This window comes from Tympanuchus pallidicinctus, unplaced genomic scaffold (genome assembly GCF_026119805.1).
Source record: "Tympanuchus pallidicinctus isolate F22 unplaced genomic scaffold, pur_lepc_1.0 scaffold50, whole genome shotgun sequence".
NCBI classification, from domain to species: Eukaryota; Metazoa; Chordata; class Aves; order Galliformes; family Phasianidae; genus Tympanuchus; species Tympanuchus pallidicinctus.
In genome coordinates this window covers 7,500-579,086 of record NW_026294770.1, presented here as the reverse complement: position 1 = coordinate 579,086, position 571,587 = coordinate 7,500, and the positions used below count along the sequence as shown (strand labels likewise).

At 48.9% G+C, this 571,587-nt stretch overlaps 15 protein-coding genes, 3 long non-coding RNA genes, 10 pseudogenes and 14 gene segments (V, D, J or C); 23 read left to right on the top strand and 19 right to left on the bottom strand.

Annotated features, from left to right (window-relative positions):
- The first annotated feature begins 5,593 nt into the window (after positions 1–5,593).
- LOC128091702 (uncharacterized) lies at positions 5,594–6,307 on the top strand. 2 transcript variants are annotated; one of them, XR_008211501.1, is made up of 3 exons: positions 5,594–5,956; positions 6,105–6,124; positions 6,168–6,307. It is a non-coding gene; the product is annotated as an uncharacterized LOC128091702 (long non-coding RNA). The 2 variants fall into 2 exon arrangements; XR_008211502.1 differs by lacking the exon at positions 6,105–6,124 and adding an exon at positions 6,021–6,040.
- A 27,586-nt stretch (positions 6,308–33,893) lies between these two features.
- On the top strand, positions 33,894–42,045 carry LOC128091700 (uncharacterized). 3 transcript variants are annotated; one of them, XM_052704979.1, is made up of 12 exons: positions 33,894–34,023; positions 36,965–37,026; positions 37,563–37,716; positions 37,960–38,216; positions 38,541–38,611; positions 39,016–39,095; positions 39,218–39,326; positions 39,685–39,805; positions 40,367–40,504; positions 40,803–40,945; positions 41,154–41,279; positions 41,391–42,045. In XM_052704979.1, exons 1-12 carry the CDS (start codon positions 33,987–33,989, stop codon positions 41,509–41,511), a joined length of 1,419 nt encoding a protein of 472 aa, XP_052560939.1. In that variant the 5' UTR covers positions 33,894–33,986; the 3' UTR covers positions 41,512–42,045. The 3 variants fall into 3 exon arrangements, with proteins under 3 accessions (XP_052560939.1, XP_052560938.1, XP_052560940.1); XM_052704978.1 differs by lacking the exon at positions 33,894–34,023 and adding an exon at positions 34,110–36,487; XM_052704980.1 differs by lacking the exon at positions 33,894–34,023 and adding an exon at positions 34,111–35,941.
- Positions 42,046–50,073: 8,028 nt separating this feature from the next.
- Positions 50,074–51,969, top strand: LOC128091701 (olfactory receptor 10A7-like). The gene has a single exon (XM_052704981.1). The coding sequence runs from the start codon at positions 50,771–50,773 to the stop codon at positions 51,719–51,721; it is 951 nt and encodes a 316-aa protein (XP_052560941.1). The 5' UTR covers positions 50,074–50,770; the 3' UTR covers positions 51,722–51,969.
- Positions 51,970–67,641: 15,672 nt separating this feature from the next.
- Positions 67,642–76,144, top strand: LOC128091704 (von Willebrand factor A domain-containing protein 5A-like). The gene is given in 17 exon segments (XM_052704984.1): positions 67,642–67,720; positions 68,151–68,398; positions 68,504–68,726; positions 69,064–69,206; positions 69,358–69,469; positions 69,910–70,037; positions 70,186–70,274; positions 70,796–70,940; positions 71,275–71,354; positions 71,824–71,932; positions 72,998–73,162; positions 73,302–73,405; positions 73,705–73,886; positions 74,051–74,257; positions 74,730–74,953; positions 75,106–75,232; positions 75,427–76,144. Coding segments are annotated over 17 exon segments (2,445 nt in total). The 3' UTR covers positions 75,507–76,144.
- A 2,251-nt stretch (positions 76,145–78,395) lies between these two features.
- On the top strand, positions 78,396–81,201 carry DAD1 (defender against cell death 1). The gene is made up of 3 exons (XM_052704993.1): positions 78,396–78,672; positions 80,341–80,489; positions 81,003–81,201. Exons 1-2 carry the CDS (start codon positions 78,438–78,440, stop codon positions 80,469–80,471), a joined length of 366 nt encoding a protein of 121 aa, XP_052560953.1. The 5' UTR covers positions 78,396–78,437; the 3' UTR covers positions 80,472–80,489; positions 81,003–81,201.
- A 27,997-nt stretch (positions 81,202–109,198) lies between these two features.
- Positions 109,199–144,306, bottom strand: LOC128091743 (uncharacterized). 4 transcript variants are annotated; one of them, XR_008211504.1, is made up of 3 exons: positions 143,972–144,306; positions 124,374–124,535; positions 109,199–109,332 (listed from the first exon to the last, which is right to left on the bottom strand). It is a non-coding gene; the product is annotated as an uncharacterized LOC128091743 (long non-coding RNA). The 4 variants fall into 4 exon arrangements; XR_008211506.1 differs by having other exon boundaries at positions 109,199–109,353; positions 124,395–124,535; XR_008211507.1 differs by lacking the exons at positions 124,374–124,535; positions 143,972–144,306 and adding exons at positions 111,052–111,213; positions 126,691–127,025.
- Positions 144,307–166,388: 22,082 nt separating this feature from the next.
- LOC128091709 (T cell receptor delta constant-like) lies at positions 166,389–210,488 on the bottom strand. The segment is given in 6 exon segments: positions 166,389–167,032; positions 167,584–167,700; positions 168,037–168,096; positions 168,668–168,952; positions 201,397–201,435; positions 210,422–210,488. Coding segments are annotated over 5 exon segments (552 nt in total).
- A 3,411-nt stretch (positions 210,489–213,899) lies between these two features.
- On the bottom strand, positions 213,900–219,051 carry LOC128091726 (Ig heavy chain V region 914-like). The segment is given in 2 exon segments: positions 213,900–214,763; positions 218,998–219,051. Coding segments are annotated over 2 exon segments (387 nt in total).
- A 3,660-nt stretch (positions 219,052–222,711) lies between these two features.
- Positions 222,712–225,863, bottom strand: LOC128091742 (uncharacterized). The gene is made up of 2 exons (XR_008211503.1): positions 225,363–225,863; positions 222,712–225,052 (listed from the first exon to the last, which is right to left on the bottom strand). It is a non-coding gene; the product is annotated as an uncharacterized LOC128091742 (long non-coding RNA).
- A 34-nt stretch (positions 225,864–225,897) lies between these two features.
- Positions 225,898–227,227, bottom strand: LOC128091727 (Ig heavy chain V region C3-like). The segment is given in 2 exon segments: positions 225,898–226,808; positions 227,123–227,227. Coding segments are annotated over 2 exon segments (369 nt in total).
- Positions 227,228–256,645: 29,418 nt separating this feature from the next.
- LOC128091711 (T cell receptor alpha variable 1-2-like) lies at positions 256,646–259,124 on the bottom strand. The segment is given in 3 exon segments: positions 256,646–256,866; positions 257,311–257,653; positions 258,468–259,124. Coding segments are annotated over 3 exon segments (498 nt in total).
- A 14,363-nt stretch (positions 259,125–273,487) lies between these two features.
- Positions 273,488–274,221, top strand: LOC128091731 (feather keratin Cos1-1/Cos1-3/Cos2-1-like). The gene has a single exon (XM_052704994.1). It carries the CDS (start codon positions 273,662–273,664, stop codon positions 273,965–273,967), a length of 306 nt encoding a protein of 101 aa, XP_052560954.1. The 5' UTR covers positions 273,488–273,661; the 3' UTR covers positions 273,968–274,221.
- A 3,804-nt stretch (positions 274,222–278,025) lies between these two features.
- On the top strand, positions 278,026–278,400 carry LOC128091734 (feather keratin Cos1-2-like). The gene has a single exon (XM_052704997.1). The coding sequence runs from the start codon at positions 278,057–278,059 to the stop codon at positions 278,360–278,362; it is 306 nt and encodes a 101-aa protein (XP_052560957.1). The 5' UTR covers positions 278,026–278,056; the 3' UTR covers positions 278,363–278,400.
- Positions 278,401–279,037: 637 nt separating this feature from the next.
- LOC128091708 (T cell receptor alpha variable 4-like) lies at positions 279,038–280,015 on the bottom strand. The segment is given in 2 exon segments: positions 279,038–279,575; positions 279,894–280,015. Coding segments are annotated over 2 exon segments (579 nt in total).
- A 21,411-nt stretch (positions 280,016–301,426) lies between these two features.
- On the top strand, positions 301,427–301,781 carry LOC128091736 (feather keratin Cos1-1/Cos1-3/Cos2-1-like). Its single transcript, XM_052704998.1, has one exon. The coding sequence runs from the start codon at positions 301,442–301,444 to the stop codon at positions 301,745–301,747; it is 306 nt and encodes a 101-aa protein (XP_052560958.1). The 5' UTR covers positions 301,427–301,441; the 3' UTR covers positions 301,748–301,781.
- Positions 301,782–305,819: 4,038 nt separating this feature from the next.
- LOC128091740 (feather keratin Cos1-2-like) lies at positions 305,820–307,829 on the top strand (annotated as a pseudogene).
- A 5,142-nt stretch (positions 307,830–312,971) lies between these two features.
- Positions 312,972–358,195, bottom strand: LOC128091741 (T cell receptor alpha variable 4-like). The segment is given in 3 exon segments: positions 312,972–313,044; positions 357,543–357,971; positions 358,144–358,195. Coding segments are annotated over 2 exon segments (480 nt in total).
- LOC128091730 (feather keratin Cos1-1/Cos1-3/Cos2-1-like) lies at positions 318,365–319,938 on the top strand (annotated as a pseudogene).
- Positions 322,255–324,118, bottom strand: LOC128091706 (T cell receptor alpha variable 1-1-like). The segment is given in 3 exon segments: positions 322,255–322,300; positions 322,986–323,328; positions 324,013–324,118. Coding segments are annotated over 3 exon segments (423 nt in total).
- Positions 324,619–375,860, bottom strand: LOC128091747 (uncharacterized). The gene is made up of 3 exons (XM_052705004.1): positions 375,809–375,860; positions 375,459–375,634; positions 324,619–324,996 (listed from the first exon to the last, which is right to left on the bottom strand). Exons 1-3 carry the CDS (start codon positions 375,858–375,860, stop codon positions 324,619–324,621), a joined length of 606 nt encoding a protein of 201 aa, XP_052560964.1.
- Positions 339,931–430,410, top strand: LOC128091739 (feather keratin Cos1-1/Cos1-3/Cos2-1-like; annotated as a pseudogene).
- LOC128091728 (feather keratin Cos1-1/Cos1-3/Cos2-1-like) lies at positions 354,751–355,886 on the top strand. Its single transcript, XM_052704991.1, has 2 exons — positions 354,751–354,810; positions 355,560–355,886. The coding sequence occupies exons 1-2, from the start codon at positions 354,751–354,753 to the stop codon at positions 355,884–355,886; spliced, it is 387 nt and encodes a 128-aa protein (XP_052560951.1).
- On the top strand, positions 383,348–383,979 carry LOC128091732 (feather keratin Cos1-1/Cos1-3/Cos2-1-like). The gene has a single exon (XM_052704995.1). It carries the CDS (start codon positions 383,494–383,496, stop codon positions 383,797–383,799), a length of 306 nt encoding a protein of 101 aa, XP_052560955.1. The 5' UTR covers positions 383,348–383,493; the 3' UTR covers positions 383,800–383,979.
- Positions 385,048–385,967, bottom strand: LOC128091712 (T cell receptor alpha variable 4-like; annotated as a pseudogene).
- Positions 386,185–489,306, bottom strand: LOC128091722 (T cell receptor alpha variable 1-2-like). The segment is given in 3 exon segments: positions 386,185–386,407; positions 488,213–488,555; positions 489,064–489,306. Coding segments are annotated over 3 exon segments (423 nt in total).
- On the bottom strand, positions 395,481–544,930 carry LOC128091707 (T cell receptor alpha variable 4-like). The segment is given in 3 exon segments: positions 395,481–396,005; positions 467,080–467,238; positions 544,800–544,930. Coding segments are annotated over 3 exon segments (597 nt in total).
- LOC128091737 (feather keratin Cos1-1/Cos1-3/Cos2-1-like) lies at positions 404,607–405,311 on the top strand. Its single transcript, XM_052704999.1, has one exon. The coding sequence runs from the start codon at positions 404,622–404,624 to the stop codon at positions 404,925–404,927; it is 306 nt and encodes a 101-aa protein (XP_052560959.1). The 5' UTR covers positions 404,607–404,621; the 3' UTR covers positions 404,928–405,311.
- LOC128091713 (T cell receptor alpha variable 4-like) lies at positions 405,521–407,269 on the bottom strand. The segment is given in 2 exon segments: positions 405,521–407,000; positions 407,173–407,269. Coding segments are annotated over 2 exon segments (480 nt in total).
- LOC128091718 (feather keratin Cos1-1/Cos1-3/Cos2-1-like) lies at positions 429,055–430,010 on the top strand (annotated as a pseudogene).
- On the top strand, positions 442,708–443,210 carry LOC128091717 (feather keratin Cos1-1/Cos1-3/Cos2-1-like; annotated as a pseudogene).
- Positions 445,438–446,448, top strand: LOC128091720 (feather keratin Cos1-1/Cos1-3/Cos2-1-like; annotated as a pseudogene).
- On the top strand, positions 456,999–457,945 carry LOC128091721 (feather keratin Cos1-1/Cos1-3/Cos2-1-like; annotated as a pseudogene).
- Positions 470,083–472,022, top strand: LOC128091719 (feather keratin Cos1-1/Cos1-3/Cos2-1-like; annotated as a pseudogene).
- Positions 475,532–482,062, top strand: LOC128091733 (feather keratin 3-like). The gene is made up of 2 exons (XM_052704996.1): positions 475,532–475,566; positions 481,770–482,062. Exons 1-2 carry the CDS (start codon positions 475,532–475,534, stop codon positions 481,972–481,974), a joined length of 240 nt encoding a protein of 79 aa, XP_052560956.1. The 3' UTR covers positions 481,975–482,062.
- Positions 482,216–535,362, bottom strand: LOC128091715 (T cell receptor alpha variable 4-like). The segment is given in 3 exon segments: positions 482,216–482,934; positions 534,665–535,093; positions 535,270–535,362. Coding segments are annotated over 2 exon segments (480 nt in total).
- On the bottom strand, positions 487,061–509,694 carry LOC128091725 (T cell receptor alpha variable 1-2-like). The segment is given in 3 exon segments: positions 487,061–487,146; positions 508,372–508,714; positions 509,524–509,694. Coding segments are annotated over 3 exon segments (396 nt in total).
- Positions 517,038–519,326, bottom strand: LOC128091724 (T cell receptor alpha variable 1-1-like). The segment is given in 3 exon segments: positions 517,038–517,171; positions 518,239–518,581; positions 519,090–519,326. Coding segments are annotated over 3 exon segments (396 nt in total).
- Positions 526,983–527,306, top strand: LOC128091738 (feather keratin Cos1-1/Cos1-3/Cos2-1-like). Its single transcript, XM_052705000.1, has one exon. It carries the CDS (start codon positions 526,998–527,000, stop codon positions 527,301–527,303), a length of 306 nt encoding a protein of 101 aa, XP_052560960.1. The 5' UTR covers positions 526,983–526,997; the 3' UTR covers positions 527,304–527,306.
- Positions 544,341–545,085, bottom strand: LOC128091714 (T cell receptor alpha variable 4-like). The segment is given in 2 exon segments: positions 544,341–544,819; positions 544,993–545,085. Coding segments are annotated over 2 exon segments (480 nt in total).
- Positions 545,086–553,514: 8,429 nt separating this feature from the next.
- LOC128091716 (feather keratin Cos1-1/Cos1-3/Cos2-1-like) lies at positions 553,515–554,050 on the top strand (annotated as a pseudogene).
- An 11,664-nt stretch (positions 554,051–565,714) lies between these two features.
- Positions 565,715–566,518, bottom strand: LOC128091746 (feather keratin Cos1-1/Cos1-3/Cos2-1-like). Its single transcript, XM_052705003.1, has 2 exons — positions 566,414–566,518; positions 565,715–566,035 (listed from the first exon to the last, which is right to left on the bottom strand). Exons 1-2 carry the CDS (start codon positions 566,516–566,518, stop codon positions 565,715–565,717), a joined length of 426 nt encoding a protein of 141 aa, XP_052560963.1.
- Positions 566,519–568,194: 1,676 nt separating this feature from the next.
- Positions 568,195–569,211, top strand: LOC128091744 (feather keratin Cos1-1/Cos1-3/Cos2-1-like). Its single transcript, XM_052705002.1, has 3 exons — positions 568,195–568,291; positions 568,413–568,510; positions 568,891–569,211. The coding sequence occupies exons 1-3, from the start codon at positions 568,195–568,197 to the stop codon at positions 569,209–569,211; spliced, it is 516 nt and encodes a 171-aa protein (XP_052560962.1).
- The last annotated feature ends 2,376 nt before the right edge of the window (positions 569,212–571,587 follow it).

Here is a 571,587-nt window from a genome sequence, read left to right as displayed (position 1 = left end):
ATCCTTCCCAGGTGAATTGAGCCCTTGTCAAGCCAAAAGATCCAGAGCAAATAGTGATGATGCGCTGTGTGCTTCCACGCATGGAGAGCTCTTAGGAAGCACAAATGGCTGTGGTTCAGATGACAGCCTTCAACGTAACAACGGGGATGGAGAGAAGGAGCTCATCCAAGTCCAAGTCCTCGTTTCTCCCGGCTCTGCTGAAGTTGCTGACCCAAGGCTGCCAGACACCACAGGCACCAGCCTGGACTGTGACCCGGTGCCTCTGCAGTGCAGCCCAGCCCAAGTACAGTCCGAGTGCCTAGACAGCAGCACCTCCGTGCAGGAGCAGGTCGGCATCACCGAGGAGCAGCAGAGCCTCTTGGAGGGGGACTGAGAATCAGGCCTCCAATCCCAGGCACCGCGCAGCGGCTCTGAGAGCTCTGAGCCACTCTCTAGGTGACCTTTCCACCCAAGAGAGGACGATTCCCACCTTTACCTGAACCTCTCACGCCCTCCTGTCTTTTCCTTTAATAATAAAAGCACACTTATACTCACTCAACGCCTTGACTGCCTGAGGAGTCTTCATTCCCGGGGACTGGGATGAATGCAACACACAGCAAGGCACCTCAGCTTGCAACGCTGAGGCTGTGGGGTGCATGAAGCAGAGCTCCAGGCTTGTTCCCGTTTTGTCTGGCTTCGGGATGTCTGCAGGTCCCAGTTGGTACGGTAGCAAATAATCTCTAGCATCCTGGATGCTGCTCATGATAACCCCAACCTTCCTGGCGGTGGCTTTGTGATGCCTTTCAGGGCTTTTTGATGCACTGTGATGCCTTGGCTGCTCCCTGACACCTCTCTCCTCCAACCGCGTCCATTCCTGGCTCCCAACCTCTGGGCTGCCTGCACAGATCATCTGCAGTCCTGTCATCAGCACACTGCGGCAGGATGAGCTCACCCTGACCCAGCGTCTCATTGGTCAGTGGCAACACCGTCCCGCCTCCACCAGCCTCTCATTGGTCATCGGAAGCGCCATCCCGCCCTTGCCAGTCTCTCATTGGTCTTCAGCAGTACTGTCCCACCTCTGCCAGCGTCTCATTGGTTATCGGCAGAGCCATACTGTCCTCGCCAGCCTCTTATTGGTCATCGTCAGCGCCGTCCTGCCCTCGCCAGCCTCTCATTGGTCATCGGAAGCGCCGTCCCGCCCCTGCCAGCCTCTCATTGGTCAGAGGAAGAGACGTCCCACCCTCGCCAGTCTCTCATTGGTCAGTGGCAACGCCGTCCCGCCTCCGCCAGCCTCTCATTGGTCATCGGCAGCACTGTCCCGCCCCAGGCAGTGTCGTATTGGTCATCGGCAGCGCTGTCCCCTCTCTGCCAGTCTCTCATTGGTCAGCGGCTGGGCCGTCCCGTCCCCGCCAGTCTCTCTTTGGTCAACGGAAGCGACATCCCACTCCTGCCAGCCTCTCATTGGTCATCGGCAGTGCTGTCCCTCCCCAGCAGCCTATCATTGGTCAGTGGTAGCGCCGTCCCGCCCCCGCCAGCCTCTCATTGGTCATCGGAAGCACCATCTCGCCCTCGCCAGTATCTCATTGGTCATCGACAGTTCCATCCCCCACTCACCAGACTCATTGGTCAGTGGCAACGCCGTCCCGCCTCCGCCAGCGTCTTATTGGTCATCGGCAGCGCCGTCCTGCCCTCAGCAGCCTCTCATTGGTCATCGGCAGCGCTGTCCCTCCCCACCAGCCTCTCATTGGTCATCGACTGCGCCATCCCGCCCTAGCCAGCCTCTCATTGGTCATTGGCAGCGCCATCCCGCCCTCGCCAGCCTCTTATTGGTTATCAACAGCGCCGTCCCGCCCTCTCCAGCGTCTCATTGGTCATCGACAGCGCCGTCCCGCCCACACCAGTCTCTCATTGGTCAGTTGCAGTCCCATCCCGCCTCCACCAGCGTCTCATTGGTCATCGGCAGCGCCATCCCATCCTCGCAAGGCTCTCATTGGTCAACGGCTGCTCTGTCCCACCCCCACCAGCCTCTTATTGGCCATAGGCAGAGCCGTCCCACCCTCGCAAGGCTCTCATTGGTCATCGGCAACGCCATCCCGCCCCTGCCAGCCTATCATTGGTCAGTGGCAGGGCAGTCTCGCCCCCGCCAGCGTCTTATTGGTCATTGGCAGCGCTGTCCTGTCCTCGGCAGCCTCTCAATAGTCACCAGCAGCGCCATCCCGCCCCGGTGTGCCTCTCATTGGTCATCGACAGTGCCGTCCCACCCCCGTGTGCCTCTCATTGGTCATAGGCAGCGCCGTCCCGCCCTAGCCAGCCTCTTACAGCCTCTGATAAGGCTGTAGTCCAAACCTTGGTGAAGAGTGGTCTGCTGGGGCTCTGTGTCGCCCTCTAAGGCTCCAGTTTTGCCATTCCCGAAGGCAGGCGGCACCGATCCACTGGTACAGGATCCAAGAGAAATTAATGGCACGGCTCTCAACGACGCTTCTTTTAGGCCCTTCTTTCAGGTTGGGGTGAATCGTAATTTGGAAACACCTTTCTGCCTCCGTGGGCTGCCTTTCTCTTTTGGACTGAGTACCTGGGTTTTTGATGGCTGAATTGAGGTGCGCTGGCTCTTAGCGCTGTTGTTAGCCAAAATATTAACTCTCTCTCTACTTCTATGCTCTTTTTTGAAACAAGCGCCCCAAAGCTGCACAGAATGGAGCAGATTGTCTGGAGGGAGATCACGCTGCACATGCGGGATGAGCGGGGGATCAGGCCTAGCAGCATGGGTTCACGAAGGGCAGCTTCTGTTTGACCAACCTGATCTCCTTTATGATCCGGTGACCCATCTGGTGGATGAGGGAAAGGCTGTTGATGTGGTTTGCCTAGACTTCAGCAAAGCCTTTGGCGCTGTCTCCCACAGCATTCTCCTGCAGAGGCTGGCAGCTTGGATGGCTGCACTCTGTGCTGGGTGAGGAGCTGGCTGGAGGGCCGGGCTCAGAGAGTGGCTGTGAATGGAGTTAAACCCAGCTGGCAATGGTCCTGAGCGCTGTGCCCCAGGGCTCGGTGCTGGGCCTGTCCTCCTCGATATCTTGATTGATGACCTGGAGGAGGGCATCGAGTGCACCCTCAGTACATTCACAGATGGCACCAAATGGGCTGGAAGTGTGGATCTGCCTGGGGGTGGCGAGGCCACACAGAGGGATCTGGACAGGCTGGAGAGCTGGGCTGAAGCCCATGGGCTGAGGTTCAACAAGGCCAAATGCCGGGTCCTGCACTTGGGCTGCAACAACCCCAGGCGACGCTGCAGGCTGGAGGACGGCGTAGAGGAAATTGGACCTGGGGGTATGGATGGGTGCTGGGCTGAACAGGAGCCCACAGAGTGCCCAGGTGGCCAAGAAGGCCAAGGGCAGCCTGGCCTGCATCAGAAACAGCGCTGCCAGCAGGAGCAGAGAGGTGATTGTTCCCCTGCACTCGGCACTGGTGAGGCCGCACCTCGAGTGCTGTGTCCAGTTTTGGGCCCCTCACTGCAAGAAAGACATTGAGGCCATGGAATGCGATCGAAGGAGGGCAACAAAGCTGGTGAGGGGTCTGGAACACAGGGCTGAGGAGGGGAGGCTGAAGGAGCTGGGAACGTTCAGCCTGGAGAAGAGGAGCTCAGGGGAGACCTCACTGCTCTCTATGACTGCCCAAAGGGAGGCTGCAGTGAGCTGGGGGTCAGCCTCTGCTTTCGTGTCATCAGTGATAGGAGCAGAGGGAACGGCTTCAAGCTGCGGCAGGGGAGATTCAGGCGGGACATGAGGAAGAATTACTTTTTGGAAAGGGCGATCAGGCACTGCAATGGATGCCCAGGGAGGAGGTGGAGTCACCAAGCCTGGGGGTGTTCAAGGAAAGACTGGATGTTGTGTTGAGGGATGTGGTTCAGTGGGAGCTGTTGGTAAGAGGTGAGCAGTTGGACTGGATGGGCTTTGAGCTCTGTTCCAACCTCAGTGATTCTGTGATTCTATGATTCTGTGATTCTGTGTGTCCCTGTGGCATCCCCATGTGTCCCTATGGAGTCCCCATGGGGATGGCAACCCTGTGTTGTTGTGTTGAGGGACGTGGTTCAGTGGGAGCTACTGGTAATGGGTGAATGGTTGGACTGGGTGAGCTTTGAGGTCTTTTCCAACCTCGGTGATTCTATGATTGTATGACCGAAAGTAGACCAAATCCATGCAATTGTGACTGGGAATCCTACTGCCATTAAAATGGCTGTAAGTTTCAACCGTGGTGCCTGTGGTCAGGACACACTGAGGCAGATCTCGGCCCCAGTGGCGAAGGAAATGATTGAGGACAAATTGCTCGACATCAGAATGGATCCAGTGGATATTTACAAGTCCCGGTTTAACCAGATGGGATCTCAGAATAGTGAGGCCGGGTATGGAAGCTGTTGCTGCTGTTTCTTTCTACAAGTTGCTCGGCTGTTCTGCATTGCTCTGTTCATTGTTCCAAACCATCCTTGCATTCATGGCATGCGTCTGACCAATTGATACCAGCTTTTTTCCATCACCTCGAGATGGCTTTCTTCTGAAAGGTATAAAGATCATCTTGTGACAGGGGTGTAGAGACTATGAGAAGGGGATCTCATTAAGAGACAGGCCAGAAAACAAACCCCAAAGCATTTCTTCTGTGTTAACTCATAGATACAGATAATAATTGATTCGTCTTCTAAGCTAGCAGGTATCACGTAGAGAGAAAGTACCCAGGGATCAGTTCCAGGCCAAACTGTGTTGTCTTTTTCCATTTTGTGTGTAGCCAGGACTTAGGTTCTATTGGCAAGAGAACAAAACCTGGAGAACAAGCATGACATTGCAGTTTCTTTTGGTCCTCATCTTCTCGCCTTCATCATTCAACCCTCTATTCCCGGGAACCAAGTCTTCCATTTCTCCTTTAGGCGGGGCTCACGTTTTCCCTGCTTTTCCTTTTATCACCGGTGTGAACTTACAAAAGCTTTTCTTATTGCCCTCCATATCCCTGTCCATTTCCATCAGATCAGGGCTTTGCCTTTCCTGAGGCCACCCCTGGCTTCTCGGACTCTTTCTCTGTATCACTTCCAGGCTTGCTGTTCTTATGTCTGCAGTCTTTTATAAACTCTTGATCGGCTCCCATCCGTCCCCAGTCAGAGTTCTGCGTTTCATCGAGTGCTGGATGTTCACCAGATTTTGAGGGTTCTGCTGTTGGTTGCTTTTGGTTTGTTTTTAATGCACTGCAAGGGAAACGGAGGAAAAGAAATGACAGGGATCTCTTGGAAAGAGGCCACCGAGATGGTGAGGGGCCTGGAGCATCTCTGCTATGAGGAAAGGCTGAGTGAACTGGGTCTGTTCAGCCTGGAGAAAAGAAGGCTGAGAGGGGACCTGATCCAGGTCTGTGAATATCTGAGGTGTGGGGGGCAGCATGGCGAGGCCGGACTCTTTTCAGTGGGAGTGGAGACAGGATGAGGGGAAACGGTCACAAACTGCAGCATAGGAAGTTCTGCACCAATGTGCGCAGGAACGGCTGTGCAGTGAAGGCGGCGGATCAGGGGGAGCTGCTGGTGATGGCTGGGCAGTTGCACTGGGTGAGCATTGAGGGCTTTTCCAACCTGGTGATTCCATGATTCCATGATTCCATGATTCTATGATTCTATGATGCTCTGTGTCCCTACGGAGTCCCCATGTGTCCTCATGGAGTCCCTATGTGTCCCTATGGAGTCCCCATGTGTCCCTAAGGTGTCCCCATGTGTCCCTACGGAGTCCCCTTGTGTCCCTAAGGTGTCCCCATGTGTCCTTATGGAGTCCCTATGTGTCCCTACGGAGTCCCCATGTGTCCTTATGGAGTCCCCATGTGTCCCTATGGCGTCCCCACGTGTCCCTATGGAGTCCCCATGTGTCCCTAAGGTGTCCCCATGTGTCCCTATGGCGTCCCCATGTGTCCCTATGGAGTCCCCACGTGTCCCTATGGCGTCCCCATGTGTCCCTACGGAGTCCCCACGTGTCCCTATGGAGTCCCCATGTGTCCCTAAGGTGTCCCCACGTGTCCCTATGGAGTCCCCACGTGTCCCTATGGAGTCCCCACGTGTCCTTATGGAGTCCCCATGTGTCCTTATGGAGTCCCCATGTGTCCCTACGGAGTCCCCACGTGTCCCTATGGAGTCCCCACGTGTCCTTATGGAGTCCCCATGTGTCCTTATGGAGTCCCCACGTGTCCCTATGGAGTCCCCACGTGTCCCTACGGAGTCCCCATGTGTCCTTATGGAGTCCCCATGTGTCCCTATGGAGTCCCCACGTGTCCCTATGGCGTCCCCATGTGTCCCTATGGAGTCCCCATGTGTCCCTATGGCAAGTGACCCATAGTGCCCCGCAAGTGACCTGTAACCCACAAGTACCACCCCGGTGCCCCATAAGTCACCCACAAGTGACAACTCAGGGTCTCACAGTTGCCCCACAGCGACCCACAAGTGACACAAAGAGCCCCCCTAGTGATCTGGGACCCACAAGTGCAACCCCAGTGCCCCACATGTGGCACAGCAGTGACCCACAAGTACCCCACAAGTGCCCCAGAGCGCCCTACAAGTGACCTGTGACCCACAAGTGGCCCCAAGTGCCCCACAAGTACCCTTCAAGTGCCACCGCAGTGACCCACAAGTGACACAGAGCCCCACAAGTGACAGGTGCCCCCCCAGTGCCCCACAAGTGACACATCTCATCACTGCACCTCATCTGCATCACAGCACCTCATCACTGACCCAGAAGTGCCCCATGAGTGCCCCCCAACTGACCCACAAGTGACCCGAAATGCCCCACAAGTGACCTGTGACACACAAGTGCCCCCCACTGCCCCACAACTGCCTCACAAGTGTCCCTTCAGTGGCACATCAGCAGCCCCTAACTGACCCACAAGTGACCCACAAGTGGCACAGCAGGGACCCACAACTGCCTCTCAAGTGACACATCAATGCCCCAAAAGTCACCCACAAGTGACAACTCAGGGTCCCACAAGTGGCACAGCAGCCACCCACAAGCACCCTTCAAGTGGCACCGCACTGACCCACAAGTGAACTGTGCCCCACAAGTGCCCCACAAGTGATACATCAGCACCGCACAAGTGCCCCTACAAATGACCTGTGACCCACAAGTGGCCCACAAGTGCCCCATAGGTACCCTTCAAGTGGCACTGCAGTGACCCACAAGAGACCCATAAGTGAGCCACAAGTGACGCATAGAGCCCCAGAAGTGACCTGTAACCCACAAGTGTCCTCCCAGTGCCCCACAAGTGCCCCACTGGTGACAAATCTGTGCCCCATAACTGACTCACAAGTGGCAAAGCAGGGCCTCACAAGTGCCCCGTAAGTGACACATCAGCACCCCATAAGTGCTCCACAAGTGACCCATAGAGCCCCAAGTGACCTGTGACCCCCAAGTGCAACTACAGTGCCCCACAAGTGACAAAGCAGTGGCCCATAACTGAGCCACAAGTGACCCACAAGTGGCAAAGCGGGGGCCCACAAGTGACCCTTAGAGCCCCACAGTGACCTGTGACCCACAAGTGCCCCCCCAGTGCCCCACATCTGCCCCAAATGTGACCCACAAGTCACCCAGAAGCGCCCAGTAAGTGACCCACACGTGACCATTTTAAAAATTATATTTATGATTTATTATTTGTGACTTATTATTTGTTATTTAGTGCATGGGAGCTGCGGAGTCACGGCCTGAAGCTCTGGTTGATTCCCCGAGGCGAGCCGTGAGTCAGGCAGAGGAGCACAGGGGAAGGCAATGCAGCTGTGGGGCCGGAAGGGGGGCAGCCAGGCTGCAGCCCTCCTGGAGCTGTTTAAGAGCTGGCTGCAAGAGGGGAAGATCTGAGCTGCAGATCGCATCTCTTGGTGCTTTGTGGTGAGCACAGCTGAAGGGGAGCGCTGCCGCTTGTTCTGTTTTTGTTATTGTTGTCTGCTTTGCCTCTCTCGATTATGTTGTGATTATAACATCTTGATTCTATTGGTTATGCAATTATATTGTGATTATAACATCTTGATATCTATTGATTATGCAATTATATTGTGATTATAACATCTTGATATCTATTGGTTATACATTTAGGTTTTTTTTGTTTGTTTGTTTTTATTTTAAATTTTTTCAAATCTTTTTATAAAATTTTTGTTAATTCTTTTTTTTTTAAATTTTATTGTTTTTTTATTTTTTGCTTTCTATTTTTTTAATTTTTTTTTTTTATTATTTTTATGCTATTTTTATTTCACGGTCTCTGCTGCCATCGTGTGGCCAGAAATCGGAACTGCAATGAATTTATTTTGGTCTCTTCTGCCGCAGTGTGGCCAAAAATTGGTACTGCGACGGGAATGCGCAGCCTTTTTGCCGGTTATGCGCATGCGCAAAATGGTGGCGATGTTCGCGCATGCGCAGTAGGGCATCAAATGCAGCGCATGCGCAGTGTTGTCCGGAAACTGGTGCATCCGCAGTGCGCTACGACAGAGCTGCGTCTGCTGGGCAGAAACTGGTGCGTATCTAAAAGGTGTTGCAGCGCCCGCATTTGCGCATAGATGGTGGTTTTGTGTGGCTGCTCGATGCGGGGCTGCTGCGCGCCGCTCGGAATCTCTCCGAGCCTCCGCAAATTGCTTCGAATTGCTCCGAGCCCCTCCGAAGCTCTGCGAGCCCCTCTGAATTGCGCCGAGCTGCTGCGAGCCCCTCTGAGCCGCTCAGAAGCTCTCCGAGCCGCTGCGAGCCGCCCCGAGTTGCTCCAAAGCGCGCTGAGCCTCTCGTGTTCCACTGGTGCTGCGAGGGCTTTGAAACAGCTGGAGAGCAGCGTAAGGCTGGCGGTGGAAGGGGACGTTTGTTGGTTCCCAGGGCGGCGAGGGGCAGCGGGGAGCCGAACCAGTCGGTTCCCGGCTGCGCTCCAGGCTAAAACGGCGGCAATAGACGGGGGGCTTCCCGGGGTAGAAGGGGAGAAAACGGCTGAGCCGGCTGAATGGCGGGGCTCGGCGGCTCGGTGGGTCACTTATGGGGCGCTGATGTGACACTTGTGGGGCATAATAAAATAAAAAATAAAAAAAAAACAACTAAATAATAAATCATAAATACAATTTAAAAAATGGTCACGTGTGGGTCACTTACTGGGCCTTCTGGGTGACTTGTGAGTCACATTTGGGGCAGATGTGGAGCACTGGGGGGGCACTTGTGAGTCACAGGTCACTGTGGGGCTCTATGTGTCACTCGTGGGGCACCTGTGGGTCCCTGATTTGTCACTTGTGGGGCACTGGGGGGGCACTTGTGGGTCAATTGTAAGGCGCAGGGGGCGCACCTGTGGGTCATACGTCATACGGTTAATGCCCCATACACTACATGATGTTTTGATGTGGAATACTGAAACCCAAAATAAAAGCAAACAAACACATAGAACCATGACAACAGCGCACGTCAAAACGGGAAGAACACGATGAGCAAGTGCATACAAACATGGACTTTCCCCATTCCTGGAGGAATCCAAAGCCAGGTTGGATGGGGACCTGGACAGCGGGGTCTCGTCTCGCATTGAACATGGAGCTTGGTTGGCAGCCCAGCTTGAGGCAGGGGGGTTGGAGCTGGATGATCCTTGAGCTCCCTTCCATCCCAAGCCATTCTACGAGGATTCTGGGATTTCCCCAACTCCAGTCGTAAGCACTGGAGGACTGGGCCAAATCTCTGCACGTTCTGATGGAGTTTAATGCACTCCTCTTGCTCAGATTGCTCAACTTGGGCATTAAGGACCCTCTTGAAAAGCCACGTTCTGATGAAGCTTGTCACCAGCACAACCAGACCTCTATCTGTCCACCAGGGACGCTGGCTGTTCTCAGCCTCGTACTGACTTGAAGGACAACTGCCTTGGCCTTCCCTCATTCTCAATTGCCTACAAACACCAGCCATACGCCCCGTGCTGTGCATGAAGGATCATCAGCGCAGAGGATAAGGTGGGATGGATAAGGGAGGTATTAAACGCGGAACACACCCAAAAAAGGACTCTATTTTGCTTCCCCGAACCATCATATGGAACATCTGTACCTGGCTTTGGCACCGAACTGATGAGAGCCTCGGGAACTTTGTTGTTAATGAGTTCCACACACTCTGCAGGGAAAAATCCAACCTGTAACAAGAGCAAAAAGAGAGGTGCGATACTGAATGCAGCATTTCTCAGGCCTGAACGCTTCAACCAAAAACCATGGAACGTTTTCCTCGGAACGTGTTTGCTGGACACTCCGCAAGGCTATCCAGCATAAAATGGCCTGCGGCAAAGTAACAAGCATTCCACATTTACAGCCAAAAGATCCAGAAAACGGCCTATGGAGCAGGGAGGGGACAAGTATGGTGATCTTTCCCCTCTGCTCTGCCTTGTACATCCACATCTGGAGCACTGTGTCCAGTTCTGGGCCCACTGGTACAAAAAGACAGGGATCTCTTGGAAAGAGTCCAGCGGAGGGCCACCAAGATGGTGAGGGGCCTGGAGCATCTCTGCTATGAAGAAAGGTTGAATGAACTGGGTCTGTTCAGCCTGGAGAAAAGAGGACTGAGAGGAGACCTGATCCAGGTCTATAAATATCTCAGGTGTGGGGACAGAGTGGTAAACCCAGACTGTTTTCAGCAGTGTGTGGAGAAAGGACAAGGGGGAACGGCCAGAAACTGCAGCATAAACTGCAGAAGTTCCGCACAGATGTGCGCAAGAACTTCTTTACAGTGTGGTGACGGAGCGCTGGAACAGGCTGCCCAGGGAGGTGGTGGAGTCTCAGTCTCTGGAGATGTTCAAGACCTGCCTGGACATCTACTTGTGCGACCTGATGTAGAGAACCTGCTTTGGCAAGAGGTGGAACTCGATGATGTCTGGAGGTCCCTTCATACTCTTATGATTCCGTGATTCCTTAAACCTTAACACTAAAACAGATCGCTAATATTTACCTTAAAATCTAATCTAAAAAAGAAACTCTAAAGCCCGTGCAGAAGGGTAACCCTTCACAATTAGCAGTAATACTGAATAGTAGCACTTAACCGTAACCCAAAGCGGGATCAGGCTGAGCTTGTCTGCTTCCAGGGCTTCGCTTCGTGTAAAAAAACGAAGAATGCTCTACCCCTGGCTCTGAATGCTGTGTCCATGCCTTTGGATCGAGCGACAATTCGATGCGCTGTGCTTCTCCGTGGCTCCACATCTGCATTCTGTGACAACAAGAGTCAAAGAGAAAACGCTCTGAAAAGGGAACGGGAAATGCGAGGAGTGACAGATGTTGTGCTCCTTGGGAGCACAATCGAAATAGTCGGGAGCACTGTAGTCTGCACTGTGTACAGAAAAAACCCCATTGAAAGCACCACAGAAGGCAGGAAGTCTTGGCAAGTTCTCAGCATCGGAATGGCACTACATGCTGCCGCTGTTTGTAAGCGGCACTCGCGGAGAACCGCTCCGGAGCGCTTGCCGTTGCTGCACGAGTAAACGCGCTTATCCCCAATGCCGCTTGCAGCCTCCAGCAGCGGTCTCGTGCTTCTCGGTCGCCGGGAAAGGGCGACTGCAGTCGGCTGCTTTTCTCCGAGTACCGGGCTCTTCTGCACACATACAAACAGAGATGTTCGGACTTCGCCTCGTGTAAAAATACGAAGATTGCACTACGCCTGGCTCTGCGTCACCATATGCCTCATCTCTTATGCCTTCAAGGTGGCACAGTGGCAAAGGTTATGTTTTTTTTAATGGGGGAGCATTAGCACAGCTCTGCTGGGTTTAATGGGGGAACACTGGAACAACCCTGCATGCTTTAATGGTGGCACATTAGCACAGCTCTCTGGGTTTAATGGTGAGACTTTGGCACAGCTCTGCTGGGTTTATTCCGGCACAGCTTTGTTGTTCTTAATGGTAACACAATTGACAGCTCTGCGCTGTTCAATAGTGACACCTGCACAGCTCTGATGGGTTGAATGGTGAAAGACTGGCAAACATATGCTGGGTTTCATGGAGACACACTGGCTCATCTCTTCTGGGTTTCCTGGTGACGCATTGCACAGCTGTGCTAGGTTGAATAGTGGCATAGCTCTGCGAGGCTCAATGGTGGCACATTTTACAATATTTTGGTGGGCGTTTTTCCTCTAGGTCCCTTGCCAGTGCTCCCGACTTTTTTGAACGTTCTCCCTGAGAGCACAACATCTGTTGCTCCTCGAATTTCCAGTTGCCTCTGAAGGGTAGAAGTTCCCTTCTACCCTTGTGGCCACAGAATGCCCAAGTGCAGTCACGGAGAACCACACTGCAACAAATTGTCGCTGGATCGAAAGGCATGGACACAACCTTCAGAGTCAGGCGTAGTGTCACCAGCAGAGCTGTGCCAGTGTGGCCCCATTTTACCCTGCAGAACTGGGACAACGTGTCACTAAGAAACCCTGCAGCAGAGCTGTGCAGTGTGCCTCCATTAATCCCAGCAGCGCTTTGCCAATATGTCACCACTAACCCAGCAGAGTGGTGCCAGTGTGTCAGTAATAAACCGAGCAGAGCTGTGCAATGTGCTACCGTTCAAACAAGCAGAGCTGTGCCAGTGTGCCCCCATTAAAAGTAGCAGAGCTGTGCCAATGTGCCACCATTAAACCAAGCAGAGCTGTGCCATGTGCCACCATTAAACCCAGCAGAGCTGTGCCAATGTGTCACCATTAAGCCCAGCAGAGCTGAGCCAATGTGTCACCATCAAGACCAGCAGAGCTGGGCCTATGTGCCAGAATCAATCTCAGCAGCGCTGTGCCCATGTGTCACCATCAAAGCCACCAGAGCTGTGCCAATGTGTCACCATGAAGCCCAGCAGAGCTGAGCCAATGTGCCACCATCAAGCCTAGCAGAGCTGGGCCTATGTGCCAGAATCAATCTCAGCAGCGCTGTGCCCATGTGTCACCATCAAAGCCACCAGAGCTGTGCCAATGTGTCACCATGAAGCCCAGCAGAGCTGAGCCAGTGTGCCCGCATTAAAGCCAGCAGAGATGTGCCAGTGTGCCACCAATAAACCCAGCAGAGCTGTTCTAATGTGCCAGCATCAAGCCCAGCAGAGCTGTGCCAATCTGCCACCATTAAAGCCAGCAGAGCTGTGCCAATGTGTCACCATTAAGCCCAGCACAGCTGTGCCAATGTGTCACCTTTAACCAGTCAAGTCAGACAGACCAAGACTACGATGCTGGCCTGTAACCAGGCACAGTGCAGCTAGAGCTCCTTCTGCAGTCACTGGAGCAGCTTCCCCACCTCCAGATCTACAGGCAATATGCACACAAAGCACAGCAAGTTCGTCCATGCTCCACACTCACAAAGAACAAGTTGACAAGTTGAACGTTTACATTAATTATGCTAAGTCACTATTCAAAGCAATGAATAAGCTTTTTGGAGAAAATAAATAAAAAGAGAGAAGTCCCCACGATCTTCTACTTCTCACGAGCCAGGAAATGCAGCAGGCATCCCTTCATCCTCACCACCACAAAGTGTCAGCAGTCCCAGCAGTGCCCGTCTCCAGTCCTGCCCTTTTCAAGTCCCTCTCCTGCCTCTGATGTAGCCCTGACCAGGCCCTATTCTGCCCCCATTCTGTTTAGCCCATTCCTGTTCTCATCTTGTCCCTGGATCCTCCACCTCACCTTGCCTGTGTTCTTGTCCCTACCCCGACCCTACCACTACCTCCACACCTACTCTCACCCTTTTCTTTATCCTCCTATCACTGCCCGTCCCTCTCTTTTCCCTCTCCTGCCCATCTCTCCTGCCCCTGTCCCTATCACTCGTCCTGCCCCTACCCCTACACTTTTCCCTATCTCACCCCTTTCCCTCTCCTGTTTCCTTCCCTTTCCTATCCCTGTGCTGTCCCTGCTCCAGGCTGACAACAGAATCCCCTGGCAGCCCACCACAAAGTTGAAGGGAAATTGTAAGCAAGGAGAACAGAAGTGTGATGAATGAGAGGGGAGGACAGAGAGGGCAGAAGAGAAGAAAGGACACAGGTAAGAGGAGCAGAGCTAATGGGGCAGGGGAAAGCAGGAGATGGCAGGGGAGAATGGACAAGAGGGAAGAGCAGATAGGCAGTGAAAATAGGATTCCTTGAAATAAGTGTTTACAGCTTTATTACAAGACAGGATGCCTCACAGTAAGATGAATGGATTTCCAATTCCTGAATTACAGAGGATACATAAACAGAGGGGTTAAGAAACCTAGCAAGAAAATGCCACATTCTAAAGCAAACGGCCCAGGAACAATTCCAGCTACTGCACTCCCTTGAGAGCCTCAATGGGACTCTCATCTGCTCACAGGGCCCAACGCGAGAGGATCAGCTGCTCTGGGGGAGAAGGACTGGGAACCATGTTCCAGTTTGTATCCTTGGAAGGAGGCTAGGGAAGCAGCTCCACGTAAAGACAAGAATGAAACGATGGCCAAGCTCCAATGCAACGGGTGCAGGACCAACAACCCCTCGTGGAGCTCCAAATATTTTGGAAAAACGGGTCCTCACAAACTGTAAGAGCCTTAAATGACCCCAGAGCAGAGGCCTCCTTAACATATGGGAACCCCAAGAAACGTGAAGGACAACTGGTAGCTATTATAGGGTTGGGAGGGAAACAACCTGAAGCTGTACAAACACAAATAGAAACGAGAATAGGAAACCCCCCACAACGACTGCATCCTGTGATGACTGTCCCCGCCCCAGAATACATCGCAGGGATGGATGGGCATTCTAAAATGACTAACACTGAATCTCCCCAGTGCTCAGCCCCAGTTTGGAATAAGGAATTGCATTCGTGCTCCGACAATTTCAGTGGGAAAAGTAACGATGTCTGCTGTGCAGATTCCTGCTGCAACTGAAGTAGTGACAGTGAAACAGTACAGGACCTGGGGGGGGGAGCATGAAGAGATATCAAGGACAATTAATGATTTATTGGGTGCAGGAGTTTTAAGTCAGCTACTACAGCTCAGAACAATCCAACATGGCCTGTCAAAAAGCGGTGGGTTGTGGGAGGAATTAAACAAGCTCACCCCGCCTCTCACAGCAGCTGCAGCAGGTAGTGTTGCTTTAACAGAAAAAGCTCAGAACCATTCCAGAGCAGGGCATGCTGTAATTGATTTCGCTAACGCTAGCTTCTTCACGATCCTGACTGCAGAGGAATGCCTTCCCGTGGCAGAGGTGACAAGATCCTGTCTGTAGATGGCCTCAGGGACGGCTGCACAGCCCAACCATCTGCCACAGAACTGTGGCTGAACATCTGCATGACACCAAACTGCCTCCTCACATGCAAACAGTTCATTATGTAGATGACGTCCTGACTCAGGGAAACCGAGGAAGGGGTGCAACAAATGCTGGAATTGGTTGTGGATCAGATGAAACAGAAAGGCTGGGAAATTCATCCTACTGAAATTCAAAAAGTGACATTTTTAGGAATTCAGAAGCATTTTGGGCATTGGGGAATACTACCCAAAACTCAACACAACGTTTTAGACTTGGCAGTACCCTGTAATAAGAACGAGGCACAGCAGTGTATTGGGCTGTTTGGTTTTTGGAGACAGCACGTTCCATACGTAGGACAAATTTTAACCCTGTTGTTTATATACAAAGTGACAAGGAAGAGTTGGAGGGGGAAACAAACAGCAGGTTGCCTTTGAATTAGCAACAAAGGCTCTTCAAAGGGCCTCAGGCTTAGGGCCCATGCAAAAAGCAGAAACAGAGTTAAACGTGTCTGCAAATGGGGCACGTGCCAATTGGAGCTTCTGGCAAAAACAGGGAAAGGAAAAGGTTCCCTTGGGTTTTGGAGGCAGAAAACTCACGTCACAAGAGGTGTAATGGATGCAGGTTATCAAGGATGAATCAAATTCCATTCAACAGCAGTGAACAAGATTTAATTAAACCCAAGATTTAATTCAAACCCATGAGAGAACAGCACAGTTCTTGATACCGCCAGTTTTAAAAACAGTTGTGAGAAAAGGAGATCCACCTCACATCACCGCCGCTCTGGAGAACTATGTACATAGTGTATAATTTTATTTTGCAGATCCTGCACGATTGGATTTACCTGCCTACCAGCACGGTCCATTTGGAAAAAGATACCATCCGTGTGCCTGGATGTGAAGAACGGCCTCACCTGAAATTACCCCCAGTGCCTGCTGTCAGAGCTTGTGACCTGAGTGCAGTGATGGCATTGCTAACGGCACATTGCCACTGTGACCAAGGCACAGGTTGGATGAACAGATTGATAACTTTAGGACAAGGATGAACAACTTTGCTCTTTCTTGCTAACTGCCATGTGTGTGAGGCCCAGGAGGATGGGAACACTGGCCATGGATGGCCTGTGCAACCCAAATGGTGGGACAGCAAAACAAGTGCAGCCCACGAGGGAACAGAGTTCTGGGCCAGGACAGCAATCCCTGCCAGATGCAGCAATACAGAGAAATGATCAGAGAAACAGGGAAAAACAGAAATTGAAACACGTCCAGATTACTTCACGTGTCCCACACCTGTGGTGACTCAAAGACCACACCTGCCACGTCTTCCACAGTGAGGCTGTGTCCATACCAGAATTAAGTCTTGACACAAGATTTCTGACTTACGAATATTAAAGCCATCTTCATCGTTTGAAGGAAAGGGCTGAGCTGGAGGCTCTGCTCAGCTACATTTCTGCCCGTCTCGAGTGCAGTTCAAGTGTAGATTTCATACACAGCAAGGTGTGAAGAAAAGCTCCCCCTCCAGTCCTAGAGTTAAAGAAAGTTCAAGCAGTAAATATCAAACTACAACAAAGCCCAAGCTTCTGAGTTCAAGGACATCCTCTGCAGCCTGATTTAAGGCAGTAAAATTCACCTTCTTGCCTCAGGTTAATATCTCCAAGCTATTTTCAAAGATCTTTTCATTACCTCCCGATACGTTTGCATACAGCTAGTAGGACAAACAGAGCTAATAAAGAGAGCCAAACACATACAATGAAGGCATGAAAGTCCAGCAGTTCCAGCAGTGGGGGAAACACGCGCCTGAGATCAGAGACTGCAGGGAATGCTCCTTTGTGGGTGGGATTTAAGTCACGCCAGGCACAACGCTCTGCTTTTGAGAAGGGCTGCTTTAACAGCACGCCGTCTGGGAAAGCACACTTGAATCAGGTTTGTAAGAGCCTCCCAAATCCTCACAGTCTTACTGCTCTGGGAAGCACGAGGTTCTCTTCTCAAAAACATTTCTTACCAGTGCATCCAGCGAGCACACACATCCGATGTTGTGACAGAGAACACGGGCAGAGACCAGCAGGTTGGAAGGTTGTCACCTTCAGGCCGGATCAATACTACAGATATCCGGCAAGCCCTTCTTTAGCAGAAACACGATTGCTAAAGCTGAGTAATGTCCAGTGGGTGAGTATGAGTAAGGTGAGGCTCAGCACAGTGCTAAGGGATCTGATACTGATATGTCATTGCAATTCAGTGCACAGGTTGGAAAGGCAGTAAGGTGGGCCCGAAGATGGAAAAGGACAGCCGTGTGCTGCACTGTCACGCTGGAACCACGTCAATCACTACTCTCAAAGCGTGTATCTGCTAAAAGGCTGCAGTGTTTGAGACCTCCAAAACAATCTGCATCACCAGACTAATCAGCACTTTATGAATGCACACCAAAGACCCCAAAGGTCCTCTCAGAAGAGACAAGTAAAATATCCTTACAATACTTCCACATGCAGGATTCTACTTCTGACTTTGTAATTCCGTATTATAAAACAAAAGGCTTCCTTCTTGCAATACCAGTTATTAACAGCACTTTTACAATTGAGTATGAGAACTATTCCATCCACCTCTACAGGATGGAGTTGCTCAAGAACACCAGAGTTTGCAGATTTGGAATGCCACACCTGAGGAGTTTTCAGAAAATACTGCAATGAAACACAACATTAAATAAAAAAATCACCCATCACAGCCACATAATTTAAACTGACCTTGAAAGCTGCCAGTGTCTAACTACTGTTATCCCGTAGTTGTGGATCTCATTAGCAGCCACCAATTTACTCAGCCAGCCATTATAAGCCTTAATTTTTCATAACTGCACACGGGCTGATCCAAAAGTAATGCCTCCTGTCTTATAAAAGCCAGCCCACAGCATCACAGGTGGACGCTGGTGGGATGACAGCAGAGGCTGAACCTTCCTGCCAGCACTCAGTTACATTTTGCAGCCATGCAAGAGATGGCAGTACAGGGCCAGAATGACAGCACAGCACCTGGCTCGGAAGCGCTCATGGAGCACAGGGTGTCCCTGAACTCCTGCACACTGAAAACATCGCACCACTGACATCCATCAATGCCTGCAGAACGTTTATGAAGCCCGACACGTGGAGGTGAGCGCAGTGAAGCAGTGATGGTGCATTTCAGCAGTGGCAGCAGCAATGCAAGATGAGCCACCCAGCCAAACGGATTTATTTTAATTATTATTATTCCTTTTTAAACAAGCACAGCACACAGGCTGTTGCTCAACACTGGAGGAAAAAAAAAAAAAAAAAAAAAAAAAAAAAAAAGGATAACTAATGGTGGTGACCATGTTGAGAAACAGCTTTGTAGCTGAGAACTCGCCCTATGTATCCGTTGTCATTTCCGTGGAAATAAATAGGAGGCATTCCTTTCAGAGCAATCTACGTACCTCAATGAGCCACCATCCTAATACTGCAGTAATACTAATTATAGGAACAGAAAAACACAGACTCTCAGAATATCTTTTGTGGGGATGGAACAGCAAAACCAACACTGCAGTCAGCTGCAGTTATTCCCTGGGAAGGAACTGATGCCAGCAGAAAGGTCACAACCACTTCCGACACTCAAACCATAGCAGCATGTCAGAGCACGCAGCCTTGGAATAAACCCCAAGGATAAACCAAACTGCATCTCTGCTCCAGCCAGTTTTTCTTCAATATACACGCATTGACTGGGAGGCACTAACCCTACAAATTCGTTGTACCACTGTGTCGTACGGTAAGAAGGAAAGCAGGATGTTTGAGACTGTCAGGCACAGAACCTGCAGCACTGGAGGCGAGCAGTTCTGAATTCTGGTATCTGGTCGTAATTTGCGTGCACGCACAAGAAGCAGTGCAACTCACTTCACCAAATGTAAGTCAATGCAACCAAACGTACTGAAGGTGTACTTACAAGACTCTGAGGTAGAAAGCTGCTCGCTGAGGGGAAGGTTGGAAACGAGGCAGGGGAGGCCTGACAGATTGAGCGATTGTCTGGAAAAGGAAAGGAGCAGAAGAACTGTTCAGATGACACGAAGCCATTTTCTCGAACGCTGTCACATATGCAGTAACGAACAAAGAATGAAAATCACGGCATTTGCCTTCGCCATCACCATATGTGCCACCTCTCTGCAGAGCTGCAGCACAGGCAGCACAAGACTGCTGGCACAGTAATTGCCAAGCCACGTTTTCAGAAGCCAGCATGACAAAGTACTTCCCTTTTGCCATGCACAAAGAAATGCTGGCTTACACAGACGAGAGTCTCAAGTGGGATAAGAATACAGAGGTTCTTCACTCTATTTTCTCAAACTGAAAGGAATCAAATGTCCACTTAAGGATAAAACAAAGCAATAAAACAAACACCCATGGAAAGCACACTAACCTTTGCAGGCCCTTCAGATCAAAGTGCTCCAATAGCAGTAGCTATAGAAGCTGTTATGCTCTACAGGTCCTCTGGTAGCTTTGTGGTTGGAGATGGTGATCTTTCCGTGGGCTTTGGAGTGTTTGTTTTTAAGCACCAGTAAGAAACATCACCAGCCTTTTATCTGCACACCAATAAAGCAGAGAATACAGCTCTGAGCAGCCATCTGCCAGGACTTGTTTTAAGAAGCAGTCAAGGGAGTCGACAAGGCCCCATTTTCCAGGTCTTCTGATCTGGTCCTCAGTGCAATCTGTTGCCAGGACCTTGAACTTCACAGCCGCAGCATGCAAATACAGTTTAATAACGGAGTCTTACAGAAAACAGTGGCTGGCCTGAAATCGTGCATCTGTACACAGATGAGCAAAAAGGGCTCAAGCCAGGGCTTAAGATTTATCACATCATATAAATGCACAGTACGTGCACTTCAGGAGAGATCCTGAATTCTCCTATAAACAGGCTCATTTTAAAAAAAAAAAAAAGTTAAACTCAGTAGCTTCCTCAAATTAAAATTCTGCCTAAGTTCAGTGAAAGACAGCAGTAACGTAGAGAACTCAGGCTCAGAGGAAATGAGTCCAGCAGAAAGATAAGCCTCCCTTCACCAGGAAGAATTGATTTATGATATAAAAGCCAAGATAAGAGCAATACTGCATTTACAGATTTGGACCTGTTCTATAATAATTTCTGCATACAGATCGGGCTGCTGGAATGCTAAACCAACGGGGCTGGTGTTATCACAGAGGGCTTGTAAAAGGAAAAAAACAGGAGCAGCACCAACCTCCAAATAAGCATACGAGAGCCAGGAAGTCACGTGGCAAGCCTGTAAAACCTTTACATGTGCAGGAGACAAGACAGCCAACTCAAATTTCCTTTGACAAGCATGCGGATGCTTTCTGCTGAGCTCTGTTTCAGTTATTTCAGACCACGCACTTCTCTTTATTTATCCAAAACGGAGTCACATCAAAGCTATCAGCTTTGAAATGATTGTGCTTAAGATAGTGGTGCCTTCCCTTTCTTTAATAAGGCTTTTTTTAGATTAGTAATTATTTCACTGGAAACAAAGTCTGTTTCCTAGTCTGTTTTAAGATCATCTCTATGACTTCTCAGCAACTTTCGTCCAGATCACAGTTTGGCAAGAAAACGTACAGAAGACAGTAAACATATCAAAAGACTGCAGCACATTTCAGACTGGATTCTCAGAAAGAAGTTGTACAGATACCCCAGATAACAAAATCCTTACACCTATTCTTCATAACTGAACACAAACAACCTGAGAGAGACCTTAGCAAACGTACAGACAGATTACCTTGATGATGTTAAAACACAGAGCTCTTACTTTGTGCAAAAGGCAGATCAGAACATGCAGTAAAAACAGTAAAAACCTGGAGCTGTGTACCAATAATTTAAGGGCATCATATCCGTCAGAACGTCACTGGAGAATCTGAAGGAATTCCAGTTCTCTGACTTATAAAATCAGCTGTTTGCCAGCCAGTCAGAAGATGAATTTGTGCAGTTCAACTGCAGCTTCCTATGTAGCATACACTGATTTACCAGCTTCAGATAATAACAAACCCCAAAACCCCAGGATCTGATCCTGTGCTCCTGTTAGTGCGTCATGCCTGCAGCTACCACAAGAGGTCAGGAAGCCAAGCAGGCACAGGATGAAGGTCTCTGCTCTGGAGAAAAGCAGACAAGCAAAGCACGTGTGGTAACAAGGGAACTTCAGCAGCACATTTCACTTTTCAGAAGGAAAACAGACACACCTTGATCCATTTGCAATCAAATGCCCTTTCATTCCATATCTGTAAAGCAAAAGGTAAAAAGCCATGTTGAGAAGTGAGGATGTGCCGACATGTCAAATCGCATACACAGAAACAAACCTTCCACAGCCATTACTGAACTCCACGGCTTCGGTTGGCCAAAGGAAATCGCTCCAATTGGTTCTGGCAGCCCTCCAGGGAAAAAGTCTGTACGAAAATTCAAGGCAGGTGCTTATTTCTCTCAGCCTTCGGCCCGCAGCCTGCAACCTCACTGAAAAGAACAGTCAGGCTGGGAGAGCTCTCTACAACCCTTAGCCCTGTTACACATTATATGCCATGAGCAATAGCATACAACAGGCTCTTCAGCTTGGTAGATGATGCTTTTTTCCACGGTTTCTCATCAAGCCGTGGCCATACAGAATGTCAGTAACAACAGAAACAAGATATTACTGAAATACTTCACATGCAGAACTTATATTCTACTGTAAAACACAGCAGGGCAAAAACTCGTGTCGGACACACATCTCCCAGCCCACCCCCTCCAAGGTCCATTTCTCAAGCTTCAGTGCCTTACCAGAGTGCACTGACTGAAACAGCAGCAGGAAGGACAACGCTCCAGAACAGATGGACACTGCATGTACCTTCCCACACTGCAACACAAAGGGCAGACTTTCTCAGTGGGATGGGAACCACAGCTTGAGAAGCTTCACTGAGGACAGTGAAAATTCAGAAGTGCAGCCTCATGATAAATAATTTATATTCACCACAGTGAGCAGGTCTAAGCACTAAGGCCATTTGACTCCAGAAGATTATTGGCAAGTTCCTGCCTAGGATGTTATGCTACTGCAGAAAGGCAAAAGCTGGCTGAGAGAAGCACCAAAGCAAGCATAGCAAGTCCTAGAGCCTTGTCTGGTGCCACATGAAAACATCGGTCCCTTAAAGTAATGAAGGGTCAGACATGTTTGTTAGAACAAAGAGCATATAAACCCTAAGGCTTGGATTTACCACTCAGTTCAACTCGGAGGCTCCTCTCTTCAGCTTCTCTCATCAGCCACCGCTCACAGCCTCAGAAGTCGCTCTCACCATTCCCATAGGCACATGGCAGGTCTCGGGGCCATCTGGGAAGGAAACAGACATTAAAAAGACATTATAAAGTTCTCTTTGCCCACTTTGCATTGCTCACTATATCAACTTAGCATAAATGTTTGAGGATTTGTCCCTTTTTTTTTTATTGGGGGGGGGGGTTGGAAGGGGGAGAAGCAGTTTGTTTTTTGCTTTATTAAAAAGGAACGATGCTTTCTTTTGTGCATCAGAACGCAATCAGCTATTGGGCGTTTTCTATTCCTAGATGCGATAACGCTAAAACCTGCATTTATGATCACCTTCATCTCAGCAACCACTGGGAAATTCACTGCGTTAGGATCATAAGGGAAAGAAAATCACCGTTGAAAGCACAATTAGCAGATAATGTCCACGTGGTGACGTACGGGGTGAGAGAGTGAGGGGGGGAAAAAGTGGCACAAATTGAAATGCAGTTCCTTCTTCACAGACTTTGTGCACAGTGATCATAGTCCAGTGAAATGCAGCAGCTCATCAAACTAAAGTAACACAACTCCTTCTGGTCTTCGCACTCTGTAAAGAACTTCCCCCCGACTTCCAACCTCAATCAGCCCTCCCTCAACTCAAAGCCATTTCCCCTTGTCCTGCAGTTATCTACCCTTTCAGAGTTGACTCCCCTCCCGTTTGCAGGCTCCTTTTAGGTCCTGAAAGGCTGCAATGAGGTCACCGTGCAGCCTTCTTTGCTCCAGGCTGAACAAGCCCAGCACCTTCAGCCTGTCTTCGTAGGGGAGCTGCTCCAGCCCCCTGATCATTTTTGTGGCTCTCCTCCAGACCCTCTCCAACAGCTCTTTCTTGTGCTGGGGGCTCCAGACCTGGAGGCAGTGCTGCAGATGGGGACTCATGAGAGCAGAGCAGAGGGGGACAATCACTTCCCTGACCCTGCTGCCACCCCTCTGCTGATGGAGCCCAGGATCCCATTTGCTTTCCCAGCTGTAAGAGCACACTGCTGGCTCATGTTAAGCTTTTCTTCCGTCAAGACCCCCAGGTCCTTTTTGCCGGGCTGTTCCCAACGACTGCTCCTGCCAGGCTGTTCCCTCCTCTAAATTGTGGCCCCGTGCACCACATCCAGGTGGTTTTTAAACACATCCAGGGATGGTGACTCAACCACCTCCCTGGGCAGCCTGTTCCAGTGCTTAACAACCCTTTGCATAGAAGTTTGTCCAACCTCAACTTACCCCACGTCTGCGCGTTCTGTGGAACCCCACAGTGTGACAATGGCCTCTGGCTTCTGGGGTGCTTCTCAAAGGAAACCAGCGCACAGCGTCAGGAGTGGAGGAGGAAGAAGCAGCCGAGCCTGCCGCTGACGCTGCCATTCTGCGTCCCTCCCCACGACTCCCACACCTTCCTCTTCCCAGCCCCGCTCGGCTCCTCGCAGGCTGCAGACACCGCTGAGGCACTCACGGCCGTCATCTTCTCCTGCTGCCGGACCGCTCTCTGCAGGGCTGCGCCGAGTTCCTGCCGCTGCAGCCAGAACCGCGTCTTCTGTGCTGACGGATGGAGGAGTTTCGTGCCGGCACCCACAGCACGCAGTCCCCGGGCTGCCGGAGGCACGGCAGGACGCTCCGCTCCCTCCCATCGCCCCTCAGCTCCCGCATCCTCCTATTATCCGCCTAAGGATACGAAGACCCTGCAGAGCGGTCCGCACAGGCTGATCGACGGCCGACGCCAACGGCACGAGGCTCAACACCGCCACTCGCCGGTCCCGCACTTCGCTCACAACAACCCCAGGCATCGCTGCAGGCTGGGGGCAGAGCGGCAGGAACGCCGCGCGGAGCAAAACGAGCCGGAGGCGCGGGCCCCGGAAGCGGAACGGGCAGCCGGGCCGGGGCAGCCGAGGCGCGCGGTGATGACGCAACGACGGAAAGCACCCCGCGCGGAGCGCCCGCCCCGTCCCGCGGACCGACCAATGGCAGCGCGGCGAAGGCGGGGCCGAGCGGCGGACTCTCTGCCGATGGCGGCAGCGGGGCTCCGCGCGGGGAAAGAGGCGCTTCGCCGCCCCGCGTCCCCGCCGCCGCCCGCCCCGTGCCTCGGGGCCCCGTCCGTCCCCCGTAAGAACCGAGCCGTCCTCTGCAGTCGTCGTTGCGGCAGGGCGCCGCCGGGCCGTGAGAACCGGCCGCTGACCGCGAGCGGCGGGATTCGCCCGGTGTCCGAGAGCGGCTTCTGGCTGAGCCGGGTGTCAAAAAGATAGGAATGTTTGCCCAGAGTTAATAAGCTTAGCTTGCGAAAACACAAACCTGAGCTCATACGAGCAACATATCATAAATGGGAACCACCAGAAGGGGTCAAGAAAAGGATACGGAGGAAGACTACTTACTTCAACCCATACGACCACCGGGAGGCAGGAGAAGACCCCCTAGCAACAGCCGGATCATGCACAGACGAACGGTATAAAAGAGCAGGTATTGGCTCAAACCTTGTGACAGTTGATGGAACACAGAATTCCCTTGTGATAAATGTGTCTGCTCATTAACCAGGAGGTAGTAAATATTTCGAGATAAGAATAATCGGGATGTAGTGAATCTTTCATTAAATGTTGATACAACTGCCCAGGCAGTATTTTTTCTTTTTTGAAACTAGAAGCAAGGGGGTGTTACAGCATCAACAAAAGAATAACTGAAGACCCCAGTAACAACAAATGAGACATGCGCAGAGTACCCTGGAAATACCACGGCAGTCATTTGGAACCACATAAAAGAACGGCCCCAATCTTCGGGTGGCGCGGCAGTTGGCAGGACAGAGATCCCCCTGTCGCCCAGCGCTGCATTGCCTCTTTGTTCTTTGCTCATTATAATTAATAAATTCAACAATTGACTCCTTAAATTTCTGGTCCATCATTTTATTATTTATAACAATTGGTGCCGTGACTCGGATAGGAGTAGTGGCTGGGATCTGAGGGTTGGGGAGGCGCCCCGCCAGAACTGGCGGCCCCACTCTTGACTCCCTGCCTTACTCCTACCGACGATCCAAAATTTAAGAGCAAAAAGGCAAGGAAGGACCGGTCGACCCCTTAAATTTTGTGCACCAAAGTCCGGACGAAGACGCAGGACGCGTAAGTAACTGCCGTATTAGGCAGGGGTTTTCCGTTCGGTCGGGGTCGGGTTTCCCGGAGTGTAACGAGTGGTGTGTGTGTGAGAGGGGGCCGGTAGCTCGGACTAACCCAAGCGAGTGTGGACCCTCTAGTAGTGCGGTTCTCATTGCCTGCGAAGGCGTGAGCCACAAACGAGGGGAAGCGAGTGGAACGCACACACAGTTGAGTGAAGGCACTCCGGAAGATGGGACAGGGAAAGAGCAAGGCCCCTGTAGCCATGAAACGTCCTAAAATCCCAAAGGATTCCCCTCTAGCATTCATGTTGGAAATGTGGAGGTACTATCCCGGTACAGGAAATAAGACTAAAGCCAAGATGATTCATTACTGTGTAGAAGTATGGGGAGATCAAAAGATTGGCCCAGCTGTTTTGTGGCCGAAATTTGGATCCAGTGAAGATTGGGTACAACAGCAGTTAAATATTTGGGTTAACACTAAGACTCCCTTCAGTCAGGAAGAGAGTGAATATGCAGCTGTTTGGGTTACACGCCCAGGGGGACCAGGAATCTCGATTTTCAAATTGTCCGAAGTAGACACAAAGACTGAGAAACAGAAGCCTCGAAAAGAGGAGGATATCCCCATGGGACCCCCACCATATGTCCCACCACAACCGATAGCTCCTCCCCTTCCACAACCCGAGGCAAATAACCAAGATAATTCAAATAATCAGGGAATAGACCCTAATTTGGGCCCTCAAACCAGGAGACGGACACGTCAACAAAATCTGTATCCACTGTGAGAGGTACCTATGGGGGGTCCCAATCCACAGATGGGATTTATTTCGGTACCTCTGAGTTCGGGGGATGTTAGGGAATTCAAAAGAGAGATGGGTAAGCTTTTGGAAGACCCATTAGGAGTTGGAGAAAGGGTAGATCAGTTTCTAGGCCCCAATATATATACGTGGGATGAGTTACAGTCCATTCTAGGCATCTTATTTACAACTGAAGAGAAACATATGATTAGGACTGCAGGAATGAGAGTCTGGGACGCCCAGCATGCCCAGGGACCTCAGGCAGATGTAAAATGGCCCTTACAAAGACCCCAATGGGACCACCAAGATCCAAATCACCGAATACATATGCAGGATTTACGAAGTATAGTTATCCAAGGGATTAGAGAAGCAGTCCCTAGAGGCCAGAATATCAATAAAGCATTTAATGAAAGGCAGAGGAAAGAGGAATCCCCTAATGACTGGCTGGAGCGGTTACGAAAGAATCTACAAATGTATTCAGGGTTGGATACTGAAACCCCGTTAGGACAGGCTTTGTTAAAAACGCAGTTTGTAGCAAAGGCCTGGGACGATATACGAAAGAAACTCGAAAGGATTGAGAATTGGCAGGACAGGGGGTTGGATGAATTACTAAGGGAAGCCCAGAAGGTTTATGTTCGTAGGGATGATGAGAACCAGAAGAGGCAAGTTAGGATGATGGTGGCCGCAGTTAGAGAGAGTCGGGAACTGGACAAGCAGGGAAGGCAGCCATTACAGAAACCACCCTTCAGTCAGGGGAAGAGCGAAGGAGCAAGGGAAAGAAAGGAAGAGCGGACTTGCTTCTACTGCGGGAAGAAAGGTCACCTAAAGAGAAATTGTAGAAGTAGGATACAAGATGAAAAGATGTTTAAAGAAGACTAGGGAGGTCAGGGGCTTTACCTTTTGGGGATTCAAAAACACCGTGAGCCCTTGATAAAATTAAAGATAGGTCCCCAACAAGAAGAAGTAGAATTTTTGGTGGACTCGGGGGCTGAGAGATCCACCATACAACAACTACCCTCTGGATGTGAATTGTCCAGAAAGACAGCCCTAGTAGTAGGAGCTAAGGGAGAGCCCTTTAAGGTAGGGATCGTTAAAAATGTAGAAATAGAAACAGAATCTAAGTTAGGATTGGGAGACTTCTTGATAGTACCAGAAGCTGAATTCAATTTGTTGGGACGAGATTTAATTATAGAACTGGGAATAAGTTTGGAGGTAAGGAACAGGGAAATAAGGATTAAACTTTGCCCTCTAAGGGTGGAAGATGAAGAAAGAATTAACCCTGAAGTATGGTATACAACCGAAAGTGTGGGGCGTCTGGAAATACCTCCTTTTTCAGTTAAACTTAAAGACCCTGAAACCCCTATAAAAATAAAACAGTACCCCATTTCACTGGAGGGAAGGAGAGGCCTAAAACCAGAAATAGAAAGACTTATAAAGCAGGGGTTACTGGAACCCTGCATGTCCCCATTCAATACTCCCATATTGCCGGTTAAAAAGCCTAATGGTACGTATCGTTTGGTACATGATCTACGGGAAATAAATAAAAGGACAATATCTCGTTTTCCTGTAGTTTCTAATCCTTACACCTTGCTGAGCAAATTAGGCCCTGAAAATTTATGGTATAGTGTAATTGATTTAAAGGATGCATTTTGGGCTTGCCCTCTAGATGAGTCTTGCCGGGATTATTTTGCCTTCGAATGGGAAGACCCGGACACAGGGAGAAAACAACAGTTGAGGTGGACAGTACTACCACAGGGTTTTACCGAATCCCCGAATCTGTTCGGGCAAGCCCTAGAACAGATTTTACAAGAATATCAACCAGCTCCAGGAATCACCCTTATCCAGTATGTCGATGATCTGCTAATTGCGGGAAAAGAGGAGGGACAGGTTAGGGAAGAAAGCATCAAACTCCTTAATTTTCTAGGGTTAAAGGGCCTCAAAGTTTCAAAGACAAAATTACAGTTTGTGGAAGAAGAAGTCAGGTATTTAGGTCACTATATTAACAAAGGGGAAAAGAAGATAGATCCAGAGAGAATAAGAGGGATATTGTCCCTGCCACCCCCCCAAAGTAAAAGACAAATAAGGCAAATTTTAGGGCTAATGGGATATTGTAGGCAATGGATCGAGAATTATAGTAAGAAAGTAAAATTTTTATATCAAAAATTAACCCCCGAGGGGTGGATAACTTGGGGTGAAGATGACGAGAGGAAGTGGCAGGCGTTGCGAGAAGATCTAGTCAATGCCCCGGTTTTAAGCCTCCCTGATCTTAAGAGACCTTTCTATTTGTTTGTTAACATAGATGATGGTGCAGCATATGGAGTCCTGACTCAGGAGTGGGCTGGGAAGAAAAAGCCTATAGGGTACTTTTCAAAATTATTAGATCCAGTGAGTAGGGGATGGCCCACTTGTCTACAGGCAATAGTAGGATGTGCTTTACTAGTGGAAGAGGCTAGAAAAATTACCTTTAACAGCAACATAAGAGTGTTGTCTCCCCATAATATTCGGGGTGTTTTACAACAAAAAGCTGAAAAGTGGATCTCAGATTCTCGGTTGTTGAAATATGAGGGTATTTTGCTAGAAGCACCAAAGTTAACCCTAGAAACTACTAGTTTACAAAATCCTGCACAATTTCTATATGGCAGACCCGAGGAATCACAATTATTACATAATTGCCTTCAAACTATTGAGAACCAGACAAAAATTAGACCAGACCTAGAGGAGGAAGAATTAGATGAAGGAGAAAGAATCTTTGTAGATGGGTCTTCTAGGGTGATTGATGGAAAAAGGAAATCAGGATATGCACTGATAAACGGGAAAACGTTAAGGGTATTAGAATCTGGGCCATTGAGCCCCTCTTGGTCAGCGCAGGCCTGTGAACTATATGCAGTCCTACAGGCCTTAAGAAGATTGGAGGGAAAATCAGGAACGATATACACTGATTCTAAATATAGTTACGGAGTAGTACACACCTTTGGAAAAATCTGGGAAGAGAGGGGACTAATTAATTCCCGGGGAAAGGATTTAATACACCAGGAACTAATAAGGGAAGTTTTGCAAGCATTAAGGGGACCGCTTAAAATAGCTGTAGTACATTTAAGGGGGCATCAAAAAGGAATTGACTATAAGACACGGGGAAATAATATGGCAGACCAAGAGGCTAAACAAGCTGCGTTACGCGTATTAGTACTAACAAAGGATAAACCGCAACATACAGAATTGAGAATAGCACCTCTCGTGTTCACCCCTCAGGAGGAACAGAAACTTACTCAAATGGAAGTAACTAAGAGTGACGAAGGGAAATGGTATCTGTCAGATAGAAGAGAAGTTCTACCAAAATCAATAGCCTTTAATATCTTGACTAATTTACATAAACAAACCCATTGGGGAGGTCAGGGTTTGATAGACCATTTTGCCACCAAATATATGGCTATAGGTCTCCACGACTTAGCAAAGAAGATTACTCAAGGATGCCCCACATGCCTGAAGATCAATAGAGCTGTACAAAGACGGGTACCTATGGGTAGAAGACCCCTAGCAGTAAGACCATTTTCTCGAGTCCAAATTGACTTTACAGAACTTCCCAAAGTAGGACGTTACAAATATGTTTTAGTCATTGTAGACCACCTCACCCATTATATTGAGGCCTTTCCTACTTCTAGAGCGACTGCTCAAACTATGGCAAAAGTCCTTTTGGAACAGATAATCCCTAGATACGGGGTTACTGAGGTTATCGACTCCGATCAGGGTCCCCACTTTACATCTAAAATTATAAAGAACCTGACGGAAGCCTTGGGAATAAAGTGGGAAGAACACACTCCTTGGCATCCCCAAAGCTCGGGACGTGTGGAACGGATGAATGGAGAATTGAAAAAGCAATTGGCGAAACTGACACTAGAAACCAAACTCTCATGGATAAAATGTATTCCTTTAGCATTGTTAAACATTAGGGCGCAACCTAGGGCCGATATAGGAATATCTCCTTTCGAAATGTTATATGGGATGCCCTACGATGCAGGAGTTCCTATTGATCATCCAAATATCACAGATAAGACCATTAATATCTATATCAGTGAACTGATGAGATATAGACAGGAGTTGTGGGAGAAAGGACAAATAACCCAAAGACCCCCTCTTGATATTAGGTTACACCAAGTTAAGCCAGGAGATTGGGTTCTTATAAGATCATGGAAAGAAGCCACTCTACAGCCCCGTTGGGAGGGACCTTATTTGGTACTCTTAACTACTAATACTGCGGTTCGAACCGCAGAAAGGGGATGGACGCACGCCAGCCGTATTAAAGGACCAGTAGACAACAATGAATGGGAAGTTACTAGTCCAGCGGGGGATTTGAAGATGAAGCTGTCCAGAAAATCGCGATAAACAAAACTCAAACGGGGGGGGAATTTATTTTGCCACAGGGACTTCTGTGAAGACTATAGAGTAAAACAGTCGAACCGAAGAAAACAATATAATCCCTCTGGTGAAGAAACCTCAGCCCATCTGAAGAAGCTAAATGGTTGGGGCATGGTTTGAACACCTGCCTTTTGCTGTACAGTGTTTAATAGGGTTTGTAATAGCATTGATCTTGTCACTAATTTTGTATTTCTTGTGGAAAGTCGTTAAGTGTGGAAAAGGGATTTGTGTTTATGGATAGAGAGGAATGAAAATTATTTTTAGGACTTTGAAAGACGAACTGGTTAAACACTTTAATAGAACATTAAGCGAGATCAGCCTACCAAGTCTGCCTTGAATACAACGGGTATACGGCTGTAAGGGTTGGCCGATTGTTGAAAAGGCTCTGGAACCAAACTCCTGAGACACCCTGTGGACAAGTGCCTGGACTACCCCAAGGGATTCAATAGTGAATATAATAGACTGTGATGGGGAAAAGTTCACCTTCGAGTAGGTCTTCTGCTGCCGAGAAGATAAAAACCCCTGTAACTGGCTGCAACCCAGTTGACAGGCGAGGCAGAGATGGACCTCGGGTGAAGGGACGATACTTGACCCCAAAGACCATCATTTTGGTCTGTGCATCTATTCTACTCCCAGGGGTACGGGCCAATAATCCACACGAGCCCATGATATGGGAATTATTCAACATACAACAACCTGACCAACCCTTGAAAAGCTGTAAAAATCAAACCCACGTAAATTTTACCGTTTCTTTGAGAAATTTAATTACGGGACACCGAAGAGATAGGACAGATAACTGTATGGGATTTTATGTTTGCCCTGCTTCAAATAGAGGGAGAAATTATTGTAATTTGCCAAATCATTACTACTGTGGTTATTGGGGATGTGAGACATGGGCATCTGAATGGTCCACAGATATTAAAGACCCAGACATACAGGTGGAATGGTTCCCTCCTGGTTGCAAACGACCCACAATAGGAGGAGATGGGCATGTTTACGGACATTGTGAGGCCAGTGGATACTGTAAGGAAATTAATATAAAGGTTCAGAAGCCTACAAACAATGGCTGGTTGGTTGGAAGAATGTGGGGAATTAGATTTTGGGAACCAGGTCCAGACAGGGGTGGTATATTCAGAATAGCAAAGAGAAGTATGCCACATGATTCCCCATTGTCTATAGGCCCAAATACAGTTTTGGCACCGCCCCCTTCTACCGAAAGGACCCCGCCACCTGTTGCTGCTACACCGACAAATACCACTAACAGTACAGGTCGAAGGTATAAGACACCACCGCTTACACTCAGTGATCCATTGTGGGGCATTATGCAAGCCGCATATGCCGCCCTGAATAAAACGCAACCAAACTTAACTAACGAGTGTTGGTTGTGCTATAGCGTTAGACCACCTTATTATGAGGCAGTAGGAGAGCCAGGCAAGGTCACATGGAATAGTGGAACAAATCCTGCTGAATGCCCATGGGATAGTAATCACACCCAGGGGTTAACTGTACAACATGTCACAGGGGAAGGAAAGTGTGTTGGAACTATACCGAAACAATATAAAAGTCTTTGTAACAACACAATATCTAAAAGTAAAGTAATAAACAAGATAAACGAAAATTTTAAATGGCTAATCCCCACAGCAGGTGCAAAGTGGGTATGTTCAGATATCGGAATGACGCCATGTATATCATTAGAGGTATTTAATAGATCTGAATTTTGTATACAAGTAGTAGTTATTCCGCGATTAATGTATCACTCTGATGAAGAGGTTATGTATCAACTTGAAGGGAGCCTCATCAGACAGAAAAGAGAGCCTATAACAGCAATTACTTTAGCAACCCTCTTGATTGCCGGAGGTGTGGGTGCCGGAACCGGCATAGCCTCACTCGTCAAAAGTAACGAGATAAAGAATTTACAGCAAGCTGTAGATGAAGATCTAGACAGAATAGAGCAATCAATTGATAAATTGGCAATTTCAGTCAAATCGTTATCAGAGATGGTACTACAAAATCGAAGAGGATTAGACCTCCTATTCCTAAAGGAAGGGGGACTATGCGTAGCACTACAAGAAGAATGTTGCTCATTTGTAGATCACACCGGAATAGTTAGGGATTCCATGGCTGAACTTCGTAAGAGATTGGAACAACGAAAAAGGGATAGGGAAATAGGAAGATCCTGGTATGAGAGTTGGTTTAACGTATCACCATGGCTCACTACTTTGCTGTCTGCTCTGGCTGGACCCTTGATCACAATTATTCTGGGGCTAATATTTGGACCATGTATAATTAAATATCTATCACAACTGGTAAAGAAGCGATTTGATACCACAAAATTGCTAATCTTAACGCAAATGACTCTGCAGAGGGAAATAGAGAAATTGTAAATAGAGGAAGTGTGATATTCCATCCCATGATCACAATTAGGAAAGGAGAATTGTAACTATGAAAGTTGAAGGACAAACATTCAACGATAAAAGAAAAGGGGGGGAAATTGTCAAAAAGATAGGAATGTTTGCCCAGAGTTAATAAGCTTAGCTTGCGAAAACACAAACCTGAGCTCATACGAGCAACATATCATAAATGGGAACCACCAGAAGGGGTCAAGAAAAGGATACGGAGGAAGACTACTTACTTCAACCCATACGACCACCGGGAGGCAGGAGAAGACCCCCTAGCAACAGCCGGATCATGCACAGACGAACGGTATAAAAGAGCAGGTATTGGCTCAAACCTTGTGACAGTTGATGGAACACAGAATTCCCTTGTGATAAATGTGTCTGCTCATTAACCAGGAGGTAGTAAATATTTCGAGACAAGAATAATCGGGATGTAGTGAATCTTTCATTAAATGTTGATACAACTGCCCAGGCAGTATTTTTTCTTTTTTGAAACTAGAAGCAAGGGGGTGTTACAGCATCAACAAAAGAATAACTGAAGACCCCAGTAACAACAAATGAGACATGCGCAGAGTACCCTGGAAATACCACGGCAGTCATTTGGAACCACATAAAAGAACGGCCCCAATCTTCGGGTGGCGCGGCAGTTGGCAGGACAGAGATCCCCCTGTCGCCCAGCGCTGCATTGCCTCTTTGTTCTTTGCTCATTATAATTAATAAATTCAACAATTGACTCCTTAAATTTCTGGTCCATCATTTTATTATTTATAACTCCGGGCAGCCCCGAAAGTGAGGGAGCGACCCCGCATATCGAGACGCGATCGAGCCCGGCACGCAGTCAGGCGGGCGCCTTCAGTTCTCGCTCGGCTCGAATGGTCATCAGCGCTGTGCTGAGCTGCTGCCCCGCAGGTGGAGGACCGGACTGCCATTTTCCCGAGAAGACAGCCGGCGGCGCTGGCGCTGACCAATGAGAGGGAGGCCGGGGGCGGGTCGGCGCGGGCGGTGACCAATGAGAGGGAGGCCGGGCCGGACCGGGCCGATGGCAGCTGGCGCAGCCTGCGTGCCGCCTTTCCCCGCGGCTGAAGCGGCCGCTTCCGAAGGCGGGGCGCCCGCGTGCGCTGCGGCAGCCCGAAGTGGAGTCGGAGGGGCCCGGCCGGTACAGCCCGGGCCGGCAGGCCGCAGCGCGGCCGGGCGAGGCTCCGAGCTGGCGGGCCTCTGCCCGGAGGGACCGCGTCCAGCACGGCAGGCGTCGGCTGGTTAGCGTGCGAGGCCGGGACAGCTCGCAGGCTGCGACTCCGGGGCGGGCAGAGCAAGTCCCAGCGCCGGTGACATCAGCCGGGCTGCTGGAACCTGCGTGCTGTCGCGCTGCGTTTCCATGCCTACGGCGGCCCCCCCCCGAGAAGCCGAGGGCAGCTTTGCTGCCGTGTTTGTTACCCGATGAAGCCCGTTGCGGGGAGGCTGGGCAGACAGCCTTGCCACAGAGGCCCGTGCTGCAGCAGGATTGACAGCACGACTCCTTTTGTTTCTCCTTGAGCCCTGGCCAGGCTTCGGGGAGAAAACCGAGAGGAGAAAGGGGGCTCCGGCTGCTCCCCCGGACTGCTCCGTCGATTGGTTTATTCCGTGCTAGAAAGGCTGGAGCTGCTTGCAGCAGCTCTGGATGCCTCACCCGTGGGATGGATGCATTGCTGATGGATGCAACTTCCCCGTGGCTGGGAGAGGTTCTCCAGATCCTCATTGCAAATGGGCTCCCCAGTGGCTGCGGCTCTGGGTGATGGTTAAATACTGGGGCAATTGGTGTTGTACCTTCCTTCATCGCTGCACTCTCGTGGCAAGGAGCAGGCCCACTGCCTTGCTTACTGCCTTTACTGCTAGCTTCTCCTTTGGCTACAGACGCTGCCACTATTATTGTTTCTACTATTTTGTCGTAGGCAGTAAAATAAGCCTATCCCAAAGATGTTGGTGTCTTTGTTCTCCCTGTTGAGCCCATCAAGTGGCGCAACAGCATCAGCACATGATGGGCACGTAACTTGGACATCAGCAATGTGACTTGAAAGGCCAGCATCAGGAACGTCTCCTTTGGAGAGAGACTGAGAGGTTTGGGCTCGTTGAGCCCGGAGAACAGAAGGCTCTGGGGAGACCACGTGGCTGCCTTTCAGCACACGGGGCCTCACAGATCACCCAGTTCCAACCCCCTGCTGCGGCCAACAGCGAGATCAGGCTCTCGGTCAGGTTACCCAGGGTGCCATCCAGCCTGAACTTGAACACCCCTCAGGACGGGGTGCTCACAGTGTCTCTGGGCAGCTGTGCCAGCAGCTCACCAGCTTCTAAGTGAAAAACTTCCCCTGGACGGGTTTATTTTTCTGATGTGTGTGGGTGAGGTTTCTTTGCTCTGAAGTGCCTACAACTCGCAGAACTTGGTAGAAAAGCATTTCTGGAACTTGGAAACCCTCCTCGAATGGCAACAGAGCATCTCCAAAGGCACCAGGTGTGCCTGCGTATGCCGGAGGATGACGGGAATCCTTCTGCAGCCTCTCTTGCCAGCATCTGTTGCCTCCACGGCACCTGCTGGCATCTCGTCTGCCTGCAGATACCGCGATGTAACACTCAGGCTATGGGAGAGTCGGCACTGAGCAACATTCATGTGGGCTCCAGCAGAAAAGAGTGCCGTGTGATGCATGGCAGGCACGGTGCAGGGCTGACCGCCTCTCGCGCTCACCACCCAGCCTCTGTTGAACTGAATTCAGCCTGTGTGACACGTGGCAGGTTCTTGTGCCATTTGCCCAGTAAACCACGGCGACTGTCGATAATGAAATTTCAAGCTCATGAGGTGTGTGTGCCTGAGAATGCACAGGGTTTTGTTTATTTAGCAGACGTGAAACAACTTCTCTTACTAAACCATTAAAGTTAGGCTTGCGTTCTTTCGTAAAACAATTTAGTAAGTTAACTGGAACTCCTCCTGGAAGAGGAGCTCCCCTCTCCGTGCCGGTGACCTAACGGAGCTCCAGGTGACACGGGCTGATGTCACAATGCCATGCTCTGCATCACAAGCAGATCTTCCTCGGGGCAGCGGCAGGGCCGGCACTTCCCTGCAGGGCCTGGGCGCTGCTGCAGCACTGCTCAGGGGCTCTGTCCTTCTGTGGCCAGGAGTCGGCTCCAGGGCAGCCAGGCTGCACTGGGTGACCCTTGCTGACGCGTGGAGGAGCAGGGGCGCTTTGCAGAGAATTGTTGGTTGGTTGAGGAGCCTTGTTGGTGGAGGCCATCCTTAGTTCTGAGCTGAGGCTGTCGGCAAGCCACATGGAAGGCTGCTGGACTGTGAGCGTCAGCTCGGAGCTGGCCTCCGCGTTCCCAACGCTGCTGGAACTCTCTGCCGAAGGTAAGGCTTTCCAGACCCCCTTCCCAAGGCATCACACGGGGCTGTCAGCTGTTAGTCCAAAGCTGCAGCTCCTGCCCTCTGCGCTTGGCTGGACGTGGCTGGGGGCCGCTGCAAGAGCCCCGCCAAAGGGTCCCGCTGGGCTCTGGGGACCACGTGGCAGCCAGCTCCCAAGAGTAGAGCTGCCCAGAGCCCCCGGGTTCTGTGATAGGGCATCCAAGGCCAGGTTTCCCTGGGAGAGGGTGTTTCTGTAGATTCCAGCTCTGGGAAGAAAGACATCCCGTATCCCAGAGGCTTCCTATGTCCCCATTTCCCCTTGGGGCTCTGTATAAGGCTGAAATCGGAGCAAAGCTCAGGTCCATAGCCATGGTGGTGTTTTTCTGCATGTGCCTGTATCGATTGCTGTCTGTGTGAGGAGCTTGCCAAGAGGTTTTGAAGAGGCTGGCCTGGAGCCTGACTTGTCTTTTCTTTCCTTTGCAGAGATTGTGGCAGTCTGGGACGCTGTGTCTCAGTACATCCTGGAACAGATGAAGCTGGACAAGGTGGGCTGGTGTCCTGGTGGCCCTCGCCCTGGAGAAGGGTTCAGTCCTGCCGAGAGCCTGGGCCCCGCAGAGCAATCCCTCCCTGAGCACCACAGCAGCACGCTGAGCCCAAGCCGGGTGCTCAGAGTGGCTTGTTGGCCAACTGGGAGGGAAACCCATGGCCAGAGCTGCCCTGAGCGTTTGGCACACAAAGGGGCTTCGCTCTGCCCTGCGGTCAGAATGGGGAGAGCAAAGGGAGAAATGGGTGGGGGGTTTTTCTGGCTGTGCCAAGGATAATCCGTGGCAATCAGTCCCAGGCTTCAGCCCTGTGCTGTCAATGCCTGGGCTCTTCTCTAGCCAAGGGATGTTGGGAAATACTGCGCGGAGGTGACTGTATAGCAGGGACCACAGATGTTTTCCAAAGCTTTCCAGAGACCCAACTCGCTCCCCTGTCCATCAGGAGTGGGGACAGCAGTGACCCCACGCTCCTGATGTTCGTGGCTTTTGCCGCCCCTAAAGTACACACTCGTCAGCCATTATGTTTTTTCCCTGTGCAGGGAGTCCTGGTTCCGGGACTCGGGATCTTTGCTGGGGTCCGAGAGCAATTCCACAGCAAAGAAGAGGTGCTTTCAGTCCGAAGACCAGTCTTCGAACTGAACATCGGGGTGCTGTGGCTGCCGGATCTCCAGTCTCCCAGTGACATCATCCCTGGTAAGAAGTCAGCAGCCACCTTCCCCTTCCCACCCCACGTCCGGGCCGGCTGTGTTCTCCCTGCTCTTTGGAAACGGCAGTGAGCAGCAGAGAATCGTCTGCAAAGCTCGGGGTGCAGCATGAGTTCCTCCTGAAGGAACCGCAGCCCAAGAGCTGTTTCTCCAAAGGACCTTTTCTGTGGGATTTGGTTACGAATGCTGCATGGGCTGGCTGTGGCAGTGAGGATGTGCCTTCTCCTTGCAGACGATGTCAAGATTGAGCCGCTCAACTACCGGCAGCTCTCGCGAGCCTCCGGCGTCCCGCTGCACTTGGTGCTGCGCTGCGTGCGGGAGAGCGTGCTCCTGTACTGTCACCTCCTGAGGAACAAGACGCCCATCCCGTTCGTGTTCAAGAACCTCGGCATTATGACCTGCCAGGACAACTACCTCTGCATGAGGTTCTTCTGCACCTGCGTTGAAACACTGGAGAGCAACGCCCCCGTCCTTGCACTGGTCCACACCGTAAGTTGAGGAGGTTGTGAGGTGCGCCATCGGATCACCACTGGCCAACCTGGACATGGCAGGCCAGTCCAACGCTGTTGGACAGCTTTCTCCAGGGGCAAAGAGATTTCCTGGATCTCTGCCCCTGCCTGGCAGTGCTCTTGCACAGCCTCACTATTTGGCCATCCTGCTCCTTCAGAGCAGAACAAAGCTCTGATGTTCATGGATGAGGCTTTGGTGGAGAGCAGCTTTCTCTTGGCATGGGAGCCAGGCTTGCTTCCTGTCAACAAGAGCCATGAAGAAATGGCCTTGGCAAGCCTCCAGCAGGTCTGTGTCCCTTTGCAGAGATTCTGGACGGAAGATCTTGCTGACTTCGGGCCAGAGATCGGCGCCCGTGGGATCCGCGTGTTCCCGAGGTGAGTGCGTTTCCTCGGCAGCTCTTAGCTGGCCAGCAGACAGGCTTCCATCCCACCTCCTCCTCCTCTGGGACGTGCCCTGCTGGGTCTCCGTGCTCAGCATCCAGTCAGGGAGAAATCCTGGAAAGTCTGGCTCCTGGTTAACTACTGCTGCTTTTCGGCTGTGTGTGTCTTGTCCCGGAGTGATGGGGATCGCGGTTGTGTTACTGGTGCCCAAGCTGTCCCGATTCCCCTCAGAGGGAACAGACTGCGCATGCAGAGGAATTTAGGCTACGTGTGCTGGTTTGGCATGGCCAGGAAGGAAAAGGGTGCCATGCTTTGCATAGCACATGGAATAAATACCACCGACCAGCTGTGTGGGGCAGGAGGTCATCCTTCTTCAAGGGTTGTCACTCTGTTTCCAGGTTTCAGCTCACCGTGGAAAAGAGCAGAGCAGAGGCTGCTGCAGACAAGAAATCCGCAATAGAGTGGAAGATGAGTAGAGGTGAGGGAACGGGTCCCAGCTGTGGGGAGGGGGGCCCTGTCCCGTGCCGGGTGACCGGATCCAGGTTCACGTGCCGTGCCCGTGGGGCTGCTCTGAAGAACTTCTTTCTCTCTTGGTTGCAGGGGTCTCTGCCGGCAGGCTGCTGCCGAGGCGGAAGACACTGACCCCCCCCATGCTGCAGTGCGAGCCAGGCTCAAGGCAGCAAGAGTTGGCAAAGGAGCCTTCTGCCAGGTGAGGGCCTTGGGCAAAAAGGAGATGTGCGCGCTCGTGTAGGAGCGGCCTCCCCTTCGGAGCTGCCAGCTCTCGGCACCCAGAAAAGCTCCTGACACACGTGTGTCCCAGGGGGGCCGTTCTCTCCAGAGATGGCAAGCGCGCAGCACGATTTCCCGAGGCAGACACACCAGCTTTGTGTTCTACTCTGGTCCCCGGTCCCTGGGGGAGCTGAATGCTGATCCCTATTGATGGCAGAAGTTCTTCTCCCTTCAGGGGTCTCTCCGCATTGCGCCAGAGCCCATCTTTACGGTTGTGGGAGCACAGGGAGGCCAAGGTGCCCCGGGCTCCTGCAAACTCCTCTTGTGTCTGTTTGCAGCATGCTCCCACTGTGTGCAGGCAGCTTCCGCAGGACAAAGAAAGGAGAACAGAAGGAAGCATCTACTGCACAGACCAGCGCTGCACTCCCTGCCACTGAGGAGTCTAAGAGAGTGCTGCAGGTACTGGCTCTGCCTTGCTGCAGGGACTGTGCTGCTTGAGACTGCACCAATGACAGAACGGTAGAATCATAGAAAAGTTTGGGTTGGAAGGGACCGTTCTGATCACCTGGTTCCAATCCCCTGCTGCAGGCAGGGACACCTGTCTCTAGACCAGGTTGCTCTAAGCCCGACCCAGCCTGGCCTTGGGAACTTCCACAGGGAGGGAAGCAAAAGCCTCTGTGTGTGCGGTGATCTGGAGCACAGCCCTTCGGGTGCCATCATTTTCACATTTCTGTCTGCTCCTCCAGCTCCTCTTCGGTAGATGGAGGGTGCCGCACACCTTCCCTGTCTCTTCTCACCTCCTGGCCTGCCACCTGCCACAGCACACACAGGGGTTGTGAGAGAGGAATACGGCCTCTGAGCCACGTTGGCCACGAGTTGCGGATCCCTGGCTTTGGGGCCCCTGGTCCTTCAGGGGCAAAGCAGTGCCAACAGGCTGGCAGACGAGAGGAGCAGGAGCGGGGAGCTGAAGGAAGGCCCCAGGGGCTGAGGCTGATCCTGTATGCTGCTGTGTCTCTGCAGGAGCTCCAGGAAGTGTCTGCACTGTGGAAAGAAGCAGACCACACGTGGCCCATGCACCAGCAGCAAATAGAGCAAGCACGGGCAGAAATGGCAGCATGGGAAGGCTGGAGCGCAGGGAAGGACCAGCGTCCGCCCCAGGTACCGTCAGGGATTGACCCTGCTGGCAGCAGCCGCTGAGCCAGGGTGCGAGCTCAGCAGGGCGCAGGGTGTGGGAGCGGGACGGGCACCGCGCAGCATGGCAGGGGCTGGCCCGCTCCTCCTGGGAGGAGAGCTTGGCACAGCCCCGCAGGGAGAAGGGAAGGGCGGCGGGAGCCGTGGGCCAGCAGGGCTGAGTCTCCTGCTTGCCGGGGCCTGCTGCAGGGCCCTTGGCAGAGGGCCTCTGGGGAACAGCCCCGTGCTCCCAGCCGCTTTGCTGACAGCGTCTCCTCTTTGGCAGCTGTTGGCCAGGGAGAGCGTGCGTGTTCCGCATCCTCCAGCCCAGCCCAGGAGACAGAAAGAGGGAAGGAGGTGGAGGAAGGACGTGGATCCTGTGCCAGCAAGTAAAATGGGGACAGCGACCAAGCTGGCACTGCATGCTGAGTAAGTGTGTGTGGGCTCTGCCGGCTGCCTGAGGCACTTGGGCAGCTGTGACTGCAGCTCGGGGACAGGCACGGCCAGGGCCAAAAACTGCTGGCGGGGTGCAAGGCTGGGGACACACAGGGGGCAGCAGGGGGTGCGGGGCCGGGTGAGGGCAGGGGCAGGGGCGGCTCGGCGGAGCCCGAGGGATGACCTTCTCCTCTTGTTGCAGCCTCCTTTCCCCGCGAGCGGCTCAGGTGCTCCAGAAGTTGGAGCCGCACCTCCATCAGCAAGAGGCTTTTGCCGGCACCGCAGAAAGAAACCGGCAGAAGCTGGAGCTGAAGCGGCAGCTCCCCAGGTGAGCTCCATAGGCAGCAGATCCCGAGAGCCAGGCTGGAGCCCAGCGTTGCCTTGCTTTGCCTGCGCTCAGCCCATAACGCTCCGCGCTCTGCTCTTCTCGCCTCCCTAGGGCTCGATGCTCGCACGGCTCCAGAGAGGAAGGTGCAGCCAACGGTGGTGACCGCGGTGGAGCTGTTGGCCAGGGGGCTGGGAAGCCATCCAGATTTCCACCTGTGAATGGAAGATCGTAGAATCAAAGACTGGTGGGATGGCCTGGGTGGAAAAAGGACCTTGACGATCGTCTGGTTTCAACCCCCCTGCCATGTGCGGGGTCACCCACCAGCAGACCGGGCTGCCCAGAGCCACATCCAGCCTGGCCTTGAATGCTTCCAGGGGCATCCACCACCTCTCGACTGGATGTTCCAGCACGTCACCACCCTCCTTGTGAAGAACTCCTGCTAACTTCTAACCAGATTATCCCCCCTTTCACAGTTATAACCACCCCCTTATCCCACCACTATCCAGCCTCGTCAACGGCTGTTCCCCCTCCAGTTTACATCCTCCCTTCAAGAATTGGAAGGCCACAATGAGGTCTGCCCGGAGCCTTCTCCTCACCAAGCTAAACAAGCCCGGTTCTCTCCACCTTTCTTCACAGGAGAGGTGCTCCAGCCCTCTGATCATCTCAGTGGCCCTCCTCTTGATCCAAGAGCTCTGCGTCTTTCTCGTACCGGGGTTCCAGCTCTGGACGCAGTACTTCCAATAAAAATGAATTGGCTTTATTTCCACTCAGTCTGCTGGTGTCGTGTCTGTCGCCATCAACTGACGTGAGGAAGCTGGAGCCATGCTTTAAGAGAGCAGTTTGGGTGGCAGCGAGAGCTGCTCCCAAGGCCCGGCAGGCCCATGCTCTCCAAGAGTGAGTTCCCAGAATGGCAGCCATCTCTGCCATCTGTGCATGTTTCCTGTGCAGAAGTCGTGTGTCCCCTCGTATCCCCATAGCTCCCTCCCAGCAACAGAAATGCTGTAGCAGAACCGCAAGGGAGCTCCATGGGGACGAGGAGCAGAGGCACGGGCATGGGGAATACGAGAGCGTCTGAAAGGCCTCTCCTTTCCCCAGAGGGCTCCAGAGCACTCCTGCCTGCAGCTGGGGACTGTATTGCAAAAGTGGGTTTGCTTGTAACTGTAGCCAGGGAGTTTCAAACCAGCTGTTACACTGCTGTCTGGAAGGGGAACATCTATGTTCTCTCTCTGAAACAGAGGAAATCATCCGACCTCTTGCGCTAACAGCACTGGGACAAAGATTTGAGGTGGCAGTCTGAAGGACACATTGAGCTTGACTGGAACAGCTGTACTGTAAGAAACCATTTGTCTTTCCACAGAGGACACAGCTGGAGGGGAAATCCAAAACAGGGGAAATGAGGGGAATCTGGTAAGGCAGATGATGGCAGGCACAGCTCTGAGCCCAGGGAGGTCTTGGAGTGGATGCTCCCAGAAGAGATGCTGAGACTCATGCGAGATGAGGAAGTGATGTGAGACTGCAAGCATGGCTTCACCAAGGGCAGATGGTGCCTGAGCCACCTGGTGGCCTACAATGGGAGTGACAGTACTGGTGGTCCCAGGAGGGGCAACTGATGTCATCTCACTCCGAGGCTCCCGGTTTGATGTCCAGGAGCTGACCTCGTCTTGTCTAAAGCCTCTCTCCTCCTACCCTGTGGTTTTTGTGATCCAGCAGGGACCATGCAGGGACACACAGTAATAACAAAAGTTAATGCTGCATGATAGGCCAGTCAGCCTCACCTCTGTCCCTGGAAAGGTGATGGAACAGCTTGTATTGAATGTCATCTCCAGACAACTGGAAGAAGAGGAGGTTATCAGGAGTAGTCAGCACGGGTTCACAAGGGGGAGGTCGTGCTTGACCAACCTGGTAGCCTTCTATGATGTTGTCTCTGGCTGGGTGGATAGGGGGAGAGCAGTGGATGTAGTCTACCTTGATTTCAGCAAGGCATTTGATACTGTCCCCCACGACATCCTTATAACAAAGCTGAGGAAGTGTGGGATGGATGAGTGGACAGTGAGGTGGGTTGAGAACTGGCTGACTGGCAGAGTGCAGAGGGTTGGTGGTGGTGGTGCAGAGTCCGGTTGGAGGCCCGTAAGCAGCGGTGTTCCTCAGGGGTCTGTGCTGGGTCCGGTCTTGTTCAACATCTTCATCAATGACCTTGATGAGGGGATAATGGCCACCCTCAGCAAGTTTGCTGATGATACGAAGTTGGGAGGATTGGCTGACACGCCTGAAGGCTGTGCTGCCATTCAGCAAGACCTGGATAGGCTGGAGAGCTGGGCAGAAAAAAACCAGATGAGGTTTAACAAAAGCAAGTGTAGAGTCTTGCATCTGGTGAGGAATAATTGCATGCACCAGTACAGGTTGGGTGATGACCTGCTGGAGGGGAGCCCTGCGGAAAGGGACCTGGGTGTCCTGGTGGACGACAGGTTGGCCATGAGCCAGCAGTGTGCCCTTGTGGCCAAAAAGGCCAATGGCTTACTGGGATGCATTAAAAAGAGCGTGGCCAGCAGGTCGAAGTGATCCTCCCCCTCTACTCTGCCCTGGTAAGACCTCATCTGGAGCACTGCGTCCAGTTCTGGGCTCCCCAGTACAAAAAAGACAAGGATCTCTTGGAAAGAGTCCAGCGGAGGGCCACCAAGATGGTGAAGGGCCTGGAGCATCTCTGCTATGAGGAAAGGCTGAGTGATCTGGGTCTGTTCAGCCTTGAGAAAAGGAGACTGAGAGGGGAGCTGATCCAGGTCTATAAATATCTGAGGTGTGGGGGGCAGAATGGTGAGGCCGGACTGTTTTCAGTGGTGAGTGGAGACAGGACAAGGGGAAACGGCTGGAAACTGCAGCATAGGAAGTTCCGCACAAATGTGCGCAAGAACTTCTTTACAGTGAGGTGACGGAGCACTGGAACAGGCTGCCCAGGGAGGTGGTGGAGTCTCCTTCTCTGGAGATGTTCAAGACCTGCCTGGATGCCGACCTGTGCGACCTGCTGTAGGAACTGCTTTGGCAGGGGGGTTGGACTCAATGATCTCTGGAGGTCCCTTCCAACCCCTACAATTCTGTGATTCTGTGATTCTGTGATTCTGTGATGATTCCATGACTTGCACGAGGGGCAATGGGAAGGGAAGGGAGGGAAACTGGTGAGAAACGCAGCAAGGTAATGGAAGGGAAAGGAGACCGGAAGGAGACGCCCCATGGGAAGGGAAGGAATGGGAAAGAAACCGTGAGGAAACACCATATGGGAAGGGAAGGGGATGGGGGAGATGGTGTAAGGGAAGGGAAGGAGACGGGACTGGGGGAATATGCCACATGGGAAAGAAAGGGAACCAGGGTGAGACACCACAAGGGAAGGAAAGGGGACGGGGGGAAACACTGTGAGGGAAAGGAAGCAGACTGGGGGGACGCCACAAGGGAAGTGAAGAGTAAAAGATGGTTCACAGAAACAAAGGGTAAAAGAGAGTTGACAGAAGCACATGTGCAGCGGCTGCTAAAAAGATAAGGATTGTGGACACTGGCACTGGGACGGTGAGGGCAGTAGCGAACATAAAGACAACAGTTTGAGAACAGCCCGAGGACCTCCGGCAGGTAGGGGATAAGATATCCTCAGGGCAGGCTAGAACTGGATTGGGAGCTGCCCCTCCCACAAGATCAGAAGTTTACAGTGATGAAGAGGATGATTCTTCATCCCACGACCACCAGGAGGAGACCCCCATGTGCACATGTGAGGGGGAGGGACTACATGCTGATGGGTTCTCACAAATGTAATAAATATGTATCGAAATTCCTGGAAACAATTGATCGTGTATTAGTTTGGCCTTTATCTGTACCGTGCTTTTTCCTCACGGTGTGCAGGTTAGGCAGATCTATCCTCCTTGCTCCAGGGTGTATGTGCACTGCTAGAATAAACATGCCTGCTCTATATCCTTAATCTGGCTATAGGATTTGATTTCTGCATGTCCATTTGGCACTTCAGATGGGACAACCTTTGCTCGGCGGCGGGACCGGCTGAGAGGGGGATGCCTTTGGTGCGCCCCGAGATTCCTCAGAAGGACTCCCCTTCCTCATCCGGTCACTGCGGGAACAGACAAGGACCACCCATCAGCAGACCAGGTATGTGTGTGCAAAGGGGGAATCCGTGAGGAGCCCTCCTGTGTGGGGTATGAAGGAGCGTGCATTGCATGCTTCCCCGCCGAGGTAGGTGAGCTCAAGGATTGGGTGGCTGGCTGGAGTAGGAAGACTCCTTGGAGAAGTTCCTGTGAAGGAGACCTGTAAGTCGTACGCGAGGAAGAGCAATAGCTCTCCCTTAGGTAACAGCGGGTATCTTGTAAAATTGAAATGTGGGAGTTGCAGGTTGTGTTATTGTTATCACTGTCTGCTGTAAGCGTTCGGTACCGTGTGTTTGAGTAATTGCTATCAGAGCACTGGAAAGGAGTCCGGAGCTCTGATTTGGTGAAGTGTAAAGCTGGCACTGTGTGTGATTGCGAGCGGATGTGCTGACTTCATGAGACATTGCAGCACAGCTGCAGGGTGAGTGTGGAGTAACGATGATCATTGTCTGACAGTCTTTGCCTTTTTGTAGGAATTTATGAATGGGAACGATGAACCCAGAGACAGATTCCCATTCCATTCGGGGAATGAGTGCCAACTCATTTATGTAATATTGTGTTCTGCTTGCGAGGAGGTGTGTGAGGGAGGCGAGTCACTCAGTGCTGGTTCTGCAGCGAGGTGTTTATAACCAAACAGCACGGATTGTTAGGGGAAAGAAGGTATGAAGGGTGTTTATGGAAACTGAAGTACTATATTGTTTGATTTGTGGGTTTTGAAGGGATGGGACAAGCTGTTTTGATGGTATAAGTGTAATCGTTAATGGTATATGGAAGTAGAATTGAGGGTATGTGGAAGTTTAACTGAGGGCACAAATAGTGGAATAGTACAAAGGAAAAAGGGTTAAAGAGAAAGTGAGTTTATCTGCATTGGCATGAGAGCAACCCCCCACACCGTTCCCATGAGCAGAACTTGGTGTGGGAAAGAGAGCCGGGGACAGAGACTGCTGCGCGAGGAAACCCAAAATCCCAGCGTTAGCACTGGAAGCCTCTGGAGAGGAGGAGGTGAAGCTGAAACATGACGTTAGTAGTTTATGTAATGATGAGAGTTTGGAAAGTAAAAAGTTTGGGAAGGACACAGGTTGAGGAAGGCAAAGATGAGTAGGGTGTAACAGGGAGGGATCCGCCCCACTGGAACAAAAGCAGTGTGCAAAGTGCAGGGAAATGGCACACAGGTGGAGAAATCCTACCAAGCTGAGAGAGAGGGAGCCATCTCTGATTGCAAAGCTGAAGGATGGGAACCTGGGAAGTTTACGCTAGCAGATGCACTGGTTAAATTGCAGCTGGGGCGCAGGACAAAGTTGTCGCGGTGTTATGATTGTTGGTTATCGGCATTCCACATCATAACATCATGTAGTGCACCAGGAGTTAAACTGTTAGTGCTCCAGCTCCGGGCACCTGTCCGGAAGAGAAGAAGAGCCACACGCCCCAGGGGGCTCTGCAGTCAGAGGGAGATGTAACTCCTGGCAGGTCACCTGAGGGGCTCTTCTTCGCCAGGCTCTCCTCCCTGCCGCTCAGCCGGACTGCGCACTGCACCTCAGCATTGTGGCGAGGCCTGTCCACCTCTCGGACACTCTGTCATCATATTTGATTTAGTAGCTTCAATTCTAATTATGTATTATGAATATTATGAATTGCAGTGTGTTACCTTGCATTCCGATACCCTATTTAGTAAATCAGTTTGTTTCTCCTCAGATCGTTGCCACTGTTTTTAATGACTTTGGGGTCCCCTGTTTCCCTTTTCTGGAGGCACGGATCCGTGAAATCCCTCTGCCCTGCTGCTCACAGAGCTGTGCCCATAAACCACTGACAGAGGCTCTTCCCCTCCTATTTGCGTAACATCATTACCTGCTGTAGGGAACCTGCTTTGGCAGGGGAGTTGGACTCGATGATCTCTGGAGGTCCCTTCCAACCCCTACGATTCTGTGATTCTGTGATCTATTCTCCAATGAAAGGAACAATGTTTGTTACCAGAGAAGTTCCACATCACTAGAATACTGTTGATCCACATCTCCATCTGTTGGCCTGCGAGCTGTCTAAATCCACATCACAGAATTGTAGAATTGCTCACATTGGAAGAGACCTTAAAGATCAAGTCCAAATGCAACCCAGCCATGTAACCCCAGCTCTAACAGCCCTCCGCTAAATCGTGTCCCTGAGCACCACAATCCAAATGGTTTTCAAACACATTCAGAGATGGTGACTCAACCACCTCCCTGGGGAGCCCATTCCTACGCTTAACAGCCCTTTCTAAGGAAGTGTTTCCTGATAGCCAACCTAAACTTATCCTAGTGCAACTTCAGGCCGTTTCCTCCTGTCCTGTCACCGGTGGGAAGAGACCAACCCCGCTCTGTTCACCCAGATTTGGCCACACTTGAACTTCATAGCCGCATTTACAAGCAGCATCTAATGGGATTCATTTTATTCCCAGGAAAAATAAATGAAGATTGCCTTTTAGAAGGAATGCCTGTCAACATCATTCAGCTGCTTACTCACAAGAGTTGATCTGACTTTCCTACAAAAATTTCAGGTAACTGTGAGGCATTGATTGCCTGTGGAAATCAAAGGTGCATTGTTCGTAAACTGAAAGCAGATTCCTCAGAATGTGGTGCTTTTGTTGTCGTTTGTTTACTTGCTTTTAACATACCTAGGATCAGCAGCTCAAAATTTGGAACTCTCTTTTAAGAGCTACTATAGCAACACAGATTTTTGTCTTAAGATCAGGGAACACAGCTCAACTGATTCTACTTCAGCTAAATCACTTCAGCATGCTAAAGAAAGCATTCTAAAATTGTTTTCATGAAAAGTATGTAAGAATGCTTTCCGTTTTTCTATATTTTTGTAATACTTGCTCTCCATTTCGCTGATAATAAGAAGGGTGATCAGAAATGTCCATTGGGCACACTGGACACAGGACATTCATTCACCTGCTGTCATATGGTTAAACAAAATTTATCTTTGAATTCAAAGGATTCTTACTATTTGAAAATGTTCAAATTCTTCATTTTTTCTTCTTTTGAAACCTAAACTCATCAGTGGCTCCATCTCATATTTATTTTGCTTCTTGGTTCATGTTAGAAAACCCAGTGGCTAAAATTTGATGTCAAGTGATTTAAGGCAACAGACTAAGGGAACATTAATTCCTTCTGATTAAACGGCTACATCTCAGCGGAATATTTGTGGTTTGATTCACCAGAACACCAGATGTATCTGCAGTGCATCTGTACACTGTATCTGCAGTGCAAATTTCTGACACGAGAAGAGAAAAATCCCACAGCACATTTAGGAGGAGTCTAATAATGAAACTGACTGCAACCTCTCTGTCAAGTAAATGCCAACAAGTAATGATCAACTGTGAGTTTTTGTACCACGCAATCACGTTCTGCTTTTTTCCGTATCAAGGAGAAAAAATCTGGATGTATCTTCAGGTCCTTCCCTAAGAGTATCTAGAAAGATGCAAGATAAACTGCTGAATGCCAGAATTGGAGCCTAGGATTAAGTGAGCAGAACAAGAGAGATAATGAACTCATAATACAGTTGTGTTTGTAGTTCTTACTTTGATGATTTGCTATGTGCAGTTGTTTGTTGACAAGATCCCCATGTAAGGATACTTTTCTGCCACCAAAGGACATTTTGTGCCTTGAGAAAACTAGCGCAGTCTGGTGAAGGTTCCCCCCAGAGGCTGAGCGTGGAGAACACAGAATTAATGACCATTTTCTCCTCTGTGGCTGTCTAATTTCTTCTCTTTCACTGTGCATCAGTTTACTGTCAACAAAGAAAACGCTAAGCTACGAGTGGCACAGTACTGCATTAATATTCCATCAGCACTGTTCAGAACACTGCAACTATTTGCTGGCTTACACGTCAGAATTCACAACCCAGATTGCTGGAAAATATACAGAAAAGGAGTTCCTTTAAATGTTCTCTCATGGTTTTTCACCCTCCTTACTGTGCTAATGGATTGCAGTAATATTATGCCAAGTAATAATTTGGGCATCTTGAACCACCATGATTATTTCTGCCAGTGTCTTGAATTGTGATGTGGAATACAACAGTGTCACTGTAACAGAGGGAAAAGTAGGGAAGGTAAAAGGAGAAAGACTCAAAGTTAACAAGTAATTAGTAAAAACCAAAGGCTGAAAAGTGATTAGCTAGAGGTGAATGAAATCTCAGATGCTCCCTCTAAAGGTAGGCAGTCCAATTAGACAAAGACAGCAGGCTAGATCAGCAATTAGATCTAAGACTAAAGCAAGGATTTCTTCCTGTAATTCTGTCACCTGAATCACAAAGCCCCTAATGTTCCTGGCTATTTTTCAGACCCTCTTGGCTAAAAGTGATCATTTGCATTAGGATGCATCACTCATAGTGTTAAATAAGTAAGATATGATATGTCTAAGTCCATAACAGACAAGCAAGATAAAATTGCCACTCAAAATAGCAAATTATCTACTATTAGACATACATAATTGCTTTGTCCCTTCCCACTGACTATGGAGGAAGACTCAAGTTCTGAGCAATCAACACCTTTCCAAAACCAGCTGAAAGTAATCCTGCCCAGAAGGGCAGTGGGGATTTCAAGAGAATCTACTTAAACCTGAAGTAATTCATGACTCAGAGGAAGCTCAGCTGCACTCTTGGACAATAAATAAATAAATCAGCAGATGAATTAAGGCCTCTGCTTTTTCAGCTGTATCCAATATAACTAAATTTAATAAACATTGACAAATTTCTTCTTCAGAGTGAGATCAGACTTTGGCAACTGGAATGATAGTATCAGATTAAATCCATTTATCGTGCTTAGGAGAAAGAACGCCTGGTATTCCATGGAAAATAAATCCTGTGCTAATGTCACAGATGATCCAAGCGATGGCAGAACAGCATCTGCATTTAAAATAAGATTTTAAATCTGCAATGCGAGCTGTCTATCTGAGCTGTCAGTCCAACATTGTCCCTAGAGAAGAAAACAAGCTGTATTTTTCTGGTGAAATTCACGTCATCTGTCTTGAAGGCACTGGATGGCAGAACTGCTGAAGGTAGGACACTTCCTTCAAAATGCTTGCTGCTGTGATAATGAAGCAAATCTGAGGAAGAACTAAGACCAAAATGTGTTGCTTCTGACATCCGCAAAACAAGCTGCACAGGAGGCGGAAGCTGTTCCGTAGAGTCCTCTTAGCTGGGAAAAACGAGATTGTGGCAGAGAGCAAGCAGGCATTGTTGAAGCAGAGAAGTGCCCACTGCTCCCCAGATAGCAAAAGGCTTTTGTTTTTTTGCACTGTCGGTGTTTTGGTTGCCAGCTGGGCTGAAGCACTCTGATTTCAGTGTACCGACTGGCCCTCTGGTTCATTCGATTCCTCCCAGATGAAGCCAAATGAAGAACGAGAACTAGAAAACCACACGCTTGTGACGGAATTTGTCCTCTCTGGATTGTCCAGCCACCCAGAACTGCAGAACTTGCTGTTCTTCACATTCTGCTTGATTTACACCTTCACCATCACTGGAAACCTCCTCATCTTCCTGGTCACATTGCATCCCAACCTCCATATGCCCATGTACTTCTTCCTCCGGGTCCTGTCCTTCCTGGATATTTCCACAGCATCCATAGTTGTCCCCAGGATGCTGGTAAGCTTCCAGGCAGAGGACAGAAAAATTTCCTATGTAGGCTGCGCCTCACAGCTCTACTTTGTCATTTTCTTGGGGGCCACCGAATGCTACCTTTTGGCAGCTATGGCCTATGACCGCTACGTGGCCATATGCAACCCCCTGAGGTACGCCATCATCATGAGCAGAAGAGCTAGCCTTTCCCTAGTCCTGCTGTCATATTGCAGTGGTAATGTAGTGTCCGTGGTGCAGACAACATGGATGTTCACACTGCCATTTTGTGGGCCCAACAAGATTAACTACTTCTTCTGTGATATCCCTCCACTCATCATGCTCTCCTGCACGGACACCTCCTTGTACGAGAAGCAGATTGTTACAGCCACCGTGCTGGTCATCTTCACACCGTTTTGTCTCATCCTGGTATCCTATGCCTGCATCGTCTCCACCATCCTCAAGATTTCCTCTACAGAGGGCAGACGCAAGACCTTCTCCACCTGTTCTTCCCATCTCATTGTTGTGACGCTTTATTATGGCAGTGGGACCTTGATTTACTTACGGCCCAAGTCCAGTAATTCACAGGACACTAAGAAAGTCTTGTCTCTCATATATACTGCTATAATCCCCATGCTAAATCCCCTGATTTACAGCCTGAGGAATAAGGAAGTGAAAGCAGTGATAATCAAAATTTTAGCTGACCTGAGGAAGGTATAAACACGCACTGCTGAAAGGAAGCTTTCTCCTCCTCTGTATGTTTGTTTTGGTTTTGGTTATTTTTCTTTCATATTTCACTCTTTTTAAATGCCCTGATAGCTTGAAATTCTGGAAAAATGGATGTGTTTCAAAGTGTGCTTTGCATCTTTGTGTGTCTTTTGTTCACTATGAGTGTATATTGATTACTAATTACTAATTCAGTATTCATGATTTATGATCAGATGTTGGTGATTGAAGTTTTTCTTTTTCTCTTTTGCTCTTGCGTGACTTTCTTACTCACTCACTGACTTACACATCATGTCTTCTCCTTTAAATGTTTCAGGCTGGAAAATGAAGACATAATTTTGTGCCTAGACAAAACGAGCATCAGTGCTGACAGAGGAAGAAATGGGCAGAGGACAGATAGAACAGATGAAACAGAACAGACGGGTGAAGTCACTCATAGTGTGTGAAGCAGGTGGCCCATCTCAGTGGTTGGAGTGGACTCTATTTGGAGCCAGCAGGAGTGAATGGCAGAAAAATGTGAAATATGTGAAGCTGTAGAGGAGAATAGATGAGTAACTTTGCAGTTGGATATATGGGTGGCCATCCAGGGAAGGAGAGGTAGATGAGTGTTGAAGAAGTTGATAAGAAAATGCAGAATGTGAGGGATAGAAGAAATTGCCAGGTTCATGACTGATAGGTCAATTCAGCACCAGCATTCATGAATGACTGGCATTCATCGATGGTTGCTGAATATTTATTGAGATGAAACAGTGGATGTCAGCACAGTGAATGGAGATGGAGCATTTCAACAGTGGTAGCAGTGACAGTGGGTCACCTCTGCAGTGCAGGTGTTTACGAGTGCAGCATGCAGGCTCTCGCTCACAACTGGTGAAAATGCATAGCTAATGGTAGTGACTCTGTGCAAAAAAGATGTTTTATAACTTGGAATTTGCTCTATCAAACAGTGTTATTCTGCTCTCTGTGTTAGTTTCCATACAAATAATTAGGAGACACTATTTTTGGAGCAGCCTTTGTAGATGAGGCTGCAGGCAATTCCTCTTCACTCAGTGGGGCCCAGGCAAGCCAAAAGGTTGGACACCCATGCTTTAGCATATTTACCAGTGTTTATCAATGAGACAAAAGGGCATTAAGTGCACCCTCAGCAAGTAGGCAGACTACACCAAAGGGACATGGACCTGGGCAAGCTTAGGAAATGGGTCTGCATATAAATAAAATGTTAAAATACTTTTATATACGTGCAGTATCTGATGCATGGATTCAGAGGTGAACAATCCAAATCATTTATTACAAATTCTCACATCAGTTATATACCTTCACAAGTTCTCTTTCTCTATCTTTCCCATCCACCCCTACAACTTTCCCATCCATCTTTACATGACAGCAGAGCATTCTACAAAACGCTCTTCAACCGTTCATGCAGGCACTTCTCCAATCAGAGCCATCAGATGTTCTTTCTTCTTCTAGAGGTCTCCTTGGTTCTCATGCTGTTTATCTTGCTCCACAGCTGCTGTTCAAACAGGGTTTTTTTGTATTCCCACATATATTTTTCTTTTTTCATTTTCATTTTCATTTTCATTATTTTCATTTTCATTTTCATTTTTATATATAAAGCACCTATCACCTGACTGATAAACATGCTTTGTAACCATTCTGATGGCAGGGGTAAGCACAGGAGTCAGCCTGTTAGTATCTCAGCATTTCTGTTTCCAACTAATTGAAAAAAAAAAAAAAAGAAAAAAACGCCACAAGACTTTACTGCCAGCCTGGCATGCTGGCTTTTAATACTGCTACTCCATCAGGGTTGGAGGGAGACTTACTGTGAATGGCAGTGGTTTGGACTGTAATTGAATGAGGTTCAAAAAGGCCAAGAGCAAGGTGCTGCGCCTGGGCTGAGGAAATCCTTGACATGTGCAGACTGAGAGAAGAACTCCTGGGGAAGGCAATGGGGGTTCTAGTGAATGAAAAGACTTACGCGAGCCGTCGGTGTGTACTGAGGTGTCACGGAGTTGACCAGATCAATCCATGTCTGTGACAGGGGCAGCAGGCTTCTGCCCTCCCCCCCCACCCCAGTCCCACAAAAATGGGAAGGAAGGAAGGGAGGAAAAGAGCAGCAGCAACAATCTATGGAGGAAAACTTATTTTACTATAATATCGGAATACAAGATAACACAATAGATACAATTTAATTGAAATTGAGATTAATAAATCAGACAAGATAAGAGAGAGAGAGAGTTCTCGGGACCTATTCAAACCTGAAAAGCTTGGAACGGCCAGGAAAGCACCTCCAGCACCCACTGCAAGGCAGCAAGAGAGCGCCCCCCCACCCAGAAGGGCCAGATCCCGTGACTGCTGTAATGTACAGGGATAGGTACCTGGAATTGGGCATTAACACTTCAATACCCTGTACACTACATGATGTTTTGATGTGGAATACTGAAACCCAAAATAAAACAAACAAACAAACAAACATAGAACCATGACACAAGGTCAGCTGTAGCCTGGGCTGCATCAAAAGAGATGTGGCCAGGTGGATGAAGGAAGTGATTGTCCCACTCTGCTCTTCTCTTGTGAGGCCCCACCTGGATACTGCATCCAGACCTGAGGCTGGAGCACAAGAATAGGTGGTTGTCAGAATGGATCCCACAGGAGTGTCATGAAGATGACCAGAGGGCTGGAGTACCTCTCCTCTGAAGAATGGCAATTGAAGTTGGTCTGCCTGGAGAAGAGAAGGCTTTGAGGAGAGCAGGTTGCAGCATTTCCCTTAACAGGATCTCATAAAAAAAATAATAGGGATCAACTTTCTACATGGTGAAAACGGAATGGTTTTTAATTAAAGGAGGGGAGATTTAGATCCTTAGCTCTGCTCTCTGCCTTGGGGCACAGCAAGACTGACGTTGAACGACAAAGTCTCAATAAAGTAAGCTGATCAGGGTTGAGTGTATGGAAATATCACAAGCTGAAACTTTCTTTGCTCTAAGTTTCCAGCCTGAGCTGAACTGACAAGAGGATGTGAAAACAGCCAGGATATAGAGCCTCTCTGCTTGCGGAAAGGGGTGATGGAATCAGCACAAGTATCTTTTTACGTGGTCTGACAGCAGTAGGACAAGGGGGAATGCCTTAAACTAAGAGGGAAGATTTAGATACGGTGTTAGAAGGACATTCTTTATTCATAGCGTAATGAAGTTCTAGAACAGGTTGCCCAGAGAAGTTCTGGAAATCCCATTGCCAGAGGCCTCTGAGGGCAGGATGGATGGGCCCTGGGCAGATCTAGTGGGTGACAACCAGTCCACAGCAGCGGACATGGAACTATGTAATCTGTAGGGTTCTTTTCAACCAAAACCATTCTATGGTTCTGTAAGTCTATGAGTCCATGATTTGCAAACGTTCCATCCTTGAGGATTTTAGAAGCCTGGATAAATTTCTTTGTCCAGAGGTTTATGCTGCTTTAAGTCTTTCTTTATCTTTTTTTCCCCGATTGTTCAGTTCCTCACGCCAGGATATGAATCCAATTGTGCAGATCACAGTTTTGGCCTTAGTGTGGTTGTACCAGTACAGACAGAGGGTGTCTTGGTCAGAGCTTCCGGAGGCCAAAGCTGTTGAGAAAAAGCTGGTAAGAAGATTTTTCTGGGAGAACTTATGCTCTGGGCCTTTCCCATGAAATGCACAGCCAACACCTATATTCCTCTTTCCCTGTGCTTTGTACAGCAGTCTATGAGACAGTCAATACACATCATTTTCTCTTTCTGCACAGTGTTCCCCCTCTACTTTTTCTCTCTGCAGATGTCCATCTAGATGAGTGTCTGGAAGCAGCAAATTTCCTCTTATGTTGCTCTGTAGAGCCCAGTACCTTCAGGATCTGAACTTCCCCATGCTGCAGGGGGTGTGCAAGATGTTGGACAGAGATGCAGCAGGGACAACTGATGAAGAAAGGGAAGGAAAGTAGAGGGAAGGGAAGGAGCTGGAGTAAGTTGGGGATGTCATCTTCCAAGGTAGACATTGCTTAGAGACTTACTGGGCATCAGTTTACATGTGATTTGCATCAGAAGTGAATGCTTACGGGTCATTTATTTTTTTCCTTTCCTGACCTATTAAAATGCCTTTATCTCAACAGATGAGTTCTCTTGCTTTTGCTCTTCCTATTCTCTCACCATGCTGCCATAGGAGTGGGAGTGAGAGAATGGAAAATTGTACATTCTGTGTAGAACTAAAGAAAGATTTATGCAGAGTATGTGAATCTCCACACTTTTCTATGCCATACCGGTCCTGGCCATTACGAAACCATGTGGTCATCCTCAACTTACTGTGTGTATCAGTGATCGGCACGGTCCACACAGCAGTAATCTTATGGTACCCTGAAGCCAGGGAATACATTTTATATTAATAAGCATGTTTTCATCTCCTTCAGGAAGGCAGAGAGTTGAATATGTCATTTTTCAGATTATTTTCTATGTATTTGTATGTATGTATAGTAATACAAAGGAAGAGAAATACTACCATACAGACTGGGAGAAACAAATGTTCCTGAGATGAACATCTTTTGTTTTACAAACTCCTGGAAATGTTTTACAGATTAGATCAGCCAAAAAACACTTCTACTGAGTTATCTTCTCTTCTGAGGGGCTTTTTCTACGCGCAGGTCACAGTGACCTGACTTGCAAGTTAAAAAATCACATTCTGTTTTGTGACATTTCAGTTATACAAGTTTTTTTGTTTGTTTGTTTGTTTGTTTGTTTTTTAAATGAAATTAATCTCTATTCCAGAAAAAAAAAAAAAAAATCTTTTGCATGTATGTACTTTATGTATAATCTGCCTTTCAAAGTACAGGATGTGCTGCAAAAAGGTTCAGTTCTGATAGACAAATGTGGAGAAAAACAAAATCCTTCATTTAGTGTCATTGGCTTTCATTTTGCATTTTCTTTAAGTGACACGGACCTGTCTTTGCTGTGGTTTAACCTGGTAAGCACCACATTCCAGCTGCGCAGCCCTTCCTCACTCTCCCCTCCCCCAGTGGGACTGGGGAAAGAATCTGGAAAAAAAAGGGAGAATGTGCAGGTTGAGATAAAAATGGTTTACTGTGACAGAAAAAGAAGAGAAATAACTGTAATGATTTTATATATGCTGCAATTTCAAAAAGATTCAAGAATCTTAGCCAAAATTCCACGGTATATTCTGCATTACCTATGGAGTTGTGTCCAACAGCTGCATGTTAATGTAAAACACATTTGAGACAGAATTCATCTGAGTGGGCAGCCAAAGTGCAAAGCAGTGGTTCAAGGACTTTGTTCAGTCAAGACAGAAGACTGGGCTGTCCAGGGAAGTGATTCATCCAATGATTTTAGCCATCAGTATTTAGAAAATAGATCACATTGCAAAGATCCTTTCTGGCCATGCACAAGGCAAGCACCTGTAACTTAGAAGTATAAGTCAGACACCACAAAGACTTGGAAGGATTTAATCCACCCCTGGAGTAGTATTACTTATTTCCTTTGTAATTGTCTTCCACTTTGGAAATTATGCTGACTTGAAATGATCAGCCAAGCAGTTTTACAAGGCTATGACAGAGCAACGTAAGTTACCCTAAATTCCAGAGGGAGCAAATCAGATGCGGATGTGGACATTTGGATTTAGATGCCTACAGAGAAGCTTTGTATCCCATAGGTCAGTGTCTCTATGCTTGATACAGTCAAGTTCACTTAATGCAGTCAATTAAGGCAGCAGAGCAATTAATAGGTTGAAATATAGGTCTCCTCCTAAGGAACCTAAAACACTCTCTTGGCCTCTATAGCTTTGTTTCATATATCTCACAAACAGTTTGCAGGTCAGAAGATCAGAATTTGGACACCTCATAAACACAGCAACACAGATGTGGAAGACACCAGAAGTGGTCTTTTGCCTGAATACTGATGTCTGACTGACATCTTACTACACACTGGGATATCGCCTGCACTCCAAACTCTTCTTTAGGGAAAGAGAAGATGCAAATATCCCACGTGTCCTACATCAAACTCATTTGAAAGTCCTGAATGCTCCAGGAGAATTTAAATATCAAAAGATATTGGTGTTAATGCAAATTCATCTCTTCCGTGAAGTGTGTCTGTAGTGTTAGTTTTGCTAGCATCTTTTCTGCCTAGTACTAATCCTCTAACACTGCACAGAAAAATCAGATGATGCTCACAATTCTTTCTGCATCGAAATTGCAAAGCAACCCTGAAGATGAAACCTACATCAAGGTGCTTCCATCAGCAGATGGAAGTTGAGCACTGAATTTTTCTTAAAGGGCTTAGAGAAAGAAAACATGTTTTATCTCCCTCCCCCAAACTCTTCACCACATAGTCTTTCAGCATGTTAGCTACACTTCTTTTGATGCAGCCCAGATAACAATTGGCTTTCCAAGCTTTAAGTAGACACTGCAGGCTTATGTTGAGTTTCTCATCAGCCAAGACCAGAAGTCCTTCTCTGCATAGCTACTCTGCATCCATTCCCACCTAGCCTGTATTTGTGCTTGCAATTTTCTCAACCCAGGTGCAATACTTTGCAACTGGCCTTGCTGAATTTGATGTTTGCACGGGCCCATCTCTCAAGCCTGGTTTTATGGTTTTATGACATCATGACATCACGTAGTGCACTGGGAGTTAAAGGGTTCATGCTCCAGTTCATGGATTGTCACTATTTCCAGGTACCTGGTTCTCAGAATTTGGAAACCGTTAGAGCAAGGCCTTTGATTTTGGACACTCTCTCTCTCATTTTATGTGATTTATTAGCTTCCAATTATATTGTATTATATTGTGTTACCTTGCATTCTGGCGTCATATTCAGTAAATTATTTTTCTCCATTAGCTCACTGTCACTGTTTTTGTTTTTATCTCTCTACGCCTTCCTTATCCCCTTTCCCTTCTCCCAGAGCCTGGATCTGTGGGTCCCTCCACCCCAATTAGTCACGGAATTGGGCTGAACCAGACAGTAGAGTCTTTTTTTTTGTACAGAATCATGCCTGCCCTTCTACTCCTTTCATGAGGAAGCTATAAGCAGCCAGGAGGCCTGCCCTCAGTCTTCTCCAGGCTGAAGCAAGTGCATTCAGCTACCCCTCATGCATTGCCCATTTCAGTTGTTACTCGTTTGCTCCCTAATAGTTTTATATTCTTCTTATACTGTGATGTCCAAAACTGTGCACAGCTGCAGCTCAAATCGAGGCTGTACCAGAACAGAGGAGAGCAGGACAAGCACTTCCCCAACCATCTAGGAATAATGTTCTTAACACACAACATAATTTTTTATTTTTAATAAACACTTTTCTTCCTTTCATTAAAACAAGCCTTGAAATCCAGGGGGAATTATGATGAATATTCCTCTGGTTTCTGTGCATAGTTAGGAAAACAGGTAAAGACAGTTGTAATTAAAGCAGGCAAAGGCTCTGCAAATAGCTGCTGTGGGCTGCAGTGGCAAGAGAACAAACTAAAAAAATCTGTATTTTTCCCAGCACATGAATCAAAGGATATCTCTGGCCAACCACTGCTTCATCACAAAGAAATTCCTCCTTTCTCTGTCTGATTCCCACATGGATATAAAACAGAATAATTTCCTTTCAAAATGTACTTGTTCCCATTCTTCTGATAATATATGATTAGAATAAGTGACAAATCAAAATGGTACTGTATGCATTCACTGAAACACAGCTGAGAGGCCCCTAATTGACTGCACAATGCTTATAATGCTGAAGGAAGTAGCACAAAACTAGTTACTTGGAGTTTTAATAGGGCCCAGTGTGAGATGCAAGACTGGAAATGGAGTTAGACAACATGTTCCCACTGGGGCTCATTAGAGCAGAAAGTCAAAGGTGTTAATTACAAACAGAACAGACAGAGTTCTGCATCAAACTTCCCTTACTGAAGTCAAGCAGCAGTCTCCAGGCACCACAAACAGTGATCCCTGCAGCCAGCAATATGCACACGCAGAACGCGGAAACAAAGTGCTGTGGATCCACCAGTGCACACCTTGTGTTTCCCAGAGACTGGCGGATGTGCAGGCCGTGCTCTCCAGGCCTTCATTATAACGACCAGCCAGAGCACTGTGATAGCAGCACATGTGCCTGACGTTCATGCATCACAAACTAGCTGACAGGCTCCATTCTAACTCACAGTTTCCTCCCCTGCACCCTGATCCAGCTCGCCCCTGGATTCAGACACATGCAGGCACAAATGTTGCAGCTCGGACCCAGTCCTCTGTTACATCAGCGCTGGAATGTCTCCTTTTCTGCTCAGTGAAACCAAAACCAGGGGCTTAACAGCTTTCCTTGATGTCCACCTACCCCACCATTTTTGAGGATGTTCCAAGAAAGGAACTACAAAGTTCCGCATTAAAACTGAAGCAAGAACATAACGTTCATTATCTCTTTGTTACAGACTGTTCCAGTGCCCAACCACTCTTTCAGAGGACTGGTAAACCGTACGCATTATCGGTGTGCTATGGAGCTGGTGCTGCTGAGGAGGCCAGGCCCTGCACTCTCAGCTCTGCTCGCTGCCATGTCCCAGCTCTAAAGCTTTGATATTCACAGCTTTCCTCTCCAGCTCTCCAGGAAAGATCCAATGGATTTGTTGGACTGGAAGCCAGGTCTGTAGGGCAGTTCTCTGACATCTGTTGGTGCTCCATGCATTTTGGAGACATTTGGAAAAATCAAGAGCCTTGGCAGCTCCAATAGCGGCCGTGGAGCTCCAGCTTTCAGGTAGATATGAGTAGGGCCAAGCTCTGACTCTGCACATCATTGCGGTAGCCAGAGGACTCACAGCCCTGGCAGTGAGCCTGGTGCAGGGCTGTGGGGGAGCACAGGGCTGGCCCCACTCCTCATGACCTCTCGTGCCTCTTTGCAGCTCTCTATCACCTGCAGCCAGTGGCATACAAGGTCCTTTCCAATGCTGACTTGTGCAATCCAGGACGATTTAGACCAATAAAGCTCTTCTCGTGGTAGCATGATGGAGGAATTGACCTTTCTTTCCCAGAGACAGGAAGGCCCTACACCATTGGTCATGCCAAAACCAGATAGGAGCTGAGGGCCAATATCACCATGGGGCCACTCTCAGTGGTCTTTGAAATGCTATGGTGACCAGGAAAGAGTTTTTTGGACTGAGAGAGAGTCCTCTTCTCTTTAGAAGGATCACAAGGAAGAAATAAGGCAGCATAGGACACTCGGCCTTCTTTTTTTTTTTCACTGGAAAGGTCATCAAGCAGCTCAACATCGTCCTGCCTATCTTCTGAGCCTCTTTCCAATGCAGGGACTTGTGGGTCGAGGCAGGCACAGGAAAATTACTTATCAGTTGCTATCATAGTAGAACGGATTTGACTTGAGGAGGAATAATTTACTGCCAGTTAGAAGTGGATAGTAAAGAATAAAGGCAAAACTAAAATCACTTTCCTGCTCTACTCCTTTCTTTCCAGGCAGTTTCATTCCCAGATTGGACTGCAGTTTTTTATAAACTGCTCTGGCACAGCTCCTTTTCTCTGAGTGCAGTCCTGCAGAAATGGACCTTCACTGCCCACAGGTCCCACTAGAAGACTTGACCCTAGAAGCTGATCCTGCCACAAGCTTCTGTGTGAATTCTCCATAGACAGCAGTTTTGTTCAGGGCACAGCTTGAACTCTTGCATGGGGTCTTTCACAGGTGTCAGTGTGGGTATCTGCTCTGATATGGTTTCTCAAGAGCTGAAGAAGGGGAGCCTGCTTCTACATGGTCTTCTCTACAACCTTCACAGGAATCCCTGTTCTGGCACCTGGAACACCTTCTTTCTCTACTGATCTTGGTGTCTGCAACAGTGTTTCTTATGCATTTTTTTCACTCCTTTCTCTCACAGGTACTGCACAGCCTTCTTAATGCTTTCTTAACATCTTATCACAGAGAAGCCACCAGCACCACTGGTTGGCTCAACTTTGGCCAGTGGCAGCTCACTTTCTGAGCCAGCTGGAGCTGACTGTCTGATGTGGGGATTGGTCCTGGTCTCTTCTCACAGAGGCCATACCTGCAGCCTCCTGCTACCAAAACCTTGACATAAACTCAGGAAGCAGTCTATTAATTTACTATTATAGTAAAAATCTATTTATTTTTACATATGGTCTGCTTGTGAGAATGCTTGAATATGTCCTGGCCTATAAGAGTTGATTTGATGCACAAGTAATTTGCAGAGCACACATCCCTCTAATTGCTTCCCCAACTGATATTACAGCGAGGCCAAGGTCCACTAGCCCAAGGCTCTCCATTGCCCCTAGGAAGGAAAAGACCTCCAGCATCTGAGAGCACACTGTTTAAGCTTGGCAAGTGGAGCATGCCACAGAAATTGCATGTGACCCTGGATACACCACAGAGTTTGGTGCACCACAGAGCAACCACCTTGGCCATTTCCTTACCAGAAAAAAGAAATGTTGGTGTAAGGCTCATGGAGAGCCTTCAAACTGCATTGCTCAGCGATTCTGGCCCATGTGGACACAAGCACTTGGAGAGTGGCTTAATGGAAGAAAAGATGAAGAAAAGATATGCCCCAAAACTGAAACTGATGTCCAAAACAAAACAAACAAACAAACAAACAAAAACAAGAAAGAAAAAGAAACAAACAAAATCCATACACCTCTACACTCCTCACCGAGATGAGGTAACTTATCCTACTTAAGAAAAGCAACAGAGTTAACTGCCAGCACCTGTGCAATGTCTCTTTAGGGCAAATATGAAGGCGTCCTGCTTCTGGTGGGGATAGAGTTGGCTTTCTTCCTAAGAGATGGAATTTTACTGTGCTTTGGAACTAGGATGAGAACAATATTGATAACGCACTGCCATTTTGGCTATTGTTGAGTAGTATTTACACTAAGGCAAGGACTTCCCAGCTTCTCAGACTGCCCTGCTCATCCCACATCAAGAGAGGAGTGAACAGCTGTGTGGTGCTGAGCTGCCTGCTACGTTAAACCACAGCAGGGCTTTCTGAAACCCAACGTGGGGCACAAAGGCTTGAGATAACAACATGACCAGAGCATGTTCAAACATTTTTATATTACTGTCATTTAATAGCTGCTGGTCACAATGTTATTTATATTATTTAGATTTAGATTTAGATTTAGATTTAGATTTCAGAGACTATATGGCATATGATCCTTGTGCTATTTACTGTCCCTGGGGCTGGAGTTCCTGCTGAGCCACACTCAACACTGCACCAACTCTTGTGACAGGCCTTGCCGCTGCTCCAGCCCCTGCAACAGGATCTGCAGTTGCTCCACAGGCCATGCTGTGTCTCCAACCCTTGTAAGAAGCCCTGCAGTTTCCCCAAACTCTGTGACAGGCCCTGTGACTGCTCCAACCTCTTCAACAGTCTTTCAAAAAGACAACAAACCTTTGCAAGTATCAGCTGCTCCTTTACATAAGATGAAACAATGGTTGTGAAGTTTTTCACCTCATTTTGTAAGGAAAGTAACTTCTACTAAGAAGAGGTTAGAAGGAGAGGGTGAGGAAGGCTTCCAATAAGCTGGACAGTGACAAGAACAGGAGGTAGAACTTATAAAGGAGGCAGTAACCATCTGACCCCAAACCATGGGTGAGCTACAAGATGTGCAAGAATATCCCTTGGATCCCTCTCTAGGAAAGATGGCGAAGACAAAGAAATTGCAAAAGGGAGACAAGCCTTCAGCTTCTGGAGGTGACTCTCGTCAGCCAGGAAGGAAAGACATCCCTTCAAGAAAGAGCTGGCATGTAGCCCAGGCAAGTTGACCACTATGCAGAAAAAGTATTCAGAACGTGAAGGAATTAACCATGCTGAAGGGGATATAGAATATTGACATGCAATGGAGCTGCAAGAAAAACAATCACAAAAGGAGTTCTCCCACGAAAATTGCCACAGTGGTTTCTAGTCATCAGTTATCCAGGCAGGTTAGATGGGCTGATCTTACTTCTGAACATAAAGAAGGGACTTGTGATTTGCATTTACAAGGATGAACACAAGATGGATACCACAGTCAGGACTAGAGGTGTCCTGCCTCCAGCAGGTGGAGGAATCAGACAGCTGAGTCTGTCCAGCTGCATGGATTCAATGGCCTGGCACATCAGACCCATGATGTTTAAGGCTCTAGTCAATGCTGATGCACTCTAATGCCACCCAGCTGTAAATGGACAGAACCCACCTGTTTTTCTGGCATGACATGGAAATCCCAACAGCTAATTGTAGTGGAGGCCAAAGTGAGACCACCAGGGAAGGAGTGGCAGAAGCACCCCATTGTGACTAGTCTGGATGTTCCGTGAATCCTTATCATAGACTACCTCAGGAGGTAGGACCCCAGTGGGTGCACTTGAAAGCTGTATTGAAATATAGCTGCTTTGGAGGAGGAAGACATGAAACAGCTGTCTACCTTGTTTGGACTCTCAAAAGATCCTTCCACTGTGGGGCTGCTGAGAGTTGAAGAAAAGCACGAGCCGATCACTACTACTGTTGTGCACTGGTGCAATATCTCACCAACTGAAACTCCCTGATCCCCATCCATAAGCTGATTCATTGACTGGAGAGGCAAGGAGTGAACAGCAAGACTCGCCCACTCTTCACATTAGTCCCATAAGGCCTGTGGGGAAGTATGATGGAGAATGGAGGTAAACATTGGACCATCTGAATGAAGTCGCACTACTGCTGAGTGCTGCCATGCCAGACAAGCTAGAACTTCAATAAGAACTCGTATCTGGGGTGCCAACTTGGTTCCCCCAGTATGTGAAATGACAGAGAACTTCAGAGTGTGTGTATGCATACATGTGTGTGTGTTCATGAGAAAGGATTGTGAGAGATGACTACAATTATGCCTTCAGCAGCTCTTTACATCGTTGTCAACAGCTGGGACTGGTGTCATAGAATTACAGAATCACAGAATCATTGAATCACAGAATCACAGAATCATAGAATCATAGAATGGCCTGGGTTGAAAAGGACCATTAATGGTCATCCATGTTCAACCCCCCTGCCATGGACAAGGTCACCAACCGCTAGACCAGGCCAAGGTCAGCCATCATCTGACTGCTTCCTACTTTGGATTTAACAGCCTCTGATATCTTGTGCAGACTGACAGTAAATGAGGATCTGACCAGATTATGTCACATTAAGTCCCGGTGTCATTCCTTTGCTCTTCAAAAGAAGACCTTAGCTCTTCAACTGGGATGGCGGCCAACCTCCACAGATGCTCTGGAGAGAGATGCCAGGGGTCCAGCACCCAAGTGTCCATTCATGGACACTGAGTGGTCTCCATCAAGTTGGAGGTCTTTTAAGCATCCGTCATTCATTAGTTCATAAAATCATAGAATCATAGAATTTTAGAATGGCTTTGGTTGGAAGGGACCTTAAAGATCATCTAGTTCTAACTCTCACAACATGGGCATGGTTTTCTAGTTCCTTGGGTACAGCAAGCAGCATCTACAGCTGGGATGCTATACCTTAGGACCTGAGGGAATTACATTAGGTTACATCGGAGGAAGTTCAAATTGTGTATTAGGAAAAAGTTCTTCCCTGAGAGGGTAGTTAGGTACTAGGACAGGCTCCCCAAAGAAGCAGTTATGGCACAGAGCCTCTCAGAGTTCAAGAAGCATTTGAACAACACCATCAGACGGTGAGAAAGTTCAATCCTATGCATACTCATAGAAAAGAGACAATTAGGGTATGCTCTGGGATAAAAGCATCTGAAGTCAGATGTGATTTGGCCTCTTGAGCACCTGTAGACCACAAATGAGGAGGATTGTGTCAAGCTGCTGCCAAGAAGGCATGAATATGGAGCTGGCTTATGCGAGGAAGCTGTCTGGCAAGGATGGAGGACACTCAAGTCAAAAGGAGATTTGTGAGTTTGAGTACACCTACCAGTTCTCTCTCTTTTTCAGCTGGACAGAATGTTGGGCTTGCAGCTTTGCAATCCCTCACTCAACTAGCAGCCCAGCACTAATAAGTATACGGACCTGAGCCTAGCCTCCAAATCTGGCGATGAGACGACTGCAGGAGGAGGAATGCCACTGCCTCAGGCACACAGCAATCACCACTCTGTCTGCAGATGGCCTTGGCAGTTAATGTTAATTGCATGAGACGTGAAGGCACAGCAGAAGAGCTGGGCGGCAAGAGGTTTGGCAGAAGCTGCTCCGCCAGCAGCAGTCCTGCTGAGCGATTTGCAGCAGCTTCCTTTGGGGAACGAGTGCTGGGCGTGCCTATGCACACAAGCCTGTGTGCACGGAGCATCCCGCAGCAGAGGAAGACATTCCCCGCCCTGGAGATGCCCCCCCCTCTGCTCCCTGTCCCCACCCCTGCCCGCCTCCCCTCGTCCGTCCTCTCGTCTCACCTCCCTTTCTCTTCTGTCTTCACTGCAGACGTCCCCGCATTTACGTAGCCCTGCATCTTCCTATCTGCCTGAACATCTCTTGCTCCGTCTCTTATTCCCTCCCCCTTCCGCCTCAAATCTCATCCATCTGCCTCTTACTCTCTATCCTTGTTTTCCTTCCATCTCTCCCTCCCTACATCTGACTGTCTGTCTCGTCCCAGCTGATGACCTAGGCCATTATTCTGGTGAGTGTCTGCTTGTTTGTCCTTCAGTTTGTTACTTTCTCTCTGTTCTCTGTTCATTGTCTCCACTCACTGGGATGAGATTGACCCTATTCAGGTAATCCCTCTGACCATTCCTCATCCCTACTTCCCAGAGGATGTGCACGCTGTTTGCTCTGCCTGTCCGCTGTCGGCATGATGGCAGAGTGGGAATTTTTCTGATGCTGCTCATCCTGCCACCTCAGAGCAGGAACTGTGGGAAGTGAGGCAAATGTATCCGTATCAGAGAGACATATGGTTGGGTTTGGGTAGAGCTGAGGAAGCCCATTCATCTGCAGATACTTTGCCAGAGGGCAGCAAAACATTATTTAACAACACCCTCCCACTGGTGCCTTTCCGGGATTTATTTGCTCTGCCACAACAGAATACCTGACCCTGGCTTAAATTCTCTCTCCACTGTGTTCCTCCACACCGCCTGGCCTTTCAGTCTGCCCTTGTGAGTTACTCCACGAATATACTTCACAGGTGCAATCCCTTGTGCAGCTATATTCATGCTATACTGTTTATGATGGGACCCACTCATCTCTTCTAAAATGGATCCGTCCACCTTCTCATCCATCCACCCACCCATCCATCCATCCATCCATCCATCCATCCATCCATCCATCCATCCACCCACCCACCCATCCATTCTTCCATCCATCCATCCACCCACCCATCCATTCTTCCATCCATCCATCCACCCATCCATCCATCCATCCACCCACCCACCCACCCATCCATCCATCCATCCATCCATCCATCCATCCATCCATCCACCCACCCACCCACCCATCCATTCTTCCATCCATCCATCCACCCACCCACCCACCCATCCATCCATCCATCCATCCATCCATCCATCCACCCACCCATCCATCCACCCATCCACCCATCCATTCTTCCATCCACTTGTTGGTCCATCCATCCATCCATCCATCCATCCATCCATCCATCCATCCATCCATCTATTTAACAAAAATTCTTACCTCTGTATACTTCTGCATCTGCCTGTCCCCAAATGGATCCCATGCTGATATGTATTGCCCCCATCCATCCACCCGCCCATCCACCCATCCACTCTTGCTTTCACACCTTCTTTCCTTTTATCTCCTTTCGCTATTCTTCATTTCTCTTCAGAATTCTCCCATGATGGGAATGAGGTGCAGACCTCTTTAATGCAATTATACTCCTGGTTAGTCTTTATGAACAGGGATTTCTGAATCCCTGGATTTGCTCTGGTTATGCACAGTGGCTTAGGGCCTCCAGGCTTGTATGTAAGCATGGTGAAATTACAAGGAATCTTGACCACCCAGAGGTTGCCTGCTGGTGTTTGTGGATCTCTCCTCTTACATGAGACCCCTTCCTGTCTGCAGGTCTCCAGAGATGTGGCATCAGAGCTTTGGACTTTTAGGAAAAAGCGACATCAATGGTGAGGGGGGAATCGGACAGCTGAGGGACATTTAGGGGATAGGGGATGCCCTCAAAAAGAGGTAAAGAAAGGAGGAGGATAGGTTGCCGTAGTGGGAAATGTCTGGACTGGATCTTGTGAAGGGAAACAAGGATGGGAATGGTGAAGAGGTCTACAGCATTGGGGTGGGGAACAGAGGCATTGATGGGGAAAAGAAACTGGGATACACAAGCAGATGAAATTTCTTATGGCAGGCTTATATTAGATCCTCAACAATGCTATATCTAATCCATGCACAACGACTTATGATTCCCTTTTGCCCTTGAGGGGGGAGAATCTCTCCTTGTGCAACACTGAACTGTCAGCTTCACATTCCATAATGTGAAGCCACACACTTGAAGCAGTGTGTTGTTCGTGGGTTTGGATGGAAAGGTTGCAACTCTCTCAACAGAACCAGGATCCTTTTTGTTGGGAAAGGAGTTCTACGTACCCCTGTGCTCACTGCCCCTCTCTAGTGCTGTGGTGGATGCTGCCATCCAGGACTACGTAGCTGACGTGGTCTCTGAACTGATCTACCATAACGAGAGTCTGAGATCCTCAGAAGTTACTTTTGTCTTCCCCCTGGGCCCCCATATGGCCATTTATTCCTTCCAGGCCTGCAGTGAGGATGCCAAGGTCAAGGCTGTGCTGCAGGATGAGGTACCAGCATTTGGGAAAGAATGGGAGAACCGTGAGAGCAGCATGGGATGAGCAGCCCATGGCCTGGTCAGCAATCAGCTTTCTGTTCCTCTCCTTCCCATCCAGGCCCAGCAGCTGCACAAGTTTGCAGTGGAGAAGGAGAATTTTCATTACCTTCAGTATGGGATTGAGGAATCAGGCGAGGTGTTTGCCTGCTTCCTGGGTTCCCTGTCCCCTGGCAAGGAAATGGCTGTGACCCTACACTATGTCCAAGAGCTGTCACGGAAGCCAGATGGAGCAGCCCAGTTTGTGCTGCCATCCACAATGCATCCTCGCAAGACTCACTACAGTGAGTAATCCTAAAGGAAACCTGCCCGACAGTCACGTGCCCTAGAGAAGAACCATACTCCCAGTTCACTCTGTGAACAGACCCAATGCAACCTCCTTTGCACCCACTGATATTTTGCCACAATGCAGCCCCTGAGCAGATCTGTGCTTTCTTCCTTGTGTATTTTGAAGTGGATCCGTATCTCCCTCATGAGTTCCCCATAAATAAACTCAGAGACACTTCCAAAAATTTACTGACATCCCCAGTTCTCTCCACATGTTCTATATATGGATGCCAAATCCCACATGCACTGCATGGAGAGCCAGTGCTCTCCTTTATGCTATATTTCTGCTCACAGCCTGCAATTGTCGCACTGACAAGCTGCATTACAGCCTCCTGCTCACTGTCAGCCTGCAGTCACCCAGTGTTGTGGCTGATGTCCAGGCCAACTGTGCCCTCACTCCTTTGATCTACACTGCCCAGGACCACAGTGCTGCACAGGTACACCCTGCTGAATTCCAGAATTCTGGGAGCTGTCAGGTGGCATCGCTACTGAGCCAAAAGGAATGCACTGGGATCAGTGCTGTGCTCCCAGCATTATGCTGGGCCTGAGTCACTTCCTCCTGCATAAGACCAGGCAACCCTTCTCCAGGTCTCACTGGCTGGCACTCCCCCAAATCACCAATTGGAGCTGCTGGTGTATTACAGAGAACCTACTGCAGTCAGTGCTGTGGTGGAGAAAGGAAACCCTGCAGCCACTGCAGGTGAGTTCAGTTGAAGAGGGAATGCAGGGGCACCTCTGGGTATCAGGAGGTGCTGGGGCACAGGGAGACAGTGGGGACTGTGGGATGAGAGGCTTCATTGGACTACATGGGAGACATCCAGGTGAGTTGGTGGGGGTCTTAGGGCTCCTGGGGGGGGGGAGGAGGGAGAGGTGCTGGGTACACTGTCATGAAGTACTAGATCTACCAGGATGGGTACAAGGAACTTTATATTGGGGCTCACTGGGTAACTGTATTGATGGCACTGAGCTGATGGGACACTTGGCTGTGCAATTGGTGGACAGTGCAGTAGAGTATCAGTGTACCAGTATGGGGTATCAGGGTCTCTGGGATGGTGGATGCTGAGACAACAATGAGGAACAGAACCAGGATGAGGAAAGTGATCCCAAACTGCGCTTCATTGCACTGTGTATCTCCTCCAGGCTCTCTGTTTGGTGATTCCCTGGTGTTGGTGACACTGGCACCCAACATCCCTGATGCAAAACCTGGCCAGTGCCAGTCTGGAGAGTTCATCTTTGTTTTGGACAGCACTTCCCTTGAGCACATACAGGTACCTTCACAAAGCGGGGCCAAACTGGAGTGAAAGAGTAGGCTGAGAGGGAGCAGAGCCTGAGATTTGGCAGGACAAATCTAAGGACCAGGGCATCTGTATTCCCCACCAGTATCATCCAAGACAAGCCTGCTTTGTCTTTCCACAGGACCCCTTGCGCTTCCTTCTCAAAAGCCTGCCCCTGGACTGCTACTTCAACATTTACTGCTATGGAGCAACATCTGTGCGCATCTACCCGTAAGCAAACATGGGGCAGGATGAGTGCTATGTAGCTGGTGGGAAAAGCTCAATACTGCGGAGCATGGCTGGGTACTGTGGGGTTATGATAGATATTATGAGGCAGAATGAGATGTCAGAGAGCAGACTGGGATGCTCTGAAATAGGCTGATTGGTATGGGGCAATGTTGGGTACTGGAAGGCGTGACTGGAGGCAGTACTGGAGGGCAGGGCTGGATTCTGGGGAGAGGATCTTCGTGGCAGTATGGGAAAGCATCTCTTATGGTTCTATTGAGAAGAGTCTTGTAGAAACTAGGACTCCAGATCTCTTTATGAACTAGTAGGGGGCAGGGTCTTGCAGAAAATGATGGGGTACAGGTATGGTAGTGGGTCTCAGAGAGCACTGGGACCAGCACAGGGCCATGTTGGCAAGCATGCTCATGGCAGGGGTGTTGGAGCTCAATGATCTTTAAGGTCCCTTATAACCCAAACCATTCCATGATTCTATGAATGTGCTCTCCAAACACATTTGTCTGCTGCAGGCAGAGTGTTGAATACACCCAGGACAACCTGAATGAAGCAATGCAACTCATTCCCACAATTGGCTCCAGACTGGATGACACAGACCTGCTGGGAACTCTCCGCACAATCTACAACTCTCCCTGCCCCTGAGGACATGCATGCCAGGTCTGGGCACAGGGCCATGGAAGGATGGAAGGATAGATGTCCCAGGGGCACAGAGAGAACATAGGAAATGGGGGACGGAGGAGGGAGTGGACTGAGCAACCTAAGGGGAATGCTGGTCATAGGTGAACAAGAAGGATACTGTGAGGTGTAGAAGAGTGCAGAAAAAATGGTTCTGCATCTCAAGGGGTCTCTGTCCCTGAGTGGATATCTCTCTGAGGGTAGCTTCTCTACAGGGGATCTCTCTCCTGGACCCTTCTCCCCATTTCAGGGACATGCTGTCCCCATTTGGAGGTTCTTGTGCAAAGGCTCACCACTGATGTCTCCTGTACCCCAGCTCTTCATGTTCATGTCTGGGCTACCACCTGACAAGGAAGCCATTGCTGCTGAGGTCTGCCATCATCGCAACAGCCACCGGTAATGGGGGCTCTGCCCCCAGTTTTTCAGTCAGTCCACGATCTCTTCCCATCATGGATGAGGACCTCTGTTCACCTGTCTCAGTCCTTCGGCCCATTCACTGTCCAGAGACTTATCTCATAGCTCTATCCAGTATCAAAACCTCCACTGGGGAGTCCTTGCTTAATACTCCCATACTCAAGGCACCCTTCACAAAGTGAGCAGGGAGATTGAGGTACAGGGTTGTACACTCCTGCACCACCCCACTAGACTGGCCCCAGATCTGCCCCAAGCTCCAGCTCTCCTCTGACAGCTCCCTGTCTAACACCAGCTCCTTCAGTCCACTCGCTGACATTCCTCCTGCCCTCTTGTTCTGCACCCCAGATTTGTATCCCCAGCTATAACTCCAGTATTCTCTAGCTCTTTTCCCTGCATGCTTGCATTTATGCTCAGCTCCCATTTCTGAAGCCTTTCCTTGATTCTGCAATAGGTGTTTCTCCTTGTGTTTTTCCACGGACAGTGCTACCCTGGCCACAGCTCTTGCCAGGGAGACAAAGGGTGAAGCTGTCTATGTTTCTTCTGACAATGCGACAGTTCAGGTAGGAACCTGGAAGCCCTGGTTGCTGCCCTCTGTTCCACAAATGCACAGCCTTCCGGGTTCTTGGACAACCCACTCATGGCAGCCAAGACCCAGCTGCCCCTGAGAACCCAGGCACCCAGGCTTCCCTGACTCTACCCAACTGCCTCACTCCACTGAGAAATCCAATGCCCAGGCTTCACAGAGAATCACAGAATCACAGAATGGTAGGGGTTGGAAGGGACCTCCAGAGATCATCGAGTCCAACCCCCCTGCCAAAGCAGGTTCCCTATACCAGGTAGGTGTACCTGGCTTCTTCTTACAACAGGCTTCTTTCCTGCTATATCTCACAGACCTGACTGCTCCCAGGAAAGCCAGCTGGTGCAGGCCATCTGCTGTGGTTAACCTGGCAGGCAGCAAAGCAACATGCAGTCCTTTGCTCAGTCTCCACCAGTGGGATGTGGGAGAAAACTGGAAGAAAAGGAAAACACATGAGTTGAGATAACAGCAGTTTAGCAGGACAGAAAACAAAGGGAAAATAATAATAATAATAATAATAATAATAGTAATAATAATAATAGTAATAATAATAATAATAATAAAAGAATATACAGAACAAGTGATGCACAATGCTGTTGCTCACTGCCCAGCCAGTCCCCAGACAGCAGTCTCTGTCGCAGCCAGTGTTATCATTTAGCTCCCCCCTCCCAGTGTTATCATTTAGCACAATGCCATTTGGTATGGAATATCCCTTTGGCTGGTTTGGGTTGGTTGTCCTGGTCTTACCCCCTCCCAGCTCCTTGTGTTTCCCCAGTCTTCTTGCTGGCAGGGCAGTCTGAGAAACTGAAAAATCCTTGACTTAATGTAAGCACTGCGTGGCAACAACTAAAATATCGACGTGTTATTAACATGATTCTCATCCTAAATCCAACATGCAGCACTGTGTCAGCTCTTAGGAAGAAAATTAACTCTACCCCAGCCAACACTGGAACACCAATCATATCCGTGTCCACTAAGAACCCAGAGGGACCACATGCTCAACTCTAACGGAGTTCCCAGATTGTGGTGTCCTGCCATTTTTCCCCAGGTGCTGAAATGCTTGAAGCAGGCCCTCAAGCTAGTAGCTGAGGGAGTCTCTCTGGACTGGACTTTGCCCTCTGGCCTGGAGGTTGAGGTGCTGGGAGGCACCCCTCAGTTCATCTTTCAGAGTCAGCACATCTTCCTCTATGCACAGATCCATGGAAAGGAACAAGTGAGAGCTGGGGCTACCATCCCAGTTAACTACAGTTACCTTCCAATGACCTTCCAATAACCACTGGTAATCTTCCAGTAACTTCCAAATATCCCCCAGCAGCCATCTGTGTCTCCAGTAATTTCACATGTGTTTCCAGAATATGAAGGAGGCCAGTGGTGTCATGACCTTGCAGTTCAACCTGAATGGCCAGGTCGTCACTCACAAGATCCAGTTCCCACTATGCCCACAGGGAGATGGCCAGTAAGAGCATCTCCTTGTTTTCTGCACGTGGACTCCAGCTAAGCAGAACACAGATAGCTCACACATTCACAGCTTCCACACACCACGCCAAACTGGGAGAGAATCCAGTTCTCCAAGCATGGTCTCCTTCCCTGTTTTGAACCCACGTGGACAGGACCCAGGTACATGGGCATCACTTCCTCCAAGACAAAAGGGTCCATGCATCCAGGTCTTCCCTCTGCCCATCCTCACTCCTGAAAGGAGAGAACCCAGGCCCTTTCTTCCCCAGGATGTCAGGCCTCACCTCACTCTGTCCCCAGGATGGCTGGTCATCGTCTGGCCGCAAGATATTTGCTGGAGAAGCTGTTGCCAGAGGTTGCGAGCGGATCAGGGGATGAACCAGTGCAGCGTGCCATCGAAATCAGTCTCACATCTGGGATCATCTGCCCCTTAACCAGCTATGTGGGTGTTCGTACATCACGGAGGGCCCCCTGGTACCATGGTAAGGAAAGACACTTGGGGAAAAGAACTGGAGAGGTATTTCCATGTGTTGTTCTCATTCCACAGGAGCCAGAAGTCCAGCCACAATATGCGTAAGCCCCATCATCAACAGGTGCTTCTTCCCCATGACCTTAATTTAGATCCTTTCCCTCTTTGCTCTCAAAGGGCCCCTGGCACTGCTGCCACCTCGCCAGTCATTCGTTCCCTGCAAGATCCTTTTGCTTCATGGTTCCCTCACTGGCACTTCCTGCTTTCCTAAGACCATACGGTACCCACCTAGCTGGCACACTGCACTGCAGGAGTCATGGATTGCCATCAAGCAACTCACCAATGGCATTGCTAACTTATTCCAGCTTGGGGCTCACAAAGTAGGTATGGGACTTTGACACAGATAGGAAACACAGGGATTAATTAATGTCTGATAGGAGTGTTACTTTGCTTTTCTACACGTCTTGCTCTTGGTCTTGAAACTAATGAGTTTGAGTTTTCCCTTAATTATTCTTAAAGCTGAAAGTCCTTCAGCAATCGTAGGATCCAGGTCAAGGACGCCCATAGAAGTGTCAGGGCCAGTGCTTCAGCATGAAAGCACATTTGGACAATATCTGTTTAGGATGTCAGGAGACCACTGGGGCACCTGGCTGGGCAGAAATGTCAAGGGAAGAGGGATGAGTAAGGGATGTCCAAAAAGGGCTGGGGACAAGACTACACTGAGGACATGCAGGGAGGGCCTCAGTCTGCAGGTAGCTGCCTGAGGAAGAGTAGAGAGAAGTGTTCTGGGGCATTGCACACGGGAATGGAGAGGAATCATCTTCCTGTGATTCCCTGTTCATGTCTTGTTTCACAGCACCTAAACAGATGCCACCATCAACTTCCTCTCTCAAGTATGTGGATTCAACAAGATTTGTTTTGTGCTCTACAATTTCTGGGCCGTGGATGAGTGATGCCATTGCTGAGTGCAGAGAGCTGGTGGCACTGCAGAATGTGGATGGCTCCTGGACCCTCAGCTCAGATTTAGCTTCTGTGCTACAGGTTGATGAGGCTGAAATCAAGGGAAAGATGCCTGGTGAGGTAAGAGGAGGGTCCTTTCTGGAGGCAGCATTTAGTCCTGGAGCAGGGAGAACCAGTGAAAGGATCAGAAACCATTAGCCACAAAAGACAGGGTGGGAAGGAGTGAGGGACAGGGAGGATGTGCAGCAGTGTCACTCACTGTTCTCCTACAGGTCATGGAGCCTAGTTTCCGGGCGACAGTGCTGGCTGTGACCTGGCTGCAGAAACACAGCAGGCATTGCCACGAGATGTATGACTTGCTGGAGGCAAAGGCTGTAACCTGGCTGTGCAACCGAGCTGGTAAGCCTTGAGGGTCCTTTTCCTGCAGATCTACACAGCAGAGCCTCCTTCCCATTCTCTCCAATGGCATTTGCCTTACCCCTTTACAGGACCTCAATTTCCTGAGGGCACGTGAAATAGTCCTATGTCCTCTTTCTCCTTTCCTTCTCTGGGCCCTCCTTCCTGCCTCACTCCCCATCTCTCCTTCATTGCAGTGTCTCAGCTGGACAAGTGCCTGGAGGCAAGTAACACCCTCCTTGGGATCAGTGTAAATCCAAGCATCTTTAGGCAATGAGCTCAATATCAGCATACAGGACATCAGCACCTGTGGAAAATAATAGGACCACAAAGCATAGCTTAAATTTACCTGCCATGCTGTAACCTCACTGCTGCTACCAGCTAGGATAAGAGATGAATTCTCATTATTTGTGAGATGTCTCCTACTGGCTGGGCTGCATCTGCATCATGCTGAGCACAACAGAAAACATAGTTCACAACCTCCACCATGCTTCTTTTAGCTGGAGGTGGGAGTGGAAGGGAAGCATAACTTTCTTCATGGAGTGATGGCCCTTTCCAAATCCAGCTTTGGCAAAATGGGCTACTGGCCTGCTCACAGATGGCTTCTCTCTTGATACAGGACTGCCATGCACACTAGAAAAGATGAATGTTTAGAGGTGTTGACAAAAGGCATAGTAACCATAGCTCCCACTGAGAATGTGCTACACCACACTTCCTGCCATCCATGTTGGCAAAGTGTCTGATTCATCTTCCAATAAACAGTGAATTTTCTGCAAGCTACAACATGTGACAAAGCCTTGATCTTAGCTGTAGCAGCATCTGCCCAGGCTGATGGTTGATAGCTGACTTATTCTAGCTACAGCAGGAAAGTTACTGGTTTGTTAATGATCTACCTTCACAGCTTTAATGTTTTCACTCCATTGCACTAAGTGATTCCCAAAATAAACACTGTTCTTCCTTTAAGACTCATCTTTTCTGTCTGGAACAGACAAGTGCAAAATGCAGAAAAACAATCATCTATCGTTCCATCCCTGAAATGTCAAAAGAGACACTTTCCAAAAAATGGATTATTTCTATACCACAAGGAAAGCTGGAAGTGGCTAAAGCATTCCAGTGTTTTAGATCCAGAGCTCAGGTTATGGAAAGAAAAGTGAAAGAGTTGAACCTTCTGTTGGTCTTCCTGTGAGGTAAGGGTTTCCAGAATGAAAAGGGAGACAAGGCATATGGGGTGAAAAACGTGACACTCAGACCTGGGTTCTCATGCCCAGGCACCAGGAAAATCATGGCTTTATCCTGCAAATTAGAGGAAAGTGCAGTATTTGCTCAAGATACTCTGGAGTATTCTGGTGTAGCCAGTAGGTCCTTACATACAGGGAACGAGAGGTGACAATGTGGTTTAGTTCTGCCCCTGCCTAGAAGCTTTCCCTCCTGAAAGTCTGGAAAGTCATCATAGCATACAGTAGGGTAAGCTCTTCTAATTGTGCCTGTTTTCAGCATCTCCAGTCACAGTCCCAGCCTAAAAGTAATATGTATTTCAGTTTGGGTGAATCATCATCTTGAGCAGCTGTCCATCCCAGGATTTCTGTGGACCATCGAGGTGCTCTCCTTAAGCGTCTTCATTTCTTTAAAAAAATTCTAAATAATGAGAAAGATATATTAACGTGCTCATCTGCAACGCTGGGAAAACCCTAGGAAGGGGTATAGGAGACTTTTATTCCTGAAGCACAAGCATTAGCAATTACAATCCATTAGCAAGCAGTTTACCACAAGCATGTGCTAAATGATGCTCCTTCCCCAGTTCACTATCTGCTCATGCAGCCACTCACTGCTAAACTGTGAGCAGATCCAAAACTACAAGTGAGCATACTTGATATCAGTATCAACTCTTGTTCTGATCGAATGGGAATCTGCCACAATACGTCATCAGCTGAGGAGGAAAGCGTGAAGCATTAGCCAGCGAAGAAAGGAACTGTGACTATATGAAGTTATGTGTGTAGGGATCTTACACAGACCATGGCATGTAGGCATGACAATCACACAAGTGGAACACCGCAAATGAGGGCTGCATGTTTTTCAGAAGGGAAAGAGAAGCTGGGGCTTTGCGCTTTGTGTGAAGGAATGGATAGATTGCAAAGGACTGCCTCTAAAAAAACCAGCCATTGAGAGCTTGTGAGTAAAAATTAGGGACTGTGCCAAGACAGGACATTTGGTGGTCATGGCCTGCTATAGGCTGCCTGATCAAGAGAATCCTGCTGATGAGAACTTCTTGCTTCAACTACAAGCATCATCTTCACAAGCTCTCATCCTGATGAGGGATTTCAACCACCTGGATATCTGCTGGGAAAGCAACATGGTGGTCTGCAAACTATCCAGGAGGCTCCTGGTCCAGGTATGAGATAAACCAACCCAGGGAGAATTGCTGGTGGACCTGGAGGAGATACATTTTCTGTACTCCCTTACTGCAGAGAGCTGGGTAAGGTGGAGAGGAAACACCGCAGTTCTCAATCATACAATCATAGAATCATTAGGGTTAGAAAAAAACTCTAAGATCACCAACTGCAACCATCACCCCATCACCACAATGCTTCTCTCTGGACATAAATATGAAGGGACCCACACAAAAGTAACAGTTGCAGGCATCTGGAGGAAGGATGGCATTTGGACATCTTCACAGACATCTCGCCGCTGCTGTGCTGACCAGAAAGAATGTGAATATTCCCAGAGATGCCCCAAAACCAGACAACGGGCTGGGGAGAAAAGTCCCAGGCCCCATACTGGGCACTGCAGATTAAGACTGGGAAAACCCCCACACTCAGGTCTCAGCTTTCTGCAGGACTGCTGGGACTTCAGCGTGCCAGGCGCTGCACAGAAACACAGATGAAGCCCACGCCGCGTCCCGACAAGCAGCGCCACGGCGCCCCGAGCTGAGCTCGGACAAGGGCGCCTCTGGAAGCTGGCGGGCTTCTGCGCACGCGCCGGTTAAAAAAAAAAAAAAAAAAAAAAAAAAAGCCAGTCCGGCACGTAGTTATGCGCATGCGTATTATCTCCAGTAACACCTCAGTTCCGCCCTTTTGTGGGCAGGACAACTACGCCTGCGCACTACCTCTGACCCGGAAGTGGCCTGGCCACCCGCCCGCGTTGTTCGTCTGTGTCCCGGAAGCTTATCCATTCTGTTTCCGGCCACCTCAGCTTGTCTAGGGGCGGCATCATGTCGGGCGCGGCGGGTTCGGGCGCTGCGGGCTCCGTAGCTTTTGTGGTGCGGCGCTTCCTGGCGGAGTACGGCAGCGGCACGTCGAGCCGCCTCAAGGTGCTGGACGCATACCTGCTGTACGTGATGCTCACCGGGGCGCTCCAGTTTGGCTACTGCCTGGGTGTCGGCACCTTTCCCTTCAACTCCTTCCTCAGCGGCTTTATCTCCGCCGTCGGCAGCTTCATCCTCGGCGGTCAGTGAGAACCCCGCGCGGTTTCCCCCGACGCCCACGGCGTGCCGTTAGGATTTCTCCGTGGCGCTGCCCGAAGCTCCCGCAGCACGCAGGGAGCTCCCGGCAGCGCACGAAGCCCCGTAGCTATCGGAGCTCCCTCAGTAACGGCCACATAGAAACACGTACGAACAGCTTGTGTTGGAAGGGGTCTCAGAGGGTCTCAGAGATCACCGAGTTCCAGCCCCTCTGTGTGGGCTGGTTGCAACCACCAGGTCAGATTGCCAGTGGCCCAGTCCAGCCTGGCCTTTGATCACCTCCATGAGTGGGGCACCCACAGCTTTTCTGGGCAGCCTGTTCAGCTCCTCACCACCTTCTCTGTGAAAAATTTGTGACATCTCATCCCCTCTTTTAGTTTAAAATTGTTTTCTCTCGTCTATCACTAACTATGTAAAAAGTTGATTTCCTTCCTGTTTATAATCTTCCTTTCAATATTGGAAGGCCACAATGAGGTCTCCCCGCAGTCTTCTCCATACTGAACAAGACCAGTTCCCCCCACCTGAATTTATAGGAGAGGTGCTCCAGCCCTCACGGCCCTCCTTTGGACCCTCTCCAAAACTCCGCATCTTTCTTGTGTTGAGGCCCCAAACCTGGATGCAATACTCCAATGGGGTCTCCCAGAGGCAGAGCAAAGGGGGACAATCACCACCCTGATGGCCCCCCTCTTTTGATGCCGCCCAGGAAACTGCTGGCTTTCTGGGATGCAGGTGCACACTGCTGGCTCATGTTAAGGTTTTCCTCTTCCAGGACCCCCAAATCCTTCTTCACAGGGTTGCTCTCAGGAACTTCTCCCAGACTGTGTACGTATCTGGGATTGCTCTGACTCAAGTGCAGCACTTTGCACCTGGCTTTGTTGAATGTTATTAGGTTTATGTGGGCCCATCTTTTGAGTTTGTCAGGGTCCCTTTGGATGACAGCTCTGACACCAACTGCAGACCCCCCTTGGCCAAACCCCAGCCCAGGGATCAGCAGCCCCCAGCTTGTCCAGCAACCAGGCAGTGCTGCTGCTTGGCATTCCTTGGGTAATTCCATACCCTCTCTAGAAACCAGAAAGTTGCCATAGCAACTGCCCCCCAGCAAGATGGTCTGCAGCAGACTGTGAACTTACGTTTGTGCACCACACATCGCAGCTCCTCTTGAGCCCCATGTGTCCCTCCTTCTCCAGGGTGGTCAGGGAATCTTCCCTTTTACCATTGTGTATTGATTTCTTTCCTTAGTGTTCATCCTGCAGTGAACCCAACTCTAGAAATAACTGCTTCAGGATGGTGCTCCCCTAAAATGCACCCTTTTAAAAACATCTTGTCCCTGCGCAGCCCTTCCCAGCACAACCTACGGTGTTTTACTGGCTCCTTGACTGTGCCAAGCCAATCCATTTGTAAGCCCACTTCCTTCAGATTTTCCATGGCCATCTCTAATAGTGCAGTGCTGTGAGAGAACTGGCTGCCCATCAGCCACATGCAAATCCCCTGTCAATGTTCTGCCTTTCTTGTAACAATGATGAAGTTGGTTTCGCTTGTTAAATCTTGGAGGAACAATGACCTGGACCAGGGTGGACTGCCTTAGCAAGGCCGTGCTTCATGCCAAGAATTCCCTTTGTGATCTCTGATGTACCATTTTCTCTCTGCCATACAGTTTGTCTCAGGATCCAGATTAACCCCCAGAACAAAGCCGAGTTCCAAGGCATTTCACCAGAGCGGGCATTCGCCGATTTCCTCTTTGCCAACACCATCCTGCATCTCGTCGTTATCAATTTTGTTGGCTGAACCCTAGAAGAGTCTGAGGTACTGATCCATTGGGCCACAGAAAGGGACAACACTTTCTATGCTTTTGTAGATCTGGGAGAAAACTAGAAAGCTCCCAAGCTTTCTCACGAGCAAGTACAATCCATTGTTCTTTATGTTCATATAGGGGTAAGTCTTAGTGCTTTTTGTTTTTGTGATTTTTTTTTTTTTTTTTTTTTTGCTTTACTCATTTAAAAGTCACTTTAACTGGGTGAGTCACAGAAACTTAGCCATATTTCACTCTTAGATTAAAAATACCTCCATTTTTCTGTGCAGAAGGAACTTTCTGGGCTGAGACTTTGAGGCTCTGTCCTTGAGGGCTGTCCTGTGGAGACACTGTGAAATGGCTGGTGTCTAAGTGTGAAGTTTATCAGCAGATGAGAGAAGAGAGTTAAGAGTAGGGAGAGTTTGGTACCAGAATGGGGAGAGCATGCTCTGTTGTTAAAGTTTGTGGTGTATGTTTTTTTCTTCCTTTGCAGATGAATTCTTCACGTTATCTTTCTTTCTTTCCAGGCCTTGAATTCTTCTAGAACTCTAATGCCAAATCTTGTTAGAGGGAAGTCGTGTTTTCCAGCAGTAGCTGCTGTTTTGATGAGAAAGGGGAGAAGCAGAAGTCAAAGATTATCCCCACAGACTGTCCTATGGAGTGGTCTGCTGCCTCATTCCAGTTACTGTAATTATTTCTTTAAATAAAGCCCTTCATAATACTGCAGTCTTTTTTACCTGTTTGTGACAGAGAGTTTCTCGTGATGCTTAAGTTCTTGCTCAGGTGTTTCCTCCTCCCTTTCTCCTTCCCTTCCCTTGTACCCTCTGGGTTTTTTTTTCTTTCTCTAAATGTTCTCTAATTCCAGAGGGAAGCAAGAAACAAGCTGTCATGGAAACTGAGTTGTCATCCTCCCTTTTCATATCACTGTTTTGTGCCCCTTTATCATACATTGCCAACATGCCTCCAGGCTTCAAAGCTATGGAGAACTTGTTTTAGGCTATGGTTAGTGATCATGAATGAAGGGAAGCTGCAGATGTTCTCCAGCACATCCTCACATGTACCCATCTTCTCACAGGCCCTTCCACATCTCTCAGGGCCGTATGGGGCACAGCTAGGTGTGCCAGTTGACACTAAAGGCTCATTAAGACTCAGTAGTAATTAGGACTAAGTTTTTCTGCAGTTCAAAGTGCTGATAAACGCAAGGATGTTGGAAGAGGCTGCCGGGCTGTGTCAGCTTGGAGACAGAGCTTTACTTGAGCTGTCCTGGCTCTGTGGACAAAGGCTTCCCAAATTAAACCTTAACAATCCCTTGCCTCCAAGACACTTGTGCGATGCTTACATTCAGTGGCTTTGGCTCTTGATCTCAGTTAGTGTCTGTTTTAGTTCAATTGTTTCTTAGTTCTGATGGAAAATAGAGCCCTTTAACGATCAGATCAGGCACAGGGTGGCATGTTAACTCTAGCTACCCATCCAGATCTTTGGATGAGGAATGAACCTGGGTCACCTTCAGGCTTGAGGCTTCATCCTTCTGCTTCACACCTGTTTTGTTTGCAGCTGAAACACAGAGCAGAAAACATGTACAGTAACAGTATGTGACAAAAGAATTCTTGTCTACTGACATTGAGGTGTTAAAGCATGATCCAATAGCTTCAGCATTTACCACTGGCTGTGGTTTGAGAAACCATAGCTTCTGATCTAGCATTTCCAGCTGTGCTACCGCCGTTAAACCAGTGAAAATGAAAACATGGAGCTGCTAAGCACTTGCTTAGCATTGAATAGTGAGGTATGAGGGAGCAGGGCCTTTACTGTTTTGAAAGATATTGTCAGTTTGTGGCATGAACAGAAGCTTCACACCAGCTCTGACTGCTTGCATCTACTTGCATTAGACTGACATTGACATGACGTTTATTTATGATAGCAGTACCAGCTCTGTAGCAATAATACGGTGCTGGAAGCAGGCAGAGAACTCAAGAGCATGCAGAAATTGTAAATGAGCCATTGCTGTGTGTTTTTTCTCATCAGAAGAGCTTTCTGATCCACACTCACGGCAGACATCAGGGAAGAAGGAACATACACAAGGTTTCCCCTTTGCCACTGCAGTTGCTGTATTTGCAAAGGTTTCTGCAAGGCCCTCATGGTCCCTCATCATATCCTTCTCTCTAAATTGGAGAGATGTGGATTTGAAGGACTGTTGGATGGATTAGGAATTGGCTGCCTGGATGCAGCCAAAAGGCTGTGATCAGTGGCTCTGTGTCAGGGTGCAGGTGTCACAAGCGGTGTCCCTTAGGGATCGGTCTTGGGACTGATGCTCTTCAACATCTTCATCAATGACAGATGGTGGCACCGAGTGCAGCCTCAGCAAGTTTGTGATGACACCAAGCTGAGCGGTGCAGGCAATGCATTGGAAGGAAGGGAAGCATCCAGAGGGACCTGGACAGGCTGGAGATGTGGGCCCATGTGAACCTAATGAGGGTAAGTACGGCCAAGCGCAGGGTGCTGCACTGGGGTTGGGGCAATGCCAGGTATTGATACCAACTGAGGGAAGATCTCCTTGAGAGCAGCCCTGAGCAGAAGGACTGGGGGTCCTGGTGGACAAGGAGCTGGCCGTGAGGCAGCAGTGTGCACCTGCAGCCCGGAAGGCCAGCTGTGTTCTGGGCTGCATGAAAAAGGGGCGGCCAGCAGGAGAGGGAGGTGATCGCCCCCCCTGCTTGGCTCCTGTGAGGCCCCATCTGCAGCGCTGCGTCCAGGCCTGGGGCCCCCAGCACAGGAAGGACGTGGAGCTCTGGGAGCGGGGCCAGAGGAGGCACTGAGATGTCAGAGGGCTGGAGCAGCTCTGTGTGAGGAAAGGTGGAGGGAACTGGGCTCGTTCAGCTTGGAGAAGAGAAGGCTGTGGGGAGACCTCTTGGTGGCCTTCCAGTGCTTGAAGGGAGCAGATAAACAGGAGGGGGAACAGCTGATTGTGAGGGTGGGTGGTGATGGGACAAGGGGGAATGAATTTAAGCTGAGACAGGGGAGGTTTGGGTTGGATATGAGGAGGAAGTTTTTCACCCAGACGGTGGTGAGGCACTGGCACAGGTTGCCCAAGGAGGCTGTGGATGCCCCATCCCTGCAGGCATTCAAGGCCAGGCTGGATGTGGCTCTGGGCAGCCTGGGCTGCTGGTTGGCGACCTGCACACAGCAGGGGGTTGGAACTGGATGATCATTGTGTCCTTTTCAATCCATCCATTCTATGATTCTATGATTTGCAAGATACCAGTGCCTCCCTGTGGGTCTGCCTGCCTGGTTCTCCTCACTCTTTGAGTGTGGGGAGGAGACTGGGGCCCTCCTGTGGTCACTGAGCAGGAGCCTCTGTGAAGAGAGAAACCCTTATTGTTATGTTCTTAGTTTCTTTTGTTTTCTTCTAAGTTTACATGCTTTCGGTGTCTCTTGTTGCTACAAACTAAGCCCAAAACTTCAGGTCCTATTTGAAGTGTTCTCACACCTGAATGATTTCAACAAGTCTGTGGTTACTTTCAGCTTCTACTCCTTAGAAAGGCCATTCCTGGGGTCACTGCTCACCATAAATAAAAAGGCAAGAAGAGAGGTGGTATTGTGTATGGGGCCATGTTTAGTGAGGGTTAGCAAACACAGGGCAGGGTGTTTTCTCCAAGACTCTTGGAAAAGACACAAGTTTATCTCCAATCCATAGGAAGGCATTAGGGAGCAGGAGCTTGCACAGGGGAGAATGTACTGTAGGTTGTGGAAACATCTCCTTTCCTGGCAATATGAGAGGACTCTGGCCTCCCCCATCTTCCTGCTTTGTCTTTTATGTCAGAAGTAAAAGGATTTGCCTCCATTGATTCACTGCCTCTATAATGGGGTACAGAGGCCTATTGGCAAATTCAGAAATCTTACACTCTTCTAAGATCTCCCCTTGCAGCCCACCAAGCTTTGTAATTCATTTTTTCCCCTCCTTTCCTCCTTCTGTGCTATACATAGCTCAGTCTTTCCTGTTGTACCCAGAACAACTTCCCCCCGTACACTGAAGAGCAGGCTCTGGTGGGGGGGTGTGAAGAGGGGGTTTCTTTATCTCTCTCAACTTTGGCTTGTGGTCTAACGTCTGCTGTTTCTTTTCCACATGCTTCTCCTCCTTCCTGCCACGTGCCACACCAGCCCTGCTCCCCCACACTCTTTTACAGCCCACTTTGCAGAGGAAGAGGTTTCTGTGGTAAAGTACAGAGGAGCATCAAAAGACGACCCAGATCTCGGCACTGACGTCATGGAACCTGTGGTGGTACCCTTTCCTGCCCCACCTGGGCCATGAGACCCATTCCACATCCTGTCTCACTGTATTATTTCCTGCCTTTGCTTTGCACTGTGGTTTTTCTCTCTTGAAATAAACAAGAAACCACAAAAGAGAGCAGAAGGAAGGTACATAGTGGTGGTAGGAGATCAAAACCCTAATCTGTGAAAGTGCCTTTGAACCAGACCCACAAATTCAGTGCTTTGGAGATCACGTTAGGAGTCATTTCAGTCAAAACACTTAACTTCAGCTAAATACTCATCCCCTCACTCAGCAAATCTTATAAATGGGGTTGTTTAACCTGGAAAATATTGAGATACGGAAACACAGGCTGCTAACTGTCCTTACGGCTAGGAGAGAGCTCTAATTACAACACAATGATAATATTAAAAAGTGGTGTTTAAGGTAAATGAGCATGGAAACCAACCTTCTGCATCTCTGAAGGTTTTCAGAACGAGGTTTCAGAATAAGTCTGTTGAAAATGTATGAAAGTGGGGCTGCTTTGCTTTGTAACGCAGAAATGGTTTAGGCAGTTTCATCAAGAGCAGCTTTCTTTTGATGCAGAAGCCCTCATATGAACAAAATGGAAGGTTCAAAAACTGGCTGGAATTTAGAGTTAAAATAGCCATGGGCTTTCTACAGCTGGAGGGAAAGGAGGCTGACACTTTTTGCTAAGAATGAGTCCCTGAACATCTCTATCATAGGATAATTACAGACCTGAAAACTTCGAAGCTGTCCCTGGGTAGCAGCAGCCAGTAAGCATGGCTCAGTGACAGGCTGTCTGCAAGGAGGTCTGGTGGCAGCACCATGGCAGGAGATCAGGGAGAGTTTATTTTCTTTCTGCTCAGAACTGTGGACTCACACTCATGGCAGACGTGCTGACAAGGTCTGTACGGAGGAACCCTCTCCATATCAAACACCAGCACTTTGGACTGAAAGTATTTGAAATACTAGCTGTTCCAAAATCAGAAACCATCAGAGTAAGAAATGTTCTGTGTCAATTGGTAAGGAAAGACAGAACATCAACTGGATTTCTGCAAGCCATCTGATGTGGTTCCACACAACATCCTTCTCTCTGAGCTGGAGAGAGATGGATTTTTAGGGTGGACTACAAGGTCGGTAAGGAACTGGTTGGATAGCCACAGCTAGAGGTTGTGGTTAATGGTTCATGTCCAGGTGAATGCTGGTGGCAAGCGGTGTCCCTAGGGATCTGTTTTCAGACTGGCACTCTTCAACATTCTATCAATGATAAACATGATGGGATCGAGTGCACTCCCAGCAAGTTTGCTGATGACACCAAACTGAGCAGTGCAGTTAATATGGAAGGGATGTCATCTGGAGGGACCTGCACAGGCTTGAAAAGTGGGCCCAAGTGAACCTAATGAGGATCAACAAGGCCAAGTGCAAAGTGTTGCAGTTGGGTTGGAACTGTTCCAGAGATACATACAGGCTGGAAGAGGAACTCCTTGAGCAGCGCTGTGGAGAAGGACTTGGGGGTTCTAGGGGATGAAAAGCCGCAATGAGCCAGCAGTGCGCTCTTGCAGTGCAGAAGACCAACAGTATCCTGGGCTGCATCACATGAGGGGTGGCAGCAGGGCAAGGAAGGTGATCGTCTCCCTCTCCTCTGCTTTTGAGAGGATCCATCTGGAGCGCTGTGTCCAGACCTGAGGCCCCCAGCAGGAAGGATGTGGAACTGTGGGAGCAGGTCCAGAGAAGGGCCATAGAGATGATCAGAGGGCTGGAGCACCTCTCCCGTGAAGACACACTAAAGGAGTTTGGCTTGTTCAGTCCAGAAGAGAGAAGGCTACACAGAGACCTTATTCTAGCCTTTCAGCATTTGAAAGGAGTTTATAAACGCTAGGGAAACTAATTTTTCACATGGTCTAATAGCAATAGGACAAGAGGGAACTTTTAAACAAGAGGGGAGATTGAGGTTCCTTACTCAGAAAGTGGTGAGGGGCACAGGCTGCCCAGAGATGTGGGTGCCTCATCCCTGAAGGTGCTCAAGGACAGGTTGGATGGGCTCTGGGCAGCCTGATCTAGGGGTTGGCAACCCTACCCACAGCAGGAGATTGGACCTAGATGATGTTTAAGGACTATTCCAACCTAAGCCATACTATGATTCTGTGATATTAGGCTATCCCATGAGAATCATGCCTCTCAGTACAGTAACGCTTTCTCTACCACTTAGATGGGCAGTGATGTGAGGTACAAGCAAGGCTCAAGCCTTTTCAATCTTGTCAGCAAGAGCATGAACCTGGAGAGACAGGCCAGTCAAGTGATGCCTGTAATGCAAGGCAGACACCTTATTCTACAGGGAACAGAGGACATTTAGAATGGGATGCTACAGACTGCTGCATTCCCTAGCGCAGTAAATATCTTTCAAGTGCTTTCCGATTCTCTCACTGTTAGCAGTCTGTGTTTTACCACTGTCTTCACATAGCACAGAGACTAGACTTGGAGATGTTCCTCTCCTCTCTCTCCCTCCCTCTCTGGGACAGTCACGATGTCCTGAGAGTTGTGGACGTTCCCTCTGCAGCGAGCCAAGCTGATTGCTGCACACAGTACCTGGTATCTAACTTTCGTTCTGCCTTTCCTGGCACCCCTTCCCTCCTTCATCCCAAAGGCTAACCTGGATCCTAAAGCTTATGTGAAAGAAGCTACAAAAAACCCGAACAAGTTTCTTATTATCAGTAGTAGATATTTAATAGGCCTAAAGAAATGCCACATCAACATTAAAATTTTGCTAAAAGCGTTCTTCTGTGATGGAGAGGTGAGTGATTGAGAAGTGAGAGTGTCACTCAATTCAGGCAGAAATTTTATGTCATTTTAATGCAAGTAATAGAGCTGTTTGACAATACACAGTTACAGCAATCTCTGCTTCATCCAAAAAAAGCAAACCAAAGCAAAAAAAGGCACTGTCATGCTGAATGAGCAGAATGCAGAGAATTGTAACATACTTTTGAGTAGCTTCATAAAAATGCACACAAAGCAATTTAGACTATAATGGCTGGTGTGATATACAGAAAAAACAATGGTATCTATTGCAGTGGGAGAACCTCTTGCACCCAATGCTCCAATAATGATTCTTCAACAGATTTTTTTCGTACTTCACATCTGCACTGTCTGGTTACTTTCATTCCTGTAAAAAACAAACAAACAAAGTAAGTTAAGTCATTATTTAAGGTAGAGTCACAGCTACATAATGGTACACCTGAAGCATCTGGGCAATAGAAAGTGGAAAAAGACACTGGGCCAAAACCAACATATTAGTTCTGAGGACTTTGAAGTCAATGACATCAAACTTTCACATCTGGAGATAATGGGGGATGAATCTGAAGAATGAGTGCAGACAAGTGAGGAGAAGGTTGCAGGAAAAGGAGGGATGTTTAGAAAGAAGGTAAATTTGCATGAAGATAAGGAAGGGTGATTAGTTTGGAAGAGTGGGGAAAACAATGACAGCACGATGATCTGCAAAGAAGTGGAGGGAATTTACAGGTAAAAGGTGTATGAATGAACTGCACAAACAGTTGCAGAGAGCGAGCACAGATAATGAATTGATGCAGGTGCTTTCTCAGAGGCCTTAACACCCCCTTTGTATACTCACATTTTTTTTCCTCATAAGCATCGTCATCAGCACATTAAAAATTATTGCTTTCATTAAAATTATTTTCAGGCCCATTTGTGAGAAGGTCAGCATGTTCAGGTTCTCATCTGTTGAAGTAAAAAGGAATGAAAGACATAAGAGCACTGTGACATCCCTACTTCTAGACAGACCTGACAGTACTTCTTAGCGAACCTTTTTCCACTTTGCATGGCCGAGCTCGTAGGGCACTAATGAAGCAATGAACAGAACCACCCCACTGAGAGCCTCTTTCAAGGGCCAGGCTTTCAGTCAGTATGAGCTTAATTCTACAGCAAGGAGGACTGCCAACCACTTGGTTGTTATTAACAGAGATGCTGGAATAATCTATCCATCCTCTCCCCACAGTTTTTTAAGAGTGGCAGAAGGGAAAATAAGTTAAAATTTGTCCCAAGAACACAGAGTCTACTCGGATGTTCTGCTAATCATAGAATCATCAAGGTTGGAAAAGACTTCCAAGAACACCCAAGACCATCCACCTACCACTGATATTGCCCACTAAGCCATGTCCTTAAATTCCACATCACACGTTTCTTGAACACCCAAATCTTAGTTACAATGTCATTTCCACCTGAAAATATACTGATCTATATTGGAGAAGAAGGATGTGGTCACCAAAATGTCATTTTAAAGTTCTCTTTCAAAACCTCTCCCCGAAACATCTGGTCCAATCCGCCAAGTTTGCTTATGAGTACTTTTTTTGAAGTACTGTTTTGGAAACATTTGGCTAACTGGCTTTTGGTGTGCTTTGCTGTTTTTGTTGCTTCTTGTTTTTCCTCTTGGTTTTTCTTTTTTTTTTTTTTTATCCCAGCAAGGCTGCGTGTTTGCAAGAGTAAAGCTATTCTGCAAACCCAGCTTGTGCAGCAGCAGGCTCAGCTCCTTTGAACTTGCAGAGCTTACTCTCATGCACTGTATCTGCAGTGCACACACGCTGCAGAAACCACCTCCTTATCTTTTGGTTTGTTAGGTGTGCACCCGAAAAGAAAAACATCTCTTCTGAAACACGGACTGGCTTTCAGTCAAGCTGACATATCTGTACCTTACACCAGCAAACAGGGGACATCAGCAAAAAATTATGAAGTTTTCTTAAATCAAGCTTTCCTCGTAAAATGCTGTGTTCATACCTGTCTTGAAATGTGGCAACATCCCTGTAATGCAGACAGTGCTGGCACCTGCAGATAGTAACAAGAAATTTAATGAATGACAGAAATTGACTTTGTCAGAAGTTCACAAAGGTGCTTCTACCTTGAAGGGTTGAATTTGAGTTTCTGGCCATTAAACCATAAAAGCTCACATACGCTACTTTCAGTGCAGGCATGTAATTAGTGCAGTAAGATGTAATTAAACTTTAGTGTCCCATCAGGCAAAGGATTTTCAAGCTTATTTATATCTCCCATGTTGTGATTTTGAGATCTCTCTGCTGTGACTGTCCCAGCCTACTGACCCTTCATTTGTTTCTACCAAGCGATAACATGAAAGAAAGCAGAGGCAACAAGACGCCATTCCTTTGGAGAGTCGGAGCACAGCTCAGCATTGCTTGCAGTGTTAGGAGATGTGAACAAGTCCTGTTCATACTAATAGCAGAGAGACCACGGATAGCCCTGAACACACAACAGCATTACCAGCTTCAGGATCATCTCCTAGCACTGCAAATCCCTCGTGCTTGGCACCACACTGCATTTCATCCTTCTTGGCCCAGTAGGTTGACAGGTAGCTCGCTTCATATTTGTTCTTGGATGTTGCCACCTCCACAACAGTTTCCGTCTTCCTATCAACTGAGCTAAGATCAAGCTTGTCAGGGGAGTAATCCGTGATAAGGCACATTTCCAAACTCCTGTCATGTTCAGAGGTCAGCCTGTAGACTGAAGGAGATGGAGCAATATCTGAAAATGGAGAAGAGGCATGATGTGAGATTAGAACATTAGGTGACACACATTAGCTGGGTCAATCTTGACACACTGACACCTCAGGTATGGCTGTTCCTCCATGATTCAAATGGGAAGCTGTCTGATCATAGGGATCTTGAGCTAGGACACCATCTGTGAACCAAGGTATTCACAGCAGATACAGGAGCTATGTGAGGCTTACTTTGACAAATGTTGAGCCACAGGTGGTCAATCTGGATCCCTAGAGCATCTCAAATGATACCCATGTGGCCACCCACAGCCTAAAGGTTTACATCTAACTTAGCTGTCCCTCTCTGTATCAGCTTGTTCAACTCTACACTGCCACCTGGGATTCCCTTAGGATCCTGACCTGACTGCACTCAGAGATGTGTAAAACAGGCAGAGACCCCCCTCCTCCTGCTTCACGGCCATGAGAAGTCATGTCTGGGGAGGACAGATAGGCCCAGGGGCATTCTCTGCTTTCTGCAGATGCACTGTCAAATCCACCACTGATATTCGTAATCCCGCTTCCTCCAGCTGTGTGGAAGGATGCTGGTTATAATGCCAGATCTTAAATGTGCCCACATTACTGCCAGTCTGGCTAACGATGCTCCTATGGGAAAAAGATACGAAAGCCACTGCAAAGTACCAACACATGTTCCCATTTAGGGAAAGAAAGATTAAATAAATGTTTCATTACATTTCACCAACTGACAGTACAATTTATTATTACCTTTTTTTTTTTTTTTAGTGTGGTTATTCTTTTGGGAACAGATTTCAGTGATATATTCAGATTTTAAAAAAGCTGGATCACAAAATCAGAGAATAACAGGGACTAGAAGGGACCCTGATGGTAAGCCTGGAAGGGGCATGGATGGTAGGCCGCATTTAAAAAGCAAACAACAGCAAAAAAAGAAACCAATGAACCAGTCTGTATCATTAATATGGGGTACAAGGATACAAAAAAAAAAAAAAAGAGAAATAGCTGGATTTGGTCTTCTCTTTCACAACAAGTGCTCTGCTATCAGAAGAGCTGCAAATCCAACTCTCTCTAAATTACTGTATGTGTTTTTCCCACTGCCTTTGCAATGCTTTTATCTTGTGCAGATTTTAAAAATGTTTTTTGTTTTTGCTGGCAGCTTCAGCACCATCTGCTGAACCATCTACTCATTTCTCGCTCTTAGTGGCTGCTGGCTTTGTTCTGTCACTGGAAGCATTTTCCAATTTCTTCCTTTGCATATTTGCATGCTGTTTTGAAAGCCTGCAAAAAGCAGACTTAGCATACCAGCTAATGCGACCACAGCACTGTGAGCTACATTTCCTGTTATTCTGTCTTAACAAGACTGTGGATGTGTTGGAGTTGCTGTGTTGGTATCTGTGACCTTTACTTAAGAAAGTTTGAGAAGTAAATAAGGATGCTCTGATCTCTCAACCTTGCCCAACTGCATCCTCACAGAAGCACATCTCCCAGGTGGATGAAGAGGAGCTGTCTCAATACCACCCCTGACCATTCCACAATGAAAGCTGAACTGCAGTAGAGTTCTGTGGGAGAGCAGTTTGAATTTTGTCAACACCAAAGATCTGTATCTTTTATTTTTTCCCCAAACAGAAAGCTGAACCAATTTAACACACAACTGCTATTCTATGAAGAATCATCTCATTATCCATTCCCTCCAGAGCAGAATCCTTCAGTCTCTGGTCAGACTGGAAATAGTGTAATTGAGTTGTTGGCCATTTAGAGTTGAACCATTTGTGCAATAATTGTCCCTGTAAACAAAGGCTTGAGGAGGCAGTCCATTAATTTTCTGAGAGCGGTCATTTTCATAAAACATTTGGGTAGGCTTTTTCTTCCAAAACCAGCATGGGTTTTAACCGTCAGAAACAGCTTTCAGTATTTTTACACCAGAAAGTTCATTTATAGGGGGAAATAAATAATTTCAACTCAAGCAATAAACTTCTTGAACTGAGACTAACTATCCATTCAGCCATGAATTAAATGAATTTGAAAACATCCAATTTTTATACTCAGCAATAACAAAAGTATTCAAGTAATTAATCCTGAAATCCCTCTCTAAATACAGGTGGAAGAAAACAATTTTTTGTTGCAATTCAGCTGTCAAAAGAACTTTTGATTTTATATTTGTGGTATTGCCTCAAAGATAGATGTGTTTTTTGCAACAAAATGATACCCTTCACTGACCAGTCTATCTAATGAGCACTTCTAGTTGGATAAACTACTTGGGATTACAGACAGCCTTGTGCAATTTCCAAAAATTACTCCCGTGGCTCCAGTATCCCAGACATCCAAGGTCAAATCATTACCAATGACACAGCTTAAGTCACCTGGGAAATTTCTTCCTTATTCAGTGTGAAACTATGACTTAAATATGAACTCAGAAGTGTCTGAATTTTTCCCCTTCCTAAGTCAAAAAATGCAACTTCTGGTGTTTGTGCAACAAAGTTCACCCAGGCCAATGTTTTCCTTTGCAGAATGACAGCACGAGTCCCACACTGTCTGACAAGACTCTAACCTAAGATCATTGACATGCCAATGTCACCAGTCTAAGAAACTGATGATGCTATCTCATTTCCCAGTATTCCCAGGATCCCTGATGCATCTTCACCATCACAGTGTTGAGAAATAATCCTGCCTTCATTTTCTTTCAGCCTCCTCCCTTCCCTCCCTATGTGCATTCTGCACAAAGGTAGCTGTATTTAGAAACACAAAATAGTGGTCAATGCTCCTGTTTTCATAGCCTGTCCTTCTCCAGATCTGAAGCACCTGAGCTGCCTTTGAATCTGTTTCCTCTTACAAATGTACTATATCTTTCTCACTCAACAGTAAGACTTTGCAATCAGTTGTTGCCTCGAAGCTGCGTATTTCGGTGTCTTCTCATCCAAAGTATGTAGAAAGCTGTCTACACAAAGTTGTTTGAAACTTCTTTCCATCTTTGCAGGTTTCTACAGCCTTTTAAAATTTTACTGAGGAAAGAGGCTTAAAAAGCATCGCAAGAAGTTTGGTCTCCTTTGCAAATGCGAATTTTCTAATTCCTAACTGCTCAGATTCCAACATTAGTTTAGACAAATAAGGACTTCACTTTCAGATTTTAGAACAAAAAAAGCTTGATATATTCTTAGGCTAAGAGTTAGAAAATCCAACCTCAATGTTATTAGGCTGAATGACTCCAAAACATCATATGGTTGCTATTTTAAAGATGGATAAATCAAATCTGAACGTGCTAATAACCAAAAACTCAAAGCATGCATTAAATTTGTTATGCAGTGTTTGGCAGCATGCAAACTCCTTGCTGTATGCCTGACCACACCGCGCCGTGGCTGCTAAGCATCAGTGGACTGTTTAGCCATAGAAAACCATAAGAAACACGACCACCTTATCCAGCTGTTCTTTCCTGCAGTGAGTCACTGTCATGCCACATACCAGCACTCCTTGGCTTTCGACACAGCATCTCTATTTCAACATACTTTTGTCAGTGGAGGTCTAAGAGAAGATGGGAAAATGCTCAAAAGAAGAAGTAAATGCCTGGAGAACAAGTAACTACCACTCCTGGTACAAACAGTTTAAATGTACTCGGGGTGACAAGAAGTTGGGTTCCAGCCCCAAATGCCAGTTCTGCATATCCCTGGTTTGCACACTGGTGCCAACCTCTGCAAAAACACAGGCACGTTTTCCAAACCCACACTGACAGCCAGATCAACGGGCATTCTAGAGCAGGGATAACTTAAGGGAGCAGTGGCAAAACACACTGATTTTAAACACTGTCAAAGTACAAAAGAAATCTACAAGAAAAACAGTCAGAAGAAGGGGATAAAAAAATTATCATTCTTTCCTTGGTTACAGCTGTGAACTGCACATTTTGAGAGTGATGCCAGAGTAATCCGTGTTTGTAAAATCGCCTAAAACTCTATTCAGCACGCCTTGTGGTTAAGGACTTTTCCTTTAACATTTCATTGCTTATTACTTATTACTGGCTTAATCATCAGCCGAGCTCCTTTTGATAATGTCAGCTTGTATCTTCTTTACCCCCATAATTCACATGTTCCAGGAAACCTGGAGCCTTTGCACATCAAGGTTCCTACACTCTCACTCAGGTAAGCACTACCAGAAGTAAGGGTTAAGGGTGGACTTGTGGCTTTGACAGCTTGGTAAACGTGGATTCATATCCCAGTCACGTATAGAATCCACTTGCAGTACCTGTGGACAATGCCACTACTGTCCAACAAGACACAAGATAGGTCAGTTCCCTTTTGGACACTAACAGTTCAAAAAGGAATGAGTATATTATACCCTGGTGGATTCTCCTGCAAGTAAAGATAAAATGGTGGTACACAAGTAGATATTTTGTTAAGAATTCTTTTATTTCAATGTTTGTTCATTTGACATATCGTCCATGACTTGGCTTGAGGCCAATGGAAGTGTCATGGATTTACCCTTAGAATAGGAGAAATGCTGGTGATGGTCAGAAGAACAGAATTAGTTTTTGTCTTAGCTATTACAGGAATGCAACTGAATGAAGAGCACTGTAAGCACATTTTCCTTCAGCTGCCTCAAGAAATTCTGCTTGGACATCTTCCTTGAAATAACTTCCACCAATTAGGTGACACTTCAGGCTACTATAGCATTTTCCCAGATCTTAATGTGTATCCTGAACAGGCTTGCAAATTAGGGAAAACTTCAGGATGCATGTACCTGGGAGAACCAGAAGTCTTCTCCCTGACCCAAATGTGAGACTGTACCCATTTCCATAGTCACACAATAACACGGGCCTCTGCAATATTCCAAGTGGTACTGAATGGGACCTTCAGCCATGAGACAGGCCACTGAAGGAATCCCATTATCTCCACAGTCAGACTTTGCCTCCATCCTTTACTCATATTTTCACTATGAAGCACTGTCATGTTCTATGTTTTTCAAACTTTCAAACTCTTGAATATTTCCCTGTATTTATTTATGTCTTGTTTCCACAAAACCACCTGCATCACAAATCAGTCCTTCATTCCTCATTTACTTAATCTCACTGTCAGCCAGATAAATCTCTCAAGATTTAGTGCATCTGCTTTTAATTCACAGCTCACATAGGGTCTGATGGGACAGTATCAACTCCATCATCGCATTTTCTTGGATTTGCTATCTGGATTAGTCAAGAGTCATTTCAATTCAAATTTGCCATTTAGATTTTAAGTAGAAGTCATGCTTTTCAGTATGCAATTCTTTTTTAATATCTTTTTTTTTTTTTTATAGGGAGAGCATTGCTTGTTCTGCCAAAAAGCACTGAGGTTTTGGTGTGCCTTCAGGAAAGTCTTAGTTGTGAACAGAGCTGGATCTGTAGCAGCTGCATACAGATACGGCCATAACCAGTCAATCTGAGGACACGTACAAACGGACTCGAGGAGAGCTCTCAATCATTACTACTTCAGCTTGCTAATAGCTCCACATAAACTGGAGGTTCTTATTTTTGTCATATATTTTTCAACGGGGTCAGAAGATCGTTTGAAATATAGGATTTTTTTCCAGAGATTTTCAGAATTGATCGTTTCTTTATACTGTTGTGTATTTTCACTTTTAGAATAGAATCGCTTTGAAGTTATCTTAAACATGACACCATTTTAAGAAATGGAAGCGTTACTCTTTCAGAGTAAAAAGAAAATCATACAGATAAACTTCTCATAAAGAAATTTAGAAAAAATGACACATTTACAAAAAGAAAAAAAGAAAAGGTTGGTTTCACAGTGTCTGCCTTCCTTTCTTTCCCTTCTCCAAGAAGTTTCACACAAGAGAAGAACATTTATTTTTTTCAGACATTGCCAAAAAACATTAAAATCGATCAGGGGAATGGGCATGGGTAAAAAGTACATCATATGTTTGGAAAACTAACCGTACTTGAGAAAACAGGAGCTTAGTCAATGATCCAAAGGCATTTTTTCTATGTTAAACTGTATTAACGCCATGCCCATAAATGACAGATTACAAGTTACTTGAGAAAGAACATAAGAAACAGAGCACACGTGCAAGAGCAGGCTGTACTCTTCCCCTACAGTCCATCTAAATTTCTGTGAATTTTGAACTGGAAGTTGTCCATACATCATCATGTTCAACTGCCACCTAAGAACACGCAGAGCTCGTAACTGCTCACTCGTCACTGCTTAAAAGTACTTTGGGAGATCACTTGTGGCAGCAACTAGCAAAAACTACTTTTTTTCATGTACGTTTGTCCAGACCAAATTATTTATCACATTTCCACAGAAATAATTTACTAATGCATCCTCTTGAACTCCTTTCCTCTGTTTGGCTATCTACCCCACCCCCAGCTTCTAAGGCCTTTTGCACCACAAATTCTCATGCAGTCGCAAGCTTTGAGACAAAGCTGCAAAAGCAATAATCTCTTACAGTTTGTAATGCTCATGTGGATGCTGAATGCTGAAGCAACCTCACAGCACTCCCCACTAATTGGCTACAAACTTGGTATCATTCTGTCCTGGTTTGGCAGCCATGACACATTCTCAAAGATAAACTTGTTTCCTGAGCTTCAATTATTTGCACTTCACATTATGGCAGAAACTCAGCCCTATCATTACAGCTTCATTCAGGATCTCCGAAGCAAAAACCCATTATGTGCTCCTGCTTTTCATCAGGATCCTCTTATCTTAAAGCGTTATCATCCACGTCCCAGAAAAGTCCATTTTACATACTGCAGCTTTAGGGGATAATTCTCACCACTCTGGATTTTGCTCAGCAGTGCTGACTTTTCCATTTCCCTTTGCCTATTCTCCACATAAAGATTTCTGTTATTCTGGACTGTTAGCCCAGAAACAGTCATCTCTTTTCAACTTTTCAAGAAAATTCAACTACAATATTTTAAATGCCTGATTTGGGCATCATCAAGTACAGGGAGGGGAAAATATATATATACAGCCATATAAGTCATCAGCTGAAAATGTATAGTCCCATTTCCATTATACTGTAAAGCAACTAAAGAGGCAAAGTAACTGCTAAAGTGACATAAGTATTTTCAAGAGAAATCACATCTGAGAATTCAGACATACCTAGAGAAACTGTAAGTTTGGTTCCAGTTCCAAATACGAGTTTGCCATAACCCCCAGTATTGCACTGTGACACCCTGCTTTGCAAAATGGTGCCTCTGTGTGCTCACATGCTGCACGTGGCAGTGCAGGGTGCTTACTGGAATAATCTAAGGAAGGCAAGTTACTGCCATCCCCTCAACATGTACAGTGAAATAAACACGTTAGACCCATTGCTCTATCATTTTTGCCACTCACTGTTCTGGCCTTTGCCCACAATCTAACCAGACATCTGCTTATTATTTCCTATGTGTGTCAGTTACTACATGCATATGTAGCCTTCCAGAAACAGTTCAGAAGCCTTCTGACCACTGCGGCTGAGTCTGACCAGGCTGTGCTGCCTTTCTGCTCAGTTCACTCTTCCAGGCTGCACTTTACACTGTATTATTTTAACACCCTCTGGGTTTCACCCAGAGATGAACGCCGCTACCAAACATGGGCTTGGATCTTGCCCTGAATTCTCACAGCCTTTCAGGACACAATAGAAGCCTCCCCTCCATTCTCTCCAGAACCGGGTCTGCCAAGGCAGCTTGGGCTGAGCTCTGATGTGTGCTCAACTACGTGCACACAAACAAGCACTCAGTGCAATAAATAGCCCGTTTCCATTACCAAGAGCCAGAAACAACAACTGCCCCAGACAGCAGAGAAACTGAGCAGTATGACTAATGTGAAGGGTTGAAAAAAAGTAATAATAATAATACAGAAAAAATCAGATATCAGAATTTGAATTCAGGCCATATATTCATGCAATCTGGGCTAAATAAATAAATAAATAAAGAGTAGAAATAAGACAATAAGACAATAAATAACATAACAAACCAACATGCTCCCAGTTTGCAGGGCTATCTAGTTTTGCACATCAAAAGTGGGCTAAACATAGTGACAGCTCTGTATCATGTTCTGTGTAGCTGGAAAAATACATTCACACCACAAAGGATATCAGGGCAAAGCACATCAAAACCTCACCCACTGGCTAACATCAAGCCAAATCCTTCCTTAAGAATAGAGCCCATGAGAGATCCTTGCTGCAAATTAAATGGAAAATGAGATCATAATTAAATTATTAGTTAATATGTGAACAAAATCCAGTCACCGGTGACACCTCTTCCTCATTCCCTCTGCAAAACCTAGACCATAATTAAATGCGCTCTCCATCCCATAAAGAAAGTGGGACTGAATTTCTAAGCAAGTATAGATAAAATCTAAGACACAGGTGAAGAAATTTAATTGTTTTCACTATTCTCCAGTGGAAAAAAAAAAAAAGGCTATCTTCCTGAACAACTTTGCTTTTCTTATATAGTTCCTTTCCAAATTTAGAAATTCCCAGATGAACTTACAGGACGACTGAAAATTTGCTTGAGATTTAATTGAGGTAATAAAAAATTAACATGAGGTTTCTGACTCAGGAAATGCCCAGGAAAGTTTGTTAGGTGTGAGAACATACACAATTTTCAAAGGAGGGAGTATATATAAAATTTCCACCAGTGTTATTGTATGTCTCCAAATTCAAGTAACTAAAAGGAAGCCTCTGGTTACGTTTAGAGACCAATTCCTAATTTTATTTCAGATGAAGTGAAAGAACAGACTAAAGAATCTGCTGTGAATATTTTGCAAACTAAACATACCTATAGTTAGGTATTTACCTAAGCTAAAAAAGTTCACATATCTGGAGAAAAACAAGGAAGTTACCTCCAACTCCCAATATAAGGGTTTTTTTTAATTTCCAGGAGAAACACCAGGACACAAAGCTTGCCTGCACCATGATGCAAGTGTGGAACTTCTCACATGGGAAGATAAGTTGCGTGCACCCGTATTGCCAGATTTTAAGTGTTCCCCCACAGCAAAACTGCACAGCTTGTGAAATTTAAATAATTGCACTAAGGAAGATCTCTGTCCTATAATATCTAGCAGATACTATAGTAAGAATGAAGTCCTTGCAATTCTCATTTGGCAACCACCTGCATCTGAACTGGGTTTTACTACTCTTTTAGCAAGCTTTCACTTTATTTTTGGTGGGCTGGGTTTTTCCACCAAACAGCTCAAAGTCCCGAGCCTCAGAAATCTTACTTGGTGTTACCACAAGTGTGGTTCCATCTCCAAAGGTAAGCTGGTAGGAATTCGTAGACACACAGTGCTGTCTGGTGTAGCAAAAATCTTTGCATGCTCTTCCAGAACTGTGAGGAGCGTATTCTGCTCGACATCCCTGCCTCTCAACTCACAGGGCTGAGCACCCTGCGGATAACTGCTCTGACTTTGAAAGTCAGAACAAGACATTGAGTATCCCCAGCTTTTCCTCATCTTTGGTGGCAATGTTCCCTGCCACAACCAGTAAAGGATGAGAACTTTTTGAACTGTACCAACAGATAGTTGGTAACGAAGCTGCTTGTGATCCCTGCTGAAGCAAAACTGTTGCCTTTGTTGTTAGACGTGGTGCAGTAGCTTCAGCACAAAGCCTTGTTGGGCTAGAAAAGGATGGGAACAAGAACATGACCACGGTTTAGGATCAGAGTAACTGACGACGACCACCCTCCTATCGTCCACTTTTCCCTCCACAGCTTTTTCCATGATACATCAAATGTGTAGATAACACGAGAAAAAATACAGTAATTCAAATCAGGACTACACAGTTCAACTAGACAGTTCCTTTCACTACCAACTCACAATCTGAAAAGCTACTCTGCTATTCAAGTCTAAAGCCACAATAAAAAACACAAGCATGTACAAACACGTTTCTTACTTGGTTTCACAATAAGCTCTGTCCCGTTTCCAAAGATGACTTTATAGCCAGTGTTCACACAGTGAAAAACAAGCCAACAAAAACCATCCTTGAAGCCATCACAACCACGGGCACAACTACAGTTTGTCTGATCTATCTCAGGAAATTTGAACGTGAAATACAGCAGCTCCTTCATGGGAAGACTGTGATATGGAGTTTAAATGTTTAATCCACCTGTTATCTTCTATCAGCTGTTCTGATGTGTAGGGATTTTCAAATGATGGTATGAGAAATAAGACAACGTTTCAAGCACATCCAGAATCCACTGTGCCACAAACAGCTCTCATGCAATAATGGCCCAAAGTGACAGAAAAACTAAACAACAACAGCACAACCCTACATTTTGAAGGAAGTGAACTATATTAAATTTCCTTTAGGCTTTTTTTGTTTAATTTGAATTTCCAAGTCTAAGCATTTCGTCCTTGACTCTTCCAATATTGGACGGCATAAAAATCAATTTTTGCCCATATTTTCAATAGATTTAAGACATTTTATCAAGTTAGCTCTTGTTTTTGTGAAGACTGCTATCCGAACCAGACCTATCTACTTCTTATACCCTCTTATCTTTTCCCACCTATGTTTGAATATTTTGTCAGCCTTGTGTTTTACCACAGAATTCAGCAGGAATTTGTCAGCTTCATTTGGAGTTGTTTTGAAGCAAACATTTTGATTTTTCCCAATTTAATGGATTGCACAGCAATGTGGATATAATTCAGAATGGAATAAAACTGAGGCTTAATACCCTGCTCAGGTATAGCATTTCTTGTTCATTCCCTCTCTCCCCATATAAGGTCAAATCGTAGATTATATAGACTTACTAAGATCAACTTTCAGTTTAGCTCCACTTACTCTTTAATTTTTTCCGGTGTGATCAGAAGCTGACCTCTCAAAAAGATAAACCAGAACTGTGTTCAGAAGAAAGCATGTAAAGGACAAATTGATCCACATCCAATTATACAACCATTATTTTTACCAGAAGATGATTTGAATATATGATGACTATAGGATAAGTTTATGGACAGAACACACCATCATGCACCTGCATCCCTGCCCTTGCATTCAATATCACCTTTTGTTCTGCAGCTCATTCATGACCTTTTCTCCAGAAAATAACATTGTGTACTTACAAGATAGCACTGCCAACCTTGTTCCAGAACCAAGGAGAACCCTTCTTCCTGCATCATACACCCAGTGCAATACACTCTGTCAAAATCTCTCTTTGCACAGACACCATCATTTCCTCTACAAATCCCATTATTTATCAACAGACAGGGAGTAAAGATGCCAAACTGTTTCTGTGTACTTTGGCTCCAGATCCATTTTTATTGCCATCTCATAAAAAAGTACTCAAGCTAAAAGTACCAGAAGTACAACAGCAAAATCATCTAGAGCCTGAGGGCAGCCAAGCACTGAAGGACTTTGGTATCTGCTTTGTTTTGTTGCCTTACAGGCCCCTGTAACACTGTGGAGGAGTTGAGGCCTTGGAAAAATTCTGCATTTGTGGACATGCAGATCTATTGAGCTGAGTGCCCAGCTCAGTACTGAAAATGAAAATTACTGATTATTCTGCATGTTACAGTGCTTACCAGGTCTCAGGGTTAAAATTACCCTCCCTGCCAAACACCATCTTCCCCACACCAGCGTTCACACTGTGGCCAAGGAGGCAGCAAACATAGCAGCTGTTCTGATGAGGTCAACATGTTGGTTATCCTGAAATGTGGAGTGTCAGAACTGGCAATGAATTTATCCAGAGAGATGGGTAGGACCTGCATCTGCAGCAAACCCTGTGGAAGCAGCATGAAGGATAACTGAGGAAGCTATATCATCTCCAAAGTCAAGTGATTTCGGATCATTGGAAAATGAAGTTTAAAATACACAGACACGTAAAACTTCAGACATCACAAGAAAAGGAAAATGCAACCAGTCAATTTAAGTTTAGAAAGCTTATTCACTGCTTAACAGAAAGTACCCCAGAATTTTTCAGACACAGAAGCTGAAAGGCACGTAGCTCTGCAGGACATGTTCTGAAAACACCACCCCTACTGCACCACTGCAGCCTGCAATATCTGCTTAAGCTTCAACAGGACCAGGTTTCCAAATTTATCTGGAATGCCATCATCTGCACCATGTACCACTAAGTTCATATTAAAGGGAGAAGTTCTTTTTCTGTTAACTTAAACACTATGAAATACTGCAGAGGAGGCCAAGGCCATGGTAGACATGCATGTGGTCATTTTCTAAGAGCTTCTGGAGAATTTCACGTTAGCTCACAAGTTTATCTCCAATAAACAAAAAGCATGGAGAGAAAAAATGACCCAAATTCTAGTTTCCAGTGTACTTGGCTACTTACGGGCCACAACTGAAAGCGAAGTTCCCTTTCCAAATGTGACTTTGTCTGCAATATACACACTCCAACATATTTCATTACAAAAATACTTCTGTCAGCCTCATGCACGGCCTTGTGCAATAAGCTGTTGCAAAGCTGTGTCACAGCACGCTCAAAAACAGCGTAATTACCTGGAACACAGTGGAATCTGTTCCCCAAACAATGTTCCAGATACACTTGTTCTTCTGACTGGGGCTTCTTTGAGAATACCATCCATTCACTGATGCTGGTTTTCACCCACGGTCCCAAAAGAGCTTGCGCTCGTGCTGTTATGCAAAACTAAATGTAGTGTTCTTGCCATCTACTTTATGATTTAGCAACAGAACAAGCATTCCGTGAGGGCTCAGGTTGCTTTTTCTCTCCTGTGTTATTGCTAGAGCAAAGCCACAGGACGTGACTGTGAGATGAAACTGCACCATTAACTCACCTGATTGGCAAGATGGTGGCTTTAGACGCAGAGCCAAGGGTGAATTTGAGGGTGTTGTCAGAACAGCATGGCAATTGACAGAAACCTGGAGGGTTCAGCTGCCAGCAGATGAAACCAGCACTAGGGATGTAGTGGTAGCCTCCTTGCTTACAGCCTGGACAAGTAGAATGCTCACATTCAGGTGGAAACAGTCTGCCGTTCTGAAGGTTGGATTGACAGTGGACTTGCTTGGCTCTATTGGAAGTTCTCCCAGTCATGGCTGTGTGCTCACCCACATAAGGTGCCCTTTGTAACTGTCCACACTTCTCTAGGCTGAAAGCAACTGTGGTGTACTTTTCACTCCAGTTATACTCAGAAAAACAGTCTACGTACTGAGAGCTATCTAGCTTAACTAACAGGACAGAGCTGCACCAAGCAAATTCTGGGCCTTGCCTGAGATACTTGAAAGGAAAGAAGTAAGAAACAGAACCTAAAACCCAATTTTGCATCTCCCACCACCTTTCATACCACATACAGGCACTGGGCATAAGTTGTTCTACCTGTTCCTCTGCCTTCTTTCCTGCTTGCTCACAGACTATCAGCAACCAGGAGAGCAATGTTCAAAGCATCTTTCTCTCAACAGGATAAGTCCACCTCATAGAAACATTTCTAAGGACAAGACCACATTTCAGTGGTGATCTCTAACTTGGGTAGGGATTTCATGCAAAGTCATATTCCCAGAGAGTCCTCTGATGGCTACATCATCTACATAAAACGAAATAGCACCTATTTTTTCCTCTACCTCTGTAAGGTGATATGGATGCCGCAGAGATATCTACAGTGCATGCATAAGCAATATGACAAAGGAGACAGAAAAACTGAACACTCACTTGGCTGGACGGACAGCCTGGTCCCCAAACCAAAGGTCACTGTGCCATATGCAGAGCTATAATCACACAGCATTTCCTCCCACAACAAAAAGCTCATCCAACATCTCGAAAAGCAGCATGAACCCTCAAGGCTCAAGGCCAGCAAATGCCAAGGCCAGGAAGGGCAGAACACACATCCATCTATGCTTAGAGTGAAGGGAGAAGCAGAAACAAGCACGTAAGGAAGTTTAAGTGCCATAACATATTGCATGGGAAGCCAAGGAAGCGGGGGGCAGCTGAACTTACTGGGCAGAACCTGAAGTTGTGTCCCCTGTCCAAGGGTGAACTTGCCGTAGTTTCCACAGTGGTTTTCGCCTTCACAAGAACATAAGCCCTTCTACATCCTTGGTGAGAAAGGCAACCCCATCTCCTTGAGAGCCCAAGCCCCTACTTTTAGAATCACAGAGTCGTTAAGGTTAGAAAAGACCACTAAGATCATCTAGTCCAACTATTAACCCACTGCCATCATGCCCACTAAACCATGTCCCAAAGTGCCACATTTCCACATTTCTTGAACACCTCCACTTCTTGAGCAACCTATTCCAATGCATCACTACTCTTTCTGAGTGGATTTTTTCCTATTATCCAACCTGAACCTCTACTGGCACAACATGAGGCCATTTCCTCTAGACCCCTAGCACTGGTTACACGGGAGAAGAGGCCGACCTCACCTCGCCACAACTTCCTTTTAGGTAGCTGTAGTGACAGTCAGGTCTCCCTGAGCCTCTTCTTCTCCAGACTGAATAATCCCAGCTCCCTCAGCCACTCCTCGTAAGACTTGTGCTCCAGACTTCTCAACAGTTTCATTGCCTTCTCTGGGCATGCTCCAGGGCCTTGATGTCTTTCTTCTAGTAAGGGGCCAACAACAATATTCAAGGCACAGCTTCACCAGTGCTGGGTATGAAGGGAAGATGATTTCCCAGCTCCTGCTGGCTACAGAGTTTCTGGTAAGAGCCATGATGCCATTGCCTTCGTGGCCACTCAGGCACACTACTGGTTTATGTTATGTTCCAACACCTCCAGATCCTTTCTGCAGTTTCCAGTCACTGCCCCAAGCATGCAGTGACCCAGCGCTTGGTTACGTTGAACATGGTGCAGCTGGCCTCAGCCCATTCATCCAGCCTGTTCAGATCCTTCTGTAGAGACTTCCTGCCCCGAGGCAGAAAAACTTCCCCCCAGCTTTGCCATCTGGAAACTTACTGAGGCACATTCAATCCCCTGGTCCATATCATCAGTGAAGATATTAAACAGGAAGGGCTCCAGTACCGATGTCTGGGGAGCACTACCTATTGCAGCCTAGATTTAATTTGATCCATCACTATTTTCTGAGCAAGGCCATACAGACAGATTTTTACCAATTTAAGAGAAGCCCTAAATTACATTGGTTTGCAAAAAAAGGAAAAGCCATAGGGAAAGAAAGCACCTGGTAGCTTCATAGGCTGCAAAGTGCCGGAGTGGACTCAGTGCTTGTACTCACAGAGCTTTACGGTCAGCAATGTTCCTTCACCGAATGTCATCTTTCCACCTGCTGCATTATACCCACAGTGTTTCCTGCTGCCTCAAAAACCCAAGTCTTGGCTTACATCCACTCTAATTCATGCCATTAACCACCTCTGACTATCCTTTGTAAGTAAACTCTCCTATGCCCAGAGAGAAACTTCTGCTCTGTCACCCCTTCTTCCCACATCACCCTGCAACTCCTTTGCCATAACCAGACAGAAGATGAAGGATTGTGCATGCTGTCCATAATGCACGTACTAACATTAATGTCTTAGAGATTTGTGCATTATCATGCAAGGCTACAACATACCACCAACAGTACTCATGAGGCTTTACACAAAGCTTTGCTCCAGCTCCAAAGGTCAGCCTGCTCAAGCCATCACTCACAGCGACACAAGCCCTTATGCAAGCACTCTCCTCCACCCATAATAAGGAAGCCCTTAGTGTGGTTGGCTGACCCCCACCTCAGCAAGACTTCTCCTCCTATTCCCTATCCATCCATACTATCCCCTAGGTTGCCAGCACAATGGTAAATTCCTCATAAGTTTCAGAAAATCAGTGTCACAGAGCATACTCCATGTCTAAAGGTGACTTAGTCCCAAAAGCATGCTGACCTCCAGTTCAGCTCTACTCTCACCACCACAGTAACTGCAGCAGTGAGGGCATTCTTGTAGCCTGTAATGGCAGGCAAGAGCTTTCAGCTCAGCAAATGTGAAATCAAAAGGTGGAACACCAAAGTACATCTATGGAAAAAAGCATGTATGGAAGACCTTTGGGAGCTGCATGACAGAACTGAGAGTCTGGTCCCTGAGCCAAAGGTCAGCTTGGAGTCATATTTAGAATAATGCAGCATTTCCTACCCTAACAGAAAGCCTCCCCTCGTCCCCTCCGAGACATCTGGGTAGCAACACACATCTTCATTGATTGTGCACTCATGATAAAACAGACACTGATTGATGTCTTGCGAAAGTGAAGCTGAGGAAGAGGAATGCAAATGTCCTCAGCTCTGGAAAGGCCAAGGGCATTCTACTCTGAGACCTGCATCAATGTTTCAATCAGACCATTTCCCCTGGACATACTGCTCACAGTCTGTGTCCATCCATGCACACAGTCTGTCACCTTCCATCATAAATATCTTCCCCCTTCTACTGTGGAAAAATTGTGCTCAACTGCTATTTCTTCCCATTCCACCCTCCAGCTTGTTTGCTATAACCAGTCAGAAGACAAAAAATTGTGCATGCTGACATGCAGAAAAATCCCCAAATGTACAAAATAACATTATTGTTCTGGGTATTTCTGGATCACCATGTAAGGATGTAAAATACCACCAGCAGTACTCACAGGGCTTTACACAAAGCTTTGTTCCAGCTCCAAAGGTGAAGCTGACCCAGCCAACACTCACAGCAACACAAGCCCTTGCACAAACACGCTTCTGTCCCCATATCAAGGCAGCCTTCAGTGTGGCTGGCTGAGCCCTAACTCTGTAACACTTGGGTGACCCTTTCCCTAAAACAGTGAGACCTCCAATTCAGCACTGCTCCCACCACGCTGAAATACTTTAACTGCAGCAGTGAGGGCATTATTAGAAATGGCAGAAGAGGGATTTTAGCCCTGTCGTGTTATAAGTCCAAAGGTGAAACACAAAATTACATCTATTGGAAGAGGCACAAATGGAAGATCTATGGAAGCAGTGTACTCACAGGGTTGGACAGAGAGCCTGGTCCCTGTGCCAAAGGTCAGCTCTCTTGCACCGTATCCTGTATTCACACAGCATTGCTTCCCTTAACAGAAAGCCCACGCTGTCACTTGAGAGCCAACACTGGTCCCCAAGCATTAGTCTGACCATGCCAAGTCACAGAGGGGCAGCAGAAGGGTGAGGAGGATCCTTCTCACCCCAAAGCAAGAGTGGAAATTACCATGCTGGTTGCATGGGATGAGGCTGGGCTGAATTTGAGGGGCACTTCCAAACGTTCTCCTCCTTCTCCTGACCTCAAAGCCCATCCAAACTGTCCTCTGTGTTGCCATCACAAAGGCAAATCCCTGACAAGATGTGAGAATGCCAGTGAGACACAGCACAGACTGAGAGCTCTGAGTACCCTTTCCCAAAAGCATTCAGACCTCCAGTTCAGCTCTGCTCACAACATAAGGGAGCTCTGCTCACTTATTTTCTGCAGCAAGAGCATTCTCACAGCCTGCAATGGCAGAGAAGGGTTCCAGCTCACAAAGCTGTAATAAAAGGATTAACACTGCATTACATCTCCTGCAAAAAGCACCTATGGAAGACTGTTTGAAAAAGCACACTCACATGGTTGTACAGAAAGTCTGGTCCCTGAGCCGAAGTTCAGCTTGCCAGCATTGGAGTTAGAATCACACAGTATTTCCTTTCCAAACAAAAAGCCCACACAGGCATTTGAGAGGCAGCACCTATCCCCATCCTGTGGTGCACTCTTGAGACAATCCAGGCCCTGATCCATGAGTTCAGGAGGAACGGTTTAAGTTGAGAAAGTATCAGTGATTCATAGAACCATAGAATGGCTTGGGCTGGAAGGGCCCTCAAGGATCATCACGCTCCAAACGCCCTGCAGCATGCAGGACCACCAACATCCATATCTAATACCAGACCCGGCAGCCCAGGGCTCCTTCCAACCTTGTGTTGAACCCCTGCAGGGATGGAGCATCCAGAACCTCTCAGGGCAGCCTCTTCCAGCACCTCACCGTCTCTTATCAAAGAACTTCCCCCTGATATTTAAACTATATCTTAGCTCAGCTCTGCTCACAACACATCTGTAATTTTGGCAAAGGAGGCATTCTTGAAGCCAGTAGTGACAGATAAAGCCTTTCAGTCCAACAAACATGAAATCAAAAGGCCAAGAAACAAGAAAACAAAACTACATCTATTTGAAGAAATTCCCATGGAAGACCTTTAGGAAATGGGCACTCACATGGTTGAACAGAAAGCCTGGTCCCTGAGCCAAAGGTCAGCTTGTCGGAGCCGTAGCCAGAATCACACAGCATTTCCTTCCCTAACAAAAAGCTCACACAGGAGCTTCAGAGGCAGCGCCTGTGCTCTCATTCAGTGGAGCACTCTCCAGACAAACCAGGCGCAGAACCATGACTGGAGGAAGAGCAATTTAAGTTGGAAAGAAGAACCCAGCTGAGCTCAGCCCTGGGAAAGCCTCAGGAGTTCCACGCTCAGAGCTGGATCAGTGTTACAATCAGACCCTTTCCCTGGACGCACTGCTCACAGCGTGCCTTACCAACAGCTGACTGCAGAGCCCAACGCACACACGTACATGGGCAAAGACACACAGACTCCATCCCTGCGGAGAGCAGTTTCCAAAGCAGTACAGCTGGATTTACCAAAGGAGGGAATGCAACCTTCCTATCCTTTCTCATTCAAGCTGGCTTTCTACCTACCAGGTCTCAGTGCCAGTCGTGTCCCTCCTCCAAAGGTCACCTTCCTGCTGGATGCTGAACTCACACCATGGCACACCAATGGCAAATACTACAGACAACCCTACACTCCAGAAACAGAGCCAGGTGCCACAGAAAAATGCAGAGGGACAGCAGATGTTACCCCTGCCCTCTGCCTCTGACTCCACATTAGGATGCCTTTCTGGTCAAGCTCTTTGGACCGTTCCACACAGGAATCATCCTGCAACAAGCACCAAGTGGGAAACCAATCCAGTGCTCGGGCTGCAGGGTAAGGAAACAGCCAGCACCCAGCTGGGCATTCACAGAGAGCACTTTGCCATGCCCAGAGCTCACTCTCCTGTTCCTCTGCCACACTTCAGCCAGCTCTGCAGGGGCTTTACAGCTGCACAACAACAAGCACAGGCAGCAGCGGCGAGCTGTGAGCAGGCACTGTGACCTCAGGAATGCACTGCTAGGAACTGCACAGGGACCTTCTGGGAGCACAGAAATGTTCCTTTGGGACAGGCTGAGCTTCACCTCAAGGACCGCCTGCCCCACCTCAGCAGCTCAGTTTAACACATGCAGGTAACTAAGAGCTACTCACTGGGTCTCACAGAAAGTCTGCTGCCATGCCCAAAGGTGAGCTTGCCAAAACCAGAGCCTCCAAATTGCCACAGTCACAGCCTGCTTTACAGAAACCCCTCAGCTCACAGAATGGAAACAATTAACCTCAGAAAGATTGACATTTGTAAGTCATGTCAGATCATGAACCAACACTGCCCTTATCCAGGAGATACTTGCACTGGTGCTCACTCAGGAGTGGCAAGTTCTGCCTGGGACATTCCTGGAGAGAAGAATGTTCTTCTCTCAATCCACAGTGCTGACCTGCATTTGAAAACAGTCTTATTCCCAGAAACAATTTAAAATTCTGCTGTCTCCCCTTCTTCCCATTCTACACTGCATCTCTTTTGCCATAACTGTACAGAAGATAGGAGTAGACATGCTCTGAGAAAGCTTTTCCATAACGAACAGACTAAGATTATAGCCCTGGGTACATCTGCATCCTGATGCAAGGATTCAAATACCAGCAGCAGTACTCACAGGGCTTTACACAAAGCTTTGTTCCAGCTCCAAAGGTGAAGGTGCCCCAGCCTACACTCACAGCAACACAAGCCCTTGCACAAACACTCTCCTGTCCCCATATCAAGGCAGCCCTGAGTGTGGCTGGCAGAATCCGATCCTCAGCACATTTGCACAACCCTGAAGCAAGGAAACCTCCAATTCAGCTCTGCTCCCACCACCGTTGGAAGACCAATGGAAGCAGTGTACTCACGGGGTTGCCCAGAAAGTCTGGTCCCTGTGCCAAAGGTCAGCTCTCTGACAGCAGATCCTGTATTCACACAGCATTGCCTTCCTTCACAGAAAGCCCATGCAGTCACTTGAGAACTAACGCTGGTCCCCAAGGATTAGTCTGACCATGGCAGGTCACAGAGAGGCAGCAGAAGGGTGAGGAGGATCCTTCTCACCCCAAAGCAAGAGTGGAAATTAACATGCTGGTTGCATGGGATGAGGCAGGGTTGAAGATGAGGGTCACATTCAAATGTTCTCTTCCTTCCCCTGCTCCCACAGTCCATCCAATCTGTTATCTATGTTGCCATTAAAAAAGTGAATCCCATACAAGGCATGAGATTACCGGTCTGACAGCAGAGAACTGTCCGAGAACACAGGTGACCCTTTAACAAAAGCATTCAGACATGCAGATCAGCTCTGCTCAGAACTCATCCTTAATTGAAGCGCCGCGGACGTTACTGGAAACTTCCATGGCAGAGATGGATTTTAACTTGGAAAATTTAAGATCAAAAGAAGGAACACAAACCTACATCTATGGCAGAGAGCCCCCTTGGAAGAACCTATGGAACTGCATTACACTCACACGGCTGGACAATGAGTCTGGTCCCTCAGCCAAAGGTCAGCTGGTAGCCATAACCAGAATCACACAGCATTTCCTTCCCTGACAAAAAGGCCCCTCAGGCACCTGGGAAGCAACTCCTGTTCCCATTCTATGGGGCACATTCCTGATAATACAGGCACAGGTGGATGTATTGAGAAAGGGATGCCTTCATATCAGAACAAGTACAACAGCAGCAGCAGAAAGCTCTGAGCAGACATGGTAGCCTCAGGAATGCCAGTGTTCATGGCTTTACAGGGACCTTCTGTGAGCACAGAAATGTTCCTTTGGGACAGGCTGAGCTTCACCTTCATGACCGCCTGCCCCACCTCAGCAGCTCAGTTTAACACGTGCAGGTAACTAAGAGCTACTCACTGGGTTTCACAGAAAGTCTGCTGCCATGCCCAAAGGTGAGCTTGCCAATACCAGAGCCTCCATATTGCCACAGTCACAGCCTGCTTTACAGAAACCTCTCAGCTCAGAGAGAAGAAACACTGTGAAGAAACACCCTTGGAAGAAGCTGACATTTGTAAGCTATGATGGAGCATGAACTCTATGATACAGGACAAAGGTGACCATTGATGAGTCATCTCCAATATCCCTTCTCACTCACCAGTCCCGAAATGTATTGGCTCTGCCATCAACACTGCCCTTATCCAGGAGATATTTGCCCTTGGGCTCCTTCAGGACCGGAAGTTCTGCCTGGGACATTCCTGTAGAGAATGTTCTTCTCCCAATCCACAGTGCTGACCTGCCTTCCCAGATTTACAATATTTATTTACAATCCCACAATTTAAAATTCCGTTCTGTTTCCCCTTCTTCTCACACCATCCTGCATCTCTTTTGGCATAAAGAGACAAAAGTGAAAGGTTTGTGCATGCCTAATGAAAGTTTTTCCATAACATGCATACTATCATTCATGTCCTGGGTATTTCTGGATTTCCATGTATGGATAACAAATAACACCAGCAGTACTCACAAGGCTTTACACAAAGCTTTCTTCCAGCTCTGCTCACAAGTCATCCTTACCTTCCACAGCATGGGCACTGCAAGGGTCTTCAATGGCAGATTAGAAATTCAAGCAATGCAATTCTGAGATGGAAAAGAGGAAGAGAGCACGAGATCTATCGCTAGGAGCCCTATGGAAGACCTACAGAAACTGCCTTGCACTCACGTGGCTGAACGATGAGTCTCGTTCCTGAGCCAAAGCTCGGCTTGGAGATGTAGCTGGAATCACACAGCATTTCCTTCCCTAACAAAAAGGCCCCTCAGGCATCTGGGAAGCAGCACCTGTCCCCATTCTGTGGTGCACAGTCCTGATGATACAGGCACAGATCAACATCTTGAGGAAAAGAAGCTTTACAGCTGCACAAGAAGCACAGGCAGCAGCAGCAGCAGGGAGCTGTGAGCAGGCACTGTGACCTCAGGAATGCACTGCTAGGAACTGCACAGGGACCTTCTGGGAGCACAGAAATGTTCCTTTGGGACAGGCTGAGCTTCACCTTCATGACCGCCTGCTCCACCTCAGCAGCTCAGTTTAACACGTGCAGGTAACTAAAAGCTACTCACTGGGTCTCACAGAAAGTCTGCTGCCATGCCCAAAGGTGAGCTTGTCAGTACCAGAGCTTCCAGATTGCCACAGTCACAGCCTGCTTTACAGAAACCCCTCAGCTCAGAGAGAATAGAAACAGTCACCCTCAGCAAAGGCCGACATTTGTAAATCACGACGGGGCATAAAATAAATGGTGAAGGACAAAGCAAATAGTTCCTATGAGATTTGCAAAATCCTTTCTCACAAACTATTTCCCAACAAGAGTAGCTCTACCACCAACACTGCCCTTAGGCAGGAGATATTTGCCCCTGTGCTTATTCAGGATCTTCTCTCAGTGCACAGCACTGACCTTGCTTTGCAAATTGCCTTCTCTGCTCAAATATAAAATTCTGCTCTGTCTCCCTTTGCTCCCACATCACACTGCAGCTCCTTTCCATAGCCAGACAGCAGGCACAGGACCATGCATGCTCACAGAAAGCCTGTCCTACATGAACGTGCTAACATTGTTGGTATTTCTGGATCAACCTGCAAGGCTTGAAAACGGGACCAACGCTACTCACACGGCATTACGTGTAGTTTTGTTCCAGCTCCAAAGGACAGCCTGCTCACGCCATCACTCACAGCAACACAAGCCCTTACACAAACACTCTCCTCACTCCATAACACGCAGCCCTTACTGTAGCTGGCCAAAACCCTTCCCAAAAAACTCTCAGGTGATCCGTTCCAAAAGCTTAAATCTGCAGTTCAGCTCTGCTCCCATCACACCATAACTGCAGCAACAAAGACATGCTGGAATCTGCAATGGCAGAGAAGAAATTTCATCTCTGCTAGTCTGAAATACATATGGGAACATAAAGTTACATCTATTGCAAAAGGCACCTATGGAAACCATGCACTCACGGGGTTGAACAGAGAGTCTGGTCCCTGAGCCAAAGGTCAGCTTGCTGGAGCCAAAGCCAGAATCACACAACATTTCCTTCCCTAACAAAAAGCCCACACAGGCACTTGAGTGGCAGCACTTCTTCTGACGCTGTGCTGCACTCTCCAGACAAATCAGTCACGGATTGATGAGTTGTGGAAGAACAGTTGAAGTTGGAAAGAAGAGCTCAGCTGAGCTCAGCTCTGGGAAGGCCACGGCCATTTCAGTCTCACCTGGATCAGCATTACTATCAGACCATTTCACCTGGACATTCTGCTCGCACTGTGTGTCATTCTAATGCTTGACTGCAGCATGCCCAACATGCAGCGTGCACTCAAACACACACTGTGTCCATCTCTTGGGGAGCAGTTTCCAAGGCAATACAGCTAGTTAAGGCAACAGAGGGGAAGCAGATTTCCTATCCTTTCTCATTCAAGGTTGCTTTCTACCTACAAGGTCTCACCATCAATCATGTCCCACTTCCAAGGGTCTCCTTCCTGCTGGGTGCTGAACTCACACAATGGCAAATTCTACAGACAACCCTACACTCCAGAAACAGAATCAGGATCCTCAGAAAAATGCAGGGGGACAGCAGATGTCCCTTGCCCCTGACTCCAAATTCAGGTGTCCTTCTGGTCATGCTCTTCTGACCTCTCCATGAAGGGAACACCCCGGAAAATCAATCCCAATTGACTTGGATATTTCTCATTACTCTCTAAGGATTCAAAATACCACCATCAGTACTCACAGGGCTTTACACAAAGCTTAGTCCCAGCTCCAAAGGTGATTCTGCTCAGGACATCACTCACAGCAACACAAGCCCTTACGCAAACACTCTCCTCTCCCCATAGAAAGGAAACCCTTTGTGTGACTGGCCAAAAGCTTTCCCAAAAGCCTGCAGGCCTCCAGTTCAGCTTGGCTCCCACCACCCCCAGTTTCAATTACTGAAGCAGTACAGGCATTCTCAGAACCTGCAGTGCTACAGAATTGCTTTCAGCTCTGCAAGGGTGAAATTATGAGAACACAGGTTTACATCTAATGGAAAAGGCACCTAAGGAAGACCTATGGAAGCTGCACACTCACGTGGCTGGACAGAGAGTCTGGTCCCTGAGCCAAAGGTTGGCTTGCTGTTGTAGTTATAGTCACACAGCATTTCCTTCCCTAACAAAAAGCTCACCCAGGTCTTTTGAGGCAGGACCTGCCCCCATTCCATGGTGCACTCTCCTGACAAACCAGGTGCTGATCCACAAGTAGAGTAATTTAAGTTGGGAAAGAAGGTCCCAGCTGAGCTCAGGTCAGGAAAGGCCGTGGGTTTTCAGGGGGCTGCCAGAGACAAGAACATTCCTGCTCTGACCGGAGAAAGGGAACGCTGGGGGACGCGGAAAGTGCTGACCTCTACGGCAGAATGACAAAGCAGGACAGAACTTGTACTCACTGGGCTTCACAACCAGGCGCGTCCCTGTGCCCAGCACCACCTTGTAGTTTCCAGCATTCACACAGCCTGTCACCCCATAGCAAAAACCATCACCTCTCATGCCACTGCCTGCACAAAGCAACTCAAACAGAACAGCTCCTTCCAGCAAAACCATCTGTCGGGAGCCAACAATTATCTGTCACCATCACAAGCCTGTTTTAGGAATGAACTAAAAGCAATCACCTCTCACAACTTTATCACAAACCACAAGTTTCAACACTACTGCTGCTACGAGTAGTGGAATCCAGCATGAGTTTAGCACCCTTACCACTAGTTCTTGGGGAATTCCATCTATGGGAGGGAAGAGGACTGCATTCAAGGAAGAGCGTGACTGTTCAGGGTATTCTACAACTGTGCAAATCCAGCCCCAGCTTGTTAGAGAGAGAGCCATCTCACCCAGCTTCATAGGTTGCGATGGTCACTGCTTGTAAGCTTATTCCCTAGAAGTGGTGTTTTTGGAACTTCATTTTTCTTGTTCTATGTGACTAGAGAATAAAAGAGAATCATTGTGATTCTACTTCATTGCATCTTTTCTTAAAATCAAAAGCATATATTGTTCATATTTTTAAAAGAATGTAAAGCAAACAAACAGTAAATTAGGGGTTGGTGGGGGTTTTTTTGTGTTTGTTTGCTTAAAGTTATTCAACACTGAGCAGAAAGTGGCTTAAAACTTACTTGGTTTCACTCTTAGTTGAACTCCACTTACGAAGGTGAATTTTCCTCCAGAGGCAGAATTCACACAGTCTTTGTTTTCACGACAAAAACCTCGAGCTTTCTTTTTTTACGTGGCTTCAAACAACAACAAACGTACAGTCTTCCCAAGTGAGTTCCTTGACAAATTCATCATACATTTCCTTTGAAGACGTTCCTAATTGGCCTTTAAACTTTGACAGAGACCACCAACAACTGTACATTTTCTCCTTCATCCATACAAGAAAAGATGCAAGAATTGCTAGCAAACTGCACTTTCAACATTAGATCAGCCTTCAGATGGCCCTCCTGCACACTGCACATTCCTTCCAAGTGTCTTTCCTGATTCCAATTCTCTGATCTGCCCAAAAATACACCCTGCTTATTCCATTTTGCTTCCTTTACAACCCACGAGTTTTGCCAATGAAAATGTGAACTTTTTGTTTATCAGCAGGGGCACAAACTTCAGCTTCTAACCTAGACAAGGTTCTGGAGAATGGAAATAAAAGGGTAATGAGGGTACCTGCAGTTCCTGAGATTTCTAGGAACATGAAATGCTGAAGGATAACAGTAACGAAGGTGGGACTCCTCTCCACACTCACAGAAATCTGTAACTGAGTTGTTTCTATAGAAAAAGAAACATTCAGCATGCAGACCTTTGGGAAGGATGCTCTCTGTCCTGCAGTTGACCACGGACATTAGTAGAGGCTTCCCAGAAATGCATTGCTCAGTAACCTGTATTAAACTTGTTTTGATTATCTGCAAATGAAACAAAGCATTTAGCTGTCGATACGACAGAAAAGCTGAAAACTGGACATTCTTGTAAGACTTTCCCATTACTTCTAAACACCTATTCAGCTATATATTTTCTTCCTGACTCAAGGTCAGACTTGACTTCTGATCATCCACAAAATGAGAGGACAGCAGAATTTCAAAGGCATCCACACAGAAAGGAGAATTTGACTCTTCCATCACTTCTCACTCAGGCTGTTTCTACCTACCAGGTTTCACCATCAGCTGTGTTCCACTTCCAAAGGTAACTTTCCAGTTGGATGTTGAAGACACAGTGATACATTCACTAACAAAAACCCCACACAACTTCTGGTCCAAAAAAACAACTTCCTGTTCCTAGTGATATCAAGAGAGAAAGCAGGTACCATCATTATCACGTACCCCTGGTTCTGCGTTGGGATAATTCCTTACGCGTTTGCACGGAAGTGCAGATGGGAATGGATTTGCATTGCATGAGTGGAAAATGAGGCAGAGTAGCCCATTAGCACAACGCCACTATAAATTCCTTAATTTATATGTAGAGCACTTTTTGCCACAGTCAGGAAGACTGGCAGGAAAAATCTCAGCCTTAAGTTAATACTGAAAAAAGGGTCTTTGTTTTAAGATGTATTAGTTTGCTGCTTCTCCCAAAGGTGACTTTGCAGGTAGATCCAATTTTCCCATGGTTGTAAACACCTATGCAAAAAATTTGCCAGGAAAACTTGGGGGAGACAAGTCTGAGCATTTAGAAGCCCGAACACACTGTTAGATACAGCTGTAATGGAGTGGAATTTCCAGCAGTTATTTTGGACAACACAGCAGCTTTTAGTGCTTCTCTCATTGGGAAACCTGGATAAACTCCTTCACTCTTAGTCAGTCTCAGCAGATAAGCAACATAAAGAAAGAGTCATAAAGAAAGAAGCCACAATAAACCAAACGGAAGGAAAGTCCCAGAGAAAAGGATTTGCATCCTATTTTTTCTTGTTTATTCAGTGGGCAGTAAGGCAGGTGAAGGATTCAAAATAGACCTAAGTCTCAGAAACCAGTTTCACATAACAGAAGTTGATTGTGAATCCTCATCTCAAACGGATCTTCCTGTAGGATTCGCTCTGACCAACATGATATTTCCACAACACAGAGGTAATTCATGTATGTTAGCAGAACAGTAGTAACTCAGATTAGTTTCAGTCACATCAAGGGGACGGAGAAGTTACAGGTGAGTTATTTAGAATGTGCACTTCTTTCCTATGCCCTCTTCCTTTTCATTTATAAAAGTCCTTCCCTCTGTATTTTAAGGAGAATGTACAGCAAACAAACAAATACAGCAAACTAAGTACTCTGTTTTTAGGTGATTGTGCTTGTGACAAGATACCTACTATGCTTCACCAGCAGCCTCGTTCCTCTTCCAAAGCTGAGCCTGTCTGCGCTTCCTGAATAAACACAGTCAAAATCTCCTTGGCAAAAAAAAAAAAAATGTCTCATGACTGGGGACTGGAGTTGTCAGAATTGTAGAATCAGGTTGGAAAAGATCAAGTCCAACCACCACCAACCTACCACTACTAAATTCACCACTAAACGTCATATCCATCTGTTTCTTAGTACTTTTGTAGTACTAGGTACAGACTCCAGCACTTCTCTTGGTAGACCTCGAACTAAAAGTTCCAGCACACACTCATCCTGCCCTAAAAGTAGAGGATGTGGATCCCTTACCAGGATCACTGTGAAGTACCATTTCCAAGCACCACATTTGCCAGCTCTTCTCAAAGCCATTTGTTCAGAGCATGCACTTACTCACTGTAACGCTGAGCCTTGTTCCTCCGCCAAACTTCAGCTCCTTGTCGCTGCCTCCTGCAGTCACACATCACTTAACTCCTTTGAAAATACCTTTCCTGTTCTGCAGCTGTGCATTAAGCAGGGAAACACCTTATCTGTGATGAGTTCTGGACAGGAATGGACCAAGATGACCTCCATCCCAGCAAAACCATCTGTCTGGACCAACAATTATCTGTCACCATCACAGGTCAGGATCTGCTTACAGAGGACAAGGGACACCTTCAAGTGCAACATGACAAAGTCTGACAGATGTCTTCTGCCAAAGTGGGTCATTGGTGGATGCCTCCTGTCTGATCAGCAAGCTGTGGGAGTTATACCAACTGTAGGAGCAGTACAGCTGTACCAGATGTACCAGGGAAGTCCTGCTATGTACCCTGGGCTGGGGGATGTTCTTTACACAATCAAGCTGCAGCCATAGACTTCAGGAACACATCAGGAAACTTCAGCTGGAGCCCACCTGCATGCAGCTGAAAGCAATAGTGCTGCAGAAATAGTGCTGCAGAAATTAAAGAGTGAACACAAGTCTGGATCTGTTTTAAGAATGGAGCAAAAGCAAAAAGTGAGCTTGCCAAAACCTGAGCCTCCGTGTTGCCACAGTCAAAGCCTGCTTTATAGAAACCTGTCAGCTTAGAGAGAAGAAACACTCATCCTCAGAGGAGGCTGACATTTGTAAGCCATGGTAAAACATGAAATAAATGGTGAAGGACAAAGGTGATCTGTCCTTTGAGATCTACAAGATCCTTTCACACATGGCAGTCCCAAAAAACATTAACTGCCATCAACCCTTATCCAGGAGATATTTGCCCTTGTTCTCACTGAGGAGCAGCAAGTTCTGCTGGGACATTCCTATGAGAAGAATGTTCTTCTCTCAATCCACAGAGCTGACCTGCCTTTGAAAACAGTCTTATCCCCAGATCAGATGTAAAATTCTGTTCTGACTCCCCTTCTTCCCACCCACCCTGCATCTTTTTTGCCAGAACTGTACGGAAGACAAGGGATTGTGCACACTCATAGAAAGCTTTTCCGTAATGAACAGACTAAGATTATTGCCCTGGGTATACCTGCATCTTCATGAAAGGATGCAAAATACCAGCAGCAGTACTCACAGGGCTTTACACAAAGCTTTGTTCCAGCTCCAAAGGTGAAGGTGCCCCAGCCTACACTCACAGCAACACAAGCCCTTGTACAAACACTCTCCTGTCCCCATATCAATGCAGCCCTGAGTGTGGCTGGCTGAGCACGATCCTCACAGCACTTGCATGACCCTTTCCCTCACGCACTGAGATCTCCAATTCAGCACTGCTCCCACCACACTGAGACACATTAACTGCACCGTGAAGGCTCTCTCAGTGCCTGCAATGGCAGAAGAACAATTTCAGCCTGTCATGTTTAAATCCAGTGCTGAAACATAAAATTACATCTATTGGAAAAGGCTCCTATAAAAGACCAATGGAAGCAGTGTGCTCACGGGGTTGCCCAGAAAGTCTGGTCCCTGTGCCAAAGCTCAGCTCTCTGACAGCAGATCCTGTATTCACACAGCATTGCCTTCCTTCCAAAGCCCATGCAGTCACTTGAGAACTAACGCTGGTCCCCAAGGATTAGTCTGACCATGGCAGGTCACAGAGAGGCAGCAGAAGGGTGAGGAGGATCCTTCTCACCCCAAAGCAAGAGTGGAAATTACCATGCTGGTTGTATGGGATGAGGCTGGGCTGAAACTGAGGGGCACTTCCAAACATTCTTCTCCTTCTCCTGACCTCAAAGTCCATTCAAACTGTCCTCTGTGTTACCATCACAAAGGCAAACACCTGGCAAGATGTGCGAATGACAGTGTGACAGCAGAGAACTGTCCACGTACACGGGAGATTCCTTCTGAAAAGCACTCAGACCCCCAGTTCAGCTCTGCTCACAGCACGTCCTTGACTTCTGCAGTGAGGATGCTGTCAGAGCCTACTATGGCAGATAAGAAAATTTCAGCTCCAAGAATTTAAGATCAAAAGGAGGAACACAAACAAAAGGATGCACACAAATCTGTCACAAAAAACAGCTATGATAGACCTATGGAAACTGCATTGCACTCACGTGGTTGGACAATGAGTCTGGTCCCTGAGCCAAAGGTCAGCTGGTAGCCATAGCCAGAATCACACAGTATTTCCTTCCCTGACAAAAAGCCCACGCCGCAACTTCAGTGGCAGCACTGTCCCCATTCACTGGTGCACATTCCTGGTAAAACAGGCACAGATCGACATCTAGACGAAGAGGAGGTGAAGCTGAGAAAGAGGAACTGCTCTTGTTCAGAAGAGAATTTTGCTTGAGATCATTCAGGAGCAGCAATTCCTGCCTGGGATGTTCCTGTTGAGAAGAATGCTCTTCTCTCCATCTGCACCACTGACCTTCTTTTGCAACACAGCTCAAATCGAGAAAAAATTAAGCACTTCTGAACTTCAGTGCAGCTCATGGCTGCAGCAGTGAGGGCATTCTCGGTGCCTGCAATGGCTGGTGAGGGATATTAGCCTTGTCATGTTTAAATCCAAAAGTGAAACACAAAATTACATCTATTGGAAATGGCACCTTTGGTAGACCTCTGGAAGCAGTGTACTTACATGGTTGGACAGAGAGTCTTGTCCCTGAGCCAAATGTAAGGTCAACATAGCTGGATCTTGTATTCACACAGCATTGCCTTCCTTAACAAAAAGCCCACCCAGATGCTTGAGAACCAACACTGGTCCCCAAGGATTAGCCTGATCATGTCAGGTCATGGAGAGGCAACAGAAGGGTGAGGAGAGACCTTCTCACCCCACAGAAAGAGTGGAAGATACCATGCTGGTTGCATGGGATGAGGCTGGGCTGAAACTGAAGGGCTCTTCCAAACATCCTCCTCCTTCTCCTGACCTCAAAGTCCATCCAATCTGTCTTCTATTGCCATCACAAAGGCAAATATGTATCCTCTCGTCCTGTCAGCAGTGAGAAGAGATCAACCCCACTCTCGCTGCAATCACCTTTCAGATATTGGAAGAGAGCAATAAGGTTTCCCCTCAACATTCTTTTCCCCAGACCAAACATCTGCAGTTCCTTCAGTCTCTCCTCGTAGAGCACATTCTCCAAGCCCTTCCCCAGCCTTGTTGCCCTTCTTTGGACCTGCTCCAGCACCTCCATGTTCCTTCTGTATTGAGTTGCCCAAAACTGAACACAGAACTCGAGAACTGGCCTCAACAAAGCCCAGTACAGGGGCAGGATGACTTCCCCAGTCCTGCTCACCACACCATTCCTGATACCAGCCAGGATGCCATCGGCCTTCTTGGCCACCTGGGCACACTGCTGGCTCACATTCAGCTGCCTGTCCATCAGTACACCAAGGTCCCTTTCTGTCAGGCAGCTTTCCAGCCACTCAATCCTTTGAGATCTACAAGATTAGTTCACTCATGCCAGTCCCAAAAAACACTGACTCTGCCACCAACACTGCCCTTATCCAGAAGATATTTGTCCTTGTGCCCATGGAGGAGTGGCAAGTCCTGCCAGGGACATTTCTGTGTAGAAGGAATTCTCTCAATCCTCAGTGCTGACCTTCATTTGTAAACAGCCTTCTCTCCTGATCAGATGTAAATTTTTTTCTGCCTCCTCTTCTTCCCACATCACCCTGGAATTCTTTTGCCATAACCAGACAGATGATAAAGGTTTCCACATGCTCACTGGAAGCCTTTCCTAAACAAATATGCTGACATTATTGTCATTCTGTCTTTCTGTGTTACCGCAGAAGAGTACAAATTAACACCAGCAGTACTCACAGGGCTTTACACAAAGCTTTGTTCCAACCCCAAAGGTGAACCTTCTTGCTCCATCACTCACAGCAACACAGGTCCTTACACAAACACCCCCTCTGCCCATAACAAGGCAGCCCTTCTTGTGGCTGTCCCAGCCCCTCCTAATGAACATTTGTGTGGCCCATTCCAAAAGCTTAGACCTGCATTTCAGCACTGCTACCACCACACACAAACACATTAACTGCAGCAGTGAGGGGATTCTTGGAGCCAGCAGTGGCAAAGAAGGCATTTGAGATCTGCAAGCCTGAAATCATAATGGGAATCAAATTACACCTATTGGACAAGACACCTATGGAAGACCTATGAATGCTGGATACTCACGGGGTTGGACAGAGAGTCTGGTCCCTGTGCCAAAGGTTAGCTTTGTGACATCAGCTCCTGTATTCACACAGCATTGCTTTCCTTAACAAAAAGCCCACCCAGCCCTTGTGAATAAACACTGGTCCCCAAGCATTAGTCTGACCATGCCAAGTCACAGAGGGGCAGCAGAAGGGTCATCAGGGACCTTCTCATCCGAAAGCAAAAGTGGAAGTTACCACGCTGGTTGCATGGGATGAGGCTGGAGCTGTAATGTTGGAGCACCCACAACTTTCTTCCCCTCCTCCTCTCATCACCACCCCATCCATCTGTCCCAGAGGCTGCCATCACAAAGACAAATCCCTGACAAGATGTGAGAATGCCAGTGAGACACAGCACAGACTGAGAGCTCTGAGTACCCTTTCCCAAAAGCATTCAGACCTCCAGTTCAGCTCTGCTCACAACATAAGGGAGCTCTGCTCACTTATTTTCTGCAGCAAGAGCATTCTCACAGCCTGCAATGGCAGAGAAGGGTTCCAGCTCACAAAGCTGTAATAAAAGGATTAACACTGCATTACATCTCCTGCAAAAAGCACCTATGGAAGACTGTTTGAAAAAGCACACTCACATGGTTGTACAGAAAGTCTGGTCCCTGAGCCGAAGTTCAGCTTGCCAGCGTTGGAGTTAGAATCACACAGTATTTCCTTTCCAAACAAAAAGCCCACACAGGCATTTGAGAGGCAGCACCTATCCCCATCCTGTGGTGCACTCTTGAGACAATCCAGGCCCTGATCCATGAGTTCAGGAGGAACGGTTTAAGTTGAGAAAGTATCAGTGATTCATAGAACCATAGAATGGCTTGGGCTGGAAGGGCCCTCAAGGATCATCACGCTCCAAACGCCCTGCAGCGTGCAGGACCACCAACATCCATATCTAATACCAGACCCGGCAGCCCAGGGCTCCTTCCAACCTTGTGTTGAACCCCTGCAGGGATGGAGCGTCCAGAACCTCTCAGGGCAGCCTCTTCCAGCACCTCACCGTCTCTTAGCAAAGAACTTCCCCCTGATATTTAAACTATATCTTAGCTCAGCTCTGCTCACAACGCATCTGTAATTTTGGCAAAGAAGGCATTCTTGAAGCCAGTAGTGACAGATAAAGCCTTTCAGTCCAACAAACATGAAATCAAAAGGCCAAGAAACAAGAAAACAAAACTACATCTATTTGAAGAAATTCCCATGGAAGACCTTTAGGAAATGGGCACTCACATGGTTGAACAGAAAGCCTGGTCCCTGAGCCAAAGGTCAGCTTGTCGGAGCCGTAGCCAGAATCACACAGCATTTCCTTCCCTAACAAAAAGCTCACACAGGAGCTTCAGAGGCAGCGCCTGTGCTCTCATTCAGTGGAGCACTCTCCAGACAAACCAGGCGCAGAACCATGACTGGAGGAAGAGCAATTTAAGTTGGAAAGAAGAACCCAGCTGAGCTCAGCCCTGGGAAAGCCTCAGGAGTTCCACGCTCAGAGCTGGATCAGTGTTACAATCAGACCCTTTCCCTGGACGCACTGCTCACAGCGTGCCTTACCAACAGCTGACTGCAAAGCCCAACGCACACACGTACGTGAGCAAAGACACACACAGACTCCATCCCTGCGGAGAGCAGTTTCCAAAGCAGTACAGCTGGATTTACCAAAGGAGGGAATGCAACCTTCCTATCCTTTCTCATTCAAGCTGGCTTTCTACCTACCAGGTCTCAGTGCCAGTTGTGTCCCCCCTCCAAAGGTCATCTTCCTGCTGGATGCTGAACTCACACCCTGACACACCAATGGCAAATACTACAGACAACCCTACACTCCAGAAACAGAGCCGGGTGCCCCAGAAAAATGCAGAGGGACAGCAGATGTTACCCCTGCCCTCTGCCTCTGACTCCACATTAGGATGCCTTTCTGGTCAAGCTCTTTGGACCGTTCCACACAGGAATCATCCTGCAACAAGCACCAAGTGGGAAACCAATCCAGTGCTCGGGCTGCAGGGTAAGGAAACAGCCAGCACCCAGCTGGGCATTCACAGAGAGCACTTTGCCATGCCCAGAGCTCACTCTCCTGTTCCCCTGCCACACTTCAGGCAGCTCTGCAGAGGCTTTACAGCTGCACAACAACAAGCACAGGCAGCAGCGGGGAGCTGTGAGCAGGCACTGTGACCTCAGGAATGCACTGCTAGGAACCGCACAGGGACCTTCTGGGAGCACAGAAATGTTCCTTTGGGACAGGCTGAGCTTCACCTTCATGACCGCCTGCCCCACCTCAGCAGCTCAGTTTAACACGTGCAGGTAACTAAGAGCTACTCACTGGGTCTCACAGAAAGTCTGCTGCCATGCCCAAAGGTGAGCTTGCCAGTACCAGAGCCTCCAAATTGCCACAGTCACAGCCTGCTTTACAGAAACCTCTCAGCTCAGAGAGAAGAAATACTGTCACCCGTATAGGAGGTTGACATTTTAACTTGTGATGGAGTAAGAAATAAATGGTGAAAAACAAATGTCAGCATTCCTGTGAGATCTACAAGGTCCTTCCTCTCACGTCAATCCCAAAAATTATTGGCACTGCCGTGTGCCCTTATCCAGGAGATACTTGCCCTGGTGCTCACTCAGGAGTGGCAAGTTCTGCCTGGGACATTCCTGGAGAGAAGAATGTTCTTCTCTCAATCCACAGCACTGACCTGCCTTAGAAAACAGTCTTCTGTCCTGACTCAGTGTAAAATTCTGCTTTGTCTCTCCTTCTACCCTGAATCTCTTTTGCCATAACCATAACAGAAGACAAACAATCATTCATACATACTAGAAGCCTCTGCTAACCAATACAGAAACATTATTATCTTGGGTATTTCTTGATCAACGTCCATGGCTTGAAAACAACACCAGCAGTACTCACAGGGCTTTATACAAAGTTTTGTTCCTGCTCCAAAGGTCAGCCTGCTCAAGCCATCACTCACAGCAACACAAGCCCTTACGCAAACACTCTCCTCTCCCCATGACCAAGCAGCCCTTGTGTGGTTGGTTGAGCCCTTTCCCAGCAAACCTCATCTGAGCTTTTCCCAAAAACATGCAGACCTCCAATTTAGATCTGCTCCCACCGTGCGGAACCACATTAAATAGAGCAGCAAGGGGTATACTCAAAACCTGCCAAGGTGCTGAATTGATTTCAGCTCCGCAACTCTGTAGTCAAAATAGGAAAATAAAATTATATAGATTGGAAAAGATACATATGGAAAACCTATGGAAGCTGTATACTCACGGGGTCGGACGGAGAGTCTGGTCCCTGTGCCAAAGGTCAGCTCAGTGCCAGAGTTATAATCACACAGCATTTCCTTCCCTAACAAAAAGCTCACCCAGGTCTTTTGAGGCAGGACCTGTCCCCATTCTAGTTGAGGAAGAGTAATTCAAGTTGGGAAAGAAGGTCCCAGCTGAGCTCAGGTCAGGAAAGGCCGTGGGCTTTCAGGGGGCTGCCAGAGACAAGAACATTCCTGCTCTGACCGGAGAAAGGGAACGCTGGGGGACGCGGAAAGTGCTGACCTCTACGGCAGAATGACAAAGCAGGACAGAACTTGTACTCACTGGGCTTCACAACCAGGCGCGTCCCTGTGCCCAGCACCACCTTGTAGTTTCCAGCACTCACACAGCCTGTCACCCCACAGCAAAAACCATCACCTCTCATGCCACTGCCTGCACAAAGCAACTCAAACAGAACAGCTCCTTCCAGCAAAACCATCTGTCGGGAGCCAACAATTATCTGTCACCATCACAAGTCGGGATCTGCTTATAGAGGATAAGGGACACCTTCAAGTGCAACATGACAAAGTCTGACAGATGTCTTCTGCTCAAGTGGGTCATTGGTGGATGCCTCCTCTCTGACCACCAATCTGTAGGAGCTGAACCAGGGAAGTCCTGCTATGTCCCACGGGCTTGGGGATGTTCTTTACACAATCAAGCTGCAGCCATAGACTTCAGGAACACATCAGGAAACTTCAGCTGGAGCCCACCTGCATGCAGCTGAAAGCAATAGTGCTGCCAAGGTTAAAGAGTGAACACAAGTTTGGGTCTGTTGTAAGAATGGAGCAAAAGCAATCACCTCTCACAGCTTTGTCACAAACCACAAGCAATTACAACAGTTATTGCTCCTACGAGCACAGGAATCCCACAGCAGTTTAGCACTCTCACTTCTAGTTCTTGGGGAATCCCATTTATGGGGAGAGCTCACTCTCCTGTTCCCCTGCCACACTTCAGGCAGCTCTGCAGAGGCTTTACAGCTGCACAACAAGAAGCACAGGTAGCAGCGGGGAGCTGTGAGCAGGCACTGTGACCTCAGGAATGCACTGCTAGGAACTGCACAGGGACCTTCTGGGAGCACAGAAATGTTCCTTTGGGACAGGCTGAGCTTCACCTCAAGGACCGCCTGCCCCACCTCAGCAGCTCAGTTTAACACATGCAGGTAACTAAGAGCTACTCACTGGGTCTCACAGAAAGTCTGCTGCCATGCCCAAAGGTGAGCTTGCCAAAACCAGAGCTTCCAGATTGCCACAGTCACAGCCTGCTTTACAGAAACCCCTCAGCTCACAGAACGGAAACAATTAACCTCAGAAAGATTGACATTTGTAAGTCATGTCAGATCATGAACCAACACTGCCCTTATCCAGGAGATACTTGCACTGGTGCTCACTCAGGAGTGGCAAGTTCTGCCTGGGACATTCCTGGAGAGAAGAATGTTCTTCTCTCAATCCACAGTGCTGACCTGCATTTGAAAACAGTCTTATTCCCAGAAACAATTTAAAATTCTGCTGTCTCCCCTTCTTCCCATTCTACACTGCATCTCTTTTGCCATAACTGTACAGAAGATAGGAGTAGACATGCTCTGAGAAAGCTTTTCCATAACGAACAGACTAAGATTATAGCCCTGGGTACATCTGCATCCTGATGAAGGATTCAAATACCAGCAGCAGCACTCACAGGGCTTTACACAAAGCTTTGTTCCAGCTCCAAAGGTGAAGGTGCCCCAGCCTACACTCACAGCAACACAAGCCCTTGCACAAACACTCTCCTGTCCCCATATCAAGGCAGCCCTGAGTGTGGCTGGCTGAGCACGATCCCCACAACACTTTCATGACCCTTTTCCTAAAGCACAGTGACCTGCGGTTCAGCTCCGCTCCCACCACGCAGAAACACATTAACTGCAGCTGTGATGGCATTCTTGGTGCCTGCAATTGCAGAGAACGATTTCGGCTCTGCAAGTCTCTAATGTAGGAACACAAAATTAAAACTACCGGAAAAGGCGCATATGGAACAACTATGGAAGCTGTGTACTCACATGGTTGGACGGAGAGTCTGGTCCCTGAGCCAAATTTAATGCCTGCATAGCTGGATCCTGTATTCACACAGCATTGCTTTCCTTAACAAAAAACCCAACCAGACACTTGAGAACAAACACTGATCCCCAGGGCTTAGTCTGACTATGCTAAATCATGGGGAATCTGCAGAATGGTAAGGGCGTCCCTCCCATCCCAAAGCAAGAGTGGAAGTTACCATGCTGGTTGTATGGGATGAGGCTGGAGCTGTAACTGAGGCGCACTCCCAAATTTTCTTCTCACATCACAGCCATTCCATGCTGTCCCAGATGCTGTCATCAGATAGGCAAATCCCTGGCCAGATATGAGTATACCAGTGTGACACAGCAGAGATCAAGAGTACAGATGGCCCTATCCCACATGCATTCCCTCCTACAGCACTCACAGCTCTGCTCACAGCACATCCTTAATTTTAGCAGTGAGGGCATTCTCGATACCTGTGGTGGCTGGAATGCCTTTCAGCACAACAAACACAAAATCAGTAAGTGGAACATGAAACTACATCAGTTTGGAGAAGCACATATGGAAGACTTTTGGAAGATGCACACTCACGTGGTTGTACAGAAAGTCTGGTCCCTGTGCCAAAGGTTAGCTTTGTGAAACCAGATCCTGTATTCACACAGCATTGCTTTCCTTAACAAAAAACCCACCCAGATGCTTGAGAACCAACACTGGTCCTCAGGGATCAGTCTGACCATGCCAGGTCATGGAGGGGCAGCAGAAGATGAGGAGGTACTTTCTCATCCCAAAGCAAGAGTGGAAGATATCAGGCTGGTTGCATGGGGTGAGATTGGGCTGAAACTGAGGGGTACTGCCAAACACTCTCCTCCTTCTCCTGTCCCCACACTCCATCCAAAGTGTCCTCTACATTGCCATCACAAATGCAACTCCCTGATGAGTTATGAGAATACCACTGTGAGTGCAGAGAACAGTCCAAGAACACCGGAAACCTTTCCCAAAAGCATTCAGACTTCCAGTTCTGCTCTGCTCACAAGGCATCCTTACCTTCCACAGCATGGGCACTGTCAGGGTCTTCAATGGCAGATTAGAAATTCGAGCAATGCAATTCTGAGATGGAAAAGAGGAAGAGAGCACGAGATCTATCGCTAGGAGCCCTATGGAAGACCTACAGAAACTGCCTTGCACTCACGTGGCTGAACGATGAGTCTCGTTCCTGAGCCAAAGCTCGGCTTGGAGATGTAGCTGGAATCACACAGCATTTCCTTTCCTAACAAAAAGGCCCCTCAGGCACCTGGGAAGCAGCACCTGTCCCCATTCTGTGGTGCACAGTCCTGATGATACAGGCACAGATCAACATCTTGAGGAAAAGAAGCTTTACAGCTGCACAACAAGAAGCACAGGCAGCAGCAGCAGCGGGGAGCTGTGAGCAGGCACTGTGACCTCAGGAATGCACTGCTAGGAACTGCACAGGGACCTTCTGGGAGCACAGAAATGTTCCTTTGGGACAGGCTGAGCTTCACCTTCATGACCGCCTGCCCCACCTCAGCAGCTCAGTTTAACACGTGCAGGTAACTAAGAGCTACTCACTGGGTCTCACAGAAAGTCTGCTGCCATGCCCAAAGGTGAGCTTGTCAGTACCAGAGCTTCCAGATTGCCACAGTCACAGCCTGCTTTACAGAAACCCCTCAGCTCAGAGAGAATAGAAACAGTCACCCTCAGCAAAGGCCGACATTTGTAAATCACGACGGGGCATAAAATAAATGGTGAAGGACAAAGCAAATAGTTCCTATGAGATTTGCAAAATCCTTTCTCACAAACTATTTCCCAACAAGAGTGGCTCTGCCACCAACACTGCCCTTAGGCAGGAGATATTTGCCCCTGTGCTTATTCAGGATCTTCTCCCAGTGCACAGCACTGACCTTGCTTTGCAAATTGCCTTCTCTGCTCAAATATAAAATTCTGCTCTGTCTCCCTTTGCTCCCACATCACACTGCAGCTCCTTTCCATAGCCAGACAGCAGGCACAGGACCATGCATGCTCACAGAAAGCCTGTCCTACATGAACGTGCTAACACTGTTGGTATTTCTGGATCAACCTGCAAGGCTTGAAAACGGGACCAACGCTACTCACACGGCATTACGTGTAGTTTTGTTCCAGCTCCAAAGGACAGCCTGCTCACGCCATCACTCACAGCAACACAAGCCCTTACACAAACACTCTCCTCACTCCATAACACGCAGCCCTTACTGTAGCTGGCCAAAACCCTTCCCAAAAAACTCTCAGGTGATCCGTTCCAAAAGCTTAAATCTGCAGTTCAGCTCTGCTCCCATCACACCATAACTGCAGCAACAAAGACATGCTGGAATCTGCAATGGCAGAGAAGAAATTTCATCTCTGCTAGTCTGAAATACATATGGGAACATAAAGTTACATCTATTGCAAAAGGCACCTATGGAAACCATGCACTCACGGGGTTGAACAGAGAGTCTGGTCCCTGTGCCAAATGTCAGCTTCATGTAGCTGGATCCTGTATTCACACAGCATTGCTTTCCTTAACAAAAAGCCCATCCAGTCACTTGAGAACTAACAGTGCTTCCCAATGCTCGGTCTGACCATGCTAAGTCATGGAGAGACAGCAGAAGGGTAAGAGGGTCCTCATCCCAAAGCAAGAGTGGAAGTTATCAGGCTGTAGTATGGGGTGAGGCTGGAGGAGTAACTGAGGGGCACCCCAAAACTTTCTTTTCCTCTCATCACCACCCATCCATGCTGTCCCAGAGGCTGCCATCTCAAGGGCAAATCCCTGACCAGATGTGAGAATACCAGCATGACACAGCACAGATTGAAAGCACTGATGACCCTTTTCCAAAAGTACTCAGACCTTCAGTTCACCTCTGCTCACAACACACCCTTCATTTCTCACAGCCTGCAATGGGTTTCAGCTCTGCCTGGGTGAAATCAAAAAGAGGAACACTGAAGTTGATCTACTTCACTAAGCACATGCGGAAGAGCTGTGGAAGGAGAACACTCACATGGCTGAACAGAAAGTCTGGTCCCTGAGCCAAAGGTCAGCTTGCTGGAGCCAAAGCCAGAATCACACAACATTTCCTTCCCTAACAAAAAGCCCACACAGGCACTTGAGTGGCAGCACTTCTTCTGACGCTGTGCTGCACTCTCCAGACAAATCAGTCACGGATTGATGAGTTGTGGAAGAACAGTTGAAGTTGGAAAGAAGAGCTCAGCTGAGCTCAGCTCTGGGAAGGCCACGGCCATTTCAGTCTCACCTGGATCAGCATTACTATCAGACCATTTCACCTGGACATTCTGCTCGCACTGTGTGTCATTCTAATGCTTGACTGCAGCATGCCCAACATGCAGCGTGCACTCAAACACACACTGTGTCCATCTCTTGGGGAGCAGTTTCCAAGGCAATACAGCTAGTTAAGGCAACAGAGGGGAAGCAGATTTCCTATCCTTTCTCATTCAAGGTTGCTTTCTACCTACAAGGTCTCACCATCAATCATGTCCCACTTCCAAGGGTCTCCTTCCTGCTGGGTGCTGAACTCACACAATGGCAAATTCTACAGACAACCCTACACTCCAGAAACAGAATCAGGATCCTCAGAAAAATGCAGGGGGACAGCAGATGTCCCTTGCCCCTGACTCCAAATTCAGGTGTCCTTCTGGTCATGCTCTTCTGACCTCTCCATGAAGGGAACACCCCGGAAAATCAATCCCAATTGACTTGGATATTTCTCATTACTCTCTAAGGATTCAAAATACCACCATCAGTACTCACAGGGCTTTACACAAAGCTTAGTCCCAGCTCCAAAGGTGATTCTGCTCAGGACATCACTCACAGCAACACAAGCCCTTACGCAAACACTCTCCTCTCCCCATAGAAAGGAAACCCTTTGTGTGACTGGCCAAAAGCTTTCCCAAAAGCCTGCAGGCCTCCAGTTCAGCTTGGCTCCCACCACCCCCAGTTTCAATTACTGAAGCAGTACAGGCATTCTCAGAACCTGCAGTGCTACAGAATTGCTTTCAGCTCTGCAAGGGTGAAATTATGAGAACACAGGTTTACATCTAATGGAAAAGGCACCTAAGGAAGACCTATGGAAGCTGCACACTCACGTGGCTGGACAGAGAGTCTGGTCCCTGAGCCAAAGGTTGGCTTGCTGTTGTAGTTATAGTCACACAGCATTTCCTTCCCTAACAAAAAGCTCACCCAGGTCTTTTGAGGCAGGACCTGCCCCCATTCCATGGTGCACTCTCCTGACAAACCAGGTGCTGATCCACAAGTAGAGTAATTTAAGTTGGGAAAGAAGGTCCCAGCTGAGCTCAGGTCAGGAAAGGCCGTGGGTTTTCAGGGGGCTGCCAGAGACAAGAACATTCCTGCTCTGACCGGAGAAAGGGAACGCTGGGGGACGCGGAAAGTGCTGACCTCTACGGCAGAATGACAAAGCAGGACAGAACTTGTACTCACTGGGCTTCACAACCAGGCGCGTCCCTGTGCCCAGCACCACCTTGTAGTTTCCAGCATTCACACAGCCTGTCACCCCATAGCAAAAACCATCACCTCTCATGCCACTGCCTGCACAAAGCAACTCAAACAGAACAGCTCCTTCCAGCAAAACCATCTGTCGGGAGCCAACAATTATCTGTCACCATCACAAGCCTGTTTTAGGAATGAACTAAAAGCAATCACCTCTCACAACTTTATCACAAACCACAAGTTTCAACACTACTGCTGCTACGAGTAGTGGAATCCAGCATGAGTTTAGCACCCTTACCACTAGTTCTTGGGGAATTCCATCTATGGGAGGGAAGAGGACTGCATTCAAGGAAGAGCGTGACTGTTCAGGGTATTCTACAACTGTGCAAATCCAGCCCCAGCTTGTTAGAGAGAGAGCCATCTCACCCAGCTTCATAGGTTGCGATGGTCACTGCTTGTAAGCTTATTCCCTAGAAGTGGTGTTTTTGGAACTTCATTTTTCTTGTTCTATGTGACTAGAGAATAAAAGAGAATCATTGTGATTCTACTTCATTGCATCTTTTCTTAAAATCAAAAGCATATATTGTTCATATTTTTAAAAGAATGTAAAGCAAACAAACAGTAAATTAGGGGTTGGTGGGGGTTTTTTTGTGTTTGTTTGCTTAAAGTTATTCAACACTGAGCAGAAAGTGGCTTAAAACTTACTTGGTTTCACTCTTAGTTGAACTCCACTTACGAAGGTGAATTTTCCTCCAGAGGCAGAATTCACACAGTCTTTGTTTTCACGACAAAAACCTCGAGCTTTCTTTTTTTACGTGGCTTCAAACAACAACAAACGTACAGTCTTCCCAAGTGAGTTCCTTGACAAATTCATCATACATTTCCTTTGAAGACGTTCCTAATTGGCCTTTAAACTTTGACAGAGACCACCAACAACTGTACATTTTCTCCTTCATCCATACAAGAAAAGATGCAAGAATTGCTAGCAAACTGCACTTTCAACATTAGATCAGCCTTCAGATGGCCCTCCTGCACACTGCACATTCCTTCCAAGTGTCTTTCCTGATTCCAATTCTCTGATCTGCCCAAAAATACACCCTGCTTATTCCATTTTGCTTCCTTTACAACCCACGAGTTTTGCCAATGAAAATGTGAACTTTTTGTTTATCAGCAGGGGCACAAACTTCAGCTTCTAACCTAGACAAGGTTCTGGAGAATGGAAATAAAAGGGTAATGAGGGTACCTGCAGTTCCTGAGATTTCTAGGAACATGAAATGCTGAAGGATAACAGTAACGAAGGTGGGACTCCTCTCCACACTCACAGAAATCTGTAACTGAGTTGTTTCTATAGAAAAAGAAACATTCAGCATGCAGACCTTTGGGAAGGATGCTCTCTGTCCTGCAGTTGACCACGGACATTAGTAGAGGCTTCCCAGAAATGCATTGCTCAGTAACCTGTATTAAACTTGTTTTGATTATCTGCAAATGAAACAAAGCATTTAGCTGTCGATACGACAGAAAAGCTGAAAACTGGACATTCTTGTAAGACTTTCCCATTACTTCTAAACACCTATTCAGCTATATATTTTCTTCCTGACTCAAGGTCAGACTTGACTTCTGATCATCCACAAAATGAGAGGACAGCAGAATTTCAAAGGCATCCACACAGAAAGGAGAATTTGACTCTTCCATCACTTCTCACTCAGGCTGTTTCTACCTACCAGGTTTCACCATCAGCTGTGTTCCACTTCCAAAGGTAACTTTCCAGTTGGATGTTGAAGACACAGTGATACATTCACTAACAAAAACCCCACACAACTTCTGGTCCAAAAAAACAACTTCCTGTTCCTAGTGATATCAAGAGAGAAAGCAGGTACCATCATTATCACGTACCCCTGGTTCTGCGTTGGGATAATTCCTTACGCGTTTGCACGGAAGTGCAGATGGGAATGGATTTGCATTGCATGAGTGGAAAATGAGGCAGAGTAGCCCATTAGCACAACGCCACTATAAATTCCTTAATTTATATGTAGAGCACTTTTTGCCACAGTCAGGAAGACTGGCAGGAAAAATCTCAGCCTTAAGTTAATACTGAAAAAAGGGTCTTTGTTTTAAGATGTATTAGTTTGCTGCTTCTCCCAAAGGTGACTTTGCAGGTAGATCCAATTTTCCCATGGTTGTAAACACCTATGCAAAAAATTTGCCAGGAAAACTTGGGGGAGACAAGTCTGAGCATTTAGAAGCCCGAACACACTGTTAGATACAGCTGTAATGGAGTGGAATTTCCAGCAGTTATTTTGGACAACACAGCAGCTTTTAGTGCTTCTCTCATTGGGAAACCTGGATAAACTCCTTCACTCTTAGTCAGTCTCAGCAGATAAGCAACATAAAGAAAGAGTCATAAAGAAAGAAGCCACAATAAACCAAACGGAAGGAAAGTCCCAGAGAAAAGGATTTGCATCCTATTTTTTCTTGTTTATTCAGTGGGCAGTAAGGCAGGTGAAGGATTCAAAATAGACCTAAGTCTCAGAAACCAGTTTCACATAACAGAAGTTGATTGTGAATCCTCATCTCAAACGGATCTTCCTGTAGGATTCGCTCTGACCAACATGATATTTCCACAACACAGAGGTAATTCATGTATGTTAGCAGAACAGTAGTAACTCAGATTAGTTTCAGTCACATCAAGGGGACGGAGAAGTTACAGGTGAGTTATTTAGAATGTGCACTTCTTTCCTATGCCCTCTTCCTTTTCATTTATAAAAGTCCTTCCCTCTGTATTTTAAGGAGAATGTACAGCAAACAAACAAATACAGCAAACTAAGTACTCTGTTTTTAGGTGATTGTGCTTGTGACAAGATACCTACTATGCTTCACCAGCAGCCTCGTTCCTCTTCCAAAGCTGAGCCTGTCTGCGCTTCCTGAATAAACACAGTCAAAATCTCCTTGGCAAAAAAAAAAAAAATGTCTCATGACTGGGGACTGGAGTTGTCAGAATTGTAGAATCAGGTTGGAAAAGATCAAGTCCAACCACCACCAACCTACCACTACTAAATTCACCACTAAACGTCATATCCATCTGTTTCTTAGTACTTTTGTAGTACTAGGTACAGACTCCAGCACTTCTCTTGGTAGACCTCGAACTAAAAGTTCCAGCACACACTCATCCTGCCCTAAAAGTAGAGGATGTGGATCCCTTACCAGGATCACTGTGAAGTACCATTTCCAAGCACCACATTTGCCAGCTCTTCTCAAAGCCATTTGTTCAGAGCATGCACTTACTCACTGTAACGCTGAGCCTTGTTCCTCCGCCAAACTTCAGCTCCTTGTCGCTGCCTCCTGCAGTCACACATCACTTAACTCCTTTGAAAATACCTTTCCTGTTCTGCAGCTGTGCATTAAGCAGGGAAACACCTTATCTGTGATGAGTTCTGGACAGGAATGGACCAAGATGACCTCCATCCCAGCAAAACCATCTGTCTGGACCAACAATTATCTGTCACCATCACAGGTCAGGATCTGCTTACAGAGGACAAGGGACACCTTCAAGTGCAACATGACAAAGTCTGACAGATGTCTTCTGCCAAAGTGGGTCATTGGTGGATGCCTCCTGTCTGATCAGCAAGCTGTGGGAGTTATACCAACTGTAGGAGCAGTACAGCTGTACCAGATGTACCAGGGAAGTCCTGCTATGTACCCTGGGCTGGGGGATGTTCTTTACACAATCAAGCTGCAGCCATAGACTTCAGGAACACATCAGGAAACTTCAGCTGGAGCCCACCTGCATGCAGCTGAAAGCAATAGTGCTGCAGAAATAGTGCTGCAGAAATTAAAGAGTGAACACAAGTCTGGATCTGTTTTAAGAATGGAGCAAAAGCAAAAAGTGAGCTTGCCAAAACCTGAGCCTCCGTGTTGCCACAGTCAAAGCCTGCTTTATAGAAACCTGTCAGCTTAGAGAGAAGAAACACTCATCCTCAGAGGAGGCTGACATTTGTAAGCCATGGTAAAACATGAAATAAATGGTGAAGGACAAAGGTGATCTGTCCTTTGAGATCTACAAGATCCTTTCACACATGGCAGTCCCAAAAAACATTAACTGCCATCAACCCTTATCCAGGAGATATTTGCCCTTGTTCTCACTGAGGAGCAGCAAGTTCTGCTGGGACATTCCTATGAGAAGAATGTTCTTCTCTCAATCCACAGAGCTGACCTGCCTTTGAAAACAGTCTTATCCCCAGATCAGATGTAAAATTCTGTTCTGACTCCCCTTCTTCCCACCCACCCTGCATCTTTTTTGCCAGAACTGTACGGAAGACAAGGGATTGTGCACACTCATAGAAAGCTTTTCCGTAATGAACAGACTAAGATTATTGCCCTGGGTATACCTGCATCTTCATGAAAGGATGCAAAATACCAGCAGCAGTACTCACAGGGCTTTACACAAAGCTTTGTTCCAGCTCCAAAGGTGAAGGTGCCCCAGCCTACACTCACAGCAACACAAGCCCTTGTACAAACACTCTCCTGTCCCCATATCAATGCAGCCCTGAGTGTGGCTGGCTGAGCACGATCCTCACAGCACTTGCATGACCCTTTCCCTCACGCACTGAGATCTCCAATTCAGCACTGCTCCCACCACACTGAGACACATTAACTGCACCGTGAAGGCTCTCTCAGTGCCTGCAATGGCAGAAGAACAATTTCAGCCTGTCATGTTTAAATCCAGTGCTGAAACATAAAATTACATCTATTGGAAAAGGCTCCTATAAAAGACCAATGGAAGCAGTGTGCTCACGGGGTTGCCCAGAAAGTCTGGTCCCTGTGCCAAAGCTCAGCTCTCTGACAGCAGATCCTGTATTCACACAGCATTGCCTTCCTTCCAAAGCCCATGCAGTCACTTGAGAACTAACGCTGGTCCCCAAGGATTAGTCTGACCATGGCAGGTCACAGAGAGGCAGCAGAAGGGTGAGGAGGATCCTTCTCACCCCAAAGCAAGAGTGGAAATTACCATGCTGGTTGTATGGGATGAGGCTGGGCTGAAACTGAGGGGCACTTCCAAACATTCTTCTCCTTCTCCTGACCTCAAAGTCCATTCAAACTGTCCTCTGTGTTACCATCACAAAGGCAAACACCTGGCAAGATGTGCGAATGACAGTGTGACAGCAGAGAACTGTCCACGTACACGGGAGATTCCTTCTGAAAAGCACTCAGACCCCCAGTTCAGCTCTGCTCACAGCACGTCCTTGACTTCTGCAGTGAGGATGCTGTCAGAGCCTACTATGGCAGATAAGAAAATTTCAGCTCCAAGAATTTAAGATCAAAAGGAGGAACACAAACAAAAGGATGCACACAAATCTGTCACAAAAAACAGCTATGATAGACCTATGGAAACTGCATTGCACTCACGTGGTTGGACAATGAGTCTGGTCCCTGAGCCAAAGGTCAGCTGGTAGCCATAGCCAGAATCACACAGTATTTCCTTCCCTGACAAAAAGCCCACGCCGCAACTTCAGTGGCAGCACTGTCCCCATTCACTGGTGCACATTCCTGGTAAAACAGGCACAGATCGACATCTAGACGAAGAGGAGGTGAAGCTGAGAAAGAGGAACTGCTCTTGTTCAGAAGAGAATTTTGCTTGAGATCATTCAGGAGCAGCAATTCCTGCCTGGGATGTTCCTGTTGAGAAGAATGCTCTTCTCTCCATCTGCACCACTGACCTTCTTTTGCAACACAGCTCAAATCGAGAAAAAATTAAGCACTTCTGAACTTCAGTGCAGCTCATGGCTGCAGCAGTGAGGGCATTCTCGGTGCCTGCAATGGCTGGTGAGGGATATTAGCCTTGTCATGTTTAAATCCAAAAGTGAAACACAAAATTACATCTATTGGAAATGGCACCTTTGGTAGACCTCTGGAAGCAGTGTACTTACATGGTTGGACAGAGAGTCTTGTCCCTGAGCCAAATGTAAGGTCAACATAGCTGGATCTTGTATTCACACAGCATTGCCTTCCTTAACAAAAAGCCCACCCAGATGCTTGAGAACCAACACTGGTCCCCAAGGATTAGCCTGATCATGTCAGGTCATGGAGAGGCAACAGAAGGGTGAGGAGAGACCTTCTCACCCCACAGAAAGAGTGGAAGATACCATGCTGGTTGCATGGGATGAGGCTGGGCTGAAACTGAAGGGCTCTTCCAAACATCCTCCTCCTTCTCCTGACCTCAAAGTCCATCCAATCTGTCTTCTATTGCCATCACAAAGGCAAATATGTATCCTCTCGTCCTGTCAGCAGTGAGAAGAGATCAACCCCACTCTCGCTGCAATCACCTTTCAGATATTGGAAGAGAGCAATAAGGTTTCCCCTCAACATTCTTTTCCCCAGACCAAACATCTGCAGTTCCTTCAGTCTCTCCTCGTAGAGCACATTCTCCAAGCCCTTCCCCAGCCTTGTTGCCCTTCTTTGGACCTGCTCCAGCACCTCCATGTTCCTTCTGTATTGAGTTGCCCAAAACTGAACACAGAACTCGAGAACTGGCCTCAACAAAGCCCAGTACAGGGGCAGGATGACTTCCCCAGTCCTGCTCACCACACCATTCCTGATACCAGCCAGGATGCCATCGGCCTTCTTGGCCACCTGGGCACACTGCTGGCTCACATTCAGCTGCCTGTCCATCAGTACACCAAGGTCCCTTTCTGTCAGGCAGCTTTCCAGCCACTCAATCCTTTGAGATCTACAAGATTAGTTCACTCATGCCAGTCCCAAAAAACACTGACTCTGCCACCAACACTGCCCTTATCCAGAAGATATTTGTCCTTGTGCCCATGGAGGAGTGGCAAGTCCTGCCAGGGACATTTCTGTGTAGAAGGAATTCTCTCAATCCTCAGTGCTGACCTTCATTTGTAAACAGCCTTCTCTCCTGATCAGATGTAAATTTTTTTCTGCCTCCTCTTCTTCCCACATCACCCTGGAATTCTTTTGCCATAACCAGACAGATGATAAAGGTTTCCACATGCTCACTGGAAGCCTTTCCTAAACAAATATGCTGACATTATTGTCATTCTGTCTTTCTGTGTTACCGCAGAAGAGTACAAATTAACACCAGCAGTACTCACAGGGCTTTACACAAAGCTTTGTTCCAACCCCAAAGGTGAACCTTCTTGCTCCATCACTCACAGCAACACAGGTCCTTACACAAACACCCCCTCTGCCCATAACAAGGCAGCCCTTCTTGTGGCTGTCCCAGCCCCTCCTAATGAACATTTGTGTGGCCCATTCCAAAAGCTTAGACCTGCATTTCAGCACTGCTACCACCACACACAAACACATTAACTGCAGCAGTGAGGGGATTCTTGGAGCCAGCAGTGGCAAAGAAGGCATTTGAGATCTGCAAGCCTGAAATCATAATGGGAATCAAATTACACCTATTGGACAAGACACCTATGGAAGACCTATGAATGCTGGATACTCACGGGGTTGGACAGAGAGTCTGGTCCCTGTGCCAAAGGTTAGCTTTGTGACATCAGCTCCTGTATTCACACAGCATTGCTTTCCTTAACAAAAAGCCCACCCAGCCCTTGTGAATAAACACTGGTCCCCAAGCATTAGTCTGACCATGCCAAGTCACAGAGGGGCAGCAGAAGGGTCATCAGGGACCTTCTCATCCGAAAGCAAAAGTGGAAGTTACCACGCTGGTTGCATGGGATGAGGCTGGAGCTGTAATGTTGGAGCACCCACAACTTTCTTCCCCTCCTCCTCTCATCACCACCCCATCCATCTGTCCCAGAGGCTGCCATCACAAAGACAAATCCCTGACAAGATGTGAGAATGCCAGTGAGACACAGCACAGACTGAGAGCTCTGAGTACCCTTTCCCAAAAGCATTCAGACCTCCAGTTCAGCTCTGCTCACAACATAAGGGAGCTCTGCTCACTTATTTTCTGCAGCAAGAGCATTCTCACAGCCTGCAATGGCAGAGAAGGGTTCCAGCTCACAAAGCTGTAATAAAAGGATTAACACTGCATTACATCTCCTGCAAAAAGCACCTATGGAAGACTGTTTGAAAAAGCACACTCACATGGTTGTACAGAAAGTCTGGTCCCTGAGCCGAAGTTCAGCTTGCCAGCGTTGGAGTTAGAATCACACAGTATTTCCTTTCCAAACAAAAAGCCCACACAGGCATTTGAGAGGCAGCACCTATCCCCATCCTGTGGTGCACTCTTGAGACAATCCAGGCCCTGATCCATGAGTTCAGGAGGAACGGTTTAAGTTGAGAAAGTATCAGTGATTCATAGAACCATAGAATGGCTTGGGCTGGAAGGGCCCTCAAGGATCATCACGCTCCAAACGCCCTGCAGCGTGCAGGACCACCAACATCCATATCTAATACCAGACCCGGCAGCCCAGGGCTCCTTCCAACCTTGTGTTGAACCCCTGCAGGGATGGAGCGTCCAGAACCTCTCAGGGCAGCCTCTTCCAGCACCTCACCGTCTCTTAGCAAAGAACTTCCCCCTGATATTTAAACTATATCTTAGCTCAGCTCTGCTCACAACGCATCTGTAATTTTGGCAAAGAAGGCATTCTTGAAGCCAGTAGTGACAGATAAAGCCTTTCAGTCCAACAAACATGAAATCAAAAGGCCAAGAAACAAGAAAACAAAACTACATCTATTTGAAGAAATTCCCATGGAAGACCTTTAGGAAATGGGCACTCACATGGTTGAACAGAAAGCCTGGTCCCTGAGCCAAAGGTCAGCTTGTCGGAGCCGTAGCCAGAATCACACAGCATTTCCTTCCCTAACAAAAAGCTCACACAGGAGCTTCAGAGGCAGCGCCTGTGCTCTCATTCAGTGGAGCACTCTCCAGACAAACCAGGCGCAGAACCATGACTGGAGGAAGAGCAATTTAAGTTGGAAAGAAGAACCCAGCTGAGCTCAGCCCTGGGAAAGCCTCAGGAGTTCCACGCTCAGAGCTGGATCAGTGTTACAATCAGACCCTTTCCCTGGACGTACTGCTCACAGCGTGCCTTACCAACAGCTGACTGCAAAGCCCAACGCACACACGTACGTGAGCAAAGACACACACAGACTCCATCCCTGCGGAGAGCAGTTTCCAAAGCAGTACAGCTGGATTTACCAAAGGAGGGAATGCAACCTTCCTATCCTTTCTCATTCAAGCTGGCTTTCTACCTACCAGGTCTCAGTGCCAGTTGTGTCCCCCCTCCAAAGGTCACCTTCCTGCTGGATGCTGAACTCACACCCTGACACACCAATGGCAAATACTACAGACAACCCTACACTCCAGAAACAGAGCCGGGTGCCCCAGAAAAATGCAGAGGGACAGCAGATGTTACCCCTGCCCTCTGCCTCTGACTCCACATTAGGATGCCTTTCTGGTCAAGCTCTTTGGACCGTTCCACACAGGAATCATCCTGCAACAAGCACCAAGTGGGAAACCAATCCAGTGCTCGGGCTGCAGGGTAAGGAAACAGCCAGCACCCAGCTGGGCATTCACAGAGAGCACTTTGCCATGCCCAGAGCTCACTCTCCTGTTCCCCTGCCACACTTCAGGCAGCTCTGCAGAGGCTTTACAGCTGCACAACAACAAGCACAGGCAGCAGCGGGGAGCTGTGAGCAGGCACTGTGACCTCAGGAATGCACTGCTAGGAACCGCACAGGGACCTTCTGGGAGCACAGAAATGTTCCTTTGGGACAGGCTGAGCTTCACCTTCATGACCGCCTGCCCCACCTCAGCAGCTCAGTTTAACACGTGCAGGTAACTAAGAGCTACTCACTGGGTCTCACAGAAAGTCTGCTGCCATGCCCAAAGGTGAGCTTGCCAGTACCAGAGCCTCCAAATTGCCACAGTCACAGCCTGCTTTACAGAAACCTCTCAGCTCAGAGAGAAGAAATACTGTCACCCGTACAGGAGGTTGACATTTTAACTTGTGATGGAGTAAGAAATAAATGGTGAAAAACAAATGTCAGCATTCCTGTGAGATCTACAAGGTCCTTCCTCTCACGTCAATCCCAAAAATTATTGGCACTGCCGTGTGCCCTTATCCAGGAGATACTTGCCCTGGTGCTCACTCAGGAGTGGCAAGTTCTGCCTGGGACATTCCTGGAGAGAAGAATGTTCTTCTCTCAATCCACAGCACTGACCTGCCTTAGAAAACAGTCTTCTGTCCTGACTCAGTGTAAAATTCTGCTTTGTCTCTCCTTCTACCCTGAATCTCTTTTGCCATAACCATAACAGAAGACAAACAATCATTCATACATACTAGAAGCCTCTGCTAACCAATACAGAAACATTATTATCTTGGGTATTTCTTGACCAACGTCCATGGCTTGAAAACAACACCAGCAGTACTCACAGGGCTTTATACAAAGTTTTGTTCCTGCTCCAAAGGTCAGCCTGCTCAAGCCATCACTCACAGCAACACAAGCCCTTACGCAAACACTCTCCTCTCCCCATGACCAAGCAGCCCTTGTGTGGTTGGTTGAGCCCTTTCCCAGCAAACCTCATCTGAGCTTTTCCCAAAAACATGCAGACCTCCAATTTAGATCTGCTCCCACCGTGCGGAACCACATTAAATAGAGCAGCAAGGGGTATACTCAAAACCTGCCAAGGTGCTGAATTGATTTCAGCTCCGCAACTCTGTAGTCAAAATAGGAAAATAAAATTATATAGATTGGAAAAGATACATATGGAAAACCTATGGAAGCTGTATACTCACGGGGTCGGACGGAGAGTCTGGTCCCTGTGCCAAAGGTCAGCTCAGTGCCAGAGTTATAATCACACAGCATTTCCTTCCCTAACAAAAAGCTCACCCAGGTCTTTTGAGGCAGGACCTGTCCCCATTCTAGTTGAGGAAGAGTAATTCAAGTTGGGAAAGAAGGTCCCAGCTGAGCTCAGGTCAGGAAAGGCCGTGGGCTTTCAGGGGGCTGCCAGAGACAAGAACATTCCTGCTCTGACCGGAGAAAGGGAACGCTGGGGGACGCGGAAAGTGCTGACCTCTACGGCAGAATGACAAAGCAGGACAGAACTTGTACTCACTGGGCTTCACAACCAGGCGCGTCCCTGTGCCCAGCACCACCTTGTAGTTTCCAGCACTCACACAGCCTGTCACCCCACAGCAAAAACCATCACCTCTCATGCCACTGCCTGCACAAAGCAACTCAAACAGAACAGCTCCTTCCAGCAAAACCATCTGTCGGGAGCCAACAATTATCTGTCACCATCACAAGTCGGGATCTGCTTATAGAGGATAAGGGACACCTTCAAGTGCAACATGACAAAGTCTGACAGATGTCTTCTGCTCAAGTGGGTCATTGGTGGATGCCTCCTCTCTGACCACCAATCTGTAGGAGCTGAACCAGGGAAGTCCTGCTATGTCCCACGGGCTTGGGGATGTTCTTTACACAATCAAGCTGCAGCCATAGACTTCAGGAACACATCAGGAAACTTCAGCTGGAGCCCACCTGCATGCAGCTGAAAGCAATAGTGCTGCCAAGGTTAAAGAGTGAACACAAGTTTGGGTCTGTTGTAAGAATGGAGCAAAAGCAATCACCTCTCACAGCTTTGTCACAAACCACAAGCAATTACAACAGTTATTGCTCCTACGAGCACAGGAATCCCACAGCAGTTTAGCACTCTCACTTCTAGTTCTTGGGGAATCCCATTTATGGGGAGAGCTCACTCTCCTGTTCCCCTGCCACACTTCAGGCAGCTCTGCAGAGGCTTTACAGCTGCACAACAAGAAGCACAGGTAGCAGCGGGGAGCTGTGAGCAGGCACTGTGACCTCAGGAATGCACTGCTAGGAACTGCACAGGGACCTTCTGGGAGCACAGAAATGTTCCTTTGGGACAGGCTGAGCTTCACCTCAAGGACCGCCTGCCCCACCTCAGCAGCTCAGTTTAACACATGCAGGTAACTAAGAGCTACTCACTGGGTCTCACAGAAAGTCTGCTGCCATGCCCAAAGGTGAGCTTGCCAAAACCAGAGCTTCCAGATTGCCACAGTCACAGCCTGCTTTACAGAAACCCCTCAGCTCACAGAACGGAAACAATTAACCTCAGAAAGATTGACATTTGTAAGTCATGTCAGATCATGAACCAACACTGCCCTTATCCAGGAGATACTTGCACTGGTGCTCACTCAGGAGTGGCAAGTTCTGCCTGGGACATTCCTGGAGAGAAGAATGTTCTTCTCTCAATCCACAGTGCTGACCTGCATTTGAAAACAGTCTTATTCCCAGAAACAATTTAAAATTCTGCTGTCTCCCCTTCTTCCCATTCTACACTGCATCTCTTTTGCCATAACTGTACAGAAGATAGGAGTAGACATGCTCTGAGAAAGCTTTTCCATAACGAACAGACTAAGATTATAGCCCTGGGTACATCTGCATCCTGATGAAGGATTCAAATACCAGCAGCAGCACTCACAGGGCTTTACACAAAGCTTTGTTCCAGCTCCAAAGGTGAAGGTGCCCCAGCCTACACTCACAGCAACACAAGCCCTTGCACAAACACTCTCCTGTCCCCATATCAAGGCAGCCCTGAGTGTGGCTGGCTGAGCACGATCCCCACAACACTTTCATGACCCTTTTCCTAAAGCACAGTGACCTGCGGTTCAGCTCCGCTCCCACCACGCAGAAACACATTAACTGCAGCTGTGATGGCATTCTTGGTGCCTGCAATTGCAGAGAACGATTTCGGCTCTGCAAGTCTCTAATGTAGGAACACAAAATTAAAACTACCGGAAAAGGCGCATATGGAACAACTATGGAAGCTGTGTACTCACATGGTTGGACGGAGAGTCTGGTCCCTGAGCCAAATTTAATGCCTGCATAGCTGGATCCTGTATTCACACAGCATTGCTTTCCTTAACAAAAAACCCAACCAGACACTTGAGAACAAACACTGATCCCCAGGGCTTAGTCTGACTATGCTAAATCATGGGGAATCTGCAGAATGGTAAGGGCGTCCCTCCCATCCCAAAGCAAGAGTGGAAGTTACCATGCTGGTTGTATGGGATGAGGCTGGAGCTGTAACTGAGGCGCACTCCCAAATTTTCTTCTCACATCACAGCCATTCCATGCTGTCCCAGATGCTGTCATCAGATAGGCAAATCCCTGGCCAGATATGAGTATACCAGTGTGACACAGCAGAGATCAAGAGTACAGATGGCCCTATCCCACATGCATTCCCTCCTACAGCACTCACAGCTCTGCTCACAGCACATCCTTAATTTTAGCAGTGAGGGCATTCTCGATACCTGTGGTGGCTGGAATGCCTTTCAGCACAACAAACACAAAATCAGTAAGTGGAACATGAAACTACATCAGTTTGGAGAAGCACATATGGAAGACTTTTGGAAGATGCACACTCACGTGGTTGTACAGAAAGTCTGGTCCCTGTGCCAAAGGTTAGCTTTGTGAAACCAGATCCTGTATTCACACAGCATTGCTTTCCTTAACAAAAAACCCACCCAGATGCTTGAGAACCAACACTGGTCCTCAGGGATCAGTCTGATCATGCCAGGTCATGGAGGGGCAGCAGAAGATGAGGAGGTACTTTCTCATCCCAAAGCAAGAGTGGAAGATATCAGGCTGGTTGCATGGGGTGAGATTGGGCTGAAACTGAGGGGTACTGCCAAACACTCTCCTCCTTCTCCTGTCCCCACACTCCATCCAAAGTGTCCTCTACATTGCCATCACAAATGCAACTCCCTGATGAGTTATGAGAATACCACTGTGAGTGCAGAGAACAGTCCAAGAACACCGGAAACCTTTCCCAAAAGCATTCAGACTTCCAGTTCTGCTCTGCTCACAAGGCATCCTTACCTTCCACAGCATGGGCACTGTCAGGGTCTTCAATGGCAGATTAGAAATTCGAGCAATGCAATTCTGAGATGGAAAAGAGGAAGAGAGCACAAGATCTATCGCTAGGAGCCCTATGGAAGACCTACAGAAACTGCCTTGCACTCACGTGGCTGAACGATGAGTCTCGTTCCTGAGCCAAAGCTCGGCTTGGAGATGTAGCTGGAATCACACAGCATTTCCTTTCCTAACAAAAAGGCCCCTCAGGCACCTGGGAAGCAGCACCTGTCCCCATTCTGTGGTGCACAGTCCTGATGATACAGGCACAGATCAACATCTTGAGGAAAAGAAGCTTTACAGCTGCACAACAAGAAGCACAGGCAGCAGCAGCAGCAGGGAGCTGTGAGCAGGCACTGTGACCTCAGGAATGCACTGCTAGGAACTGCACAGGGACCTTCTGGGAGCACAGAAATGTTCCTTTGGGACAGGCTGAGCTTCACCTCAAGGACCGCCTGCCCCACCTCAGCAGCTCAGTTTAACACGTGCAGGTAACTAAGAGCTACTCACTGGGTCTCACAGAAAGTCTGCTGCCATGCCCAAAGGTGAGCTTGTCAGTACCAGAGCTTCCAGATTGCCACAGTCACAGCCTGCTTTACAGAAACCCCTCAGCTCAGAGAGAATAGAAACAGTCACCCTCAGCAAAGGCCGACATTTGTAAATCACGACGGGGCATAAAATAAATGGTGAAGGACAAAGCAAATAGTTCCTATGAGATTTGCAAAATCCTTTCTCACAAACTATTTCCCAACAAGAGTGGCTCTGCCACCAACACTGCCCTTAGGCAGGAGATATTTGCCCCTGTGCTTATTCAGGATCTTCTCCCAGTGCACAGCACTGACCTTGCTTTGCAAATTGCCTTCTCTGCTCAAATATAAAATTCTGCTCTGTCTCCCTTTGCTCCCACATCACACTGCAGCTCCTTTCCATAGCCAGACAGCAGGCACAGGACCATGCATGCTCACAGAAAGCCTGTCCTACATGAACGTGCTAACACTGTTGGTATTTCTGGATCAACCTGCAAGGCTTGAAAACGGGACCAACGCTACTCACACGGCATTACGTGTAGTTTTGTTCCAGCTCCAAAGGACAGCCTGCTCACGCCATCACTCACAGCAACACAAGCCCTTACACAAACACTCTCCTCACTCCATAACACGCAGCCCTTACTGTAGCTGGCCAAAACCCTTCCCAAAAAACTCTCAGGTGATCCGTTCCAAAAGCTTAAATCTGCAGTTCAGCTCTGCTCCCATCACACCATAACTGCAGCAACAAAGACATGCTGGAATCTGCAATGGCAGAGAAGAAATTTCATCTCTGCTAGTCTGAAATACATATGGGAACATAAAGTTACATCTATTGCAAAAGGCACCTATGGAAACCATGCACTCACGGGGTTGAACAGAGAGTCTGGTCCCTGTGCCAAATGTCAGCTTCATGTAGCTGGATCCTGTATTCACACAGCATTGCTTTCCTTAACAAAAAGCCCATCCAGTCACTTGAGAACTAACAGTGCTTCCCTACCAGGTCTCACCATCAATCATGTCCCACTTCCAAGGGTCTCCTTCCTGCTGGGTTCTGAACTCACACAATGGCAAAATCTACAGACAACCCTACACTCCAGAAACAGAATCAGGATCCCCAGAACAATGCAGGGGGACAGCAGATGTTTCCCTTGCCCCCTGCCCCTGACTCCAAATTCAGGTGTCCTTCTGGTCATGCTCTTCTGACCACTCTATGGAGGGAACACCCTGCAACACACACCAAGTGGAAAATCAATCCCAATAGACGTGGGTCTTTTAGTAAATTAGGGGTTGGTGGGTATTTTTTGTGTGTTTGTTTGCTTAAAGTTATTCAACACTGAGCAGAAAGTGGCTTAAAACTTACTTGGTTTCACTCTTAGTTGAACTCCACTTACGAAGGTGAATTTTCCTCCAGAGGCAGAATTCACACAGTCTTTGTTTTCACAACAAAAACCTCGAGCTTTTTTTTTTTACGTGGCTTCAAACAACAACAAACGTACAGTCTTCCCAAGTGAGTTCCTTGACAAATTCATCATACATTTCCTTTGAAGACGTTCCTAATTGGCCTTTAAACTTTGACAGAGTCCACCAACAACTGTACATTTTCTCCTTCATCCATACAAGAAAAGATGCAAGAATTGTTAGCAAACTGCACTTTCAACATCAGATCAATCTTCAGATGGCCCTCCTGCACACTGCACATTCCTTCCAAGTGTCTTTCCTGATTCCAATTCTCTGATCTGCCCAAAAATACACCCTGCTTATTCCATTTTGCTTCCTTTACAAACAAATACAGCAAACTAAGTACTCTGTTTTTAGGTGATTGTGCTTGTGACAAGATACCTACTGTGCTTCACCAGCAGCCTCGTTCCTCTTCCAAAGCTGAGCCTGTCTGCGCTTCCTGAATAAACACAGTCAAAATCTCCTTGGCAAAAAAAAAAAAATGTCTCATGACTGGGGACTGGAGTTGTCAGAATTGTAGAATCAGGTTGGAAAAGATCAAGTCCAACCACCACCAACCTACCACTACTAAATTCACCACTAAACGTCATATCCATCTGTTTCTTAGTACTTTTGTAGTACTAGGTACAGACTCCAGCACTTCTCTTGGTAGACCTCGAACTAAAAGTTCCAGCACACACTCATCCTGCCCTAAAAGTAGAGGATGTGGATCCCTTACCAGGATCACTGTGAAGTACCATTTCCAAGCACCACATTTGCCAGCTCTTCTCAAAGCCATTTGTTCAGAGCATGCACTTACTCACTGTAACGCTGAGCCTTGTTCCTCCGCCAAACTTCAGCTCCTTGTCGCTGCCTCCTGCAGTCACACATCACTTAACTCCTTTGAAAATACCTTTCCTGTTCTGCAGCTGTGCATTAAGCAGGGAAACACCTTATCTGTGATGAGTTCTGGACAGGAATGGACCAAGATGACCCCAACCCCAGTCTTATTCAGCCCAGCAAAGAATTTTCATTAAAAATATTTCCACCTGTGAGCCCCCTGGACAAGAAATTTTATCACACTCCTAACTACAAGGCTTCATTCTCAATTCCTAATTAACAGTTCAGATCTTACATGCAGATTAAAACATAAATGGAAAAGAAAAAAGAGAACTTGTGCTTACAGGCAAGTAATTAACTGTATTCTTAATGAATTAGCATAAAGGATTGCATGTCTCAGCTTTTCATATGCATTAGTTCTGCAGTTTCACATACATATAAGAAAACGACTTTTACTGTAAGGTTTTTAGCAGTGCAGTAATGAAGATGTCATGAACTCAACCTCACAATTTGTTTTTTCCCAACACTTCTTAGATTTCCCTTCTCATCACCAATGTCCCTCTCCCAGCTTACACAAGCACACACAGTTTTCCTCCATTTTGGAACTGTAGTTGCTTGCCATTGATTTCAGTAGAGTCATGATTCCTCAACTACTAATATAAAGCAAAATCCATCAAGAATGCTGTTTTGATCTCAAATGAGAAGTTAGATTTATTACAACTATTTAGGTGGACCCCTGCACAACAGAAGAAAGAAAATAGTGAATAAGGTTCCTACAGGACCTGAGATTCTTAATATAATATGTGAAACAAAATAGCACTCTGCAGGCTAGCACTCCGTACCAAAAAGAGCTGGGGGCACCTCCAGAGGAATTTTGAAAAACACTGGACATTTTTTACTGTAATTCAGAGCAAGTGAACTGTCCCTTCAAACATTAGTTTAATATCCTTTGTTAAATCTCATCACCTGAAAGTGCTCAATCCTGGCACTCTTTCTTAGACCAGTTTGCAGAAGAATACATTAGGAATTGCTGTTTCTACTGGGAAAACAGGCACACGTTGAATAAACTCCTTGATGACACTGACTGTGTCATGATTTACTTTTAGCTTTCAGCTGCTCTCCTACTGCACTTTATCTTCACAGCCAAACAGATCTGTAAATCCCAAGAACTATGACAAGAAGCAGGTAAAAGCAATCAAGAAAGTGCTGTTAACTAGCCCACGCTTATTGCTTCACAATTGATGGTGTGCTTTGCCCAAATACCTCTGTTCTTCTTCCTGCAGTTTCACTGCCCAAAAATCTTGTAAAAAGTCAGCTCTGAAGTCTGAACTTAAGAATTTCTTGGCTAAAAATTTCTCTGTCACACCAGGACCTGACTGTAAGGCAGAAGTTGTGACTTTTGGAAGATAAAATAGAAAAGATATATAGCTGATCTAATATTTTAAATGTTATCTGGATTGTTTTTTTTTTTCATTTGCCTCTCAAATATTTTCTTTGAATTAAAGTCACAAATTGCAAATTCCTGTTCCCTTCTTGAATGATTGTTCTGACTTCTTTCTGGTGAGAGAGGATAAAGTTCGATTTATTCTGCGGATTTCAGGTGTATTCACCTGTTATGTGTGCATAAGCACGAGTGACCTTTTAGTCACAAAGATTCAATGGACAATGAAGTCAGTCATCTTCACAAAACAAGATTTTAAGTATCTCGGTATCTGAAGTAAAGGGCAGTCAATTAAGTTTGCTAATTACTTTTCTACTTAATATTACACGGGCGATAGAACAGCTGTGAACAGGCCTTGCTGAAGTATCAGAATACACAGAGAATTTGTAGTGACAGTCCTGAAAAAGTGCCTTCACTTTGTCCAATATACCGCTTGTAAATAAAAGCGTGTCACTGAAGGGCTTGGATACAATCTCCTTTCTAAGGTACCTCGCTGTAGTTTTAAGGGGAGAAGAGAATTCAGCAGAAAGTTGATACTAAGCTGTCTGATTTGTATTGCTGCACACTTTCAGGATGGATCTGCACCCATTGGAGAGGCACTGAAAGAAGGCAGCTACGGCCAGGGCACAGGAACATTTTTGCATATCCAGCTCCACTGAAGATGTGTGGCTGGAACTGGGAATATGCTGAAGCCGTATGATTTCAGATCACTCTTTTTACTCACTTGGAAGCACAGACAGGTGAGTTCCTCCACCAAAAGTTATCCTTCCGTAGCTGCCAGGAGCTCACTGTGACAAAGCGCTTTACATAAACTGCAGATTCTGAATCACTGCTGAACTACAGAGTTAAATGCTGTCATTCCAAAATCCTTAGAACCAGTATGTCCTTCTGTGCTGACCGCTGTACACTCAGAAGTTTGCTTTAGCAGGTTAAAAACATGCTGAACCAGACCTTATCACAAACAGCATAACACTTTGCTACCCATGTCAGTGCGTGTTTGAGGCCTGTAAAAACAAAAAAGTTTCTTCCAATTGAGAGATTTCAAATCAAATATAGATATAAAATGAGGGCTTCATTTAGCATGCAATATTTCCATGCAAACATTATTATGCCAGCATGTTAATTTTAAAGAGGAAAAAAATACATCTTAATTCTTCCTTACTTGTCACCCTTCTAGGACAGTACATTTGGAAAGTTGGAATATGAAAAATTAATACTGAGAAGTTTTTCAGCCTTAAGGGTACTACACAGCACAGTCACTACATTCCTAAACACAAGATCTGCAAACAGATTTAATGTCTAGAAACAAACAAGCAAAATATTGAAGTGAAATGCATAAAGCTGCTTTGACGTAGCAAGCTGAACCTCGGAAACTGAAGCTGGATGGTAAAGGCTGGTGTATAAAATTCTTTCCTTCTTCACTTACTTGGTGTTATGAAAAGATTTGTTCCTTGGCCAAAGGTTGCAGCCCTCGAGTTTCCTGTATTCACACAGCCAACAAGTGCTTTACAAAAACCATCCAGAGAAATACCTGCATCTCGTTAACTCCTCTCCTAGAAGAAAACTTAATTAAATTCAGTCAAGAATGCTATCTGATGATGTCTATAGTTTATTACTGAATTTGTCATTTGGCTTAGCTAAGGAGATGACCCTCAACAAGCTATATATAAATGTAAAAGCAATAATACCTATAGATGTCTGCCTCCCTTTTATTTTCACTAAGTTGGAAACTAAGAGATTTCATCAATTATTGCTCCATTGCTTTCAAACCTCTACAAGGCCTTTCTTCACTAGGAAAAAACACCTGATTTACCCTCAGTTTATTTGCTTTCCCAAAGGTGAATGTAGTGTTACTTTTCTTCATAGAAGCCCACATGGTGCTGCATTTGGGATTTCTGATGAAAACAGTACTGCTACCAAACCAACGTTATAACCGTTGCTGGGTGATGTTGACACCAAGTCAAGATCTTTTCAGCTTCTCAGGCTGCCCTGCATGCAGGGAGGCTGGGAGGGGGCACATCCAGGATGGCTGACCCAAACTGACCAAGGGACATTCCATGCCCTGAGCACTGAGCTGCTGGGGGTAACCTGAATCTGGTTTTTGCCTAATTTATGGAATTCGCACCCACAGAGCTTTACAAGATCCCATCGACAGCAAGCTTTTGACCCAAGGCAGGATTTCTTCAATTCATAATTTCCATTTCATTGCAAAACTAGTGGAAATCTTTGTTTGGAAGTGGGTTTATTGCATTGTTTTGTCCCTCCTGCTCCCTTAGCCTTCACGTGCTGCAAAGAAACTGAGAATCTGGACTACGTGTTCAAGGATATTACATGTCTTGTGACAGACCAGGTGTAAATCCTGCACATTAAGTTCAGCACTGACGTTCGAGTGCCTTTCCACAATTAGTAGAAATACACAGGCATTTCTCATGCCTTATGTATGATTCTCAAGCCTTTTATATGAATTCTCATCATACAAAAGCAAACAAACAAATAAAATCTCTTTCAGAAAAAATCAAACAAAGAAAAAAACATATAAATCCATTGATGGAAATAAAAGTAAAAAATCACCTTTGGCTAGAAGACTTGACCATAGATGTTCAGTTTTAGAGACTAAACCTGGGCTTTCAAGACAAACAATAACACTCACTTACTCTTCTTAAAGAAGATTTCCTCATGAAGTTATCATTAGATCCCTAATTGCCAAAGCTGCTCTCAGCTTCACCAAACTCTGCTTTTGAGATCATTTTTTTTAAATTCACTTGGATGAACAGACAGGCTTATCCTCTTGCCCTGTGTCACCATTTCATTAGCATGCATGAAGTTACTGTGTGACAAAGAGCTTTATCAAACATTCTGACAGTAGGATAGGGGAGTTTTTTGGCTTTGATGTGTACACATACATCTCCTGAGGGTTTCTTCTCAAATGTCCTAAATAAAAACCCCTCATGACAATTCACTTCTTTGCTGCCTTTCCTCTACATCATGTGCTGTGGGATCCTCTCTCACAGCCCAGTTCATATCTATCACAGGGCATAAAGTAGTTCTGTTGTTCTGCAGTAATTACTCAGCCTTCCACAGCAGCTGTTAACTGTGTGGTGAAGGTGGGTAAGCCTAAGCAGGACAGGGGAATTTTTTCTATAGCACCTTCTGCATCCGCCCCAGTCAGTGATATCCCATCGTACACCAACCTGCTGCACTGAGACAACTCACACTGAAACTCCTCATCCAGCATGGCCTAAACTCAACAATGAAACAATGATATTTCTTCACGTGGGTCCTTTCTTTCAGATCCCCCCAATTCTCCTGACCAAAATGACCAAAAGGATTTATTCCTATTCCAGATACAAATTTGCGTTCCTTATGTCATTCTCGTGTTTTAGGGAATAGAGAATGGGAGAGTGGGGAAACGCTTCCATTAACTTCCTTTGTAGCTGAAATTAAAGATGATAGGCACTCTAAAAGCAAATCAGTTTTGCTGCCTATGTTTTCAATTCAGTAGATGAAAAAGAGCTTCCTAGAAACAGGCATTGCACCCCCAAAATTCACTGTTATCCTCTTCTTGCTCACACATGACTAGCTACACATAGTAAGCCTAAAAACTGAAGTGCTAGCATTAGAGTGAATTATATTCTGACAGTTTTTTATTCCAGTAGAGTTTCTTTCTTCTTCTTCCAGAATATTCACTTGAGTTTAGCTTCAGAAATGTTTCTGTCTCAAAGTTAATCACAGTCACTTGCAGCTTTTCCACTACAGTGAACTACCTCAAAATGCCACTCAGATCTTACATGTGAAAACTTATGAATGCCATCCAGTTCCAGACAGACTCATACTGCTGTCAAGTGGTTATCATGAAATCACAGAATCACAGAATCACAGAATCACCCGGGTTGGAAGGGACCTCAAGGATCACGTAGTTCCAACCCCCCTGCCTAGCAGGGCCACCAAACACACATTCAGATCAGGTTGCCCAGGACCCCGTCCAACCTGGCCTTGAACACGGCCAAGGACGGGGCATCCACAACCTCCCTGGGCAGCCCGTTCCAGGGCCTAACCACTCTATTTGTGAAGAACTTCCCCCTAACATCCAACCTCAATCTTCCCTCCCTCAACTTGGATCCATTTCCCCTCGTCCTGCTGTTGTCAGCCCTTTTGAAGAGTTGACTCCCCTCCTGGCTGTAGGTTCCCTTCAGGTATTGATAGGCTGCCATGAGGTCACCCCGCAGCCTTCTCTTCTCCAGGCTGAACAAGCCCAACTCCCTCAGCCTGTCCTCATAGGGGATCAGATGATCAGATTCTTCTGTTTTGTTCAGATTTACAGAAATACAAGCTTCAAATTTACTGAATTCTCACAACTTAAGCAAAGAGATTCTTGTTCTGGTTTTGGTGTAAGAGATGTGCTCTTCTTTAAGGCAAATTCTGAACATTAATTCCAGTATCTGGTCCTTTGATGGACTCTCTTCACTATATCTGTGTCTGTTGTACTGAGGAGACCAGAACTGGACTCAGTATTCCAAGTCTGTCCTCAGCAGTGCTGAGTGGACGGAACACCTCTCTTGGCCTACTAACAGGACTGCCTAATGCAGCCATGAATACTGTCAGACTTTTAATGCCAAGGGCACATCATTAACTCCTATTCTTGGTGTCCACCAGGATCCCCTGGTTCTTCTCTTCCAGGCTGAGTGGCCCACAGCACGTCCTGGTGCCTGAGGAAGTTCCTCCCCAGATATAGGGCTGTGCATGTCTCCTTGTTGAACTTTGTGATGCCCATCAGCCCATTTCTCCGTTTGTTGAAGTCCTGCTGAATGACACCATGACTCTTGCCCTTCCCCCTGTTTTCTGTCACCAGGAAACTCAGCATCCTTAACAAAGATTTTAGGCAGTACCTGGGGCTGACCCCTTGGGTACAGCAATAGTTGCTGGCCTCCAGCTGACCTTCATGACCCTGGTCACCACACTCCAGGCCAAGTTGCTCAGCTGGTTTTCAACCCACAGCACTGTCTGCTCATCCATCCCATACATCAATAGCTTGTTTATGAAGTTTTTAGAGGACACAAGCCTGAAAGCTTTCCTGACGTCAAGGTAGACAAAATCCACTGCTCTGTCTTAAATTAAGAAGACTTAACCTATATTTAAGGGGAAACAAAAATAAAAACTGGAAAAAAAATCAGAAGTTCTTAAACTGAGTGGGATCTAGTGTCAGTTACACACCCTGACAAAAATTAAGTAGATATTTGCCACAAATGTTTTTAGCTACTATAGAAAGTTTTGCAAAGACTCATTGGGGTTTAAAAGCTAAAATTAAAAAAAAAAAAAAAAAAAAAAAAAAGAAGAAGAAGAAGAAAGAAAGAGAAAAAAAAAGGAGAAAAAGACACAGCAGGCAAACACATCTAGTTATTCTTTGAATCTCACAAGCTTCTAATCCTATCAAGTTGCTGATGGGAAGAGAAGTGTCCAAGGAAAAATCTAACGCCTTTTCTCAAATTTAACTTCATATCCATCCCCAGAGTGCAAACTGTCCAAGCCTGTGCTTCTCTCTAAATAAACAGTAACATTCAAGCCTTCCTAGAGTGAGACTGGACTGGCAATCATGACCAGAAATCATACAAGCCAGAAAGTGGTTATGAATTTACAGAACCAAATCAGACTGAAAAGTTTTTTAGCAATGATCTCAGCTGGTGCTGGCTTTGAAAATTAATACCCACCACTGGCTAATTTAATCATAATGCAATTTAAATGCACTGAGAATTATATGATACATTTTATGCATCATATTATATCCTTATGGATGCAGAAGTTTTTCTGCCATTCTTACCTGACTGAACCTTCTGGTTCTAAATACCCCCTCTGGGAAGATGCTTCATCACTGTGTTCAACTACAGCTTACACAGTACCCAGTGTGAACAGGATTTTTATTCAACCCTTCTTTTACTTCACAAAACCGATGGAAATACGATTTGTGCTCCTGGCAGTTCTCCCCATGTTTGTCCCTTGGAAATGTCATCCTCATTTTCCTATCGTTAAAGCACAGCATCTTACCCGAAAGCACCGTGTGAGGTACAGCCCGCACAAATATGGTCTTGTCAATGACTGTACGCACTGTAGCTCAGCCCTTTACAAAAACAGGATGTCCATCCACACTCTCCTGACATTTAAGAGGTTTACATCACGATTTCTTGTCACATAAAGATAGTGATCATTTGATATTTAAAGCAATTTGAGAAATTCCTTCATCTGCTGAGGAGAACGATTGGTAGAAGTGATGATATAAATTAATCACTCCGTAACTCTGCTAACATAACTCAACATCAGTAAATCTGATTTACGTATTAAATGGTTCTTTCTGAGCTGCAATGCATATGCAGTCTGTACTAAAGCCAAAGACTTTCAGCTAAAAACTGCCTGAGGAGTGGGAAGGAATACTGTCCAATTCCCTACGGGATGAAAAGCAGTAGACCAAATCACTTGACATTTTGAAGTATCTATTTCTAATGCAGAAATCAAACAGAATTAGAATCAAAAGCAGTCCAACTCTGTCTTTCTGCATAAGGCATCCCACCCAATCCCAATCGTTTTGGTGCATAAAGAGTTTTAAAGAATTCCTCTACATCATTTCACACACAGTGGACCACAAAGGATAAATCATTTTAGCAGAGTCATGTAGCAAATGACCGCCCCACAGAACAGCCTTCCCGTCCTCCCACCCCTTGGTTGCACCCAATTACCTCTGATCAAGAGCACAGCTTCTGGGTGGTGTCTTGCACCTCCATGTAGTTATTATTGATTGCAGTACACCTAATGAAAAAAAAGAACCACCCAAATTAAAAATCCTTTTTGCCAAGGAGGAATCTTAATTCTTTAAATCTCCAAAAAAGTAAAGACTCTGTTTTTGTCAATTTTGTCCCAAGAGAAGTTCCTTGACAGCAACAAAGAAACGGACCTGTTTCAAGAGACAGCCAGGTCCACAGGCAGCACTTTCCAGAGTGAGAAACCCCTGAGCAGAAATGCTCTCAGCATTCAAAGGAACAATTACTCGACGTTCGAAGGAACAAAGGGTGTCACCATGCCAACGCCGCTCCTGTTGTCTCATCCGCAGCCTTCCTAGACGCAGCGATTTGCTTTCTAATGTCTTCCTCCCAGGGCACCAGACAGCTTGGCACTTAATATTCGCCCACCTTCTCATCAGTGCCTTCATTTACTGAAACCAGAAAGCTCTACTGCATTCCTCACTGTTTCAGACTTTGCCCTTGTTTAGCAAGACACCCATAGCCTCAAAAGACCCAAATGTTCAGACTGCTGCTGCTTGTTTTCTTTAATTTACAGTTCAAAGTTCCCTTAGAAGGACCAACATATTTCAGAAGCAGTTCTGCAAGCCTTTGCCATATTCTACTTCATTTCATTCTTAAGAAGTCACTTTTCTGTACAGCAAACAACTTTATCTTGCACCTACAAATAAAGCATATTTGCATCTCAGTTCAGTTATTCATCTTCTTTCACATACACACCTCTGGCAGTGGGCTTTTTAAAGCTTATTTCTCATATAACAAGAGTTTTCATCTGCACTGGTCGGCAATTTGAGAGTGCAAACTCAGAGCAGGTAAGTTTAATCCGTGGCATCTGCAGAGGCAACAGTCACTTCATTTTGGTTTGTTTGATCTTGCTTTTTGTGTTTGTGTTGTTGGGTTTTTTAAACTATTTTCTTTGTAGGTTGTTTTTTTGTTTTGTTTTGGTTTTGGTTTTGTTTGTTTGGTTTTTTGCTTTTAGTTTTGTTTGCTTTTTTTTTTTTTTTTCTTTCCCATTCAACTTATTTATTGAAATTCATCAAATATAAAAGCAGAAAAATTAACACTCCAACCAGCAGGTAGCAGGAGAGATCAAGGAAAGAAATTCAGTTCACATCAACATGCCTGATTTTATGCGGAACAGTTTAGTATTTCAGGCAAATAGAGCACACAGATGAGAATATTATCAGAAGAGGCCAACACTATTCCTATTGTATTCATAATGCTGTATAAAATACTATAAGGATTCAGTTCCACAAAAGGATTTTTTTTTCATGCTTAAAATTAAAAAAAAAAAATCATGTTTAAAATGAGACAAGAGAGGCAAGAGAACAATCAGTTTATCAGCTCTATAAACACTTAAAACATCTATAAAAAGTTGTATGGCTGAAAGTGAAATAAAGCCTGATTTTCCATCTCAAAGTTTAAGAGGAAAAGGGCAGACTGTTCGAATCCAATTCACTCCCTCAAGAAATCATTTTGAGATTTTTTACCCCATTCTCATGCATTCTCGTTACTTTCAGCAAGTTAAAACCAAGAAGTACTGGGTTTTGCTCTGAGAACCCTTCAAAATATTTGCATACTCCATAAATTTCTGGGGTGTGGACAGGAGGAGAACAGATCAGTTGAATCACTGGCTGCAGGGATGGCACTGTGCACAGGGCTTTGGTTTCTGTGGTCCAGGACACACCTTCAATAGACCAGACATGTTGAGTTGGTTGGGATGCAGTGACCAGGAGGGACAGGAACATATGAGGCAGCAAAATGGCTGTGCTTATCACCAGGGCTTTGAACTGGGTTTGATGGGAGAAGTGGATCAGTGCTCAGTGAGTAGAGCTAGGGAACACTGTCTGTTTAGGAAGCAGCAGGGGAAATCTCAGGGAAATTGGGATGGGCTCCTCCAGGAAGGAAACACAACAGCCCAGCTGAAGTGCCTCTACACCAGTGCATGCAGCATGGTAAATGAGCAGCAGGAGACAGAGTACTGTGATTGAGGGCTACAAGCTTTTTAGAAGAGAGAGGCAGAGCAAGAAGAACAGTGGAGTGGCTTTCTTATTCTTTCTTTTCTTTCTTATTCTAAGAAATAAGTTGCATAAACAGCCATGACCAGGTTGAGAGCTTGTGGTTTAAAATTAGGTACCAGTCCAAGGAATCTGGCAGTTAAAGTCTGATACAGGGTACCTGATAAAGCAATCCTATTGATGAGGCCTTCTTGCTTCAGCTGCAAGAAGTGCCATGCTCACAAGCTCTCACCCTGGTTGGGGATTTCAATCACCCAGCTATCTGCTGGGAAAACAACATGACGAGCTGCAAGCAATCCAGGAGACTCCTGGAGTCTTTTGAGAGTAACTTCTGGGTCCAGGTTTTGTTCAGACTAATCAGAGGTGAAGCATTAGTGGAGATTATTAAGGAGGTTATGATTGCAGGCAGCCTGAGCTGTAGTGAAGATGCCCTGGTCAAGTTCACGATCTCGAGGAATTTGAGCCTGGCAAAGAGCATAGTCAGGACCCTGAACTTCTGGAGAGTCAACTTCAGGCTGTTTAAGGAATTGCTGGATTATATCCCCCGGGAAACTGTCCTTAGAGATAGGATCAGAATAAAGCTGGCAGCATTTTAATGACACCTTTCTAAGAGTGCAGTAGTTCACAGTGTAAGAAATCAAGCAGAGCAGATGGGAAAGGAGCATGGCTGAGCATGTACCTGCTGGTCAAACTGGGGGATAAAAAGGAAGAATACAGGCAGTTGAACCAGGGATGGTGTGCTGGGAAGAATGCAGAGATGCTGCCTGTACATGCAGAGGTGAGATCATGAAAGTCAAGGTGGAGATGGAGCTGAACTTGGTGAGAGTTGTGAAAATAACAAGAAGGGATTCTACACACACACTGGTTAAGAGACAGGTCAAGGAAAGTGTACTCTTTCTGATAGTGAGATGAAAGAACTGGCTTCAAAAGACATGGAGAATGCTGAAGTAACAACACTTTCATTCCCTCCTTCCTCACTGCCAGACAGGCTCCTCATGTCTCTCATGTCCCTGAACCTCCAGGTGTGGGTAGGGGAAGCTAAATCTCTCCCGCTATAAGGGCAGAAATGTCAGAGACCACCTCATGAGGTTAAACTTGTACAACTCTATGGGGCTGGACAACATCCATTCCAGGGTCCTGAGGGAGCTGGTTGATGTGGTTGACAAGCCTCTCTCCATTATATTTAAAAAGTAAAGGCTGTGAAATGAAGTCCCTAGGGACTGGAAAAATGGAAACAACTTTGCCATTTTCAAGAAAGGGAGGAAAAGGAGGAGGATCAACAGATGTGCGAGCCCCATGTCTGTACCTGGGCACGTCACAGATCAGATATCAGGAAAATATGTTAAGCCATAAATGAGAGGTGACTGAAACAGCCAGTGTAGCTTCACCAAGAACAGACCATGCCTGACCAATCTGCTGGCCTTCTATGATGGAGTGGCAGCATCAGTGCACAAAGGAAGTACAATTGATATCATCCATCCAGACTTCTGCAGGGACTTCAACATGGTCTCACAACACATCCCCATCTATAAATTGGAGAAATGCAGATTTGAAGGCTGGACTATTAGTGGACAAGGAACTGGTTGGATTATTGCAACCAGAGGGTTGTGATCGAAGGTTTTATGTCCTGGTGGAGGCTGGTGACAAGTAATGAACTCCAGGGATCCATCCTGGGACTGGTGCTCGTCAGTGACAAAGATGATGGGATCAAGTGCACTCTCAGCAAGTCTGCTGATGAAACCAAGCTGAGTGATGCAACTGACATAATTGAAGGAAGAGGCACCATCCAGAGGGACCTAGACAAGCTTGAAAAGCATGCCCATCTGAAACAAATGAGGTTCAACAAGGCCAAGTACAAGCTGTTGCAGTTTGGCCAGGCAATCCCAGATGTGTGGGAAAAGAGCTGAGAGCACTTCTGCAATGTCTTGGGGGTTCTGGTGTATGAAAAGCTTTACAGGCACCAGCAATGTATTCTTGAAGCCCAGAAGGCCAACATCAAAAGAAAGGTGGCCAGGAAGGCAAGGGAGGTGATTGCCCCCCTCCACTCTGTCCTTGTGAGGTGCCATTGGAAGTGCTATGTCCCAGCCTGGGGATCCCAGCACAAGAAGGATACAGAACTGTTGGAGTGGGTCCAGAGAAGATGACCAAGACTAAGATGACTAAGGGGACCATAGGCCTGGAGCACCTCTCCCATGAATAAAGGTTGAGGGAGTGTGTTTTGTTTATTGTAGAGAAGAGTAGGCTTTGGAGACCTTTCATTGTGACTTCACAGTATTTGAGGGGAACTTATGAACAGGAGGAGACCAATTTTTGACATGATCTGACAGTGACAAGGGGGAATAGCTTTGAACTAAAAGAGAGGTGATTTAGTTTAGTTGTTAGGAAGAAATTGTTTATTCAGAGAGTGATTAGGCACTGGAAAAGTTTGCCCAGAGAAGTTATGGATGCCTCATCCCTGGTGGCATCCAAGACCAGGTTGGATGGTGCCCTGGGCAACCTGATCTGGTGGATGGGTTCCCTGCCCTTCTTTAATTCCATTCTAACTGAAGCCATTCTATGATTCTGTGATTCTTTGATATTCCAAATTTAACCCTTGCACGTTGATTAATACAAGAATAGCTCTTAAAGCCTGCTGAGATTTGTAGTAGTTGAGGATAATTGGGGAGGATAATTACATTACACTCCTTTGGCAAGAAATCCCACGTCAGGATGAAATCACATACACAATTTAAAGACTTGTTGATGAGAAAATAGTCTAGCCCTGGAACATGACATGAAAAAAGCAAAAATCAAGGTTTACTGTAGGGGAAATAGTGAGTCTTGCTCAGGCACATAGTTGTGTGTTGAAGAGGGCTTTACATTTTGTTCGAAAAGCAATTGTGGTTTTTATCCTGTTTTACTGCTCAGCTAAAACAGTGGTGTGTCATCAACATTGCTTTTCTCCTAAAGACGAAACTTAGCATCACACCAGACACTATGAAGGAAAAATCAGCTCAGAATGGAGCTGAAACCAGGACACGATCCTGACTTAATTGTTGGAATCCTTTTAAGATCTGAATCACTGAACTCATTGAGCCAAATACTTTCAAAAGTTTTTGCTCTTTTTCTGATGTTGGTCTCCATAAAGATATAAAAGCTCTTGCAATTGTTTAAATAGGTTCTAAACTGTATTTGTGGCTCTTGCAAGACAAGTTTATGTGACAAATTTAAAAGCTACAAAGGAGTTTAATTGCCCCTTTATACCAAATATCAATGGCATTTTAAGATCTTCTCTCATTTTTACTCCTTGTTGATGAGCTTCTAGGATCAACACGGTACAGAGAAGGAGGAACACTTGAAGTGAGACCTCTTTCCAAATGCCAAACGAGACATGGATACCATCTGTGTTTCATGTCGCTCTGTACACCCAAGGCCATCTTGCAGCACCAGCTGCAGTGCTGAGAGGGAAGAGCCTCCCAGGGGTGCTGTGGTTCATCTGTTACATTTTCTTTATTCTTGAGAATACCTCAAATGCCAGGATACTTTTCTAAAGATCTCACTGTTTTGTGGAATTCAAGCAGGAGAAGAGCATAAATTGAGCACTGGTTATGAATATGAAAATGTGCCCTCATGCATGGCCTGCCTTGAATCGCAAGAAGATTGTTTGAGCTTTTCATGTAAGTGTCTCTGATCTGTGGGTAAGAAAAATAAGACACAAGCATCAGGATTTTTCTTACCTTTTGCTAGAGAAAAATGTTGCAATTTGTTTTGCAGGAGACAAGCAAGAAGCTCCTTAAAACAATGTAATTACTGACAGAAAAGGGAACAAAAATAACCCCTGCTAACACATGGGAGAGAAAAAAGGGAAAAATTTGAGCACTCATTCTGATTCAATTGTGTTGAATTTCACTACCAAACCATTTGCCTTGTTGATTTTCATTGCTTGGGTGAAAATTTGTGATGATTTTTTAACCAAACCTTTTCCAATGAAGAAAAACTTCATTCAAGAACAACTACTTCCAACTTTATTCAGGAAGCTTTTCGCTACACAGTCTTACTACTGGGCTGTACAAAAGCTGCCTGCAAATAGATTTTAGAATCATAGAATCAAAATAACCTGAACTGGAAGAGATGCATAAGGACCATTGAGGCCAGCTCCTGACTCCACACAGAACCACCCAAAACTCAGATTGAGAGCACTGTCCGGATACTTAAACTCAGGCAAGCTGAATGCCACAGCCACATCCTGAGAAGCTGTTCCAATGCCCAGCCACTCTTGGTGAACAGCCTTTTCCTCATATCTAGTCTGACCCTCCTCTGTCACAGTTTCATGCCATTCTCTCAGGTTCTGTTGTTGGTCACCAGAGAAAGAAGATCAGCTCCTGACCTTCCATGCCCTCCTCCCACGAGGAAGCTATGGGTCACAATGAGGTCCTTTTTATCTTGCAGATAATCTCTATTTTTTTTCCAAAGCTACATAGAATTATAGAATCATTTAGATGGAAAAAGTGCCTACAAATTCATCAAGTCCAACCACCAGCCTGACCTACCAAGTCTTATACTAAACCACATCCCTTAGTGCCCCACATCCACATGTTTCTCAAATGACTCCACAAATGACAACTGCCTGGACAGCCCATTCCAGTGCTTTGGCACCCTTTCATTGAAGAAGTTCTTTCTGATATCTCATCTGAACCTCCCCTGTTGCAACTTGAGACCGTTTCCTCATGTCCTATCACTTGCTATCTATGAAAAGAGACCAACACTCTCTCTGTTCAACCTCTTTTTAGGTAACTGTAAAGTAATGAGCTTTCCCTTCAGCCTCCTTTTCTCCAGATTAAGCAATCCCAATTCCCTCAGTCCCACTACACTAGTTTTGTAGTCCCTATACCAGCTTTGTTGTCATTCTTTACACAGACCTGAGCAACACAATATCACTGTTATAGTGAAGTGCTCAAAACTGAACATAGTGCTCCAGGTGCAGTCTCACCAGCATCATGTTCGAAGGATCTCCTCTTGTCCTGCCAACCACAGTATTTCTGATACACAAGAAGATGTCACTGGTCTTCTTGGCCACCTGAACACACTGTTGGCTCATGTTCAGCCAGTCGCTGACCAGCACCAGCAGATTTTTTTCTGCTGGTCAAAGTTCCAAGCATGGACAATTTTCTTCGCATGTCCTGCATTGGCTCAATATTATAGTTTTTAAACTCTCAACAGAAAAGCCACTGATTGTAGGAGATAATTACGAGTTCACAAGGATGAAAAATAGGACCAGAGCTGCTACAGGTTCTTTCTTAACTCAAACTAAAATTTCTAGATCCAAAGAACTCATAACTGTGGAAATAATTGGGTGTTTTATTGAAACATCCAGTGCAGTTTATCTAGAAATGTAAGAGCTGGAAAGGATTTGTGCGTCTGCACACATGCTTGCTTCTTCCACCCATATCAGGTGGTACAGTAAGGTGTTGCCTTTCCCATTAACATCTCTTCTCTCACACTGGCTGCATAGATGCCAAAATTCCTCACTGGGTACAGAAACTTCTCATCTTCCAAGGGTTTATTACACCCTTCTTTAGTCTTTATTTGACTGATATATTTCTGTACAAATTTGTGCCATGCCACTCAGTAGTCAAACATTTATAGATCCCAGTCTTCCCATGTGCAACATCACAAGTTTTCCATTCTGTGGTTTCCAGTCACAACCAAGGACTACTGAAGAAAATGCTATTTCTTGATTTTCACAGAGATCCACAGAGATTTCACAGAGAGTCTTGCCTGAGAAGCTGGGAAAAGGAGTGATCTGGAGTCTAATGAGAAAATGTGGTGGATGTCATCAGAAAATCAGGATAAAATATGAAAGAACAACTTCCCATAATTTATATTATGATGAGACTGTTCTGTTGGGTTATGTAAATTTCACTCATATTTTGCATAAGTGCCCAAGGCTGGGGCCTCAAATACAGGAAGGATGCAAAGCTGTAGGGCAACAAAGATGATCAAAGGGCTGGAGAATATCTGTAGTGAACAAGGGTTAAAGGAGCTTGTTCAGCTTGTAGAAGAGAAGGCTCCTGGAAGATCTCATGATGGCCTTCCAGTACTTGACAGGAGCTTACAAACAGAAGGGGACCTGACTTCTTACACTGTCTGATAGTGATAGGACGAAGGAGAATGGATTCAAACTAAAAGAGGGGAGATTTAGGTTAGATGTTAGGAATAAATTCTTTACTCAGAGGGTGGTGAGGCACTGGAACAGGTTGCCCAGAGAAGTTGTGGATGCCCCATCTCTGGAAGTATTCAAAGATGGGATCCTGTGCAGCCTGATCTTGTGGTTGGCAACCCTGCCCACGGCAGAGGGGTGGAACTAGGTGATCTTTAGGGTCTCCTGCAACCTAAGCCATTCTCTGATGTTGTGGCTTAAGCCGGCAGGTGACTGAGCACCACACAGTTGTTTGTTCACTCACTCCCCTCCCCCCACAGTGGGACAGGGGAGAGAATCAGAAAGAAAAAAAAAAAGAAGAAAAAAGAAAGAAGTAGAATTCATGGGTTGAGATAAAACTATTTTCTAAGATAAAGAATAATAATTTTGACAAATATGTATACCTCTATGAATGTATTTTGCAAGTGATACAAGCTATTGCTCACCACCCCCCAGCCGATGCCCAGCTAGCCCCCAGCAAATGGCTTTGGCTCTGTACAGCACTGCTTAGCAGCAACTGCAAACATCAGCATGTTATCAATGTTGTTTTTCTCCTAGAACCAAAATATGGCATCATTCCAGGCACTCTGAAGAAAATAATTCTGTCGCAATTGATTCTATGGCTGTATGATAAGACGAAGGTTTTCCTCTAGGTGTCTGCAGGGTGTGAAAGACTGACCTGACCAAGTTATTAAGCAGTGTTTTTAGAGTCTGTCTTGAAGGCAGCAATAACTCAATTGGTAGCTGTAATTTTCTCTCCAGGATGTGGTTAACTTGTTTTTCAAAACAAGGGGGAATTCACCTTGTACGTTGCAAGTTAGTTGTGTTAACCACAGCATCCTGCCTGCTGCTTCTGAGGGAAGGATGAGTTGGGGAGTCTGTGTGCTGAGTGTCTTTTTAGCAAGTTGCTATAGAAGTTATATCTCTCCATCAAACCAGCACACGTTGTTTCCTGCTGGCCCCATCCTGGTAACAGTGAATGGAAGTAAGTAGTGCATTCTCATCTCTCTGCTCATCTCTCTGTTTTTCTTGCCCATGCTCATTACAACTTGTCTCCTAAGTGATTTCTCCTTGTACCTTTTTGATGTGATCCAGAATATCACAGCAGATTCTTTATAAAGTCATCTGAAAAGTAAAAAAATAATATTTAAATCGCCTTGGCCTGGCCCTCCTGAAGCTTTTTAATGTGCCAAAGGAAGCCTTCGCTTCCCAGTACAACCCTACGAAACACAAATTCATCAACAGGAAACCCAGGATATCAAAGCTGTACATCTGATGTCGCTGGTCATTGGAACAACTAGATTTTACCAGTCTCCCTTCCAAATTCAGAAGAATAAACACAGCACAAACTACAGCATTTTAGCATATTAAAACTTTATTTGAGCAATGATTACAGCAACTTAAAACAGAGATGTTGTATGCTTTGCAGAAGTGATACAAGTTAAACAAAGAAATGCAAATAAAACTGTTACTGGTGGTTGAACATTATCTGGTTGCAGTGAATCACTTCAGGTCCAACACAGATTTCTTCATCTACACTAGAAAGATTGTTATTGAAGCATATTGAAGTTATTGATTGTTATTGAATTTAAATTGTTATCTAAAAAGCAGTAAGACTTTTAATATTAATTAATTAATAGCCTCTCCAGAATCCTCTCAGCAGTAAAATCTCAGCTCTATGGAGTAATGCAACATTCCTGTAAATGCATTTTCAAATGGTGATGTACCTGTGGTGAGGCTCTGATTTTTAAAACTATCAGTGCTGGTGGGGTGCTTCTATGCAAAGGATAAAAGAAAGGGAAAAACAATTCCTACTTAGCAAAGGAATGAAGAAAAATGTACTCTCCTCAGTTCACAGAGAACAAGAAATAGCAAAATCAGTTACAACTCTAACAGTTACTTAAACTGTCTAGGAAGGTTTTCCACCCCTGGAATTCATACTGCTGGTAAATGCTCTCTCCTTCTGTTCCTCACACTTCTGCTGCCTTGTTTCTCCATTGCCTAGAAGAACAAAGTGTGTTTTAGGTTATATTTAATGTAATACATTTAAAGCATATACCCCTCCACTGTTTGACTGTTATTAGATCAAGACAGGAAGACTCACCAGGCTCAGTCTGGACTACTTTTTATCCCTCTGGGAACATTAATTTTAAAATTCTTCCTTCTCCTTTCTTTCCTGCCATCCCCACACATTTTTGTTTTGGGAGCCATCCTTCTGACTCCTTACTCACCTTGACTGTTCTCCAAGACTCAGGTTCTGCCATTTGAGTCAGTCAATGAAATATTTCTTAGGCATTAGTGATAAAACCTGAGGTGCTCTGGCAAAGCAAAGCACATCTGGGAACCAGCAACAAAAACTGAGCATGGAACACAGAAAAAGTCTGGTTTTGATTCTTTGCTTGTTTGCAGAAAGAGGCAATATATATATTTTAATGGAATAGAAGTAGATGAACAGTCATCACTCCCTGTGTGGTTCAAGAAGTACACAAAGCCAAGTGGCCATTTCAGACACATAACTCTGTTTCCACAGACCACGCTATGTGTTTCCTTACCTTAGAAAAGCAGCAGCTTGATACTCATGAGTGTATTGAAGGCAATACTTTTTGCCAGCAGAACTCTCAAACCCAACACAGCCATGGACAACATGTTCACTTTCTCCACATTGATATCTGCTCAGTGAGAGAAAAAAGAGGGGAGAGAGAGGTCATGGTCTAGAGTGAGATGCTGTGATATGGGTATAAAAGTGGGGGGAAAACGCTGTTAATAGAAATGGCAGTAAAGATGGCAGAGAAACATCATAATGACAAGGGAGGAAGACAATTCTCTTGATGGGATTTTGCCTCTTGTTGCTTACTTTCTGTAAGAAAACTTGTATGCTCCCTCTGAAAGAAGAAGGTTGTGTTTGATAAGTACATAATATTCTGATCCCTCTGCCCCTTGAGATAAAAAAAATCTTTTATCCCCAACACAGTAACAGAATTCCACAATTTCTTTAGGTAACTAACCTGCAGAGGTGTCTGTGGTGTTGCAAGTATTTTCTGACTTCGTTTCTTCAATTTTCAATTCTGTAGCATAAAAAAGAAAGACACTATAAACAAAATCTGAATGATAAGGAGTATTAAAGACTGTGCCCATCTGACTTTTCCACAGAAAACAGGTTTGTGGGAAAGCCTGAGGTTCAGCAGACAAATCACAAATATAAATTTGAGAACAGTCCTCAGTGTCATTGCAGGAAAGAGGAAATCTTGAGTTGGTTTGTTATCCCCTTTTTGAATGAAATTCACAATGGAAGAAAATATAAATACAAAAAAAAAGTGGTTTAAGAAAACAACAAAAACACTTTTTACTTTTAGAAAGGCTACTTTAAAGGTTAAAGCTTTATGTTGTATGTTGAATTACTCAGTCATAAGTAAATATGAATTCAAAAAAGAGTCAGTGTGGTGTTCTATTTTTTTCTTTTTCAAGGAACCTCAGGCTCCTAAAAACTAAGACCACTTGCTTAAGTTGTTTTTAAATAACTTCTAGCTCTACCTGCTTCAGTACTTAGACTTCCTTCCCACTCCTGCTGGGCATGCAGGGGGCCAGCGAATGTCACTGCCTCCAGAAATGAGCTGTGATGGTTCCACAGAACTGTACCTGGTGATGTCGAGTTGGCTGTAAAATTGCCGTTGCTTAACCTGGCTGTGCACGTCACCTCCGATTGTTTTGTCACTTTGACCACCTTAATAGTATTATACACCCCATTTGATGTCACAATGGGTGCTTTTGGTTCATATACAACTTCTGTAGAGGGCATCTCCAAACTGATGTTCTTCTTATAAAAATTCCTTGCCAGACAAGCTGCTTTCCCAGTGTCATCATCTTTGTTGTTTTTCTTTGATTTCATCACAATGACTTCTGGAATAGAATCATTCTGATTTCCTGTTTAAAAATAAAAATATTTTTTTTAAAAAAAGGGATTCTGTGGGCATGATTTGATTTTATTGCAGTCTTGCCTGACAGTTAAATCACCTGCTGTTCAGGTGCTTCCATCATTGAATAATAGTCTTTCTTTTATCTTTATATTTTCCTGCTGCTTATTCCAAAAGAGCAGATAGAAGGCAGAAAGAAAGTACAAAAATAGGTTTTCAAAGCAGCTTTAATTCCACAAGCTTCCTTTTCCTAGAACTAATGCCTGCATGTGAGTTCTTTATTTGATAAAGCACCTGAAAATTAGAACTTGTAATGGTTCAGCTCCAAGAGTCAAATTATTCTGCTTTCTCAACAATCTAATTCCTAAAAATAAAAGATCTATCAAGGATGACTTTGTGTACTCATGGGACATGAGGAATTAACTGCTTTTCCTTTACTCTCTCACACCTCCCCAGGTCTCCTTCTGATGTGGCTACAAGCTCTCATCAGGGCAAAAGCGTTAAGGCAAAGAGAGAAGTCAGTCTGTTGCATCACTGCTGTGCAAAATTACTTCACTGATGTCTGGCATGGCTTGCAGAAATAAAGTGTTGCTGCTAGAAAGGAGGACAAAGCTGATCTTTTGATTAATAAATGATCATTTGCAGGAAGGCTTTTTGTCTCCAAGGTGCTAAATTAGGAGAGAAGCAATCAGGAGCTTCTAAATTATGTCCACTTATTTCCACTTCTCCTGGAATAAAGTCAAATACTTGAAATTGTGGCAGAGATTTTCCCCACAAAATGTTACGGACATTGAAATCATTCAAATCCAGCCTACAGATACTGAAAAGATGGTAGGTTTGGCGATTGGTTTTAAAAGCTCCTGTGCTGTGCGCTGTGCCATACTGCTAGTCACACAACTCCAGAGGCAGTCAGAAGTACAATGTAGAGTTAGCATGACATACAGCAGATTGATTTGAAGGGCAGAACACACTGAGGCCTATAAACTTGAAGCCCATAGACAAATATTTTACAGTATTCCTTACATTAGTGTACTAATTTCAGAAATTGTTCTATAGGATTAAGATATTAACAAAGATGCATGCCCTAGAGCAGAACCTAAAAGGTGTAACAGGATTGATGGGATTTGGTTTCACAGCTCTGCTGCATCTTTCAGCAGAATTGCTCTGAAACTGTCTGATGTATTTTTTTTTAGCTTTGAAACCATCTGGGAGTTGAATTCTGAATTTTAACCAATAAACATAAATTCCAAAGACTTAACAACTGCAAAAGCCTGAATTTCAATTATACCACAGCTGCCTTCTCTGGGAATTTCTGATAGACACAGAAGTTATGAAATAAGATTGCTTAAATTTTTAGTAGACATCTTTTCAGGGAGCAGATGATCTCTCAAAATAATTTACCAGCCAATTATTACCATGATTTTTAAAAACAAAATATCTCTACCTTCAGGTTATACATGAAGTAATTTGGGTTACTCTACATAGCAATGCCAAGACAACATTAAGAGAGTAAATTAAAACAATAACTTGAAACGAAGGGATTCTTCTAACATGCCTCCTCGCCAAAAGGATCTCAGCTTATCAGACATTTTTAAAAAAAGGACATGTAGAGAGTAGAATGTGTTCAATTTGATAAGAGCCTCCTGACTGACAGAGAGGTGCATTAGACTCTGCATTCTGCATGGCATCTGTGTTGCATTCAACTCAAAAGTCTCCACAGATCTGAAATTTTGTTCATCATATTTATCTTTGCAAGTCCTTCAACAGGCTCTGAATTTACTCTCCTTCCTACTCTACTCACATCCCAAAAAAGTGCAAGCTGAACAATACTCTGACATAACATCATGGCTTGCCCCTGCTAATAAGAACAAGCACAACTCCATGTTTGTAAACACCTAGAGAAAACAGATTCCCAAATTCACATCTTCATTGACTTCCCTGGACCAATGTAGTTTAACCCAAACTGAACCATCTAGTATGACTGCACTGACAGATTAAACTTCTTTTAATTCCTCTGTGTAATACTGCCAATTTCTCCACTTATCGCTGTCTCTCTAACCCTGAGAGAATTTAAATTCTTAGCATCTTATATATATTTATCCACAGAACCTTTTGTTCCCTTCAAACTGCCCAACCATCGGTGCGAAACCTAATAATAACTATTACAAGCTTATGAAAATGCCAAATGGTAGATCATAGAAGGTCATAGAATCATTAAGGCTGGAAAAGGCCTCTAAGATCATCCAGGCCAACTGTCCACCAATCACCAATGTTGCCCACTAAACCATATCCCTCAGTAGAGCATCTAAATGTTTCTTCAGCACCTCCAGTGACAGTGACTCAGCCACTTCCCAGGGCAGCCCATTCCAGCACCTGACCACTGTTTCAGAGAAGAAATATTTCCTAGTATCCAACCTGAATCTCCCTTGGTGCAACTTGAGGCCATTCCCTCTAGTCCTATTGCTAGTTACATGGGAGAAGAGGTTGACCCCACCTCACCAGGACCTCCCTTCATATAGTTACAGAGAGCTGTAAGGTCTCCCCTGAGCCTCCTCTTCTGCAGACTGAACAATTCCTGCTCACTCAATGGCTCCTCATAATTCCTGCCCTCCAGACCCCTCACCAGCTTTGTTGCCCTTCTCTGGACACACTCCCAAGCAAATTCAGCATGAGCTTGTCCTTGCACAGCCCAGATTCTTTGGCAATTCCTGTGAAGGGGACTCAGCATGTTTTTTTATACTTAAACTAATTGCATATCAAAGGATTATGCACAGAAATCCTAAAGTCTAATTAATGACTTGAAGTATGAGGTTGCTGCTTGAGTTTTAGGAGGAAGAAGAGAAGAAAAAGTTGAAATCCAAAGAATAACAACTGAGAAAATGTTAAAACATAAAGAATACCTACTAGGCTCCACAGTCAGTTGGGTCCCAGTCCCGAAGATTAGACCAGCAGTTACGCACAGTTACAAGGGTTGTATCAAAAAAGGCCTGTTTTGTTATTCTTCCTCAGACATTTCCCTTCCAGGTGTAACATGTTTTTGCCAGCTACTGTTAGCCCTGTGTGTTTTTTGTTATCTGAGAAGATATTTGAAGTCCTTTCATGTTGTCTAATCTCCAGTGTTTCCAAGCAACCAGTATACAAGGCAAACTGACTGGGTAAAATTCTCAGCAAGAGCAAGTGTGCACTGTGCAATTATTGTAAAGCAGAATTATTATTATTATTATTTATCAAGCCCAGCAGTCTCAACATAGTCCAATTATTTTGTGTTATCTGAAAATACACCTGTGAATTCCTTGCATTGTTTGCTTGGTGATTCTTATATTACGTTCTGGAAGAGGTAATTTATTAGTACAAAAAAGTCATAATTTTTTTTCTTTAATCTTACAAAGGCATAGGAATAGTTATATATTCCATAATGCTGTGGTCCTTAGTTTTCTTAATAAGAGTTTTATCTAGCATAAGCAAAACCAAAGGCAAAACCCTTTTGTGAGCCTTCTACAGGAAAATGTGCCTGGAAAATACTACAGAGGATAATAGTGCATGTTTCCTACACAATTTTGTGTTTGGGGATTCTCAGAAGATTCAGGTAACCAGACGAGTGTGTACTTAGCATCTTTAAATCCTTGTTAGTATCACCAAAAGAAGTCCAAAGTGATCAACAAAAGGATCAGGCTGCAGAATTCTAGAAATTTGGGTTCGACATATGAAATACTTCAGCAGACACTTGAGTGACTTAGAAGACCCATTATCTTTTACTGTCAGGCATTTCATTTTCATCCTAAAGTCGTTGTGCAGCTCTTCATCCCCCCCTCAGCAAGAAAAAAAATAAGCATCAAACATAGGAGAAAAAAAAAGTAAGAATGACTTGAAGCATTTCAGAGGAGAGGAGGCCAGTCCAGCATCTTTCATTTGTCACATGAATTGTTCTCTAACCTACACTGTAGAAAACTCAGGGAAGAAAGATAATTGTAAAATGTGGATAATGTCATGTGTGCAGTACGTTGATTCCAGCAATGGTTTTCCCTAACCAAGAATATCTTGCTGGAGTCAATGATTCTCATGCTACCTTCAGGGTGATTAGAAATAAATCTTTTTTTTTTTTTTTTGGCAGCAGAACCAACACTCTGAAAAACCTACATTTTGGAGAACAGTATTTGTCCTTTTTTTTCTAGAAAAAAAAGAGCCATCACACAGCATTTGCCAGCATAAGAAGTCGTAGAAAGTTGGCTAAACTTTTTTGAATTTGGTTGATTCTAGAATAATAGAATTTACATTTTTTTGTTCCTTCAGAATTGGGAATGGGATTCAACTGTTCCAAAACAGACTTTTATTACCGTCCACAATATCCTACAGACATGGACAGATATTAATCCCCACCTAAGAGAGCTCCATGATCTCTTTCTGGCATGTCTCTAGGGATACAAAATGACAGAGATATTGTTTCAGAATTTTAAAGCCACTACAATCTCTGAAAGCATCACAACAACTTTTAAGCTCTGCACCTGAATGTTTAGGATAACAAGGATCAACCTATCAAACTCCTCTTGTGCACCACAATTAAACACACAACTGGCTGGAGTGATATTTGCCTTTACTGAACTTGACAGAATTTCAAATAAAGTCAGGGAGAACTAAGGCTCGTTATAATCCCTACCCACTGCCTCTACTTTTTGAAAGCCCATTCAGCTGTGCAGCCAAATCTCCTTCGTTCATCTTGGTCTTGGATGTGAGCCAATTGCAAAACCCTGATCCCGAGGTTATTTAACCTCCTTCCTTCTCTTTATCTATGCCAATGGAATTACTTAGCTGCTGACACTATGAGTGTAATGTCAATGCCAAAATCTGTCTTATCATACAAGAGAGTTATGAATGCATCTCAAACTTTCTGTCCATTCTTGGTTCTTTGCTGAGTTAAGCAATTCTGCTCAAAAGGAGACAGTGAAAACTCACTGAAGCCCCACAGTAAAGTTGGGACAGAATACTACTGAGACTAGGAATAAATGATGTCGTGCTAAATCTAAGGACTGCAGGTTGGGTGTTTGAGGATCGTGGAGTAAAGGTGATTTACAGAACTAGCACAGCCATTCCTGTGAAGCTTCCCTAAGCAGATACAAGCTGAGGAATTAGTCTGGAACACAGGCTAGAAACCAGGAATTACTACAGCAGAAAATTCTTATAATGAACACAAACTACTGAATCCCTTTATCATAATTTTACAAGTGAAAATGAGGGTACTTACTTGGTTCAACTGTGAGAGTGGTTCCACTTCCAAACACAAGCTTATCTGTTCTCACACTGTTAGTCCCCAGTCAAATAAATAACTCTTTCCTTGCTGCATTCAGAAGTTATTTAAAAAATTTTAAAAAAGATCAAAATCCAGATGCTTCTCTTATTGACCCATGTATGCAATCCCATGAGGGCATTTAGAGCTATGTTTTCTTCCGAACCTGGAAGGGAGAAAACAATATTGATGTCAAATACCTTCACCAGTACCGAAGTTTTATTTTTCTCCATTCTGCAAAAAGCTCCATGAGCTCAATACGTTCGGGATAAATCAATATGTGAAAGCAATGTCAGATTTATCTCCTGAGGTATTTCAGGAACTTATATTCTTCCTTCCAAAAAAACCCATAAAACTTATTTTGCACCATTGGGTTTTTGTACAGGGCCCTATGTCGTTTACACCACCGTGGTACTCCAACCCCCCAACACAGTGATGTACCTCATTACAAAAAATGTCTTCCTTTGTTATGACTACACAGAATTTTAGATTATTCAGGCAGTCACATGACTTCTCGAGTGGTTTCTGTCTTACATACCACATGAAGAAATTTGGCACAGCTTTCAATGAACGACCTAGAACAGGACAGCAATGGTTGAATTTTAACTGAAATCTTCAGGATAACGTAATGTTTCTGAAAATCTCATGGAGTTGAGCTTATTAGAAAACAGGGGAAAAAATTCATAGTTTTAATGCTATGTCAAAGAATTTATGAAAATTCTAAGCTGCAGAAGGTTGTTGTTTTTTCACCTTTTTCAGTGCTCATGAAAGTGAGGTGTGTGCCTGATACTGGTACTCAGAGTTGATGTCTGAGGATCGTTCGACCTTAGGAAGTCCTAAGTAGGGAAAATGATTGCTCTTTGTTAGGTGGAGATACCGTACCCCTGAGGGCAGCTACCATAAAGTAATTGGATCAAATTGTTCAGAGTGATCAAGCTGTACCATTTACACTGTCTGGACATCTACGATTAAACAGAATGTAATAGGTAGAAGAAGACACACAGTGTGTGAGAGTACCTGTGTTTTGTGGACTGATGTAAAAACCACGTGGCACTTTATTTGGCAATCTTGATGTTTGAGAAACAATATGTTAAAACTGAGGAGGTCAAAGCCAGGAACACCATGTGGGAGGACGTAAAACTTTTGATTGTCTAAAAATTGGAATTGATAGCTGAGAGTTAACTAGGGTTAAAAAACTCAAAGAATCTCTTGCTGTTGACCATAGAATAAAGAGGTATAAGAAACGTATAGCTGGAAACAGACCCAAGCAGTGAATTAGCCAATTCTGCTGTGCTAGTCAGCTAGATCTGCTCCCTAAACCACTCCAAGGAAATCACCAGACTTGCTGTACTGAAATAGAGAATGACCATAAATCAGTAGACAATTGCAGCTTAAGCAAGAGTGTGACTTAATGTGGTTATCTTGCTCTGGGCTTGAACAAAGGAGGGAGCGGAGCAACTTGCTTATCTGGCAAGCACTGGAGAGACTGAAGATGTGTGGATAAACATCTCACCTAAAGCCTGGCAGCTACAGGACTATAGCAGCTAAGTGATGTCTAGGGCAGAGGCCTCACAGCCCAGCATTTCAGTGAAGATTTCTTTTCAGTAGAGCCAAGAGAACAACATCACCTCCATACCAGACTTTGGCTTCAACTCCCCACTTACTTAATTAAAAACACAACAAAAATTGTTAAGATGCCTGCCAGCGCACTTGACTCAGTCTCAACTTGATAAGAGCATAAATCTGTCCCTCTGCCAGTGCTTCCATTGACAGGAGATACTTCACTGACTTGAGTTGATTGATGGGCATGATGCATCCTGTCAGGAGAGTCCTGGAAACTAGCAAGGATGAGTGCATTGACTTGGACAACCAAACAGAAACCAAGCAGGTTTCTGTTTTCATCTTATTGGTGTAGGGAGAGGAGGTGAGAAGGAGGATGGGATGGATCACTTGTCAGTGGCACTGGCAATGGGGACTTGGTTTCTAATTCCGTCAGACCTATTTGAGAACTAAAGACTGTGGAAGAGTTGGGATCCACCTGACTAACTGGGAAAAAAACTCAGATCAAGAAACCTGAGGCAAAAGAAATTCTTCATACACTTTCTAGGAAGTCAGCATGACTAGGTGCCTTTTTGAAGTACCTGTGCAATAACATATGCAAATCCAGGAAGAAACAGGATAAATTTAAGCTCAAACAGTCTGTGACTGTGGATACAGGGTGGAATAGTCCACATGACTCAACAATTGAAATACATCTTGAAGCCTAGGTTGCATGGCCTGGGATTTCCTTCATGGCCCAGTTGTAAAGCTATTAGATCATGGAGATTTTCTGTGATAGCTTGCAGAAATACTGCAGAGAATGATGACTGGCCCTTTAGCAAAGACAATGGAAAGGTAAGGAGGGAGAACTGCTCTTTCCATCAGAGCATCTGAAAAATGCATGCTGCTCTGCTTTGGAACATGCAGTGAACCTGCTGATAGCATATGGGTCAGGAGTAGAGGGCAGATCAATATGGGTGACATGGTGGATGGCTATGACAGACCACACGATTTAGAAGAAGTAGGTGAGGCCTACTTTGGACAAGTGAAAGAAGACTCTAGTTTACCAGCCCTGATCCTAACGGTGGGGGCTGCACAGTGAGACAAAAACCATACAGAGTTTACCGATGAAATCATACTGAAACATGAGATCAAGGAGATGGATCTCCTATGTGCAAATGAGAAAGATTCAGCAACAGATGTTGAAGGTCAGGAGCAGGTTCGGCTGTGGTGATCACAGGATCACAGAAACACCAAGGTTGGAAAAGACCTACAAGATCATCCAGTCCAACCATCCACCTATCACCAACAGTTCTCACTACACCATATCCCTCAACACGTCCAAACTTTCCTTGAACACCTCCAGGATCGATGTCTCCAACACCTCCCTGTGCAGCCCATTCCACTGCCTGACCATTCTTTCAGAAAAGTAGTATTCCCTAATGGCCAGCCTAAATGTCTGGCGCAGCTTGAAGCCATTCCCTCTAGTTCTGTCACCAGAAGAGGCCGACCCCCAGCTCACTACAGCCTCCCTTCAGGAAGTTATAGAGAGCAATGAGGTCTCCCCTGAGCCTCCTCTTCTCCAGGCTGAACATTCCCAGCTCCTTCAGCCTCTCCTCATCAGCCCTGTGTTCCAGACCCCTCACCAGCTTTGTTGCCCTCCTTTGAACCCGCTCCAGAGCCTCAATGTCTTTCTTGCAGTGAGGTGCCCAAAACTGGACACAGCACTCGAGGTGCGGCCTCACCAGTGCTGAGTACAGGGAACAATCACTGCCTTGTTCCTGCTGGCAACACCATTCCTGATGCAAGCCAGGATGCCTTTGGCCTTCTTGGCCACTTGGGCACACTGCTGGCTCATGTTCAGCCGAGCATCCATCAATACCTCCAGGTCCATTTCCTTTACACAATCTTAACACTCATGTAGTATTTGAGCTCAGAATCTCACGAAGGGGAAGAAATGCTAAAAGCAGAATCACAGCCCCAGGATCCCATTGGAAGATCCCAGCAGTTATGGTTCTGGACAGAGGAGAGCTGCTTAATTTTCAGAGATCAGGAATGGTTTATCTTGACAAAACATAATGCAAAGCAAAGGTAGCAGGAGGCCCAAATGATGAACAAGGGGCTCCTGAACAAACTCAGGTAAGGCAAGGAAATGTGCAAGAGTTGGAAACAGAGGCTGATGATCTGGGAGGGATCTAGAGACACTATCATCGTGCAGGGATTCATGACCATGATGGGTTAGGGCTGGAAAAGTCAAAGCTCATCTGGAACTGATTCGGGAAGAGCATGTGAAGAGCAACAAAAAAGTTTCTACTCTGAAAGTAATGCCTCCTATTTTGCTGAGATGGCCCATGAAGTTGGAGGTGGATGTTGGTGATATGGCAGTAGAGGTTGAATCTTCCTCACAGTATTCCAATACATTTTGTTGCCATGCGACAGATGGCAGCAGAGGGCAGCCTGACAAAATGGTGTCTGAGATGAAAGAGTGTGAGGCAAAAATGTGGAACTGAATTCCTCTACGTGGAAAAAATCGCACTGGCTGACATCTGCATGTCTGTTCAGAATGAAGCTTGTCTTTCACATTGCTTCTGCCACTGCTGACATGCATCACTGTGCTCACATTCACTGTTTGGTCTCCACAAATGTTCAGCAAGCATCAACTAATGCCAATGGTGCAATTTTCTACTGCCATACCACATACAAGCCAACATAATAAAATAGGAGGCATTATTTTCAGAACAGACTTTGTGCAAAGGAGCTGCACATTATTCAAAGTCCTCCTTCTGATGCCAGTTTGATGGGAGATTACTATCAGCAACTATTCTTTGTAATCTCTTGCTTGCACTCTTTATGCATCTGCTTCTGGCCATTGTTCAGTACAGACCTAAAAGGATTTTTGCTTTTATCAAAAAAGAGAGTCAACAAATCTTACCTGCTCTGTGCTGTCAGAAGAGAATGCAATGATGAAGTGGAAACATCTAAAATCCAGCAGATATATACCTGATCACCCAACTTGAGTTGACAGGCGCATGTCCAAAATCACATCCTGTCAAAGACTGGATATTAAATGTCAAGGAAATTGGTCTTGTATGCAAAAATCTTCCAGGTGAATCATGCTGGGAATTAAATTTATGTTTATGCTTACAGTTGTCTGAAGAAAAAGAGACTGCAGGGCACTATGTTTTGGCCTTCAGGAAGTCAGTGAGTAAGCCCATTTGTGTTCAGTAATTCAGTCTTTTTCAGTCACAGAGGTACGTAATCCACAGCAGTAGAGACTTCTACAAAAACACATTTATTTAATTATTTACTTCACATCCCGGTGGCTTCCTCTTTCATGTCCTTTGAAGAGATGAAACTTTATCTACTGTTTTACTTTCTAATAATCTAAAGCTGCTGCAGAAACGCTGTTACGCACTAAAACCAAAATTATCAGTATTGCTTTGTTTTGGAGGGGCAGAAATATTAATTTATAACTATAGAGTCCATATTTGTCAAAAAGGAATGTTGTTCCCTTTGGGTGTTGGAGCTGTTCTTACTGGAGGGACCTTATTTCTCATTTGTCTTTTAACAAATATCAGGAGAGTTATGATGGAACATACTAAAGAACATCAGAGGACCAGTTACATCAATCCTATTAATTTTCAGTTTTATTTTATTCTACATTTCCTAAGTATTTCTGGACCTTAAAATATTTATGTTTCATATGAAATTTAGAAAAAGTCCACATTGTGATTGATACAGCAAAAGGAAAGGATGCCTTCCAGAGGGACCTTGTTCAGCTGAGAAGGTGGAACCTTTGAACCTAATGAGGATCAGCAAAGCAAAGTGCAAGGTTTTGCACTTGCATTGAGGTAATCCTAGATACATCCATAGAAGTGTTCAAGGCCAGGATGGATGGAGCCCTGGGCAATCTGATCTAGTATTTGATCTAGCAACTGGCAACCCTGCCAGTGGCAGGAGGGTTGGAACTTGATGATCCTGGAGGTCCCCTCTGACCCAAGCCATTCTATGATTCTATGATGTTTACATTCTTTTCCAAAGCTATTCTGGTTTAGTTGGTGCTGGTTTAATGAATTCTGCCTGTATGGATGTGCTAAATCTGTTTATTTACTCAGATATTTGATCTACAAGCTACAGCAGGGGAGATTCAGGCTGGACATGAGGAAGTATTACTTTTCAGAAAGGGTGGTCAGGCACTGGAACGGATGCCCAGGGAGGTGGTGGAGTCACCGAGCCTGGGGGTGTTCAAGGAAAGGCTGGATGTTGTGTTGAGGGACGTGGTTTAGTGGGAGCTGTTGGGAATAGGCGAACGGTTGGACTGGATGAGCTTTTAGGTCTTTTCCAACCTTGGTGATTCTATGATTCTATGATTGTACGATTCTACAATATTTCTTGTTTGGGTGTCAACAATTTTTATAAGGGGCTCTGGAGGTTGTTTTTGTTCTGTTTTCCATTTTTTTTCCTCAGTATGTCTGATATAGTGAACTAGATTTCTTGACTATTGAATTGGCTTCATCTTGGACATTTTAACTATTTATATATGATTTTAGCTGAGTTTGAAAAAATGGTGAACATCTAGTCATGGATGATTACAATCAGCTTTTAGGTTTTTTTTATCTGATTTTGGTTAGTGGCTATCTAGAATTGTGAAGCAGTTTCTGGATCAAGTCTATTTTTAAGACACATATGGAAATGGATATATTCCAGTCTGTTCACAAATTTGCCTGGTTCAGTGCTGTAATACTCAATTTGTTTATTAACATTATTGCTGAAAGATCTACTAGGCATTTTTACTGAAAAGCTTTCCTGACTCTTTCAGCCCCCAGACATCCTTCATTTATATTCTAATCCAACTTCGCTTTCTGAGGGAAACAGCCCTCTCTGAGTTTAGCTCCCAGAATATCCATCTGATTAGATCACATATATATAAAAGACAACCATGTCCACACCTCTCATTGAGATGGAGGGGTGATTTTGGGATGCAGCTGTCAAGGTGACTCTTCTTTTAAAGGATACAGTGACCATTATGCTCTTCTGTGGACAGCACCATCCCATATATTCAAGCTCTCTTACAAGACAGAAATGCTACTGATCATCTGTTCCCTGCAGAGAGTGGAAGTAATCTTAAAAAACTAGATATTTAATAAAACCCAACAGTAAATATTGTGAGTGAACAGCTAAAACAAGTTATTCAAAATCAGTCATCTGCTCCCCAGTACAAAAAAAAGACAGGGATCTTTGGAGAGAGTCCAGCACAGGGCCACAAAGGGCCTGGAGCATCTCTTCTATGAGGAAAGGCTGAGCAAACTGGGTCTGCTCAGCCTTGAGAAAAGACTCAGAGGGGATCTGATTTTTGTTTGTAAATATCTTAAGTGTGGGAGTCAAAGAGACACGGCCAACCTCTTTTCAGCAGCCTGTGAGAACAGGACAGGGGGAAACACCTATAACTGGAGCACAGGAAGTTCCACAACAATATGCAAAGGAACTTCTTCACGGTGAGGGTGGTGGAGCACTGGAACAGCTGCCCAGGCAGGTTGTGGACTCTCCTTCTCTGGAGATATTCAAGAACTGCATGGATGCCTACCTGTGCAGCCTGCTGGAGGGAGCCTGCTCTGCAGGGCGGTTGGACTCGATGCATCTCTAGCAGTGCCTTCCAGTCCCTTCAGTGCTCTGATTCTGTGAAAAGCAGGATCTATAATACCTGCTTGGGAAAGTCCCAGTGCTGAAGAAAGGAAGGTGGTAATAGAAGAAATTAGGTAATATCTGCTCTGTGATTTATAGCTCTTGCAAGATATCTGATATTGGCCTGAAAGGACCAGTGAGTGACTTAGTGAGTCTTAGATTAATTCATGGGAATGATTTCTCCACAGAGCCAAATGCACTCATCAGAATAAAAATGACCTCACATGCCACACCACAGATAGGCTGTGGCTTTTCTAACTCTATTCTGCATGGTGAAAAAGAGTTTCTATGTCCCTCCTAGATCACCTTCCTCTGCTTACACCTCTTCCACATTTCCTTTCTATTTCAGACATTTTTCAGGAGGTCTTTGTGCATCATTTCAGCAGTCTTTGCTTGACTTCCTGCTTTGTCACAATGAAATAGGATGTCCAGGTCATGGAGGTAAAAAGGGGCCATGCTAGACAAGAGGCTCAGTTAATGTTCACTAGCTAACAGTTCTCCAAGTAGCCTCTGAGGTTCCCAGAATAGTTAATCTTATATAGTTAATCTTATGTAGTAATGGTTAGGTTCATAACCTTCTGTTTTATTCTTTCTGTATCGTTTCACTTATTATCCCACTGCTTTAAACTTAAGGAAAGATAAATGCACTTCATTTATTTACTGTTTGTGAGCTTTGTGCTGACCCCATCCACTGCCAAAACAGCTGGATGTGAATACATGCTTGGGAAAGCTCTGTCTTCTGCACCTGCAGTTGCATGATACTACCTGATTAGTGTCTGCCCCAAAGGAACACTGACAATTCGGGATCCTCTATCATCACTTCTTGGTCCACTGCTGCAGAGCTGCTGCAGTGTGAACCGAGCACTGCAGTGAAACCCTGCATCTTCCCCTCTCTTTGCTGCTTGGATCTGCAGTGGGAATCTGCTGTGGGAGCTCTCCACCGTTCCAGAAAAGTGAAACTTCTGTATTCCTCACCCTCCCAACAAATCCATGTGGCCTCTGCTAGGACTATGCTAGAACAGCTACTGTGAGTATATGCTGCTTCCTCTCATGTTGCTCTGGAAGATGACTTCACTACTGCTGAGCACTGCTGGTTTCCTGACATGTTGCTCCCCAGCCACCTGGCCAGTGACTGCTGCAAGAGTACTGAGAACAAGCTGTGATGGCCCAAAGAATAGGAAAGGGTGAGCGCAATCCTGGAGGGGCATTGCAGTGGCACTGGACCAGTGGGAGATCTTAACCCTTCTTTTTGAATCAAGCTGACAACAGTTCAATCACTGGATCAATCAATCAATCACTGGATTTGCAGTGTGAATCACTTGTGGCAGCTCTCCACTGTTCACTTAAAGGGATTCTGGAAACCTCCATGTCCATCACCATCCCCACAGTTCTGTGCTCTCCTCTTCAATTTCTCTCATAACACCCAGCTCCTACTGGGGTGCAAACAGGCAAGAGGGAAGGGAGGAGTGTATGAAGACGATGTTGTCTGGGCAACGGGGGATGCTTCTCACTGTGCGGGAGGGCGGGCGCAGGGCAGCGTGTGGGACGGTGCAGGAACAGAGTGCACTGTCTTCCAACTCTAAGCCAGTGATGATCAGAATCCCAGAGCTCTGATCAGGTTGGCATGATGGCATGGTTTTATTATTTTTGTTATGGATATTCCACATCATAACATCATGTAGTGCACTGGAAGTTAAAGAATTAATGCTCTGGTTCCATGGACTGTCATTTTTTTCTGGGTACCTGGTTCTCAGAAGAGAAGGACAACTACAGCTCCACTGTTCCATTTCCAATTTCCATTCAGAGAGAAAGATAAAACTTCTCAGGAATTAGGTGGCCCCTTTCCTTTACTGCCCATCTCTCCAGAGTGTGCTCCAAACTGAATACTGGATTTCATGCGTTGAAAACAATAATGTCAGCATTGGAACAGAGCGAAGTTTGCATCAGGTGGAAACTGTGAAGGGAAACACTGGAACAGAAAGAACAGTGAATGCAAGTTTGTTAGGAACAAATGAACGCATTCGAGGTTCAACATGACAGTTTCCTGGATCACATCATTAACAATGATGAGGTGAGGTGTCACCACTACCAGGCAGTCAAAGGAGACAGAGTCCATGGAGTGGTGACATAAGAATTCCCTATCAAAGAAAAAGTTCAAGACACAGCCCTCAGCAGTTAAAGTGATGCTCACTGTCTTTTGGGATAGGAAAGGGGAGATCCTTCTAGAGTTAACAGAACCAAGAAAATTCATCACCTCAGTCCACTCAGTCTCCATGCTGACAGCACTGAAGGCTCAAAACTCCAGAGACAGGGCAGAGAAGAAGACAACAATTCTCTTGCAACATGATAACGTCATACCATGAACACACCATACCAATTTGAAGACCATGGTATACACTAACAGTTTTGGCTGAACACTCCATCCACAGCCATGATGTAGTCTGTGTATCACACCTTTGGAATTCCATCTGTTTGGGCTAATGAGAGATGTACTCTGTGTACTCTATGAAGACCATGGTGCACACTGACAGTTTTGGCTGAACAGTCCTTTCACAACCATGATACACTCTGTGTATGTCACCTTTGGACTTCCATCAGTTCAGGCTGATGAAAAATGTTCTCTAAGAGCTACATTTTCCTGGTAACAATGCCAGCATATCAGCTGTGGAACTGTGGTTCACCTGCACTGGTTCAGGTATTTACCAGCATGAAATGAAGGATCTTCTTCATCACTGGGGAAAATGCACAGCTAATGGTGTTGACATTGTTGAAAGATAATGACATGCAGCTGTAAATCTCCACTATCAAACAGTGTTATTGTGCACTCTGAAACTGCTGTAGTTTCAATGGAATCAAATAGGGGAAACTGCTTTCAGAGTAACCTATATACATTGCAGGATCTCGATTTGTCCTGCATGACTCAACACTACAGACTGCGTTTGTTGGTTTATATCATTCTGAAATGCATCTGAAATCATGTCAAAGATATTCATTCACTGCTTTGATCACAGAGACTGATGGAAAAAAACTCATGGCTGGTGGATGGGAGCAGGCAATGCTATTGCTAGAAGTGCCCAATGTGCTTTTGAGTATCCAAGGGAAGAAGGAAAGAAAGAGCTGGTGCAGACGTGCTGAAGGCAGGAAGGCGGGCAAAGTGGCCAAACTGATCTCGTGAACAGAAATATGCTGAACATAATCCTTAGGTCACAACTCCGCTTTTGTGACTCAGGAGAATGAAAGGAGTGATGAAGTGAAAGGTGACTATGCAGAAAGGACAGGGTAATCGGTGGGGTGCAGTGATGTGCCATCACTATCCAGGAACGGTCCAGAGCCGCTCCAGCTCCTGCCAGCCGTGTGGTTCCAGCAGCTGTTCTCATGAAGATTTTTGCTAAAGCTCTGCAGGATTTCCTGTTCCTGTGTCAACCGCACAGAAGTAGTGCGCTGAGTCGTGGGGGCGCAGGGCATGGAGAGACAGATAGGACACAGAGCGGGAATTGTCTCGAGTGACTGAGGATCGACCCTGCAACTCTGGGCTGGATTTAACATATGAGTAGGTGTTGATGTTGGACAGCCACTTGAGAGGACCACCGAGTGCCTGACGGTACCACAGTACAACATAATTTCCAAAGCTGAAGCCGGATCCCTGGCAGGAGAGCTGCACGGACTCCCCTGGTGCTCGCACACCTCCGCCAGATGCTTCCAGTCTCCACTGTGCACACACTCCTGCAGAAGGACAGCATCAGGAAGCAGGCATTGCACATCCATGGCAGGAGGACGTTCCCCACAGCCCAGACAACAACTGCCATCAACTCAGAGCTGTGAAGCTCCTCTCTCGTGCCGCAGCCCCAGGCCAGGGGCGCTGCCCCAGCCGCCCTCCTCCTCGCGGCTCAGCCAGGGCCGCTCCCGCAGCATCCGCGTCCCCGCGCAGCCTCCCTGTGCCACGCACGACAGCCGCTGCCCGGCACCGAAGGCGAGATCCGGGCCTCCGCGCGCCCGCCGGCCCGCGGGGCGGCAGCAGGAGCAGCGCCCGGCCCCGGCCTCGCCGCCCTCCGTGCCCGCTTCTCTCTCACCCGCCGGCCCCAAGGCCAAGGCCAGCAGCCACGGCCCCAGCCCGCCCGCCATCGCCGCCGCGCCGCCGCCGTCTGCCCGGGAGGCGGACGCCAGCGGAGCGGGGCCGCGCTCGGGCCGCCCCTCGTCGGGCCCCGGCGGGGCGGCGCCCCCCGCTTCTCGCCCCGCCCCGCTCCTCCCCGCGGCCCCTTCGGCGGAGGACGGGGCGCCGCGGGGGGCGGAGGCGGAGCGCGGTGCCGCGGCACTCGGAGCTGCGGGCCTTGGGCTGATCACCGCGCAGCGCTCCGTGCACTTCGGGCCCGGGCCGAGGCCGCACGCAGCACGGCTGCCCCACGCTGCCCTCTGGCTGTTTTTTGTTTCCCCACTCACAAGATTGTCGTGTTCTATTCAGATTCACATCCGATTAATAATCCAACTGCAGAATATCAACTGTTAGTACTTTCGTTCCTTTACAACTTTTTTTTTTTTTTTTTCTCTGATGTATTCTTTATCAGGGCTGGCTCCTACCTGTAACGTAACTCCCAGCTGGTACTATTTGATTTCAAAATGAAACTTCTTTTGCTTGCTTTTGTTCTTGCTGGCTGGTAACTTCCACCACCCTCGCAACCTTGCACTTCTGACAGGTCTGCACTTGGTCTGCCAGCTCTCCTGCCTATAAAGGACCTTGTCTTTAGATTTTATTTTTGACCCTAATTCCTCCAACCAATCTCAACCAATTAAAGACTTCCGTGCCCATTGGTAAATATAGAAAACAATTGTGTCAACCAAACATTCCATTCCCGTTTCACCTGCAGCCTTGCCCCAGAGGCTTCCAGTGCTGATGCTGGGATGTCGGATTTCCTAAATCTCCACAGAGGAGGGCATTCTCACTTCCAACACGTCCCACCTCAACCCTCCTCCTCTGCAATTAGCACACGCTGCCCCACACCTGCAGTCTGCAGCCCAGCTTGCTCTGAGCATTCCGTTTGCAAGCCGCAGGTTGGGGCAGCGTGGGGCAGATCTCATGCTGGCAGTGACCAGGATTTTAGGTTCCTTTCAAGCCCCGCATTCTCTTTTCTGCTGTTTTTCCTCTCTCTGGTCCTTGCTGGCGTCACACCCCATGTAAATTATTTGCAGTTCCCGTTTACAAAACAACATTAATTACAAGATGCTATTATAATTAAGTGATTCGTTTGCTGACCATTTTCCTCAAATTCCAGCTTCTGTGATTTCCACCACTGATCATGGTATTTATTCCAAAGTTCTCTGGTTTATGTTTCCTCCAGCAAGTCGCCCATACTGCTCCAATAAGACACTATTCATCCATGGGGACTTTTTTTTCTTCTTTCTGTAATTCCATGGTTCTGCTACTCATCTTGCCACCTATCACACACTATTCAGAACGTGCACTTAAAATAATGTGCATGGTTTCTTACAACAAACCACAACCAAGTCTGCAACCACCAAGACATCAGAAACTGCACCAATTATTATTCCCCATACCGTTCCACCACTGATTACAATATTTTATCAAAACCTTTTTGCTGGTCGTGCTTCCTGGCCAGCCAATTATTTCTTTCCAGTGTGCTAGTACGCATTCCAGAGGTGTCTTCTTTAGGATTGCTTTGGAGCTACTTGCTCCTCTTTTGGAAAACTGTCACTCCTCAAATTGATAGCTAATGGAGTCTACCATCTCCCTCAATCCGTAGTTGTACATCAAATTCAGGGACAGCCATAACCAATATCCCCTAGCAAGATGGGAGCTTCATTTGTTACTGTTTTTCCACTGATTTCAGGTTTCCACAGGTAATTTTAATCCGTTCTAGTTCTCCAACTCACCATTCCTCTTTAACTCTTTTGTCTTAATTTTTTTTTTCAATTACAACATCAATCTATTACAAAGTTCACAGCAATTAAGATGCCAGGAACAACATCAATTACACTTCCATGTACCATCAGTTACACTTACCTGAACTTCCACATACCATCCATTACACTTAATATCCACACACCATCAGTTTGACTTCACTCCACACACCACCACAGCAATTTGTCCCATTCCCTCCAAAGCCTCAAGTCAAATAATACATAAACACCTAGCACTTATTCTTACAGTTAAGACACTCCATTACAAGAGCTGTCCAGTTTTATGCTCCTAGTTTCCTTAGGCAATAAACAGAGCACATTATCAAAGCCAGGTTTCAGAGGCTTAGTTTTAGAACCTATACATACGGACCCGCAATCAGGGATTTCCCAAACGTTTCCCTCGGTGCTCCTGGCCCAATGAATGCCAACCCTGCCATCTCCAGTGACTTACAGGTGGCTTCCCCAACCCAGCAGGACACCTGCCTGCAATTGAGCACTCCCAAACCAGGCCTGCCCTGCGATCTCAGCCCACTTACGGGTAGCCTCCTCAATGGACCGCTTCCCAAAACTTACAAGTAAAGAATGCCTTTTATTTTTATTTATCTATTTATTTATTTCAGATGCCCTTTCTCTGTTCCACAGTGATCCAGTTGAGCTGAAGAGTCCCTCTGGAGAATGCTCTGGGGTGCCAGGGAGTCCTGTTCTCAACGGGTCCCGCAACTGAACAGAGATTGTCCCATCTGGGTTGCCACCCGAATAGAAAAAATCCGCGTGTAGAAACTTAACAGCAAAGTATTGTTATCATTAAGTCAGGTATTCTTTATTAGCAGCACCAGAAGCACTGGGGATATTTCCACCATAAGCACTTCAAAGATTACGTGACTCAGAGTCCGTTACATTTCCACAGATAGCACATATTCATCAATTACGCGCGAGACATTAAACATCCACGCGCCTATCTCAGGGAGTGATTTAAGAGGTTTCCAGTCTTCTATTCCGTGGTCTCTTCTACCATCTAGAATCCTTTTGGCACCATGACAGCCCAACCGACAGCCTTGTCTTTCATCCAGTGATCTTCCTTACTTGTCCTCCACATGAGCTTTATTCATAGATAAATGCACAGTAGGAGAAAGCCTACTATGCTCACTCAGCATTGAGCCATTAGCTCTGGACATCTGCTCGTCCCTGGATAGAGATAAGCTTGGCAACCTGACTTTTAATGATATACACTGGGGTGTTAGAAGATAAGGAGGATAGAGGGGAGTATTGCTCCATCCTTGGAGGTGTTCAAGGCCAGACTGGATGGGGTCCTGGGCAGCCTGGTCTAGTCCAGAATGGGGAGGTCGGTGGCCCTGCACGTGGCAGGGATGGTGGAGATCCATGATCCTTGAGGTCCCTTCCAACCCTGGCCATTCTGTGATTCTGTGATTCTGTGATCCAGACGTGTGCCTGATGCATTTCAACCTAATCCCAGAGTGAGACAATTCAGCTCCGTGTGGAGTCTTTCATCATTATGTTTCCTTTGCTGAGGGTCTCTCTTCAAAGCAGTACAGCCGTACAACACAATTTCTAGTATGTAATGCTACATCCATAACTATTAGCTACATCTAAAAGCTACTACACTTTTGCCAGTGAGAACTAATCACCTAATAAAACATGTCAACAACAGTACTTCTAAAAATACAAAACTAAAATATATGGTATATCTGCTCTTCCAGATCAGCCATTTCTAAAAACCCATTACAAAATATATTGTGGCCTACTTCTTCAAATCAAGTCCAATCGAAGCAAAGCTGTGGATTTTGATGTTTGCATGTGAAACAAATTGCATCCCCTTGACATATATCATTCTTGCTGACCCAGAAGTGGGAGGCCAAACAGCAGATGCAATGGGTGTTGCGTTTCAGCAGTGGTAACAGGGCCTTAATGACAAGCCATGTTCTGGATGGAAATGCACGGCTGTCACAAACAAAATGAAGAGTGTCTGGATCTGCACATCTGCTCAAATTGGTGGACTGTGATCAGGGAACTGCACGTAGAGATGAACGGTTGCTTCAGTGCATTGAAAACAGTGCAGTATAGCAAACTTTGCACAGGATGGGTCCCATGAACACTCACACAGGAACAGAAAGAACACTGTACGCCAATTAGCAAGAAACAATTGAACCCAGGTGAGGCTCCAGGTGTCAGTTTCCTGGGTCATCATTACCAGTGATGCAGTGTGGTGTCAAGACTACGAGCCAGAGTCAAAAGAGCCAGAGTCCATGCAGTGGCAACATGAGAATTCCCTACGGAAGAAAAATTTCAAGATGCAGTCCTCAGTGGGCATACCAATGTGCACTGTGTTTTGGGATAGGAAAGGAAGGGGTGATCCTTCTGGATTTGCTAGGACCTGGGCAATCCACCAACTCCTACCACTCAGTCTCAGGACAGACAATGACGAAGGCTTGAATTTCCAGAATCAGGTCAGAGAAGACCACTATCTTTCTCTTTCAACACCGTAATGCTAGGTTCCATACCAATAAGACAACTGTGGTGGAGAGAGCGAATTTTGACTTTACAGTCCTGGCACACACAACAGATCGTCCTGTTTGGGCGCCTTCATTCTTCTGTCTGCTCAGACTGGTGAAAGATGAACTGTGTGGGCAACATTTCCTGGTCAACTGTACCATCATAGCAGCTGTGAAACAGTGGGCTGCTTCCACTGGTGCAGGTATTTACAAGCATGAAGTGAAAGCTCCTGTAAATTGCTGGTAAAACACATAGCTAATATTGGTGACTATGTTGAAAAACAGTGTTTGGGAGCTGAGAATCTGCTCTATCAATGAGTGTTATTGTGCTCTTTCTATCTCTTGTAGCTTTCATGGAAACAAAGACGAGGCACTGCAATCAGAGCAACTTATCTACACTGCAGGGCTTTTGTTTGCCCTGCTCGCTGCACCTCTACAGACCTCAATGTTTGGATTTCATTGCTCCAAAATGCACCTGAAAGTACATCAGAGCTATTCATCCACTGCTTCGCTCACACTCATGGAAAGGGCCCATGGCTGTTGATGGAAGCAGGCAATGCTGTTGCTAGAAGTGCCCAAATGCTTTTGAGCACCCAAGAGAAAAAGGGAAGCAGGAGCCAATTCAGACATGCTGCAGGTAGAAAGGGGGCCAGAGTGGCCAAACTGATTTGGTGACCAGAAATATGCCAAACATCATCCTCAGGTTGCAACACTATTTTTTAATTTCAGGAGAATGAAAGGAGTGGTGAAGTGAAAGAAGATTGTGCTGAATTAACAGAGCAATCTGTAATGTGCAGCCATGACCTCTCACTGTCCAGGAAACAGCCAGAGCCACCCAAGTGCCTGCCAGCCCAGTGGCTCCTGCAGATTTGACAGTGTTCAGTAAGGGGTATTTTTGTTAAAGCACAGGAGGATTTCCTGTGCCTGTGTGAATGGCACAAAAGTAGCGGGCTGAGTCGTGGGGGTGCAGGGCACATAAAGACAGAGATGCCACAGCGTGGTCATTGTCTCGGGAGGCTGTGGCTCGATGCTCCATCTCGGGGCTGAAGGAAGTGTAAAGGGAAAAGCTGCTAGCGTAAGACAGCCAATCGAGAATGCCACTGCGTGCCTGACGGTACCAAAAAACATGGTAGCTTTTGAAGTTGGAGCCAAATCCCTGGCAGGAGAGGGGCACAGAGTCTCCGGGTTCTCGGAGACCACCTCCAGCTTCCACAATCCTGAGCTGTGCACACACCCCTGCAGAACGAATGCGCCATGAGATGCAGCATAATGGAGCTAATGGAAGGAAGAAGTTTCCCAGCCACCCTAATGCCCCAGCCTGGAACAGACAGAGAATTGTAGAATCATAGAATGCCTTGGGTTGGAAGGGACCTCCAGGGTCATCAAGTTCCAACCTCTCTGCTACAGGCAGGGCTGACAGCCACTAGATCAACTACTAGATCAGATGGCCCAGGGCCCCATCCAACACGGCCTTAAACACCTCCAGCGATGGGGCATTCACAACGTCTCAGGGCAGCCTGTTCCAGCAGGCTGCTCACCACGCTCTCAGTAAAGAATTACCCTCTCACATCCACTCTAAATCTCCTATCCTTCAGTCTAAAAACATTCCCCCTTGTCCTATCATCTACCCATGTAAGAAGTTGATTTCCTTCACATTTATTAACTCCCTGAAATACTGGAAGGCTGCAATGAGGGTCTTCCCACGGTCTTCTCTTTTCCAGGCTGAGTAAGACCAGCTCCTTCAGCCTGTTTTCATAGCACACTCCCTCCAGGCCTCTGGATGGCATCTCTTCTTTCCGGCTGCATCAACTGCACCGCTCAGCATGATGTCATCAGCAAGCACACTGAGGGTGCACTCAATCCCATCAATTATGTTACAGAGGACTAGACCCAAGATGGACCCCTGCAGGACACCTTTCATTACCAGCCTCAACCTGGACATAAAAACAAATCTCTGGCTGCAACCTGCCAACCAATTCCTTATCCAATCAATAGTCCACCCCTCAAATTCTCCTCTCTCCAATTTAGAGATAAGGATGTGGAGGGGGACCATCTCAAAGGCCTTGCGGAGTCCAGATAGATTACATCAGTTGCTTTCCCTTTGTTGATGCCATCACTCCATCACAGAAGCACACCAGATTGATCAGGCGTGTCCCTCCTTTGGTGAAGCCACGTTGGCTATCTTGGATCACCCGCTTATCCCTCACGTGCTTTAACATATCTTCCAGGAGGAGCTGTTCCATGATTATCTCTGGCACAGAGGTGAGGTTCACCAGCCTGTAGTTCCCACAGTCCACCTTCCTCTCTTCCTTGTAAATGGGCATGATGCTTCTTTTGTTGTTGTTGTTGTTGCTTTTTCCCCCATTCCCAACAGATTTTGCCTGACAGCCACAACTTCCACAATATGATGGAGATTGACTTGGCAAGCACCTCAGACATCTCCCAAAGGACACTGGGATGTATACCAGCCAGCCCCACGGACTTGTATGCATTCAGTCTCATGAGCCAGTCTTGGACTTGCTCTGCCCTTACAGTGTGGGGGACTTCGCTACCTCAGTCCCACCTAGAGGTTCAGGTGCAGGGATGTGAATTTCAGAGATGGAAGAATCCTGGCTGCCACTGAAGACTGAGGCAAAGAACTCACTGAGTACCTCAGTGTTCTCTATATATGTTCTAGCCTGTTCTCCACTCTCATTTAGCAGGGCAGGTACAATCTCGTAGGCCCAACTCTTCTGACCCAGGCACGAGTACAATCCCTTCTTACAGTTTTTAGCATTCTTTGCCAACGTCAGTTCCATCTGTTCCTTTGCTTTCCCAATCCCACCGCAAGCTGCAGATGGTTTTGCTACCACCAAAACTGCAGCAGCCCTGCATCTCTCAGGCTCCTGCTCAGAGCTCAGCCAGGGCCACTCCCACAGCATCCGTCTGCTTTTGTGACTCAGGAGAATGAAAGGAGTGATGAAGTGAAACGAGACCTTGCAAAAACTACAGGATCACCTGTGACATCACCTCACTGTCCAGAAGCAGCCCAGAGATGCTCCAGCTCCTGCCAGCTCTGTGGATCTGCAGCCATGGCTGTGTCCAGAAAGGGGATTTTTGTTAAAGCTCTGCAGGATTTCCTGTTCTCGTGTCAACCGCACAGAAGTAGCGCGCTGAGTCGTGTGGGCGCAGGGCACGGAGAGACAGATAGGACACAGATCGGGAATTGTCTCGAGAAACCGACACTCGATCCTCCAACTCTGGGCTGGATCTAACATATGAGCCGGTGTCAATGAAGGACAGCCACACGATATGGCTGCTGAGTGCCTGACGGTACCACTGAATAGCATAACTTCCAAAGCTGAAGCCATATCCACGACAGGAGAGCTGCACAGACTCCCCTGGTGCTCGCACACCTCCACCAGATGCTTCCAGTCTCCACTGTGCACACACTCCTGTAGAAGGACAGCATCAGGAAGCAGGCATTGCACATCCATGGCAGGAGGACGTTCCCCACAGCCCAGACAACAACTGCCATCAACTCAGAGCTGTGAAGCTCCTCTCTCGTGCCGCAGCCCCAGGCCAGGGGCGCTGCCCCAGCCGCCCTCCTCCTCGGGGCTCAGCCAGGGCCGCTCCCGCAGCATCCGCGTCCCCGCGCAGCCTCCCTGTGCCACGCACGACAGCCGCTGCCCGGCACCGAAGGCGAGATCCGGGCCTCCGCGCGCCCGCCGGCCCGCGGGGCGGCAGCAGGAGCAGCGCCCGGCCCCGGCCTCGCCGCCCTCCGTGCCCGCTTCTCTCTCACCCGCCGGCCCCAAGGCCAAGGCCAGCAGCCACGGCCCCAGCCCGCCCGCCATCGCCGCCGCGCCGCCGCCGTCTGCCCGGGAGGCGGACGCCAGCGGAGCGGGGCCGCGCTCGGGCCGCCCCTCGTCGGGCCCCGGCGGGGCGGCGCCCCCCGCTTCTCGCCCCGCCCCGCTCCTCCCCGCGGCCCCTTCGGCGGAGGACGGGGCGCCGCGGGGGGCGGAGGCGGAGCGCGGTGCCGCGGCACTCGGAGCTGCGGGCCTTGGGCTGATCACCGCGCAGCGCTCCGTGCACTTCGGGCCCGGGCCGAGGCCGCACGCAGCACGGCTGCCCCACGCTGCCCTCTGGCTGTTTTTTGTTTCCCCACTCACAAGATTGTCGTGTTCTATTCAGATTCACATCCGATTAATAATCCAACTGCAGAATATCAACTGTTAGTACTTTCGTTCCTTTACAACTTTTTTTTTTTTTTTTTCTCTGATGTATTCTTTATCCGGGCTGGCTCCTACCTGTAACGTAACTCCCAGCTGGTACTATTTGATTTCAAAATGAAACTTCTTTTGCTTGCTTTTGTTCTTGCTGGCTGGTAACTTCCACCACCCTCGCAACCTTGCACTTCTGACAGGTCTGCACTTGGTCTGCCAGCTCTCCTGCCTATAAAGGACCTTGTCTTTAGATTTTATTTTTGACCCTAATTCCTCCAACCAATCTCAACCAATTAAAGACTTCCGTGCCCATTGGTAAATATAGAAAACAATTGTGTCAACCAAACATTCCATTCCCGTTTCACCTGCAGCCTTGCCCCAGAGGCTTCCAGTGCTGATGCTGGGATGTCGGATTTCCTAAATCTCCACAGAGGAGGGCATTCTCACTTCCAACACGTCCCACCTCAACCCTCCTCCTCTGCAATTAGCACACGCTGCCCCACACCTGCAGTCTGCAGCCCAGCTTGCTCTGAGCATTCCGTTTGCAAGCCGCAGGTTGGGGCAGCGTGGGGCAGATCTCATGCTGGCAGTGACCAGGATTTTAGGTTCCTTTCAAGCCCCGCATTCTCTTTTCTGCTGTTTTTCCTCTCTCTGGTCCTTGCTGGCGTCACACCCCATGTAAATTATTTGCAGTTCCCGTTTACAAAACAACATTAATTACAAGATGCTATTATAATTAAGTGATTCGTTTGCTGACCATTTTCCTCAAATTCCAGCTTCTGTGATTTCCACCACTGATCATGGTATTTATTCCAAAGTTCTCTGGTTTATGTTTCCTCCAGCAAGTCGCCCATACTGCTCCAATAAGACACTATTCATCCATGGGGACTTTTTTTTCTTCTTTCTGTAATTCCATGGTTCTGCTACTCATCTTGCCACCTATCACACACTATTCAGAACGTGCACTTAAAATAATGTGCATGGTTTCTTACAACAAACCACAACCAAGTCTGCAACCACCAAGACATCAGAAACTGCACCAATTATTATTCCCCATACCGTTCCACCACTGATTACAATATTTTATCAAAACCTTTTTGCTGGTCGTGCTTCCTGGCCAGCCAATTATTTCTTTCCAGTGTGCTAGTACGCATTCCAGAGGTGTCTTCTTTAGGATTGCTTTGGAGCTACTTGCTCCTCTTTTGGAAAACTGTCACTCCTCAAATTGATAGCTAATGGAGTCTACCATCTCCCTCAATCCGTAGTTGTACATCAAATTCAGGGACAGCCATAACCAATATCCCCTAGCAAGATGGGAGCTTCATTTGTTACTGTTTTTCCACTGATTTCAGGTTTCCACAGGTAATTTTAATCCGTTCTAGTTCTCCAACTCACCATTCCTCTTTAACTCTTTTGTCTTAATTTTTTTTTTCAATTACAACATCAATCTATTACAAAGTTCACAGCAATTAAGATGCCAGGAACAACATCAATTACACTTCCATGTACCATCAGTTACACTTACCTGAACTTCCACATACCATCCATTACACTTAATATCCACACACCATCAGTTTGACTTCACTCCACACACCACCAAAGCAATTTGTCCCATTCCCTCCAAAGCCTCAAGTCAAATAATACATAAACACCTAGCACTTATTCTTACAGTTAAGACACTCCATTACAAGAGCTGTCCAGTTTTATGCTCCTAGTTTCCTTAGGCAATAAACAGAGCACATTATCAAAGCCAGGTTTCAGAGGCTTAGTTTTAGAACCTATACATACGGACCCGCAATCAGGGATTTCCCAAACGTTTCCCTCGGTGCTCCTGGCCCAATGAATGCCAACCCTGCCATCTCCAGTGACTTACAGGTGGCTTCCCCAACCCAGCAGGACACCTGCCTGCAATTGAGCACTCCCAAACCAGGCCTGCCCTGCGATCTCAGCCCACTTACGGGTAGCCTCCTCAATGGACCGCTTCCCAAAACTTACAAGTAAAGAATGCCTTTTATTTTTATTTATCTATTTATTTATTTCAGATGCCCTTTCTCTGTTCCACAGTGATCCAGTTGAGCTGAAGAGTCCCTCTGGAGAATGCTCTGGGGTGCCAGGGAGTCCTGTTCTCAACGGGTCCCGCAACTGAACAGAGATTGTCCCATCTGGGTTGCCACCCGAATAGAAAAAATCCGCGTGTAGAAACTTAACAGCAAAGTATTGTTATCATTAAGTCAGGTATTCTTTATTAGCAGCACCAGAAGCACTGGGGATATTTCCACCATAAGCACTTCAAAGATTACGTGACTCAGAGTCCGTTACATTTCCACAGATAGCACATATTCATCAATTACGCGCGAGACATTAAACATCCACGCGCCTATCTCAGGGAGTGATTTAAGAGGTTTCCAGTCTTCTATTCCGTGGTCTCTTCTACCATCTAGAATCCTTTTGGCACCATGACAGCCCAACCGACAGCCTTGTCTTTCATCCAGTGATCTTCCTTACTTGTCCTCCACATGAGCTTTATTCATAGATAAATGCACAGTAGGAGAAAGCCTACTATGCTCACTCAGCATTGAGCCATTAGCTCTGGACATCTGCTCGTCCCTGGATAGAGATAAGCTTGGCAACCTGACTTTTAATGATATACACTGGGGTGTTAGAAGATAAGGAGGATAGAGGGGAGTATTGCTCCATCCTTGGAGGTGTTCAAGGCCAGACTGGATGGGGTCCTGGGCAGCCTGGTCTAGTCCAGAATGGGGAGGTCGGTGGCCCTGCACGTGGCAGGGATGGTGGAGATCCATGATCCTTGAGGTCCCTTCCAACCCTGGCCATTCTGTGATTCTGTGATTCTGTGATCCAGACGTGTGCCTGATGCATTTCAACCTAATCCCAGAGTGAGACAATTCAGCTCCGTGTGGAGTCTTTCATCATTATGTTTCCTTTGCTGAGGGTCTCTCTTCAAAGCAGTACAGCCGTACAACACAATTTCTAGTATGTAATGCTACATCCATAACTATTAGCTACATCTAAAAGCTACTACACTTTTGCCAGTGAGAACTAATCACCTAATAAAACATGTCAACAACAGTACTTCTAAAAATACAAAACTAAAATATATGGTATATCTGCTCTTCCAGATCAGCCATTTCTAAAAACCCATTACAAAATATATTGTGGCCTACTTCTTCAAATCAAGTCCAATCGAAGCAAAGCTGTGGATTTTGATGTTTGCATGTGAAACAAATTGCATCCCCTTGACATATATCATTCTTGCTGACCCAGAAGTGGGAGGCCAAACAGCAGATGCAATGGGTGTTGCGTTTCAGCAGTGGTAACAGGGCCTTAATGACAAGCCATGTTCTGGATGGAAATGCACGGCTGTCACAAACAAAATGAAGAGTGTCTGGATCTGCACATCTGCTCAAATTGGTGGACTGTGATCAGGGAACTGCACGTAGAGATGAACGGTTGCTTCAGTGCATTGAAAACAGTGCAGTATAGCAAACTTTGCACAGGATGGGTCCCATGAACACTCACACAGGAACAGAAAGAACACTGTACGCCAATTAGCAAGAAACAATTGAACCCAGGTGAGGCTCCAGGTGTCAGTTTCCTGGGTCATCATTACCAGTGATGCAGTGTGGTGTCAAGACTACGAGCCAGAGTCAAAAGAGCCAGAGTCCATGCAGTGGCAACATGAGAATTCCCTATGGAAGAAAAATTTCAAGATGCAGTCCTCAGTGGGCATACCAATGTGCACTGTGTTTTGGGATAGGAAAGGAAGGGGTGATCCTTCTGGATTTGCTAGGACCTGGGCAATCCACCAACTCCTACCACTCAGTCTCAGGACAGACAATGACGAAGGCTTGAATTTCCAGAATCAGGTCAGAGAAGACCACTATCTTTCTCTTTCAACACCGTAATGCTAGGTTCCATACCAATAAGACAACTGTGGTGGAGAGAGCGAATTTTGACTTTACAGTCCTGGCACACACAACAGATCGTCCTGTTTGGGCGCCTTCATTCTTCTGTCTGCTCAGACTGGTGAAAGATGAACTGTGTGGGCAACATTTCCTGGTCAACTGTACCATCATAGCAGCTGTGAAACAGTGGGCTGCTTCCACTGGTGCAGGTATTTACAAGCATGAAGTGAAAGCTCCTGTAAATTGCTGGTAAAACACATAGCTAATATTGGTGACTATGTTGAAAAACAGTGTTTGGGAGCTGAGAATCTGCTCTATCAATGAGTGTTATTGTGCTCTTTCTATCTCTTGTAGCTTTCATGGAAACAAAGACGAGGCACTGCAATCAGAGCAACTTATCTACACTGCAGGGCTTTTGTTTGCCCTGCTCGCTGCACCTCTACAGACCTCAATGTTTGGATTTCATTGCTCCAAAATGCACCTGAAAGTACATCAGAGCTATTCATCCACTGCTTCGCTCACACTCATGGAAAGGGCCCATGGCTGTTGATGGAAGCAGGCAATGCTGTTGCTAGAAGTGCCCAAATGCTTTTGAGCACCCAAGAGAAAAAGGGAAGCAGGAGCCAATTCAGACATGCTGCAGGTAGAAAGGGGGCCAGAGTGGCCAAACTGATTTGGTGACCAGAAATATGCCAAACATCATCCTCAGGTTGCAACACTATTTTTTAATTTCAGGAGAATGAAAGGAGTGGTGAAGTGAAAGAAGATTGTGCTGAATTAACAGAGCAATCTGTAATGTGCAGCCATGACCTCTCACTGTCCAGGAAACAGCCAGAGCCACCCAAGTGCCTGCCAGCCCAGTGGCTCCTGCAGATTTGACAGTGTTCAGTAAGGGGTATTTTTGTTAAAGCACAGGAGGATTTCCTGTGCCTGTGTGAATGGCACAAAAGTAGCGGGCTGAGTCGTGGGGGTGCAGGGCACATAAAGACAGAGATGCCACAGCGTGGTCATTGTCTCGGGAGGCTGTGGCTCGATGCTCCATCTCGGGGCTGAAGGAAGTGTAAAGGGAAAAGCTGCTAGCGTAAGACAGCCAATCGAGAATGCCACTGCGTGCCTGACGGTACCAAAAAACATGGTAGCTTTTGAAGTTGGAGCCAAATCCCTGGCAGGAGAGGGGCACAGAGTCTCCGGGTTCTCGGAGACCACCTCCAGCTTCCACAATCCTGAGCTGTGCACACACCCCTGCAGAACGAATGCGCCATGAGATGCAGCATAATGGAGCTAATGGAAGGAAGAAGTTTCCCAGCCACCCTAATGCCCCAGCCTGGAACAGACAGAGAATTGTAGAATCATAGAATGCCTTGGGTTGGAAGGGACCTCCAGGGTCATCAAGTTCCAACCTCTCTGCTACAGGCAGGGCTGACAGCCACTAGATCAACTACTAGATCAGATGGCCCAGGGCCCCATCCAACACGGCCTTAAACACCTCCAGCGATGGGGCATTCACAACGTCTCAGGGCAGCCTGTTCCAGCAGGCTGCTCACCACGCTCTCAGTAAAGAATTACCCTCTCACATCCACTCTAAATCTCCTATCCTTCAGTCTAAAAACATTCCCCCTTGTCCTATCATCTACCCATGTAAGAAGTTGATTTCCTTCACATTTATTAACTCCCTGAAATACTGGAAGGCTGCAATGAGGGTCTTCCCACGGTCTTCTCTTTTCCAGGCTGAGTAAGACCAGCTCCTTCAGCCTGTTTTCATAGCACACTCCCTCCAGGCCTCTGGATGGCATCTCTTCTTTCCGGCTGCATCAACTGCACCGCTCAGCATGATGTCATCAGCAAGCACACTGAGGGTGCACTCAATCCCATCAATTATGTTACAGAGGACTAGACCCAAGATGGACCCCTGCAGGACACCTTTCATTACCAGCCTCAACCTGGACATAAAAACAAATCTCTGGCTGCAACCTGCCAACCAATTCCTTATCCAATCAATAGTCCACCCCTCAAATTCTCCTCTCTCCAATTTAGAGATAAGGATGTGGAGGGGGACCATCTCAAAGGCCTTGCGGAGTCCAGATAGATTACATCAGTTGCTTTCCCTTTGTTGATGCCATCACTCCATCACAGAAGCACACCAGATTGATCAGGCGTGTCCCTCCTTTGGTGAAGCCACGTTGGCTATCTTGGATCACCCGCTTATCCCTCACGTGCTTTAACATATCTTCCAGGAGGAGCTGTTCCATGATTATCTCTGGCACAGAGGTGAGGTTCACCAGCCTGTAGTTCCCACAGTCCACCTTCCTCTCTTCCTTGTAAATGGGCATGATGCTTCTTTTGTTGTTGTTGTTGTTGCTTTTTCCCCCATTCCCAACAGATTTTGCCTGACAGCCACAACTTCCACAATATGATGGAGATTGACTTGGCAAGCACCTCAGACATCTCCCAAAGGACACTGGGATGTATACCAGCCAGCCCCACGGACTTGTATGCATTCAGTCTCATGAGCCAGTCTTGGACTTGCTCTGCCCTTACAGTGTGGGGGACTTCGCTACCTCAGTCCCACCTAGAGGTTCAGGTGCAGGGATGTGAATTTCAGAGATGGAAGAATCCTGGCTGCCACTGAAGACTGAGGCAAAGAACTCACTGAGTACCTCAGTGTTCTCTATATATGTTCTAGCCTGTTCTCCACTCTCATTTAGCAGGGCAGGTACAATCTCGTAGGCCCAACTCTTCTGACCCAGGCACGAGTACAATCCCTTCTTACAGTTTTTAGCATTCTTTGCCAACGTCAGTTCCATCTGTTCCTTTGCTTTCCCAATCCCACCGCAAGCTGCAGATGGTTTTGCTACCACCAAAACTGCAGCAGCCCTGCATCTCTCAGGCTCCTGCTCAGAGCTCAGCCAGGGCCACTCCCACAGCATCCGTCTGCTTTTGTGACTCAGGAGAATGAAAGGAGTGATGAAGTGAAACGAGACCTTGCAAAAACTACAGGATCACCTGTGACATCACCTCACTGTCCAGAAGCAGCCCAGAGATGCTCCAGCTCCTGCCAGCTCTGTGGATCTGCAGCCATGGCTGTGTCCAGAAAGGGGATTTTTGTTAAAGCTCTGCAGGATTTCCTGTTCTCGTGTCAACCGCACAGAAGTAGCGCGCTGAGTCGTGTGGGCGCAGGGCACGGAGAGACAGATAGGACACAGATCGGGAATTGTCTCGAGAAACCGACACTCGATCCTCCAACTCTGGGCTGGATCTAACATATGAGCCGGTGTCAATGAAGGACAGCCACACGATATGGCTGCTGAGTGCCTGACGGTACCACTGAATAGCATAACTTCCAAAGCTGAAGCCATATCCACGACAGGAGAGCTGCACAGACTCCCCTGGTGCTCGCACACCTCCACCAGATGCTTCCAGTCTCCACTGTGCACACACTCCTGTAGAAGGACAGCATCAGGAAGCAGGCATTGCACATCCATGGCAGGAGGACGTTCCCCACAGCCCAGACAACAACTGCCATCAACTCAGAGCTGTGAAGCTCCTCTCTCGTGCCGCAGCCCCAGGCCAGGGGCGCTGCCCCAGCCGCCCTCCTCCTCGGGGCTCAGCCAGGGCCGCTCCCGCAGCATCCGCGTCCCCGCGCAGCCTCCCTGTGCCACGCACGACAGCCGCTGCCCGGCCCCGAAGGCGAGATCCGGGCCTCCGCGCGCCCGCCCGCGGGGCGGCAGCAGGAGCCGCGCCCGGCCCCGGCCTCGCCGCCCTCCGTGCCCGCTTCTCTCTCACCCGCCGGCCCCAAGGCCAAGGCCAGCAGCCACGGCCCCAGCCCGCCCGCCATCGCGCCCCGCCGCGCCGCCGCCGTATGCCCGGGAGGCGGACGCCAGCGGAGCGGGGCCGCGCTCGGGCCGCCCCTCGTAGGGGCCCCGGTGGGGCGCCACACCCCGCTCCTCTCCTCTCCTCTCCGCCCGGCCCCGCGGCCCCGCGGCCCCTTCGGCGGAGGACGGGGCGGTGCGGGGGGCGGAGGCGGAGCGCGGTGCCCCGGCACTCGGAGCTGATGGCCGTGGGCTGATCACCGCGCAGCCCTCCGCGCACTTCAGGCCCGGGCCGAGGCCGCACGCAGCACGGCTGCCCCACGCACGGGCTCTTGGCCCGCAGCCTCTCCTCGCACGTGCCTCCCGAGCTCCGCACCGACATCCCTCCATGGCTTCTGTTTCCTTCCTTGACCCAGCACCGGGACGCACCTTGCAGAAACTGCCCTCGAAGTCTTTTAACCCATTCTCCTCGTTTCAGCAATGTCTTGATGCCCTCCACTCCCCAGAAAAGCTCCAGGCTCTCCTTTCTCGATCTTCACACACCATCTGTCTCTTGATGGGCTGCGAATATGGAGCGATGGAGGGGAGGAGTGGAGAAGTAGACAACACTGGTGCTGTAGGGCATCCCGGACTGTCTCTCACCATCGTCCCAGCAGGGTGCAGAAATAGAGCACGCTGTCTTCCAGATCCAGCCCAATGATGACCAGTCTCAGCCTGGCAGAAGAACCTCTGGTGGGCAGAAGGTCCTGTGTGGCTTTAGGAGCCTCCCCAGCCCTTGCTCTAGGGCAATTACTGCAGGTGATTGCTGAGCTGCTGGCACTACCAGGCCATGCAAATGTAGGAAGCATTGGAGCTTCCTACACAAAGAACGCAGGCTGCTCCAGAAGCAAAGCCACCTTTTTTTATGAAGCTGGCCCACAATTTCAGAAGTGGATGTTGGTGGTACAGCTGTAGAGGCTGAACCTTCTTGCCAATATTCCATTATACTTCCTTGCTGTGCGACAGTTCCCAGCAGAGCGGCAGTCTGACAAAACATTGTCTGACATGGGAATGCATGTGAAGCAAAGGTGTGGATTTTCGTATTTCCATGTGGAACAAACTGCACCCCTTTAACATTGCACGTGCCTTCCCAGATGGCCTCCCTGCTCTCCCCTGACATGACATCATGTAGAAATCAGCCTGTAAGCCATCAACTCTTCTCCTCATTATTGCTCCATGTAGACTGCCTGTGCTCTACCAGAAATCTCTGGGCTCCCCTGTCTTGTCCTCATTAAGGCTACCTTAGATAGTGCTAGTGAGTCTGCTGCTTTGCCCATGCTGCAACCTGGTGGAAGGCTACTGCCCCAAAAAATGTGGAGATGTAGACTGAAGTCCCAGGCACACAAAAAAGGAAGGCATCTGTCAAGAAAAATGTGCAAATTCTGTCAGATCCCACTACAACATGATAGTGCATAGGCCTGTGGCTGCAGGGAGTGCCAGGGCCTGGTCTTTGCAATGCAAGGTGATGGAGACAGCGCTTGTGTTAGATACAGCATGCTAAATAATGTGCTCAACCTTGTGGTTGACCTCAAGGAGGAGGTGGAGAGGCTGAGCTGCATTAGGGAGCGTGAGAGGGAGGCTGATTGGTGGTGCCAGTCCCTGTCGGTCCTGAGATCTAGGCAGCCAGCTGAGGCTCCACGTGGAGCGCATCTCCCCCTACCGCCTTACAGACAGGTAATAGAGGGGAACAGGCAGGCAGGCTGTGTTCCTGCTACGCTGAACTCCCTGCTCACTCCTCTCCCTCACAACAACGGTGAAGAATTGGGGCAGGGGGCACAGGGCAATGGCAAAAGGTCCCTGCTCGGCGATGCAGGAAGTTGGTGGCTGTGGAAACAGTCAGGTCAAGAGGGCATTAGGGTTTCTCCCATTCAAAAGGTGGCCCAGCTCAGGTGCTTCTACACTAGTGCACGCAGCATGGGTAACAAACAGGAATAGCTGGAGGCCACTGTGAGGTTGGAAAACTACGATATAGTCACTATCACAGAAACGTGGTGGAATGACTTGCACAGCTGGAGTGCTGTGAGGGATGGTTACTGACTGTTCAAAAGAGAAAGGCAAGGCAAGAAAGGTGGAGGTATAGTGCTCTATGTTAAGAAGGAATGTGAATGTGTGGAAATCCAGGATGAGTTGAGAGCTTAAGGTCAGAATAAAATTAATGGCCATTAATTGGGTGACATCATTGTTGGTATCTGCTGCAGTCCACCCAACCAGGATGAAAGGTGGATAAGATACTTCATCATCACTTGGGTGCAGTCTCAAGGTTCTCCTTGTTCTCATGGGGGACTTCAAATTCCTGGGCATCTGCTGGATTTATTATACAGCAGATAGGGAACAGTCCTGGAAGTTCCTAGCGTGTGTGAGAGGTAACTTCCTGACACAGCTGGTGAAGGAGCCAACAAGGGGAAGCAGAATCCTGGATGTGCTGTTAGTTAACAGAGGAGGTCTTGTGGGGGACGTAAAGGTTGAAGGCTGTCTGGGGCGAAGTGATCATGAGATGCTGGATTTCTCCATCCTTCTTGAACCACAGAGGGAAGTTAGCAGAACTGCCACCTTGGACTTGCAGAGGGCAGACTTTGGCCCTTCATAATCCGTGATGAAATGGTTTTGGACCTACTCCAAAAGCTGGATGCTCACAAGTCCATGGGACCAGACAAATTGCACTCGAAAGTGCTGAGGGAGTTGGTGGATATAGTTGCCAAGCCATCCATCCTTTGGCAGTCCTGGCTAACTGGGAATGTCCCCGTGGACTGGAGAGTGGCAAATGTGACACCCATCATCAGAAAGGGCCAGGAAGATGATCCTGGTAGCTACAGACCTATCAGTCTCACCTCGGTGCCACAGAAGGTTATGGAGTGGATAATCTCAGGAGCCATCATGGATCAATTAAAGGTCAACCAGGGGATCAGACCCAGTCAGCATGGGTTTATGAATGCTTGATCCTGTTTGATAAACCTGATTTCATTCTATGACAAGGTGACCAGTATAGCAGATGAAAGTAAGGCTGTTGATGTGGTTTATCTGGACTTCAGTAAAGCCTCTGACACTGTCCCCCACAACATCCTCGTGGAGAAGCTGGCTGCCTACAGTTTAGATGCTCCTCTGGGTGAAACACTGGCTGGATGGCTGGGCCCAAAAAGTTAAATCCAGTTGGCAGCCAGTCACGCGTGGTGTCCCCCAAGGCTTCATACTGGGTCCACTTCTATTTAACATCTTTGTTAATGATTTTGATGATGAGATTGAGTACACCCTCAGGAAGTTTGCAGTTGACACCATTTTGGGAGGGAGTGTTGATCTGCCAGATGGGAGAAAGGCACTATGGAGAGAACTGGATAGACTGAAATGATGGGGCAAGATAAACTGTATGAGTTTCAATAGGGCAAAGTGTTGGGTCCTGCATTTTGGTCAAGACAACTCCAGGCAACCCTACAGGCCTGGGGAGGAGTGGCTGGAAAGCCTGACAGAAGGTACCTCGGTGTACTAATGGACAGTTGGCTGAATTTTGAAGACAGGCTGAGGGATCTGGGCTTGTTCATCTTGAAGAAGAGAAGGCTGTGGGGTGACCTCATTGCAGCCTTTCAGTACCTAAAGGGAGCCTACAAACAGGAGGGGAGTCAACTCTTTGAAAGGGTAGATAACAACAGGACAAAGGGAAATGGTTTGAAGTTGAGGGAGGGAAGATTTAGGTTGGATGTCAGGGGGAAGTTCCTTACTATGAGAGTGGTGAGGCTGGAACAGGCTTCCCAGAGAGGCTGTGGATGCCCCGTCACTGGTGGTGTTCAAGGACAGATTGGTTGGGGCCCTGGGCAATGTGGTCTAGTAATAAATGGGGAGTTTGGTGGCCCTGCCTGTGGCAGAGGGGCTGGAGATTCATGATCTTTGAGGTCCTTTCCAATCCAGGCCGTTCTGTGATTCTGCGATTCTGTGAATTTGAGCCAGCAGTGTGCCCAGGTGGCCAAGAAGGCCAATGGCATCCTAACTTGTATCAGGAATGGTGTGGTGAGCAAGACTAGCAAAGTCATCCTGTCCCTGTAATCGGCACTGGTGAGGACCCACCTCGAGTTCTGTGTTCAGTTTTGGGCAACTCGATCCAGAAAGGAAATTGAGGTGCTGGAGCAGGTCCAAAAAAGTACAACAAGGCTCATGAAGGGCTTGGAGAATATGGCCTACGAGGAGAGACTGATGGTACTGGGGCTGTTTAATCTGGGGAAGAGAAGCCTGAGGGAAGACCTTATTGCTCTCTTCAAATACCTGAAAGGAGATGTCAGCAAGAGTGGGGATGGTCTCTGCTCACTGGTGACAGGCGACAGGACAAGGCGAAATGGCCTCAAGATGTGCCAGGTATGGTGTAGGTGTGAAATCAGGAAAAAAATCTTTACAGAAAGCATTGTTAAGCACTGGAATGGGCTCCCCAGGGAGGTGGTTGAGTCACTATTCCTGCATGTGTTTAAAAAACGTTTGGATGTGGTGCTCAGGGACACGATTTAGCAGAGGGTTGTTAAGAGTTCGGTGGTATGGTTAGGTTGTGGTTGGACTTACTGATTTTTAAGGACTCTTCTTACCTGTGAAATTCCACTATTTTATGATTCTATGATTCTCACGCCATCCGTTTTGTGCTGAGCACTGAACAGGGGAGGGGAGGAGGGAAGGAGTGGACGATGCTGATGCTGTCAGGGCATCCCAGGCAGTCCCTCACTGTGGTCCAAGCTTGCTGCAGAAATTGAGTGCACTGTCTTCCAGCTCCAAACCAGCAAAGACCGGGTACCAAAGATCTCATCAGACTGGCACAAAAACCACTTGAATTAGAAGAATGTATAACTCCATCTCTCCAAGCCAGTCTCCTTGGTGAAAGAGGCTGGTTTGGCATAGATGAAGGCTGGTTTAGCAATAGAGATCAGTATATTCGTTTAAGGATCAGTATCCTACATTAGCAGAAAGAATCAGTGAGTGCTACATCTACAACTTTCCAATTTACCTTCGCTTGCTGTGAGTACAGCCATGTTTTTTTCTCAACAATCCTGCTTTGTAGGAGCACTGTAATCACAACAGACTACCTTTCTCTTTGCATCCACCACATACACAGCCTTTTTCTTCGATTTCACATTTACTGTTTTGGGTTGCAGTGCACTAAGTTAGAAGGTTGCTCATTATGGCTTAACAAGCAATGGAAATATGTCAAATTGGGGATGAACAGCTACAGCACAGACAAAAGTCACTGTGATAAAGTGACTTTTAAAATGGAAAAATGAGGAGGAAGTCAGTGCTGTAAGACCAACATAGGCCCCTACCATGTACGCCCAGAAGGTCAGCAGCACATATTAATGAGTTCTTGGGAAAGAATGAATATGTATGCCAGTGTACTGCATGTGTGTATCTTAACTGTTCAAATATAGCACCTGAACTCTCAGAGACTGCGCTTGATTTATCAAGTTGCCAGTATATGTAGCGATGAATAAAGGAGCGTCGGCTTCTACCACCACTCTGTAGTTAGAGAGTTTTCTTGACTGATTTCTGATGACAGTAGGGGAGCTGCTGCACCTCCTGTGATCATCTTTGTGGCACAACTCCGGACCTGCTCCAACAGGCCAATGCAGTATTCAAGGTGAGGTTACCTGAGAGTGGAATAAATGGTTGGAATCACCTCATTGGAACTGCTGGCTACACTGCTTTTGATCCATCTCCTACAGCGCTTCTTCACATTATCCCATCAAACTTCATGATTCAATAGCTTTGCAACTAGGCCCTGGAGGAAAAACTGGGCCATGCTAAAACGAAGGCCCAGTTAATGTGCACTAGCTAATGGTTCACCGTGTACCATCTAAGGTTCCCAGAATAGCTCTGTTGTCACTGAAAATTTTCTCAGCCCTTCAGCTGCGTGTTCTTTTCTGCACGCACTGTTGCGTGACACCATCAGATTTGTGACTGCTAGAAAGAAAAACAAAGAATTCTGTATTGTCTATCAGTCACTTTTTGGTCCACAGTTGCAGTGGCGCTTCACTGAGCTCTGGAGCCAATACTGCAGGATAGTGCTGTACCAGTCCACAGAACTGTAGGAAACACTGAAGGGTTTGCTCCACAAGTAAAGTCACCTATTTTATGATGTTGGCACATGAGGACAGAGGTGGATGTTGGCATTACGGTGGTAGAGTTTGAACTCCCACCAGCATGCATTGCATTCTGTTGCTGTGTAACACACTGTAAGTGAGGGGCAACCTGACAGGATGGAATCTGACATGGAAATGCAAATGAAGCAAAGGTGTGATGTTGAATTGCTCCACGTGGAAAGAATTGCACCCTTGACATTCACTGACACCTGCCGAACATTTATGGAGACCAAAAGTTGAATGTGAGCGCAGTGACGCAATGGGTTTTGTGTTTCAACAGTAGAAACACTGACAGGAAAGACAAGCCACACTCCAGGAGTTCATGCACATCTGTCACACCATGAAATGAAGAATGTCTGGATCAGCCAGAATGTATGAACCAGTGGATTAAGAGCAGAACCTGAGTGCAGAGCTGAATATTGAATTTCATGCATTGACAATGATGACGACAGTGTTGTAATATAGCAAAGTTTGCACCTGGAAGAATTAATGAAGATTCACACAGAAACAGAAAAAAACAGTGTGCAAGTTTGTCAGGAACAACGGAACCCATACGAGGCTCAAGGTGACAGTTTCCTAAATCACATCATAAGCAATGACAAAACATATTGTCACATCTATAAGACAGAGTCAAAAGAGCCAAAGTCCACCGAGGGGTGACATGAGAATTCCCTATCAAAGAAAAAGTTCAAGACACAGCCCTCTGTGGTATGGTGACGTGCGCTGTCTTTTGGGATAAGAAAAGGGGAGATCCTTCAGCATTTCCTAGAACCCAGACAATCCATCAGCTCAGATTGCTCAGTCTCAGTGCTGACAATGCCGAAGGCTCAAACCTCCAGAGTCAGGCCTGAGAAGAAGGCTTCCTGCGGTATGATAATGCCTCATCCACACCAATATGAAGACCATGGTGCACACTGACAGTTTTGGCTGAACAGTCCTTTCACAACCATGATATAAGGCGTATGTGGCACCTTTGGACTTTCATCTTTTTGGGCTGATGGGAGATGTACTGTGTGGGCTACATTTTCCTGGTAAGAATGTCAGCACAACAGCTGTGAAACTGTGGTTCACCTCCACTGGTGCAGGTATTTACCAGCATGAAATGAAGGACCTTCATCATCGCAGGTGAGAATTCATGGAGCTAATGGTGTTGACTGTGTTAAAAGTCTGCCACTGTGAATCTTCTCTATCAAATAGTGTTATTGTGCACTTTGAAACTGCGGAAGCTTCACAGGAATCAAATAGGAGACACTGCTTTCAGAGTAACCTATCTACATTTCAGGATCTCAACATCAATGGCCATCTCAATCAACATCTCAATGGCTCTGCAACACTGCAGTAGCCATTTGTTAGATTACATCGCTCTGCAAGGCTCCTGATACTCGCCGACTACTTGGTTCACAGAGATAGATACAATGTCACTGTATTTGCTAATGGAAACAGGCAACACAGTTGCTAATGGAAGTGCCTAAGTGCTTTAAGTATCCAAGGAAGGAAAGAAAACAAGAGGGGTGCAGACTAGCTAGAGGTAGAACAGGCGGACAATGAAGCCAAGAGAATTTGGTGAACAGAAACATGATGAATGCAATCCTCAGGTTACAACACTGCTTTTGTGACTCAGGAGAATGAAAGGAGTGACAAAATCAAATGAGACCTTGCAGAAAGGACAGGGTCATCTGTGGTGTGCAGTGATGACCCCTCACTGCCCAGGAGCAGACCAGAGATGCTCCAGTTCCTGCCAGCTCTGTGGTTCTTGAAGTCATAGTCATGGCTGTGTCTAGGAAGAGGTTTTTGTTAAAGTTCTGCAGGATTTCCTGTTCCCGTGCGAACAGCACAGAAGTAGCGCGCTGAGTCGTGTGGGCGCAGGGCATGGAGAGACAGAAAGGACACAGAGTGGGAATTGTCTCGAGAGACCGAGGCTCGACCCTGCACCTCAGAATTGACTGTAGTATATGAGCTGGTGCTGATGTAGGACAGCCACTTGAGAGAGCCACCAGGTCCCTGACGGTACCAGCGAACAGCATAACTTCTGAAGCTGAAGCCGGATCCTTGGCAGGAGAGCTGCACGGACTCCCCTGGTGCTCGCACACCTCCGCCAGATTCTTCAAGTCTCCACTGTGCACACACTCCTGTAGAAGGACAGCATCAGGAAGCAGGCATTGCACATCCATGCCAGGAGGACGTTCCCCAGCCACCCTGACAACAACTGCCATCAACTCAGAGCTGTGAAGCTCCTCTCTCGTGCCGCAGCCCCAGGCCAGGGGCGCTGCCCCAGCCGCCCTCCTCCTCGGGGCTCAGCCAGGGCCGCTCCCGCAGCATCCGCGTCCCCGCGCAGCCTCCCTGTGCCACGCACGACAGCCGCTGCCCGGCACCGAAGGCGAGATCCGGGCCTCCGCGCGCCCGCCCGCCCGCGGGGCGGCAGCAGGAGCCGCGCCCGGCCCCGGCCTCGCCGCCCTCCGTGCCCGCTTCTCTCTCACCCGCCGGCCCCAAGGCCAAGGCCAGCAGCCACGGCCCCAGCCCGCCCGCCATCGCGCCCCGCCGCGCCGCCGCCGTCTGCCCGGGAGGCGGACGGCAGCGGAGCGGGGCCGCGCTCGGGCCGCCCCTCGTCGGGCCCCGGCGGGGCGGCACCCCCAGCTCCGCTCCGCTCCCGCTCCCTCTCCTCTCCGCCCTGCCCGGCTCCGCGGCCCCTTCGGCGGAGGACTGGGCGGCGCGGAGGGCGGAGGTGGGGCTCTCCTCTCCTCTCCTCTCCTCTCCTCTCCTCTCCTCTCCTCTCCTCTCCTCTCCTCTCCTCTCCTCTCCTCTCCTCTCCTCTCCTCTCCTCTCCTCTCCTCTCCTCTCCTCTCCTCTCCTCTCCTCTCCTCTCCTCTCCTCTCCTCTCCTCTCCTCTCCTCTCCTCTCCCTGGGCTGATCTCCACACAGCGCCGTGCACAACAGGCCTGGGCCGAGGCCGCACGCAGCACGGCTGCCCCACGCACGGGCTCTCGCTCCGCAGCCTCTCCTCGCACATGCCTCCCGAGCCCCCCACCGACTTCCCTCCGTGGCATCGTGCAGAAATCAGCCCATCTGCCTTTTACGCTATTCTCCTCTTTTCAGCACCATCTCCTTCCCCTGCGCTGCTCACTGGAGCTCCGGCCTCTTTCCTCCTTTCACTGTCACCACCCGGCTCCGGCTGGGCTGCAAAAGGGGAAGAGGGAGGGGAGCAGTGGGCAACGCTGATGCAGTCAGGGCACCCGGGACTGTCTCCCAGCACGCTCCCAGCAGGGTGCAGAAAGTGAGTACCTTGTCTTCCAGCTCCAGCCCAGTCATGACCCGGGACCCAGGGATCTTATCTGACTGCCACAGAAGACACTGAATTACCAGAATGTAAAACTCCAGCTCTCTCAGCCTGTCTACATAGTTATATAGGCTATGGTTTGGCATGGACATAGGCTGGTTTAGCAATAAAAATCAGTATATTAGTTTAAGGACCAATGTGTTGCTTTAGCAGAAGGAATCAAAGAGTGCTAGTTCCAGATTTTCCAGTTTAGCTTTGCCTGGTGTGTGGACAGCCTTGTTTATTCTCTACGATCCTGCTCCATAAGAGCACCGCAGTCACAACGGTCTATTTTTCTCTTGGAATCCACCACAAACACAGACTTTTTCCTTGGATTTCACACTGATGGTTTTGGGTTATGCTGCACTAAGACAGAAGGTTGCTCGTTTTGGCCTACCAACCAATGGAAATGTGTCAAACTGGGGGCAAACAGCTAGAGGACAGCCAAAAGTAACTGTGATGAAGCTGTTGGTGGAAAAAGGAGGAGGAAGCCAGTGGTATAGGACCACCACAACCTCCTACCATGCTCAGAAGGACAACAGCATGTATTCATGAGTTCTTGGAAAAGAATGAATATGTATGCCAATGCACTGCATATGTACGTCTTAACTGTTTAAATGTAGCACTGGAACTCTCAGAGCACGTGCTTGATTTATCAAGTCACCAGACTGTATTGTGAGGAATAAGGGAGTGTCGGCTCTCTAACACCTCCTTGTAGTTAGAGAGCTTTCTTCCCTGATTTCACGTGACAACACGAGAGCTGCTGCATCTCCTCAGATCATCTCTGTGGCTGCTCTCTGGACCCACTCCAACTGGCCAATGTCGTTCTCATCCCTTTGTGCCCAGATTCGAACACAGTATTTCAGGTGAGGTTTCACAACAGTGGAACAAATGGTTGGAATCACCTCATTGGAACTGCTGGCTATCCTTCTTTTGATCCATCTCCTACAGCACTCCTCCAACTTATCCAACCGCATCTCCACAATCGAATAGATTTGCAGACAGGCCATGGAGGAAAAACTGGGCCATGGTAGATCAGAAGCCCAGTCAGTGTGCAGTAGCTGATGGTTCACTGTGCAGCATCTGAGGCTCCCAGAATGCCTCCTTTTGCATCACAGTTTTCTCAGCCCTTGAACTGCGCTTTCTTCCAATGGATATAATTACATATTGTGGAAAGGCCTGCTTTCTGCACCTGCTGCTGCACAACACCATCTGATTCAAGGCTGCTAGAAAGAAACATTGAGAATACTGGATTGCCTGTCAGTCACTTTTTGGTCCACAGCTGCAGAGCTGTTCCAGTGAGCTCGGAGCCAATACTGCAGGGGCCTGCCAGGATACTGCTGGTACCAAGCCTCGCAAGTACAGGAAGCATTGCAGTAGTAAGTACAAGGGCTGCTCCACAAGCAGTGCCATCTATTTCCTTTGCAGACAGAGGTGGATGTTGGCAGCATGGCAGTGCATGTAGAACTCCTGTCGGTATTCCATTCCATTCTGCTGCTGTGTAACACATGGTAACAGAGCGGCTGTCGGATAGGATGGAGTCTGACATGTAAGTGCGTATGAGGCAAAGGTGTGATGTTGAATTGCTCCACGTGGAAAGAATTGCACCCTTGACATTCACTGACACCTGCTGAACATTTATGGAGACCCAAAGTTGAATGTGAACACCGTGAGGCAGTGAGTTTTGTGTTTCAGCAGTGGGAACACCGACAAGGAAGACAAGCCATGTTCAAGAAGACCGTGCAGATGTCACAACATGAAATGAAGAGCGTCTGGATCAGCATAACCGTATGAATCAGTGGATTTTGAACAGGAACCTGAATGCAGAGCTGAATATTGGATTTCGTGCACTTAAATGACGATGCTAACATTGGAATATACCAAACTTTGCACCAGGAAGAATCTACTGAGACTCACACTGGAACAGAAAGAACAGTGTAAGTCTGTCAGGAACAACTGAACCCATATGAGGCTCAAGGTGACAGTTTCCTGCAGCACATCATGAACAGTGATGAGATGTGGTGACACCGCTACAAGATAGAGTCAGAAGAGCCAAAGTGCATGCAGTGGCAACATGAGAATTTCCCTTAGAAGAAAAAATTCAAGACACAGGTCTCAGCAGTTAAAGTGATGTCTTTAGTGCACTGTCTTTTGGGATGGGAAAGGGGAGATCTTTCAGCATTTACCAGAACCCAGAGAACCCATCAGCTCAGTCTCCACACTGACAACACTGGAGGCTCCAGCCTCCAGAGTCAGGTAGGAGAAGGCAGCAATCATTGTCTTGCAACATGATAACACCACACACCATGCCAATTACAAAAACATGGTGCACACAGACAATTTTGGCTGCACAGTCATTCTACAACCACAATACAGTCTGTATCTCACACCTTCACACTCCCATATAATTGGGCTGATGAGAGATGTATTCCATGGGCAACATGTTCTGGGAACAATGCCAGCATAACAGCTGTGGAACTGTGGTTAAGCTGCATTGGTGCAGGTATTTACCAGCATGAAATAAAGGATCTTCATCACTGCTGAAAATGCACAGCTAATGCTGTTGACTATGTTAAAAAATGTCCTGCAACTGTGATTCTGCTCTATCAAATAGTGTTATTGAGCTCTTGTTACCTGTTGAAGCTTCTATGGAATCACATGGCAGGTATCGTTTTCAGTGTAACCTATGTAATTTGAAGGGTCTCAGATTGCCCTGCTTGCTGCAAGGCTACAGACCTTGCATTCCATCACTCTGAAATGCCATCACTCTGAAGACACATCAGATCTATTCAGCCACTGCTTTGCTCACAGAGAAACATGGAAAAAGCCATCCACCGGTGATGAAAGCAGGCAATGCTGTTGCTAGAAGTGCCCAAGTGCTTTTGAGTACCCAAGAAAAGAAGGAAATCAAAAGCAGGTGCAGACATGCTGCAGGTAGGAAGGCAGGTAAAGTGGCCGAGCTGAAAGGGTGACCAGAAATACTGTGAATATAATCCTCAGGTCACAACACTGCTTTTGTGACTCAGAAGTCATGGGAGACCTGGCAGAAAGGACAGGGTCATCTGTGGTGTGCAGTGAAATTCCCTCACTGTCCAGAAGCCCAGAGATGCTCCAGCTCCTGCCAGCTCTGTGGTTCTGCAGCCAAGGCTGTGTCTAAGAAGGGGATTTTTGTTACAGCTCTGCAGGATTTCCTGTTCCCGTGTGAACAGCACAGAAGTAGCGCGCTGAGTCGTGTGGGCGCAGGGCACGGAGAGACAGAAAGGACACAGAGCGGGAATTGTCTCGAGTGACTGAGGATCGACCCTCCAACTCTGGGCTGGATTCAATATATGAGCCTGTTGTGATGTAGGATAGCCACTTGAGATGACCACCGAGTGCCTGACGGTACCACAGAACATGGTAATTTCCAAAGCTGAAGCCGGATCCCTGGCAGGAGAGCTGCACGGACTCCCCAGGTGCTCGCACACCTCCGCCAGATGCTTCCAGTCTCCACTGTGCACACACTCCTGCAGAAGGACAGCATCAGGAAGCAGGCATTGCACATCCATGCCAGGAGGACGTTCCCCACAGCCCAGACAACAACTGCCATCAACTCAGAGCTGTGAAGCTCCTCTCTCGTGCCGCAGCCCCAGGCCAGGGGCGCTGCCCCAGCCGCCCTCCTCCTCGGGGCTCAGCCAGGGCCGCTCCCGCAGCATCCGCGTCCCTGCGCAGCCTCCCTGCGCCACGCACGACAGCCGCTGCCCGGCACCGAAGGCGAGCTCCGGGCCTCCGCGCGCCCGCCCGCCCGCGGGGCGGCAGCAGGAGCAGCGCCCGGCCCCGGCCTCGCCGCCCTCCGTGCCCGCTTCTCTCTCACCCGCCGGCCCCAAGGCCAAGGCCAGCAGCCACGGCCCCAGCCCGCCCGCCATCGCGCCCCGCCGCGCCGCCGCCGTCTGCCCGGGAGGCGGACGCCAGCGGAGCGGGGCCGCGCTCGGGCCGCCCCTCGTCGGGCCCCGGCGGGGCGGCACCCCCAGCTCCGCTCCGCTCCCGCTCCCTCTCCTCTCCGCCCTGCCCGGCTCCGCGGCCCCTTCGGCGGAGGACTGGGCGGCGCGGAGGGCGGAGGTGGGGCTCTCCTCTCCTCTCCTCTCCTCTCCTCTCCTCTCCTCTCCTCTCCTCTCCTCTCCTCTCCTCTCCTCTCCTCTCCTCTCCTCTCCTCTCCTCTCCTCTCCTCTCCTCTCCTCTCCTCTCCTCTCCTCTCCTCTCCTCTCCTCTCCTCTCCTCTCCTCTCCTCCCCTCCCCTCCCCTCCCCTCCCCTCCCCTCCCCTCCCCTCCCCTCCCCTCCCCTCCCCTCCCCTCCCCTCCCCTTCCCCTCCCCTCCTCTCCTCTCCTCTCCTCTCCGCCCGGCCCGGCACCGCGGCCCCTTCGGCGGAGGACGGGGCGGTGCGGGGGGCGGAGGCGGAGCGCGGTGCCGCGGCACTCGGAGCTGCGGGCCCTGGGCTGATCCCCGCGCAGCGCTCCGTGCACTTCGGGCCCGGGCCGAGGCCGCACGCAGCTCGGCTGCCCCACGCACGGGCTCTTGGCCCACAGCCTCTCCTTTCCCGTGCCTCCCCGAGTCCCGCACCGACATCCCTCCGTGGCCTCCCTCCCCTCCGCTGACATCGCACCACGAGGCACCATGCGAAAACCCCTCTCGAAATCCATTGTGAGATGAAACGGTCTAGTTTCAATCTCTAACAGAGACCACTCCAGATTGCAAGTACCATCTGATGAGGGAGAGCTAACTGTAATTCTGTTCCGGTAGAAGGAATAGTGTTTTTGGGACATGCAGGTCTGGAAAGTCCAGGTTGATTCCTTGCGTGACTGCTATGTGAATATGAAATAAAAGTGCGTCGTTCAGGACAGGTACGCATCCAGACAGGTCTTGGATACCTCCACAGGAATTTCTACAGCCTCTCTGGGCAACCTTTTCCAGTGCTTTCTTATCCTCATTGCAAAGAAGTTCTTCTGCATATCTGTGTGAATGTCCTATGTTCCATTTGTTGTCCACTGCTCCGTGTCCTATGACTGCACCCTCATCAAAAGAGTCTGGCCTCATTCTATTGCCTCCAGTACTTCTGATGTTTATAAACATGGATCAGATCGACTCCGAGTCTTCTCCAGACTGAATTAGCTCAGGCCTCTCAGCCTTTCCTTATACAGCAGGTGCTCCTGGCTCTTCAGCATCTCTGTCGCCCCCCGCTGGACTCTTTCTAGGAGATCCCAATCACTTTTTAACAGGGAAACTCCTTGGTATGCTGCAGGCTTGAAGCAGAGTGGCTGGAAAAATTTGTGGGAGAAACAGACATAGGGCTGTTGGTTGATGCTGGGCTGAACAAGAGCCAGCAGTGAGCCCAGGTGTCCAAGAAGGCTGATGGATGGCATCCTGGCTTGTGGCAGAAATAGTATTGCCAGCAGGAGCAGGGAAGTGATCATCCCCCTGTACTCAACATGAGTGCTGTGTTCAGTTTGGGCCACTCGCTACAAGTAAGACGGTGAGGCCCCAAAGCATGTGCAGAGAAGGGCAACAAAGCTGCTGAGGGGTCTGGAGCACAAACCTTACGAGGAGTTGCTGAGGGAACTGTGATTGTTTAGTCAGGAGAAGAGGAAGCTCAGTGGAGACATTACAGCTCTCTGCAACAACCTGAAGGCAGGCCGTGGTGAGGTGGACTTTGGCCTCTACTCCTGCATAACTAGAGATTGAACTAGAGGGAATGGCTGAAGTTGCACCAGAGGAAGTCCAGGTTGGATATTAGGAAACACTTCTTCTCTGAAAGAGTGATCAGGCGCTGGAACTGGCTCCCCTGGGAGGTGGCTGAGTCATCATCCCTGGAGGTGTACACATAGATGTAGTACTAAGGGACATGATACAGTGGATATTGGTGGTAGGTGGACAGTTGGACTGGATGATCTTGGAAGTCTTTTCCAGACTTGGTGATTCTACCTGGACACAGTATATGAGATGTGGCCTCATAGGGTAGAGTAGAGGGGGAGGATCACCTCCACTGACTGCAGGTCACACTCTTGTGAATGCATCCCAGGACACCACTGGCCTTCTTGGGCACAAGGTCACACTGCTGGCTCATGGGCAACCTGCTCTCCATCAGGATACCCAAGGGCACTGCAATTCCCTAGCGGCAGGCTTAGTGGGAAATGCTGAACCAACAAATGCATTCAGGTTCACTGCTTTCTCAGCATCCTCTGTTACCAGGGCACTCACCCACTCACCTCTCTCAATAGTGGACCAACAAATTCCCAAGTCTTTCATACTGACAAAATTCAAAAACTGCTCGTGTTATCCATGAACTCCTTTGCAAGATTTAAATAGTGGTGGCCCTTGTTGCACCCCTGAAGAAACTGACAGCACTCCCATATTCCTCTCACATGGACAGGCCCTTTTCCCACATTTCCAACACTTCTTGCCTTTCAATTCATCCAAGACTCCTTGCTCCAGGGAGGCCTCCTGCCAATTTTCCCAGTTTCTTTTAGGCATGAATTGATCTTGATCTTGGCAGAGGTAGTGTTAAACTGCCAACCAATTCCCTTGGACCCCCTTACCTTCTAACTCTCTGGCCATGGCAATCATCTAAGTAGGTTGTTGAGGAGGACTCAGAAATGCACCCGAAACCACATCAGGCATATACATTTACCCATGGCTTTGCTGACTGATACATGGAAAGAACGGTTCACGGCTGTTGCAGGAAGCAGGCAAGGCTGGTGCTAGAACACAACTGTTTTCGAGGACCCAAGCAAAGAAGGGAGCCAAGAACTGATCAATCCGGACATGCTGGGGGCAGAAAGGTAGAGTGCTCAATGGTTTGCTAACCAGAAATATGCTGCACATAACTCCCATGTTACAACACTGTTTTGGGACTCCAGAGGAGGAAAAGAGTGGTGATGGAAAAGGAGCTCTTGCAGAAAGGACGGGGCCATCTGTGGTGTGCTGTGACATCCCATCACTCCCCAGGAGCAGTGCAGAGCCTTACCAGCACCTTCCAGCCCTGTGGCTCCAGCAGGCTTGGCTGTGTCAGGAAGGGGTTTTTGTCACAGATCTGCAGGATTTCCTGTTCCCGTGTGATGGCACAGAAGTAGTGTGCTGAGTCTTCAGGGTGCAGGTTATGCAAGGACAGAGAGATTATAGCTTGGGAATCGTCTCGGGAGCCTTTCACTCGACCCTCCACCTCAGGGCTCGATCTAACATATGAGTTGGTGCTGATGTCAGACAGCCACTTGAGATGACCACCAGGAGCCTGACGGTACCACCAAACACCTCCGAATCTGAAGCCATATCCACGACAGGAGAGCCGCACGGACTCCCCAGGTGCTCGCACACCTCCGCCAGATGCTTCCAATCTCCGCTGTGCACACACTCCTGTAGAAGGACAGCATCAGGAAGCAGGCATTGCACATCCATGCCAGGAGGACGTTCCCCAGCCACCCTGACAACAACTGCCATCAACTCAGAGCTGTGAAGCTCCTCTCTCGTGCCGCAGCCCCAGGCCAGGGGCGCTGCCCCAGCCGCCCTCCTCCTCGGGGCTCAGCCAGGGCCGCTCCCGCAGCATCCGCGTCCCCACGCAGCCTCCCTGTGCCACGCACGACAGCCGCTGCCCGGCACCGAAGGCGAGCTCCGGGCCTCCGCGCGCCCGCCCGCCCGCCCGCCCGCGGGGCGGCAGCAGGAGCCGCGCCCGGCCCCGGCCTCGCCGCCCTCCGTGCCCGCTTCTTTCTCACCCGCCGGCCCCAAGGCCAAGGCCAGCAGCCACGGCCCCAGCCCGCCCGCCATCGCGCCCCACCGCGCCGCCGCCGTCTGCCCGGGAGGCGGACGCCAGCGGAGCGGGGTCGCGCTCGGGCCGCCCCTCGTCGGGCCCCGGCGGGGCGGCGCCCCCCCCTCCCCTCCCCTCCCCTCCCCTCCCCTCCCCTCTTCTGCCCCTTTAACTGCTATGCAACCACACAGGAAATGCAAGCACTTCTCACATGCAAATGGAACTTTAGCCCATCCTCCATCACTTTGCAAAATGGATTGCAGTGCCCCATGGGCAAATAATTGTCCAAATGCACATACTTATGTCCCAAGATGTGAGAGTAGCAGCTGAAGTACGTGCCCCTGTGCTCTGTGTGTCTGTATACTGCGGAGGCGACAGTTTGGATAGAGGCACCTAACTCACCGCACTAGCGGAGAGCCGTTACCACAATGATCCACAGGGGTTGGTGGAGGAGTTGAGCTAGGCGACAGATTAGGCTGCATTCCATCAGCACAGCTCGACAGGGCCGTGCACGGCTTGTAAGTGAGATACATCAGTTGAGGTGTATCACCCTCTTCTTTCCTCCCACGTGGGATGCTGATGCCACACACAAGAGTCTGTGTGACTGGACACACTCTGTCTCGCAGCTCTTCAACTTGTTTCTGCCTACATAATGGTTTTGCCTATATTTTCCCTGTCTGCCTTCTGCAAATGAAGACAGTAACATCTCTGTTTGGCAACACGTAACATGCTGCTGTAGGACCATGCTGGAGACCTCCCCCTAAGCAAGAGCTGCAGGGTTCTGCTGGAACTTCAGAGCTGGTCCTGGAGGTGGTAAGTTGGCCTCCCAGTGGCCCCATATCTCTTGGTGCTGGAGAGCTGCAACTTCCACATGGCACCTCCTGAGCCTGTGTCCTCTTGGACAAAGCAGCCCAAGGCAGAGGTGCAACCCCCCTGTTCCTGAACTTCGGCCCAACATCCACTCCCAACTTCATGCAGAAAGGATCTCCCAGCACCCCATGCCCACCAACCAAACAACAGAGGCCCTACAGGAATCTGAGCAGATAAGAACCCAGATATGTTGACAGTAAAGGTTTGGAGAACATGGTTCAAGTTCCTCCAACTCATCTGCTAAAACTCATGTGCATGACTCAGTAGGAACCAAGCTGCTGGGACTCCTTGGCAAAGCAGTGAATCTCTCTTCTTTATGCTCATCTGATTCAGCAGGAACCCAGAAATCCCCTTAGGACCTCTGCAGCCAAGGAATGGGAAACCTAAGGGGACCAAGCCCTGGCAAGTATCATGGTCTTGACTGGTTCCACGTTTTTAGGGAACACAGCCAACTCCACATAGTTTAAACATCCACTCTCTTCACTCTCTTTCCATTCCACCTTTTCTCAGGTGCTCCAGCCTGGACCTCTGAGAGGAAGTCTGAGACAGAGCTGTAAAAAGGGATTTGCAGAGGGCAGAGGAGCCCATTGGAACAGGAGATTTGAGGGTGGGAAAAGAAGCAGTAAGTGTAGAGCTGGGCTAGTTGTCGGGTACCCTGAGACACTCAGGGCTGTCCCAGCATGGCAGGACATGCCATGTCCTCTACAGCCCTCAAACCCATGAATTACTCAAGTGTTCTTGCCCAGGCATCCTCCATACCCTGTTTGTTGGAGACCCCAACAGAAATCCCTCCTGGCCTCAGTGTGCACATGTGAGCATATGTACATGGGGCCATGTACGTATATGGACATGATGAACAATGCAGGGAAGGGACTTCTCATAGGTGCAGGGGAAAATAAGCTCTGCAGTACAGCTTCTTGTGCTGCACTTCTCTGGGACTCCCAGGACAACATGAGGTTTCAAAATTCAACTCTGGTTTTCTGTGTTAAATATTTAGTCCTTCAATGCTTGTTGTGTTTCTTCTGAACAACTCTTTCCTTGTTTCTGTCTACTTTCAGTGAGACTGGGAAGACAGGAAGAAGATTAGGAACATGCTCAGTTTTACTCATGCTTGTGAAAGACTCTGCTGCTACAGCAGTACCTTTGTTCTCATTTCTGAGAAAAGAAGCCCAGATGAGACTTAGGAAACTTTACTGAAGCCAACCACAAAATACCTGGCTGGATTTAGACTTACTTCCTTTCTGTTTCAAATTGAAGAGGCTTGTGGTTCATTGTACTGAACCCAGTCCCTCTGAATTAAGACTCAAACAGAGTCAAGGTGTTGATCAAGCAAGAGTGTGCCTTTATTTCTTAACTGATGAGCAAGTGAAAGAGGGGAAGAAAAGGAGAGGAAAAAGAAGGGGAAGGGAAAGAAAAAAAGGACAGGGAAAAGAAAAAGGAAGGGGAAAGTGGACAGGGAAGGGGAAAGGAGAAAAGGCAAAGGGGAAAAGTTAAAAGGAAAGGGAAGAGGAAAGGGGAAAATGAAAGGGAACGCGAGGGGATGGAGGCAAGGGGGAAGGGAAAGGAGGAAGGAAGGGAAAGGGAGATAGTGGGAAAGGGAGAGGAATAGGGAGAGGGAGAGGGAGAAGGAAAGGGAAAGGGAAGAAAGGGGAATGGGAAGGGGAAGAGGGAGGGGAAAGAGAAGGGAAAGGGGAAGGGGAAGGGGAAGGGGAAGGGGAAGGGGAAGGGGAAGGGGAAGGGGAAGGGGAAGGGGAAGGGGAAGGGGAAGGGGAAGGGGAAGGGGAAGGGGAAGGGAAAGGGAAAGGGAAAGGGAAAGGGAAAGGGAAAGGGAAAGGGAAAGGGAAAGGGAAAGGGAAAGGGAAAGGGAAAGGGAAAGGGAAAGGGAAAGGGAAAGGGAAAGGGAAAGGGAAAGGGAAAGGGAAAGGAGTCACCACTGCAGATCTCATGATATCGTGAAAGTCCTTCCCCCTCGATCTCTTTCTGGGGATGTACTTTTGGCTATGGGGTTGGGAGTGCCTTTGATGCCGTGTGACAGTCCCTGTCAATTGGGCAAGGAGCTCCTGCCAGATGGAGAGTGGTGTCACACGCCGTGTGCATCCATACTGCCATGCTTCTCCCTTTGCGTGGTGATCGTGAAGGGCTATGGTTCAGGGGGAGGACCCAAGACCTTCTTAAGCAAGGCGACTAACTCCTGCTTCTCCATTGCACTCATGTTTGTTTTCACCTTTCACACGAATGTTACAGGACAGTTTGGGTTCTGAGGAATTGACAAGATTGTTACAGTTTTGTCTCTAGTCACCAGTTAGCTGCAAGTCAGTCTCTTGACCAATCAGAGAGAAAATTCAAATGTGGTTCTGTATAGAGCAGTCATAGTCTGAGTCAGAAGGAAACATGGCACTTTATCCCCACCACCTTCCTTTGTTGTCCTGCCTGTGATTCAACCCCTGCATCCTTTTCCAGCTCTCTGCTGCAGAAATAGGCGGCTGTTTCTGCAGCTGTGGGTGAAAGCACTTCCAGGTAGAGTTGGTTCCTAGATGCATTTGCAGAGCTGGCAAAACAGATCTAGAGGAATGATGCAAAGTGCTGGAATAACATGAAACGCTGCAGTAGGACTGGATTCTGCAGGTCTCTGACAGGAGGAGGATCTGCCTGACCCATTCCCAAGCATAGCCACTGTCAGCAGTGGGTACAGCAGAGATGTGGCAGGTAAGCATGAGAGAATCTGTGACCTTCCCAACCACTGGCCCAGAAGCCTCTGCCTGCAACTGACAAGGGGCATCTGCAGCCTCAGGAGCTAAAGATGAACAGGCAGTGAGAGCTCTAGCAATTACTTTATTTACTATACTGCTTTCCCAGACTTCTACTTGTGGTGCTACAAATGCATGTCTCTGAAGTTCTTGCTCCCTTTATAGTCTCGAATCTGTGAGAGAAGCACACAAACAACACCAAACAACCAAACAACCAAAATACGACCACAAGACGAAGCACTAAGGCAAATGCACAGATATTCATGTTATTGGGGAAAGAGCAAAGGAGATATACAATGAACTCAGCCTTACTCCAATATAGGTTTGTTAAATCCACCACCGTTAAAAAAAAAAAAAAAAAAAAAGACAAATGTGAAAGATGCCTCATTTCGGATGTAAAAAAGATTTTGTCTTTCCTAATTCATCTTCTCTGAGGGTCTTCAGACATCTCCTTTCTCCCACTGAGCTCCCAGGTGACCCTTTGTACTTTCCTCTTTTCCCATTCTTCCCTCAGAGAACAAAACTCGTGGACTGAACTGAACTGAACCATGCCCAAAAAACAAATCAGGGCTCATCAGGTGGGCCATTATAGGGTGTCCATCCTAGTGGGAAATGATGGAAACTTGTTTCCAAAGCTGAAGTAGTTCAGGAATGTGAGGAGTAAGGGTTGGTGTGAGAAATGGGAAGAAGGAAGCTCGCAGCCATGTGCAGCTGCTCCAAGCCACCCCGGTACTGAGTGGTGTAGAGCACAGGAAAGGGTGCATGTGAGCTTTGGTCCTTCATTGACAGCTATCCCTGTCCCATCTCTGTCTTTGGTTCCAGCATGAGCCCCTCTGGTGCCAATGTCAGTGACACTGACCTCAATCAGAGGGTTGGGCTTGACCAGGATGTTCTGACCAGATGTGACTCTCTTGTGTTTTCTCTATTTTCCTTTTAAGAATCTGGTTACTGTCAGGCTGAAGGGTCACCATGACAGCATGGTTCTCTCAAGTGTTGTGGTATAACCCCAGAAGGCAGCTAAGCGCTGCAAAGCTTCTTGCTCTGTGTCTCACGCCTCTTCCACAGCAGGACAATGAGCGGGGCTGTAGGGAGTAAGACAATGAAGTGGAGGAAAACTTGAGAGAGAATTGGTTTAGCAAAGGAAAAGCACAGGCCATACAAGGAAGAAAAAGGAGAAAAAAAAAATCTCTACTTCCAACAGCAAGTTCAGCCACTTCCTGGAAAGCAGGGCCTATATGCACACAGTGATTGGTCTGGGAGACAAATGCCTTTGTAACAAGTGTCTCCAGTATTACTCCAGATTTTATTGGTGAGCATGACGTCATATGGTATGGAATATCTCTTTGGTCTGTTTAGGTCAGGTGTCTGAGCTCTATCCCACCTCTTCTCCACTCTCAACCTACTGATCTTTGGCAGGGGAGCAGGAGACAAAGCCTTGGTGATGTGCCCGCGTTGCTCAACAAGAGCCAAAACACTGATGAGATACCAACACCATTCACAATCCAAGGGTGTCATGGTTCTATGTTTTTTTGTTTTGGGGTTTCAGTATTCCACATCAAAACATCATGTAGTATACAGGGTATTAAAGTGTTAATGCCCCAATTCCAAGTTCCTATCCCTGTACATTACAGCAGTCACGGGATCTGGCCCTTCTGGGTGGGGGTGGCGCTCTCTTGCTGCCTTGCAGTGGGTGCTGGAGGTGCTTTCCTGGCCGTTCCAAGCTTTTCAGGTTTGACTCGGTCCCAGGAACTCTCTCTCTCTCATCTTGTCTGATTTATTAATCTCAATTTCAATTAAATTGTATATATTGTGTTATCTTGTATTCCAATATTATAGTAAAATAAGTTTTCCTCTATAGATTGTTGCCTTTGTTCTTCTCCTCCCTTCCTTCCTTCCCATTTTTGTGGGGCTGGGGTGGGAGGGGAGGGTGGGGGCCTGTTGCCCCTGTCACAGACATAGATTGATCTGGTCAACTCCGTGACAAAGGGCAAAGTATGGCATAGAAAAAATTAATTCCACCCTACTCAGACCCAGTACAATCTCTACCCTTTATTCCATACCATTTGCATGATGATCAGGTTCCACACAAATAAATATACGTATCCCCTGATCATCTTTCTATCCAATATATAAATCTGTATATTCTCATTAACCACTATTCCCTGTCTCTTAACAGATACTGCCTTCCTGTACTAAGGGCTTCTCCTACTTCCCAAGACATCCATAAGAACAGTAGATGATTTAGACCTCAGCTGTCAAGGTGGTCACTTGGAACATGAGAAGCAGCATGTTGAATTCCCGGAGGCCTGCACCAGCTTTGTCCAAGTCACTGCTACACTCAACTTACCAGGTTCCTTGCCAAGTTCACTCTTTCTTGATCCAGTTAGTGTCTTCTGCAGTGCTTTCCTACAACATATAACTCTAATTATAGATTAGCTTCACCTAAGGTTAAATCTCATTGAAGTACACACTAGATCTTTGCATCCTTCCACATCATCCAGCATGGCTAATTCTCTCAGCTACTGAATACCTCCCTCCATGGCAATTACTTGCTTTGGTAATTTACAGTATTCTCCTTGAAGGGTTACCTTTCCTTCACATTTGGCAGGAATCACCTCCAGAGGCTGAGGACTAGTGCCCGTTTTTCCAGTTGCTAAGGGGAAAGAGATCCCAGGCACTGGGCCTTTTCCCAGCATCAGAGAAGCCAGTCCCTTACCTAAATTAGGTGACTTCTGATTCTATTGTTTCTTCTTGACTAGAAAGGTGGCTGATACCATGGTTGGTTGGCTCCTTGGTTTAGCAACAACATTGTTTTGTCTTCAGACCCAGAGACCTTCAGTTTCCCTTGAGGGTGCAGAATAGTATTGAATAGAGCTCAAATAAACATGCTTGATTTGGAGTCAATTTGGCTGTAATATGCAGGGAGCTGAGTCTACTCCTCTGGCCAGATTCATGAAAGCTGCTTGCTGCCTCCTGGGTAGTTGTAGTGCATTTAGCACAAAGTGACCAAGCAAGCTAGTGCCTGGGAGCAGAGTAGGAGAGAAGTTTTTTGAACAACTAGAGACTCTCTCAACCTTTCTTTTACTATATTCTGAAGGCTGTCTCCTAAGGAAGAGCCTTAGGCACTCTGCAGGAACCTCAGTAACCCCTTTATTGCCAGCAACTGTACGGGGCTGGGGCTGTAGGAGACTTCCCAGCCCTTGCTCTGGAGTAAGGGGAGTAACCTTACTCCAGTAACCTTACTCTCCTTGGTCTGGAGAGGCCTGCTGAGATGTTTCTGGTACCAGGCCACATAAATAAATATAGGAAGCATTGGAGCTGTAAGTACATTACAGGGTCTATGTGTGCCTTGCTTGCTCTCACACTGCAGGCCTTGCTGCTTGGATCCCATTAACCTGAAATGCACATCAAGCCACAGCTGGGCTGTTCATCCATTGCTGTTTCTTTTTTGTGCTCCTGGAAACGGCTGAGGGCTGGATTGGTGGTGGGAGTGTCAATGCAAACAGGCAATGCTGCTTCTGAAGCCTGAGTCAAAGGGAAGAAGGGGACAAAGGGCAGGCAGAGAGGGTCTGCAGGCAGGAAGAGTGGCCAAGCTGATTTGGTGACAAGAAATACACTGAGCATCTTCCTCAGCTCAAAATACTGCTTTTGAGAGTCAGTCAGGATGAGTGGTAAAAGGAAGAGAACTGTTGCAGAAAGGACAGGGCTGTCTGCGGTGTGCGGTGATGTCTCCTCACCTCGTGGAAGCAGCCCAAAGCTGCCACAGCTCTCAGTAGCCCTACAGACGCACTCCAGTCCATGTCTTCCTGGTAGGGTTTTTTGTTAACCATCAGCTGGATTTCCTGTCACAGTGCAATGCTGCAGAAGTAGCGGGCTGAGTCCCCTGGATGCAAGCGGTGAAGGGAGAGAGATGCCATGGCTTGGGAGTTGTTCCGGGAGACGGTGGCTCGACCTTCCACAGCTGTCCCATATTTCTTTGTAGTGCCAGCCTGGCTGCCGATGAAGGACACCCACTCAGGAATGCCTCTGGGGGTCTGACGGTACCAGCGTATGTCATAGACGCTGAAGCTGAATCCAGATGCCTGGCAGAACAGGGACACAGAGTCCCCAGATGCTCGCACATCTCCACCAGACTCTACCAGCTGGTACTGTGTGCACACTCCTGTGCAAGGACAGCAACAGGAGCCAGGTCAGTACGCATCCAGGGCAGCCATCCCAATCCCACAGATAATAAACTCATGAGATGTGAACCTCCTCTTTCCTACTAAAGCCTTGGACAGGGGCGTTGCTCCTGCGAAAGAGGATGCTCCCGCAGCATCTGTATCCCCACGCAGCCTCCCTGTGCCACGCACGACAGCCGCTGCCCGGCACCGAAGGCGAGCTCCGGGCCTCCGCGCGCCCGCCCGCCCGCGGGGCGGCAGCAGGAGCCGCGCCCGGCCTCGGCCTCGCCGCCCTCCGTGCCCGCTTCTCTCTCACCCGCCGGCCCCAAGGCCAAGGCCAGCAGCCACGGCCCCAGCCCGGCCGCCATCGCGCCCCGCCGCGCCGCCGCCGTCTGCCCGGGAGGCGGACGCCAGCGGAGCGGGGCCGCGCTCGGGCCGCCCCTCGTCGGGCCCCGGCGGGGCGGCGCCCCCCGCTCCTCTCCGCTCCTCTCCGCTCCTCTCCGCTCCTCTCCGCTCCTCCCGGCCCGGCCCTGCCCGGCCCCGCGGCCCCTTCGGCGGAGGACGGGGCGGCGCGGGGGGCGGAGGCGGAGCGTGGTGCCGCGGCACTCGGAGCTGCGGGCCCTGGGCTGATCCCCGCGCAGCGCTCCGCGCACTTCAGGCCTGGGCCGAGGCCGCACGCAGCTCGGCTGCCCCACGCAGGGGCTCTCGGCCCGCAGCCTCTCCTCGCACGTGCCTTCCTGGATGGCCTCCCTCTCGTTCCATGACATGGTATCATGCAGAAATCAGCCTGTAAGCCTTCAATTCCATTCTCCTCGTTGCAGCTCCATCTACTCCCCCTGTGCTCTACCAGAAGTCTCCGGGCTCCCCCTGTCTTGTCCCCATTAAAGCTACCTTAGTGCAAATGAGTCTGCTGCATTGCCCATGGCTGCACCCTGGCGGAAGGCCACTGCCAGGAAAAATGGTGCAGTTATTCACCAGCACGAAATGAAGGATCTTCTTCATCACAAGTGAAAATGTGTAACTAATGGTATTGACTGTGTTAAAAGATAATGCCCTCTAGCTGTGCGTCTGCTCTGTCAAATGGAGTTATTGTGCACTTTGAAACTGTTACAGTTTCACTGGAACCAAATAAGAGACACTGCTTTCAGAGTAACTTATATGCATTGCAGGATCTCAGTTTGTCCTGCATGACCCAACACTGCAGACTGTGTTTGTTGGTTTATATCATTCTTAAATGCACCTGAAACCACGTCGAAGATATTCACTTACTGCTTTGCTCACAGAGACTGATGGAAAGAAACCATGGCTGGTGGATGGAAGCAGGCAATGCTGTTGCTAGAAGCGCCCAATGTGCTCTTCAGTACCCAAAGGAAGAAGGAAAGAAAGAGCAAGTGCAGATGTGCTGAAGGTAGGAGGGGAGGAAAAGTGGCCAAGCTCATCTGGGGACCAGAAACATTGTGAACTTAATCGTCAGGATACAACACTGCTTTTGTGACTCAGGAGAATGAAAGGAGTGATGAAGTGAAAGGAGACTGTGCAGAAAGGACAGGGTAATCGGTGGGGTGCAGTGATGTCCCCCAACTGTCCTAGGAGCAGACCAGAGCAGCTCCAGCTCCTGCCAGCTCTGTGGTTCCAGCATCCGTGGCTGTGTCTAAGAAGGGGATTTTTGTTACAGCTCTGCAGGATTTCCTCTTCCTGTGTGAACAGCACAGAAGTAGTGCGCTGAGTCGTGTGGGCGCAGAGCAAGGAGAGACAGAAAGGACACAGATTGGGAATCGTCACGAGAAACGGAGGCTCGACCCTCCAACTCTGGGCTGTATGTAACCTGTGATGCAGTGTTGATGAAGGACAGCCACTTGAGACGGCCACCAAGTGCCAGACGGTACCATAGTATAGGGTAATATCCAAAGCTGAAGTCGGATCCCTGGCAGGAGAGCCGCACAGAGTCCCCAGGTGCTCGCTCACCTCCTCCAGACACTTCCAGTTTGAACTGTGCACACACTCCTGTAGAAGGACAGCATCAGGAAGCAGGCATTGCACATCCATGGCAGGAGGACGTTCCCCAGCCACCCTGACAACAACTGCCATATACTCAGAGCTGTGAAGCTCCTCTCTCGTGCCGCAGCCCCAGGCCAGGGGCGCTGCCCCAGCCGCCCTCCTCCTCGGGGCTCAGCCAGGGCCGCTCCCGCAGCATCCGCGTCCCCACGCAGCCTCCCTGTGCCACGCACGACAGCCGCTGCCCGGCCCCGAAGGCGAGCTCCGGGCCTCCGCGCGCCCGCCCGCCCGCGGGGCGGCAGCAGGAGCCGCGCCCGGCCCCGGCCTCGCCGCCCTCCGTGCCCGCTTCTCTCTCACCCGCCGGCCCCAAGGCCAAGGCCAGCAGCCACGGCCCCAGCCCGCCCGCCATCGCGCCCCACCGCGCCGCCGCCGTCTGCCCGGGAGGCGGACGCCAGCGGAGCGGGGCCGCGCTCGGGCCGCCCCTCCTCGGGCCCCGGCGGGGCGGCACCCCCAGCTCCGCTCCGCTCCCGCTCCCTCTCCTCTCCCTCTCCCTCTCCTCTCCGCCCGGCCCGGCTCCGCGGCCCCTTCGGCGGAGGACGGGGCGGCGCGAGGGGCAGAGGCGGGGCGCGGCGTCCCGGCACTCGGAGAATCACAGAATGCAGCGGGTTGGAAAGGACCTCAAGGAACAATCATGAATCTCCAGCCCCTCTGCCACAGGCAGGGCCACCAACCTCCCCATTTAATACTAGACCACGTTGCCCAGGGCCCCATCCAATCTGTCCTTGAACACCACCAGGGGATGGGGCATCCACAGCCTCTCTGGGCAGCTGTTCCAATCTTTCCACTCTCATAGTAAGGAACTTCCCCCTGACATCCAAACTAAATCTTCTCTTCCTCGACTTCAAGCCATTTCCCCTTGTCCTGCAGTTATCTACCCTTTCAGAGTTGACTCCTCTCCTGCTTGTAGGCTCCCTTTAGGTACTGAAAGGCTGCAATGAGGTCGCTCTGCAGCCTTCTTTTCTTCAGGCTGAACAAGCCCAGCTCCTGCAGCCTGTCTTCATATGGGAGGTGCTGCAGCCCCCTGATCTCTTTGTGGCTCCTCTGGACCCTCTCCAACAGCTCCCTGTCTTTTTTGTACTGGGGGCTCCAGACCTGGACACAGTGCTGCAGATGGGGCCTCACAAGAACAGAGCAGAGGGGGACGATCACCTCCCTGTCCCTGCTGGCCATCCTTCTTCTGATGGAGCCCAGGATGCCAAAATCCATGCAAAGAATTTGTGCTCGTGGTGGATGCCAAGAGAAAAGTAGGCTGTTGTGACTGCAGTGCTCTTGTGGAGCAGGATCACAGAGAATAAACAAGGCTGTTCACACACCTAGCAAAGCTAAACTGGAAAATTTACAACTAGCACTCATTGATTCCTTCTGCTAAAGCAATACATTGGTTCTTAAACTAATATACTGATTTTTATTGCTAAACCAGCCTATGTCCATGCCAAACCATAGCCTATATAACTATGTAGACAGGCTGAGAGAGCTGGAGTTTTACATTCTGGTAATTCATTGTTTTCTGCAGTACTCAGATGAGATCTCTGGGTCCCAGGTCATGACTGGGCTGGAGCTGGAAGACAGGGCACTCAATTTCTGCACTCTGCTAGGAGCATGCTGGAGACAGTCCTGGGAGCCCTGTCAGCATCTTGCCCACATCTTGTACCACTCCATGGGCTCTGGTTCTTTTGATTCTGTCTTATAGTTGTGACAATACTGTCACAGGGATCATCTGAATCACAGCCTGACCCTCTGATTGACCACCTGAGGCAAGCAGTGAGTCAGCCCTGGGAGCACAGATGAAAGCAATTCTCCTGTGCTACTGGAAGGGGTGGAGCCTGGCTCCACCATTCCTAGACCCCATTTAAGAGCTGACTACCAGTGGGGAAGGTTCTCTTTTGGAGATTGCTCCTCTTGGAGTCTTCAGAGCAAGCCCAGCGCAGGGGGAAGCTTTCCATCCGTTCTTCTTTAGCGTGATTACTGGTTTAGCCTTACTTTCTTCTATATTCTTTAATTTGAATATTCCATTAATTGGAACAATATTCCATGTGAGGTTTCATAACAGTGGAATAAATGGCTGGAATCACCTTCTTTGCCTTCTGGCTACACTTCTTTTGATTCACGTCCTTCTTCTGATCCATCTCCTACAACACTTCTTCAAATTATCCCAACAAACCTCCATCATCAAGTGATCTTGTGACCAGGCCACGGAGGTAAAACTGGGCCTTGCTAAACTGGAGGCCCAGTTAACACGCACTAGCCTATGGCTCACCACACAGCATCTGAGCTTCCCAGAATACCTCCTTTTGCATCATATAATTTCTCAGCTCTCAAGCTATCCCTTCCTCTACTTGTGAAATACTGCGGCCTGAACAGTGAGCCTTCTTTCAAAGCTGACCTCCAGATGGATCTCACAACCCAGCGCTGTATATCAGCAGTATCCAATCATTAGCGAAATATTTATGATCATTAGTGAAATACATGTCCTGGACAAAACATCTCGTTAGCAAGAGATATGGCTTACATAAAGTGTTATGGGAATGCATCAACGTTTTCTTGCTCACAAGCATAGTGTCACTGCCTACTATTAGACAAAATTCCTTGGTTCCTCCTTGAGCCCTCGCAAGGCTGGGGGTGGAATCTGAAAGGGAGAATGGAGCCAGATGTTTCTGCCTAATTGTCACATAGACTTGTTTATTCAACAATGCAGTGTCTGGATACCCTTGTAGAAAAGATGGAGAACTCACCTATGTGTGGATGCACTGGGCAGGACTTTCCAGTAACTGGGAAAGGCTCTGCTAATCCTCACTGCAACCAGGGATCCCCAGAGATGGTGGATGTGGATACGGCCAAGTGTTAGGGCAATTGGTGTTGTATCTTCCTTCTCACTACAGCTGATCTCATATAGTAATGGGTAGGTGCGTAGCCCTCCTCTGTTTTATTCTTTCTGTATCGTTTCTCTTATCTCATTGCCTTAGACTTAAGTAAAGATTAAAAAAAACCCTCACATTTGGTGTTTGTGAGCTTTGTGCTCACCCCCATCCACTGCCAAAACAGCTGGATGTGAATACATGCTTGGGAAAGCTCTGTCTTCTGCACCTGCAGTTGCATGATACCACCTGATTAGTGTCTGCCCCAAAGGAACACTCACAATTCGGGATCCTCTATCATCACTTCTTGGTCCACTGCTGCAGAGCTGCTGCAGTGTGAACCGAGCACTGCAGTGAAACCCTGCATCTTTCCCTCTCTTTGCTGCTTGGATCTGCAGTGGGAATCTGCTGTGGGAACTCTGCACCGTTCCAGAAAAGTGAAACTTCTGTATTCCTCACCCTCCCAACAAATCCATGTGGCCTCTGCTAGGACTATGCTAGAACAGCTACTGTGAGTATATGCTGCTTCCTCTCATGTTGCTCTGGAAGATGGCTTCACTACTGCTGAGCACTGCTGGTTTCCTGACATGTTGCTCCCCAGCCACCTGGCCAGTGACTGCTGCAAGAGTACTGAGAACAAGCTGTGATGGCCCAAAGAATAGGAAAGGGTGAGCGCAATCCTGGAGGGGCATTGCAGTGGCACTGGACCAGTGGGAGATCTTAACCCTTCTTTTTGAATCAAGCTGACAACAGTTCAATCACTGGATCAATCAATCAATCACTGGATTTGCAGTGTGAATCACTTGTGGCAGCTCTCCACTGTTCACTTAAAGGGATTCTGGAAACCTCCATGTCCATCACCATCCCCACAGCTCTGTGCTCTCCCTTCCAATCTGTCTCACAACGTCCAGCTCCTGCTGGGGTGCAAACAGGCAAGAGGAAGGAGAGGAGTGGATGAAGAAGATGTTATCAGGATGACCTGGGATGCTCTCTCTATGGTCCCAGCAGGGTGCAGACACAGAACGCGCTGTCTCCCAACTCCAGCCCAGTGATGATCATGGTACAGAGCTCTCATCAGGCTGGTGTGATGGCCTGGTATTATGATTTTTGTTATCATTATTGCACATCATAACATCATGTAGTACACTAGGAGTTAAAGACTTAATGCTCCAGTTCCACAGATTGTAGATTTTTCTGGGTACCTCTTATTTATTAAATTACCTTACTTCCTCAGCTTGTTCCCTGTGTTTCCTTTTCACATCCATCACCCACATTTTTTTCCTACCACTCTAACCTTTACCTCAGAGCAGGGCTCTGTGGATCCCTCTGCACCATTAGTCATGGATTTGGGCCAAACAAGGACATACGGTGACACATGAAAGCCTCTGGTGAGCAAAAATGGGCCGTGTGGATGTAGGAGCCTCCCCAGTCCGTGCTCTGGAGGGAATACTGCAGGCGCCTGCTGGGATACTGCTGGTACCAGGCCACATAAATATAGGAAACATTGAAGTTATAACTACAACAGCTGTTCCCCAAGTAATGCCATCTATCTTACTATGTTGGCATGTGGGGACAAAGGAGGATGTTGGCGTTATGGCAGTGTATGTTGAATGCCCGCCAGTATTCCGTTACATCCTGTTGCCATGTAACAGACAGGCAGTCTGAGAATGGAGTGAGACATGGAAGAGCATATGAGGGAAAGGTGTGATGTTGAATTGCTCCATGTGGAAAGAACTGCACCCTTGACATTCACTGACACCTGCTGAACATTTATGGAGACAAAAAATTGAATGTGAACTCAGTAAGGCAGTGGGTTTTATGTTTTAACAGTAGTGGCAACACCAACAGGAAAGACAAGCCACATGAAGTGTCTGGATCAGCTTGACTGTATGAATCAGTGGATTACGAACAGGAACCTACGTATAGAGCTGAGTATTGGATTTCATGCGTTGAAAACAACAATGTCAGCATTGGAATAGAGCAAAGTATGCATCAGATGGAAACGCTGAAGGCTCGCACTGGAACAGAAAGAAGAGTGTAAGCAAGTTTGTCAGGAACAACTGAACCCATACGAGGCTCAAAGTGACAGTTTCCTAAATCACATCATAAGCAATGACAAAACATATTGTCACATCTATAGGACAGAGTAAAAGAGCCAGAGTCCATGGAGGGGTGACATGAGAATTCCCTATCAAAGAAAAAGTTCAAGACACAGCCCTCAGGAGTTAAACTGATGCTCACTCACTTTTGTGATTGGAAAGGAGAGATCCATGTAGATTTACAAGAATCTGGACAATCCATCAGCTCAGACTGCTCAGTCTCAGGCTCAAACCTTCAGCAGATTCATATGTTCACAATTCGGCTAGAGAAGAAGGCAACCATTCTATTGCAACATGATAACGCCACACACCATACCAATATGAAGACCAATATGGTGCACAATGACAATTTTGGCTGACCAGTCCTTCCACAACAATGATACAGTTCGTGTGTTGCACCTTTAGGCTGCCATCCCTTCGGCCGATGAGAGATGCAGTCTGTGGGCTACATTTCCGTGGGAACAATGCCAGCATAACAGCTGTGAAACTGTGGTTCAGCTGCACTGGTGCAGGTATTTACCAGCAATAAATGAAGCAACTTCATCATCACAGCTGAAAATGCACCGCTAATGGTGTTGACATTGTTGAAAGATAATATCCTGCAGCTGTGATTCTGCTCTATCAAATAGTGTTATTGAACTATTCTTACCTGTTGAAGCTTCTTTGGAATCACATGGCAGATATTGTTTTCAGTGTAACCTATGTAATTTGAAGGGTCTCAGATTGCCCTGCTTGCTGCAACACTACAGACTGCGTTCCTTGCATTCTGTCACTCTGAAATGTCCCAGAAACCACCACCCAGAAACCAGAATCAGATCTATTCAGCCACTGCTTTGCTCACAGAGAAACATGGAAAAAGCCATCCACACTGGTGATGGAAGCAGGCAATGCTGTTGCTAAAAGTGCCCAAGTGCTTTTGAGTACACAAGAAAGGAAGGAAACTAAAAGCAGGTGCACACATGCTGCAGGTAGGAAGGCAGGTAAAGTGGCCAAGCTGAAAGGGTGACCAAAAATATTGTGAATATAATCCTCAGGTCACAACACTGCTTTTGTGACTCAGAAGTCATGGGAGACCTGGCAGAAAGGACAGGGTCATCTGTGGTGTGCAGTGATGTCTCCTCACTGCCCACGAGCAGCTCCAGCTCCTGCCAGCACTGTGGTTCCAGCATCTGTGGCTGTGTCTAAGAAGGGGATTTTTGTTACAGCTCTGCAGGATTTCCTGTTCCCGTGTGAGCAGCACAGAAGTAGCGCGCTGAGTCGTGTGGGCGCAGGGCACGGAGAGACAGAAAGGACACAGAGCGGGAATTGTCTCGAGTGACTGAGGATCGACCCTCCAACTCTGGGCTGGATCTTATAATATATGAGGTGGCATCGATAAACGACAGCCACTCAAGACGGCCAGCAAGTCTTTGACGGTACCACCGAACAGTAAAACTTCTGAAGCTGAAGCCGGATCCCTGGCAGGAGAGCTGCACGGACTCCCCTGGTGCTCGCACACCTCCACCAGATGCTTCCAGTCTCCACTGTGCACACACTCCTGCAGAAGGACAGCATCAGGAAGCAGGCATTGCACATCCATGGCAGGAGGACGTTCCCCACAGCCCAGACAACAACTGCCATCAACTCAGAGCTGTGAAGCTCCTCTCTCGTGCCGCAGCCCCAGGCCAGGGGCGCTGCCCCAGCCGCCCTCCTCCTCGGGGCTCAGCCAGGGCCGCTCCCGCAGCATCCGCGTCCCCACGCAGCCTCCCTGTGCCACGCACGACAGCCGCTGCCCGGCACCGAAGGCGAGCTCCGGGCCTCCGCGCGCTCGCCCGCGGGGCGGCAGCAGGAGCCGCGCCCGGCCCCGGCCTCTCCGCCCTTCGTGCCCGCTTCTCTCTCACCCGCCGGCCCCAAGGCCAAGGCCAGCAGCCACGGCCCCAGCCCGCCCGCCATCGCGCCCCGCCGCGCCGCCGCCGTCTGCCCGGGAGGCGGACGCCAGCGGAGCGGGGCCGCCCCTTGTCGGGTCCCGGCGGGGCGGCACCCCCAGCTCCGCTCCGTTCCCGCTCCCTCTCCTCTCCTTCTCCTCTCCGCCCGGCCCGGCCCCGCGGCCCCTTCGGCGGAGGACTGGGCGGCGCGGGGGGCGGAGGCGGAGCGCGGCGTCCCGGCACTCGGAGGGGATTCGATTTCATCATAGAATTACAGAACAGCAGGGGCCGAGGGTGTCTTTCCAGAGATCGAGTCCTATCCCCTTACAAATCGGGTTCCCTGCAGTACGTCATACAGGATGGCGTCCAGACGGGTCTTGAGTATCTCCAGAGAATGAGACTCCAAGACCTCCCTGGCAGCCTTTTCCAGTACTGTGGCATCCTCGCATTAAATAAGTTGTTCCTTGTGTTACTGTGGAACTTCATGTGATCCAGCTGGCTGGATTGAATTGTGAACCAGATCAGGGCTCATCAGTCTGGCCGTTACAGGGTAGACATCTTACTGGGAAGTGATGAAATGTGGAATCTCGTTTCAGAAGTTGAAGAAGTTCAGGACTGTGCAGAGTGAGAGTTGTTATGACAAATGGGAAGAAGGAAAGTAGAAAGCTTGGAGCACCTTTGGTGACAGAATTAGGCAGAAAATCTCTGTCAGCGCAAAATGATCAGACTTGTTCTTTTTGGCATCTCTAACCAAATTCAGTTCAAGCTGGACCTTGGCTTTCCTGATCCCATCCCTACACAGCCTAGTGGCTTCCTTATTCTCTTCCCACAATACCCGTCCTTGTTTCCACTGCATGTGCATTTTCTTTTTATTCTTCAGTCTAACTAGCAGGTCCCAGTTCAGCCACACCGGTTCTTGCCTCCCTTTCCTGATTTGCTACACCTGTAGATGGAGAGCTTTTGTGCCTTAAAGAAAGTCTCCTTAAATATTTGCCAGCTCTGCTCCACACCCCTGCCCATGAGGACAGCTTCACAGGATGTTTTATTGATGATCTCCCTAAAGAGCTGGAAGTTAGCTTTCCTAAAGTGTAGCTTCCTAATTCACTCTTCACCTGTCTCATGTCCCTTTGGAGTGTCAACCGAACCATAGAATGGTCACTACAGCCCAGGCACCCTTCAATCCTGATGTCGCCGACAAGCTCATTTACACTGGTGAACAACAGGTCCAGTATTGCAGCCCCTTAGTAGACATAGTCTACCATGACTCAGCAAAGACTTTGATACTGCTTCCCACTGTACTCTCCTGGAGAAGCTAGCAGCCCACAGCTTGGAAGTAAAGAAGTGGATGGATGGCCAGGCCCAGAGAGTGGTGGGGAATGGAGCTGAGTTCAGCTGGTGACCGTTCACCAGTGGTGTTCCTTGGGGTCGGTACTGGGGCCTGTTCTGTTCAGTGTCATTCTTGATGAACTGGATAAGGGCATTGAGAAGGCCCTGCAGAACTTTCTGGACAGGCTGGATAGCTGGGCTAAGGCCCCTGGGATGAGGTTCAACAAGACCAAGTGTTGGGTCCTGTACTTTGGTCACAACAACCCCAGAAAACACCACAGGCATGGAGCAGAGTGGCTGGATGCCAGTGTAGAGGAAATGGACATGGGGGTATTGATGAACACTTGGCTGAACATGAGAACCAGCAGTGTGCCCAGGTGGCCAAGCAGTCCAACAGCATCCTGCCTTGTAGCAGAAATAGTGCTGCCAGCAGGAGCAGGGAAGTGATGATCCCTCACTCAGCACTGGTGAGGCCACACCTCAAGTGCTGTGTCCAGTTTTGGGCCCCTCACTGCAAGACAGTGAGGCCTTGAAGTGTGTTCTATGGAGAGATGGACAATGGAGCTGGAGAGGGGTCTGGAGCACAAGCCTTATGAGCAGCAGCTGAAGGAGCCAGGATTCATTATCTGAAGAAAAGGAGGCTCAGGAGTGACCTCCCTGAAGGGAAGTCCTGCTGAGGGGGGGTCAACCTCTTCTCCCATGTAACTAGCAATAGGACTAGAGGGAATGGCCTCAAATTGCACCAAGGGAGATTCAGGTTGGATACTAGGAAATATTTCTTCTCTGAAACAGTGGTCGGGTGCTGGAATGGGCTGCCCTGGGAAGTGGCTGAGTCACTGTCACTGGAGGTGCTGAAGAAACATTTAGATGCTCTACTGAGGGATATGGTTTAGTGGGCAACATTGGTGATTGGTGGACAGTTGGACTGGATGATCTTAGAGGTTTTTCCAACCTTGATGATTCTGTCATTCTATGAAAGAATGGCTTACAGCTGTTGAGGGAAGCAGGCAATGCTGCTGTTATAAGCCAAGTATTTTTGAATACTCAAGGGAAGAAGGAAATCAAGAACAGATCCAGACAAGCTACAGGTAGGAAGGCAGAGTGGTCAATCTGCTTTGCTAACCAAAAATATGCTGAACATAATCCCCAGGTTACAACAATGATTTTGGGACTCAGGAGATAAGGAGTGGCGAGGGGAAAGGAGCTCTTGCAGAAGGGACAAGGCTTTCCGTGGTGTGCTGTGATGTCCCATCACTTCTCAGGAGCAGCCCACAGCCGCTCCAGCTTTTTTCAGCCCTGCTACCCCTGCACCCTGACTGTGTCCAGGAAGAGGGTTTTTGTTAAAGCTCAGCAAGATTTCCTGTTCCCTGCACAGAAGTAGTGGGCTGTGTCTTGAAGAAACAGGTCATGCAGGGACAGAAAAGATAAAGACTGGGAATCATCTTGGGAGGCTGTGGCTCAAACCTCCACCTCATGGCTGAACGTAACATCTGAGCTGGTATCAAATGTGGACAGCCACTTGATGTGGCCACTGGGTGCCTGATGGTACCACCGAACAATATCACTTTCAAAACTGAAGCCATATCCTTGACAGGAGAGCTGCACGGACTGCCCAGGTGCACGCAGACGTCCACTGGATTCCAAGAACTGCTGCTGTGCACATATCCCTGTAAAACGAGAGTGCAGGCAACTATGCAGTGGAAACATGAAAGGAGCTCTTGCAGAAGGGACAGGAACACCTGTGGTGTGCCATGATGTCCCCTTGCAGCCCAGAGACTCTCCAGACCTTTCCAGCCACACACTTCCCGCAGCCATGACTGTGTCCAGGAAGGGCTTTTTTGTTAAAGTTCAGTGAGATTTCCCGTTCCAATGCAAACTGCACAGAAATTACTGGGCTGAGTCATGGGGGCGCAGGGCATTCAGGGACAGAGAGGACACAGCTTGAGAACTGTATCGGGAAGCTGTGGCTTGACCCTCCACCACAGGGCTGAATGCAGTTACTGAGATGGTGCTGATGTAGGAAAGCCACTGAAGATGGCCGCCAAGTGTCTGACGGTAAAACCGAATATTGTAATTTTTGAAGTTGAAACCGTATGCCCAGCGGGAGAGCTGCACAGACTCCCCAGGGGCTCAGAAACCTCCACCAGATGCTTCCAGTCTCCACTGTGCACGCAATCCTAAAGAATGAGAATGCAAGCAACCAGGCAATGCCTATGCATGGAGGAAAGCCTTTCCCCTGCTGCTCTGACACAGTGGTCTGGAAAAAGGCAGAGCCATCACCAAATTTCCTCCTGCCACAGCCCCAGGCCAAGGGCACTGCCCCAGCTGCCCACTTCCTTGGCGCTCATCCAGGGCCGCTCCAGCAGCATCCATGTCCCCTCACAGCCTCCCTCTGCCACGCACAACCCAGTGCTTTGTCACAGAGACACATGGAAAGAGCCCTTGGCTGCTGATGGAAGCAGGTTGTGCTATTGCTGTAAGCATCAAAGTGCTTTTGAGTACCCAAGGGAAGAACGAAACCAAGAGCAGGTGCAGAGCAGATGCAGACAGCAGGCAGAGTAGCCAAGCAGGTTTGGTGACAAGAAATTTGCTAGACACCATTCCCAGTCTACAACAAAGCTTTTAGGACTCAGGAGAGGAAAGGAGTGAGCTCTTGTAGAAAGGGTTATCAGTGGTGTGCAGTGACATTCCCTCACTGTCCAGAAGCAAACCAGAGCCACTAAAACTCCTGCAGACCTGCAACTCATGCAGCCTTGGCTGTGCCCAGGAAGTGGATTTTTGTTACAGCTCTGCAGGATTTCCTGTTCCCGTGTGAACAGCACAGAAGTAGCGCGCTGAGTCTTCAGGGCGCAGGGTACGTAAAGAAAGAAAGGACACAGATTGTGAATCCTCACGAGAAACCGAAGCTCGACCCTCCAACTCAGGGCTGGATATCACATCTGCGTCAATGTCAATGTAGGACAGCCACTCAAGACAGCCACTGAGTGCCAGACGGTACCACAGTACATCATAATTTTCAAAGCTGAAGCCGGATCCCTGGCAGGAGAGCTGCACGGACTCCCCTGGTGCTCGCACACCTCCGCCAGATGCTTCCAGTCTCCACTGTGCACACACTCCTGTAGAAGGACAGCATCAGGAAGCAGGCATTGCACATCCATGGCAGGAGGACGTTCCCCACAGCCCAGACAACAACTGCCATCAACTCAGAGCTGTGAAGCTCCTCTCTCGTGCCGCAGCCCCAGGCCAGGGGCGCTGCCCCAGCCGCCCTCCTCCTCGCGGCTCAGCCAGGGCCGCTCCCGCAGCATCCGCGTCCCCGCGCAGCCTCCCTGTGCCACGCACAACAGCCGCTGCCCGGCCCCGAAGGCGAGCTCCGGGCCTCCGCGCGCCCGCCCGCCGCTCGCCCGCGGGGCGGCAGTAGGAGCCGCGCCCGGCCCCGGCCTCGCCGCCCTCCGTGCCCGCTTCTCTCTCACCCGCCGGCCCCAAGGCCAAGGCCAGCAGCCACGGCCCCAGCCCGGCCGCCATCGCGCCCCGCCGCGCCGCCGCCGTCTGCCCGGGAGGCGGACGCCAGCGGAGCGGGGCCGCGCTCGGACCGCCCCTCCTCGGGCCCCGGCGGGGCGGCGCCCCCGCTCCGCTCCGCTCCTCTCCTCTCCTCTCCTCTCCGCCCGGCCCGGCCATGCCCGGCTCCGCGGCCCCTTCGGCGGAGGACGGGGCGGCGCGGGGGGCGGAGGCGGAGCGCGGCGCCGCGGCACTCGGAGCTGCGGGCCCTGGGCTGATCCCCGCGCAGCGCTCCGTGCACTTCGGGCCCGGGCCGAGGCCGCACGCAGCTCGGCTGCCCCACGCACGGGCTCTTGGCCCGCAGCCTCTCCTTTCCCGTGCCTCCCCGAGTCCCGCACCGACATCCCTCGGTGGCCTCCCTCCCCACCCCTGACATCGCACCACGAGGCACCATGCGAAAACTGCTCGAAATCTTTTCCCCCCATGCTCTCTCATTCAGCTATACATGGATCCCCTGTGCTGATCCTTGCTGCTCTGCTCTCTTCCCCCTCGTCCCTCCTACACTTGGCACATGCTAGGCTGCAGGATTGACCCTTAGAAAACTTAACCGGCTTGGTTATACCATATCAGCCCCCTCTTCTCCTCACTTGACTTCAGTCACATCCCTGTCCTTTCTCAGACGTGTTTGGCCACTGGGACATGTATTGATTGGGATACATCCATCTGGCCTTGCTTGTTCCTCATCAAAACACTTGATGTGACTCGGAATTGTACAGGATTCTTTGAAATACTCCCAAGGCTTCCGATGAGAGTCATCTTTGTCCGAGTTCTCGTTGTGAGATGAGACTGTCTGGTTCCAATCTTTAACACAGGCCAATCCAGATTGCAAGTACCATCTAATGAGGGAGAGCTAACTGTAATTCTGTTCCGGTAGAAGGAATGGTGTTTCTGGGACATGCAGGTCTGGAAAGTCCAGGTTGATTCCTGGCATGAGTGTGATGTGAATATGAAATAAAAGTGCCTTGTTCAGTACAGATAAGTATCCAGACAGGTCTTAGATACCTCCAGAGGAGTTTCTACAGCCTCTGTGGGCAAACTTTTCCAGTGCTTTGTCGTCTTCACTGCAAAGCTGTTCTTCTGCATATTTGTGTGAATGTCCTATGTTCCATTAATAGTCCACTTGTCACGGAGTTGACCAGATCAATCTATGTCCGTGACAGAGGCAACAGGCCTCTGCCCTCCCCCCCCACCCAAGTCCCACAAAAAGGGGAAGGAAAGAAGGAAGGGAGGAAAAGAACAGCGGCAACAATCTATAGAGGAAAACTTATTTTACTGTAATACCGGAATACAAGGTAAAAAAATATAATACAATTTAATTGAAATTGAGATTAATAAATCAGACAAGATGAGAGGGAGAGTTCCCAGGACCGAGTCAAACCTGAAAAGCTTGGAACGACCAGGAAAGCACCTCCAGCACCCACTGCAAGGCAGCAAGAGAGCGTCACCCCCACCCAGAAGGACCAGATCCAATGACTTCTGTAATGTACAGGGATAGGTACCTGGGATTGGGGCATTAACGCTTTAATACCCTGTATACTACATGATGTTTTGATGTGGAATACTGAAACCCAAAATAAAAAATAAAAAATAAAAAAAAAAACAAGAAAAAAACATAGAACCATGACACCACTGCTCCGTGTCCTATCACTCAGGCCTCTCAGTTTTTCCTCATACAGCAGGTGCTCCTGGCTCTTCAGCATCTCTGTCGCCCCCCGCTGGACTCTTTCTAGGAGATCCCAATCACTTTTTAACAGGGAAACTCCTTGGTATGCTGCAGGCTTGAGGCAGAGTGGCTGGAAAAATTTGTGGGAGAAACAGACATAGGGCTGTTGGTTGATGCTGGGCTGAACAAGAGCCAGCAGTGAGCCCAGGTGTCCAAGAAGGCTGATGGATGGCATCCTGGCTTGTGGCAGAAATAGTATTGCCAGCAGGAGCAGGGAAGTGATCATCCCCCTGTACTCAACATGAGTGCTGTGTTCAGTTTGGGCCACTCACTACAAGTAAGACGGTGAGGCCCCAAAGCATGTGCAGAGAAGGGCAACAAAGCTGCTGAGGGGTCTGGAGCACAAACCTTACGAGGAGTTGCTGAGGGAACTGTGATTGTTTAGTCAGGAGAAGAGGAAGCTCAGTGGAGACATTACAGCTCTCTGCAACAACCTGAAGGCAGGCCGTGGTGAGGTGGACTTTGGCCTCTACTCCTGCATAACTAGAGATTGAACTAGAGGGAATGGCTGAAGTTGCACCAGAGGAAGTCCAGGTTGGATATTAGGAAACACTTCTTCACTGAAAGAGTGATCAGGCGCTGGAACTGGCTCCCTTGGGAGGTGGCTGAGTCATCATCCCTGGAGGTGTACACATAGATGTAGTACTAAGGGACATGATACAGTGGATATTGGTGGTAGGTGGACAGTTGGACTGGATGATCTTGGAAGTCTTTTCCAGACTTGGTGATTCTACCTGGACACAGTATATGAGATGTGGCCTCATAGGGTAGAGTAGAGGGGGAGGATCACCTCCATTGACTGCAGGTCACACTCTTGTGAATGCATCCAAGGATACCACTGGCCTTCTTGGGCACAAGGTCACACTGCTGGCTCATGTGCAACCTGCTCTCCATCAGGATACCCAAGGGCACTGCAATTCCCTAGCGGCAGGCTTAGTGGGAAATGCTGAACCAACAACTGCATTCAGGTTCACCACTTTCTCAGCATCACAGCATACCGCCTCTGGGCCCTGGGCTGACCCCCGCGCAGCCCTCCGTGCACAATTGGCCCGGGCTGAGGCTGCACGCAGCACGGCTGCCCCATTCACGGGCTCTCGGCCCGCAGCCTCTCCTCGCATGGAGGGAGAAGTTGCTCTGCTGCTCCCTGCCTGCTGTGCCAAGAGGGGAGCGGCTTCCTCCCAGTCTCTGCTATTCTGCAGCTGCAAACGCTCCCAGAAGCTCTTCCTTTTGTTGCAGTCTCTGATGACCATGAGGGGTAGGGCTGTGAAGCAGTATGCACCCTATCTGTGGAACTGGTGTTGGCAGGAAATGATGAGGAGAATGTGGAGTTGTTTCCTCATCAGTCATCTTTTGAAAGAGGTCGCCTATTCACACAGTGGGGCAAATATATTTTTTTCCCTACAGGGGAGGAGGAGAGCATCTGGGAGCTGTGTAAGGGAGTAACAGACAGAGTTGGTGTGGAAAAGTTGTGGGGTGATGTGACAGAGAGGAATCACAAAATCCAGAGAATGATGCTCGATCAGTGTCTCCTTCTGCACCTATATGAACTATTGAAGTTAGTGTTAGCTAGGCAGACAGTGGAATGGATTAAAAATATATGAACTGATAGGCTCAGGTGGTAGTCATCAGTGGCAAAAAATGTTGTTAGAGGGCAGTAGCTGGTGGCGTACCCACCAGTCAATACTAAGTCCAGTCTTGTTTGACAGTGATGATCTGGATTCTAGGGCAGAAGTTGCTCTCAACGAGTTTGCAGAAGACACAAAACTGTGAGGTGTGGCTCATACACCAGAGAGTTCTGCTGTCCAGAGGGACTTGCATAGGCTGGAGAAGTGGGCTGATTGGAAGGTAGTGAATAATAGAATGCCCTGAGTTGGAAGGAACTTGAAAGTATCGTAAAATACAATGCCCAGCTCCATGTAGAGCTACTCAAAATCCAAACCGTACATGTGAAAGTAAAGCCCAAGTGCTTCTTGGTGCTGTGACTGCTTCCCTGGGTAGTCTGTTCCAGTGCCCATTCCCCCTCTTGGAGAGCAAGGTGTCCCTAATATCCAATTTAAGCCTCCACTGGGTCCTATTACTGTCACCAAAGAGATCAGCACCTGTCCCTCCACTCTCCCTCTTGAGAGAGCTGTAGACTGCATTGAGGTTCCCCCCAGGTCTCTCCTCTGGGTTGAAAAAAAGAACATGACTTCAGCTTATCTTCATCCCCCTTTCCCTCTAGACCCTTTATCATCTTTGTTGCCCTCCTTTGGATGCTCTTTAATAGCTTAATGTTCTTCCTATAATGTGACATGCAAAACTGCACACAGTACTTGAGGTGAGGCCACACAGCACAGAGCAGAGTGGGACAATCACTTTCTCTTGACCAGTTAGCAGTGCTGTGCCTGATGCACTGCAGGATACAGTGCATGCTGTATCCTGCTATGGCACCAGAACTCCCAGAATCCTTCCTGAGGAGCTGCTCAGCATCCTCTCATCCCTCATTCTGTGTGTATATCCAGGGTTGCTCTGTCCCAGGTGCAGAATCCTGCACTTGCTTCTGTTAAACTTCATGCAGCTGGTAATCTAATTTGCCAAGACCTTTCTGCAAGGCCTCTGTACCTTCAAGAGAGTCAACAGCTTCTCTCATTTTAGTATTATCTACAAACTTATCATACATAAGGTCTCTTATAATAGCATTAAAGAGAACTGGTTCTAAAATGGGGTCCTGGAGAACCCCACTGGTTACTGGTATCACCAGCTTGGTGTAAGTCTATTAATAATAACACTTTGTGCCAGCAAGTCAATCAGCCAATTCACCCATTACGTTTTGTTTTTCACCTAGTTTTATGCTGGACATTTTCTCCAGAAGGATAATGTTAGAAACAACATTGAAAGCTTTGGTGAAGTCCAAAAATAGTACATCAGCTGGCTGTCTGAGTAGCCATGTTTGTTCCCGCGGCTGCAGATATCACAAGGGATGTAGAGGAAGGAGTTTTCTGCTGGGTGGGTATCGTGAAAGGAGCTCCTTGTGAGCAAAATGTCCTGGTTTCAGTTAGCATAGAGTTAACTTTCACCCTAGTGGTTGACATAATGCTGTGTTCTGGATTTAAGATGAAAATCGTGTTGATGACACAGCTGTTTTAGATGACACACAGGTGTTTTAGATGTTTCTGAGCAGTGCTTACATTAAGTCAAAGACTTTTTGGCTTCTTGGATTGTTCTGCCAGAAAAAAAGCTGAGGATGCACGGGAAGCTGGGAGGAGACAGAATTGGGACAGTTGACCTAAATCAGTCCAAGTGATATTCCCTACCCTATTGTATTGTGTTGAACAGTGAAAATGAGAGGAGTTGCCTAGAGCTGCTGCTTGGGCACTGTCAGCAGGCAGTAAGCATTTGCTTTGTGCATCACTTTTTGGTCCAGACTTGTTTAACATCTTCATCAGTGACCTAGAAGGGATAGATTCCATCCTCAGCAAGTTTTCTGATGATACAAAGCTGAGAGGTATGGCTGGCACATCAGAATATTGTGCTTCCATCCGGTGAGACTTGGAGATGCTGGAGAGTTGTGTGGTGAGGAATATTCAACAAGGGCAAGTGTAGAGTCCTACAGCTGGGGATGAATGTCCCTTCCATCTGAAACTACAATTCTATGGCATTGTTTGTGGACTCACAGACTGCTTATTGGCTCAGTTTTGGTCAGCAGCAGGTTCCTTTCTCAGCTGACTGGAACTGGCTCTTCCCTAACGTGGGACAACTTTTGGACTCTCCTCACAGGCGCCATCCCTACAGTTACACTCTTTACTAAAATCTTGCCACAAAAGCCCAACACATGGACTTCCCTTAAGCAGGAATCCTGTGCACCCCTTTCTGCTGCGCTCAGGCTGACCTTGCCATTCATCTGGCACTGCTGTTGTCTATGAGGTCTTCACTCTTTATGCCCCTGTCTCCTGTACAAGTTATGGTTGGGATGCAGTTAATTTTTTTCAGAGTATCTTGCATGTTGCTATTTTTTGGATTTGTAACAGGAAGACTGTTGATAACACTCTGATGCTTTGTTATTGCTGAGCAGCACTAACATGGGATGAAGGCCTTCTGTTTCTTGCACTGCTCTGCCAGGGAGTAGATTTATGGTCCGTGGGAAGTTTGTTGGGGCACAGACAGAACAGGTGACTCCAAATGACCAAAGGAACATTCCACAGCACATAATGCCATGTTCAATAATAAAACCTGGGAAGAAAAAAAAAAAAAAATATGGAACAAGTGGGGACATTCAGATCTATGGCATTTGTATGGCATAACAAAGCCTTGCTTTCCTAGAAATGGTGGAATATCTACCTGCTGATGGGTAGTCAATTATTTTAGTTTATTTTGTTTTGACAGCATGCACTCGTTTTATTTCAACCCAAGAATTCTGTTCCTTTTGATTTTTTTATTGTGTTCCCCATCCATCTTGGGAGGAGTGAGCAAGAAGCTCTATGATTCCGTGATGAAACTCTAGTGATTAGCTGCCTGTCAGAGTTAAACCACGACGACTCCTAGAGGCGTTGTAGGGTAAGGCTGAGGACTGCTACTTCCTGTGGCACGTTTACAGAAGGCGTGGAATCAGATTTTTGTTGAAACCCAGTTGGATTTCCCATGGCTGTGCAAACCAGGCAGAAGTAGCAAGCTGAGTCCTCAGGGTGCAGTGCACACAAAAGCAGAGACGCCATGGAATGAGAATTGTCCTTGGAAGCCGTGGCTCTGTCTTTTATTCCCATCATGTATTGAATGGTTGAAGAATCATAGCTGATATAAGAGATGCTCCCAAGACTGCCACTGAGTGCTTGGTGATACTACCAAAAATGATGATTTATCAAGGTGAAGCCGTATCTCTGGTAGGAAAGGAGCATAGAGTACCCCAGGTGCTCGCTGGCCACCACCAGCCTCAGCAATTCGGTTGTGCTCACATCCCTGCAGACAGAGAACTCGAGGAGCTATGAGGAGCTGAGCACACAGAAGGGAAGGGGTAACATTCCCCAAACACTGCAGCACCCCTGGTCCAGGACAGACATAGACACCCTTCCAAAGTGCCTGGCCAGGGGCACTGCCCCAGCTTGAAGTGGGACATGGGGGAAGATATGAGTGCTGTTGGCTTATCTGCAAACAGTCCTGTAGTCCATAGTCTGAACAGCTCTACAGAAATGCAGAGAGGTGTTGGGGTGGGAGAAGATGTTGGAACTGCTCTTATGTCAAAGCACCGCCCATGTAGACATTGCAGAGCTTGTTCTCTGGTGCTGCTTATGGTGATGCAGATTTTGCATGGGTGAAAACAGGGTTTAGCTCACCATGGTGTTTCACACCACAGTAATAAACTGCAGCATCTTGGAAAGGAACATTTGCTGTTTCTAAGGGGGGTGTTTTATTTTCATAGACCATCACAGAAAATTGGTGATCACAAAACTTCTTATCCCCTGAAGATCCAGGACATATTCAAAGGAATTTTCCCAGAAGCTGGTGGTACCAGAAGAAATTCAAAGTCCTGTAACTGTCCTCAGTGGTGTACTGGCAGGACAGAAGCACTGCCCAACTCTGGCTGACATCTGGGAGAAGAATTCCTTCTGGGGGCTGCCTCCAGTGACACCTGCCACACAGGTGTGGCAGACGTAGGTTCGCAAAGCAGCTTCCTTCTTTCTCCCATTTACTCCATGTTTATGACTGTGTTGGTCCTCAAACCTTTCTGTCTTTCACAGAAGGTCCAGATATGTTCCTTAATCACCCCTCTGCATTTCTCCCTGATTTCGTCATTTTCTCAGCACAGGCTTCCACACACCCAGTTAGAAACCTTGGGACTCAACAGAAAGCTCATGAATATGCACACTTCAGTGGATTAGCAGGACACATGCTGGCAAAGCCGGGTGAAGATCATCTTTCTGAGCACCAAAATCCCAGCCTTTTGAAAGACTCTAAGCACACTGCATGATAAGGTGCTTTTGTCAGTGATATCCTGCAAATGGGGTGTGCATTACAGGGTGCCATTCAGGATGGGAAAGGCAAGCTAAGGCCCACTGACATCTTGCCTTTGCTTGTCTTGGCAGCAGAGGATGAAGAGAGTCTCAGTGACTTCCTGCACATCTTTCCTGGTTTCTCTCTCCAATCATAAGATTTTTTCTATAAAAGAGCATCTGCCCCTCCCTGCAGAGTGTATATTCTTTTGTGTGCTATCTGTTGATGGGAGGGCTTTTGAAAGCACAATGGTACTTTGTAATATTCAAAGCTTTCAGAAACATGGGTGTAGCATTCTTTTCTAAAGGTTCTGTGTTTCTCTTAGTTAAACATCTGTAATTCTGGAAGTAGCAGTTCAGTAATTCTCCACACACGAGTATCTGGAGACACATGGGAAGATGATAAAGGAGAAAGGAAGGTATTTTAATAGATGAATGTATCAATTCCTGTAATAAGAGAATAGAGTCCTGATTTTGGTGAGTGGGCTTAGCACTGGCTGCAGCAGAACAGGCTGACAGGTTTGTAGAGCAGGGGTACATGCAGGCCCATCTGCAGCATTGTAGTGCACCTGTGCAGGATATGGGGAGAACTCAGTGCTCCCTACCTGCAGTTAGCATGGCACAAAGGAATAGGATCAGGATCAAGATTAGGAAATAAGCGGGGACAAAATCCTCAAGTTCAGAGCCTATGGGTAGAGAACTGTTGAGGAACAACCCCAGCACTGAAAATTAGACCTCAGGACCATGCCTTTCATTCCATCCTCCTGGCAGATCCACAATCTTTGCTCTGATTTTCATTTTGTTGGGTAATTTATATCTGAAGTAAATAGGCCCTTTCATCACTGCACATCTAATTCTGCAGTAATATATTCTGTCAGCCAAGGCAATATTCTTCTTGTGCAAGGTGAGGTCTGCCCTGTAAAGAACAGACCCTCAGTCAAAATCCATCCAGACAGTGTATATCCTGTGGACAAAGCAGCTGTTGCTCTCTGCAGATCTGGTAGTACCCTACCAGAAGAAAAAGGGATTTTGTTTCAAGGATTTTGTGACAGGCTGCCTGACTGATGTGAAAACCTGGAGAGCAGTGATGGGAAGGAGTTGTTTTGGTGCAGCACCTGTAAAAGTCTGACAAGGATCCCACAGCTGCCCATATCAGCATGATTGCCCACCATCCTCTGCTCACTGTTCTCCCTGATTTCTGCATTTCCCCCACCCTGTTGCCCATACTACAGAGTGACAAGGCCGACTAGCAGCTGCAGTGTAAAGGAAAGATGACACAGTAGTGAATGTTTGATGCTGGTGCGCAGCAATGTGCAGAGAGGCATGCCCTAGTGCTGGGAACCAGGGCTTCTGCAAAGCAGATGGGACAAGCAGTGCCTGGGTCAGAATGCTCTTCTGGCCTTGTTCTTTGGACTCCCAGGATGTAGTAGTGCTCCACCACATCCCTGTGCCAGAGCCAGATGAGCCAGAGGGCACTGGACCACTGTTTGCCACCAGCAGCTGCCCTGACAGGTTCTGCACATCTTGGGACTCTCAAAAATTGCTCACAGTGAATATGGGCCCTTGGCCCAGGAGTAGATGGTAGCAGTAGATGTACTTGTTTGACTGTATGTTGGGGTGTGACCCAGTGTAGTTGATGAGTAAGGTAGCGTGTCCATGCTGGTCTTTGCCCAGAATGACAAGGTCATAGAGATCTTTGATAATTTGCCAATAACAGCAAACTCTCACTAGTAAAGTTGATTATGATTACTTATGATTACTTAATAACATGCAAGGCTACAATATATACTTTGGAGTATCATTGATGCAATACTCATCAAACGAGACCCAGGAGTAGGACTAATTTAAGGCAAAGTCTTTCTCTTCATGGATAATCCATGGCATGGAGGCTGCCAGGCATCCCCAGACAGAAAACAGGAGTCCTCAGATTTGGGATGACTAGCAGTTTTCTGTTGGGCAGAGACACCAGCACAGATTCAGGGACACAGGAACACCTCCCCGCCCATGCACTGGTGATTCTCCAGAGCAGAGTGCAAGTATGAATTTTTGAACCTCCCTGCAGCAAACAGAAAGTCTTCCACAGTCTCAGGACAATGGAGCTTTCTCACATGCTGAGGGCTTAGCTGAAGGCTGTTGGGCAGAAATGAAAGTTTTCCTTCTCATGGTGTTTTGCCTTGCAGTTAAAGCCACAAGAATAAAGGTCCCTGGTTTTTCATCATGGCCCCAAACTTTGTACAATTTGGACAGTGCTCTCAGATTTGAATTTTGGGAGGTCCTCTGTGCAGCCAAGGGTTGGACTTGATAATCCTCATGGTTTCCTTCCAACTCAGGATGTTCTGTGATTCTGAGAAGAGTAGGCATGTCTCTATTGGAGGGGACTTCGACCCCTTTTAGGAATTTCTACGGAAGAGCTCCACCCACTTTTTTCACTCTTGGAAGGAGACCCAGATCTCGCTTCCCCCAGACGCCTCACTCCAGATGCACTCGCGGCTCTTCAATCTGTTGTTGATAAAATTACTCTGCAAGCTGCACACTGAGTGCATCCGACTACTGCAATTGACCTTTTTATCCTCAATTTCTCCTTTCAACCATATGGCTTGTTAGCTCAATGGCTGCCTAAAAACCCTGATCCACTTGTCATTGTGGAATGGATCTTTCTGCCACATAAATTTTCAAAAACTATCACTACCTGAATTGAAATGGTTGCCATGCTTATCTCCAAAGGCCGTGATCGTCTTCTTGCTCTCAATGCCCAAGACCTGTCAGTCATTTATGTTCTTTTTGATCTCTGCCAATGGGACTTCGCCTTCACTCAATCAGATGCACTCCAGCACGCACTGGCTGGATATTCTGGCCAGATTACAACTCATTTCCCATCCCACAGACTCCTGCAAACCCTGCATTCATTCCCTCTGATCCCTGCTTCTAAGTTAGCACCTACCCCCTGCCTTCAGCCTTAACAGTTTTTACAGATGGCTCAGGTCGCACGGGCTGTGCAGTATCAGTATGGCAGGGAGAGAATGGGCGCTGGGAGGGGGATGTTTTCATTACGGAGGGATCAGCTCAGATTGTGGAATTAACTGCAGTTGTACGGGTTTTTGAACGTTTTTTGCAATCCATTAGTATTGTTACTGACTGCTTATGTTGCAGGTATAGTGATGCGCATAGAAGGGGCTTACCTGGAGGAAGTCTCTAACCCTTGCTTGTTTGCACTATTACTGCGTTTACAAGAAGCAATTGGCAAACATACACACCTTTATTTCATTCAGCAGGTCTGATCCCACTCTTCATTACTAGGCCCAATTACAGAAGGCAATACTCGGGTGGACAAAACTCGTTGTGGTCCCAGACTGTTTTGCTCAAGCCCACCTATCACATGATTTTTACCATCAAAGTGCTCAAGCTCTGTGTTGTTCCTTTCAAATTACCAAGGAACAGGCCAAAGACATCATACAATCCTGTCCTGATTGTCAACTTTTTTCCCCCACCGCATCTATCAGGGTTAATCCCAGAGGCCTAAAGTCTCTAGAGCTGTGGCAATCTGATGTTACACATTTTTCCAAATTCGGTAAGCTTAAATATGTCCATGTTTCCATAGATACATTTTCCACCTGTATATATGCCTCGCCACATACGGGAGAGAAGGCCCAGGATATGTGCAGGCACTTTCTCGCTGCCTTTTCAGTTCTTGGAGTCCCCCAATTCATTAAAACGGACAACGGTCCGGGTTACGTTGCCCGTACCACTTAGTTGTTCTTTCAACAATGGGGCATCCAGCATAAGACAGGTATACCTCACTCACCTACAGGTCAGGCCATAATAGAATGGGCACATGCAGCTCTTAAAAACATGCTTATTAAACAGAAGAGAGGGAGTGGGGGCTTGCAAAGGCATGTTACATTCTGAATTTTTTAAACCGTTGGACCAAAGAAGGGCCACCTGTTTGTAGGCATTTCACACAGACCTTACAACACATACAGAAACAAAAGGCTTTGGTAATGGTCAAAAATCCAGATTCCCTGCAATGGGAAGGACCTTACCCATTACTAAAGTGGGGTAGAGGATATGCTTGTGTTTCCACAGGATCTGGCCCAAAGTGGACATCAGCGAGATGGGTCCACCCCACCTCTCCATCTGCTGCTGTTACCTGATTTCCTGCACATATACTGTCTGGCTCCCACCCCAACCTAAACAGAACATCTGGGTCACCTTGGCAAACAAGACTGGACAGGATACCCTATGTCTTTTGGCAGCTTCTCCTGGAAATCCGTTTACAACCTGTCTGGTGGGCCAACTGTTAGACTCTTGGCCCATCCCTGCGGAAGTGTGATCTGCAGTGCCTTCCAACACCAGCGCTGTTGTGGATCAGCGGGGCGGTTGGGTGCCATACCTTCCTCCCATAATCCTGGAACCACAGGAATTGGAATTATTGGGATCTATTAAAATGGACTATTGCCTGTACTTTGATTAGGGGGGAAAAATCAAACTTGGTCAGTGTGTTAATTCTACCTTAGCTGCATATAGAAATCATACAGCATGGTGTAACTATACTTCTCCTAATATTTCTCGATCTACTAACTGCCCACTCAGCTTGCCCGCAGGTGTTTTTCTTATCTGCGGTGATAGGGCATGGCCCTCAATCCCCTCACATATAAAGGAGGACCTTGTTCTTTAGGTAGATTAACCTTGTTAACACCTAATACCACGATGATTTTGAAGTGCACTAAGAGCCCCAAATGCTTTTCAGGCTGATTGTAAAGATACGGTAGAGTTTTGGAACCCTGGAGCCATTATAGCTGCTTCTGCTTTGGCCCCAGGAGTTGCCTCTGCCCAAGCCCTTACAACACTCAATAAGTTAAGGTGTTGGCTTGTGAAACAAATTAATGCTACTTCCTTATCCCTGAGTGGTTTGCTATTAGATGTAGATTCCATCAGACATGCCACACTTCAGAATAGGGCAGCATTTGGTTTCGTACTGCTTGCACAAGGCCGTGGCTGTGAGGATTTTGACGGTCTCTGTTGTATGAATCTTTCCGATCACTCTGAATCCATCCATAAAAGTATGCAGGATCTGCAAATTGGAGTCCAGAAATTTCAAGTGCAAGACGGATGGGATGTATTCGGGGGATTGCTTGGAGGCTTAGCTGGGTGCCTTCAAAGCTTGTTAAAAACCGCTGTTGTGGGCTTGATTGCCCTCCTTTGCATTTTAATTTGTATTCCTTGTCTTCTGCAATGTGTGCAAAAAATGAGACAAGATGCAATGAATTGCACGTTTTTTGTAAATAAAGAAGGGGGAGGTGAAGGGGACTGTGTGGAGCTCGCTGGGGGTCTGTCCCCATGGGGATCCACAGTTAGCCTGACTCCCATGAGGCCATGGGCATCACAGGCCTGAACGGCAAAAGCAAGGTCTGCTTAGTTAGCGTGTTTGTTGCTGCTGCTGTGCTGAGGTGGCAGTCATGGGTGGTGATCTTTTACAATAGGGAACTGTACGCTTTGGTCAAGAAGAAACACTGGACCTAGAAACAAGATGTAAGATTAGATATGGTTGCTTAGGGAGGCCTTGGAACTGTTGAGACTTGTATGCAAGAAATGAGCAATCATATATATAGATATATATATATATCTATGTGTGTGTGTGTTTCTGTGTTGGGTGATTAATAGTAGATGTAGTAGAAGAAGAAGAATAAAGGACTTTCCTATGACAGAGGCCTCTGGTTGATGAACTGCGACATCCCATAAAGAGCTCCCTGACAGGAACAGTTGGCAGAGACAGTGCAAAGCACAACAGAAGGACAAGCAGGTTGGTATGTCCTGTTAATACTCCCATGACCCAAAGTAGCAATCCTCAATAGCATTTCTGTTGGTTAGTCTCTCTCCCTAAACCCTTTACTCATTTCCCATGAGCTTGGACACATCTGTAAAAAACAAACAGTATTTCTTAATGACACTTGTGCCTGTTGCACAGGTTGGGTAGGCAGAGACAGCCTCACTATAAGCCCCATGTATCCTTGCTGGGCAGGCTGGGCTCAGAGCTACATGAGTGAGTGAGTGGTGGTGAGAGGCAGCTGCTTCTCAGAGCACCCACAGCTTCCTGTACACAGCTGCATGCTGCAGGCATCAGCGTGTGCTCAGTGCACAGAAGTAGACAGCTCTGTGCTGAAACGTGACATCCCGCACGTGGAGAAGAACATGGGAGTTTTCCATAGAAAGCACAGAGGAGAACCTCCCAGAACTCATACGAGGCCTGAATGCATTCACCCACAGCAGCAGCTGAGGGGCCTGGGCCAGGTGCTGCTGGTACCAGTACGTGTAGAAAACCGAGCTGCTGGTGGAGAAATTGCAGTGCAGACTTGTCTCGTGTCCTGTCTGAATGGCTGTTTCTTGTGGATACTGCAGCACAAAGTCCTTCTGTGCACGACCTGTAAAGCCAGAAACACATTTCAGCACAGCTTGACTATATATCCATTTTCTCTCTCTCATGCATCTATCACTGTGCCAACCTGCTCACTGTCTCCGCTCTGCATTTCATTTTCACAGGCTGTAAAATCCTGAGCTAAGTATACATGCACTTTTCTTTTGCTACTCATACCCAAGGCTGTCAGCTTACTTGTTTTATCACTCTAGGCTCTGAATCCATCTGTTCTGTCAATTCCTGAGCTGTATTAACCCTTTATTTCTTTTGGCAGAAGAGGTGAGCTATGTCCCACCTCACTTTATGATTTCTTACTGTGAAATTTACCCCATGCTTCATCCTACATATTCTGTCCATGCTTTGTCCTTGAGCCACATCTAAGTTCTTGCACGGACTCAGCCTTCTTTCCTGCTCTATCAAGGATTACACCCATCTCCACACAGACTAACAGCATTTTCTCCAGTACATCCAGGAGGACACAAGCTCCTATCTACTGTTCTGGTCTGTTCCCTAGCAGCAATCTTCTTTCACCATACATACCTATGAATAGAGCATCTAAACTGCTAGGTATCTGCAAAAGAGAAGGCCAGAGACCTATTCATCTCCATACTGTCATTGCTGCTGACATCTGCCAGATTATTTGCTGTACCCATCTGCAGGTCCTGCTTTATCAACAGAAAATATTTCCAGTTCTACCAGGAAGACAGCATTTGTACTTCCCCCCCCTCCAGAAATGACAGGGTGCTCTCCTGCCCCAGTCTTCCCCCTCAGAATATCACATCTCACCGAAGTCTGTCAGTCGCATCAAGGCTGTCAGAAAAAGCAGGACCATGTCACACTCTTGCCTTCACTGGGTATCACGCAGTGCTTGGAACGAGAGAGCTGAAGCTGGCAAGTTCTCAGCTTCTCTTTCTGCCAGCCATAAGCAGCCTCTAGACTTCAACAGCGGGGGTGGAGCAAAGCTCTCTCTGCTGCTCCAGAGGGGCACACCTCTTCCACAGTAAGGATCTCAAGAGTGAAGAGGAACTGGTGGTTAAAGGTCTCAAGAGAAAAATCAAATCAATCTGTCCTGTGGTGAGGGCTAGCTATGGTCAGGCACAGACTTTTCAGTACTGGGAACTTCTTCCATGGAACGGAATGATTGCAGGGGACCTACAGAGGTCTTCAAGAACAACTGCCTTGTGTGGTCAGGCCATAGCTGAATTTGCTGGTTGCGAAGGTCACTTAGTCACTGATAAGGTAAGAAGTCCCAAAAGTGACCGCTATGTACTTCCCACACTTTGCCTCTCCTGATGCTCACAGCCAGTCCCAGCAAAGAGCAAGTGTCCTCAGTGAGCTACCCCTGCCATCCAAAACTCAGCCAGACTCAGATACCTGCACCTCTGCTGCCAATGGATAAGGGATTGCTTCCACTGCCCTTCTCCTCTGCTCAGCTGTCAGGTATATGTGCACATAGCCTCCTGATTCAACACGGGCTGCAGAAACCCCCTGACTCAGCTAAGCACTAAAGCTGAGTATTTTTAATGCCTTCTCAATGGCAGTGAGAACACGTGCCCACCAGCTCTTCTCTTGGAGGATCCTGTGTGGATAAATTAGCACTGTGGCAAGAAATGAGTTAAAAAGAGGGGTCATTAGAATGAGCATTAAGTGCGGATACTTGCTGTAATGTCAGGAAGTCATCTCTATACCAAAGGTGCTGTGTTTGGGGCAAGACAAAACCCTGTTAAAAAAACTCATGCTCTTGGAAAGCAATCGCGAGCAGATCATTGAACGCTGGGCTGGGTGGAAGTCTTCCAGCACCGCAGCGCCCCCTGCGGGCCGAGCTGTGCCGCCCGCCGCGGTTCGTGCCCGGCCGCAGCCCCGGCTTCGCTTCCGTGGGTCCACGGCGCAGTAATACAGCGCCGCGTCCCTAAGCCGGGGCCGGGCGAGCCGCAGGGCGCTGGAGCGGCGGTCTGCCGACACCGACAGCTGCCCCGCCGGGTCCGGCACGTCCTTGGAACCTTCATAAATGAACCCGATGAATGCGGGGCTCCGGCCCGGGAACTGACGGTACCAGTATATATCACTGTAAGACTGAATGTTGGGGTGTGAGCAGGTGATGCTGACTACGATGTCCTCGGTGGTCGCTGCCAACGGTTCCTGCTGCACCTCTGCTCTGCTTACAGCCACTGCCGAGAAGAAAACAAGAAAAAAAACAGAAAATCCTCTTACTCCAATAGAAAGGAGAAAGGTCAGAAAGAAGCCGCACGGGCAGACATCAGCGCGGCCCCGGCCCCCCGCAGCCCCGCAGTGCGGCCCCGCCGGCGGCAGCCCCGCGCACCCAGGAGCACCGCGGCCAGCCCCGCCAGCCCCGCGGCCCGGCACTGCCGCATCCCGCCGTTGCGCCGCCCGCGCCGCGCTGCCCTCGCCAGCCCCGGCTCTGCTCCGCCGCCGCCGCCAGCTCCGCCCCGGGGTTGCGCCCTGCGCTGGCGGCACTCGGGCTTGCTGCGGGCTGTGAGTGCTGGGCGTCTGTAAAGGCACGCTGGGCTGCAGATTTCTATGTGCACAGGGAAGCAGCGCTGCCAGGAGAGCTGAGGGCCCCTTCCCCAGAGCTCCGCCTCCAGCACACACACCTCCTCCCTCCCTGGGGTTGTTGCACGGCCAAGGAAGCTCCCTGCACCAGGGTGTCCTGCACAGCACAGAGGTACAAGGCGCTGTCAGACAGCTCGACTTCTGCCAGCCGCAGCAGGCTGTATTTCCCGGTGGTGTTCAGCCACGTGGTGAAACGGCCGTTCTGCTTGGAGCCTGCTGCTGCCTGATATGTGACCAGCTGGGGAGCTTGGCCTTTCTTCTGCTGGTACCAAAACAAACCATTAAAGTTAGTTGCCTGGTATGTGCAGGTGGTCTGGAAGGTGTTTCTCTCCTGCACTGTGACCTGTCCTTCTTGCTGGCTGACAATGGTCTGCCCCATGGCACCTGGAAGAAGAAAGCAAAGGTGAGCAGCTCTGCAGGGAAGGTTCCAGGCTGCTGACATGAAATGGATACAAAACAGCAGGAGAGAAGGCTCCCTCTCCTTTGTCCAGCAGAAAGCTGTTGAGGTCTGGGCATATGAAGGTGGTTTTGGAAGAGCTCTCAGCTTCTGGTCCCGAGCAGATCCTGTGCTGTGCCCCTGCTGAGAGGAACATGGAACAGCTGTCATGGCTGTGCAGGTTGAGGGACCCATGGAGCTTTAGGGAAAAGATGCATCCTACTTCTCCATCCGTGCCATCTTGGAGGGCTCCTAAGTCCCTCGGTATACACAAAGCTGAGCTGAATGGTGACAAGTGTGATCTCTGGCTGTGCTGACAACCAGGAGAACACCAGAGGCTATGGCAAGAATGCACCAGGAAGCAGTCAGACTGGGACATTCCCTTAATGCTGTTTTTATGAGATGTTTAATGTCACTGCTGTGACAGGATCTGCTTCTTTCTCTTGGAAAGGCTGAAATGTGGGACTGCAGGGATGTCTGTGATCTCTGGAGGTGGCAGCTGTTGGGCCAGAAGAGAAAGGCAGTGAGAGAGAGAGAGAAGGGAAAAGAAAAGCAGGAGAGGATTCTGAGTTCTCCTCCATCTTCCCTTGTCATTTCCAACAGCAGCAGTATCTTGAGAGAAGTGGTGCAAAGCCACAACAGCCAGTCAGTATTTGCCCAAGCTTTATTGTTACCCAGGAGCTGTTTGCCACAAAGCCCAGTGAGGCTGGTGAGCGCTTTGTGGGGAGAAGATGGGTGCCTTGACTAAAAGCCAGCACTTACCCAGCAGTTGTCCCAGGAAGGCAGTGAGGACGAGAGAGCTGCGGTGCATGCTGAGACCGAGCCTCTTGTTTGTGAGTGAGCAAGAGGCAGAAAACCACCTCCCAGCCCCAAGACGACAGAGCTGCCGGAAATGACTCTGCTGGCTGCACAGGCAGGGCACTCACTGCCATAGCAACACCCACAGGTAACAACACCAGTTCTCTTATAAGCCCGAAGCTCAGAGCCAAGCCCTGTTCCTCCTCTCAGGCTAATCAGGACTGCAGTTCCCCAGTGCAAGCACACACCTTCACCCATTAGTTCTGCAAGCACTCCCACATTCATGCACCCCATTAATGTTAGCATCGGCCCTCAGCACAGCTAATAGCCTTGTGTGGAGCCTGGCTTCTCTGGAGCAGTGATGATCCCAGCAGGTGTACTGACGTAAACTTTTTGTCCTTCCTCCCCCCTTGCTCCTCCCCACTCCCCCATTTCTCACACCTTTGATCCTTCCCCCTTCCTAAGCCTTCCTTAAAAGTTTTGCACACTGCCACAGGATCCTCTCAGACATTTCTGATCTTCGTTGTTATCTTTTCACTTGTCACTCAAAAAGCTCAGGCTCACCCACTTCAAAGCTACACCTGTAGTTCCCTGTTAGCCCATCAGTTAGAGGCTGAAGAGTTCTGGTCCCTCTCCTCGTCTCCCTTTTTCCTTAAAGATTTATGCTGTTGAGTTCTTTATCACCTTCCCGCTTCCCCCCTCCTCTTCCCCCTTTTTATTATTATTATTATTATTATTTTTTTTTTTTGTAATTCCCTTTGAGTTGCCAAAGTCGATTTACAGCCTTCATGAGCCTGCAGCCCTCACAGCCAGCACACCTTGCAGTGGCCTCTGCTGAATCTGCTCTTGTTTGCAGGTTCCTTGAGGTGCTGAAAGCTGTCTATCCTCAGAGAAAACTGAGTGCCTTGAGTCAAAGATTTGGGGAGAAATCCCATCCTGAGTTCAGGCTTTGAAGTGCCTCTCAGCAGCACCATCAGAAAGTCATGGCATTGAGTTTTCAGCACAGTTAAACAAAGGAAAAGGGAAAGTGATCAAATAAACAATCAGTTTCAAATGGAACACGTGTACAAATACATATTCAGGCCTGTTGAAACTCCTTCCTGAATGAGTCCATTTCTGCCCTCTCTTTTACGAAGTATTTATTATTATTTGCTGTCTCAAATGTCCATGTTCCCTGCAGGATTCCAAGTCCTCCCTCACAGATCTTAGGGTCCATCCCAGCATGAGGACAGACCTGAATTCCATCTCCAGGTGGGATCCAGACCATGGCTTTCTTATTCCAGCCAGACAGGAATGGTTCATCTCATCCACCTTCCATACCTCTCAGAGATGCTTTTCTCTACGTGCCCCCTCCTTCTCTTTCCCTTCTTCCATTTCCCTCTGTCCCATCTCTCTTTCTGACACGTGCCCTGTCCTTACCTCAACCCTGATGTGGAGTACAACCATCACACTTCAGAATCTGCATGGGATGCTGTAGAAATGTATTTGGGTATTGCACTGGACATGGGATGTTTAGGGGAAGGAAAACATTTAGGATTTGATCCTTTGCTCTGTGCTTCTGAAGCCTTTGAACATGGGCTTAAACAGCTGGGTCAGCTGGGGGAGCTACACAGATTTTCCCTGTGAGGATCTGGATCTCAGAGCCTCTTTCCAGAGGCGTTACCTCTCACTAACCTCACATTCAACTGCTTAGAATAATGTTGCACATCTCTCTGAGTCGATCTATCTTGCAGTATGAACCTGGCATCTCTTGGGGTTGCAGTGCATCTACTCCGAGTTCTTATCTGATCTCCTCATCCTGATTGTAGTTGTTGCAGTGCTTGTACAGAATAAAGGATTTTCCTGTCTCTGATGCTGCCCTGTCAGTGAGGATTCATAGAGCACAAGAATCTTGGAGATGACAGTCAGAACAGCTTACAAAACCAACCAAAGACTTTCCATGCCATCTGAGGTCATGCTCAGCAACAAAAGCTGAAGAAGACAGCAGGGATGTTTGGAGAGATGGTGATTGTCTTCCCAAGAAACTGTTCTGCGTGGTGAGCCCTGCTTTCCTGGAAATGGCTGAACATGTGCCTGCATACATGCCTACTGATTAGATGTAGTGAATGAATTCATTGTTTTGGTTTACTTGCACGCTCGTCATTGAGCTCGCCTTATATGCTATCTCAGCCCATAAGTTCTTGGTTCATGCATTTACCTTTCCTTATTCTCTCCTCCATTCCACCCAGTGACCCCGAGGCTGTGTGGAGCTGAGCTGTGTATGGGGGTTTAGTGAAAAAGCAGTCCTGGACCTCACCTCCAAAGACCCCGAATCCTGTCACACAAGCTCATGGTCTTAAAACAGAGCCACAGTGGGGACCACTTGAAAGTGTCTGTGATCTCGACATGCCGTGTTCATGAAGGTGCGCAGCTGGAATCTCTTACTCCGGGATGCCGAGCAGTGCGAGGGACGCGTTCCGTGCTGGCACTGTCAGCTCGGCGGGGCCGGGAGAGGAGAGGCGGCCCGGCGGAAGGAGCGGCAGCGCCCCCTGCGGGCCCGGACGGCACTGCGCCGCCGCCCGCCCCGCCCGAAGCGGTTCTTGCTCTGCCGCAGCCCCGACTCCACGCCCCGTGGGTTCACGGCACAGTAATACACCGCCGCGTCCCCGAACCGGGGCCGGGCGAGCCACAGGGCGCTGGAGCGGCGGTCTGCGGACATCGATAGCCGCCCAGCCAACTCATGCAGCTCCTTGGAGCCTTGGTGGATGAACTCGATGAATGCGGGGCTCCTGCCCGGGAGCTGACGGTACCAGTAGATGTAATCATAAGACTGGATGTTAGGGTGTGAGCAGGTGATGTTGATACCGGTGCCTTCGCTGGTCGCTGCCGACGGCTCCTGCTGCACCTGGGCTCTGCTCACAGCCACTGCCGAGAAGAAAACAAGAAAAACTCAGAAAATCCTCTTGCTCCAATAGAAAGGAGAGAGGCCAGAAAGAAGCGGACAGACATGAGCCCGGCCCCTTCCCCCCGCAGTCCAGCCCCGCCGGCGGCAGCCCCGCGCACCCAGGAGCACCGCGGCCAGCCCCGCCAGCCCAGCGGCCCTGCACTGCCGCATCCCGCCGCTCCGCCGCTCGCGCCGCGCTGCCCCCGCCAACCCCGGCTCTGCTCCGCCCGCGCCGCCTCCTCCCCGCCGCCGCCGCCAGCTCCGCCCCGGGGCTGAGCCCTGCGCCGGCGGCGCTCGGACTTGCTGTGGGCTGCGAGTGCTGGGCGCCTGTGCGCGGCTAGCGGGACTCTGGCCTCGTCAGATCTACCTAAGCCATAACATCACTGACTTAAATATTTTCTGAGGTTCTTGGGGTTCTGCAGGTGTTCAAGGGTGCAATTTCATGACACTGCAAGTCCCCATCTCTGTCAGATTTTTCCTGAACCCCTCCACATTCCCTGCCACTCAGTATTCTCTGGGTTTGGGGAAAGCTTCCTCCAGATAATGTAAATGGGGAGGAATACATTCAGGGAGATTGATAACATAATCAGCATGAATGTTCTAGATGGAGCATTTCAAAAACATGTGGGAAACCAAGAGGAGAATCTAGAAGCCTGTTTAAACACTGTGTGGTCTATAAAATTAGTACTTCTTCTGGGATGTTACTTTTAGTGCTCAAACTATTCACATTGCATACAGGTACAGATGGGTGTCTCCACCAGTGCTTCTCGTTTGTTTTATGTATATATATAACTGCAGAACAGAGAACGGCAGACTTAATAAGAAACCAGTACATTCTAAGAATTATAATTCTGACCATAATGGCATTTAATCCCTCATGCAACCCTTCTAAACTAAAGAACAGTTTCATACTTGTCATGGTGCCCATAATAATAATAATAATAATGATAATAATAATAATAAAATTTGGTGCAGTGCCCAAACTTGGCAGACCACTCTGCCTACAGTCTCATCTTTCTGTGAAGGTTAGGGCATCAGAGCTCTCCAATGAAGAGCTGTGGTTCTCCATATGGCACTCTAATAAATCTCTTGTGTGTGGTTGGTTAAAAAGTTTGGTTTTATTTCCCCTCCAATGCACCCAAAAAATGCCGTGGTTTGGCCTGGTCTGGCCTAGTCCAGTGACAGAGGGACAAGATGAGCCATGGTCCCATGCCCTGGGAAAAGGGGAAGGGGGCAGGGGGTGGTAGGGAAATGGGCCTAGATAAGAAAAAGCAGTGGTCACAACCTAAGGAAAAAACTAACTTGCTAAAAAAGATAATGAATTGTGAGATAATGCAATATAATCCAGTGTCATTGGAATCGAAGATAATAAATCACATAAATGAAAGAGGGTGTCTGAGAGCAAGGGCCTTACTCTAATGTTGTAGGTGAGACAGCCAGGGAGCACAGAGAGCCAAGGTGGGCAAAAGCAGAACAATCTTGTGACTCCCAATCAGTTTTGTCTTTCCCTCTGAATGAAAAATGGAAAAAGAATAATAAAGCCTTCTGGGAGCTGCAGTTTGCTCTTCTCTTCTGAGAACAGAACTGCAGCATTGAATCTTTAGCTCCCAGCAGGCTACATGATGCTATGATGCGGAATACTGATAACAAACCACAAAACCACGACATGAGGCCAACCTGAACGGAGCAGAGTGGGGGAGCATTTCCACAGGGGCTTGGCAAATGCACAAGAAAACTTGCACCACCTACTCTCTACTTGGGGATTTCAGGTGGAGCCTGAGGAATAGAATTCTTGCTGAAGTGATGTACCAGCACCATTATGTTCTCTAGAAATGCCCACCCAGGCAAGGTCCACCCTGCTGGGAGTTGGGAAAAGTCAGAGGATGAGGATGAATTTTGCATGGTTCTGCCAGGCTGAAGCAAGTCTCTGATCTCTTCCAGTCCCTGCTGTGCAGAACAGCATACAACTCAGAATGGACCACATGCCCTCTTCACAGCTCATGGTAAAAAAATGGTCTTGTCTCCAGGGAGGAGAATTCCAGGGTGTAGAGGAGAGTTTCAGGGTGTGATCTCTTTTATCACCTTGTCTTTCCTCTCAAGCCCCTGAATTCAGCCCCTCCTGTAAGAGGATTCTCTGCAGATCTATGAGCGCTCAGAGGAAGCAGCACTGCCAGGAGAGAGCTGGGTACCCCTTCCATTGCCCCTCAGATGGACCTAATCTCAAGGAAGGGAGGGAAAAGAAAGCTCTGCTAGTGCTGGCATGCAGAAGGAAATGAGCAGTCAGTGCATGCTCTATTACGTGTCAGACAAAACAGAGGCTGACAGAACACCAAAGTGGGATGAGAGGCTCCTGCATCCAATTTGAGCTGTCGTTAGTGAGTATCTTGCCAAGCCAAAAAAATTATATTTGAAGAATAGAAAAAGGCTTCTGCAATGATATGTGAAACACTGGGCCCACACAGATCAGTGCGGACAGGCAAAGGGACAAGAATGGTTGGTAAGAGGGAAGGACTGGAAGGAGGTCTGAGATGATTGAGATGGTCTTCTCTGCCTCATATTTTCTTTTCTAGCATTAACAGCATCATGAGAAAACTGGTGGAAAAACCAAGGCATGATCTAATGCTTCCCAGCATTTTTTTCCCAATAATTCAAGAGCAGTTTTTGGAGGAGAGAATTTGATAGGGAAAGAGTCTCCAGGAGAGAAGAAACGTCATCAGCTAAAGTCAGTGATTGGTTTAGGCAGTGACGATATCTGAGGTGCGTGCTGAGACTGATCCTTCTGCACGTGTCAGAGAGCCTCAGAAAAACACACATCTCCACCAAGAGCCCTAAGAGAACAAAGAGCTGCAGGAAATGACTTGGCAAAGAGACCAAAAGAATAAATTGAAGAGGAGAATATACTTGTCTGGTGTTGGGGTCCTCCCTCCTTCAGCTGTTATACGTGTCTCTTCCTCAGCCTAAATCTTCACAGCTTGGAGATGTGGTGACTCTGGAGCACCCGTGCCAGGGAGGCTGTGTTCCTGATCTGAGCTTCCAGTGGAGTCCTCCCATCTGTTGCAATAAATATCTGCTCTTTAGTACTTGCCTAATGGACATTGTAGAGTTTCTGATGTTCTGCCCCACTTACCCTCTCCTCAGGACTCCAGTTATTTGGAAATTGTAGCTTTTCTTATGGGAACAGATGTCCCCCCCATATTTATACCACCTCTCCCTTTTCCTTCCTCCATCGCCTGGCAACAGCATAATTTCCCCAGGTCCCCAGAAAGAGGCAAGGAACCTTGCAGTAAAGCAGCCCCAGGTGTCTGTCCGTGGTTGGTTGAAGTGGGCCAATGTGCAACTGAAGTGAGGAACTAGGCTCCAACAAGGGCTGTAGAGTCTCTAAAGGACTTCATCAAATCTCTGTAAGAGAATAATAATGTTAAAAAGAAGAAGAATAAAAACATACTCTGAACTATATGTTAGAAAAAAATACTGCAGAGCTATCTCATCCCATCTCAAAGTCTGCTTTCTTAAAAGATCATTGGGAAAAAATTTAAAAAAAAAATCCCTTCCACACATAAACCTGTTGTAATCTCTGTTTGTCCACTTCTTCCTTCCAGCCTTTAACAAACATAGAAAATGCAACTGTTCTTACTCTTCTTCCTTCCCACTGAATCTTAGAATTATTTGGGTTGGACAGGACTAGTAGAATTGGTTCATTCAGATTCTCAACTTGGAGAAGATTTCATTAGATGAGGATTGACAGCGATATGACCAGAATATCTTGGACATTTCCCAGACTGGAGACAATTCCTGGACCACCTACTGCACTGCCTAAGGATTTTCAGGGTTAGAAGAAAGAAAAAGAGTTTCCAATAGCTCATCTGAACTTACATGGCTCTAAATGGTATGATTATCATCCGATCACTGTGCACTTCTGAGAAGAACTTACTGCCATCTTTTCCACATCCTTTGTGTTTCTACAACACAAAGGTTTCTTTCCTTTTTCTTTCCTTCTTTCCTTTTGTGAGGAAACAGGCCTGTGAGTTTTTCTCAAAATACCTTCACTTGTGGCAGAAAGCAAGCCTAGATACCGTGTGTTTTACACCAAGGGTGTACTTTTTATTTGGGATCTCATTAAGAGAGGTGAGGAAATTCAAGGCTAATTAACTGACTTCTTGAGAAAAGATAATCAGAAGGCTCTCTGCTGGCTCAGTCTGCTTCCATTTCTCTTCTTTTTTGTCTTAGTAAAAATACCACGATTACAGGTGTTGCCTGGACATTCTTGGAATGCTTGGGCTACTTTTCCTGCCATTCAAAAGATGCCTTTACTGGGGAATGGGAATGGCATAATATATAATACAGCAGTGTAGGAAGCCAGTGCACAGATGTACTGGTTTTATCAGTGTTCCGTATCATCGTGCAGAAGGATACTGGGTGCGGAGGCACAGTGCAGGGCAGAGCTGTACTTCTGCTCCTGTGCTCTCAAGCAGTTCAATTGAGTTCTGACACTCCAAGGAAACTATCCCATGAACCTCCACTGTTCCCTACGTGATCTCTGAGTCTGGGTTGAGAGCATTCTGGGTTCCAACAGCATGGTCACAGCCTTTCCCTCTCTCTCTCTCATTTGAGTTATTAATTGTAACTCTCTTTCATATTTTTACTGCTCGTAGTAAATTTGTTATCTCTCCTTATCTTAACTGGGCTAATTTCTTCATTATCTTAATTTCTATTTCCTTCTCTCTGAAAGAGGGGAGAAAGGAAATCCCTTTCCCTGTCACACATGAAACTGTGACAACAGCCCCCATCATTAGTTACAAAGTTACGTATTCAAGAGGGACTTGTCAGAAAATAATCACAGCTACAAAGGATGCCTCTTCATATGGGGCAGATTAGGCCCATTGAAAAGGGTAGCCAGCTCCTTTCTCTCTCATCCCCTATTCTTACCTCCTTGTAGGCAATATGGTGAGTGTGAGGCCCCACCTTGTACCCCTCATTCTCCATAAGGAGTTTTCAGCTCAATGGACATCTCAGTTCAATGGACCTCTCAACTGCTATCAGCTTTGTTCCGTGCCAAATCTTGGGACTGCTTGTCATGAAGAAAACGGGGAGATCTGGCATGGAGAGAGGCTGGACCTGTGCCAATCTAGGGTCTTAATGGTAGCTATTTAGGACCTAGAGGCACTTCCTGGGTCCTGGCACTACATGTGCCTTTGTTCCCTCATGGTGTGGTGCCAAAGTGGTCCTCATCCATCTCCTGCTTCCTCCAGCTCTGCTCTCCTAACTGCATCTCTGACATCAAGAAGTGTGCTGAGACCAGTGCCTGCCATGCCAACCCTGCAGCCCAAAACCTCTGAACTGCAGCTCAAAAGATCCCAGTGTCAAGCAGTACCAGAACTCCACCACTGCTATCAAGCTCTCATCTGCAGTGTTGATCCTGCCTGACACAATTCTCAGTTTCTTCCCACAGAGCACTGTTCCGGGATCCTGCACCTCCACTGCTGCTGGCAGCATCCTCAGCTGCCAGGGAGTGCCAGTCACCCCCTGGGCCTACACTGTCTCCTCAGTAAAGATGATGGACATTGTTGCAAAGACCCTCAGGATCTCACAACATGGCAATGGAAAGAACAATCTTTGAGCTGTTGTTCTAGGAGTAGCTGAACATCTTTGGCTTGCTATGCAAAGACACAGGAAGAGGCTACCTTGGTTTCTCCAACAAACTGCCGCATGTCTACAATTTCTCTCTTCTACTCACTCTTACTCTCACTTCTCTTTACAGTATCTATCTATCTATCTATCTATCTATCTATCTATATTTATATATATATATTTCCCACAAAGATCTCTTTTTGATACACCTACAAACTGTCTGGACTAACCTAATTGCCTGCCATTCTGGCCATACATCCAAACCCTTCTGACCATCAGCTGCAATGAGCCCTGTGTCAGGCAGTGCCAGAACTCCACCATCGTCATTGAGCCCTCTCCCGTGGTGGTGACCCTGCCTGGACCCATCCTCAGCTCCTTCCCGCAGAACACCGTTGTGGGCTCCTCCACCTCCGCTGCTGTTGGCCGCATCCTCAGCTCTGAGGGCGTGCCCATCACCTCGGGGGGCTTTGACTTGTCTGGCTTGGGCAGCCGCTCCTGTGGCAGAAGGTGCCCGCCCTGCTGAAGCCGTTGGTCCAGGAGAAATTCTACCATAAACAGCAAATATGGCGCTGGATCAAGAAGGAATCTTCAAGACCCTGCTTTCAGAATACTTGATCACCCTCAGCTGCTGTAGGAAATCACAGAATCACAGAATTGTAGGGGTAGGAAGGGACCTGCAAAGATCATCAGGTCCAACCCACTGCCAAAGCAGTTCCCTACACGAGGTCGCACAAGTCGGTGTCCAGGTGGGTCTTGAACATCTCCAGAGAAGGAGACTGCATGACTTCCCTGGGCAGCCTGTTCCAGTGCTCCGTCACTTCACCTAAGGAAGTTTTTATGTGGGGCATCCTATGCTGCATTTTCTGGCTGTTCCCCCTTGTCCTGTCTCTACACACTGCTGAAAACAGTCTGGCATCGCCACTCTCTGCCTCCCACACCTCAGATATTTATAGACCTGGATCAGGACTGGATGGAAAGGGAAGTCTGGGCTTTTGGAAAGCCTGGTTCGTGTCTTAGCTTTCTATTCCTCCACCTACCTCTTTCTACTGTTTTTCTCCAATTTTTTTTTTTGCTTTTTTTTTTATTTTTTTTTTCTCCTACTCTCTTCTGAACTCTGAAGATCCCCAGAACCAAACCAACCTCTGCTGGAAAGGCAGGCACATGTCCTGCATGAATTCCATCAGGAAATCAAGTGAATCCTGATCTGTGGAGCCTCTGTTCCACTGTGGGTTGGTCTCTTCTCACCGGTGACAGGTGACAGGCTGAGGGGAAATGGCCTTGAGTTGTGCCAGGAAGGTTTAGGCTGGAAGAATTTTTTTACAGAAAGAGTTTTTATGCACTGGGATTGGTTCCCCAGGGAGGTGGTTGAGTCACCATCTCTGAAAGACCATCTGGATGTGGAACATGATTTAGTGGAGGATTGTTAGGGTAGCTAGTTAGTTAGTAGAACTAGGGTAGTGTGATTAGGTTGCAGTTGGACATGATGATTTGAGGGTCTTTTCTAACCAAGCAATTCTATGATTCTGTGATTCCCACTGTGTGTGGCCTCCAGAGATGCTCAGGGAGATTGGCTGTAAGATGAGTGTTTAAGAAAACCAGTCTCAGTTCCCAGAAGAGTGGGAAGTTGTGACATCCTGAAGAGGCTCCTCTCTTGGGCACTAGATGTGGTCACCAGCCTTTGCCTTGCCATGTTTCTTCCAACAATGACCCTCACACATCCAGCAAAGAGAGAGCAAAGACATTGCTGTGCTCACAGGAATAACTGGGAGTGTGTGGGAGGCCACGGAGGCAAACCACCCCGCAGGCTCCCAAGAACAGAGCTCCACCTGCTCTCATCACTGTGACAGAGGGGAAGAATGTGAAGATGGAAGTTGGAATAAAATTGTGTGGATGTCCCTCTGCTGTCAAACATAGCAAGTGCTATCAATTGTGCTGTCCTACTCACTTCGGACATAACTATCTGACTCAAACTGGACGCAGTCAGTGGCTGCTATGGGTGCAGCGCTCGTTTCTGTGGAGACCTCAGGGCGGCGCATCTCGGTCAGGATGGAGTTTGGCGGCCATGCAGGCAGCGCCCCCTGCGGGCCCGGACGGCACTGTGCCCCCGCCCCGCCCCAAGCGGTTCGTGCCCGGCCGCAGCCCCGGCTCGTCTCCCCGTGCGCCCACGGCGCAGTAATACAGCGCCGCGTCCCCGAGCCGGGGCCGGGCGAGCCGCAGGACGCTGGAGCGGCGGTCTGCCGACACCCACAGCTGCCCCTCCGGGTCCGACACCTGCTTGAAGCCTTTAACGGCGCTGACGATTAATGCGGGTCCTCGGCCCGGGAGCTGACGGTACCAGTAGATGATCTCGTTGGACTGTATGCTGGGGTGTGAGCAGGTGATGTTGATGCTGATGCCCTCTCTGGTCTCTGCCGCCGGCTCCTGCTGCACCTGGGCTCTGCTCACAGCCGCTGCCGAGAAGAGAAGCAGCAGCAAACTCAGAAAATCCATTTTCTTCCACAGAAATTTCATGCAGGAGGAGAGAGAGGTGCACGAGGTCAGAAAGATGCCAATCGTACAGAGGCGTTCGCGACCCCGTCCCCCCGCAGCCCCGCAGTCCGGCCCCGCCGGCCGCAGCCCCGCGCACCCAGCAGCCCCGCGGCCCGGCACTGCCGCATCCCGCCGCTCCGCCGCCCGCGCCGCGCTGCCCCCGCCAGCCCCGGCTCTGCTCCGCCCGCGCCGCCTCCTCCCCGCCGCCGCCGCCGCCAGCTCCGCCCCGGGCTGCTCCAAACCACCTCGCTGTCTTTCGGATGTCATGTAATGGCATCTAGAGACATCTGCTCCAAGGCACACACTTGATCAAGGAGTGAATGAAGTACAATTGGCCAGACTTCCCTGAATTCCCTTTCTCAGTCTTTCTAAAGATTTTTTTGATGCATGTTGTTCTTTCCTAGTGATGGCTGCCATCACCCAAGCGTCATGACCCCTGAGAGTGAAGGAGAGCAGCATCACTACATCTATCAACAAAAACTGTTGGAGGCTTGGCATCTCATCTCAAGGGTACAAGTATGTCCAACTGGATTATGTTCTCCATAACGTTTTGTTCCTTTACAGGGTTAAAAATATCAATTCCCATGGATTCTATGAATGAAATTCAGGGGCCTTGTAGGTCTGTCTAGATGACTTGTTATGAAAATGAAGGAAAAAGAAGGGTAAATTATGTTAGGAATTTTCTTCTCACTATTTCCCTCTTCTCATGTTGCCAAGCACATACAATCTTCTTAGCTTTCTTTTTGCTGCAAGAATGGACTTACAGACGCTTTTCTCACTCTTCTTCCCTGTTAAGTAACTCAGGCTGAGCTGTGTGTTCCTTACTGCATCTTTGCATGGGCAGCAGTCTCAGGGTTACTCACAGTTAGCCTGCCACTTTTTGTGTATTTTCTCTTTTTAAATCTTATTTCATTTTTTTTCTCTTCAGCTCAGAGAGGAGCTCCGTGTGACTGCATGCTGGTGTCTCTTAAATATGCATGGATATGGAGTGGGCTTGTCTTGTGCTTTGAGGAGGCTGCCTTCAAAGATTAGCCAGCTCTCCAGCATTTTCCCCTCCAGGATAGTTTCCATCTTCTGCCACATGTCTTCCTAAGGAGCCTGAGATGACTCTTTTGAAGCTCATGATTGCAATTCTGCCCTTGGTCAGTCCTCTCAGGATCTGAAGATGCACAGACTCATGGTCACTGCAGTGAAGGCTGTCCTTTCTTCATACCATATTCAAGAGTTTCTCCTTGTTTGTGAGGAAGAGTTCCAATAAACAGTTTCTCTTAATCACTCCATCAGCTATCTGGATTATAAATGTTGTCTCCCTTTGATTTCAGAAATCTCCAGAATTCCTGGTGTCCAGCCTTTCTGCCCCTGGGGCAGAATGAGGTGGTTAAAGTCACCGCTGTCTGGAAGCAGGCTCACATGGAAGAGCTGCATGGGATGGTAACACAGATATGCAGACAAGCCCTGGGAGTCCCTCTGCAGCATCCCAGGTGGTAATCCCTGCCAAGGAAAACAAACACAAGACTTCAGCAAATTGGAGAATCCACTATCCAAGGGAGATGTCTCCTTAATTCTCACACACCTTTTCTTCTTCCTGTAGTCATAGGGTTTGAGTTCAGCCACTTCTGATGAGCCACTGCAATGGATTGCTTGTTGTCCCCAGTGCCCAGGGGGCTGTGCCTCTTCTGAAGCTGCATGTCTGTGACTAAAACAAGGGCCTCTTTCCTGTTCCAGGATGTCACCATCTTCCAACCTCAACCATCCTGACTGCCTCTCGCTATGGCCTTTTTGCCATGGCACCTGCTGTGCCTTCCTTGTCTTGTGTTGTTGCTTGAAGTACAGCTGAGCACCTGAGAAGCACAGTGCCAACAGTTTACATGCTGGTTCGGCCCGGTTCTGTTACTAGTGAGACAGGGGTCCACGCAGACCCACACCCTGGTAAAGAGAAAAAAGGAAAAGGGGGAAAAGGGCAGAGAGATGGGATGAAAAACAAAGCAGTGGGAACAATTTGTGTAGAAACAACCTAGTTTACCAAATAAGGTATCAGAACACAAGATATCACACTGCAGTACAATATAATACAATATACTTAGAATTGTAGGTAATAAATCAAATAAAAAGCCAAAGGCCTTTCTCTGATGCTGTGACAAGATGGCACATGCAACAGAGATGAGATGACTGAAAAGGGGGCAAGTGATTTGTGGATGGTTGTTATCTTTTCCATCTGAATGGAAAACAGAAACACAAAAAACCAAAGTCTTCTGGGGTATGTAGTACGTAGTTCTTCTAAGAAGCAGGTACCTGAAACTATTCACGATCTATGGAACTGGAGCATTATCTCCTGTTTAAACTGGGAGTGACCCTGTGCTGCACTGCATGATGTTATGACAATAACCAAACAATCATAAACACATGACAAAACTTCTTTCCCCCTGGGTCAGGAAACAGGAAGGTCTTAAGGAAGCGGATGGGTGCTGGGAACTGATGGGAGGCTTCAGAGAAATACTAGATCTGGACTGCTGGCACTAATCAGCTAAACACAAACACTCCAGCCTTCCCTAGATCTCTTCAGACGATGAGGTACCCAGGCTGCAACAGCTCCTGACACCAGTACACAGAGGGAAAAAAATGGGCCTTGGGACTTATTGGGCATGTGCACATGGTCAGGCCAACTCTGTGTACATAGGTCCAACAATTCCTCCAGATGGCAGCTGAATGAGAAAGAGAATTGAAACCCAGCAGTCCAGCCCACCTACCTGGACTTTTGATCACATGAGACCATTGGAGTGAGTTGGGATGGAGAAAAAGAGGCTTCCACTTTGCTGCATCCTTGAGTTTATCCCTATCTGGACTATAAACCTGCACAGAGATGGCCTTGGAGAACAATTTTGCACTCCATCAGCCCTCTAGGCACTGGAGGGTGGATCTCTTAAAGCTGAGGAATAAATCCTTAGTTATAGAATCATGGAATATCACCAAGGTTGGGAAAGACCTCTGAGGTCATCCAGTCCAGCCACCCACATACAATGGAAAGAATCCCTGTTTGTAGAAGTTGTTGGAACTAGACGATCTTTCAGGACTCTTCATACACAAATTATTCTATGAATCTGTGACATTTTTTGTGAACTGACAGATTGCACAGAGAATGCACAAAATGAAACTATCAAAAACAGTTTTCTAGAGGACAATGCTACATGGCATAGGGTTAAATCCCAGCAGAAAACTCACACGGTGGAAAGCCAAATCAAATGGCCATCAGAGTGAGCTGAGGAGGCAGATAAAGAGAAGGACGAGGCACATCCTCATGTACAGGAAGCCTTGGGTATCCAGCTGGTGCTCTCAGGAGCTTATCCTGAGAATGACACTTCAAAGAGCTCCACTGCAGAGAACAAGGTTGATGTCACTTGCCTGCTCTGGACCCATCCAGCACTAAAGCTGAGTCATCTGCCTCACCAGTGCAATCCTGCCCTACAAATCTTTGGGCCTTTCATTGCAGCACTTCAAAGAATCCTTCATTGGAGAATGGACACAGGAAAAATCTGGAAATGAAAAAGCAGCACAGGAAACCAAAACTCAGCAGGGATGGCTCGCATTCACTGTGGGCTTGTCATAAAATTATTGCCTGTTCCAGTGATGCCTCTTGGCTTGCAGCAATGAAGGACCAGTATAAAAGGCAGCCCAGATCCCAGCTCTGCCATCCTCTTGTCTCCTCACTGGGAACCAGGTAAGTGTGAAGCCCTCTCTCCTCCTCCTCTTGCAAAGTCAGATTATGCCTCAAGAGTCAATCAGATAGTGGAGGTTCTTGCTATGGGAGACCATGGACGGGATAAGGTGCGCATAGAGAATGATTGGAACAGCTCACACAGCTTTAGATTTATACAGCCTGTGAGAGTCTCCCTGGGTCACACTGCTCTTTGCAGAGCCATGGCACAATGAAGGGATGTGACCTGCTGTCCCAAGCCACCTTTTCCATCCTTAGCAGTTTCCTTGGCTCCTTTGTGAGAGGCTGTCCAGGCTGCCCCTCACATATTCTCATTTCCTTCTACATTCTATCCCTCTCTCCCAGGTGCACCTCCAGTCCCAAGTCATGTCCTGCTACACCCAGTGTGTGCCATGCCGGCCCTGCGGCCCGACCCCTCTGGCCAGCAGCTGCAATGAGCCCTGTGTCAGGCAGTGCCAGAACTCCACCATCGTCATCCAGCCCTCTCCCGTGGTGGTGACCCTGCCCGGACCCATCCTCAGCTCCTTCCCGCAGAACACCGTTGTGGGCTCCTCCACCTCCGCTGCTGTTGGCCGCATCCTCAGCTCTGAGGGCGTGCCCATCACCTCGGGGGGCTTTGACTTGTCCGGCTTGGGCAGCCGCTCCTGTGGCAGAAGGTGCCCGCCCTGCTGAAGCCACTGGTCCTGGAGAAATCCGTCTATAAGCCATGGACACGGTGCTGGATCAAGAAGGAATCTTCAAGCCCCTGCATTCAGAATCCCTGACCATTCTCAGCTACTCTAGGAAGTACTGGCAGGAAGAGGCATGCCTGGCCTTCCAGTAAAGCTGGCTGATGTCTGATCCTCTGCTTCCATTCCTCTCCCCACCTACCTACATCTTTCTCCCTTTTTTCTTTCTCTCTCTCTCTCTACTTTTTTTTTTTTCTTTTTTTTCCCTGTGTCCCTCTGATATGTGAGGTTCCCCAGAACGATCTCATCCAGTGCTGGAAAATAAGGCATAAGTCTTGCATGAACTCAGTCTTTGAACTTAAACATGGGATCAGGCAAATCCTGCACTGTGAAGCCTCCTCTGAGGGGGATTTCATTCTCCTCTGTAAACATTCATTAAAGATTTCTGCATCTCATTTGAGCATTTGATGTTTATTTCCACTGCCTATGGCCCCCAGAACTACCCAGGGAGAATGGCTCTGCTCCTGGGAGGTATAAGATGAGAGGTTAAGGAGATCCTTCTCCATTTCCAGAAGAATGGCATGATGTGATACACTGCAGAGGCTGCTTTCTTGGTCACTGTCCCCTGCAGATGAAGAAGATACCCCTGTCTATGGCAGAACAAGTGGCTATCGGCTTTTGCCTTGTGGTGCTTCTGCCCACAACTACCCTCTAAGTTCCTGAAAAAGGATAACACAACTCTGCTTTGCTTACAGGAAAAGCAACGACTGTGAGGGATGACATGGGTGCAAGACACTCTGCTGGTCCTTAGGAACAGAGCTCCACTGCTGTCATTAGTGCGGCACAGGGGAAGCAGGAGATGAAGTAGAACTGCTGCTCACCAATGTGGAAGAGATCATTAAAGGTGTTAAGGTTGGGTTGCAGTGACCATGCCCTAGTAAAATTTGTGATCTTGAGGAATGTGGGCCTAGCAAAGAGTGGGGTCAGAGCTCTGAACTTCGAAAGGGCAAACTTCAAGCTGTTCAAGGGATTGTTGGCCAAGACCTGGGATGCTGTCCTCAAAGACAAAGATGCTGAGGAGAGCTGGCTACTCTTCAAGGATGCCTTTCTGAGAGCACAAGAGCTCTCCATCCCTCTGAATAAGAAAGCAGGCAGAAGAAGTAGCAAACCAGAATGGCTTGGCAAGGACCTGCTGGGCACGCTGAGGGCAAAGAAAGGTGCGTACAAGCTCTGGAAACAAGGGTGTGTCACCTGGGAAGAACATAGGGATGCCATCCAGACTCGCAGAAGTGGGATCAGGAAAGCAAGGTGCAGGCAGAACTGAACTTGGCAAGGGATGTGAAGAACAATATGAAGACATTCTACAGATACATTGGCCAGAAGAGACAGGCCAAAACGAATGTACCTCCTTTGGTAAATGTAAAAGGAGAATTAGCTTCAACGATTGAAGAGAAGGTTGAGGTACTGAATGAGTTCTTTGCCTCAGTCTTCAACGAAAGCCAGGATTCTAATGTTTCTCACGTCCCTGAGCCATGCAGCCCTAAACCTCTAGCTGGGGACTGGGGCAGTAAATCTCCCCTCACTGTAAGGGCAGAACAAGTCCAAGACCGCCTCATGCAACTGAATGTGTACAAGTCTATAGGGCCAGATGTCTGCATCCCAGGGCTCTGAAGGAGCTGGCTGAGGTGGTTGCTGAGCCACTTTCCATCATATTTGAAAAGTGGTGGCTGTCAGGTGAGGTCCAAGATGACTGGAGGAAGGGTCACATCACTCCCATTTACAAGAAAGGGAGCAAGGAGAACCCGGGGAACTACAGGCCAGTGAGTCTCACCTCTGTGCCGGGGAAGACCATGGAACAGATCCTCCTGGATGACATGCTTGATCACATGAGGAATGAGTGTGTGATCTGAGACAGCTAGCATGGCTTCATCAGGGGAAGGTAATGCTTGACCAACCTGTAGGCCTTCTATGATGGAGTGACGGCATTGGTGGACAAAGGAAAGGCAACCAATGTCATTTAGCAGGACTTGAGCAAGGCCTTTGACATGGTCCCTCACCACCTCCTTATCTCCAAATTGGAGAGATATGGATTTGATGGGTGGACCACTTGAAGGATAAGAAACTGCTTGAAAAACAGCAGACTGAGGGTGGTGATCAATGGTTCTAAGCCCAGGTGGAGGCCAGTAAAGAGCTGCGTTCCCCAGGGCTCTGTCTTGGGACCAGTGCTCTTCAATATCTTTGTCAATGACATTGACAATGGAATCCAGTGCACCCTCAGCAAGTTTGCTGATTACACCAAGCTGAGTGGTGCAGTTGGCATAGTGGAAGGAATGGATGCCATCCAGAAAGGTGGGCCTGAGTGAACATAATGAGGTTCAACGCAATAAAGTGCAAGGTTTTGCACTTGGGCCAGAGGAATCCCAGGCATCCACACAGACTGGATGGAGAGGTCCTTGAGGGCAGCCCTGCAGGGAAGGACCTAGGGGTCCTGATGAATGAAAACTTCACATGAGCCAGCAGCGTGGTCTTGCAGCTTGGAAAGCAAATGGTATCCGGAGCTCCACCAGAAGAGGGGTGGCCAGCAGGGACAGGGAGGTGATTGTCCCTCTCTACTCCGCTCTTCTGCAGCCCCATCTGCAGCACTGTGTCCAGCTGTGGGGCCCCCAATACAAGAAAGACAGAGAGCTGTTGGAGAGGGTCCAGAAGAGCCACAAAGATGATCAGGGTACTGGAGCAGCTCTACTACAAAGACAGGCTGAGGGAGTTGGACTTGTTCAGCCTGGAGAAAAGAAGGCTGCGGGGTGACCTCATTGCAGGCTTTCAGTTCTTATGGGGAACCTATAAACAGAAGGGGAGTCAACTCTTTGAGAGGGTAGATAACAGCAGGACAAGGGAAACTTGTGGGAAAACGAAAAGATTTAGGTTTGGATGTCAGGGGGAATTTCTTTACTATGAGAGTGGTGAGGTGCTGGAACAGAGAGGCTGTGGATGCCCTGTCCCTGGAGGTTTTCAAGGCCAGACTAGACGGGGCCCTGGGCAACCTGTTCTGGTATTGAATGTGCAGGTTGGTAGTGCTGCATGTGGCAGGGGGGTTGGAGATTCATGATCCTTGAGGTCCCTTCCAACCCTGGCCATTCTGTGATTCTGTGAAATGTGTGAAGGTCTCTGTGGTGTCCAACACAGCTTATGTTGGCAGCTGTAACATCCTAACAACCTCAAACATAAACTGTCTGACTCACATTGGCTTCAGTTCTTATGAGACAGGTAACGGAACTATCAACAATCCTCGGAACTACACAATTAACTCTTTAAACCTCAGTGCACTACATGATGTTATGATGAGTAACACCAATAACAAAAATCATGAAATCACAACAGCCCCACTGCACTGAACCAGGATGACTTCACTTGCCTCCTCCACACCTGATCACCACTTGAGCTGAGGCATCAGCCTCACCAACGCAATTACACACTGTGAATCTTTGAGCCTTAAATCACAACACTTAAATAATCCTTCATTAGAGAATGGGCACGTCATAAATCTGGAAAAGAACAGGTAGCACTGCAGCAAATCAAAAACCAGCCCACATAATGAGAAGGGACAGCTTGCATTGAAGATTACCTAGTCAGAAAATTAGTGCCTTTGTCAACTCTGCCTCTGGACCTGCAGCGATGAAGGACCAATATAAAAGGCAGCCCAGTTCCCAGCTCTTCCATTCACTTCTCTTGCCTTCTCTTCATTGGAAACCAGGTAATGTGAAACCCTCTCTTCTCCTCTTGCCTCAATAGAAATACTATCACATAGTGGATTTCCATGCCATTGGAGACCATAGAGGGCATAAAGTCTGCTCAGGGAGTGCTTGTGACATTGCTGACATGACTGTAGATTTGTGCACTCAAAGAGTCTTTCTGGGTCAGACAACTAATAGTGGGGTCCTGGCATGCTGAAGGGATGTGACCTCCTTTCTCAGCCTTCTCTTCCAGCCTTAGCAGTTCCCTTCTTTGTGACAGGCAACCCTGGCCGTCCCTCACATACCCTCGTGCTCTAATTCCTTCTATCCCTCTCTCCCAGGTGCACCTCCAATCCCAAGTCATGTCCTGCTACACCCAGTGTGTGCCATGCCGGCCCTGCGGCCCGACCCCTCTGGCCAGCAGCTGCAATGAGCCCTGTGTCAGGCAGTGCCAGCCCTCCACCATCATCATCCAGCCCTCTCCCGTGGTGGTGACCCTGCCCGGACCCATCCTCAGCTCCTTCCCGCAGAACACCGTTGTGGGCTCCTCCACCTCCGCTGCTGTTGGCCGCATCCTCAGCTCTGAGGGCGTGCCCATCACCTCGGGGGGCTTTGACTTGTCCGGCTTGGGCAGCCGCTCCTGTGGCAGAAGGTGCCCGCCCTGCTGAAGCCACTGGTCCTGGAGAAATTCGTCCATGAGCCACGAACACGGTGCTGGATCAAGAAGGAATCTTCAAGCCCCTGCATTCAGAATACCTGACCATTCTCAGCTGCTCTAGGAAATACTGACAGGAAGAGACAATGCCGTGCTTTGTGACAACCTGGCTCGTGTCTCAGCTTTCATTTCTCAATCGACCTACCTATTTCTCTCTCCATTTTTCCTACGATATCTTTTTCCTATGATCCTCCAATATGCAAGGTTTCCCAGTACCAGTACATACCCTGTTAGAAAATGAGGCACATGCCCGGCATGAACTCAAACATGGGATCATGTAAATACTGCACTGTGGAGCCTCTGCTCGAGGTAATCTCTCTTTCCTATTTAAACATTCATTAAATATTTCTGCATTTTAGTTTATGTCCTTCATATTCTTTTCCACCATGTGTGGCCTTCAGAGCTGCCCACATAGAATAGCTTTGCTCATGACAGGTATAGAGTGAAGGTTTATGGAGATCCTTCTCCTCTCTCTGAAAAATGAGAGGTTGTGACATACCATAGAAGCTCCTCTCTTCACCTTTGCCTCTGCAGCTGAATAGGGCTCCTACTGCTCTCATATGTACTGCCCTGGAGAAGGACAAGAAAGTAGGAGATGAAATAGAACTGTGGGGATGTCTTTCTGTAGTCCAACAAAGCTTATTTTAACAGTTTTGCCGTTCTGCCCACCTCAAATGGAACTCTAACCAAAATTGCAGCAGTGGCTGCTATGGGTGCGGAGCACATTTTCCTCGAGACCTCAGGGCGGCGCACCCCGGTCAGGATGGAGTTTGGCGGCCACGCAGGCAGCGCCCCCTGCGGGCCCGGACGGCACTGTGCCCCCGCCCCGCCCCAAGCGGTTCGTGCCCGGCCGCAGCCCCGGCTTCGCTTCCGTGCGCCCACGGCGCAGTAATACAGCGCCGCGTCCCCGAGCCGGGGCCGGGCGAGACGCAGGACGCTGGAGCGGCGGTCTGCCGACACCCACAGCTGCCCCTCCGGGTCCGGCACCTCCTTGGAGCCTTTAAAAGCGCTGACGAGGAATGCGGGTCCTCGGCCCGGGAGCTGACGATACCAGTAGATATCCTGACTGGACTGTATGCTGGGGTGTGAGCAGGTGATGTTGATTGCGGCCCCCTCTCTGGTCTCTGCCGCCGGCTCCTGCTGCACCTGGGCTCTGCTCACAGCCACTGTTGAGAAGAAAAGAAGACCAAACTCAGAAAATTCCATTGCTCCGACAGAAAATTTCACGCGTGGTCCGACACATTAGGAAAAGCAACTCAGAGGAAAAGGCCATGCAGAAGGCAGCGGTGTGGGAAGGGAATTCTAAAAGAACGCATGGTGCAGGGAGAAAGGAAAGACGGGTGGACAGAGCTCTCTGGAGGCAGCCGGGCTGAATGCAGCAGAGAGGAAGGGGTGTCACAAAGTTGGAAAGAACTCGGACGGCCAAAGGAGAGTGCGATCCCGCAGCCCCGCAGTCCGGCCCCGCCGGCGGCAGCCCCGCGCACCCAGGAGCACCGCGGCCAGCCCCGCCAGCCCCGCGGCCCGGCACTGCCGCATCCCGCCGCTCCGCCGCCCGCGCCGCGCTGCCCCCGCCAGCCCCGGCTCTGCTCCGCCCGCGCCGCCTCCTCCCCGCCGCCGCCGCCAGCTCCGCCCCGGGGTTGCGCCCTGCGCTGGCGTCACTCGGGCTTGCCGCGGGCTACGAGTGCTGGGCGCTTGTTCGCGGGTAGCGGGGTTTGGGCTCTGCGTGACCTGTAGTTTAGCCCGGATGCAGACACGTAAGCGGTGAGCGCACTGCTGCGAAATCTCCTTTGGCACAGAAGATAACCGTTGCTTGCCTGCTGTGTCCCCGGCGACATGGGCAGGCGAGAGCACAGAGAGACAGGACGAGACGGACAGGGGAGAGCGATGCTTGCGATCTCTGGTCCGTCGGTTGTACCCGGCGCTGCCACATCTCCGAAAACCCGGCAGCTAGAACGGGCTTTGTGCTGCTGCCCCGGAACTCGGCACCCCAAGAGCTCCCCGAGCCCCGGGACCCACAGGCTGCGGCTGCCCCTGGCGCTGTGCTGTCGCCGCTCGAGAAAGGCCGGCAGCGGCGCCGGGACGGGTGACTGGATTTAGTGGGCACGAGTGTTTGAATTCGCGGGAGAAACGAACAGGCAGCCTGGAGGCACAGTTACAGAGACCCCAAGAGTCTCAACCGGAATCAAATGTGTGCCCGGATCTCCAAGATGCTCTGTTCCTTTGATGAAGATTCAGACAATGCACCCCACCCTCGTCTTTCTGCATGCAGCCTCTGACCAACGATTCCACTCCACTCCAACAGGCTAAAGCTCACATCTCTCAGCCTTGGCTGTATGCTTGGATGGATATGGGGATAAAACCCTCCCAGGCCACACTTTGTTGGGTGCCAACATCAGCCCCTCTTCCATTAGTGACGCAGGAATCCCCCCCTTGTTACAGCAGATGAACCCCATTAATCAGAGATTCTGGGGAAATGTCAATGGACGATAATATCCAAAGTGTGTTCCTGATGTTGTAAGGTACCTGGAGAGTCTGTGAAGAGAGGGGAATTGTAGTGGGAGCCTTGCCAAAGACTTTGAAGGTATTGACCTTGGCTAGATAAATCTGCTCTGTGGGGCCTTGCATATCAGGCTTGAGAATCCCTTCCCTTATCCCTGAAAAAATGCAGTGATGGAATCAGCTGGAGTGCACCATGCCCAGATGTGCTCTCTGTGCCATAGGGTATAATGTCAGAAACAGAGTTCCATCATAAAAGGAGAAGATAGATCTCTCTATAGGAAGGGTCTGCACAGAGTGACTCGGATAAATTCCACTGGTTCTATGTGATGCTGAGGAAAGATGGGGGGTTTCCAGCATCAGAAGGGAGTTGGGAAGTATTTGCTGTCTCTAGAGCTCACCTCATTGTGTCTTATTAAATCCAACACTTACTTTCACAATTTTCTGCTGTGCCTTTCTTTGGGGATCTGGAAAAGATTCTGCATAACTTCTGCCCCCATATTCTCATCTCTGGGGCAGAACAGGAGGAAGCAAAGGAGTCCAGCAGAATTTTCCAGAGAGCAGTGTGAGCTGGGATAAGGTCACAGCCAGGAGCTGAGCCACTTCTTGCCAGAAGGGCCCCAAGGAGTCCCTCAGAAGTGACTCAGCATGACATGGTTTGCCTTTGCTGGACTCTTCCAGTGCAGGAGCTGAATCTTTTGCCCCAGTGGATTCACATTGCCCAGAAATGCTTGAGTCTCTCTTCTAGTAACTCATAGGGTGCCTTCAGCAAGAAATGAACAGAGCATAAGGCCAGAAATGAAATCGAACAAGGCAGGAAAACAATGTGCAGTCTATATCTGCAGTTTTGCGTTCAAGTGGAGCTTCTTAGAAAATATAACAGTTGTCTTTTCTCCTCAGAGATCTCTGTTAGTAACTCCTCAACACCAGCCTCAAAGTGAATGCTTTCACCTCTACAATTCTTGGCCTCAAAATGAGGGTCCTGTGACAGTGCTGCTGTAGGAATAATTCTTGTCTGTTCCTGCTGTTCCCCACACTCATTATCCACTCTTAGAGTCATTTTATTTCCTTGTTCTGATTCATTAAACATGTGCTGCATGCTGCATCCTTTAATTTGTCCTTCTCTGCTTCTGTAGAAGAAGGGTGGCTTCTACTAAATCCAAAAACAGTGGCAAAGGGTAATTGGACATAGCAGTGGTTGTCTTGGGATAAGAGACACAAGAACATGTAATGTATGCAAAGGAAAGGTTTAATCTGGCAACTGCTAAACCATTTTGTCTAGGCATGTTCTAGGAAATATTTTCAAAGCATAGCAAGTTTGTGTTTCTCTCTGTGAGGTGATGTAAATTGATATTGGAATTCCCTTGCATTCCGCAGGCAATTTGCACCTGCAGTCAGATCTCCTGCACTTTAGACAAGCCTCAACAGTGCAGAAAGGCTGCTGCTGGGAGGTCTCTGGTGAGGTTGCATTTGGGGGATGATGGCAGTACTGAATTTGTATGCTTTTGCAAGTAGGAGTGTCCCAACCATAACACTCTTCAGCACAGTCTCTTGCTTGGTCCAGTTGTTCCCAAGATGAGAGAATCCACAGGTTCCCTGTGCTTTGCCTTTCCTGCTGTTTTCCACCCAGAAACATGCTGTCACACCTACAGCCTGGCCACTTCTGTGTCCTCTTTTTGTTAAAATAACCGCAGTGTCCACAGATCATCTTGTCATCTGTGAAATGCAAGGAATCATGGAATCATAGCAAATCCTGAGGTAGAACAGACAGACAGACAGAAGTCAGTGACTCCATCACCGTTCTCCACACAAAATCAATTAAAAACTAAATCACATCCCACTTGAGTCCTGCCTCATTTGCAGGACACTGTTTTGTATCTATGTCAAGAAATACCCTAAAAAAAAAAAATGGGAACCATGGTGTGATGGAAGCACAAGTGGAGAATGCCTTCTGGTGAGCGAAAGGAGCAGGAGAACAGAGAACTATGAAGATGATGCACATGTCAGGAAATGCCATGAAAAGCAGAGCATTTTGGAAAACAAGGATCAGAACTATCTTGCCCCAGAGCCTGGGCTCTGAACAGTCCCAGCACCACAGGAGAAATGGACAATGATATTCCTGCTGTATTGCAATGTGTCAATTATGTAAGTCAATCAAAGGGCAACACTGAGAAAACTGGATGTTCAGTGATACTCCGATGACTGCCTTTTACCTGGAAGCACAAATGTTCCTCCTGATGACACAGAAATTCTCCAGTTTTAGGAACAGTGGTATACCAGATCTCAAGAAGATGAACTTGCTAAGGAAGATAGAGACTGGGATCCTCAGGTGCCTTTCGACTCCCACAGTGACAAAGGTGCAGCCATTCCCATCATGATTAGCAGAGAGATGGGAAAGATAATGACAAACAGGACCATGTGTCAACTGGCGTGATCGATTTTAGCCCAGAAGAATCAATTCAGTCACTAATGTCCTGCTTTCCTTTGCCATGGCTCCAAGATTTCCAGTGTCACTGCTGTTTTGCTGAAGCCATTGTCCCTTGACACAGTGTCATCATATTCACCCTACTGCCCTCTCTAAAGTAACTATTCCCAGTTGCTGCATCCTCCGACAAACAGCACTCTGAAAATGAGAATTACTTCATCCCAAAGGGGCCAGCAGTTTCCCATATACAATTTTTTCCACCTGAGCCAGGAGATGGGATGGCATTATGGAAATAGACAGGTGTTGGGAGCTGCTGGGGGCACCAGGCAAAGACTAGATCTAGGATGCAGGTACTGATCAGTTGAAGATAAACACTCCGGCTTCCCTGCTCCCTTTTCAGACTTTGAGGTGCCCAGGTTGCACCAGCACCTGACACCAATACACAGAGGATACCAAGCCTTGGGAGCTGCTGGACCTATGCTCATGGTCAGTGTAATTCTGTGCACATGTGCAGAAGCACATATTGTGTGTGCATACACACAGACACAGCTGTGTTCTGTGCACAGGTATTGTTACGTCAATGCAATTAAATCAATCAAAAGTGCAGGCAAACAATGCACGCACAGAAACAGAAACTCACAAACACTTCAGGAACATACATACAGTCATGACCCGTGCTCATGCACACACAGCTGGAGAAGCAGAAGCCGAGGCCATGTGGAACTGACTTAGGATTTTTCTGGCAGGGCAAGGCTGCAGTGCTCTGAGTAGGACAAGGCTCCAGATGAGCTGCCAGCACCTTTTGCAGATGTGCAGGGACAGCCCAGCGGGAGGAGCCCCAAGGAGGTCATGCAATTTCACCATAAGGCAATGGGATGAGGAAGAGAATTGAAACCCAGAAGTCCAGCCCATGTGCCTTGGAATATGAACACAATGAGACCACTGGAATGGGTTGGGACAGAGAAAAAGAGGAAGACAGGCAGATCTGTGTGCATGTTATCTCCAGCCAGCATCACTTGCCTGAAATGGATCCATCTCAGCACTTGAGTTGAGTTCTCTGCCATCACTGACTCATTCCTGGCCCAGAAGTCCTGGGGCCTCTCAATCCCAGCACTCAGAAGAAGCCTCCAGGAGGGAATGGTTGTGGCATAAGCCAGGGAATGAACAAGCAGCATGAAGGGAAGCAGCCACACAGCTCATGTCAGTGACTACACTCCATTCATCACAAGCACCACCGAAAATTGTCACTTCCATGAGGGCTATGCTTGCACCTGGGGCAGTGCAGGGTCTCCATTAAAGGCAGCTCGATTCCTTCACCCTCTAATCTACGTCTCTCACTTATTTCCTCTTGGTATCCACATGAGTCTGAAGCCCTTCTCCCACATCCTTTTCTGATCATGCCTGTATGCGGCTTGGCTGAGATGGATTTTCCATTGAGAGAGAGCGCAGCCTTGTTCCATCTGGTCAGGCTTTTCACATCACACCTGGATAAAGTGAAGACAATCTTTTACCCTTCTGTCCATTTTTATACGGCCATAAGCATCTTCCTTTGGATTTAAGGATTAGATTCCTGGGATTGTTTGTCTCGGAGGAGTCAAAGAGAGGATCATATCAGTGCTTATAAATATTGAAAGGGAAGTTGTCAAGAGGATGGGACCAAGATCTTTTCAGTGGTGCCCAGTGTGGGAACCAACTCGTACACAGGAATCTCCATCAGAACATGACAAAGAACTTCTTTACTTTGAGTGTGAAAGAGAAGAGCACTGGAACCAGCTGCCCAAAGAGCTTTTGGAATCTCCTTCTCAGCAGATAATGAGAACCCAACTGGTTGCTTTCCTGCTCAGCCTGATCTAGGGAACGTGCTTTAGCATGGCAGTTGGACTGGATGATGTCCAGGTGTCCATTCCAACCCCTACAGTCCAGTGATTCTGTGACTCTACCAGCCAGCTAAAATGGCTCCTTGGTGTGCTCCTGGGAGTTTCATGGACTGCTCCTCCTATGTCCCTGTGCTCTGCTTTCTCCTCAGTCTCTCCCAGGTACAACTTCAGCACTGACCCACGTCCTGCTGTAGCCACTGCCTGCCATGCCCAGTCCCAGCCATTCCTGCCTTCTGGCCTGACCCCCTTGGTCAAAAGCTGCAGTGACACAGTGCTACAACTCCACTGTCATACCTGTACCCCCACCTGTGATAGTGGTCCTCTCTGCTCCCATCCACAGCTCCTTCCTGCAGAGCACTGCTGTGAGATCCTCCACCTCTGCTGCCTTTGGCAGTATCCTCAGCAGTGATGGAGACAGTCACTGGGTACAGTGAACTCTCCTGCATTGCCAGATGCTCCATGGATGGCTGTGCTAAAGCCACTGACGAGGGACCAGGCCACGTCCCCTCTGAACCCTGAAGGTGTGCTGAATGGAGGACTGAGATCCTGGTCATGGATGTCAGAAAGGCTGAGTGTCCAGTGCTCCTTCTAAAAACAGGACAGCTAGGGCTCACTGGAAACATGACTTTTCCCTGTCTTCTACACTCTCTTCTCTCTACCCTTTCTTCTACGGTTGTAAACCTGAAGACCCCAAAGCCTTCTTGGGATTCTGCTGGCTGCTCTCCCTGTGTAGGTCAGGCAGATAGGTTTTTGGTACAATTTCTGCAATAGATTTTGGGTACAAACTTCTGTCGGCTGCTGGTACTGCCTGTACTGACAGGGTTCTCCCAAAGTGAGATCGTTTCTCTCTTCAAAGTCCTTCAGTTTCTGCATGCCAACCTTCACCTCCAAATGATCCTTTTTGCACTAGTCTCATGTAGCCAAGGAAGAAGGGCAATCTTTGTTGTCAGGAGATAAGATGAGGACAGGAAGGAGGACTTTCATCCTCTGGAAAGATGTGGATTTGATAGATGTTGAACTCAGTGGAGAAGCAATGGCTTGGATGGTTGCAGTCGAGAGGAAGTGTCTGCCCTGGTTCCTCTGACAACGTGCCCGGTGTCTACCATTACTCTCTTCCACTTATTTTTAACATCAGTTCTATTAACAATCTCTTTTCCTCAAAGATTCCTTGTAGTCAGACCTATAAAGAGACTGGACGGACTTTTTCTAATTTTTTGCACCCCCCTTTGAAGCAGCAATAAAGAAATGGTTCTGTGACTCCCAGACAGTTTTAGGTTTTGTACAGAAAAATGGAAATGGAGCAGCCAAGTTTTCTGGAGGCTGTATTTCATTCTTCTCTTATGAGACAGGTAACGGAACTATCAACAATCCTTGGAACTACACAATTAACTCTTTAACCCTCAGTGCACTACATGATGTTATGATGAGTAACACCAATAACAAAAATCATGAAATCACAACAGCCCCACTGCACTGAACCAGGATGACTTCACTTGCCTCCTCCACACCTGATCACCACTTGAGCTGAGGCATCAGCCTCACCAACGCAATTACGCACTGTGAATCTTTGAGCCTTAAATCACAACACTTAAATAATCCTTCATTAGAGAATGGGCACGTCATAAATCTGGAAATGAACAGGTAGCACTGCAGCAAATCAAAAACCAGCCCACATAATGAGAAGGGACAGCTTGCATTGAAGATTACCTAGTCAGAAAATTAGTGCCTTTGTCAACTCTGCCTCTGGACCTGCAGCGATGAAGAACCAATATAAAAGGCAGCCCAGTTCCCAGCTCTTCCATTCACTTCTCTTGCCTGCCTCTTGCTGGGAACCAGGTAAGTGTGAAACCCTCTCTTCTCCTCTTGCCTCAATAGAAATACTATCACATAGTGGATTTCCATGCCATTGGAGACCATAGAGGGCATAAAGTCTGCTCAGGGAGTGCTTGTGACACTGCTGTCATGGCTGTAGATTTGCGCACTCAAAGAGAGTCTCTCTGGGTCAGACAACTAATTGTAGGGTCCTGGCATGCTGAAGGGATGTGACCTCCTTTCTCAGCCTTATCCTCCAGCCTTAGCAGTTCCCTTGTCTCCTTTGGGAGAGGCTGCCCTGGCCGTCCCTCACATATCCTCGTGCTCTAATTCCTTCTATCCCTCTCTCCCAGGTGCACCTCCAGTCCCAAGTCATGTCCTGCTACACCCAGTGTGTGCCATGCCGGCCCTGCGGCCCGACCCCTCTGGCCAGCAGCTGCAATGAGCCCTGTGTCAGGCAGTGCCAGAACTCCACCATCGTCATTGAGCCCTCTCCCGTGGTGGTGACCCTGCCCGGACCCATCCTCAGCTCCTTCCCGCAGAACACCGTTGTGGGCTCCTCCACCTCCGCTGCTGTTGGCCGCATCCTCAGCTCTGAGGGCGTGCCCATCACCTCGGGGGGCTTTGACTTGTCCGGCTTGGGCAGCCGCTCCTGTGGCAGAAGGTGCCCGCCCTGCTGAAGCTACTCGTCCTGGAGAAATTCGTCCATGAGCCACGAACACGGTGCTGGATCAAGAAGGATTCTTCAAGCCCCTGCTTGACCCTACTCTGATGCTCTAGGAAATGTTGAGAGCAAGAGGCAATGCCGTGCTTTCTGAAAACATGGCTCATGTCTCTTTGTGTTGTCCCCTACTCAACCCTTTATTTCCATTTTCTTTTTTTTCCCTCTCTTCATCTCCTATGGGCTATGAGGCTCCTCAGAACCGTTCTGTTCCCTTCCAAAAAGGCAGGAACAAGCCTTGCATGAGCTCCGATTTGGGTCTGTGTGAATCCTGCACTGTGGAGCCTTTGCTCAGTGTGACTTCATTTTCCTCTGTAAACATTCATTAAAGATGTCTGCATCTTATTTGAGCTTTTGACTTTTCTTTCCACCTTGTATGGCCTTCAGAGCTGCTCACATAGAATAGCTTTGCTCCTGACAGGTATAGAGTGAAGGTTTATGGAGATCCTTCTCCTCTCTCTGAAAAATGAGAGGTTGTAACATACCATAGAAGCTCCTCTCTTCACCTTTCCCTCTGCAGCTGAATAGGGCTTCTACTATTCTCATATGTACTACACTGGGGAAGGACAAGAGAGTAGGAGATGGAATAGAACTGTGGGGATGTCTTGCTGTAGTCCAACAAAGCTGGTGTTAACAGTTTTGCCGTCCTGCCTACCTGCAACACAGCTGTTTCTGATTGATATTGGCCTCAGTGAGTGGCTGCCAAAGATGCCGTGCTCATTTCTGTAGAGAGCTCAGGGCGGCGCACCTCGGTCAGGATGGAGTTTGGCGGCCATGAAGGCAGCGCCCCCTGCGGGCCCGGACGGCACTGTGCCCCCGCCCCGCCCCAAGCGGTTCGTGCCCGGCCGCAGCCCCGGCTTCGCTTCCGTGCGCCCACGGCGCAGTAATACAGCGCCGCGTCCCCGAGCCGGGGCCGGGCGAGACACAGGGCGCTGGAGCGGCGGTCTGCCGACACCCACAGCTGCCCCTCCGGGTCCGGCACCTCCTTGGAGCCTTTTAAAGCGCTGACGAGGAATGAGGGAGCTCGGCCCGGGAGCTGACGGTACCAATGGATGTAATCTCCGGGCTGTATGCTGGGGTGTGAGCAGGTGATGTTGATGCTGATGCCCTCTCTGGTCTCTGTCGACGGCTCCTGCTGCACCTGGGCTCTGCTCACAGCCACTGCCGAGAAGAGAAGAAGAAGCAAACTCAGAAAATCCATTTTCTTCCGCAGAAATTTCATGCCGGAGGAGAGAGGTGCACGAGCTGGGAAAGAAGCCGCACGGACAGAGGTGTTCGCGACCCCAGCCCCGCGGCCCGGCACTGCCGCATCCCGCCGCTCCGCCGCCTGCGCCGCGCTGCCCCCGCCAGCCCCGGCTCTGCTCCGTCCGCGCCGCCTCCTCCCCGCCCCCGCCGCCAGCTCCGCCCCGGGCTGCTCCGAACCGCCTCGCTGTCTTTCTGGTGTGTCTTAATGGCATCTAAAGAAATTTGCTCCAAAATGCATCGTTGTGGAAGGTGTTTTTGGAGCACAGTTGGTCAGTAGTTCCCTGAGTTCCCTTTCTCGGTCCTGCTAAATGTTTTTGAAGCATGTTGTTCATTCCTAGCTGTGACCACCATCCCTCAACTGTCACGACCCCTGAGCAATGAGAGAGAGCTTCATCACAACGATGTCACTCTATCAAACACCCTTGGATGCATCTCAAGGGCACAAGTACGTCCAACTGGATTAAGTTTTCTGGTAGATTTTCTTCCTGTATAGGGAGTGCTTCTTCACTGCCATGAGTTCTGTGAAAGAAGCTCAGGGGCCTTGTAGGTCTGTCTGAAAGAATTATCATGAAAATGGATGAAAAAGAAGCATTCATTGTATTACACATTCACTTCTCGCTAATTCTGCCATCTCGTGGTCCAATTGACATACAGTTTCCTTAGCTTCCTTTTCGCTGCCACAGGAGAGTTAAGGATGCTTTTCTCACTGTTCTTTGCAGCAAGTTTTCATCTCAGGCTGACCTGTGGTGTTCCTAACTGCATCCCTGCATGGGCAGCAATGTCTCAGGGTTGCTCACACTGAGACTGCCCCATTTCAAATTCTGAAATCTCCAGAGTTCCTCATGTCCAGCCATACTGCCCATCCTGCATTTATTGGGGTGGCTAAAGTTACTGCTGTCTGGAAGCAGAATTGTGTGGAAGAGTTGCAAGGGATTGTGCACTGATATGCAGACAAACTTTTGGAGACCTTTTGTAACGTTACACTTGCCATTCCTTGCCAAGGAAATCAAACAGCCGAGATTTTAGCAAACTGGAGAATCCACTACCAAAGGGAGGTGTCTCCTTCAAGTCTCACACAACTTTTCTCCTTCCTCCAGTCATAAGTCTTGAGTTCAGCCACTTCTGATGAGCCCCTCTCAATGGATCTAATACATTCTCCCTAGTGTCTGTGCCTCTTGTGAAGCTCCATGTCTGTGACTAAAGCAAGAGCGTTTTTCTTGTTCCAGGATATCACCATCTTCCATCCTCAACCATCCTGGCTGTCTTGTTCTGTGGCCTTTTTGCCATGGACTCCACCTGCCATGCCTTCCTTGCTTTGTACTGCTGAGGCTCTAGTCTGCTGTAGTGTTAGTGTGGTGTCACCACTGAAGTGTAGCTGAGCACCTGAGAAGCACAGACATCCTGCAGGGATCTGTTTGTGCTGGCTGACATCAGGCTCAGCAAGAGCTGACATTGTGCCCTGGCAGCAAAGATGTTGAAGTGAATTGTAGAATGCATTACACACTCCTTAGGCTACTGGTGAAAAAAGGGTGATAAGGGCACAGATTCTTCCTGTTTTCTAAACAAACTCCAGGTTATCCATCAAGGAGCATTAGAAAGCTGAACAATATTGCCACAACTGGCATCGCTAGGAAAAAACAATTTAACACGAAGGTGGTCAAACACTGGATCAGGCTTCATTTAGATGTGGGTGAAGCCCCATACCCATCAGTGTTGAGAAACATTTTGATAATGCTTTCATTAACATGCTTTTCCTTGTGGCTAGCACTAATCAGGTCAGACAGTTGAATCTCATGATATGTGACAAAGCCTTGCAGTTCCTTTCCTCTCCATTAGCTCTGTTAGCAGGAAGACAAAGATTAACAAAATGTAATGGAATCCTGAAGTGCCCTGATGTCACCAGGACAGGTATTGCTCCATGGAACATACAAGTCACACACTCAACTGCTCATGCACACACGTGTGGAATCATGCAAACCTCAGTACCCACAGGTGCTTGCATAAATCCAGCACACAGGTTCTAGTTGTTTCACATTGATGCCCTACCAAGCATGCTGATATCCTTTCCCTTTGCCGTATTCTTCCCAGCACGTGAGCTGAGTGTTCTGCCCACACTGATGTGCGCTGCCTGGAAATGCTTGGGCCTTTCTTCCTGCCACTCAACAGATACCTTTCATGAGCAATGGGAGTGACTTAAATCAGGATGTGACAAGTAGCAAAACCAACACACAGCCCATACCAATAGCTGGGATGTTTTGCATTCAAGAGTTTCTTGTCATAAAATAATCACTGCTTCAAGGGATGCCTCTGGAAATAGAGGAGCTTGAGTCCACTATAAAAGCCAGCCCAGCTCCTTGCTCTCTCATCCACTTCTCCTGCCTCCTCCTTCTGGGGAACCAGGTGAGTGTGAAGCTCCTTCTTGTTCTCTTACTTTTCCAAAGAGTTCTGATCTCAGCAGAACTCTCAGCTGCTATTAGCTCTGTTCCATGCCTGTTTCTGCTTGTCATGAGAGAGGGAAGTGGGGAGAATGTTTGTCATGGGAGGAGGGTGGGCCTGTAAGGAGATGGCATGTGGGCTACTGTCAAGGCAGTAGCTAGATAGGTCTCAGTGACTTTCATTGGGCTCCATCAGGACAAGACCAAGAATTGCTTAGACATCCATGTTTTCAGTTCCCAGCACTGCATGTGCATTGATTTCCTCATAGTGTGATGCTAGGCTGGTCCTCACGCATCCCCATGTTCTGCTTCCAAACAGGTGCACCTCCATCCCTGAGACATGTCCTGCTGTGACCAGTGCCAGCCGTGCCAGCCCTGCGGCCCGACCCCTCTGGCCAGCAGCTGCAATGAGCCCTGTATCAGGCAGTGCCAGAACTCCACCATCGTCATCCAGCCCTCTCCCGTGGTGGTGACCCTGCCTGGACCCATCCTCAGCTCCTTCCCGCAGAACACCGCCGTGGGCTCCTCCACCTCCGCTGCTGTTGGCCGCATCCTCAGCTCTGAGGGCGTGCCCATCACCTCGGGGGGCTTTGACCTCTCCTGCATTTCCAACCGCAGCTGTGGCAGAAGGTGCCCCCCCTGCTAAAGGTGCTGGATGCTGACCCAGACAAGGATCCCCGGAATGCTGAACATGGCACTGAACAGAAGAACAAATGTTGTGTTGCTGTTTCTGTCCATCAAGACAGAGATGTAGTGGCCATTATGGCCTCTCTGTCAACATGGAGAGATTCTACCGATACTCTTTTTTTTTCTCACTCTTTCTATCTAATATCTTTCTTTTTTTCCTGTTCCCTTTAGAGTTGTCTGTTAGTATCCCTCACAATGAATCCTGAGTGACCTGCTCATCTCCCCAAACACCTGGGCTGGGAGATAGAGTTCTGTGGCAGTGCTGCCATAGGAAATGGGAACAGATTCTTGTTTGCTCCTGCTGCTCACTGCATGCAGGGCCTCTGCTTGGAGTGACCTCATTTCTCTCCTCAGACTCATTAAACAATTCTGCATCCTTTAATGTTTCCTTCTGAGTTGTTAGTTTTTTTTTTTTCCCCATAAATGTAGAGATTGCCAAAGGAGAAGGGGATATTTTTGGTGAGAACCAACTAGGGAGACTCCATCATTCTCCTGATATTTGGAGGTCAGTGCACAGTGCAAACCATTGTTTTTTCAAGCCACATGCTTTTGAAGGAGGGGAAGATATTCCTAGATATTTCTCTACCACCAATGACCATCAGTCCCTGCCTTGATGTGTTTCTCCTTACACAGGTCTCCTTGACCCTTGAGCATGTCATGTGAATGGAAATCCTGATAAATTAAATCTTCAGGAGAGGTTCTCTGTGCATGGGAGAGGCCTTGTGAAGCCAGAAGTTCCACACACTCTGAGGAAATCTATTCCTGGGACTTTGGGAGGACCAGAGTTGGGGAAGGAGTCTCAGAGAAAGGTGTTTCCAAAGGCCATCAAGAACTGGGAAGGCATAGTTTCCTTAGGTCTCTGTCTCTATTCCACTTTCACATCCCTTCTACTCGCCCTTCACTGAGGGTGCAGCTTCCCTGTGTGGCCCTAGCAGCCTTTCTGCAGTGCTCCTGGCCCTGCCATACTATTGCAAAGCTGCCTGTGTTTGAGGCTTTCATAGGGCATTATTACTACGAGCTACAGAAGGCCACACATTGGAGCTCCCAATCCCTCTGAGCCCACCATAACCCAGCGTAACCGTAAAGAAGAGCTCGGTCCTGGTCCTTGGCCGGGCATTTCTACACAGTAGCACTGCTCTCCCTTTGCTGTGTTGGAAGTCTATGTGTCTATGCCCAACCTACTGCTCTCCTCCTGCCCTGCCAGGCTCCTTGAAGGTCCAGGGCATTCAAGGGATGGAGCTTCCTGGTAGGCTATGCTTGGATCTGACCTTGGCCTCTGTTAGATGTGGAACCATGCTCAGATGGCAGGGACAGGTGAAGAATGCCTTCTGGTGAGTGAAAGCAGAGGGAATAGAGAGAACTCTGGAGGTGATGCAGATGTAGGAAACCACCATTAAAAGCATAGCGTGAGGATGATGATGACAAAAGGAACCATAAAGCCCAGAATAAAGCCTGACGGGATCCCCGCAGGCCAGCCCCATCATCCCAGTAGAAACTCACTGGTACCCAGCCTGCACCCAAGCAATAAGGACCATGTTGAGATCCGCTTGATCTCTCCTGTACTGATCGCTCCCTGCTGTGACAAAGGTGAGGCCAGGGTCAGGAGATACGTGGAGTAGATAATGACAAACAGGAGCATGTGACAGCTGGGATGCTCTGTTGAGCCCAGGAGAATGCACTGAATCAGAAAAGTCCTGTTCTCCTTTGCCATGGCCCTGTGCTTTCAGAAGGAGGTGATGTCAGAGGGAGGTTTTCCAGCTCAATAAGACCAGCAGCAGACTTCACACAGGATGCCATTTCCTGGTTTACGTGGTGCTCTCATGGCCTCTGCTGATCATTGCTGATATCAGTCTCTCTCCACCTGCTCTCTCTTGCACTTGTTCCACAGACACAGATATACAAAAATTTGTCCATCCTCCTCCAGGCATTCATTCTGCCATTCTTCATGACCCTTCCTGAAGTGACCTACAAATTACAGTCTCTGAAGAACAGATTTTTTCTTGTTTCTGACTTTTTCTCTCTGTCTCATACCTGGCATAGAAATCCTGAGGCCTCTCACTCCTAGCACTCAGGAGAAGCTTCTTTGAGGGAATGGGTGTAACAGAGTCCAGAAGATGAAAAGGCAGCGTAAGTGGAAACAGCCACACAGCCCGTATCATTAGCTGGGATGTTTTCCATTCATTGCATGTGCTACAGAGAATGGTCACTCCTGTGAATGCTCACCCCAGGCCAAGGGCAGTGCAGAGCCAACAAATGAACAAAAAATTGTCCTGTCTGGATGAAGCCAAGAAACCCTCGTACCTCTCTGAGACATGCCCTGCTATGACCAGGGCCTGCCATACCCACCCTATGGTTCAACCTCAACAGCCAACAGCTGCAAGTGTTTACTGTCATCATTAAACCCCTTCCCATGATTGCAGCCCTGCTTGGCCTCATCCTCTTACCTCATCCATCTTACCTGCAAAACACCGTTGTGAGATCTTCCACCTCTGCAGCAATTGATATTATCCTCAGCTGTGATGCAGTCTCCATCACCTCTGGGTTCATTGATCTCTACTGAATTTCCAGACACTACTATGGCAGACAGTGCCCCCCATGCTCAAAGCTATGTTCCTCATCTTCTACTCTTTCCTCTCTTGCCCTTGTATTCCCTTCTTTTGTGTCTATAATTCCATAGCCACCCTGGGTGATATGGGACTGACAGATGGATGTATTTTGGAACCTTCACCATGGAGGATGGGCACAGATTTTTCACAGCTCTGGTGCTGCCTGCAAAACAGTTCCCTGTGGAAGAAAACTCATTTTCCTCTTCAAAGTCACTAATGTTACCTGCATCTCAGCGTCAGCCTCCATGTGATCCTTTTCATGGTGGTCTCATGTTGCTAGCAATGAAGGGCAGCTCTGGTCTTTCATCATGTGGAATGCATTCATGTGGAAGAATTACTGCAAGAAAACCATGCATCATCTCCTGTGCTCCTTCTAAATCTGAGATTTCCACATGGAGCTTAGGGAAGGAAGTTCTTACTGAAGCAGTGCAGCATTGCATTCTCCAGAAAGAGCCACATCTGGCAAGGTTCACCCTATAGGGAATTTGGGCAAAAGACACATGGAATCATAGAATCACAAAGTTGGAAAGGACCTACAAGATCATCTGGTCCAACTGTCCTCCCATTACCATTGCTACCACAAGCCACTAAACCATCTCTTGTAACTCCTCAACGAGACGCCTCTAGAACACTGCCAGAGACAGCAAGTCCACCACCTCTTCGGGCAGGCCATTCAATTGCCTGACGGACCACTTTCTGGGATAAAAAGTTGTTCCTTACGTCTAATCTGAACTTCCTCTGTTACAACTTCCATTTCCTCAGGTCCTGTTTGTTTCCTGGCAAGAAGAGGCCAAACTCCCTCCTCATCACAGCCTCCCTTCAGGAAGTTGTAGAGTGCAATGAGGTCTCCGCTGAGCCTCCTCATCTTCGCATTGAACAATCCCAGCTCCCTCAGTAGCTCCTCATAAGCCTTGTGCTCCAGACCTCTCACCAGTTTTGTTGCCCTTCTCTGGACATATTCCAGGTCCTCAATGTCTTCACTGTAGTGAGGGCCCCAAAACTGAGCACAATACTCGAGGTGCAGCCTCACCACTGCTGAGTAGAGGGGGAGAAACAGAACAATGAAGCTATCTGCACATCACGCAATCCAGTGAGTTTCAGATCAGTTGCTTAAAGCCCTCAGTGCACAGCAGAGCACACAAATCACAATGCAGCATCTGGTCTCTGCACAGCCCGAGGAAAAACTGGGTTCTCCAAGAGTGTACATAGAGAGGAGCTCCAGATCAGGGTCTCTAACATCACTTTTCATTCCTCTCAAGCCACAGCCATCGGTCCCTTCCGGAAGAGGACGCTGGGCTGCAGATCTCTGTGTGCTCAGGGAAGCAGCGCTGCCAGGAGAGCTGAGGACCCCTTCCCCAGAGCTCCGCCTCCAGCACACACACCTCCTCCCTCCCTGGGGTTGTTGCACGGCCAAGGAAGCTCCCTGCACCAGCGTGTCCTGCACAGCACAGAGGTACAAGGCGCTGTCAGACAGCTCGACTTCTGCCAGCCGCAGCAGGCTGTATTTCCCGGTGGTGTTCAGCCACGTGGTGAAACGGCCGTTCTGCTTGGAGCCTGCTGCTGCCTGATATGTGACCAGCTGGGGAGATTGGCCTTTCTTCTGCTGGTACCAAAACAAGCCAGAAGAACCAGCTGCCTGGTATGTGCAGGTGGTCTGGAAGGTGTTTCTCTCCTGCACTGTGACCTGTCCTTCTTGCTGGCTGACAATGGTCTGCCCCACGGCACCTGGAAGAAGAAAGCAAAGGTGAGCAGCTCTGCAGGGAAGGTTCCAGGCTGCCACCATGGAATGGATACAAAACAGCAGGAGAGAAGGCTCCCTGTCCTTTGTCCAGCAGAAAGGTGTTGATTCCTGTGCATAAGAAGATGGTTTTGGAAGGACCTCTGTGCTTGTGGGCAGAGTAGATCCTGTGCTGTGCCCCTGCTGAGAGGAACATGGAACAGCTGTCATGGCTGTGGAGGGTGAGGGAGCCATGGAGCTTTTGGGAAAAGATGCATTGTGTTTCTTCAGTCCTGTCAACATAAAGGGCTCCTAAGTCCCTCAGTATAAACAAAGCTGAGTTGAATGGTGACAAGTGTGATCTCTGGCTGTGCTGATAACCAGGAGAACACAGAAGACCACAGCCCATATGCATCAATCAGCATCACCTTAATGCTGTGTTTATGAGATGTCACTCATGTCACTGCTGTGACTTTGACAGAATCTGCTTCTTTCTCTTGGAAAGGCTGAAATGTGGGACTGCAGGGATGGCTGTGATCTCTGGAGGTGGCAGCTGTTGGGCCAGAAGAGAAAGGCAGTGAGAGAGAGAGAGAAGGGAAAAGAAAAGCAGGAGAGGATTCTGAGTTCTCTCTTCTCCATCTTCCCTTGTCATTTCCAACAGCAGCAGTATCTTGAGAGAAGTGGTGCAAAGCCACAACAGCCAGTCAGTATTTGCCCAAGCTTTATTGTTACCCAGGAGCTGTTTGCCACAAAGCCCAGTGAGGCTGGTGAGCGCTTTGTGGGGAGAAGATGGGTGCCTTGACTAAAAGCCAGCACTTACCCAGCAGTTGTCCCAGGAAGGCAGTGAGGACGAGAGAGCTGCGGTGCATGCTGAGACCGAGCCTCCTGTTTGTGAGTGAGCAAGAGGCAGAAAACCACCTCCCAGCCCCAAGACGACAGAGCTGCCAGAAATGACTCTGCTGGCTGCACAGGCAGGGCACTCACTGCCATAGCAACACCCACAGGTAACAACACCAGTTCTCTTATAAGCCCGAAGCTCAGAGCCAAGCCCTGTTCCTCCTCTCTGGCTAATCAGGACTGCAGTTCCCCAGTGGAAGCACACACCTTCACCCACTGGCTCACAAGCATTCCCACAATCACAGCCCATCAGTGTGAGCACAGGCCCTCAGCTCATCCAATACCCTTGCCTGGAGCCTGGCATCCCTTACCCTGCATGTGGTCTCCTCCTTTGCTCAGGATTGGCCAGCCTGCTGTTTGCCAGCCAACAGATGTGTGCAGTCACCCACTCCTCTCACACACATCCCCACACTCGTGCTGATCCCTCAGACATTGCCATGGGATCTCAGCCTGCCAAACCTCCTCTCCCTGGCTCTGTTTCCTTACCCACCTCTCTCCCAGACTTGTATACTCTTTCCTCCCAGTCACTGGTTTAATCCTGATGTGCTGTGGATGTTGTTTTGCTTGCTGGCACCCAGATCTCTCCTGCACAGCAGTCTCAGCATCTACTGGCCTAGACCTTGGGGTGCTGAGTTTTAATGCTGCACAGACAAGTCAAGACTTAGTAAGGAGAAAGTATGGGCTGTGGTGATCAGGTGCAGGGCTCATGCCTATAAGCAGGTGCACTGACTGGAACTTTTGTCCTTTCTCTCTGCAGTGCATCCCCTTCTTCCTGTGCAGCCCGCTCTCACAATTCCCTAACACCTGGACTTCCCCAATGGCACATCAAGGAAGGGCTGAAGAGGTACAGTTTCACTCTCTGTCTTCCTATTGGGTTAGAGATGAGAGTCATTCTGCACTTCGGGTATCACCTTTTTTTTCTTGTAATTCTCTTTGAATTGAGAAGGGACTTGATCCACAGCCTTCACGAGCCAGTAGCCCTCACAGCCAACGCATCTTACAGTGGCCTCAGCTGAATCCACACCTCCCTGCCAGAGGCCCTGAATCCTCTCACAGAGTCTCATACTCTCAACAGAGCCACTGAGGAGATCACATGAAGGTGTCTGTGAGACCTGCACATAAACTCAACGCTCATGAAGGTGTGCAGCTGGAAACAGTGAATCCGTGGGATGCGAGCGGTGCGAGGGACGCGTTCCATGTCAGCACTGTCAGCTCGGCGGCGCCGGGAGGGAGGAGCGGCAGCGCCCCCTGCGGGCCCGGACGGCACTGTGCCCCCGCCCCGCCCCAAGCGGTTCGTGCCCGGCCGCAGCCCCGGCTTCGCTTCCCGTGCGCCCACGGCGCAGTAATACAGCGCCGCGTCCCCGAGCCGGGGCCGGGCGAGACGCAGGACGCTGGAGCGGCGGTCTGCCGACACCCACAGCTGCCCCTCCGGGTCCGGCACCTCCTTGGAGCCTTTGACAGCGCTGACGAGGAATGAGGGAGCTCGGCCCGGGAGCTGACGGTACCAATGGATGTACCCGTCGGACTGTATGTTGGGGTGCGAGCAGGTGATGTTGATGCCGGTGCCCTCGCTGGTCTCTGCCGCCGGCTCCTGCTGCACCTGGGCTCTGCTCACAGCCACTGCCGAGAAGAGAAGCAGCAGCAAACTCAGAAAATCCATTTTCTTCCGCAGAAATTTCATGCCGGAGGAGAGAGGTGCACGAGGTCGGAAAGAAGCCAATGGTCCAGAGGCGGGCGCACCCCGCTCTGGCCCCCGCCAGCCCCGACTGTGCTCCGCCCGCGCCGCCTCCTCCCCACCACCGCCGCCAGCTCCGCCCCGGGACTGTGCCCTGCGCCGGCGGCACTCGGGCTTGCTCCTGGCTGCGAGTACTGGGCGCCTGGGCTCGGGCAGCGGGGTTTGGGCTCTGCGTGTCCTGCAGCGTAGCCCGGGCTCTGCGGCGAAGGCGGACAACTGAGAAACGGCTGCGAAATCTTCTTTGGCGCAGGAGAAACCAGCCGCCCGCCTGCAGCGCCCCCAGCGAGTCAAGAGCACGGAGAGACGGTTCGTGGAGCGCGACGCTTCCGAACCCTGTTCGTCCAGCTTTGCCCGGAGCTGCCACTGCTCCGGAAACCCGGCATCGGGAACGGGTCGTGTGCTGCTGCCCCGGAACGCGGCACCCCGAGAGCTCCCCGAGCCCCGGGTCCCGCAGGCTGCGGCTGCCCGTGGTGCTGCTGTCGCCGCTCAAGAAAGGCCGGCAGCAACGCCGGGATGGGTGACTGGATTTAGTGGGCTAAATAAAACCCTCTCTAGTCACACTTTGCTGGATGCCAAGACCTGCCCCTATTCCATTGGAGGCACAGTGACCCCCCCTTGTTACAGCAGCTAAATCTCATTCAGCAAGGATTCTGGGGAAATGTCACTGCACGACGATATCCTAAGTATGTTCCTGATGTTGTACAGCACCTGGAGAGATTGTGATTAAAAGGGAATTGTAGTGGGAGCCTTGCTGAAGTCTTAGAAGCAACTGATGTCAGTTAGACAAGTCTGCTCTGTTTGTTGAGCCTTGCATTTAGGAACTGAGACACCCTTTCCTTATTCCAGTCAAAATGCAATTCTTGTAGACCTGAAGACCCCAGAAGCCTTCTTGGGATTCCGCTGGCTGCTCCCCCTCTGTGGGGCAGGCAGATAGGTTTTCTGTGGAATGTCTTCAATAAATGATGGGCACAAATTTCTGTCAGCTCCTGGTACTGCCTGCACTGACAGGGTTCTCTCAAAGTGACATCATTTCTCCCTTCAGAGTTCTTACAGTTGTTTGCATCCCAACCTTTGCCTCTACATAACCATTTTTATGGTAGTCTCAGGTAGCCAAGGAAGAATGGCAATCTTTGTTGTGAGGGGATAAGGTGAGGACATGAAGGGGCACTTTCATTCTCTGGAGAGATGGAGAGATGTGGATTTGATAGTTGGCGCACTAAGTGGAGAAGCAATGGGTTGGATGTTTGCAGATGAGAGGAAGTGTCTGCCCTGGCTTTCCTGACAGCGTGTCTGGTGTCTACCATTTCTCTCTGCCACTTACTTTTAACATCAATTCTGATAACAATCCCTTTTCCTCAACGATGCCTTATAGTTAGACTTACCAAGAGTCTGGACTGGTCTACTTTTGATTTTTTGTACCTCTCTTTGTTGAAGAAAAGAAACAGACCAGTTACACCCAGGCAGCTTTATCCTCTGACCAGAAAAATGGTAATGGAACAGTGAAGTCTTCTGGGAGCTGTTGTTCATTATTCTCTTATGAGACAGGTAATGGAACTATCAACAACCCTCGAAACTACAGAATTAACTCTTTAACTCCCAGTGCACTGCATGATGTTATGATGTGGAACACATATTGTGGATAACAGAAATCATAAAACCATGACAGTCCCCCTGCACTGAAACAGATTGACTTCTCTTACTTCCTCCAGACTGATCACCACTTGAGCTGAGGCATCAGCTTCACCAATGCAATGTGCACTGTGAACCTTTAATCACAGCATTTAAAGAATCCTTCATTAGAGAATGGGCACGTCATAAATCTGGAAATGAACAGGTAGCACTGCAGCAAATCAAAAACCAGCCCACATAATGAGAAGGGACAGCTTGCATTGAAGATTACCTAGTCAGAAAATTAGTGCCTTTGTCAACTCTGCCTCTGGACCTGCAGCGATGAAGAACCAATATAAAAGGCAGCCCAGTTCCCAGCTCTTCCATTCACTTCTCTTGCCCGCCTCTTGCTGGGAACCAGGTAAGTGTGAAACCCTCTCTTCTCCTCTTGCCTCAATAGAAATACTATCACATAGTGGATCTGCATGCCATGGGAGACCACAGAGGTCATAATGTCTGCTCAGGGAGTGCTTGTGACACTGCTGTCATGGCTGTAGATTTGTGCACTCAAAGAGAGTCTCTCTGGGTCAGACAACTAATTGTAGGGTCCTGGCATGCTGAAGGGATGTGACCTCCTTTCTCAGCCTTATCCTCTAGCCTTAGCAGTTCCCTTGTCTCCTTTGGGAGAGGCTGCCCTGGCCGTTCCTCACATATCCTTGTGCTCTAATTCCTTCTATCCCTCTCTCCCAGGTGCACCTCCAGTCCCAAGTCATGTCCTGCTACACCCAGTGTGTGCCATGCCGGCCCTGCGGCCCCACTCCTCTGGCCAGCAGCTGCAATGAGCCCTGTGTCAGGCAGTGCCAGAACTCCACCATCGTCATTGAGCCCTCTCCCGTGGTGGTGACCCTGCCCGGACCCATCCTCAGCTCCTTCCCGCAGAACACCGTTGTGGGCTCCTCCACCTCCGCTGCTGTTGGCCGCATCCTCAGCTCTGAGGGCGTGCCCATCACCTCGGGGGGCTTTGACTTGTCCGGCTTGGGCAGCCGCTCCTGTGGCAGAAGGTGCCCGCCCTGCTGAAGCCGCTGGTCCCAGAGAAATTCGTCCATGAGCCACGGACGCAGTGCTGGATCAAGAAGGATTCTTCAACCCCTGCTTGACCCTACTCTGATGCTCTAGGAAATGTTGAGAGCAAGAGGCAATGCCGTGCTTTCTGAAAACATGGCTCATGTCTCTTTGTGTTGCCCCCTACTCAACCCTTTATTTCCATTTTCTTTTTTTTCTCTCTCTTCATCTCCTATGGGCTATGAGGCTCCTCAGAACCGTTCTGTTCCCTTCCAAAAAGGCAGGAACAAGCCTTGCATGAGCTCAGATGTGGGTCTGTGTGAATCCTGCACTGTGGAGCCTTTGCTCAGTGTGACTTCATTTTCCTCTATAAACATTTGTCATAGTTCTATGTTTTTTTGTTTTTGGGTGTCACTATTCCACATCAAAACATCATGTAGTATACAGGGTATTAAAGCGTTAATGCCCCAATCCCAGGTACCTATCCCTGTACATTACAGAAGTCACGGGATCTGGCCCTTCTGGGTGGGGGTGGCGCTCTCTTGCTGCCTTGCAGTGGGTGCTGGAGGTGCTTTCCTGGCCGTTCCAAGCTTTTCAGGTTTGATTCGGTCCCGGGAACTCTCTCTCTCATCTTGTCTGATTTATGAATCTCAATTTCAATTAAATTGTATATATTGTGTTATCTTGTATTCCAATATTATAGTAAAACAAGTTTTCCTCCATAGATTGTTGCTGCTGCTCTTTTCCTCCCTTCCTTCCTTCCCATTATTTGTGGGACTGGGCTGTGGTGCGGGAGGGCAGAGGCCTGTTGCCCCTGTCACGGACATAGATTGATCTGGTCAACTCCGTGACAACATTATTTTAAGTTTTCTGCATCTCATTTGAGCTTTTGACTTTTCTTTCTGCCTTGTATGGTCTTCAGGACTGCCCACATAGAATAGCTTTCTTCTTGGTGCTTATTATATGAGTGCATATGGAGACCCTTCTCCATTCCCAGAAGAACAGGAAGCTGTGAAGCCATTCAGTGCCTCTTCTCCTGGGCTCTGTTCTTTTCAGCTGAAGGAGAGAAATGCCTGTCTAAGACCAAACAAGTGGTTGTTGGCCTTTGACGTGTAGTTTATCTGAACACAACTGCCCTCTCAGGTAGATGACAGAGAGAGAACACAGCCTCTGCAGTCCTCACAGGAAAAGCTGTGACTCTGTGGAAGGAGACTGGGAACAAGCAACCCTACAGGTTCTTGGGAACAGTGCTCCTACTGCTCTCATATATGCTGCACTGGAGAAGGACAAGAGAGTAGGAGATGGAATAGAACTGTGTGGATGTCACTCTGATGTCAAACACAGCTTATGTTAACAGTTTTGCCAGCCTGCCCGACTCAAACGCAACTCTGTCTACCCAAAATTGCGGCAGTGGCTGCCATGGATGCCGTGCTCGTTTCTGTGGAGACCTCAGGGCGGCCACCCCGGTCAGGATGGAGTTTGGCGGCCATGCAGGCAGCGCCCCCTGCGGGCCCGGACGGCACTGTGCCCCCGCCCCGCCCCAAGCGGTTCGTGCCCGGCCGCAGCCCCGGCTTCGCTTCCCGTGCGCCCACTGCGCAGTAATACAGCGCCGCGTCCCCGAGCCGGGGCCGGGCGAGACGCAGGACGCTGGAGCGGCGGTCTGCCGACACCCACAGCTGCCCCTCCGGGTCCGGCACCTGCTTGTAGCCTTTGACAGCGCTGACGAGGAATGCGGGGGCTCGGCCCGGGAGCTGACGGTACCAGTAAATGATCTCGCTGGACTGTATGTTGGGGTGTGAGCAGGTGATGTTGATGCTGATGCCTTCTCTGGTCTCTGCCGCCGGCTCCTGCTGCACCTGGGCTCTGCTCACAGCCACTGCCGAGAAGAAGACCCCACTCAGAAAATTCCATTGCTCCGACAGAAAATTTCACACGTGGTCCGACACATTAGGAAAAGCAACTCAGAGGAAAAGGCCATGCAGAAGGCAGCGGTGTGGGAAGGGAATTCTAAAAGAACGCATGGTGCAGGGAGAAAGGAAAGACGGGTGGACAGAGCTCTCTGGAGGCAGCCGGGCTGAATGCAGGAGAGAGGAAGAAGTGTCACAAGGCTGGAAAGAACTCGGACGGCCAAAGGAGAGCGCGGCCCCGTCCCCCCGCAGCCCCGCAGTCCGGCCCCGCCGGCGGCAGCCCCGCGCACCCAGCAGCACCGCGGCCAGCCCCGCCAGCCCCGCGGCCCGGCACTGCCGCATCCCGCCGCTCCGCCGCCCGCGCCGCGCTGCCCCCGCCAACCCGGGGCTCTGCTCCGCCCGCGCCGCCTCCTCCCCGCCGCCGCCGCCGCCAGCTCCGCCCTGGGCTGCTCCGAACCGCCTCGCTGTCTTTCCGGTGTGTCTTAATGGCATCTAAAGAAATTTGCTCCAAAATACATCCTTGTGGAAGGTGTTATTGGAGCACAGTTGGCCAGTAGTTCCCTGAGTTCCCTTTCTCAGTCCTGCTAAATGTTTTCGATGCATGTTGTTCGTTCCTAGCTGTGACCACCATTCCTCAACTGTCATGGTCCTCGAGAGGTGACAGAAAGCTGCATCAGAACAACATCACTCAATCAAACACCCTTGGATGAATCCCAGGTCATTCAAGGGCACAAGTATGTCCATGTGGATTAAGTTATCTGGTAGGTTTTCTTCCTGTATAGGGAGTGCTTCTTCACTGCCATGAATTCTGTGAAAGAAGATCAGGGTCCTTGTAGGCCTGTCTGAAGGAATTATCATGAGAATGGGTGACAAAAGAAGCAATCATTATATTACACATTCACTTCTCCCTATTTCTGCCATCTCCTGGTCCAATGGAAATATAATCACCTTAGTTTCGTTTTTGCTGCCTCAGTAGGATTAAGGAAGCTGTCTGGAAACAGAATTCTGTGGAACAGTTGTAAGGGGTGGTACAGTGATAGGCAGACAAATCTTCAAGTCCTTCTACAGCGTTAGAGTTACTATTCCTTGCCAAGGAAATCAAACAGCTGAGACTTCAGACAATCCACTGCCAAAGGAAGGATCTGGGTGTGCTGGCTGACACCAGACTCAAGAAGAACCAACATTGTGCCCTGTCAGGAAGGAGATCCAACTGAATTTTGGAATGCATTACACACTCCTTAGACTACTGGTCAAAAATGGATGATACTCCCAGTACAGTTATCCTTGGTGTGTCTTCACCTGGAATCTATTTGGCTGTTCTGGGCTCCACAAAGTAAGAAGGGTGTCCAAGGTGCTTTAAAGTGTCCAAAGGAAGCAGAGCTGATAGTGGGTCTGGAATGCATTGCCTGTGAGGAGAGCCTGAGGACACGTGGGTTGTCCAGTTTGGAGAACACAGAGCTTAGGAATGACATCACTGCTCTCTACAACTTCCCAAGGAGTGAAAGCAGAGAGGGAGGTGCCAATCTCTTCTCCCTAGTATCTCATGACAGGACATGTGGGAGAATGGCACAAAACTGCACCAGGAGGTGTTCAGGCACGATAGTAGTGATACTGTAAATTGTTCAGTCGTGGAACATCCCAAGACTCAAACTGGAGTGTTAGAAAGCAGGCAGTCTTTATTTTCAATGCTGGATGCATGGGGGATGAGCTCCACCTATCATGCATATTCTGAACAAAAGTTCCTCAGCTTATATTCATTACTTATGTTACACATGCAAATGGTTTCATGTATAGTACAGAGATATTCCGTACTTGCCCACAAAATCATTAGCGCAGGATACCGCCTTGTCCCAAAAAGTTCAGTCTTTCTGTGGTGGTGGTCCCACAGCCCTCTGGTGAAGTTGATGCTTTTCCTCCCTGTGTTCACTGTTTTAACCCCATATTCATCAATGCTCAGTTAGCTCAAGGCCTCACTCACACAATACTTGCTCACAAAAAATGAGCTGATTTAAAGCAGAGCTTCCCTTGCCTCCTCGATACAACAGTTCAGTATATCAGTATTATCTGGTGAGTACAAGGGCACAGATTCTTCCTGTTAACTAAACAAACTCCAGGGTATCCAGCAAGGAGCATTGGCAAGCTGAACAATATTGCCACAACTGGCATCACTAGGAAAAAATGTAGATTTATGTGAAGGTGGTCAAACACTGAACAAAATTTCAAGAGATCTGGATGATGCCCCATGCCTGTAAGTGTGGAGAGACATTTTGATAATGCTTTCATTAGCATGCTTTTCCTTGTGGCTAGCACTAATCAGGTCAGACTGTTGAACCTGAGTGATATTTGCAGGTGCCTTCCAGTTCCTCTCCTCTCCATTAGCTCTGTTAGCAGGAAGACACAGATTAACAGAATCTACTGCTATCCTGAAGTGCCCCTGATGTGACCAGAACACGTGCTGTTACGTGGGACACACAAGTCAGACACATACTCAACTCCTCATGCACACACGTGGAATCATGCAAACCTCTATACCCACAGGCAGCTGCATAAATCCAGCACACAGGCTCTAGTTGTTTCACATTGATGCCCTACCAAGCATGCTGATATAATTTGCTTTTGCTGGATTCTTCCCACACTGGTTTGTGGTTCTGCCCACACTGGTTTGTGCTGCCTGGAAATGCTTGGGTCTTTCTTCTTGCCACTCAAAAGATGCCTTCCATGAGCAATGGGAGTGACATAAATCAGGATGTGACAAGTAACAGCACAGGAAACCAACACACAGCCCATACCAATAGCTGGGATGTTTTGCATTCAAGAGGTTCTTCTCACAAAATAATCACTGCTTCAAGGGATGCCTCTGGAAATGGGGCAGCTTGGGTCCACTATAAAAGCCAGCCCAGCTCCTTGCTCTCTCATCCACTTCTCCTGCCCCCTTCTTCTTGGGAACCAGGTGAGTGTGAAGCCCCTTCTTGTTCTCTTCCTTCTCCAAACAGAGTTCTGAGCTCAGCAGAACTCTCAGCTGCTATTGGCTCTGTTCCATGCCTGTTTCTGCTTGTCATGATAGAGAAGTGGGGAGAATGATTGTCATGGGAGGAGGGTGGGCCTGTAAGGAGATGGCATGTGGGCTACTGTCAAGGCAGTAGCTAGATAGGTCTCAGTGACTTTCATTGGGTTCTGTCAGAATGAGACCAAGAAACCGTTGGATATCCCTGAACTGTTTTCAGTTCCCAGCACTGCATGTGCATTGATTCCCTCATAGTGTGATGCTAGGCTGGTCCTCACGCATCCCCATGTTCTGCTTCCAAACAGGTGCACCTCCATCCCTGAGACATGTCCTGCTGTGACCAGTGTGTGCCATGCCGGCCCTGCGGCCCGACCCCTCTGGCCAGCAGCTGCAATGAGCCCTGTGTCAGGCAGTGCCAGCCCTCCACCATCGTCATCCAGCCCTCTCCCATGGTGGTGACCCTGCCCGGACCCATCCTCAGCTCCTTCCCGCAGAACACCGCCGTGGGCTCCTCCACCTCCGCTGCTGTTGGCCGCATCCTCAGCTCTGAGGGCGTGCCCATCACCTCGGGGGGCTTTGACCTCTCCTGCATTTCCAACCGCAGCTGTGGCAGAAGGTGCCCCCCCTGCTAAAGGTGCTGGACGATGCTCTAGACAAGGACCTCCAGGAATGCTGAACATGGCATTGGACAGAAAAAGAAATGTGCTGATTTTACCCTGCAAGACAGACATGTAGTGGCCATTATGGCATCTCTGTTAACATGGAGAGAGTCTACTGATATTCTTTGTTGCTCACTCTTTCTATGTAATAACATTTTTGCCTTTTCCCTTTAAAGATCTCAGTTAGTACCCCCCAAAATGAGCCCTGAGTGATCTACTCACCTCCCTAAAACTCCGGATTGTGACGGCGAGCTCTGTGGCAATGCTGCCATGGGAAAGGGGAACAGATTCTGCTCCTGCTGCTCACCGCACACAGGGCCTCTGCTTGGGGTGACATCATTTCTCCCCTCAGACTCATTAAATACTTTCTGCATCCCTTATAGTTTCCTCCTATTGGTGCTTTTTTTCCCCATCTGTGTAGAGATGACCAAAGGAGAATGCGATGCCTTTGGTGAGAATAAGGTAGGGAGATTCCATCTCTCAGGTTATTGGAGGTCAATGCACGCTGCTGACATTCATTTCTCATGCACACTCTCTTGAAGGAGAGTTTGGATTCCCAAGAGCTAGGAGACATTCCTAGCTCTTCCTCTACCACCAGTGACCATCCGTCCCTGCCTTGATGTGTTTCTCCTTACACAGGTCTCCTTGAACATTAGGCATGTCATGTGAATGGAAATCCTGATAAATTAAATCTTCAGGAGAGGTTCTCTGTGCCCTGGGAAGGCCCAGAGAAGCCAGAGGTCCCACACACTCTGGGCAAATCTATTCCTCTGGCTTTGGGATGAGCAGTGCTGGGGAAGAAGACTCAGACAAAGGTGTTCTCAAAAGCCTTCAAGAGCTGGGAAGGCATAGTTTCTTTGGGGTTGGCCTTCTGTCTCTATTCCACTTTCACATGCCTTCCACTTGCCCATCACTGAGGGCACAGCTTCTCTGAGTGGTCCTTGCAGCCTTTCTGCAGAGTTCCTGGCCCTGCCGTAATTTTCCAAGTTGCCTATGATTGAGGGCTTCCACAGGGCATTTTTACTACCAGCTACACAAGGCCACATATTGGAGTCCCTCTGAACTCAACACTCCAATGGGTGCAGGAAAGCCCAGGACAGTGACTCATGCCCAGACACTCATGGCTTCTCAGTAGTGTCATGTCCTCCCCAGGCATGGGACTGTTCTCCTCAGGCTCATGAACTGAAAGGCCTTCAACGTGCTGCAACTCCACTGAAGACTCCATGTGAGAGCAGGTATCTCCAACTCCACTGGGACATGGCAGTGAGAGTGTGACGTATTTCTGCAACTTAATGGGATCGTTGTACCTCCTCCAGTCACGCAGGGCATGCACAGCCCAAACACGGGACTCACACTGGGGTGTCTTCCCCGAGGCACCAAGATCCTTTCATATTCCCTGCACACCAGGGATGAAATAGCCCCCGTGCTCCATGCAGTGTCACTGCTCCCCACACACACGTGCAACTTCACACATCAGCACACCCTGCGGATCTGTTTTGTGAGTGCTTTACTTTCACACACATCCTGTGTGATGCCAGCAGCACAGCAATGCAAGGAGAATCATTTCTCCATGTTATCAGGATGGCAGCACCTGTTCTCAGGCCAGTGTTTTTGTCAGGATATGCTGGATCAGATGGGATCACAAGACAAAGAGCATCAGAACCCAACAAAGCCCAGTGTAACCATAAAGAACAGCTCTGGCCTGGTCCCTGTCCAGGTGTCTGCTATGCAATAGCACAGCCCTCCCCTCGCTGTATAGCAGTTTGGATCTGGCCATGGCTTCTTATAGAAGGGGATCCATGCTGAGATGAGAGGGACAGGTGAAGAATGCCTTCTGGTGAGTGAAATTAGAGGGAATAGAGAGAACTCTGGAGATGATACAGATGTAGGAAACTGTCATGAAAAGCACAGCATGAGGATAATGATGATGGCAGGAACCATAAAGCCCAGAATAAAGCCTGACGGGATCCCCGCAGGCCAGCCCCAGAAGAGGCCCCTCATCCCAGTAGAAACTGACAGTGATATTCCTGGTACCCAGCCTGTAGCCAGGCAACAAGGACCATCTTGAGACCCACAGGTACTGATTGCTCCCTGCTGTGACAAAGGTGAGGCCAGGGTCAGGAGAGACATGGAGCAGATAATGACAAACAGGAGCATGTGACAGCTGGGATGCTCTGTTGAGCCCAGGAGAATACATTGAATCAGAAAAGTCCTGTTCTCCTTTGCCATGGCCCTGTGCTTTCAGAAGGAGGTGATGTCAGAGGGAGGTTTTCCAGCTCAATAAGAGCAGCAGCAGACTTCACACAGGATGCCATTTCCTGGTTTACGTGGTGCTCTCATGGCCTCTGCTGATCATTGCTGCTATCAGTCCCTCTCCACCTGCTCTCTCTTGCACTTGTTCCACAGGCACAGATATACAAAAATTTGTCCATCCTCCTCCAGGCATTCATTCTGCAATTCTTCATGACCCTTCCTGAAGTGACCTACAAATTACAGTCTCTGAAGAACAGATTTTTTCTTGTTTCTGACTTTTTCTCTCTGTCTCATACCTGGCATAGAAATCCTGAGGCCTCTCACTCCTAGCACTCAGGAGAAGCTTCTTTGAGGGAATGGGTGTAACAGAGTCCAGAAGATGAAAAGGCAGCGTAAGTGGAAACAGCCACACAGCCCGTATCATTAGCTGGGATGTTTTCCATTCATTGCATGTGCTACAGAGAATGGTCACTCCTGTGAATGCTCACCCCAGGCCAAGGGCAGTGCAGAGCCAACAAATGAACAAAAAATTGTCCTGTCTGGATGAAGCCAAGAAACCCTCTTACCTCTCTGAGACATGCCCTGCTATGACCAGGGCCTGCCATACCCACCCTATGGTATGACCTCACCAGCCAAACACTGCAAGTAACCCATGTAAGGCATGGTAAAAATCATACCGTCATCATTAAACCCCTTCCCATGATTGCAGCTCTGCTTAGCCTCATCCACAGCTCACACCTACAGAACACAATTTAGGATCCTCCATCTCTGCAGCAACTGATTGCATCCTCAGCTGTGATGCAGTCTCCATCACGTATGGCTGTTTTGATCTCTCCTGCATTTCCAGGCACTACTGTAGCAGGAAGTTTCCCCCATGCTTAATGCAAAGTTACCAATTTACTATGCTTTTCTCTCTTTCCTTGTATTCCCTTCTTCTGAGTGTATAACTTCCCCATAGCCAAACTGTGTGATACAGATCAGATGGATGGATGCATTTTGGTATCTTCGCCAGAGCAGATGTGCACAGCATATTGGCACTCCGGTGCTGCCCATACAATATCTCCCTTTGGAAGAAAACTCATTTCTCTATTCACAGCCACTGTTACCTGCATCCCAGCCTCAGCCTCCACAAGACCTTTTTCATGGTGTTCTCAAGTTGCTAGGAATGAAAGGGCAGGCCTGGACTATACATGATAATGTAAGGACTCACAGAGTCTTTCATCATTTGAAAAGCATTCGTGTGGAAGAATAACTATAAGAAAACCATGCATGATCTCCTGTGCTCCTTCTATATCTGAGATTTCCACATGGAGCTTAGGGAAGGAAGTTCTTACTGAAGCAGTGTAACAGCATCATTGTGAATCTCCAGAAAGGGATGCTTTGAGAAGGCCCAACCTGCAGGACTTTGGGCAAATGACAGAGAAGAGAGAAGCAATTTGCATGGGACTGCAAAGCTCAGGTGAGTTTCAGATGACCTGCTTAAAGCCCTCAGTGCACAGCAGAGCACACAAATCACAATGCAGCATGCGTCATCTGCACAGCCCTTGCAAAAACTGAGTTCTCCAGGGTGTACAAAGAGGCCACAGTCTCCTTGGTCACTTTTCATTCCTCTCAAGCCACAGCCTTCGGTCCCTTCCGGAAGAGGACGCTGGGTTGCAGATCTCTGTGTGCTCAGGGAAGCAGCGCTGCCAGGGGAGCTGAGGGCCCCTTCCCCAGAGCTCCGCCTCCAGCACACACACCTCCTCCCTCCCTGGGGTTGTTGCACGGCCAAGGAAGCTCCCTGCACCAGAGTGTCCTGCACAGCACAGAGGTACAAGGCGCTGTCAGACAGCTCGACTTCTGCCAGCCGCAGCAGGCTGTATTTCCCGGTGGTGTTCAGCCACGTGGTGAAACGGCCGTTCTGCTTGGAGCCTGCTGCTGCCTGATATGTGACCAGCTGGGGAGATTGGCCTTTCTTCTGCTGGTACCAAAGAAAAGCATCAAAGCTGGAGGCCTGGTATGTGCAGGTGGTCTGGAAGGTGTTTCTCTCCTGCACTGTGACCTGTCCTTCTTGCTGGCTGACAATGGTCTGCCCCACGGCACCTGGAAGAAGAAAGCAAAGGTGAGCAGTTCTGCAGGGAAGGTTCCAGGCTGCCACCATGGAATGGATACAAAGCAGCTGGAGAGAAGGCTCCCTGTCCTTTGTCCAGCAGAAAGGTGTTGATTCCTGTGCATAAGAAGATGGTTTTGGAAGGACCTCTGTGCTTGTGGGCAGAGTAGATCCTATGCTGCACTCATGCTGAGAGGAACATGGAACAGCTGTCGTGGCTGTGCAGGTTGAGGGACCCATGGAGCTTTTGGGAAAAGATGCATTGTGTTTCTTCAGTCCTGTCGACATAAAGGGCTCCTAAGTCCCTCGGTATAAACAAAGCTGAGTTGAATGGTGACAAGTGTGATCTCTGGCTGTGCTGATAACCAGGAGAACACAGAAGACCACAGCCCATATGCATCAATCAGCATCCCCTTAATGCTGTGTTTATGAGATGTCACTCATGTCACTGCTGTGACTTTGACAGAATCTGCTTCTTTCTCTTGGAAAGGCTGAAATGTGGGACTGCAGGGATGGCTACGATCTCTGGAGGTGGCAGCTGTTGGGCCAGAAGAGAAAGGCAATGAGAGAGAGAGAGAAGGGAAAAGAAAAGCAGGAGAGGATTCTGAATTCTTCTCCATCTTCCCTTGTCATTTCCAACAGCAGCAGTATCTTGAGAGAAGTGGTGCAAAGCCACAACAGTCAGTCAGTATTTGCCCAAGGTTTATTGTTACCCAGGAGCTGTTTGCCACAAAGCCCAGCGAGGCTGGTGAGCGCTTTGTGGGGAGAAGATGGGTGCCTTGACTAAAAGCCAGCACTTACCCAGCAGTTGTCCCAGGAAGGCAGTGAGGACGAGAGAGCTGCGGTGCATGCTGAGACCGAGCCTCCTGTTTGTGAGTGAGCAAGAGGCAGAAAACCACCTCCCAGCCCCAAGACGACAGAGCTGCCGGAAATGACTCTGCTGGCTGCACAGGCAGGGCACTCACTGCCATAGCAACACCCACAGGTAACAACACCAGTTCTCTTATAAGCCCGAAGCTTATAAAAGAAACTTATAAGGCACCCGTCTGGTCTTTGACTTGTAGTGTATCTGCACACAACTACCCTCTCAGACAGAGGGCAGAGAGAAAACACAGCCTCTGCAATCCTCACAGGAAAAGCTGTGACTCTGTTGAAGGCAACAACAGGGGAACAAGCAACACTATAGGTTCTTGGGAACAGTGCTCGTACTGCTCTCATACATGCTGCACTGGAGAAGGACAAGAGAGTAGGAGATGGAATAGAACTTTGTGGATGTCACTCTGATGTCAAACACAGCTTATGTTAACAGTTTTGCCAGCCTGCCCGCCTCAAACGCAACTCTGTCTACCCAGAATTGCGGCAGTGGCTGCTATGGGTGCAGCGCTCGTTTCTGTCGAGAACTCAGGGCTGCGCACCCCGGTCAGGATGGAGTTTGGCGGCCATGCAGGCAGCGCCCCCTGCGGGCCCGGACGGCACTGTGCCCCCGCCCCAAGCGGTTCGTGCCCGGCCGCAGCCCCGGCTTCGCTTCCCGTGCGCCCACGGCGCAGTAATACAGCGCCGCGTCCCCGAGCCGGGGCCGGGCGAGACGCAGAACGCTGGAGCGGCGGTCTGCCGACACCCACAGCTGCCCCTCCGGGTCCGGCACCTCCTTCGAGCCTTTTAAAGCGCTGACGAGGAATGCGGGGGCTCTGCCCGGGAGCTGACGGTACCAGTGGATGTAGTCGTTGGACTGTATGCTGGGGTGTGAGCAGGTGATGTTGATGCCGGTGTCCTCGGTGGTCTCTGCCGCCGGCTCCTGCTGCACCTGGGCTCTGCTCACAGCCACTGCCGAGAAGAAAAGAAGAAGCAAACTCAGAAAATACATTTTCTTCCACAGAAATTTCATGCAGGAGGAGAGAGGTGCACAAGGTCAGAAAGATGCCAGTAGTCCAGAGGCGTTCGCGACCCCGGTCCCCTTCAGCCCCCGCAGCCCGGTCCGGCACTGCCGCATCGCGCCAGCCTCGGCTCTGCTCCGCCCGCGCCCGCCTCCTCCCCGCCGCCGCCGCCGCCGCCAGCTCCGCCCCGGGGCTGCGCCCTGCGCCGGCGTCACTCGGGCTCCTGGGCTCGGGTAGCGGGGTTCGGGCTCTGCGTGTCCTGCAGCGTAGCCCGGGTACGCACGCGTAGGCGGAGAGCTGAGGGACGGCTGCGAAATCGTCGGCAGCTGCTCACCTGCAGCAACCTCAGCGAGGCGAGAGCTCGGAAAGACAAAGAGAGACGGGTCGAGGAGAGATGCATTTCTGAGCCCTGGCCGATTGGCTATGCCCGGTTCTGCCGCAAATCCGGAAACCCGGCAGCGGGAATGGGTCGTGTGCTGCTGCCCGGGAACGCGGCACACAGAGCTCCACCAGAGCCCCGGGTCACGCAGGCTGCTGAGCTGATGTCGCTGCCCGAGGAGCCCGAAAAAGGCCGGCAGCAGGGCTGGGACGGGCGGGCGTGAGTACAGAGCATCAGGCTTTGAATTCTGCCTTTTGTCCTCTGTTCTACTGTCTGAGACAGGGGCACTCCTTGTTGAAGCATATATAAACGCTTATGGTGCACTTTGTCCAGTCATGAGGAGCATTAATGGAAAATTAAAGACTACTGGTCCAGCACTGATCCCTGAGAAACCCCTTAACAGGTTCCTGTCCCCAGATGTACTCTGAATAGATGGGTCACAGCAGTTAGAGCTCAACAGATCGTCTAGTTTTTCACCTACATTACTATGCATCAGCCCATGGCATAGCTCACCATTTGGTGGTGAGGGGAGTACACGACAGCCAGTGGAAACGGTCTCGCCAAAATCTAAGCACATAATGTTCCCTGTCCTCAGTTTTTTTCACTGTCTCCACCACCTTGTAGATGACGCAATGAGGTTGCTCAGCAGTTATTCGCCCTCTGCAATCATTTTGGCTGCTGATAATAATTGTTGTCCTTGGTATGTTTAATAATGGCATCTGAAGTTATTTCCTCAGAAACACAGTAGGAAGGAGTGAAGGGCATAAAGTTCATTCCACCTTCTGAAGGTGGCTGTGATCCCTGTATTATTTTTTTCTTATTTTATTTTCCCAGGTAGGTCAGCCATCCTTCATCTGTTATGGCTTGTGAGGGGTAACAGAGAGCAGCCTCACAATGGCACCGTGCAACCAAATGGCTTTGGTTGCACCCCACCTCGTCTCATGGACACTAACTAGTATGTTCAACTGGAACAAGTTTTCCATATGGATTTCTCTCTTATAGGGAATACTGTTCTACTCTTTAAATTCTGTGAAGAGATTCAGGGAACTGGGAGGCCTGAGGACAAGCCTTACTAATGGGAACTGAGGAAAAGGAAGCGTTCAGTATTTCAGTGCTTTCCATTTTGCTTTTCGTCATGTCTACCTCCTCAGAGACCAATGGGCATACATTCTCGTCAGCCAGTGGAGATGCAGTCCTGTCAGACCCAATGGAGACAAATGCACATAGATGGGGAAGATATTCATAAGCATGGCAGATGCTCATGAACACTTCAGGTCCACCCAGCATCCATGCTTTTACACAGACCAGCTGGAGAGGCAGGGGCTGAGGCCATGGGGAACTGACTCAAGAGACACTGGGGATTTTTCTGCAGGGCAGTGATGCAGTGCTGTGAGCAGGACAAGGCTCCAGATGAGATGATACCGCAGTTTGCAGGTGTGCACGTATGGCCCAGTGAGAGGAACCCAAGGAGGTTACTCAACATATCCAGAGGGCAACTTGATGAGAAAGTGAATTGAAACCCACCAGTCCAGCCCATCTGCCATGGCATCCAATCACATGAGACCACTGGAGCAAGTTGGGATAGAGAAGAAGAGGAAGATATGGAAAATGTGCATGCAGGGTAGCCCCGGGTCAGTATCACTTGCCTGAGATGGATCCACCTCAGCACTTGAGCTGCCATCACTCACTCATACCTGGCTTGGAAGTCCTGGGGCCTCTCAATCCCAGCACTCAGAAGAAGCCTGCATGACGGAATGGTTGTGGCATAAGCCAGGGAATGAACAAGCAGCATGAAGGGAAGCAGCCACACAGCTCATGTCATGGACTGTTTTCCATTCATCAGAAATTCCACAGAAAATTGCCACTTCCATGAAGGCTATGCTTGCACCTGGGGCAGGGCAGGGTCTCCATTAAAGGCAGCCCAATTCCTTCACCCTTTAATCAGCATCTCTCATCTATTTCTTCTTGGTACCTGTGTGAGCCTGAAGCCCTTCTCCCACATTCTTTTCTGATCATGCCTGAGTGGGGATTGGCTGAGATGGATTTTTCACTGAGAGAGGCAGCAGCCTTGTTGCATCTTACTGTTCTTTTTGGATCATTTCAGGGTGAAGACAACATTTTGCTTCCTCATGCCATTTCATAGGACACAGGCATCATCCTTTGGATGAAAGGCTGAGAGTCCTGGCACTGTTTAACCTGGAGAAGACGAAGCTTACAAATACACAAAGTGCAGGTGTCAAGAGGATGGGGCCAGGCATCTTTTTGTTGGTGCTCAGGGACAGGACAGGTGAGAAGAGGCACAAACTTGTACACAAGAAGTTCCATCCAAACATGGGAAAGAACTTTATTTGGTGTGTGAAAGAGCAGAGCACTGGGACAAATTGCCCAGAGAGCTTCTGGAATCTCCTTCCCTGCAGATACTCAAAACCCACCTGGATACTTTCCTTTCTGTCCTTCTGTCCTTGTAGACCTGAAAACCTCAAAAGTGTCCCTAGGGAATTTACTGACTGCCCTCCCTCTGTGGGGCAATCTTTTTTTTTTTTTTTTTTTTTTTTTTTTTCCAGAGGATAAGGTGAGGACATGAGGGGAATTTACATCCACTGGAGGGATGGAAGATGTGGATTTGATAGATGGTGCTCAGTGGAGAAGCAGTGGACTGGATGGTTGTACGGGAGTGGAAGTGTCTACCCTGGCTTCTGTGACAACGTGGCCAATGTCTACCATTGCTCTCTTCCACTCTTACTCCCACTTTTCTTTGCAATCCTTTTTCCTCAAAGATCTCATTTAGATACTCCTACAAACAGCCTGGACTGACCTACTTACCTCTCTCCAGCTTTGGGCCTGGTAGAAGCTCTGCTACTTAAAGGGTAACAGTGTCTTGTCTTCTCCTGCTACTCACCACACTTGAGGCTTGCACTTCACTGCATTCTTGAGTGTTTCCACATGTGACCTTTACAACTGCTTACAGGTGGCCTTAGGAGAAAACCATTGCTTTGGTGGACAATAGCTGAGGGATCTCTACCACCCCTAGGCAGTGGATGGCAGTTGGGACACACTGAAGAAATTCATCTTTCATGCACCGTCTCTTAAAACTAAGGAAGAAATCCTTAGTTACTCTAAAGGGAAAACCATCAATCTTTACCTTGCTGTGTTATGTGAAAGGAAACATCTTTATGCAGGATATTTTCTCATCAGCCATGAGGGGTGCGCTGGAACTGTGAAGGTAAAAGACAGCCTTGGCAGCAGTGATCTTAAATCACAGAATCTTAGAATTGCTTCTGTTGGAAGGGATCTTAAGGTTCATCTTGTTTCAAATACATGCTAATGACAGAACTGCTAAATCAGACACAAGAACAAGTTGCCAGGGCCCCATTCACCCCAGCTTTGAACCTCTCCAGGGATAGGGCACGCACAAATCCTCTGGATTGCCTGTTGCAGCACTTCACCACCTGCTCAGTTAAAGGGTGTATCTGGGCTGCAGGCCGGGATGCAAAACTCCAGATGGGGCTGACAATCACCCCTCTTGTCCTGCTGGGTCATGGATACTTTTGACTTTCTGGGCTGCCTGTGCATGCTGCAGGCTTGTGTTCAGTTTTTTTACCTACCAGGACCCCTAAGTTCTTCTTTGCAGGATTGCTGTCAAGGCATCCTTCTCTCAGTCTTATTGATATCGGGGGTTTCCCCAACACAAGTGCAGCACCTTGCATGTGGTCTTGAACCTCATCATGTTCATATGGGCTCATCCTTCAAGCTTGTGCACGTCCCTTTGTATGGCATCCATTCTTTCTGTCATATCAACTGCACCACTGAGCTTGGTGTCATCTGCAAGCTTTCTGAGGATGCACTAGATTTCAATATTTATATTATTAAACAGTTTCTCTGAGACGTGGGCACTGGGAGTGCATGCACCTACAGTAACTACGAGAGAATATCTGAAGAAGCCCAAGGAGAGCAAGGGATGTGAATTTCCCCCCTACTTTTGTGAAACCCCACAGAAAATAGAGTGTTCAGCTGTGCATCCCCAGCATAAGAAAGACACTGACCTGCTGGAGTGACTCCAGAGAAGGGCCATGAAGGTGGTCAGACAGCTGGAGAACTTCTGCTATGAGAGATTTGTTGTTGTTTATCCTAGTGAGGAGAAGACTCGAGCAGCATTCCATTATGTGAAGAGTGCCCACGAGAGAGATGGGGAGGGATTCTTAATCAGTGGAAGTAATGACAGGACAAGGTGCAATGGCTTTCAAGTAAAAAAGAGCAGAATTAGGTGAGATATTAGGAAGAAATTCCTTGCTAAGAGGATGGTGAGGCACTGGAACAGGCTGTCTGTGGAGATGCTGTGGATGTCCAATGCTGGGAAGTTCAGGGCCAGGCTGGATGGGACTCCAAGACATCTGATCTAGTGGAAAGTATCCCAGCTTGTGGAGAAAGTGGAACTAGATGATCTTGCAAGTCCCTTTCAACAGAAAACATTCTACAGGTCTGTGAATATGTATGTATGTATGTATGTATGTATTTGGTAAACTGACCAATTGCACAGAGAGGGGACAAGCCAAAACAGTCACAAGCTCTTTTCTAAGGGCACTGGTACATGGGATAGGATTATATCCCAGCAGAAGACAGACACACATGGAGAAGCTTAGATAAGTTGCCATCTGAGTGAGCTGAAAAGGCAGGGAAAGAGAACCACAAGTCACATCCTCAAGTACAGGAAATTTGGGTAACCAGCTGATGCTTGCTGGAGATTCTTCTGAGGATGGTACATCCAACAGCCCCACTGCAGTGAACCACGTTGAAGTCACTTGCCTGCTCTGGACCCATCCAGCACTTGAGCCAAGCCATCTGCCTCACCAGTGCAATCCTGCCCTACAGATCTTTGGGCCTTTCATTGCAGCACTTCAAAGAATCCTTCATTAGAGAATGAGCACGGCAAATAATCTGGAAATGAAAAGGTAGCACTGCAGGAAATCAAAACACAGCCCATATGATGAGAAGAGATGGCAGATATTCCAGGTTAGCTTGTCAGAAAATTACTGCCTATATCAAAAGTGCCTCTTGGCTTGCAGCAATAAAGTGCCAGTATAAAAGGCAACCCAGATCCCAGCTCTCCCATCCTCTTCTCTTGTCTCCTTCTCGTTGGGAACAGGTAAGTGTGAAGCCCTCTGTCTAATTCTTGCAAAGTGAGATTTTGTCTCCATAGAAATGTTATCAGATAGTGGAGCTCCATGCTATGGGAGACCATAGAGGGGATAATGTCAGTTCAGAGAGTGCTTGGGACACAGCTTGCATCGCTGTAGATTTATACAGCCTGTGAGAGTCTCCCTGGTCCACACTGCTATTTGTAGGGTCCTAGCACAACGAAGGGCTGTGACCTCCCATCACAGCCTCCTCCTCCATCCTTAGTTGTTGCCTTCAATACTTTGTGAGAGGCTGTCTAGGTTGTCTCTCACATATCCTTGTTCTCTTCTTCATTCTAGCTATCTTTCTCAGTCCCAAGTCATGTCCTGCTACACCCAGTGTGTGCCATGCCGGCCCTGCGGCCCGACCCCTCTGGCCAGCAGCTGCAATGAGCCCTGTGTCAGGCAGTGCCAGAACTCCACCATCGTCATTGAGCCCTCTCCCGTGGTGGTGACCCTGCCCGGACCCATCCTCAGCTCCTTCCCGCAGAACACCGTTGTGGGCTCCTCCACCTCCGCTGCTGTTGGCCGCATCCTCAGCTCTGAGGGCGTGCCCATCACCTCGGGGGGCTTTGACTTGTCCGGCTTGGGCAGCCGCTCCTGTGGCAGAAGGTGCCCGCCCTGCTGAAGCCACTGGCCGTGGACCTGGAAAAATTCTTCCATGAGCCACGAACACGTTGCTGGATCACCTGACCAAGCTCAGCTCCTCAAGCAAATGCTGACAGCTGGAGGCAATCCTGGGTTTTCCGAAAACAGCTCATGTCTCTTTTTCATTTCCTCTATTTCCATTTTCTTCCCTTCCCTCCCCTCCCCTCCCTTCCACCTTCTTTTTTTTTTTTTTTCTCCCCCTTCTCCTGCTATGGGCAATGAGGCTTTTGAGAACCAACACAATCCCTGCTACAAGGAAGACACTGGCCCTGCATACACTCCAACAAGGGACTGGATGAATCCTGTAGTCTGGAGCCTCTGCTCAGTGTGACGTCATTTTCCTCTGTAAACATTCATTAAAGATTTCTGCATCTCATTTCAGCTTTTGATTTTTCTTTCTATCGTGTATAGTCTCCAGAGCAGCCAAGGGAGAATGGTTCTGCTCTTGGTTGGTATAAGATGGGTGTTTAAGGAGACCATTCTCCATTCCCAGAAGAATGGGAGGCTGTGACACACTGCAGAGGCTACTCTCTTGGACGCTGCCCCTTGCAGCTGAACAAGATATCCCTGGCGATGGCAGACCTGTGCCTGAACACAGCTGTATTTACATCTTCACACTCACAAAGGCACATGCAAAAAATGCATGCACAGAAGTAGAAGCTCATGTACTCTTCAGGTACATGTGAGCACCTGTCATCCACACTCACATCAAGCACAGACACGGCCGAAGAGGCGGGCGCTGAGGTCATGGGGAGCTGACTGAGGAGACTTTTGTGGCAGGGCAAGGCTGCAGTGCTGTGAGCAGATAAAGGCTCCTGATGAGCTGCCAGCACACTTTGCAGATGTGCAGGGCAACCCAGTGAGAGGAGTCCTAGGAGGTCAAGCAATTCCTCCATAGGGCAGCAGGATGAGGAACAGAAATGAAACCCAGTAGTCCAGCCCACCTCACTGTTGTTCTTGCTTTATGGTTTTTGTTCTTGGCATTCCACATCGTGACTTCATGCAGAGCACTGGGACTCAAAGAGTTACTGCTGCCGTCCTGTGGATTGCTGACAGTGCCTCAATACCTGAGTACCTGAGATGAGAAGAACTACAGCTCCCAGAGCACTTCACCATTGTGTTTCTGTTTTCCATTCAGAAGGAAAGATAAAACTGCTTGGGAGTGCTGGGATGTCTTTCCGATCATCTCCGTGGTGTGTGCACCCTAGCCATCTCCCCTTCAGCATTAGAGCAAGATCTTTTTTTTTGTACACTGTCCTTTTTTCATTTATTTGATTTATTCACTTCCATTCCAATGATAATGTACCACATTGTGTTACCTTGCATTCCACTAGGATATTTCCTCAATTTGTTTCCTCACTAGACACATTGCAGAAGTTCTGCTTTCAGGCCCCTCTCCTTCCTGGTTCTCATATGTGGTGTGTTGGGGAAGGAGGAGAGGATAGAAGATGGGACAGAATTGTGAGAATGTCCGTCTGGTGTCAAACAGCCCATGCTGTCAGTCCTGCTGTTCCCCACAAATACATGGCGTGCAGCCCTGCCACAGACCCAGCTGAGTTTGATTCGATTTGGGATCAATGAATCACGGCTGCTATGGGTGCAGCGCTCGTTTCTGTGGAGACCTCAGGGCGGCGCACCCCGGTCAGGATGGAGTTTGGCGGCCATGCAGGCAGCGCCCCCTGCGGGCCCGGACGGCACTGTGCCCCCGCCCCGCCCCAAGCGGTTCGTGCCCGGCCGCAGCCCCGGCTTCGCTTCCCGTGCGCCCACGGCGCAGTAATACAGCGCCGCGTCCCCGAGCCGGGGCCGGGCGAGACACAGGGCGCTGGAGCGGCGGTCTGCCGACACCCACAGCTGCCCCTCCGGGTCCGGCACCTCTTTGGAGCCTTTGAAAGCGCTGACGAGGAATGAGGGAGCTCGGCCCGGGAGCTGACGGTACCATTGGATGTTGTCGTCGGTCTGTATGTTGGGGTGTGAGCAGGTGATGTTGATGCCGGTGCCCTCGCTGGTCTCTGCCGCCGGTTCCTGCTGCACCTGGGCTCTGCTCACAGCCACTGCCGAGAAGAGAAGCAGCAGCAAACTCAAAAAATCCATTTTCTCTCCCAGAAATTTCATGAAGGAGGAGAGAGAGGTGCACGAGGTCAGAAAGATGCTAATCGTACAGAGGCGTTCGCGGCCCCTTCCCCCCGCAGCCTCGCAGTGCGGCCCCGCCGGCGGCAGCCCCGCGCACCCAGGAGCACCGCGGCCAGCCCCGCCAGCCCCGCGGCCCCGCACTGCCGCATCCCGCCGCTGCGCCGCCCGCGCCGCGCTGCCCCCGCCAGCCCCGGCTCTGCTCCGCCCGCGCCGTCTCCTCCCCGCCGCCGCCGCCAGCTCCGCCCCGGGCTGCTCCAAACCGCTTCGCTCTGTTTCTGTCTCTTAGTTGCATCTGAAGACATTTGCTCCGAAGCACGTTGTGGAGGAAAGAGTGAATGGATTCCATCTCGTCTGTCGTTCCCCAGATCCACTTTCTTCCTCCGTCTAAAGATGTGTTTCATCAGTGTTGTTCTTTCCTTGCTATGAGGGCCATTCCTCAATGTCATGACTCCTGAGAAATATCAGAGAGCAGCATCACAATGACATCTATCAATCACATGCCCTTGAAGGCAGCCCATCTCGAGGACACAAGCATGTCCATCTGGATGAAGTGCTCATAAGGTTTTGTTCCTCTTTTGGGAGTACTGGTATGTTTCTATGATGTCCGTGAATAAGGATCAGGGATTTTGTAGGTCCTACTAAAAGAGTTGGAATGAAAATGGAGGAAAAAGAAGCATTAATGATGTCACATTGACATTTACTTAAATGACATTACAGGACATTTACTTTTTACTACTTTGTCCATCTTTAACATCTCTTCCAACACAAACCATACTATGGTTACCTTTTTTGCACGCAGAGTGTGTGCACAGTGCAGATAAACATACTTGCTTTTACAACTACACTGTTGTTATGGAGTTTGATTGCATAAGACAATTAGCTTCTCCAGAAAGGGCCACTCTGGGAAGGTCCACTCTGCAGGGAATTTGGGCAAATGACAGAGAACAAAGAAGCAATCTGCATGGGACTGCAAAGAGGCCACAGTCTCCTTGGTCACTTTTCATTCTCTCAAGCCACAGCCATCGGTCCCTGCCGGAAGAGGACGCTGGGCTGCAGATCTCTGTGTGCACAGCGAAGCAGCGCTGCCAGGAGAGCTGAGGGCCCCTTCCCCAGAGCTCCGCCTCCAGCACACACACCTCCTCCCTCCCTGGGGTTGTTGCACGGCCAAGGAAGCTCCCTGCACCAGGGTGTCCTGCACAGCACAGAGGTACAAGGCGCTGTCAGACAGCTCGACTTCTGCCAGCCGCAGCAGGCTGTATTTCCCGGTGGTGTTCAGCCACGTGGTGAAACGGCCGTTCTGCTTGGAGCCTGCTGCTGCCTGATATGTGACCAGCTGGGGAGCTTGGCCTTTCTTCTGCTGGTACCAAAATAAGCCATAAACGTTAGCTGCCTGGTATGTGCAGGTGGTCTGGAAGGTGTTTCTCTCCTGCACTGTGACCTGTCCTTCTTGCTGGCTGACAATGGTCTGCCCCACGGCACCTGGAAGAAGAAAGCAAAGGTGAGCAGCTCTGCAGGGAAGGTTCCAGGCTGCCACCATGGAATGGATACAAAACAGCAGGAGAGAAGGCTCCCTGTCCTTTGTCCAGCAGAAAGCTGTTGAGGTCTGGGCATATGAAGGTGGTTTTGGAAGAGCTCTGAGCTTCTGGTCCAGAGCAAATCCTGTGCTGTATCCCTGAGAGGAACATGGAACAGCTGTCATGGCTGTGGAGGGTGAGGGACCCATGGAGCTCTAGGGAAAAGATGCATCCTGGTTCCCCATCCTTGTCAACTTGGAGTGCTCCTAAGTCCCTGAACTATACACAGAGATGAGATACAGAGTGATGAGAGTGATATTTGGCTGTTCCTTTCTTATGGTGAGGATGAAATGTAGGACTGTAATCTCTGGGAGTGGGAGCAGGTGGGTCTGAAGAAAACAACAGAGAAACAAGGAGAGAGAAGGGCAGAGAAAAACAGGAGGGTCCTCAGGTCTCTCTTCTCCATCTTCCCTGTTGTCATTTCCAACAGCAGTAGTATTTTGAGAGATCTGGAGGAAAACCTCAAAAATCAGTCAGCATTTGCCCAAGGTTTATTGTTACTCAGGAGCTGTTTGCCACAAAGCCCAGTGAGGCTGGTGAGCGCTTTGTGGGGAGAAGATGGGTGCCTTGACTAAAAGCCAGCACTTACCCAGCAGTTGTCCCAGGAAGGCAGTGAGGACGAGAGAGCTGCGGTGCATGCTGAGACCGAGCCTCCTGTTTGTGAGTGAGCAAGAGGCAGAAAACCACCTCCCAGCCCCAAGACGACAGAGCTGCCGGAAATGACTCTGCTGGCTGCACAGGCAGGGCACTCACTGCCATAGCAACACCCACAGGTAACAACACCAGTTCTCTTATAAGCCCGAAGCTCAGAGCCAAGCCCTGTTCCTCCTCTCTGGCTAATCAGGACTGCAGTTCCCCAGTGGAAGCACACACCTTCACCCACTGGCTCACAAGCACTCCCACAATCACAGCCCATCAGTGTGAGCAAGGGCCCTCAGCTCATCCAATACCCCTGCCTGGAGCCTGGCATCCCTTACCCTGCATGTGGGTCTCCTCCTTTGCTCAGGATTGGCCAGTCTGCTGTTTGCTGGTCAACAACAAGTGGGTGCAGTCACCTACTTGTAACTCGCTTTAAACTGAGAAGGGACTTGATCCACAGCCTTCATGAGCCAGTAGCTGCCACAGCCAACACACCTTTCAGTGGCCTCTGCTGAAGCACCTCACTGCCAGCGGCCCTGAATCTTCTCACACAAATTCATTGTCTCAAAACAGTGCCTTTTTGCGGGCCACTTTGAGGTGTCCGTGACCTCGACATGCCGAGCTCATGAAGGTGTGCAGCTGGAACGCCTTTCTCCGGAAGATGCCGAGCGGTGCGAGGGACGCGTTCCATGTCAGCACTGCCAGCTCGGCGGCGCCGGGAGGGAGGAGCGGCAGCGCCCCCTGCGGGCCCGGACGGCACTGTGCCCCCGCCCCGCCCCAAGCGGTTCGTGCCCGGCCGCAGCCCCGGCTTCGCTTCCCGTGCGCCCACGGCGCAGTAATACAGCGCCGCGTCCCCGAGCCGGGGCCGGGCGAGACGCAGAACGCTGGAGCGGCGGTCTGCCGACACCCACAGCTGCCCCTCCGGGTCCGGCACCTCCTTGGAGCCTGTAACGGCGCTGACGAGGAATGTAGGGGCTCGGCCCGGTAGCTGACGGTACCATTGGATGTTATTGGCCTGTATGCTGGGGTGTGAGCAGGTGATGTTGATGCCGGTGCCCTCGCTGGTCTCTGCCGCCAGCTCCTGTTGTACCTGGGCTTTGCTCACAGCCGCTGCCGAGAAGAGAAGAAGAAGCAAACTCAGAAAATCCATTCTCTCCAAAACGCAAAAATCCCAAACCACGATTTTCATGGACGAGTAGAGAAGTGCACGAGGTCGGAGTGAAGCTGGACGGACAGAGGCTACAGCGGCCCGGCTCCCTCGCCAGCCCCGCAGTCCGGCCCCGCGCACTCAGGAGCACCGCGGCCAGCCCCGCCAGCCCCGGCTCTGCTCCGCCCGCGCCTCCTCCTCCCCACCGCCGCCGCCAGCTCCGCCCCGGGCTGCTCCAAACCACCTCGCTGTCTTTCGGATGTCCGGCAGTGGCATCTACAGACATCTACTCAAAAACACATCGTTGAAGAATTGAGTGGGGTACAATTTACCAGTAGTTCCCTGATTTCCTTTTCTCAATCTTTCCTATGTACGAGGACCATGCTTCAACTGTCAGAACTCCTGAGCAATGACAGAGAGCTGCATCGCAATGACATTACTCAACCAGAAACCACTGGATGCATCTTTTGTCATCTCATGCACAGAAGTATGCCCAATTTTCATGATGAAAATATAGGAAAAAGAAGCTTTCATTATGTTAGACTTAACTGCTCATTATTTCTGCTGTCTCATGGTCCAATGGACATACAATCTCCTTAGCTGTCTTTTTGCCACCAGATAGGACACTTTTCTCGCTATGCCTTCCCAGCAACTTTTCATCTCACATGGAGCTGTGGTCTTTCTGACGGCATCTCTGCATCCTCTTCTGAAGCTGCATGTCTGTGACTAAAGCAAGGGCCTCTTTCCTGTTCCAGGTTATCACCACCTTCCAGTCTCAACCATCTTAACTGTCTCTCTCGATGGCCTGTTTGCCATGGTCATGATGTGCCATGCCATCCTTGCTTTGTGATGTTCAGGCTCCAGTCTTAGACTGTAAATCAATCGACCATGAATCACTCTAAGACTCAAATTGGAGTGTCAGGAAGCAGAAATTCTTTATTTTTGGTGCTGGATGCATGGGGGATGAGCTCTACCTATCATGAATATGTCACACAAGAGATATGCAACTTACATTCATTACTAATGTTGCACATGCAAACATGTTCCCAGATGGTGCACAGATTTTCCATATTTCCCCACAAAATCATGAACAAAGGGTTCCACCTTGTCGCACGCGTTCAGCCTCTTTGTGATGGTGGTCCCACAGCCTTCTGCATGAAGTCAGTAATCTTCGTCACTGTGTTCACTGCATGAACCCTGTCCTCACCATTGCTCAGTTAGCTCCTTGCCTTGATCACACAACAATTGCATTCACAATATTAGCTGAATTGAAGTGGAACTTCCAATATCTACTTAATTCAAGAACTTAGGTAGATCATTGGCACAAGACCTCAGATTCTTCCTGTTTCCTAAACAGACTCCAGAGTATCCATCGAGGAGCATTGGCAAGCTGGACAATATTGCCACAACTTGTATCACTAGGAAAAATATAGACATATGTGAAGGTGGTCAAACACTGGATCAGGCTTCCTGTGGATGTGGATGATGCCCTGTGCTTGTCAGGGTTGACAGACATTTTGATAATGCTTTCATGAGCATGCTTTTCCTTGTGGTTAGCACTAACGACGTCAGAAACTTGAACCTGATGATATTTGAAGGTGCCTTGCAGTTCCTTTCCTCTCCATTAGCTCTGTTAGCAGGAAGACACAGATTAACAGAATCTTTTGGCATCCTGAAGTGCCCCTGATGTGACCAGAACACATGTTGTTGCATGGAACACACATGTCACACAAACAGCTGCTCATGCACATACGTGTGGAATCATGCAAAACCTCTGTACCCAGGCAACTGAAAAAATCCAGCACACAGGCCCTGGTTGTCTTTTCACACCAATGCCTGACTAATCACGTTGATATCTTTTGCCTCTTCTGGATTCTTCCAACATGTGAACCGAGTGTTCTGCCCACACTGATGTGCGCTGCCTGGAAACGCTTGGGTTTTTCTTCCTGCCACTCAACAGATGCCTTCCATGAGCAATGGGAGTGACATAAATCAGGATGTGAGAAGTAGCAGCAGAGGAAAAATAACACACAGTCCATACCATTAGCTGGGATGTTTTGCATTCAAAAGTTTCTTGTCATAAAATAATCACTGCTGCAAGGGATGCCTCTGGTAATGGGGCAGCTTGGGTCCACTATAAAAGCCAGCCCAGCTCCTTGCAACTCATCCACTTCTCCTGCCTCCTTCTTTCTGGGAACCAGGTGAGTGTGTGAAGATCCTTCCTTCTGCAAACAGAGTTTTGAGCTCAGTGGAACTCTCAGCTGTTATCAGCTGTGTTCCGTGCCTGACTCTGCTTGTCATGAGAGAGGTGAGGAGAATGTTTGTCATGAGAAGAGGGTAGGACTGTAAGGAGACGTCTTGTGGGCTAGGGTCTAGGTAGTAGCTGAATATGTTCCAGTGGCTTTCATTGGGCTCTGTCAGGATGAGACCAAGAATCCCATCGACATCCCTGAACTGTTTTCATTTCCCAGCACTGCATGTACATTGATTTCCTCATAGTGTGATGCTAGGCTGGTCCTCACGCATCCCCATGTTCTGTTTCCAAACAGGTGCACCTCCATCCCTGAGACATGTCCTGCTGTGACCAGTGCCAGCCGTGCCAGCCCTGCGGCCCGACCCCTCTGGCCAGCAGCTGCAATGAGCCCTGTGTCAGGCAGTGCCAGAACTCCACCATCATCATCCAGCCCTCTCCCGTGGTGGTGACCCTGCCCGGACCCATCCTCAGCTCCTTCCCGCAGAACACCGCCGTGGGCTCCTCCACCTCCGCTGCTGTTGGCAGCATCCTCAGCTCTGAGGGCGTGCCCATCACCTCGGGGGGCTTTGACCTCTCCTGCATTTCCAACCGCAGCTGTGGCAGAAGGTGCCCCCCCTGCTAAAGGTGCTGGACGCTGACCCAGACAAGGACCCCCGGAATGCTGAACATGGCACTGGACAGAAAAGGAGACGTGTTGCTGTTTTTACTCTGCAATACAGGCTCATAGTGAACAATGTGGCCACTCTGTTAACATGCAGAGTCTACTGATATACTTTGTTGCTCACTCTTCCTATCTGTTTTTTTTTTTTTTTTTGTTTTTTTTGTTTTGTCTTTTCCATTCAGAAATCTCTGTTAGTACCCCCAAAAATGAACCCTGGCTGGCTGCTCATCTCCCAGAGCAAAAACTCTGGGCTAGGAAGTATAGCTCTGTGGCAATGTAAAGGGGAATGAAGGGGAACAGATTCTTATCTGCTCCTGTTGCTCACAGCACACATGGCCTCTGCTTGGGGTGACATCATTTCTCTCCTCAGACTCATTAAACACTTTATGCATCCCTTAACGTTTCCTTCTCTGTTAGTGTTTGTTTGTTTGTTTGTTTTCTTTTCTTTTTCCTTTTTTTCTTTTCTTTTTTTTTTTTTTTTTTTTTTTTTCCCCATAAACAGAGAATGCTAAGGAAGAAAGGGATGTCTTTGATGGGAGCAAACTAGGGAGATTCCATCAGTCCTCTGGATTTTGGAGGTCAGTGTACAGTGCAGACCATCATTTTTTCAAGCACACTCTCTTGAAGGAGAGGAAGACATTGCTAAATGCTCCTCCATCACCAGTGACCATCAGTCCCTGCCTTGCTGTGTTTCTCCTCACACAGGTCTCCCTGAACACTGAGTGCATCAAGTGAATGGAGACCTCCACAAATGACACCCACAAGAGGGGATCTCTGTGCACTGGGGAGGCCCAGTGAAGACAGAAGTCCCACACGCTCTGGGGAAATCTATTCATCCTGCTTTGTGAGGAGCAGAGCTGGGGAATGAGACTCAGAGGAAGGTGTTCTCAAAGGCCATCAAGAACTGGGAAGGCATGGTTTATCTTGGGGTTGGCCCTCTGTCTCTATTCCACTTTCCCACGTGTCTCGCTGCAATTTATAGGAGGGAGAGGAGGTTATTTCAATATCTGTACACTGTGGGATGTGTGATTAAGAAACAACGGTTCAAATGTTGGTCCGACCAGTTTATTACAAATCTTAATTAGGGAAATTCAGAAGGGGAGGATGGACATTATTATGAATTAGGGTAATGGGAAAGGGAAGGAGGGTGATAGAAAAGATTGGAAAGAAGAAGCACGTAGTCTATGTAGGCAGCAAGAGGGAGACAGTCACCACCATGGATCCAGCGAGGTTCGTAGTTCAGTCTTTGATCTTCAGTAGCGGTGGGTCATCAGGCATTGCTGTTCTGTTGACAACGATGACAACCATGGCGATGATGGCCCCCTTTCAATGGTTTCAAAGCGGTCGAGTCAGCTGTCTTTGGAGTGACAGCTCAAATCCAAAGTGGTTGAGTCAGCTCTCCTTGGAGTGGCAGCTTCTGGCTCTGGGATCTCAGCAGAAACTCCTTTGTTCCCACCTTCCTGGCCTTGCCAGCAGGTAAGAGGGAGCAGGGAGGCACCAACTTGTATCTTGCCTTCACAGGATACAATGGCATCATCCCCCAGCCTCCCATAACAAACTGGAGTTACTGGATCAAAGGCTACATCGTCCTGTCTTCCGAAGGCAAACAGCTAAAATTGTCCACACAGTGATGTTGATTGCCACACAACAGCACTCATCACTCATCTTCTCGACAAGTCAGTCTTATCACAAGAAATACCTCAGGAAGCAAGCTTGGAGCCAAAAAAACAAAGAAGGATTCTCACACCGCCCTGTGGCTCAAAGATTGCTCGAAATGAAGCATAAGTGACCCTCCAGGTGGTGGGGAAAAAGAAAGGGAGAAAAACAGAGACAGCAAAGAAGCAGGAGGGATGGAGGAGGGGGAGAAGGGGAAGGTAATCGTTACACAATTACTACAAAAGATTTCTTGGGCTTGGTTACAAATGTTGCCCTGATCTGTTGGACTTATCCATCATCATTGTAGCATTGAGGTGGCTACAAAGTATGTGAGGATACAACACGTTGTATAAACTGAATAAAACATGGAATCATACAAGGTACAAACATAAGAGTTGCAACAACACACAGTAGATAAAATTGGATACGTTTGACCCATGGGCCACCTGGAAGCCAGGGAAAGAAATCCAAGTCTGGGCTTTTCCAGGTTTGGACAGGAACATGGGAATTTTCCGTGCATCCTGGGCAATTTGCTTAACGACTTTACCATTATCATAAATCTTTAGACAACAATTAGAATCATTCGATTTGCCACAGACACCATCAGTGATACCTCAGGAGTGGTGACATGAACATTACAGGATGAAAAAAAAGGTAGAAAAGAGACAACCATACATCTAACAATAACCAATAATAACACATGAATAAGTAAAACAAACAGAGGTCTTTGTGTCAGCTGCTTTCCCCAGCCAGGAATTCCCAGTGTAAGCCAGGATCCAGGTGGGAGTTCTTCAGTAGAGTTATGGTTTCCTGAATAGCCATAGAATACTACACTTCAGTTAATTCCCCAGAAGTGTATCTGGTCTAATTGGACAACACGTGGACTTGCCATGTAATGTTTTCTAAGGTGATTCAGTGTCATGAGAATTCTCCACTTGAGCATTTCAAAGCAATTCAACTGCTGAGAGATACAGATACCAGTTTGGCAAGTCCAACTATTGTTCCAGCCCACAGAACTTTTCACAGCATGTTGATCTGCAGAATCAAACTCTCTGACTCACGTAAGGTTATGAGGGCAGATACGTCTTCATTTCAGTGCTGCGCCACACGCTGGGTGCAAAGGGGCTCGCTCCTCGCACACCAAAGAGTGGGGTCTCGTTACATCTGCAAGCCAAGCCATACATATTCAACAGTGTTATCCAAGCCCCATTGGCATATTAATTGCTTTTCCAGGAATTCATTTACAGACTGTCCCCCTCCCCAGGGCATGCGCATTAGTTTCCCTTGGATGAAGGCTCGATGTCTTCCTCCCCACTTGGTGCACTCCTTTCAGGATGAAGTCAGACGTCTTCCTTGCCACGTCCTTTGACCGTTGTTCCAGTTCTGAGCTCCTTTCCCTCCTTGCATGCCTCAGCAGTTTCCCATTCTGCTCATCTTCCCCATCCATTGCTTTCTTAGGGGCCCCTTTCTACTGACTTGAGAAGGCTCCCTTTTGGGAACGTGCTTGGGAAAAGCAAAATGTTAAACTAAGCAATAAATTGGTCTTGAAGTAGCAAGAGGTTAAACTAAACAACAAATGCCTCTAAGCAATGAATTCCTCTAAGCTATAAATCCCTCTACACGATACTATTTGCAAAATCCCTTTGAGTTAACAAAACTAAGAGATGTTATGGACCCCTTACATATCGTATTCCACAGCTCACCATCTCAGTGTGCAGGATACCCCCAGAGTGCAAACCATCAAAGAGGGGTAACCCCAGAAACATGCACATCTCTTATTAAAACTTAGGCACTTTTGTGGGAATCAAGTGTTATTTCTGCATTAGAATTGTATAATATTATTTTTATTTTATGATCTCCGCTATTATAGTTCCCAGGAACACACTCTGTATATATGTGTATATATGTATATTTTGTCATACACACTGCAAGAATATCCTGCACGAGAGCAAACCAGAGAACAAGGCATGGCATGCTCGAGGAAGCGCCTGACATTGGGAAGGCCTGCATCATCCCCCAGTGCTCTTTGTTTAACGATGATGACTTCAAAGAAAATCACCATATCAATAGGACAAGGAGAGCACCGAGACATCTTGGAAACAACAGGATGACTACTGACTGGCACCAGATAACAAATAAATTAACAAGTAAATAGCAAATGTAAACCTTCTGATAAGATTGTGAACCTGGAGTACCCAGCCAGTGGGGAAACAGGGGAAGGGGGAATGCAAGGGGGAGAAAACAGGGTTATAAAGGCTGTCATGTTGTGTCCATAGGTGCGCTCCTGCTTGTGGGACGCCCGCCATTGCAATCGCGAATAAATTCTGCTTTTATCAGAGATACCGTCCTGACAAAATTACTTGGATTATTTCCAACAATTTGGGGGCTCATCCGGGATAATTATCTCCTCTTTGAGAGTTTCCCTACTGCCCTGCACAGGATAGGTGCACCCCGCTGATTTCAGCGGTCCTGTCTAGGTGCTGAGGTGACTCCTTGGTACGGCCGGTAAAAAACCAAGACTGTTTCATAAAGGACGGGCTCTGTAAAAGCCAAGGGGCAGGTAGGCACGGGTGTTGGCCATTGCGACCCGGTAACTTCGTGCACGGACCAAGGTAAGGGGATTTAACTCTTTCCTTGGGGGTCAGTTGAGACTCTTGAGTGTGTGTGACTGAGACGCGCTGTCAGTGCGAAGCGAGTGCTGAGTCCCGACCTGCGGGTCCGCTGTCCCGCGAGGGGCACGGCCAGGGACGGACGAAGCGGCTGTGTTGGTGGAAGGAAGAGTCTCGGGAGGGAACTGTTGGTGTGCGGTACCCTGTGCGCTTGACGAAGTGCCAGCAGTACACCCCTATTAATCCGAGATAGGAGTATAGTACTGCTGAGGGATTGGGCCCAAAATCCGAGAATCAGAGTGTGGTAACCTGTGAGCTGGGGAGTTCACAGTAGCATTCTGGAGGGATGGGTAATAGGAGTTCCCGAGAGAAGGGGAAAAAGGTCCCCGGAATGGTGCCTACAGAGAGCCAGCCCCTTGGGAGAAGTGTTTCAAAATTGGAAAAGAATCCCAAAACTAGGAAAAGAACAGGAAAAAAAAATGTTTAAATACTGTATACAGTAGAGAGGGAAAATCATTATTTTGACCAAAATAGGAGTCTGAAGAAAATTGGGCCTATCAGACTTTGTATTTATATGTAAACAGTAAGACTCCTTTTTCTGAAACAGAATTGGCTTAGGTCGCTTAATGAGTACAAGAAGTAAAGAAATGTTCCTCTCGAGGAGTCCAAGTTCAAAGGAAATAAGAAAGAGAAGCAGAAAGATCATAAATGGGATCCCTTAGATAACTTCCCCCTCTTTTAATTTCTAAAGCAGTGCAATTTCTAAAGCGGCTGTCACCTCTCCAGAGGAGGGAAGTGGGTGCTGCTAATCTGTGCAGGGTCCTGGAGAGAGGATGCGCTCTCAATTACTGAGGGAGTTGGAGTAATGCGAATGGGACCTGGAGAGTTTTCCTTTCTCTAATACTAACCTTACTAATACTTCACTTTGTCCTCTTAAGGCAGTCTTAGTCAAAGGGAAATAGGGTATGGTAATGCCTGCTGTTTTTACTAGAAGAGAAGTTAGGAGTTGCGAGAAGAATTCCTTAATTGAGGATCCTATAAGTGTAGCAGAACAATTAGATCAATTTCTAGGGCCTAATTTGTACTCATGGATGGAAATGATGTTTATCCTTGATATGTTGATTATTGGAGAAGGAGGCTGGCAGCTATGCAAGTGTGGGAAATGAACACAGAGGGAAGGTTGAGCTCTGGAGGGAGGCAGAGAGAGGAAGGATCCTGAGGATAAGTTGTACTGATTATTGTCACTGTCTGTGTGATTGCTAAATGTTTATGTCCTGAAGGTGTTGTGTTATGTTATGTCGTGTACGAGGCTGTTATGGAACAAGGGGTGTCTAAAGTGATATGAGAAGACCCCTTGGGTTGTATTTTGGCTCACTGGAGAAACATTGTTGGTGAGCCAGGGGGAATATTGAATAAGAAACCAGGAACGTAAATGGAGTAATGGGACTAGTTTTATAATTGAGTATCCTAATCATGAGACCAAGTGCTGGGTGTTTGTGGAAGTTGAGGAATTGTGTTGTTTGATTTGTGGATTTTGAAGGCACTAGGAGAAACTGTCTTAATGGTATGTGGAAATGCAATTGTTAATGGTATGTGGAAATTATGTGGAAATGCAGCTTTTAATGGTATGTGGAAATGCAGTTTTAATGGTATATGGAAATGCAGAAATGCAATTTTAATGGTATGTGGAAATTACGTGGAAATGCAGTTTTTAATGGTATGCGGAAATGCGATTTTAATGGTATGTGGAAATTGTGTGGAAATGCAGTTTTTAATGGTATGTGGAAATGCAGTTTTTAATGGTATGCAGAATTGCAATTGTTAATGGTATGTGGAATTGCAGTTGAGAGTACAAATAGTGGAATTGTGGAAAAACAAACAAACAAACAAAAAAAAGGCAAAAAGGTTAAGGAAAACAGTGAGTTTGGGATATTAGAGTTGGGCCGGCAGGAGAACACATCCCCGCACACCCCCACACTGCGGCTTGTAAGAACAACTTGGAGTGGGAGAAAGAGCTGGGGGCTGGAGCCTCCTGCTGTGATGTGAAGGGTGCAGTGCTTGTGAATGGGGATGGGACGGACATTGGAAGTGAGAACAGCCGGCATCTGCAGAGCTGGGGAAACCCGATATCCAGTGTGAGCACTGGAAGCCTGGGGAGAGAAGGGGGTGAAACTGAAATATAATGTTAGTAATGTCTGTGATGATGAGAGTTTGGAAAGTGAAAAGGATTTGGGAAAACAAACTGAGGAAGGCAAAGTTGAGCAAGGTTAACAGGGATGTCCTTAGCTAGAAGAAGAGGTAAGGAGAGCCTGGAAGGACTCAGGGAGAGTTCCACCCTGCCAGGACTGAAAGCAGCAGGGGAAGCAGGCTGAAGAGGTTTATTTTCTGGTACCTCTGGGTGCGTCTTACTATTACCCGTAGATGATTTTCGTAGTAGTTGTAGCAGCTACTGGCAAGAAAAGTTTACTTTTTTTTGGATCAATTAAATACAGGCTAGGAGAACAAGTAGGAATATATAAATTCTTGTACATGCCAGGTTCTCCAAAACGATTATTTGGGCATGACATGTTAGAATAGTTGAATGTAGAGATTAAATTCAGTAGAGACGATTGGAACTACTTGTCAAGCAAGAGCAATGGACACTTTCCAACAACCATGTTTTGAATGGAACTCCTAGACTGGTGTGACACTGAAAAGCATCAGTGCAAAAGGCTTTATGATAGATTTCTTTTGTGACCACATCTAATAGATATTAGATGAGTCCCTTGATTCATTTCCCAGTTTGTTAGGAATTTGGAAGCACTGTGGAGGAGTTACATGCAAATCATAATCAGTTTGGTAAAAAGGGGTGAAAGAAGGGGTCAAAAGAAATGGTATCACTGTGCAGGGAGTGCCAGTAAGCCAGGATGACCTGTAAAAAACCCTGAACTCAGTTGTGAAGTTTAACAGATCCAAGGACTGATACCAAACACCACCCACACCCACAATAACACAGAACACAACACTACTGCAACCAAAAAATGTAATCAAGAGGTACGTTCAGGATCCTAGCGTGATCAAATCTTCAGTATTTCTGTCACAAAACACAGATGGTTAAAATCAGCTGTTAGCCTTTTTGTCTTCTGTCAAGGTCCCACAGGGATCTTCTGTGAAATAAAAACAAGACACCGAGTTGCCCTTTTCTGGGCTTTGTTAATATGGTTAAAAAATGAGGGAACAATCCAGCAAGTGTTGATTTCATATTCCTTTTTTTTTTTTTTTTTTTTTTTCGGGGTGTCTTTAGCCTTCCAAGCATATTTGTTAAGGGATTCCATTAAGGTTAGGGAAAGTGGCCTCAGGTTAACTGAATCAATCGGCACAGTCTGGCCAGGGAGGTAAGAGTGTTTCCCTGGATTGTCAGCCACTGGATGGTGACTCACAGGGATAAGTGGCAAGAGTGGTGAGACCTTTGGACAGAAGCTGCTAAATCGAGGATCTTGTTTCCCTTTGTTGTGAGCTTTCTCATGTATACGGCCTTCACCGCCTCCATGCCGCTCACTTGGGAGGGGCGAAGACATCAGCTTTCTAATGGCTTGGAGAGCTGTTCAGGTTCCTTGGGAGAGACCCTAGGACCCGGGGTTTTGCTTTCCTCGAGATTCTGGAGCTTCTGTTCTGGCCACCAGTTAACTAATTGCTCTAACCTGATGTTGGAAATAATCCAAGTAATTTTGTCAGGACGGTATCTCTGATAAAAGCAGAATTTATTCGCGATTGCAATGGCGGGCATCCCGCAAGCAGGAGCGCACCTATGGACACAACATGACAGCCTTTATAACCCTGTTTTCTCCCCCTTGCATTCCCCCTTCCCCTGTTTCCCCACTGGCTGGGTACTCCAGGTTCACAATCTTATCAGAAGGTTTACATTTGCTATTTACTTGTTAATTTATTTGTTATCTGGTGCCAGTCAGTAGTCATCCTGTTGTTTCCAAGATGTCTCGGTGCTCTCCTTGTCCTACTGATATGGTGATTTTCTTTGAAGTCATCATCGTTAAACAAAGAGCACTGGGGGATGATGTCAGGCCTTCCCAATGTCAGGCGCTTCCTCGGGCATGCCATGCCTTGTTCTCTGGTTTGCTCTCGTGCAGGATATTCTTGCAGTGTGTATGACAAAATATACATATATACAGAGTGTGCATTCCTGGGAAGGTTCGTCTATACGATAAGTGATGTAAATTTATCAGAGATCTTCCCCAAGTTAAGTAGAAGGACTCCCAAAAAGAACTATGATAGCAGAGATCATAAAATAAAAATAATATTATACAGTTCGAATGCAGAAACAACACTTGATTCTCACACTGACAGTGGGTAATCCATTCATCAGATCTCGTGGAACACCCTTTTGCAAGCCCAGTATCCAGAGGCAATTACGTTTATGATCAATATTTCGCCTACCTGTTTTTACTGACAGTGAGACCCTTCCAGTCCCAGTCAGCCTTGGGCAAGGTGGCTTGGGGGCAAGGCTGACTGCTGCAAGTCTTACTTCAATTGGCTCAATGCAGGAAGAAATCACTGGCCCATATTTTCTTCCATAGTTAATTAACTCTTGGGCAACCTCCCCCCACGTCCATGCTTTGTTTCCTGACTGCAGATGGTTGGGGATTACAGTTCCTTTTAATACTGCCTGGGTTCTCTCTCCCTGAGACATAGCCTCTATTTTTCCTTGCAGTTGTACCCCTATAGGTTTTAACGACTCTAGAAGCCCCCTAATTAAAGCAGTCATTCTCTCAGGATCAACAGGCATCATCACAGGTGATTCATGGTGTGGCTGCAGCTTTCTATCATACATCATTTGGAGACAAGCAGCCTTTTGAACACTCTCTACTAACTGATCAGTTGTTCCAGTAATGGCAAGAGGGTCTCCCCTTTCTTCAAATGGTTGAGACCACCTGCCCAATAGGCAGCCCTCTGTGCTACGGGAGCAACACTGTTGCCAGTAGTTAAAAGCGCTCCTGGTCTCCAGTAGCCTTCTGCTTCCTTTTCTGTTAACAGAATCTGGTCGCCACCAGTGAGACTCACCCTCCATACATATTCCGTCTCTGATTCCCTTGGAGTGTGGCTGAAATCTTTCTTCAATTTTGCTAGTTCAGTGGCTGAGAAGGGAATTCTTTAACATTCATTTGAGGATCTAGATTCTCGCTGTTATCGAATGTGTATTCAGTTTTTATCAAAGGACGCAATGGAGCTATTGGAGTTTCTAATTTATCTAGCCTTTCCTTCATTCCTGGTAGTTCCACCTGAGGAAAAGTTTTTTCTCTAGGCAAACTATGAGTGACGGTATGGCTGGCATGCTTACACGTTAGCAGTTCCTTAAAAGCCATTTGCAACAAAGCCGAATTACGTTTCTCTCTTTCTGATTGTTCCTCGAGGTTCACAATTTGATTCTGCAGAGTTTTCACCAATTCTTGTGTTACTTTAACCGATTCCCGCAGTGCTTGTATAGTTTGGGTTTCTGCCGAATGCTTTTCATCTCGGAACTCCACGGCTGCTTTTAAAGTAGCCCCGAGTACGGCACAAATAAAGGACTTTCCTTTTTTCCAGCTCGAGTACGAGCATTCTTTTGCAGGATACTAATACGGTCCGAAACACTCTGCAAGTTATACCAGCTCTGTCGTGCCCAATCCATACCTGATAAAGAGGGTCGAGCACCATGTTTTTCTAAAAAATCAAATAATACATCTTCACTTTTCATGGTGGCAATGCTGTCGCTCATTTTTTCAATACAATGAAAGACCAACACTAAGGGGGGAGGAGGTGCTCGTATTCAAAAGCTCAGTTACTCTTCACCGCTCCTCACAGGGAGATACACCACACCTAAACAAATGCAAATACTAATGCTCCAATCACTCTTCCCTTTCTCTGAGGGGAGCACACAAAAAGGTTCAAATTTCACACTTAAGTTAAAAGATACTTAAATCACAAAATGCGGAGAGGTCTTCCCGAGGAGGCACACACTTAATCAAAATTAATTCATACGTCCCCGAGAGGCGTACACATAAACAGCAAAGATTCAGAACGCGGGGCGGTCTTCCTGGAGAAGGACTCACGTCTAAGTTTTCAAAAATATCGCTCCATGCAACTCCAGGAGGTGCGCACAAAGAAAGTTTCAGACTACATCTGGAAGGACAACACTCTCACGGTGGGTATCCTGCCTTGACTACGCCATTAAATAAATGTCTCGCTCCAATTTATAGGAGGGAGAGGATGTTCTTTCATCATCTATATACCCGGCGTGAGATTAAGAAGCAACGGTTCAAATGTTGGTCCGACCAGTTTATTACAAATCTTAATCAGGGAAATGAGGAAGGGGAGGATGGACGCTATTATGATTAGGGTGCTGGGGAAGGGAAGGAGGGCGATAGAAAAGATAGAAAAAAAAGAAGCAAGGAGTCTTTATAGGCAGCAAGAGGGAGACAGTCACCACCATGGATCCAGCGAGGTTAGTAGTTCAGTCTTTGATCTTCCATAGCGGTGGGTCGTCAGGCAGAGTTGTCCTGTTGCCAATGACGACAACGACCATGGTGATGATGGCCCTTTTTCAATGCTTCAAAGTGGTTGAATCAGCTGTTTTTGGAGTGACAGCTCAAATCCAAAGTGGTCGAATCAGCTCTCCTTTGAGTGACAGCTCAAACCCAAGGTGGTTGAGTCAGTTCTCCTTGCGGTGGCAGCTTCTGGCTCTGGGATCTCAGCAGGAACCTCCTTTGTTCTTATCTTTCTGGCCTTGCCAGCAGGTAAGAGGAAGCAGGGAGGCACCAACTTGCATCTTGCCTTCGCAAGATACAATGGTATCATCCCCCAGCCTTCCATACTTAGCTGGAGCGGTTTGGCCACAGGCCAGATCTTCCGCCAGTGAACACTGCTGAGCGCTCTCTTCCGCTCTTCTTCAGAGCAAGCAGCTCTGGGGGAAGGGGCTTGCAAATGTTCCCAAAGCGATATCGATTGTCACACAGTTAGCACCCATCAGTTGCCTCCTTGACAAGTCACTCAGAGTCTCATCACAAGAAAAACCTCAGGAAGCAAGCTTGGAGCCAAAAAAAACTAAGAAGAATTCTCACAGCATCTCTCTGGAGGTCATGGGCAGAGCAGTGGAGATTGCCCCTGATGTGACCAGAACACATGTTGGTATTGGGACACACAAGTCACACAAACACTGAGCTGCATATGCACACGCGTGGAATCATGCAAACCTCTGTACCCACAGGCAACTGCATAAATCCAGCACACAGGCTCCAGGTATTTCACACTGATGCCCTACCAAGCGTGCTGATATCATTTGCATATGATGGATTCTTCCAACACTTGAACTGAGTGTTCTGCCCAAACTGACGTGTGCTGCTGGTAACACTTTGGTCATTCTGCCACTCAAAAGATGCCATTAGTGAGGAATGGACATAATCAGGATGTGACAAGTAGCAGCACAGGAAACCAACACACAGCCCATAACATTAGCTGGGATGTTTTGCATTCAAGAGGAGCTTGTCAAAAAATAATCACTGCTGCAAGGGATGCCTCTGGAAATGGGGCAGTTTGAGTCTACTATAAAAGCCAGCCCAGCTCCTTGCAACTCATCCACTTCTCTTGCCCCCTTCTTCTTGGGAACCAGGTGAGTGTGAAGCCCCTTCTTGTTCTCTTCATTCTGCAAAGTTTTGAGCTCAGCAGAACTCTCAGTTGCTATTAGTTCTGTTCTGTGCCTGTTTTTGCTTGTCATGAGAGAGGGAAGTGAGGAAAATTATTGTCATGGGAGGAAGGTGGTACTGCAAGGAAGTAACTTTTGGGCCAGGATCTAGGCAGTACTTGGATAGGTCCCAGTGGCTTTCATTGGACTCTCTCACAATGAGACCAAGAATCCCTTGGACATCCCTGAACTGTTTTCAGTTCCCAGCACTGCATGTGCATTGATTCCCTCATAGTGTGATGCTAGGCTGGTCCTCACGCATCCCCATGTTCTGCTTCCAAACAGGTGCACCTCCATCCCTGAGACATGTCCTGCTGTGACCAGTGCCAGCCGTGCCAGCCCTGCGGCCCGACCCCTCTGGCCAGCAGCTGCAATGAGCCCTGCGTCAGGCAGTGCCAGAACTCCACCATCGTCATCCAGCCCTCTCCCGTGGTGGTGACCCTGCCCGGACCCATCCTCAGCTCCTTCCCGCAGAACACCGCCGTGGGCTCCTCCACCTCCGCTGCTGTTGGCAGCATCCTCAGCTGTCAGGGCGTGCCCATCACCTCGGGGGGCTTTGACCTCTCCTGCATTTCCAACCGCAGCTGTGGCAGAAGGTGCCCCCCCTGCTAAAGGTGCTGGATGCTGACCCAGGCAAGGATCCCCGGAATGCTGAACGTGGCACTGAACAGAAGAACAAATGTTGTGTTGCTGCTCTTGCCCTGCAGCACAGACATGTAGTGGCCAGCATGGCATCTCTGCCAACATGGAGAGATTCTACTGGTACTCATTGCTCACTCTTTCTATCTAATATCATTTTTGCCTTTTCCCTTTAGAGATCTCAGTTAGTACCCCCCAGAATGAGCCCTGAGTGACCTGCTCTTCTCCCTAAAACTCTGGGCTGGGAGATACAGCTCTGTGGCCACTCTGCCATAGGAAAGGAGAAGAAATTCTTGTCTGCTCCTGCTGCTCATTGCACACAGGCATCTGCTTGGGGTGACATCATTTCTCTCCTCAAACTCATTAAACACTTTCTGCATCCCTCAATGTTTCCTTATGTGTTGGCGCTTTTTTTCTCCTCACCTGCGTAGTGATGGCCAAAGGAGAAAGCAATGCCTTTGGTGAGAACAAACTAGGGACACTTCAACACTCTTCAGCACACTACAGATGTTAATCATTCCAGCACATTCTCTTGAAGGAGAGGAAGACATTGCTAGATCTTTCTCCACTACCAATGAACACCAATCACTGCCTCGCTGTATTTCTCCTTATGCAGATCTCCTTGACCCTTGAGCATATCATGTGAATGAAAATACTGATAAATAACAGGCCCAGGAGAGGATCTCTGTGCACTGGAGAGGCCCAGAGAAGACAGAAGTCCCACACACTCTGGGCAAATCTATTCCTTTGTCTTTGAGAGGAGCAGAGCGTGAGAAGGAGACTCAGAGAAAGGTGTTCTCAAAGGCCATCAAGAACTGGTAAGGCATAGTTTCTCTGTCTCTATTCCACTTTCCCATCCCTTCCACTCACCCATCACTGAGGGTACAGCTTCCCTGTGTGGTCCTAGCAGCCTTCTGTAGAGCTTTTGGCCCTGACATACTTTTGCCAAGTTGCCTGTGCTTGTGGGGTTCCACAGGGCATTACTGCTACCAGCTACAGAAGGCCATATATTGGAGCCCCAAGTCCTTCTGAACTCAACATTCCCATGGGTGCAGGAAGGCCCAGGACAGTGACTCATGCCCAGACACTCACGGCTTCTCGGTGGTGTCATGTCTTCCCCAAGCATGGCACTGTTCTCTTCAGTCTCAGGATCTGGAAGACCTTCACAATGCTGCAATCCTACGCTTCTCCACTGAAGAAAATGTGTGAGAGCAGATATTCCCAGCTCCACTGGAACATGGCAGTGAGAGTGTAACATTTTCTGCATTCTATTGGATTTTCGTACTTCCCCCAGTCACCCAGGGTGTGCACCAGCCCAAACACAGAGCTTTATATTGGAGTGTCTTTCCCCAGGCACCAAGATCCTTTTATATTTCTGGAGCCCTGGAGCTGAAATAGCCCTTGTGCTCCATGCAGTGTCATTGCTCCCCACACACACACCTGCAACTTCACAAAGCAGCACACCCTGCAGATCTGTTTTGTGAGAGCTTTCCTTTCACACACATTCCGTGTAATGCCAGCAGCACAGCAATGGCACTGAAAATCATTTCTACACGACATCAGGATGGCAGCATCCCTCCTCAGGCCAGCTGTTGTATCAGGCAGTGCTGGCTCAGGTGGGATCACAACACAAAGAGCATCAGAACCAAGGCATCCAAAGCCCAGTGTAGCCATAAAGAGTAACTCTGGCCTGGTCCCTGGCCAGGGGTCTCTACACAATAGCACAGCATCCCCCGTTGCTCTGCTGCAGGTGTACGCCTCTATGGCCCAACCTACTGCTCTCCTCCTGCCCTGCCAGGCTCCTTGAAGGTCCAGGGCATTCAAAGGATGGAACTTTCAGGAAGGCTTTGGCTGGATCTGGCCTTGGCCTCTGACAGACAGGGAACTGTGCTGGGACAGGACAGATAGGCAAAAAATGCCTTCTGGTGAGTGAAATTAGAGGGAATAGAGATTATTCTATTGGGGGTGATGCAGATGTAGGAAACTATCATGAAAAGCACAGTGTAAGGACGATGATGACAACAGGAACCATAAAGCCCAGAATAAAGCCTGACGGGATCCCCACAGGCCAGCCCCAGAAGAGGCCCCTCATCCCAGTAGAAACTGACAGTGATATTCCTGGTACCCAGCCTGTAGCCAGGCAACAAGGACCATGTCGAGACCCACAGGTACTGATCGCTCCCTGCTGTGACAAAGGTGAGGCCAGGGTCAGGAGAGACATGGAGCAGATAATGACAAACAGGAGCATGTGACAGCTGGGATGCTCTGTTGAGCCCAGAGAGTGCATTGAATCAGAAAAGTCCTGTTCTCCTTTGCCATGGCCCTGTGCTTTCAGAAGGAGGTGATGTCATAGGGAGGTTGTCCAGCTCAATAAGAGCAGCAGCAGACTTCACACAGGATGCCATTTCCTGGTTTACGTGGTGCTCTCATGGCCTCTGCTGATCATTGCTGGAAGCAATCTCTCTCCATCTCCTCTCTCTCTCTTTTCCTCCACAGACACAGTTATAGAAAGATTTGTCCATCCTCCTCAAGACCTTCAATCAGCAATTTTTCATGACCCTTCCTGAAGTGAGCTACAAATTACACTCTCTGAAGAACAGATTTTTTCTTATTCCATACTTTTTCTCTGTGTCTCTGTCTCCCATACCTTCTGATTACACTCACTCCAAGCCAACGGCGGTGCAGGGCAAACATATTAACAAAAGAATTGTCCTTTCTGGATGTAGCCAAGAAAACCTCTTACCTCTCGGTGGCATGCCCTGCTACGAACAGTGTCTGCCATACTCATCCTATGGTACAACCTCAGCAGCCAACAGCTGCAAGTAACCCTGTGTGAGACATGGTGAAGATCGTACTGTCATCATTAAACCCCTTCCCATGACAGTGGCTCTGCTTGGTTTAATCTTCAGCTCTTAAACACAGACCACTTCAGTGGGATCCTCCACCTCTGCTGCAATTGACATCATCCTCATGGAGTCTCCATCATCTCTGGGTGCTTTGATCTCTACTGAATTTCCAGACACTACTATGGCAGAAAGTGCCCCCCGTGCTCAATGCTGTGTTCCTCATCTTCTGCTCTTTCCTCTCTTGCCCTTGTATTCTCTTCTTTTGAGTCTATACTTCCCTTTAGACATCCTGGTGATACGGGACTGACAGATGGATGTCCTTTGGGATCTTCACCACAAGAATGTCGAGCATAGATTTTTTGCAGCTCTGGTGCTGCCTGCACAACAGCTCCCGGTGGAAGAAAACTCATTTCCCTCTTCAGAGTCACAAATGTTACCTGCCTCCCAGCCTCAGCATCCACATGATCCTTTTCATGGTGGTCTCAAGTTGCTAGCAATGAAGGGCAGCCTAGGACTGCACGTGATAATGTGAGGAAATATGGGAGACTTTAATTATGTGGAAAGCATTCATTTGGAAAAATTACTATCAGAAAACCATGCATTATCTTCTGTACTCTTTCCATATCAGATTTCCACATGGAGCTTAGGGAAGGAAGTAGTGTAACAACACCATTGCCTTACCCAGAAAGGACCACTCTGGGAAGGACTACCTTGCTCAGAATGTGGGCAAATGACAGAGAACAAAGAAGCAATCTGCATGGGACTGCAAAGCTTAGGTGAGTTTCAGACCACCTGCTTAAAGCCCTCAGTGCACAGCAGAGCACACAAATCACAATGCAGCATCCGGTCTCTGCACAGCCTATGCAAAAATTGAGTTGTCCAGGATGTACAAAGAGGCTACGGTCTCCTTGGTCACTTTTTATACCTCTCAAGCCACAGCCATCGGTCCCTTCCGGAAGAGGACGCTGGGCTGCAGATCTCTGTGTGCTCAGGGAAGCAGCGCTGCCAGGAGAGCTGAGGACCCCTTCCCCAGAGCTCCGCCTCCAGCACACACACCTCCTCCCTCCCTGGGGTTGTTGCACGGCCAAGGAAGCTCCCTGCACCAGGGTGTCCTGCACAGCACAGAGGTACAAGGCGCTGTCAGACAGCTTGACTTCTGCCAGCCGCAGCAGGCTGTATTTCCCGGTGGTGTTCAGCCACGTGGTGAAACGGCCGTTGTGCTTGGAGCCTGCTGCTGCCTGATATGTGACCAGCTGGGGAGCTTGGCCTTTCTTCTGCTGGTACCAAAACAAGCCAGAAGAACCAGCTGCCTGGTATGTGCAGGTGGTCTGGAAGGTGTTTCTCTCCTGCACTGTGACCTGTCCTTCTTGCTGGCTGACAATGGTCTGCCCCATGGCACCTGGAAGAAGAAAGCAAAGGTGAGCAGCTCTGCAGGGAAGGTTCCAGGCTGCTGACACGGAATGGATACAAAACAGCAGGAGAGAAGGCTCCCTGTCCTTTGTCCAGCAGAAAGCTGTTGAGGTCTGGGCATATGAAGGTGGTTTTGGAAGGACCTCTGTGCTTGTGGGCAGAGGAGATCCTATGCTGCACCCATGCTGAGAGGAACATGGAACAGCTGTCATGGCTGTGCAGGTTGAGGGACCCATGGAGCTTTTGGGAAAAGATGCATTGTGTTTCTTCAGTCCTGTCAACATAAAGGGCTCCTAAGTCCCTCGGTATAAACAAAGCTGAGTTGAATGGTGACAAGTGTGATCTCTGGCTGTGCTGACGACCAGGAGAACACAGAAGACCACAGCCCATATGCATCAATCAGCATCCCCTTAATGCTGTGTTTATGAGATGTCACTCATGTCACTGCTGTGACTTTGACAGAATCTGCTTCTTTCTCTTGGAAAGGCTGAAATGTGGGACTGCAGGGATGGCTACGATCTCTGGAGGTGGCAGCTGTTGGGCCAGAAGAGAAAGGCAGTGAGAGAGAGAGAGAAGGGAAAAGAAAAGCAGGAGAGGATTCTGAATTCTCCTCCATCTTCCCTTGTCATTTCCAACAGCAGCAGTATCTTGAGAGAAGTGGTGCAAAGCCACAACAGTCAGTCAGTATTTGCCCAAGGTTTATTGTTACCCAGGAGCTGTTTGCCACAAAGCCCAGTGAGGCTGGTGAGCGCTTTGTGGGGAGAAGATGGGTGCCTTGACTAAAAGCCAGCACTTACCCAGCAGTTGTCCCAGGAAGGCAGTGAGGACGAGAGAGCTGCGGTGCATGCTGAGACCGAGCCTCCTGTTTGTGAGTGAGCAAGAGGCAGAAAACCACCTCCCAGCCCCAAGACGACAGAGCTGCCGGAAATGACTCTGCTGGCTGCACAGGCAGGGCACTCACTGCCATAGCAACACCCACAGGTAACAACACCAGTTCTCTTATAAGCCCGAAGCTCAGAGCCTCAACCTTGAGGTGCTCCCACATGAGAAAGAGAGCACAGTTTCAGTGTTACACAAATAAGTCAGCACTTAATAATATGACAGGATTTGCTGTGTTGGTTAGGCACAGGGCTCTTCCCAGCAGGCGTACAGCATGGAATTTTTCGTCCTCCCTCCTCTGCAGTGCATCCCCTTCCTTCTCTCACTTCCAATTTTTCCACACTTTTGACCCTTTCCATAAGCATTCCCTTAAAATTTGGCACAGATACCACAGGCCCTTCCTGAGCATTGCTCATCTTTCTTTTCATCTTGTCACTTGTCACTTACAAAGCTCAAGCTCACTTCAAATTGGACAGCTGTGTTTCCCTAATGGCCCATCAGTTAGGAGCAGAAGACTTCTGATCTCCCTCCTTGCCTTCCTTTTTGCTTACAGATTGGGACATTCCTTGCTTTGTTTATCACTCTCCCTTTTATTTATAATTGCATTTCAACTGAGAAGGGACTTGAAAGCCCGTTAAAGCCCTCACAGCCAACACACCTCACAGAGGCCTCTGCTGAATCTACAGCCACCTCCAGAGGCACTCAGTCCCCTCACACAGTTTCACAGTCTGAAAACAGAGCTCATGTGGGACCACTTAGATGTGTCTGTGACCTCGACATGCCGTGTTCATGAGGGTGTGCAGCTGGAACGCCTTTCTCCGGAGGATGCCGAGCGGTGCGAGGGACGCGTTCCATGTCAGCACTGCCAGCTCGGCGGCGCCGGGAGGGAGGAGCGGCAGCGCCCCCTGCGGGCCCGGACGGCACTGTGCCCCCGCCCCGCCCCAAGCGGTTCGTGCCCGGCCGCAGCCCCGGCTTCGCTTCCGTGCGCCCACGGCGCAGTAATACAGCGCCGCGTCCCCGAGCCGGGGCCGGGCGAGACACAGGGCGCTGGAGCGGCGGTCTGCCGACACCCACAGCTGCCCCTCCGGGTCCGGCACCTCCTTGGAGCCTTTGACAGCGCTGACGAGGAATGCGGGTCCTCGGCCCGGGAACTGACGGTACCATTGGATGTTATTGGCCTGTATGCTGGGGTGTGAGCAGGTGATGTTGATGCCGATGCCTTCTCTGGTCTCTACCGACGGCTCCTGCTGCACCTGGGCCCTGCTCACAGCCACTGCCGAGAATAAAAGAAGCAGTAAACTGAGAAAATCCATTTTCTTCCGCAGAAATTTCGTGGAGGAAGAGAGATGTGCACGGGTTTGGAAACAAGCCGAATGTCCAGAGGCGTTCGCGACCCCGGCCCCCCGCAGCCCCGCAGTCCGGCCCCGCCGGCGGCAGCCCCGCGCACCCAGGAGCACCGCGGCCAGCCCCGCCAGCCTCGCGGCCCGGCACTGCCGCATCCAGCCGCTCCGCATCCCGACCGCCTCCTCCCCGCCGCCGCCGCCGCCACCTCCGCCACGGGGCTGCGCCCTGCGCCGGCGGCACTCGGGCTTGCTAAGGGGTTCGAGCGCTGGGCGCCTGTGCGCGGCTCGCGGGGTTTGGGCTCTGCGCTTTAGCTGTAGAGGTGTGGAACGGCTGCGAAAACTCCTTCAGTACAGGAGAAAGCAGTTTCTCTCCTGTAGCGTCTCCAGCGACATGGGCAGGAGGAAACGTAGGGAGGCGGGACTTGACGTGGAGCGCCACGCTTCTGAGCCCTTTCCATGCGCTGTACCCGGCGCTGCCGCAGATCCGAAATCCGGCATCGGGAAGGCTAGTGTGCTGCTGCCCGGGAGCGCGGCACCCCGAGAGCTCTCCGAGCCCCGGGTCCCGCAGCTGCTGCTGCCCGTGGTGCTGCTGTCGCCGCTCGAGGAGCCCGAGAAAGGCCGGCAGCGGCGCCGGGACGGGCGGCTGCGAAATTGGCGTTTCAGGCTTTGAATGTGTGGGAAAAGCCGAGAGGGAGCCTGGAGCCAGTCTTCAAGGTGATCCAAAGCCATGCCCGCATCTCTGACGCATCCTCACTGTAAGACCTGTTTTGGGGAGGATTCAGCCAATCCATCCCCACCCCCATCAGCTCTCACACGGTCTGTGTGCAGTGAATCTGTGTGCAGTGAATCGACCCCAGCTGTACATGCTAACATCACTCTCGCCCTCGGCATTATGCCTGGGTGGTTATGGGCATAAAACCTGACTCTGCCACACTGGGTTGGTGTTCAAGGACGACCCCTGTTCCATTAGACAGTCATGGACTCCTCAACTTGTAACAGCACACAGCACACGGCAAGGACATCTTCAGTCTGACTCCACCATTTGACTCCAAAACCACTCTTGCTGTTCCCCCCAGTAACTGGTAATTTCTCCATCCAGTGTGCACAGGACAGAGTGAGATGGTGCAAGGTTAAGAGAAGATTCATGAGGGGGACAGGACAGTCCATGGGGATCAATCACATGGCTCAACCAGATCTGAGGGGCCCTGCTGCTTGCCACTCTCCTATGTTGACCCCTTTCCCTTTATATCCTAACATGAGATAGTATAAGTCTGTCTCACACCAATCCCCATCCATGTCCTGATTCACAGCTGCATCTCTTGCAAAAACCAGGCTTGTCCTTCTGAAACCAGCCTGGTGGCTTCTTGATACCTCATCAGCTGGTGTGAATGGTGAGATTTATTTCTTTCCATCATTTCCATGCACTCCTTTGGTGTCTGCCTCTATATGCTTCTGATTTTCTCTCATCCTGTTCCATAAGATCCTGACATTAACTGTCCTCAATTTTTTCTCTGCCTCTGTAGCCATGTACAGGATGCACTGAGGTTGCTCAGGTATGCTTTACCCTGTGCATAACCAGAATGTCTGCTGCTATTCACTGTGTTGTACTCCATGTATTTAACAGTGGCTTCTGCAGACATTTCCTCTGACACACAGTAGGAAGGAATGAAGGGAATAGAGTTGATATGTTGTTCCCTGGATCCTCGTTCTTCTGCTTATGAAGATGGCTGTGATTGCTGTGAATGGAAAACAGCTGACGCGTTGTTTCCTGCATCCTTGGCTAGACAAGCTTGCTCTGTTGAGCCTTGCATTTAGCAAATGAGAAGCCCTCCCCTTATCCCTGAGGAACTGCAGTAATGGAATCAGCTGGAGTGCACCATGCCCAGCTGAGCTCCGTGTGCCGGAGGGTATAATGTTTTAAATAGAGTTCCATTATATGACAGGAAGATGGAGCTGTCTATGGAAAGGTTCTGCACGGTGTGACTTGGCTAAATCCCCTGGTTCTGTTTGATGCTGAAGTAAGATGAGGTTCCCACCACTAGAAGGGAGTTGCTATATATTTGCTGTATGTAAACCTCATCCCATTTTTTTCTTACAAAATCCAACTTAATTTCACACTTTATTGATGTTCCTTTCTTTGCGATCTGGAAAGTATCCTGAACAACTTCTGCTCCCATACTCTCATCCCCGGAGCAAAACAGGAGGAGGCAAAGGAGTCCAGCAGAATTTTCCAGAGAGCAGTGTGAGCTGGGATAAGGTCACACCCAGGAGCTGAGCCACTTCTTGCCAGAAGGGCCCCAAGGAGTCCCTCAGAAGTGACTCAGCATGACATGGTTTGCCTTTGCTGGACTCTTCCAGGGCAGGAGGTGAATCTTTTGTCCAAATGGATTTGTATTGCCCTGAAGTGCTTGTGTCTCTGTTCTAGCCACTCATAGGATGTCTTCACCAAGGACTCAAGATAGCATAAAGCTGGAAATGAAACTGAACAGCACAGGAAATAAATGTGCTGTCTGTATCAGGAATGTTTTGCATTCGATTGGATTTCCTCAGAAAATATTATAGTTGTCTTTTCCCCTCAGAGATCTCTATTAGTGCCCTTCAAAACCAGCCTCAAGTGACCTGCTTGCCTCTCTACAATTCTTGGCCTATACATGAAGGTCCTGTGCCAACGTTGCTGTAGGAATGATTCTTGTCTGTTCCTGCTGCTCCCCACACTCAATGTCTACTCTGGGAGTGATTTTATTTCCTTCTTCAAACTCATTAAACATTTGCAGCACCCTTTATTGTGTCCTTTCCTGCTTCTGTGGAAGAAGGGTGGCTTCTACTAAATCCAAGAGCAGTGGCAAAAGGTAACTGGACATAGCAGTGGTTGTACCTGGGTAAGAGAAACAAGAAGATGTAATGTATGCAAAGAAACAGTTGAATCTGGCAACTGCCAAAGCATTTGGTCTAGGCATGTTTTTGAGGGATAAGTTTTCAAAGCATGGCAAGTGTGTGTTTCTCCCTGTGGGGAGATGTAAACTGATACTGAAATGCCCCTGCATTCCCCAGGCTTTGTGCACCTGCAGTCAGATCTCCTGCACTTCAGCCAAGCCTCAACAGTGCAGAAGGGCTGCTGCTGGGAGGTGTCAGGTGAGGATGCAATTGGGGAATGATGGCAGGGCTGGATTTGAATGCTGTTGCTGGTAGGAATGTCCCAACCATAGCATTCTTCAGCACAATGTCTTGCTTGGCCCAGTTGTTCCCAGGATGAAAGAATCCACAAGTTCCTTGGATTTCCTGCTGTTTTCCACCCAGAAATCTGCAGTCACACCTTCAGCCAGGCCACTCCTGCGTCCTTTTTTGTTAAAATAAATGGTGTGTCCACAGATCATCTCATTGTCTGTGAAATGCATGGAATTGGGGAACCACAGCATAGCCTGAGGTAGAACAGACAAACAGACAGAAGTCTGTGCCTCCATCACCTTTCTCCACACAAGCTTAAAAGAATTCTTAACCACAGTTGTCTATTCTTTTATTCTTAACCACAGTCTCAATTCCAACACACTGTTATTTCAAGAAATCTCCTAAAAAACATGGGCTATGATGTGATGAAAGCACAAGTGGAGAATGCTTTCTGGTGAGTGAAAGTAGAGGGGGCAGGGAGAACTCTGAAGATGATGCCAATGTTAGAAGCTATAATGAAAAACAGAGCATTTTGGAAAATGAGGATCAGCGCAATCGAGTTCCTGTCCCAACGCCCAGGCTCTGAACAGACCCAGCAGCACAGGAGAAATGGACAACGATATTCCTAGCATTATGCAATATACTGTATACATAAATTGAAGAGCAAAACTGAGAAGACCAGACATTCAGAGATTCACAGATGACTGGGTGGCCAGCAGGGAAAAGGAGGTGATAGGTGATCGTCCCCCTCTACTCATCTCTTGTGAGGCCTCACCTGCAGTTCTGTGTCCAGGCCTCGAGGCTCCAGGAAGGACGTGGAGCTCCTAGAGTGGGTCCAGAGGAGGGTCACTAAGATGACCAGGGGGCTGGAGCACCTCTGCTATGAGGAAAGCTTGAGGGAATAGGGCTTGTTTAGCTTGGAGAAGAGAAGGCTCCAGGGAGACCTCATTATGGCCTTCCAGTACTTGTAGGGAGCATATAAACAGGAGGGGGATGCTTGTTTATGAGAGAGGTAGGACAAAGGGGAGAGAGGGGAGCTTTAGGTTAGATACTAGGAGGAAGTTTTTCACACAGAGGGTGATGATGCACTGGAACAGGTTGCCAAGGAGGCTGTGGATGCTCCATCCCTGCAGGCATTCAAGGCCAGGCTGGATGTGGCTCTGGGCAGCCTGGGCTGCTGGTTGGCGACCTGCACACAGCAGGGGGGTTGAACTTTGATGATTATTGTGGTCCTTTTCAACCCAGGTCATTCTATGATTCTATGAATCTATGATTCTACGACACTGTCTTTCACCTAGAAACAGTAATACTTCTCCTCATGACACAGCAATTCTCCAGTTTGCAGAACAGTGATATACCAGATCTCCAAGAAGATGAACTTACTAAGGAAGATATAGAATGTTATACTCAGGTGCCTTTCAATTCATACACTGACAAAGGAGAGGCCATTCCCGTCAAGATTACGAGAGGCATGGGAAAGGTAATGACAAACAGGACCACATGCCACCTGGGATGGTCAATGTAAGCTCAGAAGAATCATTTTCATCACTGACTCTGCCATGCCTCTACATTTTCTGGGTCATTGCAGTTTTGTCAAAGCCATTGCCTCAGACGCAGTGTCATCACATCCCTCCCACTGGTCTCACTATGTATCTATTTTAACCATTCTCTCCCTGTTGCTGCATTTTCTGACAAACAGCCCACAGAAAATAAATAATACAGCAATGCACTCACAAAAGCAGAGCCTCGCATGGAAACACAACTCACACATCTCACACACACAGTATCTCACACGCAACTCGGGTACATGTGTGCACTCGTCGCCCGTGCTCATGCACAGCTGGAGAGGCAGGAGCAGAGGCCATATGGAGCTGACTGAGGAGACACTGGGGACCTTTCTGGAAGGGCAAGGCTGCAGTGCTCCGAGCAGGACAAGGCTCCAGATGAGCTGACATCACAGTTTGCAGATGTTCAGGGATGGCCCAGTGAGAGGAGCCCAAGGAGGTCATGCAATTTCACCACAGTACAGTGGGATGAGGAAGAGAATTGAAACCAGACATCCAGGCCACCTCCTTGGAATATGAACACATGAGACCACTGGAATGGGTTGGGATGGAGAAAAAGAGGAAGACATGGCAGACCTGCATGCAGGGAAGCCTCAGGCCAGCATCACTTGCCTGAGAAGGATCCATCTCAGCACTTGAGCTGAGTCCTCTGCCATCACTGACTCATTCCTGGCCCAGAAGTCCTGGGGCCTCTCAATGCCAGCACTCAGAAGAAGCCTGCATGACGGAATGGTTGTGGCATAAGCCAGGGAATGAACAAGCAGCATGAAGGGAAGCAGCCACACAGCTCATGTCAGTGACTGTTTTCCATTCATCAGTAATTCCACAGAAAATTGCCACTTCCATGAAGGCTATGCTTGCACCTGGGGCAGGGCAGGGTCTCCATTAAAGGCAGCTCGATTCCTTCACCCTCTAATCAACATCTCTCACCTCTTTCTTCCTGGTATCCACGTGAGTCTGAAGCCCTTCTCCCACGTCCTTTGCTGATCATGCCTGAGTGGGGCTTGGCTGAGATGGATTTTCCACTGGGAGAGACAGCAGCCTTGTTGCATCTGGCCAGGCTTTTCACATCACTCCTGGATAAAATGAAGGCAATTTTTTACCTCTGTCTTCATTTTTATAGGTCCATAAGCATCTTTCTTCAGATGAATTTCTGGGAGTCCAGGGATTGTTTAGCGTGCAAAAGTCGAAGAGGGGACCATATCAGTGCTTATAAATACCAAAAGGGAGGGTGTCAAAAGGATGGAACCAAGATCTTTTCAGTGGTGCCCAGTGTGGGAAAAGGCACCAACTCGTACACAGGAATCTCCATCTGAACATGGAAAAGACCTTCTTTACTTTGAGCGTGAAAAAGCAGAGCACTGGAACCAGGTGCCCAGAGAGATTTTGGAAACTCCTTCTCAGCAGATAATGAGAGCCCAACTGGTTGCTTTCCTGCTCAGCCTGATCTAGGGAACGTGCTTTAGCATGGCAGTTGGACTGGATGATGTCCAGGTGTCCATTCCAACCCCTACAATCCAGTGATTCTGTGACTCTACCAGCCAGCTAAAATGGCTCCTTGGTGTGCCCCTGGGAGTTTCATGGACTGCTCCTCCTATGTCCCTGTGCTCTGCTTTCTCCTCAGTCTCTCCCACGTACAACTTCAGCACTGACCCACGTCCTGCTGTAGCCACTGCCTGCCATGCCCAGTCCCAGCCATTCCTGCCTTCTGGCCTGACCCCCTTGGTCAAAAGCTGCAGTGACACAGTGCTACAACTCCACTGTCATACCTGTACCCCCACCTGTGATAGTGGTCCTCTCTGCCCCCTTCCACAGCTCCTTCCTGCAGAGCACTGCTGTGAGATCCTCCACCTCTGCTGCCTTTGGCAGTATCCTCAGCAGTGATGGAGACAGTCACTGGGTACAGTGAACTCTCCTGCATTGCCAGATGCTCCATGGATGGCTGTGCTAAAGCCACTGACGAGGGACCAGGCCACGTCCCCTCTGAACCCCGAAGGTGTGCTGAATGGAGGACTGAGATCCTGGCCATGGATGTCAGAAAGGCTGAGTGTCCAGTCTCCTTCTAAAAACAGAGCATCTAGGGCTCACTGGAAACATCAATAAAGCCTAATTTTCCTGTCTTCTACACTCTCTTCCCTTTCTTCTACGGTTGTAAACCTGAAGACCCCAAAAGCCTTCTTGGGATTCTGCTGGCTGCTCTCCCTCTGTGAGGCAGTCAGGTAGCTTCTCGGTGGAATTTCTGCAACAGATGATGGGCACAAGATTCTGTCAGCTCCTGGTAACTGTCTGCACTGATAAGATAATCTCAAAGTGAGATCATTGGTCTCTTCAAAGTCGTTATGGTTGTCTTCATCCCAACCTTTGCCTGCATATGATACTTTTTTTGTGGTAGTCTCATTTAGCCAAGGAAGAAAGGCAATCTTTGTTGTCAGGGGATAAGGTGAGGACGTGAAGGGGCACTTTCAGTTTCTGGAGAAATGGAGAGATGTGGATTTGATAGATGTTGAACTCAGTGGAAAAGGAATGGCTCGGATGGTTGCAGTTGAGAGGAAGTGTCTGCCCTGGCTTCTCTAGCAATGTCAGAGTCCAGTGGACACTGGAAAGTCCAGTGTCTACCATTACTCTCTTCTACTGACTTTTAACATCAGTTCTGTTAATAATCCATTTTCCTCAAAGATTTCTTTTAGTTAGACCTACAAAGAATCTAGTCTGACCTACTTTTGATTTTTTGCACCCCTCTTTGATGCAGCAACAAAGAAATGGTCCTGTGATACCCAGGTGGATTTATCTTCTGATGAGAAAAATGGAAATGGAACAGTCAAGTCTTCTGGGAGCCATATTTTATTTTTCTCTTCTGAGACAGGTAATGGAACCATCAACAATTCATGATGCTCCAGAATTAACTCTTTAACTCCCAGTGCACAACACGATGATATGATACGGAACACCGAAAGCAGAAATCATAAAACCATGACTGCCCCTCTGCACTGAACCAGGCTGACTTCACTTGCCTCCTCTAGACTTGATCACCACTGCAGCTGAGTCACCAGCCTTACCACTGCAATTCTGCCCTATGAATCTTTGAGCCTTTAATCACAGCACTTCAAGGAATCCTTCTCATCCTAATGAGAAGGGTTAGCTTGCATTGAAGGATAGCTAGTCAGAAAATTATGGCCAGTATCAACTGTGCCTGTGGACCTGCAGCGATGAAGAACCAGTATAAAAGGCAGCCCAGTTCCCAACTCTGAGATCCATTTCTCTTGCCTTCTCCTTGTTGGGAACCAGGTAAGTGTGAAGCCCTCTCTCCTCCTCTTGCCTCAAGAGAAATGTTGTCAGATAGTGGAGCTCCATGCTATGGGAGATGATGGATGAGATAATGTCAGCTCAGAGAGTGCTTGGAACAGCTCTCAGGGCTTTAGATTTATACAGTCTGTGAGTGTCTCCCTGGGTCTCACTGCTCTTTATTCAGCCCCGGCTTAATCAAGGAGTGAGACCCGCTGTCCCAAGGTGCTTCTCCATCCTTAGCAGTTCCCTTGGCTCCTTTGTGAGAGGCTGTCCAGGCTGTCCCTCACATCTTCTCGTTTCCTTCTACATTCTATCCCTCTCTCCCAGGTGCACCTCCAGTCCCAAGTCATGTCCTGCTACACCCAGTGTGTGCCATGCCGGCCCTGCGGCCCCACTCCTCTGGCCAGCAGCTGCAATGAGCCCTGTGTCAGGCAGTGCCAGAACTCCACCATCGTCATTGAGCCCTCTCCCGTGGTGGTGACCCTGCCCGGACCCATCCTCAGCTCCTTCCCGCAGAACACCGTTGTGGGCTCCTCCACCTCCGCTGCTGTTGGCCGCATCCTCAGCTCGGAGGGCGTGCCCATCACCTCGGGGGGCTTTGACTTGTCCGGCTTGGGCAGCCGCTCCTGTGGCAGAAGGTGCCCGCCCTGCTGAAGCCACTGGCCGTGGACCTGGAAAAATTCTTCCATGAGCCACAAACACGTTGCTGGATCACCTGACCAAGCTCAGCTCCTCAAGCAAATGCTGACAGCTGGAGGCAATCCTGGGTTTTCCGAAAACAGCTCATGTCTCTTTTTCATTTCCTCTATTTCCATTTTCTTCCCTTCCCTCCCCTCCCTTCCACCTTCTTTTTTTTTTTTTTTTCTTTTTTTTTTTTTTTTCTCCCCCTTCTCCTGCTATGGGCAATGAGGCTTTTGAGAACCAACACAATCCCTGCTACAAGGAAGACACTGGCCCTGCATACACTCCAACAAGGGACTGGATGAATCCTGTAGTCTGGAGCCTCTGCTCAGTGTGACGTCATTTTCCTCTGTAAACATTCATTAAAGATTTCTGCATCTCATTTCAGCTTTTGATTTTTCTTTCTATCGTGTATAGTCTCCAGAGCAGCCAAGGGAGAATGCTTCTGCTCTTGGTTGGTATAAGATGGGTGTTTAAGGAGACCATTCTCCATTCCCAGAAGAATGGGAGGCTGTGACACACTGCAGAGGCTACTCTCTTGGACGCTGCCCCTTGCAGCTGAACAAGATATCCCTGGCGATGGCAGACCTGTGCCTGAACGCGGTTGTATTTACATCTTCACACTCACAAAGGCACATGCAAACAATGCACGCACAGAAGTAGAAGCTCATGTACTCTTCAGGTACATGTGAGCACCTGTCATCCACACTCACATCAAGCACAGACACGGCCGAAGAGGCGGGCGCTGAGGTCATGGGGAGCTGACTGAGGAGACTTTTGTGGCAGGGCAAGGCTGCAGTGCTGTGAGCAGATAAAGGCTCCTGATGAGCTGCCAGCACACTTTGCAGATGTGCAGGGCAACCCAGTGAGAGGAGTCCTAGGAGGTCAAGCAATTCCTCCATAGGGCAGCAGGATGAGGAACAGAAATGAAACCCAGTAGTCCAGCCCACCTCACTGTTGTTCTTGCTTTATGGTTTTTGTTCTTGGCATTCCACATCGTGACTTCATGCAGAGCACTGGGACTCAAAGAGTTACTGCTGCCGTCCTGTGGATTGCTGACAGTGCCTCAATACCTGAGTACCTGAGATGAGAAGAACTACAGCTCCCAGAACACTTCACCATTGTGTTTCTGTTTTCCATTCAGAAGGACAGATAAAACTGCTTGGGAGTGCTGGGATGTCTTTCCGATCATCTCCGTGGTGTGTGCACCCTAGCCATCTCCCCTTCAGCATTAGAGCAAGATCTTTGGTTTTTGTACACTGTCCTTTTTTCATTTATTTGATTCATTCACTTCCATTCCAATGATAATGTACCACATTGTGTTACCTTGCATTCCACTAGGATATTTCCTCAATTTGTTTCCTCACTAGACACATTGCAGAAGTTCTGCTTTCAGGCCCCTCTCCTTCCTGGTTCTCATATGTGGTGTGTTGGGGAAGGAGGAGAAGATAGAAGATGGGACAGAATTGTGAGAATGTCCGTCTGGTGTCAAACAGCCCATGCTGTCAGTCCTGCTGTTCCCCACAAATATATGGCGTGCAGCCCTGCCACAGACCCAGCTGAGTTTGATTCGACTGGGGATCAATGAATCACGGCTGCTATGGGTGCAGCGCTCGTTTCTGTGGAGACCTCAGGGCGGCGCACCCCGGTCAGGATGGAGTTTGGCGGCCATGCAGGCAGCGCCCCCTGCGGGCCCGGACGGCACTGTGCCCCCGCCCCGCCCCAAGCGGTTCGTGCCCGGCCGCAGCCCCGGCTTCGCTTCCCGTGCGCCCACGGCGCAGTAATACAGCGCCGCGTCCCCGAGCCGGGGCCGGGCGAGACGCAGAACGCTGGAGCGGCGGTCTGCCGACACCCACAGCTGCCCCTCCGGGTCCGGCACCTCCTTCGAGCCTTTAAAAGCGCTGACGAGGAATGCGGGTCCTCGGCCCGGGAGCTGACGGTACCAGTAGATGTAATCTCCGGTCTGTATGTTGGGGTGTGAGCAGGTGATGTTGACTGCTGCCCCCTCTCTGGTCTGTGTCGCTGGCTCCTGCTGCACCTGGGCTCTGCTCACAGCCACTGCCGAGAAAGAAAGAAGCAGCAAACTCAGAAAATACATTCTCTCCCAGAAATTTCATGCAGGAGGAGAGAGGTGCACGAGCTGGGAAAGAAGGCGCACGGACAGACATGAGCCCGGCCCCTTCCCCCCGCAGCCCCGCAGTCCGGCCCCGCCGGCGGCAGCCCCGCGCACCCAGGAGCACCGCGGCCAGCCCCGCCAGCCCCGCGGCCCGGCACTGCCGCATGCCGCCGCTCCGCCGCCCGCGCCGCGCTGCCCCCGCCAGCCCCGGCTCTGCTCCGCCCGCGCCGCCTCCTCCCCGCCGCCGCCGCCAGCTCCGCCCCGGGCTGCTCCAAACCACCTCGCTGTAGTTCAGGCGCCTCTTGATGGCATCTAAAGAAATTTGCTCCAAAATACATCGTTGTGGAAGGTGTTATTGGAGCACAGTTGGTCAGTAGTTCCCTGAGTTCCCTTTCTCAGTCCTGCTAAATGTTTTTGATGCATGTTGTTCGTTCCTAGCTGTGACCACCATCCCTCAACTGTCACGACCCCTGAGCAATGAGAGAGAGCTTCATCACAACGATGTCACTCGATCAAACACCCTTGGATGCATCTCAAGGGCACAAGTATGTCCAAGTGGATTAAGTTTTCTCGTAGATTTTCTTCCTGTGTAGGGAGTGCTTTTTCACTGCCATGAATTTTGTGAATGAAGCTCAGGGGCCTTGTAGGTCTGTCTAAAAGGATTATCATGAAAATGGATGAAAAAGAAACATTATATTACAGACTTACTTCTCACTGATTCTGCCATCTCGTGGTCCAATTGACATACAGTTTCCTTAGCTTCCTTTTTGCTGCCACAGGAGAGTTAAGGATTCTTTTCTCACTGTTCTTTGCAGCAAGTTTTCATCTCAGGCTCACCTGTGGTGTTCCTAACTGCATCCCTGCATGGGCAGCAATGTCTCAGGGTTGCTCACACTGAGACTGCCCCATTTCAAATTCTGAAATCTCCAGAATTCCTCATGTCCAGCCATACTGCCCATCCTGCATTTATTGGGGTGGCTAAAGTCACTGCTGTCTGGAAGCAGAATTGTGTGCAAGAGTTGCAAGGGATTGTGCACTGATATGCAGACAAACTTTTAGAGTCCTTCTGCAGCACTGGAGTTGCCATTCCTTGCCAAGGAAATCAAACAGCTGAGACTTCAGCAAATTGGAGAATCCACTACCAAAGGGAGGTGTCTCCTTTAAGTCTCACACAACTTTTCTCCTTCCTCCAGTCACAAAGCTTGAGTTCAGACACTTCTGATGAGCCCCCTCAGTAGTTCTAGTTCTTTCTCACCAGTGCCCAGAGGGCTGTGCCTCTTCTGAAGCTGGATGTCTGGGTCTAAAGCAAGAGTGTTTTTCTTGTTCCAGGATATCACCATCTTCCAGCTTCAACCATCCTGACTGCCTCTCTCAAATGACCTGTTTGCCGTGAACTCCACCACCTACCATGTCTTCCTTGCTTTGTACTGTTGAAGCTCTAGTCTTAGTCTCGGGTCACCGTTGAAGTCCAGCTGAGCACCTGAGAAGCACAGACATCCTGCAGGGATCTGGGTGTGCTGGCTGACAGCAGGCTCACAAGAGCTGGCATTGTATCCTGGAAGCAAAGAGGTTGACGTGAATTTTTAGATGTACTAAACACTCTGTGGCCTTCTGATAAAGAAAGATCATTAGCTCACTATAGTTCGTCTTGGAGTGTCCTCAGCTGGAATGCGTTTTGTAGTTCTGGGCTCCATGACGTAAGAAATTTCTTCATATTTTTAAAGCAGCCAGAGGAGGGCAGCAGAGCTGATAGTGGGGCTGGAAGGCATATCCTATGAGGAGAGCCTGAGGACACATGGGAGAACACAAAGCTAAGAGGCAGCCTCATTGCTCTCTACAGCTTCCTAGGAAGGAAAGCAGAGAGGGTGGTGCCAGACTTTTCTCCCTGTTGTCTGATGACAGGACATGTGGGGGAATGGCACAAAACTGCACCAGGAGGTGTTCAGGCCAGATAGCAGAGATACTGTATACAAGTCAATCCTGAAACACGCTAAGACTCAAATCGGAGTGTTAGAAAGCAGAAATTCTTTATTTTTGGTGCCAGATGCATGGGGGATGAGCTGTACCTGTCATGCATATTTTGCACAAAACACTGTCAGTTTATATTCATTACTTATGTTACATATACAAATGTTACATACTTGTACATAAATGGTCCATAGATTTTCCACACTTCCCCACAGAATCATTAAGGGTTCTGCCTTGTCACACAAGTTCAGACTTTTTGTGGTGGTGGTCCCACAACCCTCTGGATGAAGTCAGTACTCTTCCTCCCTGTGTTCACTGGTTGAACCCCATATTCACCAATGCTCAGTTAGCTCTTTGCATCGATCACACTTTAATTGCGTTCACAATATTTGCTGAATCAATGTAGAACTTCCCATATCCACTCAATTCAAGGTGTTAGGTAATCATTGTAATCTACTTGGTACACAGCTCCGACTCTTCTTGTTTTCTAAACAAACGCCGGGTATCCATCAAGGAGCATTAGAAAGCTTAACAACGTTGCTACAACTTGTATCACCAGGAAATTGTGAAGGTGGTCAAACACTGGATCAGGCTTCCTGTAGATGTGGATGATGCCCTGTGCTTGTCAGGGTTGACACACATTTGGATAATGCTTTCATTAATATGTTTGTCCTTGTGGTTAGACCTAATGACATCAGACAGTTGAACCTGATGAGATTTGAAGATGCCTTCCAGTTCCTCTCCTGTCTTCTCCATTAGAGGTATTGGCAGGAAGAAGGACAGGAATAACAGAATCTACTGGTTTCCTGAAGCAGTGATGATGTCCTCTGCCCACTTATGCATCAGTGATATCAAAAGCACTTGAACTTTGTACAGAATGGAGACGCAATCTCTTACAAACTTCCCATGCTGAGCATGCTCCTACCTCTATCGTTTGTTTGCTTCCTACTTTTCCCCTTTTTTCTCCTTAAAGAGGATGCAGTTTCACTCAAACATTGCACACTCTGCAATGCTGTGATATCGACTCCTGAACCCCATGATAATCTACAGCCCATAACAGAGATCAGCTTTGTAAAGAAACTCTGGCCATTACTGTGATTTCCTTCTTGTCCATTCCTGGGGGTGGTTGGTCTCTCCTGTGAGCAGTTTATATTTACTTCTGAGGTCAGTCTCTCTGAGGTCAGTTTCTTAACATGACCCCATTGATGTCGGTCTCATACGTACAGATATATACAACCTGTTACATCATCAGAATCAAAGAATCATGGAATTACTGAGGTCGGAAAAGACCTTCAAGTTCGTCAGGTCCAATAGCAACTTCACCATACCACCCTAACTCTGACTACTCTCTGCTAAACCAAAATTGCATTGATAAGTAAGATTGATAAGTATGTAATTGTCAAATAGTTTTACTGATGAGTTTGTTACATCAATATCAGCATCAATCTATATCAATATCAATTTATATTTGTTGTGTTTTTAAAACTTCAAAGAACATTTTTGCTACTTCTAAGCGCTTCTACAATTAATTCTTGAATGAATACAGCCTTCATTTTTGGTGTATAATGGAATGCTACCAACTGACTGCCGTAACTTCCATTTACGGGTGGGCTGGGAATACCCTGCTATTGCACTGTGCCATGAGTGTCAGTCACTGCACTCATACATTCCCAATACTAGAATGGGGAATTAAGCTCAGGATACAAATTAGTGTGAGGTAGTCCTTGTTGAAGCCTAATTTTTGCGGTATTAGAGGGTGAACATTGTAGGCTAAGAGAAGGAGGACTGAAGATAAAGAAGTTTGCATTTCTGTGCCTGGGTTGGGAAACATCTCTACCAGGTTTGCTCTGAGGTTGTTCAGTCATGCTCAGGCCCCTTCTGGCCATGGCTTCTGTCTCGCTCCAATTTATAGGAGGGAGAGGAGGTTCTTTTATTATCTATATACCCGGCGTAAGATTAAGAAGCAACGGTTCAAATGTTGGTCTGACCAGTTTATTACAAATCTTAATCAGGGAAATGGGGAAGGGGAGGACGGACACTATTATGAATTAGGGTGCTGGGGAAGGGAAGGAGGGCGATAGAAAAGATAGGAAAGAAGAGGCAAGGAGTCTTTATAGGCAGCAAGAGGGAGACAGTCACCACCATGGATCCAGCGTGGTTCATAGTTCAGTCTTTGATCTTACATAGCGGTGGGTCGTCGGACGGAGTTGTTCTGTTGACAACGACGAAGCACGATGACGCACGACCATGACAATGATGGCCCTTTTTCAATAGTTTCAAAGTAGTTGAGTCAGCTCTCCTTTGAGTGACAGCTTCTGGCTCTGGGATCTCAGCAGAAACTTCCTTTGTTCTTATCTTCCTGGCCTTGCCAGCAGATAAGAGGAAGCAGGGAGGCACCAACTTGCATCTTGCCTTCACAGGATACAATGGTATCATCCCCCAGTCTTCCATAGCAAACAGGAGTTATTTGGTAACAGGCTAGATCTTCTGCCAGTAAACAGTCTTCCGAAGGCAAACAGTTCCAAAGATGTAAAATTGTCCACACAGCAATGTTGATTGCCACACAACATCCATCACTTGCCTCCTCAACAAAATACCTAAGGAAGCAAACTTTGAGCCAAAAAACAGAGAAGGATTCTCACACCACCCCGTGGCTCAAAGATTGCTTGAAATAAAGCATAAGTGACCCTCCAGGTGGTGAGGAAAAGGGAGAAAATAAAAAGACAGCAAAGAAGCAGGGGGGGAAGGAGGAGGGGGAGAAGGGGAAGATAATTGTTACACAGTTACTACAAAAGATTTCTTGGGCTTGGTTACAAATGTTGCCCTGATCTGTTGGACTTGTCCATCATCAGTTGAAGTAGTTACAAAATACATGGAAGATACAACATGTTGTATAAGTTGAATAAAACATGGAATCATACACGGTACAAACATAAGAGTTGCAACAACACACAGTAGATAAAACAGGATACGTTTGAGCCATGGGCCACCTGGAAGCCAGGAAAAGAAATCAACGTCTAGGCCCTTCCAGGTTTGGACAGGAACATGGGCTATTTTCCATATACCCTGGGCAATTTGTTTAACAACTATACCATTATCATCAATCTTTAGACAACAATTAGAATCATTCAATTTGCCACAGACACCACTCGGTGATACCTCAGGAGTGGTGACATGAATGTTACATGATGAATTAAAGGTAGAAAGTGAAAAGAGTATATTTGGCAATGATCATAATTAACAATAATCAATAATAATAATAAATAGGTAAAACAAACTTAGGTATTTGTGTCAGCTGCTTTCCCCAGCCAGGAACTCCCAGTGTAAGCCAGGATCCAGATGGGAATTCTTCAGTAGAGGTTGTGATGTTTATGAATAGCCATACAAGATTACACTTCAGTTTAATTCACCAAAAGCGTATCCAGTCTAATTTGACAATAGGTGGACTTGCCATGTAATGTTTTCTAAGATCATTTAGTGTCTTGAGAACTTTCTACTTGAGCATTTCCAAAGCAACTCAAATGCTAAGAGATATAAATATTAGTTTGGCAAGTTCAAGTATTGTTGCAGTCCACAGAACTTTTCACAGGACTTTTCACAGTGTGTGCAGGATACCCCCACAGTACAAACCACCAAAGAGGAGTAATCCCAGAAACACACACATCTCTTTTTAAAACTTAGGCACTTTCCAACAACCATGTTTTGAATGGAACTCCTAGACTGGTGTGACACTGAAAAGCATCAGTGCAAAAGGCTTTATGATAGATTTCTTTTGTGACCACATCTAATAGATATTAGATGAGTCCCTTGATTCATTTCCCAGTTTGTTAGGAATTTGGAAGCACTGTGGAGGAGTTACATGCAAATCATAATCAGTTTGGTAAAAAGAGGTGAAAGAAGGGGTCAAAAGAAATGGTATCACCGTGCAGGGAGTACCAGTAAGCCAGGATGACCTGTAAAAAACCCTGAACTCAGTTGTGAAGTTTAACAGATCCAAGGACTGATACCAATCACCACCCATACCCATAACAACACAAAACATAACACTATTGCAACCAAAAAATGTAATGAAGAGGTACATTCAGTGTTCTAGCATGATCAAATCTTCAGTATTTCTGTCACAAAACACAAATGGTTAAAATCAGCTGTTAGCCTTTTTGTCTTCTGTCAAGGTCCCACAGGGATCTTCTGTGAAATAAAAACAAGACACCGACTTGCCCTTTTTGGGCTTTGTTAATATGGTTAAAAAAAAAAAAATAATAAAAAAAATAAATTAAAAAAAAAAAAAAATGAGGGAACAATCCAGCAAGTGTTGATTTCATATTCCTTTTTCGGGGTGTCTTTAGCCTTCCAAAGATATTTGTTAAGGGATCCTGTTAAGGTTAGGGAAACTGGCCTCAGGTTAGCTAAATCAATCGACACAGTCTGGCCAGGGAGGTAAGAGTGTTTCCCTGGCTTATCAGCCACTGGATGGTGACCCACAGGGATAACGGGCAAGAGTGGTGAGACCTTTGGACAGAAGCTGCTAAATCGAGGATCTTGTTTCCCTTTGTTGTGAGCTTTCTCATGCATCCACCCTTCACCGCCCCCACCCCGCTCACTTGGGAGGGGCGAAGACATCAGTTTTCTAATGGCTTGGATAGCCGTTTAGGTTCCCTGGGAGAGACCCTAGGACGTGGGGTTTTGCTTTCCTCAAGATTCTGGAGCTTTTGTTCTGGCCACCAGTTAACTAATTTCTCTAACATTACAGTGGGTAATCCATTCATCAAATCTCGTGGAACACCCTTTCGCCAGCCCAGTATCCAGAGGCAATTACGTTTATGATCAATATTTCGCCTACCTGTTTTTACTGACAGTGAGACCCTTCCACTCCCAGTCAGCCTTGGGCAAGGTGGCTTGGGGGCAAGGCTGACTGCTGCAAGTCTTACTTCAATTGGCTCAAATTTAGTGGAGGAAGAAACCACTGGCCCATATTTCCTTCCATAGTTAATTAACTCTTGGGCAACCTCCCCCCACGTCCATGCTTTGTTTCCTGACTGCAGATGGTTGGGGATTACAGTTCCTTTTAACACTGGCCGGATTCTCTCTCCCTGAGACATAGCCTCTATTTTTCCTTGCAGTTGTATCCCTATAGGTTTTAAGACTCTAGAAGCCCCCTAATTAAAGCAGCCATTCTCTCAGGATCAACAGGCATCATCACAGGTGATTCATGGTGTGGCTGCAGCTTTCTATCATACATCATTTGGAGACAAGCAGCCTTTTGAACACTCTCTACTAACTGATCAGTTGTTCCAGTAATGGCAAGAGGGTCTCCCCTTTCTTCAAATGGTTGAGACCACCTGCCCAATAGGCAGCCCTCTGTGCTACGGGAGCAACACTGTTGCCAGGAGTTAAAAGCGCTCCTGGTCTCCAGTAGCCTTCTGCTTCCTTTTCTGTTAACAGAATCTGGTCGCCACCAGTGAGACTCACCCTCCATACATATTCCGTCTCTGATTCCCTTGGAGTGTGGCTGAAATCTTTCTTCAATTTTGCTAGTTCAGTGGCTGAGAAGGGAATTCTTTAACATTCATTTGAGGATCTAGATTCTCGCTGTTATCGAATGTGTATTCAGTTTTTATCAAAGGACGCAATGGAGCTATTGGAGTTTCTAATTTATCTAGCCTTTCCTTCATTCCTGGTAGTTCCACCCGAGGAAAAGTTTTTTCTCTAGGCAAACTATGAGTGACGGTATGGCTGGCATGCTTACACGTTAGCAGTTCCTTAAAAGCCATTTGCAACAAAGCCGAATTACGTTTCTCTCTTTCTGATTGTTCCTCGAGGTTCACAATTTGATTCTGCAGAGTTTTCACCAATTCTTGTGTTACTTTAACCGATTCCTGCAGTGCTTGTATAGTTTGGGTTTCTGCCGAATGCTTTTCATCTCGGAACTCCACGGCTGCTTTTAAAGTAGCCCCGAGTACGGCACAAATAAAGGACTTTCCTTTTCCAGCTCGAGTACGAGCATTCTTTTGCAGGATACTAATACGGTCCGAAACACTCCGCAAGTTATACCAGTTCTGTCGTGGCCAATCCATACCTGATAAAGAGGGTCGAGCACCATGTTTTTCTAAAAAATCAAATAATACATCTTCACTTTTCATGGTGGCAATGCTGTCGCTCATTTTTTCAATACAATGAAAGACCAACACTAAGGGGGGAGGAGGTGCTCGTATTCAAAAGCTCAGTTACTCTTCACCGCTCCTCACAGGGAGATACACCACACCTAAACAAATGCAAATACTAATGCTCCAATCACTCTTCCCTTTCTCTGAGGGGAGCACACAAAAAGGTCCAAATTTCACACTTAAGTTAAAAGATACTTAAATCACAAAATGCGGAGAGGTCTTCCCGAGGAGGCACACACTTAATCAAAATTAATTCATACGTCCCCGAGAGGCGTACACATAAACAGCAAAGATTCAGAACGCGGGGCGGTCTTCCTGGAGAAGGACTCACGTCTAAGTTTTCAAAAATATCGCTCGATGCAACTCCAGGAGGTGCGCACAAAGAAAGTTTCAGACTACATCTGGAAGGACAACACTCTCACGGTGGGTATCCTGCCTTGACTACGCCATTAAATAAATGTCTCGCTCCAATTTATAGGAGGGAGAGGATGTTCTTTCATCATCTATATACCCGGCGTGAGATTAAGAAGCAACGGTTCAAATGTTGGTCCGACCAGTTTATTACAAATCTTAATCAGGGAAATGAGGAAGGGGAGGATGGACGCTATTATGATTAGGGTGCTGGGGAAGGGAAGGAGGGCGATAGAAAAGATAGAAAAAAAAGAAGCAAGGAGTCTTTATAGGCAGCAAGAGGGAGACAGTCACCACCATGGATCCAGCGAGGTTAGTAGTTCAGTCTTTGATCTTCCATAGCGGTGGGTCGTCAGGCAGAGTTGTCCTGTTGCCAATGACGACAACGACCATGGTGATGATGGCCCTTTTTCAATGCTTCAAAGTGGTTGAATCAGCTGTTTTTGGAGTGACAGCTCAAATCCAAAGTGGTCGAATCAGCTCTCCTTTGAGTGACAGCTCAAACCCAAGGTGGTTGAGTCAGTTCTCCTTGCGGTGGCAGCTTCTGGCTCTGGGATCTCAGCAGGAACCTCCTTTGTTCTTATCTTTCTGGCCTTGCCAGCAGGTAAGAGGAAGCAGGGAGGCACCAACTTGCATCTTGCCTTCGCAAGATACAATGGTATCATCCCCCAGCCTTCCATACTTAGCTGGAGCGGTTTGGCCACAGGCCAGATCTTCCGCCAGTGAACACTGCTGAGCGCTCTCTTCCGCTCTTCTTCAGAGCAAGCAGCTCTGGGGGAAGGGGCTTGCAAATGTTCCCAAAGCGATATCGATTGTCACACAGTTAGCACCCATCAGTTGCCTCCTTGACAAGTCACTCAGAGTCTCATCACAAGAAAAACCTCAGGAAGCAAGCTTGGAGCCAAAAAAAACTAAGAAGAATTCTCACAGCATCTCTCTGGAGGTCATGGGCAGAGCAGTGGAGATTGCCCCTGATGTGACCAGAACACATGTTGGTATTGGGACACACAAGTCACACAAACACTGAGCTGCATATGCACACGCGTGGAATCATGCAAACCTCTGTACCCACAGGCAACTGCATAAATCCAGCACACAGGCTCCAGGTATTTCACACTGATGCCCTACCAAGCGTGCTGATATCATTTGCATATGATGGATTCTTCCAACACTTGAACTGAGTGTTCTGCCCAAACTGACGTGTGCTGCTGGTAACACTTTGGTCATTCTGCCACTCAAAAGATGCCATTAGTGAGGAATGGACATAATCAGGATGTGACAAGTAGCAGCACAGGAAACCAACACACAGCCCATAACATTAGCTGGGATGTTTTGCATTCAAGAGGAGCTTGTCAAAAAATAATCACTGCTGCAAGGGATGCCTCTGGAAATGGGGCAGTTTGAGTCTACTATAAAAGCCAGCCCAGCTCCTTGCAACTCATCCACTTCTCTTGCCCCCTTCTTCTTGGGAACCAGGTGAGTGTGAAGCCCCTTCTTGTTCTCTTCATTCTGCAAAGTTTTGAGCTCAGCAGAACTCTCAGTTGCTATTAGTTCTGTTCTGTGCCTGTTTTTGCTTGTCATGAGAGAGGGAAGTGAGGAAAATTATTGTCATGGGAGGAAGGTGGTACTGCAAGGAAGTAACTTTTGGGCCAGGATCTAGGCAGTACTTGGATAGGTCCCAGTGGCTTTCATTGGACTCTCTCACAATGAGACCAAGAATCCCTTGGACATCCCTGAACTGTTTTCAGTTCCCAGCACTGCATGTGCATTGATTCCCTCATAGTGTGATGCTAGGCTGGTCCTCACGCATCCCCATGTTCTGCTTCCAAACAGGTGCACCTCCATCCCTGAGACATGTCCTGCTGTGACCAGTGCCAGCCGTGCCAGCCCTGCGGCCCGACCCCTCTGGCCAGCAGCTGCAATGAGCCCTGTGTCAGGCAGTGCCAGAACTCCACCATCGTCATCCAGCCCTCTCCCGTGGTGGTGACCCTGCCCGGACCCATCCTCAGCTCCTTCCCGCAGAACACCGCCGTGGGCTCCTCCACCTCCGCTGCTGTTGGCAGCATCCTCAGCTGTCAGGGCGTGCCCATCACCTCGGGGGGCTTTGACCTCTCCTGCATTTCCAACCGCAGCTGTGGCAGAAGGTGCCCCCCCTGCTAAAGGTGCTGGATGCTGACCCAGGCAAGGATCCCCGGAATGCTGAACGTGGCACTGAACAGAAGAACAAATGTTGTGTTGCTGCTCTTGCCCTGCAGCACAGACATGTAGTGGCCAGCATGGCATCTCTGCCAACATGGAGAGATTCTACTGGTACTCATTGCTCACTCTTTCTATCTAATATCATTTTTGCCTTTTCCCTTTAGAGATCTCAGTTAGTACCCCCCAGAATGAGCCCTGAGTGACCTGCTCTTCTCCCTAAAACTCTGGGCTGGGAGATACAGCTCTGTGGCCACTCTGCCATAGGAAAGGAGAAGAAATTCTTGTCTGCTCCTGCTGCTCATTGCACACAGGCATCTGCTTGGGGTGACATCATTTCTCTCCTCAAACTCATTAAACACTTTCTGCATCCCTCAATGTTTCCTTATGTGTTGGCGCTTTTTTTCTCCTCACCTGCGTAGTGATGGCCAAAGGAGAAAGCAATGCCTTTGGTGAGAACAAACTAGGGACACTTCAACACTCTTCAGCACACTACAGATGTTAATCATTCCAGCACATTCTCTTGAAGGAGAGGAAGACATTGCTAGATCTTTCTCCACTACCAATGAACACCAATCACTGCCTCGCTGTATTTCTCCTTATGCAGATCTCCTTGACCCTTGAGCATATCATGTGAATGAAAATACTGATAAATAACAGGCCCAGGAGAGGATCTCTGTGCACTGGAGAGGCCCAGAGAAGACAGAAGTCCCACACACTCTGGGCAAATCTATTCCTTTGTCTTTGAGAGGAGCAGAGCGTGAGAAGGAGACTCAGAGAAAGGTGTTCTCAAAGGCCATCAAGAACTGGTAAGGCATAGTTTCTCTGTCTCTATTCCACTTTCCCATCCCTTCCACTCACCCATCACTGAGGGTACAGCTTCCCTGTGTGGTCCTAGCAGCCTTCTGTAGAGCTTTTGGCCCTGACATACTTTTGCCAAGTTGCCTGTGCTTGTGGGGTTCCACAGGGCATTACTGCTACCAGCTACAGAAGGCCATATATTGGAGCCCCAAGTCCTTCTGAACTCAACATTCCCATGGGTGCAGGAAGGCCCAGGACAGTGACTCATGCCCAGACACTCACGGCTTCTCGGTGGTGTCATGTCTTCCCCAAGCATGGCACTGTTCTCTTCAGTCTCAGGATCTGGAAGACCTTCACAATGCTGCAATCCTACGCTTCTCCACTGAAGAAAATGTGTGAGAGCAGATATTCCCAGCTCCACTGGAACATGGCAGTGAGAGTGTAACATTTTCTGCATTCTATTGGATTTTCGTACTTCCCCCAGTCACCCAGGGTGTGCACCAGCCCAAACACAGAGCTTTATATTGGAGTGTCTTTCCCCAGGCACCAAGATCCTTTTATATTTCTGGAGCCCTGGAGCTGAAATAGCCCTTGTGCTCCATGCAGTGTCATTGCTCCCCACACACACACCTGCAACTTCACAAAGCAGCACACCCTGCAGATCTGTTTTGTGAGAGCTTTCCTTTCACACACATTCCGTGTAATGCCAGCAGCACAGCAATGGCACTGAAAATCATTTCTACATGACGTCAGGATGGCAGCATCCCTCCTCAGGCCAGCTGTTGTATCAGGCAGTGCTGGCTCAGGTGGGATCACAACACAAAGAGCATCAGAACCAAGGCATCCAAAGCCCAGTGTAGCCATAAAGAGTAACTCTGGCCTGGTCCCTGGCCAGGGGTCTCTACACAATAGCACAGCATCCCCCGTTGCTCTGCTGCAGGTGTACGCCTCTATGGCCCAACCTACTGCTCTCCTCCTGCCCTGCCAGGATCCTTGAAGGTCCAGGGCATTCAAAGGATGGAACTTTCAGGAAGGCTTTGGCTGGATCTGGCCTTGGCCTCTGACAGACAGGGAACTGTGCTGGGACAGGACAGATAGGCAAAAAATGCCTTCTGGTGAGTGAAATTAGAGGGAATAGAGATTATTCTATTGGGGGTGATGCAGATGTAGGAAACTATCATGAAAAGCACAGTGTAAGGACGATGATGACAACAGGAACCATAAAGCCCAGAATAAAGCCTGACGGGATCCCCACAGGCCAGCCCCAGAAGAGGCCCCTCATCCCAGTAGAAACTGACAGTGATATTCCTGGTACCCAGCCTGTAGCCAGGCAACAAGGACCATGTCGAGACCCACAGGTACTGATCGCTCCCTGCTGTGACAAAGGTGAGGCCAGGGTCAGGAGAGACATGGAGCAGATAATGACAAACAGGAGCATGTGACAGCTGGGATGCTCTGTTGAGCCCAGAGAGTGCATTGAATCAGAAAAGTCCTGTTCTCCTTTGCCATGGCCCTGTGCTTTCAGAAGGAGGTGATGTCATAGGGAGGTTGTCCAGCTCAATAAGAGCAGCAGCAGACTTCACACAGGATGCCATTTCCTGGTTTACGTGGTGCTCTCATGGCCTCTGCTGATCATTGCTGGAAGCAATCTCTCTCCATCTCCTCTCTCTCTCTTTTCCTCCACAGACACAGTTATAGAAAGATTTGTCCATCCTCCTCAAGACCTTCAATCAGCAATTTTTCATGACCCTTCCTGAAGTGAGCTACAAATTACACTCTCTGAAGAACAGATTTTTTCTTATTCCATACTTTTTCTCTGTGTCTCTGTCTCCCATACCTTCTGATTACACTCACTCCAAGCCAACGGCGGTGCAGGGCAAACATATTAACAAAAGAATTGTCCTTTCTGGATGTAGCCAAGAAAACCTCTTACCTCTCGGTGGCATGCCCTGCTACGAACAGTGTCTGCCATACTCATCCTATGGTACAACCTCAGCAGCCAACAGCTGCAAGTAACCCTGTGTGAGACATGGTGAAGATCGTACTGTCATCATTAAACCCCTTCCCATGACAGTGGCTCTGCTTGGTTTAATCTTCAGCTCTTAAACACAGACCACTTCAGTGGGATCCTCCACCTCTGCTGCAATTGACATCATCCTCATGGAGTCTCCATCATCTCTGGGTGCTTTGATCTCTACTGAATTTCCAGACACTACTATGGCAGAAAGTGCCCCCCGTGCTCAATGCTGTGTTCCTCATCTTCTGCTCTTTCCTCTCTTGCCCTTGTATTCTCTTCTTTTGAGTCTATACTTCCCTTTAGACATCCTGGTGATACGGGACTGACAGATGGATGTCCTTTGGGATCTTCACCACAAGAATGTCGAGCATAGATTTTTTGCAGCTCTGGTGCTGCCTGCACAACAGCTCCCGGTGGAAGAAAACTCATTTCCCTCTTCAGAGTCACAAATGTTACCTGCCTCCCAGCCTCAGCATCCACATGATCCTTTTCATGGTGGTCTCAAGTTGCTAGCAATGAAGGGCAGCCTAGGACTGCACGTGATAATGTGAGGAAATATGGGAGACTTTAATTATGTGGAAAGCATTCATTTGGAAAAATTACTATCAGAAAACCATGCATTATCTTCTGTACTCTTTCCATATCAGATTTCCACATGGAGCTTAGGGAAGGAAGTAGTGTAACAACACCATTGCCTTACCCAGAAAGGACCACTCTGGGAAGGACTACCTTGCTCAGAATGTGGGCAAATGACAGAGAACAAAGAAGCAATCTGCATGGGACTGCAAAGCTTAGGTGAGTTTCAGACCACCTGCTTAAAGCCCTCAGTGCACAGCAGAGCACACAAATCACAATGCAGCATCCGGTCTCTGCACAGCCTATGCAAAAATTGAGTTGTCCAGGATGTACAAAGAGGCTACGGTCTCCTTGGTCACTTTTTATACCTCTCAAGCCACAGCCATCGGTCCCTTCCGGAAGAGGACGCTGGGCTGCAGATCTCTGTGTGCTCAGGGAAGCAGCGCTGCCAGGAGAGCTGAGGGCCCCTTCCCCAGAGCTCCGCCTCCAGCACACACACCTCCTCCCTCCCTGGGGTTGTTGCACGGCCAAGGAAGCTCCCTGCACCAGGGTGTCCTGCACAGCACAGAGGTACAAGGCGCTGTCAGACAGCTTGACTTCTGCCAGCCGCAGCAGGCTGTATTTCCCGGTGGTGTTCAGCCACGTGGTGAAACGGCCGTTGTGCTTGGAGCCTGCTGCTGCCTGATATGTGACCAGCTGGGGAGCTTGGCCTTTCTTCTGCTGGTACCAAAACAAGCCAGAAGAACCAGCTGCCTGGTATGTGCAGGTGGTCTGGAAGGTGTTTCTCTCCTGCACTGTGACCTGTCCTTCTTGCTGGCTGACAATGGTCTGCCCCATGGCACCTGGAAGAAGAAAGCAAAGGTGAGCAGCTCTGCAGGGAAGGTTCCAGGCTGCTGACACGGAATGGATACAAAACAGCAGGAGAGAAGGCTCCCTGTCCTTTGTCCAGCAGGAAGCTGTTGAGGTCTGGGCATATGAAGGTGGTTTTGGAAGGACCTCTGTGCTTGTGGGCAGAGGAGATCCTATGCTGCACCCATGCTGAGAGGAACATGGAACAGCTGTCATGGCTGTGCAGGTTGAGGGACCCATGGAGCTTTTGGGAAAAGATGCATTGTGTTTCTTCAGTCCTGTCAACATAAAGGGCTCCTAAGTCCCTCGGTATAAACAAAGCTGAGTTGAATGGTGACAAGTGTGATCTCTGGCTGTGCTGACGACCAGGAGAACACAGAAGACCACAGCCCATATGCATCAATCAGCATCCCCTTAATGCTGTGTTTATGAGATGTCACTCATGTCACTGCTGTGACTTTGACAGAATCTGCTTCTTTCTCTTGGAAAGGCTGAAATGTGGGACTGCAGGGATGGCTACGATCTCTGGAGGTGGCAGCTGTTGGGCCAGAAGAGAAAGGCAGTGAGAGAGAGAGAGAAGGGAAAAGAAAAGCAGGAGAGGATTCTGAATTCTCCTCCATCTTCCCTTGTCATTTCCAACAGCAGCAGTATCTTGAGAGAAGTGGTGCAAAGCCACAACAGTCAGTCAGTATTTGCCCAAGGTTTATTGTTACCCAGGAGCTGTTTGCCACAAAGCCCAGTGAGGCTGGTGAGCGCTTTGTGGGGAGAAGATGGGTGCCTTGACCAAAAGCCAGCACTTACCCAGCAGTTGTCCCAGGAAGGCAGTGAGGACGAGAGAGCTGCGGTGCATGCTGAGACCGAGCCTCCTGTTTGTGAGTGAGCAAGAGGCAGAAAAGCACCTCCCAGCCCCAAGACGACAGAGCTGCCGGAAATGACTCTGCTGGCTGCACAGGCAGGGCACTCACTGCCATAGCAACACCCACAGGTAACAACACCAGTTCTCTTATAAGCCCGAAGCTCAGAGCCAAGCCCTGTTCCTCCTCTCAGGCTAATCAGGACTGCAGTTCCCCAGTGGAAGCACACACCTTCACCCACTGGCTCACAAGCACTCCCACAATCACAGCCCATCAGTGTGAGCATGGGCCCTCAGCTCATCCAATACCCCTGCCTGGAGCCTGGCATCCCTTACCCTGCATGTGGTCTCCTCCTTTGCTCAGGATTGGCCAGACTGCTGTTTGCTGGACAACAGATGCGTGCAGTCACCCACTCCTCTCACACACATCCCCACACTCGTGCTGATCCCTCAGACATTGCCATGGGATCTCAGCCTGCCAATCCTCCTCTCCCAGGCTTTGTGTTTCCTTACCCACCTCTCTCCCAGACTTGAATACTCTCCTCCCAGTCACTGGTTTAATCCTGATGTGCTGTGGATGTTGTTTTGGTTGCTGGCACCCAGATCTCTCCTGCACAGCAGTCTCAGCATCTACTGGCCTCAACCTTGAGGTGCTCCCACATGAGAAAGAGAGCACAGTTTCAGTGTTACACAAATAAGTCAGCACTTAATAATATGACAGGATTTGCTGTGTTGGTTAGGCACAGGGCTCTTCCCAGCAGGCGTACAGCATGGAATTTTTCGTCCTCCCTCCTCTGCAGTGCATCCCCTTCCTTCTCTCACTTCCAATTTTTCCACACTTTTGACCCTTTCCATAAGCATTCCCTTAAAATTTGGCACAGATACCACAGGCCCTTCCTGAGCATTGCTCATCTTTCTTTTCATCTTGTCACTTGTCACTTACAAAGCTCAAGCTCACTTCAAATTGGACAGCTGTGTTTCCCTAATGGCCCATCAGTTAGGAGCAGAAGACTTCTGATCTCCCTCCTTGCCTTCCTTTTTGCTTACAGACTGGGACATTCCTTGCTTTGTTTATCACTCTCCCTTTTATTTATAATTGCATTTCAACTGAGAAGGGACTTGAAAGCCCGTTAAAGCCCTCACAGCCAACACACCTCACAGAGGCCTCTGCTGAATCTACAGCCACCTCCAGAGGCACTCAGTCCCCTCACACAGTTTCACAGTCTGAAAACAGAGCTCATGTGGGACCACTTAGATGTGTCTGTGACCTCGACATGCCGTGTTCATGAGGGTGTGCAGCTGGAACGCCTTTCTCCGGAGGATGCCGAGCGGTGCGAGGGACGCGTTCCATGTCAGCACTGCCAGCTCGGCGGCGCCGGGAGGGAGGAGCGGCAGCGCCCCCTGCGGGCCCGGACGGCACTGTGCCCCCGCCCCGCCCCAAGCGGTTCGTGCCCGGCCGCAGCCCCGGCTTCGCTTCCCGTGCGCCCACGGCGCAGTAATACAGCGCCGCGTCCCCGAGCCGGGGCCGGGCGAGACGCAGAACGCTGGAGCGGCGGTCTGCCGACACCCACAGCTGCCCCTCCGGGTCTGGCACCTCCTTGGAGCCTTTGACAGCGCTGACGAGGAATGAGGGAGCTCGGCCCGGGAGCTGACGGTACCAGTAGACGTAGCTGGCTTGTATGTTGGGGTGTGAGCAGGTGATGTTGATGCTGATGCCCTCGTTGGTCTCTGCCGCCGGCTCCTGCTGCACCTGGGCTCTGCTCACCGCCACTGCCGAGAATAAAAGAAGCAGTAAACTGAGAAAATCCATTTTCTCCACCTGAAATTTCATGGAGGAAGAGAGATGTGCACGGGTTTGGAAAGAAGCCGAATGTCCAGAGGCGTTCGCGACCCCGGCCCCCCACAGCCCCGCAGTCCGGCCCCGCCGGCGGCAGCCCCGCGCACCCAGGAGCACCGCGGCCAGCCCCGCCAGGCCCGCGGCCCGGCACTGCCGCATCCCGCCGCTCCGCATCCCGACCGCCTCCTCCCCGCCGCCGCCGCCGCCAGCTCCGCCACGGGGCTGCGCCCTGCGCCGGCGGCACTCGGGCTTGCTAAGGGGTTCGAGCGCTGGGCGCCTGTGCGCGGCTCGCGGGGTTTGGGCTCTGCGCTTTAGCTGTAGAGGTGTGGAACGGCTGCGAAAACTCCTTCAGTACAGGAGAAAGCAGTTTCTCTCCTGTAGCGTCTCCAGCGACATGGGCAGGAGGAAACGTAGGGAGGCGGGACTTGACGTGGAGCGCCACGCTTCTGAGCCCTTTCCATGCGCTGTACCCGGCGCTGCCGCAGATCCGAAATCCGGCATCGGGAAGGCTAGTGTGCTGCTGCCCGGGAGCGCGGCACCCCGAGAGCTCTCCGAGCCCCGGGTCCCGCAGCTGCTGCTGCCCGTGGTGCTGCTGTCGCCGCTCGAGGAGCCCGAGAAAGGCCGGCAGCGGCGCCGGGACGGGCGGCTGCGAAATTGGCGTTTCAGGCTTTGAATGTGTGGGAAAAGCCGAGAGGGAGCCTGGAGCCAGTCTTCAAGGTGATCCAAAGCCATGCCCGCATCTCTGACGCATCCTCACTGTAAGACCTGTTTTGGGGAGGATTCAGCCAATCCATCCCCACCCCCATCAGCTCTCACACGGTCTGTGTGCAGTGAATCTGTGTGCAGTGAATCGACCCCAGCTGTACATGCTAACATCACTCTCGCCCTCGGCATTATGCCTGGGTGGTTATGGGCATAAAACCTGACTCTGCCACACTGGGTTGGTGTTCAAGGACGACCCCTGTTCCATTAGACAGTCATGGACTCCTCAACTTGTAACAGCACACAGCACACGGCAAGGACATCTTCAGTCTGACTCCACCATTTGACTCCAAAACCACTCTTGCTGTTCCCCCCAGTAACTGGTAATTTCTCCATCCAGTGTGCACAGGACAGAGTGAGATGGTGCAAGGTTAAGAGAAGATTCATGAGGGGGACAGGACAGTCCATGGGGATCAATCACATGGCTCAACCAGATCTGAGGGGCCCTGCTGCTTGCCACTCTCCTATGTTCACCCCTTTCCCTTTATATCCTAACATGAGATAGTATAAGTCTGTCTCACACCAATCCCCATCCATGTCCTGATTCACAGCTGCATCTCTTGCAAAAACCAGGCTTGTCCTTCTGAAACCAGCCTGGTGGCTTCTTGATACCTCATCAGCTGGTGTGAATGGTGAGATTTATTTCTTTCCATCATTTCCATGCACTCCTTTGGTGTCTGCCTCTATATGCTTCTGATTTTCTCTCATCCTGTTCCATAAGATCCTGACATTAACTGTCCTCAATTTTTTCTCTGCCTCTGTAGCCATGTACAGGATGCACTGAGGTTGCTCAGGTATGCTTTACCCTGTGCATAACCAGAATGTCTGCTGCTATTCACTGTGTTGTACTCCATGTATTTAACAGTGGCTTCTGCAGACATTTCCTCTGACACACAGTAGGAAGGAATGAAGGGAATAGAGTTGATATGTTGTTCCCTGGATCCTCGTTCTTCTGCTTATGAAGATGGCTGTGATTGCTGTGAATGGAAAACAGCTGACGCGTTGTTTCCTGCATCCTTGGCTAGACAAGCTTGCTCTGTTGAGCCTTGCATTTAGCAAATGAGAAGCCCTCCCCTTATCCCTGAGGAACTGCAGTAATGGAATCAGCTGGAGTGCACCATGCCCAGCTGAGCTCCGTGTGCCGGAGGGTATAATGTTTTAAATAGAGTTCCATTGTATGACAGGAAGGTGGAGCTGTCTATGGAAAGGTTCTGCACGGTGTGACTTGGCTAAATCCCCTGGTTCTGTTTGATGCTGAAGTAAGATGAGGTTCCCACCACTAGAAGGGAGTTGCTATATATTTGCTGTATGTAAACCTCATCCCATTTTTTTCTTACAAAATCCAACTTAATTTCACACTTTATTGATGTTCCTTTCTTTGGGGATCTGGAAAGTATCCTGAACAACTTCTGCTCCCATACTCTCATCCCCAGAGCAAAATAGGAGGAGGCAAAGGATTTCAGCAGAATTTTCCAGAGAGCAGTGTGAGCTGGGATAAGGTCACACCCAGGAGCTGAGCCACTTCTTGCCAGAAGGGCCCCAAGGAGTCCCTCAGAAGTGACTCAGCATGACATGGTTTGCCTTTGCTGGACTCTTCCAGGGCAGGAGGTGAATCTTTTGTCCAAATGGATTTGTATTGCCCAGAAGTGCTTGAGTCTCTGTTCTAGCCACTCATAGGATGTCTTCAGCAAGGACTCAAGATAGCATGAAGCTGGAAATGAAACTGAACAGCACAGGAAATAAATGTGCTGTCTGTATCAGGAATGTTTTGCATTCGATTGGATTTCCTCAGAAAATATTATAGTTGTCTTTTCCCCTCAGAGATCTCTATTAGTGCCCTTCAAAACCAGCCTCAAGTGACCTGCTTGCCTCTCTACAATTCTTGGCCTATACATGAAGGTCCTGTGCCAACGTTGCTGTAGGAATGATTCTTGTCTGTTCCTGCTGCTCCCCACACTCAATGTCTACTCTGGGAGTGATTTTATTTCATTCTTCAGACTCATTAAATATTTGCAGCACCCTTTGTTGTGTCCTTTCCTGCTTCTGAAATGCATGGAATTGGGGAACCACAGCATAGCCTGAGGTAGAACAGACAAACAGACAGAAGTCTGTGCCTCCATCACCTTTCTCCACACAAGCTTAAAAGAATTCTTAACCACAGTTGTCTATTCTTTTATTCTTAACCACAGTCTCAATTCCAACACACTGTTATTTCAAGAAATCTCCTAAAAAACATGGGCTATGATGTGATGAAAGCACAAGTGGAGAATGCTTTCTGGTGAGTGAAAGTAGAGGGGGCAGGGAGAACTCTGAAGATGATGCCAATGTTAGAAGCTATAATGAAAAACAGAGCATTTTGGAAAATGAGGATCAGCGCAATCGAGTTCCTGTCCCAACGCCCAGGCTCTGAACAGACCCAGCAGCACAGGAGAAATGGACAACGATATTCCTAGCATTATGCAATATACTGTATACATAAATTGAAGAGCAAAACTGAGAAGACCAGACATTCAGAGATTCACAGATGACTGGGTGGCCAGCAGGGAAAAGGAGGTGATAGGTGATCGTCCCCCTCTACTCATCTCTTGTGAGGCCTCACCTGCAGTTCTGTGTCCAGGCCTCGAGGCTCCAGTACAGGAAGGACGTGGAGCTCCTAGAGTGGGTCCAGAGGAGGGTCACTAAGATGACCAGGGGGCTGGAGCACCTCTGCTATGAGGAAAGCTTGAGGGAATAGGGCTTGTTTAGCTTGGAGAAGAGAAGGCTCCAGGGAGACCTCATTATGGCCTTCCAGTACTTGTAGGGAGCATATAAACAGGAGGGGGATGCTTGTTTATGAGAGTGGTACGACAAAGGGGAGAGAGGGGAGCTTTAGGTTAGATACTAGGAGGAAGTTTTTCACACAGAGGGTGATGATGCACTGGAACAGGTTGCCAAGGAGGCTGTGGATGCCCCATCCCTGCAGGCATTCAAGGCCAGGCTGGATGTGGCTCTGGGCAGCCTGGGCTGCTGGTTGGCGACCTGCACACAGCAGGGGGGTTGAACTTTGATGATTATTGTGGTCCTTTTCAACCCAGGTCATTCTATGATTCTATGAATCTATGATTCTACGACACTGTCTTTCACCTAGAAACAGAAATACTTCTCCTCATGACACAGCAATTCTCCAGTTTGCAGAACAGTGATATACCAGATCTCCATGAAGATGAACTTACTAAGGAAGATATAGAATGTTATACTCAGGTGCCTTTCAATTCATACACTGACAAAGGAGAGGCCATTCCCGTCAAGATTAGGAGAGGCATGGGAAAGGTAATGACAAACAGGACCACATGCCACCTGGGATGGTCAATGTAAGCTCAGAAGAATCATTTTCATCACTGACTCTGCCATGCCTCTACATTTTCTGGGTCATTGCAGTTTTGTCAAAGCCATTGCCTCAGACGCAGTGTCATCACATCCCTCCCACTAGTCTCACTATGTATCTATTTTAACCGTTCTCTCCCTGTTGCTGCATTTTCTGACAAACAGCCCACAGAAAATAAATAATACAGCAATGCACTCACAAAAGCAGAGCCTCACATGGAAACACAACTCACACATCTCACACACACACAGTATCTCACACGCAACTCGGGTACATGTGTGCACTCGTTGCCCGTGCTCATGCACAGCTGGAGAGGCAGGAGCAGAGGCCATATGGAGCTGACTGAGGAGACACTGGGGACCTTTCTGGAAGGGCAAGGCTGCAGTGCTCCGAGCAGGACAAGGCTCCAGATGAGCTGACATCACAGTTTGCAGATGTTCAGGGATGGCCCAGTGAGAGGAGCCCAAGGAGGTCATGCGATTTCACCACAGTACAGTGGGATGAGGAAGAGAATTGAAACCAGACATCCAGGCCACCTCCTTGGAATATGAACACATGAGACCACTGGAATGGGTTGGGACGGAGAAAAAGAGGAAGACATGGCAGACCTGCATGCAGGGAAGCCTCAGGCCAGCATCACTTGCCTGAGAAGGATCCATCTCAGCACTTGAGCTGAGTCCTCTGCCATCACTCACTCATTCCTGGCCCAGAAGTCCTGGGGCCTCTCAATCCCAGCACTCAGAAGAAGCCTGCATGACGGAATGGTTGTGGCATAAGCCAGGGAATGAACAAGCAGCATGAAGGGAAGCAGCCACACAGCTCATGTCAGTGACTGTTTTCCATTCATCAGTAATTCCACAGAAAATTGCCACTTCCATGAAGGCTATGCTTGCACCTGGGGCAGGGCAGGGTCTCCATTAAAGGCAGCTCGATTCCTTCACCCTCTAATCAACATCTCTCACCTCTTTCTTCCTGGTATCCACATGAGTCTGAAGCCCTTCTCCCACGTCCTTTGCTGATCATGCCTGTGTGGGGCTTGGCTGAGATGGATTTTCCACTGGGAGAGACAGCAGCCTTGTTGCATCTGGCCAGGCTTTTCACATCACTCCTGGATAAAATGAAGGCAATTTTTTACCTCTGTCTTCATTTTTATAGGTCCATAAGCATCTTTCTTCAGATGAATTTCTGGGAGTCCAGGGATTGTTTAGCGTGCAAAAGTCGAAGAGGGGACCATATCAGTGCTTATAAATACCAAAAGGGAGGGTGTCAAGAGGATGGAACCAAGATCTTTTCAGTGGTGCCCAGTGTGGGAAAAGGCACCAACTCGTACACAGGAATCTCCATCTGAACATGGAAAAGACCTTCTTTACTTTGAGCGTGAAAAAGCAGAGCACTGGAACCAGGTGCCCAGAGAGATTTTGGAAACTCCTTCTCAGCAGATAATGAGAGCCCAACTGGTTGCTTTCCTGCTCAGCCTGATCTAGGGAACGTGCTTTAGCATGGCAGTTGGACTGGATGATGTCCAGGTGTCCATTCCAACCCCTACAATCCAGTGATTCTGTGACTCTACCAGCCAGCTAAAATGGCTCCTTGGTGTGCTCCTGGGAGTTTCATGGACTGCTCCTCCTATGTCCCTGTGCTCTGCTTTCTCCTCAGTCTCTCCCACGTACAACTTCAGCACTGACCCACGTCCTGCTGTAGCCACTGCCTGCCATGCCCAGTCCCAGCCATTCCTGCCTTCTGGCCTGACCCCCTTGGTCAAAAGCTGCAGTGACACAGTGCTACAACTCCACTGTCATACCTGTACCCCCACCTGTGATAGTGGTCCTCTCTGCCCCCTTCCACAGCTCCTTCCTGCAGAGCACTGCTGTGAGATCCTCCACCTCTGCTGCCTTTGGCAGTATCCTCAGCAGTGATGGAGACAGTCACTGGGTACAGTGAACTCTCCTGCATTGCCAGATGCTCCATGGATGGCTGTGCTAAAGCCACTGACGAGGGACCAGGCCACGTCCCCTCTGAACCCCGAAGGTGTGCTGAATGGAGGACTGAGATCCTGGCCATGGATGTCAGAAAGGCTGAGTGTCCAGTGCTCCTTCTAAAAACAGAGCATCTAGGGCTCACTGGAAACATGAATAAAGCCTAATTTTCCTGTCTTCTACACTCTCTTCCCTTTCTTCTACGGTTGTAAACCTGAAGACCCCAAAAGCCTTCTTGGGATTCTGCTGGCTGCTCTCCCTCTGTGAGGCAGTCAGGTAGCTTCTCGGTGGAATTTCTGCAACAGATGATGGGCACAAGATTCTGTCAGCTCCTGGTAACTGTCTGCACTGATAAGGTAATCTCAAAGTGAGATCATTGGTCTCTTCAAAGTCGTTATGGTTGTCTTCATCCCAACCTTTGCCTGCATATGATACTTTTTTTGTGGTAGTCTCATTTAGCCAAGGAAGAAAGGCAATCTTTGTTGTCAGGGGATAAGGTGAGGACGTGAAGGGGCACTTTCAGTTTCTGGAGAAATGGAGAGATGTGGATTTGATAGATGTTGAACTCAGTGGAAAAGGAATGGCTCGGATGGTTGCAGTTGAGAGGAAGTGTCTGCCCTGGCTTCTCTAGCAATGTCAGAGTCCAGTGGACACTGGAAAGTCCAGTGTCTACCATTACTCTCTTCTACTGACTTTTAACATCAGTTCTGTTAATAATCCATTTTCCTCAAAGATTTCTTTTAGTTAGACCTACAAAGAATCTGGTCTGACCTACTTTTGATTTTTTGCACCCCTCTTTGATGCAGCAACAAAGAAATGGTCCTGTGATACCCAGGTGGATTTATCTTCTGATGAGAAAAATGGAAATGGAACAGTCAAGTCTTCCGGGAGCCATATTTTATTTTTCTCTTCTGAGACAGGTAATGGAACCATCAACAATTCATGATGCTCCAGAATTAACTCTTTAACTCCCAGTGCACAACACGATGATATGATACGGAACACCGAAAGCAGAAATCATAAAACCATGACTGCCCCTCTGCACTGAACCAGGCTGACTTCACTTGCCTCCTCTAGACTTGATCACCACTGCAGCTGAGTCATCAGCCTTACCACTGCAATTCTGCCCTATGAATCTTTGAGCCTTTAATCACAGCACTTCAAGGAATCCTTCTCATCCTAATGAGAAGGGTTAGCTTGCATTGAAGGATAGCTAGTCAGAAAATTATGGCCAGTATCAACTGTGCCTGTGGACCTGCAGCGATGAAGAACCAGTATAAAAGGCAGCCCAGTTCCCAACTCTGAGATCCATTTCTCTTGCCTTCTCCTTGTTGGGAACCAGGTAAGTGTGAAGCCCTCTCTCCTCCTCTTGCCTCAAGAGAAATGTTGTCAGATAGTGGAGCTCCATGCTATGGGAGATGATGGATGAGATAATGTCAGCTCAGAGAGTGCTTGGAACAGCTCTCAGGGCTTTAGATTTATACAGTCTGTGAGTGTCTCCCTGGGTCTCACTGCTCTTAGTTCAGCCCCGGCTTAATCAAGGAGTGAGACCCGCTGTCCCAAGCTGCTTCTCCATCCTTAGCAGTTCCCTTGGCTCCTTTGTGAGAGGCTATCCAGGCTGTCCCTCACATCTTCTCGTTTCCTTCTACATTCTATCCCTCTCTCCCAGGTGCACCTCCAGTCCCAAGTCATGTCCTGCTACTCCCAGTGTGTGCCATGCCAGCCCTGCGGCCCGACCCCTCTGGCCAGCAGCTGCAATGAGCCCTGTGTCAGGCAGTGCCAGAACTCCACCATCGTCATTGAGCCCTCTCCCGTGGTGGTGACCCTGCCCGGACCCATCCTCAGCTCCTTCCCGCAGAACACCGTTGTGGGCTCCTCCACCTCCGCTGCTGTTGGCCGCATCCTCAGCTCTGAGGGCGTGCCCATCACCTCGGGGGGCTTTGACTTGTCCGGCTTGGGCAGCCGCTCCTGTGGCAGAAGGTGCCCGCCCTGCTGAAGCCGCTGGCCGTGGACCTGGAAAAATTCTTCCATGAGCCACAAACACGTTGCTGGATCACCTGACCAAGCTCAGCTCCTCAAGCAAATGCTGACAGCTGGAGGCAATCCTGGGTTTTCCGAAAACAGCTCATGTCTCTTTTTCATTTCCTCTATTTCCATTTTCTTCCCTTCCCTCCCCTCCCTTCCACCTTCTTTTTTTTTTTTTTTTTTTTTTTTTTTTTCCCTTCTCCTGCTATGGGCAATGAGGCTTTTGAGAACCAACACAATCCCTGCTACAAGGAAGACACTGGCCCTGCATACACTCCAACAAGGGACTGGATGAATCCTGTAGTCTGGAGCCTCTGCTCAGTGTGACGTCATTTTCCTCTGTAAACATTCATTAAAGATTTCTGCATCTCATTTCAGCTTTTGATTTTTCTTTCTATCGTGTATAGTCTCCAGAGCAGCCAAGGGAGAATGGTTCTGCTCTTGGTTGGTATAAGATGGGTGTTTAAGGAGACCATTCTCCATTCCCAGAAGAATGGGAGGCTGTGACACACTGCAGAGGCTACTCTCTTGGACGCTGCCCCTTGCAGCTGAACAAGATATCCCTGGCGATGGCAGACCTGTGCCTGAACGCGGTTGTATTTACATCTTCACACTCACAAAGGCACATGCAAAAAATGCATGCACAGAAGTAGAAGCTCATGTACTCTTCAGGTACATGTGAGCACCTGTCATCCACACTCACATCAAGCACAGACACGGCCGAAGAGGCGGGCGCTGAGGTCATGGGGAGCTGACTGAGGAGACTTTTGTGGCAGGGCAAGGCTGCAGTGCTGTGAGCAGATAAAGGCTCCTGATGAGCTGCCAGCACACTTTGCAGATGTGCAGGGCAACCCAGTGAGAGGAGTCCTAGGAGGTCAAGCAATTCCTCCATAGGGCAGCAGGATGAGGAACAGAAAGGAAACCCAGCAGTCCAGCCCACCTCACTGTTGTTCTTGCTTTATGGTTTTTGTTCTTGGCATTCCACATCGTGACTTCATGCAGAGCACTGGGACTCAAAGAGTTACTGCTGCCGTCCTGTGGATTGCTGACAGTGCCTCAATACCTGAGTACCTGAGATGAGAAGAACTACAGCTCCCAGAACACTTCACCATTGTGTTTCTGTTTTCCATTCAGAAGGAAAGATAAAACTGCTTGGGAGTGCTGGGATGTCTTTCCGATCATCTCCGTGGTGTGTGCACCCTAGCCATCTCCCCTTCAGCATTAGAGCAAGATCTTTTTTTTTGTACACTGTCCTTTTTTCATTTATTTGATTTATTCACTTCCATTCCAATGATAATGTACCACATTGTGTTACCTTGCATTCCACTAGGATATTTCCTCAATTTGTTTCCTCACTAGACACATTGCAGAAGTTCTGCTTTCAGGCCCCTCTCCTTCCTGGTTCTCATATGTGGTGTGTTGGGGAAGGAGGAGAGGATAGAAGATGGGACAGAATTGTGAGAATGTCCGTCTGGTGTCAAACAGCCCATGCTGTCAGTCCTGCTGTTCCCCACAAATACATGGCGTGCAGCCCTGCCACAGACCCAGCTGAGTTTGATTCGATTTGGGATCAATGAATCACGGCTGCTATGGGTGCAGCGCTCGTTTCTGTGGAGACCTCAGGGCGGCGCACCCCGGTCAGGATGGAGTTTGGCGGCCATGCAGGCAGCGCCCCCTGCGGGCCCGGACGGCACTGTGCCCCCGCCCCGCCCCAAGCGGTTCGTGCCCGGCCGCAGCCCCGGCTTCGCTTCCGTGCGCCCACGGCGCAGTAATACAGCGCCGCGTCCCCGAGCCGGGGCCGGGCGAGACACAGGGCGCTGGAGCGGCGGTCTGCCGACACCCACAGCTGCCCCTCCGGGTCCGGCACCTCCTTGGAGCCTTTAAAAGCGCTGACGAGGAATGCGGGTCCTCGGCCCGGGAGCTGACGGTACCATTGGATGTTGTCGTCGGTCTGTATGTTGGGGTGTGAGCAGGTGATGTTGATGCCGGTGCCCTCGCTGGTCTCTGCCGCCGGCTCCTGCTGCACCTGGGCTCTGCTCACAGCCACTGCCGAGAAGAGAAGCAGCAGCAAACTCAAAAAATCCATTTTCTCTCCCAGAAATTTCATGAGGGAGGAGAGAGAGGTGCACGAGGTCAGAAAGATGCTAATCGTACAGAGGCGTTCGCGGCCCCTTCCCCCCGTAGCCTCGCAGTGCGGCCCCGCCGGCGGCAGCCCCGCGCACCCAGGAGCACCGCGGCCAGCCCCGCCAGCCCCGCGGCCCCGCACTGCCGCATCCCGCCGCTCCGCCGCCCGCGCCGCGCTGCCCCCGCCAGCCCCGGCTCTGCTCCGCCCGCGCCGCCTCCTCCCCGCCGCCGCCGCCAGCTCCGCCCCGGGCTGCTCCAAACCGCCTCGCTCTGTTTCGGATGTCTCTTAGTTGCATCTGAAGACATTTGCTCCGAAGCACGTTGTGGAGGAAAGACTGAATGGATTCCATCTCGTCTGTCGGTTCCCAAATCCACTTTCTTCCTCCGTCTAAAGATGTGTTTCATCAGTGTTGTTCTTTCCTTGCTATGAGGGCCATTCCTCAATGTCATGACTCCTGAGAAATATCAGAGAGCAGCATCACAATGACATCTATCAATCACATGCCCTTGAAGGCAGCCCATCTCGAGGACACAAGCATGTCCATCTGGATGAAGTGCTCATAAGGTTTTGTTCCTCTTTTGGGAGTACTGGTATGTTTCTATGATGTCCGTGAATAAGGATCAGGGATTTTGTAGGTCCTACTAAAAGAGTTGGAATGAAAATGGAGGAAAAAGAAGCATTAATGATGTCACATTGACATTTACTTAAATGACATTACAGGACATTTACTTTTTACTACTTTGTCCATCTTTAACATCTCTTCCAACACAAACCATACTATGGTTACCTTTTTTGCACGCAGAGTGTGTGCACAGTGCAGATAAACATACTTGCTTTTACAACTACACTGTTGTTATGGAGTTTGATTGCATAAGACAATTAGCTTCTCCAGAAAGGGCCACTCTGGGAAGGTCCACTCTGCAGGGAATTTGGGCAAATGACAGAGAACAAAGAAGCAATCTGCATGGGACTGCAAAGAGGCCACAGTCTCCTTGGTCACTTTTCATTCCTCTCAAGCCACAGCCATCGGTCCCTGCCGGAAGAGGACGCTGGGCTGCAGATGTCTGTGTGCTCAGGGAAGCAGCGCTGCCAGGAGAGCTGAGGGCCCCTTCCCCAGAGCTCCGCCTCCAGCACACACACCTCCTCCCTCCCTGGGGTTGTTGCACGGCCAAGGAAGCTCCCTGCACCAGGGTGTCCTGCACAGCACAGAGGTACAGGGCGCTGTCAGACAGCTCGACTTCTGCCAGCCGCAGCAGGCTGTATTTCCCGGTGGTGTTCAGCCACGTGGTGAAACGGCCGTTCTGCTTGGAGCCTGCTGCTGCCTGATATGTGACCAGCTGGGGAGCTTGGCCTTTCTTCTGCTGGTACCAAAATAAGCCATAAATGTTAGCTGCCTGGTATGTGCAGGTGGTCTGGAAGGTGTTTCTCTCCTGCACTGTGACCTGTCCTTCTTGCTGGCTGACAATGGTCTGCCCCACGGCACCTGGAAGAAGAAAGCAAAGGTGAGCAGCTCTGCAGGGAAGGTTCCAGGCTGCCACCATGGAATGGATACAAAACAGCAGGAGAGAAGGCTCCCTCTCCTTTGTCCAGCAGAAAGCTGTTGAGGTCTGGGCATATGAAGGTGGTTTTGGAAGAGCTCTGAGCTTCTGGTCCAGAGCAAATCCTGTGCTGTATCCCTGAGAGGAACATGGAACAGCTGTCATGGCTGTGGAGGGTGAGGGACCCATGGAGCTCTAGGGAAAAGATGCATCCTGGTTCCCCATCCTTGTCAACTTGGAGTGCTCCTAAGTCCCTGAACTATACACAGAGATGAGATACAGAGTGATGAGAGTGATATTTGGCTGTTCCTTTCTTATGGTGAGGATGAAATGTAGGACTGCGATCTCTGGGAGTGGGAGCAGGTGGGTCTGAAGAAAACAACAGAGAAACAAGGAGAGAGAAGGGCAGAGAAAAACAGGAGGGTCCTCAGGTCTCTCTTCTCCATCTTCCCTGTTGTCATTTCCAACAGCAGTAGTATTTTGAGAGATCTGGAGGAAAACCTCAAAAATCAGTCAGCATTTGCCCAAGGTTTATTGTTACTCAGGAGCTGTTTGCCACAAAGCCCAGCGAGGCTGGTGAGCGCTTTGTGGGGAGAAGATGGGTGCCTTGACTAAAAGCCAGCACTTACCCAGCAGTTGTCCCAGGAAGGCAGTGAGGACGAGAGAGCTGCGGTGCATGCTGAGACCGAGCCTCCTGTTTGTGAGTGAGCAAGAGGCAGAAAACCACCTCCCAGCCCCAAGACGACAGAGCTGCCGGAAATGACTCTGCTGGCTGCACAGGCAGGGCACTCACTGCCATAGCAACACCTACAGGTAACAACACCAGTTCTCTTATAAGCCCGAAGCTCAGAGCCAAGCCCTGTTCCTCCTCTCAGGCTAATCAGGACTGCAGTTCCCCAGTGGAAGCACACACCTTCACCCACTGGCTCACAAGCACTCCCACAATCACAGCCCATCAGTGTGAGCAAGGGCCCTCAGCTCATCCAATACCCCTGCCTGGAGCCTGGCATCCCTTACCCTGCATGTGGTCTCCTCCTTTGCTCAGGATTGGCCAGTCTGCTGTTTGCTGGTCAACAACAAGTGGGTGCAGTCACCTACTTGTAACTCGCTTTAAACTGAGAAGGGACTTGATCCACAGCCTTCATGAGCTAGTAGCTGCCACAGCCAACACACATTTCAGTGGCCTCTGCTGAAGCACCTCACTGCCAGCGGCCCTGAATCTTCTCACACAAATTCATTGTCTCAAAACAGTGCCTTTTTGCGGGCCACTTTGAGGTGTCCGTGACCTCGACATGCCGAGCTCATGAAGGTGTGCAGCTGGAACGCCTTTCTCCGGAAGATGCCGAGCGGTGCGAAGGACGCGTTCCACGTCAGCACTGCCAGCTCGGCGGCGCCGGGAGGGAGGAGCGGCAGCGCCCCCTGCGGGCCCGGACGGCACTGTGCCCCCGCCCCGCCCCAAGCGGTTCGTGCCCGGCCGCAGCCCCGGCTTCGCTTCCCGTGCGCCCACGGCGCAGTAATACAGCGCCGCGTCCCCGAGCCGGGGCCGGGCGAGACACAGGGCGCTGGAGCGGCGGTCTGCCGACACCCACAGCTGCCCCTCCGGGTCCGGCACCTCCTTGGAGCCTGTAACGGCGCTGACGAGGAATGTAGGGGCTCGGCCCGGTAGCTGACGGTACCATTGGATGTTATTGGCCTGTATGCTGGGGTGTGAGCAGGTGATGTTGATGCTGATGCCCTCGCTGGTCTCTGCCGCCAGCTCCTGTTGTACCTGGGCTTTGCTCACAGCCGCTGCCGAGAAGAAAAGAAGAAGCAAACTCAGAAAATCCATTCTCTCCAAAACGCAAAATTCCCAAACCACGATTTTCATGGACGAGTAGAGAGGTGCACGAGGTCGGAGTGAAGCCGGACGGACAGAGGCTACAGCGGCCCGGCTCCCTCGCCAGCCCCGCAGTACGGCCCCGCGCACTCAGGAGCACCGCGGCCAGCCCCGCCAGCCCCGGCTCTGCTCCGCCCGCGCCTCCTCCTCCCCACCGCCGCCGCCAGCTCCGCCCCGGGCTGCTCCAAACCACCTCGCTGTCTTTCGGATGTCCGGCAGTGGCATCTACAGACATCTACTCAAAAACACATCGTTGAAGAATTGAGTGGGGTACAATTTACCAGTAGTTCCCTGATTTCCCTTTCTCAATCTTTCCTATGTACGAGGACCATGCTTCAACTGTCAGAACTCCTGAGCAATGACAGAGAGCTGCATCGCAATGACATTACTCAACCAGAAACCACTGGATGCATCTTTTGTCATCTCATGCACAGAAGTATGCCCAATTTTCATGATGAAAATATAGGAAAAAGAAGCTTTCATTATGTTAGACTTAACTGCTCATTATTTCTGCTGTCCCATGGTCCAATGGACATACAATCTCCTTAGCTGTCTTTTTGCCACCAGATAGGACACTTTTCTCGCTATGCCTTCCCAGCGACTTTTCATCTCAGATGGAGCTGTGGTCTTTCTGACGGCATCTCTGCATCCTCTTCTGAAGCTGCATGTCTGTGACTAAAGCAAGGGCCTCTTTCCTGTTCCAGGTTATCACCACCTTCCAGTCTCAACCATCTTAACTGTCTCTCTCGATGGCCTGTTTGCCATGGTCATGATGTGCCATGCCATCCTTGCTTTGTGATGTTCAGGCTCCAGTCTTAGACTGTAAATCAATCGACCATGAATCACTCTAAGACTCAAATTGGAGTGTCAGGAAGCAGAAATTCTTTATTTTTGGTGCTGGATGCATGGGGGATGAGCTCTACCTATCATGAATATGTCACACAAGAGATATGCAACTTACATTCATTACTAATGTTGCACATGCAAACATGTTCCCAGATGGTGCACAGATTTTCCACATTTCCCCACAAAATCATGAACAAAGGGTTCCACCTTGTCACACGCGTTCAGCCTCTTTGTGATGGTGGTCCCACAGCCTTCTGCATGAAGTCAGTAATCTTCGTCACTGTGTTCACTGCATGAACCCTGTCCTCACCATTGCTCAGTTAGCTCCTTGCCTTGATCACACAACAATTGCATTCACAATATTAGCTGAATTGAAGTGGAACTTCCAATATCTACTTAATTCAAGAACTTAGGTAGATCATTGGCACAAGACCTCAAATTCTTCCTGTTTCCTAAACAGACTCCAGAGTATCCATCGAGGAGCATTGGCAAGCTGGACAATATTGCCACAACTTGTATCACTAAGAAAAATATAGACATATGTGAAGGTGGTCAAACACTGGATCAGGCTTCCTGTGGATGTGGATGATGCCCTGTGCTTGTCAGGGTTGACAGACATTTTGATAATGCTTTCATGAGCATGCTTTTCCTTGTGGTTAGCACTAACGACGTCAGAAAGTTGAACCTGATGATATTTGAAGGTGCCTTGCAGTTCCTTTCCTCTCCATTAGCTCTGTTAGCAGGAAGACACAGATTAACAGAATCTTTTGGTATCCTGAAGTGCCCCTGATGTGACCAGAACACGTGTTGTTGCATGGAACACACATGTCACACAAACAGCTGCTCATGCACATACGTGTGGAATCATGCAAAACCTCTGTACCCAGGCAACTGAAAAAATCCAGCACACAGGCTCTAGTTGTCTTTTCACACCAATGCCTGACAATCACGTTGATATCTTTTGCCTCTTCTGGATTCTTCCAACATGTGAACCGAGTGTTCTGCCCACACTGATGTGCGCTGCCTGGAAACGCTTGGGTTTTTCTTCCTGCCACTCAACAGATGCCTTCCATGAGCAATGGGAGTGACATAAATCAGGATGTGAGAAGTAGCAGCAGAGGAAAAATAACACACAGTCCATAACATTAGCTGGGATGTTTTGCATTCAAAAGTTTCTTGTCATAAAATAATCACTGCTGCAAGGGATGCCTCTGGTAATGGGGCAGCTTGGGTCCACTATAAAAGCCAGCCCAGCTCCTTGCAACTCATCCACTTCTCCTGCCTCCTTCTTTCTGGGAACCAGGTGAGTGTGTGAAGATTCTTCCTTCTGCAAACAGAGTTTTGAGCTCAGTGGAACTCTCAGCTGTTATTAGCTGTGTTCCGTGCCTGACTCTGCTTGTCATGAGAGAGGTGAGGAGAATGTTTGTCATGAGAAGAGGGTAGGACTGTAAGGAGATGGCATGTGGGCTAGGGTCTAGGTAGTAGCTGAATATGTTCCAGTGGCTTTCATTGGGCTCTGTCAGGATGAGACCAAGAATCCCATCGACATCCCTGAACTGTTTTCATTTCCCAGCACTGCATGTACATTGATTTCCTCATAGTGCGATGCTAGGCTGGTCCTCACGCATCCCCATGTTCTGCTTCCAAACAGGTGCACCTCCATCCCTGAGACATGTCCTGCTGTGACCAGTGCCAGCCGTGCCAGCCCTGCGGCCCGACCCCTCTGGCCAGCAGTTGCAATGAGCCCTGTGTCAGGCAGTGCCAGAACTCCACCATCGTCATCCAGCCCTCTCCCGTGGTGGTGACCCTGCCCGGACCCATCCTCAGCTCCTTCCCGCAGAACACCGCCGTGGGCTCCTCCACCTCCGCTGCTGTTGGCCGCATCCTCAGCTCTGAGGGCGTGCCCATCACCTCGGGGGGCTTTGACCTCTCCTGCATTTCCAACCGCAGCTGTGGCAGAAGGTGCCCCCCCTGCTAAAGGTGCTGGACGCTGACCCAGACAAGGACCTCCAGGAATGCTGAACATGGCACTGGACAGAAAAGGAGACGTGTTGCTGTTTTTACTCTGCAGTACAGGCTCATAGTGAACAATGTGGCCACTCTGTTAACATGCAGAGTCTACTGATATACTTTGTTGCTCACTCTTCCTATCTGGTTTTTTTTTTTTTTTTTTTTTGTCTTTTCCATTCAGAAATCTCTGTTAGTACCCCCAAAAATGAATCCTGGCTGGCTGCTCATCTCCCAGAGCAAAAACTCTGGGCTAGGAAGTATAGCTCTGTGGCAATGTAAAGTGGAATGAAGGGGAACAGATTCTTATCTGCTCCTGTTGCTCACAGCACACATGGCCTCTGCTTGGGGTGACATCATTTCTCTCCTCAGACTCATTAAACACTTTATGCATCCCTTAACGTTTCCTTCTCTGTTAGTGTTTGTTTGTTTGTTTGTTTCTTTTCTTTTTCCTTTTTTTTTTTTTTTTTCTTTTTTTCCCCATAAACAGAGAATGCTAAGGAAGAAAGGGATGTCTTTGATGGGAGCAAGCTAGGGAGATTCCATCAGTCCTCTGGATTTTGGAGGTCAGTGTACAGTGCAGACCATCATTTTTTCAAGCACACTCTCTTGAAGGAGAGGAAGACATTGCTAAATGCTCCTCCATCACCAGTGACCATCAGTCCCTGCCTTGCTGTGTTTCTCCTCACACAGGTCTCCCTGAACACTGAGTGCATCAAGTGAATGGAGACCTCCACAAATGACACCCACAAGAGGGGATCTCTGTGCACTGAGGAGGCCCAGTGAAGACAGAAGTCCCACACGCTCTGGGGAAATCTATTCATCCTGCTTTGTGAGGAGCAGAGCTGGGGAATGAGACTCAGAGGAAGGTGTTCTCAAAGGCCATCAAGAACTGGGAAGGCATGGTTTATCTTGGGTTTGGCCCTCTGTCTCTATTCCACTTTCCCACGTGTCTCGCTGCAATTTATAGGAGGGAGAGGAGGTTATTTCAATATCTGTACACCGTGGGATGTGTGATTAAGAAACAACGGTTCAAATGTTGGTCCGACCAGTTTATTACAAATCTTAATTAGGGAAATTCAGAAGGGGAGGATGGACATTATTATGAATTAGGGTAATGGGAAAGGGAAGGAGGGCGATAGAAAAGATTGGAAAGAAGAAGCACGTAGTCTATGTAGGCAGCAAGAGGGAGACAGTCACCACCATGGATCCAGCGAGGTTCGTAGTTCAGTCTTTGATCTTCAGTAGCGGTGGGTCATCAGGCATTGCTGTTCTGTTGACAACGATGACAACCATGGCGATGATGGCCCCCTTTCAATGGTTTCAAAGCGGTTGAGTCAGCTGTCTTTGGAGTGACAGCTCAAATCCAAAGTGGTTGAGTCAGCTCTCCTTGGAGTGGCAGCTTCTGGCTCTGGGATCTCAGCAGAAACTCCTTTGTTCCCACCTTCCTGGCCTTGCCAGCAGGTAAGAGGGAGCAGGGAGGCACCAACTTGTATTTTGCCTTCACAGGATACAATGGCATCATCCCCCAGCCTCCCATAACAAACTGGAGTTACTGGATCAAAGGCTACATTGTCCTGTCTTCCGAAGGCAAACAGCTAAAATTGTCCACACACTGATGTTGATTGCCACACAACAGCACTCATCACTCATCTTCTCGACAAGTCAGTCTTATCACAAGAAATACCTCAGGAAGCAAGCTTGGAGCCAAAAAAACAAAGAAGGATTCTCACACCATGCCTTCCACTCACCCATCACTGAGGGTACAGCTTCCCTGTGTGGTCCTAGCAGCCTTCTGCAGAGCTAATGGCTCTGCCGTAATTTTGCCAAATTGCCTGTGGTCGAGGGCTTCCACAGGTCAGCATTGCTACCAGCTACAGAAGGACACACATTGGAGCCTCCAACCCCTCTGAAGTCAACGCTCTCATGGGTGCAGGAAATCTCGGCATAGTGATTTACGCCCAAACACTCACAGCTTCTTGGTGTCATGTCTTCCCAAGCATGGAACAGCTCTCCTCAGGCTCAGGATCTGGAAGACTCTCAAAGTGCCCCAATCCTACACTTCTCCACTGAAGACAATGTGTGAGCACGGATATTTCCAACTCCACTGGGGCATGGCAGTGAGAGTGTGACGTTTCTGCACTTAGCAAGACCTTTATACTTCCCCAGATCTTCATACTTCATGCAGCTCATGCACCAGCCCAAACAAAGGACTCAAACTGGAGTGCCTTTCCCCAGGCACCAAGATCCTTTCACAGTTCCTGAGCCCTGGGGCTCAAATAGCCCCTGTACTCCATCCCTACACAAACACACCTGCAACTTCACAAATCAGCACAACCCGGGGATCTGTTTTGTGAGGGCTTTTCTTTCACACAGATTCTGTATGATGCCACCACCATGGCAATGGCATGGAGAATCTTTTCTACATGATATCAGGATGGCCCTCCTTTCCTCAGGCCAGCTGTTGTGTCAGGCAGTGCTGGTTCAGGTGGGACCACAGGACAAAGAGCATCAGAACCAAGTCCACCAATGCCCAATGTAACCATGAAGAGTAGCTCTGGCCTCTGCTGTTTGCTGGCCAACAGATGCGTGCAGTCACCCACTCCTCTCACACACATCCCCACACTCGTGCTGATCCCTCAGACATTGCCATGGGATCTCAGCCTGCCAAACCTCCTCTCCCAGGCTTTGTGTTTCCTTACCCACCTCTCTCCCAGACTTGAATACTCTTTCCACCCGGTCACTGGTTTAATCCTGATGTGCTGTGGATGTTGTTTTGGTTGCTGGCACCCAGATCTCTCCTGCACAGCAGTCTCAGCATCTACTGGCCTCAACCTTGAGGTGCTCCCACATGAGAAAGAGAGCACAGTTTCAGTGTTACACAAATAAGTCAGCACTTAATAATATGACAGGATTTGCTGTGTTGGTTAGGCACAGGGCTCTTCCCAGCAGGCGTACAGCATGGAATTTTTCATCCTCCCTCCTCTGCAGTGCATCCCCTTCCTTCTCTCACTGCCAATTTTTCCACACTTTTGACCCTTTCCATAAGCATTCCCTTAAAATTTGGAACAGATACCACAGGCCCTTCCTGAGCATTGCTCATCTTCCTTTTCATCTTGTCACTTGTCACTTACAAAGCTCAAGCTCACTTCAAATTGGACAGCTGTGTTTCCCTAATGGCCCATCAGTTAGGAGCAGAAGACTTCTGATCTCCCTCCTTGCCTTCCTTTTTGCTTACAGATTGGGACATTCCTTGCTTTGTTTATCACTCTCCCTTTTATTTATAATTGCATTTCAACTGAGAAGGGACTTGAAAGCCCGTTAAAGCCCTCACAGCCAACACACCTCACAGAGGCCTCTGCTGAATCTACAGCCACCTCCAGAGGCACTCAGTCCCCTCACACAGTTTCACAGTCTGAAAACAGAGCTCATGTGGGACCACTTAGATGTGTCTGTGACCTCGACATGCCGTGTTCATGAGGGTGTGCAGCTGGAACGCCTTTCTCCGGAGGATGCCGAGCGGTGCGAGGGACGCGTTCCATGTCAGCACTGCCAGCTCGGCGGCGCCGGGAGGGAGGAGCGGCAGCGCCCCCTGCGGGCCCGGACGGCACTGTGCCCCCGCCCCGCCCCAAGCGGTTCGTGCCCGGCCGCAGCCCCGGCTTCGCTTCCCGTGCGCCCACGGCGCAGTAATACAGCGCCGCGTCCCCGAGCCGGGGCCGGGCGAGACGCAGAACGCTGGAGCGGCGGTCTGCCGACACCCACAGCTGCCCCTCCGGGTCCGGCACCTCCTTGGAGCCTTTGACAGCGCTGACGAGGAATGAGGGAGCTCGGCCCGGGAGCTGACGGTACCAGTAGACGTAGCTGGCTTGTATGTTGGGGTGTGAGCAGGTGATGTTGATGCTGATGCCCTCGTTGGTCTCTGCCGCCGGCTCCTGCTGCACCTGGGCTCTGCTCACCGCCACTGCCGAGAAGAAAAGAAGCAGTAAACTGAGAAAATCCATTTTCTCCACCTGAAATTTCATGGAGGAAGAGAGATGTGCACGGGTTTGGAAAGAAGCCGAATGTCCAGAGGCGTTCGCGACCCCGGCCCCCCACAGCCCCGCAGTCCGGCCCCGCCGGCGGCAGCCCCGCGCACCCAGGAGCACCGCGGCCAGCCCCGCCAGCCCCGCGGCCCGGCACTGCCGCATCCCGCCGCTCCGCATCCTGACCGCCTCCTCCCCGCCGCCGCCGCCGCCGCCAGCTCCGCCACGGGGCTGCGCCCTGCGCCGGCGGCACTCGGGCTTGCTAAGGGGTTCGAGCGCTGGGCGCCTGTGCGCGGCTCGCGGGGTTTGGGCTCTGCGCTTTAGCTGTAGAGGTGTGGAACGGCTGCGAAAACTCCTTCAGTACAGGAGAAAGCAGTTTCTCTCCTGTAGCGTCTCCAGCGACATGGGCAGGAGGAAACGTAGGGAGGCGGGACTTGACGTGGAGCGCCACGCTTCTGAGCCCTTTCCATGCGCTGTACCCGGCGCTGCCGCAGATCCGAAATCCGGCATCGGGAAGGCTAGTGTGCTGCTGCCCGGGAGCGCGGCACCCCGAGAGCTCTCCGAGCCCCGGGTCCCGCAGCTGCTGCTGCCCGTGGTGCTGCTGTCGCCGCTCGAGGAGCCCGAGAAAGGCCGGCAGCGGCGCCGGGACGGGCGGCTGCGAAATTGGCGTTTCAGGCTTTGAATGTGTGGGAAAAGCCGAGAGGGAGCCTGGAGCCAGTCTTCAAGGTGATCCAAAGCCATGCCCGCATCTCTGACGCATCCTCACTGTAAGACCTGTTTTGGGGAGGATTCAGCCAATCCATCCCCACCCCCATCAGCTCTCACACGGTCTGTGTGCAGTGAATCTGTGTGCAGTGAATCGACCCCAGCTGTACATGCTAACATCACTCTCGCCCTCGGCATTATGCCTGGGTGGTTATGGGCATAAAACCTGACTCTGCCACACTGGGTTGGTGTTCAAGGACGACCCCTGTTCCATTAGACAGTCATGGACTCCTCAACTTGTAACAGCACACAGCACACGGCAAGGACATCTTCAGTCTGACTCCACCATTTGACTCCAAAACCACTCTTGCTGTTCCCCCCAGTAACTGGTAATTTCTCCATCCAGTGTGCACAGGACAGAGTGAGATGGTGCAAGGTTAAGAGAAGATTCATGAGGGGGACAGGACAGTCCATGGGGATCAATCACATGGCTCAACCAGATCTGAGGGGCCCTGCTGCTTGCCACTCTCCTATGTTCACCCCTTTCCCTTTATATCCTAACATGAGATAGTATAAGTCTGTCTCACACCAATCCCCATCCATGTCCTGATTCACAGCTGCATCTCTTGCAAAAACCAGGCTTGTCCTTCTGAAACCAGCCTGGTGGCTTCTTGATACCTCATCAGCTGGTGTGAATGGTGAGATTTATTTCTTTCCATCATTTCCATGCACTCCTTTGGTGTCTGCCTCTATATGCTTCTGATTTTCTCTCATCCTGTTCCATAAGATCCTGACATTAACTGTCCTCAATTTTTTCTCTGCCTCTGTAGCCATGTACAGGATGCACTGAGGTTGCTCAGGTATGCTTTACCCTGTGCATAACCAGAATGTCTGCTGCTATTCACTGTGTTGTACTCCATGTATTTAACAGTGGCTTCTGCAGACATTTCCTCTGACACACAGTAGGAAGGAATGAAGGGAATAGAGTTGATATGTTGTTCCCTGGATCCTCGTTCTTCTGCTTATGAAGATGGCTGTGATTGCTGTGAATGGAAAACAGCTGACGCGTTGTTTCCTGCATCCTTGGCTAGACAAGCTTGCTCTGTTGAGCCTTGCATTTAGCAAATGAGAAGCCCTCCCCTTATCCCTGAGGAACTGCAGTAATGGAATCAGCTGGAGTGCACCATGCCCAGCTGAGCTCCGTGTGCCGGAGGGTATAATGTTTTAAATAGAGTTCCATTATATGACAGGAAGATGGAGCTGTCTATGGAAAGGTTCTGCACGGTGTGACTTGGCTAAATCCCCTGGTTCTGTTTGATGCTGAAGTAAGATGAGGTTCCCACCACTAGAAGGGAGTTGCTATATATTTGCTGTATGTAAACCTCATCCCATTTTTTTCTTACAAAATCCAACTTAATTTCACACTTTATTGATGTTCCTTTCTTTGCGATCTGGAAAGTATCCTGAACAACTTCTGCTCCCATACTCTCATCCCCGGAGCAAAACAGGAGGAGGCAAAGGAGTCCAGCAGAATTTTCCAGAGAGCAGTGTGAGCTGGGATAAGGTCACACCCAGGAGCTGAGCCACTTCTTGCCAGAAGGGCCCCAAGGAGTCCCTCAGAAGTGACTCAGCATGACATGGTTTGCCTTTGCTGGACTCTTCCAGGGCAGGAGGTGAATCTTTTGTCCAAATGGATTTGTATTGACCAGAAGTGCTTGAGTCTCTGTTCTAGCCACTCATAGGATGTCTTCAGCAAGGACTCAAGATAGCATAAAGCTGGAAATGAAACTGAACAGCACAGGAAATAAATGTGCTGTCTGTATCAGGAATGTTTTGCATTCGATTGGATTTACTCAGAAAATATTATAGTTGTCTTTTCCCCTCAGAGATCTCTATTAGTGCCCTTCAAAACCAGCCTCAAGTGACCTGCTTGCCTCTCTACAATTCTTGGCCTATACATGAAGGTCCTGTGCCAACGTTGCTGTAGGAATGATTCTTGTCTGTTCCTGCTGCTCCCCACACTCAATGTCTACTCTGGGAGTGATTTTATTTCATTCTTCAGACTCATTAAACATTTGCAGCACCCTTTGTTGTGTCCTTTCCTGCTTCTGTGGAAGAAGGGTGGCTTCTACTAAATCCAACAGCAATGGCAAAAGGTAACTGGACATAGCAGTGGTTGTACCTGGGTAAGAGAAACAAGAAGATGTAATGTATGCAAAGAAACAGTTGAATCTGGCAACTGCCAAAGCATTTGGTCTAGGCATGTTTTTGAGGGATAAGTTTTCAAAGCATGGCAAGTGTGTGTTTCTCCCTGTGGGGAGATGTAAACTGATACTGAAATGCCCCTGCATTCCCCAGGCTTTGTGCACCTGCAGTCAGATCTCCTGCACTTCAGCCAAGCCTCAACAGTGCAGAAGGGCTGCTGCTGGGAGGTGTCAGGTGAGGATGCAATTGGGGAATGATGGCAGGGCTGGATTTGGATGCTGTTGCTGGTAGGAATGTCCCAACCATAGCATTCTTCAGCACAATGTCTTGCTTGGCCCAGTTGTTCCCAGGATGAAAGAATCCACAAGTTCCTTGGATTTCCTGCTGTTTTCCACCCAGAAATCTGCAGTCACACATTCAGCCAGGCCACTCCTGCGTCCTTTTTTGTTAAAATAAATGGTGTGTCCACAGATCATCTCATTGTCTGTGAAATGCATGGAATTGGGGAACCACAGCATAGCCTGAGGTAGAACAGACAAACAGACAGAAGTCTGTGCCTCCATCACCTTTCTCCACACAAGCTTAAAAGAATTCTTAACCACAGTTGTCTATTCTTTTATTCTTAACCACAGTCTCAATTCCAACACACTGTTATTTCAAGAAATCTCCTAAAAAACATGGGCTATGATGTGATGAAAGCACAAGTGGAGAATGCTTTCTGGTGAGTGAAAGTAGAGGGGGCAGGGAGAACTCTGAAGATGATGCCAATGTTAGAAGCTATAATGAAAAACAGAGCATTTTGGAAAATGAGGATCAGCGCAATCGAGTTCCTGTCCCAACGCCCAGGCTCTGAACAGACCCAGCAGCACAGGAGAAATGGACAACGATATTCCTAGCATTATGCAATATACTGTATACATAAATTGAAGAGCAAAACTGAGGAGACCAGACATTCAGAGATTCACAGATGACTGGGTGGCCAGCAGGGAAAAGGAGGTGATAGGTGATCGTCCCCTTCTACTCATCTCTTGTGAGGCCTCACCTGCAGTTCTGTGTCCAGGCCTCGAGGCTCCAGTACAGGAAGGACGTGGAGCTCCTAGAGTGGGTCCAGAGGAGGGTCACTAAGATGACCAGGGGGCTGGAGCACCTCTGCTATGAGGAAAGCTTGAGGGAATAGGGCTTGTTTAACTTGGAGAAGAGAAGGCTCCAGGGAGACCTCATTATGGCCTTCCAGTACTTGTAGGGAGCATATAAACAGGAGGGGGATGCTTGTTTATGAGAGAGGTAGGACAAAGGGGAGAGAGGGGAGCTTTAGGTTAGATACTAGGAGGAAGTTTTTCACACAGAGGGTGATGATGCACTGGAACAGGTTGCCAAGGAGGCTGTGGATGCTCCATCCCTGCAGGCATTCAAGGCCAGGCTGGATGTGGCTCTGGGCAGCCTGGGCTGCTGGTTGGCGACCTGCACACAGCAGGGGGGTTGAACTTTGATGATTATTGTGGTCCTTTTCAACCCAGGTCATTCTATGATTCTATGAATCTATGATTCTACGACACTGTCTTTCACCTAGAAACAGTAATACTTCTCCTCATGACACAACAATTCTCCAGTTTGCAGAACAGTGATATACCAGATCTCCATGAAGAAGAACTTACTAAGGAAGATATAGAATGTTATACTCAGGTATAACAATTCATACACTGACAAAGGAGAGGCCATTCCCGTCAAGATTACGAGAGGCATGGGAAAGGTAATGACAAACAGGACCACATGCCACCTGGGATGGTCAATGCAAGCTCAGAAGAATCATTTTCATCACTGACTCTGCCATGCCTCTACATTTTCTGGGTCATTGCAGTTTTGTCAAAGCCATTGCCTCAGACGCAGTGTCATCACATCCCTCCCACTGGTCTCACTATGTATCTATTTTAACCATTCTCTCCCTGTTGCTGCATTTTCTGACAAACAGCCCACAGAAAATAAATAATACAGCAATGCACTCACAAAAGCAGAGCCTCGCATGGAAACACAACTCACACATCTCACTCACACACAGTATCTCACACGCAACTCGGGTACATGTGTGCACTCGTCGCCCGTGCTCATGCACAGCTGGAGAGGCAGGAGCAGAGGCCATATGGAGCTGACTGAGGAGACACTGGGGACCTTTCTGGAAGGGCAAGGCTGCAGTGCTCCGAGCAGGACAAGGCTCCAGATGAGCTGACATCACAGTTTGCAGATGTTCAGGGATGGCCCAGTGAGAGGAGCCCAAGGAGGTCATGCGATTTCACCACAGTACAGTGGGATGAGGAAGAGAATTGAAACCAGACATCCAGGCCACCTCCTTGGAATATGAACACATGAGACCACTGGAATGGGTTGGGACGGAGAAAAAGAGGAAGACATGGCAGACCTGCATGCAGGGAAGCCTCAGGCCAGCATCACTTGCCTGAGAAGGATCCATCTCAGCACTTGAGCTGAGTCCTCTGCCATCACTCACTCATTCCTGGCCCAGAAGTCCTGGGGACTCTCAATGCCAGCACTCAGAAGAAGCCTGCATGACGGAATGGTTGTGGCATAAGCCAGGGAATGAACAAGCAGCATGAAGGGAAGCAGCCACACAGCTCATGTCAGTGACTGTTTTCCATTCATCAGTTATTCCATAGAAAATTGCCACTTCCATGAAGGTTGTGCTTGCACCTGGGGCAGGGCAGGGTCTCCATTAAAGGCAGCTCGATTCCTTCACCCTCTAATCAACATCTCTCACCTCTTTCTTCCTGGTATCCACGTGAGTCTGAAGGCCTTCTCCCACGTCCTTTGCTGATCATGCCTGTGTGGGGCTTGGCTGAGATGGATTTCCCACTGGGAGAGACAGCAGCCTTGTTGCATCTGGCCAGGCTTTTCACATCACTCCTGGATAAAATGAAGGCAATTTTTTACCTCTGTCTTCATTTTTATAGGTCCATAAGCATCTTTCTTCAGATGAATTTCTGGGAGTCCAAGGATTGTTTAGCGTGCAAAAGTTGAAGAGGGGACCATATCAGTGCTTATAAATACCGAAAGGGAGGGTGTCAAGAGGATGGAACCAAGATCTTTTCAGTGGTGCCCAGTGTGGGAAAAGGCACCAACTCGTACACAGGAATCTCCATCTGAACATGGAAAAGACCTTCTTTACTTTGAGTGTGAAAAAGCAGAGCACTGGAACCAGGTGCCCAGAGAGATTTTGGAAACTCCTTCTCAGCAGATAATGAGAGCCCAACTGGTTGCTTTCCTGCTCAGCCTGATCTAGGGAACGTGCTTTAGCATGGCAGTTGGACTGGATGATGTCCAGGTGTCCATTCCAACCCCTACAATCCAGTGATTCTGTGACTCTACCAGCCAGCTAAAATGGCTCCTTGGTGTGCTCCTGGGAGTTTCATGGACTGCTCCTCCTATGTCCCTGTGCTCTGCTTTCTCCTCAGTCTCTCCCACGTACAACTTCAGCACTGACCCACGTCCTGCTGTAGCCACTGCCTGCCATGCCCAGTCCCAGCCATTCCTGCCTTCTGGCCTGACCCCCTTGGTCAAAAGGTGCAGTGACACAGTGCTACAACTCCACTGTCATACCTGTAACCCCACCTGTGATAGTGGTCCTCTCTGCCCCCTTCCACAGCTCCTTCCTGCAGAGCACTGCTGTGAGATCCTCCACCTCTGTTGCCTTTGGCAGTATCCTCAGCAGTGATGGAGACAGTCACTGGGTACAGTGAACTCTCCTGCATTGCCAGATGCTCCATGGATGGCTGTGCTAAAGCCACTGACGAGGGACCAGGCCACGTCCCTTCTGAACCCCGAAGGTGTGCTGAATGGAGGACTGAGATCCTGGCCATGGATGTCAGAAAGGCTGAGTGTTCAGTGCTCCTTCTAAAAACAGCATCTAGGGCTCACTGGAAACATGAATAAAGCCTAATTTTCCTGTCTTCTACACTCTCTTCCCTTTCTTCTACGGTTGTAAACCTGAAGACCCCAAAAGCCTTCTTGGGATTCTGCTGGCTGCTCTCCCTCTGTGAGGCAGTCAGGTAGCTTCTCGGTGGAATTTCTGCAACAGATGATGGGCACAAGATTCTGTCAGCTCCTGGTAACTGTCTGCGCTGATAAGGTAATCTCAAAGTGAGATCATTGGTCTCTTCAAAGTCGTTATGGTTGTCTTCATCCCAACCTTTGCCTGCATATGATACTTTTTTTGTGGTAGTCTCATTTAGCCAAGGAAGAAAGGCAATCTTTGTTGTCAGGGGATAAGGTGAGGACGTGAAGGGGCACTTTCAGTTTCTGGAGAAATGGAGAGATGTGGATTTGATAGATGTTGAACTCAGTGGAAAAGGAATGGCTTGGATGGTTGCAGTTGAGAGGAAGTGTCTGCTCTGGCTTCTCTGGCAATGTCAGAGTCCAGTGGACACTGGAAAGTCCAGTGTCTACCATTACACTCTTCTACTGACTTTTAACATCAGTTCTGTTAATAATCCATTTTCCTCAAAGATTTCTTTTAGTTAGACCTACAAAGAATCTGGTCTGACCTACTTTTGATTTTTTGCACCCCTCTTTGATGCAGCAACAAAGAAATGGTCCTGTGATACCCAGGTAGATTTATCTTCTGATGAGAAAAATGGAAATGGAACAGTCAAGTCTTCCGGGAGCCATATTTTATTTTTCTCTTCTGAGACAGGTAATGGAACCATCAACAATTCATGATGCTCCAGAATTAACTCTTTAACTCCCAGTGCACAACACGATGATATGATACGGAACACCGAAAACAGAAATCATAAAACCATGACTGCCCCTCTGCACTGAACCAGGCTGACTTCACTTGCCTCCTCTAGACTTGATCACCACTGCAGCTGAGTCATCAGCCTTACCACTGCAATTCTGCCCTATGAATCTTTGAGCCTTTAATCACAGCACTTCAAGGAATCCTTCTCATCCTAATGAGAAGGGTTAGCTTGCATTGAAGGATAGCTAGTCAGAAAATTATGGCCAGTATCAACTGTGCCTGTGGACCTGCAGCGATGAAGAACCAGTATAAAAGGCAGCCCAGTTCCCAACTCTGAGATCCATTTCTCTTGCCTTCTCCTTGTTGGGAACCAGGTAAGTGTGAAGCCCTCTCTCCTCCTCTTGCCTCAAGAGAAATGTTGTCAGATAGTGGAGCTCCATGCTATGGGAGATGATGGATGAGATAATGTCAGCTCAGAGAGTGCTTGGAACAGCTCTCAGGGCTTTAGATTTATACAGTCTGTGAGTGTCTCCCTGGGTCTCACTGCTCTTAGTTCAGCCCCGGCTTAATCAAGGAGTGAGACCCGCTGGCCCAAGCTGCTTCTCCATCCTTAGCAGTTCCCTTGGCTCCTTTGAGAGAGGCTATCCAGGCTGCCCCTCACATATTTTCGTTTCCTTCTACATTCTATCCCTCTCTCCCAGGTGCACCTCCAGTCCCAAGTCATGTCCTGCTACACCCAGTGTGTGCCATGCCAGCCCTGCGGCCCGACCCCTCTGGCCAGCAGCTGCAATGAGCCCTGTGTCAGGCAGTGCCAGAACTCCACCATCGCCATTGAGCCCTCTCCCGTGGTGGTGACCCTGCCCGGACCCATCCTCAGCTCCTTCCCGCAGAACACCGTTGTGGGCTCCTCCACCTCCGCTGCTGTTGGCCGCATCCTCAGCTCTGAGGGCGTGCCCATCACCTCGGGGGGCTTTGACTTGTCCGGCTTGGGCAGCCGCTCCTGTGGCAGAAGGTGCCCGCCCTGCTGAAGCCGCTGGCCGTGGACCTGGAAAAATTCTTCCATGAGCCACAAACACGTTGCTGGATCACCTGACCAAGCTCAGCTCCTCAAGCAAATGCTGACAGCTGGAGGCAATCCTGGGTTTTCCGAAAACAGCTCATGTCTCTTTTTCATTTCCTCTATTTCCATTTTCTTCCCTTCCCTCCCCTCCCCTCCCTTCCACCTTCTTTTTTTTTTTTTTTTTCCCCCCTTCTCCTGCTATGGGCAATGAGGCTTTTGAGAACCAACACAATCCCTGCTACAAGGAAGACACTGGCCCTGCATACACTCCAACAAGGGACTGGATGAATCCTGTAGTCTGGAGCCTCTGCTCAGTGTGACGTCATTTTCCTCTGTAAACATTCATTAAAGATTTCTGCATCTCATTTCAGCTTTTGATTTTTCTTTCTATCGTGTATAGTCTCCAGAGCAGCCAAGGGAGAATGGTTCTGCTCTTGGTTGGTATAAGATGGGTGTTTAAGGAGACCATTCTCCATTCCCAGAAGAATGGGAGGCTGTGACACACTGCAGAGGCTACTCTCTTGGACGCTGCCCCTTGCAGCTGAACAAGATATCCCTGGCGATGGCAGACCTGTGCCTGAACGCGGTTGTATTTACATCTTCACACTCACAAAGGCACATGCAAACAATGCATGCACAGAAGTAGAAGCTCATGTACTCTTCAGGTACATGTGAGCACCTGTCATCCACACTCACATCAAGCACAGACACAGCCGAAGAGGCGGGCGCTGAGGTCATGGGGAGCTGACTGAGGAGACTTTTGTGGCAGGGCAAGGCTGCAGTGCTGTGAGCAGATAAAGGCTCCTGATGAGCTGCCAGCACACTTTGCAGATGTGCAGGGCAACCCAGTGAGAGGAGTCCTAGGAGGTCAAGCAATTCCTCCATAGGGCAGCAGGATGAGGAACAGAAATGAAACCCAGCAGTCCAGCCCACCTCACTGTTGTTCTTGCTTTATGGTTTTTGTTCTTGGCATTCCACATCGTGACTTCATGCAGAGCACTGGGACTCAAAGAGTTACTGCTGCCGTCCTGTGGATTGCTGACAGTGCCTCAATACCTGAGTACCTGAGATGAGAAGAACTACAGCTCCCAGAACACTTCACCATTGTGTTTCTGTTTTCCATTCAGAAGGAAAGATAAAACTGCTTGGGAGTGCTGAGATGTCTTTCCGATCATCTCCGTGGTGTGTGCACCCTAGCCATCTCCCCTTCAGCATTAGAGCAAGATCTTTGGTTTTTGTACACTGTCCTTTTTTCATTTATTTGATTTATTCACTTCCATTCCAATGATAATGTACCACATTGTGTTACCTTGCATTCCACTAGGATATTTCCTCAATTTGTTTCCTCACTAGACACATTGCAGAAGTTCTGCTTTCAGGCCCCTCTCCTTCCTGGTTCTCATATGTGGTGTGTTGGGGAAGGAGGAGAAGACAGAAGATGGGACAGAATTGTGAGAATGTCCGTCTGGTGTCAAACAGCCCATGCTGTCAGTCCTGCTGTTCCCCACAAATACATGGCGTGCAGCCCTGCCACAGACCCAGCTGAGTTTGATTCGATTTGGGATCAATGAATCACGGCTGCTATGGGTGCAGCGCTCGTTTCTGTGGAGACCTCAGGGCGGCGCACCCCGGTCAGGATGGAGTTTGGCGGCCATGCAGGCAGCGCCCCCTGCGGGCCCGGACGGCACTGTGCCCCCGCCCCGCCCCAAGCGGTTCGTGCCCGGCCGCAGCCCCGGCTTCGCTTCCCGTGCGCCCACGGCGCAGTAATACAGCGCCGCGTCCCCGAGCCGGGGCCGGGCGAGACGCAGAACGCTGGAGCGGCGGTCTGCCGACACCCACAGCTGCCCCTCCGGGTCCGGCACCTCCTTGGAGCCTTTGACAGCGCTGACGAGGAATGCGGGTCCTCGGCCCGGGAGCTGACGGTACCAGTAGATGTAATCTCCGGTCTGTATGTTGGGGTGTGAGCAGGTGATGTTGATGCTGATGCCCTCGGTGGTCTCTGTCGCTGGCTCCTGCTGCACCTGGGCTCTGCTCACAGCCACTGCCGAGAAAGAAAGAAGCAGCAAACTCAGAAAATACATTCTCTCCCAGAAATTTCATGCAGGAGGAGAGAGGTGCACGAGCTGGGAAAGAAGGCGCACGGACAGACATGAGCCCGGCCCCTTCCCCCCGGAGCCCCGCAGTCCGGCCCCGCCGGCTGCAGCCCCGCGCACCCAGCAGCACCGCGGCCAGCCCCGCCAGCCCCGCGGCCCGGCACTGCCGCATCCCGCCGCTCCGCCGCCCGCGCCGCGCTGCCCCCGCCAGCCTCGGCTCTGCTCCGCCCGCGCCGCCTCCTCCCCGCCGCCGCCGCCAGCTCCGCCCCGGGCTGCTCCAAACCACCTCGCTGTAGTTCAGGCGTCTCTTGATGGCATCTAAAGAAATTTGCTCCAAAATACATCGTTGTGGAAGGTGTTATTGGAGCACAGTTGGTCAGTAGTTCCCTGAGTTCCCTTTCTCAGTCCTGCTAAATGTTTTTGTTGCATGTTGTTCGTTCCTAGCTGTGACCACCATCCCTCAACTGTCACGACCCCTGAGCAATGAGAGAGAGCTTCATCACAACGATGTCACTCGATCAAACACCCTTGGATGCATCTCAAGGGCACAAGTATGTCCAAGTGGATTAAGTTTTCTCGTGGATTTTCTTCCTGTATAGGGAGTGCTTCTTCACTGCCATGAGTTCTGTGAAAGAAGCTCAGGGGCCTTGTAGGTCTGTCTAAAAGAATTATCATGAAAATGGATGAAAAAGAAGCATTCATTGTATTACACATTCACTTCTCGCTAATTCTGCCATCTCGTGGTCCAATTGACATGCAATTTCTTTAGCTTCCTTTTCGCTTCCACAGGAGAGTTAAGGATGCTTTTCTCACTGTTCTTTGCAGCAAGTTTTCATCTCAGGCTGACCTGTGGTGTTCCTAACTGCATCCCTGCATGGGCAGCAATGTCTCAGGGTTGCTCACACTGAGACTGCCCCATTTCAAATTCTGAAATCTCCAGAATTCCTCATGTCCAGCCATACTGCCCATCCTGCATTTATTGGGGTGGCTAAAGTCACTGCTGTCTGGAAGCAGAATTGTGTGCAAGAGTTGCAAGGGATTGTGCACTGATATGCAGACAAACTTTTAGAGTCCTTCTGCAGCACTGGAGTTGCCATTCCTTGCCAAGGAAATCAAACAGCTGAGACTTCAGCAAATTGGAGAATCCATTACCAAAGGGAGGTGTCTCCTTTAAGTCTCACACAACTTTTCTCCTTCCTCCAGTCACAAAGCTTGAGTTCAGACACTTCTGATGAGCCCCCTCAGTAGTTCTAGTTCTTTCTCCCCAGTGTCCAGAGGGCTGTGCCTCTTCTGAAGCTGGATGTCTGGGTCTAAAGCAAGAGTGTTTTTCTTGTTCCAGGATATCACCATCTTCCAGCTTCAACCATCCTGACTGCCTCTCTCAAATGACCTGTTTGCCGTGAACTCCACCACCTACCATGTCTTCCTTGCTTTGTACTGTTGAAGCTCTAGTCTTAGTCTCAGGTCACCGTTGAAGTCCAGCTGAGCACCTGAGAAGCACAGACATCCTGCAGGGATCTGGGTGTGCTGGCTGACAGCAGGCTCACAAGAGCTGGCATTGTATCCTGGAAGCAAAGAGGTTGACGTGAATTTTTAGATGTACTAAACACTCTGTGGCCTTCTGATAAAGAAAGATCATTAGCTCACTATAGTTTGTCTTGGAGTGTCCTCAGCTGGAATGCGTTTTGTAGTTCTGGGCTCCATGACGTAAGAAATTTCTTCATATTTTTAAAGCAGCCAGAGGAGGGCAGCAGAGCTGATAGTGGGGCTGGAAGGCATATCCTATGAGGAGAGCCTGAGGACACATGGGAGAACACAAAGCTAAGAGGCAGCCTCATTGCTCTCTACAGCTTCCTAGGAAGGAAAGCAGAGAGGGTGGTGCCAGACTTTTCTCCCTGTTGTCTGATGACAGGACATGTGGGGGAATGGCACAAAACTGCACCAGGAGGTGTTCAGGCCAGATAGCAGAGATACTGTATACAAGTCAATCCTGAAACACGCTAAGACTCAAATCGGAGTGTTAGAAAGCAGAAATTCTTTATTTTTGGTGCCAGATGCATGGGGGATGAGCTGCACCTGTCATGCATATTTTGCACAAAACACTGTCAGTTTATATTCATTACTTATGTTACATATACAAATGTTACATACTTGTACATAAATGGTCCATAGATTTTCCACACTTCCCCACAGAATCATTAAGGGTTCTGCCTTGTCACACAAGTTCAGTCTTTTTGTGGTGGTGGTCCCACAACCCTCTGGATGAAGTCAGTACTCTTCCTCCCTGTGTTCACTGGTGGAACCCCATATTCACCAATGCTCAGTTAGCTCTTTGCATCGATCACAATATTTGCGTTCACAATATTTGCTGAATCAATGTAGAACTTCCCATATCCACTCAATTCAAGGTGTTAGGTAATCATTGTAATCTACTTGGTACACAGCTCCGACTCTTCTTGTTTTCTAAACAAACGCCGGGTATCCATCAAGGAGCATTAGAAAGCTTAACAACGTTGCTACAACTTGTATCACCAGGAAATTGTGAAGGTGGTCAAACACTGGATCAGGCTTCCTGTAGATGTGGATGATGCCCTGTGCTTGTCAGGGTTGACACACATTTGGATAATGCTTTCATTAATATGTTTGTCCTTGTGGTTAGACCTAATGACATCAGACAGTTGAACCTGATGAGATTTGAAGATGCCTTCCAGTTCCTCTCCTGTCTTCTCCATTAGAGGTATTGGCAGGAAGAAGGACAGGAATAACAGAATCTACTGGTTTCCTGAAGCAGTGATGATGTCCTCTGCCCACTTATGCATCAGTGATATCAAAAGCACTTGAACTTTGTACAGAATGGAGACGCAATCTCTTACAAACTTCCCATGCTGAGCATGCTCCTACCTCTATCGTTTGTTTGCTTCCTACTTTTCCCCTTTTTTCTCCTTAAAGAGGATGCAGTTTCACTCGAACATTGCACACTCTGCAATGCTGTGATATCGACTCCTGAACCCCATGATAATCTACAGCCCATAACGGAGATCAGCTTTGTAAAGAAACTCTGGCCATTACTGTGATTTCCTTCTTGTCCATTCCTGGGGGTGGTTGGTCTCTCCTGTGAGCAGTTTATATTTACTTCTGAGGTCAGTCTCTCTGAGGTCAGTTTCTTAACATGACCCCATTGATGTCGGTCTCATACGTACAGATATATACAACCTGTTACATCATCAGAATCAAAGAATCATGGAATTACTGAGGTCGGAAAAGACCTTCAAGTTCGTCAGGTCCAATAGCAACTTCACCATACCACCCTAACTCTAACTACTCTCTGCTAAACCAAAATTGCATTGATTAGTAAGATTGATAAGTATGTAATTGTCAAATAGTTTTACTGATGAGTTTGTTACATCAATATCAGCATCAATCTATATCAATATCAATTTATATTTGTTGTGTTTTTAAAACTTCAAAGAACATTTTTGCTACTTCTAAGCGCTTCTACAATTAATTCTTGAATGAATACAGCCTTCATTTTTGGTGTATAATGGAATGCTACCAACTGACTGCCGTAACTTCCATTTACGGGTGGGCTGGGAATACCCTGCTATTGCACTGTGCCATGAGTGTCAGTCACTGCACTCATACATTCCCAATACTAGAATGGGGAATTAAGCTCAGGATACAAATTAGTGTGAGGTAGTCCTTGTTGAAGCCTAATTTTTGCGGTATTAGAGGGTGAACATTGTAGGCTAAGAGAAGGAGGACTGAAGATAAAGAAGTTTGCATTTCTGTGCCTGGGTTGGGAAACATCTCTACCAGGTTTGCTCTGAGGTTGTTCAGTCATGCTCAGGCCCCTTCTGGCCATGGCTTCTGTCTCGCTCCAATTTATAGGAGGGAGAGGAGGTTCTTTTATTATCTATATACCCGGCGTAAGATTAAGAAGCAACGGTTCAAATGTTGGTCTGACCAGTTTATTACAAATCTTAATCAGGGAAATGGGGAAGGGGAGGACGGACACTATTATGAATTAGGGTGCTGGGGAAGGGAAGGAGGGCGATAGAAAAGATAGGAAAGAAGAGGCAAGGAGTCTTTATAGGCAGCAAGAGGGAGACAGTCACCACCATGGATCCAGCGTGGTTCATAGTTCAGTCTTTGATCTTCCATAGCGGTGGGTCGTCGGGCGGAGTTGTTCTGTTGACAACGACGAAGCACGATGACGCACGACCATGACAATGATGGCCCTTTTTCAATAGTTTCAAAGTAGTTGAGTCAGCTGTCTTTGGAGTGACAGCTCAAATCCAAAGTGGTCGAGTCAGCTCTCCTTTGAGTGGCAGCTTCTGGCTCTGGGATCTCAGCAGAAACTTCCTTTGTTCTTATCTTCCTGGCCTTGCCAGCAGATAAGAGGAAGCAGGGAGGCACCAACTTGCATCTTGCCTTCACAGGATACAATGGTATCATCCCCCAGTCTTCCATAGCAAACAGGAGTTATTTGGTAACAGGCTAGATCTTCTGCCAGTAAACAGTCTTCCGAAGGCAAACAGTTCCAAAGATGTAAAATTGTCCACACAGCAATGTTGATTGCCACACAACATCCATCACTTGCCTCCTCAACAAAATACCAAAGGAAGCAAACTTTGAGCCAAAAAACAGAGAAGGATTCTCACACCACCCCGTGGCTCAAAGATTGCTTGAAATAAAGCATAAGTGACCCTCCACGGTAGTGAGGAAAAGGGAGAAAATAAAAAGACAGCAAAGAAGCAGGGGGGGAAGGAGGAGGGGGAGAAGGGGAAGATAATTGTTACACAATTACTACAAAAGATTTCTTGGGCTTGGTTACAAATGTTGCCCTGATCTGTTGGACTTGTCCATCATCAGTTGAAGTAGTTACAAAATACATGGAAGATACAACATGTTGTATAAGTTGAATAAAACATGGAATCATACACGTGTCTCGCTCCAATTTATAGGAGGGAGATGAGGTTCTTTAATATCTGTATACCCGGTGTGAGATTAAGAAACAACGGTTCATATGTTGTTCCATCCAATTTATTACTAAGACCTAATCAGGGAGACGGGGAAGGGAAGGAGTGCGATAGAAAAGATGGAAAAGAAGCAGGAGTTGCGTAAAGCGAGGATAGTCACCAGCAGGATCCAGCAGCGGTCCCGTTGCACGGTGTTTGAAGGTCCTGGGCAGAACGCAGCAGAAGACGGGGAGCAGCAACGTGGCTGGCACTGGGCAGCAGGCAGGTAGACGAGGAAGTCGAGGAGCCAATTCTTGAAGCAGCAACAGCGGTCAGGCAGCAGGCTCAGGAGAGTTCAACAGTATGCAGGAATCACCTCAATCTTCAGGAATCCCTCTATCTTCAGGAATTCCTCTCTCTCTCAGCTCTTCTTCATGAGGAATCTGTTGTCAGAAACCTGCCGTTCTTCATGAGGAATCTGTTGTCAGAAACCTCCATTCTTCTTGAGGAATCTGTTGTCAGAAACCTATCCTCGTGGTTTTCAGTTCCTCTTTTATCCTCCTTGTTCTCCTGCCTACGTGACAAGGATGGGCTTCGAGCAAGAGTCATTGACTACCCCCTGAGATGGCCATCATCCGGAGATAGGTCCACACAAAGGAGCACTTCACAGCTATTTAGCTGCAGCTCATTTCGCTCTCGTTGCCCCTGGCCTTGTCCATCTGCATTCCCCCAGACAAAGGATTTCACAATCCTTGCTCGGGACTTGTCTGGACTTGAACAAGTCCATCTGTGTCCCCAGCAAGCTTTGAGACACAGAAGTTAACAGAATAATAACTTACAGAGTAGTATCTTACAACACGGTACAAACATAAGAGTTGCAACAACACACAGTAGATAAAACAGGATACGTTTGACCCATGGGCCACCTGGAAGCCAGGAAAAGAAATCAACGTCTAGGCCCTTCCAGGTTTGGACAGGAACATGGGCTATTTTCCATATACCCTGGGCAATTTGTTTAACAACTATACCATTATCATCAATCCTTAGACAACAATTAGAATCATTCAATTTGCCACAGACACCACTCGGTGATACCTCAGGAGTGGTGACATGAATGTTACATGATGAATTAAAGGTAGAAAGTGAAAAGAGTATATTTGGCAATGATCATAATTAACAATAACCAATAATAATAATAAATAGGTAAAACGAACTTAGGTATTTGTGTCAGCTGCTTTCCCCAGCCAGGAACTCCCAGTGTAAGCCAGGATCCAGATGGGAATTCTTCAGTAGAGGTTGTGATGTTTATGAATAGCCATACAAGATTACACTTCAGTTAATTCACCAAAAGCGTATCCAGTCTAATTTGACAATATGTGGACTTGCCATGTAATGTTTTCTAAGATCATTTAGTGTCTTGAGAACTTTCTACTTGAGCATTTCCAAAGCAACTCAAATGCTAAGAGATATAAATATTAGTTTGGCAAGTTCAAGTATTGTTGCAGTCCCCAGAACTTTTCACAGGACTTTTCACAGTGTGTGCAGGATACCCCCACAGTACAAACCACCAAAGAGGAGTAATCTCAGAAACACACACATCTCTTTTTAAAACTTAGGCACTTTCCAACAACCATGTTTTGAATGGAACTCCTAGACTGGTGTGACACTGAAAAGCATCAGTGCTTTATGATAGATTTCTTTTGTGACCACATCTAATAGATATTAGATGAGTCCCTTGATTCATTTCCCAGTTTGATAGGAATTTGGAAGCACTGTGGAGGAGTTACATGCAAATCATAATCAGTTTGGTAAAAAGGGGTGAAAGAAGGGGTCAAAAGAAATGGTATCACCGTGCAGGGAGTACCAGTAAGCCAGGATGACCTGTAAAAACCCTGAACTCAGTTGTGAAGTTTAACAGATCCAAGGACTGATACCAATCACCACCCATACCCATAACAACACAAAACATAACACTATTGCAACCAAAAAATGTAATCAAGAGGTACATTCAGTGTTCTAGCATGATCAAATCTTCAGTATTTCTGTCACAAAACACAAATGGTTAAAATCAGCTGTTAGCCTTTTTGTGTTCTGTCAAGGTCCCACAGGGATCTTCTGTAAAATAAAAACAAGACACCGACTTGCCCTTTTTGGGCTTTGTTAACATGGTTAAAAAAAATAATAATAATAAAATAAATAAATAATAATAAAAAAAAATAATGAGGGAACAATCCAGCAAGTGTTGATTTCATATTCCTTTTTCGGGGTGTCTTTAGCCTTCCAAAGATATTTGTTAAGGGATCCTGTTAAGGTTAGGGAAAGTGGCCTCAGGTTAACTGAATCAATCGGCACAGTCTGGCCAGCGAGGTAAGAGTGTTTCCCTGGATTGTCAGCCACTGGATGGTGACTCACAGGGATAACGGGCAAGAGTGGTGAGACCTTTAGCAAAAGGTGTTAAATCGACGATCTTGTTTCCCTTTGTTGTGAGCTTTCTCATGCATACACCCTTCACCGCCTCCATGCCGCTCACTTGGGAGGGGCGAAGACATCAGTTTTCTAATGGCTTGGATAGCCGTTCAGGTTCCCTGGGAGAGACCCTAGGACGTGGGGTTTTGCTTTCCTCAAGATTCTGGAGCTTTTGTTCTGGCCACCAGTTAACTAATTTCTCTAACATTACAGTAGGTAATCCATTCATCAAATCTCGTGGAACACCCTTTTGCCAGCCCAGTATCCAGAGGCAATTACGTTTATGATCAATATTTCGCCTACCTGTTTTTACTGACAGTGAGACCCTTCCAGTCCCAGTCAGCCTTGGGCTAGGAGGCCTGGGGGCAAGGCTGACTGCTGCAAGTCTTACTTCAATTGGCTCAAATTTAATGGAGGAAGAAACCACTGGCCCATATTTTCTTCCATAGTTAATTAACTCTTGGGCAACCTCTCCCCACGTCCATGCTTTGTTTCCTGACTGCAGATGGTTGGGGATTACAGTTCCTTTTAACACTGCCTGGGTTCTCTCTCCCTGAGACATAGCCTCTATTTTTCCTTGCAGTTGTACCCCTATAGGTTTTAACGACTCTAGAAGCCCCCTAATTAAAGCAGTCATTCTCTCAGGATCAACAGGCATCATCGCAGGTGATTCATGGTGTGGCTGCAGCTTTCTATCATACATCATTTGGAGACAAGCAGCCTTTTGAACACTCTCTACTAACTGATCAGTTGTTCCAGTAATGGCAAGAGGGTCTCCCCTTTCTTCAAATGGTTGAGACCACCTGCCCAATAGGCAGCCCTCTGTGCTACGGGAGCAACACTGTTGCCAGTAGTTAAAAGCGCTCCTGGTCTCCAGTAGCCTTCTGCTTCCTTTTCTGTTAACAGAATCTGGTCGCCACCAGTGAGACTCACCCTCCATACATATTCCGTCTCTGATTCCCTTGGAGTGTGGCTGAAATCTTTCTTCAATTTTGCTAGTTCAGTGGCTGAGAAGGGAATTCTTTAACATTCATTTGAGGATCTAGATTCTCGCTGTTATCGAATGTGTATTCAGTTTTTATCAAAGGACGCAATGGAGCTATTGGAGTTTCTAATTTATCTAGCCTTTCCTTCATTCCTGGTAGTTCCACCTGAGGAAAAGTTTTTTCTCTAGGCAAACTATGAGTGACGGTATGGCTGGCATGCTTACACGTTAGCAGTTCCTTAAAAGCCATTTGCAACAAAGCCGAATTACGTTTCTCTCTTTCTGATTGTTCCTCGAGGTTCACAATTTGATTCTGCAGAGTTTTCACCAATTCTTGTGTTACTTTAACCGATTCCCGCAGTGCTTGTATAGTTTGGGTTTCTGCCGAATGCTTTTCATCTCGGAACTCCACGGCTGCTTTTAAAGTAGCCCCGAGTACGGCACAAATAAAGGACTTTCCTTTTCCAGCTCGAGTACGAGCATTCTTTTGCAGGATACTAATACGGTCCGAAACACTCCGCAAGTTATACCAGTTCTGTCGTGGCCAATCCATACCTGATAAAGAGGGTCGAGCACCATGTTTTTCTAAAAAATCAAATAATACATCTTCACTTTTCATGGTGGCAATGCTGTCGCTCATTTTTTCAATACAATGAAAGACCAACACTAAGGGGGGAGGAGGTGCTCGTATTCAGAAGCTCAGTTACTCTTCACCGCTCCTCACAGGGAGATACACCACACCTAAACAAATGCAAATACTAATGCTCAAAGCACTCTTCCCTTTCTCTGAGGGGAGCACACAAAAAGGTTCAAATTTCACACTTAAGTTAAAAGATACTTAAATCACAAAATGCGGAGAGGTCTTCCCGAGGAGGCACACACTTAATCAAAATTAATTCATACGTCCCCGAGAGGCGTACACATAAACAGCAAAGATTCAGAACGCGGGGCGGTCTTCCTGGAGAAGGACTCACGTCTAAGATTTCAAAAATATCGCTCCATGCAACTCCAGGAGGTGCGCACAAAGAAAGTTTCAGACTACATCTGGGAGGACAACACTCTCACGGTGGGTATCCTGCCTTGACTACGCCATTAAATAAATGTCTCGCTCCAATTTATAGGAGGGAGAGGATGTTCTTTCATCATCTATATACCCGGCGTGAGATTAAGAAGCAACGGTTCAAATGTTGGTCCGACCAGTTTATTACAAATCTTAATCAGGGAAATGAGGAAGGGGAGGATGGACGCTATTATGATTAGGGTGCTGGGGAAGGGAAGGAGGGCGATAGAAAAGATAGAAAAAAAAGAAGCAAGGAGTCTTTATAGGCAGCAAGAGGGAGACAGTCACCACCATGGATCCAGCGAGGTTAGTAGTTCAGTCTTTGATCTTCCATAGCGGTGGGTCGTCAGGCAGAGTTGTCCTGTTGCCAATGACGACAACGACCATGGTGATGATGGCCCTTTTTCAATGCTTCAAAGTGGTTGAATCAGCTGTTTTTGGAGTGACAGCTCAAATCCAAAGTGGTCGAATCAGCTCTCCTTTGAGTGACAGCTCAAACCCAAGGTGGTTGAGTCAGTTCTCCTTGCGGTGGCAGCTTCTGGCTCTGGGATCTCAGCAGGAACCTCCTTTGTTCTTATCTTTCTGGCCTTGCCAGCAGGTAAGAGGAAGCAGGGAGGCACCAACTTGCATCTTGCCTTCGCAAGATACAATGGTATCATCCCCCAGCCTTCCATACTTAGCTGGAGCGGTTTGGCCACAGGCCAGATCTTCCGCCAGTGAACACTGCTGAGCGCTCTCTTCCGCTCTTCTTCAGAGCAAGCAGCTCTGGGGGAAGGGGCTTGCAAATGTTCCCAAAGCGATATCGATTGTCACACAGTTAGCACCCATCAGTTGCCTCCTTGACAAGTCACTCAGAGTCTCATCACAAGAAAAACCTCAGGAAGCAAGCTTGGAGCCAAAAAAAACTAAGAAGAATTCTCACAGCATCTCTCTGGAGGTCATGGGCAGAGCAGTGGAGATTGCCCCTGATGTGACCAGAACACATGTTGGTATTGGGACACACAAGTCACACAAACACTGAGCTGCATATGCACACGCGTGGAATCATGCAAACCTCTGTACCCACAGGCAACTGCATAAATCCAGCACACAGGCTCCAGGTATTTCACACTGATGCCCTACCAAGCGTGCTGATATCATTTGCATATGATGGATTCTTCCAACACTTGAACTGAGTGTTCTGCCCAAACTGACGTGTGCTGCTGGTAACACTTTGGTCATTCTGCCACTCAAAAGATGCCATTAGTGAGGAATGGACATAATCAGGATGTGACAAGTAGCAGCACAGGAAACCAACACACAGCCCATAACATTAGCTGGGATGTTTTGCATTCAAGAGGAGCTTGTCAAAAAATAATCACTGCTGCAAGGGATGCCTCTGGAAATGGGGCAGTTTGAGTCTACTATAAAAGCCAGCCCAGCTCCTTGCAACTCATCCACTTCTCTTGCCCCCTTCTTCTTGGGAACCAGGTGAGTGTGAAGCCCCTTCTTGTTCTCTTCATTCTGCAAAGTTTTGAGCTCAGCAGAACTCTCAGTTGCTATTAGTTCTGTTCCATGCCTGTTTTTGCTTGTCATGAGAGAGGGAAGTGAGGAAAATTATTGTCATGGGAGGAAGGTGGTACTGCAAGGAAGTAACTTTTGGGCCAGGATCTAGGCAGTACTTGGATAGGTCCCAGTGGCTTTCATTGGACTCTCTCCCAATGAGACCAAGAATCCCTTGGACATCCCTGAACTGTTTTCAGTTCCCAGCACTGCATGTGCATTGATTCCCTCATAGTGTGATGCTAGGCTGGTCCTCATGCATCCCCATGTTCTGCTTCCAAACAGGTGCACCTCCATCCCTGAGACATGTCCTGCTGTGACCAGTGCCAGCCGTGCCAGCCCTGCGGCCCGACCCCTCTGGCCAGCAGCTGCAATGAGCCCTGTGTCAGGCAGTGCCAGAACTCCACCATCGTCATCCAGCCCTCTCCCGTGGTGGTGACCCTGCCCGGACCCATCCTCAGCTCCTTCCCGCAGAACACCGCCGTGGGCTCCTCCACCTCCGCTGCTGTTGGCAGCATCCTCAGCTCTGAGGGCGTGCCCATCACCTCGGGGGGCTTTGACCTCTCCTGCATTTCCAACCGCAGCTGTGGCAGAAGGTGCCCCCCCTGCTAAAGGTGCTGGATGCTGACCCAGGCAAGGATCCCCGGAATGCTGAACATGGCACTGAACAGAAGAACAAATGTTGTGTTGCTGCTCTTGCCCTGCAGCACAGACATGTAGTGGCCAGCATGGCATCTCTGCCAACATGGAGAGATTCTACTGGTACTCATTGCTCACTCTTTCTATCTAATATCATTTTTGCCTTTTCCCTTTAGAGATCTCAGTTAGTACCCCCCAGAATGAGCCCTGAGTGACCTGCTCTTCTCCCTAAAACTCTGGGCTGGGAGATACAGCTCTGTGGCCACTCTGCCATAGGAAAGGAGAAGAAATTCTTGTCTGCTCCTGCTGCTCATTGCACACAGGCATCTGCTTGGGGTGACATCATTTCTCTCCTCAAACTCATTAAACACTTTCTGCATCCCTCAATGTTTCCTTATGTGTTGGCGCTTTTTTTCTCCTCACCTGCGTAGTGATGGCCAAAGGAGAAAGCAATGCCTTTGGTGAGAACAAACTAGGGACACTTCAACACTCTTCAGCACACTACAGATGTTAATCATTCCAGCACATTCTCTTGAAGGAGAGGAAGACATTGCTAGATCTTTCTCCACTACCAATGAACACCAATCACTGCCTCGCTGTATTTCTCCTTATGCAGATCTCCTTGACCCTTGAGCATATCATGTGAATGAAAATACTGATAAATAACAGGCCCAGGAGAGGATCTCTGTGCACTGGAGAGGCCCAGAGAAGACAGAAGTCCCACACACTCTGGGCAAATCTATTCCTTTGTCTTTGAGAGGAGCAGAGCGTGAGAAGGAGACTCAGAGAAAGGTGTTCTCAAAGGCCATCAAGAACTGGTAAGGCATAGTTTCTCTGTCTCTATTCCACTTTCCCATCCCTTCCACTCACCCATCACTGAGGGTACAGCTTCCCTGTGTGGTCCTAGCAGCCTTCTGTAGAGCTTTTGGCCCTGACATACTTTTGCCAAGTTGCCTGTGCTTGTGGGGTTCCACAGGGCATTACTGCTACCAGCTACAGAAGGCCATATATTGGAGCCCCAAGTCCTTCTGAACTCAACATTCCCATGGGTGCAGGAAGGCCCAGGACAGTGACTCATGCCCAGACACTCACGGCTTCTCGGTGGTGTCATGTCTTCCCCAAGCATGGCACTGTTCTCTTCAGTCTCAGGATCTGGAAGACCTTCACAATGCTGCAATCCTACGCTTCTCCACTGAAGAAAATGTGTGAGAGCAGATATTCCCAGCTCCACTGGAACATGGCAGTGAGAGTGTAACATTTTCTGCATTCTATTGGATTTTCGTACTTCCCCCAGTCACCCAGGGTGTGCACCAGCCCAAACACAGAGCTTTATATTGGAGTGTCTTTCCCCAGGCACCAAGATCCTTTTATATTTCTGGAGCCCTGGAGCTGAAATAGCCCTTGTGCTCCATGCAGTGTCATTGCTCCCCACACACACACCTGCAACTTCACAAAGCAGCACACCCTGCAGATCTGTTTTGTGAGAGCTTTCCTTTCACACACATTCCGTGTAATGCCAGCAGCACAGCAATGGCACTGAAAATCATTTCTACATGACGTCAGGATGGCAGCATCCCTCCTCAGGCCAGCTGTTGTATCAGGCAGTGCTGGCTCAGGTGGGATCACAACACAAAGAGCATCAGAACCAAGGCATCCAAAGCCCAGTGTAGCCATAAAGAGTAACTCTGGCCTGGTCCCTGGCCAGGGGTCTCTACACAATAGCACAGCATCCCCCGTTGCTCTGCTGCAGGTGTACGCCTCTATGGCCCAACCTACTGCTCTCCTCCTGCCCTGCCAGGCTCCTTGAAGGTCCAGGGCATTCAAAGGATGGAACTTTCAGGAAGGCTTTGGCTGGATCTGGCCTTGGCCTCTGACAGACAGGGAACTGTGCTGGGACAGGACAGATAAGCAAAAAATGCCTTCTGGTGAGTGAAATTAGAGGGAATAGAGATTATTCTATTGGGGGTGATGCAGATGTAGGAAACTATCATGAAAAGCACAGTGTAAGGACGATGATGACAACAGGAACCATAAAGCCCAGAATAAAGCCTGACGGGATCCCCGCAGGCCAGCCCCAGAAGAGGCCCCTCATCCCAGTAGAAACTGACAGTGATATTCCTGGTACCCAGCCTGTAGCCAGGCAACAAGGACCATGTCGAGACCCACAGGTACTGATCGCTCCCTGCTGTGACAAAGGTGAGTCCAGGGTCAGGAGAGACATGGAGCAGATAATGACAGACAGGAGCATGTGACAGCTGGGATGCTCTGTTGAGCCCAGGAGAATACATTGAATCAGAAAAGTCCTGTTCTCCTTTGCCATGGCCCTGTGCTTTCAGAAGGAGGTGATGTCAGAGGGAGGTTGTCCAGCTCAATAAGAGCAGCAGACTTCACACAGGATGCCATTTCCTGGCTTACGTGGTGCTCTCATGGCCTCTGCTGATCATTGCTGGAAGCAATCTCTCTCCATCTCCTCTCTCTCTCTTTTCCTCCACAGACACAGTTATAGAAAGATTTGTCCATCCTCCTCAAGACCTTCAATCAGCAATTTTTCATGACCCTTCCTGAAGTGAGCTACAAATTACACTCTCTGAAGAACAGATTTTTTCTTATTCCATACTTTTTCTCTGTGTCTCTGTCTCCCATACCTTCTGATTACACTCACTCCAAGCCAACGGCGGTGCAGGGCAAACATATTAACAAAAGAATTGTCCTTTCTGGATGTAGCCAAGAAAACCTCTTACCTCTCGGTGGCATGCCCTGCTACGAACAGTGTCTGCCATACTCATCCTATGGTACAACCTCAGCAGCCAACAGCTGCAAGTAACCCTGTGTGAGACATGGTGAAGATCGTACTGTCATCATTAAACCCCTTCCCATGACAGTGGCTCTGCTTGGTTTAATCTTCAGCTCTTAAATACAGACCACCTCTGTGGGATCCTCCACCTCTGCTGCAATTGACATCATCCTCATGGAGTCTCCATCACCTCTGGGTGCTTTGATCTCTACTGAATTTCCAGACACTACTATGGCAGAAAGTGCCCCCCGTGCACAATGCTGTGTTCCTCATCTTCTGCTCTTTCCTCTCTTGCCCTTGTATTCTCTTCTTTTGAGTCTATACTTCCCTTTAGACATCCTGGTGATACGGGACTGACAGATGGATGTCCTTTGGGATCTTCACCACAAGAATGTCGAGCATAGATTTTTTGCAGCTCTGGTGCTGCCTGCACAACAGCTCCCGGTGGAAGAAAACTCATTTCCCTCTTCAGAATCACAAATGTTACCTGCATCCCAGCCTCAGCATCCACATGATCCTTTTCATGGTGGTCTCAAGTTGCTAGCAATGAAGGGCAGCCTGGGACTGCACGTGATAATGTGAGGAAATATGGGAGACTTTAATTATGTGGAAAGCATTCATTTGGAAAAATTACTATCAGAAAACCATGCATTATCTTCTGTACTCTTTCCAAATCAGATTTCCACATGGAGCTTAGGGAAGGAAGTAGTGTAACAACACCATTGCCTTATCCAGAAAGGACCACTCTGGGAAGGACTACCTTGCTCAGAATTTGGGCAAATGACAGAGAACAAAGAAGCAATCTGCATGGGACTGCAAAGCTTAGGTGAGTTTCAGACCACCTGCTTAAAGCCCTCAGTGCACAGCAGAGCACACAAATCACAATGCAGCATCTGGTCTCTGCACAGCCTATGCAAAAATTGAGTTGTCCAGGATGTACAAAGAAGCCATGGTCTCCTTGGTCGCTTTTCATTCCTCTCAAGCCACAGCCATCGGTCCCTTCCGGAAGAGGACGCTGGGCTGCAGATCTCTGTGCTCAGGGAAGCAGCACTGCCAGGGGAGCTGAGGGCCCCTTCCCCAGAGCTCCGCCTCCAGCACACACACCTCCTCCCTCCCTGGGGTTGTTGCACGGCCAAGGAAGCTCCCTGCACCGGGGTGTCCTGCACAGCACAGAGGTACAAGGCGCTGTCAGACAGCTCGACTTCTGCCAGCCGCAGCAGGCTGTATTTCCCGGTGGTGTTCAGCCACGTGGTGAAACGGCCGTTCTGCTTGGAGCCTGCTGCCGCCTGATATGTGACCAGCTGGGGAGATTGGCCTTTCTTCTGCTGGTACCAAAGAAAAGCATCAAAGCTGGAGGCCTGGTATGTGCAGGTGGTCTGGAAGGTGTTTCTCTCCTGCACTGTGACCTGTCCTTCTTGCTGGCTGACAATGGTCTGCCCCACGGCACCTGGAAGAAGAAAGCAAAGGTGAGCAGCTCTGCAGGGAAGGTTCCAGGCTGCTGACACGGAATGGATACAAAGCAGCAGGAGAGAAGGCTCCCTGTCCTTTGTCCAGCAGAAAGCTGTTGAGGTCTGGGCATATGAAGGTGGTTTTGGAAGAGCTCTCAGCTTCTGGTCCCAAGCAGATCCTGTGCTGTGCCCCTGCTGAGAGGAACAAGGGGCATTCTGTTGTGGCTGTGGAGGGTGAGCGACCCATGGAGCTTCTGGGAAAAGATGCATTGTGTTTCTTCAGTCCTGTCAACATAAAGGGCTCCTAAGTCTCTCAGTATAAACAAAGCTGAGTTGAATGGTGACAAGTGTGATCTCTGGCTGTGCTGACAACCAGGAGAACACAGAAGACCACAGCCCATATGCATCAGTCAGTATCCCCTTAATGCTGTGTTTATGAGATGTCACTCATGTCACTGCTGTGACTTTGACAGAATCTGCTTCTTTCTCTTGGAAAGGCTGAAATGTGGGACTGCAGGGATGTCTGTGATCTCTGGAGGTGGCAGCTGTTGGGCCAGAAGAGAAAGGCAGAGAGAGAGAGAGAGAGAAGGGAAAAGAAAAGCAGGAGAGGATTCTGAGTTCTCTCTTCTCCATCTTCCCTTGTCATTTCCAACAGCAGCAGTATCTTGAGAGAAGTGGTGCAAAGCCACAACAGTCAGTCAGTATATCATAAAGCCCAAGCTTTATTGTTACTCAGGAGCTGTTTGCCACAAAGCCCAGTGAGGCTGGTGAGCGCTTTGTGGGGAGAAGATGGGTGCCTTGACTAAAAGCCAGCACTTACCCAGCAGTTGTCCCAGGAAGGCAGTGAGGACGAGAGAGCTGCGGTGCATGCTGAGACCGAGCCTCCTGTTTGTGAGTGAGCAAGAGGCAGAAAACCACCTCCCAGCCCCAAGACGACAGAGCTGCCGGAAATGACTCTGCTGGCTGCACAGGCAGGGCACTCACTGCCATAGCAACACCCACAGGTAACAACACCAGTTCTCTTATAAGCCCGAAGCTCAGAGCCAAGCCCTGTTCCTCCTCTCAGGCTAATCAGGACTGCAGTTCCCCAGTGGAAGCACACACCTTCACCCACTGGCTCACAAGCACTCCCACAATCACAGCCCATCAGTGTGAGCACGGGCCCTCAGCTCATCCAATACCCCTGCCTGGAGCCTGGCATCCCTTACCCTGCATGTGGTCTCCTCCTTTGCTCAGGATTGGCCAGCCTGCTGTTTGCTGGCCAACAGATGCGTGCAGTCACCCACTCCTCTCACACACATCCCCACACTCGTGCTGATCCCTCAGACATTGCCATGGGATCTCAGCCTGTCAAACCTCCTCTCCCAGGCTTTGTGTTTCCTTACCCACCTCTCTCCCAGACTTGAATACTCTCCTCCCGGTCACTGGTTTAATCCTGATGTGCTGTGGATGTTGTTTTGGTTGCTGGCACCCAGATCTCTCCTGCACAGCAGTCTCTGCATCTACTGGCCTCGACCTTGAGGTGCTCCCACATGAGGAAGAGAGCACAGTTTATTTCAGCGCTGCACAGACAAGTCAGGGCTTATTAAGGAGACAGGTTGGGCAGTGGTGCTCAGGCATAGGGCTCATCCCAGCAGGTGTACTGACTGGAAATTTGTGACCTCCCTCCTCTGCACTGTATCCCCTTGTTCCTTTCTGCAACCTTTTTGTGACACCTTTGACCTTTATATAAACATTCATTAAAATGTCTGCACAGCCCCACGAGTCCCTCAAGAGCATTCCTTCTCTTTCTTTTCATCTTATTGCTTGTGACTCACAAAGCTCAGGCTCAATAACTTCAAGTGTAAGAACCATACTTCCTTATATGTCCATCAGTTGGGGGCTGAAGAGTTCTGATCTCTGTGCTTGTCTCCCTTTTTCATTACAGACTGGGGTCATTCTGTACTTTGTTTGTCGGTTTCTTTTTATTTGTGGTTTCCTTTAAGCTGATAAGTGACTTGATCCACAGATGAACCAGTAGCCCTCACAGGAAACACAGCTTAGAGTGGCCTCTGCTGAAACTGCGCCTCACTGCCAGCGGCCCTGAATCCCCTCACACAATCACGTCGCCTGAGAATAGAGCTACTGTGGGGATCGCTTGAAAGTGTCTGTGACCTCGACATGCCGTGTTCATGAGGGTGTGCAGCTGGAACGCCTTTCTCCGGAAGATGCCGAGCGGTGCGAGGGACGCGTTCCATGTCAGCACTGCCAGCTCGGCGGCGCCGGGAGGGAGGAGCGGCAGCGCCCCCTGCGGGCCCGGACGGCACTGTGCCCCCGCCCCGCCCCAAGCGGTTCGTGCCCGGCCGCAGCCCCGGCTTCGCTTCCCGTGCGCCCACGGCGCAGTAATACAGCGCCGCGTCCCCGAGCCGGGGCCGGGCGAGACACAGGGCGCTGGAGCGGCGGTCTGCCGACACCCACAGCTGCCCCTCCGGGTCCGGCACCTCCTTGGAGCCTTTGACAGCGCTGACGAGGAATGCGGGTCCTCGGCCCGGGAGCTGACGGTACCAATGGATGTAGTCGTTGGGCTGTACGCTGGGGTGTGAGCAGGTGATGTTGATGCCGATGCCTTCTCTGGTCTCTACCGACGGCTCCTGCTGCACCTGGGCTCTGCTCACAGCCACTGCCGAGAATGAAAGAAGCAGTAAACTGAGAAAATCCATTTTTTGCCCCAGAAATTTCATGAAGGAGCATGAGATGCACGAAGTCATATATGAAGCCGAAGGGGCAGAGGCGAACGCGGCCGCGGCCACGGCCCCTTCCCCCCGCAGCCCCGCAGTCCGGCTTCGCCGGCGGCAGCCCCGCGCACCCAGGAGCACCGCGACCAGCCCCGCCAGCCTCGCGGCCCGGCACTGCCGCATCGCGGCAGCCCCGGCTCTGCTCCGCCCGCGCCGCCTCCTCCCCGCCACCGCCGCCAGCTCCGCCCCGGGGCTGCGCCCTGCGCCGGCTATCCTCGGGCTTGCTGCGGGCTGAGAATGCCGGGCGCGTGTGCGTGGATAGCGTGTCCTGCGGGGTAGCCCGGGTATGACCGGGTAGGTGGAGAGCTGAGTAACGGCCGGGGAAGCTGCATCGGCAGAGGGGAAACCAGCTGCCCTCCTGCAGCTTCCCCAGCAAGAAGGACAGACGAGAGTCCAGAAGGGTTACGGAAATGGTCGGGGAGCGCGACGCGGCCGAGCCTTGTTCCCCCCGCTGTGCCCGGCGCTGCCGCAGATCCAAATCCTAGCAGCGGGAACGGGTCATCATAGACTCATAGAATATTAGAATTATATAATGATAACATCATAGAATCATAGAATGGCTTGGGTTCAAAGAGACCACAATGATCATCGAGTTTCAACACCCCCGCTATGTGCAGTCTTGCCAACCATTACACCAGGATGCCCAGAGCCACATCCAGCCTGGCCTTGAATGTGTCCAGGGATGGGGCATCCACAACCTCCTTGGCAACCTGTTCCAGCGTGTCACCAACCTCTGTGCGAAAAACATCCTCCTTATATCTAACCTAAACTTCCCCTGCCTCTGTTTAAAACCATTCCTCTTTGTCCTACCACTATTCACCCTCGTAAACAGCCTTTCCCCCTCCTGTGTATATGCTCCCTTCAAGTACTGGGTCGTGTGCTGCTGCCCGGGAATGCGGCACCCCGAGAGCTTCCCGAGCCCCGGGTCCCGCAGCTGCTGCTGCCCGTGGTGCCACTGTTGCCGCTCGAGGAGCCCGAGAAGGGCCGGCAGCAGCACCGGGATGAGTGACTGCGGTTAGAGGGAACCAGTGTTTGAATTCACAGGAGAAACGAACAGGCAGCCTGGACACATGGTTACAGAGACCCTGAAAGACTCAGTCGGAACCAAATGTGTGCCTGGATCTCAGAGGTGCTCTGTCCCTTTGACGAAGATCCAGACAATCCATCCCACCCTCATCGTTCTGCACAAGGCCTGTGACCAATGGTTCCACTCCATTTCAACAGGCTAAAGCTCACATTTCTCCCTCTTGGCTGTATGCTTGGATGGTTATGGGAATAAACTTCCCCCCCTAGCCCCCCCAAGCCACACTTTGTTGGGTGCAAAGACTGACCCCTGTTCCCTGCTCAGAACCACCTCGCACCCTTTTGGATGTCTCATAATGGCACCTACAGACATCTGCTCCAAATCGCAGCGTTGAGGAAGGAGTGAATGGAGTTCAGTTGGTCAGTAGGTCCTTGAGTTCCCTTTCTGAGTCACCTCTGCCTGGCAGCAAACTCGTGTGGAAGAGTTTTAAGGGATGATTCACTGATATCCAGAAAAGCCTTTGGAGTCCCTCTGCAGCACTGCAGGAGGCAGTCCTTGCCAAGGAAATCAAACAGCCAAGACAACAGCTAATTGAAGAATCTACTACCAAATGAAGGTGTCTCCTTTAAGCCTCACACAACTTTTCTCCTTCTTATAGACATAAGGTTTCTGCTCAGTCACTTGTGATGAACCCCTTCAATGGATCTTATTTGTCTGCCCCGGTGTCCAGAGGGCTGTGCCTCTTCTGAAGCTGCATGTCTGTGACTAAAACAAGAGCGTTTTTCTTGTTCCAGTATATCACCATCTTCCAGCCTCAACCATCCTGACTGCCTCACTCAATGGCCTGTTTGCCGTCGACTCCACCTTCTGTGCCTTCCTTGCTTTGTACTGTTGAGGCTCTAGTCTTAGACTGAGGACACCCTTGAAGTGTATCTGAGCACCTGAGAAGCACAGACATCCTGCAGGAATCTGGGTGTGCTGGCTGACATCAGGCTCAAGAAGAGCTAACATTGTGCCTGGCAGCAAAGAGGTCCAACTGACTTTTAGAATGCACCACACACTCCATTGGCTACTGGTCAAACAAGGATGATTCTCCCAGTACAGTTGGCCTTGGTGTGTCTTCACGTGGAATCTATTTGGCTGTTCTCAGCTCCACAAAGTAAGAAGGGTCCAAGGTGCTTTAAAGCGTCCAGAGGAAGGCAGCAGAGCTGATCTGGAATCTGGATCTGGTCTGGAATGCATTGCCTGTAAGGAGAGCCTGAGGACATGTGGGTTGTCCAGTTTGGAGAGCACAGAACTTAGGGACAACCTTGTGCTGGTCTCTTCTCCCTAGTATCTGATGACAGGATGTGGAGGAATGGCACAAAACAGCACCAGGAGATGTTCAGACCAGATAGTAGTGATTCTGTAAATCTGTCAATCATGAAACACTCTAAGACTTAAATTGGAGTGTTAGAAAGCAGAAATTCTTTATTTTGGGTGCTGGATGCATGGGGGATGAGCTCCACCTATCATGCACATTCTGAACAAAAGATCCTCAGCTTACTTTCATTACTTATGTTACACGTGTAAATGTTTTCCTGCACACTATAGAGGTATTCCACATTTCCCCATAAAATCATTAAAATAGGATTCAGCCTCCTCCCACAAGTTCAGTCTTTTTGTGCTGGTGGTCCCACAGCCTCTGGATGAAGTCATTACACTTCCTCCCTGTGTTCACTGCATGAACCCCATATCCAACAATGCTCAGTTAGCTCTTGGCCTCACTCACACAATACTTGCTTACAAAAAATGAGCTGATTCAAAGCAGAACTTCCCTCGCCTACTCAATACAAGATGTTCAGCATATCATTGTTATCTGGTTGGTACAAGGGCACAGCTTCTTCCTGTTACCTAAACAGAGTCCAGTGTATCCTTCAAGGAGCATTGGCAAGCTGAACAATATTGCCACAACTGGCATCACTGGGAAAAAAATAGTTTAATGTGAAGGTGGTCAATGAATGCTGGCAAAGAATTTCTAGAGATGTGGATGATGCCTCATGATTAACAGAATCTATTGGTATCCTGAAGTGCCCCTGATGTGACCAGGACAAGTGTTGTTATGTGGGACACACGAGTCACACAAACACTCACGCTCATGCGTACACACACGTGGAGTCATGCAAACCTCTGTACCCACAGGCAACTGCATAAATCCACTTGCACACAGGCTCCAGTTATTTCACACTAAACATGCTGGTATCATTTGGATTTGCTGGATTCTTCCAGCACGTGAACTGAGTGTTCTGCCCACACTGATGTGTGCTGCCTGGAAATGCTTGGGTTTTTCTTCCTGCCACTCAAAAGATGCCTTTCATGGGCAAAGGGAGTGACATAAATCAGGATGTGACAAGTAGCAGCAACACAGGAAACCAACACACAGCCCATAACATTAGCTGGGATGTTTTGCATTCAAAGAGATTCTTGTCATAAAATAATCACTGCTTCTAGGGATGCCTCTGGAAGTGGGGCAGCTTGAGTCCACTATAAAAGCCAGCCCAGCTCCTTGCTCTCCCATATACTTCTGTTGCCTTCTTCATCTGGGGAACCAGGTGAGTGTGAAACCCATTTTTGTTCTCTTCATTCTTCAAACTCTCCACTGCTATTAGTTCTGTTCCATGCCTGACTCTGCTTGTCATGGGAGAGGGAAGTGGGGAGAATGTTTGTCATGGGAGAAGGGTTGGCCTTTAAGGATGGAACTTCTGAGCTAGGATCTAGGCAGTATTTGGATACATCCCAGTGGCTTTCATTGGCCTCTCTCACAGTGAGAACAAGAATCCCTGAACTGTTTTCATTTCCCAGCACTGCATGTACATTGGTTTCCTCATATTGTGATGCTAAGCTGCTCCTCACACATCCCCATGTTCTGCTTCCTCCCTGCTCTCCCCAAACAGGTGCACCTCCATCCCTGAGACATGTCCTGCTGTGACCAGTGTGTGCCATGCCGGCCCTGCGGCCCGACCCCTCTGGCCAGCAGCTGCAATGAGCCCTGTGTCAGGCAGTGCCAGAACTCCACCATCGTCATCCAGCCCTCTCCCGTGGTGGTGACCCTGCCCGGACCCATCCTCAGCTCCTTCCCGCAGAACACCGCCGTGGGCTCCTCCACCTCCGCTGCTGTTGGCCGCATCCTCAGCTCTGAGGGCGTGCCCATCACCTCGGGGGGCTTTGACCTCTCCTGCATTTCCAACCGGAGCTGTGGCAGAAGGTGCCCCCCCTGCTAAAGATGCTGGTTGATGTTCTAGACAAGGACCTCCAGGAATGCTGAACATGGCACTGGACAGAAGAACAAATGTTGTGGTGCTGTTTTTACCCTGCAAGACGGACATGTAGTGGCCAGTATGGCATCTCTGTCAACATGGAGAATGTCTACTGATAATCTCTTTCATTCATTCTTCCTGTCTAATATCATTCTTGTCTTTTCCATTCAGAGATCTCTGTTAGTACCCCCAAAAATACTCCCTGAGTGACCTGCTCATCTCCCTAAAACTCCAGGCTGGGAGTCAGGGCTCTGTGGCAATGCTGCCATAGGAAAGGGGGACAGATTCCTGTCAGTTTTTGCTGCTCACTGCACAGAGAGCTCTGCTTGGATGACATCATTTCTCTCCTCAAACTCATTAAACTCTTCTGCATCCCTCAGTGTTTCTTTCTGCATTGGTGGTTTTTTTTTTCCCCCTATAAATTCTAGAGATTGCCAAAGGTGAAGGGGATATTTTTGGTGACAACAAGCTAGGGAGACTGCATCACTCCCCAGTTTATTGGAGGTCAGTGCACAGTGCAGACCATTATTTTTTCAAGCACCCTCTCTTGAAGGAGGGGAAGATACTCCTAGATGTTCCTCCATCACCAATGACCAGCAGTCCTTGCCTTGCAGTGTTTCTCCTTTCAAAGGTCACCTTGACCCGTGAGCATGTGAGTGGAAATCATGATACGTAAAATCCACAGGAGAGGGTGAATTGGGGGGGTCCAGCGATGCCAGAAGTCCCACACAGTTTGGGGAAATCTATTCCTTTGTCTTTGGGAGGAGCAACGTTGAGAACAGAGACTCAGAGAAAGTGGTTTCTAAAGGCCATCAAGAAAAGGCAAAGTTTACTTTTCTTGAGGCTGGCCCTCTGTCTCTATTCCACTTTCCCATCCCTTCCGCTCACCCATCACAGAGGGTACAGATTCCCTGTGTGGTCCTAGCAGCCTTCTGCAGAGCTTCTGGCCCTGCCCTTAATTTTGCCAAGTTGCCTATGGTTGAGGGCTTCCACAGGGCAGCAGTGCGACCAGCTACAGAAGGACACACATTGGAGCCCCCAGTCCCTCTGAACTCAACCCTTCCATGGGTGCAGCAAGGCCCACGACAGTGACTCATGCCTAAACACTCGCGGCTCCTCAGTGGTGTCATGTCTTCCACAGGCATGGAACTGTTCTGCTCAGGCTCAGGAACTGAAAGGCCTTCAACGTGCCGCAACCCTACCCTTCTCCACTGAAGATTCCGTGTGAGAGCTGATATTCCCAGCTACATTGGGACATGGCCATGAGAGTGTGACATGTTTCTGCACTCTATTGGATTTTTGTACTTCCCATAGTCACACAGGGCGTGCACCAACACAAAGACAGGACTCACTCTTTCCCCAGACACCAAGATCCTTTCATATTCCCTGCACACCAGGAATGAAATAACCCTTGTGCTCCATGCAGTGTCACTGCTCCCCACACACACACCTGCAACTTCACAAAGCAGCACACCCTGCAGATCTGTTTTGTGAGTGCTTTCCTTTCACACACATTCCGTGTAATGCCAGCAGCACAGCAATGGCACTGAAAATCATTTCTACATGACGTCAGGATGGCAGCATCCCTCCTCAGGCCAGCTGTTGTATCAGGCAGTGCTGGCTCAGGTGGGATCACAACACAAAGAGCATCAGAACCAAGGCAACCAAAGCCCAATGCAACCATAAAGAGTAACTCTGGCCTGGTCCCTGGCCAGGGGTCTCTACACAATAGCACAGCATCCCCCGTTGCTCTGCTGCAGGTGTACACCTCTATGGCCCAACCTACTGCTTTCCTCCTGCCCTGCCAGGATCCTTGAAGGTCCAGGGCATTCAAAGGATGGAACTTTCAGGAAGGCTTTGGCTGGATCTGGCCTTGGCCTCTGACAGACAGGGAACTGTGCTGGGACAGGACAGACAGGCAGAAAATGCCTCTGGTGAGTGAAATTAGAGGGAATAGAGATTATTCTATTGGAGGTGATGCAGATGTAGGAAACTATCATGAAAAGCACAGTGTAAGGACAATGATGACAACAGGAACCATAAAGCCCAGAATAAAGCCTGACGGGATCCCCACAGGCCAGCCCCAGAAGAGGCCCCTCATCCCAGTAGAAACTGACAGTGATATTCCTGGTACCCAGCCTGTAGCCAGGCAACAAGGACCATCTTGAGACCCACAGGTACTGATTGCTCCCTGCTGTGACAAAGGTGAGGCCAGGGTTAGGGGAGACATGGAGCAGATAATGACAAACAGGAGCATGTGACAGCTGGGATGCTCTGTTGAGCCCAGAGAGTGCATTGAATCAGAAAAGTCCTGTTCTCCTTTGCCATGGCCCTGTGCTTTCAGAAGGAGGTGATGTCATAGGGAGGTTGTCCAGCTCAATAAGAGCAGCAGCAGACTTCACACAGGATGCCATTTCCTGGTTTACGTGGTGCTCTCATGGCCTCTGCTGATCACTGCTGGAATCAACGTATCTCCATCTCCTCTCTCTCTCACTTCTTCCACAGACACAGGTATACAAATTTGTCCATCATTCTCCAGGCATCCATTTCATCCATTCCTTACCCATGAGCCCTCCTGTAAGAGAAGTAAAAATCACAGTCTCTGATGTAGAGAATTTTTGTTGTTCCATACTTTTCCTCTCTGTCTCATACCTGGCCTAAAAATCCTGGGGTTTCTCAATCTTAACACTCAGAAGAAGCTTCTGTGAGGGAATGGGTGTAACAAAATCCAGAAATTGAGAAGGCAGTGTAAGTGGAAACAGCCACACAGCCCGTATCATTAGCTGGGATGTTTTCCATTCATTACATGGGCTACAGAGCATGGTCTCTTTTGTCTATAGCACTCCCAGGTCTAGAGCAGTGCAGGGCCATCATACTAACAACAAAAGTGTCCTCTCCTCTCTGGATCAAGTCAAGAAATCCTCCTAGCTCTCTGAGACATGCCCTGCTACGAACAGTGGGTGCCATGCCCATCCGATGGTTCGACCTCACCAGCCATCACCTGAAAGCAGCCCTGTGTCAGGCACAGTAAAAACCATACTGTCATCATTAATCCCTCCCCATGATTGCAGCCCTGCTTGGCCTCAACGTCAGTGCATACCTACAGAACACCTCTGTGGGAACCTCCACCTCTGCAGCAAAGTCTCCATCACTTCTGGGTGCTTTGATCTCTTCCGAATTTCCAGACACTACGATGGCAGAAGGTGCCCACCATGCTCAATTCCCCATTTTCTACCCTTTTCTCTCTTTTCCTTGTATTCCCTTCTTTTGGCTGTATAATTTCCCCATAGCCAACCTGAGTTCTATGGGACCAACACGAGGATTGCATTTTTAAATCTTGACCAGGGGGGGATGTGCACAGATTTTTGGCAGCTCTGGTGCTGCCCACACAACACGGCCCTGTGGAAGAAAACTCATTTCCCTCTTCAGTGTCACTGATGTTACCTGCATCCCAGTCCCAGCCTCCATGCGATCTTTTTAATAGTGATCTCAAGTTGCTAGGATTGAAGGGCAGACCTGGACTGCACATGATAATGTGAGGATTTCATGACATGGAAAGCATTCGTATGGAAGAATTACTACTAGAAAAGCATGCATCATCTTCTCTGCTCCTCCCAACCCTGAGATTTCTACAGGGAAGGAAATTCTTAAAGAAGTGCAATAGCACCATTTAGCTCTCCAGAAAGGAGGCCACTCTGGGAAGGCCTGCAGGGAATTTGGGCAAGTGTCAAGAACAAAGAAGCAATCTGCTTGGGACTGCAAAGCTCAGATGAGTTTCAGACCACCTGCTTAAAGCCCTCAGTGCACAGCAGAGCACACAAATCACAATGCAGCATCTGGTCTCTGCACAGCCCATGCAAAAATTGATGGAGAGGAGTCCCAGATGAGGGTCTCTAACATCACTTTTCATTCCTCTCAAGCCACAGCCATCGGTCCCTGCCGGAAGAGGACGCTGGGCTGCAGATCTCTGTGTGCACAGGGAAGCAGCGCTGCCAGGAGAGCTGAGGGCCCCTTCCCCAGAGCTCCGCCTCCAGCACACACACCTCCTCCCTCCCTGGGGTTGTTGCACGGCCAAGGAAGCTCCCTGCACCAGGGTGTCCTGCACAGCACAGAGGTACAAGGCGCTGTCAGACAGCTTGACTTCTGCCAGCCGCAGCAGGCTGTATTTCCCGGTGGTGTTCAGCCACGTGGTGAAACGGCCGTTCTGCTTGGAGCCTGCTGCTGCCTGATATGTGACCAGCTGGGGAGATTGGCCTTTCTTCTGCTGGTACCAAAACAAGCCAGAAGAACCAGCTGCCTGGTATGTGCAGGTGGTCTGGAAGGTGTTTCTCTCCTGCACTGTGACCTGTCCTTCTTGCTGGCTGACAATGGTCTGCCCCACGGCACCTGGAAGAAGAAAGCAAAGGTGAGCAGCTCTGCAGGGAAGGTTCCAGGCTGCTGACACGGAATGGATACAAAGCAGCAGGAGAGAAGGCTCCCTGTCCTTTGTCCAGCAGAAAGCTGTTGAGGTCTGGGCATATGAAGGTGGTTTTGGAAGAGCTCTCAGCTTCTGGTCCCAAGCAGATCCTGTGCTGTGCCCCTGCTGAGAGGAACAAGGGGCATTCTGTTGTGGCTGTGGAGGGTGAGCGACCCATGGAGCTTCTGGGAAAAGATGCATTGTGTTTCTTCAGTCCTGTCAACATAAAGGGCTCCTAAGTCTCTCAGTATAAACAAAGCTGAGTTGAATGGTGACAAGTGTGATCTCTGGCTGTGCTGACAACCAGGAGAACACAGAAGACCACAGCCCATATGCATCAGTCAGTATCCCCTTAATGCTGTGTTTATGAGATGTCACTCATGTCACTGCTGTGACTTTGACAGAATCTGCTTCTTTCTCTTGGAAAGGCTGAAATGTGGGACTGCAGGGATGTCTGTGATCTCTGGAGGTGGCAGCTGTTGGGCCAGAAGAGAAAGGCAGAGAGAGAGAGAGAGAGAAGGGAAAAGAAAAGCAGGAGAGGATTCTGAGTTCTCTCTTCTCCATCTTCCCTTGTCATTTCCAACAGCAGCAGTATCTTGAGAGAAGTGGTGCAAAGCCACAACAGTCAGTCAGTATATCATAAAGCCCAAGCTTTATTGTTACTCAGGAGCTGTTTGCCACAAAGCCCAGTGAGGCTGGTGAGCGCTTTGTGGGGAGAAGATGGGTGCCTTGACTAAAAGCCAGCACTTACCCAGCAGTTGTCCCAGGAAGGCAGTGAGGACGAGAGAGCTGCGGTGCATGCTGAGACCGAGCCTCCTGTTTGTGAGTGAGCAAGAGGCAGAAAACCACCTCCCAGCCCCAAGACGACAGAGCTGCCGGAAATGACTCTGCTGGCTGCACAGGCAGGGCACTCACTGCCATAGCAACACCCACAGGTAACAACACCAGTTCTCTTATAAGCCCGAAGCTCAGAGCCAAGCCCTGTTCCTCCTCTCAGGCTAATCAGGACTGCGGTTCCCCAGTGCAAGCACACACCTTCACCCACTGGCTCACAAGCACTCCCACAATCACAGCCCATCAGTGTGAGCACGGGCCCTCAGCTCATCCAATACCCCTGCCTGGAGCCTGGCATCCCTTACCCTGCATGTGGTCTCCTCCTTTGCTCAGGATTGGCCAGCCTGCTGTTTGCTGGCCAACAGATGCGTGCAGTCACCCACTCCTCTCACACACATCCCCACACTCGTGCTGATCCCTCAGACATTGCCATGGGATCTCAGCCTGCCAATCCTCCTCTCCCAGGCTTTGTGTTTCCTTACCCACCTCTCTCCCAGACTTGAATACTCTCCTCCCAGTCACTGGTTTAATCCTGATGTGCTGTGGATGTTGTTTTGGTTGCTGGCACCCAGATCTCTCCTGCACAGCAGTCTCAGCATCTACTGGCCTCGACCTTGAGGTGCTCCCACATGAGAAAGAGAGCACAGTTTATTTCAGCGCTGCACAGCCAAGTCAGGGCTTATTAAGGAGACAGGTTGGGCAGTGGTGCTCAGGCATAGGGCTCATCCCAGCAGGTGTACTGACTGGAAATTTGTGACCTCCCTCCTCTGCACTGTATCCCCTTGTTCCTTTCTGCAACCTTTTTGTGACACCCTTGACCTTTATATAAACATTCATTAAAATGTCTGCACAGCCCCACGAGTCCCTCAAGAGCATTCCTTCTCTTTCTTTTCATCTTATTGCTTGTGACTCAGAAAGCTTAGGCTCAATGACATCAAGCCTATGAGACGTAGTTCCCTATATGTCCATCAGTTAGGGTCTGAAGAGTTCTATCTCCCTCGTCTCCCTTTTGAATGACCTTAAGAATGACCCTTACAGACTGGGGTCATTCTGTACTTTGTCTATCAGTTTCTTTTACTTGTAATTCCATTTAAGCTCATAAGGGACTTGATCCATAGCCTTCAAGAACCAGTAGCCCTCACAGCCAAACACGTTACAGTGGCCTCTGCTGAAACTGCACCTCACTGCCAGCGGCCCTGAATCCCCTCACACAATCACTTCGCCTGAGAATAGAGCTACTGTGGGGATCGCTTGAAAGTGTCTGTGACCTCGACATGCCGTGTTCATGAGGGTGTGCAGCTGGAACGCCTTTCTCCGGAAGATGCCGAGCGGCGCGAGGGACGCGTTCCATGTCAGCACTGCCAGCTCGGCGGCGCCGGGAGGGAGGAGCGGCAGCGCCCCCTGCGGGCCCGGACGGCACTGTGCCCCCGCCCCGCCCCAAGCGGTTCGTGCCCGGCCGCAGCCCCGGCTTCGCTTCCCGTGCGCCCACGGCGCAGTAATACAGCGCCGCGTCCCCGAGCCGGGGCCGGGCGAGACACAGGGCGCTGGAGCGGCGGTCTGCCGACACCCACAGCTGCCCCTCCGGGTCCGGCACCTCCTTCGAGCCTTTAGCTGTGCTGACGATGAATACGAGTCCTCGGCCCCGGAGCTGACGGTACCACTGGATGTATTCATATGACTGTATGTTGGGGTGTGAGCAGGTGATGTTGATGCCGGTGCCCTCGGTAGTCTCTGCCGCTGGCTTCTGCTGCACCTGGGCTCTGCTCACAGCCACTGCCGAGAAGAGAAGCAGCAGCAAACTCAGAAAATCCATTTTCTCTCCCAGAAATTTCATGCAGGAGGAGAGAGAGGTGCACGAGGTCAGAAAGATGCCAATCGTACAGAGGCGTTCGAGGCCCCTCAACCCCCCGCAGCCTCGCAGTGCGGCCCCGCGCACCCAGCAGCACCGCGGCCCGGCACTGCTGCATCCCGCCCCTTCGCCGCCCGCGCCGCGCTGCCCCCGCCAGCCCCGGCTCTGCTCCGCCCGCGCCGCCTCCTCCTCCCCGCCGCCGCCGCCGCCAGCTCCGCCCCGGGCTGCTCCAAACCGCCTCGCTGTCTTTCGGGTGTCTCTTAATGCCATGTACAACATCTGCTTCAAGGGACATATCTGAAGAAGGAGCAAATGGAGTGCAGTTGGTCAGTAATTCCCTGAGTTCCCTTTCTCGGTTCTTCTACATGTTTCAGATGCATGTTTTTTTGTTTTTTTTGTAGCTACATCTTCAACTCATGGACACAAGTATGTTCAACTGGAACAAGATTGCCGTAAGGATTTCTCCCTTATAGGGAATAATGTTCCACTCTCCAAAACTCTGAGAAGAGATTCAGGGAACTGGGAGGCCTGGGGACGAGTCTTATTCATGGGAACTGAGGAAAAGAAGCATTCAGTATTCCAGTGTTTTCCATTTTGCTTCTCACCATTTCCACTGCCTCGCAGACCAATGAGTATACATTCTCCTCAACCAGAGGAGTTTGCATCCCTGTCAGACACAATAGAGGCAAGTGCTCACAAGAGGAAACAACGTTCAGATGCATGGGATATGATGCAGTTATCTGAGAACCCCATTCAGGAGAAATTCGAGAGAAATTTCAGTTTAGGACAGTGGCCTAACAGCGTTCCTAGTGATGTGTGGTACAGAGAGAGACTGTGAAGAGAGGGAATTGTAGTGGGAGCCTAGCAAAAAACTTTGAAGCCATTGACCTTGACTAGACAAGCCTTGCATTTAGCAAAGGAGAAGCTCTTCCCTTATCCCTGAGGAACTGCAGTAATGGAATCAGCCTGAGTGCACCATGCCCAGCTGTGCTCTGTGTGTCACAGGGTAAATGTCAGAAACAGAGTTCCATCATAGATGGAGAAGATGGAGCTCTCTATGGAAATGTTCTGCACAGTATGATTTGGGTAAATCTACTGGTTGTGTCTGATGCTGAAGAAAGATGGGGTTCCCAGCACCAGAATGAAGCTGTGATGTATTTTCTGACACTAGACCTCTTACCATTATATCTTAATAAATCCAACACTTAATTTCACACTTCGTTGATGTCCTTCCTTTGGGGACCTGGAAAGGATCCTGAACAACTTCTGCTCCCGTATTCTCTCCCCAGGGCAAAAAAGGAGGAGGCAAAAGAGGCTAGCAGAATTTTCCTGAGAGCAGCATGAAGTGGAATAAAGTCACACCCAAGAACTGGGCTACTTTTTGCCAGAAGGGCCCCAAGGAGCCCCTACAGAGTGACTCAACATGACATGACATTGTCTTTGCTGGACTCTTCCAGTGCAGGAGCTGAATCTTTTGTCCAAACGGATTTATGTTGTCCAGAAATACTTGAGTCTCTCTTTCAGCCATTGTAAGGTGCCTTCAGCAAGGACTGAACGTAGCATAAAGCTGGAAATGAAAGTGAACAGCACAGGTAAACAATGTGCTGCCTATGCCTGCGATATTTTGCATTCAATTGGACCTTCTCAGAAAATATTCTTGTTCTTTCCCCTCAGAGATCTCTACTAGCACCCCTCAAAACCAGCCTCAAGTGACCTGCTTGCCTCTCTACAATTCTTGGTCAGGAAATATGGGCCCTGAAGCAACATTGCTGTAGGAATGATTCTTGTCTGCTCCTGCTGCTCCCCACACTCAGTGTCTACTCTGGGAGTGATTTTATTTCCTTCTTCAGACTCATTAAATATTTGCAGCACCCTTTATTGTGTCCTTCCCTGCTTCTGAGGAAGAAGGGTGGCTTCTTCTTAATCCAACAGCAGTGGCAAAAGCTAACTGGACATAGCAGTGGTTGTCTTAGGATAAGAGAAACAAGAAGATGTAATGTATGCAAAGGAACAGTTGAATCTGGCAACTGCCAAAGCATTTGGTCTAGGCATGTTTTTGAGAGAAAGATTTTCAAAGCATGGCAAGTGTGTGTTTCTCCCTGTGGGGAGATGTAAACTGATGTGCACCTGCAGTCAGATCTCCTGCACTTCAGCCAAGCCTCAACAGTGCAGAAGGGCTGCTGCTGGGAGGTGTCAGGTGAGGATGCAATTGGGGAATGATGGCAGGGCTGGATTTGAATGCTGTTGCTGGTAGGAATGTCCCAACCATAGCATTCTTCAGCACAGTGTCTTGCTTGGCCCAGTTGTTCCCAGGATGAAAGAATCCACAGGTTCCCTGTGTGTTGCATTTCCTGCTGTTTTCCACCTAGAGACTTGCAGTCATACCTTCTTTCTGGCCACTCCTGGCCACGCACACTTCAGGTACAGGTATGCACTCATCACTCATGCACACACATGGCTGGAGAGGCAGGGGCTGAGGCCTTGTGGAGCTGACTGAGGAGACACTAGGAACCTTTCTGGCAGATCAAGGCTGCAGTGCTCCGAGCAGGACAAGGCTCCAGATGAGCTGCCAGCACGGTTTGCAGATGTGCAGATATGGCCCAGTGGGAGGAGCCCAAGGAGGTCATGCAATTTCCCACAAGGCAATGGCATGAGGAAGAGAATTGAAACCCTGCAAACCAGCCCACCTTCCTGAAGCAATTGGAGCGAGTTGGGATGGAGAAAAAGAGGAAGACATGGCAGACCTGCATGCAGGGAAGCCCAGGCCAGCATCACTTGCCTGAGATGGATCCATCTCAGCACTTTGAGTCCTCTGCCATCACCCACTCATTCCTGGCCCAGAAGAGCTATGGCCTCTCAATCCCAGCACTCAGAAGAAGCCTGCATGACGGAATGGTTGTGGCAGAAGCCAGAAAATGAACAAGCAGCATGAAGGGAAGCAGCCACACAGCTCATGTCAGTGACTACACACCATTCTTCACAAGCACCACAGAAAATTGTCACTTCCATGAAGCTGTGCCTGGGCCTGGGGCAGTGCAGGGTCTCCATTAAAGGCAGCTCGATTCCTTCACCCTCTAATCAACATCTCTCACCTCTTTCTTCCTGGTATCCACGTGAGTCTGAAGCCCTTCTCCCACGTCCTTTTCTGATCATGCCTGTGTGGGGCTTGGCTGAGATGGATTTTCCACTGACAGAGACAGAAGCCTCATTGCATCTGGCCAGGCTTTTCACATCACACCTGCATAAAGTGAAGACAATCTTTTACCCCTTTCTTCATTTCTCTCGGGCCATAAGCATCTTCCTTTGGATTTAAGGCTGAGATTCCTGGGATTGTTAACTTGGAGGAGTCAAAGAGGGGATCATATCAGTGCTTATAAATACCGAAAGGGAAGGTGTCAAGAGGATGGGACCAAGAACTTTTTATAGTGCCCAGTGTGGGAACGGGCACCAACACTCTCACAGGAATCTCCATCCGAACATGGGAAAGGACTTCTTTACTTTGAGCATGAAAAAGCAGAGCACTGGAACCAGCTGCCCAAAGAGCTTTTGGAATCTCCTTCTCAGCAGATACTGAAAACCCACCTGACCCCTTTGATCAAGAGCTGCAATGACACTGTGGCAGAACTCCACTGTCACACCTGTGCCCCCTCCTGTCCTGGTTCTAGATGTGGTTCTATCTGCCTCCTTCCACAGCTCCTTCCTACAGAATACTGCTGTGAGATCCTGCATCTCTGCTGCCGTTGGCAGCATCCTCAGCAGTGATGGAGTCCCCATCAGTTCTGGGTACAGTGAACTGTCTTGTACTTCCACATGCTACAGCAGCAGATGGTTTCCCGCTGTTCTAAAGACACTCATGAGAGCCCAGGCAAGGTTCCCTCTGACTCCAGAAGATATGAGGACTGAGTTCCTGGCCATTGATGTCAGAAAGGCTGAGTGTCCAGTGCTTTCTTCTAAAAACAGGGCAGCTAGGGCTCACTGGAAACAAAACTAAAGTCTGATTTCCCCATCTTCTACTCTCTCTTCTCTCTTTCCTTTCTTCTGTGCATGTAGACTTGAACACCCCAACAGCCTTCCTGGACTTCTGCTGGCTGCTCTCCCTTTGTAGGGCAGTCAAATAAGTTTTCTGTGGAATCTCCTCAATAGATGATGGGCACAAATTTCTGTCAGCTCCTGGTTCCTGTTTACACTGACAGAGCTCTCTCGAAGTGAGATCATTTCTCTCTTCAGAGTCCTTACAGTTTGTTTGTATCCCAAACTTTGCCTCCACATGATCCTTTTTGTGGTGGACTCATGTAGCCAAGAAAGAAAGGCAATCTTTATTGTCAGAGGATAAGCTGAGGACATGAAGGGAGACTTTCATCCTCTGGAGAAATGGAGAGATGTGATTTGATAAATGGTGAACTCCGTGGAGAAGCAGTGGGTTGGATGGTTGCCGTCAAGAGGAAATGTCTACCCTGGCTTCTCTGACAACGTGTCCTGTGTCTAACATTTCTCTTTACTTACTTTTAACATTGATTCTTTTAATAATCCCTTTTCCTCAAAGATTTCTTTTAGTAAGACCTACAAAGAGTCTGGTCTGACCTAATTTTGATTTTTTGCACCGCCCTTTGCTGCAGCAACAAAGAAATGGTCCTGTGATACCCAGGCAGATTTATCTTCTGATCATAAAAATGGAAATGGGACAGTCAAGTCTTCTGGGGGCTTCAGTTCATTCTTCTCTTCTGAGACAGGTAAAGGAACTATCAACAGTCCATGGAACTACACAATTAACTCTTTAACTCCCAGTGCACTACATGATTTTATGATATGGAACACAGATAATAGAAATTGTAAAACCATGACTGCCCCACTGCACTGAATCAGACTGGCTTCACTTGCCTCCTCCAGACCTAATCAATTCTAGAGCTGAGGCACTGGCCTCACCACTGCAATTCTGCCCTATGAATCTTTGAGCCTTTAATCACAGCACTTCAAAGAATTCTTTATTAGAGAATGGTCACATCATAAACCTGGAAATGAAAACACAGCACTGTAAGAAATCAAAAAACCAGCCCACATAATGAGAAGGGACATCTTGCATTGAAAATTAGCTACTCACAAAATTATGGCCTATGAAAACGGTGCCTCTGGACCTGCAGTGATGAAGGACCAGTATAAAAGGCAGCCCAGTTCCCATCTCTTCCACCCTCTTCTCTTGCCTTCTCTTTGTTGGGAACCAGGTAAGTGTGAAGCCCTTTTTTCTCCTCTTAAATGAATAGAAATGTTATCAGATAGTGGAACTCTATACTGTGAGAGAACATGGAGAGATTATGTCTGCTCAGGGAGTGCTTGGAACACCAGCTCATATGGCTTTAGATTTATGCACTTTAAGAGACTCTTGCACGGCCATTCAGTTCTTTGTGGGTCCCTGCATAATGAAGAGATGTGACCTCCTTTCTCAGCCTACTCCTCTAACCTTAGCAGTTCCCTTGTCTTCTTTGTGAGAGGCGACCCAGGCTGCCCCTCACATACCCACATGTACTACTTCCTTCTATCCCTCTCTCCCAGGTGCACCTCCAGTCCCAAGTCATGTCCTGCTACACCCAGTGTGTGCCATGCCAGCCCTGCGGCCCGACCCCTCTGGCCAGCAGCTGCAATGAGCCCTGTGTCAGGCAGTGCCAGAACTCCACCATCGCCATTGAGCCCTCTCCCGTGGTGGTGACCCTGCCCGGACCCATCCTCAGCTCCTTCCCGCAGAACACCGTTGTGGGCTCCTCCACCTCCGCTGCTGTTGGCCGCATCCTCAGCTCTGAGGGCGTGCCCATCACCTCGGGGGGCTTTGACTTGTCCGGCTTGGGCAGCCGCTCCTGTGGCAGAAGGTGCCCGCCCTGCTGAAGCCGCTGGTCCCGGAGAAATTCTCCCAGAAAACAGGAACGTGGTGCTGGATCAACAAGACATCTTCAAGCCCCTGCATTCAGATTACCTGACCATCCTCAGCTACTCTAGGAAGTACTGGCAGGAAGAGGCATGCCTGGGCTTCCAGTAAAGCTGGCTCATGCCTCCACATCTGTTCCTCTCCCCACATACCTACCTCCTTCTCCAGTTTTTCTTTCTATTTCTCTTTTTCTTTTTTTCTGGTTTTTTTTTTTTTTTTTTTTTTTTCTTCTGTTTTTCTGTTTTTCCCTGTGCCCCTCTGATATGTGAGGTTCCCCAGAACGATCTCATCCAGTGCTGGAAAATAAGGCAGAAGTCTTGCATGAACTCAGTCTTTGAACTTAAACATGGGATCAGGCAAATCCTGCACTGTGAAGCCTCCTCTGAGGGTGATTTCATTTTCCTCTGTAAACATTCATTAAAGATTTCTGCATCTCATTTGAGCATTTGTTGCTTATTTCCACTGTGTATGGCCCCCAGAACTACCCAGGGAGAATGGCTCTGCTCCTGGGAGGTATGAGAGGTTAAGGAGATCCTTCTCCATTCCTATAAGAATGGGATGATGTGATAAATGAAATAGAAACAGAAATGTGTGGAGCTCTCTAGGGTGTCCAGCACAGCTCCTGCTGTCAGTTGTGTTGTCCTGCCAACCTCAAACATGGGTGTGTTTGACTCACATTGGCTTCAGTCAAGAGCTGCTGCGGACGCAGTGCCCGTTTCTGTGGAGAGCTCAGGGCGGCGCACCCCGGTCAGGATGGAGTTTGGCGGCCATGCAGGCAGCGCCCCCTGCGGGCCCGGACGGCACTGTGCCCCCGCCCCGCCCCAAGCGGTTCGTGCCCGGCCGCAGCCCCGGCTTCGCTTCCCGTGCGCCCACGGCGCAGTAATACAGCGCCGCGTCCCCGAGCCGGGGCCGGGCGAGACGCAGAACGCTGGAGCGGCGGTCTGCCGACACCCACAGCTGCCCCTCCGGGTCTGGCACCTCCTTGGAGCCTGTAACGGCGCTGACGAGGAATGCGGGTCCTCGGCCCGGTAGCTGACGGTACCAGTAGACGTAGCTGGCTTGTATGTTGGGGTGTGAGCAGGTGATGTTGATGCCGGTGCCCTCGGTGGTCTCTGCCGCTGGCTCTTGCTGCACCTGGGCTCTGCTCACAGCCGCTGCCGAGAAGAGAAGCAGCAGCAAAATCAGAAAATCCATTTTCTCTCCCAGAAATTTCATGCAGGAGGAGAGAGAGGTGCACGAGGTCAGAAAGATGCCAATCGTACAGAGGCGAGCGCGGCCCCGTCCCCCCCGCGCACCCAGCAGCACCGCGGCCCCGCACTGCCGCATCCCGCCGCTCCGCCGCCTGCTCCGCCCACGCCGTCTCCTCCTCGCCGCCGCCAGCTCCGCCCCGGGCTGCTCCAAACCGCCACGCTGCCCTTCATGTCTCTTAATGGCATCTGAAGACATCTGCATGCAGGAGGGATGAGTTCCACCTATCATGCATAAGTTTCAAAAAAGATTCTCAGCTTATATTCATTACTTATGTTGCACATACACAAATGCTTTCCCACACAGTATACAGATATTCCATACTTCCACATAAAATCACGGACGTAGGGTTCTGCCACATAGCACACATTCCACATTTTTGTGCTGGTGGTCCTACAACCCTCTAGGATGAAGTCATTACACTTCCTCCCTGTGTTCACTGCATGAACCCCATGTCCAACAATGCTCAGTTAGCTCTTGGCCTCACTCACACAATACTTGCTTACAAAAAATGAGCTGATTCAAAGCAGAACTTCCCTCACCTACTCCATACAAGATGTTCAGCATATCACCGTTATGTGGTTGGTACAAGGGCACAGCTTCTTCCTGTTACCTAAACAGAGTTCAGTGTATCCTTCAAGGAGCATTGGCAAGCTGAACAATAGTGCCACAACTGGCATCACTAGGAAAAAAATAGTTTAATGTGAAGGTGGTCGATGAATGCTGGCAAAGAATTTCTAGAGATGTGGATGATGCCTCATGCTTGTCAAGGTTGACAGACATTTTAATAACACTTTCATGAACATGCTTTTCCTTGTGGTTAGCACTAATGAGGTCAGGTAGTTGAAGCTGATGATATTTGCAAGTGCCTTCCAATTCCTCTCCTGTCCATTAGCTCTGTTAGCAGGAAGACAGAGATTAACAGAATCTTTTGGCACCCTGAAGTGCCCCTGATGTGACCAGGACAGCTGTTATGTGGGACACACAAGTCAAACACATACTCAACTCCTCCTGCACATATGTGGACTCTGTACCCACAGGCAACTGCATAAATCCACTTGCACACAGGCTCCAGTTATTTCACACTAAACATGCTGGTATCATTTGGATTTGCTGGATTCTTCCAGCACATGAACTGAGTGTTCTGCCCACACTGATGTGTGCTGCCTGGAAATGCTTGGGTTTTTCTTCCTGCCACTCAAAAGATGCCTTTCATGGGCAAAGGGAGTGACATAAATCAGGATGTGACAAGTAGCAGCAACACAGGAAGCCAACACACAGCCCATAACATTAGCTGGGATGTTTTGCATTCAAAGAGATTCTTGTCATAAAATAATCACTGCTTCTAGGGATGCCTCTGGAAATGGGGCAGCTTGAGTCCACTATAAAAGCCAGCCCAGCTCCTTGCTCTCCCATATACTTCTGTTGCCTTCTTCATCTGGGGAACCAGGTGAGTGTGAAGCCCCTTCTTGTTCTCTTCCTTCTCCAGAGTTCTGAGCTCAGCAGAACTCTCAGCTGCTATTAGTTCTGTTCCATGCCTGTTTCTGCTTGTCATGATCGAGAAGTAGGGAGAATGACTGTCATGGGAGGAGGGTGGTAAATAGGTGGGTTATGGGCCACCTATTGGTCTTGGCCCCAGTAACCTTCATTGGGCTCTGTCAGGATGAGACCAAGAATCCCTTGGACATCCCTAAGTTCCCAGCACTGCATGTGCATTGATTCCCTCATAGTGTGATGCTAGGCTGGTCCTCATGCATCCCCATGTTCTGCTTCCAAACAGGTGCACCTCCATCCCTGAGACATGTCCTGCTGTGACCAGTGCCAGCCGTGCCAGCCCTGCGGCCCGACCCCTCTGGCCAGCAGCTGCAATGAGCCCTGTGTCAGGCAGTGCCAGAACTCCACCATCGTCATCCAGCCCTCTCCCGTGGTGGTGACCCTGCCCGGACCCATCCTCAGCTCCTTCCCGCAGAACACCGCCGTGGGCTCCTCCACCTCCGCTGCTGTTGGCCGCATCCTCAGCTGTCAGGGCGTGCCCATCACCTCGGGGGGCTTTGACCTCTCCTGCATTTCCAACCGCAGCTGTGGCAGAAGGTGCCCCCCCTGCTAAAGGTGCTGGTTGATGTTCTAGACAAGGACCCCCAGAAATGCTGAAAATGGCATTTGAGAGAATAAAAAATGTTGTGCTCCTGTTTTCGCCCCACAAGACAGAGATGTATAGGCCAGCCTGGAGTCTCTGATAACATGGAGAAAGTCTGCTGATACTCTTTTTCTTCCTATCTAACATTATTACTGTATTTTCCCTTTAGACATCTCTGTTAGTAACCCCAAAATGCACCCTTAGTAACCTGCTTACCTCCCTAAAACTCTGGGCTGGGAGACAGGACTCTGTGGCAATGCTGCCATAGGAAAGAGGAACTGATTCCTGTCTGCTCCTGCTGCTCGCTGTCCACAGGGCCTCTGCTTGGGGTGGCATCATTTCTCTTCAGACTCATTAAACACTTTCTGCATCTCTTATTTTTTTCTGCATTGGTGTTTGTTTGTTGTTGTTTTTCCCTCCACTTGCGTAGAGGGTGGCCAAAGGAGAAAGCAATGCCTTTGATGAGAACAAGCCAGGAAAACTCCATCACTCCTCTGTTTACTGGAGGTCAGTGCACACCGCAGACATTCACTTTTCAAGCACTCTCTCTTGAAGGAGAGGAAGAGATTCCAGGATGTTCCTCTACCACCAATGACCATCAGTCCCTGCCTTGATGTGTTTCTCCTTAACAGATCTCCTTGACCCTTCAGAAAATCATGTGAATGGGAATGCTGATGAATGTCATTCTCAGGAGATGATTTCTGTGCCTGGGGAAGGCCCAGGGAAGCCAGAACTCCCATCAAACTCTTTGGGAAGTGTGTTCCTCTTGGTTTGGGTGGAGCTGTTTTGGGGAAGAAGACTCAGAGAATGATGTTTCCAAAGACCATCAGCAACTGGGAAGGCAAATTTGTCTCATGTTTGATGGCATTCTGTCTCCTCCATTTTCCTATGTATTCAACCTCCAGATCCAGGGGGCAAAACTCTGTGGTGCCTGTGGATGGACTGTGGGTAAAGCATCCCTCTACAGTTGTAACACCTTCTGCAGAGCTCCTGTCTGGCCCACATTTTTCCAAGTTACCTATGGCTGAATGGATGCACAAGTCAGTACTGCTACCAGCTACAAGCCTACCCTTCTCCAGGACAGACCCTCTGAGAGCAGAAATCACCACCTGCACTAAGACATGTCAGTGCATTTAGATTCTGCACTCAGCAGCATCCGTGTACTTTCCCTCAGTCACATGGGAATGCATCTGCCCAAATACAGAACACTGTCTTCTCCCAGGTACCAAGATCCTTCGGCGTACCCTGAGCCCTGGGGATGAAACAGCCCTTGTGCTCCATGTAAGCACATAACATTCCCTGCCTTTAGTTTTTCAATCTTGTATGTGATTTGCCTGCTGTATAACCAGGCTGCCTGCCACCTATTACTGTGTTGTTCCTTGTGTCTTTGACAATAGCATCTGAAGACATTTCCTCTGAAACACTGTAGGAAGGAGTGAATGGAATACAACTGATATGTTGATCTCTGCATCCTTGGCTTGACAAGTCTGCACTGTTGGGCCTTGCATTTAGGAATTGAGAAGCCCTTCCCTTATCCCTGAGGAACTGCGGTAATGGAATCAGCTGGAGTGCACCATGCCCAGCTGTGCTCCGTGTGCTGGACGGAATAATGTCAGAAACAGAGTTCCATCATGTGAAAAGAAGATGGAGCTTCTATGGAAAGGGTCTGCACAGTGTGACTTGGGTAAATCCACTGGTTCTGTCTGATGCAGAACAAAGATGGTGTTCCCAGCACCAGAAGGGAGTTGGGATTTATTTGCTGTCTCTAGACCTCTCCCTATTGTGTTTTACTAAATACAGCACTTATTTTCACAGTTTACTGCTGTGCCTTTCTTTGGGGATCTGGAAAGAATGCCACCCAACTTCTGGTCCCATTCTCTCATCCCTGGGACAGAACAGGAGGAGGAAAAAGAGTCCAGCAGAATTTTCCTGAGAGCAGATGAAGTCATGACCAGGAGCTGGGCCACTTATTGCAAGAAGGGCCTCAAAGAGCTACTAAGGAGTGACCCAAGCTGATATTTCCCTTTCTTGGACTCTTCCAGTGCATTTTGCCCAAATGGATTTGTACTGACCAGAAATGCTTGAGTCTCTCTTCCAGCTACTCTTAGGGTGCAAGGACTAAATGAAGCATAAAGCCTGAAAATGAAATTGAACAGCACAGGAAAACAATGTGCTGTCTATATCTGCACTGTTTTGCATTCAAGTGGAGCTTCTTAAAGAATATTATTGTTGTCTTTTCTCCTCAGAGATCTCTGTTTTACCCCTCAACACCAGCCTCAAGTGACCTGCTTGCCTCCCTGAAATGAGGGCCCTGTGGCAACACTGTTGTAGGAATGATTCTTGTCTGTTCCTGCTGCTCCCCACACTCAATGTCTACTCTGGGAGTGATTTTATTTCCTTCTTCAGACTCATTAAATATTTGCAGCACCCTTTATTGTGTCCTTCCTGCTTCTGTGGAAGAAGGGTGGCTTCTTCTTAATCCAAGAGCAGTGGCAAAAGCTAACTGGACATAGCAGTGGTTGTACCTGGGTAAGAGAAACAAGAAGATGTAATGTATGCAAAGGAACAGTTGAATCTGGCAACTGCCAAAGCATTTGGTCTAGGCATGTTTTTTGAGGGAAAGATTTTCAAAGCATGGCAAGTGTGTGTTTCTCCCTGTGGGGAGATGTAAACTGATACTGAAATTCCCCTGCATTCCCCAGGCTTTGTGCACCTGCAGTCAGATCTCCTGCACTTCAGCCAAGCCTCAACAGTGCAGAAGGGCTGCTGCTGGGAGGTGTCTGGTGAGGCTTTATTTGTGGGATGATGGCAGGGCTGGATTTGGATCCAGGTGGGGGTGTCCCAACCACAACATTCATCAGCGCAGTGTCATCAGCAGCCAGTTGTTCCCAAGAGGAGAGAATCCGCATGTTCCCTGTGTCTTGCCTTTCCTGTTGTTTTCTACCTAGAAGCCTTCAGTCACACCTTCAGCCAGGCCAATCCTGGCTCCCTTTTTTGTTGAAAGAAACACAGCGTCCACAAATCATCTCATCATCTGTGAAATGCAGGGAATCATGGAACCATAGCATATGCTGAGGTAGAACAGACAAAGACATGTAGCCTTAATGGAAGCTAAACCACAATCCTTTTGAGTCCTGCCTCAATTCCAACACAGTCTTTTGTATCTTTTTAAAAAAATCTCTTAAAAAGTGGTGAAATGGAAGCACAAGTGCAGAATTCCTTTTGGTGAGTGTCAGAAACTACCGTGAAAGCAGAGCGCTTTGGTCAGTAAGGACAGGAACCATGAAATTCCTCTCCCAAAGGCCAGGGTCCCAGCACCACAGGGGAAGTGCACAGTGATATTACTGCTGTAATTGTGTATGTGAATCAAAGGGCAACACTGAGAAGATTAGACAGTCAGTGATCCTCAGATGACTGCCTTTCACCTGCAAATACAAGTGCTTTTCCTGATGACACAGAAATTCTCCAGTTTTGGGAACAATGCTTTACCAGATCTCAAGAAGATGAACGTGCTAAGGAGGACATACACTGGGGTCCTCAGGTGCCTTTTACTTCCCACGGTGACAAAGGTGAGGCCATTCCCATCAAGATTAGGAGACATGTGGAAGAGAAAACAAAACCACGACCATGTGTCAACGACCATGTGTGGTCTGATTAAATCATAAATATCAGTTTGGTCACCAATGTCTGGCTCTCCTTTGCTATGACTCTAGCAATGACAGCATGATCACTGCTGTTTCATTGAAGCCATTGTCCCCAGTGTCACTACATCGCTCCTACTGGTCTCTCTAGGTGTTCCCTTCTCTCCCAGTTGCTGCATCCTCTGACAAACAGTCCTCTGAAAATAGGACTACTTAATCCCAAAGAAGCCAACAGATTCCCATAGAAATTTCTTTCCACCTGAGCCAGAAGATGGGATGGCCTTATAGAAGCAAATGAGTGTTGGAAATGCTGGGGACACCAGGGAAAGACTAGATCTAGGCTGCAGGCTCTAATCAGCTACACACAAACACATCAGCCTTCCCTACACTTTTTCAGACTTTAGATGCCCAGGTTGCACCAGTACCTGACACCAGTACACAGATGGGACTCTGTGGGCTTCGGGACCAGCTGAACCCGTGCACATGGTTAGCCCAATTCTGTGTACATGTGCGCTTGCACATCCCATGTGTGCAAACACACAAACGCACCTGTGCCTGCATACAGGTATTCTTAGATCAATGCTCTTACACAGGCACATTCAAACAGTGCGCAGAAACACAAAACACAGAAACAAAAGCTCACACACACTTCAGGTACGTGTGTGCACTCATCACTCATGCTCGTGCACACACATGGCTGGAGAAGCAGAACGTCAGGCCATGTGGAGCTGACTGAGGAGACACTGGCGACTTTTGTGGTAGGGCAAGGCTGCAGTGCTCTGAGCAGGACAAGGCTCCAGATGAGCTGCCAGCACAGTTTGAAGACGTGCAGGGATGGCCCAGCGAGAGGAGCCCAAGGAGGTCACACAGTTTGACGGAATGAGGAAGAGAATTGAAATAGATGAAATTGGTGAGCAGTCCAGCCCACCTGCCATGGCATCTAAACACAGGAGACCACTGGAGATGCTTGGAATGGAGAAAAAGAGGAAGACTTGACAGATCTGCATGCAAGGTAGCCCCAGGCCAGCATCACTTGCCTGAGATGGATCCATCTCAGCACTTTGAGTACTCTGCCATCACTGACTCATTCCTGGCCCAGAAGTCCTGGGGCCTCTCAATTTCAGCACTCAGAAGAAGCCTGCAGGAGGGAATGGTTGTGGCATAAGCAAGGAAATGAACAAACAACATGAAGGGAAGCAGCCACACAGCTCATGTCAGTGACTGTTTTCCATTCTTCACAAGCACCTTAGAAAATTGTCACTTCCATGAAGGCTATGCCTGCGCTTGGGGCATTGCAGGGTCACCATAATTCCCTGGATTCCTTCACCCTCTAATCAACATCTCTCACCTATTTCTTCTCGGTAACCACGTGGGCCTGAAACCCTTCTCCCACATTATTTTTGATTATGCAGATACCTTATGTGCTGGGTTCTGGTGCTGATTCTTATGGGAGGGAGAGGGTAGGAGGAGGACTGTGTCAGAATCTATGTGGGGCTTGTCTCAGACAGATTTTCCAATAAGAGAGAGACAGGCGCCTCATTGCATTTGGCTTTTCCTTTTAGATCATCTATGGATGAAGCAAAGACTGCATTTTGTCTATTTCTGCAATTTTATATGGCCATAAGTATCTTCCTTTTGACCAAAGGCTGAGAGTCTTGGGAGCGTTTAGCCTGGAGAAGACAAAGAGGAGATCTTAACAATGCTTATAAATATGGAAATGGCAGGTGTCAAGAGGATGCAGCTAGATCCTTTTCAGAGGTGCCCAGTGATAGAACAGGTGGGAAAAAGCACAAGCTAGTACACAGGAAGCTCCATCCAAACATGGAAGATAACTTCTTCACTTTGAGCATGAATGAGCAGAGCACTGGAACAAGCAGCCCAGAGAGATTTTGGAATCTCCTTTTCTGGAGATATTCAAAACCTACCTGGATGCTTTCCTGTTCAGCCTGATCTAGGGAAAATTCTCTGATTCCATTAGCCAAAAAAATGCTACATTGGTGTGCTCATGGGAGCGTGGTGGTCTGCTCCTCATATGTCCCTGTGATCTGCTTTCTCCTCAGCGTCTCTCCCACATACAGCTTAAGCCTGATCCTGTGCCTGCCGTACCAGCCTTGTGGCCTGACCCTGCTGGTCAAAAGCTGCAATGACACAGTGTCAGAAGACCAACGTCATCACTGTGACCCCTCCTGTGATGGTCTTGTTTGCCCCCATTGACGGCTCATTCCTGAAGAGCCATACTGTGAGATGCTCCACCTCTGCTGCCATTGGCAGCATCTGCAGCTGTTACAGTTTCTCATCAGCTCCAGGTGCTGAAAACTCTCCTACATTTACAGATGCTGCTGCAGCAGATGATTCCCCACTCACTGAAGCCAGTGATGAGATTCCAGACCAGCTCCCCTGGGGACCCAGAAGGTGATGCTGAACTGAGGACTAAGAACGTGGCCATTGATGTCAGGAAGGCTGAGTGTCCAGTGCTCTCTTCTAAAAACAGGGCAGCTAGGTCTCTCTGAAAACATGACTAAAGCCCAATTTCTCTGTCTTCTACTCTTCCCTTTCTTCTCTCCTTGTACACCTGAAGACCCCAAAAGCCTTCCTGGGGTTCTGCTGGCTGCTCTCCCTCTGTGGGGGAGGCAGACAGGTTATCAGCAGGATACCTGCAATAGAGGATGGGCACAAATTTCTGTCAGCTGCTGGTTACTGCGTGTACTGACAGCTTGCTCTCCAGGTGAGAACATTTCTCTCTTCAGAGTCCTTACAATTGTCTGCATTCCAACCTTTGCCTCTACACGATCCTCTTTCTGCTGGTCTCATGTAGACTGGAAGAAAGGCAATCTTTGTTGACAGGGGATAAGGCAAAGACATAAAGGGGGACTTTCATCCTCTGGAGAGATGGAGAGATGTGGATTTGATAGATGGTGAACTTAGTAGAGAAGCAATGGGTTGGACAGTTGCAGTTGAGAGGAAATGTCTGCCCTGGCTTCTCTGACAACGTGTCCAGTGTCTACCATTACACTCTTTTATATAATTTTATCTCAATTCTGTTAACAATCCCTTTTTCTCAAGGATCTCTTTTAGTTAGACCTAAAACGAGTCTTCTCTGACCTACTTTTGATTTTTTGCACCCATCTTTGATACAGCAGAAAAGAAATAGTCTTTGTCCCAGGTAGATTTATCTTCTGACCAGAAAAATGGAAATGGAACAGAGAACTCTTCTGGGAATTGTAGTCCATTCTTCTCTTCTGAGACAGGTAACAAAACTATCAGCAATCCATAGAAGAAAGAGAATTAGCTCTCTAACTTCAATACTCTACACGATATTATGATGTGGAATACTGTCAACAAAAGTGATAAAACCATGACAGCCCCTCTGCACTGAGCTACGCTGACTTCACTTGCCTCCTCCAGATCTGATCATCACTTGAGCTGAGGCTTCAGTCTCATCACTGCAATTCTGCCCTATGAATTTTTGAGCCTTTAATCACAGAACTTCAAAGAAACCTTCATTAGAGAATGGTCACATCATTAATTTGGAAATGAAAAGGTAGAACTGCAGGAAACCAAAAACCAGCCCATGTAATGAGAAGGGACAGCTTGCGTTCAAGGTTAGCTAGTCAGAGAATTAAGGCTTGTATCAACCGTGCCTGTAGACCTGCAGCGATGAAGGACCGATATAAAAGGCAGCTCAGTTCCCATCTCTTCCATCCACTTCTCTTGCCTTCTTTTGGTTGGGAAGCAGGTAAGTGTGAAGCCCCTTAACTGAATAGAAATGTTATCAGACAGTGGGTGCCATGCTATGGGAGACCACAGTGGAGATGATGTCTATACAAACTTTGCTTGGGCCACAGCTTACACGTGTTTAAATTGATGCACTCAGAAAGTCTCTCTGGGTCAGAGAGCTCACTGTAGGGTCCCTGCATAATGAAGGAACGTGACCTCCTTTCTCAGCTTTCTCTTCCAGCCTTAGCAGTTGTCTTGGGTATCCAGGCTGCCTCTCACATATCCTCATGCTCTACTTCCTTTTGTCCCTCTCTCCCAGGTGCACCTCCAGTCCCAAGTCATGTCCTGCTACACCCAGTGTGTGCCATGCCAGCCCTGCGGCCCCACTCCTCTGGCCAGCAGCTGCAATGAGCCCTGTGTCAGGCAGTGCCAGAACTCCACCATCGCCATTGAGCCCTCTCCCGTGGTGGTGACCCTGCCCGGACCCATCCTCAGCTCCTTCCCGCAGAACACCGTTGTGGGCTCCTCCACCTCCGCTGCTGTTGGCCGCATCCTCAGCTCTGAGGGCGTGCCCATCACCTCGGGGGGCTTTGACTTGTCCGGCTTGGGCAGCCGCTCCTGTGGCAGAAGGTGCCCGCCCTGCTGAAGCCGCTGGTCCCGGAGAAATTCTCCCAGAAAACAGGAACGTGGTGCTGGATCAACAAGACATCTTCAAGCCCCTGCATTCAGATTACCTGACCATCCTCAGCTACTCTAGGAAGTACTGGCAGGAAGAGGCATGCCTGGGCTTCCAGTAAAGCTGGCTCATACCTCCACATCTGTTCCTCTCCCCACGTACCTACCTCCTTCTCCAGTTTTTCTTTCTATTTCTCTTTTTCTTTTTTTCTGGTTTTTTTTTTTTTTTTTTTTTTTTTTTTTCAGTTTTTCCCTGTGCCCCTCTGAAATGTGAGGTTCCCCAGAACGATCTCATCCAGTGCTGGAAAATAAGGCATAAGTCTTGCATGAACTCAGTCTTTGAACTTAAACATGGGATCAGGCAAATCCTGCACTGTGAAGCCTCCTCTGAGGGTGATTTCATTTTCCTCTGTAAACATTCATTAAAGATTTCTGCATCTCATTTGAGCATTTGTTGCTTATTTCCACTGTGTATGGCCCCCAGAACTACCCAGGGAGAATGGCTCTGCTCCTGGGAGGTATAAGAGGTTAAGGAGATCCTTCTCCATTCCTATAAGAATGGGATGATGTGATAAATGAAATAGAAACAGAAATGTGTGGAGCTCTCTAGGGTGTCCAGCACAGCTCCTGCTGTCAGTTGTGTTGTCCTGCCAACCTCAAACATGGGTGTGTTTGACTCACATTGGCTTCAGTCAAGAGCTGCTGCGGACGCAGTGCCCGTTTCTGTGGAGAGCTCAGGGCGGCGCACCCCGGTCAGGATGGAGTTTGGCGGCCATGCAGGCAGCGCCCCCTGCGGGCCCGGACGGCACTGTGCCCCCGCCCCGCCCCAAGCGGTTCGTGCCCGGCCGCAGCCCCGGCTTCGCTTCCGTGCGCCCACGGCGCAGTAATACAGCGCCGCGTCCCCGAGCCGGGGCCGGGCGAGACGCAGGACGCTGGAGCGGCGGTCTGCCGACACCCACAGCTGCCCCTCCGGGTCCGGCACCTCCTTGGAGCCTGTAACGGCGCTGACGATTAATGCGGGGCCTCGGCCCGGTAGCTGACGGTACCAGTAGACGTAGCTGGCTTGTATGTTGGGGTGTGAGCAGGTGATGTTGATGCCGGTGCCCTCGGTGGTCTCTGCCGCTGGCTCTTGCTGCACCTGGGCTCTGCTCACAGCCGCTGCCGAGAAGAGAAGCAGCAGCAAAATCAGAAAATCCATTTTCTCTCCCAGAAATTTCATGCAGGAGGAGAGAGAGGTGCACGAGGTCAGAAAGATGCCAATCGTACAGAGGCGAGCGCGGCCCCGTCCCCCCCGCAGCCCCGCGCACCCAGCAGCACCGCGGCCCGGCACTGCCGCATCCCGCCGCTCCGCCGCCTGCTCCGCCCACGCCGTCTCCTCCTCGCCGCCGCCAGCTCCGCCCCGGGCTGCTCCAAACCGCCACGCTGTCCTTCATGTCTCTTAATGTCATCTAAAGACATCTGCATGCATGAGGGATGAGTTCCACCTATCATGTATATGTTTCAAAAAACATCCTCAACTTATATTCATTACTTATGTTGCACATACACAAATGCTTTCCCATACAGTATACAGATATTCCATACTTCCACATAAAATCACGGACGTAGGGTTCTGCCTCATAGCACACATTCCACGTTTTTGTGCTGGTGGTCCTACAACCCTCTAGGATGAAGTCATTACACTTCCTCCCTGTGTTCAGTGCATGAACCCCATGTCCAACAATGCTCAGTTAGCTCTTGGCCTCACTCACACAATACTTGCTTACAAAAAATGAGCTGATTCAAAGCAGAACTTCCCTCACCTACTCCATACAAGATGTTCAGCATATCACCGTTATCTGGTTGGTACAAGGGCACAGATTCTTCCTGTTACCTAAACAGAGTCCAGTGTATCCTTCAAGGAGCATTGGCAAGCTGAACAATATTGCCACAACTGGCATCACTAGGAAAAAAATAGTTTAATGTGAAGGTGGTCGATGAATGCTGGCAAAGAATTTCTAGAGATGTGGATGATGCCTCATGCTTGTCAAGGTTGACAGACATTTTAATAACGCTTTCGTGAACATGCTTTTCCTTGTGGTTAGCACTAATGAGGTCAGGTAGTTGAAGCTGATGATATTTGCAAGTGCCTTCCAATTCCTCTCCTGTCCATTAGCTCTGTTAGCAGGAAGACAGAGATTAACAGAATCTTTTGGCACCCTGAAGTGCCCCTGATGTGACCAGGACAGCTGTTATGTGGGACACACAAGTCAAACACATACTCAACTCCTCCTGCACATATGTGGAGTCATGCAAACCTCTGTACCCACAGGCAACTGCATAAATCCACTTGCACACAGGCTCCAGTTATTTCACACTAAACATACTGGTATCATTTGGATTTGTTGGATTCTTCCAGCACGTGAACTGAGTGTTCTGCCCACACTGATGTGTGCTGCCTGAAAATGCTTGGGTTTTTCTTCCTGCCACTCAAAAGATGCCTTTCATGGGCAAAGGGAGTGACATAAATCAGGATGTGACAAGTAGCAGCAACACAGGAAGCCAACACACAGCCCATAACATTAGCTGGGATGTTTTGCATTCAAAGAGATTCTTGTCATAAAATAATCACTGCTTCTAGGGATGCCTCTGGAAATGGGGCAGCTTGAGTCCATTATAAAAGCCAGCCCAGCTCCTTGCTCTCCCATATACTTCTGTTGCCTTCTTCATCTGGGGAACCAGGTGAGTGTGAAGCCCCTTCTTGTTCTCTTCCTTCTCCAAACAGAGTTCTGAGCTCAGCAGAACTCTCAGCTGCTATTAGTTCTGTTCCATGCCTGTTTCTGCTTGTCATGATCGAGAAGTAGGGAGAATGACTGTCATGGGAGGAGGGAGGTAAATAGGTGGGTTATGGGCCACCTATTGGTCTTGGCCCCAGTAACCTTCACTGGGCTCTGTCAGGATGAGACCAAGAATCCCTTGGACATCCCGAAGTTCCCAGCACTGCATGTACATTGGTTTCCTCATAGTGTGATGCTAGGCTGGTCCTCACGCATCCCCATGTTCTGCTTCCAAACAGGTGCACCTCCATCCCTGAGACATGTCCTGCTGTGACCAGTGTGTGCCATGCCGGCCCTGCGGCCCGACCCCTCTGGCCAGCAGCTGCAATGAGCCCTGTGTCAGGCAGTGCCAGAACTCCACCATCGTCATCCAGCCCTCTCCCGTGGTGGTGACCCTGCCCGGACCCATCCTCAGCTCCTTCCCGCAGAACACCGCCGTGGGCTCCTCCACCTCCGCTGCTGTTGGCAGCATCCTCAGCTCTGAGGGCGTGCCCATCACCTCGGGGGGCTTTGACCTCTCCTGCATTTCCAACCGCAGCTGTGGCAGAAGGTGCCCCCCCTGCTAAAGATGCTGGTTGATGTTCTAGACAAGGACCCCCAGAAATGCTGAAAATGGCATTTGAGAGAATAAAAAATGTTGTGCTTCTGTTTTCGCCCCACAAGACAGAGATGTATAGGCCAGCTTGGAGTCTCTGATAACATGAAAAAAGTCTGCTGATACTCTTTTTCTTCCTATCTAACATTATTACTGTATTTTCCCTTTAGACATCTCTGTTAGTAACCCCAAAATGCACCCTTAGTAACCTGCTTACCTCCCTAAAACTCTGGGCTGGGAGACAGGACTCTGTGGCAATGCTGCCATAGGAAAGAGGAACTGATTCCTGTCTGCTCCTGCTGCTCGCTGTCCACAGGGCCTCTGCTTGGGGTGGCATCATTTCTCTTCAGACTCATTAAACACTTTCTGCATCTCTTATTTTTTTCTGCATTGGTGTTTGTTTGTTGTTGTTTTTCCCTCCACTTGCGTAGAGGGTCGCCAAAGGAGAAAGCAACGCCTTTGATGAGAACAAGCCAGGAAAACTCCATCACTCCTCTGTTTACTGGAGGTCAGTGCACACTGCAGACATTCACTTTTCAAGCACTCTCTCTTGAAGGAGAGGAAGAGATTCCAGGATGTTCCTCCACCACCAATGACCATCAGTCCCTGCCTTGATGTGTTTCTCCTTAACAGATCTCCTTGACCCTTCAGAAAATCATGTGAATGGGAATGCTGATGAATGTCATTCTCAGGAGATGATTTCTGTGCCTGGGGAAGGCCCAGGGAAGCCAGAACTCCCATCAAACTCTTTGGGAAGTGTGTTCCTCTTGGTTTGAGTGGAGCTGTTTTGGGGAAGAAGACTCAGAGAATGATGTTTCCAAAGACCATCAGCAACTGGGAAGGCAAATTTGTCTCATGTTTGATGGCATTCTGTCTCCTCCATTTTCCTATGTATTCAACCTCCAGATCCAGGGGGCAAAACTCTGTGGTGCCTGTGGATGGACTGTGGGTAAAGCATCCCTCTACAGTTGTAACACCTTCTGCAGAGCTCCTGTCTGGCCCACATTTTTCCAAGTTACCTATGGATGAATGGATGCACAAGTCAGTACTGCTACCAGCTACAAGCCTACCCTTCTCCAGGACAGACCCTCTGAGAGCAGAAATCACCACCTGCACTGAGACATGTCAGTGCATTTAGATTCTGCACTCAGCAGCATCCGTGTACTTTCCCTCAGTCACATGGGAATGCATCTGCCCAAATACAGAACACTGTCTTCTCCCAGGTACCAAGATCCTTCGGCGTACCCTGAGCCCTGGGGATGAAACAGCCCTTGTGCTCCATGTAAGCACATAACATTCCCTGCCCTTAGTTTTTCAATCTTGTATGTGATTTGCCTGCTGTATAACCAGGCTGCCTGCCACCTATTACTGTGTTGTTCCTTGTGTCTTTGACAATGGCATCTGAAGACATTTCCTCTGAAACACTGTAGGAAGGAGTGAATGGAATACAACTGATATGTTGATCTCTGCATCCTTGGCTTGACAAGTCTGCACTGTTGAGCCTTGCATTTAGGAATTGAGAAGCCCTTCCCTTATCCCTGAGGAACTGCGGTAATGGAATCAGCTGGAGTGCACCATGCCCAGCTGTGCTCCGTGTGCTGGACGGAATAATGTCAGAAACAGAGTTCCATCATGTGAAAAGAAGATGGAGCTTCTATGGAAAGGGTCTGCACAGTGTGACTTGGGTAAATCCACTGGTTCTGTCCGATGCAGAACAAAGATGGTGTTCCCAGCACCAGAAGGGAGTTGGGATTTATTTGCTGTCTCTAGACCTCTCCCTATTGTGTTTTACTAAATACAGCACTTATTTTCACAGTTTACTGCTGTGCCTTTCTTTGGGGATCTGGAAAGAATGCCACCCAACTTCTGGTCCCATTCTCTCATCCCTGGGACAGAACAGGAGGAGGAAAAAGAGTCCAGCAGAATTTTCCTGAGAGCAGATGAAGTCATGACCAGGAGCTGGGCCACTTCTTGCAAGAAGGGCCTCAAAGAGCTACTAAGGAGTGACCCAAGCTGATATTTCCCTTTCTTGGACTCTTCCAGTGCATTTTGCCCAAATGGATTTGTACTGACCAGAAATGCTTGAGTCTCTCTTCCAGCTACTCTTAGGGTGCAAGGACTAAATGAAGCATAAAGCCTGAAAATGAAATTGAACAGCACAGGAAAACAATGTGCTGTCTATATCTGCACTGTTTTGCATTCAAGCGGAGCTTCTTAAAGAATATTATTGTTGTCTTTTCTCCTCAGAGATCTCTGTTTTACCCCTCAACACCAGCCTCAAGTGACCTGCTTGCCTTCCATACAATTCCTGGCTTCAAAATGAGGGTTCTGTGGCAAAGCTGCCATTGGAATGATTCTTGTCTGCTCCTGCTGCTCCCCACACTCAGTGTCTACTCTGGGAATGATTTTATTTCCTTCTTCAGACTCATTAAATATTTGCAGCAACCATTATTGTGTCCTTCCCTGCTTCTGAGGAAAAAGGGTGGCTTCTACTAAATCCAAGAGCAGTGGCAAAAGCTAACTGGACATAACAGTGGTTGTCTTAGGATAAGAGAAACAAGAAGATGTAATGTATGCAAAGGAACAGTTGAATCTGGCAACTGCCAAAGCATTTGGTCTAGGCATGTTTTTGAGGGAAAGATTTTCAAAGCATGGCAAGTGTGTGTTTCTCCCTGTGGGGAGATGTAAACTGATACTGAAATTCCCCTGCATTCCCCAGGCTTTGTGCACCTGCAGTCAGATCTCCTGCACTTCAGCCAAGCCTCAACAGTGCAGAAGGGCTGCTGCTGGGAGGTGTCTGGTGAGGATGCATTTGGGGGATGATGGCAGGGCTGGATTTGGATCCAGGTGGGGGTGTCCCAACCACAACATTCATCAGCGCAGTGTCATCAGCAGCCAGTTGTTCCCAAGAGGAGAGAATCCGCATGTTCCCTGTGTCTTGCCTTTCCTGTTGTTTTCTACCTAGAAGCCTTCAGTCACACCTTCAGCCAGGCCAATCCTGGCTCCCTTTTTTGTTGAAAGAAACACAGCGTCCACAAATCATCTCATCATCTGTGAAATGCAGGGAATCATGGAACCATAGCACATGCTGAGGTAGAACAGACAAAGACATGTAGCCTTAATGGAAGCTAAACCACAATCCTTTTGAGTCCTGCCTCAATTCCAACACAGTCTTTTGTATCTTTTTAAAGAAATCTCTTAAAAAGTGGTGAAATGGAAGCACAAGTGCAGAATTCCTTTTGGTGAGTGTCAGAAACTACCGTGAAAGCAGAGCGCTTTGGTCAGTAAGGACAGGAACCATGAAATTCCTCTCCCAAAGGCCAGGGTCCCAGCACCACAGGGGAAGTGCACAGTGATATTACTGCTGTAATTGTGTATGTGAATCAAAGGGCAACACTGAGAAGATTAGACAGTCAGTGATCCTCTGCCTTTCACCTGCAAATACAAGTGCTTTTCCTGATGACACAGAAGTTCTCCAGTTTTGGGAACAATGCTTTACCAGATCTCAAGAAGATGAACGTGCTAAGGAGGACATACACTGGGGTCCTCAGGTGCCTTTTACTTCCCACGGTGACAAAGGTGAGGCCATTCCCATCAAGATTAGGAGACATGTGGAAGAGAAAACAAAACCACGACCATGTGTCAACGACCATGTGTGGTCTGATTAAATCATAAATATCAGTTTGGTCACCAATGTCTGGCTCTCCTTTGCTATGACTCTAGCAATGACAGCATGATCACTGCTGTTTCATTGAAGCCATTGTCCCCAGTGTCACTACATCGCTCCTACTGGTCTCTCTAGGTGTTCCCTTCTCTCCCAGTTGCTGCATCCTCTGACAAACAGTCCTCTGAAAATAGGACTACTTAATCCCAAAGAAGCCAACAGATTCCCATAGAAATTTCTTTCCACCTGAGCCAGAAGATGGGATGGCCTTATAGAAGCAAATGAGTGTTGGAAATGCTGGGGGCACCAGGGAAAGACTAGATCTAGGCTGCAGGCTCTAATCAGCTACACACAAACACATCAGCCTTCCCTGCACTTTTTCAGACTTTAGATGCCCAGGTTGCACCAGTACCTGACACCAGTACACAGATGGGACTCTGTGGGCTTCGGGACCAGCTGAACCCGTGCACATGGTTAGCCCAATTCTGTGTACATGTGCACTTGCACATCCCATGTGTGCAAACACACAAACGCACCTGTGCCTGCATACAGGTATTCTTAGATCAATGCTCTTACACAGGCACATTCAAACAGTGCGCAGAAACACAAAACACAGAAACAAAAGCTCACACACACTTCAGGTATGTGTGTGCACTCATCACTCATGCTCGTGCACACACATGGCTGGAGAAGCAGAACGTCAGGCCATGCGGAGCTGATTGAGGAGACACTGGCGACTTTTGTGGTAGGGCAAGGCTGCAGTGCTCTGAGCAGGACAAGGCTCCAGATGAGCTGCCAGCACAGTTTGAAGACGTGCAGGGATGGCCCAGCGAGAGGAGCCCAAGGAGGTCACACAGTTTGACGGAATGAGGAAGAGAATTGAAACAGGTGAAATTGGTGAGCAGTCCAGCCCACCTGCCATGGCATCTAAACACAGGAGACCACTGGAGATGCTTGGAATGGAGAAAAAGAGGAAGACTTGACAGATCTGCATGCAAGGTAGCCCCAGGCCAGCATCACTTGCCTGAGATGGATCCATCTCAGCACTTTGAGTCCTCCGCCATCACTGACTCATTCCTGGCCCAGAAGTCCCGGGGCCTCTCAATTTCAGCACTCAGAAGAAGCCTGCATGACAGAATGGTTGTGGCATAAGCAAGGAAATGAACAAACAACATGAAGGGAAGCAGCCACACAGCTCATGTCAGTGACTGTTTTCCATTCTTCACAAGCACCTTAGAAAATTGTCACTTCCATGAAGGCTATGCCTGCGCTTGGGGCATTGCAGGGTCACCATAATTCCTTGGATTCCTTCACCCTCTGATCAACATCTCTCACCTATTTCTTCTCGGTAACCACGTGGGCCTGAAACCCTTCTCCCACATTATTTTTGATTATGCAGATACCTTATGTGCTGGGTTCTGGTGCTGATTCTTATGGGAGGGAGAGGGTAGGAGGAGGACTGTGTCAGAATCTATGTGGGGCTTGTCTCAGACAGATTTTCCAATAAGAGAGAGACAGGAGCCTCATTGCATTTGGCTTTTCCTTTTAGATCATCTATGGATGAAGCAAAGACTGCATTTTGTCTATTTCTGCAATTTTATATGGCCATAAGTATCTTCCTTTTGACCAAAGGCTGAGAGTCTTGGGAGCGTTTAGCCTGGAGAAGACAAAGAGGAGATCTTAACAATGCTTATAAATATGGAAATGGCAGGTGTCAAGAGGATGCAGCTAGATCCTTTTCAGAGGTGCCCAGTGACAGAACAGGTGGGAAAAAGCACAAGCTAGTACACAGGAAGCTCCATCCAAACATGGAAGATAACTTCTTCACTTTGAGCATGAATGAGCAGAGCACTGGAACAAGCAGCCCAGAGAGATTTTGGAATCTCCTTTTCTGGAGATATTCAAAACCTACCTGGATGCTTTCCTGTTCAGCCTGATCTAGGGAAAATTCTCTGATTCCATTAGCCAAAAAAATGCTACATTGGTGTGCTCATGGGAGCGTGGTGGTCTGCTCCTCATATGTCCCTGTGATCTGCTTTCTCCTCAGCGTCTCTCCCACATACAGCTTAAGCCTGATCCTGTGCCTGCCGTACCAGCCTTGTGGCCTGACCCTGCTGGTCAAAAGCTGCAATGACACAGTGTCAGAAGACCAACGTCATCACTGTGACCCCTCCTGTGATGGTCTTGTTTGCCCCCATTGACGGCTCATTCCTGAAGAGCCATACTGTGAGATGCTCCACCTCTGCTGCCATTGGCAGCATCTGCAGCTGTTACAGTTTCTCATCAGCTCCAGGTGCTGAAAACTCTCCTACATTTACAGATGCTGCTGCAGCAGATGATTCCCCACTCACTGAAGCCAGTGATGAGATTCCAGACCAGCTCCCCTGGGGACCCAGAAGGTGATGCTGAACTGAGGACTAAGAACGTGGCCATTGATGTCAGGAAGGCTGAGTGTCCAGTGCTCTCTTCTAAAAACAGGGCAGCTAGGTCTCTCTGAAAACATGACTAAAGCCCAATTTCTCTGTCTTCTACTCTTCCCTTTCTTCTCTCCTTGTACACCTGAAGACCCCAAAAGCCTTCCTGGGGTTCTGCTGGCTGCTCTCCCTCTGTGGGGGAGGCAGACAGGTTATCAGCAGGATACCTGCAATAGAGGATGGGCACAAATTTCTGTCAGCTGCTGGTTACTGCATGTACTGACAGCTTGCTCTCCAGGTGAGAACATTTCTCTCTTCAGAGTCCTTACAATTGTCTGCATTCCAACCTTTGCCTCTACACGATCCTCTTTCTGCTGGTCTCATGTAGACTGGAAGAAAGGCAATCTTTGTTGACAGGGGATAAGGCAAAGACATAAAGGGGGACTTTCATCCTCTGGAGAGATGGAGAGATGTGGATTTGATAGATGGTGAACTTAGTAGAGAAGCAATGGGTTGGACGGTTGCAGTTGAGAGGAAATGTCTGCCCTGGCTTCTCTGACAACGTGTCCAGTGTCTACCATTACACTCTTTTATATAATTTTATCTCAATTCTGTTAACAATCCCTTTTTCTCAAGGATCTCTTTTAGTTAGACCTAAAACGAGTCTTCTCTGACCTACTTTTGATTTTTTGCACCCATCTTTGATACAGCAGAAAAGAAATAGTCTTTGTCCCAGGTAGATTTATCTTCTGACCAGAAAAATGGAAATGGAACAGAGAATTCTTCTGGGAATTGTAGTCCATTCTTCTCTTCTGAGACAGGTAACAAAACTATCAGCAATCCATAGAAGAAAGAGAATTAGCTCTCTAACTTCAATATTCTACACGATATTATGATGTGGAATACTGTCAACAAAAGTGATAAAACCACGACAGCCCCTCTGCACTGAGCTACGCTGACTTCACTTGCCTCCTCCAGATCTGATCATCACTTGAGCTGAGGCTTCAGTCTCATCACTGCAATTCTGCCCTATGAATTTTTGAGCCTTTAATCACAGAACTTCAAAGAAACCTTCATTAGAGAATGGTCACATCATTAATTTGGAAATGAAAAGGTAGAACTGCAAGAAACCAAAAACCAGCCCATGTAATGAGAAGGGACAGCTTGCGTTCAAGGTTAGCTAGTCAGAGAATTAAGGCTTGTATCAACCGTGCCTGTAGACCTGCAGCGATGAAGGACCGATATAAAAGGCAGCTCAGTTCCCATCTCTTCCATCCACCTCTCTTGCCTTCTTTTGGTTGGGAAGCAGGTAAGTGTGAAGCCCTCTGTTATCCCCTTAACTGAATAGAAATGTTATCAGACAGTGGGTGCCATGCTATGGGAGACCACAGTGGAGATGATGTCTATACAAACTTTGCTTGGGCCACAGCTTACACGTGTTTAAATTGATGCACTCAGAAAGTCTCTCTGGGTCAGAGAGCTCACTGTAGGGTCCTGGCATACTGAAGGAACGTGACCTCCTTTCTCAGCTTTCTCTTCCAGCCTTAGCAGTTGTCTTGGGTATCCAGGCTGCCTCTCACATATCCTCATGCTCTACTTCCTTTTATCTCTCTCTCCCAGGTGCACCTCCAGTCCCAAGTCATGTCCTGCTACACCCAGTGTGTGCCATGCCGGCCCTGCGGCCCGACCCCTCTGGCCAGCAGCTGCAATGAGCCCTGTGTCAGGCAGTGCCAGAACTCCACCATCGTCATCCAGCCCTCTCCCGTGGTGGTGACCCTGCCCGGACCCATCCTCAGCTCCTTCCCGCAGAACACCGTTGTGGGCTCCTCCACCTCCGCTGCTGTTGGCAGCATCCTCAGCTCTGAGGGCGTGCCCATCACCTCGGGGGGCTTTGACTTGTCCGGCTTGGGCAGCCGCTCCTGTGGCAGAAGATGCCCGCCCTGCTGAAGCCGCTGGTCCTGGAGAAATTCTTCCAGAAAACAGGAACGTGGTGCTGGATCAACAAGACATCTCCAAGCCCCTGCATTCAGATTACCTGACCATCCTCAGCTATTCTATGAAATGCTGGCAGGAAGGGGCAATCCTGGGCTTTCTGACAGCCTGCCTCATGTCTCAGCTCTCATTCCTCATTCCTACTTGTCTCTGTCTCCACATCTTCTCTGATTTTTTTTTTTTCCTGTTAACCTCTAGGATGTGAGATTCCTCAGAACCAGTCCATACTCTGATAGAAAATAAGCCATGTGCCCTGCATGAAATCAAACATGGGATCATGGGAATCCTGTACTGTGGAGCCTCTGCTCTGAGTGATCTCATTTTCCTATTTAGACATTCATTAAAACTTTCTGCATCTTAATTTAAGTCTTTGATATTTCTTCTGACGTGCACAGCCTCCAGAGGTACAAAGAGAAAGACTTTGCTCCTCAAGTGTATAGGATGAATGTTTATGGAAGTCCTTCTCCATTCCCAGGAGAATGAGAGGTAATAACACACTGTAGAGACTGCTCTCTTTAGCTTTGCACCTGCAGTTGAAGAAGAGTGTTTATGCCTACAACTGCCCCTAAAGAGAACACAGCCTCTGCAGCACTCACAGGAAAAACTGTGCAGAGGGCCATACGAACATAGCATCCTACAGCCTCTGAGGAACAGGGCTCCTCCTGCTCTCATATGTACTGCACTGGGGAAGGACTAGAGAGTAGGAGATGGAATAAGACTGTGTGGATGTAAAACACAGCTTGTGTTGTCAGTTATGCCAGCCTACCTACCTCAAATACAGCTGTGTCTGATTGACACTGGTGGCAGCGACTGGCTGCTACGGTCGCTTTGCTCGAGAGCTCAGGGCGGCGCACCCCGGTCAGGATGGAGTTTGGCGGCCATGCAGGCAGCGCCCCCTGCGGGCCCGGACGGCACTGTGCCCCCGCCCCGCCCCAAGCGGTTCGTGCCCGGCCGCAGCCCCGGCTTCGCTTCCCGTGCGCCCACGGCGCAGTAATACAGCGCCGCGTCCCCGAGCCGGGGCCGGGCGAGACACAGGGCGCTGGAGCGGCGGTCTGCCGACACCCACAGCTGCCCCTCCGGGTCCGGCACCTCCTTGGAGCCTTTGACAGCGCTGACGAGGAATGCGGGGCCTCGGCCCGGTAGCTGACGGTACCAGTAGATGGAATAGCCGATCTGTATGTTGGGGTGTGAGCAGGTGATGTTGACTGCAGCCCCCTCGGTTGTCTCTGCCAACGGCTCCTGCTGCACCTGAGCTCTGCTCACAGCCACTGCCGAGAAGAAAAGAAGCAGCAAACTCAGAAAATCCATTTTCTCCCCCAGAAATTTCAGAGAGGTGCACGAGGTCGGAAAGAAGCCGAACAGACAGAGGCGAGCACGGCCCAGGCCCCCCGCAGCCCCACCGGCGGCAGCCCCGCGCACCCAGGAGCCCCGCGGCCCGGCACTGCCGCATCCCGCCGCTCCGCCGCCCGCGCTGCCTCCTCCCCTCCGCCAGCTCCGCCCCGGGCTGCTCCAAACCACCTCGCTGTCTTTGGGATGTCACGTAGTGGCATCTTAATTTACCTGCTCCAAAATACACCGTTGAGGAAGGTATTAAAGGAGTACAGTTGGTCAGTAGTTCCCTGAAACTGCAGCATAGGAAGTTCCGCACAAATATGCGCAAGAACTTCTTTACAGTGAGGTGAGGAGCACTGGAACAGGCTGCCCACGGAGGTGGTGGCGTCTCCTTCTCTGGAGATGTTCCAGACCTGCCTGGATGTCGACCTGTGCGACCTGCTGTAGGGAACCTGCTTTGGCAGGGGGGTTGGACTCGATGATCTCTGGAGGTCCCTTCCAACCCCTACAATTCTGTGATTCTGTGAGTTCCCTTTCTCAGTCCTGCTAAATGTTTTTGATGCATGTTACTTTTCCTAGCTACGACAACCATCCCTGAACTGTCATGACCTCTGAGGGATGACAGAGCTGCATCACAACAACATCACCAGATCAATCACCTTGGATGCAACCCAGATTTCAAGGGCACAAGTATGTCCAACTGTTTTAAGTTCTCTGGTAGGTTTTCTTCCTGTATAGGGAGTGCTTTTTCACTACCATATATTCTGTGAAAGAAGCTCAGGGGCCCTGTAGATCTGTCTAAAAGAACTATCATGAAAATGGATGAAAACCATGCATTCATTATATATTCATATGTATATTCACTTCTCACTATTTCTGGCATCTCATGGTCCAGAGGACATACAATCTCCTTAGCTTTCTTTTTGCTGCCATAATAGATTTAAGGATGCTTTTCTTACAGTTCTTCCTGGCAAGTTTTCATCTCAGGCTGCCCTGTGGTGCTTCTGACTGTATCTCTGCTTGGGCAGCAATGTCTCTGGTTTGCTCACACTTAGACTGCCCCTTTTTTCAAGTTCAGAAATCTCCAGTGTTCCTCATGTCCAGCCATACTGCCCATCCTGCATTTATTAGGGTGGCTAAAGTCACTGCTGTCTGGAAGCAGAAATGCATGGAAGAGTTGCAAGGGATTGTGCACTGATATGCAGACAAACTTTTAGAGTCCTTCTGCAGCACTGGAGTTGCCATTCCTTCTATCAAACAGCTGAGACTTCAGCAAACTGGAGAATCCACTACCAAAGGGAGGTGTCTCCTTTAAGTCTCACACAACTTTTCTCCTTCCTCCAGTCACAAAACTTGGGTTCAGCCTCTTCTGATGAGCCCCTTCAATGGATCTAATACATTCTCCCCAGTGTCCAGAGGGCTGTGCCTCTACTGAAGCTCCATGTCTGTGACTGAAGCAAGAGTGTTATTCTTCTTCCAGTATATCACCATCTTCCAGCCTCAACCATCCTGACTGCCTCTCTGAATGGCCTATTTGCCATCGACTCCACCTGCTGTGCCTTCTTTGCTTTGTGCTGTTGAGGCTCTAGTCTTAGACTGGGGACACCCTTGAAGTGTATCTGAGCACCTGAGAAGCACAGACATCCTGCAGGGATCAGGGTGTGCTGGCTGACATCAGACTCAAGGAGAACCAACATTGTGCCCTGGGAGCAAAGTGGTCCAAGTGAATTTTAAGGCATACTAGACACTCCATAATCTTCAATTCAAAAAACATCAATTATTCATCATAGTCTTGTTGTGTCCTCAAATGGGATGCATTTCCTAGTTCTGGGCTCCAAAACATAAGTTTTTAAATGTTTTTAAAGCAGCCAGAGAAGGACAGCAGAGCTGATAGTGGGGCTGGAAGGCATATCCTACGAGGAGAGCACGAGAACATTTGGGTTGTCCAGTTTGGTGAACACAAAACTTTGAGGCAGCCCCGTTGCTCACTTCTACTTATTAGGAACGAAAGCAGAGAGGGAGGTGCTGGTCTTTCCAGCCTGGCAACTGATGACCAGACATAGAATCATAGAATCATAGAATCACCAAGGTTGGAAAAGACCTAAAAGCTCATCCAGTCCAACCGTTCGCCTATTCCCAACAGCTCCCACTAAACCACGTCCCTCAACACAACATCCAGCCTTTCCTTGAACACCCCCAGGCTCGGTGACTCCACCACCTCCCTGGTGCAGGAATGTGCAGGAATGGCACAAAACTTCACCAGATGTTCAGGCCAGATAGTCGTGATACTGTCAATCATTCAAACATGAAACACCCTAACACTCAAATTGGAGTGTTAGAAAGCAGAAATTCTTTATTTTGGGTGCTGGATGCATGGGGGATGAGCTCCACCAATCATGCATAAGTTTCAAAAAAGATTCTCAGCTTATATTCATTACTTATGTTACACATACACAAATGCTTTCCCATACAGTATACAGATATTCCATACTTCCACATAAAATCATTGACATGGGATTCAGCCTCCTCCCACAAGTTCAGTCTTTTTGTGCTGGTGGTCCCACAGCCTCTGGATGAAGTCATTACACTTCCTCCCTGTGTTCACTGCATGAACCCCATGTCCAACAATGCTCAGTTAGCTCTTGGCCTCACTCACACAATACTTGCTTACAAAAAATGAGCTGATTCAAAGCAGAACTTTCCTCACCTACTCCATACAAGATGTTCAGCATATCACTGTTATCTGGTTGGTACAAGGGCACAGCTTCTTCCTGTTACCTAAACAGAGTCCAGTGTATCCTTCAAAGAGGATTGGCCAGCTTGTTGCAGCTTGCATCACTAGAAAAAGAATAGATTGATGTGAAGGTGGTCAAACACTGGATCAGGCTTCATGGAGAGGTGGATGAAGGCCCATGCCTGTCAGTGTTGACACATTTTCATAATGCTTTCATTATCATGCCTTTCCTTGGGGTTAGCACTACTGGGGTCAGACAATTGAACCTGATGATATTTGCAGGTGCCTTCCAGTTCCTCTCTTCTCCATTAGCTCTGTTAGTAGGAAGACACAGATTAACAGAATCTTTTGGTATCCTGAAGTGCTTCTGATGTGACCGGGACAGGTGTTGCTATGTGGAACACACAAGTCACACAAACACTCAGCTGCTGATGCACACATGTGGAGTCATGCAAACCTCTGTACCCACAGGCAGCTGCATAAATCCAGCACACAGGCTCTGGTTGTTTCACACCACTGCCCTACTAATTGCGCTGACATCTTTTGCCTTTGCTCGATTCTTCCAGCACGTGAGCTGAGTGTTCTGCCCACACTGGTTTGTGCTGCCTGGAAATGCTTGGGTCTTTCTTCGTGCCACTCAAAAGATGCCTTCCATGAGCAATGGGAGTGACATAAATCAGGATGTGACAAGTAGCAGCAACACAGGAAACCAACACACAGCCCATACCAATAGCTGAGATGTTTTGCATTCAAGAGGTTCTTCTCACAAAATAATCACTGCTTCTAGGGATGCTTCTGGAAATGGGGCAGCTTGGGTCCACTATAAAAGCCAGCCCAGCTCCTTGCTCTCTCATCCACTTCTCCTGCCTCCATCTTCTTGAGAACCAGGTGAGTGTGAAGCCCCTTCTTGTTCTGTTCTCTTCCTTCTCCAAACAGAATTCTGAGCTCAGCAGAATTCACAGCTGCTATTAGTTCTGTTCCATGCCTGTTTCTGCTTGTCATGATGGAGAAGTGGGGAGAATGTCATAGCCTGCTGTAATCAGATGTCTTGAGGACTAGGGTCTGGGCAGTATTTGGATAGGTCCCAGTGGCTTTCATTGGGCTCTGTCAGGATGAGACCAAGAATCCCTTGGACATCCCTGAACTGTCTTCAGCTCCCAGCACTGCATGTGCATTGATTTCCTCATAGTGTGATGCTAGGCTGCTCCTCACGTATCCCCATGTTCTGCTTCCAAACAGGTGCACCTCCATCCCTGAGACATGTCCTGCTGTGACCAGTGTGTGCCATGCCGGCCCTGCGGCCCGACCCCTCTGGCCAGCAGCTGCAATGAGCCCTGTGTCAGGCAGTGCCAGAACTCCACCATCGTCATCCAGCCCTCTCCCGTGGTGGTGACCCTGCCTGGACCCATCCTCAGCTCCTTCCCGCAGAACACCGCCGTGGGCTCCTCCACCTCCGCTGCTGTTGGCAGCATCCTCAGCTCTGAGGGCGTGCCCATCACCTCGGGGGGCTTTGACCTCTCCTGCATTTCCAACCGCAGCTGTGGCAGAAGGTGCCCCCCCTGCTAAATGCGCTGGATGATGTCCCAGGCAAGGACCCCCAGGAATGCTAAGCATGGACCAAAGAACAAATGTTGTGATGCTGGTTTTGCCCTGGAAGACAGACATGTACTGGCAAGCCTGGAGTCTCTGACAACATGGAGAATGTCTGCTCATACTGTCTTTCACTCACTCTTTCTATTCAATTTTATTATTGTCTTTTCCCTTTAGACATGTCTGTTAGTATCCACAAAATGAACCCTGAGTGAAATTCTCATGTCTCTTAAACTCTGTGCTGAAATACCGTTCTCTGTGGCCCTGCTGCCATAAGAAAGGGGAACTGATTCTTGTCTACATCTTCTGCTCTTCTTGCAATGACTTAATTTCTCCTCAGACTTATTAAACACTTTCTGCATCATTTAGCTTTTCCTTCTCTACTGGTGTTTTTTTTTTCCACCCATCTCTGTAGAGATGGCAGGGAAGAAAGGGATGTCTTTGGTGAGAACAAGCTAGGGAGATTCTGCCACTCCTCTGGTTATTGGAGGTCATTGTACAGTGCTGGCATTCATCTTCCAAGCACATTTTATTGAAGGAGAGGAAGACATTCCTAGATGTTCCTCCTCCACCAGTGACCATCAGTCCCTGTCTTGCAGTGTTTCTCCTTACACAGGTATTGACCCTTGAGCATGCCAAGTGAATGGAAACCTGGGCAAATGACATCCTCAAGAGAAGATCCTCTGCATTGGAGAGTCTCTGCGAAGACAGAAGTTTCACACGCTGGGGAAATTCTGGCTTTGGGAGGAGCAGTATTAGGGAAGGAGACTCAGAGAAAGTTGTTTCCAAAGGCCATCAAGAACTGGGAAGGCATAACTTTCTTGAAGTTGTACCTCTGTCTCTATTCCATTTTCCCATGCCTTCCACTCAGCCCATCACTGAGGGTACAGCTTTCCTGTGTAATTCTAGCAGCCTTCAGCAGAGCTCCTGGCCTTGCCATGCTTTTGCCAAGTTGTCTATGGCTTCCACAGGGCAGTGTTACTACCAGCTACAGAAGTCTGGTAGTATTGCCTATCGTATTGCCTGTTGTATTGGAGCCCCCAGTCCCTCTCAGCTCAACACTCCCATGGGTGCAGCAAGGCCCAGGATAGTGACTCATGCCCGAACACTCATGGCTTCTCAGTGGTGTCATGTCTTCCCCAAGCATGGAACTCTGCTCTTCAGGCTCAGGAACCGCAAAGCCTTCAAAGTGCTGCAACCTTTCTGCACTCTACAGGATCTCTGTACTTCTCCCAGGCACACAGGTCATGAACCAGCCCAAACACAGGACTCATGCTGCCCCGGGTCCCGCAGCTGCTGCTGCCCGTGGTGCTGCTGTCGCCGCTCGAGGAGCCCGAGAAGGGCCGGAAGCAGCGCCGGGATGGGGGGCTGTGAGTGTGGAGCATCAGGCTTTGAATGGCATGGTTATAGATTCCCTGACAGTGTTCAGCTGGATCCAAAGCTGAGTCCGGATCACAGAGACATCCACACTGTAAAATCTCTTTTAGGGAGGATTCAGCCAATCCATCCCCACCCTCATCAGCCCACACACAGCCTGTGAGCAGTCAATTGACTTCAGCTGCATGTACTAAATGCCACATTTCCCTCACCCTTGGCAGTACAGCTGGGTGGTTACGGGGATAAAAACTTGCCCTTGCCACATTGGGTTGTGGCTCAAGAACCACCCCTGTTCCATTAGACAATCATGGGCCCCTGCTCTTGTAGCAGCACACAGCACACAGCAGGGACATCTTTATCCCCCGTCTGACTCCCCAGTTTGGCACCAAAACCACTCATGCCACTCTCCCCAGTAACTGATAATTTCTCCATCCGTGTGCACAGGACAGAGTGAGATGGTGCAGAGTTAAGAAAAGATTAATTGAAAGGACACAACAGACTGTGATGATCAGTCACATGGCTCAACCAGATCTGAGGGGCTCCTGCTGCATGCCCCTCTATCACTCCTCATATGTTCATGTCTTTCCCTGTATACACCAACATGATATAAGTCTGTCTCACACCAATCCCTGTCCATGTCCTGATTCACAGCTGCATCTCTTGCAAAGGCCAGGTTCATCTTCCTGGAAACAGACGTGTGGTTTCTAGATTCCTCATCAGCTTGGGTGAATGTGAGATTTATTTCTTTCCATCATTTCTATGCTATCCTTGAGTGTCTGTTTGTCTCTGTATGCTGCTTGATTGGCTCCCCTTTTCTCTCATCATGTTTCATGATGTTCTGACAGCTCTTCCCATTCAGGGGCCCTCCACACACATGCTCATAGTGCCCTTTGTCCAGTCATGAAGAGCAAGTATGGAAAATTAAAGACCACTGGTACAGCACTGATCTGTGATAGACCCTGTAATAGATTCCAGTCCCTAGCTGTACTCTGAATTGCAGCCACAACTGTTAGAGCACAGCAGATCATCCAGTTTTCCACCTACATAACTATGCATTAACCCTTGCCACAACTCACTCATTTGGTTGTGTGGGGACTATACAACAGGCAGCCAAAGCGGTCTTACCAAAATCTAAGCATACAATGTTCACTGTCCTCAGTTTTTCAATCTTGTATGTGATTTACCTTCTGCACAACCAGGCTGGCTGCTGCGAATCATTGTGTTGTCCTTTGCATATTTAACAATGGCATCTGAAGACATTTCCTCTGAAACACTGTAGGAAGGAGTGAAAGGAATGCATTTGATGTATTCTTCCCGGCATCCATGGCTAGACAATCTGTGGGGCAATGCATTTAGGAATTGAGCAGCCCTTCCCTTATCCCTGAGGAACTGCAATAACGGAATCAGCTGGAGTGCACCATGCCCAGCTGTGCTCCGTGTGCTGGAGAGTATAATGACAGAAACAGAGTTCCATCATTGAAGGAGAAGATGGAGCTCTCTATGGAAATGTTCTGCACAGTGTGACTTGGGTAAATCCACTGGTTCTGTCTGATGCAGAACAAAGATGGGGTTCCCAGCACCAGAAGGCAGTTGGGATTTATTTGCTGTCTCTAGACCTGTTCCTATTATGTTTTACTAAAACCACCACTTTATTTCACAATTTACTGTCATGCTTTTCTTCTGGAATCTGTAAAAGATCCTGCACAACTTCTGTCCCTACGTTCTCATGTCTGGGGCAGAATAGGAAGAGGCAAAAGAGGGCAGCAGGATTTTCCTGAGAGCACTGTGAGGTGGGATGAGGTCACACTCAGGAGCTGTGCAGCAGCTCAATCTTAGGAGTCTCCTTTCTTGCCACTGAAAAGATGCCTTCAATGAAGATCAAACGTAGCGTAATGTGGGCTATGAAATTGCAATGCACAGGAAACCAACGTACAGTCTGGAATGTCTTGCATTCAAGATGAACTTGTCAGAAAATAATCACTGCTGGAAGTGATGCCTCTGGACATGGATCAGCTTGAGTCCACTACAAAAGGCAGTGCATCTCATTGCCCTCTCATCTACTACTCTTATGGCCTTCTCCATGGGAACCAGGTGAGTGTAAAGCCCCTTCTTATTGACCTCCTCCTCCAAATGGAGGACTCAGCTGCTCTCAGTTCTGTCCCATGCCAAATCTTGGGACTGCTTTTCATGGGAGAGTAAAGTGTTGAGAAGATTTGCCGTGGAGGCAGTCTGCACCTGAACTGAGAAACTTTATGAGCTAGAGTCTGGACAGTAGCTGCATAGATCCTGCTGGTTATTTCTAGGCTCTGGCAGGATGAAACCAAAAACCCTTAACTATCCATCTCCCAGAGGTGTATATACCTTAGCTCCCTCATGGCATGATTGCAGTTTGCTCCTCATGCGAGATGCCCCTTCACCTGGGTAGACCTCCAGTCCCAAGACATGTCCTGCTACACCCAGTGTGTGCCATGCCAGCCCTGTGTCCCCACCTCCTGGTCAGCAGCTGCAATGAGCCCTGTGTCAGGCAGTGCCAGAACTCCACCATCGCCATTGAGCCCTCTCCCGTGGTGGTGACCCTGCCCGGACCCATCCTCAGCTCCTTCCCGCAGAACACCGCCATGGGCTCCTCCACCTCCGCTGCTGTTGGCCGCATCCTCAGCTCTGAGGGCGTGCCCATCACCTCGGGGGGCTTTGACCTCTCCTGCATTTCCGGTAATGTGGCAGAAGTGTCCCCCCAGCCAAAGGTGCTGGACACTGCCCCAGACAAAGGCAGCCATGAACACTGAACACGGCACTGGACAGAACAAGGAAGTAAGAGGCCAGACTGACTTCTCTGCCAACACGGAGAAAGTCTATCAATACTGTCTTTCCCTATCTTTTCCTGTCTAATATCACTGCTGTCTTTTTCCCTCAGAGATCTCTTTTAGTACATTCAAAACCAGCTGTGAGCTACCTGCTTGCCTCTCTATAATTCTTGGAGGGTAAATCTGGGCCCGGTGGCAATGTTGCCATAGGAATGATTCTTGTCTGTTCCTGCCACTCCCCACACTCAGTGTCCACTCTTGGGGTGATTTGATTTCCTTCTTCAGACTCATTAAATATTTGCTGCATCCTGTCGTGTGCCCTTCCCTGTTTATTTCTCCCCCCCCTCCGTCTGTGCATAGATCACTGCTCTAGATATTGCAGACCAGTGCACACTGCAGAGATCTCATCTTTCAGGCACTGTCTTTTGAAGCAGAGTAAGTCATCCCTACTTACTCCATAAACAATGCCAGTTAGACCTTGCCTTGCTGAATCTCTGCTTAGACATGTCATAGAACCATCGAATCATAGAATGATTTGAATTGGAAGGGACCTTTAAGATCATCTAGTTCCAACCCCCCCTCTGATAGGCAAGGACACTTCTCTCTATACCAGGTTGCTCCAAGTCCGATCCAGCCTGCCCTTGGGTGATTCCATGACAGGGGCATTTACAACCTCACTTGGCCAACTTGTGACAGTTTCTCACTACCCCTCACTGTAAAGAATTTCTTCCTGATATCTAGCCTAAATATACGCTTTTACAGTTTAAAACCATTTCCCCTCATCCTGTCATTGTTGACACAGTCTACCTAGATTGCCCTTGACTCTGTCTCCCACAGTATATTCCTGGAGATGCTGACAGACCGTGGTTAGGTATTCTGTTGGCTGGGCAAAAAGCTGGCCCAGAGAGTGATAGTGGATGGATTTAAATCCAGCTGGAGACATGTCATGTGTGGTGATTCCCAGAGTTCAGTGTTGGGGACGCTCCACTTCGGTGTCACTATTACTGATCTGGATGAAGGAATTGAGTGCACTTTCAGCAAGTTTTAGATAACACCAATTTGGGATGAAGTGACCATGAACAAGGCCATATGCCAAGTCCTGCTTTTTGGTGACAGCTACTCCAGGAATGGCTACAGGCTTGGGGCAGAGTGGCTGGAAAGCTGTACGGAGGAAAAGGTTCTGGGGACACTGACTGATAGCTGGCTGAATGTGAGCCAGCAGTGTGTGTGCTTAGGTGGTCAAGAATGCTGGTGTCGTACTGGCTTGTATCAGAAATAGTATAGAATGTCCAGCAGGACTAGGGAGGAGATCATCCCTCTTTTCTCAGCACTGGTGAAGCTGCTCTTTGAGTACTGTGTTCAATTTTGTCTCCTGACTTGAGGTAATGGAGCATGTCCAGAGAAGGGCAATGAAGCTGTGAATTCTTATGAAGAAAGGCAGAGGGAACTGGGACTGCTTAGTCTGGAGAATAGGAGACTGAGGAGTGACCTTATCACTCTCTACAACTGCCTGAAAAGAGGTTGTAGCAAGGTGGAGATTGGCCTTTTTTCTCCAGGTAACAAACAATAAGGCTATAAGCAATATCGTCTGGGCCCATCTCATCAGAGCCAGACCATCAAGGCAACAGGACTGAGGGAGACTGAAGAGAAGCACAGTAGAGAATGTGTGGGTGACTGTGTTTCCTGGAACATGGAAGCAGGATAGTTCTCTAATAGTGGAAAAATCTAACTGGACGTCATAGTAGTTCTCTCTGGATAACAACAAGTACATATAATGTTTCCAAAAAAAGTGTTAAATCTGGCAAATGCCAAACCATTTTGTCTAGGCATGGGTTTTTTTTTGATGGAATGATTTTCAAAGCACAATGTATAAAATTTTTCCCTGTATGGAGATGTAAATTGATACTGGAATTATAGATCCAGCCCAGGCCAGCATCACTTGCCTGAGATGGATCCATCTCAGCACTTTGAGTCCTCTGCCATCACTCACTCATTCCTGGCCCAGAAGAGCTATGGCCTCTCAATCCCAGCACTCAGAAGAAGCCTGCATGACGGAATGGTTGTGGCAGAAGCCATAAAATGAACAAGAGCATGAAGGGAAGCAGCCACACAGCTCATGTCATGGACTGTTTTCCATCCATCACAAGCTCTACAGAAAATTGTCACTTCCATGAAGGCTATGCCTGCGCCTGGGGCAGTGCAGGGTCTCCATTAAAGGCAGCTCGATTCCTTCACCCTCTAATCAACATCTCTCACCTCTTTCTTCCTGGTATCCACATGAGTCTGTAGCCCTTCTCCCACGTCCTTTTCTGATCATGCCTGTGTGGGGCTTGGCTGAGATGGATTTTCCACTGACAGAGACAGAAGCCTCGTTGCATCTGGCCAGGCTTTTCACATCACACCTGGATAAAGTGAAGACAATCTTTTACCCCTTTCTTCATTTTTCTCGGGCCATAAGCATCTTCCTTTGGATTTAAGGCTGAAATTCCTGGGATTGTTAACTTGGAGGAGTCGAAGAGAGGATCACATCAATGCTTATAAGTATCAAAATGGCAGGTGTCAAGAGAATGGGGCCAGGATCGTTTCAGAAGTGCCCAGTGTGGGAACAGGCACGAACAGGAATCTCCATCCGAACATGGGAAAGGACTTCTTTACTTTGAGCATGAAAGAGCAGAGCACTGGAACCAGCTGCCCAGGGAGCCTTTGGTGTCTCTTTCCCGGGAGATACTGAAAACTCACCTGGGTGCTTTCCTGTTCTGCCTGATCTAGGAAACACGCTTTAGCATGGGAGTTGATTTAGATGATGTTAAGATGTCCCTTCCAATCTCTACAATTCTGTGATTCTACCAGGCAGCCAAAATGGTCCATTGAGTGTTCCTGGCAGGATGACAAACTGCTCCTCATATGTCCCTGTGCTCTGTTTTCTCCCTGCAGTCTCTGGGAGGTAAAACTTCAGCTCTGATCCATGTCCTCCTATGACCAGTGCCTGCCATGCCCCGTACCTGACATGTTGGCCTTGGTTGCACACGAGAGGAAATGTCTACCCTGGCTTCTCTGACAGCATGGCCAGTGTCTACCATTACTCTCTTCCACTCACTCTTGCTCTCAAGTTTCTTTACAATCTTTTTTCCTCAAAGATCTGTTTTAGATCCTCCTACAAACAGTCTGGACTGACATATTTGTCTCTCTCCATTTTTGGGACTGGTAGATGGATCCCCCATAGGAACTCCTCTTTTTATAGGGTAACAGTGTCTTGTTTTCTCCTGCTGCTTACCACACTAGAGGCTTTTACTTTGATGCATTCTTGAGCGTTTCCGCCTGTTATGCTTACAACTGCATAGAAATGGTCTTAGGAAAAAACAATTGCTTTGGTGGGAATTAGCTGAGGGCACTCTTTCACCCCTCTAGGCAGTGAAGGTTGGGACACACTGAAGAGATTCATCTTTCATGCACTGTCTCTTAAAGCTGAGAAAGAAATCCTTGATTACACTATAAGGAAAAAAAATCAGTCCTTACCTTGCTGTGTCATGTGAAAGAAAATATCTTTATGCAGGACACTATCTCATCAGCCATGAAGGGTTTGTTGGAAATTTGAAAATCAAAGACAGCCTTGGCAGCAGTGACCATGAACTCGTAGAATCACTGAAGTCCTTGGTTTGGAAGGGATCTCAAAGGTCATCTAGTTTCAAATAACATGCTGAGGGCTCAGATGACAACAGCTAAATCAGGCATGAGAACAAGTTACCTGGTCTCCATCCAACCTAGCCTTCAATGTGGGTGATAGGGCACCCACAAATTCTCTGGGCTGCCTCTTCCAGCACTTCACCACCAAGTCAGCAAAAGGGTGTATCTGGGGCTGCATAACCAGATACAGTTCTCCAGATGGGACTAACAATCACCTACCTTGCCCAGCTGGGCACCTCCCTTTTCATCCAGCCCTGGATAATTTTGGACTTCTGGGCTGCAAGTGCACACTCCTGGCTCATGTCAAGTTTTTCATCTACCAGGATCCCTAAGTTCTTCTTTGCAGGGCTGCTGTCAAGACATCCTTCTCTCAGTCTCTATCGATACAACTTGCACTTGGCCTTGTTGAGCCTCATGGTGTTCATAAGGGTTCATCCTTCAAGCTTGCGCAGGTCCCTTTGGATGGATCTCTTCATTCTGTTATATCAACTGCACCACTAAACTTGGTGTCATCTGCAAACTTGCTGAAGATGCACTCGATCCCATTATCTATGTTATTATCAAACAGCTTCTCAATGACATGAACACAGGGATTGAGTGCACCCACTGTAACTATGAGAGACTATCTGAAGAAGTGCAACCAGGAGAGCAAGGAATGTGAATTTCCCCCCTGCTTTTGTGAAACCCCACAGAAAATAGAGCGTTCAGCTGTGCATCCCCAGCATAAGAAAGATACTGACCTGTTGGAGTGACTCCAGAGAAGGGCCACGAAGGTGGTCAGACAGCTGGAGAACTTCTGCTATGAGAGATTTGTTGTTGTTTATCCTAGTGAGGAGAAGACTCTGGGGAGACTTTAGAGCAGCATTCCATTATGTGAAGAGTGCTCACAAGAGATGGGGAGGGATTCTTAATCAGTGGAAGTAATGACAGGACAAGGTGCAATGGCTTTCAAGTAAAAAAGAGCAGAATTAGGTGAGATATGAGGAAGAAATTCTTTACTGTGAGGATGTTGAGGCACTGGAACAGGTTGCCCAGAGATGTGGTGGATGCCCCACTGTGGGAAGTGTTCAGTGATGGGCTGGATGGGACTCGAAAACATGTGATCTAGTGGAAAGTATGCCTGCTTGTGGAGGAAAAAGAACCGGATGATCTTTAAGGAACATTCAACACAAAATATTCTACAAGTCTGTGAAAATGTTTTGTATTGTGTTGGTTTTTTTTGTAAGCTGAAAGATTGCACAGAGATGGTACAATCCAAAACAGTCATAGACTCTTTTCCGAGGGCACTGTTACATGAGGTAGTGTTAGATCCAGGCAGAAAACACACAAAAATGGAAAAGCCAAGGTAAGAGAATCACAAGTCTAATCCTCATGTACAGGAACCAGCTGATGCTTGCTGGAGCTTCTTCCTGAGGATGGTACATCCAACAGCCCCACTGCAGTGAACCAGGCTGAAGTCACTTGCCTGCTCTGGACCCATTCAGCACTTGAGCAGAGCCATCTGCCTCACCAGTGCAATCCTGCCATACAGATCTTTGGGCCTTTCATTGCAGCACTTCAAAGAATCCTTCATTAGAGAATGAGCACGGCAAATAATCTGGAAATGAAAAGGTAGCACTGCAGGAAATCAAAACACAGCCCATATGATGAGAAGGGCTGGCATGCATTCCAGCTTGGCTTGTCAGAAAATTATTGCCTCTATCAAGGGTGTCTCTGGGCCTGCAGCAATGAAGGACCAGTATAAAAGGCAACCCAGATCCCAGCTATCCTATCCTCTTCTCTTGTCTCCTTCTTGTTGGGAACGAGGTAAGTGTGAAGCCCTCTTTCTAATTCTTAGTGAGATTTTGCCTCAATAGAAATGTTATCAGATAGTGGAGCTCCATGCTATGGAAGACAATAGAGTGGATAATGTCAGTGCAGAGAGTGCTTGGGACACAGCTCACATGGCTGTAGATTTATACAGCCTGTGAGAGTCTCCCTGGTCCATACTGCTCTTTCTAGGGCCCTGGCACAATGAAGGGATGTGGCCAGCTGTCACAGCCTCCTCCTCCATTCTGAGAAGTTGCCTTGGCTCCTTGACTCAAGCTACCCTTCCCATACCTTGGTTCTCTTTTTCATTCTATCTATCCTTTCCAGGTGCACCTCCAGTCCCAAGTCATGTCCTGCTACACCCAGTGTGTGCCATGCCAGCCCTGCGGCCCGACCCCTCTGGCCAGCAGCTGCAATGAGCCCTGTGTCAGGCAGTGCCAGAACTCCACCATCGTCATTGAGCCCTCTCCCGTGGTGGTGACCCTGCCTGGACCCATCCTCAGCTCCTTCCCGCAGAACACCGTTGTGGGCTCCTCCACCTCCGCTGCTGTTGGCCGCATCCTCAGCTCTGAGGGCGTGCCCATCTCCTCGGGGGGCTTTGACTTGTCCGGCTTGGGCAGCCGCTCCTGTGGCAGAAGGTGCCCGCCCTGCTGAAGCCACTGGTCCTGGAGAAATTCTCCCAGAAAACAGGAACGTGGTGCTGGATCAACAAGACATCTTCAAGCCCCTGCGTTCAGATTACCTGACCATCCTCAGCTATTCTATGAAATGCTGGCAGGAAGAGGCAATCCTGGGCTTTATGTCAACTTGCCTCATGTCTCAGCTGCCATTCCTCATTCCTACCTATCTTTGTCTCCACTTTTTCTCTGATTTATTCTTTCCTATGATCCTGTGAGATGTGAGTTTCCTCAGAACCAGTCCATTCTCTGCTAGAAAATAAGACACGTGCCTAGCATGAACTCAAACAAACATGGGATCATGGGAATCCTGTACTGTGGAGCCTCTGCTTGGAGTGATCTCATTTTCCTATTTAAAAATTCATTAAAGATTTCTGCATCTTAGTTTAAGTCTTTGATATTCTTTCTCACCGTGTGTGGCCTCCAAAGATGCCCAGAGAGAATGGATTTGCTCCTGGCAGTTATAGGATGAATGTTTATAGAGATCCTTCTCCATTCCCAAAAGAATGAGAGGGTATGAGATACTGCAGAGGCTTGTCTCTTCAGCATTGTCTCTTGCAGCTGAACAAGATATACCTGGCAGTGCCAGAGGAAGCAACTATTGGCCTCTGACTGTAGTGTTTATGCATACAGCTACCTGCACAAGAGAGAACACAGCCTCTGCAGTGCTCACAGGAAAAGCTGTGACTGTGTGGAAGGTCATGGGAATAAGCAACCCTGTGGGCTTGTAAGAACAGGGCTCTTCTGCTCTGAGATGTACTGCACTGGGGAAGAAGCAGAGATCACGAGATGAAATAGAACTGTGTGAATGTCTTTCCGTTGTTAGACACAGCTTGCGTTGTCTGTAATGCCATCTCGTCCAACTCAAAAGTAACTCTGACTGACATGGGCCTCAGTCAGTGGCTGCTATGGGTGCAGCGCTCGTTTCTGACGAGAACTCAGGGCGGCGCATCTCGGTCAGGATGGAGTTTGGCGGCCATGCAGGCAGCGCCCCCTGCGGGCCCGGACGGCACTGTGCCCCCGCCCCGCCCCAAGCGGTTCGTGCCCGGCCGCAGCCCCGGCTTCGCTTCCCGTGCGCCCACGGCGCAGTAATACAGCGCCGCGTCCCCGAGCCGGGGCCGGGCGAGACGCAGAACGCTGGAGCGGCGGTCTGCCGACACCCACAGCTGCCCCTCCGGGTCCGGCACCTCCTTGGAGCCTTTTAAAGAGCTGACGAGGAATGCTGGTCCTTGGCCTGGGAGCTGACGGTACCACTGGATGTATTCATATGACTGTATGTTGGGGTGTGAGCAGGTGATGTTGATGCCGGTGCCCTCGGTGGTGTCTAGCGACGGCTCCTGCTGCACCTGGGCTCTGCTCACAGCCACTGCCGAGAAGAAAAGAAGCAGCAAAATCAGAAAAATCATTTTCTCCCATAGCAATTTCTTGCATGAAGAGAGAGGTGCACGAGGTCGGAAAGGAGCCGAAGGGACAGAGGCATTCGCGACCCCAGCCCGGCAGTGCGGCCCCGCCGGCGGCAGCCCCGCGCACCCAGAAGCACCGCGGCCAGCCCCGCCAGCCCCGCGGCCCGGCACTGCCGCATCCCGCCGCTGCGCCGCCCGCGCCGCGCTGCCCCCGCCAGCCCCGGCTCTGCTCCGCCCGCGCCACCTCCTCCTCCCCGCCGCCGCCGCCAGCTCCGCCCCGGGGCTGCGCCCTGCGCCGGCGGCACTCAGGCTTGCTGCTGGCCGCCTGTGAGCGGGTAACGGGGTTTGGGCTTTGCGTGTACTGCAGCGTAGCCCGGACTGTGCGGTGTAGGCGGAGATCTGGGCAACGGCTGGGAAACTGTCCTTCGGCACAGGGGAAACAAGCTGCCCTCCTGAAGCACTCGTAGAGAGGAGGGCTGGCAAGGGCAGACAGGACGGGAACGGTCGGGGAGAACGACGCGGCCGAATCCTGCTCCTCACGCTGTGCACGGTAATGCCGCAGATCCAAAGCATCGGAAACGGGTCGTGTGCTGCTGCCCGGGAACGCGGCTCCCCGAGCCCCGGGTCCCGCAGCTGCTGCCGCCCGTGGTGCTGCTGTCGCCGCTCGAGGAGCCCGAGAAAGGCCGGCAGCGGAGCCGAACTGGAGGCAGGGAAAGTGGAGCATCAGGATTTGAAAGCGTGGAAGAAGCCAAGAGGGAGCCTGTAGCCACGGTTACAAATTTTCTGACAGTGTTTCAATCGGATCCAAAGCTGAGCCCGGATCTCAGAGTCATCCACTCCGTAAAATCGTGTTTCGGGGGGATTCAGACAGTCCATCCCCAACTCCAGCTGCACTTGCTAATGCCACATCTCTCTCACGCTTGGCAGTACAGCCGGGTGGTTATGGGGATAAAACCTGCCCCTGCCACATTTGGTTGGTGCTCAAGAACCACCCCTGTTCCATTACACAATTATGGACCCCTCTTCTGTAGTAACACAGCACATGGCAGGGACATCTTCAGCCCCAGTCTGACTCCAGCACCAAAACCACTCATGCCACTCTCCCCAGTAACTACTAATTTATCCATCCATAGTACACAGGACACAGTAAGATGGTGCAGAGTTAAGAAAAGACTGATTATGGGGACAGGAGAGTCTGTGGGGATCAATCATATGGCTCAACCAGATCTGATGGGCTCCGGCTGCACATGTTCTCATACGTTAATCCCTTTCCATGAATATTCCAAACAGCAATTCTGTAGGTCTGTCTCACACCAATCCCTGTCCATGTCCTGATTCACAGCTGCATCTCTTGCAAAGGCCAGGTTCGTCTTCCTGGAAACAGACCTGTGGTTTCTTGATATCACATCAGCTGGTGTGAATAATGACATTTATTTCTTCCCATCATTTCCATATACTCTTTTCGTGCTATTGGCATGTTGTTGCCTGGATCCTCTTTCTACTCCTCTGGCTTTGGGAGGAGCAATATTGCGGAAGGAAACTCAGAGAAAGGCATTTCCAAAGGCCATCAAGAACAGGGAAGGTATAGTTTTCTTGGGCTTCACCCTCTGTGTCTATTCCACTTTCCCATCCCTTCCACTCACCCATCACTGAGCTTCTCTGTGTGGTCCCAGCAGCTGTCACAGAGCTCCTGGTCCTGCCATTAATTTGCCAAGTTGCCTATGGTCAAGGGCTTTCGCCAGTCAGCAGTGCTACCAGCTACAGTAGGCCACAGATTGCAGCCCACAGTCCCTCTGAACTCAACACTCCTATGGGTACAGGAAAGCCCAAGACAGGGACTCATGCCTAAACACTCATGGCTTCTCAGTGGTGTCATGTCTTCCACAGGCATGGAACTGTTCTGCTCAGGCTCAGGAAATGTAAGGCATTCAAAGTGCCCCAACCCTTCAACCCTTCTGCACTGAAGATTCCGTGTGAGAGCAGATATCCTCATTTCCACTGGAACATGGCAATGAGAGTGTGAGACGTTTCTGCACTCAATAGGATCTTTGTACTTCCCCTAGTCACACATGGCATGCACAAACCCAAATAAAGGACTCACACTGGAGTGTCATTCCCCAGACACCAAGATCCTCTCATATTCCCTGTGTGCCAGGTATGAAATAGCCTTTGTGCTCTATGCAGTATCTCTGATGCCCACACACACACATGCAACTTCACACATCAGCACAGCCTACGGATATGTTTTGTGAGGGCTTTGCTTTCACTCAGACTATGTGTGTTGCCAGCAGCACAGCAATGGCACTGAAAATCATTTCTATGTGACATCAGGATGGCAGCATCTCTCCTCAGGCCAGCAGTTGTATCAGGCAGTGCTGGCTCAGGAGGGATCACAAGACAAAGAGCATCAGAACAGAGCCTGTCAAAGCCCAGTGTAACCACAAAGAAGAGCTCTTATCCCTCTCCAAGGACACAATAGCGAAGTCTTCCCCTTGCTCTGTTGCAAGTGTACATCTCTACAGCCCAACCTACTGCTCTCCTCCTGCCTTGTCAGGCTCCTTGAAGGTCCAGTGCATTCAAAGGATGGAGCCTTCATGGTAAGCTATGTTTGGATCTGGCCTTGGCCTCTGATAGAAAGGGATCCATGCTGAGATGGCAGGGACAGGTGAAGAATGCCTTCTGGTGAGTGAAAGCAGAGGGAATAGAGAGAACTCTGGAGGTGATGCAGATGTAGGAAACTATCATGAAAAGCACAGTGTAAGGACGATGATGACAACAGGAACCATAAAGCCCAGAATAAAGCCTGACGGGATCCCCGCAGGCCAGCCCCAGAAGAGGCCCCTCATCCCAGTAGAAACTGACAGTGATATTCCTGGTACCCAGCCTGTAACCAGGCAACAAGGACCATCTTGAGACCCACAGGTACTGATCGCTCCCTGCTGTGACAAAGGTGAGGCCAGGGTCAGGAGAGACATGGAGCAGATAATGACAAACAGGAGCAAGTGACAGCTGGGATGTTCTGTTGAGCCCAGGAGAATGCATTGAATCAGAAAAGTCCTGTTCTCCTTTGCCATGGCCCTGTGCTTTCAGAAGGAGTGATGTCAGAGGGAGGTTTTCCAGCTCAATAAGAGCAGCAGCAGACTTCACACAGGATGCCATTTCCTGGCTTACGTGGTGCTCTCATGGCCTCTGCTGATCACTGCTGGAATCAATCTCTCTCCATCTCCTCTCTCTCTCACTTCTTCCACAGACACAGGTGTACAAAGATTTGTTCATCCTTCTCAGGCATCCATTCACCCATTCTTTACCTCAAGAGCGATCCTGGAAGAAAAATACAAATTATAGTCTCAAGTATAGAATTTTTCTTGTTCCTGACTTTTTCTCTTCTGACTCATACTTGGCTCAGAAATCCTTGGTCCTCTCAATGCTAATACTCCGAAGAAGCTTCTGTGAGGGAATGGGTGTAACAGAGTCCAGAAAATGAAAAGGCAGCGTAAGTGGAAACAGCCACACAGCCCGTATCATTAGCTGGGATGTTTTCCATTCATTACATGGGCTACAGAGCATGGTCTCTTTTGTCTATAGCACTCCCATGTCTAGAGCAGTGCAGGGCCATCATACCAACAACAAAAGTGTCCTCTCCTCTCTGGATCAAGTCAAGAAATCCTCTTAGCTCTCTGAGACATGCCCTGCTACGAACAGTGGGTGCCATGCCCATCCGATGGTTCGACCTCACCAGCCATCACCTGAAAGCAGCCCTGTGTCAGGCACAGTAAAAACCATACTGTCATCATTAATCCCTCCCCATGATTGCAGCCCTGCTTGGCCTCAACATCAGTGCATACCTACAGAACACCTCTGTGGGAACCTCCACCTCTGCAGCAATTGACAGCATCCTCAGCTGTGGTAGAGTCTCCATCACTTCTGGGTGCTTTGATCTCTTCCGAATTTCCAGACACTACGATGGCAGAAGGTGCCCACCATGCTCAATTCCCCATTTTCTACCCTTTTCTCTCTTTTCCTTGTATTCCCTTCTTTTGGCTGTATAATTTCCCCATAGCCAACCTGAGTTCTATGGGACCAACACAAGGATTGCATTTTTAAATCTTGACCGGGGGGGATGTGCACAGATTTTTGGCAGCTCTGGTGCTGCCCACACAACACGGCCCTGTGGAAGAAAACTCATTTCCCTCTTCAGTGTCACTGATGTTACCTGCATCCCAGTCCCAGCCTCCATGCGATCTTTTTAATAGTGATCTCAAGTTGCTAGGATTGAAGGGCAGCCCTGGACTGCACATGATAATGTGAGGATTTCATGACATGGAAAGCATTCGTATGGAAGAATTACTACTAGAAAAGCATGCATCATCTTCTCTGCTCCTCCCAACCCTGAGATTTCTACAGGGAAGGAAATTCTTAAAGAAGAGCAATAGCACCATTCAGCTCTCCAGAAAGGAGGCCACTCTGGGAAGGCCTGCAGGGAATTTGGGCAAGTGTCAAGAACAAAGAAGCAATCTGCTTGGGACTGCAAAGCTCAGATGAGTTTCAGACCACCTGCTTAAAGCCCTCAGTGCACAGCAGAGCACACAAATCACAATGCAGCATCTGGTCTCTGCACAGCCCATGCAAAAATTGATGGAGAGGAGTCCCAGATGAGGGTCTCTAACATCACTTTTCATTCCTCTCAAGCCACAGCCATCGGTCCCTGCCGGAAGAGGACGCTGGGCTGCAGATCTCTGTGTGCTCAGGGAAGCAGCGCTGCCAGGAGAGCTGAGGGCCCCTTCCCCAGAGCTCCGCCTCCAGCACACACACCTCCTCCCTCCCTGGGGTTGTTGCACGGCCAAGGAAGCTCCCTGCACCAGGGTGTCCTGCACAGCACAGAGGTACAGGGCGCTGTCAGACAGCTCGACTTCTGCCAGCCGCAGCAGGCTGTATTTCCCGGTGGTGTTCAGCCACGTGGTGAAACGGCCGTTCTGCTTGGAGCCTGCTGCTGCCTGATATGTGACCAGCTGGGGAGCTTGGCCTTTCTTCTGCTGGTACCAAAACAAACCATTAAAGTTAGTTGCCTGGTATGTGCAGGTGGTCTGGAAGGTGTTTCTCTCCTGCACTGTGACTTGTCCTTCTTGCTGGCTGACAATGGTCTGCCCCATGGCACCTGGAAGAAGAAAGCAAAGGTGAGCAGCTCTGCAGGGAAGGTTCCAGGCTGCTGACATGAAATGGATACAAAACAGCAGGAGAGAAGGCTCCCTGTCCTTTGTCCAGCAGAAAGCTGTTGAGGTCTGGGCATATGAAGGTGGTTTTGGAAGAGCTCTCAGCTTCTGGTCCCAAGCAGATCCTGTGCTGTGCCCCTGCTGAGACGAACAGGGGGCATTCTGTTGTGACTGTGGAGGGTGAGCGACCCATGGAGCTTCTGGGAAAAGATGCATTGTGTTTCTTCAGTCCTGTCAACATAAAGGGCTCCTAAGTCTCTCAGTATAAACAAAGCTGAGTTGAATGGTGACAAGTGTGATCTCTGGCTGTGCTGACAACCAGGGGAACAACAGTCAGTCAGCATTTGCCCAAGGTTTATTGTTACCCAGGAGCTGTTTGCCACAAAGCCCAGTGAGGCTGGTGAGCGCTTTGTGGGGAGAAGATGGGTGCCTTGACTAAAAGCCAGCACTTACCCAGCAGTTGTCCCAGGAAGGCAGTGAGGACGAGAGAGCTGCGGTGCATGCTGAGACCGAGCCTCCTGTTTGTGAGTGAGCAAGAGGCAGAAAACCACCTCCCAGCCCCAAGACGACAGAGCTGCCGGAAATGACTCTGCTGGCTGCACAGGCAGGGCACTCACTGCCATAGCAACACCCACAGGTAACAACACCAGTTCTCTTATAAGCCCGAAGCTCAGAGCCAAGCCCTGTTCCTCCTCTCAGGCTAATCAGGACTGCAGTTCCCCAGTGCAAGCACACACCTTCACCCACTGGCTCACAAGCACTCCCACAATCACAGCCCATCAGTGTGAGCACGGGCCCTCAGCTCATCCAATACCCCTGCCTGGAGCCTGGCATCCCTTACCCTACATGTGGTCTCCTCCTTTGCTCAGGATTGGCCAGCCTGCTGTTTGCTGGCCAACAGATGCGTGCAGTCACCCACTCCTCTCACACACATCCCCACACTCGTGCTGATCCCTCAGACATTGCCATGGGATCTCAGCCTGCCGAACCTGTTCTCCCAGGCTTTGTGTTTCCTTACCCAGCTCTCTCCCAGAATTGAATAATCTCCTCCTGGTCACTGGTTTAATCCTGATGTGCTGTGGATGTTGTTTTGGTTGCTGGCACCCAGATCTCTCCTGCACAGCAGTCTCAGCATCTACTGGCCTCGACCTTGAGGTGCTCCCACATGAGGAAGAGAGCCCAGTTTATTTCAGCGCTGCACAGACAAGTCAGGATTTAATAAGGACACAGGATGGACTGCATTGATCAGGCACAGGGCTCATCCATATATGCAGATGTACTGACTGGAACTTTTGTCCTTTTTCCCTACAGTGCATCCCCTTATTCCTCCGCCCTCCTCTCTCACCATTCCCTAAACATTCTTTAAAATGTTTGCATAGCCCCACAAGTCCCTCTAGAGCACTCCTAATTTTCATTTTCATCTTGTCTCTTGTCACTCACAAAGCTCAACCTCATCTAATTCAAATCTAACACATGGAATTCCCCAATGGCACATCATGAGGGGCTGAAGAGGTATAGTTTCACCAATTGTCATCCTATTTGGTTAGAGATTGGGGTCATCCTGTGCTTTGTTTATCAGTTTCATTTTACTTGTAATTCCCTTTAAGCTGATAAGGGACTTGATCCACAGCCTTCACGAGCCTGTAGTCCTCACTGTGAACACATCTTACAGTGGCCTCAGCTGAATCCACCTCACTGCCAGAGGCCCTGAATTTTGTCACACAGTCTCATACTCTCAAAACAGAACCACTGAGGAGATCACATGCAGATGACTGTGACACCAGCACTCATGAAAGTGTGCAGCTGGAACGCCTTTCTCCGGAGGATGCCGAGCGGTGCGAGGGACGCGTTCCATGTCAGCACTGCCAGCTCGGCGGCGCCGGGAGGGAGGAGCGGCAGCGCCCCCTGCGGGCCCGGACGGCACTGTGCCCCCGCCCCGCCCCAAGCGGTTCGTGCCCGGCCGCAGCCCCGGCTTCGCTTCCCGTGCGCCCACGGCGCAGTAATACAGCGCCGCGTCCCCGAGCCGGGGCCGGGCGAGACGCAGAACGCTGGAGCGGCGGTCTGCCGACACCCACAGCTGCCCCTCCGGGTCCGGCACCTCCTTGGAGCCTTTAACGGCGCTGACGAGGAATGAGGGGCCTCGGCCCGGGAGCTGACGGTACCACTGAATGACTTCGTTGAACTGTGTGTTGGGGTGTGAGCAGGTGATGTTGATGCCGATGCCCTCGCTGGTCTCTACCGACGGCTCCTGCTGCACCTGGGCTCTGCTCACAGCCACTGATGAGAAGATAAGAAGAAGTAAACTCAGAAAATTCCTTTGCTGCTACAGAAAATATAACACGGGATCCAAGCCAGCAGGAAAAGCCACTGAGGGGAAAAGGTCGTGAAGTAAGCACCAGTGCGGGAAGGGCTATCTATAGGCAGGAGAGCAGGGGGAAAGGGCAGACGGGAGAGAACAGCGGGCTGAGCTCTGTGGAGAAAGTCAGGCTGAATGCAGAGGAGAGAAGAGCACGAGGTCAGAAACGAAACGGACAACCAGAGGCAGGCGAATTTCAGGAATTTCATGCCAGAGGATAGAGAGGTGCCCTCGCTGGTCGGAAAGAAGCCGGACAGACAGAAGCGAGTGCAGCCCCGGACCCCCGCAGTCCGGCCCCGCCTGCGGCAGCCCCGCGCACCCAGGAGCACCGCGGCCAGCCCCGCGGCCCGGCACTGCCGCATCCCGCCGCTTCGCCGCCCGCGCCGCGCTGCCCCCGCCAGCCCCGGCTCTGTTCCGCCCGCGCCGCCTCCTCCCCGCCGCCGCCGCCAGCTCCGCCCCAGGGCAAAGTCCAGCTTCAGCGTCACTCGGGCTTGCTGCGGGCTGCCAATGCTGGGCGCCTTTGCGCGGGTAACGGGGTTTGGGTTCTGCGTGTCCTGCAGCGCAGTCAGGGCTCTGCGGTGTAGGCGGAGAGCTGAGGAACAGCTGCAAAAGCCCCTGCAGTATAGAAGAAAGCAGCTGCTCGCCTGTGTCAGGCGGTAACACAGACGGGAGTGGAATGGTCCGGGAGCGCAACGCGGCCGAATCCTACTCCACCGCTGTGCACGGCGATGCCGCAGATCCAAAGCCCGGCAGCGGGAACGGGTCGTGTGCTGCTGCCCGGGAACGCGGCTCCCCGAGCCCCGGGTCCCGCAGCTGCTGCTGCCCGTGGTGCTGCTGTCGCCGCTCGAGGAGCCCGAGAAAGGCCGGCAGCGGCGCCGAGCGGGCCGCTGGGAATGTGCAGCATCGGGCTTCGAATGTGTGGGAGAAGCCAAGAGGGAGGCTGGAGGCACAGAGTCCCTGACCAGTGTTCAGCCGGATCCAAAGCTGAGCCCGGATCTCAGGGACATTCACACCGTAAAATCTCGTTTTTGGTTGTTTAGTCAGTCCATCCCTACCCCCATCAGCCCACACACAGCGTGTGAGCAGTGAATTGACTCCACCTGCTTGTGCTGAATGCCACATCTCTCTCTCTCGGCAGTACAGCTGGGTGGTTATGGGGATAAAACCTGCCCCTGCGGCATTTGGTTGTGGCTCAAGAACCACCCCTTTTCTGTTAGACGATCATGGACCTCTCTTCTTGTAGCAGCATACAGCACATGCCAAGGACATCTTCAGTCAGATTCCAGCAGCTGGCATTAAATCTACTCATGCCACTCTCCAGTAACTGGATATTTGTCCATCCAGTGTACACAGGACAGAGTGAGCTGGTGCAGAATTAAGAAAAGATTCATAAGAGTACAAGAATCTCTGTGGGGATTGATCACATTGCTCAAGCAGATATGAAGGGCCCGCTGCACTCCACTCTGTCACTCCTCCTATGTTCACACATATCCCAATATGAGATAGTATAGGTCTGTCTCACACCAACCCCTGTCCGTATCCTGATTCACAACTGCATCACTTTCCAAGTCCAGGTTTGCCTTCATGCAAGTGGTGTTTTCTTGACTCCTCATCAGCTAGTGTGAATGGTGACATTTATTTCTTCCCATCATTGCCATGTACTCCTTTGGTGTCTGTTTCTGTAGGATTCCTGATTGGCTCCCTTTTTCTCTCAGCCTGTTTCATGAGGTCCTGACAGCTCTTCCCATTCATGGGTCCCCCCCACACATGCTTATAGCGCACTTTGTTTAGTCATGGAGAGCATTCATGGGAAGTTAAACACTGCTGGTGCAGCACTGATTCCCGAGGGACCCCTTTATAGATTCCTGTCCCCAGCTCTACTATGAATAACAGTTAGCACAGCCTGAGCCCAGCAGATCATCTAGTTTTCCACCCGCATTATTGTACACTTACCCTTGCCATAACTCACCCTTTTGGTTGTGAGGGGACTATAAAAAAGGCAATCAAAATTCTCTCACCAAAATCTAAGCACATAACATTCACTGCCCTGCATTTTTCAGTCTTGTACAGGATGCATTGAGGTTGCTCAGGCATGCTTTGCTCTGTGTGTAACCAGGCTGGCTGCTGCTAATCACTGTCTTGTCCTTAGTATGTTTGACATACTAATATCGAGATATTTCCTCTGAAACACTGTAGGAAGGAGCAAAGGTTGGCAGTTGTTCCCTGGATCCTCTTTCTTCTGCCTTCTGAAGATGGCTGTGATTGCTGTGAATGGAATACAACTGATGTGTTGCTCCCTGAATCCATGGCTTGACAAGTCTCTGTTGGGCATTGCATTTAGCAAAGGAGAAGCTCTTCCCTTATCCCTGAGGAACTGCAGTAATGGAATCAGCCTGAGTGCACCATGCCCAGCTGTGCTCTGTGTGCCAGAGGGTAAATGTCAGAAACAGAGTTCCATCATAGATGGAGAAGATGGAGCTCTCTATGGAAATGTTCTGCACAGTGTGACTTGGGTAAATCTACTGGTTGTGTCTGATGCAGAACAAAGATGGGGTTCCCAGCACCAGAATGAAGCTGTGATGTATTTTCTGACACTAGACCTCTTCCCATTGTATCTTAATAAATCCAACACTTAATTTCACACTTTGTTGTTCTGCCTTTCTTTGGGGACCTGGAAAGGATCCAGAACATCTTCTGCTCCCATGTTCTCATCCCTGGGGCAAGAGAGGCCAGCCGAATTTTCTTGAGAGCAGTGTGAGGTGGGCTAAGATCATATCCAAGAGCTGGGCCACTTCTTGCCAGAAGGGCCCCAAGGAGCCACTTAAGGAGTGATTCTGCATGATGCCATTTGCCTTTGTTGTACTCTTCCAGCACAAGAGCAGAGGTGTATGGCCTGTAAACGCTTGAGTCTCTCTATCAATCATTTGTAGGTTGGCTTCAGCAAGGACTGAACGTGGCATAAAGCTGGAAATGAAACTGAACAGCACAGGAAATAAATGTGCTGTCTGTATCAGGAATGTTTTGCATTCGATTGGATTTCCTCAGAAAATATTATAGTTGTCTTTTCCCCTCAGAGATCTCTATTAGTGCCCTTCAAAACCAGCCTCAAGTGACCTGCTCGCCTTCCATACAGTTCTTGGCTCCCTGAAATGAGGGTCCGTGGCAACATTGCTGTAGGAATGATTTTTGTCTGTTCCTGCTGCTCCCCACACTCAGTGTCTACTCTGGGAGTGATTTTATTTCCTTCTTCAGACTCATTAAATATTTGCAGCACCCTTTATTGTGTCCTTTCCTGCTTCTGTGGAAGAAGGGTGGCTTCTACTAAATCCAAGAGCAGTGGCAAAAGCTAACTGGAAATAGCAATGGTTGTACCTGGGTAAGAGAAACAAGAAGATGTAATGTATGCAAAGGAACAGTTGAATCTGGCAACTGCCAAAGCATTTGGTCTAGGCATGTTTTTGAGGGAAAGATTTTCAAAGCATGGCAAGTGTGTGTTTCTCCCTGTGGGGAGATGTAAACTGATACTGAAATTCCCCTGCATTCCCCAGGCTTTGTGCACCTGCAGTCAGATCTCCTGCACTTCAGCCAAGCCTCAACAGTGCAGAAGGGCTGCTGCTGGGAGGTGTCAGGTGAGGTTTTATTTGGGGATGATGGCAGGGCTGGATTTGGACAGTGTTGTAGGTAGGGTTATCCCAGTCATGGCACTCTTCAGCACAGTGTCTTGCTTGGCCCAGTTGTTCCCAAGAGGAGAGAATCCACAGGTTCCCTGTACCTTACATTTTTTTTTTGTTTTCCACCTAGAGACCTGCAGTTTCACCTTCAGCTTGGCCACTCCTGGTCCTTTTTTCATTAAAAAGATCACAGTGTCCAGAGATCATCTTGTCATCTGTGGAATGCAGGGAATCATAGCATAGCCTGAGGTGGAACAGACAGGCAGAGAAAGATCAGTGACTCCGTCACCTTTCTCCACACAGGCTTGAGGAATTCACCCAGAAGCCTCTTGTGTCCTGTCTCAATTCCAACATACTGTTTTGTGTCTATTGCAAGAAATCTCCTAAAAAACAGGAACCATGACGTGATGGAAACACAAGTGGAGAATACCTTCTGCTGAGTGAAAGTAGAGGGAGCAGGGAAAACTGGGAAGATGATGCCAATGTGAGAACCTATGATGAAAAGCAGAGCATTTTGGAAATGAGGATCAGAAACAACAAGTTCCTGTCCCAAAGCCCAGGCGCCGAGCAGACCCAGCAGCACAGGGAGAAATGGACAACGATATTCCTGGTGTTACACAATCTACTGTGTACATAAATTGAAGAGCAGCACTGAGAAGACTAGACATACAGAGATTCCCAGATGGCTGCGCCTTTCACCTGGTAACAGTAATACTTCTCCTGATGACACAGAAATTCTCCAGTTTAGGGAACAATTCTATTCCAGATCTTCATGAAGATGAACTTGCTAAGGAAAACATAGAATGTGATCCTCAGGTGCCTTTCACTTCCCAGTGGCAAAGGAGAGGCCATTCCCATCAACATTAGGGGAGGTATGAAAAAGGTAATGACAAACAGGACCGTGTGCACCTTGGAAGATCAGTGTAAGCCCAGAAGAATCAATTTGGTCACCAATGTCCTGCTGTCCTTTGCCATTGCTCTAAGGTTTCTGGGATCACTTCTGTGTTGTTGAAGACATTACCCTCAGGCGCAGTGTCATCACATCCCTCCTCCTGGTCTCTCCATCTATTCCCTTCTATCTCAGTTGTTGCATCTTCTGACTAACAGCTCACTGAAAATAAAGGCTACATAAATGCACTCGCAAAGCACAGACATGAACAGAAATAAAAGCTCACGCACACTTCAGGCACATCTGCGCACTCATCACTCATGCTCATGCACACACGTGGCTGCAGAGGCAGGGGCTGAAACCACGGGGAGCTGACTGAGGAGATATTGAGGACTTTTCTGGAAGAGCAAGGCTGCAGTGCTCTGAGCAGGACAAGGCTCCAGATGAGCTGCCAGCATGGTTTGCAGATGTGCAGGGACAGCCCAGTGAACGGGACCCCAAGCAGGTCATGCAGTTTCACCACAAGGCAGTGGGATGAGGAAGAGAATTGAAACCCAGCAGTCCAGCCCATGTTCCTTGGAATCTGAACACATCCAGACCACTGGAGCGAGTTGGGGTGGAGAAAGAGGAAGACATGGCAGACCTGCATGCAGGGAAGCCTCAGGCCAGCATCACTTGCCTGAGATGGATCCATCTCAGCACTTGAGCTGAGTCCTCTGCCATCACTCACTCATTCCTGGCCCAGAAGTCCTGGGGCCTCTCAATCCCAGCACTCAGAAGAAGCCTGCATGACGGAATGGTTGTGGCATAAGCCAGGGAATGAACAAGCAGCACGAAGGGAAGCAACCACACAGCTCATGTCAGTGACTGTTTTCCATTCATCAGTAGCTCCGCAGAAAATTGTCACTTCCATGAAGGCTATGCGTTGACCTGGGGCAGTGCAGGGTCTCCATTAAAGGCAGCTCGATTCCTTCACCCTCTAATCAACATCTCTCACTTATTTCCTCTTGGTAACCACACGAGTCTGAAGCCCTTCTCCCATGTCCTTTTCTGATCATGCCTGAATGGAGCTTGGTTGAGGTGCATTTTCCGCTGAGAGAGAGACAGCAGCCTTGTTGAAACTGACCAGGCTTTTCACATCATGCCCCTTTGTTCATTTTTATAGGTCCATAAGCTTCTTCCTTTGGATCGATTTCTGAGAGTCCAGAGATTGTTTATCTGGGAGGAGTTGAAGAAGGGATCATATCAATGCTTACAAAATATCAAAAGGAAAGGTGTCAAGAGTGTCAGAGACAGATTGTGTTTTTGCAGTGGAAGTTTCCAGTATTTTCTGTAGATAGCATAGGATAAGTAACCTTTTACAAAGAAAACTCCTGAACAGAGTACAGTTGAGACTGGGTCCTTCCGATCTGGGTAGAAGTGGCACAGGCACTAGGGTGCAGGAGAGACAGAATGAGTAAAAATATTGCCCTCCTATCACTATAAAAAGCCCAGAACATATCCAAAGATGATGGGTTGGTAACAGACGTAGTATGGAAGCAGAATGTAGCTATGGAAGTGTAACATAGCTATGGAAGTGTATGTAGCAAAAGCATGGGAAGACTGTGAGCCTGAGACGCTCAGTCAGTGAGAGCCAGGGAGGCTTTACCTGCGTCGGAGGGTATATATTGCAATGGATTTCACTGACTGGTGCACAATTTCTGCCTTGTCAGTAGGGGGTGTTCGCCCACTATTGCAGTACTGAATAAAATGCCCTTCACAGAGATCTTTGCCTGATGGGAAATTTTTGATCTTGAGCACGTTTCTCATGAGAGGATGGGACCAAGATCTTTTCAGTGGTGCCCAGTGTGGGAAAAGGCACCAAGTCGTACACAGGAATCTCCATCTGAACATGGCAAAGAACTTCTTTACTTTGAGTGTGAAAGAGCAGAGCACTGGAACCAGCTGCCCAAAGAGAATTTGGGATCTCCTTCTCAGCACATACTGAAAACCCACCTGGATGCTTTCCAGTTTGACCTCATCTAGGGAATGTGCTTTAGCATGGCAGTTGGACTGGATGATGTCCAGATGTCCCTTCCAACTGCTACAGTTAAGTGACTCTGTGATTCTACCAGCCAACTAAATGGTTCATCGGTGTGCTCCTGGGAGTTGCATGAATTGCTCCTCCTATGTCCCTGTGCTCTGCTTTCTCATCCGTGTCTCTCCCAGGTTCAACTTCAGCACTGACCCATGTCCTGCTGTAAGTAGTGCGTGCCATGCCAGCACATGTCCAATGCGTGCCTTCTGGCCTGACCCCTTTGGTCAAAAGCTGCAATGACACAGTTCCAGAACTCCACTGTCATACCTGTGCCCCCTTCTGTATCACAGACAGTCCTGTCTGCCTCCTTCCACAGCTCCTTCCTGCAGAACGCTGCTCTGAGATCCTCCACCTCTGCTGCCGTTGGCAGCATCCTCAGCAGTGATGGAGTCCCCATCAGTTCTGGGTACAGTGAACTCTCCTGCTTTGTCAGATGCTACTGCAGCAGATGGTTTCCCGCTGTGCTAAAGCCACTGATGAGAGCCCAGGTCATGTCCCCTCTGAACCCAGAAAGTATGCTGAACTGAGGACTGAGATCCTGGCCATGGATGTCAGGAAGGCTGAGTGTCCAGTGCGCTCTTCTAAAAACAGGGCAGCTAGGGCTCACTGGAAACAAAACTAAAGCCAAATTCCCCCATCTTCTACTCTCTCTTCTCTCTTCCTTTTCTTCTACATGTAGATCTGAAGACCTCAAAAGCCTTCCTGGGGTTTGTTGGCTGCTCTCCCTCTGCAGGGCACATCCAGATAGGTTTTTCGTGGATTCTTTTCAATTGACAATGGGCACAAATTTCTGTCAGCTCCTGGTAACTGCCTGCACTGATAGGGTAATCTCAAAGTGAAAACATTTCTCTCTTCGGAGTCCTTACAGTTGTTTGTATCCACACCTTTGCCTCCACGTTTCATTTTTGTGGTTGTCTCATATAGCCAACGAAGAAAGGCAATCTTTGCTGTGAGGGGATAAGGTGAGGACATGAAGCGGGACTTTCATCCTCTGGAGAGATGGAGAGACGTGGATTTGATAGATGGTGAACTCTGTGGAGAAGCAATGGGGTGGATGGTTGCAGTTGAGAGGAAGTGTCTGCCCTGGCTTCTCTGACAACACGTCCAGTGTCTGCCACTATACTCTTTTATATACTTTTAGCATCAATTCTGTTAACAATCCCTTTTTCTGAAAGATCTCCTTTAGTTACACCTACAAAGAGTCTGAACTGACCGACTTATATTTTGCTATTCTCTTTGATGCAGCAAAAAAGAAATGGTCCATACCCAGGAGATTTCTCTTCTGATCGTAAAAATGGAAATGGAACAGTCAAGTCTTCTGGGAACTGCTGTTCATTCTTCTCTTCTAAGACATGTAACGGAACTATCAGCAATCCATGGTACTCCAGAATTAACACTTTCACTCCCAGTGCACAACACGATGATATGGTATGGAACGCCGATAACAGAAATTGTAAACCATGACTGCCCCACTGCACTGAATCAGGCTGACTTCACTTGCCTCCTCCAGACCTGATCAACACTAGAGCTGAGGCATTGGCCTCACCACAGCAATTGTGCCCTATGAATCTTTGAGCCTTTAATCACAGCACTTCAAAGAATCCTTTATTAGAGAATGGTCATACCATAAATCTGGAAATGAACTGGTAGCACTGCAGAAACCAAAAACCACCCCACATAATGAGAAAGGACAGCTTGCATTGAAGGATGGTTAGTCAGAAAATTATGGCTTGTATCAATCGTGCCTGTGAACCTGCAGCGATGAAGGACCAGTATAAAAGGCAGCCCAGTTCCCATCTGTGCCATCAGCTTCTCTTGCCTTCTTCTGGTTGGGAATCAGGTAAGTGTGAAGCTCTCTCTCCCTTTAACTGAATAGAAATGTAATCAGATAGTGGATCTCCATGCTTTGGGAGACCATGTCTGCTCAGAGAGTGCTTGGGACACAGCTTACACGGCTTTAGATCGATGCACTCAAAGAGAGGCTCTCCGAGACAACTCACTGTAGGGTCCTGGCATGCTGAAGGGATGTGACCTCATTTCTCAGCCTTCTCCTCTAGCCTTAGTTGTTGCCTCGTCTCCTTTGTAAGAGGCTACTCAGGCTGTCCCTCAACGTATCCATTCTCTGTTCTTCATCTGTCTTTCTGTCTTTCCCAGGTGCACCTCCAGTCCCAAGTCATGTCCTGCTACACCCAGTGTGTGCCATGCCGGCCCTGCGGCCCGACCCCTCTGGCCAGCAGCTGCAATGAGCCCTGTGTCAGGCAGTGCCAGAACTCCACCATCGTCATTGAGCCCTCTCCCGTGGTGGTGACCCTGCCCGGACCCATCCTCAGCTCCTTCCCGCAGAACACCGTTGTGGGCTCCTCCACCTCCGCTGCTGTTGGCCGCATCCTCAGCTCTGAGGGCGTGCCCATCACCTCGGGGGGCTTTGACTTGTCCGGCTTGGGCAGCCGCTCCTGTGGCAGAAGGTGCCCGCCCTGCTGAAGCCGCTGGTCCTGGAGAGATTCGTCCATGAGCCACGAACACAGTGCTGGATCAAGAAGGAATCTTCAAGCCCTGCTTTCAGAATTCCTGACCCTACACGGGTACTCAAGGAAATGCTGAAAGCAAGAGGCAATTCCATGGTTTCTGAAGACATGGCTCATGTCTATTTTGATTGTCCTCTACCGAAGCCTTTATCTCCATTTTCTTTTCTTCTCTTCTTTTTCCCCCTCCCTTTATCTTTTATGGGCTATGAGGCTCCTCAGAACCATCCTGTTCCCTTTCAAAAAGGCAGGCACAGGCCTTGCATGACCTCAGACTTGGGGTTGGATTAATCTTGCACTGTGGAGCCTCTGCTCAGTAAGACTTCATTTTCCTCTCTAAACATTCATTAAAGATTTCTGCATCTCATTTGAGCTTTTGATTCTTCATTCCACCATGTATGGCCTCCTCAACTGCCCAGGGATCATTGCTTTGCTCTTGGTAGGTAGGAGGTGAGTGTATGTGGAGACCCTTCACCACTGCCAGAAGAATGGGAGGTTGTGACACTCTGCAGAGGCTGCTCTCTTGGGCACTGCCCCTTGCAGCAGATCTCTCTGCCTATGGCAGAACAGGGTACTATTGGCCTGTTCCTTGCAACGTTTCTGCCCAAAGCTAAGCCCAGAAGTATTTTAAAGGGAGAACACAACCTCTGCTCAGCTTATGGAAAAAGACACAATTGTGTGGGAGGCCATGGGTGTAAGTCACCTTGCTGGCTTTTAGGAACAGGGCTCCTCCTGTTCTCATCAGATTGGCACTGGGGAAGCGAGAGAGGATAGTAGACATACTAGAATTGTGAAGAGGTCTCCGTGGTGTACAACAGAGCTTGTATCGTCATTTATGCCATTTTTGTCACCTAAGACATAGGTGTGTCTGACTCACATTGGCCTCAGCGAATCACGGCTGAGGGCGCAGTGCTCGTTTCTGTGGAGAGCTCAGGGCGGCGCACCCCGGTCAGGATGGAGTTTGGCGGCCATGCAGGCAGCGCCCCCTGCGGGCCCGGACGGCACTGTGCCCCCGCCCCGCCCCAAGCGGTTCGTGCCCGGCCGCAGCCCCGGCTTCGCTTCCCGTGCGCCCACGGCGCAGTAATACAGCGCCGCGTCCCCGAGCCGGGGCTGGGCGAGACGCAGGACGCTGGAGCGGCGGTCTGCCGACACCCACAGCTGCCCCTCCGGGTCCGGCACCTCCTTGGAGCCTTTGACAGCGCTGACGAGGAATGTAGGGCCTCGGCCCGGGAGCTGACGGTACCAGTAGATGACTTCGTTGGACCGTATATTGGGGTGTGAGCAGGTGATGTTGATGCCGGTGCCCTCGCTGGTCGCTGTCGCTGGCTCCTGCTGCACCTGGGCTCTGCTCACAGCCACTGCCGAGAAGAGAAGCAGCAGCAAACTCAGAAAATCCATTTTCTTCCGCAGAAATTTCATGCAGGAGGAGAGAGGTGCACGAGGTCAGAAAGATGCCAATCGTACAGAGGCGTTCGCGGCTCCGTCCCCCCGCAGCCCCGCAGTGCGGCCCCGCCGGCGGCAGCCCCGCGCACCCAGGAGCACCGCGGCCCGGCACTGCCGCATCCCGCCGCTGCGCAGCCCGCGCCGCGCTGCCCCCGCCAGCCCCGCCGCTGCGCAGCCCGCGCCGCCTCCTCCTCCCCGCCGCCGCCGCCGCCAGCTCCGCCCCGGGCTGCTCCAAACCGCCTCGCTGTCTTTGGGTTGTCGCATAATGGTATCAAAGTCATCTGCTCCAAGGCACATTCCTGAGGAAGGAGTGAATGGAGTACAGTTTCCTGAGTTCCCTTTCTCCGTCCTTCTAGATTTTTTTGATGCATGTTGCTTTTCCTAGCTATGACAAACATCCCCCAACTGTCATGGTTCCTGAAGGATGATAGGGAGCTGCATCACAATGACATCACCTGATCAATCACCTTGGGTGCATCCCGGATCATTTCAAGGGCAGAAGCATGTCCAACTGGATTAAGTTCTCTGGTAGGTTTTCTTCGTTTGTAGGCAGTGCTTCTTCATTCCCATAAATGAAGCTCAGGGGCCTTGTAGGTCTGTCTGAAAGAATTATCATGAAAATGGATGAAAAAGAAGCATTCATTATATTACACATTCACTTCTCCCTATTTCTGGCATCTCACGGTCCAGTGGACATACAATTTCCTTAGCTTCCTTTTTGCTGCTCCAGGAGAATTAAGGATGCTTTTTTCAGTGTTCTTCCCAGAAAGTTTTCATCTCAGGCTGCCCTGTGGTGCTTCTGACTGTATCTCTGCTTGGGCAGCAATGTCTCTGGTTTGCTCACACTTAGACTGCCCCTTTTTGAATTCAGAAATCACTAGAGTTCCTCCTGTCCAATTATACTGCTCATCCAGCTTTTATTGGAGTGGCTAAAGTCACTGCTGTCTGGAAGCAGAAGTGCATGGAAGAGTTGCAAGGGATTGTGCACTGATATGCAGACAAACTTTTAGAGTCCTTCTGCAGCACTGGAGTTGCCATTCCTTCTATCAAACAGCTGAGACTTCAGCAAATTGGAGAATCCACTACCAAAGGGAGGTGTGTCCTTTAAGTCTCACACAACTTTTCTCCTTCCTCCAGTCACAATACTTGAGTTCAGCCTCTTCTGATGAGCCCCTTCAATGGATCTAATACATTCTCCCCAGTGTCCAGAGGGCTGTGCCTCTTCTGAAGCTCCATGTGTGTGACTGAAGCAAGAGTGTTGTTCTTCTTCCAGGATGTTCCTTCCTTGCTTTGTACTGTTGAGGCTCTAGTCTTAGACTGGGGACCCTTTTGAAGTGCAGCCGAGCACCTGAGAAGCACAGACATCCTGAAGGGATCTGGGTGTGCTGGCTGACATCAGACTCAAGAAGAGCCAACATTGTGCCCTGTGGTCCATCCAACTGCATTTTAGAATGCATTACACACTCCACAGACAACTATTCAAAAAAGGAATTTCTCCCACTGCAGTTAGTCTTGGCGTGTCTTTGCCTGGTATCTATTTGGCTGTTCTGGGCTCCACAAAGGAAGAAGGATGTTCAAGGATGTTCACCAATGCTCAATTAGCTCATTGCCTTGATAACACAGTACTTGATTTCATAATATTATCTGAATCAAAGTGGAACTTCCCATATTTACTCTGTTCAAGATCTTAGGGCAGATCTTGGCTAAAGTCACTGCTGTCTGAAAGCAGAAATGCATGGAAGAGTTGCAAGGGATTGTGAACTGATATGCAGACAATCACTGTAATCTACTTTGTACAAGGACTCAGATTCTTCATGTTTTCCGAACAGACTCCAGAGTCTCCATCAAGGAGCATTGGCAAGTTGAACAGTATTGATAGAACTTGTATCATGAGGAAAAAATAGATATATGTGAAAGTGGTCAAACACTGGATCAGGCTTCATGGAGAGGTGGATGATGCCCCATGCCTGTCAGGGTTGAGAGACATTGTGATAATGCTTTTATGAACATGCTTTTCCTTGTGGTTAGTGCTACTGGGGTCAGACTATTGAACTTGATGATATTTGCAAGTGCCTTCCAGTTCCTCTCCTCTCCATTAGCTCTGTTAGTAGGAAGACACAGATTAACAATATCTATTGGAATCCTGAAGTGCCCCTGATGTGACCAGGACAGGCGTTTCTATGCAGGATGCACAAGTCACACAAACACTCAGCTGCTGATGAACACACGTGTGGAATCATGCAAACCTCTGTACCCACAGGCAGCTGCATAAATCCAGCACACAGGCTCTGGTTATTTCTCACCAATGTCCTAATAAGCATGCTGATATCTTCTGACTTTTCTGGATTCTTCCAACACGTGAGCTGAGTGTTCTGCCCACACTGATGTGCGCTGCCTGGAAATGCTTGGTTTTTTCTTCCTGCCACTCATCAGATGCCTTTCATGAGCAATGGGAGTGACATAAATCAGGATGTGAGAAGTAGCAAAACTAACACACAGCCCATACCAATAGCTGGGATGTTTTGCATTCAAGAGGTTCTTGTCATAAAATAATCACTGCTTCTAGGGATGCCTCTGGAAATGGGGCAGCTTGGGTCTACTATAAAAGCCAGCCCAGCTCCTTGCTCTCTCATCCACTTCTCTCTCCTCCATCTTCTTGGGAACCAGGTGAGTGTGAAGCCACGTCTTGTTCTGTTCTCTTCATTCTCCAAACAGAGCTCTGAGCTCAGCAGAACTCACAGCTGCTATTAGTTCTGTTCCATGCCTGTTTCTGCTTGTCATGATGGAGAAGTGGGGAGAATATCATAGCCTGCTGTAATCAGATGTCTTGTGGACTAGGGTCTGGGCAGTATTTGGATAGGTCCCAGTGGCTTTCATTGGGCTCTGTCAGGATGAGACCAAGAATCCCTTGGACATCCCTGAACTGTCTTTAGCTCCAAGATCTGCCTGAGTATTGATTCCTTATAGTGTGATGCTAGGCTGCTCCTCACGCATCCCCATGTTCTGCTTCCTCCCTGCTCTCCCCAAACAGGTGCACCTCCATCCCTGAGACATGTCCTGCTGTGACCAGTGTGTGCCATGCCGGCCCTGCGGCCCGACCCCTCTGGCCAGCAGCTGCAATGAGCCCTGTGTCAGGCAGTGCCAGCCCTCCACCATCGTCATCCAGCCCTCTCCCGTGGTGGTGACCCTGCCCGGACCCATCCTCAGCTCCTTCCCGCAGAACACCGCCGTGGGCTCCTCCACCTCCGCTGCTGTTGGCAGCATCCTCAGCTCTGAGGGCGTGCCCATCACCTCGGGGGGCTTTGACCTCTCCTGCATTTCCAACCGCAGCTGTGGCAGAAGGTGCCCCCCCTGCTAAAGGTGTGGATGCTGACCCAGGCAAGGACCCCCAGGAATGCTGAACGTGGCATTGGACAGAAAACGAAATGTGCTGTTTTTGCCTTGCAAGACAGACTGCTGTGGCCATAATGGCATCTCTGTTAACATGAGGAATGTCTACCGATAGTCTCTTTCACTCTCTCTTTCTCTCTGATATCATTCTTGTCTTTTCACTTTAGAGATCACTGTTAGTACCCCCAAAATGCTGCCTGAGTGATCTGCTCATCGCTCAAAAACTCTGGCCTGGGAGAGAGAACTCTGTGGCCATGCTGCTGTAGAAAAGGAGAACAGATTCTTGTCTGCTCCTGTTACTCAACACACACAGAGCTCTTCTTTGTGTGATATTTCTCTCCTCAGACTCATTAAACGCTTCTGCATCCCTTAGTGTTCTCTTCGGTGCTGGTGTTTTTTTTTTACCCCATAAGTGTAGAGATGGACAAAAGGGAAGGGGATGTCTTTGGTGAGAACAAGCTAGGGAGACTGCCTCACTGCTTGAGTTAATGGAGGTCTATGCACAGGAGGGGAAGACATTCCTCAGCGTTCCTCCACTGCCAATGACCATCAGTCTCCGCCTAGCCGTGTTTCTCCTTACACCGGTCTCCTTGAACCTTGGGCATGTCAAGTGAATGGAGATCTCCAGAAATGGCATCCTCAGGAGAGGATCTCTGCGCATTGGGGAGGCCCAGCAAAGACAGTAGTCCCACAAACTCTGGGGAAATCTATTCAACTGGCTTTGTGAGGAGCAGAATTTGGGAAGGAGACTCAGAAAAAGGTGTCCTCAGAGGCCATCAAGAAGTGGGAAGGCATGGTTTCTTTGGGGTTGGACCTCTGTCTCTATTCCATTTTCCCATCCCTTCCTCCCACCCATCACTGAGGGTACAGCTTCCCTGTGTGCTCCTAGCAGCCCAGCAGAGCTACTGGCCCTGTCATACTTTTCCAAGCAGCCTGTATTTGAGAGCTTCCACAGGGAATTATTACTACCAGTTACAGAAGGCCACACATTGGAGCCCCCAGTCTCTCTGAGCCCACCACAGCCCAGTGTAACCATAAGGAATAGTTCTGTCCTGGTCCCTAGCCAGGGATCTCTACACAATAGCACGGTCCTCCTTTTACTGTGTTGAAGGTGTACATCTCTACGGCCCAACCTCCTGCTCTCTTCCTGCCCGCCAAGATCCTTGAAGTTCCAGTGCATTCAAGGGATGGAGCTTCCTGGTAAGCTATGTTTGGATCTGGCCTTGGCCTCTGATAGAAAGGGATTGATGCTGAGAAGGCAGGGACAGGTGAAGAATGCCTTCTGGTGAGTGAAAGCAGAGGGAATAGAGAGAACTCTGGAGGTGATGCAGATGTAGGAAACTATCATGAAAAGCACAGTGTAAGGACGATGATGACAACAGGAACCATAAAGCCCAGAATAAAGCCTGACGGGATCCCCGCAGGCCAGCCCCAGAAGAGGCCCCTCATCCCAGTAGAAACTGACAGTGATATTCCTGGTACCCAGCCTGTAACCAGGCAACAAGGACCATCTTGAGACCCACAGGTACTGATTGCTCCCTGCTGTGACAAAGGTGAGGCCAGGGTCAGGAGAGACATGGAGCAGATAATGACAGACAGGAGCATGTGACAGCTGGGATGCTCTGTTTAGCCCAAGAGAATGCATTGAATCAGAAAAGTCCTGTTCTCCTTTGCCATGGCCCTGTGCTTTCAGAAGGAGTGATGTCAGAGGGAGGTTTTCCAGCTCAATAAGAACAGCAGCAGACTTCACACAGGATGCCATTTCCTGGTTTACGTGGTGCTCTCATGGCCTCTGCTGATCACTGCTGGAATCAATCTCTCTCCATCTCCTCTCTCTCTCACTTCTTCCACAGACACAGGTGTACAAAGATTTGTTCATCCTTCTCAGGCATCCATTCACCCATTCTTTACCTCAAGAGCGATCCTGGAAGAAAAATACAAATTATAGTCTCAAGTATAGAATTTTTCTTGTTCCTGACTTTTTCTTCTGACTCATACTTGGCTCAGAAATCCTTGGTCCTCTCAATGCTAATACTCCGAAGAAGCTTCTGTGAGGGAATGGGTGTAACAGAGTCCAGAAAATGAAAAGGCAGCGTAAGTGGAAACAGCCACACAGCCCGTATCATTAGCTGGGATGTTTTCCATTCATTACATGGGCTACAGAGCATGGTCTCTTTTGTCTATAGCACTCCCAGGTCTAGAGCAGTGCAGGGCCATCATACTAACAACAAAAGTGTCCTCTCCTCTCTGGATCAAGTCAAGAAATCCTCCTAGCTCTCTGAGACATGCCCTGCTACGGACAGTGGGTGCCATGCCCATCCAATGGTTCGACCTCACCAGCCATCACCTGAAAGCAGCCCTGTGTCAGGCACAGTAAAAACCATACTGTCATCATTAATCCCTCCCCATGATTGCAGCCCTGCTTGGCCTCAACGTCAGTGCATACCTACAGAACACCTCTGTGGGAACCTCCACCTCTGCAGCAATTGACAGCATCCTCAGCTGTGATGGAGTCTCCATCACTTCTGGGTGCTTTGATCTCTTCCAAATTTCCAGACACTACGATGCCAGAAGGTGCCCACCATGCTCAATTCCCCATTTTCTACCCTTTTCTCTCTTTTCCTTGTATTCCCTTCTTTTGGCTGTATAATTTCCCCATAGCCAACCTGAGTGATATGGGACCAACACAAGGATTGCATTTTTAAATCTTGACCGGGGGAGATGTGCACAGATTTTTGGCAGCTCTGGTGCTGCCCCCACAACACGGCCCTGTGGAAGAAAACTCATTTCCCTCTTCAGTGTCACTGATGTTACCTGCATCCCAGTCCCAGCCTCCATGCGATCTTTTTAATAGTGATCTCAAGTTGCTAGGATTGAAGGGCAGCCCTGGACTGCACATGATAATGTGAGGATTTCATGACATGGAAAGCATTCGTGTGGAAGAATTACTACTAGAAAACCATGCATCATCTTCTCTGCTCCTCCCAACCCTGAGATTTCTACAGGGAATGAAATTCTTAAAGAAGTGCAATAGCACCATTTAGCTCTCCAGAAAGGAGGCCACTCTGGGAAGGCCTGCAGGGAATTTGGGCAAGTGTCAAGAACAAAGAAGCAATCTGCTTGGGACTGCAAAGCTCAGATGAGTTTCAGACCACCTGCTTAAAGCCCTCAGTGCACAGCAGAGCACACAAATCACAATGCAGCATCTGGTCTCTGCACAGCCCATGCAAAAATTGATGGAGAGGAGTACCAGATGAGGGTCTCTAACATCACTTTTCATTCCTCTCAAGCCACAGCCATCGGTCCCTTCTGGAAGAGGATGCTGGGCTGCACATCTCTGTGTGCACAGGGAAGCAGCGCTGCCAGGAGAGCTGAGGGCCCCTTCCCCAGAGCTCCGCCTCCAGCACACACACCTCCTCCCTCCCTGGGGTTGTTGCACGGCCAAGGAAGCTCCCTGCACCAGGGTGTCCTGCACAGCACAGAGGTACAAGGCGCTGTCAGACAGCTCGACTTCTGCCAGCCGCAGCAGGCTGTATTTCCCGGTGGTGTTCAGCCACGTGGTGAAACGGCCGTTCTGCTTGGAGCCTGCTGCTGCCTGATATGTGACCAGCTGGGGAGCTTGGCCTTTCTTCTGCTGGTACCAAAACAAGCCAGAAGAACCAGCTGCCTGGTATGTGCAGGTGGTCTGGAAGGTGTTTCTCTCCTGCACTGTGACCTGTCCTTCTTGCTGGCTGACAATGGTCTGCCCCATGGCACCTGGAAGAAGAAAGCAAAGGTGAGCAGCTCTGCAGGGAAGGTTCCAGGCTGCTGACATGGAATGGATACAAAACAGCAGGAGAGAAGGCTCCCTGTCCTTTGTCCAGCAGAAAGCTGTTGAGGTCTGGGCATATGAAGGTGGTTTTGGAAGAGCTCTCAGCTTCTGGTCCCAAGCAGATCCTGTGCTGTGCCCCTGCTGAGAGGAACAGGGGGCATTCTGTTGTGACTGTGGAGGGTGAGCGACCCATGGAGCTTTTGGGAAAAGACGCATTGTGTTTCTCCAGTCCTGTCGACATAAAGGGCTCCTAAGTCTCTCAGTATAAACAAAGCTGAGTTGAATGGTGACAAGTGTGATCTCTGGCTGTGCTGACAACCAGGAGAACACAGAAGACCACAGCCCATATGCATCAGTCAGTATCCCCTTAATGCTGTGTTTATGAGATGTCACTCATGTCACTGCTATGACTTTGACAGGATCTGCTTCTTTCTCTTGGAAAGGCTGAAATGTGGGACTGCAGGAATGGCTGTGATCTCTGGAGGTGGCAGCTGTTGGGCCAGAAGAGAAAGGCAGTGAGAGAGAGAGAGAAGGGAAAAGAAAAGCAGGAGAGGATTCTGAATTCTCCTCCATCTTCCCTTGTCATTTCCAACAGCAGCAGTATCTTGAGAGAAGTGGTGCAAAGCCACAACAGGCAGTCAGTATTTGCCCAAGGTTTATTGTTACCCAGGAGCTGTTTGCCACAAAGCCCAGTGAGGCTGGTGAGCGCTTTGTGGGGAGAAGATGGGTGCCTTGACTAAAAGCCAGCACTTACCCAGCAGTTGTCCCAGGAAGGCAGTGAGGACGAGAGAGCTGCGGTGCATGCTGAGACCGAGCCTCCTGTTTGTGAGTGAGCAAGAGGCAGAAAACCACCTCCCAGCCCCAAGACGACAGAGCTGCCGGAAATGACTCTGCTGGCTGCACAGGCAGGGCACTCACTGCCATAGCAACACCCACAGGTAACAACACCAGTTCTCTTATAAGCCCGAAGCTCAGAGCCAAGCCCTGTTCCTCCTCTCAGGCTAATCAGGACTGCAGTTCCCCAGTGGAAGCACACACCTTCACCCACTGGCTCACAAGCACTCCCACAATCACAGCCCATCAGTGTGAGCACGGGCCCTCAGCTCATCCAATACCCCTGCCTGGAGCCTGGCATCCCTTACCCTGCATGTGGTCTCCTCCTTTGCTCAGGATTGGCCAGCCTGCTGTTTGCTGGCCAACAGATGCATGCAGTCACCCACTCCTCTCACACACATCCCCACACTCGTGCTGATCCCTCAGACGTTGCCATGGGATCTCAGCCTGTCAAACCTCCTCTCCCAGGCTTTGTGTTTCCTTACCCACCTCTCTCCCAGACTTGAATACTCTCCTTCCGGTCACTGGTTTAATCCTGATGTGCTGTGGATGTTGTTTTGGTTGCTGGCACCCAGATCTCTCCTGCACAGCAGTCTCAGCATCTACTGGCCTCGACCTTGAGGTGCTCCCACATGAGAAAGAGAGCACAGTTTATTTCAGCGCTGCACAGCCAAGTCAGGGCTTATTAAGGAGACAGGTTGGGCAGTGGTGCTCAGGCATAGGGCTCATCCCAGCAGGTGTACTGACTGGAAATTTGTGACCTCCCTGCTCTGCACTGCATCACCTTGTTCCTTTCTGCAACCTTTTTGTGACACCTTTGACCTTTATATAAACATTCATTAAAATGTCTGCATAGCCCCACGAGTCCCTCAAGAGCATTCCTTCTCTTTCTTTTCATCTTATTGCACGTGACTCACAAAGCTTAGGCTCAATAACTTCAAGTCTAAGAACCGTACTTCCCTATATGTCCATCAGTTGGGGGCTGAAGAGTTCTGATCTCTGTCCTTGTCTCCCTTTTTCATTACAGACTGGGGTCATTCTATACTTTGTTTGTCGGTTTCTTTTTATTTGTGGTTTCCTTTAAGCTGATAAGTGACTTGATCCACAGATGAGCCAGTAGCCCTCACAGGAAACACAGCTTAGAGTGGCCTCTGCTGAAACTGCACCTCACTGCCAGCGGCCCTGAATCCCCTCACACAATCACTTCGCCTGAGAATAGAGCTACTGTGGGGATCGCTTGAAAGTGTCTGTGACCTCGACATGCCGTGTTCATGAGGGTGTGCAGCTGGAACGCCTTTCTCCGGAGGATGCCGAGCGGTGCGAGGGACGCGTTCCATGTCAGCACTGCCAGCTCGGCGGCGCCGGGAGGGAGGAGCGGCAGCGCCCCCTGCGGGCCCGGACGGCACTGTGCCCCCGCCCCGCCCCAAGCGGTTCGTGCCCGGCCGCAGCCCCGGCTTCGCTTCCCGTGCGCCCACGGCGCAGTAATACAGCGCCGCGTCCCCGAGCCGGGGCCGGGCGAGACGCAGGGCGCTGGAGCGGCGGTCTGCCGACACCCACAGCTGCCCCTCCGGGTCCGGCACCTCCTTGGAGTCTTTAGCTGTGCTGACGATGAATACGAGTCCTCGGCCCCGGAGCTGACGGTACCAGTGGATGTATTCATATGACTGTATGTTGGGGTGTGAGCAGGTGATGTTGATGCCGGTGCCCTCGCTGGTCTCTGCCGCTGGCTCCTGCTGCACCTGGGCTCTGCTCACAGCCACTGCCGAGAAGAGAAGCAGCAGCAAACTCAGAAAATCCATTTTCTCTCCCTGAAATTTCATGCAGGAGGAGAGAGGTGCACGAGGTCAGAAAGATGCCAATCGTCCAGAGGCGTTCGAGGCCCCTCAACCCCCCGCAGCCCCGCAGTGCTGCCCCGCGCACCCAGCAGCACCGCGGCCCCGCACTGCCGCATCCCGCCGCTGCGCAGCCCGCGCCGCGCTGCCCCCGCCAGCCCCGGCTCTGCTCCGCCCGCGCCGCCTCCTCCTCCCCGCCGCCGCCGCCGCCAGCTCCGCCCCGGGCTGCTCCAAACCGCCTCGCTGTCTTTGGGTTGTCGCATAATGGTATCAAAGTCATCTGCTCCAAGGCACATTCCTGAGGAAGGAGTGAATGGAGTACAGTTTCCTGAGTTCCCTTTCTCCGTCCTTCTAGATTTTTTTGATGCATGTTGCTTTTCCTAGCTATGACAAACATCCCCCAACTGTCATGGTTCCTGAAGGATGATAGGGAGCTGCATCACAATGACATCACCTGATCAATCACCTTGGGTGCATCCCGGATCATTTCAAGGGCAGAAGCATGTCCAACTGGATTAAGTTCTCTGGTAGGTTTTCTTCGTTTGTAGGCAGTGCTTCTTCATTCCCATAAATGAAGCTCAGGGGCCTTGTAGGTCTGTCTGAAAGAATTATCATGAAAATGGATGAAAAAGAAGCATTCATTATATTACACATTCACTTCTCCCTATTTCTGGCATCTCACGGTCCAGTGGACATACAATTTCCTTAGCTTCCTTTTTGCTGCTCCAGGAGAATTAAGGATGCTTTTTTCAGTGTTCTTCCCAGAAAGTTTTCATCTCAGGCTGCCCTGTGGTGCTTCTGACTGTATCTCTGCTTGGGCAGCAATGTCTCTGGTTTGCTCACACTTAGACTGCCCCTTTTTGAATTCAGAAATCACTAGAGTTCCTCCTGTCCAATTATACTGCTCATCCAGCTTTTATTGGAGTGGCTAAAGTCACTGCTGTCTGGAAGCAGAAGTGCATGGAAGAGTTGCAAGGGATTGTGCACTGATATGCAGACAAACTTTTAGAGTCCTTCTGCAGCACTGGAGTTGCCATTCCTTCTATCAAACAGCTGAGACTTCAGCAAATTGGAGAATCCACTACCAAAGGGAGGTGTGTCCTTTAAGTCTCACACAACTTTTCTCCTTCCTCCAGTCACAATACTTGAGTTCAGCCTCTTCTGATGAGCCCCTTCAATGGATCTAATACATTCTCCCCAGTGTCCAGAGGGCTGTGCCTCTTCTGAAGCTCCATGTGTGTGACTGAAGCAAGAGTGTTGTTCTTCTTCCAGGATGTTCCTTCCTTGCTTTGTACTGTTGAGGCTCTAGTCTTAGACTGGGGACCCTTTTGAAGTGCAGCCGAGCACCTGAGAAGCACAGACATCCTGAAGGGATCTGGGTGTGCTGGCTGACATCAGACTCAAGAAGAGCCAACATTGTGCCCTGTGGTCCATCCAACTGCATTTTAGAATGCATTACACACTCCACAGACAACTATTCAAAAAAGGAATTTCTCCCACTGCAGTTAGTCTTGGCGTGTCTTTGCCTGGTATCTATTTGGCTGTTCTGGGCTCCACAAAGGAAGAAGGATGTTCAAGGATGTTCACCAATGCTCAATTAGCTCATTGCCTTGATAACACAGTACTTGATTTCATAATATTATCTGAATCAAAGTGGAACTTCCCATATTTACTCTGTTCAAGATCTTAGGGCAGATCTTGGCTAAAGTCACTGCTGTCTGAAAGCAGAAATGCATGGAAGAGTTGCAAGGGATTGTGAACTGATATGCAGACAATCACTGTAATCTACTTTGTACAAGGACTCAGATTCTTCATGTTTTCCGAACAGACTCCAGAGTCTCCATCAAGGAGCATTGGCAAGTTGAACAGTATTGATAGAACTTGTATCATGAGGAAAAAATAGATATATGTGAAAGTGGTCAAACACTGGATCAGGCTTCATGGAGAGGTGGATGATGCCCCATGCCTGTCAGGGTTGAGAGACATTGTGATAATGCTTTTATGAACATGCTTTTCCTTGTGGTTAGTGCTACTGGGGTCAGACTATTGAACTTGATGATATTTGCAAGTGCCTTCCAGTTCCTCTCCTCTCCATTAGCTCTGTTAGTAGGAAGACACAGATTAACAATATCTATTGGAATCCTGAAGTGCCCCTGATGTGACCAGGACAGGCGTTTCTATGCAGGATGCACAAGTCACACAAACACTCAGCTGCTGATGAACACACGTGTGGAATCATGCAAACCTCTGTACCCACAGGCAGCTGCATAAATCCAGCACACAGGCTCTGGTTATTTCTCACCAATGTCCTAATAAGCATGCTGATATCTTCTGACTTTTCTGGATTCTTCCAACACGTGAGCTGAGTGTTCTGCCCACACTGATGTGCGCTGCCTGGAAATGCTTGGTTTTTTCTTCCTGCCACTCATCAGATGCCTTTCATGAGCAATGGGAGTGACATAAATCAGGATGTGAGAAGTAGCAAAACTAACACACAGCCCATACCAATAGCTGGGATGTTTTGCATTCAAGAGGTTCTTGTCATAAAATAATCACTGCTTCTAGGGATGCCTCTGGAAATGGGGCAGCTTGGGTCTACTATAAAAGCCAGCCCAGCTCCTTGCTCTCTCATCCACTTCTCTCTCCTCCATCTTCTTGGGAACCAGGTGAGTGTGAAGCCACGTCTTGTTCTGTTCTCTTCATTCTCCAAACAGAGCTCTGAGCTCAGCAGAACTCACAGCTGCTATTAGTTCTGTTCCATGCCTGTTTCTGCTTGTCATGATGGAGAAGTGGGGAGAATATCATAGCCTGCTGTAATCAGATGTCTTGTGGACTAGGGTCTGGGCAGTATTTGGATAGGTCCCAGTGGCTTTCATTGGGCTCTGTCAGGATGAGACCAAGAATCCCTTGGACATCCCTGAACTGTCTTTAGCTCCAAGATCTGCCTGAGTATTGATTCCTTATAGTGTGATGCTAGGCTGCTCCTCACGCATCCCCATGTTCTGCTTCCTCCCTGCTCTCCCCAAACAGGTGCACCTCCATCCCTGAGACATGTCCTGCTGTGACCAGTGTGTGCCATGCCGGCCCTGCGGCCCGACCCCTCTGGCCAGCAGCTGCAATGAGCCCTGTGTCAGGCAGTGCCAGCCCTCCACCATCGTCATCCAGCCCTCTCCCGTGGTGGTGACCCTGCCCGGACCCATCCTCAGCTCCTTCCCGCAGAACACCGCCGTGGGCTCCTCCACCTCCGCTGCTGTTGGCAGCATCCTCAGCTCTGAGGGCGTGCCCATCACCTCGGGGGGCTTTGACCTCTCCTGCATTTCCAACCGCAGCTGTGGCAGAAGGTGCCCCCCCTGCTAAAGGTGTGGATGCTGACCCAGGCAAGGACCCCCAGGAATGCTGAACGTGGCATTGGACAGAAAACGAAATGTGCTGTTTTTGCCTTGCAAGACAGACTGCTGTGGCCATAATGGCATCTCTGTTAACATGAGGAATGTCTACCGATAGTCTCTTTCACTCTCTCTTTCTCTCTGATATCATTCTTGTCTTTTCACTTTAGAGATCACTGTTAGTACCCCCAAAATGCTGCCTGAGTGATCTGCTCATCGCTCAAAAACTCTGGCCTGGGAGAGAGAACTCTGTGGCCATGCTGCTGTAGAAAAGGAGAACAGATTCTTGTCTGCTCCTGTTACTCAACACACACAGAGCTCTTCTTTGTGTGATATTTCTCTCCTCAGACTCATTAAACGCTTCTGCATCCCTTAGTGTTCTCTTCGGTGCTGGTGTTTTTTTTTTACCCCATAAGTGTAGAGATGGACAAAAGGGAAGGGGATGTCTTTGGTGAGAACAAGCTAGGGAGACTGCCTCACTGCTTGAGTTAATGGAGGTCTATGCACAGGAGGGGAAGACATTCCTCAGCGTTCCTCCACTGCCAATGACCATCAGTCTCCGCCTAGCCGTGTTTCTCCTTACACCGGTCTCCTTGAACCTTGGGCATGTCAAGTGAATGGAGATCTCCAGAAATGGCATCCTCAGGAGAGGATCTCTGCGCATTGGGGAGGCCCAGCAAAGACAGTAGTCCCACAAACTCTGGGGAAATCTATTCAACTGGCTTTGTGAGGAGCAGAATTTGGGAAGGAGACTCAGAAAAAGGTGTCCTCAGAGGCCATCAAGAAGTGGGAAGGCATGGTTTCTTTGGGGTTGGACCTCTGTCTCTATTCCATTTTCCCATCCCTTCCTCCCACCCATCACTGAGGGTACAGCTTCCCTGTGTGCTCCTAGCAGCCCAGCAGAGCTACTGGCCCTGTCATACTTTTCCAAGCAGCCTGTATTTGAGAGCTTCCACAGGGAATTATTACTACCAGTTACAGAAGGCCACACATTGGAGCCCCCAGTCTCTCTGAGCCCACCACAGCCCAGTGTAACCATAAGGAATAGTTCTGTCCTGGTCCCTAGCCAGGGATCTCTACACAATAGCACGGTCCTCCTTTTACTGTGTTGAAGGTGTACATCTCTACGGCCCAACCTCCTGCTCTCTTCCTGCCCGCCAAGATCCTTGAAGTTCCAGTGCATTCAAGGGATGGAGCTTCCTGGTAAGCTATGTTTGGATCTGGCCTTGGCCTCTGATAGAAAGGGATTGATGCTGAGAAGGCAGGGACAGGTGAAGAATGCCTTCTGGTGAGTGAAAGCAGAGGGAATAGAGAGAACTCTGGAGGTGATGCAGATGTAGGAAACTATCATGAAAAGCACAGTGTAAGGACGATGATGACAACAGGAACCATAAAGCCCAGAATAAAGCCTGACGGGATCCCCGCAGGCCAGCCCCAGAAGAGGCCCCTCATCCCAGTAGAAACTGACAGTGATATTCCTGGTACCCAGCCTGTAACCAGGCAACAAGGACCATCTTGAGACCCACAGGTACTGATTGCTCCCTGCTGTGACAAAGGTGAGGCCAGGGTCAGGAGAGACATGGAGCAGATAATGACAGACAGGAGCATGTGACAGCTGGGATGCTCTGTTTAGCCCAGGAGAATGCATTGAATCAGAAAAGTCCTGTTCTCCTTTGCCATGGCCCTGTGCTTTCAGAAGGAGTGATGTCAGAGGGAGGTTTTCCAGCTCAATAAGAACAGCAGCAGACTTCACACAGGATGCCATTTCCTGGTTTACGTGGTGCTCTCATGGCCTCTGCTGATCACTGCTGGAATCAATCTCTCTCCATCTCCTCTCTCTCTCACTTCTTCCACAGACACAGGTGTACAAAGATTTGTTCATCCTTCTCAGGCATCCATTCACCCATTCTTTACCTCAAGAGCGATCCTGGAAGAAAAATACAAATTATAGTCTCAAGTATAGAATTTTTCTTGTTCCTGACTTTTTCTTCTGACTCATACTTGGCTCAGAAATCCTTGGTCCTCTCAATGCTAATACTCCGAAGAAGCTTCTGTGAGGGAATGGGTGTAACAGAGTCCAGAAAATGAAAAGGCAGCGTAAGTGGAAACAGCCACACAGCCCGTATCATTAGCTGGGATGTTTTCCATTCATTACATGGGCTACAGAGCATGGTCTCTTTTGTCTATAGCACTCCCATGTCTAGAGCAGTGCAGGGCCATCATACCAACAACAAAAGTGTCCTCTCCTCTCTGGATCAAGTCAAGAAATCCTCTTAGCTCTCTGAGACATGCCCTGCTACGAACAGTGGGTGCCATGCCCATCCAATGGTTCGACCTCACCAGCCATCACCTGAAAGCAGCCCTGTGTCAGGCACAGTAAAAACCATACTGTCATCATTAATCCCTCCCCATGATTGCAGCCCTGCTTGGCCTCAACATCAGTGCATACCTACAGAACACCTCTGTGGGAACCTCCACCTCTGCAGCAATTGACAGCATCCTCAGCTGTGGTGGAGTCTCCATCACTTCTGCGTGCTTTGATCTCTTCCGAATTTCCGGACACTACGATGGCAGAAGGTGCCCACCATGCTCAATTCCCCATTTTCTACCCTTTTCTCTCTTTTCCTTGTATTCCCTTCTTTTGGCTGTATAATTTCCCCATAGCCAACCTGAGTGATATGGGACCAACACAAGGATTGCATTTTTAAATCTTGACCAGGGGGGGATGTGCACAGATTTTTGGCAGCTCTGGTGCTGCCCACACAACACGGCCCTGTGGAAGAAAACTCATTTCCCTCTTCAGTGTCACTGATGTTACCTGCATCCCAGTCCCAGCCTCCATGCGATCTTTTTAATAGTAATCTCAAGTTGCTAGGATTGAAAGGCAGCCCTGGACTGCACATGATAATGTGAGGATTTCATGACATGGAAAGCATTCGTATGGAAGAATTACTACTAGAAAACCATGCATCATCTTCTCTGCTCCTCCCAACCCTGAGATTTCTACAGGGAAGGAAATTCTTAAAGAAGTGCAATAGCACCATTTAGCTCTCCAGAAAGGAGGCCACTCTGGGAAGGCCTGCAGGGAATTTGGGCAAGTGTCAAGAACAAAGAAGCAATCTGCTTGGGACTGCAAAGCTCAGATGAGTTTCAGACCACCTGCTTAAAGCCCTCAGTGCACAGCAGAGCACACAAATCACAATGCAGCATCTGGTCTCTGCACAGCCCATGCAAAAATTGATGGAGAGGAGTCCCAGATGAGGGTCTCTAACATCACTTTTCATTCCTCTCAAGCCACAGCCATCTGTCCCTTCTGGAAGAGGACGCTGGGCTGCAGATCTCTGTGTGCTCAGGGAAGCAGCGCTGCCAGGAGAGCTGAGGGCCCCTTCCCCAGAGCTCCGCCTCCAGCACACACACCTCCTCCCTCCCTGGGGTTGTTGCACGGCCAAGGAAGCTCCCTGCACCAGGGTGTCCTGCACAGCACAGAGGTACAAGGCGCTGTCAGACAGCTCGACTTCTGCCAGCCGCAGCAGGCTGTATTTCCCGGTGGTGTTCAGCCACGTGGTGAAACGGCCGTTCTGCTTGGAGCCTGCTGCTGCCTGATATGTGACCAGCTGGGGAGCTTGGCCTTTCTTCTGCTGGTACCAAAATAAGCCATAAATGTTAGCTGCCTGGTATGTGCAGGTGGTCTGGAAGGTGTTTCTCTCCTGCACTGTGACCTGTCCTTCTTGCTGGCTGACAATGGTCTGCCCCACGGCACCTGGAAGAAGAAAGCAAAGGTGAGCAGCTCTGCAGGGAAGGTTCCAGGCTGCTGACACGGAATGGATACAAAACAGCAGGAGAGAAGGCTCCCTGTCCTTTGTCCAGCAGAAAGCTGTTGAGGTCTGGGCATATGAAGGTGGTTTTGGAAGAGCTCTGAGCTTCTGGTCCCGAGCAGATCCTGTGCTGTGCCCCTGCTGAGAGGAACAGGGGGCATTCTGTTGTGGCTGTGGAGGGTGAGCGACCCATGGAGCTTCTGGGAAAAGATGCATTGTGTTTCTCCAGTCCTGTCAACATAAAGGGCTCCTAAGTCTCTCAGTATAAACAGAGCTAAACTGAAGGGTGACAAGTGTGATCTCTGGCTGTGCTGACAACCAGGAGAACAACAGTCAGTCAGCATTTGCCCAAGGTTTATTGTTACCCAGGAGCTGTTTGCCACAAAGCCCAGTGAGGCTGGTGAGCGCTTTGTGGGGAGAAGATGGGTGCCTTGACTAAAAGCCAGCACTTACCCAGCAGTTGTCCCAGGAAGGCAGTGAGGACGAGAGAGCTGCGGTGCATGCTGAGACCGAGCCTCCTGTTTGTGAGTGAGCAAGAGGCAGAAAACCACCTCCCAGCCCCAAGACGACAGAGCTGCCGGAAATGACTCTGCTGGCTGCACAGGCAGGGCACTCACTGCCATAGCAACACCCACAGGTAACAACACCAGTTCTCTTATAAGCCCGAAGCTCAGAGCCAAGCCCTGTTCCTCCTCTCAGGCTAATCAGGACTGCAGTTCCCCAGTGCAAGCACACACCTTCACCCACTGGCTCACAAGCACTCCCACAATCACAGCCCATCAGTGTGAGCACGGGCCCTCAGCTCATCCAATACCCCTGCCTGGAGCCTGGCATCCCTTACCCTGCATGTGGTCTCCTCCTTTGCTCAGGATTGGCCAGCCTGCTGTTTGCTGGCCAACAGATGCGTGCAGTCACCCACTCCTCTCACACACATCCCCACACTCGTGCTGATCCCTCAGACATTGCCATGGGATCTCAGCCTGCTGAACCTGTTCTCCCAGGCTTTGTGTTTCCTTACCCACCTCTCTCCCAGACTTGAATACTCTCCTTCCGGTCACTGGTTTAATCCTGATGTGCTGTGGATGTTGTTTTGGTTGCTGGCACCCAGATCTCTCCTGCACAGCAGTCTCAGCATCTACTGGCCTCGACCTTGAGGTGCTCCCACATGAGAAAGAGAGCACAGTTTATTTCAGCGCTGCACAGCCAAGTCAGGGCTTATTAAGGAGACAGGTTGGGCAGTGGTGCTCAGGCATAGGGCTCATCCCAGCAGGTGTACTGACTGGAAATTTGTGACCTCCCTGCTCTGCACTGCATCACCTTGTTCCTTTCTGCAACCTTTTTGTGACACCTTTGACCTTTATATAAACATTCATTAAAATGTCTGCATAGCCCCACGAGTCCCTCAAGAGCATTCCTTCTCTTTCTTTTCATCTTATTGCACGTGACTCACAAAGCTCAGGCTCAATAACTTCAAGTCTAAGAACCATACTTCCCTATATGTCCATCAGTTGGGGGCTGAAGAGTTCTGATCTCTGTCCTTGTCTCCCTTTTTCATTACAGACTGGGGTCATTCTATACTTTGTTTGTCGGTTTCTTTTTATTTGTGGTTTCCTTTAAGCTGATAAGTGACTTGATCCACAGATGAGCCAGTAGCCCTCACAGGAAACACAGCTTAGAGTGGCCTCTGCTGAAACTGCACCTCACTGCCAGCGGCCCTGAATCCCCTCACACAATCACTTCGCCTGAGAATAGAGCTACTGTGGGGATCGCTTGAAAGTGTCTGTGACCTCGACATGCCGTGTTCATGAGGGTGTGCAGCTGGAACGCCTTTCTCCGGAGGATGCCGAGCGGTGCGAGGGACGCGTTCCATGTCAGCACTGCCAGCTCGGCGGCGCCGGGAGGGAGGAGCGGCAGCGCCCCCTGCGGGCCCGGACGGCACTGTGCCCCCGCCCCGCCCCAAGCGGTTCGTGCCCGGCCGCAGCCCCGGCTTCGCTTCCCGTGCGCCCACGGCGCAGTAATACAGCGCCGCGTCCCCGAGCCGGGGCCGGGCGAGACACAGGGCGCTGGAGCGGCGGTCTGCCGACACCCACAGCTGCCCCTCCGGGTCCGGCACCTCCTTGGAGTCTTTAGCTGTGCTGACGATGAATACGAGTCCTCGGCCCCGGAGCTGACGGTACCAGTGGATGTATTCATATGACTGTATGTTGGGGTGTGAGCAGGTGATGTTGATGCCGGTGCCCTCGCTGGTCTCTGCCGCTGGCTCCTGCTGCACCTGGGCTCTGCTCACAGCCACTGCCGAGAAGAGAAGCAGCAGCAAACTCAGAAAATCCATTTTCTCTCCCTGAAATTTCATGCAGGAGGAGAGAGGTGCACGAGGTCAGAAAGATGCCAATCGTCCAGAGGCGTTCGAGGCCCCTCAACCCCCCGCAGCCCCGCAGTGCTGCCCCGCGCACCCAGCAGCCCCGCGGCCCGGCACTGCCGCATCCCGCCGCTGCGCAGCCCGCGCCGCGCTGCCCCCGCCAGCCCCGGCTCTGCTCCACCCGCGCCGCCTCCTCCTCCCCGCCGCCGCCGCCGCCAGCTCCGCCCCGGGCTGCTCCAAACCGCCTCGCTGTCTTTCGGGTGTCTCTTAATGCCATGTACAACATCTGCTTCAAGGGACATATCTGAAGAAGGAGCAAATGGAGTGCAGTTGGTCAGTAATTCCCTGAGTTCCCTTTCTCGGTTCTTCTACATGTTTCAGATGCATGTTTTTTTTTTTTTTTTTTTGTAGCTACATCTTCAACTCATGGACACAAGTATGTTCAACTGGAACAAGATTTCCGTAAGGATTTCTCCCTTATAGGGAATAATGTTCCACTCTCCAAAACTCTGAGAAGAGATTCAGGGAACTGGGAGGCCTGGGGATGAGTCTTATTCATGGGAACTGAGGAAAAGAAGCATTCAGTATTCCAGTGTTTTCCATTTTGCTTCTCACCATTTCCACTACCTCACAGACCAATGAGTATACATTCTCCTCAACCAGAGGAGTTTGCATCCCTGTCAGACACAATAGAGGCAAGTGCTCACAAGAGGAAACAACGTTCAGATGCATGGGATATGATGCAGTCATCTGAGAACCCCATTCAGGAGAAATTCGAGAGAAATTTCAGTTTAGGACAGTGGCCTAACAGCGTTCCTAGTGATGTGTGGTACAGAGAGAGACTGTGAAGAGAGGGAATTGTAGTGGGAGCCTAGCAAAAAACTTTGAAGCCATTGACCTTGACTAGACAAGCCTTGCATTTAGGAATTGAGGAGTGACGGAGACCAGCTCAAGACAGCTGGGACAGACGGGCTTAGGCTCTGATGGCACAAAAGCAATGTTTATTGAAGGCTCATTCTTTTTATAGACTAGATACACTACAACATCGTAAATAATTAGCAAGTGTGAAACAAAGCACAAAGCAAGCTGTTCTTGTACTCCCTTATCCTAGTTTCTTGTGTTCTGCTTACCGAAACATGAGTTCTTTCTTCCTTTGCCAATCAGTCACTGTTGTTTTTGCTAGAAGTATCCATCCCTTTCAGGGTCACTGTTGTTATTGCTAGAGGTATCCATCCCTTTCAGGATGAAACACTGTAACACGTTACTGACCCTTTCAGGCCAGTCACGAAGTCCGCACAACAACAGTTCCCTTCAGAGGAGCCCTTCTATTATCCCTGAGGAACTGCAGTAATGGAATCAGCCTGAGTGCACCATGCCCAGCTGTGCTCTGTGTGCCAGAGGGTAAATGTCAGAAACAGAGTTCCATCATAGATGGAGAAGATGGAGCTCTCTATGGAAATGTTCTGCACAGTGTGATTTGGGTAAATCTACTGGTTGTGTCTGATGCAGAACAAAGATGGGGTTCCCAGCACCAGAATGAAGCTGTGATGTATTTTCTGACACTAGACCTCTTCCCATTGTATCTTAATAAATCCAACACTTAATTTCACACTTTGTTGTTCTGCCTTTCTTTGGGGACCTGGAAAAGATCCTGAACAACTTCTGCTCCCGTATTCTCCCCCCAGGGCAAAAAAGGAGGAGGCAAAAGAGGCTAGCAGAATTTTCCTGAGAGCAGCATGAAGTGGAATAAAGTCACACCCAAGAACTGGGCTACTTTTTGCCAGAAGGGCCCCAAGGAGCCCCTACAGAGTGACTCAACATGACATGACATTGTCTTTGCTGGACTCTTCCAGTGCAGGAGCTGAATCTTTTGTCCAAACGGATTTATGTTGTCCAGAAATACTTGAGTCTCTCTTTCAGCCATTGTAAGGTGCCTTCAGCAAGGACTGAACGTAGCATAAAGCTGGAAATGAAAGTGAACAGCACAGGTAAACAATGTGCTGCCTATGCCTGCGATATTTTGCATTCAATTGGACCTTCTCAGAAAATATTCTTGTTGTTCTTTCCCCTCAGAGATCTCTACTAGCACCCCTCAAAACCAGCCTCAAGTGACCTGCTTGCCTCTCTACAATTCTTGGCCAGGAAATATGGGCCCTGAAGCAACACTGCTGTAGGAATGATTCTTGTCTGCTCCTGCTGCTCCCCACACTCAGTGTCTACTCTGGGAGTGATTTTATTTCCTTCTTCAGACCCATTAAATGTTTGCTGCATCCTTTAGTGTCCTTCCCTGCTTCTGAGGAAGAAGGGTGGCTTCTTCTTAATCCAAGAGCAGTGGCAAAAGCTAACTGGACATAGCAGTGGTTGTATCTGGGTAAGAGAAACAAGAAGATGTAATGTATGCAAAGGAACAGTTGAATCTGGCAACTGCCAAAGCATTTGGTTTAGGCATGTTTTTGAGGGAAAGATTTTCAAAGCATGGCAAGTGTGTGTTTCTCCCTGTGGGGAGATGTAAACTGATACTGAAATTCCCCTGCATTCCCCAGGCTTTGTGCACCTGCAGTCAGATCTCCTGCACTTCAGCCAAGCCTCAACAGTGCAGAAGGGCTGCTGTTGGGAGGTGTCAGGTGAGGATGCATTTGGGGAATGATGGCAGGGCTGGATTTGGATGCTGTTGCTGGTAGGAATGTCCCAACCATAGCATTCTTCAGCACAGTGTCTTGCTTGGCCCAGTTGTTCCCAGGATGAAAGAATCCACAGGTTCCCTGTGTGTTGCATTTCCTGCTGTTTTCCACCTAGAGACTTGCAGTCATACCTTCTTTCTGGCCACTCCTGGCCACGCACACTTCAGGTACAGGTATGCACTCATCACTCATGCTCATGCACACACATGGCTGGAGAGGCAGGGGCTGAGGCCTTGTGGAGCTGACTGAGGAGACACTAGGGACCTTTCTGGCAGATCAAGGCTGCAGTGCTCCGAGCAGGACAAGGCTCCAGATGAGCTGCCAGCACGGTTTGCAGATGTGCAGATATGGCCCAGTGGGAGGAGCCCAAGGAGGTCATGCAATTTCCCACAAGGCAATGGCATGAGGAAGAGAATTGAAACCCTGCAATCCAGCCCACCTTCCTGAAGCAATTGGAGCGAGTTGGGATGGAGAAAAAGAGGAAGACATGGCAGAGCTGCATGCAGGGAAGCCCAGGCCAGCATCACTTGCCTGAGGTGGATCCATCTCAGCACTTTGAGTCCTCTGCCATCACTGACTCATTCCTGGCCCAGAAATCCTGGGGCCTCTCAACCCCAGCACTCAGAAGAAGCCTGCAGGAGGGAAAGGTTTTGGCACAAGCCAGAAAATGAACAAGCAGCATGAAGGGAAGCAGCCACACAGCTCATGTCAGTGACTACACACCATTCTTCACAAGCACCACAGAAAATTGTCACTTCCATGAAGCTGTGCCTGGGCCTGGGGCAGTGCAGGGTCTCCATTAAAGGCAGCTCGATTCCTTCACCCTCTAATCAACATCTCTCACCTCTTTCTTCCTGGTATCCACATGAGTCTGAAGCCCTTCTTCCACGTCCTTTTCTGATCATGCCTGTGTGGGGCTTGGCTGAGATGGATTTTCCACTGGGAGAGACAGTAGCCTCGTTGCATCTGGCCAGGCTTTTCACATCACACCTGGATAAAGTGAAGACAATCTTTTACCCCTTTCTTCATTTCTCTCGGGCCATAAGCATCTTCCTTTGGATTAAAGGCTGAGATTCCTGGGATTGTTAACTTGGAGGAGTCAAAGAGGGGATCATATCAGTGCTTATAAATACTGAAATGGAAGGTGTCAAGAGGATGGGACCAAGAACTTTTTATAGTGCCCAGTGTGGGAACGGGCACCAACACTCTCACAGGAATCTCCATCCGAACATGGGAAAGGACTTCTTTACTTTGAGCATGAAAGAGCAGAGCACTGGAACCAGCTGCCCAAAGAGCTTTTGGAATCTCCTTCTCAGCGGATACTGAAAACCAACCTGACCCCTTTGATCAAAAGCTGCAATGACACTGTGGCAGAACTCCACTGTCACACCTGTGCCCCCTCCTGTCCTGGTTCTAGATCTGGTTCTATCTGCCTCCTTCCACAGCTCCTTCCTACAGAACACTGCTGTGAGATCCTGCATCTCTGCTGCCGTTGGCAGCATCCTCAGCAGTGATGGAGTCCCCATCAGTTCTGGGTACAGTGAACTGTCTTGTACTTCCACATGCTACAGCAGCAGATGGTTTCCCGCTGTTCTAAAGACACTCATGAGAGCCCAGGCAAGGTTCCCTCTGACTCCAGAAGATATGAGGACTGAGTTCCTGGCCATTGATGTCAGAAAGGCTGAGTGTCCAGTGCTTTCTTCTAAAAACAGGGCAGCTAGGGCTCACTGGAAACAAAACTAAAGTCTGATTTCCCCATCTTCTACTCTCTCTTCTCTCTTTCCTTTCTTCTGTGCATGTAGACTTGAACACCCCAACAGCCTTCCTGGACTTCTGCTGGCTGCTCTCCCTTTGTAGGGCAGTCAAATAAGTTTTCTGTGGAATCTCCTCAATAGATGATGGGCACAAATTTCTGTCAGCTCCTGGTTCCTGTTTACACTGACAGAGCTCTCTCGAAGTGAGATCATTTCTCTCTTCAGAGTCCTTACAGTTTGTTTGTATCCCAAACTTTGCCTCCACATGATCCTTTTTGTGGTGGACTCATGTAGCCAAGAAAGAAAGGCAATCTTTATTGTCAGAGGATAAGCTGAGGACATGAAGGGAGACTTTCATCCTCTGGAGAAATGGAGAGATGTGATTTGATAAATGGTGAACTCCATGGAGAAGCAGTGGGTTGGATGGTTGCCGTCAAGAGGAAATGTCTACCCTGGCTTCTCTGACAACGTGTCCTGTGTCTAACATTTCTCTTTACTTACTTTTAACATCGATTCTTTTAATAATCCCTTTTCCTCAAAGATTTCTTTTAGTAAGACCTACAAAGAGTCTGGTCTGACCTAATTTTGATTTTTTGCACCGCCCTTTGCTGCAGCAACAAAGAAATGGTCCTGTGATACCCAGGCAGATTTATCTTCTGATCATAAAAATGGAAATGGGACAGTCAAGTCTTCTGGGGGCTTCAGTTCATTCTTCTCTTCTGAGACAGGTAAAGGAACTATCAACAGTCCATGGAACTACACAATTAACTCTTTAACTCCCAGTGCACTACATGATTTTATGATATGGAACACAGATAACAGAAATTGTAAAACCATGACTGCCCCACTGCACTGAATCAGACTGGCTTCACTTGCCTCCTCCAGACCTGATCAATTCTAGAGCTGAGGCACTGGCCTCACCACTGCAATTCTGCCCTATGAATCTTTGAGCCTTTAATCACAGCACTTCAAAGAATTCTTTATTAGAGAATGGTCACATCATAAACCTGTAAATGAAAACGCAGCACTGTAAGAAATCAAAAAACCAGCCCACATAATGAGAAGGGACATCTTGCATTGAAAATTAGCTACTCACAAAATTATGGCCTATGAAAACGGTGCCTCTGGACCTGCAGTGATGAAGGACCAATATAAAAGGCAGCCCAGTTCCCATCTCTTCCACCCTCTTCTCTTGCCTTCTCTTTGTTGAGAACCAGGTAAGTATGAGGCCCTTTTTTCTCCTCTTAAATGAATAGAAATGTTATCAGATAGTGGAGTTCTACACTGTGAGAGAACATGGAGGAGATTATGTCTGCTCAGGGAGTGCTTGGAACACCAGCTCATATGGCTTTAGATTTATGCACTTTAAGAGACTCTTGCACAGCCATTCAGTTTTTTGTGGGTCCCTGCATAATGAAGAGATGTGACCTCCTTTCTCAGCCTACTCCTCTAACCTTAGCAGTTCCCTTGTCTTCTTTGTGAGAGGCGACCCAGGCTGCCCCTCACATACCCACATGTACTACTTCCTTCTATCCCTCTCTCCCAGGTGCACCTCCAGTCCCAAGTCATGTCCTGCTACACCCAGTGTGTGCCATGCCGGCCCTGCGGCCCCACTCCTCTGGCCAGCAGCTGCAATGAGCCCTGTGTCAGGCAGTGCCAGAACTCCACCATCGTCATTGAGCCCTCTCCCGTGGTGGTGACCCTGCCCGGACCCATCCTCAGCTCCTTCCCGCAGAACACCGTTGTGGGCTCCTCCACCTCCGCTGCTGTTGGCAGCATCCTCAGCTCTGAGGGCGTGCCCATCACCTCGGGGGGCTTTGACTTGTCCGGCTTGGGCAGCCGCTCCTGTGGCAGAAGGTGCCCGCCCTGCTGAAGCCGCTGGTCCCGGAGAAATTCTTCCTGAAACCATGAACATGATGCAGGATCACCTGACCATGCTCAGCTACTCAAGGAAATGCTGAGAGCAAGACACAAGCCTGGGCTTTCTGAAAACATGGCTCATGGCTCTTTTTCTTTTCCTCTACCTCTATTTTCTTCCTTCCTATCACCCCACCCCCCCCAAACCACCACCCCTGTTTTGTTTTCCTTCTCCTCCAATGGGCAATGAGGCTTCTCAGAACTAGTGTGTTCCCTGCTAAAGGAAGACATGCATAAGCTCAAACAAGGGACTGGATGAATCCTGTACTCTATAGCCTCTGTTCAGTGTGACCTCATTTTCCTCTGTAAACATTCATTAAAGATTTCTGCATCTCATTTCAGCTTTTGATTTTTTCTTTCCACTGTGTATGGCCTCCAGTGTGGCCAAGGGAGAATGGTTCTGCTCTTGGTTGGTATAAGGTAGGTGTTCAAGGAGGCCATTCTCCATTCCCAGAAGAATGGGAGGCTGTGACACACTGCAGAGGCTACTCTCTTGGACGCTGCCCCTTGCAGCTGAACAAGATATCCCTGGCTATGGCAGACCTGTGCCTGAACACAGCTGTATTTACATCTTCACACTCACAAAGGCACATGCAAACAATGCATGCACAGAAATAGAAGCTCGTGTACGCTTTAGGTACATGTGAGCCCCCACCATGCACGCTCAAGCATAGACACAGCCGAAGAGGCAGGGGCTGAGGTCATGAGGAGCTGAGTCAGGAGACACTGGGGACCTCTGTGGCAGGGCAAGGCTGCCACAGGTCTCCTGATGAGCTGCCAGCACAATCTGCAGATGTGCAGGGCAACCCAGTGAGAGGAGTCCTAGGGGATCAGGCAATTTCTCCATAGGGTGGCAGAATGAGGAAGAGAAATGAAACCCAGCAGTCCAGCCCACTGGACTGGTGTCATGGTTTTACGATTTCTGTTGTAGGCATTCCACATCATAATATCATGCAGTGCACTGGGACTTAAAGAGTTACTGCTGCAGTTCTGTGGATTGCTGATACTACCTGAATACCCGAGTATCTGAGGTGAGAAGAACTACAGATCCCAGAAGACTTCACCATTGTGTTATCCATTCAGAGGGAAAGAGAAAATTGATCGGGTGTCATGTTGTCTTTCTGGTCATCTCTGTGGTGTGTTCACCAAAGCCGTTCATTTCTGGCTACAGCCCTGGCTCGTCACCCCGTGCTACAAATGTGTAGTAATGCACTGTCGCGTCCACAAGCTGGGGTGAGGTGAGCCACATGGCGCTGGAGCAGCGGTCTGCAGACACCTGCTGTGTCTGGTGCCTCCTTGAGGCCTTTAGAAACATTCGCATGAATGCAGGTTCTTGACCCGGGAGCTGAGGGTACCAGCGGATGTAATCTCTGGGCTGTATGCTGGGTTATGAGCAGGTGATGTTGATGCCAGTGCCCTCGCTGGTCTCTGCTGACAGCTCCTGCTGCACCTCGGCTCTGTTCACAGGCACTGCTGAGAAGAAAAGCAGCAGCAAACTCACAGAATCCATTTTCTCCCACAGAAATTTCATGCATGAAGAGAGACGTGCACGAGCTGGGAAAGAAGCCAAAGGGACCAAGGATCGGAAGTACCTTACTATCTTTCAGATGTCTTGAAATGGTATCTAAAGACATCTGCTTCAGGGCACATACCCAAGGAATACAGTTGGTCAGTAGTTCCCCGAGATCTCTTTCTCAGTCCAGCTAAATGTTTTTGATGCATGTTGCTGTTCCTAGCTACAACCGCCATCCCTCAACTGTCATGACCTCTAAGGGACGACAGAGAGCTGCATCACAATGACATCACCCGCTCAATCACACTTGGGTGCATCCCAGATCATTTCAAGGGCACCTGTATGTCCACCTGGAGTAAGTTGTCCGTTAGGTTTTCTTCCTGTATTATTCTTCACTCTCATGAATTCTGTGAATGAAGCTCAGGGTCCTTGTAGGTCTGTGTGAAAGAATTAACATGAAAATGTGTGAAAAAGAAGCATTCATTATATTACACATTCACTTCTCACTATTTCTGGCATCTCATGGTGCAGTGGACATACAATTTCCTTAGCTTCCTTTTTGATGCCACAGAGAGTAAAGCAAGCTGTCACGAAGAAGAATTATGTGGAAAACTTGTAAGGCATTGTACACTCATATGCAGACAAACTTTTGGAGTCCTTCTGCAGCACTGGAGTTGCCATTCCTTGACAAAGAAATCAAACAGCCAGAACTTCAGCAAACTGGAGAATCCACTACCAAAGGGAAGTGTCTCCTTTAAGTCTCACACAACTTTTCTGCTTCCTCCAGTCACAAAGCTTGAGTTCAACCTCTTCTGATGAGCCCCTTTGATGGATCTAATACATTCTCCCCAGTGTCCAGAGGGCTGTGCCTCTTCTGAAGCTCCATTTCTGTGACTGAAGCAAGAGTGTTTTTCTTGTTCCAGGATATCACCATCTTCCAGCCTCAACCATCCTGACTGCCTCTCTCAATGGCCTGTTTGTCATGGCCACCACATGCTGTTCCTTCCTTGCTTTGTACTGTTGAGGCTCTAGTCTTAGCCTGGAGATACTCAGCTAAGCACCTGAGAAGCACAGACATCCTGAAGAGATCTGGGTGTGCTGGCTGACATCAGGCTCAAGAAGAGCCAACTTTGTGCCCTGGCAGCAAAGAGATCCATCGAACTGAATTTTAGAATGCATTACACACTCCTTAGACATCTGGTCAAAAAAGGATTTTTCTCCTACTGCAGTTAGTCTTGGTGTGTCTTCACCTGGAATAGAACTGGCTGTTCTGGGCTCCACAAAGTAACAAGGATGTCCAAAGGTGCTTTAAAGCACCCAGAGGAGGGCAGCAGAGCTGATAGTGGGTCTGGAACGCATTTCCTGTGAGGAGAGCCTGAGGACATGGGGGTTGTTCAGTTTGGAGAACACAAAGCTAAGAGGCAGCCTCACTGCTCTCTACAACTTCCTAGGAAGGAACGCAGAGATGGAGGTGCCGGTCTCTTCACCCTGGTAACTGATGACCGAACATTGTGGGAATGGCACAAAACTGCACCAGGAGATGTTCAGACCAGATAATGGTGACACTGTAAATCAGTCGGTCATGAAACACTCTAAGACTCAAACCAGAGTGTTAGAAAGCAGGCATTCTTTATTTGTGGTGCTGGATGCATGGGGGATGAGCTCCACCTATCACGCATGAAAAGATCCTCAGCTTATATTCATTACTAATGTTACACATGCAAATGTTTTCCCGTAGAGAACATAGATATTCCGTACTTCCCCACAGAATTATTAACATTGGGTTCTGCTTTGTCACACATGTTCAGTGTGTGGTGGTGGTTGCACAACTCTCTGAATGAAGTCAGTACTCTTCCACGAAAAGTGTTCACAACATGAACTCCATATCCAACAGTGCTCAGTTAGCTCATGGCTTCACTCACATAATATTTGCTTAAAAAAAAAAAGAGCTGATTCAAAGCAGAACTTCCCTCACCTACTTGATACAAGCAGTTCAGTATATCACCATTATCTGGTTGCTACAAGGGCACAGATTCTTCCTGTTATCTGAACAGACTCCAGAGTCTCCATCAAGGAACACTGGCAAGTTGAACAGTATTGCTAGAACTTGTATCATGAGGAAAAAATAGATATATGTGAAAGTGGTCAAACACTGGATCAGGCTTCATGGAGAGGTGCTTGGTGCCCCATGCCTGTCAGGGTTGAGAGACATTTTGATAATGCTTTTATGAACATGCTTTTCCTTGTAGTTAGTGCTACTGTGGTCAGACAATTGAACTTGATGATATTTGCAGGTGCCTTCCAGTTCCTCTCCTCTCCATTAGCTCTGTTAGCAGGAAGACAGAGATTAACAGAATCTCTTGGTATCCTGAAGTGCCCTTGATGTGACCAGGACGTGTTATTATGTGAACACACAAGTCACACAAACACTCACCAGCTCATGCACACGTGTGAAATAATGCAAACCTCTATACCCGCAGGCACTTGCATAAATCCAGCACACAGGCTCTTGTTATTTCACACTGATGGCTTACTAAACATGCTGTTATCATGCTTTTACTGGATTCTTTCAGCATGGGACCTGAGTGTTCTGCCCACACTAACATGTGCTGTCTGGAAATGCTTGGGCTTTTCTTCCTGCTACTCAAAAGATGCCTTCCATGAACAATAGGAATGACATCAGGATCTGAAAAAACAGCAGCACAGGAAACCAGCATACAGCCCATACCAATAGCTGGGATGTCTTGCATTCAAGAGGTTCTTGTCATAAAATAATCACTGCTTCTAGGGATGCCTCTGGAAATGGGGCAGCTTGGATCCACTATAAAAGCCTGTCCAGCTCCTTGCTCTCTCATTCACTTCTCCTGCCTCCATCTTCTTAGGAATCAGGTGAGTGTGTTGCCCCTTCTTGTTCTCTTCATTCTCCAAAATGAGTTCTGAGCTCAGTGGAACTCTCAGCTGCTATTAGCTTTATTCCATGCCTGGCTCTGCTTGTCATGAAAAAAAGGGAAGTGGGGAGAATGTTTGTCATGGGAAGAGGGTGGGATTGCAAGGAGGTAACTTGTAGGCTAGGATCTAGGCAGTACTTGGATAGGTCCCAGTGGCTTTCATTGGGCTTTGTCAGGATGAGACCAAGAATCCCTTGGACATCCCTGAACTGTCTTCAGCTCCAAGCTCTGCCTGAGTATTGATTCCTTATAGTGTGATGCTAGGCTGCTTCTCACGCATCCCCATGTTCTGCTTCCTCCCTGCTCTCCCCAAACAGGTGCACCTCCATCCCTGAGACATGTCCTGCTGTGACCAGTGTGTGCCATGCCGGCCCTGCGGCCCGACCCCTCTGGCCAGCAGCTGCAATGAGCCCTGTGTCAGGCAGTGCCAGCCCTCCACCATCGTCATCCAGCCCTCTCCCGTGGTGGTGACCCTGCCCGGACCCATCCTCAGCTCCTTCCCGCAGAACACCGCCGTGGGCTCCTCCACCTCCGCTGCTGTTGGCAGCATCCTCAGCTCTGAGGGCGTGCCCATCACCTCGGGGGGCTTTGACCTCTCCTGCATTTCCAACCGCAGCTGTGGCAGAAGGTGCCCCCCCTGCTAAAGATGCTGGGCACGGCTCCAGACAAGGACTACAGGAATGCTGAACATGACTCTGGACTGAAGAACAAATGTTGTGCTATTGTTGCCCTGCAAGACAGACATGTACAGGCCAGCCTTGAGCCTCTGATAACGTGGAGGAAGTCTACTGATACTCTCTTATACTCACTCTTCCCATTTAATATCTTTATTATCTTTTCCCTCTAGAGATCTCTGTTAGTACCCCCAAAAATGAACCCTGACTGACCTGCTCATCTCCCAAAAACTCCAGGCTGGGAAAAAGGACTCTGTGGCAATGCTGCCATAGGAAAGGGGAACTGATTCCTGTCTGCTCCTGCTGCTCACTGCGCACAGGGCCTCTGCTTGGGGTGGCATAATTTCTCTCATCAGACTCATTAAACACTTTCTGCATCCCTTAGTGTTTCCTTCTTTGTTGGTGTATATTTTCTCCCCCTACCTGTGTAGAAATGGCCAAAGGAGAAAGCAATGCCTTTGGTGAGAACAAGCTCCTCTGGTTACGGGAGGTCAATGCACACTGCAGACATACACTTTTCAAGCACTCTCTGTTGAAGGAAAGGAAGAGATTCCAGGATGTTCCTTATAGTCTGGAAAAGAGGAGACTCAAGGGAGACCTTAATGCTCTCTATAACTACCTGAAGGGAGGATGTAGTGAGCTGGGGATCGGCCTCTTCTCTTGTGTAACCAGCAATAGGAGTAGACGGAATGGCTTCAAGCTGCACCAGGGGAAATTCAGGCTGGACATTAGGAAATACAACTTCTCTGAAAGAGTGGTCAGGCACTGGAATGGGCTGCCCAGAGAGGTGGTGGAGTCACTGACTCTGGAGGTGTTCAAGGAAAGTTTGGATTTTGTGTTGAGGGACATGGTTTAGTGAGAACTGTTGGTGATTGGTGGATGGTTGGACTGGATGATCTTGTAGGCCTTTTCCAACCTTGGTGGTTCTGTGATTCCTCCACCACCAATGACCATTAGTCCCTGCCTTGATGTGTTTCTCCTTAACAGATGACCCTTGAGAACATCACATGAATGGGTTTGCTCATGAATGTCATTCTCAGGAGATGATTTCTGTGCCTGGGGAAGGCCCAGGGAAGCCAGAACTCCCATCAAACTCCCATCAAACTCTTTGGGAAGAGAGTTCCTCTTGGTTTGGGTGGAGCTGTGCTGGGAAAGAAGACTCAGAGAATGATGTTTCCCAAGGCCATCAGCAACTGGGAAGGCAAATTTGTCTCGTGTTTGATGGCATTCTGTCTCCTCCATTTTCCCATGTATTCAACCTTTAGATCCAGGGAGCAAAACTCTGTGGTGCCTGTGGATGGACTGTGGGTAAAGCATCCCTCTACAGTTGTAACACCTTCTGCAGAGCTCCTGTCTGGCCCACATTTTTCCAAGTTACCTATGGCTGAATGGATGCACAAGTCAGTACTGCTACCAGCTACAAGCCTACCCTTCTCCAGGACAGACCCTCTGAGAGCAGAAATCACCATCTGAACTGAGACATGTCAGTGATTTAGGACTGGATTCAGCAGAATCCGTGTACGTTCCTTCAATCACATGGGGAATGCATCAAGCCCAAATACAGAACAGAGAGATGTCTTCTCCCAGGTAACAGGATCCTCAAACATGGATCAGGCAAATCCTGTACTGTGGAGGCCCTTCTCAGAGTGAGCTCCTTTTCCTCTTTTAACACCAGGTAAAGATGGTGACCTTTCTCTATTCCCTGAAGAAAGAAAGGTTAAGATGCACTACAGAAGCTGCCGTCTTGGTCACTAAACCTCGCAGCAGAAGGAGATATCCCTGGCTATTGCAGTGGAAGTGACAATCAGAATTTCACTTGCAGTGTACCTTCCCACATCTACAACCACGCATCCTACAAATGGAGATCATAACCACTGATGTCCCCACATGAAAAACTAGGAGTGTGTGAGAGGCCACAGGCAAAAGCCATCCAGCAGGCTTTTGGGAATGGAAATCCCTTATTCATATATGTGCTTCAGTGGGAAGGAGAAGAAGTTAGAAGATGGAACAGAACTGCATGAATGTCCCTCTGGTGTCAAACACACCTCATGCAGTCACTCCTGCAGCTCCCCACAAATACACGGCGTGATGACCTGCCCACCTCAGGCTCAGCTCTGTCTGATTGACATTGGCGGCAGTGAATCACGGCTGCTATGGGTGCAGCGCTCGTTTCTGTGGAGACCTCAGGGCGGCGCACCCCGGTCAGGATGGAGTTTGGCGGCCATGAAGGCAGCGCCCCCTGCGGGCCCGGACGGCACTGTGCCCCCGCCCCGCCCCAAGCGGTTCGTGCCCGGCCGCAGCCCCGGCTTCGCTTCCCGTGCGCCCACGGCGCAGTAATACAGCGCCGCGTCCCCGAGCCGGGGCCGGGCGAGACGCAGGACGCTGGAGCGGCGGTCTGCCGACACCCACAGCTGCCCCTCCGGGTCCGGCACCTCCTTGGAGCCTTTAAAAGCGCTGACGAGGAATGAGGGGCCTCGGCCCGGGAGCTGACGGTACCAATGGATGTACCCGTCGGGCTGTAGGTTGGGGTGTGAGCAGGTGATGTTGATGCCGGTGTCCTCGGTGGTCTCTGCCGCCGGCTCCTGTTGCACCTGGGCTCTGCTCATAGTCACTGCCGAGAAGAAAACAAGAAGGAAACGCAGAAAATCCATTTTCTCCAATAGAAATTTTATAAAGGAGCAAAGAGGTGCACGAGCTGGGAAAGAAGCCAAAAAAAAACAGAGGCATTCGCGGTCCCGGTCCCTGCAGCCCCCAGAGTTCGGCCCCGCCGGCGGCAGCCCCGCGCACCCAGCAGCACCGCGGCCAGCCCCGCCAGCCCCGCGGCCCGGCACTGCCGCATCCCGCCGCTGCGCCGCCCGCGCCGCGCTGCCCCCGCCAGCCCCGGCTCTGCTCCGCCCGCGCCGCCTCCTCCCCGCCGCCGCCGCCAGCTCCGTCCAGGGGCTGAGCTCAGCTTCGGCGTCACTCGGGCTTGCTGCGGGCTGCCAATGCTGGGCGCCTGTGCGCGGGTAACGGGGTTTGGGTTCTGCGTGTCCTGCAGCGCAGCCAGGGCTCTGCGGTGTAGTCGGAGAGCTGAGGAACAGCTGCAAAAGCCCCTGCAGTATAGAAGAAAGCAGCTGCTCGCCTGTAGTGTCCCCAGCGAGTGTCAGGCGGTAACACAGACTGGACTGGAATGGTCCGGGAGCGCAACGCGGCCGAATCCTACTCCACCGCTGTGCACGGCGATGCCGCAGATCCAAAGCCTGGCAGCGGGAACGGGTCGTGTGCTGCTGCCTGGAACGCGGCACCCCGAGACCTCCCCTGGTCCCGCAGCTGCTGCTGCCCGTGGTGCTGCTGTCGCCGCTCGAGGAGCCCGAGAAAGGCCGGCAGCGGCGCCGAGCGGGCCGCTGGGAATGTGCAGCATCGGGCTTCGAATGTGTGGGAGAAGCCAAGAGGGAGGCTGGAGGCACAGAGTCCCTGACCAGTGTTCAACCGGATCCAAAGCTGAGCCCGGATCTCAGGGACATTCACACCGTAAAATCTCATTTCCTGAGGGTTCAAACCGACACCAGCTGCACGTGCTAAACCCCATGTCTCTCTCTCTCTCAGCAGTACAGCTGGGTGGTTATGGGGATAAAACCTGCCCCTGCCACATTTGTTGTAGCTCAAGAACCACCCCTGTTCCATTAGACAATCATGGACCCCTTTTCTTGTAGCAGTACAGAGCACACAGCAGGGACATTTTCAGCCCCAGTCTGACTCCTCAATTTGGCACCAAAACCACTCATGCCACTCTCCCCAGTAACTGCTAATTTATCCATCCAGAGTGCATAAGACAGAGTGATGGTGCAGAGTTAAGAAAAGACTCATTAAGAGGACAGGACAGTCTGTGGGGATCAATCGCATGGCTCAACCAGCTCTGAGTGGCCCCTGCTGCACACCACTCTATTACTCCCATACATTAATCTCTTTCTCTGTATTTTCTAACAAGTTATTCTATAATCTGTCTCACACCAATTCCCTGTTTATGTCCAGATTCACAGCTGCATCTCTTGCAAAGGCCAGGTTCATCTTCCTGGAAGTGGCCCGATGGTTTCTCGATACCTCATCAGCTGATGTGAATGTGAGATTTATTTCTTCCCATTATTTCCATGTACTCCTTTGGTGTCTGTATCCGTATTGTTCTTGATTGGCTCCCTTTTTCTCTCATCCTGTTTCACAAGGTCCTGATAGCTCTTGCCAGTCAGGGGCCCTACACACACATGCTTATAGTGCACCTTGTTCAGTCATCGAGAGCATTAATGGAAAATTAAAACCACTGGTGCAGCACTGATCCCTGAGAGACTCCTTTATAGATTCCTGTACCCAGCTGCACTCTGAATCGCAGTCACCACTGTTAGAGCCCAGCATACCATCTAATTTTCCACCTACATAATTAACCCACGCCATAACTCACTCTTTTGGTTGTGAGGTGGATATACAGCAGGCAATTGAAATGATCATGACAAAATCTAATCACATAGCAATCACTACCCTCAATTTTTTCAATGTCTACATAATCTTGTACAGGATGCAATGAGGTTGCTCAGGCATGATTTGCCCTCTGTTGCTTAATTCAGAGCTGCGTTTTGTGCTCTTAGCAATGGCTACTGAAGACATTTCCTCAGGAATACTGTAGGAAGGAGTGAAGGGCATACAGTTTCTTCCACTTTATGAAGATGGCTGTGATCCCTGTATTATTGATTTCTTCTTTTGTTTTCCTAGCTGGGGCAGCCATTCTGCAACTGCTGTGACTTTGAGAGATGACAGAGAGCAGCCTCACAATGGCATCACCCAGCAAAATGCCTTTGGATACATCTTCAACTCGTGGACACAAGTATGTTCAACTGGAACAAGATTTCCATAAGGATTTCTCCCTTATAGGGAATAATGTTCCACTCTCCAAAACTCTGAGAAGAGATTCAGGGAACTGGGAGGCCTGGGGATGAGTCTTATTCATGGGAACTGAGGAAAAGAAGCATTCAGTATTTCAGTGTTTTCCATTTTGCTTCTCACCATTTCCACTGCCTCACAGACCAATGAGTATACATTCTCCTCAACCAGAGGAGTTTGCATCCCTGTCAGACACAATAGAGGTAAGTGCTCACAAGAGGAAACAGTGTTCAGATATATGGGATATGATGCAGTTATCTGAGAACCCCATTCAGGAGAAATTTGAGAGAAATTTCAGTTTAGGACAGTGGCCTAACAGCGTTCCTAGTGATGTGTGGTACAGTGAGAGACTGTGAAGAGAGGGAATTGTAGTGGGAGCCTAGCAAAAAACTTTGAAGCCGTTGACCTTGGCTAGTCAGTACTGTTGGGTCTTGTATTTAGGAATTGAGGAGTCCTTCCATTATCTCTGAGGAACTGCAGTAATGGAATCAGCCAGAGCGAAACATGCCCAGCTGAGCTCCATGTGCCAGAGGGCATAATGTCAGAAACAGATTTCCATCGTATGAGGAGAGGATAGAGCTGGCTATGGGAAGGCTCTGCACAGTTTGACTTGGGCAAATCCCCTGAAGAAAGATGGATTTCTCAGAACTAGAAGGGAGCTGGGATGTTTTTGCTGACTCTAGACCTCATCCCCTTTGAGGGAAAGATTTCCAAAGCATAGCAAGTGTGTTTCTCCCTGTGGGGAGATGTAAACTGATACTGGTATTCCCCTGCATTCCTCAGGCTATTTACACCTGCAGTCAGATCTCCTGCACTTCAGCCAAGCCTCAACAGTGCAGAAGGGCTGCTGCTGGGAGGTGTCTGGTGAGGTTACATTTGGGCAATGATTGGCAGGGCTGGAGTTGGATGTTGCATGTGAGGGTGTCTCAACCATAGCACTCTTCAGCATAATGTTTTGCTTGGTCCAATTGTTCCCAAGAGGAGAGAATCCACAGGTTCCCTGTGCCTTGCCTTTCCTGCTGTTTTCCACCTAGAAACCTTCAGTCACACCTTCAGCCAGGCCGATCCTGGTCCTTTTTTTATTGAAAAGATCACAGTATCCACAGAACATCTCATCATCTGTGAAATGCAGGAAATCAGGGAATCATAGCATATGCTGTGGTGGAAAAGACAAACAGACAGAAGTCAGTGTGTCCATCACCTTTCTCCACACAGACTGAAGAAAAGCTGAACAACAATGCTCTTGTGTTCTGTCTCAATTCCAAAAGATTGTTTTGTATTTATTTCGAGAAATCTCCTAATTCTCCGCAAAGTGCAGAATGCCCTCTGGTGAGTGAAAGGAGAGGGGTCAGGGAGAACTGTGAAGATGACGCAAATGTCAGAAGCAAGCATGAAAGCAGAGCACTTTGGACAATAAGGAAGGAACCATGAAATTCCTCTCCCAGAGGCCAGGGTCCCAGCACCACAGGAGAAGTGCACAGTGATAATACTGCTGTAATTCAATATATTGTGTATGTCAATCATAGGGCAACACTGAGAAAACTAGACATTCAGTGATCCTCTGCCTTTCACCTGCAAATACAAGTGCTTTTCCTGATGATACAGAAATTCTCCAGTTTTGGGAACAATGCTTTACCAGATCTCAAGAAGATGAACGTGCTAAGGAGGACATACACTGGGGTCCTCAGGTGCCTTTTGCTTCCCACGGTGACAAAGGTGAGGCCATTCCCATCAAGATTAGGAGACACGTGGAAAAGATAATGAAAATAGGACCATGTGTCAACTGATGTGGTCTGTTTAAGCCCATAAGAATCAATTTGGTCACCAATGTCTGGCTCTCCTTTGCCATGGCTCTCAGTGTCACTTCTGTTTTGTCAAAGCCATTGGCCTCATATGCAGTGTCACTACATCCCTCCTACTTGTCTCTCTAGGTATTCCCTTCTCTCCCACTTGCGGCATCTTCTGACAGGCAGCACTCTGAAAACAAAAGCTACTTCATCCCAAAGGAGACAGCAGATTCCCATAGAAACTTCTTTCCACCTGGGTCAGGAGATGGGATGGCCTCATGGAAGCAGATGGATGTTAGGAGATGCTGGGGAACACCAGGGAAAGACTAGATCTAGGCTGCAGGCTCTAATCAGCTACACACAAACACTCAATTCTTGACCTCCACCTTTTCAGACTTTTAAGTACCAGGCTACACCAGCACCTGACACCAGGTGCACTGAACAGAACCAGAGACCACTGGAGTGAATTGGGATGGTGAGAAAGAGGAAGACATGGCAGATCTGTATGCAGGGAAGCCCCAGGCCAGCATCACTTGCCTGGGATGGATCCATCTCAGTACCTGAGCTGCGTCCTCTGCCATCATTCACTCATTCCTGGCCCAGAAGTCCTGGAGCATCTCAACCCCTCAAGAAGAGGGCACTCAAGAAGAAGCCTCCATGGGTAAATGAGTGTGGTATGGGACAGAAAATGAACAAGCAGCATTAAGGGAAGCAGCCACACAGTTCATGCCATTGGCTGTTTTCCATTCATCAGTAGCTCCACAGAAAACTGTCACTTCCATGAAGGCTATGCGTTGGCCTGGGCAGGGCAGGGCAGGGCAGGGTCTCCATTAAAGGCAGCTCAATTCCTTCACCCTCTAATCAACATCTCTCACCTCTTTCTTCCTGGTATCCACGTGAGTCTGAAGCCCTTCTCCCAGGTCCTTTTCTGATCATGCCTGTGTGGGGCTTGGCTGAGATGGATTTTCCACTGAGAGAGAGACAGCAGCCTTGTTCTATCTGGCCAGTGTTTTCATATCACACCTGCATAAAGTGAAGACAACATTTTGACCCTTCATGCAGTTTTATAGAGCTGTGAATTTTTTCCATAGATGTAAAGCCTGGAAGTATTGGGACTGTTTATCCAAGAGAAGACTAAGAGGAGACCTTAGCAATGGTTGTAAATATCTGAAGGGTAGATATAAAGAGGGTGGGGCTAGGCTCTTTTTAGTGACAAAACAGGTGGGAACAGGAAGCTCCATCTGAACATTTGTGTGAAAGCAGAGCACTGGAACAGGCTGCCCAGAGAGGTTTTGGAATCTCCTTCTCTGAAGACATTCAAAACCCACCTGGATTTTTTCCTGTTTGAGCTCATCTGGGGAACCTACCTTAGCATGGCAATTGGAGTAGATGATGTCCAGATGTCCCTTCCCACCCCTACAGTTCTATGAATCTGTGATTCTTCCAGCCAACCAAGTTGGTTCATTGGTGTGCTCGTGAGAGTGTGATGAACTGCTCCTTATGTGTCCCTGTGCTCTGCTTTCTCCCTGCAGTCTCTCCCAGGTACATCAGCCCTTATCCATGTCATCCCTGCCATGTCCAGTACCTGTCATGTTGGCCTTGAGCCCTGACCCTGCTGGTCACTCCTGTGATGGTGGTCTGGTCCGACACCATTGACAGCTCCTTCCAACAGAGCACCACTGTGAGATCCTCCACCTCTGCTGCTGTTGGCAGATCTTCAACTATGATGGATTTCCCATCAGCTGTGGGTACTGAGAATTCTCTTGCATTTCCAGATGCTGCTGCAGCAGATGGTTCCCTGATGTGCTAAAGTGACTTACAAGAGCTCAGGCCAGGTCCCCTGGGAACCCAGAAGATGATGCTGGACTGACGACTGAGATTCTGGCCACTGTGTCAGAAAGGCTGTATGCCCAGTGCTCTCTTCTAAAGGAGGGCAGCAAGGGCTCTCTGAAAACATGATCAAAGCCTAATTTTCCTGTCTTCTACACTCTCTCCCCCCTTCCCTGTCTTCTGTCCCTGCAGTCCTTAAGATCCTAAAAGCTAATATGGGGGGTTTTGGCTGCTCTCTGTCTGTGGAGCCAAATAGGTCCTCAGTGGGATGTCTGCAATAGATGATGGGCACAAGCTTCTGTCAGCTCCTGGTACTGCCTGCACTGACAGGGTTATCACAAAAAGAGATAATTTCTCTCTTCAAAGTCATTACATTTTTCTACATCCCAACCTCTGCCTTCACATGATGCTTTTGATGAGAGTCTCATTTTGCCTAGAACAAAAGGCAATCTCTGTTGGCAGGGGATAAGGTGAGGACATGAGGGGGAATTTCTATCTTCTGGAGAGTTGGAGAGATGTGGATTTGATGAATGGTTCATTCAGTGGAAAAAAACGGTGGATTGGATGATGGCACTTGAAAGAAAGTGGCTTCTCTGGCATCTCTGACAACACAGCCAATGTCTACCTTTATCCTCTTCTGCTTATTCTTATATTCACAATTCTTTCCAGTCTTTTTTCCTCAGAGATCTCTTTTAGATACACCTACAGTCTGAACTGAAGTAGTTGCCTTTCCAGTTTCGTGCCTGGTAGATGGATGCAATGTAAAAACTGTGATATTAATAGGCTATGAGTTTCTTCTCTAGCTATTACCCACACTGGAGGCTTCCACTTTGCTCCAGCCTTGAGTTTATCCCCATGTGGCATATAAACCTGGACAGAGATGGCCTTGGAGAACAACTTTGCACTCCATCAGCCCCCTAGGCACTGAAGGGTGGATCTCTTAAAGCTGAGGAATAAATCCTTAGTTATAGAATCATAGAATCACCAAGTTTGGGAAAGACCTCCAAGGTCATCCAGTCTAACCACCCACATAGAATGGAAAGAATCCCTATTTGTAGAAGTCTTTGGAGCTATATTATTTTTCAGGACTCTTCCTACACAAATTATTCTACGATTTTGTGATATTTCTTGTGAGCTGGCAGATTGCACAGAGAATGCACAAATTGAAACAATCAAAAAGTTTTCCAGAGGACAATGCTACATGCGATAGGGTTAAATCCCAGCAGAAAACGCACACATGGAAAGCCAAATCAAATGGCCATCAGAGTGAGCTGAGGAGGCAGATAAAGAGAAGGACGAGGCACATCCTCATGTACAGGAAGCCTTGGGTATCCAGCTGGTGCTCTCAGGAGCTTATCCTGAGAATGACACGTCAAAGAGCTCCACTGCAGAGAACAAGGTTGATGTCACTTGCCTGCTCTGGACCCATCCAGCACTAAAGCTGAGTCATCTGCCTCACCAGTGCAATCCTGCCCTACAAATCTTTGGGCCTTTCATTGCAGCACTTCAAAGAATCCTTCATTGGAGAATGGACACAGGAAAAATCTGGAAATGAAAAAGCAGCACCAAGAAACCAAAACTCAGCAGGGATGGCTCGCATTCACTGTGTGCTTGTCATAAAATTATTGCCTGTTCCAGTGATGCCTCTTGGCTTGAAGCAATGAAGGACCAGTATAAAAGGCAGCCCAGATCCCAGCTCTACCATCCTCTTCTCTTGTCTCCTTCTCATCGGGAACCAGGTAAGCCCTCTCTCCTCCTCTTGCAAACTCAGATTGTGCCTCCAGAGTCATTCAATCAGATAGTGGAGGTTCTTGCTATGGGAGACCATGGAGGGGGCATGGTGGGCATAGAGAATGGCTCACATGGCTTTAGATTTATACAGCCTGTGAGAGTCTCCCTGGGTCACACTGCTCTTTGTAGGGCGATGGCACAATGAAGGGATGTGACCTGCTGTCCGAAGCTGCCTTCTCCATCCTTATCCTGTCTTGGCTCCTTTTTGAGAGGCTGTCCAGGCTGCCCCTCACATATTCTCATTTCCTTCTACATTCTATCCCTCTCTCCCAGGTGCACCTCCAGTCCCAAGTCATGTCCTGCTACACCCAGTGTGTGCCATGCCGGCCCTGCGGCCCGACCCCTCTGGCCAGCAGCTGCAATGAGCCCTGTGTCAGGCAGTGCCAGAACTCCACCATCGTCATTGAGCCCTCTCCCGTGGTGGTGACCCTGCCCGGACCCATCCTCAGCTCCTTCCCGCAGAACACCGTTGTGGGCTCCTCCACCTCCGCTGCTGTTGGCCGCATCCTCAGCTCTGAGGGCGTGCCCATCACCTCGGGGGGCTTTGACTTGTCCGGCTTGGGCAGCCGCTCCTGTGGCAGAAGGTGCCCGCCCTGCTGAAGCCGCTGGTCCTGGAGAAATTCTCCCAGAAAACAGGAACGTGGTGCTGGATCAACAAGACATCTTCAAGCCCCTGCATTCAGATTACCTGACCATCCTCAGCTACTCTAGGAAGTACTGGCAGGAAGAGGCATGCCTGGGCTTCCAGTAAAGCTGGCTCATGCCTCTGCTTCTGTACCTCTCCTCACCTACCTACCTCCTTCTCCAGTTTTTCTTTTTTCTTTCTTCGTTTTTCTTTTCTTCCCCTGTGTCCCTCTGATATGTGAGGTTCCCCAGAACGATCTCATCCACTGTTGGAAAATAAGGTGTATGTCTTGCATGAACTCAGTCTTTGAACTTAAACATGGGATCAGGCAAATCCTGCACTGTGAAGCCTCCTCTGAGGGTGATTTCATTTTCCTCTGTAAACATTCATTAAAGATTTCTGCATCTCATTTGAGCGTTTGATGTTTATTTCCACTGCCTATGGCCCCCAGAACTACCCAGGGAGAATGGCTCTGCTCCTGGGAGGTATAAGATGAGAGGTTAAGGAGATCCTTCTCCATTCCCAGAAGAATGGCATGATGTGATACACTGCTTTCTTAGTCACTGTCCCCTGCAGCTGAAGAAGATACCCCTGTCTATGGCAGAACAAGTGGCTATTGGCCTTTGCCTTGCAGTGTTTCTGCCCACAGCTACACTCTAAGTTCCTGAAAAGGAATATCACAACCTGCTTTCTGCCTAGAGGAAAAGCTGTTACTGTGTTGGATACTGTGTGAGGTGCAAGACATCTTGCTGACTCTTGGGAACAGGTTTTCTCCTGCTCTTAGACATGTGGCACTACGGAAGCAGGAGAGAATACAAGATGAAACAGAACTGTGTGGAGGTCTCTGGTCCAGCAGAGCTCCTGCTGTCACTTGTGCCCTCCTGCCAACCTGAAACATAGGTGTGCCTGACTCACACTGCCTTCAGCGAATGGCTGCTATGGGTGCAGCGCTCGTTTCTGTGGAGAACTCAGGGCGGCGCACCCCGGTCAGGATGGAGTTTGGCGGCCATGCAGGCAGCGCCCCCTGCGGGCCCGGACGGCACTGTGCCCCCGCCCCGCCCCAAGCGGTTCGTGCCCGGCCGCAGCCCCGGCTTCGCTTCCCGTGCGCCCACGGCGCAGTAATACAGCGCCGCGTCCCCGAGCCGGGGCCGGGCGAGACGCAGGACGCTGGAGCGGCGGTCTGCCGACACCCACAGCTGCCCCTCCGGGTCCGGCACCTCCTTGGAGCCTTTAAAAGCGCTGACGAGGAATGAGGGGCCTCGGCCCGGGAGCTGACGGTACCAATGGATGTACCCGTCGGGCTGTAGGTTGGGGTGTGAGCAGGTGATGTTGATGCCGGTGCCCTCGCTGGTCTCTGCCGCCGGCTCCTGCTGCACCTGGGCTCTGCTCACAGCCACTGCCGAGAAGAAAAGAGGCAGCAAACTCAGAAAATCCATTTTCTCCCACACAGATTTCATGCAGGAGGAGAGAGGTACACGAGGTCAGAAAGATACCAATCGTACAGAGGCGTTCGCGGCCCGTCCCCCCACAGCCCCGCAGTGCGGCCCCGCCGGCGGCAGCCCCGCGCACCCAGCAGCACCGCGGCCAGCCCCGCCAGCCCCGCGGCCCGGCACTGCCGCATCCCGCCGCTGCGCCGCCCGCGCCGCGCTGCCCCCGCCAGCCCCGGCTCTGCTCCGCCCGCGCCGCCTCCTCCCCGCCGCCGCCGCCGCCAGCTCCGCCCCGGGGCTGAGCTCAGCTTCATCCTTAGCCTGTCTTGGCTCCTTTGTGAGAGGCTATTCAGGCTGCCCCTCACATATTCTCATTTCCTTCTACATTCTATCCCTCTCTCCCAGGTGCACCTCCAGTCCCAAGTCATGTCCTGCTACACCCAGTGTGTGCCATGCCGGCCCTGCGGCCCGACCCCTCTGGCCAGCAGCTGCAATGAGCCCTGTGTCAGGCAGTGCCAGAACTCCACCATCGTCATTGAGCCCTCTCCCGTGGTGGTGACCCTGCCCGGACCCATCCTCAGCTCCTTCCCGCAGAACACCGCCGTGGGCTCCTCCACCTCCGCTGCTGTTGGCCGCATCCTCAGCTCTGAGGGCGTGCCCATCACCTCGGGGGGCTTTGACATCTCCTGCATTTCCAACTGTAGCTGTGGCAGAAGGTGCAACCCCTGCTAAAAATGCTGAATATTGCCACAGGACACACTGGAACTCTTACATGACACTGGACAGAACAAGAAACAAAGGAAGGGGGGCCAGTCTGACTTCTCTGACAACGTGGAGATGTCTCTCAATCCTCCCTTTCTTTCATTCTTCTTATCTAATTACTTTGCTATCATTTCTCCTTATTGATCTGTTAGCATCCCTGAAAACTAGCCTCAAGAGACTTCACTTCTCTACAATCTTTGGCCAGGAAATTGGGGCCTTAATATAGGAAGGTGGAAACAGACTCTTGCCTGTTCCTGCTGCTTCCCACACTTGATGTGTGCACTTGGAGTGACATAATTTTCCCCTTCAGACTCATTAAACATTTGCTGCATCCTTCAGTGTGTCCTTCCCTGCTTTTTTACCATCTGTGTATAGATACTGGTCTAAATATTGGAGGCCAGCGCACACTGCAGAGATTTCATCTTTCAGTCACTGTCTTTTAAAGCAGTGAAAATCACCCCTGGTTACTCTGTAACTAATGGTTGTCAGCCCTTGCCTTCCTGTATGTCTGCTTAGACGTGTGCCCTACGCCCTGGAGCATGTCATGTGAATGAGAAACCTGTCAAATCTCAGAACCTGCTCGAGGTCATTTGCTGACTTCCTTGCTTGGCCAGACATTCTGTTGGTCCACTCTGTTAATTGAGTGGAGTCTTTAGCCAGACCACTCTTGGCTAACCTGGACTTGGATCCTAGCTCTCACGCTGGCAGTGATATCCTCTACACATAACACACATATTGCTTACCTTAGGACAATAATCAGCAGGTGCTGGAATTATCTGTTATCTAAAAATGAGACCTGAGATGGATCAACACACTCACACTTTGGGGATTCACTCTTCTCTTGACAGTGTCAAAATAACTTCTCAAATGCCTCAGCTAATAGTTCATGCACTGCATTCAATGGTCTGAATCCTACTACAGTGTATAGCCCCCTTGAATTTCTGATGTTTTAGTTTAAAGTTATTCCCCTTTGCTCTTTCAGTAATTGTCCAAGTAAAAATTCGGTCTCTCTCTTGTTTATAAGTTCCCTCCAAATACTGGAGGTCCCAGTGAGGTCTCCCCAGGGCATTCTCTTTTCCAGGCTGCACAGGACCATCTCCCACAGGCTGTCATTGTATGAGAGGTGCTCCAGATCTCTGCTGAGCTTTTTTGGCCCTCCTCTGGACATGCTCCTGTGGCTCTACGTGCTTCTTGTGCCACAACCTCTGGACTGGATGCACTTCTCTATATGGGAAATCATAAAGGCAATGTAGAGGGGAACTCACTTGAACAGAATACCACTGGATGTCTGTGCTGCAAGTGCTCACTGCTGTGTCATGTCAAGCTCTTTATCCACAAAGATCCCCAGGACCTTCTCTGCAGAGATGCTCTCAAGGAGTTCTTCTTCCAGTCAGTACACATAGCTGAGATTGCACCAACTCAAACACAACAGCTTGCACTTGGCCTTGTTGATTTTCATTAGGTTCTTATGGGCCCACTTTAGAAGCTTGTGCACATCCCATTGGGTGCCATCCCTTTGTTCCGTTGCATTCCCTGTACCACTATGCTCAATGTCTTCAGCAAAATTGTTGCAACCACCCAGCTGATTCCTTATCCACTGAATGTTCCACGCTTCATATCTTTCCAGTTTAGAGAAATAAACATTTTGTGGGACTGTATCGAGGGCCTTGCAGAAGTCCAGGTAGACGGAAGTCTTTTGTCATGGAGAGACCACATCAGTTACCCTTCCTTGCTCCACTGATGTGGTCTCTCCATGACAAAAGACTTCCAGATCGGTCAGGAACAATCAGCCCTTGGTGAAGCCATGCTGGTTGTTCTGGATCACATCCTCAGCACTTGATGTTCATTAACATCTCTTATAGAACGATCTGCTTCATAATCTTCCCAAACACATACGTAAGGCTCACTTACCTATAGTTCATCACGTCTTCTTTTCTCACTTTCAGGAATGATGTTTCCGTTTTTCCAGTCACTGGGGAATTCACAACAACTATAACTTTTAAAAGATGATGACGAGAAGTTTGGCAGTTACTCCTGCTTGACCAACCTCATCTCATCTCTTCTGCAGTATAGCATACCTTGTAGATGAGGGAAAGGCTGTTGATGCAGTCTACCTAGAATGCAGCAAAGCCTTTGACACCATCTCCCACAGTATTGTCCTTGATAATCTGGCAGCCTATGGCTTGGACTTATGTCCTCTTTCCTGGATAAAAAACTGGCCCAGAGCGTGGTGTAGAATGGAGTAATTACAGCTGGGTACCAGTCAGATGTGGTGTTCCCCAGGCACCGGTGTTGGGACACATCCACTTTAGTGTATTTATTCCTGATGTGGATAAAGGACTTGCCTGCACTTTCAGTAATTTTTGAGGATGACAGCAAGTTGGGAAAAGTGTTCATCTGCCTGATATTAATACAGAGAGACCTGGACAGTCTGGATCACTGGGCTAAGACCAATGGCATGAGCTTTAATGAGACCACATGCCAAGTCTTTTGTCACAGCAACTCATGCATGCCTAAAGGCTTGGGACAGAATGTCGGGAAAGCTGCAGTGTAGTAAGAAAAAAAAGTGTAGTAAAAAGATCTGAGAGGGTTGGTTGACGGGTTGCTTAATATGAGCCAGCAGTGTGCTCAGAAGGCCAAGAAGGCCATCAGTATCCTGGCTTGCATCAGAAATAGTGTCATCAGTGGAGCAAGGGAGGAGATCATTACTTTGTACTCAGAACTGGTGAGGCTGCATGTTGAGTACATTGTTCAGTTTTGAGCCTCTCACTTCTAGAAAGACCTTGAGGTCCTGGAGCGTGTCCAAAGAAGGGCAGTGAAGTTGTGAAGCCTTATGAGGAACAGCTGAGGAATTGGGATCGGTTATTTTTGAGAATGGGAGATTCAGGAGTGACCTTATCACTCTCTGAAAGGAGGTTGTAGCAAGGTGAAAGTCAGCCTTTTTTTACAGGTAACTAGCAATAAGATAAGATTTAATGACTTCAATCAGGAACAGCAAGATTCTCTTTCCCCAAGAGTGTGCCAGAAATGCATTGACAAAACAGAACTGCACCCCAGAGAGGAGAAGCTGGGCAAGAGACTGTCAGGGAGAATCCAAGGCCTCTAGAGATGTTGGCAGCAGGGGGGGGGCAGAACAGCCTCAGCATCCCTGCATATCGCTGGGACAGCAGTTTCACAGTTTCATCTACTCTGATGAGATCTCTCTTTCCCAATTCCGGTGAGTTTTGATGAGTTGCTATCTTTTATAGGCCACTTGTGCACTACAAGTACAGAAGGAGCAGAGTGAAGGGAGAGTTCTGTGTCCGGGTGAGGCTGGAGGCTCAGGAGTGCATGGGGTGTATTACTGACCCAGAAAGCATCTGTTCACCGGTCCCATACTGAAAGAGATGTTTTCAGCATAATTCCTGTGGGAAAGAAAATATTCTGTATGATGGATAGGGATGAAAGCCCATGGTTTTTCCCTGCCTCATCTCATCAGGGCCAGAGCATCAAGGAAGCAAGACTGAAGGAGTCTAGAGAAAAGCTCAGCAGAAAATGTGTGCATGAAGATGTTTCTTGTTGCAGTACAATCTATGGAAGAAGGATGGCTTCTAGGAATATTGCAACAGCGGGAAAAGCTGATTAGACTTAGTAGAGGATCTCAGTGGATTATTAGAACAAACACGTGTAATGTTTCACAAGGAAAATTTAAATCTGGCAAATGTCAAATCATTATGTCTCAGCATGCCTTTAAAGGGAAAGATTTCCAAAGCATAGGAAGTGTGTGCTTCTCTCTGTGGGGTGATGTAAATTGATACTGGAATTCCCCTGCATCACCCAGGCTATTTACACCTGAAGTCAGATCTCCTGTTCTTCAGCCAAGCCTCAACAGTGCAGAAGGGCTGCTGCTGGGAGGTGTCTGGTTGTATTTGAGGGGTGATGGCAAATCTGGGTTTGGAGGCTGTTGCACGTGGGGGTGTCCCAACCATAGCACTCTTCAGCATAATGTTTGCTTGGCCCAGTTGTACACAAGATGAGAGAATCCACGGTTTCCCTGCACCTTGCCTTTCCTGCTGTTTTCCACGTAGCAACTTTAAATCACACCTTCAGCCAGGCCACTCATGGGTCCTTTTTTAAAAAACAAAACAAAAAAAAACCAACAAAAAAACACTACAGTGTCCACAGATCATCTCATCAATTGTGAAATGCAGGGAATCACAGAATCATAGCATATCCTGAGGTAGAACAGACAAACAGACAAGAATCGTTGACTCCGTATCCTTTCTCCACACAGGCTCAATGAAAAACTGAACAACAAATCTCTTGAGTCCTGTTTCAGTTGCAACACAATGTTTTGTACCTGTTTCAAGAAGTGTCATAAAAAAATGGGAAGCATGATATGATGGAAGCACAAGTGGAGAATGCCTTCTGGTGAATGAAAGGAAAGGGAGCAGAGAAAACTCTGAAGATGATGCAGATGTCAGAAACTACCATGAAAAGCAGAGCTCTTTGGATTAAAAGGAAGCAGGACATGAGCCAGCAGTGTGCACTTGCAGCCCAGAAGGCCAGCTATGTTTTGGCTGCATTAAAAGAGGAGTGGCCAGCAGGAAGAGGGAAGTGATTGTCCCCCTCAACTTCATTCCACCTGAGCCAGGAGACAGGATGGTTCTATGAAAGCAGATGAGTGCTGGGAGCTGCAGGAAGTATTCAGAAAAAGACTAGATGCAGGCTGAAGACACTGATCACTTAAAATCAAACACATCAGCCTTCCCTAAACCTCTTCAGACTATGAGGTGCCCAGGTTGCATCAGCACCTGACAGCAGTACACAGAAGGAACACTGTGGGTCTTGGGACATGCTGGAGCTGTGCACGTGGTCAGTCTAATTCTGTGCACTTGTGCACTGGCATACAACATGTGTGTATGCACACAAACATACATGTGCCTTCACACATTGTCACAACAATGCATTAATAAATGCATATGCATACACGGTGCACATAGAAACAAAAGCTCATGCACACTTCAGGTAGATGCACAGATCATCCATGATTGTGAACACACATAGATGGAGAGGCAGAGGCTGAGGCCACGGGGAGCTGACTGAGGAGACACTGAGGAGCTTTCTGGTAGGGCAAGACTGCAGTGCTCTGAGCAGGACAGAGCTCCAGATGAGATGATAGCAGTCTGCAGATGTGCAAGGACAGCCCAGTGAAAGGAGTCCAAGGAGGTCACACAGCTTATTCAGAGGACATCTTGATGATGAAGAGAATTGAAACCCAGCAGTCCATCCCACCTGCCTGGACATAAGACCACATGAAACCACAAAAGTCAGCTGGGATGGAGGAAAAGAGGAAGACAAGACAGATATGCATGCAGGGAAGCCCCAGGCCAGCATCACTTGCCTGAGAAGGATCCATCTCAGCACTTGAGCTGAGTCCTCTGCCATCACTCACTCATTCCTGGCCCAGAAGTCCTGGGGCCTCTCAATCCCAGCACTCAAGAAGAAGCCTCCATGGGTAAATGAGTGTGGTATGGGACAGAAAATGAACAAGCAGCATTAAGGGAAGCAGCCACACAGTTCATGCCATTGGCTGTTTTCCATTCATCAGTAGCTCCACAGAAAACTGTCACTTCCATGAAGGCTATGCGTTGACCTGGGGCAGTGCAGGGTCACCATATAAGGCATCCTGAGTCCTTGATCCTCTAATCAACATCTCTTACCTGTTTTTTCTTGGTAACCAAATGAGTCTGAAGCCCTTCTCCCATGTCCTTTTCTGATCATGCCTGACTGCAGCTTGGCTGAGATGGATTTTCCACTGAGAGAGAGACAGCAGCCTTGTTGCATCTGGCCAGTCTCTTCAGATAATTTCTGGATGAAGCGAAGACAATATTTTGACCCTTTTTACTCTTTTATAGGGCCACAAACATCTTCCTTTGGAGGAAAGGCTAAGAATCCTGGGACTGTTTAGCCGGGAGAAGATGAGGGGATCATATCAATGCTTATAAATATGTAATGGGCAAGTGTCAAGAGGATAGGGCCAGGATCTTTTCAGTGGTGCCCAGTGACAAAACAGGCTGGCACAGGCACAGACTCGTACACAGAAAACTCCATCCAAGCATGGGAAAGAGCTTTACTTTGAGCATGAGAGAGCAGAGCACTGGAACAAGCTGTCCATAGAGCCTTTGGAATCTTTGGAATTTGGGAGATATTGAAAACCCACCTGGATGCTTTCCTGTTTGACCTGATTTATGGAATGTGCTTTAGCATGGCAGTTGGACTAGATGATGTCCAGACATCCCTTTCAAACCCTACAATTCTGTAATTCTACCAGCCAACAAAAATACTTCATTGGCGTGCTCCTGGGGACTACTGGACTATGGACTACTCCTCATATGTCCCTGTGCTCTTTTTCTCCCTGCATTCTCTCCCAGGTACAGCTTCAGCCTTCATCCATGTCCTGATATGACCAGTGTGTGCCATGCCCAGTACCTGCCATGCTGGCCTTGTGGCCTGACCCAGTTGGTCAAAAGCTGCAATGATGCAGTGCCAGAACTCCACTGTTATCACTGTGCCCTCTCCTGCGATAGTGGCCCTGTCTGCCCCCATCCACAGCTCTTTCCTGCACAACACTGTTGGCAGCATCCTTAGCAGTGATGGAGTTCTCATCAACTCCGGGTGCTGTGGCCTCTCCTGCTTTTACAGATGCTATTTCAGCAGACAGGGCCCCACTGTGCTAAGGCCACTGATGAGGGCTAAGGCGAGGTCCTCTGGAAACCCAGAAGGTGTTGCTGAACAGAGGACTGAGATCCTGGCCACTGATGTCAGAAAGACGGAGTGTCCAGTGATCTCTTTGAAATACAGGACAGCTAGGGATCTGAGAGATAGATCACTCAATGGAGAAGCAATGGCTTCTCCAGCTACTTTCCACACCTGAGGCTTCCATTTCGGTGCATTCTTGAGTGTGTCTCCATGTGATGTTTGTAAGTACTTATAAATGGCCTTTGGAGAAAAGCATTGCTTTAGTGGGAATTAATTAGTGGGCACTCTATCACTCCCCTGGGCACTAGAGGGTGGAAGACACTGAAGAGATTCATCTTTCATGCACTGCCTCTGAAAGCTGAGGAAGAAATCCTTGGTTACTCTATAAGGAAAAACCATCAGTCCTTACCTTACTGTGTTATGTGAAAGGAAATATCTTTATGCAGGACACTTTCTCATCAGCAAGGATGGGTTTGTTAGAAATGTGAATGTCAAAGACAGCTGAGTCATCTGCCTCACCATGCAATCCTGAACTACAAAACTTTGGGTCTTTCTTTGCAGTGCTTCAAAGAATCCTTCATTAGAGGATGGGTATGGCAAAAAATCTTTAAATGAAAAGGTAGCACTGCAGAAAATCAAAACACAGCCCATACGATGACAAGGGATGGCATGTATTCCAGGTTAGCTTGTCAGAAAATTATTGCCTGTATCAAGGGTGTCTCTGGACCTGCAGCAGTAAGTGACCAGTATAAAAGGCAGCCCAGATCCCAGCTCTGCCATCCTCTTCTCTTGTCTCCTTCTCATTGGGAACCAGGTAAGTGTGAAGCCTTCTCTTCTTCTCTTGAAAAGTGTGATTATTGCCTCAATAGGAATTTAATCAGATAGTGGAGCTCCTTGCCATGGGAGACCAAAGAGGGGACAATGTCTGTGCAGAGAATGCATGGGATATAGCTTACATGGCTTTAGATGAGTACAAACTGTGAGAGTCGCCCTGGGCCAGACTGCACTTAGAAGTGCTCAGGTACAATGAAGGAGAGTGACCTTCTGCCACTGCCCCCTCCATCTTGGTACTGGCCTTGGCTCCTTTGTGAGAGGCTATTCAGGCTGCCCCTCACATACCCACATGTACTACTTCCTCTATCCCTCTCTCCCAGGTGCCCCTCCAGTCCCAAGTCATGTCCTGCTACACCCAGTGTGTGCCATGCCGGCCCTGCGGCCCGACCCCTCTGGCCAGCAGCTGCAATGAGCCCTGTGTCAGGCAGTGCCAGAACTCCACCATCGCCATTGAGCCCTCTCCCGTGGTGGTGACCCTGCCCGGACCCATCCTCAGCTCCTTCCCGCAGAACACCGTTGTGGGCTCCTCCACCTCCGCTGCTGTTGGCCGCATCCTCAGCTCTGAGGGCGTGCCCATCACCTCGGGGGGCTTTGACTTGTCCGGCTTGGGCAGCCGCTCCTGTGGCAGAAGGTGCCCGCCCTGCTGAAGCCGCTGGTCCCGGAGAAATTCTTCCAGAAAACAGGAACGTGGTGCTGGATCAACAAGACGTCTTCAAGCCCCTGCATTCAGATTACCTGACCATCCTCAGCTACTCTAGGAAGTACTGGCAGGAAGAGGCATGCCTGGGCTTCCAGTAAAGCTGGCTCATGCCTCTGCTTCTGTACCTCTCCTCACCTACCTACCTCCTTCTCCAGTTTTTCTTTTTTCTTTCTTCGTTTTTCTTTTCTTCCCCTGTGTCCCTCTGATATGTGAGGTTCCCCAGAACGATCTCATCCACTGTTGGAAAATAAGGTGTATGTCTTGCACGAACTCAGTCTTTGAACTTAAACATGGGATCAGGCAAATCCTGCACTGTGAAGCCTCCTCTGAGGGTGATTTCATTTTCCTCTGTAAACATTCATTAAAGATTTCTGCATCTCATTTGAGCGTTTGATGTTTATTTCCACTGCCTATGGCCCCCAGAACTACCCAGGGAGAATGGCTCTGCTCCTGGGAGGTATAAGATGAGAGGTTAAGGAGATCCTTCTCCATTCCCAGAAGAATGGCATGATGTGATACACTGCTTTCTTAGTCACTGTCCCCTGCAGCTGAAGAAGATACCCCTGTCTATGGCAGAACAAGTGGCTATTGGCCTTTGCCTTGCAGTGTTTCTGCCCACAGCTACACTCTAAGTTCCTGAAAAGGAATATCACAACCTGCTTTCTGCCTAGAGGAAAAGCTGTTACTGTGTGGGATACTGTGTGAGGTGCAAGACATCCTGCTGACTCTTGGGAACAGGTTTTCTCCTGCTCTTAGACATGTGGCACTACGGAAGCAGGAGAGAATACAAGATGAAACAGAACTGTGTGGAGGTCTCTGGTCCAGCAGAGCTCCTGCTGTCACTTGTGCCCTCCTGCCAACCTGAAACATAGGTGTGCCTGACTCACACTGCCTTCAGCGAATGGCTGCTATGGGTGCAGCGCTCGTTTCTGACGAGAACTCAGGGCGGCGCACCCCGGTCAGGATGGAGTTTGGCGGCCATGCAGGCAGCGCCCCCTGCGGGCCCGGACGGCACTGTGCCCCCGCCCCGCCCCAAGCGGTTCGTGCCCGGCCGCAGCCCCGGCTTCGCTTCCCGTGCGCCCACTGCGCAGTAATACAGCGCCGCGTCTCCGAGCCGGGGCCGGGCGAGACACAGGGCGCTGGAGCGGCGGTCTGCCGACACCCACAGCTGCCCCTCCGGGTCCGGCACCTGCTTGTAGCCTTTAAAAGCACTGACGAGGAATGAGGGGGCTCGGCCCGGGAGCTGACGGTACCAATGGATGTACCCGTCGAGCTGTAGGTTGGGGTGTGAGCAGGTGATGTTGATGACGGTGCCCTCGCTGGTCTCTGCCGCCGGCTCCTGCTGCACCTGGGCTCTGCTCACAGCCACTGCAGAGATGAAAAGAATAAACAAAGTCAGAAAATCCCTTTCCTCCTAATGTTACAGGGATCCAATCCAGGAGGTGAATGGAATGAGAGCAAAAGGCAGCAGCGAGGGGAGTGATTTTTAAAGGAATGGAACAGCGCAGGGAGAGAGGCCGGTCTGAAGGGATAGGTAGATTGGGCAGGAAGCAGTCGGGACTAGAGAGTGGCGAGAGATCTGAAAGAAGCCGGAGAAACAGAGGCGAGGGCGAGGCCGGCGCCGGCCCCCGCAGTCCGGCCCCGCCGGCGGCAGCCCCGCGCACCCAGCAGCACCGCGGCCAGCCCCGCCAGCCCCGCGGCCCGGCACTGCCGCATCCCGCCGCTCCGCTGCCCCCGCCAGCCCTGGCTCTGCTCCGCCCGCGCCGCCTCCTCCCCGCCGCCGCCACCGCCGCCAGCTCCGCCCCGGGGCTGCGCCCTGAGGCAGCGTCACTCGGGCTTGCTCAGCGCTGCCAGTGCTGGGCGCCAGTGTGTGTGTGGGTAGCGGGGCGCGGGTTGCTGGGAGCTAAGCATCTTTTTCTTGGGATCCTACAGGGACAGAGACTCTGTCACTTGCCTTGGCAGCCTGTTCCAATAAGTCACTACCTTTCCTGAGAATATTTTTTTCCCAGTTACAACCTGAACCTTCCCTGTGAAGGAAAAACAAAGATAAAGAGTCCCTGCAAATAAAATTTGGAAAGAACAAAGTAAGGATTGGGGTTCCTGCAAAACAAGATAGAGGTTAGAAGAAATGTTTTGGTCAGAAGGATCTGGTTAAACCAACTTATTTTGCAAGCATATGGCAGGACATGCTAGCTTAGCACCTGCAAGTAAATCTTGTTTACTGGAGAGAAAAAAGATTGATAGAATTTACAGGATACAAATATAGTCCTAGTTCGGTGAAACAACAAACTGAATCCAGATTATAATGTATGCATAAACAAAGGAAATGAAGGGGAACAGCTGCTGGGGGTGGATGAGCATTGATAGGTGAACAGAATCACAGAATCACAGAATCACCTGGGTTGGAAGGGACCTCAAGGATCATGTAGTTCCAACCCCCCTGCCTAGCAGGGCCACCAAACATACACATTCAGATCAGGTTGCCCAGGACCCCGTCCAACCTGGCCTTGAACACGTCCAAGGACGGGGCATCCACAACCTCCCTGGGCAGCCCGTTCCAGGGCCTAACTACTCTCCTTGTGAAGAACTTCCCCCTAACATCCAACCTCAATCTTTCCTCCTTCAACTTGGATCCATTTCCCCTAGTCCTGCTGTTGTCAGCCCTTCTGAAGAGTTTACTCCCCTCCTGGCTGTAGGTTCCCTTCAGGTATTGATAGGCTGCCATGAGGTCACCCCGCAGCCTTCTCTTCTCCAGGCTGAACAAGCCCAACTCCCTCAGCCTGTCCTCATAGGGGAGGTGCTCCAGCCCCCTGCTCATCTCAGTCGCCCTCCTCTGGACCCTTTCCAAGATCTCTATGCCTTTCTTGTACTGAGGGCTCCACACCTGGACACAGTACTCCAGGTGGGGCCTCACAAGAGCCGAGTAGAGAGGGACAATCACCTCCCTGTCCCTGCTGACCACCCCTCTCCTGATGGAGCCCAGGATCCCATTTGCCTTTCGAGCTGCCAGAGCGCACTGCTGGCTCATGTTAAGTCTCTCGTCCATCAGGACCCCGAGGTCCTTCTCTGCCGAGCTGCTCTCAAGGCCCACTCCTCCCAGCCTGTACGGGTGCCTGGGGTTCTTCCGGCCCAAATGCAAAACCTTGCACTTTGCTGTGTTGAACCTCATTAGGTTCACCCGAGCCCAGCCCTCAAGCCTGTCGAGGTCCCTCTGAATGGCATCCCTTCCTTCCACCGTATCAACCGCACCACTCAGCTTGGTATCGTCAGCAAACTTGCTGAGGGTGCACTCAATTCCTTCATCGATGTCATTAATAAAGATGTTAAAGAGCACCGGTCCCAAGACAGACCCTTGGGGGACACCACTTGTTACCGGCCTCCACCTGGACATAGAGCCATTGACCACCACCCTCTGTCTGCGGCCTTTCAACCAATTGCTTATCCATCGGGTCGTCCACCCATCAAATCCACTTCCCTCCAATTTGGAGATGAGGATGTGGTGGGGGACCATGTCAAAGGCCTTGCTCAGGTCCAGATAAATGACATCGGTCGCCTTCCCTTCGTCCACCAATGCCGTCACTCCATCATAGAAGGCCACAAGATTAGTCAGGCATGACCTTCCCTTGGTGAAGCCGTGCTGTCTCGGATCACATGCTCATTCTTTATGTGATCGAGCATGTTGTCCAGGAGGATCTGTTCCATCATCTTCCCAGGCACGGAGGTGAGACTCACCGGCCTGTAGTTCCCCGGGTCCTCCCTGCTCCCCTTCTTGTATATGGGAGTGACGTGACCCTTCCTCCAGTCATCCGGGACCTCACCTGACAGCCACGACTTCTCAAATATGATGGAGAGCGGCTCGGCAACCACCTCAGCCAGCTCCTTCAGGACCCTGGGATGCACGCCATCTGGCCCCATAGACTTGTATTCATTCAGTCTAAGGAGGTACTCTCGGACTTGCTCTGCCCTTACAGTGGGGAGGGATTTACCTCCTTGGTCCCCACATAGAGGTTTGGGGATGCAGGGTTCATGGACGCGAAGAAGACTAGAATCCTGGCCACCAGTGAAGACCGAGGTGAAGAACTCATTCAGCACCTCAGCTTTCTCTTCATCTGTTGAAGCCAGTTCTCCTTTTAAATTTACCAAAGTAGGTACGCCCGTTTTGGCCTGTCTCTTCTGGCCAATGTACCTGTAGAAGGTTTTCTTATTGTTTTTCACGTCCCTTGCCAAGTTCAGTTCTGCCTGCGCCTTGGCTTCCCTGATCCCACGTCTACAAGTCCGGACGGCATCCCTGTACTCTTCCCAGGTGACACAGCCTTGTTTCCAGAGCTTGTACACCCCTTTCTTCGCCCTCAGTTCTCTCAGCAGGTCCTTGCTGAGCCATGCCGGTTTCCTACCTCACCTGCCCACTTTCTTATTCAGAGGAATGGAGACCTCTTGTGCTTCCAGGAGGGCATCTTTGAAGAGCCGCCAGCTCTCCTCAACATCCCTGTCTTTGAGGGCAGCGCGCCAGGGGATCTTGGCCAGCAATCCATTGAGTAGCTTGAAGTCTGCTTTTCTAAAGTTCAGTGTCCTGATCCTGCTCTTTGCCAAGCCCACATCGCTTGAGATCACAAACTCAACCAGGGCGTGGTCGCTGGAGCCCAGGCAGCCTCCAACCTTGACGCCTTTGATGATCTCCTCGGCGTTGGTAAGCAGCAGGTCTAGCAGCACTTCACCTCTGGTCGGTCTGTCCAATACCTGAACCAGAAAGCTATCGTCAATGGATTCCAAGAGCCTTCTGGAGCTCTTGCAGCTCACCGTGTGGTTTTTCCAACAGATGTCCGGATGGTTGAAGTCCCCCACCAGGACAAGAGCCCGTGAGCCAGACATCTCACGCATCTGGAGCAAGAAAGCCTCATCAACAGCCTCCCCTTGATCAGGTGGTCTGTAGTATACCCCTAACACTAGCTGACCTATATTAGTCCCATCTCTAATCCTAACCCACAGGCTCTCAACCTGTTCCTGACTGTTTCTCGTAGGGAGCTCCTCACAGTTTATCCAATCTCTGACATAGAGAGCAACTCCCCCACCCCTCCTACCTCGCCTATCTTTCCTAAAGAGTCTATAGCCGTCGATGGCAGTATCCCAATTGTGGGAGTCATCCCACCATGTTTCTGTGATAGCAACAAGGTCATAACTTTCCGAGTGCATCACAGTTTCGAGTTCCTCCTGCTTGTTACTCAGGCTGCGTGCATTGGTATAAAGGCACTTCAGCCGGGCTATCCGTCTCGCCACCTTTATAAGGGATCTAGGATCCCCTAGAACAGCAGCATCCCCAGCATCCCCCTGCCCTAGTCCTTCCCTATGCACTCTGCCGTCATTGCCCATGGAGTTTGGTACAAGCCCTCGAATGACCCATTCAACCCCAGTGGCGCTTATTTTGTCCCCTTCCCCCTTCATTCCTAGTTTAAAGACCTGTCAATGAGTCCAGCTAATTCTTCAGCTAAGATCCTCTTACCCCTCAGGGACAGGCTGCATGCGTCAGCAGCCATCATGCCAGGTGCAGTGTAAATTGCCCCATGGTCAAAAAAGCCGAAATTCTTGCGCCTGCACCAGCTCTTAAGCCATCTATTGAAGAGTTGGGTATTTTGGATCCTCCCTGTACATTTCCCTGACACCACGGGGATAGAAGAAAAGACCACTTGCACCCCAGATCCTTCAAGTATTCGCCCCATTCCCCTGAAGTCTTTCTTGATAGACCTCAGGCTTTCCTTATCAACTTTCTCGCCGCCAGCCTGAATTACTAAAAGTGGGTAATAATCCGAAGACCGAATCAACCCAGGAATTTTCTTTGAAATGTCCCTGACCCGTGCCCCAGGAAGGCAGCACACCTCTCTGCGGGTAGGGTCGGGCCGGCATATAGGGCTTTCTGTTCCTTGCAGAAGGGAGTCGCCTATGACAATCACCCTCCTGTCCTTGCGGGTAGAAGCAGTCTTGAGGGTTGGGGGCGACCGCTTCGCCTGAGGCAACCTCACAGGTGAACCTGTCACCGCACTCTCACTCGTCCCCCCTTCGACTTCCAGGGCCTCAAACCTGTTACGCAGAGGCACCTGGGGAGCCGGGGATGGTCGGGATGGGGGATGCCCCCTCCGCCGAGCAGGTACCCGTTTCCACTCCTCCTCCCTTCTCAAATTGCTGTTAGGGGGAAGAGAGGACAGGGGGCTCGCTGAAACGCTGTCAGCTGGCTGGTTCCCCTTTACCAGGTGTTTGTAAGGTGGCAGGGGCTGATGTGTTCCATGAGGAGCCTCGTCTGTGTGCCGAGAACCTGAGGTTGAGAGGGACCGACACCACCAGTCAATCTCCCTCTCACACTCTTTTATAGTCCTCAGCCTCTCCACTTCCTCCTTCAGGCTAATCACAAGGCTGAGCAAGTCATTCAATTGCTCACACCTTGTACAAGTGCTGCCTCCTTCGTGTGGCATTGCAAAGGCCAGGCTGTGGCACTCCTCACAGTCAGTGACCTGCACACTAGCATCTCGTGATAGTAACTCTGTCTGAGTCGCCACACACTTCATACCGTTTTTCTCCCCTCTATGCATGCACCAGACCTCAGTCTGGCTTTGGACCCTCTTCTTGGCTACTGTCTTTCTGCTGCGTGTGCTCGGGACCTCTACATGGGTCTTCACAGTTTTTGTGTTTGAAGCCTTCTGTGTTTGAAGCCTTCTGCCAGGGTGCACCCATGGCAATCAGCAGGCTCACTAACTCAACAAGAAAGTCCCAAAGGGGTGCAAGTGATCAGCCCTGCCCTGCTGCCCCCTACCCTCACACTATTGCCGGGTTCGCTAAGTGCCCTGGCACTTACCACCAATAGAAATAACAAGACTCCTTGCAGGGGAGTGCAGACAGGGGTACCTTAGAAAAGCACCACGTTAAGGCAGCCTGGCAGATAGCTGAACAGAGAATAATGTGAACCCCAAGTACTTTGGTGAATGGGAAAGGGCCTTCCAGTGTCAGAGTACAGGGATAAAAGAGGGGCTGTGTACCCCAATACTTCGAGAGATCCCACAGGGGTATGGGATCTCTCTGTCCCAGCAGAGTCTCCCTTTATTTGAATGAAGAGACTGAAGTCTCTCCTCTGTCTCTTTTTTTAATAAAGATGATTGAGCAAGCTTATTGTAGCAGAAATTTTCCTAACACCTCAAGCAACTTAAAGCCACTGTGTTACTGCTAGTTACATAGGAGAAGAGGCCAATCCTCACTGTCACGGAGTTGACTAGATCAATCTATGTCCGTGACAGGGGCGACAGGCCTCTGCCCTCCCCCTCACCCAAGTCCCACAAAAATGGGAAGGAAGGAAGGGAGGAAAAGAGCAGCGGCAACAATCTATGGAGGAAAACTTATTTTACTATAATATCAGAATACAAGATAACACAATATATACAATTTAATTGAAATTGAGATTAATAAATCAGACAAGATGAGAGAGAGAGTTCCCGGGACTGAATCAAACCTGAAAAGCTTGGAACGGCCAGGAAAGCACCTCCAGCACCCACTGCAAGGCAGCAAGAGAGCACCCCCCCCACCCAGAAGGGCCAGATCCCGTGACTTCTGTAATGTACAGGGATAGGTACCTGGAATTGGGCATCAACACTTCAATACCCTGTACACTACATGATGTTTTGATGTGGAATACTGAAACCCAAAATAAAAACAAACAAACAAACAAACAAAAAACATAGAACCATGACACTCACCTCACTACAGCTTCTTTTAAGGCAGTTGTAAAGAGCAATAAGGTCTTTCCTGAGCCTCCTTTTCTCCAGACTGAACAGTTCCAGTTCCCACAGCTGCTCCTGGTAAGACTTGTGCTCCAGGTACTTCACCAGTTTTGTTGCCCTTCTTTGAGTGCATTCCAGGGCTTCAATGTTTTTCTTGTAGGGAGGGGCCCAAAATGGAACACAGTACTCTAGGTACAGCCCCATCATTGCTGACTACATAGAAACAATCACTTCCCTGCTGGCTACACTCTTTCTGAAATAAGCCAGGATGCCAGCTTCTTGGCCAGCTGAACACTCTTCTGGCTTGTGTTCAGTCATGTGTCAAGCAATACTAACAGATCCTTTTTGTCCACTTAGTTTTCCAGCCACTCCATCGCCAGCCTGTAGTGACGCAGGGGGTTTTTGTGGCCAGAGTGCAGGACTCAGCACTTGGTCTTGTTAAAACTCATACAAATAGCCTCAGCCCTTAGATCCATCCTCTTACATTCCCTCTGTAGGACCTTTGTACTCACAGGCAATTGAACACTTCCCCCAAGTCAGTATCATTTGCAAACTGACTGTGGGTGCAATCCATCCCCTCATCCATATAACAAATATATTTAACAGAGCAGGCCCCAGTACTGACTCCTTGGGAACACCACTTGTGACCAGTCGTCAGCTGGATTTAGCTCCATTCACCACTATTCTCCTGGTCCCACCCTCCAGCCAGTTTTTTTTTAACCCAGGGAAGAATACACTTCTCCAAGCCATTGGCTGCCTTCTTCTGTGGGAAAATACTGTGGAAGACAGTGTCAAAGGCCTTTCTAGGTAGACTGCATCTCATCCACTTGGCTGGTCAGCTGGTCATAGAAGGAGATCAGGAGCAGGACCTGCCTTTTTTGAGCCCGTGCTGGCACATGCAACATGGTCACAATCAAAATAATCTTTTCCTTGATCTTCCCTGACCATACCAAGGTCAGACTGAAAGATCTGTAGTTACCCAGATCCTTCTTCCAACCTTTCTTATAGAAGGTTGTCACATGGACAAGCTTCCAGTCATCTGCCCTCCATTGCAGCATTCCAGTCACAAGAACAATCCCTCCACACTTCAGAAATAACAAGCAAGCCACGTTTCTCTTGTCACACCATGGTTTCAAGCTCCTCATATGTATTACTCATGCTGAGTGCATTAGTGTAGATGCACTTCAGCTGAGCTAGCAGGTTCACCCTTGAATGTTGCTCCTAGACTCTTCCCTAAAAGCTTCCCTAAAAGCCTGATTTTATTCCTTTCCTCCTTCCTGATGCTGGCAAAATGCTTCTGAATGGCAGAATCCACAAAACTGAGAAGGCAATAACTCTAAAATGCAAAGGAAGAAAGAAACAACTGCTAGGATAGTGGTATGGGTGACAGTGAAAATTAAAGAGTTGGGTTGAAACCTTTTGTATCATGGACATCCAGTTCTTGGCAGTGGAAGAGAGGAAGAAGAAGAATCAAAGATGAAGATTTATAGGCCACATTCCTGAGAAATATCAGTAATGCTCCTATCTGCCCACAGACTACCAACAAAGACTTTGCTGGAGCTCCCCTGGATATGGGACTTTGTGCTTAGGCTGCAAGGCAAGTTACAACAGAACACTGCTGTAAAGATGTTATCTGTCTTTCTCTGTGTTGATGGAACAGGTGAACATACATAGATACACACAAGCTCCCGGTGGAGCAGGAGAAAAGGCCAAGAGAATAGTATGAGGCTTTTGCACAGGGGAACTCTTGCAGCTCTGCACAGATCTGTACTTCCCCATTCTTCCAAGCATCCTTTGGGGAATAGGATGTACTATATCGTGGGGGGGGGATATAAGCCCATGGCCAGCTCTTGACCCACCTTGTCATGACCAGAGCACCCAGGCAGCAGGGCTGAGGGATTCTAAACAGAAGTATAGCAGAAGCTAGAGGAATCTGGTCTGGAATGTGAGTGCTGGGCATCTCTTCATGGGCTTTGTCTGCTGAAAGCTGTTCTCTTCCCATCCTACTGCTCAGGATAGGCATGTGTGCAGAGAGCTGGGGAAGAGCTGTGAAAGCTCCTTTGGTGAAGGAGAAAGCAGCTGCCTGCATGCAGCATCCCCAGCCACCATGCGGTAAGAAGAATAGGCAGGAGGGCAGCAGAATGGAACAGGATGGGATGGAGTATACAGTGTTGCTGAGCCCTGGTACAATGGCTGTGCCCAACACAGGTCAGAGCAGGATGAGCCACCGCACAGATCAGCCAGTACAGCCGCAGCTCCAGGAAGCTGGCCACAGGATAAGGTCATGGGCTGCAGCCTGAGCACCAGCTCACAAAAATATAAATGGAATTCTCAAAAAATCTGCACCCACCATTTGCACAAATCCAGCATGCAGACAGAAGCATATCCTAATATTCCTGTATATGTTAATGACATTGTGTGGTACTCAGAGAGGCTGCACAGAGAAGGAAGATGTACTGAGAAGCTTGAAGACACTGGAGATACTGATGCTGAAAACGTATGTCTGCTCTGCTAGGTCTTCCATTTAAGACTTAAAAAGCATGTACCTTATCTTGAAGAGCTGCAAAAAGGCTTGCAGCAGCTGCCTGCATGCAGCAGGTGCAAGACGGATCTAGACATGGCCTTGACTGAAGGATGAATGGCTACAGTGTGCCCCACCTTCCAGTGCCCAGGGGAGTGATGGATCTATGCTAATTTCTTCAAAGTAGTTGTTTTCTCACCTGATCAGTTTAAAAAGAAGAAGTTAAGCACAGAAGGACACAATAAGAGTTTCATCAAATGTTTAATGAGTCTAAAGAGAGAAATAATGTCAGTCCACGTGGAGACCCTGAATGCAGGGAGCAGCAGGAGCAGGCAATAATCTGTTGCCTTTCCCCAAGGCAGAGCTGCCACAGAGTATCCATCTAACTGCTCATCAAACCAGAGAGCTACTAGGTCACTCAGTTGGTTTCAGGGGACTTCACAGAGAGTTCTGGGGGTAAGTAGAAAACAACAAAGGAAAGAGATAGGAAGAATAAGTGGAAGAGAGTATTGGAAGACTTTGGCCACGTTGTCAGAGAAGCCAGGCTGGCACTTCTGTCTGTCCTGACAGGGTAAGCTCCCATAACACTATTCCAGCAAGTGTTTCTTTCTTCATTTGCCTTTTGGACTAGCTTCAAATTTTTGTGTATTCTGGTATCCAGAACAATTTGACCATTATCAAGAGGAGAAAGTACACCCAAGAGAAAGTCTGCCAATCCAAGTCAGACATCAGTTTTAGATGTCAGTTAATTCTATCTGAGAAGCGTCTGTCAGAGCTGAGGTGAGAAGTGGTAGAATGGCTCAAGCCCAGGCAAGACGTGTCAGTTAAATGGGAGAAAACTCCATCCAGCGACTGTCCAGGACTTCCACGGAGCCTGGCCAGGCCATGTGGATAACGGGAGGTCTGCAAATGTACAGGGAAAAATCCATCAAGGCTGCCCTAAATGTGGAATTTACTGAAGGCTGAATGTCTACAGTTGCCTCAATATCCCCCTCACCCCTTTGAATCCCCATAGTTCACTAGTAGGGAAGTTAGAGACTTGTGCTTCATCGTCTCAGAGCAAGAATTTTCTCATCTGGCCATAGGAGGCAGAAGAAGGACAAACCATACAGGGATGCAATGAAGGTTGCGGCAAATGTTTAATGAGCCTAAGGAGGGAATGGATGTGAGTTGAAGTGGAGATCCCAAGGGCAGAGAGCAGCAGAAGCAGACTGGAATCTGTTCCCCTTTTCCTATGGCAGAAGAGCCATGGGACACCCACCTAAATGCCCCTCAGAGGAGAGAGGCCAGCAGGTCCCTGGGACCTTCCCAGAGAGTTCTGGGGAGAGCAACGGAGAACAAAGAGAAGGGTGAGAAAGAATGAGTGGAAGAGAATATTGGTAGACATGGGCCGTGTTGTCAGAGATGCCGGCCTGGCCCCTGCTGTCCTGAGAGAGCAAGCCAGACGTGGTCATCTACACTGAAAACAGTGGCAGAAAGTCAGTTCTCCTGTCCAGCACCGTGTCGTGAGATTGTGGGGGACCTTGACTGGGAGCAGTGCCCAGCACCTTTAGTTGCACCTTCTGCCACAGTAGCGGTTGGAAATGCAGGAGAGGTCAAAGCCCCCCGAGGTGATGGGCACGCCCTGACAGCTGAGGATGCTGCCAACAGCAGCGGAGGTGGAGGAGCCCACGGCGGTGTTCTGCGGGAAGGAGCTGAGGATGGGTCCGGGCAGGGTCACCACCACGGGAGAGGGCTCAATGACGATGGTGGAGTCCTGGCACTGCCTGACACAGGGCTCATTGCAGCTGCTGGCCAGAGGAGTGGGGCCGCAGGGCCGGCATGGCACGCACGGGTCGCAGCAGGACATGTCTTTGGGTTGGCAGTGCACCTGTTGGGAGAGAGGACCGAGTGGAGAAAATAGAGAGTCAGGAGGAGGCTGCCATCCCACCAAGAGGGAATCATGCCCATGCAGTCCTGGGAGTTGGAGGCTGTGCACGGATGATCATCGGCTTCCTGGTCTGTTCCTGCCAGGTCCCAGAAAGAAGCACCCGGTGCCTATCAAGCTACTTCTTAGATCCTAGCCCAGAAGCCCCGCAGTGCAGTCCCAGCTACCGTCCAGGACCAACCTTCTGCCCACTTCCCTTTCCCACGACCAGCAGCTGCAAGCTTTGTCATGGTACAGAGCTGGTAGCACATGAGAGGTCTATAGACCTCAGGGCCTCCTGATGAAGAGAGAGAGAGAGAGAGAGACAGGAAGGGGGCTCACACTCGCCTGGTTCCCAGGAAGAAGGAGGCAAGAGAAGCGAATGAGAGAGTAAGGAGCTGGGCTGTCTTTTATAGTGGACCGAAGCTGACCCATATCCAGAGACATCAGAGACTTACAGTAGTGATTATTTTCTGACAAGCGCCTCTTGAATGCCAAGCATCCTAGCTAATGATATGGACAGTGTGCTGGCTTCCTGCGCAGCACTGCTGTGTTTCCAGCTTTGTGTAATTTCCATGCCACGCTGAAGGCATCTTTTGAGAGTAATGAGGGGAGGCCCAAGCATTTCCACACCACAGACACCAGGGTGGGAAACAGAGTGAATTCATGTGCTACAAGAGTCCAGCAAGTGGAAATGACGTCAGCCCGGGTCACTCCTCTGGGGCCTTTCTTAGGGGCCTTTCTTGCAGGAGGTGTACCATCTCCGGAGTGGGACCCGATTCCACTTGACACAAGTTTCTGGAAAATTCTGCCCTCCTGGTTTGTCTCCTCGTATTTTGCCATCCCGTCCGGTGCTGTCCCATCCTCTCCTGCACCATCTTGCTGCCCTCTGACCTTCTGCCTTTGCCTTGCAGGCACGTTGCAGGCAGGCAGCTGCTTTCTTCTCTGCTCGAGGAGTTTTGCAGCCACTCTGCAGCTAAGCTCACTCATGGCTGTAACCCAGCATGTGCTGCAGGTTGGGAAGAGCACAGACAGAACCCCGCTCATGCAGATTTGCCGTGCAGTCACACTGCGATCTACTTTTGTTTAGAAATCAAGCATAAAGGGCAGGAGACCAGCATGGACGAGCATGGCACTCACGGAGAAACTCCAGGGGAGGAAAAGTTGTCTTTACAATGTGCATCATGAGCCTGGTCACTTGGGAGGGAAATACTCAGACTGGTGTCTGAGTCTGTAAGGATGCAAGAAGGAAGGCTAAGGCCCAGAGAGAATTACATTTGGTGAGAGAGATCAAGGATAACGTGAAAGTCTTCTTTAAGTATGTCACGGGGACAAGCAAGACAAGAGAAAGTGTGGATCCCCTGCTTAATGTGGTGAGTGCCCTGGCCTTGTGGATGCCATGCCCAAGTAGTTGGAAGGAAAGAAGTTGATTGGAAGCAGTGAACACGGATTCACCAAAGGAGAAATCATGCTTGAGCAACCTCACAGGATTTTGTGATATCATCACCCACTGGGTGGATGAGGGGACAGCAGTGAACGATGTGTACCTTGACCCCAGCAAGGCAACAAACAGGTACTGTAGCATTGGACATTGCTACATGTTCAGCTCATCTGAAGATGATCTCTCGAGGTCCCTTCCAGTCCCTGCAAATCTGTGATTCTGTGATCCTGCTGGCTTCTGCTGGGCTTCTGCATGAACTCCCTCAGCCCTGATGCCTTGGATCAAGACCTACAGAGTGAGACATGGGAATAATCCTCTTAGTCCTGTGTGATTCTTCTTGAAATCAGCGGTTCCCCCACCTGGGAGGGTATATGATTTACCTGCTGTCTGTATGGCTCCCGTCATTTTTTTCTTATTAAAATAGCCCTCCTGTTGCAGCCTTTGCTCTTGAGACATTTTGAGGTCTGGAGAGGACTCTGCGCAACTTGGTGCCCCATTCCGTGATGAGTGAGACAAAAAGCAAGGAGACAAAACACAGCAGCAGAATTGGCCACACAGAGAAGGGGTCAAGACTCCACACTCACGAGCTGGTACAGCTCTTGCCAGAAGGGCCCCTAAGAAACCTTAAGGAGTGACCTAGGCTGACATCATCTGCCTTGGCTGGACTCTGGTAGCACACAAAATGAGTCTGTTGCTCTCACTGGTGTTTGTGGTGCGGAAATGCTTGGGCTTCCCTTCCTGCCTCCCAGAAGATGCCTTCAGTCAGGAAGTGACATGGCGTAAAGCCAGAAATGAAACCGAACTGCTCAGGAAGCCAGCAGACCACCCATATCATTATCTGGGATGATTTGCATTCTGGGCAAGAAAAGCGTGTCAGCAAATAATCACCACTATAAGCAGTGCCTCTGGATATAGGTCATCTTAGGTCCGGTATAAAAGGGAGCCCAGCTCCTTGCTTTCTCATCCACCGTTCTTACCATCTTCTCCTTGGGAACCAGGTGAGTGTGAAGCTCCTCTCTGTCCTTCCGGCTCAACTAAAGGAGGTCTCAGCACAGTGAGTGTCTGAGAAGTGATCACCTTTGTGTCATGCCAAACGGTGGGACTTGTCACGGGGAAGAGAAGTGCAGATTTGTCCTGGACTCCGAGCCCGTGTGTAGGTAGCGTGGGGGCTCAAATTTGGGAACTAGCTGGATAGGCACGGGAGGGTATTTTGGGCCAGCAGCTAGCTGGATATTTGGAGTCCAAGAATCCTTTGACTTCGTCTTTGCATCCTTCAGCTGCCAAGAGTGTACGTGCTTTGATTTAGTTGTGGCCTGTTGGACCTCTGTTCCTCATGTATCCCCGTGTTCTGCTTCCTTCCTACTCTCACTCCCAACAGGTGCACCAGCAGTCCCAAGTCATGTCCTGCTGCGACCCATGTGTGCCATGCCGGCCCTGCGGCCCGACCCCTCTGGCCAGCAGCTGCAATGAGCCCTGTGTCAGGCAGTGCCAGAACTCCACCATCGTCATTGAGCCCTCTCCCGTGGTGGTGACCCTGCCCGGACCCATCCTCAGCTCCTTCCCGCAGAACACCGCCGTGGGCTCCTCCACCTCCGCTGCTGTTGGCAGCATCCTCAGCTGTCAGGGCGTGCCCATCACCTCGGGGGGCTTTGACCTCTCCTGCATTTCTAACCGCTACTGTGGCAGAAGGTGCAACTGAAGCAGTGCTGGGCACTGCTCCCAGTCAAGGTCCCCGTGGAAATCACAGCATGCCACTGGACAGGAGAACAAATGTGGTGCTGCTCTCTCTGCCCTGCAACACACACAGGACGGGGCCTGCTGGACTTCCCTGACCACATAGAGAAAGTCTACCCGTATTCTCTTTTGCTCTCTCTTCCTATCTAGTATCTCGCTTGTCTGTTTGCCTCAGACATCTCTGTCTGTACCCTGAAAACCAGCCTAAAGAGACCTGACGCCTCTCTTCATTTCTCGGCCAGTATGTGTGGGCCTGGTGGCAACGCTGTCGTAGCACTGGGCAACAGGTTCATGCCCGTTGCTGCTGCTCCCCACACTTGCTGCCTGCGCTTGCAGTGACATCGTTTCCCTCCTCTGACTCATTAAACACTTGCTGCATCCTCTTCTGTGTCGTGCAGAGTTTCTGTTCTTGTCGTTTGCGCACAGATGTCCAAAGGAGAAAGCCACGGCTTGAGTGGGAATCACCGGTGGGAGGTTCCATCATTCTTCTAGATCTGGGCGGCCTGTCAGCGCACACTGCTGCAATTTCATCTTTCAGGCACCCTCTGTTGAAGCAGAGGAAGTCATCCGCGATTCCTATTTAGCCAATGGCTGTTAGCCGTTGCCTGGCTGTGTCTCTGCTTAGACCTATCCCTTAGAGCCTGGAGCACCTCACGGGACCGGGCTTCTTGACCAATGAGAGCCGGTGTCCGGCCTGGCCTTCTGTTGGCCTCCTGGCTTGGTGCGCTGTAGCCCCTGTGTGGAGCCTTCAGCCAGGCCCCTCTTGGGCCTGGCCCTGGCCTGGGTGCCGGCTCCTGCTCTCACCCTGGCACCAAAACCTTCTACGTGTAAATAACCCACGTGCTGCTTGCTTCAGGGCAGTGTCCTGTAGCTGCTTCTGGGCTGGCGTCACCTGCATTCAAAACCGAGATCTGTTGTGATGCGTCTACAGAACCACATTTTCCCAGTTCCTCCTTCTCTTGATTATGTCAAAATCCTCCTAGTGAAGAAGTTAAGTTATTGATGTCGCCTCTCCTATTCCCTGTCTGCATCCCATGTTAATGGAGGTATTCTGGGAGGCTGTCCTTAGGGACACAGGAACTGAGCAGAGCAGGCAGTCCTTTCAGGACACCTTTCTGAGAGCAGAAGAGCTCTCCCTCCCAAAGGGACAGAAATGATGCAGGGAAGGACGGACACCAGTATGAGCAGCTGAGCAAGGACTGGATGGTCAAACTGGGGATACTGAGGAAAGGTATAGCCAGTGGAAGCTGGGATGAGTGGCCTAGGAAGTCTGCAGGCCTGCTGTCCAGATGTGCAGAGATGCAATCATGACTGCCGGGGCTCAGGTGGAGGTGAACTTGTTGAGAGGTGTGATAACTAAAACAATGAGATTCTAGAGGTTCCCTGGTCAGAAGACACAGCTGAAGTAGAACGTCCTACCTCAGATCAGTGAGCATGGTGACGAGTCTTCAACTGACATTGTTAAGGCAGCGATACTCAGCAAGTTCTTTGCCCTGGCCTTCCTTGGTAATCAGGCATCCCAGGTCTCTCACATCCTTGAACCTGTAGGCAGGGGTCGGGGGAGCAAAAACCCTCCGACTGTAGGAGCAGAGCACATTGGAGGCCACCTGATGAGACTGAAAGTGCACCACCCTCCAGGACTGGAGAAAGCAGCTTCTAGCTGTGACGTAGATGGTGTGGTTGATTGTACCCTCAGGAAATTTGCCAATTGGACTAAGGTGAATGGGGCATGTGATGGGACAGAGGTAATTGATGGCATCCTTAGGGACCAAGACAGGCATGAAAATCAGCCCATTTGAAATTCATGTAGGTCACGTGCAAGGTATATTGCACTTGGGTGATTGCAATGCCAGGTCTGTCCACAGTCTGAGAGAACACAGTGAGAGGAGGCCTGTGGAGAAGGACTGCCCATACTTGAAAATGACCTGTTAGCAGGATGGGGTATTATTGGAATCAGTATTTTTGTCTTGTCAGGTACTCTACACTCTTTTGATTGCGTGGGGTATTTCTGGTCACTTGGTCACAGAAGGGAAGAACGAACGGTAACTGCCAGGAGACTTCATTCTTCCACTTCTGCTGTCTGCTTGGTGGAGGAAAAGCAAAAACAGACTGGGAGTCACACAGCTGCGCGCTCTCCTATCACTGCTCCCTTGTTTTTCCAGGCTACAGCATTACAGGAAGGGCTTTGGTTTTGCAAACTCTCATTTTGTTGGATTTAATTGCAGTCGTACTGTATTCTATTGTATTGTCTCACCTTCTGATGTTATACTTAGAAAATTAACTTTATCGCATAGGTGTTTGCCACTGTTTTCCTCACCTGGGCCCATCACCCTGCGTTTTC

What these genes read in the sequence shown, in the direction of transcription:
- LOC128091700 (XM_052704978.1), top strand. Translation starts at nt 36,409, where the DNA reads ATGGAAGGCTGCTGGACTGTGAGCGTCAGCTCGGAGCTGGCCTCCGCG. An exon ending in AGAGTGGAAGATGAGTAGAG is followed by an intron (nt 39,096 to 39,217) that starts GTGAGGGAACGG and finishes TCTTGGTTGCAG; the next exon opens with GGGTCTCTGCCGGCAGGCTG. An exon ending in GCAAAGGAGCCTTCTGCCAG is followed by an intron (nt 39,327 to 39,684) that starts GTGAGGGCCTTG and finishes GTCTGTTTGCAG; the next exon opens with CATGCTCCCACTGTGTGCAG.
- LOC128091738 (XM_052705000.1), top strand. Translation starts at nt 526,998, where the DNA reads ATGTCCTGCTACACCCAGTGTGTGCCATGCCGGCCCTGCGGCCCCACT.
- LOC128091734 (XM_052704997.1), top strand. Translation starts at nt 278,057, where the DNA reads ATGTCCTGCTACACCCAGTGTGTGCCATGCCGGCCCTGCGGCCCGACC.
- LOC128091731 (XM_052704994.1), top strand. Translation starts at nt 273,662, where the DNA reads ATGTCCTGCTACACCCAGTGTGTGCCATGCCGGCCCTGCGGCCCGACC.
- LOC128091746 (XM_052705003.1), bottom strand. Translation starts at nt 566,518, where the DNA reads ATGTCTCTGGATATGGGTCAGCTTCGGTCCACTATAAAAGACAGCCCA. An exon ending in TTCCTGGGAACCAGGCGAGT is followed by an intron (nt 566,036 to 566,413) that starts GTGAGCCCCCTT and finishes CTCTCCCAACAG; the next exon opens with GTGCACTGCCAACCCAAAGA.
- LOC128091733 (XM_052704996.1), top strand. Translation starts at nt 475,532, where the DNA reads ATGAGCCCTGTGTCAGGCAGTGCCAGAACTCCACC. An exon ending in GGCAGTGCCAGAACTCCACC is followed by an intron (nt 475,567 to 481,769) that starts ATCGCCATTGAG and finishes CCAGAACTCCAC; the next exon opens with CATCGTCATTGAGCCCTCTC.
- LOC128091736 (XM_052704998.1), top strand. Translation starts at nt 301,442, where the DNA reads ATGTCCTGCTACACCCAGTGTGTGCCATGCCGGCCCTGCGGCCCCACT.
- DAD1 (XM_052704993.1), top strand. Translation starts at nt 78,438, where the DNA reads ATGTCGGGCGCGGCGGGTTCGGGCGCTGCGGGCTCCGTAGCTTTTGTG. An exon ending in CGGCAGCTTCATCCTCGGCG is followed by an intron (nt 78,673 to 80,340) that starts GTCAGTGAGAAC and finishes TCTGCCATACAG; the next exon opens with TTTGTCTCAGGATCCAGATT.
- LOC128091744 (XM_052705002.1), top strand. Translation starts at nt 568,195, where the DNA reads ATGAGTCTGTTGCTCTCACTGGTGTTTGTGGTGCGGAAATGCTTGGGC. An exon ending in CAGTCAGGAAGTGACATGGC is followed by an intron (nt 568,292 to 568,412) that starts GTAAAGCCAGAA and finishes CACTATAAGCAG; the next exon opens with TGCCTCTGGATATAGGTCAT. An exon ending in ATCTTCTCCTTGGGAACCAG is followed by an intron (nt 568,511 to 568,890) that starts GTGAGTGTGAAG and finishes CACTCCCAACAG; the next exon opens with GTGCACCAGCAGTCCCAAGT.
- LOC128091701 (XM_052704981.1), top strand. Translation starts at nt 50,771, where the DNA reads ATGAAGCCAAATGAAGAACGAGAACTAGAAAACCACACGCTTGTGACG.
- LOC128091732 (XM_052704995.1), top strand. Translation starts at nt 383,494, where the DNA reads ATGTCCTGCTACTCCCAGTGTGTGCCATGCCAGCCCTGCGGCCCGACC.
- LOC128091728 (XM_052704991.1), top strand. Translation starts at nt 354,751, where the DNA reads ATGGAAATGGAACAGTCAAGTCTTCTGGGAGCCATATTTTATTTTTCT. An exon ending in ATTTTTCTCTTCTGAGACAG is followed by an intron (nt 354,811 to 355,559) that starts GTAATGGAACCA and finishes CCTCTCTCCCAG; the next exon opens with GTGCACCTCCAGTCCCAAGT.
- LOC128091747 (XM_052705004.1), bottom strand. Translation starts at nt 375,860, where the DNA reads ATGCGGCAGTGCCGGGCCGCGGGCCTGGCGGGGCTGGCCGCGGTGCTC. An exon ending in GCTGGCCGCGGTGCTCCTGG is followed by an intron (nt 375,635 to 375,808) that starts GTGCGCGGGGCT and finishes TATTCTCGGCAG; the next exon opens with TGGCGGTGAGCAGAGCCCAG. An exon ending in CTGTCAAAGGCTCCAAGGAG is followed by an intron (nt 324,997 to 375,458) that starts GTGCCAGACCCG and finishes GGCTCCAAGGAG; the next exon opens with GTGCCGGACCCGGAGGGGCA.
- LOC128091737 (XM_052704999.1), top strand. Translation starts at nt 404,622, where the DNA reads ATGTCCTGCTACACCCAGTGTGTGCCATGCCAGCCCTGCGGCCCGACC.